This window comes from Oryzias latipes, chromosome 11 (assembly GCF_053564925.1).
Source record: "Oryzias latipes strain Hd-rR chromosome 11, Olatipes_Hd-rR_3.1".
NCBI lineage: Eukaryota > Metazoa > Chordata > Actinopteri > Beloniformes > Adrianichthyidae > Oryzias > Oryzias latipes.
The window spans coordinates 5,451,497-5,942,071 of NC_136247.1; the positions used below are offsets into that span (position 1 = coordinate 5,451,497).

At 40.2% G+C, this 490,575-nt stretch overlaps 10 protein-coding genes and 1 long non-coding RNA gene across 21 annotated transcripts; 5 read left to right on the plus strand and 6 right to left on the minus strand.

The window, feature by feature from the left end:
* Positions 1 to 14,747: 14,747 nt before the first annotated feature.
* On the minus strand, positions 14,748 to 28,708 carry LOC144995572 (uncharacterized). Its single transcript, XR_013659125.1, has 4 exons — positions 28,550 to 28,708; positions 28,358 to 28,444; positions 20,018 to 20,071; positions 14,748 to 19,240 (listed from the first exon to the last, which is right to left on the minus strand). It is a non-coding gene; the product is annotated as an uncharacterized LOC144995572 (long non-coding RNA).
* A 41,018-nt stretch (positions 28,709 to 69,726) lies between these two features.
* Positions 69,727 to 171,367, plus strand: jarid2b (jumonji and AT-rich interaction domain containing 2b). 3 transcript variants are annotated; one of them, XM_023960183.2, is made up of 18 exons: positions 69,727 to 70,385; positions 124,927 to 125,053; positions 134,091 to 134,217; positions 144,634 to 144,857; positions 151,400 to 151,618; positions 157,930 to 158,174; positions 161,835 to 163,281; positions 163,830 to 164,377; positions 166,399 to 166,491; positions 166,594 to 166,712; positions 166,804 to 166,874; positions 166,981 to 167,095; positions 167,167 to 167,272; positions 167,355 to 167,537; positions 168,063 to 168,193; positions 168,343 to 168,529; positions 168,633 to 168,740; positions 169,011 to 171,367. In XM_023960183.2, the coding sequence occupies exons 1-18, from the start codon at positions 70,341 to 70,343 to the stop codon at positions 169,239 to 169,241; spliced, it is 4,326 nt and encodes a 1,441-aa protein (XP_023815951.1). In that variant the 5' UTR covers positions 69,727 to 70,340; the 3' UTR covers positions 169,242 to 171,367. The 3 variants fall into 3 exon arrangements, with proteins under 3 accessions (XP_023815951.1, XP_078810705.1, XP_078810706.1); XM_078954579.1 differs by lacking the exon at positions 69,727 to 70,385 and adding an exon at positions 70,745 to 70,900; XM_078954580.1 differs by lacking the exon at positions 69,727 to 70,385 and adding an exon at positions 71,141 to 71,231.
* A 2,337-nt stretch (positions 171,368 to 173,704) lies between these two features.
* On the minus strand, positions 173,705 to 204,915 carry dtnbp1b (dystrobrevin binding protein 1b). Of its 4 annotated transcripts, none has more exons than XM_004074383.5 (4): positions 204,557 to 204,915; positions 179,101 to 179,268; positions 174,800 to 174,934; positions 173,705 to 174,718 (listed from the first exon to the last, which is right to left on the minus strand). In XM_004074383.5, exons 1-4 carry the CDS (start codon positions 204,717 to 204,719, stop codon positions 174,405 to 174,407), a joined length of 780 nt encoding a protein of 259 aa, XP_004074431.1. In that variant the 5' UTR covers positions 204,720 to 204,915; the 3' UTR covers positions 173,705 to 174,404. The 4 variants fall into 4 exon arrangements, with proteins under 4 accessions (XP_004074431.1, XP_011479596.1, XP_011479597.1 ...); XM_011481294.4 differs by having other exon boundaries at positions 174,800 to 174,943; positions 204,557 to 204,874; XM_011481295.4 differs by lacking the exon at positions 204,557 to 204,915 and adding an exon at positions 182,955 to 183,093 and having other exon boundaries at positions 174,800 to 174,943.
* A 25,388-nt stretch (positions 204,916 to 230,303) lies between these two features.
* On the plus strand, positions 230,304 to 241,376 carry mylipa (myosin regulatory light chain interacting protein a). Its single transcript, XM_011481293.4, has 7 exons — positions 230,304 to 230,597; positions 231,195 to 231,385; positions 236,601 to 236,786; positions 237,617 to 237,814; positions 237,909 to 238,073; positions 239,144 to 239,567; positions 240,040 to 241,376. Exons 1-7 carry the CDS (start codon positions 230,511 to 230,513, stop codon positions 240,232 to 240,234), a joined length of 1,446 nt encoding a protein of 481 aa, XP_011479595.1. The 5' UTR covers positions 230,304 to 230,510; the 3' UTR covers positions 240,235 to 241,376.
* Positions 241,377 to 251,241: 9,865 nt separating this feature from the next.
* Positions 251,242 to 258,085, plus strand: gmpr (guanosine monophosphate reductase). The gene is made up of 9 exons (XM_004074240.5): positions 251,242 to 251,632; positions 254,608 to 254,727; positions 254,848 to 254,931; positions 255,388 to 255,561; positions 255,657 to 255,738; positions 256,041 to 256,147; positions 256,358 to 256,400; positions 256,474 to 256,633; positions 257,183 to 258,085. Exons 1-9 carry the CDS (start codon positions 251,546 to 251,548, stop codon positions 257,361 to 257,363), a joined length of 1,038 nt encoding a protein of 345 aa, XP_004074288.1. The 5' UTR covers positions 251,242 to 251,545; the 3' UTR covers positions 257,364 to 258,085.
* A 3,633-nt stretch (positions 258,086 to 261,718) lies between these two features.
* atxn1a (ataxin 1a) lies at positions 261,719 to 342,721 on the minus strand. 4 transcript variants are annotated; one of them, XM_023960180.2, is made up of 5 exons: positions 342,448 to 342,719; positions 317,143 to 317,306; positions 291,871 to 291,973; positions 270,241 to 272,512; positions 261,719 to 265,593 (listed from the first exon to the last, which is right to left on the minus strand). In XM_023960180.2, the coding sequence occupies exons 4-5, from the start codon at positions 272,068 to 272,070 to the stop codon at positions 265,021 to 265,023; spliced, it is 2,403 nt and encodes an 800-aa protein (XP_023815948.1). In that variant the 5' UTR covers positions 272,071 to 272,512; positions 291,871 to 291,973; positions 317,143 to 317,306; positions 342,448 to 342,719; the 3' UTR covers positions 261,719 to 265,020. The 4 variants fall into 4 exon arrangements, with proteins under 4 accessions (XP_023815948.1, XP_078810707.1, XP_078810708.1 ...); XM_078954581.1 differs by lacking the exon at positions 342,448 to 342,719 and adding an exon at positions 312,338 to 312,422 and having other exon boundaries at positions 317,143 to 317,281; XM_078954582.1 differs by lacking the exon at positions 291,871 to 291,973 and having other exon boundaries at positions 342,448 to 342,721.
* Positions 342,722 to 360,346: 17,625 nt separating this feature from the next.
* Positions 360,347 to 364,170, minus strand: fam8a1a (family with sequence similarity 8 member A1a). The gene is made up of 5 exons (XM_004074239.5): positions 363,670 to 364,170; positions 362,350 to 362,470; positions 362,131 to 362,254; positions 360,985 to 361,124; positions 360,347 to 360,864 (listed from the first exon to the last, which is right to left on the minus strand). The coding sequence occupies exons 1-5, from the start codon at positions 364,034 to 364,036 to the stop codon at positions 360,720 to 360,722; spliced, it is 897 nt and encodes a 298-aa protein (XP_004074287.1). The 5' UTR covers positions 364,037 to 364,170; the 3' UTR covers positions 360,347 to 360,719.
* Positions 364,171 to 378,426: 14,256 nt separating this feature from the next.
* fabp4a (fatty acid binding protein 4a) lies at positions 378,427 to 379,558 on the minus strand. Its single transcript, XM_023960179.2, has 4 exons — positions 379,374 to 379,558; positions 378,951 to 379,126; positions 378,749 to 378,850; positions 378,427 to 378,656 (listed from the first exon to the last, which is right to left on the minus strand). Exons 1-4 carry the CDS (start codon positions 379,444 to 379,446, stop codon positions 378,603 to 378,605), a joined length of 405 nt encoding a protein of 134 aa, XP_023815947.1. The 5' UTR covers positions 379,447 to 379,558; the 3' UTR covers positions 378,427 to 378,602.
* A 1,575-nt stretch (positions 379,559 to 381,133) lies between these two features.
* Positions 381,134 to 384,670, minus strand: mrpl53 (mitochondrial ribosomal protein L53). Its single transcript, XM_004074237.5, has 3 exons — positions 384,512 to 384,670; positions 383,423 to 383,535; positions 381,134 to 381,325 (listed from the first exon to the last, which is right to left on the minus strand). The coding sequence occupies exons 1-3, from the start codon at positions 384,604 to 384,606 to the stop codon at positions 381,207 to 381,209; spliced, it is 327 nt and encodes a 108-aa protein (XP_004074285.3). The 5' UTR covers positions 384,607 to 384,670; the 3' UTR covers positions 381,134 to 381,206.
* A 3,572-nt stretch (positions 384,671 to 388,242) lies between these two features.
* pag1 (phosphoprotein membrane anchor with glycosphingolipid microdomains 1) lies at positions 388,243 to 439,889 on the plus strand. Of its 3 annotated transcripts, XM_078954584.1 has the most exons (10): positions 388,393 to 388,515; positions 398,455 to 398,544; positions 424,317 to 424,354; positions 425,776 to 426,007; positions 426,398 to 426,455; positions 429,360 to 429,456; positions 430,063 to 430,232; positions 430,429 to 430,860; positions 437,152 to 437,205; positions 437,415 to 439,889. In XM_078954584.1, exons 4-10 carry the CDS (start codon positions 425,820 to 425,822, stop codon positions 437,772 to 437,774), a joined length of 1,359 nt encoding a protein of 452 aa, XP_078810710.1. In that variant the 5' UTR covers positions 388,393 to 388,515; positions 398,455 to 398,544; positions 424,317 to 424,354; positions 425,776 to 425,819; the 3' UTR covers positions 437,775 to 439,889. The 3 variants fall into 3 exon arrangements, with proteins under 3 accessions (XP_023815946.1, XP_078810710.1, XP_078810709.1); XM_023960178.2 differs by lacking the exon at positions 398,455 to 398,544 and having other exon boundaries at positions 388,243 to 388,515; XM_078954583.1 differs by lacking the exons at positions 388,393 to 388,515; positions 398,455 to 398,544 and adding an exon at positions 406,040 to 406,154.
* Positions 439,890 to 441,545: 1,656 nt separating this feature from the next.
* Positions 441,546 to 486,627, plus strand: znf704 (zinc finger protein 704). The gene is made up of 9 exons (XM_004074379.5): positions 441,546 to 442,387; positions 449,568 to 449,752; positions 476,072 to 476,175; positions 477,910 to 478,187; positions 480,549 to 480,649; positions 481,395 to 481,689; positions 481,796 to 481,930; positions 482,057 to 482,148; positions 483,582 to 486,627. The coding sequence occupies exons 1-9, from the start codon at positions 442,151 to 442,153 to the stop codon at positions 483,694 to 483,696; spliced, it is 1,542 nt and encodes a 513-aa protein (XP_004074427.1). The 5' UTR covers positions 441,546 to 442,150; the 3' UTR covers positions 483,697 to 486,627.
* Positions 486,628 to 490,575: the final 3,948 nt, after the last annotated feature.

Here is a 490,575-nt window from a genome sequence, read left to right on the forward strand (position 1 = left end):
ATTTAGTTTAGATTAAAGGATATGAAAGGATCAGAATTGTCTTCCACTGCACTTTGGTGTGCAGATCTTTGCAATGGAGCAAATCTGTCAAAAGAAAACTGCAACAGTCTCTGAGCAGCAGAATCTGCAACAGAAGGCAAGTGAGATCACTTTGGACGTTCTATGACTGGTGTGGATTTATGCTTAATGCCTTTTCTGCCATACTGTGACAAAAGAAAACTCTTTAAAACTTAAAAACATGCAAATGTCAAGACCCCAATCAGAGCAGTTTCCAGTCCCCTGCAGTCCGGTTTGGATGAAGCAATGTTTAACTGAAGCTTCAGTTTGCTGCTCTAAGATGACAGAATTGGCCTCAGCTGTGGTTTTTCGGCTGCTGAAGCCCATCTGCTTCAAGGTTCAACGTATTATGCATTCATAGCTGTTCCTCTGCGTGCCACGCTTATGAAATGCAGCTGTTTCAGTCACAGTTGCCTTTTTTCCTGTCATCTTGTGCTGATCTGGTCAGTCTCTTGCATCAGCAAAAGCAGATTTGATTACAGAAATCCTGCTTCATTTTTTGGTCATTCAGTGTTGTTGCTGTGGCAACACTGGGCATGCGGAATGCGCCAAATGCTGGTTAACGCGCATTTAGCCCATGGTGTTCACACTGGACAAGAGAGGGGCTTCTTCTTCTAAGTCTTCCTTTTCTACTGTTTACTCATGCACGTCCACCACCTACAGTTGGAAGAGGCTTGGTGCAAAATGTCGAAGTGGTGCAATTTTTTTTTTCACAGATCTATTCTGATTTATGCGTCAATGTGAGAGTTTTGAATGCAGAATGCACATTTCCATGCGTTTTCATAGACTTGTCATTGGAAGTGGCCATCTAAACGTGCGGTGCCGAGGGCGGTGTTAATGTAGCTTCACATGTAGGATTACATGATCAAAATTGACCAAAAAAAAACCAAACCGCATAGTATGGCAGATGGAGGTTGAAAGGCCAAACTGAGGAAATATGTTGTTGGCTGCTTGTGCTAAAACCAAGACAGGCTGCAAAAATCCCAGCCTCAACACGCAGCAGCTAATCCTCTATTTAAGTGAACAAACCAGGTGTGAACTACCTAAACGGTGCTCATGGAGTCCCACCATTACAGTGAGGATACTTGATGCAAATGGGCCAACGCATTGCCTGCTCTAATCAGTCTTTTCACTCACTCCCCCAGCAGGCTGGCCACGTGCTCGTCCCCAAAGGACTGCAGATAATTCTGTCGCAGACAGCCAGCACAGCATGCTAAGCTTTCCCTGAATGTTGGAAATTGATTAGTGTGCAAAGACTTGCCCATAATAATGAAGTTAGAACTCAATCAACTAATCATGTATCATGTCTGTGTGTGTTTACTGCGATGCGCATGGACGCCTGAATATCTTTGAATGCCACGTGTCCAGATGCGCACAGATGTATCTAGCATCAATACGTTTCCTTGTTTTCTTTTTTTTTTAATTATTCCCCCCTCTGCAGCTCTTCGTTTATTTGCCTGGCCCCCTCCCTGCTTCAACACAGACTGGTCTGTCCATCTCCAGTAGTCCAAGCCAATCATCTCCACACACTTAATGAGCTCACAGGGGACGAAGCAGCGACGGCCGCTCACTGGTTCACACACACGGAAAAAAAAATCCAGCTGCTGGCGTCTAATTGTCACATAAGTGGCAAATTATTTAGACGTGGCACACATTGATATCCAGAATTATGAGGCTTGCACAGCATCAAAATGGAGTAAAACAGTGCTTGTTTTATACTAAATTGAATGAAAGTTTTCCTTTAAATCGTATCATATTTTTTGTACCACAATGCTCCATACACACCAAGCATGTGACGCATGTTCATGCGCTAAACACAGGTTTTTGAATACGCTTTTAGCCAAGGGTTTTCACAGAGGTCAGTTGCTATCTGATACCAGCGCATGTACTCACAGTTGGAATAGGTTTGGTGGGAAGTGTTGAAGCGGTGCAAATCTTGCAAATCTTGCTCCAGGCTTTTTCTTTCACAGCTTTATTCTGATTTATGAAAATCGAGGTGTCAATAAATCCATCCGAACACAAACCGCAATCATTAATTTCTCCTTCACGTTTGATTTTCAAATGGTTGGCACTTCTGTGTGTTGAAAAGGAAGCCATCCATATCTCACTACCAAATCCAAGTCCTTGATTGGTCAAAGTTCAACTGGTATGACGTTCAACGCGCATTCAATGGCTGCAAGAAAACAGATTTAAAAACTTGCAAAGTAGGCTAATGTTTTGAGCAGAGGGTTGGGGGTCCGACTTATACTCGGGTGCGACTTATACGTTAGTTGTAAAAACAAATAACAACCTGCTAGAGGGCGCTGTAGAGGTGTATATCAGTATTTGCCACCGACAGCAACACAAAAGAAGAAGCGCTGCTCAGTCCTACACTGAGCTTTTTCTTAGTGTTCCAAAGAGACATGGACTATAAAGAATTTAACAGATTTAGTTATTTGAAGTGATATAAAGAGTTTAGTTGGTAGATTCTTTACACTAGGGTCATTTGAATAATTGCAGATGTTGCACTAATAAACTAGATTCCTCCTATGTTTTATGAAGTTAAATACGGTTATAATAGTGAAGCGTTATCTAGTCTGTTTTTATGATTTGCCTTTCAAGATATAATGTCCATTCTTGAACCCGTATTTTGTTAAGTCAATTCTCCCAATACTGTGACTTATACTCCAGTGTGACTTATATAAAGGTTTTCTCAATTATTACATATTTTTTTACTGCTGCGACTTATACTCTGGAGCAACTTAAAATCCATAAAAAACTAGTTTTTTTAGTAGCTAGGGCAGGGGTCGGGAACCTATGGCTCGCGAGCCATATATGGCTCTTTTGATGGTCACATGTGGCTCGCAGACAAATCCTTAATTTTACTTTTTTTTTTTTTCATTAGACCAGTCCTTCCCGGGTGCGATGCGATGCCAGAGGCGCGGAGTAGTATCGGTGCTTGGAGAGAAAACTATCAGTTTACTATTATCTATTATTTCACAGAGTTTGTACCAGCCGGAGACCTGTGAATTGCCGTGCCTAAAACGGCGCGCTCCCGTCTTTGAGGAAGAGCGCGCAGTTTCGGGGACGGGATGTGTGAGGAAGAAAGCAGAGGGTGGGGGTGGGGGGACAGGCAACAGGTGAATCGCGCAGGGATAGTAATAAACCCGCTGTCCGTCACTCACTGCAGCGTGTGAGTGTGTGTTTGGTTCCATGTCTGTCTCACATCTACAGAACATTCAGACCTAAGATCACGTTTAAAGTCTCAACGCCTGCATGAAGCAGAAACTCACCACGGATCAACCAGACTAGACCATCAGCAAAACTACCACGAGAAATACTCATCATTTATCAGCAACAGCATAACAATGTTATTAAAAAGAATCCACAGACTTATTGTACTTTAAAAATGTTGAAATTACATCAAATGCACACATTCACTTGTATATTTTAGTTTTAAACATATTGTCGCGGTCTGACTTGGACTGGGTGACTGGGCCGCGTTAAAAGTTCTGGAGTTCATGGAACGCATCAAGCAGAGATCTCATTGGCCATCAGTCCTGTCGCTCAGCCTGTTGTTAGGGAGTTTGGACCAATGGGGTTCAGCTATGGGCCGAATAAGGAAATAGGAGGGCTGCAGCGGGAGCAGGTGAATATAAAGTTGGGAGAAGCGCTCTCTGTCTCGGCGAGAGAGATTCAGGAGTTGCTGAATTAATTGTACGGCGTTTGTTGCGGTCTGCAGTAACCAGAATAAAAAACCTGAAAAGAGGTTAAGTCTCCGTGGCTCAGTGTGGGAAAGGGACACTACATTAATGTATGGCTCTTTTGAAATTACATTTAAAAATATGTGGCGTTTATGGCTCTCTTGGCCAAAAAGGTTCCCGACCCCTGAGCTAGGGAGTAGGGAGGGAACTCAGACATAACCTTTGTTTTTGTTTTTTGTGTGTTACAAACAAGGTTGAGACTTTGCGTAGCCACAGTAATGTTTGTTTTAGCGGAAACAGTAGGGTTTTTTTCAACGTGTTGTACATACAGGTATTGTGAATATGCTAACATGGTTAATGTGTAGTGTTTTACAAACAAGTTCTAAAGTTACTGTAAACCCAGTTGAAGTCGACTGACTGGCGGACTTACTTATTTTTGACTCTTTCTTTTTCTCGCTTAACATGCATTGGAGTTTTGTGCATCTCATATATGATACGTTTTCGAAAATAGACCATTCATTGACGTTACCCACCCCCGTTTTCAGTGAAATCATTTCATGAAAGCTGTTGAAATCAGATCAAACTTTAAAAATTAAGGGTGCTTTTTTTTTTTTTTTTACAGGGAACTAAGAAAAAAAACTGCAGAAACAAACCTTCTGTTTAATTTAATGGTCTTTTTAGTGTTATTTACTATCAAAGCAGGAAGTTGTTTTTTGAAAATGAAAAATATGTTACACAGACACAGCACAGACACTTTCATGACCCAGTTATAGCTTGTAACCAAATTAGTTTCTTCCACTGCATCACAGGATGCGACAGCAGCTTTCCCTAAGCCCTATATGTCATATGTTTTAGTTATAAACCTAAAATAAACTTTTATTTGTTGGTTCTTTCATTTATCAACTAAATTTGTACTGATTAAACAACCAACAAACTCCTTCAAACGTGTACATTTAAAAAAAAAAATTCCTACAGGATCAAGACTATAACTGTACAGGTTGCCCTAGCAACGCAGTCATAATTTATAATAACCAAGTGGCTAATATGCCTATAAGCACTGTGAACTCTGACCCCACACTCGCTGGCTAAAATGTTTAATATTCCAAGCTCATTGTGTTGTAATTCTTCCCCCCGTATGCTTTCTCTCACCAGTTCTTGTTAAACGCATGTAATTGCCTAATTCAACACGCAGTAGAAATGCAATGTTTAAATAATCATCTCAGCTTAGGCTGGGAAAACATTTCAATTACCTTGTCAGAGCATTATCTTTGCTGCAGTGTACATAACAGTTCAATCATCTGTATGGTATGACGAGAACAGCTGTTTGTGTACAAGTAATTCTCTGTAGATAGTCATATTTTTAAATAAAAAGAACAAAAAGGGAACTCCAGGGGCATCAGACTTGCTATAAAACCAAGACTATTTCATGACGGGATTAAAAACCACTGCATGGGTCCGTGGGGGTAAATTTTGGAAAATTAAAACATCTTTGAGAAAATTTGTCCTCTAAAAGAAGACAGATGCTGACCACTTGCTGAATTCTTTTGCTCTTTGCACTTCATGGACTGCATGGATGGCGTGTGGAAACCCTCCAGATGTTTTCCATTTAAAGCAGGCTGCCCTCAAATGAGCCTGGATTGCCACTTTAACACTTTCCCTTCCCAAACTACACAGTTCATCAAAAGACATGTGAGGAATGTCGGCTAATAGCTTCCTTACAAAGTTTTGTGGCTTTCTCCACGATTGGCTTCATACATGTGCGACCTTGTATCTTGTAAAAAGGTTTCTTTTTCTTTTTTTACCCTCCATGCGCGCAGTCAGCAACATCTGCTCTGAAGCTGCAACAAATAACCTCTTATCTGTTGCTCTCAGATACACAGCAATACTTCCCCTATGTAACTCAGGAGATGAAGACTGTATGAAGTAAAAACAGAGGAAGATTGCAAAAAAGATAGAATGATTTTACCATTTGATTAAAAAGATAAACCTGCGCATAACCTAAAAAAAAAAACCTGTTTGTGTGTCACAGAAGCTGGGGCAGTTGAAGCCGGATGTGCAGCCGAGATCGCAGTCTCACAACTTTGAAGTAGTTCATCTGCTTAACCTTTCAAGGCGCTCAGTCAGGTCGTCCTTTGGCATGATGGAAACCCGACCACGCTGAAGCAGCGCGGTTCTTAACACTCATAAAAGCAGATACGAAAACAGACAGAAAAGTCCTGCATGAATTTGGCTTTGTTTTAAAAAAAAAAAAAAAAAAGATGATGAAAAAGTTGTAATGGGGAATGAAGACGGCGTACACAAAATTTTAAGATCACACCTAATCAGTGATTCTGTAGAGCCAAAATGTTCATGGACACGTTATCTACGGGCGTTCTGCAGGTGACAGGTCATAGTGAAGTAATGGTGAAGAAGTTGAGTTGTTTTATGACATATGGATTCTTCTCTTTTTTTAACCCACCTGAACTACCTGAACACACTGCACCAGTGCGTTTTGATGAGTGCATGCCCTTTGTGCTCTTCATGCTTGTAGCCTGACTTTTAGAAAGTAGGAAATTAGGCAGATCGTGGTTTCGGGTCGAGATCCTAGGGGCATTCTATAGACATTTATGTATCGCCTGCACCCTCATGTGTGCAACATTTGCGCAGTCAAAAAGTCAAACAGTCTCACATTAGTGAGACTAGAGTGCAGCTAATGGACATTGCACAACAACATCACCCATGAGACATCCGTGATACACTTTTGCCTTGCATGATAATGGTATGTTCCATTTTCAAAGCATCCCTCAAGGTGGCCCTAAGGGCACATCTAGGCTCCTTTTGGGCCTGTTTGATACTTCAAAGCGATGTTTTAATTTTTTTTAAACTTTATTTTTATTTATTTACTTTTAATCGCTTGGGTCGAATTGGTCACAAGGTAAATGGAAGGCAATCGCCCCAATCACTGCGAAATCTGACACAGGTTGATGACGTCATCTGCAATTGAAATTTTATATCCGTAGTACAATTACGTACACATCATGCCATTTAACCTATACTTATTTAAGTAATTAGAATACACCGTGTCAGAGCAAACTTTATCCAGACAATTGCATCATCAGACTTAAAGTATAAAAAGCGCTAAGAAATTTGACGCAGTTATTGCATACAGTCGAAGGTGAAACCGGCCAACCTTATTATAAACTGGAGCGCACAACTGCATGAGGGGCGCAATATGATTGACACTATAGCCGATCGATAGCCGATCGGGACTACCCAAAATCCTGCAGCATCCATAGGGCCTAAAGCCTCTACATTTCTCAGTATCTTTCTTTACAGGCCTCGAGGAAGGATACTTGTGGGAAATGCACAGCTACAAAGAATACAAATTGAAAGAAAACATGACATGGTGTCCTTAGAACAAAATCTTCTTTCTCATAGTCTCTCATAATGAATCCAAATGAGTTATTCTACAATTTATTTTATTTCACCAGGAAATTCCATTGAGAATACATCTCTTTTTCAAGGGAGACATCAATACAAAATAAAATACAGTTAAAACAACTGAAGTAAAAATACATTACAAAATACAAATGCAATAAAACTTGAAATGAACAGTAGGAAAATGACTAATAGGTTAATTAAAAGTGGTACAGATAGGTCAAGGGTGACATGTGCATGTTTCTTTTAAGAGCTCAGAAAGTTTTGCTTTAAAACAATTCAAGGGAATAAGGTCACTCAAATGCAGAGAGTTTTGAATATTATTCCAGGAAAGCGGAGCAGCAATGGAAAAGGCTGTCTTTCCTAATTCACTGAGGAATCTAGGGACATAAAGAAGCAATTTGAGTGAGGAACGAGAGTTATATATGTTGTTAACAGGAGAAAGAAGACAGCACAGATATTGAGGTAGTTTGCCGAGAATGGCCTTATAGGTGAATATTAGCCAGTGTTTCTGTCGCCTGACTTTGAGTGAAGACCAAGAGAGCAGAGAGTACACTTCACAATGGTGGGTTCTGTATGCAGAGTTTGTGATAAAACGCAGGGCACTGTGATAAACTGTGTCCAGACTACGGAGGGTTGACGAGGCAGCATTCATGTACAGAATGTCCCCATAATCCAAAATTGGGAGGAAAGTGCTCTGAACAAGTCTTTTCCTCACACCTGGGCTTAGACAAGATTTATTTCTGTAGTAGAAACCCAGAAGTGCTTTTAGCTTTTTTAGCAAGTGGTCAGTGTGAGAGTTAAAAGAAAATTTGTCATCAATCCACACACCCAGATATTTATATGAGGACACTTTTTTCAATTTCCACCCCTTCCAAAGTATGAAGATCCGCCTTCAGTGCATCATGTGAACGAGACCTGGAAAATTTCATGAATTGTGTCTTTTTAGCATTTATATCTAATGTTTTGCTGTGTGAAACTAACGGAGCTTACTCACAGAAAACCGCAGACTAAAGTTTTACAAACTAATATTGACCAGTGGGAAAAATACAGTTTGAAAGTGAAGCGTGTCATGAGTATCATGCAAAACAAAAAAACGAAGAAAAAAACGTGACGGAGACACACAGCAGTTAGTGGGTTCCACCACATTCTTATATTTAGATCAGGGAAACCACAATGTCTTGTTTCTCAACCGTCTCTTCTTCACTCTCATGCAACATGGAAAGAAGTGTTGCCTCACTCCCTCTGTTTTCTTTGTTTATTCACCTCTTCACCTCCTGTGACTCTTTTACTCCACTATTTGTTATTTATCCTTCACCTGCTTGCTTGTTATATTTGCAGTCCCCCCCCCCCCCCCCCCCCCTCCATGACCTGCACTCTTTCCCCTGTGGTCCTCCTTTTCCTCTCCTCTCTCTGGAATGGGCTCCTGAGGATTTCCCCCCCCCCCTCTTCATCTGCAGCTGGGTCTGAAGCACATCTGCCTCAGGAGAAACCTTCAAAAACTCAGGAGCCACTGGCCTGAAGCTTCATCGCACACCAGGCAGCAAGCACACCTATTGTTTACAACGTTTTCTTGGGGGAAAAGTGGAAATACAAGCCTGCCTGTACAGGAAGCAAATCCAGCTTGTGTTTGTGCATTTACCCGTGGAAACACAAAAAAAGTGTTCACTTTTTGTTCATTTTAAGTTGCAGCAGAGGAGAGGACAGCTCTGATGGGGGAGGGAAGGAGGAATGCACATTTAGTGATCCCATGATTTGCTCGCAGACAAGACCTCTATAGCTCTTTTCAACACAGGCACAATGAGCACTCTATTGAGGAGCTAACCAGCCATGTCCAACCATCGCCTGTTTGATTAAAGGGCAAGAAAGAGGGGCTTTATCTACTAATGATTAGGGGAAGAAAAAAATGCATTCTGTTTTTTGATTTGGTGTGGCTGGGAGGGATAAAAAAAATAAAAATCTTCAGCGCAGACTTTTTCTAGATGAAGAGAAAATATCAATGTTTGATCTGATGTTTGGACAGAAGAAAACCTTGGCGCATCCATGAAGGGGTCAGCGGCTCCCAGAAAAGTCAATATCAGACGTGCGCATCTATGCAGGCATTCGGGCTTAAGGACACAGGCAGACTAAATACACTTCTGTGCACATAGTCACATGCAAAGCAAAGGTCATCCCATTGTGTGCAGCCTCTGTCACTCACTCTCATCACTTTTCCATTGTCAAATTCAGTTTATCCTATGCTTTATTTTTCAAAATGAATTATTTTCCCCCAAAGATCCACTCAGTTGAAAATGTTGTTTTTAGCATGTTCTTGTGACATTTTTCTCATGATGGAAGACACGTGTAAAGAAAATGAAGCTCAAAACTGCATTTCTGAGAATTTCTTTATTCAAAGTGGTGTGAATCCGGAGCAGATGTTTGAAAAAGCTTGTAGCTTTGACGTAGAAGCTACAATCGGTGGACCATAAGCTCCCTGCTCTGCTCGTTTCTGATGCAGACAAATACATCCGTGTTCGTCTTTGTTTTCCTCGTCGGCGAGTTTTTTTTGGACCGGTGACGTTGGATTGGGGATGTGAAGGGCTGTAAGCTAGCGGGAGAGAGTGTAAACAGATAGATGATGGGAAATGAGGGTGGGCTCACAGTTCCTGTAGATGTCATCCTGCTTCTGTCTTTTGTTGCATCTCTGTTTGTGTCTGTATTTGTAACTTTAGTTTTTCAGCCATTGATTTCAAGCTCTCTGATTCCTCCAATAGAGGCTTCAATTAGGTTTTTAATAAAACTTAGAGCTCTGAGAAGGTCAAGCACAGCTGACATAAGTCCTTGGACAAAACATCCAGCATGTTTCCAGGTGTTTCTGGCGTTTGATGACCAAATCCTGATCATTTTGACAAATAGCGTTTATTGTTGTGGTGCAGACCTGTGGGCTTTTCCAGAAAGAAACTGAAGAGCATTAGCATTAATTTACTGACCTGTCTGCACACTGCACTGAAAATGCTCTTCCTTTAATGAGGCCCTTTTGCTCTGCAGTGATTCTGCAGTTGCTGCTCTCCGTTTGTCACGCATGAAAAATGCCATCTCCTTAGTGTGTAACTCACACAAACTGACCCACAGCCCTCCAACTCCCACAAACAGTTTACTGTGCTTTTGAATCTCCTGGCTCCCTCGTGTCATTAGGCGTCTATAATAAGCGAACAACAGACTTCGGCGCTGTCTAATCTTTGGATCAAACTTTGAAATCGTTTGCGTTCTCCTCATGTGTAGCATCTGTTTTCCTGGTTCAAGTTCTGTGCAACTTTGGTTCTCACAAAGTGGCCCTCGCATTCTCTGCTTTTGTTGTTCTCTCTTCTAAAACAAATAAATAAAAGAAAGACCTCTTAATGTCTGTAATGGATAGTACCCGACAGGCAGTGACGTGCGGTGAGGTCAGTGACTGGTGAGGCACTGAATCCTCTGGAGTCAGATTTACAATGAAAGAACTACATATTTCACCTTTCATCCAACAGCAGCTAACAGCTCATAAAATACACACAAGAACATATTTGTCCTACAGGGAATATTTATTTTATAGACATGGATAGAACACTCTTCTTGTGTAAATTATTCATATATACTGTAAACAAATGAAAGTATACAGATGTGTTCAGCACACATTTGACCCTCAGTAACTATTTCTGGTAATTTTTCAAATTCTAATCAGTTATCAAATGTTGTCTGAGAATGATCATGAAAATAAAATAAATTATTTTACTTACATTTTTTCCACTTGCTCCCAAGTCACTTTTAAAAAACAAACATTGAAAAACATCTTTGGCCCTCCTTTTTGAGTCCATGTGTTGATCCTTCTCCACAAAAAGCTCTATGATCTGTTGGAAAAGTCTTCCTTATTTTCCTTTAGTTTATATGAGTTTCTCCCTCTGAATGGAGAAAAACGTTCTTGGTCTTTTTCTACGGCACCAGTGTAGCTACAAAGCAGCTGTCAGCTCACGTCTGCCCCCTAGTGAGGCATGCCTCAACTGAAGCCTATTGTGCAGGCCAGTGACGTGCAGTCAGGAGAGGCAGGTGAGGCTGTGCCTCACCTGTCATTATGGGAAGAAAAGAGAAAAAATAAATTTAATTATATTTAATCAGTAATTTGCGCTTTGCAGTCATTTACCCAGACCATGGTACGAATACACTTAATTTAGTTACTTAATTACCTTCCGTCTGGCTTGCTGCCCTGAACACTAAAATCATGTGTTGCTGATTGCTGACCATTTTTTTTTATGTTGGCTTATTAGCTTGATTGTTGTAAACTTTTTCATGACATCTGCATTTTCGTCTTTCATCCCGTACAAAATTATAAAGAATGCAGATTCCTCAGTGAGTCTGTGGAGATGCAGCGAGTGACAGATTGTAGTGAACACTTAGACAGGGGTGAGGAAGGGTGAAGTAGGTGAGACGCAGGCATGTCGTACAAGACTTTTCATTTTTTCTTTTGCAATGCAAAAGAAACCGTTCAGTACAGTTCACACAGGTGCTCACACCTCGCATACCCGTTGCGCACCCATTGCACGCTCCTTGCTTGCAGCCTGACTGTTAGAATTGAGGAAATTAGAAAATCAGTTTATGTGGGCATCCTACGAGCTCTTATACTGCGTGCAGCATTTGCACACAGTCAGTAAGGAGCGAGTGTGCACACCTCACTAATAACTAGTGTGGGGTACGGGTCCCGTCCAACAGCCTCCTCTGCACATCATAAGTGTGTGCAGCTTACATTAGCCCTGCTAAAACATCACGATATAGTTAAAGTACACACTGGAATGGTCAACCATTTTTCAGGACGTCCCTTAAGGTGGCAGCACGAGCCTCAAGTAGACATGCAGCCACTCCTCACTACGACCCTCCATGGGTTGAACAAGGTGAATGTGACTCCGGATAAAGGTTCTTTGAAAAGACCAAACGTTTACTTAATTTGCTCTTGGTCGATGGTGCTACATTTTTTATCATCAAAATGCTCCGTTGTCATTAAATATGGTACACTTCTGCCCTTTGGTCATCTCAATACTGTCTTTGCGTTCAATGTTACTGAACTGCACCAAGATTCACCGGCAATTAACACCAGAACTCTTGTTTTCAGCCGAACCCGGAGTTGGTTTGTTCAGATGTCAGAGTTCAGGGGGAGCTTTGACACTCACTAATAATAATAATGAGACTAAACCTCTAAACTCCAGGCCTCAAGAACCTGGTGTTCCAGACATCCCGCCTTATTTGCTGCTGATTACCTGGATCAGGTGTTTTTAGCCAATAAGGAGCTTCAATGGCAGGTTGGTTGGAAAACATGTCGGACACCGGCCCTCGAGGCCTGGATTCTGACACCCCTGCTCTAAACAGTCCTGTGAAACACTCCTACATATGCCCATTTTGACCGATTTAAAGTATGTGCGTAATGGTACAGGCGTGTTTGTTTGACGGGCACAGGAATAATGGCTGGTCTGTCGGTTTACTTTATTTATAAGTGAGTGTTTTGTCAAGTAGCTCTAAAAAACAAATGTTGCTGACCATCAGGCTGTTAGCCACAGCAGATGTATAAACAGATGTCCCACTGAGCGCTGAATGTTGGTAAGTCACACTATCATGTGATAAAGAACGTCTAAACAGAGAAACTCTGCAGGCAAGTTTTGTTTTGTTCAAATCAAAAATGAAGGGAGATTCAGAAGCAACCAAATCAGGATTTTATTTAGAAGTTAATAAAATATGATTTAAGTTTTAATGCAAGAAAAAGAAATAACATTCCAGCTTAAGGAAAAAAAGCAGCAGAAAAGTGTGTATTTAGAGGATTAGGTAAATCCCAGTGTCCCATTAGTGTACTGTTCCTATGAAAAGGCATAATAAAGGTACTATTTGTAGTCATAAAAACCTGCGGTAGCATCTCACTAGAAACACTTTTGTTGGTAATTCTCCCTGACAAAACACAGAATTGCACAATAAATCTCTGTTACACATTTAACAGGGACTTACCTCATGTGCTAATTCTGCTCTGACTGCAGGAGTTGTTCCACGTGTTGCCTCTGACTTTTGGGTGCAAACAGCTATCAAAAGTTGACTTATTTGTGAATTTACCAGCTGTCATCTCTTTGCATTTGTGCTTAATAGTTGTTTATTAAACAGCTCAGATGATAAAACGCTACGTGAACTGCTCGGCCGACAAGTTTCACTTCATTCGCTGATCGCATCTCTGAAAAGAAGCTGGCTTTTCTTCATAATACGGTTGAGCGGTTTCAGGGGGCCATGTGTTTCTGTAGTTCTTGGTCAGTGGGTGTATCTTTTAAATAAAGCCGTAGGGTGCTGAATTTTACAAGCTGTGCCACAGGAGAGTTTTTGTGAGAGGCAGGACATTTACATTTGAAACGGCCTTGCCCTGCCCCTCGTTCTGCTTCCCTCTGCCTCCGTGGCCCCGGGCTAATGCTCTCTTTTCCGTCAGGAGCCAGCCTGCACCTGTGGATTACTCACATAAGAACGCCGACACACAAACTGTGTTCATGTTCCTGGGTCTTGCCGAGGGCTGGAATGGATGGGTTTTGCTAAACCAGGATCAGTTGTTGACCTAATGATGCGTGTAAGACCACAAAGACTAATTTCTCTTCGTTTAAAGTTGACCGGCCGATGGGAAAAAAGTGGATGAACTTGCTAACAATTTAAATCCATGTTCCGTTCCCCAAATATGAAACTAATCAAACCTTGCAGTTCTTCAAAACCGGCCCCCAGTGGCCATTTTAAGAGGGAGCAGCCATGTTTGATCCTAAAACCAAACGCATGTAAAGTCTGGTGGGAAAACGTTTTTGTTTATGCTTGTATTTGCTGTTTTGATATAATTGGAGCTAAAATTTGTGGATTGTCACAAACTTGTTACCGTGATTGTCAGTTGGGAGAACCCATGAATCAACTCCACAAAACTCTAACTTTACTTTATTCATCCGAATAGGCCAAGTTTGTAACGTTGTTGAGATGAAGCCATTTTAACGTCTGACTTACTCAAGGTTTCTTTATGCCGTTCAGAATCCAATAGGTCGGTGGTCCCGACCCGGTCTTTGTTGTGGGGGAGAATTTTTGTTGCAACGTTTCAATGAGGGTGGAACAGAGACGTAACAAGAGAAACTCTGAGCTTCTATTTTGACAAGCATGACATTGTACATCGCACAGGTATGATCATCCTCTCCCCTTCCCACACTCATGGTACAAAAAAGAAGTACTGTCTATTAAATGTAACTTTTTTTTTTGGAAGTTGAAGGCTCATCTTCTGTCTCCTGACGGGCGTTTTCCCCTTGGCAAAGAAACCTTCCAAAGACGTTTGTTTTTTATTCATTTTGCTAGCTCCAGGGTTTTATTTTAGCGGTAATCTATCACGTGACCGAGAAGAGCGCCTTGTTCTGCGTCAAGAGAGACATAGACGGATGTAACAGAGAAACGGGCAATTTTTCAAAATGAAACATCTTTCAGATTCCGAAATAAATAGAACGGAAGTAATGCAAGTTATTTATTCTTTCTGTGCAGCCTGTTTTTTGTTTTTACTGTAAGTAACACACTAAAATATCTTAGTCACAGACAACAGCATTACTCTCTAGGTTTATTTAAACAGTTCATTTAAGGGGGACTGGCCCCTTGAGATGAAACATCTCATTTTCAAGACATCTATTCCTACTACATACAAGTACAGATAGAAAAACAAAAGAGAAACACAAGGGGAAAATAAAACACAAAAACCAATACAATTGGATTTACAGTATCACAGACACATAAAAGAACATTATGACGCAATAATTACCCAGAACTCTCTAAAATACTGGAAACGGGCGTCGAAAAAGAAATGCCAGACTGACACTCTGTGCCTGATGCTCAAGTTGCACCTCAGAACCTCTGATTTCGTTTGTACGCTGACTTAGCATTGAAACTGGACGCCCCTGACTCAATAGCAAAGCTGAAGGTAGCAAAACAGTTTCCAAGTACAAACCAAGTAGCCTTTCAGGACAATCAGAGTAAGTCAGCCTTGCTGTGAAAACATCCTAAAATCATAATAAGCTAAAAACCTTCAGTTTTTTCCTCTATATTTTAATGCTGTCTCCTACTGTGTTTCTATTATAAAGTCTATCTTTCAGCTTTGAAACTCCAAGCACAGTAAGTGATTATTACCCGTTCTTCTTTTCTTTTATAACAGATGCTCCGACATCAACTTCACTTGTTCTCTGTTCAAAATCAATGTCTGTACAGTTGGCTGTTGGGGGAGAACAGGGCCAGATGTGGAATCATTTACAAATGACAATGCAGCCTTTGATGTAGGGCAAAAGGAGGTCAATTGGCCTCCGTGTATGTCGTGATCATTGACTTGTGGTTTCCTGTAACATGCCTGCATCAGACATGCAGCAAGCTCGGACCATTAAGAAAACAGCGTGTGAAGATAATGACTGCAGACTGGGCAATATCTCATGAACACACAGACACTCGCACCGCAGTCCGTCTTCTCTCTGTCACTTTTCTGGCAGCCGAGACTGTTTCTACATTTCAGACGGTCGATATTCAAGTGTTTATACATTGAGCTGCAGCAGAACAGGCTTGGATGGATGAACTCTGTTTAAGCGAGAAAACCCTGAACGAATGGGAGCCCCCAGTAGTGGGGGGGGGGGGGGGGGGGGGCAGGAATCCACTGCTGCTTTGTGGGTTTTTTTTCTGTGTGGGGGTTAACCTTTTAATCCCACTCTCTGCTTCAAAAAGAGATCACCAAACGAATGATCGGCTTGTCCAGTCGTGGATTACTTTGACAACAAAATTGAATGATCCCTTTGGATATTCCATTAGGTCTGTTTTTTTTTCTAATGGGATCTGGGATTGTGGGACTGGGCTGCGTGGACATACATGTTTAAGTAAAACAAATGGAAAAGCAAACTTGAAGTGTTGCACTGACCGGTGCTGTCGTCCAGAATGTGGTAAAAAAAATAACAGAAATATGAACTCATTCACTCACTAATTCATCTGGACTTTTTTCTGTCTTCCCTTCATTGTTGTGGAACCCTCACCCCGTGGGTCTATGTGCGTTACAGAGCTAAAGTTAAAGCTGCCGTCAGTCAACAGGTCCTAATCTGTTGAGTCTCGCTCAATGTTCTGCCGGGAAAGAAAAACTATTAGATTTCACTGACTTGGGCTCTCATGGTAACAAAAATACCAACCGGCCAACTGGGATTTCCTTTAAAATTAAAAACCAAATGGTCTCACTTTTAAACGCCTTACAGCTTAGAAGTCGTTCCCAGACAAATGTACACGGACTTCCACATCTGTACTTGTTCACACGTCCCTGGATATGTGCATGCTGGACAGCCAGCTGTTCTGGACTAATGTATGCTCAAAACCCAGACTGAGGGCTTAATCCTGCCTCACTGTAGCCTTAAAGTACAACGCCTCTATGACCTTGAAAAGTCCCTGCTGGAGGTGTAAATTAAAAAAAAACATTCCTCCTGGGAGAAAAGTATTACTTCAAAATAGGTTTACTCAAAAGTGAAAATCAAAAGTACACTCTTGAATCATTATGTGTTGAGAAATTAAAACGCAAAGGGTAAAATGAATACTCAAGCTCTGTGTACCCAATTGGATATCTCTGAATAATGTTAATTAGTTTACAGACTTTCTGGAAACCGATCAACAAGAAGTCTCTTTTAAAAATGGTGCAAAAAGCAGTTTCAACGTAAATCAGCAAATAGGACAGCTGGTTAAATTGTTGAAGTTGGATCCATTTGTGCAAAGACAGTCTATTTGAACCGAGGAAGAACAAGTTCTTTTGCACAAATGGACCCAACTTTAACACTTTAACATCGAAGATGGTGCGGTGACGCCTGGATAACGCAGGTTCTTTTCTCTTTGACATAACGTAACCCCTCAATCGTTCACGCAGTCAAGTAGCTTGTCATATTTGCTTTGCACGGACATGTAGCACATTACTAACGTGAATTGGCGCAGAACGACGCAAAACCTCTTCTCTCTGTGACAGAATCAGCTGATTTACATTGATTACACAAGCACTTAATTATTGTGAAGTGTTGCATATCAGCGCAATGTTGTTCAAGTTATAAATTGACCAATCACATGCCTCAATAAAAGTAAGTGGCCATGCATTAAATGTTCAAACTGATTGATTGACAGATTCTCCCGAGCCTGCTTTCAGTGGAAGGGGTGTGACCTTTAACATGCTCACTCCTGATTGGAGTAAGTGGTTGCCATAGAAATGTAGATGGACCAATCACAGCTTACTAAGGACGTCTGGTGTTAACATGGCAACCGTTATATGGAAAAATGGCGACTGAAATGGCCTAAACTGGTTGGAACCGGAAGCAAGGCGTTTTCTAGGAGTGACATCACAGGTGATCCGTCCAGTTGTATATTATAAAGTCAACGGCAGTTACTAACATGAGTAAACACTGTCTGTACTTGCATACTGTGTATCTTCCAAAAGTGGCCCGGTGTTCATTCAGACAGCCTGGAGGTTTTAAGAGACTAGCATTTGCTATTACTCGCCTCACAGGTGGAATGGTGATTGGTAAACAGAGTTCATTATGACCAACAAACGTATGCAACGACACCAGATGAACATTTCAGGATTTAATGAAATGTTAAAGTAGATGGTATTACTGTAAGCATAAAAAACAAGTGTGGTAGACGACCAAAGGGCTTTCTTGTCAAAGATGCGACCAACACTGGCCTGAACCTGTCTGACCAGCGTTAGTCGGCCCAACAAGTCTCCTGCAGGTCGTAAGGAAATGCAATAAGCTCCAAAATCACACATATAGGTCTACATGACAAGATGAGATTGCATCAAATACAATACAGTACAGTACTGAAGATTCCTCAACAAAATATTCGGTAGTCTAAAAGACACCAGCACTTATGTGTCTTTTTGTCATGCAATCTTTTCAAACTCAGTATTTATTGGAAACAGGCATTAGTTACACAGTAACTGTGTCTGGATACAAATTGCAAAGGAGTATTTAAAGTACAGCTAAAGACAGTGAGCAATCAACTTCCTGTCTTGTTGATGGCACAGCTCAAAACAGATGGTGTTCTGTTGGAAATCCACTCTGCATTGGCCTTCCCTTCCTGTGTTCTGCCTCATCCAACCCTCAACTCATTTTCTTCCCCTAGAAAACAAACCCACCGGTTGAAAAAGGTCACGGGTCAGTAATCATTCATGCAGGACAACAACAAAAAAACAGTGTTTTTAAAGAGAAGTGAGAGCAAAATAGTCCTTTTTGACAACTCAAACCAAGTACATTGGTTAAAAAAAAAAAACTGTAAAGAGTGGGGGCTTAAAATGAAAAAGTGGAAATATCTGCGAGTGCCTTTCCTCTGAATGTGCCGTCTCATTTGCATTTCTTCACCAAGACCTGTCACAAAGACCAATGAAACTGAATGCGGGCGTGTCAGCAGGACAATGCCAGCCAGAGTCCATTTATCTCCATACGTCAACAGCACTGGTAGAAGAGAGGCTTTCAGCAGCTACATTCTGGTCAGTTTAAAGAGTCTGCACCCTCAGACATGAGTTAATGGGCTACTGATGGACATTCAAAGACAGGTGCTGTTTTTGTTAGCCTTCGACATAAAGCTGCAGGGTTCTCCTTCAGGCCTAAAAAGCTCAACAGAGTCTTAAATGACAAACTTGTTCCATAAAAGATTTTCTAGTCTCGGTTAAATTCTCTCTATTTTGCTTGTATTAAACATTTAAATATATCACCATGGCTTATTTTTTGTTCTCATTGAAAATGAATAATTTCCTGTGCTAAATGAATGCAGCAACAGCTTTTGTGCTTTGGGAATAAATCCTCAAATTCTCTGATTTCCCATCGCAGTCAATCACACAGCGAAAAGTGTAAAACTCAATCTGGAATGAAACGAGGAAAGCGACAAGACAATTTGTTAACAAAGACCCGCGGAGACCAAAAGACACTGATTTACAACAGAGAGAACAATTAGTGCTGAAAAGGCTCCAATTAAAATGATTTCTTTTGATGTGCAAAGGGAGAAGAGCTTCACCGGCACTCCATCTGCAGCCGCGCCGTCAGATCAATCTGAAATGAAATAATTATGGCAAATTAATGGGTGTAAAAGTCACCAATTGATACGCCAGGGATGATTTCATATGTCTAATTGGATGAGGGAAGTGTGTAACGCCTGAGTAGCAGGAGATGTTTCACATGATTAAGGAGACAGAGGGGGGAGAGACTTGAGGAGGGAGGGGGGGGGGGGGGGGGGGTTCTGACAAAAGATATAAAGTGGCATTCATAAAGAACCCAAATAGAAAAGATTTGACTGACTGACTCCACAGGCACAAAACTCAAATAGTCAAAACATTACAAGAAAAAATCTGTTTAGATAGTTAAATAGAATATTGAAACAAAAACAAATGTGCTAAAAGTGTATTTTGAACTAAACAAAGCAAAAATGCTGGAATAAACTGAAAGACGGTTCATTAGATAAGAGATTTTTTATGTTTTGTTTCTTGTTTCTCTCTGAAATTATGCAATTTAAGTGAGGGAGAAAAACAGACACATAGGGCAACAATAAGAAGGAGCAGTTTAAAAAAAAATCTTTTTCCTCCTTTCTTTTTATTTCAATTTTTTTTACAATTTCAATAGCCTATTTCACTCAGAAATTAACAAATATAAACAACAATTTTCAAATAAATTCATGTAACACCTCAAAAAGAGAGATTCTCCTCAGACAGATTTCCCCTGCAGTGCAAGAGATAAGTGCACACATGAGGGATGTGTTCAGAGGTTGGAAAACAAAAGAAAACACAGCAACTGCCACGATTTCAGGACGTATAGATCTGCTTCTGCGCTCACCTGAAAGCTCTGTGACAGTCCTGGTCGATATTCAAATGTAGACACTGGAGCATTCTGTGAGGAGGGGAAAAAAAAACCCAGAATAACTGAATATGTAATGTGCCTGACAATGGCTTTGACTTGTTTTGTTGCTTGATTTCAACAGCCAAAAGAAAATAAACAGAAAGGAGAAGCAAACAGGGGAATGCTCTGTTAAGGACAAATCTTATTTATAATAATGTACATTTGATGTCCTATCATTTTACAACACATTTTTGTTAATCTCAAATTCCAACCCACCTTATATAATGTTTTTTGCTAAGAAGACTAAAACACCTGCTAACTGACGAGGAGACAAAAACAGGCCTCCTCTGAGGAAACCCCAAACACCCCGAGTAACTGAGGTGTTAATTAAAAAGAAAAGGTAGGATGTTACAAGAGTGAGGAAAGCCCCCCCCCCCCCCCCCCCCCCTCCACACACACACACACACACACACACACCCCTGCGCTGCTCAGCCCGCTGTGGCAGACGGCTGAGCTGGGATGGAGGGTTCATGCTAATTGTTGTGGCTCGTCATTTAAAGGGAGGCATGTCAAAATCCTCAGAGGAGGTTAATTTGGAATTTCCCTCCGAGTCTGTTAAGTCTGTCCCATCAACTATGTCTGGCCTCCCCCACACAAACAGAAAAAAAAATACATTCAAGATGCATTCAAGCTCATTGAAAGGTTGAATTTCAAAAAACATGAACGATTTTTCAAATCAAATATTGTGAAAAATGAACAAAGCAGCTTTTCTTTGATAACGATCTTAATCAATCAACTATATCTGAAGTTAAAAAAAGAAGAGGTTGTCTTTTGCGTTACAGACAAAATGAAATGGACTAAGTTTGTTAGCATATTTACAGTAGCTTCCAGTCTTGTTTGCAACTTGCAAAAGTTGCACACCTAGGTCTGTCACACACCTAGGTCTGTCGCACACCTAGGACTGTCGCACACCTAGGTCTGTCGCACACCTAGGTCTGTCACACACCTAGGTCTGTCACACACCTAGGTCTGTCACACACCTAGGTCTGTCGCACACCTAGGTCTGTCGCACACCTAGGTCTGTCACACACCTAGGTCTGTCGCACACCTAGGTCTGTCGCACACCTAGGTCTGTCACGCACCTAGGTCTGTCGCGCACCTAGGTCTGTCGCACACCTAGGTGTGTGAAATTTGTTCTCCACATTTGACCCATCCCCTGGGTGAGCGGTGAGCGGCAGACACAGTCTTTGGTATGAATCGGCCTGGGTTTGAACCCACGACGCTCCAGTTACAGGGCGGACACTCTAACCACAAGGTTGGAGTTGAGCTGAGCTGGTAAAAAAAAAAACAGGGTATGTCCGGATTCCCACCCTGACCCGTATATAGTGCGTTTGCCATTTTGTAGTGCTTTCCTAAACTACAATTCCCAAATCGAGTGCCCTAAAAATTCCCCAGAAGTCTCCAGAATAACCAGTGGACATCGATGCTTACTTGAACGGTGGATATAGACCACAATGCATTGCGTCAGAACAATTTAAAAAGAAAATTGAAATTTGCTTTTTGGATTAGATATCAACGTTTTTATCTTCAGAAGACAGTGGACTCATAAATAATTGTTGCAAAGCGCTCATATAATTAGATTTCAACTTCATGAAATCGATGACGTCATACCCGCCGTTTAAAAAAAAAAAAAAAAGAAATGAGCACGGTTTGCTTTTAAAATTAATTACTACTAAAAAACTACATAGTCCTGCACTATATAGTTTTTGAGTTAGTTAGGGGTTAGGGTGGGACTTCAGACACAACCACAGACTGATACCGCTAAAGCAAACGTTACTGTGACTACGCTAACTAACTCACACGTAAATAGTCCAACACCGCTACATGTTAGCTGCGTTTGCGTGTTAACAATAACACCTAAAATTTTTTGCAACCCTTAAAAAAACAAACATTTTGATAGACGTGTACCTCTGAGAATAGCTTCAACATCAGTAAACACAACCTGGAATATTGTGGCACTCTGGATTATAAGGTGTTTTTGAAGAAACTATGGCATTTAAGAGTGTCTTAGAGTGTGGAAAGTATGTGTTTTGAGTTGTCTGACTGATGTCAAGATGCTTCAGGCCTCTCAAACTGTAGTCCTGTTTTCCTTGCTGGCAGTGCTGATTCTTTCTGAATCAGACTGAGTGGTTACCACGCTTCCACCTGCTGTCATCTCATCATGTAACCAAACTGACTTTCATGTCCAGCTGATGGCTCACTGCTGCATTAATGCAGAAGTCATCGTGGGAAGATGGCGAGTCCACGCGTGTGAGTGGCTGCTGACTCATCACAAAGGCTCACGTGGAGGCAGGTTGCCACTCGCACACACGATGTAAAGAACATGCAGTTAAGAAAACAGTTTAACATTCTTTAAACATGGTGGTTCTCACTTCTTGTATGATTTTACTTTCGGCTTCTTCTTTTTTTATTACTTAGGTTGTTTCGGTCTGTTATAGGAGCACAAACATTTTAGGATTTGTTTTTTCTTTTCTGTGACAAATGGTGACACATCACAGGGAACAGAGAGTCCCAGCATCAAACTGTCCACCAGCAGCTGTTTGAATGCTTGAAGATGTTCCATCAAAGCGTTGTTTTGAACTCTTTAACACTGCAGATGTCGCCGGCGACACACGCTCTTTCACGCATGTAACTGTTTCACCGTTAAGGTGAATCTTTCATATCCGCTTTGCACCGATGTGCAGCAAATACTAACGTAAAGTGTTACATAACTTTGCAAAGCCGCTTTTCTCTACGACAGAGTCAGATGGTTGATGCTGTTAACACTACAGTAAAGTAGCTTTTCTGGGCTTCAGAATATTGTTAATTACATAAACAGTTGAAGAGTTATGGTAGTCACATGAATGTCAATGCTAGAGCTTGGAATAGGTTTTTTTTATGATGTCTTGCATCATTGTCCATTTTCTAACCAATACACCTCCAACAGATTACCTGGTGAACTATCTCAGACCAGAGAATTTTCAAAAAATTTTAAAACCAATTCTTAAGATGAATTAAGAATGAATTCAGCATCATAGGCCATGTTGTGTTTTTTGGAAACAATTACTAAACTGTGTGTGTGGTCCTGCGTGCTGTTGATGAGTGTTTGGACAAGTAACAGACTGTCAATATCTTAAAAAAGGTATCAACGGGCCTGATGGGCTCTGGACGTACTAGTTTTGTGAGTATTTTTGTAAAAGCTGGAGGTTTGGTGCCTGTTTTAGCTTTGGTTTCTTGCAGAAATAGAAAAAGAATAATAATCTTAAAAGAAAATCACTGAAAAGTTGTCAAATGATCTTTCCGTGCAGCAAGGAATTTAAATCTTATAAGAAACATTAAAATAACATATTTACATTTTAAACAAGAACTGTACTGGAATTTTCTTCATGCACCTAGGTGTGTGAAATTTGCTCTCCACATTTAACCCATCACCTGGGGGAGCAGTGAGGGACAGACACAGCCGTGCTTGGGAACCATTTGGTGGTTTAACCCCCCACCCACCTCCTTCATGCTGAGCGTGAATTTTTACAGTGTCTGGTATGACTCGGCCTGGATTTGAACTCACGACCTTCCAGCCACAAGGCCACTGAGCCGGTTCAATCAAGTTCTCTGATTGTCCAAAGCATGGAGCAAAAGGATTTTGTCTTATTTTAATAATAACTTCCCTATTTCTATTTCCTAGATCTTATTGAGACAAAGGATTCTCAACTGTGCTGGTCTTGAGAAATGCTTGGAAAGGTGCAGAGAAAAGAAAACTATTTCAAACCTGGTAAAATATCTTCAATATCTAAAAACATCTTTGCAAGTATCAAATACTTTGTATCAATTCTGTATTTATGATTCCTGCCCCTGTTACTGTGACACCAGTTTGTAGTTTCATCCACTCACAGCTAACTCTTTTTCAGATAAATCCCTCTTTCTATTAAAGCCCATGGACTTCATTTATCCATTAGTTTTGGTTTAGTCACTTGTGATTATCAGGTTGAACTTCTATCACTATCTTTGCTCTGTTTTTTTTTTAACTTTTCCTTTTGGAAGTATTGTAATTGTTGAACACCGTATGTCTCCGTGTCATCGTCTTTCGCTCTCAAACTTTGGCCTTCCTAAAGATCAGTCCCGACACAAAGGAGACACGTCCTATTAGCACTAAGCTACGTGCACGTCTCCCTCGGCAACACGCACAGCGGCCACTTCCAATTAAGTCCATGTAAACGTGCGTAAATGTGCCTCTTGGGCTTCCGCGTTCACGAGCAGCTTCCCCAGTTTCTATGACGCGGCCACATTGATAGTTAAACCAGACTGAACTTTGGCCAATCAGGGACTATGATTTGGTATTGAGGTATGGATTGGCTCCCTTTCAATTCACGGAAGTGCCAACAAGTTAATCATGGAGGGGAAATAAATAATTGCGGTTTGTGCCTGGCCACATTTAGGACACCAAGTCTTTCTTATATCAGAAGAGAGCTGTAAAAAATAAAGCCTGGAGTGCGTTTGCAACGCTACAACATTTTGCACAAAGTCTCTTCCAGCTGTCGGTGGCGGACATGAGCTAGTAAACAGTACAAGAAGAAGAAGAAGAAGCCCCTTGTCCAGTGTGGACACCGTGGGCGAAACGCACGTTCAAGTGTTCGGTGCGTTCAAGAACACCACGCGTCACATGCCCGGTTTGAACGTAACATTAAGACAGATTACAATTTTGCAAACCATGTTGTTTGTTAGATGCAAATGTGACAAATCAGAAAATCTTTTAATTTGAAAGTTTATCTACATTTACACCAGGATCAGTCAGGATGCTTTTATTACACTAACAGCAATTCACGTTTTCCGAACAACTCAAGACAAGCAGCAAAGCTCTTTGAACTGGCTGTTACTTTTTACGGCTTTGCTTTTGTGCCTCAGTGTTTCAACATCCTGTAGTCGTTCGTCTCGCCAAAACAAAGGTAACAATGCCTTGCTGGTACGACCCCACCTCCGCCTTCCATGTCTACCGAGCACTTTCCCAACGGACTCTCCTCCGGTGAACACAATCAAATAAACAATATGGCCTTTTTTTCCCCTCGAAAACTAGAGTATCTATTAGGGAGCGCAAACTGCCTGATTGTTGATTGTGTTAGCATGTCTGAGTGCCTCCCCAAATTGCCCTCAAGGGTTGCATGCAGGAGAGAGGAGGGAAGGAAGACAGTGGAGAAGGAGAGTCTTAAAAATAACTAAACTCTTGACTTCTGAATGAGAGGGAATAAAATGAGTCCTCATTTCGAGGCAGGGAATACATTAGCTGGAGCTCTGAGGTTGGGGTGTGATTACACAGCTATTGTTGTTGTTGGAATATATCATATCGCAGCCTCTCCTGCAGCCTTGGCTAAATAAATCTGTCGTAATCCCTCTGGTGAGGCCTGGCGGCTTCGTGAGCCCCTACTTAACCAAGCTAATTAAAACTCTTCCATGTCCTGCTTTTTCCTAAATTTGCATGCCGGCTCGCGTCTGCGAGCTTGCTCCTCGGTTTGGACGCATTTTATGAAGGAAAAGTCTCCTTCCTGCACGCAAGGGAGAAAAAAACGACACAGAATATGCCAGGAAGCATTCTTTAAAGAGAAAAAAAAAGACTTTGTGTGATAATTAATATGGGGCGGTTCAGTAATGACCCACTTTATCGGGAAAGGCATGTGTAAAAACGAGGAAAACTGTGATGGCCTCGCCTTCATCGCCTCAACAACTGTCACTGGCCTAATTATGAAAGGCAATTAGTAATGCTTACATAGCATGAGGCGGAAAAACAGACAGAAAAAGATGCGGGGGTTGTTTTCATTGCACATTTCCACATTTACATTTTGGAAATTAGTTGAGGAACCACGGAGAGGCGGCTTTCCTGGGAAATAAAAGACCCTCACGTGGGAGTGCTTGTCACCTAATCATCTGGATTTGTTCAAGGTGACATGGAGGCGCACTCGGGAGCCCACAGTCCAAGTCCTCCTCTGGGGTGGAGGGGCTTAATGATTGAGTGTGTCCTGGGGCAATTTCTGAATTCCTCTCACTGTGGCCTGAGAAAAAGGATGAGGAATTGTAGAGGATTATTTTTAGTTCCTATCTTATAAAGCCAAGTAGGACGGCAGACAAAAACAGAGTTGGGAGTCAGGTTTAAAAGTCCTGAATAGGCAACTCTTCAAATTTTCTTAGAAAAGTAGCAGCAAAGTATAAATTGTTCATTTATGTTATTAACTCTGCCTCAAAAAGGTCACAGATAAGGGTGAACATTTAATTCTTAAAGACCCACTCTGATGAAAATGTTTTTGGTGTTTTTAACATGTTCTTGTGGCATTTTTCTCGTGATAGAGGACATATATAGAGATAATTGAGATAAAAATTGCCTTTCGCATATTTCTTTATTCAAAGTGTTGTGAATCAGGAGCAGACGAAAATGCCCTTTGAGGAAGCTTGTAGGTGTAAGGTAGAAGCAACCATCAGAGGATCACAAGCTCCCCGCTCTGCTCCATTCTGATGCATCCACTTGTAGACAAATAAATCCGTGTACGTCTTTGTTTTTCTCTTCTGAGCGGGAGTCTGACTCAGACGAGTACGGCTGAATAGCTCCGATGTTACTCGTCATTTTTGTCGCACCACTAATGTTAGGTTGGGGGGTGAGAAGGGCAGTATGTTAGTGGGAGAGAGCACGGAAATAGATGGACAGTCCCGCCAACAACTCAGGATAAATTTCCAATGGTCTGCAGAAACTTTGTCCTAGAAAACGACTCAGGTTTTTAGTTTTTTGGCTAAAAATGGCAAAACTATAATTAAAAAAAACACGTGGAAGGATTTTACAATAAATCAAAAGATGATCGGAGTGGGACTTTAAAGAAAAAAAGACACTTCAGCTTTAGAAAATGAGTCTGAAGACCTGAAGGGGAAAGCATTTTTTTCTGTGGTTCCATGGTAACAACACAGCTTGACCTACTTTTTAATTTTTGTGAGTCACCAAACCGAACCAAAAACCAAAACAGAGAAACTTTGACAGAAACATATTTATGGATTGTGTTATTAAATCTTGGTGAATGATTATGCTTTTTATTTGTGTTTTTATCCCACGAGGTTCTTTTTTTATGTGTCAAAACAGACTAGTTATTTGTATACATTGTTTGGGGGCACCACCATTGACTGTATATGGGAACTGGACTGAGTGAGTGAGACGTCACCTACAGAAAATGACTTAGTTCCAGTTCCAGTGAAATGAAGTCAATTCAGTCACCATTTTTTCGTGACACAGGCGCTGCCATGTTGGCACCAGAAATTGCCAGTAAGCAGTGATTGGTCTGAGTCAGTCTGTACGTTTCTCTGGCAACCACTCTCGCCAGTCAGGAGTGAGCTTGCTGGAATTCCACACTCCTACCATTTGAAAGCGGCCTTGGGAAAATATGTCAATCAAACACTTCAAGCGAGAAGCAATTCTCATTCTGTGCTGCTGCTTCAGCACTTGGTAAAACCGGCTCATTTGGCTCAATATCAACCTTTTTTTTGTTTGTTTTTACTTTTAAATGGACCGACCCACCTGGAAACAAGATGGAGTCTCTGCAACTTCTCATTTCCTGAAAGAGGCATTTACCAGAGTAATAGAGAAAACAGCACCAAGACGAAAAGTGGTTTGCTACGCTATCCCTTTGACAGTAATCTATTGATTATCATCTTCACCTCATTGAGTCCTTGGACTTAACATTTCTTTTATTTGAATAGTTTTAATGGCCTCTTGAAAGAGGAACCACCTGGTGTTACATCACCGGCTCATTTGGTGGCAGCACTGCCCAAAACAACCCAAAAAAAAAGAATACTGAACGGAGTTTGCTCCGCCCACCTCAAAAATGTACCAACAAACAGCAATCAATGTCAATCAATTGAACCACGCCCCTAAATATTCACAAATTTTAACTGATAAACAACTAAAACTGTTTTGTGAAAAAATAATTGTGAGTAAACTGACGGAACAAAGACCAAATGTTTTAAACATTTGGCCATCTATGTAAATGAGTGTTATCTTCTTAAAAAATAGGTATTTTTTTGAGATGTCACTGCCTAATTAGAGGCGATCCGAGTGTTGGATCTCAGGCTAACCCTTGTCAGAAAGATGGCTGCCTGCCCTGTTTTCCAGAGACAGACAGCCTTCCTGTAGTGAAAGACAAGCACAGACTAAACATGACAATGTTGATTGATTGCATTGCAGATTCTTGGCTCCCTGCTGGCATTGCGTGTGCCCGCCCCTACTGTGTTGATAAATCGTAGACAGTGCTGATGAAATGCAGCGAGGTTGCTCACCCTGTAGCTCTTGATTTGTGACGATAGAAGCAGCAGGATTGGACGAACGGCGAGTCTCACTGGAGCTCCTTGTTTAACTGGAGTAACCTGAGATGGACGCTCAAACTGTAATCCATCACTCCAACATTTTGGAAGGTTTTCAACCAACAAACAAAAAACAGACAAAGATTTAGGCAAAGGGGGAATGCTTACCTGGGAATGAGTGCAGATCTGATGAATCCAACACTGTCTTACGTGAAACAGCAGGCGGCAGAGTCTGCAGGCCTGGATTCGGGGCTGCTGCGTTGTGTTAGGGGGCACTCATCTTGTCATCTATAAAGAAGGAATGTGGGGTTCTTTTGCTGGGGCAGGGTTTTCCATTTCACACTGGGTTGGGAAGAAAAAAAGGTTAGGAGGAGAGGGAAGTTGGGCCTCCCCTTTCAGGTGGTTTTACACTTCAAAATATTCTTCTGAGCCCCAGAAAACCTATTAAAAGCAAAGACTTTGAAGAAAAGCGTCTACAAACAGAGTCCTAGAAAATAAGGAAGGTTTTTGTCCACGAGAAACAGCTTCGTCATCTTAAGAAAGCGTGATCAGCACAAAAAGGGAATTAGTTTCCTTGTTTTCTCCATTTGGATTTATATTCCTTTAAGGTTAAACAAATTGTGCAAATTTTGAGTACATGTAGATCCATTTTGTGTCTTGCAGCAGTCTTGGACCCCTAGGACTAGATTATTATATATTATTATTATTATTATTTTTGTGTGTGCAATTCTTTCGTACTGCGCCTTTGAGGAAAACTCAAAAACTCACTCGGATTCAAATTCAAATCCGCACACACCTAATACCCAATCAAAATGAATTTTAGACATAGTGACCCCCCCCCCCCCACACACACACACACACACAAACACAAAACAAAACAAACAAATGACGACAACACAACAGAAGAAACCATCAAATAAATGGGGTCAAAATTTCTTATGCAGTTTGAAATTACATGACATTCACTAACGAAACCAAAAGACATGTCAGGGATGTCCAAAGGAAGGTTTAGAATTATTATGGGATGGTCGCCATTTTGTGGCAAATTGTGAAATTTGCCGATTTTTCACATTTTCGGATAATATGTGAAACGCAACCTTGTGTTCGAATGATATTCAAAATATTTCATGCATATGCAACTAGGGTAAGTCTACAACTGCAACAGAGATTTCGTTGACCTTTGACCTCGGAAAGAGGCTGCCATCTTAAATTGAAAAAGAAAAATGTTTAGCACCAGCTACAATTTTCAACTACTCCTTGGGAATTTAATCTAACAGCTCCTACAACTCTTCGAGGATCATTGAGAAACAACTTGGAAAAAATTTTGGAATTAGAAGTTGCAGATTATGAACGGTGTTTGTGTGGAAAGTTTACAAAAAGTGCTGCGCCATGCTGCTCGAATATTTTTTACTTTAAATTCTGTGAAAACGTTGTAAATGAATTGTTGGCTCAAGCTGAATGAAACAATATGACAAACGCCACGAACTGAGTTATCAACAAAAAGCCTTTGTTGCCAAGAAAATTCAAAAGTTTACTTTTTCAGATTCTTTTAAAAATGACACAGACCTGTTCGTCAACCCCAGGCGACCAAAAAAATTCAGTGGTTGCTATCCGCCATCTTGAAGATGACCACGGTGACAGGGCCGACGGGGAAAGGTAGACACAGGTAGTTACCATCCAGTCAGTGAGGGCAGGTCAAAGGGGGGCGCCGAGGGCGGGCAGCGCCCGCAGCTAAGTAAACATTTTTTGGAGAAAGGTGAAAGTGCAGTGTACTTTTTTTTTTTTTTTACTACTGATTTAAACTGTGCATTTCATGGATGATATACAACCCAACCTCTATTATGCAGCCACTGTATATCTTCAAAGTGACCACTGCAGATGCTGTAAGATACTGAAGATGCTCCGCAGATGGAGGCCAGGAGGAATTGGCCTGAAAAGATAAGCTTCAAGTGTGGAAAACCATGAACAGGACCGATTCTTAAGCTTTATAGCTTTGAGGTCGAAGGTGAAAGTCATGAGTTCCAGGATTGGGTTATGAGTTCAACTTTCTTCTGATCTGGAAACTTTTTGTGTGCAAAAGGTTCAAAAATGAGTTGCCTTTTGTAAATGAAAGTGGTCTTAAATTATGTACAGATCGAATATTTTAGTTTAAATTATTGCCTTGCTTGCAATAACGTGATAACGATCATTGAAACCTTAAAAGTAAACATTTGAGGTTTTTTTTTGTATCTATGAAGAAATGTAATATTTTCAATTTTTTGTTATTTCATCTGTATTCTTAGCTATTTTGCTATAATTTTTAAAAATGCATTTCAGTCAGTTAAATTGTTTCTGACCACCTTGCATTTGTCACATAACGGGAAAAATCAAGAAAGGAAGAAAAAAAAAACCTCACAGAGTTGAGGTTTATTTATTTTGGTGTAATCATTAGGATTAAGCTGGTGCAGAAACACATTAATTCTTAATCCTCCCCGTGTCCCCTCTCCCTGTCCCATCGTCTGCCTTGTTACCCCCACCTTTTTCCCTCCCCCTTCCTCTCCTCTCTCCGCTGTGCTTTAGAGCACCAAATGCTTTTAATTTGTCTAGGAGGGCTAGGGGGAGTTCACTCGGGGAGGGGGTTAGTTAGAGGCACTCGCTCAGAGCAGCTTTGAGTCTCTGCCAGGCTCTCGTTCGTATTGTGCTGCCTACAGCTGGCCTTGCCCTCCTTCCCTGCTCTCTTTCTTCACTCTGTCCCTTCTTTTTGTGTCTGCTTTTCTCCATCCTTTCAGCTGTGAGGAGGAGCTGGGGGGGGGGGGGGGGGTCACTTGTCATGGGGCCAACTTTTGGGGCTTTTCCCTTGGGCACGTAAACGTGCACTTTCACATATTTAGGGACACAATTACGCCCTGCAAGGAGGGGGAGCAATGACTGATATGACAGACGGAAGAGGAAAAGATGGAGGTAGTGTCTTTCCAGGAGGAGTCTTGTGTTTCATCACTTTTTTTAGGTCTATATCTCATATTGTGGTAGAAATGGAGCAGCTTCAATGTGCTGTAGAAGAAGATGCAGAGAATGGAAGGAGACAGATGAAATGAGAGTGATAAAAGAGGTGAAGCAAGACACGGAGGCAACAGAGAATCTCCAATAAAGGCATAGATCTGATAAGAGGGGCCTCCAAGGATTTCCAAATGTCCTTTTATCTAAGCAAGAACGCTGATATTAAAAACCAGACGCATCGTCATTTACTGCCTGTACCAAGCTGCTGACTTATTACAGAAAATTGGATCACAAAATACGCGTTGGGGCTCCTCTTCCACGCTGAAATGACTAAAGTTTCCTCTTTCGACGACTCATTGCGTCCTTCTGACGGCTTATTTGAGCAACTCAGACAAAAGAGAAGTGATGCTCGCCGCACTGAACCACAAATTTAGTGACTCACCTCGTGGGCTGGCGTGCTAGTCAAAGGATGAGGTTCAAGATCTGCTGTCTTACATTTAGTTTTGTTTGTTTGAGGAAAAAACAAATCCATTGGCTCGGTGTCAAATCCAGTGTCACGCATCAGCAAACCTTTTTTACTCATTTGCTTAAAATTAAAATAAATAAAAGTGAATAAATTTTATTAGTCAATAGAACACGTCGTAAAAAATTGTTTTTTTTAGTTCAAGACAAATGGTCAAACTTCCATTTTTTTTCCCAAAAATGTTACCTAATCAGATATGAAACTGGTAATTGGCAAATACTTAAATAGTGCTTTGCCTTCTCAGAAGGCCCAAAGTGCTTTACAGTCACAGTCCCAGTCACCACAAACACATTTACAGTATGCAGCTCTGCATACTGTCTGTCTGCGGTCTGTCTCAAGACGTTGTGTGGGTAGTCTGTCTCACAACCATCAGTTACTTTACATTGTCCCATGCGTCTCTGGATTGTCCCCCGTCCTCCCAGGTCTACTGGTCTACAGGTCTAGTGGTTTGTCCCACCACCCCAGTGTCATCAACATGTCAAACTTTGCCAATCAGGCCCCATAACCTCTCCTTCCAAACTGTGTCCATGTAAAATGCACGTTTTGTGTCAAAAATGACGTTGTGTTTCTTGTACCTGAAAAATTCTACTTTTGTCTTCAATGACAAAAATGAATGACTGTGTTATCTGCAACAGAACCCCTGCGTAAAGCTTGCGTTGAGTTGTGGAGGGACAGACATCAGACACAGACATGACAGAAGTGATGAAAACATTCTGATTGATTAATGAACTTCCTATTTTTTTGTGTCGACATAACCGAGACGCACCGCAAACGGACCAGTGGAAATCAGGCGAACCACTGGTGCCAACCTCTAACCACCAGGAACATTGTGGGGTTCAGTGTCTTGCCCAAAGACACTTCAACACATGAAATGGCAGGGCAGGGACTGAACCTACAATCTTCCCATCAGAGGTCGACCGTTCTACGTCTGCACCACTGCCTTGAAAGAACTTTACACTGAAAAACAATGGAGGGAAACAAAACAAACACTGTTGTTTTCCAGGTACAGGAACGTAATGAAACACAGCCTTCTGCATGGTGATGAAAGGTGGCTTTTGTCTGGTTAACGGGCAGATTTCTTGAAGGAATTGCTCAAAGGCAGAATGGGAATGATCACAAATGTTTCCACTTGTGAGGATTCTTTGTTAGATGGCAGATTGGTGTGTAATGACCTTATAACCCTTCACAGATTGTTGAAAAACAACAGTTGTCTGCATTTTTCGAACAGACTGATCATTAACTAATCTGGACCATTTGGTTTGTGCTTTTAACCTCTAAATTCTAATGATAGAAGCTTCCAGAGGTTCCATTGTTTTTGTTTCCAAAGGCTCTTGAGAATTAAAAATGTGGTCAAATGTGTTGCCTCAGAATGATCCCATCTGGAATACCTTTCAATAATTATGTTTATGTCTTTGCAGTAATCTCCCATTGAAAGGCTCAATCTGGGTAAAGACACGTCACCATGGCAACTAAGAGAGGCTGCAATTGATGGAGTAAAGGTCCTGGTATGGAGAGAGGTTTTTTTGGAGCAATGACATCCACTTCTGAGTCTGGTCCTTCCTATGAAAATCTCTTCAAACTCTGTGTTTATCTTAAATTTTGTTACACCACTCTTTGCAGAGTGCGTTCAAGCGGCCACTTCTAACGAAAAGTCGATGTAAACATGCGTAAATGTCCATTTTGCATTTACTGCGTTTATGCATCGCTAAGTTTTTAGGTCAATATTTGGACACTATTTACAAAACATGGCCTTTGAATGCGAGTTAAACCAGGTCAGACTTTGACCAATCAGGGACTCGGATTTGATAGTGACGTGTGGATGGCGTCCCTTTTAGGGAGTGGGGGCCAATTGTTTGAAAATTGGAGGACAAAATTTTAATTGCGCCTTTCACATTAGAATAGAGCTCTGAAAAAAAAAAGCCTGGGGCAAGAGTCACAAGATTTGCAACCCTTCGGCATTTCCCACCATGCCTCCTCCAACTCAAGTTGGTGAACATGCACGAGTAAACTGTAGAAAAAGAAGAAGAAGCCCCTCCCTGCTGATCCAGTGTGAATACCATATGCTAATTGCACATTCAAGAATGTGCGTAACATTTCCGGTGTGAACGAAGCTTGAGAAGAAAACCAAGCCAGAACATCATGCTATAGTCTTCAGTAGGGCTGCACGATGTGAGGAAAACTTGCGATATTAGAGATTAATATTGCGATAACGATATAATTTGCTGTATATAAACAAATAGCAAATTAACCAAAAACATAATTTTCATTTCATTGCAACAGTTTAAAAATTACACTCCAAATGACCCTCGTCGACATAGGTGATAAACATTTAACATAATAGGCCTCCATCTGATTGGTCAACAACGTGAAGGCGTCCATCCGATTGGTCAAATGCATAAAGGGATTTATTTGATTGGTTAAATGCCTCAAGCTGGCATAAGATTGTTTTAATACATTTAAGGTTTACAATTTTTTGCGATTTTTGCTGTGTTTTGCGATATGGATATTGCAGAGCTGGATATTGCGATAACGATAAATTTGCGACATATTGTGCAGGCATAGTCTTCAGACAATCGGCTGTTATTATCTACCTGTCCCTCATCTTCCCACAGACATTTTTACAAATTTTTTTTTTTTTTGGAATGTGGATTTTTTCCAAATCAGACTCTATGGTGGTTGAATCGCTTCATTTTGACGTAATCTCCGATTGCCAAGAGGAGGTTGATTGTACTAACTCTTATTAGCTGTTTTGGAACAGACAGGTTTTGGGTTCATTCAATCCTGAGTTCAGAGTTTACCACAGTGTAACCAAGCCTTCTGGAAAAGGCCTGTGGTGAGCTGTCACACCTCCCCCCAAAAAAGTTTTATCTGAGGAGTTCTGGTGTAAAGATTTAGTAAAACTGGACATGTGCTTCAATTCCTCCGCTCAATTACACTGAATATATTTTACCGTATAAATTAGGATTAAATAAATGCATTCTGGTAATACTCACGTTAAAGCGCAGCACACTTTTTTAGCAAGCAGGATCCAGGAGACTAATTGAAACAATCTGCTCCTCGCAAACTCGGCAGCTCATATGTAATAATGGGTTCAGCTCAAAGGAGTTCGGCCTTGTCTGAGTCTTTTCTTCTGGGCTTTTTAAAGAGCAGGAGGAAACATGACCGTGCCGTGACTCCCCCAGGCTTACACTTCACTTTAATCGCCTGGGAAAACAGGAAATTGTGGTCTTGGAAAATAAAATGTTTGGAGTTGGATCACATTTGCACAAGAACCCCTCCATCCACCTCCTAAACCCCCTTCTTTTATAAGAACCTCTTCCTCTTGGTGTTCCTGAGCCGTGTTGACTTTCGTGTTTTTTCTCTCTTTTGATGTCTCATTTAAACACAGTTTTTTTCTCTCTCGCTTTGCTGAAGTTACTTTAAGAAGTTTAGCGGGTAGACACTAAAACAAGAGAACGGTGGGAGGCTGAGACTTTAAAAATGGTGTTTTTAGCATGTTTTTTCTGATTATTGGGCACACATATTGAGATCGTCACGCTTACATTTGCATTTCTGAGTCTTCTTTGTATTCAAATCCTTGTGAATCAGGAGAAGACAAAGAAATGCAGATGGAAAAAAATCGTATTTGTGACATAGAAAATGCGCTGGACGGGCCACCGCTCCCTACTCCACCTCCACTTGGAAGAGGGGTGGTGTTGCCTCACGGCCCACCCACACCGCCAACATCTCGAGCGCCGCATCTGTGCTCCATTCTCTTTGAAAGCATGTGACTGGCAGACAGGTGAACACACCTGGTGCCCTGCGGCGGTGAGTGCACTCACACACAGAGAGATGCACTCCCTAATATGATCTAATGCCTTTCTTTAAAACCCCGGAGTCTGCTGCCTCTTCCAAAAAGATGACAGCTGGATTTTAGGAAGACAAATGTTGGGAAGGAACAAACAATGGACTTTTTTCCCCTTCAAAATACGTATTTTAAAGCACAAATAAGATAACATATACACAAGTTCCTGTATTCTGCAGAAACTTCTAAACATCCTGTGTAATAACACACCGTTTTGTGTCAGAAATCTTTTGTTTTTGATATAAATAACTTACAGGTTCTCTCTGCAGAAGAAAGCTATGTCTGCATTTCCGCTTAGCAATCAAATAAAGTTTGTTTTTTTTCATTACCATGGGGGAGGGTCCAATGAGGGCTGAGTGGTTGATGACTTAGTTCACCCAGCAGGGCTTAAATTTAGTCTGTGGCTGGAGGAAAAAGCTATCATTAGGAGCTCACCAAGCTTGCTGGCTCTACTCTCTGATCATACAGCAGTCTGCAGCACTGCTCACGTGTATTTGAGATTCTCCTAACTCAAAACACTTCAGAATATTATAGATAGAAAACACAAGCCTGCTGGCTCTTTGAACGTCTTCACTCACGACTGTGTTTTCTGGGATTTTCCCTGTTTTTGGTTATTTTAAAGTCATTTTTTTTTTGCCTATGCGAATGGCTGGGGAGGGGATGATGAAGTGTCATTTTGCATGCTTCATGCTTCATGCTTTGCATTTCACCTGCATCACAATTGCATGTGATTCTCCTTATCCTTCATGGTATAAACAGTCTTTAAATGACAGTTTCATGTAGAGGATCCTTAAATGATGCACACATGTGATCAAAACCCAGGAAACTTCGACCATCACTTCATCAATTCAATTCAATTAAATTTTATTTGTATAGTCCAAAATCACAACAACAGTCGTCTCGATGGGCTTCGAAGTAAAACATGAACTTAAAAGGATCACGAATACAAAGAGTTCAATAGGAAAATACTAAAATGAACTAACAAACTGACTAAGCTATACTGGCATCCCTGCCCTTAGACCCCCCTTCGCAGTAAGGAAAAACTCCCAAAAAAAACGGATTCCGGAAAAAACGAAGAAACCTCAGGGATGCCCACATGAAGGAGGGATCCTCCCCCAGGATGGACAGGCGATTACCAGAACTCTCAGAGAAGAATTAACTTATCTAACTCTACAGCTACATATATAAAAGTCCAGCAGACGAGCTTCATCCAGCCGTGGTTGTGGGGACAGTCAAAGGCGCGAGTCGAGCCGGAGACAGGAACCACAGCCAGGTGTAGGAGCAGGAGCAGAGGCGAGGTAAACGGTCAGGTACAGAGCAGAGACGAGCCAGAGATAACAGACACGTTGAGGATTTGGAAGACGTAATAATTGATGTTATTTATTATTATTATTTCCGCTTGATCCACAATAGTGAAGCAGTCTAATGTTACAGAGGTTTCTATGGATGCCTCCATTTCTACTGCTTCAGCCTGTTCTGGGCTGATAGTAGGAATAACTTGATTTAACTTATGTCTAATATTTGAGATTTTACTATCGAAAAATGTAAGAAAATCATCAGAGCTGAGAGAAACAGGAACATGTGGTTCTACTGAGCTCTGACTGCGAGTTAATCTAGCAATAGTGCTAAAAAGAAATCTTGGATTATTTCCATTCTCTGATATTAAGGTTGAATAGTACTGGCTTCTAGCTCTACGGAATCTAAGACAATAGTCGATAGGAAGTCAGAAAACTCAGTTAAAAATTCTGAATATGGGCCGGGGGGGGGGGGCGATAAACAATTATGAGTAAAACAGGTTTTCGAGTTTTCCTGTTTGGGTGATTTATAGACAATATGATGCTTTCAAATGAATTATAAGCATTTTTAACTTTAGGGCTGAGAAGTAAGCTATACTGTGATATTACTGCCAAACCACCTCCTTTCCCTGAAATCCTGGATTTCTGATAGTTAGCATAAGTGGGGGGGTTTGCTTCATTCAATCTAACATAGTCATCCTGTTGGAGCCAAGTTTCTGTTAAGGCTAAAAGACTAAGGTTTTTATCAATGATTAACTCATTGACTAAGAGGGACTTGGAGGAAATGGATCGAATGTTTAATAAACCGCATTTAATTAGATCATAATTCTGCTTGTGAGTACTGCTGTCTGTCAATTTGAGGTTTCTATGACGCGCTCCTTTTACTTGTCTTTCAGCACATAAGCTAACGCTTGAACCTGCTTGACTTTCCCTGCATGGGTTTTGCACCGGCACTAACCCTAAGGGAGGCTCAGAGGAGTGTTTTACACTGCTGCTCTGCGCCCGGGTCTCGTCTCTGGGTTGTTAGGTTGACAGACTAAGGCTAGCAGAAATGTTTCTAGAAAGAAGAGCGGCACCGTCCCGAGTGGGATGGATGCCGTCTCTCCGCATGACCAACGCCGTTTTCTGAGCACCATCTAGAAAGCCAGCGGTTAAATGATGAAAAGCGGCTGTACATTTCATCACTGACTAAGTTCGGCAGGGGACCAGAGAAAATTACAGTGTCGGACATCGTCTTAGCCAGTTTACACACCGAAGTTACGTTTAACTTAACCACCTCGGATTGTCTCTGTCGGGCATCATTGCCGCCTGCGTGAATCACGACTCGACGGAACCTGGACTTACTCTGAGCTAACATCCTAAGGTTCCCCTCAATGTCACCAACTCTGGCCCCCGGATAACACCTGACTGTAGCCGCTGGGAGCTCCACGTTTCTAACTTCAGAAGAGCCTATAACCAGAGTTGAGTGTTCAGCGGGTGTGTCGCTGAGGGGGGAGAACCTATTACTAACGTGGAGTCTCGGGTGCTCTAAGTTTTTGCGTTTAGCACTATGTTTCCTCCCAACCGGTACAAACCCCTGACTGTCTCCCGGCTGTTGGGAGGGCGCTGGGGTGCTAACTAAGTTAGCCCTGGTAGCGCGGCCCGCGCTACGAGTAACGACCTGGCTAGCCCGCTTAGCTTCCACTGTGCGGAGCCGCGCTTCTAACTGCTCCAGCCTGGCCTCCAAGTATAACACAAGACTACACTTAACACACCTACCGCTATCTTCACTAAAGGAGGCAGGATCCTCACTAAACATATGGCACACGGGGCAGGAGAGAGGAGGAGAGGCGGAAAGAGTGGTGGCCATGCTAGGTTCTAAGCTAAGGCTAGCGGTGTTTAGGTAAAGAGAAGTGGTTTATTTAGCAAAGTGAGAAGGTGAACAGCAAGCGGTTTAACAGTAGTGTATTCGCTACTAAAAGGTGGTAGATGTGAATATTAACCCAGATAACCCTTAGAGTAAGCAATAGTGGTCAGGCTAATGCCAAACAAGAGGACAGCAGTCATACACGACTAGTACTGGGAATAGCTCACCCGGAAATGACGTCACAGGAAAAAGAGGCTTGATCAGTACTTGATCAGTTTAATATTTGCTGTTTAAAGTATGTTGGGAGTTTCAATGACCTCAAAATGGACAGCAGGAAGGGACCCATTGCTTTCTGTCAAGGGAAAATATTGACTTCCAGTTAGACGCACATTAAAAACAAAGTTACCAAGTCTGTTTACAAAGTTACTTCTTACTAAAGTAAGTCAGTTCCTGTTTACAAAGTATTTGGTGAGCCCCAATTCACTTCAGTATGAGACAATTTACCGTTTGAGAGCAGTAAACATACCTGCAATCTGATTCCAAGGCACGTTGTGACTTAAGAGTCCTCGCACGTGATGTCACACGATGTGAACGCCCTTTTGGGGGTCAAATTGTGGGAGTCACTTTGAGTCCTGCAGATCTTTCTCGTGTCAGTCTTTTGTCATCTTCACTGGGCTGCGTTTGATCAGCTCCCTCCGTGTTGTCGGCAAGACAAAATAAAGGGCCGCAAGGTCTGCCACAGATCAGAACTGCAGAGCGCCCCCAGCACCAACACACAAACACAACGCAGAGTAGCGGGCCCGTGAGGAAGAGTGTGCTATTATTAATTTGTTACTCTAAATTGCCACAGGTATGAATGTGTGTGTACATGGGAATGTGATTTGTAGTCCTGCGACAGACTGGCGACCTGTCTGGGATGTACCCTGTCGGGATAGGCTCCAGCAGCCCCGTGACCCCAAAAGAGACACAACGGCTTAGAAGATGAATGATTTACAATAATGCAATGATTAGCATTACTACTGCAATCATTTCTGACAGGCTGCCATCCTTCCTTTTTGACTGCGACCATCCATTGTTGGTTTCTGTTTTCATCCCATGGATATCAGTAAAATAAGGCGCTTGAATTTGGAGGGTTTTTGTAGTTGTTGAGACAACCAACAGGAACACATGTGCATCATGATGAGATTTGGTGAAAATTTCTCGGCACCAAAGTTGCCAATTTTATCCGCCAGATGCATCAAAACAATGTGTGCTTGACTCAATATTGAAATCACTGCAAGGGGTCCATATTTCAAATGCACCAATGGAAACATTTTCACAAACATTCTCTTCTTATTTCAACTTGACATCAATGTTCCTCTGAATGGGGATGTGTTCTTATTATTGACAGATGAGAGATCAACCTGTAGCTCCACAGCCCCGATGCCAGAGTTACTAAACCAACTATCAAGTTTATTTTTGCTGCTCATTCTCACATTTTCACGATGTTGGGGAAAAAATAACTTGATCATCTTTGCAGGCAGAGAAAAACCAACAAGTCATGAGATTTAGACACAGTTTATAGAGCAGGGGTCAACAACGCTGATAACATGAAGCGCCAATTCAAAATTTTCTCCTTAACAACTGTGCTATCATCAACTGTAATGCCAACTCAAAAACATTTCCAATATATCTGAAATTGCATTTAATTTACAAGCAGCAGGTCAAGTACCGGAAAAGTAGCAGTATTTATTTATGTGGGCGGGGTCACAGTAACAGCGCTGCACGAATGGACCCTTTCCTTATGACTCACAGGGGAAAAAAGATAATTGTGAGAAGAGATTGTCACCCAAACCCATAAACAAACAGACGACAGATCGAGTGATTGTCATTGTCACACTCCCGCATGCCAAATGTGGCATGCGTGCCCCAGGTTGGCGACCCCTGCGTTAGAATTTCCTTTGCTGGCCAGAAATGACTAGTGACTGCTTGATAAACTACACCTGGCTCTATTTCCGTTTTTTTTTTTTTGTCTTAAACAAGCTGCAAACCAAGAGGCTTCCACTTAGGAGAGCATGTGTATGTGTTCACAAAGGGAAATGAATGAGAAGTGGTGAAGTGTTCCTTCAGCATCTGAAGAGAAGGTTAGCCCTATTGTCAACAAAAAGCACCACAGAAGCCTGTTTCCTTTGACACTTTGAACACAAATTCACACAAGCTAAATGCTACATTTGAATTTAAATAGAAACGTACAGTTTCAGGTGTATTAAGAAAAGCTCACCATCAGTTTGAATGAACATACTAATGGTATTTATTTTCTTTTTCTTTATCTCTTTAAGGTTTTTTAATTTGACTTTAAGGAGACAAGAAAGCAAAAATTCTGTGTTAAAAATGAAAGCTTAGAGAGAATTTTCCTTATTAGACAGCCAAAAAACTTATAGAAATTTAGAGCTTTGACAGATTAATAATCTATTGCTCAATGATCAGCATTATATTTAATGCTTAAGAGTATAGAGGCTAAATAAAATGTTTATTGTAGGGAAAAGAAACTGTTGGCACTTTCTAACACATTCAAACACTCAAACTAGCTCTTTAGTAGCTTTGAGTGTGTTTGTTTGGTTGTCAAAGCGGCCTCCAGATTAGCAGATGCTTAAACAAACACAGTAATAACAGCCTGACAGTTATTTAGATGACGCCTTAATTTGATCAAACACATTTTCCTCAGTGAGGATTTTCAGCCACCCAACAAAACAATTGCAAGCAAATGACTGCACAGAAGGTCTGAAATCGATTCAAAAGCATAAGACACGTGTTTAATGCAAATATTAAAAATGCAATTTATGCTAATGATAAATGTTATCATATCTCATCAGAAAAGACAAACTATATCAAAAACCTTCATGCATTGTTGAATTAGCATCATTAGCAATAATTTCACATCAGTGTTAGCTATTTTTGGTTTTATAGATACTAAAAAGCAAATACTGATAAGAAGCAAACGCTGAAATCCTGAACAAAGTAAAAATTTTGGCAGTTTGCAATAAAAAGGTCAGCTATGATTGCTGCTTTCTACTCTTGTAAAGTGTCTTTTAACCATCACATTCTAGAGAGTTGATAAAAAGAGAAAAAACAGCTAAATGTCAGATTCTACATGTTTTAGTTTCTGGGTAAAATGTAGTATTAGTTGATTGGGATTGTTGCATAGAGAAAAATAGAATACAATGTGCTCTGGAAAAAGGACACTTGGAGAACATGATTTACCACCAGTCTATTTTCACCCGTCATTTCTGTGTAGATGGACATCAGAAACACAATTATATTTCTAACCCTTTTTTCATCGTTGCACGCAAAAATACTATCCGGCACTTCAGTCACTTTACATATTCTTTCATGTTATTCTTTTTGACAGCCTGGGTGTGGAATCATGGGGGTCTGTAGCTAAAAAAACAAAAACAAAACACATATCCATCCATCCATTTTCCAAACCCACTTATTCCCATGCAGGGTCATAGGGTTGCTGGAGCCTATCCAGCTGCAGTTTGCCAGTCCATCACAGGGTGTCAAACAGCAACAGCAAAACCCCTGCTGATAACTTTGTTCCTGATGGCTGCTTGTAATTTTCAACAGGGCGGTATGTTTAGCTACTTTCTCATCTCGAGTGAACCCATTGAAGCCGAGGTGTTCTTTGTTTTATGTCCAACACAAACGAGGCATTCTGAGGTCCCTCTGAAAGTTAATGTAGTGTGAATGTCCAAAGCAGAATTGCTGTGTTTGGAATCAAGTGAAGTTGAAAATAGCCAGATGCTTCAGACACAAAAGCAAAGCATCAGTCAGGTCCACACTGGCTGCCTACGAAGAGGGCGATAATGTTTGTGCACCTGTGGAAAGAAAACCTTTTGTCACCAGCTGTTTCCAATTTAGGGAGCAAGAGAACTTTTATCTTTTTTTTGTTTTGTTTAACTGAAAGCAGAGAGGAAGATTCATTGTCAGCTGGGGAGTTTCTGCTGCTCAAGAGCAGTCGATTGAACCGTTTAACTATTGCAACGTAAAACAAGGCCCTGAGGAAAACAAAAGAGAAAGTTAGAATACACACACAGACAAAAACAGGAGAAGGATTTCTGAGGATGAACAACAAAGGGGAGAAGAAGAAAGTCTTTCCTCTTCTCACACAGTAAGGATGAAGGGGATGACTGTTTCTCAGACACAAACGGACAGATTTAAGCAACAGGGAGAGCATGTGTGGTGGCAGTTGGTCCCATCATGTGGCATCCCCTTGGCAGGGAAGAGGAAACTGGGAGTGGTGGCTGGCTGGCTGGCTGGCTGGCTGGCTGGCTGTCACAACTAGATTTATGCCCGATCGGACGTTAGTTAGCAACACGGCCACTCCTTTCTGTGCACAAGCTAATCTCCTGGTGGCAGCTACACAGATAATTTTTAGGAGGGAAAATGCTTCAAGCCACAGAGATGGGAGCAACCTGAACCCACAACCATGTTGGTTCATGGCTGCAGCAGCCCTGAACACCCATCTTCATCCTCTTTTGTGGCACAGCTGCACACACAAACACACACACATATGCCTGGTCATAGATGGCAGATGACACTGTGGGAAATAATCTGTAACCAAGATTTTTTGGGATGATTTTGGTCATTTTCCTGTGATCTCATACCACAGAAACACAGGCTTACATTAATAAAGAAGACAAGCCGCTGATGAACAGTGACAGCTGTGTGGGTTTTCCAGCTGGCTCACTTTGTGGACGCTGCTTCTTCTCCTCAGCATCAAAACTATAAACTCAACTTGACATGGAATTACATCCCAAGTGGCGGGTGGAAAACCAGTTATTATAGGGGCAGGAAAAGTTGATGGACGGGATGTTGAGAATCCTCATCAGCAGGTGTAAGACCAGGGCCAGATGAAAAATGCATTAATGCAAGGATGATCACATTTCTTCACCTCATAGTTAGATTACATATCATTCTTAGTCTCTGTGTCATCCTACATAACTTTTTGTTAGGTTAAATTTATTCTAAATCTGCACTGCAATTGGATTTGCACTGCTTCTGTGCAGTCATTTTTTGTCTCAAGTCTGGGCAGCATGACTTCTTATGCTATTACTCCCCAGAAACAAAGCAAGGCCTTTACTTTTCATTGAGTTTGCACAACTTTTATGAAAAAAGAGTAAAACAAAAAAGGCTGTATGAATTTAAGTACATAAATATTTCTCCAACATTTATATTTTAAAGCTTAACCCAGCAAGTTCAAACCTTAATAAATTTGTGAAAATACCCTGTTACAAATGAGGCATTTGTTTGGTTTGCATATTAATCGTTTTTTTTTCAACCAAACTAACAATTCACATATTTTAAGTAAAATTTGTCAATCTTTAAATTGAAATGCCAATGTATTATTGTCTATCAATTGAAACCTTCATGGTGTTGCTGGAGCCTATCCCAGCTACTGTTGGTGGCAGGTGGTGTATATAGGTCACCATTGTTGCAAGACAACTCAACCATATCAAAGTAACCAATTAGCTTAAAACCGCATTTCTGAGTATGTCTTTGTTCAAATCATGTTGAATCAGGAGTGGAATAAAAAATGCAGTTTGGAAAATTGTGGCTTTAACGTGGACACTTCAGTCGGCAGGTCACAAGCTCCCTGCTCCACTCGCTTCTGAGCGTCCACTTGAAAACAAATACAGCCATGTACGTCTTTATTTTCCTTGTCTAGGCTGGCATCTGGCTCAAAACTGTACGGCTGGATAGCTTCAATATTGCTCACCATTTTTGTTGCCCCTGTAATGTTATGTTGGGGGGTGTGAGGGGCTGTAAGCTAAAGGGAGAGCGGTAAACAAATGGATGATGGGAAGTGGGGCGGGCTTACTCCTTGCCTCCATTCTGCCAACAACTAAGAAGCAAATTTCTAATGATTCTACTGCCTCTCTGCAGAAACTATGACCTAGAAAACGACACAGGTTTTTAAATTTTGGCTAAAGACCACCAGGAACACTTTAACAACAGGTCAAAAGGGGATCAGAGTGGGACTTAAGAGAGACCTAAAGAGACGTGAATGAACCTAAACACAAGATGGATAATGTTTTTTGATTAACACAAATGAAATTCAGTACCTCTACAAACAAAGCTGGTCACTGTTAGTAAACCGCACCAGTGTTCACTTGCAAGTTCTAGAATGGATCAGAGTTGACCAGTTTACTTCTCACTGAAGTTTAGATTAGCCATGTGAATGAGCAGTCAATGAAAAAAACTCAAAGGCTTAAGTAAAGGTGTTTAAAATTCAGCAAATGCAAAGCTTTTAACTTCGAAATGACTTTGATAATGAAATTTAGAAAAGTTTACAGTTCTTTTTTTTTGTTATTTTTTCCTCCCTTCCCACATCTGTAACAAGCTTGTCGCCCCGTTTCCTAACATGTGAGCTTGGCTGCATACCTGCTCGCTTGAAATGACGATTTATCGTATTTCGGGCAGATACTCGCTGCAGTGTTTTTCAGGTAAATACCCTAGGGCGGTTCAGTTAATTAACTCACCTGCTCAGCGTCCTATTTAAGCCAGGTGCGCGGTTGTTCATTCTTTCTTACCTTCAGCGCTCATTCTTCGCGGGGCGTTGGACCTCCTCTGCATTCCAATGACACTTCAGACTGAATTAATTAATCAATGTCAACCGCAGAATGAATGTAAATTCTTCGATTATAGATGTTAAAAGAAAATTATAGCCAGGTGGAAGCCTCAAAAATTTAGGTTGCTCTAAGTTGTATCATAGTATGCGCGGTGCTCGAATCTGGTTCTTAAGCTCATTTGTTTGTAGTATGCCAATGTAGCATAGTAAATATGGGCGCTGGACTCATTCTTAATATTGGGATGGAACCTCATTTATATGGATGTTCCTTGAGCGCTTATAATTGGTATGCCAAATGGAGAAAATTATGGCTATTAAGCTCGTTCGTGGTACTGTCGTTGGGAGCTTCGAAATGATGGATGTTACTTAAGCGCGTGTATATATAGTTGCCAAAATGGAAGAGTTTATGGCCATCAAACTTGTTCTTAGTTTAATAGAAGTTTGAATAATGGCTGTTAAGCATGTCATACGCCATCGGAAGCTTTGGATTGGATGTTAAGTTAGTGTCTCATACGGGTTGTTTGGCGGTTTAAATTATAGTTCTGCACAGCGTTTTGCGGAAGTGAGCTTACGTTCTAAGATCAGTTTATGTTGGCTCCCCTTTTATTTCTTTCCCTCTCTCTTTCAGATAGTATGTTCCTCTAGTGGTTTCCACGAACGGGAGCGACCCTACGGTCAATGGTGCCGGGTCACACATAGCAGATCCACTAGATAGCATGTCCCCTTCGTGGCGCTGTACTCGAACGGGGGCGGCCCAACGGTCAATGGTGCCGGGTCACACATAGCAAATCCACTAGATAGCATGTTCCCTTCGTGGCGCTGTACTCGAACGGGGGCGGCCCAACGGTCAATGGTGCCGGGTCACACATAGTAGATCCACTAGTTGGCATGTTCCCTTCGTGGCGCTGTACTCGAATGGGGGCAGCCCAAACGGTCAATGGTGCCGGGTCACACATAGCAGATCCACTAGATAGCATGTCCCCTTCGTGGCGCTGTACTCGAACGGGGGCGGCCCAACGGTCAATGGTGCCGGGTCACACATAGCAAATCCACTAGATAGCATGTTCCCTTCGTGGCGCTGTACTCGAATGGGGGCGGCCCAACGGTCAATGGTGCCGGGTCACACATAGTAGATCCACTAGTTAGCATGTTCCCTTCGTGGCGCTGTACTCGAATGGGGGCGGCCCAAACGGTCAATGGTGCCGGGTCACACATAGCAGATCCACTAGATAGCATGTTCCCTTCGTGGCGCTGTACTCGAACGGGGGCGGCCCAAACGGTCAATGGTGCCGGGTCACACATAGCAGTCATACTGGGAAATGAAATGAAAATGGAATGCTGCCGAAAACACACCCCATTTTATTACACACTGATTTTACATTCACATTTTCTCTTCTTCTGGATGATTTTAGTGTTGGGGGTTTTGTTACCCGAAGGTCTTATGGAATTTTATGGAAGTTTTAGGGAATTGAACGGAGCCTTATGCCAAACGAAAATATGTGAATGCCAACTCAAAGAATGTGGAAAAATGTCAAATAAATATTTCTTACTGCAAGAGTTGTCTGACTGAAATGACGATTTATCGTATTTCGGGCAGATACTCGCTGCAGTGTTTTTCAGGTAAATACCCTAGGGCGGTTCAGTTAATTAACTCACCTGCTCAGCGTCCTATTTAAGCCAGGTGCGCGGTTGTTCATTCTTTCTTACCTTCAGCGCTCATTCTTCGCGGGGCGTTGGACCTCCTCTGCATTCCAATGACACTTCAGACTGAATTAATTAATCAATGTCAACCGCAGAATGAATGTAAATTCTTCGATTATAGATGTTAAAAGAAAATTATAGCCAGGTGGAAGCCTCAAAAATTTAGGTTGCTCTAAGTTGTATCATAGTATGCGCGGTGCTCGAATCTGGTTCTTAAGCTCATTTGTTTGTAGTATGCCAATGTAGCATAGTAAATATGGGCGCTGGACTCATTCTTAATATTGGGATGATTAATTTTTAATTATTATTTCACCTGTGGGCTCCGTAAAGGGGGGTTTTGTTACCCGAAAGTTTTATGGAATTTTATGGAAGTTTTATGGAATTGAACGGAGCCTTATGCCAAACGAAAATATGTGAATGCCAACTCAAAGAATGTGGAAAAATGTCAAATAAATATTTCTTACTGCAAGAGTTGTCTGACTGAAATATTGGCTATATGGTGCTCTAACGATATGGTCAGACAACCGATAGGCAGGAGGGAGATGAGGAGACAGTCAGTGTGGAGACCCATTTCCTGAGAGCAATATTGATCTCATCTCTTCCTCCCCTCTTTTGCTCTTTTCTCACAATCATCTGAGGAGGAGCCAGCGTGACAAAGACCAGGGGAGAGTAAAGGAGATGAGAGACAGATAAAGAGATCACAGCACCACAAGAATATTCCTGCTGTCTATCGTATCCACACAGGCTCCCAGACGTGCCACTATTACCACAAATGCACAAGCGGCACTAAAGCACTTTAGTCAGCAGGTCTTCGGAACACTCTCCGTCCATCTGAAATGCACTCAACTCACCCTCCAGTTCATCACTATCAATCAGAAGCTATTAGGCGCAAAGAAAAAACATCCACAACTGATCAAATCCTCACTGAAGTGCATCCTAATTGATGCTTCATCCATTCTTCATATCCCGATGGTCCGACGCTGACGCGCTTCACAAGCTCATCAGGAGGAAATTAACCAACTCAACAGGCCATGTTTCATCCAGTGAGGCAGACCAAATAAACATCCAAAGCCATCTAATGACTCCCGGCACCCTGCCCACTTCCTCGGGCTCTTCGTGCCTCCTCTGGGATGCCAGTGAGGGAGTGCTGCTGGGTAGGCTGAGGTTCATTCTTAACTAGACCTACAGACTGAGACAAAAAGTAGTTTAGTTTATATTTTGACACAATAAGAGTTGATTTCTGTTGCTACATTTTAATGAGCTATCCGTAAGTGTTGGCACGTTCTGACTCTGAAGGAGACTGGATCGACTCACTGTGACATCACACACACAAAGCAACTTGCCAACTGAAGTTGGAGCTGGAGGTCTGAGTCAACATTTCTATGGCAGCCACTCTCACCAATCAGGGGTGAGCTTGTTGGAAGGCCATACCCCGACATTTTGAAAGCCGGCTCGGAAGAATCTGTCAATCAAACAGTACGAACGCAAAACATGAAACCACATACTTTTACGGAGGCATCTGATTGGTCCGTTTATAACTTGAATAACTTGCATTAAAGAATAAATATCAAATACTAGGATTGGCAAGAACATGTATAAAAACGTATCAAAGTAAGAATGGTTATTCTGACAAATACAATAACAGAGTAATAAGTTTTTTTTTCCTCTTTGGAAGTCTATGGGATTTTTGCTTCTTGGAGCCAGCGGGTACTTCCTGTTTGGAACGCGAGGTGTGAGTTCTTACGTACAGTCAATGGTTGACAACCAACAGACACTTCCAATGTGGCCGTTTTTCCTCCTTGGTAAGAAAAGAAATTCTTTACTGTGACAGGCTGTGTTCATACCATGAACATAAGTAACTGCCCTTAGAAATTAAAATAAAATTAAATTAAAATCGCATAAAATTTGAGCTAAACAATGAGAAAATTGTTTTAATATTTGGCTGTGAGAATGCAAACAATCTCTTAAAAATCTGTCTTTTCATCAAATAAATTGTGGGGGGAAATTGTGCAAGTTGTACCAGTCCCTAAGGTGGATGTATTTTGCACCAATGCTGAATATGGGGTCAAACATGTAACATACTCCCCTTAAGTTGGAGTGGTAGCTTCACCACTGTCAGGTTTTGGGGTTGGTAAAGGACAAAATGCAGAGATAGGAGGCAGGCGGATCAGAGTACAAGGGGAAGAGACAGGGAAGAAGAAAAAAATCCAGCACAGAGGAAGCCAGTGACCAGACATACTGACACTAACGAAATGATTTAATTGAACATCAAAATTGGCAATTTAATCGCAAATATTCTTTCAAAACTATTGAGGCAATTTAGTTTACTCCAATATTATTCAACTTGAAACCCAGCCTTAGTGCAGATTTATGGTAATTCAGCTTGGTAGGCAAATAGAGTGGATGGCTTGTTTTAATAATTTGTAAAAAACACTTTCTGATAGTTATGCATATCCTGTGTCAGATAAAGATAGTAATGCAGAGTGGGACAGTGTCAGGTGATTACGATCTAATGTAGTGACATTTACTGGATTTGTTTTTTTGTTTGTGTAAAATACTCTGAAATAAGATTGTATTAAATGTACTTAGCTAATTGTTGTACTGCAAGGTACATGAATCAGACTTTTCCTGTAATATTTGTTAGCGTTAAATAAGGATTCAGTAAACAACTGCAAAGTCTTATTTTTTTTATTCCAGAAGTGATTCTGCAAAAACAAACATCCTGACGGTAAACCACTGTTTCTATTTGTTTATTGTGGAGTAAGATTTACTGCTTACATCATGATTTTATTTTCTGTGATGACTGTTTTCTTCTTACTGAACTCACAGTTAAATCTGTAAAGATTCAACCCTATTGTGAGATAAATCAACAAGCCTAACAAAAGCTGCTGCATATTAAACTCTGGGTTCTTTCTTTTCACGGCTAATTAATCTGTCTTTAAAGTCCATGAGTAAAGTTTACAAGGACGGGCTTTCCTGGCACTAGAAAACAGCCTCTTTAAGAAATCCCAGCCTGTTCCTGCGGTGCCCCTGCAGAGAACGCTGCTTACCTGTAAACATTTCATGAGAGCTCTCTTTATTATTTCATGGGCCAGAAATGGATGTTTCATGTAAGTTAAGAGCAAAAGCAGAAGAAGGAGAGTCAAAGCAAGTAAATTGCTAGGTTGGTGACAAGAAGTGAGACACCGAATGGGGGGTTAAGGGAGGAGTTGCAGTGTTCTTAGTCACTTGCGTCTCGAATTTCCTCCCAGATCTCAGCACAATTAACTTCCATCTAACCTCACGGGCCTAACCTTGACAGCTTTTACAGCTTCTTGTTCTCACTGATGCTATAGATGAAGCCACGTGAAAACAACTTACAGAAAGAATGAAAGAAAAATGGCAACGAGATGATTTGAAGAGGAAAAGATGAAGAGAAGATGGAGAAGAAAAGCGACAGATCCCCCCCCCCAATCAGTCGCTTCGGCTAATGAATGTTCAACAGCGGGGGGCGGCTTCTCCACAGGGAGCTGCCCCCATAACTGACAGGGCCTGGCTGGGTGTTGTAATTGAAAGTAATGATAATTAATATTATCGGCATAATCACCATTCGTTATTACAGGGGAAGATGTTTATTGGTTTGTGTGAAAGGCATAAAGAAAGCACCGTTCGTTCAAAAGAGGGGAATGCTATTAACCTTTTCGCCATCCTAATCTTGTTTAATAACAAGGAAAGAGAAAAGTGAAAACATTTTTGCATGGTTGCCAGTGGTAATATTACGACAGAAACGTTTTTAAGTAATATTCTGCTGTTTTTCCTCTCCACTGATCTGAGAATTGATGTTAAATCTGGATAAATTGGATATGATGTCATGGATAACAAGTTGGGATTAACACACCCGAGACTCCGCGCTTCAGAGGAATGCACATTTCCAGTTAAAGGCGGACGATAACAATCACGCAGCAAAGGATTTGAGAGGCAAATTAAGGAAGTCAGATATAGGAGATAGGCAAATGCTGTAACTAGGAACTAAGTAGGTTTTTCTGCTTCTGGTTGGTGGTGCATCAACCCGATTCATGGGACACATTAATCATAACAACTGTTTGATAAAAAGTTGAATTTGCAAAGTTAAGCATTCAGTTTGACCTCACAGTGCACGCTCACCACTTTAAAGAAAACGTTCACTGCGCTGTGAAAGAGATCCCAGGGAGAAGATGGCCCTCAGGGATGACAAGCTTAAGCCCAGCATGTAGAAAGCCACCTTTCACCCTCCTGCATCCTCTTTAAAAACCCTATGGTTATTCAGTTAGTTCAAGTACAATTACATGCCTTTCAGTTGCAAATCGGAGCAGAGCTGCGAATCAAAATAGACAATCAAGTAAGTCCTCTTCCATAAACACAAGCCTTCTGTTAAGCCAACTCCAGGCTATTAGCAAAGGGACATATGTAGCTACATTACAGCATGCACCAAGGGGATATGCAAATGACCAGGACCTCCTGCAGGACTCAGCTCCATTTTATTTATCATGCAAACCATGCTGCTGCGATAAGCCTTGCAAGAAAAGCAGAGGCATATCTGCCCTGCGTGGTCTGCAAGGAAACACCTTTTTTTGTGGTGAGGTTATCGAATGGTTTTCAGCTTCTACCACTTTGCAGAAGAATGAAACAGTTGGCAACAGCAGCTCAATTTAAGCAACCTTAAAATGCGCAAAAGTTCACAAGTAGTTTTTTGTTCTTTGTGTGATTAAAAATTGATCTTTTTAAGCAATAAAAACAACCTGCAGTGAGATTTTCAGAAGAGCTGTTATTTAAGTTTTACATCTAATAATGCAGAGCTTCTTTGGGTGATTAGTCGTAGATTTGTATTCGTTTGTCATCATTGCTGTGATAATAAGAGGAACTTAGAAGTAGCTCCTTCTCGTTTTTAAGTTTTTTTTTCTTTGCCACCTCTTTCTCCTTTCTGAACCCTCTCAGAATCTTTTATTCTCGCTAATTTCTCCAGCGAGTTTGCGCCCTCTTTCTCTGGACCACCCAGACAGCTGTCCCTTTGTGCTCCAGCTGTTCCCCTGCAGTGGCCTGAGTTTGTGTTACTTTGTTTCCGCATGGCTACGATTGAGGCAGCCCCCACCTCAACCCACCCATCCTCCCTATTTCTTTTCTCACTTGCTTCATTGCTCACCGTGTTTTTTCCCTCTTCATACTCAGACGCTGAAATAATCGAAGAGAGGCGGCTTTTGTATCTGGCGCAGGTGTCCTGGACGGGTAAAGAAGGACGCAGGCTATGGATGCCGGCCATCAAGGCGTGACTTCGCTCAGGCTCAGATCCCCCACCTGTAGAAGGTCTTGACCCAGAAAACGCAGCCAGTCCTTCCTGGGCTATGAAATCTTTTTGTTTATTTGCTGTAGAAACATGGCCTTACTGTTGTGCTGCTTATTCTCAATAAGTCAGTAAGGCTTCAGCTTTACTTGACTAGGGGATGCTGGGAGAAAAGCAAATTAACTTCTGTATTGTATATTTGGAAAACAATTGTCCAGATTGTTGGTAGCAAAAATGATCGAAATAAAGCGTTTTTAAATATAATGTTTGAAACGTCCATGAATCACAATATTCTAAAGAATAGGTGGTTTGGACATAAATGCTCATAGACTCACTCAAAATAAAATTATGTTTTTTTTTCACATGACTGCATTTTTCTGACGATGAGGGGGTATATATAAAGAAAATTAAACTTATAATCGAATTTCTGAATATGTCCTTATTCAAATTGTTGTGAATCAGGAGGAGAGGAAAAACCGCCGTTCGAAAAAGAGCTCATCTGTGATGAGTAATAATACACCGGGAACAAGCTACCTGCTCTCAGCATAGGGGGTGGGGGAAAATAGGGGTGGGAGGGTAGGTGTGCTTCGTGCCAACAGTCCCGCCCACAACTCAGAGGCGAATTTCTAATTAACTGCAGGTACTTAATTTAGTCCGTTTAGTTAGTTCAGTTGAGTATTTTCCTATTGAATTCTATGAATTCATGACCCTTTTGATTTTATGTTTACTTTCCAATTACCGGTACGAAACCCATTGAGACGACTGTTGTTGTGATTTTGGGCAGTATAAATAAAGTTGAATTGGATTAAATCAATTTCTATGGCAAAATGTCTCATAGTAGGATGGATGGATGGATGGATCCTTTGTATTGGCTTCAATAGAAGTCAAGATTTATAAAAAAAATAAAAAAGCGATCTTGACTGTCCATAATTTCTCCATAACTGGCATTAAGAGAGCTCTGACGTAAATACACTAACTGGGAATAAATCAAATGAGTCTGTGTGAAAAGGTTTGGTGTCTGTGAAAGTGTTGTACTTTGCTACAGAACAGCAGCCTGCTGAAGACCAGTTCACATGGTGTACATGTCAAAACAAGTGGAGATGTTAACGGGGAACTGGTTGTCCCACTATGGTTGTGTTCAAATGTTAAGAAATATTAGACATGCTCATTTTTTCCCCCTGTTTTTACAGTGTTTACGGCTCATGGGACTGTGGTTTCCAGCTTTGCTTTAAGGCCTGCTCCATTAGTGAAACATAACATCATCCTGGGTGGCAAACGCAAAGGCAGACCAATCCTTTGGCATTCTTCCTCAGAAGTATTTTACACTTCATTTACAAATGGATCATCTTAGGATGCGGTTAGAACTCTTCCGTGAGGACAGCTTCACCCTGCAGCCTGAAGGTGAAGGTACTTGTCTCTTATAATTCTAAATGCCCCGTAGCTCAGGAGCTAAAACACGTGTGAAGAAAATCACAAAGAAACCACTGAAAGTATTGTGTGTCACTTTTAAATCTAACAGGTACTTAAGTTTTCGCCAGAGCTTCTCTTTTGTCTTGGTCTCATTAATAATGTTTGCCTAACCTGATATTAGTCTACACAGCTGCTGCCTTTCCTCTCGTACCAGGGGATTTCTCATGCTCAGGGTGTCCAATTATCCGTGGAGGTGGAGTGGGGACCCTCTCAGTCCCTTCAGAAGAGTATGCCTTTTGGAGTCTGTGTGTGGCAGAGGAGCTGTACATACATTTTATTTGTGATCCCAACAAGTCTCTGAATTTGAATTGTGCCAGGAGATGAATTTGGGGTAAACTGACCACATTTTAGCAATGAAATGGCTATGTTTAGCCATGATTCAGTCACTCTGACCTTATCTGAAGGAGTTTAAGTGTTCATTCACACTGGCAGGTTGGATTCATTCGCACCAGGGATTCTTTGGTTCACAAGATCTGCTATTTTTGGCAAGTGTGACAGCTCAACTAAACAGTGGTGCAGACCAAACACGTGAGCCCTGGTTCCCTTGAGTGCAAAGGTCTCCGTTCATTTCAGCATAAAACAAATGTGGACGTGAAGAGAGTTGATTATGTAACATAACGAATGAAATAAACTGTTCCCAGTGTGAGACTGAAGAACCAGGACTCATAAAAAAAGTTGTAAAATGGCTAATAGAAAATCTGACAGAGTGAACGTGGTGTAGTAAAGACATTCAGGTATGTATTACCACATTATAATCAGTGAATTAGATGGACCAGCTGGTTTTCTTCTTGATTTTTTTTCCCAGTTTGCTTCCAAATTGTGTGATACTTACTTTGGTCCATGTGGCAAAAAATTGGCAGACATCCCCTTTATTTCAGTGGAAAATGCTGTAAACCTGCCTTTTTTTTTGGTTTATGGCAGACTGAAACCTCAGAAGTCACGTGACCCTAAGTAGGCTTGTAAAAAAAATGAACGGAAAAATAAATTTTAGCCACATTACAATTCAGAAAGCATTTTTGTAAAATTCCTACGTTTTGCCCTATGGACCGATGCAGGTACAACCCATTTTGGACTCAGACTGGGTTGTGGTCAGACATTTACGCCCCAAGAGAATATTGTTTATGAATTGGGAATTATTCTGGGCTATTCTTTTTTGCCTTGCCTACTGTGTAGACTATCATTGCCAAATAGCCTGAACAGCTTGGGAGAGTTCGGTCTTTCCTTGTGCATATCTGTATTTAAAACTGCAGTAATTTGCTAATTTGCTGTTACACCAAGGAAATGTATGAAAATAAGAAATGCTTTCTCTTTAAACACCATGCTCATGTGGCTACTTTATCCATCATTAGCTTCAATGAGGGAAAGGTCCAAGTCAGTATATGATAGTTAGAAGACTACTAGCTGGTTTTCTCCGTCATGTTTTTTTTTTTCAATTTTCTCCTGGTCAGAGCTCTTTTTTGAAAATAATGCCACCAACAACCATCTATTGTGCATGTTAAGTGTACTTTTACGGAGTGCAGTATGAAAACAAAACACACCAAAATACATTTGTAGGGTTTTTCTGACCAATTCAGTTGAGTTTCCAGGCTATCTTGGTCTGAAAGAGACTTTTTTTCCTGACTTCTCCAAAATACAAAAGCTAAATGATGTAAATACGTATTACATACCCAACAGTCATTTCCTTTCAAAGGAAAAAAAAGTCTTTGCTATTAGTGATATTTATCAGCATAAATGCATGTATCAGTTGGGGGTTTCTGATTCCATTAAAAGCAGTCTTGCTTGCGTGTTTCCTACTTACTTATCCACCCAACCCCCTATCAACACAGTGGGCTGCTTGTTGCTGTCCCACAGTGTCATGCAGAGCTGGTTAAATGCAACCCTCCCCACATGTGTTCATCCAAACCCAGCTCAGTGAACAACAAAGACTTCTTGATTCTAAAGCCTTTTTCTGGGGCTCCAAATGTCGTTTATATTGACAATACAGAATTGCCATTGGTTTTTGATTGATTTTGTTCATATCGTGCACGTGCCATCATTTTTGGACTGCGGATGGCTTTCTTTTCTACTTAAAAACATGGACAGGTAATTTTTTTAGATTCCACAATAACTTTTAACAACTACAAAAGTTGATGTTTAATTATGTCTAATTGTCCTAAGTTTGATAAGTCTTTGTATGAATGTATAACTGCTGATTGTATTGTTTTGTGCATTCATCTGGCTTTGATTGCTTGAAAGAAACCATTTCAAATGTTTTCAAATGTTGGAAGTTGTGCGTCGGAGGAGATAAACCAACAACTGGTGTTCTAAAGGAGGTTTGGGCCTTATTTCAGGGAAACAAATTTAAAAACACACGGCTGATTTTTTGCTAATTCTTTCTGAAAAGAGACTCCTTTGGGTTGGTTTCCTTAGTCTGTGTAATATTTAACCATTCTATCTTTCAACGTTAATTTGGGAATTGTTGCTGCCATCCCACTCCACTGACAGCACGCACACCCACACACATACATGCACACCCGCGTGCCCCGACTCCCCCCTTCTCTTGGCTATCAGACATCAATCTAGCCGGCACCGTCTGCTCGGCCTCACTGGGCAATTAACCACATTGAGAGTGAAAGCTCTAATCAATCCCTGGCCTTCTCCATCACACACATATGCACATAAAGGCACATGCAGACTCACACACCAATAAAACACACATTATTCAACTAAAACAAATGATTACCATTTATAAAGTCACATCTTAAGGACTAAAAACAAATGACTTAAACCTACGTAATTGTAGAGGATGTGAATAAAAACAAACAGGTCAGCTGAGGGATTCTTTATATTTAATTAGCAGGTTATAAGGCTGAGAAAGTCTTTAGGAAAACAATCGAGGTTTTTAGATCAGCACACGCTAGACCAAAGACTAAAGCGGGGGCCTAATGTGAACCATGAGGCCAAGGGGGGAGGGGGGCTTCTGCAAAACTCAAGATTCCCTCTACAGCTTGTCTTATTGATCCATGTGGGCCTAAATGTCAGCACCAGCACGGCAGGCGATCGTGCTGAACCCCCCCGATCCGAGGGTGAAGGGGGACTAGGCCAGAGGCGGCGGGTTTCACAGACGCATCTTAAAATAGCACAAGAGACATCAGCAGAACACACAGCTGTAATGATGCACAAAGACATGAAAACAATTTCTGAAATCCGTTTACCTGAAAACTTAGAGCAGTTTTACCTAAGTCTCCATCTTTGCAGAAAAGCTTTATTTGGATATAATTTTTTTTATTGCAATAAGTCCTCAAAAGGTTAGCTGGTATGGTAAGTATTGTCTATATCTTGCACACTAGCAAACACATATGAATTTATTTTAATCTGCAAACAACTCTTTGAATGATTGATCCCTAACATATTGATTTGACATTTTTGTCCATGAATCCATATGTAGGTTCAGTACTTTGATCATTTCGTACATTTTACTTAACCTACACAAAACACTAAGCAGGATCAATTGCTGGTTGTAGTAAAATGAATGAAAAATAAAACAGTCTGATTACACGATTGGCAGAGATTCATTACAGCTCTTATGTTAAACGTTCAAAGAAAATGCTGATTTAAGTGGACTAAACTGCTGGAACAGAGTTCATCTTTTACCTAGTGCTATTCTCCTCTCATTTGATTATGTTAAATGATGTAGATATTTTCTTGTTTATGTTAAATGCACACCATTTAACATAACATACATTTAACATTTAACATACAGTTTATGCCTTTTAATGATGTTCAGAATTGATTTAACAAGGGATCATGCAACCTCTATCATAGTCTTTATTTTGCAGATTCCCCATGCGAGCGAGTAACCCTGCCAAGAAAAAAAACAATTTAGGATTATTAGTTTGTACCTAAAATGAATTTCTTACATGTATCTCAAACCAACCCATTCAATACAATCCAAACATACATGTCAAATTGCTTTAAAGAAAAGTAATGAGCAAAAGCTGTAAAATATATGTGATTCTATTCCGTTTTATTTCTATAGCCCAATATTACAATAATAATAGTCGTCTCTATGGGCTTTGTACCGGTCATTGTATAATAAACATGAAATCATAAAGAACAAGAAGTCATAAAATTCAATAGGTAATGGCTAAACTAAACTAAACAGACTAAACTAAACTGGAAATGCCTGCTCTTAGACCCTCCTTCTCTGTAAGGAAAAACTCCTAAAAAAATTAATTGTGGAAAAAAAGGACACATGAAGGAGGGATCCTCCCCCAGGACGGACAGGCGATGTCCCAGAACTCCTATAGAAGAATGAGCTTATCCAACTCTACAACTACATGTTTAAATAGTCCAGCAGATAGGCTTCGTCCAGATGGCGTTGGGGGATGGCTGGGGGCGCAAGACGGGCCAAAGGTGAGGACCACGACCAAATGCAGGAACATGGACGAGCCAACTGGAATCTGGATTCACTCCCGTTCCCCCAGAGGGGAGTGGGAAAGAGTATACATGAAATATACATGTATGTGTGAAATGCTGACATATTCCTAGAAAGAAAAACCACTCCAACTAAAGTGGGATGGATGCCATCTCTCCCCATGAGACCGGGCTTCCCCCAAACGCACTCCAATTGTTCGCAAAGCCAACGCTGGTTTCTGGGCAGATGATGAAAAGCGGTGAAAAGCGGTTGTATACTTCATCACTGACTAAGTTCGGCAGGGGGACCAGACAAAATTACAGTGTCTGACATCAACTTAGCAAGTTTCATTTGAGAACCTCTGATTGTCTCCGTCGGGCGTCCTTACCGCGTGCGTGAATCACGACTCAACGGAACCTAGACTTACTCTGGGCCACATTATACTAAGGTTTCCCTCAATGTCACCAACTCTAGGCCCTGGATAACACCTGACTGTGGCCGCTGGGAGCTTCACATGTCTAACTATAGACTATAGAAGAGCCAATGACTAGAGTTGACGGTTCTGCGGGTGTGTCACTGAGGGGAGAGAGCCTATTATACACTGGGAGCTTCGGGTGCTCTAAGTCTTTGTGTTTATCTCTATGCTTCTTTCCCACCGGTACAAAGCCGTCCTGTGTATTTTCCGGCTGCTGGGGAGGCGCTGGAGCACTGGCTAGATTAGCCCTGGTAGTGCGGCCCGCTCCACTAGTAACAAGCTGGCTAGCCGGCTTAGCTTCAACTGTGCCGAGCCGCACTTCTAACCACATGAAAAGCTTTATCAATTGGCTTTTTTTTTTTAGGTTAGCTTTAAAAAACAAATAGGAAATCAATATTCTGCTGTGAGACTGGCACCTGGTTTAATAGAAGGGGAGCCTGATAGCTTAAGGCTTTGCTTGCCACTCTGGATTTTGAGACCCAAAGTACAATAAACACCGCAGAGTTTAAATAGCAATGCTTCTTTTTTTTTCTTTTTTTTAGATTGGCATTAAATGTTAGGAATTTTTTAACAACTTAGCTGCTAGGAGCTTTTTTAATCAAACGCTTCAAAAGCTATTTAAGATTTTTACCAGCAGCAAAAAGTAAATACAACTACTGGGGAGAAAATGTGACATTTTTGCCAGAATTTTATTGGAAAGGTGTGAAATTTATTCAATGTCAATACACTGTGTTATCACGTGAAAACTGTCACTGATTTGCATATATTATTCCCATTTTGGTGGTTCCAGCTGGTTGGGAGGTGTAGCAGTTCATTTACAACTAGTTAGCAGAAGTTGGAATTTTCCAAAAAAGTCAGAAAAATAAAAGTAACATTTAGACAGACAGTAAAATAACATGTCTGTCATGGTGCCTCTGTCAGACTCCTCCCCCTCCAGCTTGGCTCCACTCTGCTCCTGATTATTCTCCAGCTGCCGTCACTCAACTCATCAACCTCTGCTGCTTAAAAGGAGACCCAACGCCAATAATCAGCGCCAGATCGTTGCCCTTCTTTGGTGACTAGCCTGGTCTCGTCTAGCTCTAGCACATCTTGTTGAATTTCTAGTTCTAGCGCTAAATCTTGTTTCCTTGTCCCAGGAATCCTGTCCAAGAGTGACGTCAGCACATTCTCCAGCCTGCTGTCGGGAAGGATCAGTGAACCGCCGCGTCCGCACCTCCAGCCGTGCCACAGACTATCCATCTGGATCACCTCTCGCCAACCCTCTTTGCCAGCCTCAAAGAAAATAATAAATCCTTCTTACCTGCCACGTTCCGGACCTCTTTCTGGGTTCCAGCATCTGGGTTCGCCCTGCCTTGAAATCATGACAGAACGATCTGGCCATACCCCGGACCCAGCTGACCCGGAGGGACTCCGCTACGCGGTCAGTCAACAAGGTATCGCGTTAGGGCGTCAAGCCGACGCACTCTCACAAGTTGCGTCCGCCCAGCAGGAACTATTTCAGCGCCTGGATAGTTTAACACAGACTTTAATGGATTTATCTGGTCGGGTAGCTAGCCCCGCTGCTACGGCTACGCTTCCGGCTCCTAGTAACGCCGTCACTTCCGTTTCCTCTCCAAGCCCGGAAAACTTCCGGTTGCAACCTGAGCCATTCTTCGGCGACGTTGAGGCATGTGGTGGCTTCCTACTCCAGTGTCGTTTGTTATTCCAACAAGCTCCTAGTTATTATCAGTCCGACCTTAGCAAAGTAACCTTGGTTGTTAATTCTCTTCGCAACAAAGCCTTACAGTGGGCTCAGGCGTTCTTAGCAGTCAACCCAACTTCTCATCTCTCTTTTGAACATTTCATACGGGAGTTTCAGCTGGTGTTTGATCATCCTAAAAAGCAGGAAGAGGCCACACGTAAGCTGCTAACCATGAAACAACGTAACCGGTCAGTCAGCGACCATGTCATAGATTTCAGGATCCTGGCAGTGGAGGCAGGATGGACCGATCCCGCGTTACGAGGAGTGTTCTATCAATCCCTGAATGATGACATTAAGGACCATCTATGTACGCAACCGGAGACCCACTCGTTTGAGGATCTCGTCACCGCTGCCCTGCGCTCAGACACCCGCCTAAAAGAGAGACGTCATGAACGGACTAAACATCCCCGCAAAAGTCCCGTGCGTTCAGCCCAAGGTAATGCGCCGCACTCTTCACCTGCTCACACGTCTGAACATTCCAGCAGTTCTCCTGAGGAACCCATGCAGATCGGGCACTCCAAGCTCTCTTCCGAGGAGCGGCAGAGACGTCGAGCTGAAGGTGCGTGCTTCTATTGCGGTAAAACTGGACATCTTGTCAATCAGTGTGCAGTACGTTTAAACTTTGCAGCCCCCCGCTAGACGACAGGCCGCGGGCGGGTGATAGATCCCCTGTTTCCAAGCACTTCCTCTATGTTCCTGTCAAGTTATGTCATGCATCCAAGATTGTTGAGTCCCAGGCCCTCATTGACTCTGGAGCTGAACAGAGTCTCATAGACCAAAGCCTTGTTTCTCGGCTGTCTCTGCCCACAGAAGAACTTCAAGTCCCGGTCAAAACCGCTGGTTTGGGTGGTCAGCATCTGTCTATCATCACTCACCGCACCAAACCCGTTCTTCTCGTCACCTCCGGCAACCATCGTGAGTCCACCCGGTTTTTTGTTACCCACTCCCCTCAGAACCCAGTCGTATTGGGGTTTTCGTGGTTACAACATCATAATCCTCAGTTTGATTGGAGTAATCACCGGCTTACTGATTGGAGCAAATTCTGCCTCGCTAACTGTATGCTCTCTGCCATTCCTTCAGTGGACGTCACCCCGGTGATTACTCCTGAGCAGATTGATCTTTCTAACGTCCCTGAATGTTACCACGATTTACGCACTGTCTTTAGCAAATCCAAAGCCAGTTCGCTTCCCCCCCACAGGCCGTATGACTGTACCATCAACTTACTGGAAGGCGCCCCCCTTCCTAAGGGTCGACTATTTAATCTTTCCGGGCCCGAAAAGGCCGCCATGGAGAGTTACATACAGGAGGCCCTCACCTCCGGTCACATTCGCCCCTCATCTTCACCCGTCGGTGCCGGGTTTTTTTTCGTACAGAAAAAAGACAAATCTCTCAGGCCCTGTATCGACTATCGCGAACTTAATCAAATAACCATCAAAGACAAGTACTCTCTCCCTCTCATTAGTACCGTTTTCGACTCCATCCAGGAGGCCCGCATCTTTTCCAAACTCGACTTACGTAACGCTTATCATCTGGTCCAGATTAAGGAGGGGGACGAATGGAAAACCGCGTTTAGTACTCCCCTGGGTCATTTTGAATATCTTGTCATGCCCTTCGGCCTTACTAACGCCCCCGCAGTTTTTCAGCGTCTTGTCAATGACGTTCTCCGCGACTTTATCAACCGTTTCGTGTTTGTCTATCTCGATGACATTCTCATCTACTCCAAAGACCCCAGTCAACACCCAGCTCATGTTCGTCAGGTTTTGCAAAGGCTCTTAGAGAATCAGCTATTCGTCAAGGCCGAGAAATGCCAGTTCCACTCATCCGTCATCCCTTTTTTAGGGTATATTTTCGAGGCAGGCGGTATCCGTCCAGATCCAGCTAAGATCAAAGCAGTTTCCCAGTGGGAACCCCCCACCACACGCAGAAAACTACAGCAATTTCTCGGATTCGCAAACTTTTACCGTCGTTTCATTAGGAATTATAGTAGTATCGCCGCTCCACTCACCCAGCTCACATCTACCACCAGATCTTTTCAATGGAACACCATGGCCCAGCATGCTTTTGACACCCTCAAGAAACTTTTTGTGTCTGCTCCCATCCTAATACAACCTGATCCTACCAGGCAGTTTGTTGTAGAGGTCGACGCTTCGGACACTGGGGTTGGGGCGGTCCTTTCCCAGCGGGAGGAGAAAACCGGGAAGCTCAAACCCTGTGCTTTTTATTCTAAGAAACTCACCCCCTCAGAAAGAAATTACGACGTGGGAAACCGTGAACTACTCGCCATCAAACTTGCTCTGGAGGAGTGGCGGCACTGGCTGGAGGGAGCGGCACAACCATTTATAGTCTGGACGGATCACAAGAACCTTGCATACCTCCGTACTGCTAAAAGATTGAACTCTCGTCAAGCCCGCTGGTGTTTGTTTTTTGACCGTTTTAATTTTTCCATTACCTACAGACCAGGCAGTCGCAACATAAAACCAGATGCCCTTTCCCGCCAATACAGCTCCTCCGACGATCCTGACTCCGCTACCAACATCATCCCCTCCACATGCATAATTGGGGCACTCACCTGGGACATCGAGACTAAAGTCATTCAGGCTCAAGGTGAGGACACTGACCATCCTGATCCTCCTCCTGGTACCTTGTATGTGCCTCGATCTTAAGGTCCGACGCTATTACCTGGGCTCATGCGTCTCGCATCGCCTGTCATGGTGGTGTAGCCAGAACTCTACATCTTCTCCGTCGACGCTTCTACTGGCCTTCGATGGCCAAAGACGTAAAAGAGTACGTGGCTGCCTGTTCGACCTGCGCCCGCTCCAAAACTTCCAACCGTCCTCCATCCGGTTTGCTCCATCCACTGTCCACTCCCAGCCGTCCTTGGTCTCACATAGCTGTCGACTTTGTCACTGGCCTTCCCGTCTCTCAGGGTAACACTGTAATCTTGACTGTCATTGATCGGTTCTCCAAGTTCGTGCATTTCATTCCCCTCCCTCAGTTGCCTACAGCCACTGAAACTGCTGACGCTCTGGTTCACAACGTGTTTCGCCATCACGGGCTGCCATCGGACATCGTCTCAGACCACGGACCCCAGTTCGTGTCTCAAGTCTGGAAGGCCTTCTGCACAGCCTTGGGCGCCACCATCAGCCTTACTTCCGGATACCATCCCCAATCTAACGGGCAGGCTGAGCGTGTCAATCAGGAGCTCGAGGCCTCCCTTCGCTGCCTCGTTGACCGCAATTCTACGGACTGGTCAAGGTACTTGGTTTGGGCTGAATATGCGCATAATACTCACCCTTCCACCGCCACAGGTTTGTCTCCGTTTGAGGCGGCCCTCGGGTACCCACCACCGCTGTTTCCCTCTCATGAACTGGACTTGGCAGTGCCCTCGGTTCAGGACCACCTCAAGAGATGCCAAGACATCTGGCATCTAACCAGGGCTGCTCTCCTCCGCACCAAGGAGAGCAACTGCCGTACAGCCAATCGTCGCAGGGTGGTGGGCCCTACCTACCAGCCAGGTCAGAGGGTTTGGTTGTCCTCGCGGAACATACCCATTCATGCCACCTCTCGGAAGCTTGCTCCTCGTTATATTGGTCCCTACACCATCGAAAGGGTTATCAGTCCCTCCTGTGTCCGGCTACGATTACCTGCGGCTCTCAAGATTCACCCTTCGTTCCATGTGTCTCAGCTCAAGCCTGTTCAGGACAGCATGCTTTGCCCGCCTTCCGCATCCCCACCGCCCGCCCGGCTCATTGATGGTGCGCCTGCCTATACGGTCAGCCGCATTCTGGACGTCCGGCGCCGGGGTCGTGGCCACCAGTTCCTGGTGGATTGGGAGGGTTACGGTCCAGAGGAACGCTCCTGGGTCTCCCGTTACCTCATCCTGGACCCTTCCCTGATCTCTGACTTCTATCGTGCCCACCCGGATCAGCGTCCGGGACCGCCTGGAGGCGGTCGTTGAGGGGGGGGTACTGTCATGGTGCCTCTGTCAGACTCTTCCCCCTCCAGCTTGGCTCCACTCTGCTCCTGATTATTCTCCAGCTGCCGTCACTCAACTCATCAACCTCTGCTGCTTAAAAGGAGACCCAACGCCAATAATCAGCGCCAGATCGTTGCCCTTCTTTGGTGACTAGCCTGGTCTCGTCTAGCTCTAGCACATCTTGTTGAATTTCTAGTTCTAGCGCTAAATCTTGTTTCCTTGTCCCAGGAATCCTGTCCAAGAGTGACGTCAGCACATTCTCCAGCCTGCTGTCGGAAAGGATCAGTGAACCGCCGCGTCCGCACCTCCAGCCGTGCCACAGACTATCCATCTGGATCACCTCTCGCCAACCCTCTTTGCCAGCCTCAAAGAAAATAATAAATCCTTCTTACCTGCCACGTTCCGGACCTCTTTCTGGGTTCCAGCATCTGGGTTCGCCCTGCCTTGAAATCATGACAATGTCAGGACTCCAGTCTAAAATGTATATTAAATGAATAAATGTCAGACATTTTTGAACCACTTCTTTAGTATCAGGCTCAGTCGGTGCTCTCTTGCACGGCAGCCTTCAACAATTTTGGATCCAAAGAAAGTGATGAGAGTGTGAAATGACAGCGTTCTGTTATATGCGGGTATGAGAAAGCTGTCGTGTAAGGAAGGCTCTCACATTACCTGCAGCTGCTGCGATTACTGCAGTTTAGCTGAAAAGAGACACACCAACACTGAAACCTGTTGAAGAAACTATGAACTGGAGAAAAAGAAAGGAGATAAGAAAACAAGCCTTTCAAGTTTGTATCAAACTTGTGGTGCCAACTTTAGTCATTTTTCTTTTCTTAGCGTGGTTCTTAGATTATTTTGTACCCAACAGGGCACTGCATGATGAAAAAACACTGTACCTAGCACTGCTGGAAGTATTTCACAACTCAAAACATCTTCTAAAACCCACTCATTGAAAATCCAATTTTTGTAACAGGGACAAAAAAAACTGTTTGCATGATTTTTGGCGAGCGTGCACTAATCTGTATCAACACACACTTTCTTGTAGTACTTAGAAGCCAAAACTTGTTCTTAACCCTTTAACACTGGAGATGTCACCTGTGACACCTGAATAGCACACACTCTTCAACCGTTCATGCGGTCAACATGAATCAGATGTTTCTGGTTTAGAGAACAGAAGCTTTTCATTTCGACTTTGCACCTATTTAATGACAGAATCAGCAGATTTTCTTTAATTGCATAAAGAGTTGAAGGGTTACAGTGGTCTAAAGAACGCCAAACTCCACTGTAAAAGGATTAAACAGGATGGGTAGTTAACTTTGATTTCCCTCATAGTTTGGACGGTCAGTAAAACAACGTCTGATTGCAGCAGATGTTGCAGGTTTACCGCTAAATAAGATGATTTAGCAAATTTCTATGTTTCACCTAATGCCAATAAAAAGGACTTTGTCTACAAAACAGTTAATCTGTCACAATTATCTAATTCATTGCAAGAGTTATGTTCTAGAAATAACCCCCAATAGGTGAAATTCATGAAAGGGTTATAGTTATTTTAAGCCTGTAAAATCCTTCACTGCACATTTTATACACTTTTTTTCAGACAGAGATTCACATTATTAAACTTTTGTCTCTTGTTTAAACTCTCAAGGTTCAAATCTTTGTACAAAAATAAATCTGGTATTATTGAAGGAAAAGACAGATCTGATCGCAATCAAAGATTTACGTAAATGCATCAAACTGAATGCATTCTTTACAGGAGACATGGTACAGAGGAGATGGTTTGACAAGGTCTACAGCCAAATCAGGATGCAGAACACAGTTCAAAGAGCATCCAAAATTGCACTGATAAAACTCTGCAAAACAGGAGGACCGCGAAAGGAGAACCACGACATAGCGAGGGACCACTGCAAATCACAATGGTGTGTGTTATAAAATGCAAAGTGATCGGTTTACCTTATGACTGCTGCAAGGACACATTACGTAAATTAAAGGTGTCGTTCAAACAAGCAGATACGACGAGCACCACGGTTTGATTTTTGCAAGGGTGATTGCTAACATAAACTCTGGAGGGGAACAAAGAAGAGAGGTCTCGTACACTTAAGCGTTCTGGTCCTGGATTATTTGTTGAGAAACCAAAGCAAGAAAGTAAACTAGAGATAGTCAACGATATAATCGTGGTGTTGAGAGAAACTGAAAAAACAGTCCACGACAAGAGAGTGAAGAAGCAGAACTCACAAGCTTGTTACTGAACCTTAGTGCGGTTCAGTGGTGGTATGAATAACACAAATCAGAAACCAAAGGAGAACCAAGAAAATAATGCTGCTTTTTTACTACAATTGTCTCATAGGTAGAGTTTTGTTGAAATGGGTGGAGAATGCTAATAATTCTTACACCTTCAGTTGGTTTAGTTTACTTTCACAATAACTGCTCCATTGAGCAAACAAAATAACAAAATGGTCAATGGGTTGCAGAAAAAATCTTTAATTTTAAAATAAAACCAAGAAAAAAAAAAGCTTATCTAGCCCTCTATCTTGAATTAATAAACTCCCCCCCCCTACACCATGTGTTCCTACCAGATATGTTTGAATGTTTTTCATTATTTACACTTTTTCAAATTTCCACATGAGATCTCTTGTTGCTTGCTACTTCTAACGCACAAAAATCTTATCAACACGTGAGTTGAGAGTTCAAGCTGACCCAGGTTCATTTGTTTTAACTATGACAAAGGTTTTCCGGTTGCAAAATGAAGACTATTCGAAATGAAAGGAATCCTGGTGTGACTCAAATTTGCCAGTGTGAATGTGAATAAATGGGAATAAAGAAGGTACAGTGCATTGTGAATCTGTAAGTTAGATGTATAAAAAAGGTGAAAGCACTTGTAGAAGTCAGAGAACTCTTTTTTTTTAATTTTTTTCTATACCTTTTGGTCCCATAAAGGCTCCCAAGCAGACAAGCCACCAAACAGTTATTGTAATGATTGTGTCATTTGTTTTTTCTTCTAAGGATACAAAATATGAAATCAGACTAACCTAAATGATGCAAAAATTAAAGGCCCCTTTTAGGTAAATGTAAGAATTATTTTTTTAAATGTCATTCATATAGAGAAATAAAGTTTTCAAGATGAGAAGTTTCTGTAATTAATAAATTAACTATACCGTTTGAGATTGTTTGAATACAATGTTAGTGTGTCTGTGTGTGTGGGGGGGGGGATTCCTTTGCATGCAAATGTGGGCACTTCTTTTGTTTATTGCCCATTTAAATAGTTTATTTTTCCTGTTTGTTTCTCTCTTTCAACAACAGCTATCTAGAACTGCAGGCAAAGTGGCTGTAAATGCGTCACTGACATTTGTTATCATTATTTTTACCTTTCCCTCCACATTTTCAGATGTGAAAAAACAGAATTCATCAGATATGTTAACCTTCAGGAGAAGATTTGATTCTTCACAAGAAACCTTGGTGTATTTTTCAGATTTTTCTAAATCAGAACACAGACATGATCAGATAACGGTTATGAGATAATGCTGTTTAAATCATAATCATGCTATTTATTTGCTTAAATCTGATAATTAGAGAATTTAGATAATGATCTTTACTGTGCATGTTAATTGGCTTTTTAGAAAAAATGCAATACATTGTTTGAATCACTAATTTTAACATAATGAACCACAAAAAGTAGGAACATGTGTGTTGTAGATAATTTCTCTGTTCATAGTGCTTCTCGGGAACCATTTAGAAAACATTTTTAAACTTCTGTTTAAATGGTGCACATTTAAAAGGAGAAATTTGGCAAACTGTTCATGCACGTACTTATCTTGGCTGCTAATCCCACAACTGCATGTTCCTTACAATTGGGTTATCGTTTAGAAGAGAGACAAAGAGGCTTTTCAACAGTTTAACATTTAATTCCAAGCATTGCTGTAAAACATAACCCACCAAACACAATTGCTGGTACTTATGCATTAGCATTCCACCTCAAGAGGTTTTTCTACTTCTTATATTGCAGAGATTAAAAATAAAAACGGATTGAAATTGATTTGACCCGTTAGTATCCAGCGAATAGGGTTACCATTCCACCGCTACATTTGTTTGCCAGTTTCTGTTTTGACATTTTCAGTAAAATGTGAATTCGGAACTTCCTTACAATTTTGTGTCTGAATTCCTTCACTATTCAAGATCGAGTGGCCCAGAAACTTCCTAGAAGTATCTGTGAAAAACCAGTGTTCAAACGCAATGCATTGTGGTCTATATTTGCAATCCAGTGAGCATTAATCCACACTGGCAGAGACTTCTGGGAAGTTTGTAGGGCAATTGGTTTTGGAATTGTAGATTCGGACAGCACTACAAAATCTCGAACACAGTATATAGTGAGTATTGAAGAATTCGGACATAGCTCCATTTTTTTTTGGTGCTAAAAACGGCATTACCATAACAAAAGTCCACAGGCAGCGATCATGCAATAGACCAAAAGATGATCCGAGTGGAGCTTTAAGGTTCTGAAAGTCATGTAAATTTACGTAAGCTTGTATAGCACTTTTCTACCTTCCTCGATGGCCCAAAGCACTTTCCAGTCACAAACTCATTCACCCATTCACACACTGAACTCCATAGGCTCCAACCTTGCACCAGAGGCAAGGTAGGGTTCGGTGTCTTGCCCAAGGACACTACGACACATGGGCGGAAATTGTGTTTGGTGGGTTATGTTTTCCAGCAATGCTTGGAATTAAATGTTACACTGTTGAAAAGCCTCTTTGTCTCCCTTCTAAACGATAACCCAATTGTAAGGAACATGCAGTTGTGGGACACATGGGTGGGAATCAAACCTGCTATCCAAGGTCGACCACCCTACCACTGCACCATGGCCGCCCATGTAGCTACTGGTTGTTTGTATCCTTAAGCTTCCATTGGCTCTAGCCAGTCACAATTCAGAAGTAGTTCTCAGAATTGCTGGGGGCTGCATAATATTGATTTTGTGACAGAAGCCTGTGGGCCGGTGGCCGCACTTGGCCTATGGGTCGGACTTTGGACATGCTTGCTGTAGACAAAACACCCTTATGCAGAAATACCCACATTCCCTTACTTGCTGTGGTACATTTTTCAAACCAAAACACGAAATAGACTACATATAGAGATGGATTCTCCTTTTTCCATCCCATTTTTTAACAAACGCCCCACGGGGGAACGAAACAAGCGGCCAGCTCGCGAGGGCTGTCTCTCCGGGACTTTGAAGTTGCCGCTCCGCGCTCGTGCGCCTCCGTGATAGGCGGAGAGGCGGAGGCCGGGGAAGAAAGGAGCTGCTCTCAGTCAGCAGAGCAGTGCCGCTGGAGAGCTCTGTCGATGGTTGCGGGCTCCAGCCAGAAACACCGCGATTCCTAACGTTTTGTTTTTTTATTTTTCTCTTTTTATTTATTGCTTTCTCACGATGTCATACCGGGCAGGATGTGACTTGCTGACCTAACCTCGGCTATCTGCATGTTTTCGAGACGAGCGGGTGCGCAGAGTGGCCGAGCTGTTCGGGCGAATGGAAGTTATTGTTGTGCATTTGTTTTGACTATGTTACCCCCAAGTAAGTTTGGGTCCAGTCCGTCTCTGTCCGTCGTCGACTCTTGAATCGTGGGGATTTAGCTCCGACTTCTCCGAGGAGAGAACACCGCCGGAGGATTCCTGCAGCCTACGGCCAGCGAGCTTTTCCGACCGAGCCGGGGATTTAAATCGTCATTTGGCGGAGAGCTCCGGGAGAGGCGAGAGTCAAAAGAAAGAAGAAATTCATGTGGCCATTCTCTCTATAGCCAAACATTTTTTTTGGGTGGGATTGCATAATGAGCAAGGAAAGACCTAAGAGGAATATCATTCAAAAGAAATATGTAAGTAAACCCTCTTTTTTTCCTCCTAAATGCAGCTCCTGTATTCAAGTTCGCTCGGCTCGCCTCGATGAAAATGCACAAACTTTCATCGCGGGCTGTGAAGGTTACCGTCAGGCAGCTTTGTGGGGTTGTTTCCATTAAATGTGAGCTTTTGTCGGCGTGTCAGCGCGGATCTGGCCGTGAATTTAAAGGTGCAGCTCGTGTTTATTCTTCGATACCCCCCCACCCCCCCATGTTTTATGCTATCTGAACACGGGCTGCTTTTCGCTCGTTTCGACTCGGTTTTTTCACGCGCGACAGCGGGAGGCAACGCGTCTCCTGGGTCGTGTTTTGGGGGTCGTGGATGGAGAGCCGTGGTCAGACGGAGGGTCTCAGAAAACTGGGCTTTTGTTCGACCCCCTCGCTTCTTGCTACTCGAAGCAGCGCAGACGAGCCTGTCGGCCATAGCTCGGCTTCCATTTCGTCCCATGCTGAGCGTTTCATCTCGGCTTGTAACCGAGCTGCTGGAGGACTAGGTCGGCCAAATCAGAGGCGTTGTCGTATCTCTAAATGTGTATATAATTCACGTTTAGGGTGAAATAGGTGTCGTTTTTTGGTGGTGGTGGTGGGGGGGACTGACTGCATGCTGTGGCGGCTCTTTAATTTCCTCCATAAAGAGTGAGGCAGCGCAGAAGGGAAGGGGGGTTACGCGAATCCGCATTCTCACCCAATTTCTATCACGTTACACGACGAAGGTTACTTTCTTTTTGGGGTTTATATATGTTTTTAGCCTATTACCCTCTCGACCAGGTGACGGGCGACAGGCTGCCGGTATTTTAGCTGTGACCTCTGTGAAGGTGCCGCTCGGTGAGGGGGCAACTCCATTTTTTTCAGCACTAAGGCTAGCTTGCCAACCTTTTAGGTATCGACCTCAACGGCTGAATTCCTGCCGAACGGAACGCCGCTCGGTCGGCCTGTTTGAACGCGGTGCTCCTAAATGACCCAGTCTTCTCCCACTCCCCTCCTTTTTTTTTAAGAGTCTGTGTTCAGTCGCATTGCAGAGGCTTATGTATGTAGCGACCATTTTCTTTTTTGTCCGAGTATCGCTGAGTTTGATGGGAAGGGCTGCTCCATGCTCCTTTTTGGGGGTTCAAAAGTAGTTCGGCTAGTTTTAACCCGAGCCCACCGCATGACTCATACACGTATATATTATTATATATTTTTTGAAATTTCGGATCAGAGTCCGTGACTTTACACGAGAAGTTTATTGCACTTCTGATGTAATGATTGCTGACCCAAACGGACAACATGTATTGTTTAAAAAGCCCCATTAAGTCAGCAGAACTCAAAGACCCCCCCCCCCCCCCCCCCCCGCAGTGACCTCAACAAAACGACACGCGGAGTGGCTCATAAAGAAAATAGTTCCCCATGTGGGCGTTTAAAATCCACGAATAAAACCCCCCAAAACGAATTGAATTCTTATCCATAGATGCAAAAAAAAGATTTTTTTTCAGAGTATTTTAGTTTTATTGGTTCCTAATAGGAAGCTTGGTTGTATATTTTGTCTCAATTACCAGCAAGGACGACTCATGCAAATGCATCCTTATCTGCATTCCACTGATGATGATTTTACTTCTAACATGTTGGTGCCAGTTTACCTGCTTTTATTGATGGGAAACGGTCCATATCTGGGATTTTTGAAATGCCAGTGAAAGTAGCAGAGCAGTCATTTCTTTTAGTCATAGCACTGACTCAGCTGTGATCTTTTTCTGACCATGCAGTTTCATGTAGTGATGTTGCAACAAGAGGCCTCGCCTGCTCACATTTTTTCACCCAATCGGGCTGTTTTCTAGTAACTCTGGGCCGAGAAAGCAGGATGTTGTGGAAATAGTGACTCAATCAAATAAAAGTCCTGGTTTAGAATGGAGCCATGGACTTTCATGTTTTTTTTTTTTAGGAATAAACGTATAGCTTTTGGCGTCAAGTCCTAATTTGCCTAGTGTTGAGACTTAAAGTTGGCTAATTGTGCAGCTTAAGCACAGGAAACACATTTCAGTTCTGAATATATATGCATGTGTCACATCTGTCATGTGTTTTCAGCAGTTGCGGCTGATCCATTACGTCTGGTCCAGACCAAAATAAGCCTTTAAGAAAGTATTTTATTTTTATTTTTTACAACAACCCAGAGAAGTTCTGGTCCTCTTGTAAACCCTCCAGGCTTTGAGACATGACCCTTAGTGACCCCCTCCCCCTCCTTTACGGCCCCCTAATTAGCGTAAGACAATTAGACATGCTTGGCTCAACCATTTCCCCCCTGAAACATAAGTGTGAGTTGTTGCCCCCCATTCACCCCCACCTCCTGTACCCAACAAGCACGCATTGTTGACAACTGATATTAAAATTCATCAGTCATAAAATGATTTAAAATGGGGGTGGAGGAGACCCCTAATAAAAGCAAACGGGGCTTGGCCGTAATCGTTTTTCCACCAGGGTCACAAACGAGGATGTGAGCAGGTCTTGGGCGCCCCGGCGGTCCCTTTTGGAGGGTATCGGCTCACCTTTGTTTCTGCTCTTCGGCGGTTGAAGGGGGGTAAAGATTGTGTAATGACTATTAAGCTCTAATGCGTGGCTGTGTTGTTGTGTCTAACGAAACATGACACACACTTTTGAGTGTGTGAGCAGAGGGCGAGTGCAGCGCTGCGCGGGCAGGGCCATTTTGTGCAGAGTCGGCTCTTCCTGTAGGCCCCAGCTGGGGCCAGGCCTCCGACTCAAAGGGTGTGTGTGTATGTGTGTGGGTGTGTGTGTGGGACGAACCAGCTGCTGCAGAGACCTTTACAAATGTAAAGAGGCTGTCAGTGTTTGTTTCATCAGACTCACAACTGATGAGGGCCAAGTTGAAAATCCACTGCACTGCGAGTGTGTGTGCTGGGCCTGCACAAAAAGAAGAAACAAAAATAGAGAGAATGGGGAGTGCATAGGCAAAGACCCCCCCTCCCACCCCTTCTCTGTATTTTCCTCTCTATCTAACCCCCTCCTTCTCTTTGCATCTCTCCATCTCGCTCCTTTCGTTCTTGGCTGTCCGAATGAAATGTGGGGCTGGTGGAAGGACGTGAGGGGGGTCACAAGGTTGTTGTTTTTTTTCACCACGCTTTAGCTGCAGTCCGCTTCATTTCACCTTCTGTTTTAATGCAAATTCTTTTATCATGATCTCCCTGGTCCTCGTGTGTGCAACATGGAAGAGCTCAAACCCGAAGCGCGGTGCGGTGAAGAGCGACGTTTTTTTTTTTTTTTTTTTTTTACTGCTCCTTGATTGGATTCCACGTAGCAAATATGAACAACACTTAAAAAAAAGTCTTATCCACGCCTGCTGTTCTGTGCCTCCTCCTGTGGATCTTTTATGGTCTATTTGGTAACCACACTGATTAAAATGGGCTGTCAACAAAAATAGAGAGAGAAACTATAAGTTTGTGGAAAAGACACCCTATAGGTGTAGTATACAGATCATCTTCATCCGTCTTTGCAAATTTGCGACACTTTTTGGTGTGTACTGTGAAGTGGAAGAACTGGCCTTCTCAGGTTTTACATCCCTTCTCACTCAGCTGGGCTTTACCACAGCAAAAACTTTGGTTTGTGTTTTTAAAGAAACTTCTCAGCTGCTCTCTATCCAGAGTGGACAAAGATATTCAACATCCTGGTGAAACTATTTCTTTTTTTCTTTGCTCTGCCTCTTTTTTTCCCCCCGTATCCGTTTTTCATACATTGTGTCACCCACAGCAAACATGAGTCTTATGCAATATACCCTTTCCACTTATCAGCTGTTGGCATTGAGCACAATCTCCCTGCCATGCGTGCACACACACACACACACATCCGTGGACAAAAGCTTTGCGTGTTCACCTGTAGTCAGGTGAGCCAGACTGGTTTGCATTGGTTGGTATCACCTAGATATCAGCAGCTTAGGTCATTTGCAGGAGTAATGACGTAAATCTGGGTGTGACTCTCTGGCATATGTGGTATTTGCTTTGACTTTATGAGCTCTGTGTGAAAGTCTGTGTAGGTGTGCGCCTTTTTTTTTTTTTTGGTGTTGTTTTTTAATCTTTTTATTTTAACGGTCTGTGCTCCAATAGTTAACACGGGGGCGGGTTTGGACTGGGTTCAGTTGGGGCGGGTGTTCGTGTCACGTACACCACTTGTGCTTGCTCGGCTCGGTTCAAGTGATTTATCTCTTCTTTCTCCTGCTGGTTTGGATGGAGATGGGCAGAGGGAGACAGCTGGTCAGGCCCTGAGAGGCTGTGTGCTTGTGTTTGTGCGTCTGTGCACACACGCTCACTCATGGATGCGTGCACGCACGTGTGCAAGCGCTTGCCACGGCTTATCCGTTCCGTATCCCTGTGAAGCTGAATCAACACTTTGGCTTTGTCTCTGCTTGAGCCACACGGACTTTAAGGAAGCCCATATGTGGCGTTCGGCATTAACCGAGATGGGTCTGAATGTAATCATTGCCATTTCTACCACTCTATAGGGTGGACTGCATTATAAGGCGCACCATCAATGATGCATTGGACTGGAAGGCGAATTAAGCGAGCCAAGAGTCAGAGACGCTAGAATGACTTTCTTAACTACGCTCACAGTAATTCTTGTTTGTAACATACTACACAGTAGCCAAGTTAGCCAATTCACAATACCTGTAACTCCCAACCGTGTTTGGAACACTTGTAAAAACAAAAAAACAGACTGATACAGCTGAGACGAATGCTACCGTGACTACTAGGGTTGGGCGATGTCCCTTAAATTGGCCGTTGACGATGTTTGCTGTCAACCATCGGGATGGACGATGACATCGTCGGGGGGGGGGGGGGGGGGTGTTATTTTTACATTTTTCGTTCTTATATAACTGCTATTCGTTTTTTTGCTTTTTTCATTTTATTTCCCAACTAATGACTAATCCGCGATGATCCAGTATAAACTGAGGGAAGTGACTTTAACAAAAAAAGTAACAAACAAATTAGAAAAGAAGTAGTCCGCTCCCGCACTTAACTAGTGAAGTGGACCGGCGGAGCGCGGACTTACAGCTTTGTGTTTGAGGGGAAGGGGGGGGGATGCTTTGCTACATGAGCGCTATGTGTGGGAGATTTAAGACTGCGATCCGTCCCGCAGCTCTAGGGGTACTACCTACCGAACTCAGAACCGGGTCTAAACGTGTGTCTGAGCACAGCTCGGATCGTCAGCACACACAGCGGTTTGAGCTTCAAAGCAGAAATGTCGCTCAGTCCTTAGAAAACATTCAAACAATCACGCGGATTTGTGTTTCCAGTCGTGTCCCGACTAAATAAAGGCTGATGTTATTCTTACATGTTTACGTGCAGCCAGCAAGCAGCACCACCCAAAGCTAATGTTGTTAGCCCGTGTTATCATACTTCTCATCCTGGCTTCGTTCAGAAAAAGCACTGACCACACGGATTAAAATTCAAATGATGAGCGAACAGGTGTTTCATAATAACCGTAACATTATTAAAAGCACGTTTAGAAGATCATCTCGTATTTTACCGAGCTGACATGTCAATATATATAGCCGCTCGGCGCTGTTTAACAATGTTTGTATTGAATTGTTACATACAATTAAAGTTTGAAAAAAAAAAAGCCGCTCGGCGGAGTTTATATCCTTCCGGTTTTCAAACCCTACTGCGCATGTGCGAATGATTTATTCCGACGGAAAGTGTGACCTTAGTGAACGTTTTTATATTCTGAAAACATTTTTCTGGGCCCATGTACACGGTTGGATTCTAATCCGACCATTGATCCCATCAAGATATTTTGTACATGTAACCGCGGCTTATGGTGTCGACGCGCAACGTGACGGGGGCGTGGCATCACGATGGTGGTCTCTCCATCGGGATGTCAGTCACCCATCACGATGGACGATGATATCGTCCATCGGCACAACCCTAGTGACTACGCTAACCCCATACCTTGTTAGTAACACACACACACACAAAAAAAACAGTCTGACACTGCAACACATTAGCACATTCACAATTAGGCTGCATACATGCCGAGCGTGTGATTATATTTAATTAGCAAGCTTCAACGCTAAAAGTGATGTTTATGCTATGCTTATGTGACACAGGTTCAAGAATGCATTAAATGCAGATTCTTAAACTCACATTTCAGCCGTGGTTGTCACACTGGACAAGTGAGAGAGGGGGTTCTTTTTCTGTTTACTAGCGCATGTCCCCCTCCTACAGTTGGAAGAGGCTTGGTGCGAGATGCCAAAGCGGGACAGATCTGGTGAATCTTGCTCCAGGCTTTTTCTCTCACAGCTCTATTCCGATATACGAAATAGAATTAGATTGTAGATAGAATTCCAGCCGGGCACTAACGGCAGTCATTCATTTCTTCTCCACATCAATTTTCAAACGGCTGGGGCTTCCGTGAATTAATTAGAACACCATTCATCCAAATCCCAATCCCAGATTGGTCAAAGTTCGACCAATTTTAACTGTCAGTGGTCGCACATTTTGTACGTAAAGCCCCAAAATGATTATAGCCTTTCCTAGCTTCAAATGAACGCAAGTTTTTAACGCAGGAGTGGAAATGGCCGCTTGCGCTTGTGTTGCCGTTGGCAGTGTGTTTAACACCCGACATTGTTTGCAACTTTTTTTTTTACAGAGCTCTGCATACCTTTTTAAAATCGCTTCGACATCAGGAAATAAATAACTAAAAAAATCCATATGTAATGCATTGTAGATTATAGATTCCACTGTCGTTTTTGGAAAATAAAAGCCTTTAAGTGTGCCTTACAGTGCAAAAAATATGGCAATCATTTCCCCCAATAATGTGTCTAAAAAGGAACGCACCAAATAATCTTTATTATTGAAGTTTTACTGTACTAATTTAAAGCTAGAAATGGGGCCATTTATTCTTTTAATCCCCCTTTCACCGTTTTTATTACAGCTCTGACCGGCATTTCCTTTTAATAACCATCTCGCTGGAAAACAACCTCTTGACTGATCCCAGCTCCACCTTCTCTCTGCTCTTCTGCTCCGCTACATCAGTTTAATAAACACTCTACGCATTTTCATCCCGTGGTCAATCCTATCTGATCCTGTATTGTGACTTGCTCCTCTTTAAACATGCAGTGAATAAAGCCTCAGGGGATGAAGCATCAGAGCGGCGGCTCAGCGACTATTGATCCTCTGCTTCTACTACCCCCACCTCCCCTTTTAGCGAGAACATCACAGCTCTGTTGTTGAACACGTTAGTCGGCGTTGAGCTTTATGCAGCGTTCACAAATTGTTGTGCTAAGCCTGCATCCCCTTTGTGATGCTTTCCGTGAAGATGGCTGGTCTTTGCAGAAGATTTTACTCTAGGAATCATATTCATCTTCACCCATCACTGGTTCTCTTTCTGTGTTGTAATCTTACAGGTTTTCTTACCAAGTGCAGTAATCCATGAGTCACTGTTTTTATGATTGAGCACTTTGTCCCGTGTTCTGCCAGCCAGCCACAGGCCGCTCTGTTCACATCCTGCTTGGCGTAGAGCTGCCTTGGCTGATAAATCTCTCTTATTCAATCTGTTGTGATCTTTTTTCCGCCCTGTTGTTATCCTCGTTTTTAGATTTTTTTTTTTTTTTTTAATGAATCAATATTTTTTTTTCTAGAGCAAATTTACTATTTACTGACATGCCACGCTTGTTGTGACATTTCCCTTCAAAGTTAGCTTCGCTGTTTTGAATTCCCTCTTTAGGGCCGGAGCTTTTTTAGACAGACTCCTCCCTCCACCCACTCACTACATGAGGGGATAAACCATTCCTAAACCAGCTTGGTGACCATCAAGTCTTATTTACTTACTGACTGACTTGATAAGGTAAAAGATGTGATGCGGGTTGAAGGCCCTTGGGCAAAGTTTAAACGGCATAAAGTGAAATCCATAAATGGAGGAAAAGTTCTGAACCTCCTCTGTTTTTTAAAGGCCCACTCCGATCATTTATTGATCTGTTGGAAAAGTGTTCCCAGTGATCTATCAATTATGATGATGATGCCGTTTATAGCCAAAATCCAAAGACTCTACTTTCTGTAGAGCGGCAGGAGTTCATCAGAAATTCAGCCTGTGTTGAGTCGGGACGATTGGTATGGAGCACCACCTCCCCCTGTTACCGAGAGCTCTCTGTTTACATGCTATCTTACTAGCTTGCAGCCTCTCACACCTCAAACATAACGCTAGCAACTACAATGGCGAGCCGTACAGTTTTCAGTCAGATGTCAGCTCAGTTGAGAAAGTACACGGATCTATAGGAAGCTTGAGGCGTTGCCTACCGACACAAACAGGATCTTTTAAAAATGCATTTCTTCGTCTGCTCCTAATTCTCAATCATTTGAACAACCAAATACTCAGAAATGCAATTTACATCGTACTTTTCCTTAGTCATGTCCTCTATCATCAGAAAAATGATGACTTTTGAAGTGTATTGTTCTAGAGGATAAGATTTTATTTCCACTCTCAGGAGTGTTTGGAGTGGAATGTTTTTTCTAATGCTTGAAACATCTTGAACTTTTAGTCAAAATTGTCGTTTTTTTTTAATGAGAATTTTTTACATGTAATCCTATTTTCTTTTAATCAAACACTGTATTTCTTTGTTTCTTTTTATCCAGTTATCATTATTCATTCCTTTACTAGTTTTATTTTTAAATTCCAACCTATTTAAAATCTCCACTGCTATGTATAAGCTACTTATGCATCTATATCATGACAGAGTTTTGCTGTGTCAGACATACTGATTCCATGACACAGCAAATGAAGAACTCTCCACACTCTGATGGGGAAGAAAAGCAGCTAATAGAGGGATGGATTAAACGGCTGTTTTTCTTTCGACCTGAGGGACATTTTTCAGAAATAAAGATGATGATTTAAAGAAAATGTCGTGGGGAGAATCTACAGCAGATGATAAAGCACCAGATTAGAGAATCAGGTTTGTGGTTCTTGTGGGATCAGAAATGTGGGTACTCACTGGAGTTCAACAGTGTCGAACTACAGGAGTTACAGTTTTATGCTAAAAGGGGAATCCAGATCATGTGTGGAGCTGATCTTCAGCCCAACTGGACTCTAAAAGTTGGGGGAATTGATTGATTGTGTTTTTTTTGTTTGTTAATTTTTTCTAAAAATGCATCTGTAAAGAAGTATTAGCAGAGTGAGGAACCTATTGATTTTTCTTCTTTTTTCCATCCATTGATTCCCACTTTTTAAGCAAGAGATGCTTCTTAAGCTTTTCCACAAAAGAGAAGCTTGAGTGGGAGTCAAAAGTATTGTTCCCCTGCTTTAACCTGCGCTCAATAGACGGGGGCTTTTCTAATTCTCATGGCTGTGTAATTTCCTCCGGGCCACACAGCGGGGAGCTTTAGTGCATGCTACACTGACGGTAGGGCGCCAGAGCCTGGGCCGAATGTCTGGCCAGTCTCCCCCTGGCCTGGGATCAAACATTACAAGGCTTTTTGGTGAAGAGGGGGGTAAAGTAAAGGGCCTGGAATTCACTGCCTGTGATCACCAGGAAGAAGAAATCCAACGGTCAAGAAATGAACTCATAACGGGGGGCAGTGAAAGCCGAGCCCGTCTGCTTATCTGTTGTAGTTTCTGTCTGGAGAAAATAGGGTAGCAGCGCTCAAAGACGGACTAGACTTTGCTGTTTTTAATTGTTTTAGGATGGAGAGGAAATGAGCCGACCGGCGCTCCACTCTTAAGTCTTGAGTGGAGCGGACACATGTGAACTTCTATGAGCTGAAGTAGTTTAGAATCAGACTGTGGAGACACATGGCCCAAGGAGAAACCCAAACGTCAAACGTTCCCCTTTGCTGGCGCGGCATCAACACCAGGATGTGAAACGACAGCAGAGGCCAACGCGTGTTCGGGCCTCTGGTTGCTGGCTTCTGAGGAAGTCGTCTCACAACATGCGAGTCAAAAAAAAGTCAAGTGTGTAATCATGAAACTGAGAAAATGCAGTCAGGAAGGGAAATTTTTGCTTATTAAAACCATGTTTTTGCAGAGCTTGTGAGTGGGCAAGTTTTAAAAAGAAAACAAGATCCTCAAAGCTGGAGTTAAGGGGAAAAATGAAAACGCTCACACACACTAATGGTGATAGGTGCTTAGTCAAATGTTTTCCTTGATCTACAAATAATGTTTCATGGTGACCAGAATTAGCTAGAAGAAGCAAGTTCACTTTCACAATCTTTGGTTTGTTTCTTGACAGTATAAATCATTAAATTTGACTTAAAAATTCACTTTGAGGTGCAAACTCTGGCACAGCATTCACAAATAGAATTTCATATTACTGATAACACATTAAAAGTTTTTTTTTAAATCATTTATTCTAAAGGGCTTTCCATTTGTGATGTTCTATTGATTGGGTTGGGTATGAGGCGTTCGTCAAGGTGCTGTTGATGTCAGAGTAATTTGATTAAAACTGTAGAACTAATCTGTGTTTCTCCTTTTGTTTGTTTCATGACTACGTCCTGATGTTTGTGAATCTTCTCTCCGTTTTCCCCAAAGCTTCACCTCACTGAAATCCCGGTTACCTTTTGTCTCTGGGATGAATTCCCTGCGACATTCGGTGCTCCAACGGTGTGGGCGCCCGACTCTTCCATAGGTCCGCTGACGCCATCTAATTGCTTCTCATGCATCACCTTCATTCTTTGTCCCTCCCACAGTACAGGGGCCATTATTTCCCCTCTTTCTCATTATCTTCTCTCTGCTTTTATTTCTTTGGGGTTCTCTGAGTCTGTCTTTGAGTTAGAAGAAAAACCAAATATTTACATGCTGCATCCCAAAGTCAAAAAGCATTCAGGAAAATCATTTTTTTTTTCTTTCTTAAGTCCTAAATCATTGTGGCATGACACAAACTCATGAGCCTGCACTTTGAGTCCAAAAGCAGAGGAACTCCCATGCCTAAGCCCTGGATTTGTTTTGTAATGTTCTCTGGCTGCAGTGTAATTTACACACACACACACACACATGCCGAAGCTCTAAAACAGCTTAAGATTGTTGGATGCAACAGAATGCTAAGAAAATGGGCTTTGGATATTTGAAGTCTGAGCAAGTTAAGCTCATTATTGGAGTTTCATAATACAATCATGATTTCTTTACTCTGCAATCGCATCTTTTGATCTGTTGTAAAAGTGTTTCTAGTGGTCCTTGAATTATGATTATACGGTTTTTAGCCAAAATGAGAAAAAAAACCCTGTTTTCTAGGTGTGCGCCTTCCCTTATTTCCCATCATCCCCTTTTTTTATACACTCTCATCCCATCATGCTCTATCATCACCGGTGCAAAAATGGTGACCAATATTGGAGCAATACAGTAGTACAGGTTTGAGTCAGATCAGCCAGCTCAGACGAGGAAAACGAAGACAGACATGAAGAACATGTTGCAAACACCAAAAACATGAATTTTATTGGAGTGGATCTTTAACCTGGAGAAAACCTATAGTCTACTATATTAGGAGAAAAATGGAATCTTTTGGGCTCCTTTTGTTGGTTCAGTATATGCTCAAACATTAACGTTGGAACACAATTACATGCCTACTATCCTATTATGTAGTCACCTTTTATTTTGCTAGCTCAGTAAAAGACCTTTGATCTAAATCAATACTGCTTGTGTTTATTCAGTCATGCTAACCAAATCTGATTATAATGAATTCATTATACTGCAATATGAAATATAATTTTATTTTTGTGGAGTCCTATCGCAAAATATTGATTGAGGACTCGTGCCTCATATTAACCTCAACTACATTTTCCCCTAATATTTTGTAACGACGCCACGCCTCGGCCTTTAATGGTTTCCATAGAAAGCTGACTCATTTTTGAAGCATCTTTATTTCTCAGTTTGACTACAATCGACTGTAATCGATGTAACTGATAATTATTTAGCATTTTTTATTCATAATCTTAGCTGAAATGCATTCATTCACTTTAAAAACTTACATTCTTCCACTTGATTAGATTTGTGAATTGAACATCCAGCTAACCCTATAATAAATGTCACATTTTCTAATGCTACAAACACGATGGAGTGAATTCTTTGTTTTTCTTTCTTCACTAGATGCAGCTGACTGATCTAACTCTGAGGGGTAACTATTAGGGCGAAAAGTTTAGTCCTGCAGCTGTTTGGACTTTGCAGCTTATCTCTGCGTCTCCGGATCCATCTGTCAGCTCATAAAGTCAGCATGTTGAGGCAAGGTGCCGTCTACTCGTCTCCTTTAGCAGCACCTTTTGTAGATAAACAGCCAAACATACTTGCAGCTCAGCCTGGATGTCCTACCTAGGCTCTGATTGTTGTTTTCGGAGTATTGGAACTCTCTTGTTGTAACATAATCGTTTCGTCTCCCTCCCCATTGGTTCTGGCAAGCCGCACGCTGAAATCCATCCGCTGCACATTTTTATGGGGAGCGAATTTTCGGAGCTGCTGGGACTTACTGCTGGCGTGCCTTTGACGCCGCATTCGCAGAGTAGATGGATATCTCCCCAGCAAACATCTGAGGGGAGACACGTGTAACATACAGGTTTAATAAACCCCACCCGGAGGTCACGCTTGGGAATCTGTGCGATTGAAATATGAAGGTTGGGAGAAGGAGGCATTGAATTTTTAATCTCAGTTTGGACACACCTTACATCCTCTTTATCCTGAGTGGAGTGGTTGGAGCCACAGCTGCTTTCTAGCTTACGGTGCTGAATTAACTGAACATGACAAGGAAAGGCTTGACCCAGAGCCTGATGACAAACTATCATTTCAGTGTCCACTTCTGGAAAATGCAATTCACTGCAAGACATTTGGTTTTATTACTTCAAACCCAGTTTATTGAGCCTGAATCGATGTGTATGGTTTCATCTTAGTCACAATTTACCTTACGGGTAAATTTGGGACGTGTGCAGGCAAAAAAATGGGAGAACCTGTTTTGGGCATGCAGGTTGTCCTTATAAAATATCAGAGACCACTCTGTAATCCCGTTGAGTGAAAATGTTCATGCACACTTTTTCCTCTATGGACATGTTGCAGGCGACAAGTGTGTAATAGAGCTGGACAATAGGAGGAAAACTCCCGATTTGCGATATTAGTGATCAATATTGCGATGACGATATAACTTGAGATACATTATCAAATGGCAAAACAACTAAATGCATAATTTCCATTTCACTGCAACAGTTTAATTTAAATTACACTCCAAATGACCCTCGTCTACATTGGAGGCGAGCATCTAACATAAAAGGGCTGCATCTGATTGGTCAATGATTCATAGGAGTCCATCTGATTGGTCAAATACATAAAAGGATTTATTTGATTCATTAAATACTTCAAGCTGCCATGAGATTGTTTTAGCACCTTTAAGGTTACCATTTATTCCAATTTTTGCCAACCTTTGTGATATGCGTATTGTACAACTTGATATCGCGATACTGACAAATTTGAGGGTTATTTTGCAGGCCTAGTGTGTATCATAAATCCTAGAATTTGGAGGAAAATACACACTCGGTGCGTAGTATTGTTCCACAGGTACTTGTGCGTCGTGCGCTGTCACTAAGGGTCCAGTACTCTCATCTTACTAACAGTTAATATGGCATTCAGATATATCAAGATTATCCATACGTCATTAGTGGGTGCAACTGCATATTTTGAGTATTTTTAAGGCTATGTTCTACAAGCACAGTAACCGTATGTTCCATTTTCTTAACCCCGCTTGAGGTGGCTGTGCAAGCCTCCCAGGAACTGCAAGACACACCTGTACTACCCTGGAGATATGGTTGCTCCTCTCTATGACCCTCCACGGCGTGCAGCACCCGTACGGGTCAACCCCCCCCATATTGGTGGGTTACCAACAACTAAAGCTTAAGGGCAATAAACAACAGGATCACCTTTATGGTCAAAGTGTAACTTGCATTGTCTCTGCAAATATTTCATACATCTACCACATGCAAGAACATCATATTTTCCATTTTATTAACATCCCATGAAGTGGTCATATGAGCCTCTAAGGAACTGCAAGCCAACCCGCATCTCCCTTGAAGTGTAGTTGCTCCTCTCTATGACCCTCCATGCCCTGCAGCACCTGTACGGGTCAGTACCCATACAGGTCAACCTCTGTGCAGTTGAATATGACTAAAGCTACGTTCACACTGCAGGGCTTAATGCTCAATTCCGATTTTTTTTTTTAAAATCAGATTTTTTTGCAAGGCCGTTCACATTTCCAATTAAATGCGATTTTTTGTGATCTCCTGTGTGAACGTGAAATGACCCAGAAGTGACCATGAGTACTCAACTGTGAACAACGTCACTCGTTGTTTGCGGAGCTAACGTTAACAATGGATCTCAATAATAGTGTTGTCAACAGCGGAGCTCTTTTTGCATTATTACATTCATTTTCAAAAAGGAGCCAGCACAATTACAATCTTCTCATTTTAAGAAGGCATTGGAGCCGGGATTGTCTGTACCCACTGTAGTGGAATGGCACGTGTGGCTGTGTAAGAGAGAGGAGAGAGCTCTCTCCTCACTGTGGGGCAGTGGGGGCGCGCATTCATGTTATGTGTTAGGGAGGAAGGAGAACGATAATAAAAGAAGGCCTCCCACCAGCGGAACTGCTATTGAGTCTTTATTAACCCGCTCTAGAGAATCTGAGGGTCCGAACGGGGAAGTGAACCCCGAAGGAGGATCCGCCTTCGGTCCCCCGCGCTTCTGACCACAGTCGGAAAGGGGAAAAATAGTCATTGTGGAAAAAGGTTCAACAATACACTTGGCCATTTCGCTGGAAATTTTTTCAGAAACCTCCCATATGCGATAAGAGCCCTGGAGTTTGGCCTGAATAGAGCTGTCACCCCAAATATGAATCAAATCAGTGACCTTGCTTCCCTTCCACCGACTGGTCTCAGCAGCATCTTCCACCATGGTTGATGTTTTCGTTCCCGCCTACTTCAACGCAGAATTATGACATTTGTAGCGTATCGATGACGTACGGGTCAGATTCATGTGGCCTGGCCGTTCAGACGGCGGGCGCATTTCAAAAGATCGGATACGTATCAGATTCAGGACCACATACCCACGTGGCCTGGGTCGCATTTGAAAAGATCTGATCTGTGTCGTTCAGACTGTCATGAAAAGATCAGATACAGGTCGCATAGGGGCAAAAAAAAAATCGGAATTGGGTCGTTTCAGCCTGCAGTAAGGCTTTAGCCATTCCACCGTTTGATGCATTTCCCAACCAATCTCTCCCTGCAGTCATCTTATCATTAATTGGAACCTTGCTCCTTAGAAAACCCTAACCCTGAAGTCTAATTTTTACCAAACCGCCATCCCTCTTGTTTATAATGTTCCCAATTTGTTTTTGTAGACTTCGGCCATTAATTCTGCGGGGTTCAAAAACTCACCCCCTTTAACAAACAGCGACAGCTCAAGATGGGACACCTTGATTGATTATATAGGGCACAGAGGAGCACATAGGAGCTATAATGTACAAGGGATTGACTTTATGTCTATGATCTGGAATGTCGACACAAAGCCACAAAATTCCTACTTGTGTTTAGGACTCACAAAGGCCTCCATTATATGAGAGTATCGCTGCAATTCCAATATGAGTTACTGTTAACTCTGTACTCTGTCCAAACCAGCTGGATTTTTTTTAATTTTTATTTTATTTCTGTTCATAAAAAGCTTGTCAGTCTCATAGCTGTTTAAAAAAAAAAAGCGAGAGGAGTTTGCCCATTCCTCCCGAATGTGCGGAGGGTTTGACAGGGAGTTTGCATATGATTTCCATAAACGAGGGCGCTGGTGTATGAATAGCTTGTCAGACGGACTGGTGTGTGAAGGCGGCTGTCATTCACCGGCAGTGGTGATTGCGCTCAACCTGACCCATTATGGAGGACTAATTGAATAAATAAGCCATGTATGATTATTGACATGAGTATTTTTCCATATGCCATAAATCCACAGTTTTCGATGTGGGGGAAGTTTCCTAGTCCTAGAACATAAATGGAGGCCATCAGCAGAGTGATTTTCCTTCCTTTTCTCTTTGTTCTTTTTCTCTCCTGCATTTTCTTTGGTCTTTCTTGCTGGTAGGTGCCATCAATGCTGCTTTTGTTGGGCCTCAAACAGTAACGAGGGGGCTCATGAGACCCTCTAACAATGGACACAAGCCCCCCCCGCATGAGCTGCCAGAGTTGTCTGTGTTGGTGTGTAATGCTTGGAAGTGAAGGATAAACCCTTTGTGTGTTTGGGAAACACCTTCAGTTTCCTCCCCTGTACTCACCTGTTTTAGTCGCAGGTGTTCTGGCGGTTTTGCACCTGCAACTCCAAAGCTGTGCCCCAGTGGGTTTTGAGTGGGTTCTGACATTGCAACAGCTGCAGTGTAACGTTACACTTGGCCACCGATTTTTCTATTAAAGTTCCTTCTGGAAACTACCTTAAAGTACGCTTTTAATTAGCTGCTCGTTAGGAGTCGCTCAAGGACTTTTCACATTCAGCACAACAAAAGCTGCTTGGACTCGGCTGTTGGTTGGCTTTGGATCTGTGTCCGCCCACGGTGTGTTAATGAACAATCCAATTCATTTCTTGAAGAAAATGGAGCAGTAGTGCTACGGTTGGGTGCTGACCCTGTCTTCATTGACTATGTTCAGGCAGTTTTTCTTCACCAAGAAGCTTTTTCTTTTGTGTTGACATGATGGTAGATCAATGTGTATTGAGTAAACAGAATTTAGCTATATAATCGTCTTGATTTCAGCTTAAAATGTAAAAAGTTCTGGTTTATTTCTTGAATTTGACCCATCCCTTTATGGACGGCTGAGCTGTACGTGTGGTTAGTACTTTATACAAAAAGCTAGAGGTTTTATTTTTAAGAAAAACAATATAAAGTTGCAGTGTTTTCAAAAAAGGGAATTTCTTTCCATTCAGTTTTAAGCTCATTGTATTTTTTAGAACTTTGACAATTTCTCTAAGGTTTCTGTTGAATTTCACTGGCTTTGAGGAAATCTTTGATTACAGCGGCTGAAAAATGTTTTGAAGCTGCTCTCGGGGAGCCTTCCTGGCTTTCATCCATCCTCCCATTCTATTCTTATCACGTATACAAACACACAAGATGGCTGCTGGAGCTGGCTGTTAACACCTCCAGCCTACACAAGGGGCATCTTTTTTTTTTTTTTTTAACTGCTGTCTCATTACTGCAGAAAGGGAGGGGAAATGGCGAGGTTGGCGGGGGCCTGTCCGGGTCCTGAGCATGCACTCCTTGAGAGCGGCGGGTTTTCCATTTGCCTCCCGTGCAGAGTTTATGTTAAGTGTGCTCAGTGTTTGCCTCTGAGTGACGGTAGAGAAGTAGGTCAGCAGAGACCCCGTTCAACCCGAGCTGAGCTGATAATGCTTGATGAAGTGCACACGCGTGTGTTTGTGTTTGTGCTGGCGTTTGCGAGTGGGCATGTGTGGCAGTGTGTAGTTTGTTTCCTTCCGCCACAAGCCAGTCTGACCTGCCCCAGCTTCAACAGAACCATGCGGCTGCGTGTCTCAAGCGGGGGAGTGTGGGTGACGGCTGAAGAGCCTTTTAGTTGGAATGAACCTCTGTAAAATAGAAAGTTTCTTGTGGAAGGTTGGGAAAAACAGCAGCTTGTAAGGAAAAGTGGAAAGGAAAATAACTATTCATGTCTCTCGTACTCATTTCACAGCTTGATGCTGTTGTCAGGGGATGGCTGAGCTGCTCCACCCCCTTTTCCTCCGACGAGTCAATCCACTATCATATTCCTTACCATTCTGTCTTCTGATTGGTGGGTTTACCTCTCAAAGGAATGAAATGGGACTGATGTGGGACTGGAGCAGGAAGGAAAGGGTCTGAGTCTCCAGCAGGGGTAAAGTTAGACCTCTGCATGCTCATCTGGTTGTTGTTACCGGTTTAGAGGAAAGGAGTGGTAAGACAAAAGCATTCCAACGAATAAAATAATTACTTTTAAACAAAACATTTAACATAAGCCTGTTATTTTATGGGCAAAGGTAGCTTGTAAACAAAAGGTTTAGATGATGCTTTCTAAAGGTCACTTTCTGTTTGACATGATGATGTTCAGGGAAGGAAAAATATCTATCCTGTATTTTATTCGATCTGGGGAGGAAATAATCCTATTTCAGAACGCAGGAGGTTTGTACAAATGCCAGAGAACGAACAAATGTAAGGACCTTGGCAGCATGTAAAAGCGATTGCTGCTCCCTCTTCCCTCCTGGGTATTATCATAGCTGAGTGTCTAATGGGAAGTGAAACCAGAGCTCTGTAAATGTGCTGTTAAGGTCTCTAAGCTCTATTTTTGGTTATGATGTACACTATGAAAGAGCTTCATTAGTTTCAGCCAGGATGTGGAATAAAAAATACTGTAGAAAGCAGTTATTAGATCAGATTTTAGCATTAGTTCATGATGGAAATTGTTGAATTGAAATGATGCCTTTTCCTTTGGTTTTCCAAAAGTGTTATTGTTAATATTGTTATTGTAAAAATTCCAGCATTTTTCCACAACAAAGCAATTGACTCTTATTGTTAAACCAACAACTATTGGATAGTTTCTTCGCGTTTGCGTTCAAGCTCTGGTAACCGGGTTTTAGTTTGTCAAAACTGCCCTCAAACAAGAGCATTGCCTCTCTATTTGCAGGTCAAACTCGCACCACATCGCGTTCAAACACAAATTATACATCTCTTAAAGTCACCGCCGACACCTCCACTACTATAACCCTTTAACACATGTGATGTTGCCAGTGACGCCTAAATAACACACTCTATGATGTACCACAGATGTTTGACTGTTTACGCAATCAACTTGAAGAAGGTGATTCTGACAAAGTAAAACGGTGAGCAAATCTGCTTTGCAGCGATATAACGATTTACTGGTATGTTACTAAAGTGTTCCGTAATGGCGCAAACTCGCATTTCTACACAACAGAATACGCTAATTTATGTCAACTGCACAAACGGCTCACTACTGTAAACTGTTGCATGTCAGGGTAACGCTGCTTTTCTCCGCTTCAGAATCTGCTGGAATAACTTAAATTGCGGTAGAAGAGTTACAATAGACGAAAGAATATCAACACTGAAGCTAAAGCTCCGATGTTAAAGGGCTAAAGATTCGTCTTCGTGTCGTTCATCCACCTTCTTGTTTGTTTTTTTGTTTAGTCAAAAACCAAGTGTGGTGCATCAGCGACTTTTGTGTTTAGAAAAACCTTTTAAACTGCCTCAAACCTGATTGAGATGTCAGTTATTTGGAATTTTCTGATAAATATATGAACGTTGGCTGAAGAAAGCTCTTTAAATGTACCCGTTACTGTTGTGTTTGGGGTTAGCCGCTTAACTGAGTTCATTCATTCAGGCTGTTTTTCCAATCAGGCTGTTTTCCTATCACAGATAATGTCTTTCAATGGGTATTTATCATGTCTGTTCTATCCGAGCTTAAACTGTCACTGACGCTAAAAAAACAAGCAGAAATCCCCGCGTTTTGGGTAAGTTGGAACAGACCGGAGACATAGACGCAGCTGGAGTGTTTTTCTTTTCTTTTTTTCTTTTTCTTTTCTGAAATGACACAGCCACCACAAACCACAGACTTTCACTCTCTGAAGAGTAAGTGTGGCGCATGCTTTGGCAGCGCCGTAGCACCGGGTGGCTACTTCTAGCCAAAATCTTAAAGAGTTAAATGGTTACATCCAACTCTGATGGGTCCTGCAGGAAGTGAATTATTTAATAAGAGAAGCCTGGCATGCAAAGACGGAGGATTTCCCAAGTGGTAATGGGGAAGCCATCATCTCAGCCTCCTGCGGTTTGGGCAGTCAGAGCTTTTTGAAAACGGCAGATATCGAGACGATGGTTGTGTTTTTATTGAAAAAGTGAATGTTTTTTCCGAGGTAAACCCCATGATGAGTGTTTATTAAGGAAACGGCTTCAGTCAGATGCGATTCTATCATAAAAGACCTCTGCACATTGTCATCTTTACACTTTCCCCTTCTCCACCACCGCCTTTTTTCTCCCCATCTACACTGACAGGAAGGCTACCTGATTTACAAATAAGTTTCATTCTGACACAGCTGACAGGAAGAGCCTCTGTCACCCATGATGATCAAAAGCAATTGGGGGGAGAAATTTTTTACCTCACTTTCCCAAAAAGTAGATTCATCCGAAATTTGAGCGCAATCAGGAAGCTTCAAAAACGGCACTGACACTTTAAGATACTTGGCTTTTTGGGATTAAGGAAAAGTTTGAGATTTGTCACTTAACCTGCTTTTGTCTCATTTTGACACCCATCTTAATGCAGAAAAGGATTTCCCCTGATGCATTTCTGTTGGCTTTGATCCTTGGCCATTAACAAAACAAAAATTCCACAGCTGTGATGCATCTTCATGACAAGTCTACAACATTACTTTGTGTAGATGACAATCTCAGCGAGCTTTTGTTTGTGGATGGAATAAGCCACAGTGTGTGTAGGAGTGTGCAAGGAGGGATGAAGTGTTTGCTGCAACAAAGCACTTTACGCTACTTCGGAGAAAAAAAACTCACAATTTGCCAGGAAGGCGGTATGTGTGACCTTGGAGGCGAATGGAGGTGTGGAAACCAGACGCAATGGGGTTTAGGTTTGAAGGTAAATGCTCCATCACATTCTGCTTTGTGCTGATGACACTCGTGTTGTTACAACACAAAGCTATGTGTCATAGCAAAAAAAAAAAAAAAAAAAGAGTCTGTGTCTGTGCGAACTTATCAGATGAAGATGTTTTTATACCAAACAACACTCAACTGTAAGACTCGAGTGTGGCACCATACTCTAAGCAGTCTGACTTTGATACTATTTTTCTAAATTAAAAGATATGTCCCGATTCGATCATGTGATTGGAAATCAGGCCTGCTGATCACGTAGTTTCAGACTTGATCAGACTTGACTTTTGGGATTTAGTTCATTCTTATTTCGATCAGCTTTGCATATTTCAAGCGTATTGCTACAGATAGATTCTCTAATAGAAGTGAGCGTATCTTGAACGGATCACAAATTTTATTGCCGTAAAGCGCAGCAGAATATGGATGTAGACAGATATTTACAGATTTGAACTTCCAGGGTCAATAACCCTTTCAATAAACATTTAAAACTGACAGGAATTGTCACTCTTGACTTGTCTTAACTCAACAACGACCTACAAAGGCAAAAATAAAAAAAAAAGATCATGTTTTTGTTTCTTTTTAATGAGAACGGCTGTATTCCTGCCTCCGACGGAGAGACGGCTGCCAAGGGGATCATCCAAATAGTGCAAGCTCTGGGAATAAGTGATTAAAAAAATCCACAATTGCTCAAAAATTAATTAAAATGATTAAATGGTTACATTGATATGAGCCAGTCATGAAAGTTCATCATTTAAATGCTGCAAGAATGATTTAAAAACAAATCAAATACTTTTTTAAGAACTTTTGATAAAGATATGAATCGAATGTGAAAAGAAATTCTGAAAATATTCAAGCTACCAAATGTTCACATGAATAGTTGTCTGTTTTTACTAGTTATTAGTATATTTCCTAGTTGATATAGTTGCACTATTTTTGCTTGATTGTTCAAGCTACTTCACAAAAATGAACCGTTTAAGCATTAAATAGTAGAAGAAGGTGAATACAATAGAAATTGGGGACAATCAGGATTTTTTTTTTAAATTAAATTTGTTCATTTTTTAAAGTGTGTTGCAAAAGTGTGGGATCTGGACTCGGGACTCTTAATCGACAGATTCTCTATATCAAATTACCGAATCGCTTTGGGTCCAAAAAAAATTTTTACCCAAAGAAATTCCTGATTTGCTCTCCAAAAAGGTTCAATTGCTGTTGCTGCCGCAATGAACCTCATTTTTGTCGGCCTACGTGTCCATGTGCGCTCAAGTGGAGGCTTCGCAGCATGTGTGGGTGACTGGAGTTCTCACAGCGGCTTCAGTGTCCGGGGAGTTTCTTCCCACTGAATCCTCCAACACAGAACACCCTCCTGCCTCTAAGCTGCAAGGCTGTAATGGCAAAAGGAAACACGGATACTCTGTGATTACTAACTGGGGAAAAACTTGACAATCTTCAAAATTCCAGAGTCTCTTATTTTGTGGTTTTGTGGTTTAAAGAAAAACAGCTTTGTGAGATCTGTATCATGTAGAACAAATTCAGAAGTACAAATTGGGGGGGAAAAGAAAAGGAGAAGAAAGTCACTTCAGAAGAAGGGTTCTTGTTGTTGGATGTACTCAATTATGTGTCACTGCTCTATTTTTGTCGAAAAAAGAGGAGTTGCCCCAAAAGTTATCGTGTACGGAGAGTCTCTGGTCTAGACAGAAAGCTGCTTGTGGGTTAAAACCGAGGGGGATCGATGAGTTGTGTAAATAACGCATTTTTGGGGCGGCAGCTCTTTGGCCTGCATCCCGTTGTGTACAGACGCTGGCAGTTAACCTGTCTCCAGCGCACGGCGGCGTTCGCCTGGCCAAGCTCTCACACACACTCGCTCCCCTGTGGATTCTCCTGTACAAATTCTGCGCCTTGTGCCGCCTCTGTGGTCAATAAATCCTCTACACCTCTTGGGAACTGTGGTCTTAAAAAGCCAGATCTTGTGGCCCCCTATCTTGGCACATGTGTAGTATCCCAGCATTAAACCCAAACTCAGAGTGACTGTTCTGAAACGCGGTATACTGATGACTTAAGTTTTCTTCCCCTCTTCTGTTTGGTTCCTCAAGTCAAATCAGGTTTTTTTAATCTTAGGATTTCCTGGGTTGTTCCCTTAGGCTTCCAATATTTTCCTAAAGCTATCGGAAGCCATGCCACCAAGCCCGTTGAAACAGAGCCCACAAAAACTGATAACTGAGCAGTATCGGATATATGCAATTTGACTGCGAAGATGTGATCACTAGGAAGTCCTGCTAGTGCGTTTTAAGTTTTATCTTGGCAAGTATGCAATGACCAAAGTGTCCAAATTCCCTTCCTACTTGCCAACTCCTAAAAAACTATAAACAATAAAGACTATCTAGTGCCCTGGATTTAAAAAGCAGTTTAGACACCATATTTACTACTTTTTTTCCCTTTAAACTGCTAGTATGACGCCACCGATTTCCCAAAGTAAATGCCTATTAAATACAAACGTTTTACAAAGACTATGAATACACTGCATTCTGCAGATGAAAACTTGGATGGTTTATAAAAAAAATACATTTAAATACATTTCTTTTCAAATGACAAGATGTTCTAATGCAATAGATAGGTAGATAGACAACTTCATTTATCCATTTGGGAGGTTCCCGCATGGAAATTGACATCTCCATCGCATACAGCACTGGTTGACATACATATAGGAAAAAGCAGCACAGTAACTAGAAAAATTAGAACAGGAAGAAACAGAATGCATTGTGGTAGATAGTGACCAATTTAGTGAGCATCGATGCACGCTGGTTTTTCGCAGAGATTTCTTGGAAAATTTTGGGGGATTTGCAGGACTTCACTGATGGAATCTTGCCAACCTTTTTAAAGGATGGATGACATTTCAGCACATTCACACTTTTTTTCCCCCTCCAGTTTAAAACACTTCTTTGACCACTTTTTCGTCTTTGTTTCTTATTCTAGCATATCTTAGACTTGCTGTTGAGCACAAATGTTTCCTCATGGGAAACCTCTTCTGCTAGATGACAAAAAAAAGCAAAGAAAAGAAAGCAAAGATTCTGTCATGAAGATGCAGTTCAAGGAATTCTGACTGAGAGCTGGATTCGCCTTCTCAACTCCTCCTTTCTTTTCCACCGCCTTTGGAGGCAGTGACTACCTTCACTGTTTTTGTGTAACCGCAGCAGGTTAGTGTGCCGTCACACTGACACAGATATGACTCAGCAGAAATGATCTTGTCATCAGTCTTTGTTGTGGTGGTTGCAGTGGCGTTATTTTCCTGTGGCAAACCCAAGGAAAACCGTAGACGTTTCCCAGACGGCGGCCAGGGGTTGTTGACGTAATGGTGAAGATAACATAAGATCGTTGCTTTGGTTACTTCAGAATTTGAAGGGTATTTTTTTTTGTAGTTTTTAAATACCCACTTCAATGAATATTGGGTTTTTAACATGTTCTCTTTTTGGGGAATTATTTTGATAATGGAGGACATGTTTACAGAAAATCAAGCTCAAAATTGCGTTTCTGAGGATGTCTTTATTCAAATTGTTGTGAATCAAAAGCAGACGCTAAAATGTCGCTAAATATATTGAAGTTGTGATTTTAGAAAATATGCTGAGTCGGCCACAAGCCCCCTGATCGGGAAAGGGACGTGGGGTCGGGGTTGCTCAGCGCCAACAGTTCCGTCCACAACTTGGAGGCAAATTTTTACTACAACGGCTAGTAGTAGTAGAAATACTGCTGCTACGGCTGCTCTGCAGAAACTATGTACTTGAAAACGACATAGGTGTTTTGCTTTTTTGCTCAAAACGTCATAATGATTAAAAGACCTTTAATTTAGATCAAAAGATAATTGAAGTGGGTCTTTAAAGTGTAAACTTGTACACTTACATTTATTTTAGCTCTATAGAAAAGATTGGGCCGGACAGAATTTTCCTTTCCATTCAATTTTATTTAAATAGCCCAAATTCACAACAGTCGTCTCGATGGCTTCGTATAGGTAATTGAAAAAGGGTGCCCACATGAAGGAGGGATCCTCCCCCAGGACGGACAGGCGATTTACCAGAACTCATAGAGAAGAATTAACTTATCTAACTCTACAACTACATATTTGAAGTCCAGCAGACGAGCTTCATCCAGATGGAATTGGGGGGACAGTCGGGGGCGCGGGTCGAGCCGGAGACAGGATCCACAGCCAGGTGTAGAAGCAGTAGAAAGCGAGCCAGAGATGAGGTACACGGTCAGGTACAGGAGCACGGATGAGCCAACTGGGATCTGGAAGTGTGAAACTGTGTCGGCCTCCCTTACATGAGCTGATAGTTTATTCCATAAAACAGGGACTTGGTGGCTAAACGCTCCCCAGGAGGGGAGTAGGAAAAGAGAGACAGTACATGAAACGCACTGCACCAAACAGAGGCATGGAAAACTCAATGATTGATAAATGATCAAGAATAGAGGAGAAAAGGAGGGTAGAAGTAGATGAGAAAAGAGGACAGAACCCCAGTGCACCATAGTTACCCCAACTTCAACTTCTAGCAGCCTCCTAACAACTAATTGTTTTTGTTATTAAGTTTAATTTAAACACATTACTAGTTAATCAATCTCTGAATACTAACTAGTCTGACAATAAGCCTGTCCAAAGAGGAATGTTTTAAGTCTAACTTTGAATGTAGAAACTGAGTCGGCCTCTCTTACATGAGCTGGGAGTTTATTCCATAAAACAGGGGCTTGGTGACTAAACGCTCTACCTCCAACCGTACTTTAACTAATTCTAAGAACCACAAGCAGTCCTGCATTTTGGGAGCGAAGTGTTCTGATTGGATGGTAAGGCACTATGAGGTCTTTGATATATGATGGTGCCATACCATGTTAGGCCTTATAGACTAACAGGAGGATTTTGAACTCGATTCTAGAATCCACTGGGAGCCAGTGAAGTGTCCCTTTTAGGACCCTCTCCAGACGTGACAAGGAAAACTTAGGAGGCAGACTTTCACTGAGCTATTTAGGACCTTTTTTTCCGTATCACGAGGTGACTGATTTCCATAGAAAACACTGTGCAGCTTGTCTGACTCGAACTCCACTTGGTGAAACTGGTTTTAAATTCTTCTGCAAGAGCGAGGGTAGCGAGAATTTGGCACGCCGTCTTCTGATCTGTTTGGAACACGCACAAGCCTTTAACCAGACTGATCTGACTCATCGCAGCTCCAGGTTTCCATCTGTCCACTCCCTGGCTGATGTTTCTCCACATAACAAAGCTGGTCTCATCTTCCTCCTCCCCATTGACTGAGCACACTCTGTCTGTGCTTCCACGCTTCATTAAGAGCACATTTGGTTGGAGTCATACAAGAGACTCTGTAAAGTGCCCTGTAAATTGAGGGCGGTTTATTGTGGCTGGGAGACCAAATTGCTGACTCAGCCATTTTCCTCTGGTTGTTTTTAGGTCTTGTGTTTGAGCTCACTTTGATGGAGCAGACCCCCACTCCCCTTCACTCTTTTTGCACATGGTGAACGATGAAGAAAAGTACTCCGTAGTTGAGGGACTATAGGTGACTTTAAACTTTCCAAGACACAATTTAGTAAAATGTGGGAAATTCTGAGTAAATGATGATTGCTTGGATTATTTTTATGAAGTTGGGAAGCTTGTCTTTTTATTTTTTTATTTTTTTTTACAGTCCTCTCAACTAACTTTGGATACATCTGTAGCAAAACTGTCAGAGGTTCAAAATTCTGCTGTGCAGCTGCAACAATAATATGTTGCTTTCAGACAGTTAAAGGTTCCGTCCTGCGTGGTCATCACCCACACACCACCACATAATGTGACATTGTTCAGTGTGTTGATCAAAGTATTTTTTTCTTTTTTTTTGCACGTACCTCCATCGGAGCCTTCCGACAGCTTTGTGCTCATTCTGCTCTGAAGCCATGTTTGCTGGCAGGAAGTTTGGATGGCTTTTCTCTCATTCGGGCTGGATTCCTGTCTGTTTGTCAGCTCGTCACTTGCGCAGGTCCCCAGCACAGATTGCAAGTGCGGAAGCATGTTTGACCCAATAAGTGTGTATGTGCTCGCTGCCTTCTGCCAGTCAGCTTGTGACTTCATTCCCACGCAGCTCTAGCTTTCCTTCTTCTGTTCTTCACCCTTTTCCTGACTGGGTTGAGTTAGTCGAGGCATTTTCCACCTTTTTTTTTTTTTTTTTTTCCTTAGCAACACTTGCATGTACCGGCTTAATCCAGGAGGGGTGCAGTCTGTGTTTAGATGAACGGAAGGGGAATTTGGGAATGGAGCGAGTGCCGGATGTGAGAATCTTTCCCACGTCGTTCAGAGGCCATGTCTGCTTATGCAACGTCTGCTGTGCAGAGCTGCAAATAGCCCAGTGAAAGTCTGCCTCTTAAGTTTTCCTTGTCGCATATGGAGTGGGGAGCCTGTTGTGATTATTTATATCCTCCAGAAGACCATTATTTGAAACTGATCTTAGTTCACGCCTGTATACGATCAGAGATGGTGCCTGTGCAGAGTTCAGACAAACCAAACCTTTTGCACTCAACAGCAGCAGGCTGTTGTTTTTCTTTCTTTCTATTTTTATTGTATCTTTCTCTCAGTAATGCACTATCGACCCCCTTCACTTTGCAGACCTCAGGCTCTTTAGGTCTTCAAGCAACCACAGATGTATGCGCATGCACACACATAAAGTATGACCACGCTGACCTTTTTAGCTCATGGAACAAGACTTGATTTCCAATATGGCTTTGTCTCACAGCACTCTGTTCCATCCTTCCTTCCTCTGTCCATCCTTCCTCCAGTCAGTGTTAATGTGATTAAGCTTGTGGGCCTGTTTTCCCTCAGGTTTTTTTCTTCTTCTTCTTTTTGTATTCTTTCTTGACCATAGTTGTGGTGCTGCCATGCTGGAGCTCCTTTCTTTGGATCGCCGCTGTCTGATTCCTCCACTTCATGGGTTCCCTTTAGACCTTTTGGATTGTTTCTAATCTAATCTCTGTCACTTTGACTCCCCCTTCTCTCCCCTCAACACTCCTCCCTTCTCAACTAACACAATGTCATTTCCTGTCTAAATTCAGTAAGGGGGTCAAGGAGTTCATGACTTTATCGGAGCAATGGAGCTTGTTCAACTGCAAGATGGCTTGATTTGTGTCTTTGTGTTTATTTTTGTACCACAAGCTTTTACTAGTTTGCTGGTTTAGTCGGGCTAAGCTCAAACTAGTTCTTAAATATGTGAGATTATGAAAGTTTGATTCCATAATTGTATGGTCACTCTGTAACCTTTTAGTAAGCCGCATTGGGCAAAAGTTGATTTCTGAATGTGCAGAGTTGTTTTTTTTCTCGCCACCAGAGCCAATTCGGCACTTCGTTCATCCAAAAACTCAGGGCTAAAATTCTGTAAAGATGAGGAAATTTGTTAAGATAGAAAATGCTGGTGGCTTTGACTGCACAGCGTATTCATCCCCCTTCAGCATTCCCAAATCACATTATGCAGCTGAGTCCTCCTGAGGGTCCTGGAACGGCTTTTTCTCCAGCTTGGAGAAAGATTTTCTATTTTTCTTGGAGCTGAGCTTTATTCTTAATTGTCTCTGCTTGTATTTCGTTGTCATCTCTATTTGCTGGCAGGTAACCCATGAAAAGCATTAAGCGGAAGCCTCATTGTCAAAAAAAGAAAATGTTTATTTTCTGTTTTTTCTTTTTTTAACTTGTCCTGTCCAACAGCTGAGCAAGCAGATCAGAGCCGAGTGCCTGTCGTATTGGACAGATTTTATTGGGGTCTACAGACAGACTGAGTGTATATTTGTATAAACCCCTTTTGTATTTGAGGCTAAGCTTTATTTATGAAAATTATATTTGTATGCATTCCTTGTTGGACCGGATGGAAAAAACAGGGATCAACGTGACCATCCCCCTCTCGTTGTGTGTGTACGTGTGTGTGTGTGTGATTTGTGTATGTTGGTGCTTAGTGTGCGGTGTATGTTCTAGGAGGGGTGCAATTCAAATTGGTGGATGCTTCCACCAATGGTCCCTATGTGTCTAAAGCAAACAAGCAAGAAAATGTTTTTTAAATTCTGGATTCTTGAGCTTGAGTCATGTATGAGGCACACCGATCTAGGAGGTGCACTTGGCAAGAAAAGAGTGGGATGCGGGTCAATAATTCAGTCAGAGTTTATTACCTGCTTTTACAGTATCTACAAAACTTAGAGTTAGCCACCTTGTTTGCAATACCTAAAAATAAAATAAAACGGATGAAGCTAAAACCGTGTTCTGCTCTGGGTCTGGGCCTATAGGGGGTTCTCCGAGGCAGAGTTCTGGGGGCTCCATCGTCTGGGACTGGATTCCTGCCGGGGATGGGTTGTTCTCCTGGGGTCTCTGGGTAAGGGGTGTTTGGGCTGGGGCGTCCAGGACTGGGCCCCGTCACCTCTGGTTCTGGGGGTAGGTCGGGGCTGTCCTGATTGGCCCGCCTGTGCCGCGGGCGCCTCCTGTTAGCTCAGCTGGGGCTGATGGGGGGGGTTGGGTGGAGTTCTCTGCCTCCTGGAGAGGGTGGGGGTGCTTTGTGGTCAGTCGCCTGATGGGTCTGGGGTTCAGGCGCCTGGGGACCAGGGCTTGTATTGGGGTCTTGGTTGCTTGGCTAGCCTAGCTCCACCATAGCTGTGTGGACTCTTCCAGCGAGAACATAATGGATTGCTGTGTAGGGGATTATTGGAACTGTGTACCTGTTTGTAACAAATAGGCTTTTAGGTATAAAAAAAACAGAGCTGCCCCTCCCAAAACCCTTTGAATGATCATATTTTATTTAATTTTTGATGCTTTTTTATACCAAATTAATAATTCATTCAGAAAGGAAACATTCAGTGGACAAAATCAGCACCTTGTCTTTGGTTTTCACTGTGGTTCCAGAAGAAGGGTCTTTGTTTTTATCTCTGCCTTTCTCTTCACCATTTTTACTTTTATTTACCTTAATTCTTTTTGTACTCTTATTCCTTTCTAAAAACTTGCAAATGAGATCAAATTCAGGCTTGAGTAACCGCAGCTTTTCATGAGACGCTGTGATGGACGGGATGTTTTGGCGAAAACCTTGACTAAGATGAAGAAGGAGCAGGTATGGAAAATAGATGGATGAATAAAACATGTCGGGCTTTTAAGAGCTGTGCAGCCTGTTTTTACTTATTGTAAGTTTGTGTTCTCGCCGTCTGCCTTCTTAGGGGACTCTCTTTTCATTTTTTTTATTTTCTATTAAAACCTCAGACCGTGTCTTGCTGAGCCAGAACAGGACACTACTGTGAATGTTGGTCAAGTGAGCAGCCGCTCGAATGAAATAGGATATTTTATGAGGGACATGTAAATCACAAGACATTTAAAAACACAGATTTCCATTAAATGATTCACTGGGCACAATTAAAGCAGTGTTTTTTGTTTAAAAAGCAGCTGGATGGTGGATTAAGTGGGGTTGATAATTGTTTGGTCAGCTAATTAACTTTTTTTTTTTTTGAACTGACGCATTTTGTTAATTTATGAACTGAATGTTTTTTTATTTCCAAAAGCTGATTTGAAATGCGAAAAGAACAACATGTCAATGTGCCGCCAAGCCAAAAATGAACAGCTGACTGACGTTGCTCGCATCTCGTCTTCACAGAGAGCACTGCACTCTGCAGACATGCTTTTTTTCCCCACCGCGATCAGCTGCGACTGTCTATCCTTTTTGTTTTACATAAATGTGCGATTGTTGGAAGCTCTAGACATTTAAAAATAAATAAAGCTCCACATTGTTTCCTCTACTTGTCTGCTGATTTTATGTGACAGGTGCGTTCCTCCAGGCAGGAGAATAGGATTCTTTTTATTGAAACTCATGAATCTAGTGAAAGCCACAAGCGTCCAGAGATCTAAGACTAGCTCACATACTATTTACTCCAACCTGGAAAGGAGCCTGTATGAGCAGAGCAGTAATCTTTGAGTTTGGACGGTGTGCCTGTTCATATTGTGGGCCCTGCGTCATATTTGCAGCTTGGCGAGGTGAACAGGTGAAACTGGAACAACTCATTTTCACATCAAGAAATCTTCATGGGAGCAAGATTCCAATAAATCTCAGTCACAAACAAAAGAAGTCAGCCATCGTCTTAGCTTAGGTTGCGTCATAAGCTCTGAACCAAAGCAAAAATCATTAATAAAGTTAGATGTGCAGATCAGCGTCCTGTCTCTGAAAAATAGAGGTCACTGCGTGCACACATGCTCAGCTTTTCTCTGTGTCTTCCTCCCCCCTTCCTCCTCCTGCAGAGTCTTTGGCAGGTTAATAAAATAAACATACATCCACCAGTGGCAGTCTCAGGCATGTCAGCCTTCTGCAGCTGTCATCGACAGTGTGTTATTTGATGCAAGTGTGCGAGTCTATTTCCAACACGGACTGTCACATTCAGCTGAGGCTTGTCTGTCAAAGCCCGTTCTGTCAGGACGCCTCAGGCACTGCGGCGCACAAATGCGGCAGGGCCATCAGCACACCCTGTACCCGCTCAGTTAATGGCTTCTCATCACACTAGTATATTGTAATTCTATCCTTGCTGGTTAAATGGGACATCTTCTCATGTGTATCCATGTCTTGCAATTGCTGTAAATAACTGTAATATACAATTTTTAATGTAGCGTTTATTTGTGTTTGGGTTCAAGATCCCTGCGGCACGTGTGGTGTTTTTAGGACACTTTCACACCACGCCTGTTAGGTCTGCACCGGTGTTCACCTTCTCTGAATTTGTCATTTTGGAAAATGTATTTGAAGTGTAGTCTGATGATAGAAAAAAGCAAGTTTAGTGCAGGTGAAAACGGGGGCATTTGTTTGTAAGTGAACCTTGGCGTGGTTCACGGCAGTGTGAATGCTGTGGGACTAATGTCAGGCCCATTGCCTGTTTATGAGAGCTAAACGGAACGAACCCTCTTCTTTTTTTATATTGCAAGTTATTGAAGTCACAAACTTTTTCAGCTCAATGATACAAATGCACTACTAATAAAGTTCCATACAAAGTGCCTATTATTTTATTGATAAAATACACTTTTTCTAAATTAATTTTGTTGCATTTATCCACCACGTCTTAAAGTCTGCTCCGTGAAAATATATTCTGACTTTAAACCGGTCCGTGATCACATGTAGGCAACAGGGAACAGCTTGTTAGCATAGCATGATAGCATGGCAGCGTATATAACCGCAGGGTCCTTATCGACATCTCTTTTCATGTTCCTTTCTCTTTCCTTTCTTTTAAAGTACATTTTATAATGATTATGTATGTTTTTAATCTTTGCACTGTTATGTATTTTGATTTTAATGCATTTTCCTGTTTTGTGAAGCATGTTGAATTACTTTCTCTTAGGCTTGTGCTATACAAATAACCTTGCCTTGCCTTCTCTCATCGCGTGCGCTAAGAGTGTCTTTTCTCTTCCCGTGGAAGTAGCTCCTCTTTACTTCCTGCTGCTGTTTTCACATCTGCGCTTTGCGTTAGACCGGCAAACTGACTTCTCTCCGAAAAACGGAAGTGCAAGAGAGCAGAGAGCTGAAAAGAAAATCTCCATTTTCCCAAAAAATAAATCTTCTAAAAAAACAAATTTGAATTAATCGGTTAGCTCTTTCTTCTTGATAAATAAAAAAATGGTTCCAAAACATTTTATACACTGACGGATGTTGTTCGAAAGTAAGCTAATTGTAAGATGTGGTGTTAGCTTGATCAGGTTTTTCTGTGCCTGGATACTTTGTTTACAGATTAACAACTACTTGAGAGTAGCTCTGTTCACAAGTGTGGGTTTGTGTGTGTGTGTCCCATCTAAAAAGCTTTGTGGTATAGGCCAAACACAACACAGCTGCCCACCCACCCACCCACCCAATCTGTCTCCCTCTCTTTCTCTGTTTTGCATCCACCAGAGCTCTCTTTCTCGCTCTTTGAAGTTTGTCCCAGTCCGGTAGAGTGGTGCCGGGTCAGGATGGAGAGGAGGATTAACGAGGCCCCTGGTATAGACGGATGAAAGGACAGCGGGCTGAATGGTCTTTATGAAGTGTTAGATGAGAGGCGAGAAGGCCAGGTGATGATGGCTGCTAGACTTTGGGCCTAAAGCAGACATGTTAATAGAGCCAAGATCTAAGGTTTAGATTAAAGACTGGATCAATGCTGGCAGAGTAGCATCAGCGTGGGACTTGGTGCACCACAGTTGCAGAAGGATGGGGGGCTTTACTGTTGCTTTTTTTTTTTTTTAAGCTCTGGTTATAAATGACAGTCAACTATCTATATATTGACGTGTTGCTTTTTATCCATTGCCATCAGAGATTTCAGAGTTAAACTATGGCACTTTATGCCATTTATAGCCCAGCGTCCTCCTCTGTCTTTGGCTGCATTCTTGCATCAGAATAATCTGAAATTGAACTTGAATTGAGCACACATGCGGCGGCGGTATACCTCCGCAGCTCGCATTAAACAGACATTGATTGATCGAGAGTATGATTGTTTACTCTGTCGAGCTGTCAGTGATGGATGAAGATTTGTGGGCATTTGAAATGTCTGCGTGAAATATGGTGACGAGCGGGTGGAGGGGGTGGGGGGGCTGTTTAGGACCTATAGGTACGGTGGCCCTGAAGTGTAAACCACACTAACAAATCACTCAACGCAAAAACATGTTAAAGACCACAACAACAATAAAGAAGCAACACTAATAAGAAAGCATTACATTGAAGAAAAAAAGAGACATAAATACAAATGAAACGATAATGAAAACAAAAGCTATTTCCATAAATCAAAACGAAATGTTAAAGAACTCGAAAAAGGTAGGTACTAGGGGGACATCGCTGATAGAATGATGTCTGACTTTTGACGCTAGAGTTTTTTCAAATGCGTCCTCAGTGTCCACATACAAATAAAAGTTTTGTCATTATTATGGGGCATATCCAGTATCACTTCATGACAAATAACTTTCGGTTGAAATGACGGACAAATGTCATCATCCAATCAATGATGTCCCATAGTACCTACCTTTTCCAATTTCTTTTAGTCTTTCATATTTTACCATTTCTTGTGATCTTTGGTATGTTTTTGCGTTGAGTGTTTTGTTGGTGCAATTTCAGGGCCCCCAGCCTTTCATCGTTCCTTCACCTTTCTTTGAAGTGAAATTCTCCTGCAGCTTGACTATCAGCATTTCCTCACCCCTGCTGGACTGAATTTTTTTATTTTGTATTGTCTGGAAAGCGAAATTCTATCTAATGTTCGTCATTCAGCGATCCAAAGAAGAAAAAAAAGACAGCACTTGCAGATGTCGAATTTGAGACGACAATATATTTTAGCTAAAAATGTGACACAACTTTTGATGAATAAAAGCTGTCACTATCCAGCTGCTATTATATAGAACTGCACCTCTGACAACCGCTTGAACTGCTTTACAAAGCTCTGCATACAATTCCTACTCCTCCTCACAGATCACAGCAATTGAGCAGCAAGACATTTTTAACACCATCTTCTGTTACGGTCTCCCCGAGAGGGTAAAAAGGAACCAGGGAGGATAAATGCAAAGAGAAATTTGAAACGCAGTCTACCTGTCCTCCCTTTTCCTCTTGGTATCAACTCCCGAGTGGCATTTCCCCCTTTATTCTAGCTTTCACATGGGCAGATGGCTCAGACGGGTGTTTCTCTCTGGCTCAGACTCAAAACAAAAAAAAAACCACCAAATCCCCCTCTTCCATTATTTGCAAATACTGCTCCCTTGTCTTTATTTCCTCCTGAATTTTACCCGTAAACCTGATTTGTCGGCCAGCTTGTAGAATCAATATTTTTATTTTTTCACGTTTTATGTCAGGTTTTCTCTACATGGAATAAAACCCCCCTCATTTCTTATCTGAGCTTAGTTCTGCATAAAAAGCTGATTTTTTTTTTTTTTTTTTTAACCCCGCTGTTGTTTTGAGACATTGCTGTTATATTCACAGTTTGGACATCTTCAGTCAGAGTGGAGATGAGATGATTTGACTTCTGCTGCAAGCCTAAATTGCACCGGCTTCAGTTGGTATAACCTCTTTTTTATTCCTTCAGAGGAGATCAATGGAGATGGTCTGCCTCGCAAGTGAAACATTTGAGTTAGAAACACAACATTTAGCAAAGGAATTCAATAATGGATACATATTTTTTTGGTTTTTTTGCGATCATGGAGGTTTTTAATCAAAAGACCACAGTATCCTAATGTAGGCAATCATGTACATGTAGACCTTTCTTTCTTTAGTACCTTAGCGGAAGCACGTCTTAGCATAGTCTATGAGTGATATGAAATAAGAGTCATTTGAAGGGATGTAAGACCTCCCCTTGTTTTTTTCTGAAATCATCCTCTAGCTTTTAATACTGCAAGTCATCTCTAATACTGTAGCTGTCTGCTGACACAAAATAACACACACTGTTCAAACTACTACAACTCTTCAACTGATTACGCAATGAACAATTCCAGTAGATTTTGAAATGTTACATGTTGGCGCAGAACTGCTTTTCTCTGCGTCAGAATTACGGGTAGTTGCATTAAGTGTGTAAGCACTTTACACATCAGTTACACATCCATTTGACTTGAGGAAATTGCCTAAACTGTCAAAGAGTTACAGTAAAGTAAAGAACGTTAACGGATGAGCTAAAGGTCCAGTGTAAAAGGGTTCAAGGCCCACTTCGATCATCTACAGTATTGATCTATTTTAAAAGTGTTCACGGTGTTATTTCCAATCATCATTATGCCGTTTTAGCTAAACTTTTAAGGATAATGTCTGCATTGTGGCAGGAGTTCATTAGAAATTCTCCTCTCAGTTGTGGATGGTATTGTTGGCGCCTTAACCATCCCCTTAACCATCTGTTTATGCACTTCCCAGCTGGCTTACAACCCCTCACACCTCTAACCTATCAATATTGGAGTTATCCAGTTGTAGAGTTTTGAGCCAGATGCCAGTTCACCTACCGTTGCACTTTCCAAAATGCCTCAAGAACACATTAAAAACACCAGAGTGTCATTAAGCATGTGTGCTTGGATTTATTCTTGTTACTTTGCTATCTTTAACCATTGTAATCGTGTTTTCAAGTAATGTCAGAGGAATATACTGATGAGAAAGATGGGTATTAATTAATATTTGACGTGTTTTAAATAATTCATTCTAGTATTTTCAAAGCTTTAAAGATCAGAAAGTCCTCTCATAATGCATCTGTCAGTGAGCCATTAATGTCTTTAAAAATCTCAAACGGCAAACGTTGTTGCCTATGATCATACATCAAGAATTCCAAAACTCCCCTTTAATCTTTCAGTTTAAATAAATAAGAACTGTGTGACCACAGCCTTCTCCTCACAGGAGGGGGTTTGCTCCTCATTTTTGGGCTGAAAAGGCTTTCCTTTCTTTTCTCTGGGCTTATCTCCCGCCCCACTTTGTCATGTAAAAAGGCTCTTATCGGACTCTGATGAGGAGTCGTAGGGACGTAGGAGCCTTGGATCCCTAGGGTCAACAGAAATCAACACATAGGAAATAAGTGACAGTGACTGACAGGTCCTTTGAGAAGAGTAGCTTGGACCCGCCCACCCATGTGTCCTTAGGGAGGTCAACTTTGACCTTTCCTGGCCACCTGCTCGCCCCAAAAATCTGACCTTTTCAGATGAACGTGAAGTCATTATGGCGTTAGAGCATAACACGGAGAATAGACGACTAAAAGGGGTTTTTGGGGGTATGATATTTGCTTTTTTCTAATTATGCGAACGAACAACATTTTTTTTTTTAAAGATGATAGGCAGGGATTCACTTTGCCCATGAATCGGTCCCATGGTGTAGTTTATGGTTTGGTTTTAAACCTATAATTGTGGCATCCCAATATCTGGATGTTTTTTTTATTTTTTTTTTAAAAGGAACTTCCTAGAGAAAATGTTTGGTTTTGTTCTTAAAACTTCACATTTGTGTCTCCTAAAGGCCTGTCATATTATGACAGTCAAATAGGAAGAAAATAAAGAAGGTCATAAACCGACGTCATCTCCCAAGCCTTGATTTAATTTTCCTCATTCTGGGTAAATTGGAGCATGCCGTGGGGGGATGGGGGGCAACAATAAAGACTACTAAGAAAAAAAAAAAAGCATGAACAGATGTTTTACTTTTTCTTCATTCTGCCCTGAAGGATTGTAGAATTTGATAGAAAACCTATCAAGCACTGTAGACTAAAAGGGCAATTAATACTGATTTGAGGTGCATTTGCTGTTGCATGCAGATGCATGAAAGTCTTGGACATTGAAGACGTATATTAGTGTCTGGGTTGGGTTTTCTCTCTGCAGCTGCCAGTTCCATGTGGTTGCAGTGAAGGATACATAGGCTGGTGTGCTGCCAAATTTTGAGAGGGGGGTGGCAAAGTTTCTGGCATGTTGCAAAGGCCACAAAGCAGCCATTTTGTTGAAGAAAACACTTGGTCATGTGTCTGTGTAAACGTGGTTACATCAAGTGTTTGCACGTGTGCATCCTGTAGGAAGCCCCCCCCACATTTTGCAGCATGCCACATGTGACACATGGTTACTGTGACTCCAGTTGTTCTCAATTAATGTCGGCAGATGTGGGATTATCGTGTGTGTGTGTGTGTGTGTGTGGACGCTGCCCTTTGGCATGGATGAGGAGAAGCAACAAAAATTAGACTTCGACTTCAGCTAGCCGTCACGTATTGCATGCAGCTTCGATGCACATGCAGCTTAGGCGGTGTCAGTATTTACTTTGCTAAGCTGTGTAATTAACTTGTCACTCATGTGATGTTTGTAGATATTTCATAACCGTTTAAATATATATGAGCGACAACCGTATGATTGTGTTCATGAACAATAGCTAATTTGGATAATTACTCTGAGAGCTTTCACAAAGTGTTCACAAAAACACGTTTTTCTGTAAATATTTAGGTTTTATTTGTACAATCAAAATGCTTTTCTCATTTTTTTAGGGTATTTAACAAAACAAAAATATCAAGCAACATTTGTAGCAACGTAGAACAGGAGGGCTGAAATAAATCAGGTTATTTTATTTTCAGGTTATTTTTATCTACAATTTCAGTTTTAGCTGTTTTACTTCTTGTTAAGCTATTATAGAATAAAATCTTCTTAGTTGTCATGTTTTTTGTAGTTTGGGCGGGGGTGTGACTTGTGCTCAGGTATATTTACAACTGCTAAAAGGCACTGTAGGTCTTTGTATAAGTATTTGCTACTGACTGCAACGCAGGAGCAGAGGCACCGATCAGTATTACATCGAGCTTGGCAGAATTGTTCCAAAGTGACACATTTAGTGATTTTAAGTGATTATAAAGTGTTTAACCGACTTGTTAGCATGTCGTTTCTGCTAGGTTTATCTGAATAGACTATATTCCTCCCATGTTTCATGAAGCTAAACAAGCATCAATGTATCACGGCAGTGAAGTGTGCGCATATCTGGAGCTGTGATGGTGTGGGATTTTTGATCACCGCGGTGATGAACCAGCAGGGGGCGTTATGTCGCGGTTAACCACAGCGCCCCCCCCCCCCCCCCCCCCAAAAAAAAAAAAAAAAAAAAAAAAAAAAAAAAAACAGAATCCCCTGGCGGCCACATCGCCAATGAATACAATTACAATGCAGTATTCTTTATTAATAAATAACAATAAAAACTGACTACTACCTATCTAACTAATGAACTTTCTCTCTGGTACAGACATCTTGTCAGAATATTATAAATTGCTCAGTAATAAACAGACAGCAGACACTTTGTCACCTTTCCGGTAGCCATGAAGCCTGACACCCATGAAGAACGCAGGGCAGGAGGCTCCGCCTTTGTTTATAGAGACACATAACTTTGAGCAGCACAAAATAGTTCCCAAACAAAACATGTAGTGATATTCATCGAAATCTAACAGTGCGTGCTCGTGTTTGGTGTTACAGAGTGAAGGAGAACAGTAATAAACCGCCCCAACACAAAATCCTCCAGCAGGCGGCCGTGTCTCACACTCAAGAACGCACACAGCTTGTAATGGAAATGAATACAAAAATTAGAATAGAATAGAATTAGAATAGAATAATTAGAACGCAGTAAATTTGTTGTATTTCCTCGCGAGACGGAAATGTCTGTTGTACAATGAGGATGTGTGTGTGTTTCTAAAACCAAGCGCATGTGTGTGAGAAGAAGGGCACTGCGTGCAGCGTAGAGGGATTGAGAGGCGCAGCGCAGGCAGGGAGTGAAGGAGAATAGTAATAAAAGGTTTCCCCCAGAAACCCTTGAAGTCTGAACAAAGGACTAGCAGAAAAAGTAAATTATCAGCAAAGATGAATGTGTTTAATGTGTTTATTATAGTTCCAATCACGCACCATATGCAGAACCTCCAAAAAAACAAAAAGAAAAATAGTGTGGTGATGACCTCATCACTGTGGTGATGCGGTAATCGTCACACCCCTACGCATATCAAGTTTTTTATTATCTATTTCGATCATTATGATTTGCATGTCAAGATGAAATGTCCGTTCTTGGTCCCCTGTTTTGGTAAACTAATTTCTCCCTAAAGCTCAAATTTTGTATGACTTGTTTCCTCTTGATTATGCATTTTTTGGCGTATGTAACTTGTACTTTGTAGTGAAATTCTTTGATTTTGCGTGTATCTTTTTACATTACCAGTAATCTTCATAATTGTTTGATTTATTTTGTTCCTTGCAAGGCATTCATTAGACCTTGATGTTAGCGTTTATCATTTATATTAGTATTTTTCAACGTTATTTGACAAACTCCGGATTTGACAGTATTTATGCTAACATTAAACTAACATTCTTCAGTAATGTCTCTGTGTGGGAGAGAGGCTGTATTGCATTCTGTGCAGCATTGAACCTTTGAACCAGTAGATGCATGCAGGTACAGCCTTGGCCTTGCTTTTCAGAGGCCATAGATATAGAAATTTGCTTGAGGTTCTCTTTTGCACATGTGTAGAGCTATCCACCTGTAATGATCCAGATCCAGGGAAGCACTTGTGTGCTATGATCCTTCAGGTCCTTCAGAAGCAGTCCCTTGTGTGTGCGGCGTGATGAGACCGGCTTGTTAGTGTGCTTGTCAGCTGGCGAGATTCTTGACCTAACATGGTTCATACGAGCTACTCTGTTGTTGGTGTTTTCCGCCCCACTTACACTTGTGGGGGGAGGGGAGGTGGTTTCTTCACTTTGATCGCATGTTTTAGAAATGGATGTACCATCATATTTCAGGCAAACCATGTTTGATGCAGTAAAAGCATGCCAACTGGAAGAGGAAGAACTTTGTTTTTTAAAAATTCCTTCGGCTTTGGAGTCATTGAAATGAAGGACACCGTCTGACAACCAATGTTACTGAGAGGACCGTACAGTGTTTTGGAGCGCCTCAATGTGGTTTGTCAAAAGTAGCTACAAAGGGAAAAAGATTTTCACTTATGATAGTTTGTGGCACTAAACTTCGAAGTGTCCTTTTGCTTTTGTTGACTGAGCTTTACAGTTTGTGCTAGCTTTACGTTTAAGCTGTCCGTCACGTTGCATTAGTTTAACTGTACAACCCATCCTACAACTGGCCCAAGCCTTTGACCGAATAACCTCTGTCACCTGCAGGTTTCCCAACATTAAAATTTAAGCCTAAAGAGGGATGGGCATGTCGACATAAGTTGCTCCGCCCACCATGTTAGAAAAGACCCTGATAGAGCAAAACAAAGTGAAGTGAAGTTTTACTATAACCACCCAGTCCACCCACATCCCAAAAAACCCACCAAAAGATAATACATCTGCCTGAAAAGATAGATGTATTATCTCAAAACCAATCAAAGCTCAAATTGAAAGAATAAATGTCACCATTGTTATGTATAGAAAATAAAGCAACAAACACAGACTGGGTCCTTGAAACTACATTGTAAATATGTTTATTTACAGTTGGAAATCTGACTTTTCTTCCAGATGTAATCTTACCTTTTCCCTTTCCATCCTACACTAAAAATTTGTTTGTACTTGTTCCACTTACAATAAAGGTTCAATTCCGTTGAATCCTATTCTGTAAGAATTGGAGTTTGGATAAACTTTCCTTTTCTTGCTGATATTAGCAGGAAAATTCAAAACAGATGTTTGATTTTCTTTTTTAGAAAGGTTTAACAGGTTTAAAACACTTTTCCAGATGACTTTATGTGATTTAGCCACAGCTGATAAAACGCGCCAAGCCAAACAAAGGGGCAACTCAGGACATGCACACTAATATGCTGAGCGAGGCCTCAGTGGCAGCCTGTCTGGAAGTTTCCCGCATGCCACCCCCAGCAGTCTGCCAACGCTTTGGTTAATATTGCCACCAGCTGCAGAGTGGCTGATGCCAACCATTGCCAAGCTGCACACAAGAGCCTTCTCTTCCCTTCTGCCAAACATCTCAGCGAAGAACACTACACAGTGTATTTTCCAGGCTGAGAGAATGAGGTAGAATCAGATTCTAGTTGTGCTGGTGCATGATAGATTATTCTTTTTTCTCCTTTAGATACCAGCTGTTTTCTCCTCGTCTCCTGTTGGGTCAACAGGTTGTTAGAAAACCTGCAAGTCACTTTAGACTATAGCAGCTGTTTAAAATCCACAGTTCAAGGCAATTTTCTTTGTTTTACTTTCAGGTTTTTGAGGTTAACACCAGAGATGTCTCCAACAACACCCTAATAACACACGCTCTTTGACGTGCCATAACTCTTTGATCGTTTATGCGATTAACATGAATCAGTGGAATCTAATGCAGAGAAAAGCAGTTTTTTTACTTGTCTTGTCTAGCAGCTGAGCAAACAGATGAGAGCTGAAACCCTCTTGTGTTGGACATATCTTAACGTTACAACAGGGGTTATGAATCTTTTGACACAGTTAGAGGTATGATCTTAACTGTCGAATTTCGGGTCGGGCACTAAATGACAATCATTACGTTCGGGTCGGTTCAGGCTGGGCTTCTCTCTCGCTGACTTTTTAAATAAATATATTGTAATGGCTGCAAAGAAGCTCCTTAGGCGCACGGTTTTCAAACAGCTCTTTATTAATCCTGTATGTCAGAACGGTTACCGCGTGAACTGAAAGGCACAGCCAGCTTCTTACTCAGAGGGAGAACGTTCACCGAACACGCGCACACACACACACACACACATAGGTAGACCCCGCCCCCTCTATCCCACCAGTCACCAGCCCACCGTTGATTGACATACACTGTGGTCCAGCAACTGGCAGAAAGAGGTGGGCGCCGGCCACCCGCAGCTCTGCGCACGTGTCGTGAATGTAATCTTCCCTCCGCAAGCCCGCATCTATTTTGTTTAGGTATCTCCGATATGGAGCAGCAAGAAGTCAAGGATAAACTTAAGACAGGGGAACTGAAAAAGCAAACACGCACCGCGGCTCCAGAATTTCTCTGCGTAATGAAGCGAGTGCGCATCAAGATCTCTCTTTCACTCTCTTTGTCTGGCCTCTTATTCTGTGTTCCAGCATTATTTCGTTGAGCAAATGCATTTATCATGTTTATCATAATTGGTCGGGTTCGTCTTAAATGCCCGCGGGTCTGTGTCGGGTCGGGCCGGATTTTTTAGGCCCGATCTTACCTCTAGACACAGTAGGTGAATATTTGAATTAACCCCTTTTGTAATTCAGGCTAAACTTGATTAATCTTACTTTTATTTGTAGGAGTTTTTTCGTTTGGATGGAAAGAAAAAGGAAGAAGAAGAGACAGAGATGGGGGGGGTTGTAAAATTATAAAGCAACAAGTTGTTGGATGTTTATAATTATAACGTTCAGGTTCACATGTAATACAAATCTAGAAGGGGCGGGGCCTGTCGTCACACACACTCAAATGTTATAAACATACCTGTTGGTTCCAAAAATGTTCACACACCATAATGTCACCATGTACACAATACAACGATTGTTTACACACGCATCCTTATGCCTTCAGACCGACACATCAAAGGTGTGATAGCACCTGTGCTCGAGTGAGTGTTTCTGTTCTTCTAAGGTGGACGATGGAACGTAAAAAAGTGAAAAGCAGTTTTTCATATCTGCTTTGCACCGATATGCAACACATCACTGTTGCATATTGGTGCAACGCTGCTTTTCTTTGCGAAAGAATCAAATGACCTACATTGATTGCAGACATCACTTTTACAAAGTGTTACATATCAGCTCAGAGTTGTTTTTCTCTGCTTCGGAAACCTTTGGAATTATGATAATTGCGTAAAATGCTTAAGAGGTACGGTAGCTATATCTCCGATGTTAAAGGATTAAAGTAGTCAAAAACTAAAGGTCTTTTAAAGGGCTTTAAAGGTTCTTGTGTGTTGCGGTTTGATGCATCAGTGCTGTAAACCTATACAGCGATTCTATCAATATTAATTCAACAAAAACAAAGACCCCACAACCTAACGAAACAACTGTATCTACGGAACCAGAGCACACCTCTTTATTTGTAACTCAAACTGACAATGTGGTTTGCAAGACTAAGAATGTTGAGGCTGTAGAACTTTTAAAATAATTAGCAGAGACCATGTTTGAAAAAGAAGAAAAGCTTGAGAAGGGAAAGAGGAAGACTGCTGTGGTCACACTAAAAGCAAACTCGTTTCAATCTATGGTGAAGCAGGTGCTCTGGAAATGGAAAACGTTCCCATTTTGAGTTTGGAAATTGTTATTTCTTTGGGCAGCTCATCTCTACTCTTTGAAAAATGTTTTATTTATAAAATAAATCCTTCAACTATGGGTTAATGTTACTGAGACGCAGAGTCGCCTCTTGTTTCTCGTCTTGCTTTCTTCATGTACACTCCGGTAGTGCGTCTGATTACCTTTGCAGTTCAGCTCTGCATTCTTTTTCTAAAAGAGACCTGAAACTTTGCCGGTCGAACAGAAACATGCGGACTACGCAGCGATTTTGTGAATTACAGGCTGTAAATACTCGGCAGCAGTTTTCGTGCCCACTGCCAGCAACCCATCGCATTAGTTGAGGAAGATGGACAGATTTTTGTTTGAGTCGGTGACACTTTTGAGCACGTCACCAATCTGAGGCTAGAAATATGTGTCCGGATAAGCAGTGTCTCTGAGATGTCCATCACTTCTAGTTTTTGTGACAACCGCATCGACTTTGAATATTTTTAAAAAAATCAAGAATCCTTATTTCTTAAACCTCTGCGTCCAGAGGATTAAACATGGATTACAAACAAAACAGCAAAATCAAAGTTCAGAGAAAATTATTTAAGAGGATAAAACAGTGGGAGCATTTAAAAATAAACCTAATAAACCCAATCTTTTTTTTGTCTCAATGCTGAACAGTCAGTTTTTTCTATCAAAAATATAGTGGGCTTCTTTAGCGCTGGCATCATCAGAAAGTCATGTGATTCCCCCGCTTCTAATGCAGCCGTTCACAAAGAGCCTCGAGGTGATACAGAGCACGATGTCAAACTAGGACGCCTCCTCCCAACAGCGCAGCATAGTGGGGGGAAAGGGGAGTGCAGAGGAGAAACAAAGGGACAGTGTGAAAGGCTCTGCTGTTGTCCAAAGGGACCTGAATGCTTGTTTCATCCTGACTGACGCTTGCAGACTAGCCTCTCTGGAGACAAGATGGTGGTAGAACATCATTAGCCCTGAATGGAAATTCTACAAGTTTTCAGAATTGTGGCACCTTTTATTGAATCATTGTTATGTGAATAAACGGTTTAGAGTGCAACAGGAGCTTAAACAGGGCAAAAAGGATAATCATTTTATTCCTTTTAAAAGGGATATATAAACAAAAGTGTTCAGATTTGTAAAACTTTTACACCAGAGTTTTAGCTCCAGTGTTGTCCTTCACAACCGTTCCTTTTCAACACTTACCGTGATCAACGTGAATCAACGTATTCTGTTGCAGGGAAAAGCGACTCTGCGCCGTTATGTAACACTTAACATGCATATCGGTGGAAAACCGCTTTGAATTGTTCCTTACCGATGCACAGCGGCTTTTTTCTGCCGATCAGCTGATTCGCGTTGATCGCATAAGGAGTTACGATCAGGGCAAAGCAGGTTTTGACAGAGACAACGCAGGTGTTAAAGTTTTACAGCTTAAAGCTGGAAAAAATGTCACTCTTAGGGTTGACATTTAAATTATGGATTTGGACCATAAAAAAAAAAAAGGTTTATTCCGACTGAAATTGGGAGGGGTGGGGGTGATGTAGACTTCCGGTTCTGGACTTTCAGTTTTGGCTAATAATGTCTTGGTGCCATGTCTGCAACCAGGTCCTCTTTTCTCTGGACGGCAGATGTGACAGAGTAGTCTCTAGGTCTTGTCGTGCAAAGCTAATGTCAAAACCCACAGATGCCCACCCCCCAGTGTGCACAACAGGCTCCTTTAAACAAATGGCTCTTTTCCTCCTGGGTCCAGACAGACCAACTTGTAGTTTTTCTAGCTATCTGAACGACCTTGCTAGCCTTCAGGCTGTTCCTGGCAGACATGGCAAGAGGCTAATGAGGTTACTCTGGTTCCTCTTTTGGCCTTCCTGCCCCCTCCCCTGTGAGTGTCTTTAGGTGGGAGGGGCAGTTTTGAACAAAAGACACATCAGTCTTTACCGTGTGCTTTGAAGCCACTCCAACATAGAGTTGTTTGCAGATACCATGTTGTGTTGCATTCTGCATGTTCTGCCCACTTTGTGTTTAACGGTTGGCGAGCTTGTGCAACAGTGAAAGACAAATTTAAAGAATGTTATGGCTCTAAAAAACTATCACCTATCAATAGTTAATAATAAAACTTAAAATAAAAGTGTGTGTAGCCTTTTTAGCCATCATGGTCTTCTGGTGCATAGATTATTTTTTAATACTGAGTAAATTTAAATTTCAGTGACAGAAGTTTTACATATAGTTTGTTTAAAAGGCGATATTTTTTGTACTGTTCTCTCAGCTACTGAGACTTCCATAAAGCTGTTTTATAGATGATGGACTTTCTCATCCATGTACTGTGCATTTTTCAAAGACCCCCCCTCCGACATTTTGTTTCCAACTATCTTCTGTTGCCCGTAAGCAAGAATGATGGACATTTATCAGTAATCTCAAGAAATCAATATCCTTCAGGATTATGTTTGAAATTGAAGGATTGTTATAATCGTCAGACACGGAGCACATCGGAACACCTGTACGCATCTAAATAGACAGGTTCTGGATAGGAAAAAAGAAGCCATACCTTTGCAGTCGTCTGTATAGATCAAGCCAGTTTTTGCTGTGAAATGCAGAACTGTTGAGTGGGATCAGCTGAAGCATCTTCCAAGAATCCACGGGGAATAGAGGTGAGACGTTGCATCAGTTGCTGCTGCTTCTGTGATGAATGACTGCACGGGAGGCGAGGCTGTGCATGGGGTTATGCAGGCCAATGCAACCACGACAATTGAAAAATGAGCGCATGTAAAGTGCGTCAAACTGAGTCAAATTCTGGTCAACGAGTTTTCAAGGTGAGATTGTGACAGAGCCGTGTGGTAATTGTGCTAAAAAAGCCTGTTTATCACTTAACGTCTGCCGTTTGTTAAGCGGCCTGCCAGATGAGCTAGAATCTGTCAGCAGCCTCATTTTTCAGTCAACAGCGAGACGTGGGTTCGCTTGCTCTACCAGCAAAATCCTAAATTCCAGTTTAAATACTAGGGATTTAGTTGGTAATTTACTCACCATCAGTGAGTGGTCTGTTTTTGAACTGATGTCATGTATAAGGCGCACCGAACTATAAGGCGCTTTAAGCAGGACGAGCGTCAGAGAGAAGTCCATCAGCCAGATTTTCTTAACTGGGTAACACTAGAACTCGTTTGTACCGTGCTACACATTAGCTAAGGGAAAAGTGTTCGCAAGAACACCAAGCCAAACATTTGACAGAGCACCGTTGACCTCTCATAATTGCTTTTACGTCAGTAAACACAACCAAAATGTATCCAAATATAAAGATCTCTGGATTATAAGGTGCTAAGAAATTAAGGCTTTTAAGTGCATCTTATAGTGCGAAAAATACAGTGTGTATATTCAGCAAATGAAGAATTGCTCTTTGTGTTCATTGGTATTGCATAAAATATACATTTTATTTTGGACAGATTGAACATTAGTGAATTAATTCGTTGTCTGGGCTAGAATCTCAATTTATTTAGGTGTTTGCTTTGCTGTAAAAGCAACAGATGGCTTTGTTATATAGAAGCTGAGGGCCTTCAGCCAAATCAGCTGTAGGATGCTGTTCCTTCTGTGATCATAGATGATGGATGCCAGCACAATGCCCAAACCAAGACTTTTGCAACACATGTTAAAAAAAGGGGAGGTTAACAAAGTAACTCCCAGATTTAAACCAATTTTCTAATACATGTTCATCAAGCTTATTTTCTGTTTCATAGATGTTCCCAGCACAACTACTTTACCAACACATTCCAGTGAGATGAAAATGGGTTGTAATCAGATGATTGTGGAGCCCTTTCATCCCAGCAGCTCCAAACAAGTTGTTCCGTTAGCACATCCTGCGCAGGCTTCCGGTGGTCTTGAAGCCATAAATTATGCAGGACCAGGAGATCGTTAGGATTGGAATGCGATATTTGGAAAGCAAACGTGTCCCTCGTCTTAAAAGAAGCCAGCCGGGGTTAAACAACAACCTCTGATGTCTACAGATCATGTTGATCTAAAGCCCTGCGCCACTGCAATGTTTTTGCCAACCGCTGCCAATATCTACAAAGATGCTGTAGACCTCCAACATTTTCCAATGTGGAAACGCTTCACTTGGAAAGCTGTGTACATAAGCAAAGTCAGTATAAAAATTCTTATTTTAAGCTTTTATAAGCCAAGTTTATGTCTAAAGCTCTTTAATAAATGGGAAAAAATTGGAAAATTGATTGATCTGCATTAAATACCAATGCATGAAAGCTTTAGCTACAGATGCATAGACTGAGTTAAAGCTTTAAGGGATGCACAAGCTGGATGTCATCTGGTGCCAAAAAAGCAAAATCTTTTTACCAAAGCCTCCATACATTTTTAAAAAAACGTTTTCCAACACGGCCATAGTAGCACATGTCTGCAGCTACAGCTACAGACCAAACAATGAACTTTCAATGAAACAGAGTAAAATCATTGTACATTGCTTTTTTTTCAACCCTGTCCATTTAACAACACTGTAGTGTTGTCTACCGGATAGATCATGTACAGGTTTTTACTTTCATCAGACAAATGGAAGATAATGATAGTTTAATAGGTTTCGACTACTGGGGTGCGATCTTCCTCGGAAGGTTATGTGCCAGTCATGACATGCTCTGTAACCATCAGCTGTTTAGGAGAGGCGTGGCCCACAGGGACAGACCTGTCAAGTCTATCCCTGTGGCCACGCCTCCTGCCATCTGGTTGTGGAAAGAGAATCCTGAGTGGGTAACAGCATGCATGTTCCTTCGGCTTGGTTGATGACATTCCTGTGTTTCTTAAATATAATGGCTCCTTTGATCCAATGTTTGAACTCGTTTGTTTCTGTTTCTCCGGTGTTGTCCCAGTCTATGATGGGGTTGTTTGTGTGGTCTGGTATGTCTGACTTGGAGATTTTGTTGCTCTGCTTCCTATTTTTTGATGATGTAGATCGTTTAGTTATCTCCTTCCTAAATCCCTGTTTTTTTCTTTTTTTAATTTTTTATTTGATATATTTTTGTGTCAAACGGCTGTCCCGTTTCTCCTACATAAGCTCTGCGTTTTATTGTCTTTTTTTTTTGTTCCATTTTGCTCAATTGCAATTTATAGGGGTGTGTTGATTCATTTTAACAGTGATTCGATTCGTATTGATTGGTGGTTGCTAATATCATTCATAGTTGATTTTGGTTTATTTTGAACGATCTGATTCACTGAGCTAAAATCTTTGCTAAATTCAAAGTGTTTCCACACATTAGACTGTAATGATAGCTTGATCATTTTACGTGTATTCTCCGCTGTGATGGCACGTGGTCATTTTCATCGTTTTTGAAACGATTTTACAATTGTATAGTTCGATTCGATCAACAACTTGCCTCAGCCAGACCGATCTGGTTGGATCATAGTCTATTCATCGATTAATTCAATTAATTGATACACCCCATATAATTTATATTGATGGTGTTACTCCCCGGTTGTATAGTACAGTTATTGTTCCTGTTTTTCTGTTATTGTTCTCTTATTTTCCACCTGTTGTCGTACGTTGTTTGTGACCTATCTTAGACACTGATGGCATTCCAGTGAGTCTTGGATCTATTAAAACAAATCCAACACAGAGGTTGCCAGTATATAGGAAAGCCACACACTTAGACCAGCAGAAGCTATGGTCATTGGACCACCTTGATGCACAGAAAACTGTCTGAACGTATGGTCAGAGGAAGGAAATAGGGATCCATTATGTACTAAAATGAACTTTGATTATGTTGTTAGAACTTCCATCTTTACTTCACGCTTTTGCCTTCATTTTCTGTTGGAGTAATCCAGATGGATTAATTGCTTCTAATGTGCAAACTTTGACTTCTGCTAAGACAGTCTAAACATGATCAAGCAGCCACAGGCTTGGCTTTTTGCTTCACCTCAACAGTCCCACTCTGTCAGACAGATGGGGCTCATGTGTTTGAAGAAAAAAAATCCACAAAAGGACTAAGCAGTGTGCAAAAAGTGCAAGTAGAAGGGGATACAGCCGTCATGACTTCTGGATGTAATAACCTCTGCTTTGTTTAAATAACATTTGTCCTCCATCGATCCATCCATCTATCTCTCTGTCTGTCTTCCAAGAGGAAATGTGCGTTAGAATAACAGATTTTTTTACAGCAGTTTTGTAGAGCAGATCACAGCTGGCGCTTGGCCCACATTCCTCTGGCGTGACGTCCGCACTCTGCAGGAGCGCGGCACTATTTTTGGAACAGCTCGCTTTTGCATATGCATACACTCACATTCACGCAAACACTGATTAGTGTATGCACTGGCTAGACTGCAAATGTGCACAAAGCAGGCATTTTAAACTCATAACAATCTGTCCTGATTGGTTCCAGCTGGTAATAAAATATAACTACACGATAATGAAAGAGGAATAGTTTGTTGTGATGTAATAGGTAGACATTTTAGCTGTGGTTTTCAAACCTATATATGCATCTAGACTTGGAACACGAAAGATTCTTTGACAGCACAGGATCAGTTCATCGCAGAGACTTCTCCTTTGAGAGCTAATGTAGCCCGTGCTTAGACAATGCATGCTGCTCTTGTGCTGCACTAATTCACCGCCTCTGTGTAATTCTCAAGCATGGTTTGTCAGTGATCTCTGAGAAAATACGCTCTATTCATCTTCACTGAGCTCAGATTGGATTTTTATGCTTTTTTTTTTTGTTTCCCCAAAATTTCCAGTTAAGCTCTTATTTGAAATTCTTCCTGTCCGCGTTTCTGTTTAAACCATTAAGTAAAATTTCACTTTGAACAACTGATGAGGTATTCTTCTTTAGCAAGCTGAGCTATTGAGTTGTTTCCACTTTTGAATGGAGAATTATTCAGGCTGGACTCTGGTTATGAAGTGGAACTGCCACTACTTTTCTTTCAATTTGACACACAACCAAAGATTAAATCCGGCTTAAGCTCCCGCATCTCATCATTGATTCAAAGCAGACCGATACTTGAATGTTTTTATGTTGATGTTCTGTTTATGAATATCTCAGGGAATTCTCAGTGTTTAGCAATCCTCTCATGGAGGAAGGGGGTTTATAGTATTATTGTTAAATGTTACACTGATAATTTCATAAAAAACAAATGATTGCAACTAAAGGGGAGGGGGAGGGGGAGAGTAAATCCATAATGTTGGTGTTGCTGTATTACTTTCAGTTTTACAGGGTTATTTGTATGTTTGTGTGGGTGTAACGATTAATCGGCCTAATCGATGAATTGATCTACAATCCAAGCAGATCAATCTGTCTGAGGCAAGTTATTAATCAAATCAAAACTTCACCTGCATTGTTCAGTACCCAGGTATTCACCTCTGAGTCACACTGGTTGTATTTTTGGTAAAAGATGTACTGCATCGACTTTAGGTCAGTGAATCCGATCAGATCATTCAAAATGAACCACCATCGACTATAAGACATATCATCAACAATAAATTATGATATAAACTGAAACCATGCTAAAATGAATCGTTACACGCCTACAGATTTGGAAATTCCACATAAACAAACAGGATTTTGTCTGAGTTGCAAAAGATTTGTTGTATTCCTCAGATGGATGATTCCTTTCCTCTGTTGCGCTTTTCCCAGCCACCAGCAGACAGGGATTGATGGGTAAACATCCTGAGAATGAGACAACACACTTCTCAGATCGCTTTGTTTTCTAACCTCATAATTAGATGATGTTTAACATATTTCTTTAGGTTATGAAGCAGTTTTTGCCCTCTTTGTGGAAATGTTAATGTCCTTTTGGCCCTTCCAGTCACTTTTATTGTCTGTGGACAATACAAGCAATCAGTGTAACAGAGGAAACGCAGACTCTGATGGGCACTAAGGTCAGTTTTTGCAAAGGAAGTGATTTTAGTGCACAACTCAGCTGCGTCGCTTGCATGTATTAGCTGTGTGATTCTATGTGGGAATGTTTGTAGCCATGAGATTTACAGTCAGTGCTGTGTGTGTCATTCTACATTTGGCCTTGTGCCACACCGTGAGGAAAAGGGGGCTAGTGAGCTGTCTAAGTAATTGGTGCTTACCTGGCAGTCTTTGACACACAGACACACACGCATGCACCAACACACAAGCAATGGATTAGATGACATTAACTGTAGGAAGAAATGGTATGATTGAATCTTTGCGCACCTCTCTTGCTGGTGTCTCTACATGTGCGCTCATGTGTGACACTGTAATGAGGGACTATGTGTTACACACAAAACACATCCCACCCCGTTGTGTGTATGTGTGCGAGTGCACAGAGCTGTCAGCCATCATCTCCATCATGTGCAGAAACATACATTTGAATATTTTACCCACTCACCCCCTACTTTACCAGCCCTGCCAAGGTCCTTTCCTCCAGGCTTTCAGCAAGCACAATCTAAACAATGAAAACTGATGTTTTAATCTGCTCCATAGTAAACAAGTAAATCTGTAAAGTCATGTAAATATTATCAACATTTGGCGGAGTAGTGAGGCCTTTGTCTTCTTACTCTGAAGTCACACATTCTGATAAGCCCGTATGGCTGAGTACAGGCTGTCTGTGGACAAAAAAAATTGGTAAACCTGTGTGGGGTAGGCACGAAATATCAAGGTTGTAGACCGTACAATGAGTCCGTAGAGTGAAAATGTTCACATACAATTTTCTTTTATATGAGCTTGCCACGAGCAAAAGGTGTCGCAGGCAAGATGTTTGAAGAGATGCAAGCGTGTCATAAGGAATTTTCCTGTTGTCCAACTTTATTTAGAGTCTTGCGGACTGCATGAGGGTTCCCTAAGTGTTGTTCACGTGATAAGTGCTGACTGTTTGAAAGTAGCAAATGAGACAATCGGAGCATAGTTTGTGTGAGTATCGTAGGGGCGTCATTCATATCACCATGTGCGGTCAGTAAGAGGCCAGTACTGGCACCTCACAACAAAGTTTCCTGAGATAGCCAGGGGACTGCAAGACACACCTGTGCTCCCCTTAAAATGTGGCTGCTCCCCTCTACAAACCTCCCGGACAACCCAAAAACCCACAACACCTCTACAAATCCACCCCCGTGCGGGTGCATGTGACTGAAGGCCCGTACACACCGGGATGAATATTAGCCAGGCGTTATTCGCCAGCGTTTTTCGCCACGTTTTTTGTGTTCACACCCAGGCGATTTTCGCTGACGATGAGCCGAGTGAACATGCAATTTCATTCCCTGACATTAGATGGTGCTTAATGTAAAACAGAAATACTCCTGTACACAAGGTGGCGCTGCGCAACTTTACGCTTCTTAAAGTCGCTTTTCACTCAGAAGAAGAGAGCAAGTATTTACGCGCTTGTCAGAATCATACAAAGAAAACATGAATATTTCAAGCACCAGTAGCTCCAACTGGTGCTTGGTTTGGGGATATTTAAGAATGTCCGTCATTATTTCTTCGCGGCAGTGTAGACGCTACTCGGCGTCTATCTTCTTCGCTGGTATGTGTGCTCAGCAAGGAAGTTTTGTGTTTAAGCGCCCCCAAGTTGTGTTTTACTGTAACTTCAGAAGCTCCAGACACGTGTGCAAAAGCACCATTCACATTGGTCGTATAATTTTTGACGCAGCGCCTCAAACCAAAAAAACGAACCCGAGGCGTTTTTTAAAAAGTGACGCTTTGACGCGTGGCGTTTTTTCGCATCGGTGTGCACACTCACATTGGTGCCCTTTGTTTAGTCAAGAGGCGTTAAACGTCGGCGAATATCGCGGGCGAAATTCGTCCCGTTGTGAACGGGCCTTAAGGGTTACATGTTCATGCAGAGCTATTGCATAGAGCTGCATCTGACTTCTAAGAGACAGTGATTTTGTTTTTTGCTGTAGATTTGACAAATCACTCTCCCCATAGGGGTTTGAACAAAACTTAAAGTAACACCTGAAATATGCGTTCCCTGTGGCTTGACAACAGAAACTCAATTTTCCATTTACATTATTTAAGACCTCTCCATTGTTGCTTATGTCCTAATCTCATTTCCTGTAGTCATTAGTGTTTGACATCAAACCCAGCTGCTTGTGCGGTGAAAGAAGGTAGGGAAGGCAGAAGGGAAGTTTTATTGCTGCTTGACTCGTGTGTCTCACGATGCGCTGGTATTCTCCCAAGCGCTGCTGAGTAAAAGCAAATGCTTTCTGTGATGTTTTAGCCGGTTTACCGTGAAGTGCTCCAAAGAAATGCAATACAACAGCAGGCAGATCTGTACTTTAGAAAAATGTGTGTGAGCTCTTTGGCATTCACTTCCTACCATTCATCGGGAAAGCACCCTGCTATTTTTTTCACTCAGGAGAAATGCAGCCGGCTTTTGTTGTTATGCAAATTTACGGTTGCATCAAACTACATTCTAATGTAATGACATGGTAGTGTTAGTGTCATGCTGTAGAACACTGTAAAGTACATCCTGGCTCCGGGTGCTTTCATCGTAGGCTTCTAGGCTCTAGAAGCCTACGGGGGGGGGGGGGGGGTTTCAAATCTGCATTTTCTTTGGTCTGCCTCCACACCTAGGTGTACCCAACAGCCAAGATATTTTAGTAAATATATATATTTCAGTTAAAATAGTCATGTTGGGGCTGCTCTCTCTCTGGCTGCTTTTATCAAACCTAGTTTCTTAGCTAACCGCGCTTACAGTTTTACATGCGTAATGCTACGTACACACCGGGAATGTGATGTGCGTTCAAGAGGACTGTCACTACCTGATGCTAGCGCATGTACTGACGGTTGGAAGAGGCTTGGTGCCAAATGTTGACGCAGTGCAAATCTTGTGAATCTTGCTCCAGGGTTTTTCTTTCACTGCTCCGATATATGAATGACTTGGTGTCATAGAATAAATGCACAAACCGCAATTGTTAATTTCCCCTCCAATGTCAATTTTCAAACTGTTGTGACTTCCATTAATTAAAAGAGAGGCTACCCATATGTCACTCCCAAATCAGAGTCCCTGATTGGTTAAAGTTCAACTAGTTTAACTTTCAACGTGTTCAATGGCCTCGTGTTTTGTACGTAGAGTCTAAAAATGGACTTGGAAACTTGCGTGGCGACCAATTTAATTGGACCCCTACAATCAATGCCAAGTCTCTGAGGGCTCATAGAAACCATGGTCATGGCTCAATTGTAGCACTTTAAGTCCACTTTGTGAGTCTTTTTTTTCATGTTTTTGTCTTGGAGGGGGAGTGTGAGGAGTGATGGCTCAAGTCCAGGATCGTCTTATAGACAACTGCCACTTCTTCTGCATCTTTTTATTACTTATACCTGTGTGTAACTGCCTTTAATCAGGAGAGTATGGAAACCATGTATTATTTAATCAAACCTTGTCCTTTCTTTTTGTTTTCACAGGATGATAGTGATGGGATCCCGTGGTCAGAGGAGCGGGTTATGCGAAAGGTCCTTTATCTCTCCCTAAAAGAGTTTAGGACGGCACAGAAACGCCAGCTGGAAGGAGACTGCGCCCCAAACTCCAATGGTGCGTTTAAGTTCTTGTATTTTTTGGCTGTGTTCTTGAGCCATTTCGTTTGATTCTGCATTTGTTTGGAGTCAACCCTCATTTGTTGTCCCTCTGTGTAATGAAACGAAGGGACATCTGAGCTTGGTGTGTTTTTAATACAATTTCAACTGTTTTCAAACATTAAAAAAGAGGACTTTTGAAGTTCACAACTAAAAAATTTGGATTAACAAGACAAGACTCTAATAAACCGTTTCTTAGAGGGAACTTTTGGAATAACTAGGGCTTTAAATCAAATCAAGAGACTCAAATCCATTCCAATTCCACAAACAGTTCCAGTTGTTGTGGATTTTGTGCACAAAGCAAAAGTTGTTTGAGTGCAGGGTGTTTGTGCGCTTTGAAAAAAATCTGTCACTATGTCTTAGTTTGACAATGGTGCTCCTCCAACACAGGAGAGAGTGGAAGTTTGAACTTCACACATTCCTTAGAAGTCCTTCTCAGCAGACAGAATCCAAACCAAACAAACGTGATGGGGAAGGAAACAGGCTTTTAATTCTCCTTCCTCCTGCCTTTTTATTCAACAGTCTTTATTTTCCCACCTTCATTTTTCTTCCTCCATGCTGCCTCCTGTATTCATGGCTCGTGCATATCTGTGTGCTTAAATCGTGCACGCTCTAGACTTTTGAGGCATGCTGGGTAGCTGACCTGATCGGCCGAATAAAAAGGGGCTCATTAAAAAGCCGCAGTGGCCCATCGCATGTGGGCTACGGCAGCAGCCCGCGCCGACACAAATGGAAGCCGGGCTGAATAGGCGATCCTGCTGCTTCAGAGCACTGTGGGTTAGCATTGCTTTGCATGCTGCCCGAGTGGCAGTTTCCCATCCCACATAGACACCATGGTGAATCCGTCAGCCATTTTGGAGTATCAGCCTCAGCATGCGCCACATCCTGAATGGGTGTCCCCTGCTGTTTTGGAGGAGTGCAGGACAGAGACTCTGGGCTTACATTCCGGCTCAGCTTTTGTGCCACAGCAGCTAGTTTAAAGCATTATCATGAAAAATAGAAGCCAATCTTTTGACTTTTTGGGTATAAAAACAAACTATAGTAATAAATTAAAAAAATATATATTTTTCGTAAAACATATTTTAACAGATTAAAATAGTAATGATTTAGTTTTTATCTTTACCAAAAAGAGAAGGATATTCTTCATCTTATGAATTGATTGTTTATAAATATAGACATAAAATATCAGAGGATCAGAAAAATAATAGTTTACTTTGCAGTTAAGTTGTTGCACAGAATATCCGTTTTGTTTGTAGTTTAGGAAATGGAAAAGCAGTGATGGAAATTAAACAGAATTATTACTAAAAAACATGATGATGATGCATACCATATTTTTTGCACTATAGGACACACTAGATTATAGCACCGTCAATAAGTGGCCCATTTTCAAAATTGTCATACAGTGGGGCAAAAAAAGATAAGATAAGATATTCCTTTATTAGTCCCACGATGGGGAAATTTCCTTGTTGCGGCAGCAGTACAGTTACAGAGAGCAATATATATATAAAAAAAGAAAAACTATAGAGTCAATAAAGTATGTAGTTGCCACCAATTATTGCAAGTTCTCCCACTTGGAAAGATGAGAGTGGCCTATAATTTTGATCATAGGTAAACCTCAACTATGAGAGACAAAATGAGAAATAAAATACAGAAAATCATGTTGTCTGATATTTTAAAAATAATTAATTTGGAAATTATGGTGGAAAATAAATATTTGATCAATAACAAACAAGCTAGATTTCTGGCTCTCACAGACCTGGTCTCACAACCTTGTTAGTAACGCATAGAAAAACGTAAAAGGAAAAACCAAACACTGTCCGACCCTGCTACACATTAGCTGCATTGGCGTATTTACTAAACACTCTTGTTTCCATTTTGTATTAAATAAACAGGACTGGCATTATGACAGAGCATTGTGTACCTCTCAAAATCATTTCGACATCAGGAAAAATTTATTCTGAGAATTTTCTTTTTTCTTTGGCCTTGAGTAAAATAAAACCTGTTACTGGACTAGTGATGTTAGGAGGACAGAGGTCCAAACAAAAACTCCACTTTCCACTGCTGTTTAAGTTAGAAGTAATAGATAATAATTATCCCTCTGAAGCAGTGTTTTTCAACCTTCTTTTAGCCGTGGAATCCCTTTTTCCTTGATTAAAAACCGCAAGGCAAACTACCAACTGTAAAAAATGATCTTGAATAAGAATCAAACACAAAGAAATAAGTATCTCATGGCCTTTCATATTTCTACCTACTCGGTGTGAAACTTAGGCCTGTTTGGATGAACACAAAGCTGATTTTCTGGCAATGTTAGCCTAACTAGGTGAAATGAAAGAATTCCCCATGGTACACCGGACGATCTGTCATGGCACACTAGTCTAAAAACTGTTTTCTAAAGGACCACTTTAAGGTGCTCAAAGGTTGTAGTTGGATGAAGGCCTCTTCTGATAGACCCCCATGTTTCAGTGTGGCAGCAGATTCTGTTTCTGCTTGAGAAGGGGATGTGACAGAAGGTCAATCAGATGTTTCCATAATGTTTCGGGTTTTTTTTTCTCGCCATCTCTACTTTGCCTAAACCAGCAATCAAGCCATCTTCTCAACATCTTCATCTTAAGGCCTTGGCATCCGTCCATCCTCAATGTGCTTCCTGCCTCTCTGTCTCCTTCCTTGCATTATTTAACAAATGACATTATGCCCTTCTATATTCCATCTTCCGCCCATTCACTAGCGCATCCTTTGCCCACCCACATTCCTCCTTTTATTTTTTCTCCTCCCATCTCCTCATCCGTTTGTCCTTCCGCTTTGTGTCTCACCCAAGGCAGGGCTAGATTTCACATCAATAGGACTCTGGTTACTGCCTTCTCCGCAAAATCCTGTCTGTTCGCTCCCTGCTGCAACTTAATCTACTCAATTTGAATCTCCAAATCTTGGTTTTCTCATCCTAAGTCGTTATCCTACCCTGTCCTCTGTTCATCTATCAAATCTGTTTTATTTGTTTTGTGTGTCCTGTCCTCTGCTATACATTTTAGCCTTTATTGTCCTCAACTTTCCTTCTTTCTTTTTCCATTCTCTTGTCTCCCTCCCTTCCTTTCCATGTATTGTTTGCTCTCCTGTTGGTGTCTTATCCCCCTCCCTCTGCTGTGTTCTTTTCTTCAACCCTTCTTCCCTTCTTTTCCATTTTCTTGAGTGCGATTGATGGGCGTCCTGGCTGGTGGCCAAGCCACCAGCAGGGCTGAAGAGGACGGATCCTCGTTTCTGACTCCCCTCTCTTTGTTCCTGTTGGGTAGTACGTTTCAGCTCTCGCCTGTCCAATGGTTTTCTGCGTGTCACGCCGTTTCTTCCGCCGCTCAGTCTGCTGTCACTGCACCGTCTCTCTGCATCTCCCATGCTGCCAGCAGCTTGCACCGTAACAGTGGCAGCTGTGGCACTTCAAATAGTGTGAGAAACCTGTTCTCTTTGTGGCATCACCGGACAGACTTGTCCAAAATTTTTTTAAAAAAAAAGCCTAGCAGGAGATTAAGAGGACGACTTGATGACAGAAGATGACTTGCTTCTAGCCACCAGATTGATGGTCTTTCTCGCCTGCTCTTCCTCTACGACGCCCAAACCATTACACAAGCCTCAAATCGCCTTTGATCCTCTGATTCCTAGCTTTGAACTTGCAGAAAACAGATGCCATGTTTTAGAACTGCACATTGTTATAGGCTTTGTTCTGGCTTGTGGTTCAAGTGTCACGCTGTGTTTGATGTCCATTTTTGGCCGGAGGACTAATAAATTCTGGATGATTTCTGATCATCTTGCCAGGCAGCTAATTTAAAAAATAAAAAGTCTTTGCTCTGAATAAAAAGCTTATAAATGGATTCCATGCGAGTATTCTTCACTTATCTTTATCATGTTATTAAATTGTAAAGGAGATGCTTTATTTTTCGCACTAAAAGCTCCACTTAAAAGTATGTTTGGTTGGGTATTATTGGGATAATGCTAGTGCTGCTAACATATAGCAGTGGCGGAATGTGCTTGCTTTATGTGTTACTAACAAGGTTTAAGTGGAATTAGTCTGTTTTTTCATCTGTTGCAAATGAGGTTGGGAGTTGGGTATTTTGAAAATGCTAACGCTGCTTTTAGCGGTGTTGGAGTGTGTTTTTTACATGTTACTAATGAGGTTGGGAGCTGGCGTAGTCGCAGTAATGTTTATTTTAGAGGCATCAGTTTGTTTTTAAGGGTTGGAAAACAAGGTTGGGAGTAAAACGAGGTACATAACAGGCATGTGTGGCGCGTTCAAGAACAAAACGGGGCGTTCTTCAACGAGCTTTTAGCATATGATGTTCACACAGCTCTGTCGCTGCCTGTTACAAGCGCATGTACTCACAATTGGAAGAGGCTTGGTGCGAAATGTCGGAGCGGTGCAAATCTTGCGAATATTAGCCCACGTTTTTTCTGTCACAGCTCTATTCCGATAAGTTTAAGATGTTGTGTCATAAATCCGGCCAGGCACAAATCGCAATTATTAACCTCTCCTTTATGATAAATTTTCATCTGCTTGGCACATCTAGATTGATTTAAAATCTTGCATAGCAAAGCTTCAACGTGAGAGTTTTGAACGCAGAAGCCCGAAACGCGTACATGTGCACACTTCCAAGGCTGTCGTGAACGTACCATAACGGGTATTGTGAGTATGCTAACATAGCTAACGCCCCTGATGCGGCTAATGTGTAGCATGTTTCAAATAATGCAGTAAATAATAGTTACCTTGATCAGTTAATAAAGTCTGACAGACTTATGTTTGACTCTTTTGTTTGCTTTATAGTTCAGTGCGCCTTTATATATGACATCATTTCAAAAACAGACCATTGATTTATGTTTCGCCTTATAATCTGGGGAACTCCAGCCTATAAAGCTGAAAGTACCGTAAAATAAAGTCTATGTTTGGCTTGTTTCTTAAGGTTAAAATAATCCTTGAATCAGTGAAAGCAACAGTCGGTCTATTTTGTCCTCTGGCACCAGTGGATGCTCAGTTACAAAGGAAGGTGACACATTTAGATGCCCTCAATTTAAAGGAACATGGTGTTTATCAGAAATAGGCTCTAGAGACAAGTAACCATACGGTTATTGGCTCCAGTCAGGGTCTTTATTTCATCTTTGAATTTGGCAGGGCAGCCCATTTTGTTGTAAAGCTTATCATTATAGTGGCAGTGATAAGCCTATAAATTCACATTCTTGTCTGTGCCTATTGTCTTTCTAAAAGCATGACTACTCAGCAGCAGCTCTGCTTATTACTGCAGCTCATGCTAATAGGCTCATAACAGCGCTGTGATATGCAGTGTTATCCCGTGCTCCTGGGCTCGCTCCCTCTCGACACAGAGGTATACATAGTGCAGCGACGGGCTCAGTTAAGCACACCGAAATCTCATTAGCCCCCCCCCCCCCCCCCCCCCCTCCCTTCAAAGGAGCAGCTACCAGGGTAGTATGCTAGCTCTGCTGCTCCAAGGTGGAGGATCCCTGGATCTTGGGGCTCCTGGCTCATTCCCAGTCCTCTGCTTTCCAAATATTTCCAGCTCTGCCACTCAAACAGGTGCTCGTGTGCAACCAGCATATGTCAAACAACTCTTTTGAGAAATGGGGGGAGATGGGTGGAGGGAGATGACGAGGTTGATGAAAGGGCCCCTTCTTGTTTGTTTGCATTCTCCAGGGACTTGATGCGTCAGTCATTTCCTGGAAACAGTTCAGGTTAATGAGCTGCTGTGCGTCTCATTGGCTAGATATCTTTCTAAAATTTAGATGAAAAAATTAACTTCTGCTTTAACTAAAGCAGATCATCCTATCAACTTGAGGAAAAAGTCTCTTATGGCCTCCTTTAATCATTTTTAGCATTTAGAATTGATTGTGTTCACGACACGTTGGTTTAACTCCTTAAAGGCCCGTACACACCGGGACGAATATACGCCAAGCAACTGGTGCTTGGTTTTAGAATGTCCGTCATTATTTCTTTGCGGCTGTGTAGGCGCTACTTGGCGTCTATCTTCTTCGCTGGTATGTGTGTTCAGCAAGGCAGTTTTGTGTTTGAGCGCCCCCAAGTTGTGTTTTACTGTAACTTCAGAAGCTCCAGACACATGTGCAAAAGCGCCATTCTCTTTGGTCGAATAGATTTTGACGCGGCGCGTCAAACCAAAAAAACGAACCCGAGGCGTTTTTTAAAAAGTGACGCTTTGACGCGTGGCGTTTTTTCGCGTCGGTGTGCACACTCACATTGGTGCCCTTTGTTTAGTCACGAGGCGTTAAACGTCGGCATAACCGCGGGCGAAATTCGTCCCGGTGTCCCCGGCAACAGCAAAATAACACACACTCTGTAAACTACTGTAACTCTTCAATTGTTTGCGCTATTAACATAATTCCAACGGATTCTAATGCGGACAAAAGCGGCTTTGTGTTGCTAAGCAACACTTAACATTAATAGAGCTAGTTTACGTTCACTATTGGAAAGTGTTTCATATCAGCGCAAAGCCGCTTTTCCCTGCTTCAGAATGACGTTAATTGCGTAAACATTAAAAGAACGTCAACACTGGTGCTGCACCACCAATGTCAAAGGGTTTAATTAGACTTTGAATGAAACAATAGATTCACTGACGGTCTAAACATGTAAGTACAGGCCCCCACACAGCCCTGGAGTGATTCATCCCTGGCCTATGGACATAACCGCTATTTTAGCACTCGTATAAAGCATAACCAGCAACGCAAGAACAGCCTTACTCATCACGCCGGCTCTTGTTAACTCTGACCACAGGGATGTGTCTGCTGGCTGTTCCTCAGCTTTCAGGTACTGACCTGCCCAGCGTGAGCAAATGCATGCGTGTGTTTAGTCAGTCTTAAGCGCCATTTGAATTTTTTTTTGTAATTATTCAACTTGTCATTGATGTTTAAGTTTCCTCCTCTTTCAAAGATGTTGGTGCCTGAACTTTTTCAACACCAATTTCACCACGAGGATATTAGTCAGTCTGCTACGTCCCTGCACTCTCCTGTGGCGACTCGCTTATCTTTTTGACGGTTATAGGAGTTTAACATGTTGGCTCGGATACGCATTTCTTATTAGTGAACTTCTGGGTGTGTTGATGCCAGCAGTTAGTCGTTGAGAAAGTGGTGGAAATGCGCTTTTCAGTGGAAGATCATGTGTCTATGTTTAGATTCTGGTATGTGAGAGTCATTATTGGAATTAGTTTTTTTTTTTTAAATCGACTTAAGTAAATAATCCTTAAGAGCTCAAATGAACAAGTACCAGTGTTATGCATTTAGTTACAAATCTGTGAAGGAGTTGTGAGACTGTGGGTTAGGGACATTTTTTTTTTAAAGTGAAGCAAAAAAAAAGTATGTTTTTTTGTTGTTGTTGCTTCATTTAATATAACTGTGTGGAAAAAGAATTGGGAGCATTTTCTCACAACATAAAATCAAAGTTTTAAAATTTGCCACAGTTCTTTGCAGGGCTGGGGTAATTTCCAGAATCAATTCACTTCGATTGATCAGAGACTGGATTAGTTCGATTCACTTGTTTGTTTTTTTGTTTTTGTTTTTATTAATTCGATCCAATCTATTCAATTGTGTTTTGAATTTACACTGTTTACACATTTATACACATTTGTATAGAAATGCAAAAATAATCCATATATGTTTTAAAGATATTAATATTAATCTGATAATTTATTAGTGAAATAATAAACCAATGGGAATGTTAACACCATAGAGTGTTGCATGGTTTCTGAAACAGAGAAACTCCAACAAAAATGCGCAGACCGTTAAGAAACCGGCGATTCAGTTGTCTGCTAGGTGGAGCCTGTGTTATAGCATTACACTTTATTCCAGAAGATTTGAGCAAAAAATGATGCTTTAGACCACAAATGGTTACTTTGAAAAATATTTTCTCAAAAGAGTTTAGAAAATGTATGCCTGTGAGAATAGAATGGTGTTTATTTAGTCAGCAATTTATACTACTACAGGATAATTTGGAGACGTTTGATGTTTAAATAAGTGGAAAAAATACCAATACTTATTGTCTTTAGAAGATATTTACCTTTCTTTAGTAGTTATGATGCAAAATGCATTTGTTCAACTAAAGAAAAAGCTAAGTATGAGACAAATAAAGTGCAGTAGCTGCACAAACTTGGTTATTGGAACTTTTCCCTAATTTTGGGGAGTTTGTAAGAATTGACTCTTGACTCTTTAATTGTTGCCTCTGTTTCTCCCTTTATTTGATTCCTCTATGTACCCCAGAATAAACTGATGTTTGCTCACTCACGCACTAAAGGCAGACCGCCGTCTGTGACTGACGGAAATTGAGTGGTGTGATATCTTTTTAAGTCACTCGTGTCCCTTAATTAGCACCAACTTCTCCTCCACTCTTTTTTTTCATACTTCATTTGAATTCTCTGGGTCTGTTGTTCTTTGTTTAGTTAGGGATCCGTCAGTGGCTTTTTGTTGCTTCCTACATAATTAATTAAGGCTTTCTCAACTGGATGCACAGAAAAGGCAAAACTCAGCAATACTTATTTTATTCTTTATGTGGCCAGTGGTCTGCAAACTTTATAATTGTTGCTTTTTCTTTGAAGAAATTGGGTATAAATGCAAATGAGGTTGAAAAAAGGTACACGTTTTTACATTTTTTTAAGCTTTGTCTTTCATTTAACATATTCACACTCTTGATTTCCAACTCAACACCAAAAAATTATCTGTCAAATGTTTTTCCATTTCCATTCCTATTTTGTTGGGTTATTAAAACATTTTTTTAATTATTTTTATTATTATTACATTTTTTTCATAGATTTAATAATTCTAATTGCATTTTCTATATGAAAATAAAAGTCTATACTTCCCATATCAATTTCAGATAAAATAAATGTACTTTTATTTCTAGAACATTGAGGTATTTTCTGTGACGTTTTAACCAAAAGAAGGCTTGTTAAATCAGATTTAAAGAAGTCTGTTAATGTTAACAATATTCATGTTGTTTTTAGGTTCTCTAGCCAATGGACAGCTGAATGGGACGGGGTCAAAGGGCAGCCACAAAGAAGATGGGTCCTTGCGCTCTCAGGGCCTGCATGGGAACAATGGCTACGGCGAGGAAAGTCCGGCAAAGAAGAGGTACGTGTGTGACCACTCCTGCATCAGCATATAAATCCTCCTTTAGAACGACTTTCCTAAACTAAAACAAAAATGTCCCCAAATCTGTACACACCATTTGTCATCCTCTTAGTTTTATTTTTCTTTCTGCAGTTCATTCGGTGTGCCTCCTTTGTTCTGCATCTCCTCTGTTGCACCATCACCAGCAAATCACACTGTTGTCATATTTTCCTGCTTTCTTGCTGCTTCATTTCAAATGTTAGAGGTTGAGGTTTCCGCTCATTTCCCTGACAGGATCCCCGTCTTATCACAGATGTGCAAACATTTGTAAAGCGCGGCTCTCGAAAGCCAAACACTTTCGGCCGTTTTGCTTCTGTCACTCCAGTTGAATCATGAAGAATTCGGGTTTCTGGACACTAAAGCTTGATCAGTTTTGTAGCGTTTATCTAAGGGTACATTGCTGAAAGTAGTTATGGATGTGAAAATGAGCATCTTTTAATGGCAGAAGACACAAGTTTTCTCAATAAACACGACAAAAGAATTGAAGGATTTCGTTTTTGGGGTTTGCGTCGGCAGCGTTTTGACAGATTTGCAGTAAACAAATCTTAACTGGAGTTTATAGGGTACTTAAAATGACTGCTCTGTCAGAGCTCATTCTGGAGCCAGTTTATACACGAATAAAACACTTCTTTTATTGACAGCCAGCCCTGTTGGCAGCAGGTGTGTGTGTAAGCGCCGCCGTCCGTCAGCTTTAGCAGTGTGTGCGTTTTTGTTGTGGCCAGGATTCCCTGCACACATTGACAGGACATCCAAACAGTGTAAAGCGAGAGGCGGAGCCCGGCGCGGGCGCAGGCGAGGGAGGGGGCCTGGACTGCGGCAGATGTCCTTCTGTAATGAGCGGTACACGCCCCCTCCCCTCCCCCCACTGCATGTTGAGCATCTGTCTGAGTCCTCATCGCCGTCATTTGACACTGCGGCTTTAAATCTCAGCGTGGTCATTACCGGCTTTCATGTACCTGGCCTTCAGGTCCTTGCTGAACTACAAATACATGAGAAGGTTTTTTTCAGTTGTTTACTATGGAGGTGATTAAAAAAGGCTGTAGAGGAACTTTAGCCGAGAATTAAAAAAGACAACTAGAACCAAATTAAGCCAAATGTAATTGCTTGATTTAATTCACGTCAATACTGAATGGTAGTGACCCAAAAACCTGCCTCTAAAGCTACTTCCGCATCAGCCCCGGCAGCACGGGTTCAAATGACCGCTTCCAATGAAAAGTCTGAGTAAACGCACGCAAATGCAAATTCACACGTAGCGACACACATTTTAAAGTAAATTTTCAGGCTTTACGTAGAAAACTAACATCCGTCAAACACGGCAGTTGAACTTTGACCAATTCTGAACTCTAATTTGGTAGTGAAGTATTGGTAGCGTCCTTTTCATGACATGGAAGTACCAACTGTTTGAAAATTGATCTTAGAGGAGAAATGAATAATTGTGGTTTGTGCCCGACCAGATTTATGTGACAGCAAGTCTTTCATTTATCGGAATAGAGCTGTGAAACAAAAAGCCTGGAGCTAGATTTGTGAGATTTGTGCTGCTTCCACTTTTCTAAAAGCCTCTTTTAGATGGGTTGATGCGCTATTATTGGGTAGCGACAGTCCGGTGTATGCCTGGTGTTTATGTAGCATAACTCATTGTACAGTTTAGGGATTTCTTCTTGAAGGACTCCAGCTCTTTGGCTTTGATAGGCTCTCTGTTCCCAAACACGACCGACTGGGATGGTGACTCTGCTGGCATCAGCCAAACAAACAAATAAAGGAGGTGGAGCGGCTCCTCACCGTCCCGTTTGACAGATTAAAAGTTTGCCAACAGAAGCTGATTGGATGGAGCGTAGACTGAAGGGGGGAACGCTGGGTGGGGACGCGGAAACAGATGGACAGGTGCGGGCGATTTTTGGCAGGAAGCGGCACCCCTTGAAAGTCTTTGAGATCGACTCTGTGTTTGCCTTCCCATGCTCTTGTTGAGTGGTAAAGAGACTGGCAGCACATGCCGACAAATGCGCCAGCTCCCTGTTCTCCACTCCAACCAGCAGGACCATATCGTCCAAAACTGACGCGCTTTGACAAGCTGAGCGCTAAAAACGCTCACTGACATCATCGCATCCTCCGTCCTTGAACTGGACAAAAATATATATAATTCTTGTGACGAATGGACCTTTCCCCATGGAACATCACCCATGCTGCAAGTGAGGAGGCTATAAAAACATGCTGACATGGTGGAAGCTTTTCTGTAAAAAAATGGAAAAAAATGTTTTTTTTAAGCTTATTTGGTGACTAATGTACTATCTGTGTGTGAAAGGGTTGAGGGTTTCTGGTCAACTTCTTCACTAGGTTTTTTTCATTCCCTCTTCCCCCCCCCCCCTTCCACCCCAGACACACACACACTGTTTGGCCCTCTTTGAATCTGTTTTCTTTGGTGCCTACGCCAAGGCACACACTCTGCTGCTGCTGCTTGTTTTGTTTTGACTTAATGAATGCCAAGTGTGTGCAGACACACACACACCACACACACACACACACACACTTGTCTAGCATGACCAGTGACTACTGTCAGTAATGGATAATCAGCATTTATGATGGACTTCAACACACACATTGACCACCATTAAAGGTGTTAATTTGGGTGTTGATTTCTTATTGCAAACTTTGTGGGAAACCTGTTTAGTGCAAAAACCAACAACTAATGGAGAAAAGACAACAAAGTCTGGAACTGGTGAGAAAGGTTTGGCACAGACTTGGTTCACAGACAGCTGATTTGTGTTTTTGATTGTTAAGCAGCTGTTAAACTCGCACATCCAGAAATGGATGGATACGTTTGAAGTTTCACTCCAAATCTCAGTTTTGATGCTCGAAATGTCATTACAGTAGTTACTGGTTGTGCATATTCATTTGTCTTTTAGGTTATTATTCAGATGCAACTTCTTTTGCACCCTGAACGTTGATATCAGGCGCAGAAACTTTTTTTTTTTTGGCTTGTCCTGGCCCGTGCAGGAGAGTGCAGGTTTGCCCTGCAGTTCCCTTGAGGCTTATATGGCCACCTTAAAGGACGTAACATTAAAATGGAACGTACAATTGCCGTAAGTGGAACATCAAGAATCCCAAAATCTCACTGCACTTTTGACATAAGCTGTCATATGTTGCCCTTACGCTCAGCTGTTGGACAGGACAAGTTTAAAAGAAAGAAAAAAGTTGTTGGAAAACAGATCTCCTAACCAAACCAAGGCGATTTTTGTTGGAAATTAGAACTATCAATATTTAATCAAATTATGAATTGAATCTAAGTTTAAACTTGTCAATCTAAATCAAATCAGTTTGATATTTGGCATATATCCAGCCCCATATGTAAATACATTTTAAATATGTTGACTTTCTTTAAATCTGCCAGTCTCCCTTCTTCTGTATTGAAACCCACACACATCCACACATGCATGTTCTATTGGGAGCATTTTATGGAGCTCTTTGAGGCTCTCAATGGTCTCATCTCAGGTTTAAAAGCAGGCCTTCTAGTGTCGCTTTCACACATTTCTTGGGATGTCCGTGCAAAGCTATCGAACATAAAAACCCGTATGCCTTTACATGCCTCACAGTCATTGTTAGTGTAGCCTGTCCTAGCGAAGTACCGGCTGTTATTTGTCTGGGCCTAATGCAGAGAATGGCGAGCGAGCGAGCCATTTGTCCTTGTGACAGCCTTGACTGCTAGACTAATGAGTGTTTATTTGTGTTTGCTGTACACTTGCACGGTCTATGTGACCTGGTTCTGTGTGTCCACATATTTGGTCTTTGCAGGGTTGATTCCTCACTTCTCGCCATTATCATAACTTATCCTAATGCACGGAGACGGAAAAGCAATAAACCCATAGAGTTCAGAGCATGCTCAGTTCAGAATTTTATTTTCTGTTTTGGATGTAGAGTAGTTTGAGGTTATTTCTTGAAAATTGGTGTCATCGTCTGTGCCGTTTCAGTTTCTATGGTGTTTTGTTTACAATGAAAAGGTCAAATTGATAACTTGATGCATGACTAGATGTGGACTTTTCTTAGTTTTCTCCTTAGGTGTATACAGAAATCATGTGAGCGTTGCATATTTATGTCTGTTTAAATCAGTGCTTGTCAATTATTTTTTGCCAGCCCCCCCCTACGAAAAAGAAAATACTTTATATTAGGTTAGTATCTATAAAAAGTTAAGGATACCTAAAATTGTATCTTTTAACAATAAAAAAAGAGAAAAAGCATATAAATCCACTGTCAACAAATATTACATTTATTTAGCCACACAGAAACCCTGTTATAGTCTAAAACAGAAAAGTAGCTTAAAGTGCCTGAAATAAAAAAATCTGTCAGTCCTTATTTAAACTAGAAACATTTTTGACCAACTGAACCATTTGATGCTGAGAAAAATAATTCAATCAATAAATTATATTAAATGTAAATTGATCTGAAACATTAACACAGCAGCACCAATATATTTAATGTTTTTAGTCTGAAGAAATAGGTAAAAAACATTGATGTGGATGTGGAAGCTGATTTTTTTTTTTTCTAAGTGATGGATGGTTTATTCATGATGTCATAAAGTGCAGCTGTTTTCCTGCATTACCTGCTGTCTTTGTGTCAAATACTGACACCAACTAAACGACAGGCAGACAAAGAATACATTGATGGAAAATAAAGACACGTCATCTACAATAGTTCATAAAGTATGACATTATTAGCATGAGCTGAGTTATCTAAAGGCACAAAGTGATCCTGGTGTTGCGCAACAGAGCGCCCCGTCCCACCTGGCAGCCTGAGCCCTCTACCCCTCCCCCTTTCGTTCTCACACACGCGTGTGACAGGAGACGGGAACGCGCAGCTGCAGGGACGGGAATTCACAGTTTCAGGCTGTGACAAACTCTGTCATAGAACAGATGATAGGAAACCAATAGAGGCGTAGATTTTTTTCCAAGCACTGAGCCGCTGTCATCACCCCCCCCCAATTTGTGCCACGGACAATTACCTATGCCTAAAGCCGCTACTACTGCGCGCCCCCCCTTGGCATCACCCCACTATTTGAGAAGCACTGGTTTAAATCAACATGTTTTACAAAGTTAGCAAATTCATGCTGAAAATGTTTTTATTTGCTGACTTGGTGAAGAGTTTTTATTTGAACAGACAGGTTGATGAACGAGCGCAAGAGTACAGGGAGACTTTGGTTAAACGGGGTCACTTTGTCAAGATTGATAGTTGCATATTAACATACGTACACTTTTGAGTACTAAAACATAAAGTCGAACGCTTGAGGTGTCCCTATGAGGGTGAAATCGATCCAGGCTCTCGCACACACATGCTCTCTAAGAGCCGGCTGCAGTGAGGCAGTGCTTTATCAGGACCATGTGGGCCATCTGGAAGCAGTTATTACAGCCCCGAAGGTGCAGAGTCAGGCTCATGTCCTCGCTCTTCAAACTGTAACCCATACCATAAGAGGTAAACCATTGCAAGAGTCTCCCTTGTTCTTATCTGTCAGATGTAACTCTGTTAAACAACCCAAGACCACAGCTAGATTTTGAACATGTTTAATATTATTTCAGCCTGGGATACTTTTTTGTTTATGGCTGCTTTTTTGCCAATTTATTTTCTGGCTTGGTTCTTACTTAAGATTTGTCTTAACTCTGTCTTGGAAGTTTTCATTTTTATACTTATGTAGTTAGTTTTCTACATAACCCTGTAGAGTGTGAATGTTCACAGTATTGTTTTGAGGAAAAAAGCAGCTCGTGTTTCCTCCCAGCTTTACCCAAATATCCCGTTACGTCGGAGCGGCAAAGGTCTGAAACTCAAATCGCACAACAACTGGCACATGTAACACCCAGATAACCGACTCTGAAACCCACGCAGAGCCATTTTTGCTTAGTTCTTTCTTTAAAGTCCTACATAATTCCCCCCAAAAAAACGAAAGTTTCACAAGGACTATTTAAATCAGACATGTCCAAAGTCCGGCCAACTGTGGCCAGCATGTTCCTGTCATAAAATCAGTAATATGCTGCCCTCAGTACTTTCTAAAAACGGTTTGATGTCTTGATTGTAACTAGCTAAATTTGGTTGTCAGTCGTTGTAATCGTGTGGCAACACTGTCAAAGGACCTTTCTGTGACATTTTCAAACTTATTTCATAAATGTTGACTTGAAGGCAAATGAGTTTCATGATTTGTTTCCATAATCAAACCCACAGTGGTTTGTACTTCTGAATAAGAGACCCATTCCTATCATTTTCCTGCTCACGCGATTTACATCCAGAAGTGAGCATTCATTTTTATGTGAACCCAGATTGAATTGTGACAACAAAACTTTGTCTTTTTCTCCAGACAGACTTTTTCTTTTTGTTCTTGTGCTCAAGTACAAAATTCAGTTTGGTTAAAAAAAGTTTAGATAGGGATGCACGATATGAGGAAAACTCACGATGTGCAATATTAGTGATCAATATTGCGATGACGATATAACTTATGATACATGATCAAATGGCAAAACAACCAAAAACATTTCCATTTCACTGCAAGATTTTAATGTAAAAAAAGAGTCAAAATACCTTAAATTATACTTCAAATGGCCCTCGTCTGCATACAACGTTAAGGGCTCCATCTGATTGGTCAAATGCATAAAGGGATTTTTTCGATTCATTAAACAAGCTGCCAAAGATTGTTTTAACACATACCATCTATCGGGATTTTTTTCGCCAGCTTTTGCGAAATGGATATTGCACAGCTTGAAATCACGATAACTTTAGGATTTATTGTGCAGGCCTATTTTTAGATGTATTATTGTTCTACGTAAAGAAACAAAAAGTATTCCATTTCAGAAACAAACAAAAAAATCATTTAATACATCATATGCATTTCATGTTATTGTTTATCTTCACCAAAAAAAGATTTTCACTTGTTTCTGGTTGTTTTTTTCCGATTTTACTTTGCTTTATTTTTTGTAGTGCGTGTAACTTAATAACAGAAAAAATCTACTTCCTTTTTGATTTTGTGAAAAGTCAAAAGAATTTTGGCTTCATTCAGGAAGTTTTAAAGTAACAGACTAGAACACCCCGTCAATTGCAAAGCCAGCGCGCAAATCTACATTAATATTTAGTGGACAGTTTATTACTGGTGTTATTAAAAAAATCTGCTTCTAATAGCATGTGTGTGTTGTTTTTCTGTGGCCTGGTCTTCATGTGTTGTATGTATGTGCAGCAGATGTGTAGTTAAACTGCAGTTGCGTTTGCTCTTGTATTTTCTTCTCTAACCCTGCAGCATATTTGACATATTTAAAATAGTTATTCCTTGTAGTTTTGCATATATTATAGACGGTAGGCATATTTTAAGCTTAAACATAAAAAAATAGATTTTTCTCTTTGTGCTCAAATGTCAATATTGAATGTGCATATATCAGATATTTACATTAATCTGTTGCTAAGAGATACTCTTGTAGTGTTGCTTTAGCCGCATTGTTTTCTCTTGTATTTGCATTTGAATTATCTTTCTTTTTTTTTTTTTATTTTCAATTTATCACCAGGTTTTATTTGCTCTGACAGTAAACCGAAATAGTTTTATTGCTTTATATGATGCTGGTTTCACAAACTCAATAGAAGGTCGGTTCATTATGTATTCCCGTCTCCGCAGTACGGATGCTTTTACTAAGAAGGAAGGCGCGTCATCTTCAAGCTTTTCATTGAAATATTGTTGAAATATAATAAGATGCAGACATTTTTTGTTGTTGTCTTATCAAGTCATCACATAATGCCTTTTTTCCTTTGTAAATTAAACTGTCAATGATTCAGTGATGCTAACAAAAACGTGTATAATGTTACTTATTGGAGGATCAATAGACATCCCTTACTTTTTCACGTCTGGACCTTTTGGTCTAGTTTATCCCGCATCAGCCTCTTTCCCTGCCAGTGACTTCTCCTACAGCAGCCTGACATGCCTGGAAACAGCTTGAATCTCCACTTCCACATGTTTTCTCACACAGACGGATCACCTCTGGGCAAACGGAGCGCTCAATCCAGAGGCATCATGTTACCACTCAGCCCTTCATCCGCTGCCAGTAAATACAAAACAGCTATGTCGATGCAAATTGTTCCCATGCTGGTTTCTCTGCGTTTGCCTGAAACCTCGCACTCTTCATTGTACGTTTCCCCGGTTACTAACAGTCACCGTTGGATTTATTTGCAGAACTTTCCGTGATTCCAAAGATAACGGGTGGAAGTTGGGAAATAATCGTTGCCGTCACTGTTTTTATTTTATTTATTTTTCCGTTTATGATAACTATCACTTTAGTGCTGTTTTACTCTAACAAGCAGAGTTTTTGAAGAAGCCATCCCCTTTCAAAATGAGTACCTATCAGAGTCACTGTGTTTGAAATATGCTGTACTATCATTTTATACATCAGATTATTCCCCATAAACTCTATTATCACCCCATCAGTGAAGTGCATCTTTTTTATTACATCTTTGCTGTTAGAATTAAAAAGAGTTTTTGAAACTGGTAATCTGATAATTACAGTAAATTCCTAACTTTATTATTTCTGTTTTATTTGTTTCCATGTCACTCATCTTTTGTCCAACCCCTCTAAATCCTGTCATTTCAAAGTGGAGCACTGCTTCTAAAGAGCTGCTCTGCAATAGACGTATAGAAAGACATTGGAAATGATGCTTCAGTTTGGTTACATTGTTGCACTGGCTTTATAAATTTTACTAATAAAAAAAAAAAAGTTAATTAGTTTTTAGATGTTGTTGTTCATTGGCCTATGATCAGCCCCTCCTTGACTTTGTAGTTGTTTTTCCAGTCATTTTCCTTTTGACTATCCCAGTCTTATTCCTGCTCTCTTAAGCTTTTGTTTCATCCAAACCATTCACTAGATAAGCCAACTGGACCGAGTGGGTGTGATGTCATCCATAGAAAATGACTCCTGGTTGGAGCAGGAAGTTGGGGCTTTTTAAAATATTCTTTTTGCATCCTTTTATAATTTAAAGTCACCCTTGTATGCTGTTACTATTAGTGCATTATTTTTATTAGGTAGCTTACACTCAGCAGGTATTCATCTGTATAATGTAAACAACTGTTTACATGATTAAAAAATGAGTTCTAACCACAGATTACTTTTTCATTTGAATGTATTTATCCCATGAATTGCTGCAGCTGGGTTGTTTACTATATATGAACGGCAAACAATGGTTCTTGGTTCTCTGCTTCCACATGGAGAGCCCAGGCAACGTCTGAACAATCAGTCCTCAATTTCTCCCATATCGAGTGTATGTCAAGGCAGGAAATTGACACGTTTTGACTCGGCGCTGCTCTTTGATTGGAGTGTAATTGGAGCTGTGAACCTCTCAGTGGCTGCGCCAAATGCATTGTGGGTGTTCTTCAGACATGATCCCATTTCTATCCTTTTCCTCAGTCTGGTCCAGAGCAAATTGACAAATAATACTAGGATATCGCATTGCTTCTATCACTACTACTGGACGTTTATAGTGTAGCTTATGTTCTCACCTGACACACAGCAGCACTAATCAATTGAGGCCACCATTTGGTTTGTTCGGGCCGGGATGCTTGTGGATTTGTGTGTGTTGAGAGTATACGCCCAGGTGTGTTATCTAGTAAGCCAAGTCCGTCTCTTTCTTGCAAGCATACGCTTCTTTACATCAGTCACACCTCCCTGGATGCCAAAAAACTGAGATAAATGTATAAAGGAAACAGTCCAATGTAGAGAGTGAAAGTTGAAAGTGTAAAACCTGAGACGAAAGAGGAGGAAATGAAAATGCAGTGAATGTAACTCCTGTTTGTGTACAGTGGATTTTCAAAGACACAACAGTCATTTAAAGACCCACTCTAAAGAAAATTGTGTTTTGGTATTTGTAACAGGTTCTTGTGTCATTTTTCTGACAACAGAGGACATAAAAAAGAAATTAAGATCAAAATGTTATTTTTAAGTATTTCTTTGCTCAAATCGTGCCTTTAAAAAAACAAAAATCGTATTTGCTATGCAGAAAATATAGTGGGTGGTATCACAAGCTCCCTGCTCCGCTCCATTCTGCACAATGTATGGCCTAGAAAACGACACTGGTTGTTACATTTTGGATCAAAATGGCATAATCAAAATTAAAGACCACTGGAAACACTTTTACAATAGATCACAAATGTGATTGGAGGCATAGGCTCCTTGTGCCAATGCACATGTGAATAATAGTCTGTGGTTGCACACCCATGGACTCTAAATCCTCACTCCAGGGCAGATATAAGAAAACACTCCACAACGAGACAATAGCTGCTGGGCCATGTTAATAAAAAGACAGAAAAGACTGGCCGACCTATAAAAATGCATTTTTTGCCAATTAGTAGAATGAAAACGTTGTTTTCTTCCCCCTCAGGCCTCGGCTTCAGGCTCAGAGGAAGTTCGCCCAGTCGCAGCCCAACTCACCCAGCACTACTCCCATCAAAGTGGCCGACCCAAACGGCTTGAACGGCGGCCTGGCCACCGGGTCATCCTCTTCCCTGTCATCGCTGTCGTCCTCATCCCTGTCGTCCTCCATTCAGGACCTGTCCAGACGCAAGCCCAAGACGGAGGACTTCCTCACCTTCCTCTGCCTCAGAGGTAAGTAGACAAGGACACAAAATGATGTCTCAGCATTTTATCAGCTGCATGTATGTTAATCATTAATAAATAAACAATTTATGAAAGTATTTTTTTTTGCCTTTGTGAAGCTGATTGTTGACTGTAACAACCCAACACAACACACACACACACACAATCCATCTCCGTACTGCCACTAACTGTGCGCTCGCCTAAGGCTAGGATTATCCTGCATTTCATCAGCTTGCACCCCCCCCCCCCCCCCCCCGCCTACTGTTCAACAACTGTCTGTCTTCTTAACACCCTGCCTGTCACCATCCACTACAGCAGCTGTTTGAGTGTGCAGCTCTCACACACACACACACACACACACAGACACACCTTCCACCAACTGCACAGGTTCATTGACTCTGAAGAACATGGGATGTCAAATAAACTGAAGAGCAATGTTGGGCAATTAGCAGCGACCTTTTTTGCTTCAAATAAATGAAAGCAAAAAAAACGGATTTTGATGTTTTAAGTCACCTAATATATTCCTTTTAGGTCAGCAGAGTGGCTTAAACTACAATAGTTTTCTGTGAATATGCATTTTATTATAGTTTTATTGCCATTTTTTTTTTGTTGGACCTTTGTGTAAAACCTTTGCAAAGATCTCCAATGAAAGGGAAAAGGTCACAGTTTGATGCAGAGCTCTATAAAAGTTACTCATCTTCAGGAGGTACTGCTATATAACAGCTTCATTAATTTTCCTAGCGTCATGTTTAGATGTGTGTCATCACAGGGTTTAGTGCACGGATGATTAAAACTCATAGACGGCTTCTCCAAACAAGGACGTGACATTCCCGTCTCTGCCAGTTCGCTCACACAAAGGAACTGCCTTGCTCTGGAAGAATTTACAGTTAAAATGATTAACCTCTGCCCAACTTCCAAAGTTGGCATCAAACGGCGGCAAAACCAATTTAAGTTTGTGTCTGCGGAGACGTCATGCCTATACGTTGCCATTCTAGCGGGAGTATCCACATTAAAGAAAGTCATTGGAACCTCAGAGGGCTCATTGAAGGAGGCATGATTTGAGGTTGCTTATAGAAAGTCTTCAGTGTGCAAACCGTGATTGACCGGTGTGTCACCACAGGCTAATTGTTTAATCTCTGATGTATTTTGCAGATAAAGATCCGTTTTCCAGCCCTTCTTTTTACATTTATGATTAGAATTAGTCCTTTTTAACCTTCTCTGCTCAGCTCGGAAAGGGAAAGTTCAAAGTGCATTGAGTTTTCAGCGATGTGTGTGTGGTCCATCCAAGGGCAGGGTTTTCTGACAGGGGGGGGGTTCTAAATGCAGGGGACCCTTACCCCGAGAGGAGATGAGGGAGAATGTCAGCAGAACCCTTGAGGTTGAGTCAGCCAAAGTGTGTGTGCTCCTTCATGGGTGGGATTTAACGTTTGTGCTAACTGCTGAGGTCATGTGATTATCTGCGGTGTGTGCGCCCTCCATTCCTCCTCAGCGTCCAGGAGGACTCTCGTCAACTTTGTTGGTTTGGTTCATCTTTTCCTGAAGTCTCTTGGCAAACCTGTAGTTCCACTTAAGAAAAATGCATCTCTTTGGTACGATGCTTTTTTTTTTTACCCTAAAGACCTATTCCAATTAAAATCATGTTTTTGAACATGTTCTTGTTGCGTTTTTCTGATGGAAAATTAAGCTTAAAATTAAGTTTCTGAGTATTTCTTTATCCGCATCATTGTAAATAAGGAACAGATGGATAAGTGTAATTGGAAAAAGATTGTATTTGTGACGCTGGGGGGGGTCACAAGCTCCCTGCTCCGACTAGATCCATGTGGGTCTCGCTTTTCCTCGTCTGAGCTGGCATCTGACTCAAAACTATACGGCTACCTCCAATAATGCTCGCCGCAATTGTTAGGTTGGTGGTGTGAGGGGCTGTAGGCTAGTGGGAGAGAGTGTAAACAGAGAGCTCTCAGTAACAGGGAGGGGCAGGGGAGGCAGAGTTGCGCTGTGCCAGCGGTCCCGCCCACAACTCAGAGGTGAATTTCTAATGAATTACTGCCCCTCTGCAGAAACTATGCCCTAGAAAATGAGACAGGTGTTTTGGATTTTAGCTAAAAATGGCCAAATCATCATTAAAGACCACTGGGAACATTTTGAATATAGTTCAAAAGATGATCAGCGTGGGACTTTAAAGTTTACCTAATTTATATCTGTTGAGTTTGGAAGTTGAACATATGACCTTTTTGCCCTGGACCCCCTTTGGCCATTTCTGGACTTCGTCTCATGTCAAACACTCAGAATGTAAACACTGGACTCAATCAACGGCAGTGTTTGCTTATCTTATCTGGTAAACAAAACACATCCACCCCAAAGGCCTCCATCCATCACTTCTTATGACGGCCACATAAAAGCTGCTGAAACATGACGGCTGAGATGTTTTACAGGGCTACCACACATTCTTAAGAAAAATGCAAAAAAAAACAAACATGTATAATCACTTTTATCACTCAAGATCATTTGGTGCAAATAAAGGTGTTAATCTTATGCAACGAGGGATTGACTGACGTCCATCACTTTGTTTCTGACTGACACACACAAGCTGGCGTGCCGACTCTCGGCCTGCACTCTCAGGATAGTGTTTATGTGTGGTCCAGGGCCGTGGCCGGCCTGTTTATATCCATAGAGAAAGCCATTTGGGTTGTAGCCAGACAGTCTGCCTCTGGCCCTTTCGGCCTCTGGTTAAACAGAGGAAGAGTAAGTGCAGCATGAGTGGGGCGGGGGCATCACGGACATGAGTGATGTAACAAAGAGGTAAAACTGTTTTAAAACGTCGTCTAGTCACCTATACAGCTATAACTTGGAACATTTTATTTTCAGGAAACCCAAAAATGCATCTAAATAAATAAGACAAATAGAGTCGTGGGTATGTGCTCCAAATCTCTTCTGCCGCCCCTCGGGCTGTTGTGTCTTGGTGTTACAAAAAGCCTGAGCGTTGCCTCCCAGGTTCAGTGAGGTCAGGCCTTCAGCTCCGCTTATGTAACAGGTCTGACCCAGTGAACCATGACAGCTGATTGCTGTGATGTTATTAAACACGCAGAACAAATATGGACTCTTCGTGAAGAGACCACAGAGGGAGTTCTCTAAAGTCTTTGTAAAGTTTGAATTTTCATTTTTTTTTGGGGGTGCTAGATCTATGTTTTGGACAGCTTTTCTGTTAAACGACCTCACTGTGATGCTTTCTCAAAACAAAACGGTTTATGTTTTTTGGACTGCTTTCTTCTTAAACTAAATTTCTAACCCTTGCGTGCGTTATCCTCACATTTTCTTCTCCTCCTCCTCCTCCTTCTCTCTTCTTCATCTTCTCATGGAGCCTTAAGGCAGCTTTTATTTTCCGCACAAACGTGTGGCTAGAAACCATCATGTCCACGTGTTCTCATGGCAGTTAAACCCCTCCTGATTGACTGCTGGAATCGTCCTCATTGTTTCTGTTCCAGTTAAGGGAACAAAAGAAAGGTTTCCTACAAACTGATAGTTTATAATTACGCCTTTTTACCCAAGAGCCCTGTTAAAAATTAAAAATAAAAGACAATAATAATAGACTCTTACTAACTAATTCGTCTGGCTGAAATGAGGTGGGATAAAAAGCTGAAGATGAGATGTTGGAGTAGGAATTTTCTCCAACAAATGAACAGATCTCTTTGTTTGCACCGTTTTGTTGCATATGGAGTTTTAGTGTAATGCTGCAGATGACTTCCACCATAATGTCTAAATGCAATATTTTGGGGTCAAAATGAAACCCCTAAATATAACAGGCAAGTTGACTAATTGTTTTAAGCCTCCTTTTTTTGTCTCCACGATGTAAGGCAGACGGTTGCATCTGCCTCTATTTGTCTGGCTTTTTTTTTGTTCCTCTGTAAAACCAACATATATTCTTTTTCTGTCTCCGGTTTTAACCAAGTGGCTCACACCAATACTGAACCTATTTTCTTTGGTTGTTATTTTTAAATCCATTTGTCTTTTTCTGGCCCTTTTTCTGACCCCAAGTTGCCCTGCGGTCTGTTGCCATTCCCATTGGCCTCCTGACCTCAGCTCAGGGCAGCAAATTACCTCATTTAGTTAATGAAACCAGTTATTAGAAGCTAATTGCACCGTGTCGTTTCGGTATATTTGTTTGGTCTGAGCGGGAATCGGCTCATTGCAGGGATGAATGGTGTTGCTTTGTGTTAGTTGTGTGTGTTTCTGTTAGTCATTACAGGCACATATATGCTCCCCTCTGTTTTTGTTGGTGTGTGCTACAACGTTTAAAGTCTAATTTAAGGGTTAAAAGCCAGAAAACCGACGGAGGTTTCTGTTGTTGAAGGTGTTCAACCACAGACGCAATAATAGTCTGCAGCCTGCATGGAAAAGCAGATTTCAGGAAACAATGACAGCTCTTATCAGCTTGGAGACAGAACTGGTGTCCCTCTGCAAAAACAATAGACTTCCATAATTCTCTTCCACTCAGAGACTTTTTGTTTTTGCCTTAAAAGGTGCCGAAAAAAGTCATTTGTTTTTTTATTTTGTGTTCAAGACTTTAGTTTACACCCTTCTGTTTGCAAGGCATCACTTTTTAAAAACAGTAGCTCTTGTGCAAAACATTCAATTCTTTGATTCGTTTATCAATCTTCCACACTTGACATGTGAAGCACTTTCAAGAAGGCTCTAAAAACACACTCTTGAAAGTGTGCTTAGTATATGGTGTTCACACTGGACTGTTGCTACCTGAGACTGGTCCAGCACCTACAGTTTGAAGAGTTTTGGAGTGAAATGTCGAAGCGGTACCCATATCGTGAATTTTGCTCCAGGCTTTTTCTTTCACAGCTTTATTCTGATATTTGATATTTCTGGCCGGGCACAAACAGCAATTATTACATTCCCCTTTATGATATAATTTTCAAACCGTTGGCACTTCTGTGAGTTAAAACAGATGCCACTTATATGTCGCCTCCAAATTCAAGTCCCTGATTGGTCAATCTAATACTGTGCGTTCAATGGCCGCGTCTTTTGTATGTAGATCTCGAAAACGTTTTTCTTTATTTAATATAAGCGTTCCGTATGCCTGTTTCCTGCAACAGCAAAATAGCACGGGAATAACACTGAAACTCTTCAACCGTTTACGCAATTCAAGTAATTCTGACAGACGTGGAGAAAAGGGCTGGAATTATGTTAATTGTTCAAACAATTAAAGAATTACAATAGTTCAAGAAGAACATCAACGCTGGAGCTAAAGCTCAGATTTTAAAGGGAAAATTGTACCTTTTAATAGTTTTTAATGTATGTAAATATATATATATATATATATATATATATATATATATATATATATATATATATATATATATATATATATATATATATATATTAGGCCTGCACAATATACCGCAAATTTATCGTTATCGCAATATCCAGCTCTGCAATAGGCATATCGCAAAAGACGGCGAATATCGCAATAAATCGTAAACCCAAAATGTGTTCAAACAATCTTATGGCAGCTTGACGCATTTAACGCATCAAATAAATCCCTTTATGCTTTGACCAATCAGATGGACGCCTTCCCATTGTTTACCAATCGGATGGAGGCCTATTATGTTAGATGTTTTTCACCTACGTCAATGAGGGTCATTTGGAGTATAATTTTAAACTGTTTCTAATGAAATGAGAATGGTGTTTTTGGCATTTTTCAAATTTTTATATACCGCAAATTATATCGTTATCGCAATATTAATCTCTAATATCGCATATCGCAAGTTTTCCTCATATCGTGGAGCCCTAATATATATATATATATATATATCCTAAATAAATAAAGACAGTAAATCCCTCTTTTTGTAACTTTTTTGTAGGTTTTTTATGTAGTTTCTAAAGTGGTTCTAATTCCATCCATCACTGCCACTTCTGAAAGTTGCCGGGGAACGACTCAGAAGAAGACTAATATTTGCATGAAGTACCTATTATAGTTCAACAAAATAAACCTTCACGTTTTAGCATTTTCTGAACTGCCTTATAATGCTGCATATCTTCACATTAATGCCCCTTAAGCAGTGCAGCCCCTAAAAGGGTAATAAAAGGAAAGTGGATGCTGATGCTGTGCAATCGATTTGGTGATAAAAGCTTCACAACTTCATTAAAGCGTGTTCACAGATTTAATTATCCCTGTATGAATGTTGGAGTTTGCCTCAATTTCTCGTTGATTACAGTTAGACAATTGCAAACACGCCATAATAACATCAAACATCATAACCACACATACAGTTACATTTTTCTGTGAGCGAGCCTCCCTTTTGGTGTTGTTTTCCTCCATTACTGTCTGAACGAGCTGCTTACATGCTGATGTGAAAGCACAATCAATGTTCCTCTCAGGCTTGGTGACTGGTATTTCTACCGTCCACAGTTTACATGTTTATGTCGATTCATGTGTAGTTGGTAAATTATAAAAAATTGGATGTAATCTTTCTTGTTTGACATTTGCTTTGTCCTCCTCTTCTCTCCCTTTTTCTCTCTCTCCTCCACCACTCTGCCCTCAGGTTCCCCGGCCTTGCCCAGTAACATGGCCTACTTTGGAAGTTCCCAGGAGGAGGAGGACCTGGAGGAGGACGAAGAGGACGAGGAAAACGAGGTTCGGAACGGAGGAGGCGTCCACTCACACGGCGCCGGAAGCAGCAACCAGACCCCAGCTGCCGCCTCCTGCCACTCCACGCCCCGCAAGGGCAAGCTTCCTGCCAAGCAGCCGCTTAATGGGCACGGTAAGCGCCAGGATTTGGAACATAGCATGCTACTCTGTGATTGTTATGTAGGGGGGTAATACAGACGCTGTAATGAGTTAAAGAAAAGACTAAAAAACAGAATCTTACATAAATCATGATACTTTAACCAAAAAGCCAAGAAGAAATGTCCAAAGTTTGGGCTTCTTCCTCTGCAGACAAGAGCAAAGTCCTCTGGGATTTTAGGGCACACAGCAACTCTTTGCCACTTCAATTAACACTTGGCTTACTAAGCCCTAACAAGGTGTTTATGCACACAGAGCAACAGCTGTCCTGGGCCCTAGACACACACACGCAACACGAGCGCAACATATGTTCACCCCTAGGGGCACATTCTGACAAACATGCATGTTGGAGGAATACTTGTGGGACGATGCGCGCACGACGGCAAAACGGGAAGAAATCTTTTTTTAGGGCTTCGGTTAAGAAGTCAGATCCTCTTTTCCAGATATTGAATGAACTGAAAAAAATTCATGTTGCTTCATCTGGCACCACTTGCAATTATTAGAATGTAACACCTTAAAAAAGCTTTAAAAAAATCCATATACCTCCATATTCATATTTCTATGGAGGAGGATTTAAATATTTTATAGGAATGAAAACTTTATTGCAGTAAAACCTGTTTGAACAAGTCTAGGCTTGTCTGATGCCTGAGAACAGTTTGTTCTCTGTTCTTATCTCCTTCCTAAACACTGTTTGCAAAGCCTTTGCTGTGATATGCTAAATAAACAGATAAAGAGGGAAACAAACAGAGATACTTTCTTAGGGATCATGGAGATGGAGATAGAAGGAAAAAAAAAAGCGTTTTCTTGCGGCAAAGTGAGCTCTAAAGCTGAAGGATCCTGAAAATCAGACACAGACGCGTCCAAAAAAAAGCGTGCTCACACCTCGCTGTGTTTCATGGTGTAAGTGTGATTAATCAGCAACTTGGCGACTTTTCAACAGGAGCGTGGGTTATGTGGGCTCCGATGACTGACGGGGTGAATGGAGGACAGGCGGGGAGAAACAAAAAAAAGGAGTGGACTCCTTTTAAAGGAGGGATGGAGGGAATAGCAAGACAGGAAAGCCCTTACATTGTAGGCCAGTCACCAGCGCGCCCTCTGCGCTTCTATTTGGCTCCTGGACACGTGCCATGTTGACACAGCTAAATTAAACAGTTTTCTTTTGGGCCTGCTTTGCTCACTTCTGAAAACGTCAGGATTTCAAATTTTCATCCAGTCAGGAGCTGAAAAGGCGCACAGATGTTCGCTTATGGGGTGTAAGTGGACACACACGTACGGTGTAAAACACACACACACGTTCAAAACAGTATCACAGAATTTTCATGTACATACTAAACATTTGAGGAGCACTGGAAAGCCTGTGTTGGTCTTTTTTAGATCCTACTAGGTTTTAAATTGGGTCTCATTAAGTCTTAAAAGAGCCTCATTGAATGTGTGTGTTAATTCCTCTCACTCCTGTTGGAGTCACTTAATATCATCTCCAGGGGCTGGTGCAGTCTGAGCCCATTTTGAACAGGGTTATTGAAAAGACGTAGAAAGGCATGTTTATACGCACCTTTAAATTATGCATATTTTACTGATTGAGGTTTCCATGTTTGCTAAAAGCTTGTCTCTCCAATGTTTGCACAGATCTCTTTCCAATCCAGGTTTTCCACTTGGTCTTTGTGGTTCGGTCCCCAAAAGTTAAAACCCATTCTGTGTAGCCTAGTGTGAGCCTCAGGAGGGTCTAAATCACATTAAATCAACCTGTGTAAGACTACTTTTCTGAAGTAGCCTTTATTTTATTTTGGCTTCACAAGCAGCTAATTCGGTTTATAAAAGTGGAAAAACAAAACACATGGTCTTTGGTGATGCAGACCTGTAATCTGGCCTATTTGTGCCCCACACTTTTTAACCTGCATGTCTTAATGAATTCATACTTCTTCCTGAACCTCTAAATCTCCTGAAGTCTTCCTATGGTGGGACAGTTCACTCTGGCACAGACTTGTTCTGTTCGTGTCTCTGTGTTTGCTTTACTTCTCTACATTTGAATGTTTTGGTCTGAATATCTCCTTGTCTTTGTCTCAAAGGGGTTCTAAATCATGGCTGCTCAGTCTTTCTCTAAAGCTACGTACACACCAGGCATGTGACGGGCGTTCAAGAACGCACTAAAGGGCCATTCTCGAACACTGAACACACTGAACTGTTGCTAACCATTACTAGCTTTGGAAGAGGATTGGTGCAAAATGTCAAAGTGGTGCTCCAGGCTTTTGTCTTTCATGGCTCTATTGCTATAAAAGAAAGATTTGATGTCATAGAATTCCGGACAGGCACAAACCACAATTATTTATTTCTCCTCCATGATCAATTTTCAAACAGTTGGTACTTCCCATTGACTGTAAAAACAATGGACAGCTCAACCCCTCCCTTCTCATGTTCCCAAATGGGAAGGAATATTGCTTCCTGATACGGGCGCCGCCATGTTGCAACCAGTCGACAGTGATTGGTCCGAGTCGCTCTGAGTCATCGTATCTATGGCAACAGTAGTTGCCATTGCCATAGATAGGATGACTCAGAGCGACAATGGTGAGGGATTTGGCCTCGGTTCGTGAGAGCCTGAGGTAAGGCAGTTTATATGGGTGACGTCACACCTTGATTCGGCCATTGTTTTTACAGTGCATGGTACTTCCATGAATTGAAAAGGATGCCACCTATCACAACCAAATCCAAGTCTCTAATTGGTAACAGTTTGACTAGTATCTTTCACAGCACGTTCAATTGCTGCACATTTTGTACATAAGGCCCAAAACTGGACTTAAAAACCGGTAACGCTTGAGAGTTTTGTACGTGGAAGGCCGAAAAGTGCATATACATGTTTCAATTTTTCATTTCAAGTGGTCATTTGCACGCGTGTTTCCTGGCCTGGTGTGAACGTAGCATCAGTCTCCTGCTTGCTTACTGTCACAGAAGTTCAACAACAGTTGGTTGGATTTTGGAATTTAAACGAGTTTGATTCATAGCTCTCCACATAAAAGCAACAAAATGGCAGGAAAGCTTGGAATTTGACAGACATCTATTGTCCAAGGCTGAAAAAATATTGATAGTTTGTGACAATACAGTAAATTTTGAGTAGTTTAAGAAGTCGACAAAGGTGTTCTAAAATAATTGGCTGCTTTAGCAGCGACTAGAAAATGTCATTAGTATAAAGGGAACCAAAGTTGACTTTTCTTATAGATGTTTTTCTAGATTGTAGAAAAACTTTTGATTAAACCACAAATACAGACTCAAGTCAGTCTTCCCCTCGCTATAACAAGGTTCACCTTTCAAGGTTTCTCTATTTGGCAAATTTTTTAGTGCAATTTATTTCTTTTTTAACAGGGCATTTTGTTCTGTGACCTGATTGGCTGTAGGCCATTGTCAATCAATCTCCTCCCTCTTCTGTACAGAATGCACTCAGTTTACCAAATTCACATAAACCTTTGATTGCGATCAGTTCTTTGTTTTTATTCTATAAAAATTGACTTATTTTTCTATGAAGGTTTGAACTTTGAGAGTTTGAGCAAGAGAAGGAAAGGTGGAAAATGTTCATGTCTGTCTAAAAAGAATGAATTGATTACATTTCTTGGTCTGAAATTCCTTTAAATACAATGCATTATTATTATTATTATTAATATTATTAAATTGCAGCATCTAATAGTGTAGGAACTCTGGATGCTGTAAGCTTGGTGTTCTGTACTACTGTCAGGAACATTATTTGTGCCTGGGATAAGTCCTTGTTTGTCCTCTTTGGCTTTGCTGTCCTTCCACCTGTCTGCTCGTGTTCAGGAGTCACAAGCTTTTTCTCACTAACGCATCTTCTGGTTGGGGCTAAACCTCCTTATCCTTGGACATGTTTTCAGGTCACATTGTTGTTATAGGGGTGGGTAACTTGGGGGACCGCCCATAATGCTCCAAGGTTTACACAGTTGACATTGGTTCTGTTGATATGCTAATATCCCTGTGACTGACTTTGTGTCTCTGTTTTCTTCCCCATAGCAGGTCCTATGCCTAGGCCATGCTTTTATTTGTGTAGGTGTCTGTCCTGTCCTCTCACCGCTCATCGGGTTGAGGCAGCTGGCTGGTCTCACTCAGTCTGCTTCTGCTGGAGATGTCTTCCTGTTAAAAGGGAGTTTTTTCTTTTGGTTGTTCAACCCACAACAGGGGGTTTGAAATTGAACTACCGTATTTTCCGGACTATATGTCGCTCCGGACTATAAGTCGCACCAGCCCAAAAATGCATTATAAAGTAGAAAAAAACACAGATAAGTCGCACTGGACTATAAGTCGCATTTTGACGGGACATTTATTTGACAAAATCTGAGACCAAGAACTAATAAGTTCCACAACCTCATATGACACAATCATAGCAGACTGTTTATCTCATAATTTCACAGTAATTCTTTCTCAAACTTATTTATTTATTCCTTTCATGAAGCATCATTGGCCAACTAATACTCTGTTTTCATCCTGTATTTGTAGAAACAGTTGTCATTTTTATTGCATTTCTGAATCTATGAAATCATTGGAAAATAGAATATTATGTTTTTAGCCTTCAAGATCTTACTGTAAAAAAGGTTTGCTGATTCTCTGAGTCACCTAACATCCTCTTAACACTTAACATACCTCATACATCAAATTGACCCAGGAACATCATCTCTGTTCCTCACAAATGAACATAACAGGAGGGTTAACAATGTATTTATTTCAATTTAGTTCTAATATAAGTCCCTGCGGAGTATAAGTCCCACCCCTTGCCAAACTATGAAAAGAAGGGCGACTTATAGTCCGGAAAATACGGTATATATTTATCTTTATGCCTTTTATAAATTAGAATTGCATGTTTTCAGTTAGAGAAGACTAATTAAAATAATCTACATTAAACACAGTTGAAGGGCAGTTGAGGCAGATTTCTAATTTGTTGGTTTAGTTTGCTCTTTTACAAACTGCCTTTATAGAATATATAGATCCTGAAGTAGAGCCTTTTAAATTGGCTTGTATTGAGTTTGATAAAAGCAAACTGGAATGTTTTTGTCTATTATTAAATGAAACTCGATTATAATTGGATTGAATTGGATTTGTCTGAACTTTGTTGTGAATTTGCACATAAACCAATTTTTTGGATTTGGATTGGACTGACACGTATTGGTATTGGTCTGTACTGATTGGCTTATATGTGAATGGACAAGATCCCTACAGATTATTGGATTGGAAGTGCCTTGTGAGCCCCTTAACAAAAACGGACTAATTTACTACCACTTTGAAACCGTAAATCACAAACAGATGGACTCTTCATCTACTGCAAATCTACAAAAATGTGTCAAATTGTTCCCCATAAAGAGATGTTTACTGTCTGCCTCTCTACCTTCCTTTAACCCATTTGAGAATGTAGACCCAACATTAAATCTACTTAAAGTTTATTTGAACATTTTGCCACTTCTATATCATCTATTTATCTACGTGGAACTAGAACATTGCTGTTTTTCCTCAAAGACATAAAGGTGCCTGGCCTTTTCTCAAAGCAGGCCTTCGTAATAGGCAAGACTGTGTTTTCTTGTTGTCATAAATATTATGTGACCTATGTTTCCAAAGAGATGTTTTGTTGCCTCAAAACAACAAAATCTTGGGCCTTGTTTCTTACCTGTACAGCTTACCTGTATGTTGATATGGAAGCCAGTTGCAAATCCTGTGTGTTAATCTCTTGATTTTCCTCCCAATATGTTTTTCCAAAATGTTTAAATTGATTCAAAGCAAAACATCAGTTTGACGAGCTGTTACCAAACTTGAAGCGTGTCAAACTGGAGAACCCTTGCTGTTTAATTGAGGCTTTTATTGTGAAAGATGTGCATGCATTCTACACTGTATATTTCAGCAAACATGACGGAAACAAATGAAAAAATCTTCCAGAATGAATGAATGAACTGAATGTTATATCAGTAAAATGAAGCATTACAAATGCAATGTTTTGATGTTCAGCATGCACATAACAATGAAAAGTATGTTTTTTTTCTTCCCCTTCCACCGACTTCCTGTGTGGTCTTAAATGGAGACTGGCTTTCACTTTTCATGTTAATGCTTCTTAATCCAACAGGCCCTTCAATCAGATGCTAATATTTGAGGAAATACTGTAATTGTTCCACGCTTCCTCCTAAGACATAAATACTAAAAGATTAGCTCCTTAAGAATGTTGCTACACATGTTAGGGTCCTCTATTGATCACTGATCACGTTTGCATAATTCCTGATCTGACGTGTTCCTCCTGCTTCTTCCTTCCAGTTTTCCACAGCCACACTAAAGCAGGGACCAGGGAAAGCCCGAGGCCCAAGGCAGGGACACATAGCAGGGATGCACCCGCTCCACCGCTGCCACCTCCTCCACCCCCACCTCATCCCCTACTGAGGGAGCGCAGTGAACGGGCAGAGGCCCGGGAGCACGCCAGGGAGCTACAGGCCATGGCCAACGCTCGCGGCTCGGCTAACGGACTTCCTCCACGAAGGGCGGCTGAGGAGCTACGGAAGCAGGTAACCCTAGTGTGACGTTCCCTGGAATGTAGAACAACCCCAATTTAGCCGGAGTTCTTTAATTCACACGTTGGCTACATCCCTTTTTTAACTTCCCTTCTGCAATTTCTCCAAATGAAGCTTCTTCTTTGTTTTTTATAGCCGGTTTCATGTCATTTTTTCCTGTGGTCTTCCTCTTCCAGCACGTATCTTTTTATAATCTTCCACATTCTCTGCTCTTGCACTCCTCCTCTTCTCCATCCATTGTGTCTGGGAGAGTAATGATTATGTTTTGGCCTGCCGCGACTGCAGCTATATTTAGTAGTGCTGGCGAGGGGCTATGAGATCCTGCCTCCCTCACAGCGGCAGGTTTCAAGGAACCCCACCAAGTCAAATACAAAAACGACTTTAATGAGAAACCAGCAGCTTTTTTTTGAATTAGTGAATGAAAAGAATAGGGGTTACCTGTGCCTTTATAGTGTGTCATCCTCTTTCTTTTGTTTGCAGTAGTGTTCTCTTTTTCTTTGACTGTTAGCATGTCAGCCTCTAATGCTTATTCCTGTTGTTATGGTCTGCAGCCTCTGGGGCTTCAGGTTTGTAGAAGGTGCTGCGATTGATTACCCCACAGTAGGGCATTGCCATGCCAACACAAACTGCTTTCCTTCAAGTTTTTCGAGTTTTCTTCATTGGATTTTCCTCTTTTGGACAGACCACGTGTTGGCAGACCGCTCCCATCCAGATTGAATCTTTTATTTTCCTAATTGCGGTCCTTCCATGCTAAGAATGTCAATGTGTGCAGCGACAGAAGCACGTTTACACACTTGAGCAGCCGTGAAAAAACGGACTCAGCTGTGGAAAAGGTGAAGTATTCACACACAGCTCTGAGACCAACGAGGTTTTGCAGCAGAAACATGTTACAGGGGCTCGTTCGTGTTTATCTGCATCTCTTTAGACTTCTTCAAATTGCTGGTTGGATCAGCTTTGTCTGCTGTGGACCAACTTTTGGCTCTCGGTTCACTTGCAATAGACTCCGTGTGTGTGTGTGTAATGTCAGGCCTACCCTGCCATGCAGTTTTAATCCATAAGCGGATGAGGACAGCAAAGACATGCATAGATCCATTTGTTTGCAGAATAGGGCGTAGCAGGGAGCTTAGGTCCGCCAATTGTAGTTTCTACAATTTCTTCAGAAAGGCAACGTCGGCTTAATTTTCTTAATTTATGACCTCCATGATCAGAAACGGGATTGCTACAAAAACGGCTACAAAACTCTGTTTATGTTGGAGCTTCAATCTGTGAGCATGAATTAGGTCCAAAAAAAATAACCCTTTTATGTCAAAAACGGTAGAGACAGACATCCAGATCTGAAACAATAACTAAAGCAGCAACTTTTCTTTCTCTCCCCCCCTTTTGACATCCACCTAGACTGGGGAGTCACACTCTTCCCTTCCTTTCAGTCAGACTCCGGCAAATGTTGCGTGTTGGAAGGAGAAAAAAAAATCCTTCCAGGCCTCGGCTGGGCTATAGCAACAGATGATGTCATGTAGACCCACCTACTTGTCCTATCTCCCTTCCCCACTCACGTGATGCCCAAATCCACTTCTGTGTTTTAGTTTTTCTCTCTCCCTTTAAATTAATTATCCCAGACTCTTCATCTTTCTTTCCTGTCTTTTCTTCTTTCCTTCAGTCTCTGACCCTCCATGCCAACCCAACCCCCCCCTTTTTCCACCAGACCAAATAATAACCTTCCAGCCCTCCTGGTGAGAAGCAGCCCACTGAGCCCTCCTGTGGCAGGATGTGGTCATTACACCTGGGTTTGTCCACATTTGTCAACCCGAGTCTGTTTAAGGATTCAAGCTGCAAAAGCAGACATTAATCTGCTTGATGAAAAGCTTGTCCCTGATTGATGAGATTTCCCTCCTTTTTGAAAGAGTGCGTGCATGTTTATGGGGTGTGAAATGCATTATGAGCCTTTCAAAAGCGCTGTATTTATATTTACGCACATCACTGCTGCATGCAACTTCCACCTCTTTCATTCACATCATTCCCCCCTCCTCCACAGCGAGGGCGCTTTTTCTGCGTGTGATTGACGGAGGGAGAGTGACGTTTCAAGCCCTCCCTTGTCTTCTATTGGCACGGACTTTGTGCCATCCCCCTGCAACCTGAAACCAACACAATGCGCACGCACAAACACTCGCACAGCAACTCTTAAAAAGGCGAACCTGTCAATGGGGCCGGCTGTCAGCTCCCTCCTGTGGCGCCCCAGCTGTGATTGATAATTCCATCTTTCCCTTCCCTCCCCCTGTCCATGTGACTCGAGCCTCTCTAAACAGAGCAGTTAAATTAGTTAAATAAGAGGTTGGAGCACCAAAATAAAAGCAGAAACGGATACAGACATGCAGTCACAGTTGGCTTTAAATGTTGTCTCCACGGACGGGATAACTGTTTCCTTTCCGAGATCTCTCTCCACCAAAGTGTTACCAAACTACATGTAAAGCCTGACTGAAATATTCTCTTTTCATTGACACAAACATCCTGTTCCATGCTGTCCTGCCATCTCCTTCAGGAAACCATTGAGCTCTTCCGGTTTCTCCTGTTTGTGTCTTTCCTTTTTTTGGAGTGATTGCCAACAACAGTTTTTCACTTTTTCTGCTTTTTTTCCTGCCTCCTTCTAGACTGTAGTCTTGCCAAATGTTTATATCATTGGTCACCGACCTTTTTCAGGCCACGGATCGGTTTAACATCAGACAATATTTTCACAGACCGACGCTGACGTGGGCGTCCAATTATTATTATTATTATTACTTTTAAGAATAAAGTTTATCTACATCCTCAACCTGTATCTGGTTTAAACTTCGTTTATACACTAGATTTGATGTAGAAACCATTCTAATTTGATGGATTTTTGGATTTTTCTTTAACTGTCAACGTTAAAGCTAAAACATCCGACGGCCACTTCAGCCTTTAAGATGCAATGGAGGAACATTTTCTTACCATTTCAGCAAATTTATCAGCAGCGTCCGGGTAACGTTAGACAGCCGGTTGTTGAATATTATCCATTATGATTATGTGTAGGAACAACTCTCGCAATAAATCCACTTTTGGAGTAAAGACTCCTGATTTTTGTTTGTGAAATGCAGCTTTCTTTTATTTTGAACTGGAGGTTTCTTCTGTTTCCTTGCTGGTTCTTGTCTGCAAAAAGAATCTTTCCAAATTTGTTTGTTTTCGTTAACTTTGCTGGCGTTGTGGCTTCAATTTAGCGGTGGACGCAGCCGCTTTAAGAAAGTAGTGGATGAATTTTCAACACGTGACCAAAAGGCTCGACATGCGTCAAGAAGGAGTCTGACGTGGGGGACAATCCAGAAGATTTTCAAAATAAAACTTCCTTCAGAATCAGTTATAAGTAAAACAGGGAAAACTGTAGGTTGGGTTTTTTTTTTTTTTTTTTTTTTGCGGCTTGGCACCAACTGTTCATGGACCGCCGCCTGGGGTTTGGGAACTGCTGCTTTTGTGCACTGAAAAAGTTCTGGTTTCTACAAATGTTTCTGACCTGAGCTGCCAGATGTTTCACTCTGCAGCTGAGAGTTTAGGACTTTCCTGTTCTTCCTGTTATTTCTTTTCCACTTTGGTAATGTAATTGTTCAGTTGATCAAACTTTCATCGTTTTCTTTCTTTACATTTTAGGTTTCGAAAGTGAATGGGCTGATGCGAGCGAACTCGGCACAAGCTGCTGGTGTTTCCAAGAGGAGCCGCGACATCCGACTGCCGTCCAAAACTGTGAAGAAGTACACAGCCACCGTGTCCAAGGGCCACGTCACATACACCAAAGCCAAACTGAAAGAACTGGGCAAGAAAACCAAACTCAGCAGCAGCAACAAACATAACAACGCCGCCTCGGCAACATCTTCAGCGAACAATCACAATCAGCACAGCCAGCCAGCAGCCAGCAACGGGCTGGCCAACTCAGGAAAAGCAGCAGCACCAGCCCATCACAGCAATGCAAAAACCCGCAAACAGGTGCTACTGTCCAATGGGCTGCACAACGCGTCTGCCAACGCCCGGCCCAACGGCAGGCTGAACGGGCAGCGGCACAACTCCCTGGCTAATAAGGAGGTCAGGCAGAAACACTGCCAGCAAGGCCAGAGTGAATGCCCAGGTCGAGAGGGACTGCGCAATTCCAAAAGGCGTCTGGAGGTGGTGCTCAACTCGGTGGCTACAGGAACCGCTGAGCAGAAAGCCAAACCGAGCGGGACGGATCCTAAAAAGGCCAAGCTCCAGTCCACGCCTCTGGAGACGCGCAGCAGCAGCAAGAAAGTACATGAAGAGAAGGCGAGCAAGCAAAACCCCACCACTCCAGTTTCTAACGGACACGACTCAGAAACTGCCCCTCCCCCCAAACAAACTCAGCCTGTTACCCCCCCCTCCAAACAAAGCTCACCTCCTTCTACACCAGCAGCCAATGTGGAGCCGCTGAACCAGAGACCGAAGCGAGCGTCAGCTGGCAAGCTGATGTTGATACGACAAGCACAGCAGCAGCAGAGCAGGTCGCACGGTCGCAGCTCCTCCTCTTCCTCCCCTTCATTAGGACAGAATCACTCGCCAAACCCCTGCTCTGGCAGCACTACCTCAGACCCCCAACAAACTTCAGTTTCTTCCTCCTCCTCGTCCTCCTCCCCTTCTATCCCAGCTTCCACCAACAGCCCCGCTCAGCTCAAACCAGCAGCCGCGCGGCCCGCCGACCGCGACAAGGAGTGGGAGCGCGAGAAAGACCTGACCCGTCAGAAGGAGCGAGACCAGGAGAAGGATTGGGACTGCCAGCGGAGCAGGCCGGACGGCTGGGCGGCACTGGGCGAAGCCCCGGTCTTCCGGCCGGCTCCAAGGGAGTTCCAGGACCCGCTGGTGTACCTGGATGCAGTAAGGGAACAGGCCGAGGTGGCTGGCATGTGCCGCGTGGCGCCGCCGCCGGACTGGCGGCCGGAGTGCAAGCTGAACGAGGAGATGCGTTTTGTAACACAGGTGCAGAGGGTCCACATGCTTGGCCGACGCTGGGGCCCCAACGTGCAGCGAATGGCTTGCATCCGCAAGCACCTTAAATCTCAGGGCATTACCATGGAGGAGCCGCCTGTCATTGGTACGTGATGGAAAACTGCTGAATGACCTAAATAGTGTAAAGATCCACTCTGATGAATATAGTGGCTAGCATTGTGTTAGCAGGGGTTCTTGTGGCATTCATCTGATGATGGAGGACATCTAGAAAGAAAGTTAAGCTTAAATTATTTCTTTATCCAAAATCATGATGAAGCAGAAGCAGATGAAAGAATCCTGTTTGAAAAAGAGCTTATTTGTCACGTAGAAAATACGCTGGACAGGCCACAAGCTCCCTGCTTTGCTGAAACAGAGAGCCCTCAGAAATGGGATGGGGAAGGGGGCGGGGTTGCTCTGTGCTCTGCACTGACAATTTCTGCAGAAACTATGTCCTAGAAAATGAAACAGGTTTTTTTGATTTTGGCTAAAAACTGCAAAATTATCATTAGAAGCCGACTGGGAACGGTTTTAGAACGGATCAAAAGATTATCGGAATGCGGTTTTGAGCAATGAACCTTCTTCCTGCACATCATTTTTGTTTGGAGTTTTTGCAAAAGAGATGTGTGGAAGCTGATTTCTGTCCTCCTCCTGCAGGTGGCTGTGAAGTGGACCTGTCGCGCTTTTTCCAGCTCATCAACGACATGGGGGGCATGCAGCAGGTGATGGACCTGAAGAAGTGGACCAAGCTTGCAGACCTCCTGCGCATCCCCAAGTCCGCGCAGGACCGGCTGGCCAAGCTGCAGGAGGCCTACCTCCAGTACATCCTCTCCTACGACTCACTCAATGCCGACGAGCGCCTTCGACTGCTGGCAGAAGTGCTGGAAGACAAAAAGAGGCTGGAGTCGCGGCGGGGCCCCCTGGAGGGCCTCTCTGACTCCTCTGCACCCAACGGACTCTCGCTGCCCCGCTACGAGCCAAAGAACGGGCTGGTCGGCGGGATCGTGGGAGGGACGACCGGGCATCACCGCACCAACGGAGTCTATCACTGCTTGAAGGAACTGAAGGCTCAGGTCAAAGCGGGTCGGCGCCGGCTCTTCGCTCAGGAAAAACAAGGCAAAGAGGACAGGCAGCACGGGGAGGAGCCGCACTCGGGGCAGGAAAATGGGGGCTTGTTTGGCGACCAACACAAATGCATTTACAAGGTAAGGAGGAAGAAGCCGCGAAGGTTAAAACCCCAGATGAGAGGCAGATAGAAGAATGTCCGTTCCCTGGGTGTTTCCTGTTATGCCTGTCATGTGACTTTAAGTCAATAAGTGCTGCTAACACCTCTTATTGTCATTTAAAGGTGAGCAGTTTCCATCAACGGCAGGGAAGCATCAGTGGACGTTGCTTCCCCATAGCCTCATTTGCCTGAACTTTACTTTTTAGTCTAATCTTACTGATCAGACACACTTTTACACCGTCCACTAGTTTCTATTTTTTTCTATCCTGGCATTTTTTATCAGGTTTTTGCTGAAAAGCCCGTTGAGCTCGCTGCTTTTCGTCTGTTTCTTTTTTAACTGTCTGAGCTCATTCCGAATTGAGACAAACGTGAGGTGAAGTCCACCTTTCCTCAAATGACATCAGCAGGCCCCGCCCACAGCACGACTCTTTAACTTGTTAAGGAAACCCATTTGCAAACCTGAAAATAAGATTTATTCCACTGATAGTGGAAGTCGGAGCACCAAGGGTTCATTGGCGCTCTGACTTTACGCCCCTTTACACTTCCTTTCTTAGCCTAGCATCCTCTTGTGTGCATTTCAGTTCTATCCCATCAACTCAGAGGTTAAGGTAAAATAACCTACTTATGACTGAAACTGTATATTTTGCCTACTCTTTGATCAAAAATTCAGTTTTTTATGCTTCATCTGACTGTTTTTTTTGTCTTACTATATGAGATCGGAGCAGCTGACGCGCTGCTGCGGTTTCAAATCGTTCCAAATGTTCAGCAGAAGGTTTGGTTACCGAACAAAAAAAAGCAAAAAAAAAAAAAAGAAAAGAAAAAAAACAACAAAAAAAGAAAAAGTGCAACAAAAAAAAAAAGCATTTCACTTTTCACTTCACAACATAGTGTGTCTTATTTCCTCATGAAGTGGCAGCAGCTTGTTGTGTCTTGAGGCGGTCTTCTCCGGCGATCCTTCGGTTTTTTCTTCAGCGCCTTTGGTCTTCCTCGCTCACACGTGTCGCGTTCCCATCATCACGTCCTGTGGGCAGCTGTGAGGATCTGGCCAGCTGAAATGTAGGTCAGAAGCCCCCACCCCACACCTATCCGACAGCCCCGCCCCCATCCCCAATGCTAACCCCCTTCCACTCTGTCTCTATGCGTTAGCTTCCCGTTTCTACCCGGCAGCCCTCCCTCCTCGCGGTTTCTCCATCGGCAGATGACCTCGCTCTTTGTCGCCTCTCATCACTTTAACCCTAAACGCCTTTTCTTTCTCTTTGGAGATGACTTGTTTTGGTGTAAAGGCGCGGGGATTTGAGCGGAGGCTGTCAGTCACTGCGTGAAAGCGGCGGCCATGTTTGTCTGCTCCTGTGGCTCCTCTCCCCACACACCCAACGCCCCAAATCTGAGGCTCTTTTGATTCCAGTCTCTGTTGCTTTGGTAACGCCCGCCCCATTTAATAGAGTGAGTCGACCCGGAGTGATCAATAGACCTGTGAGGGACAGAGTCACACGGGAAGGGCCGTCCCACCTGGACAGGACAGGACAGGCTTGTCTTTAGTGTATGAAGGTAGAGTTTCACTAACTGCAAAACAGAATGGTAAGACGGTAAAAAAACATCCTTAGTTTTTGCCTTATCAAGAAAGTCTGTCAATAGCAAAATAATCTTAGTTCGTGAAAATCTTTCTTAGGTAAGACCTTTTTTGTTAACCCCATTGGCAGATTTGTTTTTTGCCTATTTAAAGCAAATCTACTTCTGGGTTAGAAATGTTGGACTTGTTTCTGTCATTGCAGTGAGGATAGCGTTAGACAGTGCAGGAGACGGTGTTGTTGGTGCTGAGCGGTCAGCTTGCTGTAGAAACGGACACGCGTGTTCCTCCGTCTGGCAGTGAAGGAGTCCATTGATGTCCAGCTGTCTTTTTTTAACTCATTGTTTTATTCAGCTTCAGCTCTTACTTTGCAAATCCCATCAACCCCCTGATCATCATCCCTTCCAGTGTTTGACATTATGTTTTGGTTGCAGGGGAAATCTGTGTCCTTGACCAACTTCTTCAGGATAGCTCGCAACACCATGACCATGTGCTTTAACAAGGAGCCGGGGGCCGCCGAGGTCGAGGTCAGCGCCCGATGTTTGACGTGGTCGTGGACTCGCCATCTTCCCCTGAAGTGAGATCGGTGCTAAAATCATGATTTGTATTTTCTTTTTTCTGTCTTTCAGCAAGAATACTGGAGGATTGTAGAGCAGAGAGACTCCCACGTGGCAGTGCATTGTGGGAAGGTGGACACGAGCACACACGGCAGCGGTTTCCCCACAGGAAAGTCAGAGCCATTCTCAAAGTGAGTGTCGTGTTTGAGGCGCCGGGCGTGGCGCCAACGTGACGCCCTGAAGCACAAACGCAGGACAAATCTCTGTTTTCTGTCTTCTCAGACACGGTTGGAACCTCACTGTCCTCCCCAATAACTCTGGATCCATTTTGAGGCATCTAGGTGCTGTGCCTGGTAAGGATCGGCCTCTCTGTTCCAAAGCACTCTAAACTTTTTGAATTTCTATTTCATGCCTTTATGAATGGCGCCTAATGCTTTGCTGTGTCTTGTGTCTTTGCAGGAGTGACTGTTCCCTGGCTAAACATTGGCATGGTCTTTTCTACCTCATGCTGGTCTAGAGACCAAAACCGCCTTCCATATATTGATTACTTACACACTGGTGCTGATTGCATTTGGTAAGTAGAGTTGGTGCTTCTGCTCTCCTCTCATAAAGTCCTCAGCTAAATGGTTTTTGCCGTCCTGGCAGGTATTCTGTCCCTGCTGAGGAGAAGGCTAAGCTGGACGAGGTGGTCCACACACTGCTTCAAGCCAACGGCACGCCAGGACTAGAAATGCTGGAGAAGAACATCATGGTGACTGTTTTCTCCAGCTTTTTCTTTGGATCCTGTTTGAAGTTGCTGCTTCGGTCGATGACCGCTGTTCTTCCTCTGGCAGATCTCTCCAGAGGTGCTATGCCGGGAAGGCATCAAGGTTTACCGCACGGTCCAGCGGAGTGGCCAGTTTGTGGTCTGCTTCCCCGGTGCCTTTGTCTCCAAAGTGTGCTGTGGCTACAGCGTGTCGGAGACGGTCCACTTCGCCACACCACACTGGATGAACCTGGGCTACGAGGCTGCAAAGGTCAGATCACCAGTATGGGGAGTTGAAAATGAGACATTTGACACGCTGTTTTTCAGACTAAAAACCCAAAAAAAGCATGAAAAGAAGGAAAAATGTAAGTTCTAAATCTAAATATCTCTTTTGAGATAAATATAGTCAACAAAAGATGGGAACAAGAGCAAATATTTCAAATTAAAAGTAATCATAGTAATGGAATAGATGGCACTAATTTATCTGTATGTCATTTGTAATGTTTAAAGAAAAAACAAAACACGTCACCTGAACCTCTTGACAGGCTGCTCGTTTAGCCCCACAGCGTCATTCTGGGTTCGATTTCTCTGTTCAATTTGTGGTCAAAAAATAAAATCATAACAGTTGTAACAAACAACAGAGGAAAAATATCCTGCTTTGCATTTTTGCAAGTGAAACTCTGGGATCCTCACAGGTCTCTTAAATGCTCAGAGGCTCTTTCAACATTTTTTACAAAAAGATGTTGTGACTGAAGCCTTTTCATTCATAAACCCTCTTTTTTTTTCCTGTTTTCAGGACCTGAAGTGTCGTTGTATAGCCAAACCCTTCTCCATGGAGAAGCTACTGTATCAGATCGCCACCTCTGAGTCTAAGAGGGACAATGGCCTTCTTCTCACCACCATCTCTGCCCTACTCAAAGACCTCAGGCACGTTCCTGCTCTAACGCACACACACACACACGCACACAAACCTCTGAACTCACAGGATTATCTAGTCATTTGCTAGTTACTAACTATAAAGGGGGTGTGTCGCTCTCCAAGCTGTTGTTTGAATCAGGATCTTCCTCTTTCAACAGGAACATAGAGATGCACCAACGTCAGGAACTTTACAAGGCAGGTCTGCTCTCTTCTGCTCGCTACGGCACACACGACGGCGGCCTGGGGTCCGTCGAGGGCCGGAAGAAACCCCGCGGAAAATGGCTGGCGCTGGAGTCATCTGAAAGACGCTGCCAAATCTGTCAACACCTCTGCTACCTGTCCATGGTGAGAACTGAAGGAACCTGGAGTTTAACCGGGAGGAGACGGGTTTAAAGCAATGCAATGAGCTTTTTAAAAAACATGTGTTTGGGTTTGTGCCTCTGTACAGGTGGTTCAGGAGACGGACAATGTGGTCTTCTGCCTGGAATGTGCCCTTCGTTACGTGGAGAAACACAAATCCTGCAGAGGCCTTAAGATGATGTACCGATACGATGAGGTAGTCTTTGTCTTGCAGTTCTCAATCTATCCACAAGAGGGAGTCCAATACTAAACCAAGGCTTCACCATGTTTGTGTCAATACAGTTTCTGCTGAGAAAAGCAGCTTTTTTACTTGTTTAAGGGGAAAAATATGAAAGTATTGAATTGTTTCTGATTTTTAAATCAAATCTACAACAAAAGTCTTCAGAGGATAAGACCTTTTGTTGTTTTGATTATCAGTTTAGGGGGGAAAAAAAGATTTCTAATATACATAGTTTTGCTCATCTAGGATCAAATCAACAGTTTGGTGAACCAGGTGTGTGGGCGCGCCATGTTAAAGAACGGCAGCAGCGGCGGAGGAGGGGGAGCAGTCATCATCACCAACGGCGGCGGAGGGGGGGACCTGTTCCCCGTCAAAGCATCACCAGCCAAGCGCGGCCCGAGAAAGCGCGCCACAGTCGAGGTGTCCCTCGCCCGTCTGTCCGCCAGCCACCTGCCCAAAGCTGCAGCTGTGTCCTGAGGGCGGCACCCCCCCACATCCCCAACCTGTGTGCTGTGCCCCACCCTGTTACCGCAACACCCCCACCCACTCACCCAGCCTTCTTTGGGCTTTTTTTTTTTCACCATCAGCCCCACAAAACTTGACAGATTGAACATTTTTCCTCCCTTCCCAATCATGACAGGCTTGTTTATAAAAAGGAAATTTAAGAAAACGAAAAGCAAGATGAGGTTTTTGCACTAGTGTGAAAGAAGAATTGGTTTTTATTCTGGATGATTTTAGAAGTCCCTCCCTTCCTTCAATCAAGCATTAAAGTGTCGGTCAGAGGAAGACTCCCCCCTGACACGGCTTACATTTGTTACCATCACATGCATCACCCTCTCCACCCCCCCAGACAGTCAACTTCATCTCAACTGTGAACTTGGGATGGATCCAAACAGCTGCTTTTCCCAGTTTTCCCAAAAAACGTTGTACCCAAAGTTTGTCCCCGATTCAAAGAGGAGGCGCCCTTGTCCTGAGTTGGAACATTTCTCAGTCCATCCCAGCATTATTATTATTATTGTTGTTTTTTTAGAAAAGGGGGGTAGAGATGCAAGATAAAAACTTGAAAGACAAACATGTTGGTTTACTGATGGATTTTTGAGTTTGATTTTTGAAGTTTAGATTTGTTTCTGATAGTTCTTTTGGGCTTTTTTTGGGTGTGATTTTTCTCTCTCTTTTTTTTTCTTTTCTCTTTTTTGTCTTTGTGGATGTTGCTCGACCCGTTACCGGTCGCCTCTCTTCCTCGTAACCCGGAGCGAGCGAAAACGGTGCCTGATTGGTGCACTGATGGTGCAAGGAGATCCCTCTTTTATTGGTGCTGTAGGTTACAATTACTGTATAACAACACACACACACTCACACAAAAAACAAAACACAACAAAGTCAATAAAAAACTCTGGGGGGGCTGGTGCCGGCTGTCGAGCTCACTTGCCCTCCCGCCCGCCCCACAGGGCAGAAAGGCCTTCAGCCTTCTCTGCTTCTAGATGTGCAATCGTGTTAACATTCCATTCTTCCAGCCCTCTTGTTTTATTTGTACCAGTAAACATTAATTATTATATTATTTTATTGTCGTTTTTTTTTTTTACTTTTATTGATCTGATGTGTTATCTCAAGTAGAGCCACTAGTCGAGTGCAAAATGTGAAATATCAACCTTTTTTTTTTGCTTCCTTTATGCCCCCCCCCCCCCCCCACTTATTTTTTCTAGATGTATTATCTTTAGAGAAACTCCAACACAGACATAGAAACAAACAAACATCCTCTTTTTGTACATATATCCTGTAAATGTCTCTAAATACTTGAGCCTTTTTTTCCGGGGTTACGTAAGAAAGAAAGTAAGAAAGAAAGAAAGAGGAAGACATAGATGAGAGATGATCCAGAGGATGCTGGATGAAGAAAAAGCCTTACATTTCCCTTTCTTCATCGGTGTGACTTTGACGCTGACAGGGTTGCTCTGGTAGATGTGTATAAAAAGTTTTAAGTGCTGCTTATGTCACTAAGAAAGAAGATATGGAGTAGCCAATGTTTGACCCTCCTCTTCCTCTTCCTCCTCCTCCTCCTGTCGCCCTCTGCCCCAAACTTAGTTTTGTTTGTTTAGCTTTACTTTTTTAAAGAAAAGGGAAAAAGATAAGTTGGGACAAAAAAAAAAGGATTTTTACATTTTCATTACTGAAAATTCAACACAAATGTAGTAGCTACTCATGTTGCACTGAGCTTGCCAGTGGTGACTGTCAAGGAAAAATCCTATAATCCAGTTTGTTGGTTGTTGTCCCTCGCAGAAGACTGAACTGTTTTAGGACTATTTAATGAAAAGTCGGGTCTTTTCAACATAAAAAAAAGTGGTTGTCAAGTTTTTAAGGCCTTACGATTAATTTCACTCTGATGGGATTTTATTTGTTGTTCATTTCTCGTTTTTGCTTTTCTTCCATTTTCTACAGTATAAACTACTTGTCGGCAGTGGTGACTTAATTTATTCAAGCCGTTTCTTGGCCCCCCCCCTCCATCCAGAAAGAGTTTCATGTTGGTTATATTGACAGTTTTTTACTTTTTGCAGTTTGTACTTAAGGTTGAATAAAAACCTACTGACAATTCACTGTCATCTCTTTCACTCCACCCGTGTGATTCTTTGAGTCCAGCTTTGCTAATGTTTCCATTTTAATGTTTAAGGAACTAAATCGTATCATATAACTGTGGGTTTTTTTTTCTCTCACTTAGATTGAACCTTATTCCACCTTAAATACAGCAATGCCTTCCACTTACAGTCAAACATCTTTATTTTTGATCAGCTGTTTAGAAATAAATTACCTCAATTTTTTTTTCAAAAAAGTTTCTACTTTTTAAATTGGCCACAAAAAAAATGTGGCTTCAAAAAATTTGAGCGATTTTTGTTTCTTTTTTCTTATGTAAAAATTTTAAATAAAAAATAGTAAAAGAAATGTTCAAATAGCACAAATAATCTAAAACGTGAGTAAGAGATCGACTGTTTATTGCAGTTAAAATTTCTATTTGTTTTACATTTTAATGATTACTCTCAGAAGATACAAGCAGTCCAAAAAGTTTAAAGAAATAATTCTTTCCAAACTGTCCCAACCAGCGTGGCGTCAACACAGAAGCTGTCTAACCTTTATTTACATAGAAATGTACTTTTCTGTCACTTGCTGTGTCTGTTTTCCCACTTAAAATGATGAGTTTTGTCTGAAATGTTCATCATAGATGCACTTCAACTATAAGAGACAGAATGTAAAGGAAGAATCCAGGAAATCCCATTTTTCACGAGTGTATTTGTTTAGTGGTGCAGAAAACGAGTATTTATTTCCAACACATTCTCTGCTTCACAGACCTGTCACTTAATGAAGCTCTTCCATCCTTTACCTGTGTTGATGCCAGCTGTTTGAGCTGGTTCTGTAGAAAGACGCCTGTCCCAACCCTTAAACAGTCAGACTGAAACCTCCTCACCAAAGAGCTGTCGAAGGACGCCAGGAACAAGATTGTAGCCTTGAATAAGAATAAGAAGGTCCCTGAAGATCTCCTCTCACCCTGTTGGGCATAACGGGGTGAAAACAGCCCAGAACCATAGACCACAGTAACAAAGGTCCCCCTGCTTAACCCTTGTGCTGTCCTGTTGGGTCCAGATGACCCGATCCTTGCATTGACGTGTTCTCCCTACCATAATAAAGGTAAAGAGGATTTCATGTAATCCATGGACACCACTGAAGATCACAAATCATTGAAGAAAAAAGGTTCAGAGCACCGTCTAGTGGGTCTAGATGACCCAACTCCCAACGTTAAAGTGCCTAGGATAGCACAAGGGTTAAGCTAGCACATCTACGGCCCTGTCCAAAGTTTACAAGATTGGAGGTGGAAGCATCATGGTTTGCGCTAGTATTCTGCAGGAAAATTGTTGGATTTTGTTAAGTTGTGCAATTTCTCAGGTCTAAATGTCCTTTCATCATGTAATATCTCAGTTTCATTTTATTTTCAATGACCTTTCTGAATAGAAGATGAGATAAAGCGGGACATAAATTTGACAGAACCAAGCCAAATGTAGAAACTACCATGAAAGAAGGCCACTGGAGTTACATTTCTTGATAGAAATATAAATGAGAAAAATATTTAAAGAGAAAGAAACCGAAACTGTCGAATTGAAATGGAAAACAACGCCGCAATAAAAACATTTATTGGCAACAGGCGCTAAAGGGGAATTCAAGGAAGAGGAAAGAAATAAAAGGAGCACTGCAGACACATATCGCAGCAACGTCAAGAGATCGCAAGAAAAGAAGCTCTGGATGCTTCGGTTCACAAGGTCAGAGGAAAGTTAGGAAAAAGATTAATCACTGCACCTTCAACCCTTGTGCTATCCTAGGCACTTTAACATTGGGAGTTGGGTCATCTAGACCCACTAGACAGTGCTCTGAACCTTTTTTCTTCAATGATTTGTGATCTTCACTGGTGTCCATGGATTACAGGAAATCTTTCCACCTTTATCCACCTTTGTCATGGAAGGGAGAACACGTCAGTGGAAGGGTGGGGTCATCTAAGACAGCACAAGGGTTCACTTGAGCAAGAATGACGTTTAACGGTCAGCCCTTAGCAAATTGTGCACTCGCAGTTTATTTTATTGAGTATACTTGAGTCTAAGTATAGCAAGTATACCACAGACCATGAATGTGTAGCGTGGGAAGTACTTCTTCAGACTAAATTGGATGTTTGGAAGTTTATAATATATATGTAAAAAGTAAACTTCAAGCACACTGCCTCACTGTTAGTAGACTAAGTATACTTGTAAGTACATGTACATACTACTACTTTTTGCTGAGGGTTGATTCAAGACTGTTGATCTTCATGCTCTCTGCAGATCACTTGTTAGCTTCTCTGCTTTTTTCTGTATTCAGAACCTGATTGTGCAGCTAATTTTTACCGTTTAACAGAAAAAATGACAAGAAAGTTCCAGAATTTCCATAGATCTGTTTATTGTCGAACATGGCAAGAACACAATTTCTGCAGAGACGGAATGGACTGCATATCAAAGAAGACCTCTCGTCTGTAGTTGTGTTGCTCTTTGCGCTCGTCCCTCCTTCCTGCGGGCAGCATGTCTTTATTTAGCTTCACAAAGTGCTTGTTTTCTTGGCTTTTCACATTGAGCACGCAGAGGAGTGTGTGTGCACACTCACACAATGGCTGTCAATTAAGCAATTGAACTACAAACCTTTTTCCATCCTGAGCTACAACCCCCCCCCCCCCCCCACTGCAAAAATAAAGCTGTAAACATCTAAACGCTCATTATTATAATTATCAGGGAATCCACTTTTTTTTGCTCAAAAAACATCCAAACTTTGATTTTTATTTGGATTGACTTCTTTTTCATGCATGTTTTTGGACTCCACACAGAAACTGGGAGCTGCAGATGTGCATGAGGCTCCAAAAATGTGTGGATTTGATGGAAAATGTCGTATTTTTGAATAATTTAAAAGGGGATTCTTAGCTGAACTCGACTTTCTCTGGTTAAAATTGGGAACTTCCCTCTGCAGTCTCTTAAGGCAAAGTCATGTGGCAGTGACAGCAACCTCGATGGAACTGTTGGAGGGTTTCTTTCCAATCCGAGTAAACGTTTGTTTGTCGTGGCCAGTGGGGGTGTCCAGCCGTCCTCACACCGTCTGCCTGCTCTGCTCACAGTCTGTGCTGCTCTGCCCCTCCCGCTCCGCCTGCTCCACCAGCGCCGTGTCCGGGTGAATCTCCTCTTCGTCCAGGGTCACGATCACGGTTGCTTTTTTCCTCCTCCCTCCTCCTGCGCCTCGCTCGGTCTCCTCCTCCTCGTCCTCCTCATCCTCCTCCCCGGCCTCGGTGTCCTGGCTGGCCGAGTCGGTGCAGGTGGAGGACAGGGACGACAGCTTGTGTCGCAGCTCAGCCTGGGTGGGAACCTGGAGGCTGATCTCTGCGGTGAAGGACTCAACGTCTGGACCTTTAGAGACAGCAGAAGGTAAACGTCACCCTGAAGCTCCATAAAAAAGAAGCGAGCCTCTTGTTCATGTGTCGTGCCCACCTGCCACAGGTGAGGCGGCGCTGTTATCTTCTCCTCCAGAATGCAGAAAGACATCCAGAGCGTCATGGTCCGACATGTCCATCAGGTCCATCTGCTCCAGCATGTCCACGTTCACCTCCATGGACGACATGCTGCCTATTGGCTCTGGACACAAGGAGAGACGGTGAGACCAAAGCCAGAGAGCCGCCGAGCGCAGCAGCAAGGGTTTGAGTCCAGGAAGACACACTCTGTCAGCTCAGTTTGTTCAAATGTCCGAAGAAGCAGGAAGACGTCAGAGAAGCAACAGGCCGCGCTCAAGCTGGATGGTGTTTGGGATGGGAAAGCATGTGCATGACTGTGCATGACTGTGGGGTCAAACAAGGTCAGCAAATGAAAAGCAAGATTCTACTTTAAGATGAAAAAAACTACAAATAGTTTTAAAAGTTGGAAACTTGAAGGGAAGATTAAAAAATAGAAAACAATAAATAAACTTGAAACTAATGACTTTTTAAAGGATAACGTGAATTTAAAATGAAGGTATTTTAAACTTAAAGAAAATATTGAAAATGTACAGAAAAATAAGAAATAGAGATTTTATAATGAAATAATGAAAAATAGCAAATTGGAAATAAATTTATTCTAAACTAAAATTAAATAGTTACATTTAGGAAAAAAGTTTTAAATTTAAAATAAATAAACTGAAATAAATTCAAAACGGAAAGAAATTATGAAATAAAGAAAAGTACATTTTAAAACTTAAATAAAAAATTATATAAACCTTAGGGGTTTTTTCTTATTAGGAAAAAAATGTTTGTAAAAACTCTTTGATCTCTCTCCCTCTTTGCTTCCAGACTTCAATTAATAATTTAATTTCAGACTTTTTTTGGTGTTGAGCCTAATTCTTTGTGGGGGTGGAGCTTTGAGCCTATTGGCTAGCAGGACATGATTGACACCTGATGTTATGGTGACGTCAATTCAGCTCCAAAGAGTCTGTTTGTGCCGTCATCCCCCTTTATTCTTCAATTCAAATTTCAAATTTCCATTTTTTAAATTCAAATAGTAAATACTTCTTTTAAGTTAAACATGTTTTTTTTCTCCATATTAACGTATTTATTGAACAAATTTTCAATATTTGTTGGTAATTTCCAGAATTTCCTTCAAGTTTCCATTGTGTTTAAACTTTGAGTTTAAAACATTTTAATTAATTTTTTTATTTTCAGTTTGTGTTTTTCTTTTACATAAAGCTGATCCTCCTTTTCCTGCGTCCTTGCTTGATGAAAAATTTATCAAACTCCAAAAAGATTTTACTTTTGTGTCACAGCTGAACACAAGAATTGGGTGTTTGAACCTTAAGAGTGTGAATAAAACACTCCGTATGTGAAGTTTAGGGTCACACTTCTATTCACATTTCTAAATCTTATGCAAAACAACACATCTCAGTTGGGAAGTTCTTGTTTAACATCCTGCACAAAACATTTTTTTTTAATTTTATTTGGTTGAGTTCTGACACAAAACTGTTTTCACAAATCCTGGATTTGAAAAGCAAAAAACTTTCCTCAACTAAATAATGAATTCCTGTTGTCAAAGCTGACAGAAAATGGGTTTTTTCTTTTTAAAGAAATTTTAAAAACTGCAACAAAAGAAAAATAATTAAGTGAACGGATTATTCCATATAACATTTTTTAACAAATCCGATTTGAATTTGAAGGCATCATCTGTAGCCCATCAATAGCTAAATCTCTTTGCAGCAATAGAAAGAGAAAATCTCCAGATGTCTTTGCTTTCATATAGATGCTAAATTAAGATCATTCTGGAGCCTCAGTGGTTTGATGCATAGTTGCATCAATAGGTGACACGGAAATGTATGGATAGATTTTTAATAAAATCCAAAATGTTTTTGACACTTTGTACAGTTTGAGGTGCAGCATCTGCTACAGAGATTTTTGTTTCCATCATCTATAAATAACCTTTTTCTCTCAAATCTATCTTTTTTTCTTCTTGAATTTTTAAAACCTTTTTGGCAGCAAAGGCAGCGTCAGATCTTTTCCCCACTTTATCCTGAGAGGTTTTCTTAGCTACAGTGATGCTTCCCGGCAGAAATACTAAGGTAAACAGGAATTAAATGACAGAAATTTACTTTTGCTTTGACTAAAACCTTGCAAAAAGAAGAAATTTTAAGAAAATTAACGAAAATGTCCTATTTTCCGTCTAGCAAGAAAAATAAACTTATCAAAAAAGTTTTGCATTTGCAAAATAGTCTCAGTTTGAGAAAACATGTTTGGGGGGCTGGAATATTTCCTATCTTTACATTTTTCATCCACAGTTGGCAGATTTGTTTTTGCTTATTTCAAGAATATTGGCCAATGGGGTAAAAGTTATTGCTTTATTTCTAAGGAACCTGTTTTTGCGGTGCAGGACATCTTTGTTTAGGGGAAAAAATGAGGAACGATCCATCTTTATTTCTAAATGTTTACATCAACACAATTATAAAATAGTAAAGAGCCAGAATCCTGTTTTGGGTATGATAACCCTGCTGTCTTACCACCGACTGGATCAACTTTAGTTTCCTCTTTAACCTTTTTGTGCTCTTACACTCCTGGATTCACCACCTTGCACGTGTGCAGACCCCCCCCCCGTCCACCACCATGAAGTGCTGCATGCGACACAGACAGTGAGTCGGTGCACTGAGGGGATGGGAGGGTTACAGAGTTGCATGGGGAAGCAGCAACGTGGTTGGCTGTTGCACGGCAATGACAGCGTGTACCGTTCACTTTCGTACCTCAGAAGGAAGGAGAGCAGGAAAGGGCAGCACATGGAGGGAGAGAGGAATAAAGAGTCAAGATAGAGAGAAAGAAGGGGAACACTGTGTCCTTTCTTTGCCCTGAGGTCTCCGGCCTTCACATGCTCACACAAACACACAATGAGCGAATGTCATGAAACATCCAGGCCCGTGTGCAGGTTTTCTCTGCCAGTGCTGCTCCTGAGTTTACATCATGTATGGACAAATGTGCTGGCTTGCTCATGTTGCACTGAGAGCACCTTTTCCATGTGACTGCCTCTGCCTCTGTTAACCTCGTCGTGCCTCGTTTGAAAATGTTCCCCCGCTGGGATGGACCGGCAACAGTGAGATGGTGTTAAAGTGGTCCTGTGCAGATTTTCCATGACTCAGTGGTTCCTGTTCTCCTCCCTGAGACTCACACAACTCTTCTTTATATGCATCAAAGTGAATACATTTCAAGTGATTTCTCTGCTTCGTTGCACCATAATCCGCTACTTTTTGCATTCTCTGCACACACAAGCAAATGTTACATCTGTCACAGAACAAAGTTGTGCGTCGGCTTTAACAAAAAAACTGATTTTTAAAGCCAGCTCTCTCAAAGGCAAATTCCCTCCCGGCTCCCTAACTACTAAAAAACATAGTGTGGGACTATCTAGCCCCCTGAATTTTAAAAGCAATTCTAACACCACGCTCACTACTTTTTTTTTAATGGCAAACATGATGTCACTGATTTCCCGACCTAATAAACCTAATAAAAATGAACATGTGGATCTAATGATGAAAACGTTTTATAAAAAAATCAATTAAATTACATTTTTTCCCATTAGAACTCGTTCAAAATGCATTGTGATCTTTATTCATCAATCTATTGATTTTTCACAGAGACTTCTGGGACACTTTTAGGGCACTGGATTTTTTAAGTGTAGATTCGGACAGCCCTAGAAAACGCATTATATAGTGCACTAAGTAGTGAGTGAATGATTTCAGACAGAACCATTGAGGAATCTGCAGGCCTCATTCTTCTTGCTTCCTTTCCCTCCTCTTCCTCTGCTCTGAACTCCTCTCCTTTAAGACCCCTTTAGGGGATTAAAGAAAGGGGAGCTCACTCAGAACCGTTTGCAACATCGTTCAGAGCAGATCCTCTGCACTTTAAATATATTTTGTTCACAGATTGGAAATTTGGAGGAACTCTTGGCAGTGAAATATAGGTTAAACCGCTGCAGGAGTCCATTACAGTCCCAATGGAAAAGGTTTTTTTTAAAGTGGTCAAAGCAGATTATCATCCAGCGGTTTGAAGTGCAGAACCTGGCTGCAGGAAACTCCATCTTTTGATGTCCTGCACAGAGCTTTCAGGTGATACTGGGACCAATTCAGTTCAATGGTAGATGGCTTTGCATTCACCCTTAAAGAAGTAAGACACACTACACACTTGGTTACTCAATCTCTTTCTTTGGGCCACAAGGGATGCGAAAATTAGTTCAAGCTGCTGGAATCCTCAAAGCTCCTGACAATGGTTCCTGGAAGAGGCTTTCCAGCTCCTCACCTCGTCTCTCTGCAATCTGCAGGTAACCAGTAGACAGGTACTGCTCCATGTCTTGCTGAAAGGCCTCCTCAAAGAACTTCTGCCTGTCTTTCAGCTTCACCTGAGGTGGTGAAATCCCTCCTTGCTCAGCCCCAGGGGCTCTGTGTGTGTGCTCCACATCTGGCTCCACTGAAAGGCAAGAACATATTACAGGTGTCATTGCTTTCTATGCAGGAGAGGGTTTCAACAAGCCAGGAGTCTGCTGAAAAGAAAAGGTCTGTGTGACAAACAGAAACAATGAAAGAATTTCACGGGAATTCTTCCTTTTGTGTCCCAAATTCACTTTAAACAAAAATCAAACACAGATCTCTTCCTAGAGGTGCAGATCATTTCACTAAATCATGATATTCTGCAGATGTAAGCCAATACATTTAGTTCTCCTTTGACTTAATGGTGATAGTGACTGCAAACTTTGACATATTGACCATGTAACAGTCGTCTGTGGTTATTTGGCTTCAAAGGTTTTCTTTTATTTACTTCTTTTAGGATGCAAAACTGGATGACATGACGTTGACATTGTTCTGCTGGGTGCTAATTGGTTTTCAGTGGGAAATGGATTTTATTTCATGCTCTTAAATCTATATTAAATAAAAGCAAAGGTTGAAGAATTTCCTATCAATTTTATATCATATCAGATCATTGCCAACACTTTTTTAGAAATTACATCCTATTGTTAATAAGCAAAAACCTAAGATAAAGTCAAAATATTTGGCTGGCATTTGTCTGTTTTGCTATTGACAGGTTATATTTACAGTTTCTCTAAAAGAAACCCCAACAGTAAAGGGATGTTATCACATTTTTCTTGATTTAATGCTTTTATTTTGTAGTGTCCTGGTTGTGCACTGTTCACAAAGTGGAAATGGTTTCACTTGAATTTGCAGCACAAATCAAAGCTTCACTAATTCTGTCTGTTTTCAAATTGCCCCCCCCCCCCCCCCACACACACACACTTTGTTGATGTCCTTCCTCGAAACATAAGTCGCTTAAAAGACAAACGTCACTGACAAAAAAGGAATTATATTTGTATCCAATCAGAAAGAAGTGGGTCCTAATGTGGGCAGGGGTAGGCCTCAAAATCACGTGTTAGTGGAGCAGGCAAGACCAATTCAGGAAAAGCACATTAGATAGCCCTACAATGACATGATTTGGCCTCTGTAAGTGTAATATGAGCCCATTAGTCAAAAACCATAATGTGTAAAAATGCTGCACTGCCTGTCTTCCTCCTTAACATAAGCTTTGGCGAGTGTAGGGGTTGGGGCTACTAAGTCTTTATGAAGGGATTACAAATCAAAGTAATGTCCTCTGACGTGATGACAGCAGCTCTGAGTGTGTTTGTGTGTGTGTGTGTGTGTGTGTGTGTGTGTGTGTGCGCTGCTGATGCCTGGAGTTTCAGATTCGCTGTCTCTTTAGTTTTCTCATCCTCATCTGAGAGGCGAGCGTTACATAAGAGCACCCACAGAGAGCCAAGGCAGGAGGGCGCTAATATGTATAAATTGTCCTGTATGAGCTCTTTATCTGTGGCGGTAATGTGAAGCTAACGATGAGTTAAAAAGACGCCAGGTGAATTCCTTCAACACCCTCTTTGCCCCCGCCTGACTGAATATTTTTACATATTCTCTTTTTTCTGCGGATCCGAGCGCAGGATCGAGGACCGGACTCTCCCACAGAGGGAGACTCCTGCGACGGACCACGCTGTGGTAGCAGATGGAAACGCACACACCTACACACAAAGGAATAATGAGATCCAAGAGGAACTCACACAAGCATAACAGCCCTTGGAGACTGGGAAAAGAATAGCACTATTTCTCTCTGTCATTCCTCACCTAGTGTCCAATCCATCTCATTGATCTGATTGTGTGTCCCTCGTCTCTCCTGGACTCTGTCCATCCTTTTGCTTCTGGGTGGTGTGAAAGAGTGTGCAGTTGTGTGTGCTGATGTCTTCTAAAGACGGCTGTATTAGATGGGGGGCCTGAGGGAGGCTTTGTTAAGACCGTCAGGCATTAGCAGGGCTGGAAGCAGCGGCGAGTACAGGAGAAAGAGGGCAATGTGGGAAGTTATAATTAGCCTTTGTTGATGGACGGCAATAACAGTATGGATCCTGCTCTTCATCGCTAATCTAATAATAAATCCATCACTGTTCTGCACGGCCTGATCTTTGTTTGTGCACAAGGAAGGAACTGTGTTGCTTTTGTCTGTAAATATGCATGGATCTACTGGAGATCTGTACGGTAGCCCTGAAGGGCAAATCACACCAACACATCGCATAATGCAAAAACATTAAAAATCACCCAAACAACTAAAAAAGCATTACATTTTAGAAATTAAAGCAAAATTCTGTTTGTACTGCTATATTTGACAGAATAACAAATAATTAAATAACCAAATTACACCTGTAAAGCCCCCTATGTCAAAGAATTGACAGAACCTTTTTAAAAAAAAACCTTTTGATGATCATGGTTTCCGTGAATACTTGCTTCTGATTGGCTGCTGGGTGTGGATTAAAAAGTGATAATGCACACCTTAAGAGGAAGTTCCCATGGGTGTCATAGCTTAAATATTCTGCATCACTGTACCGGCTTCTGTAACCCTTGTGCTATCCTAGGCACTTTAACGTTGGGAGTTGGGTCATCTAGACCCACTAGACAGTGCGTTGAACCTTTTCTCTTCAATGATTTGTGATCTTCACTGGTGTCCATGGATTACATGAAATCTTTCCACCTTTATCCACCTTTGTCATGGTAGGAATAACACGTTAATGTAAGGGTGGGGTCATCTAAGATAGCACAAGGGTTAAAACAAACTTTTACTTCATCATCTGGACAAAAACAAGCTGTAAGATTTTAACTTTCTCTCTAAACTGATGCTATATTTAACCCGTTGTGACGATCATCATAGATATCGCTTTCCTTTGGCGCTGCAGTCAAAGTTGGTGCCAGCTAAGCCGGCTAAGTGGCTTACTGTGACAACACGCCACACCACGTAACAAATAGTCCGCTTTTTGTGAAAAAAGCGATCCAAATCGAAAAAATAACAAGAATAAAGTTCTAAAATCTGATTGAACATTTATTTCTTTTGTAAGTGACCATGGTGTAAGCAGGATGATGGCCTTGGAAGTGTGCATTATCAGAATTAACACACTTCACGGAAGCTTCGTATCGGATAGTCCAGGCTTCCACGGCATGCGTTGATTTCTGATAATGCACACTTTAACCCCCACTTAACTGTATTATAAATATCTATTTATTGAAAAGAACTTCAATTTTTCAATACATCAAGTAGTCATTCAAATAAATTGAATACGTTTTTGAAAATTAGCCATACTGTGTCAAAAGTGTTTTTGAGATGGCATGTAAGCAATCGTCTTGAAATGAGCAGGAAAAGCTCTTCTACTGCCCCTAGTGGAAGGATGATGAACTACAGGGCAGAAAACAACCTTGATCTTGGATATGTGTGATTCACCCCAAATCCTATAATATTCATTCCCAAAAAATGTTCGCTTTGATGCCACACAGAGGTTATTTATAGTCCTCATGTATTATACCAAAAGATTACAATATTTTGCAGATGAGTTTAAAAAAAAGAACCAAAAAAGCAATGAAGAAAACCTGAGTTTACAGGTGTTGTTGCATGCTTTTTCTGCAAGTTTGCATTTTGTGCCTCCAGCTTTGCAGAATTTCCCTCATAGCTTAATCACATGAGTGTGCAATGACTCACGAGTGCTACAAAACGATACACATCCCCAGAGGAGTCATCGTAAGCAGTAGTACTCTTAAGTCCAGATTGAGCTTAAACTCAAAAGAAAAATGGCTTATTACCTGAAATTGTGTGAGCCGTGTTAAGTGCTGTGTCGGCTACAGCCATTGTCAGGCCCACAGTGTGTCGCAGACTTCTTCTTTAGATGCCTATTTTTGTTTCCTGATCACTCGAGCGTGAGCTTCAAAGATTCAGAGCTATCTGGTTTGCATTCTACAAATACAGGAAACAGAACCCACAGGAAAAGGTGTGTGTGTGTGAGTGTGGCTGCGTGGGTGATCATGCACCCGTTTTATGTGTACCCACTTTGCAGACAACAAACAGGCGCAGAGCATTTACCTCCGAAGGAATTGAGCATTTTTCCATTCATAAATGTGTCACATTTGCCTTCCTGCTTTTTTTTTGCAGATGTGCCTGTGAGATCTGTGAGCACAGCACAATGTGAAATATCAATGCGTGCATCCATACCATATTTGTCATTTATATGAAGCTACAGTTGAATAAGTCAGTCAAAAGTGAAGCGGAGATGCTGCATCATCAAATCAGGCTTTTAGATCTCAACTCTAAAGACGAAAACTGACTAAATGAAGTTCTTTTCAACTCGACTTGCAAAGCAAACATGCAAATCAATACGTGGAGTTTTGATCCCACAGATTGGTTGTTACACCTCTTTATTTGAGGCTAAAGCCCAATCAGACTCATACTTCATCAGAGATTGGTTTTCGGAGCAATTCATCTATTTACAGAGTGTTCAGAGCTCCTCAGGACCACACAACATTTATTTAGAAAACTGTTGCAGAACAGATTTATTTACCGCTGCAGTAGATACAAATAATAAAAAAGAGATCCCTTTTAAAATGATAAATCATCTACAACCAATCCCAGTCATTCCTGAGCGCCTCATCAGTGCATTTCTTTGTAAAAACAGGGGCTGATTTAAGTGGCGTCAGTGGAGCCTGAATGGACACAAGGATGGATAAATAAATTAATGAAAGTGTCAGTTATCTCGCTGGCTAGTTTGCTTTTAATTCCAGCCAATGAAAAGAAAAAAGAAAAACATGACGGACCTGCAACCTTCTGCATGTGTGTGCTCCTCTGAGATGGATGTATTTATACATGCAGAAGAGAAAAAAGGGAAGAGAAAGAGAGACTGCTGGTGTGACACAGTTATAGGTCACAGAGTAATTGTAGATTCTAACTCAGGACTGGTGCTACAAAAAATAAAAAATGCATGTCCAAAGAGTAGATTATTCCTAAAATAAAGAAAATGAAACTTGAAATGGGACAGAGACATTAACTGGAGTTAGCTGTCACAAATGGTTCAAAGGAAGGTTTGATTTAATTTGATTTAAGTTGAAATGGTTTATTTCAAGCAATCAAATGATAACAATACACAAAAACATTAAAATCATCTTTTATACATTCGTACAATGACCTATCAAACTTAGGATACTTTAACAGAAAGTTAAATAATGAAAGGGAGGGGAAGGAAGCGAACTTATATGATCTCACCCCTGTTCGACCTTAACCATTATATTACATGATTGATCATTATCCGGTTCATAACTTTTATCAGACAAAATTAAGAATCCTTAGGTATCAATAAAGCACATGACATGAATTACTTAATTATTATGTAAAAATTAACTATATTAGAAATCAATATGGCAAATGTAGATCAGTTATCTAAAATATATGCAGATTATGTTCATTATAAAAATCATGTATATGATTAAAAAACAATACTATATTAGTAAAATAGACGTAACACTGTTTCAAAAATCTTTACAGCAAAACTTGATCAAGTATCAAAAGTTAAAAATATGTGCAAATTAAGTTTCATTAGGAAAAATCATGAATCAATTTTTGGAGCAAGTTAAGTAATATCATTAGAAATCAATCAATTTAACCATCTTCAATAATTGATTAAGCTTTTTTTAATTAATATTATTATAATAAAGTTAAAGGTTAAAGGTTAGTTAATTCCTTCTTCTGCTGATTAGGAACTGTTCTTCTGGGTTTAAACAGAGTTTATAGGTTTGATGATTTATTGGTGCCACTCATGGATCCATCTACCTGTCAATAAACAGTACCCCCCCCCCCCCCCCCCCATAGTTATCATGAGTAGGAAGTACAGCTACATAGATGTGAATCTGTTTTTTTTTTTTGATTGAAATTTGACTTACTAACATGTTGGTTAATGGGGACTCGCTCCCAAATGTAACCTGCCTCTAGTGGACCTTTTAGGAACTGCAGGAACATTTTGCTATTTCTTGGTTTGATTATGAGATTATAGATCAAGCATGTTCATAATCATGTCAATAAGAAAAATGAAAAATCTTACAAATGAACAAATAAAACTTTTTTTATGTAGCACTTTATAATTCCTTTAGAAGTACCAAAGTGCTTCGCAATTATCCCTTGTGCTATCCTAGGTACTTTAACATTGGGAGTTGGGTCATCTAGACCAGGGGTCGGGAACCTATGGCTCGCGAGCCATATATGGCTCTTTTGATGGTCACATGTGGCTCGCAGACAAATCTTTAATTATACTTTTTTTTTTTTCATTAGACCAGTCCTCGGCGCGATGCGATGCCAGAGGCGCGCAGTAGTAGCGGTGCTTAGAGAGAGAAATCCTGCGCCAGCACTTTCAGTTTACTATTATCTATTATTTCACAGAGTTTGTACCAGCTGGAAACTTGTGAATTGACGTGCCTAAAACTGCGCGCTCCCGTCTCTGAGAAAGAGCGCGCAGTTGCGGAGACGGGATGTGTGAGGAAGAAAGCAGAGGGTGGGGGTGGGGTGTTGTGGGGACCGGCAGCAGGTGAATTGCGCAGGGTTTGTAAATACGTAAAACCCACTGCCTGTCACTCACTGCAGCGTGTGAGTGTGTGTTTGGCTCCACGTCTGCATGTGATCAGTCTTTGTCACATCTACAGAACATTCAGACCTACGATCACGTTTAAAGTCTCAACGTCTGCATGAAGCAGAAACTCACCACGTATCAACCAGACAATCAGCAAAACTACCACGAGAAATACTCATCATTTATTAGCAACAGCATAACAATGTTGTTAAAAAGAATCCACAGACTTATTGTACTTTAAAATGTTGAAATTACATCAAATGCACACATTCACTTGTATATTTAGTTTTAAAAATATTGTCGCGGACTGAGTTTAACTTGGCTGTTGGACCGCGTCATAAGTTCTGGAGTTCTGGAACGCATCAAGCAGAGATCTGATTGGCTCTCAGTTCTGTCGCTCAGCCTGTTGTTAGGTAGTTTGGACCAATGGGGTTCAGCTATGGGCCGAATAAGAGAAATGGGAGGGCTGGAGCGGGAGCAGGGGAATATAAAGTTGGGAGAAGCGCTCTCTCTCGTCTCGCTGGAGAGATTCAGAAGTTGCTGAATTAATTGTACGGCGTTTGTTGCGGTCTGCAGTAACCAGAATAAAGAACCTTAAAAGAGTTTAAGTCTCCGTGCCTCAGTGTGGGAAAGGGACACTACATTATTGTATGGCTCTTTCGAAATTACATTTAAAAATATGTGGCGTTTATGGCTCTCTCGGCAAAAAAGGTTCCCGACCCCTGATCTAGACCCACTAGACAGTGCTCTGAACCTTTTTTCTTCAATGATTTGTGATCTTCACTGGTGTCCATGGATTACATGAAATCTTTCCACCTTTATCCACCTTTGTCATGGTAGGGAGAACACGTCAATGTAAGGGTGGGGTCATCTAAGATAGCACAAGGGTTACAGGAAGACAAAGGAAAGTTTAAAATTAGGCAAATTAGGAACAAAAAATCACAAAAAGCAATCAGCAATAATATTCATAAAAAATAAATAAGAATGCAATAAAACAAATGAAAAAAAATAAAAAATGCCACAAACTACTGAGCATTAAAAGCCATTCTAAAACAGTGCTTGCAAGACATAAACAATGATTTTATAATAACAGCTGTAACATTTTCACCCAATCAGTTCGGGAATAGACACAGATAAATAAAATGTATTTCACATGTTTTCAGCAACAAAAATCAATTTCTTTTAATTATGGTCTAAAAATGTTCAACCCAATTTTACAAACTTTATAGTAAATTCTCTTCAAATTTCCTGTAGGTCATTTTACATCTTTCTATTTTAAGAAAGAAACATGCAGCCTGAAGACCGAGAAGCAGGGCTGATGGTAGAAATGGACAGCATTTCTATTTCTTCATTGCCCACCAAGCCATGGTATTTTTAGATTCTGTCCACCTCGCCGTATCTCTCCAGAGCTCAGTTTTCAACTCAAGGCAGCCGCCTGGCCGTAAATAACACACACCATCCCTTCCCCCCTTGGCTTTGTAAACTTACACCCCCTGGTAAAACGACCTGGGAGTGAGTCTGATGCTGAAACTGTGCCGTCTGGACGGAGTAACAGGTCTGCAGAAAAACTCCCAACTATCCCGAGGAGACAAATTGCACACAGAGGATGGTGAAATGTAACACTACTTTGTTTCTGTACAGAAACACACAAAGAGAAGCCCCAGTTTCTCTGGAGTTCTCTGTGCAGAACGTCCAGGCTGTCCTGGAAATACTGTCCACAAATATTAGTGACAATGGCAGAAACGTCTGCTTTACTGCTGTTTATCCCTTGTGCTATCCTAGGCACTTTAACATTCGGAGTTGGGTCATCTAGACCCACTAGACAGTGCTCTGAACCTTTTCTCTTCAATGATTTGTGATCTTCACTGGTGTCCATGGATTACATGAAATCTTTCCACCTTTATCCACCTTTTTCATGGTAGGAAGAAGACGTCAAAGTAAGGCTGGGGTCATCTAAGATAGCACAAGGGTTGATTAGAGTCCAAAGAGTCTCGTTTCAATAAATGTCAATGATTGTGTTCTTGCCAAGGTTGACATGCTCAGAAATCGCATAAATTGACAAAAATAAAACACTCAAATGACGTTCAAATTGAAAAACCCAAATCAAACATGTTAAAATTAAGTGGAATAAAAAAGATTCAACAAAAATGCAGAAATGTGGATAAATATGAAAACAAAACGAACTGCTATCAGAAATGGAAATCTGGGAGGAGTGCAGATTAAAATACACCGTTTTTTTTTGGAGAGCCGTGCTGAAGCAAAGGTACTGCAGCAGCAGAGTTTAAAACGCACTTTTCTTTTTTTTCTTCAGCCTCAAAACAACATGGACTGATTGATTTACCTGTGAGTTGAGGTTTTCACCTGACTTGAACGCCATAAACATTCGACAGTCTCTAAAGCTCCGATTTAATCTTTTAAGATTCCACTTTTATTTTAAGTTTTTATTTAAATATGGAAATTTACAATTGGAAAAATACAATCATGGCTTCCCAACAATTCCAGAAGTATATTTTCATAAGTTAGCAAACAAATGATTTTGTGCTGAGACTAATAGGAACCAAATGACTGGAAATAAAAAACACATTTTGTAGTATTTCTGTAGCGACTCATTCAAAGCCATGACAGAGACGCTACGATATTTTACTTTTTTCCCACCTTAAAATTATTTTTTTAACCCTAGATATCAGAACTTCATTTTTCTTCATCACCAAACACCATCTAGAGAAAAGACACATTAAACCACTTTTTAATACCAAACACGTAACCAGGCAACTGCATACCAACAAGTAAGGCAAAGCTCTGTGGGAGGGCTCTCTGCCTCCTGCTTAGTCATTCATAGTTACAACACCGACAGAGAAAAGAAGACTTTTCAGCATCAACCATGACTTATTCAAACCGCTTTAGAGATTCTGATAATTCATTTTGACGTATTCTTCACAGCATCGTACATGGAAACACATCAAGCTGTCAAAACTGTTTTCCTGGTTCACCGTCACACCCAGAGGTGGAACAAAGAGTAAAGATGGATAACACATGTGTAAATAATCACAAAAACATCAATAAAACAACATTTTTTGCTGCAGCCCAAACATGCAGAGCACAAGGCCTCATGCAGAGGATGACTGCTTTAACCAGAGGAGGATGAAGGCCACTTTGTAGAAAAGGTCCAAGGTAAAATGCCAAACGGTTCTTGCAATAACATTTTTGGTCCTAAATATGAAGAAAAATGGAACCCTAACAACGAAACAAAAGAAAATTCTTTAAAAAAATACAAAAAGATAGTTGCAATTCCTCAAATGACCACTGGAGGCGGTTTTCAAAGGCACTTCACACCAAAATGAAACTTAAGTGCATATTCGTGAAAACTGGAGGAGTTATGGTGGGTGAACGCAATCACCATACTAAGCCACACCCATCTGCATATATATATATATATATATATATATATATATATATATATATATATATATATATATATATATATATATATATATATATATATATATATATATATATATATATATATATATATATATATATATATATATATATATATATATATATATGTTATTAATGCCAAGGTGCATTGAGCAAACTCCAGGTAACGTCTCACATCCAGCCACATTTTCTCTGTTTAGATTCCTATAGGTGTCCGGTAGGGTGGTGGACCTCTGATCGGAAGATTGCAGGAAGATTGCAGACACTGAACACCACCTTGCCTCTGGTGGGAGGTTGGCGCCATTGTTCAGCAGCGGAGCCGCCACCAGTGTGTGAATAGCTGATGGGACTGTGACTGTCAAGCGCTTTGGGCCTTCCAGGAAGGTAGAAAGTGCCATACAATTGACTATTTACCATGAAGAGAAAAAGATCCTTCTTAATAAATCCATGTTTGTAACAACCCCAAACTGGGGAGGTGGGACACAGTGTACTGTGAAATAGCAGAGTAAAGCAAACTTTTACACATATTTGGTAATTATTAAATCAGAAAAAGGGTCTTAAGAGATTTTTCGTGTTTTTAACTATACAGTGAGGCAATGTTTTTATTCAAGTAAAAAATTCTAATTAAAGTGCAAACAACACAGAAGCTTTATTTTGGACTCTACAAGCTTCTGAAACTTCTGAAACTGGCTGTAAAAAACATTGCTGGCGATGGCTTCAGTTTGCTTTACTTTTATAAAAATCACCGAATTAACATTTAACTGAAATTTTATTTTTAGAAAATTTGAGACGATCCAACCGCTACAGAACCATGATGGAAGCACATCAACAAATGCATGAAACTGATATGTTCATTTGCTACAGAATTGAATTCAATATAAACTCTGGAATTAGAAGGAATTAAAAGTGTAAAAACAACAGTGACCAGAGGACAGAGAGCAACACAAAGCAGAAAATTGCTGGAACACATTTTTTTTGTAACAATTCAATGAATCATTGTGAGTTTTTAACTGATTTTCTTACACCCTGACAGGTAAAACTACATAACCTATTTGATTAAAATAATTCATGAAGGTTCCACATTTCCACAGAAGGCTGAATGCCTTTGCTGGTGCAGTACTCTTCAACGTCCTCCTCTTCCCATCAGATCTAATTGAACCATCCAGTGGGATTTGGCTTTTAGGACTCTGACTTTAAACCATAGAGGATGGAGGAAGATGATGGAGGAAGGTGATGGAGCACTTGAGAGCATGTTGTTTTGTCTGACAGCACATTTTCAAACTGCAGATGCATCCTATAGGTGGAGGGGACTGACAGTCTGAGAGGTCTGGATCTCCCCGTCCTTAAAAGCCGTTGATTTGTCTGTTGATGACACGTACTCTTGCAGTTTTAGCCAAATGGCTTTTATTGCACCTCCTGAATCCCACACAGCTGAACACACAACACTCATCTGCTGAGAGGGCTGTGGAATGAAAAACATTGCCCAGGACGTTGAAACCGATATCTTGAGCGAACCACGATTTTGCAGCTCAAGCCTTTCTTAATTTGCCATACAAATGCAGAAAATTACATCCTTACAGGCGGAGATTAAACACGTCCAAATGAATAATGAAATTGCATTTCCTGTGTTCCTCTACATGTTCGGGGACTTTGGGGCTTGCCGAAAAACCTCAGTGATCAGCCAGCAGGCTCTGTGCCGATCAAATGAGGATTTAAAATATTGCTTTTGTAAATGCGTTACATCTAAAATGAATTCAGGATTCAAAGCCATTTGAATGTATTACACTAAAAATCATTCACAGCCCAAAAATGCTTTACAATGAGGTGATTCTTATCTGGTGAAAGGAGAAAAAATTGAGGATAAAAAAGCCTTTTCCATAGAATGTTACTTCCTGTTACTTTCTCCACAGTCGTGAATAAGTTCCAATACAGTGCAACAAAACAAATCTGCCAAATGGGACCAAATACACTAAAAGTGACAAACGTTTTAGTGAAAAAAAGGCATTTATCCCTTGTGCTATCCTAGGCACTTTAACATTGGGAGTTGGGTCATCTAGACCCACTAGACAGTGCTCTGAACCTTTTTTCTTCAATGATTTGTGATCTTCACTGGTGTCCATGGATTACATGAAATCTTTCCACCTTTATCCACCTTTGTCATGGTAGGGAGAACACGTCAATGGAAGGGTGGGGTCATAGGATAGCACATGGATTAAAATCACATGGGATACAAAAAAGGTTGGAAAACTACAAAAATACTCAGCAGTTTGTTTGAGGTTGTGTACATTGGAGCATCCATTCAGGCTGTGTCCCATAAATTATACAAGTATCACCTTTGGTCTGTGTGGTGCCACGAATGCTGCTGTGTGTCACAAAAACCCCACACACGTCTAAGATGAAGATACAGTTTAAAAGTGAACTCTTCACCTTCTCTCTGTAAAGGCAAGCAGAGACAAATCAGAGATGACATGTTGCTAAGGCTGTCAGCAACACCTCCAGTAAAGTTTTTCCACTGCTATGACAAGAGCCCAGTGACATGTTTTCAACTGTCATTCAAAAAGGATTACAGTTGTCAAGGGAAAACCGCTCAAAGTTTTCATCTGTTTTACAAATCAGCGTTTTGTTAATTCTTGTTTCTGCATGATGCACAACTTTACGGATGGCGCATGTTGGCCAGGAGTCTGCTGAAAAAACGATGTGCCTCAGTTTGTCGTATCTGTCTGCAACCAATAGTGTAAGTATACCGTAGCGTCATGCACGATCAGAGCAGTTTGGGGACATGGAGGCTTTGCTTTGCTTAAAAACACACTAACATTTACCTATTTTTTTTTTTTTTGCTCTGCTTTAGGGTATTATATGTAGAACCTTTCCCTCTAATCTTATGGTTACTTTTATAGTTAAGACAAACCAAGTTTTAAGCCAATCCATCGACCGGAAGAAAGCATGTTTTAGCAGAAAGCCGAAGTCACAAGCACCCATACGGGGTTGACCCACATAGGTGCTGCAGGTGCGTTCGGTGCCCTAACGCCCGAGTCAAGACATTTGTAAGGTAGGCATATTGGCTAGTGCATGTAATACTGCATGTAACTGCTAATTTCCTCTCTTTCAACCCTTGTGCTGTCCTGGGCACTTTAACATTGGGAGTTGGGTCATCTAGACCAGTGTTTTTCAACCTTTTTTGAGCCACGGCACACTTTAACCTTGACAAAAATCCCGCGGCACACCAGCATCCAAAAAACAAAACAAAACAGAAATTCATGGTCTGTATCGATCGACAGCCCCCCCCCGCCCGCAATCTCACGTGCATCTTTGTGATAATTGTGGCCGGAAAAGCAGGAAGTTGCGGCTGTTTTTTCTAAGAGATGAAATGAAAGTTAAATTAGAAAATTTAGAAACTGTTTGTTTGTTGGGGTTTCAAGGCGTTTCTCAAGGACAACTCATTGTGCGCTGGGACACTGGCCCTTTAAGCCAATGCATCATGGGAGATGTAGTGTGAAAACTGCCGAAAAAACTTGCAGAAAGACTCGCGTCTCTGAGCTTCATTGTATTGTCCACTTGTTTCACGGTCAGACACCGGACTCTGTGGAAAGCTACACCGCTAAAGAAGAGCTTTAGCTGGTATTTTTGTTAGAACTGAGCGACTTTATCAGCAGAATTAAGAACAAGGAAGTGAAGACTTTAACCACTTCTGATTGGTCAGACTGATGACATGTGATTAAGCCTTCAAGAATGATTGGTGGAGACAGTTAAAGGGGCGGGACTTTTCCGCAAACTGTCATAGCTGCCGGTAAATCGCGGTAACATCATTCTTATCAAAATGTCTTTAATAGAATAAAATAAACCCAAAGAAAAAGTAATTTTAAGATCTTTTATATTCCTAACTACTCAGTGTTTTATCAGGGCCAGTTTGGATGAACAAAGAGCTGATTTCCTGGAGATGGAAAATGTTTTTAGATCAGTTAATGATTAATGAGGGCAATTTCCCACGGCACACTTGACCATCTCCCACGGCACACTAGTGTGCCGCGGCACACTGGTTGAAAAACACTGATCTAGACCCACTAGACCAGGGGTCGGGAACCTTTTTGGCCAAGAGAGCCATAAATGCCACATATTTTGAAATGTAATTTCGAAAGAGCCATACAATAATGTAGTGTCCCTTTCCCACACTGAGGCACGGAGACTTAACCTCTTTTAAAGTTCTTTATTCCGATTACTGCAGACGGCAACAAACGCCGTACAATTAATTCAGCAACTCCTGAATCTCTCCCGCTGAGACGAGAGCGCTTCTCCCAACTTTATATTCCCCTGCTCCCGCTGCAGCCCTCCCCTTTCCCTTATTCGGCCCATAGCTGAACCCCATTGGTCCAAACTACCTAACAACAGGCTGAGCGACAGAACTGAGGGCCAATCAGATCTCTGCTTGACGCGTTCAATGAACTCCAGAACTTTTAAGGCGGCCCAACAGCCATCCAAGTCAGTCCGCGACAATATGTTTAAAACTAAATATACAAATGAATGTGTGCATTTGATTTAATTTCAACATTTTTAAAGTACAATAAGTCTGTGGATTCTTTTTAAATAATATTGTTATTCTGTTGCTAATAAATGATGAGTATTTCTCGTGGTAGTTTTGCTGATGGTCTAGTCTGGTTGATACGTGGTGAGTTTCTGCTTCATGCAGGCGTTGAGACTTTAAACGTCATCTTAGGTCTGAATGTTCTGTAGATGTGAGACAGACTGATCACATGCAGATACGGAGCCAAACACACACTCACGCTGCAGTGAGTGACGGGCAGCGGGTTTTACGTTATTACAATCCCTGCGCGATTCACCTGCTGTCCCCACAACACCTCAGCCCCACCCTCTGCTTTCTTCCTCACACATCGCGTCCCCGCATCTGCGCGCTCTTTCTCAGAGACGGGAGCGCGCAGTTTTAGGCACGGCAATTCACAGGTTTCCAGCTGGTACAAACTCTGTGAAATAATAGATAATAGTAAACTGATGGCATCGCATCGCGCCAGACAAGGACTGGTCTAATGAAAAAAAAAAAGTATAATTAAAGATTTGTCTGCGAGCCACATGTGACCATCAAAAGAGCCATATATGGCTCGCGAGCCATAGGTTCCCGACCCCTGCACTAGACAGTGCTCTGAACCTTTTTTCTTCAATTATTTGTGATCTTCACTGGTGTCCATGGATTACATGATATCTTTCCACCTTTATCCACCTTTGTCATGGTAGGGAGAACACGTCAATGTAAGGGTGGGGTCATCTAAGATAGCACAAGGGTTAAATTTGTATAAGTAGCCACAAGATATCATAAGGGATAAGGCCTGTTGTGACTAACCACTGTTTTTTTAACACAGTTATTCCGGACCTTGTTTTTCATGTCCCATCCTTACAGGAATACATTTTTCATCAGTCTTCTTGTCAGAGAAAGAGCCAAAATGGGCATGAAAGAAAATGTACATGTCTTCATCCAGAGAAGCTGATTAATGATAGATGTGATCACAGGATGAATGCTCTGCTGACCCAAAGAGAGAACATTGAACAGATGTTGTGACACAATATCATTCATTCATGAGAAGTTCATCTAATGAGGAAGTTTGTGAAACCATACAGTGGTGTTTATTTTATCATTATATTCTATTTGTTTATTGTTTGTGCATTTTATCCATCTGAAATATGGCATGTTTCAGATAAATATCCTCTGAAGATGACTGCAATAATAATACTTTTCCAGTACATAAGTTCAACTCAGCATAACAAACTTCACTTGGTATTCTCATAAAAGCTAATATGAGTCATATTGTTGTTGTCACTGCTTTTGTGGTGTTAATGAGCAGCTGTAACATTGGAAAGAAAAAAAGGTGGATTTTCTTACTTTATGCGTTTTCTGTTGTAAGTTTTAATCAACAAAACATGTAGTTGAGAACGTGCCTACCTGAAAATATTGAGGACCTGCCTGTCCCTTTACACCCCCAACGGTTGTTGTGATACAGAATATTTACCACTAATGAGGGGGATTCATATTAGGGCATACTTTAAGAGGATGGGTAGTAAAATAGTTTTGCTAATCCCACTGATTTTTCATGGCACATCATTTGATACAACTGGAAAGTCCTCGACTTCCTCTATTTTTTACATTTTTTTTGGCGTGCACATTTCATAACGGTTGTGCTTATGTACATATTTAAGCTCGGAACAGTTTGCGCTGCAGCTGGAACATTTAATTAGGCTGCAGTAACAATTTTAACCAGAGATAAAAACACATTCGCTTGAGGAAACCGTCCGTCTCTGCTCCACAGCACAAGAATGCTTGTCAACTCTTTTTATCGTTGTGTGATTTGGAATTGACATTAAAAAAAAGTTATAAAACATATTACCTCAGCACATTTTGTCGTACTTTACTGAAAAGTTCAGAAGTAAAGCTGTCCGCCTGCATTTCAGCCTCTGCGTTGAAAGTGAAACCTAACATTAAAACCCTCATCTGCCACTGAAAAGGTGTTCAGATGTTCTTGTAATGATCACTATTTGAATCATTTTACATGAAACCTCTGACACAGAGATGGCTGCAATGGAAAGAAGTGTTTTTCATGCAGGTTTTCCAAGATATTAGCCTATGTGTCACATCATTTTACAGCCACAACAATAAAGGGGGACATTTTTCACGTGTAAATGCGATGATATGTTTGTAAATGACAGGATTTGGTTTGAGGAGGAGAAAAATATTAACCGGCACATCAGTAAAATATTCAGAATGAAATTCGTTATTGCCAATTTAAAGAACACATTTCTTTGCTAATTTTATTAAAGGATATAGCATCATTTTATTAAAAGTATACACAGTATACACATAGGACAAAAGAAATTTCCTGAGTGATATTATGTCCAATTCAAAAACACAAAATAGTTCAGAGATTTTTAAAGCTTTTTTGCTGCTCAGACATCACTGTTGTGTCAAAAACACAGGATCATGTGAAACAATTCAGCCACTGCAAAGCCAGGGTGTATTTCAGACACAAATCTTTTAGGATAAAATATGTTATGTGTTCTTTGGGTTTTTTTTCCTAATCCCAACTTTTACAGTAGGCTAACCAAAATAAATAACTTCTTAATGAATTGGATAAATTGAATGAGTCAGATCTTAGTTTTCTAGCTTCTACTTTTAGTTGCAATTTTTTTCCTGATCGCAGTCATTTTTTACGACGGAGTATTAGGGCCACCAAAAAAAAAAAAAATTAGAGCCACCAAAAGAAAAAAAAAGTAAAATTACGAGATTTTATCTCGTAAATTTAGGAGATAAAAACTCGTAATTTTACGACTTTTTATCTCATAAATTTACGACTTAAAATCTCATAAATTTACGAAAAAAAGTCGTAGATTAAGGAAAAAACACCGAAGTTGTCCGTTTATCGGAACCTAGCTTGAAGATGAAGTATGTGGAGCCTTTTGTGAAGCTTCATTTCCGGATTATTATCGGTGTAAAACAAAGAGATTCTGAACCTTTTGGCGACTCAAAATCAGATTAGTTTCCGTGTAGCAGTCTTTCCGGGGTTCAGTGTCAGTAAAGCGGAGTTTAATATGTAAAATAAGGAGCTCAGAGACACTTTTGGGTGTAGACAATCGCTGCAGCCTTTATTCTCCTTTTCATTCACATATCCTGAAGTTCATTTGTCTCATTACGTCATGAAGCTGTCATCCCAACACCAATGCGGAAGTAAACAGTCTTACAAACGCCCCCTCCTGCAGATGAAATGTCCCGTTTCAGCATAAAACAATAAAGAGGAATCAAAATAGTGTTTTATATTGGCTTTGGAACGTTGAAAATGCCAAAAAAAAGTGCTCCTCCTTTTGTGTGACGGAAGCGTCACACAGACGTAGAGTCTTGTCTTTGGTGGAGGAAGAAAGGATTCAAGCGAACAGCTGCAGGGACACCGACGACGGCTTCATCGGGCTGCAGAGATCCTGCAAACCAACCATCAATAAATAAAACTTTAATGAATCGGAAATCAAACAAATGACCTTCCAGACATTTGGAACGTTATCAATAAACATTCAGCTCACCTGTTCAACAAAGTTTAGTCGGTCTTCTCTGCGGCTGCACGGCGTTCACCTGCTGCTCTGCATGCTCACTTCCACTGTAATCTCCTAAAATTACGAGTTTTTATCTCCTAAATTTACGAGTTTTTATCTCCTAAATTTACGAGATAAAATCTCGTAATTTTACTCTTTTTTTTTTTTTTTTGGTGGCTCTATTTTTTTTTTTTTTTTTTTTTTTTTGTGGCCCTAATACTCCGTCGTAATTTTTGACAGACTTGTAAAATACTTTTAAATTCACATCTGTAAAAAAAGAAATGAAAAGATTTTAGATAGATCTGTTACTCAAATCTCACCATCTTGTAGAGTATTTTATCTGATTTATTTTTTCTTTTAGGAGCACTGCAATCAAGTCATGAAAGAAGTGGAGACGTCACACAAATAAAACGTGTGCCCAGATTGGAGTTAGTTGGCTCTTAAGGGGGGCGCTGTAACCATAGCATAAATCTAAAAATAAACTGTTTTGTGTGTCTCAGAGAACCTTAAAATAGTAACATTGAGTAAAGGTTATGTGATTTTACATAAACAAGGTGGAAGTGAAAATGAAAAATGCATTCTTTTTCTTGTTTGTTGCTTTAAACTGAGATGAACTCTAGTGGAATGATTTCCATTGACTTACATTGATTTTGCATTTCTTGAAAGCAGAAATATTTACAACCATTGAAATTTGATCCTCAGAACAATCTTAAAGCCTGACTTTTATTGTCGGTACCAGATCCTCTATTCCAGAAACTAGTATGAAGGTTCTGCAGCAGAAATGTCTTTCTTTGTTTTTTTACATCTGATCACAAATGTCTGATTTCTGTTGCTCGTCTCACCAACAGGCTTATTTATCTGCTGCCTTGCTGTGCTCACCTGTTTCCCCCAGCATGACTCGTACAGTAAAAGCTCAGTCTTGGCTGCAGTGTTATACGTTTTCACTTTATCCCTACAGCATTATGCTCAAACACAAAACTCAGCTCCCTTCCTCCAAGTGATATTTTTATTGAACTCTCACTAACGTTTAACCTGCTGTGCAGCTGTTACATCAACTACATGGGGTTCAGCTCTTTGGCCTTAAGAGAAAGCCTTAAATCCTCTTTCTCCGTGGTTTTTTTTGTAGATACAATCTTTGAATATTTCCTTATACTAGCCAAACAAATTTTGTTTGTCATTGACTCCAAAGTTTTGTTTAATGTTGTACTTTAGTTACTGGTGAGATGTGCTGTAGGTGTGACGAAGGAGTTGAAGGTGCAGGTGGGACTGCACAAGGGTTCAACTTTGAGTTTCTTCTTGAACAGGTGGAGGAAAGTTTCAGGTGTGACTTGACAAAACAATGTCAGCAGGAATGAAAAGGACAAGTGTAGAAGAGCGCGGTGGGAGCACAGACTCTGATGCAGAGACAGGAGGCTGAGCTGGAGGAAGCAGAGATGAAGAGGTTGAGGTTCTCTTTGGGAGTGACCAGGATGGACAGGACCAGGAATTAATCCTTCAGAGGAACAACGCTTGGTAAATGTTTTAGAGATAAAGACAAAGGAAGCAGACTGGGATGGTTTGGACACAGCTGGAAAGACAGTTGATAAAATGAGTCTGATGTTGGAGCTACCAGGAAAGAGACGGACCAAGCTGATGTCGAGAAAAAGGGCATGGCATTGTGAATGAGGAGGAAGCAGTGGCTGCCTGTGAAGGGAGCAGCCAAAAAGCAAAGTAGGAGAAGAAAATTGGCCTTATGGATTTTCCATGTCACAAATGCAATCTTGGGAAAAATGCAACAAGAACATGTTAAAAACACCAAAAACACAATTTTCATCTCAGTGGGTCTTTAAACTTGTTACTTTAAACAGTCCAAAAGCCCAGACCCTCTTATTAAAGCAGCAAAAAAGAATAATTATATCTATGGTGCTTTGTTTTTCATGCAATTAAAGGTCCATGGCAAGCCACATATGGAGCGGGTCGGAGCAGAGTAGACGAGGAGGGCAGGAAACCGATTTGTTTCAGCATGAAGTTGTAAAAACAAAGAAATGCTCAGACGAGGGTGAGGTTAAACAGAAAAGGAGAAGAGGAGAAGCGAGGCGACCCATCATTTGGCAGGGGAAGTGATGACACAGCACATCCATCTCAGTGGCAGATGCCTGCTGTTGCTCCTTTACGGGGAGTATAGGAGCAATATGAAAAGAGTCAACCGAAAAACGCAGCTCTAGAAGACATGAATGTCTGTATCCTTGTAAAATATGTCACCAATTTGCACGGAAAGATATTTGTAAATCGATCTAAACATTAACCAACTCATTTTGCACTTTATTTGTTATTAAAGAAATTGATTTTTTTGGTTTTTATCATCTTATCAAATGCTTAATGTCAACACATCTGTATTTTCTGTTCTTTTTATATTTGCCAAGACATGAAGTGGTTTACTAATATGTTGAATATTGTTATGAAACACTGAATTGTTCATCCGCATTATTCGCCTGGAGCAACTTGATATTTCTATATGTAGGCACGAGATTGTTGTGATGGATGTGTCCTGACAGGAAACAAAGCGGTCAAGTACAACACAGCGCAAGCAAGAGAGACAACTGTAAGGGGTGACGGAAACAAATAATTGGATGTGACTTTAGAATCTAACATTTGTAGAAATGTGAAAGACTCAAAAAAATTGAGTAACAAAATCCAGAAAGAATCTTCTGTGCGTAGAGGATGTCCTTGTGGGACAATTAACGCTTTTTTCCAAACAGACAGAGGGTTTCTGGGTAAGCTGCAGTTAAGGTTGAGCTGTAAACAACAAGAAAATAACAGACTAGAGAAGGGGACTGAAAAAGAAAAAGGGGGGTGGGGGTTAAGGGGTGCAGTAATAATAAAAGCAATAGATAGACTCGTCTAGCCAGCTGGGATCTTTGCTTCAGTCAAAGAGATGTGTGGATTAGTTTTACAGATGGAGACACCCATTGAACTGTAAAGTGTCTAAATTAGTAATAATATTACCCAACCAGGCTGTAAGGTGGTGTAGAGGTTAGCACTCCTACCTCACAGTGAGAAAGCCTTAGTTTGAATCCCAGCGGTGTCCTTTCTGTGTGGAATTTGCATGTGTGTGTTATATCCTACATTCCAAAAACATGCTTCTAAGGTGAATTGGTGGTTCTAAATTATCCCTAAGGTGTTTAGTTGTGGGTCTTATGGACTGGCAAACGGTATAGACTGTAACTCCTTTCCTCCTGGACCTACAGTAACTGGGAAAGGCTCCAGCAACTCCGCGAACACGAGTGGTAGTAAAGCTAGTATAGAAGTGGATGGCTGGATCCCTCTGCAAGTCAGTTTTTTAAGATTTACGTGAAGAAGGACACCTTGAACTAGCAGCCCTTTTCAGGCCACTCCCAAGCTTTTTAAAAAATAAAACAGAAAATGTCCTTTTTAAAGCATTTATACTGATTTCAAAGCTCAAAAAACCCTTGAAACTATTTGAAATAGAAAAGAAGAGAAATGTGTTGAAATAGAAAAGAAGAGAAATGTGTTTGTAGTCACATGTCTGCATTCATGTGCCAACTTTTCTGAGGAAGAAAAGGCAATGATGGGAAAATAACATTAAACGCAGGGCAACAGACAAACAAAAACAAGTTGGCGATCAGGTCTCTGACTCTGAAACAACGTTCACACCGGGCATGTGACGCACATTGAAGATCACATCTTCAGCGTACGGTTTTCTCACTGGACTTTCGCTACCTGATACCATGTCTATCACCTACAGCTGGAAGAGGCTTGGTGCAAAATGTCAAAGCGGTACAAATGACGCAAATCTTGCTCCAGGCTTTATCTTTCACAGCTCTATTCCGATAAAAGATTTGGTGTCATGGAAATCAGGCTGGGCACAAACCGCAATTAGGAATTTCTCCTCCATGCTCAATTAACAAACCGTTGGCACTTCTGCGTTTTGAAAGGGAGGCCATCCATGCATCACTACCAAATCCAAGTTCCTCATTGGTCAAAGTTCAACTTGATTTAACATTAAATGCCCGATCAATTGCTGTTTTATATATTGAGCCTGCGACGGCGTGCTATGAAACATTAATTTCATAGACTTTTCGTTCATTTATAGAGACTTTTCATTAAATGCGAGCGCTTGAATGCGCACTGTCGTGAACGTAGCATTAGGTGTGTCTACCCGTCACCCATGAAACCTCTATTCAACTCTCTCCTTGGAAGCAATCCTGACTGCTGATTGCTGTTAGCATTTATTGAAAAATGTTCAAATCATTATGGAGCTGAATACACAAAACAATGGTGTGTGTCTTCTCTATAAGATCATTATGTGCTGTAAAAATCAGCACAGTTGCACGCTCATTGTCTGCTGTCATCTTTGAAAGGAGCAATGTTTTTCTGCCTCACGTCTTGCACCTTGTTTTTTTCTGACTCTCATCCCCCATGCCCCTTTTTGGAATTGCAGTGGCTTTGTGAACTGGTTAATAGGTGTGTCCGCTGAGGGGAGTGTGCATGACTAAACAACTTAGGTGATGGAATAAAACTGGAATTGATTCTGCCTTCAACATCTGCTAAAAAAAACTATTACCGAAAACCAGTTAAAGCTTTAGAACTGTTTGTACATTTTGCAGGGGTTCTATTGGTCCATTTTCAATGTTTCCATTTGCTCATTGAATAATTCTTTGCTGTTTTAGACATATTTCCTTTTTGTTCTGCCAGCTGACCCTTGTTAACTTGGCACAAAGCTGTGTAAAGATAATCTATAGGGGGCTTTCATGGCGTGCCCCAGAGTCTGTCTCCTCGGGAAGCCGTCCTTGTTTTCCAGCTGTGAAAGCTCACCACTACTCTGTGGATCTAACAAATAAACCCTAAAAACAGAATTTCCAGTTTACCAGCAAGCCTGGTGCTGTTCACTAAAGTGAGAATGCAGATGAACGATCCAGCAGACTCCCAAAGCAAACGTGACGTGGGTGCCATCCATTTGAAAAAAGAAAGATTAAATCCAACAAAAATCTCCCAGAGAATCTGCTGAAAGAGTCTCATTAGTTTTTTGGAGAATCTTCTGAATAGTCTGTTTACAGGTGTACACATCTTCGTGTTCCTGAGTGTGTTCTGATGTCATTCCGGACGTGATTCGTGTCTTGACGCCCCGGCCGCGGGGCAACCACCAGCGTTTTTCTGGACTTCATTAATTGCCACATCATGGAAAACATGGATGATGTTGAGCGAGTAGCTTGGGTTTAGATGTTTTGGAGAGTTCTACAAAGGCCGTGTCTGGGAGTTCACCAGACCATTCAGAGTCTCTCCTGGTGCTGTGTACTTCACTCCTACAGCGAGACCTGCGCCTGGGTATTGTTTTAGATGTTACTTCTGTCTGTCGGTGCTAGCTTACTCGATCCTGCTCATCTGCTCGCTCGACACGCTGAGTTGCCTGAGGCCGTCCCAGTTACTGTTGGGCGAAGGCGGGGTACACCCAGGAAAGGTCGCCAGTCTGTCACAGAGCCCATAGAGCTGGAGCTCGTGAACGCTGCCACCCAGGGTCCGGCCGGACCGCAGCTGCCGTCAAAGCGGGCTTAATCGCTGGTGTCCTGTCCAAGGTTTATCCCGCCTTCGCCCAACAGTAACCGGGACAGCCTCCGGCAACCCTGCTGCCCCAGTGGGTTGAGAAAATAAATGGAAGTTCAGAACAAAAATCCTTGTATCGTGCAGCCATATTGGATTTATTTTTCTACCCTTTCACTGAAAACGTCACATGCCCAAAGCCGAGTCCCGCGTCTACCTCATCACGTTGTGCCCGAAGCCCAAACTGTGCCGCAGGACCTTAGATTGCGTCTGCTTGAGTTAACATTAAAACTCAATGATGCGCGAATCGCCACCGGTGTGAATGTAGCATCAGCCGAATAAAAACACAGCTATCATAATGTAAACACTCCCAAACTTTACGAGCACTTCTCCCGTGAGTGAGGGATCATGACTTTTAAAACATGACAGTGTGAAACAACTCCCAACAGTTTGGAGGGGAAAGAACCATCAGCCAACACTCGTTTAAACACCTTCACCCAGTGAGTCATACTTTTAGATATATTTTTATGATCTAAGTGTCACAATTGTCCTGAAAAATATTAACACCAAACTGTTTTTTTTTTATTCCTGTTCAGTAAAACTTGTATGGCCCTGAAGTTCATATCACACCAACAATGACCATAAACAACATTAGGTTATACAAATCAGTTGGATGATAACATTTGAGTTTGGACATTTGAGTTTTTTCAAATGTCTCTTCAATATAAAAGTTTTATAATTATTGAGCAGATCATGGCTTCATGTCAAATAACCTTCGGATGAAATGATGGACAAACATCATCATCAGCCCAGCGATGCCCCACAGTGCTTACCTTTTCTGGGTTCTTATTGTGTTTCATTTTTTAACATTTCATTTAGATTTCTGGAAATTACTTTTGTGTTCCAAAACGTTTCATTTTTATTTAATTTTTTTAGAATTTTGTTTAGTTTTCTAAAGTGTACTGTTTTTTTATTATTATTTATTTTGCTTTTAAATATTGTTGTTGTGATCTTTAACATGTTTTTGCGTTAACTGATTTTTTTTTTTTTTAGTGTGATTTGAACTTCAGGGGCTCCGTAACTTTGTGAAAGAAAAGAAATCCAGATGAAGGTATTTAACATTTTTGGCATTCCCAGACTATTCAAACTGTGTTCATAATCCTAAATGCACGTCTCTGTGTGCAGAAGTTAACCTGGTCACACAAATGAGTGGCTGAACAGCTAAAATAAATATGACTAAGCTCTGCTCTGCTGTGTATCACCTTCAGTAATTGACTCCTCATTTTGGCAGAAACCAGAATCTCCAGAATCTCATCTGGTTCTTTCTTGTGACTGAAAAGAAACAGCTTGCTTGGTTGACAATTGATACAAAGAACCTTTCCAATAGAAGTACAGCTGACGGCTCTCCAGGGAATGTGAAGCACACTGACGGTGTCACCCACTCACACACAGACACACACACTCACACTCCCACACAAACCACAACACCCTCTCAAATAAACGTGCCATGTACCAGGGATTCACGCAGCTTTACTTCCACTTAAGTGTACTGTATGCGATCTCTGAAGTCACTTGCACTGTAACCTTTATGTGCTTTTATGTTGCCTTTAGCATAAATTGCCTCCTGAATGTGTCTACCACTGACAATTTGGTTTGCTTGTAAATATTTTGAATAAGAAAAGACAAAACAAATGCTGGATAGCTTTTTTGACATACATACAGACAACAAAATAAGTCACTTACAAGAGTTCCTTTTACTCCCGTCTTTTGCATCAGATGAGGTGGACATCCCAGCAGGATGCGCTTTGTCCTCAGTGGATGACCAAAATGAAGAGATGGGATAGCAGACGGCACAGGGATAGTACACCGAAAAACTCCACTGATCACGACAGCACCCGCCCACCATGCATCCTCACACTGCCTCCCTGTCTGCACACATGCCCCTCAACACTAAAGATCCTCCATGAATTTCAGCACGCGCATTCTCATATAGATCACCCGTGCACTCGAGGGCTGAGTGCTCTCAAGAAACTGGCAGCTCGAAAACACACACATGCACATATGGATCGGCACTGCACCAGTTTCTGTTCCAGTGTGGGGATGGAGACGTGGGGTGGGGGAGAGGAGGGACGGTGATTGGAGCATACCACCGGCTGCTGCTGAAGGAGGGAGGAGGGGTCCGGACTCAGAGTGGAGGCGAGAGGATGAAGAGGAGAAAAAAACGAGGGAAGCGATGTGTTCAACAGCGCAGACGTGCATTTTTCTGGAACTCGTGATCACATTTAGCCCCAACCTCCTTACCCCAGTCGACATACTTTACACTGCTTCTTTATTTGTCTCAGGGGGAGAGGAAGCAGATTAATGAGGGAAATACAGCAAGAAGACGCAACAGAATGCAAGGTTAAGTTCTCTTCCTTCCATAAAAGCGGCCAAGTGAAGGCTTTAAAAGTGAAACATACTTGTGCACACACCCACTAGTCCTCTTTCACTGCCTGAGGGAGAGTGACATAATAATCCTCATTAGCATGATGCTGTGAAGAGCAGAATAAATCCACCTAGACTACGGCTCCCTCTTCTTTTTCTTCTGTCCCACTTCCCTCATTCAAGCTTATGTTGGAAATTCTCAAAGAATCATCTCAAAATCCACGCTTCTGCATAAACTAGGAGATTATTTCGATGTTGTGTTCACCAAAAACCAGATTTGAAGTGGCGGTTTGCAGCATCAATATGGTAAAACTAGAAAATATCTCATTCAAAAGGAAGACTCTGGAGATGGAGGTGAGTCAGTGTCAAGTAAGAAAAAAAAAAACACTGAGGCCAAAACCGCCACACAAACAGATGCTGATCCCAAAAATAAACCTAGCCTCCTTCTACTGTTATAACTATCAGTACCCTCAAGGTGGTCGCAAAGAAACGATAAAATACAGACATCAGTCGCAAAATAGTTATTGGATGCTGCTGTAGAGCAGAGATATAATGAGCACCGCAATTAACTGTTTATTACAACAGAGCTGATGAGGGCTTTAACTTGTTAATCTCTCAGAAAGGCCCCAGTACTGTGATGTTGTACAAAAAGACCGGTTATTTGATACTTTAATAAGAAATAATGAGTCAATTTGCATTAAATCTGCAGATTTTTTTCATTTTTAAACTTCTGTCTAAAATCTTCCTTTTCTGATACAATAAGTATTGTGATTGTTGTGTATTAAGCAAAATTACTGTTCTAATGATATATATTCACAGTAAACATCAAAATAAATCAATTGTAAAAAATCCAAACAAACTGCATTTTTGAGCACGACTTTGCAACATTTACTCACCACCCAAATGGTCATTATTTCAGGAGGATATTTTGAATCTGTCAGAACCTTATTTGTGTTAACCCTTGTGCTATCCTATGGGGTCAAGATGACCATTGATGTGTTCTCCCTACCATGACAAAGGTGGATAAAGGTGGACTGGATTTCATGTAATCCATGGACACCAGTGAAGATCACAAATCATTGAAGAGAAAGGGTCAGCGCACTGTCGTGTGGGGTCCAGATGACCCACTCCCAATGTTAACTTGCCTAGGATAGCACAAGGGTTAAGCTGTAGGCCACAGGTGAGCGGTGGAGCATCATGCAACCTTATTTCTTGTCTTCATGAAATGTTCACTCCATGAAATTCATAAGTGTGCCTACTCTGCTGCTCTGAAGAAACACCAGAACATTTTGCATTTATAAAATTGACTGTGTGGCGACGGGGGGTGGGGGGCAACCAGAAGATTGTGAGTGTGTGTGCGAGAGTGCATGAGTGGGACAGACCTGGGGGCCGGCTCACCGGGATCCTCTGGGGCTCTCCCTCCCCATCGCAGAGTGGGGAGGGCACTAGGGGGGGTATGGGAGGAGGGGTCCAAGAACATGGCGGGTGAGGAGGGTTGTGGAGGGTAGAGTAGTGGGGGGATGGAGCTGTGGTTGAACGGCGATCTCTGGGTTAATTGGGTCGGGTGCCGGGGCTGGCTAGCGGAGACGGGTTATCTATACAGGTGGCAGTAAACTGTACAATTGAGAGGTCTGTTGTGATGAATCCCCCCAAAAAAAGAACTAGGAGTCTACAGAAAAATTATGACTTAGCAAAGAGTCTGCTGAAAAACTGTTCTCTAGCCAGGAGTCTGCTAAAAATTGCGACCTAGCCAGGAGTCTGCTGAAAAATTATCACTTAGCAAGGAGTCTACTTAAACAAATTTACTTACTGAATTTGAAGATTCATTAACCCCCCTTGAAACAGTAAAATATGTCCAACACAAGAGGTTCTCAGCTCTGATCTGCTTGCTCAGCCTTAATACTTGTTTGACCAAGTACATTCTGACATGCAGAAAAGCAGCTTTTTCACGTCAGCTTTGCACCAATATGCAGCACATTACTAAAGTAAAGTGTCACACAACGGCGCTAAGCTGCTTTTCTCTGTGACATAATATCCTGATTTATGTTGATTGCGTAAACATTTTACTACTGTAAAGTGTTGCATATCAGTGCAAAGCTGCTTTTGTCTGTTTCAGAATCCGCTGGAATTATGTTAGTAGTGACGGTTGACGCATTATGGTTGATATATATCACTAGTAGTGATATATATCAAGGATATACAGTACAGACCAAAAGTTTGGACACATCATTCCCATTCAAGTTAATGGGAAGGATGTGTCCAAACTTTGGTCTGTACTGTAAATCATACAAAATCATTTCTCAACGAGTAGGATTCAAACAAATAATGTTGCTTCTGCTTCACAAAATAAGATTATGTTTTCATGCTGTAAGTACAAACTGTCTGCAACAAGTCTTGTCCAAGTGTCTAAGTGTTGTCTTTCATATGGTCATTAAAATTTTAAATTACACAGAACTGAGCATGTTATTAAGGCAAAAATAAAACCATAAACTGCTGGTTTAGACTAAGTGTAACTAACAGATTCCTGCAATTAGTTCAGGAATGACTTCCTGTTGTTTTCATCCTGGTTCTGCCAGTGTTCACAAAGGATTCATCTCCACCTCTGCTGCTTGTTTTGTTTCTACAAGCTGTCGCTGTTTTTTCCAGTGAAAAAAATCAATGTGCTTTATTCTTAAATTGCAAACAATAATCTCTTAAATTGCAAACAATGTTATTATTTACAATAATTTTTGTGAAGCGTTTACGACTGAGCTCCACACAACAATGCAAATATATACTTCGCTGCAAATACCTCGCTTACGTTTTAGCCAGTTTTTGCATCATGAAAGACTATTGTTAATCTTCTTTGCAGCTTCTTTATTTAATCCAAACATGTTAAAACAGCCAATAAAACATGACATTTAAAACATTGACTTTTAAGCACTGATCTAAGGACGTTTTAGATGCTGGATGTCGGATTATATAAGCAGTTAAGTACGCGCCACTGTCTAATGGAGCTCCAAAGTTTTAAGGTAACATTTTGGAAATGATCATTTCTGCATAAACCATACAAGGCTTTTGGTAATTGATAATTGAAATCAAAGGAGAACTTGGTATCTTTTCAAAAGTATAGTTTTGGACCTATAAAGCCACAAAGCAAAAGCTTCACCAAAATGCATCATCAAGCTTAAAAGATCCAGGCTTTTAGATAACAAAAAAGGAAACTAATCAACTTTAATTCATCATGAGGAAGTTCCAATTTATTCAGCCAAAACAGACCAAATATTAAAGTAGCACTGACTTTCAAGCTTTCCTTCTTCTGGTACTTCACTTCTTTTTTTATTACAACTACCTAAAATAACTTTTATGCTGAAGTCTATCTACATGCCTTCACTGATGAAGGCCAGCTCACATAGAAGTGAAAAGTTGTTGCCAGGCAACTCAGCACTTTGTTTCTTCCTCTTTCTCTCTTCTTCATAATCGCCACAGAATAAAGACACATTTCAAAATTGCCTGGCAGTCTCAATGCATGTAATTCTGTGTGAGGTTAAACAAAAAGGAATATCATTTAGACTGAAGGAAATGTGGCTGGAAGGTTGATAAAACATGGGCCATAGGGTACAATCACAACCACAAGTTTTAATCAGTTGGTACCTGTCTGGAAACATACCGCAACTGTCACAGCTTCATCAACATGTCAATAAATAATGCATTTAGAAACTCAGATTGAACGCAATGAACCAATTCAGAAAAGCCCTATGTAGAACATTTATAATATTTAATATTTTTTGTACTTTAAATTCGGTTTGTTTTTTTTGTTTCTCCCTTTTCTAACATTTCAAGTTTGTTTCCTCCTCAATGCACAGCAACACCGGTCATAAACATGCAGAAATGCTTTAAGCTAAAAATTTGTCAACAGCTTCAGGTGAAACTATTCCCCCTTTGGGAACTCTGCAAGCATATTTACCGTACATACAAACAGTTTAGCTGCAGGAATTGCAGAGCATTTACATGACAAAGGAATACATGGAAGCATCAGTTTACTGAGAGTGGGAGAAAAAAACTGCTACAGAAATGTAGGTAAGTCCTTCTGATTACGTCTAACATTCATTTATAACATTTTTCCAAAATCTTCAACCCAAAAATGTACATTCCTTGCACAAAGACTCCAGCATACAACTGCATTTATTTCACAAATAGAGATTACTGCACATTTTTGTTGGACACATAGAGTGTAGAAATATTTTCTTGTTACCTAATGTCTGTTTACTTTGCACAAAGCTCTATTAGCAATATAAACACAGAACTCAGACTGAACATTTGGACATTATGTTAGCGCACAATTATTGCTAATATTCCGTAAGAAGCTCATCTGCATACCTGAGCTTGTATTTTTATCTCTGAGGCCTTCCTTTTGATTATCAAGAATGTAAGATAAAAATTTAGCTTTATGTTTGTAGCTAAACACACTACAGATACCCTTTAGCTCTTTCTTTTATGTTAGTTTTAATTCCTATTATTGGTTGATGTTACAGATCATACTTGAGCTGTTTCGGGGGGAAAAACTGACTTTTAAGTTTTAAGTTAAAACAACTTGATTTAAAATCTCAAAACATTACATCTTTTAATTAATTTAGTTAAGTATAATTAATATAATTTTTACCCAGTTTAATGGTTGCAAAGATTCTGTTCTGAATATACAGTAAAGTCTCCCTTCTAACCCTCCCCATCTTACTGATCTTGGTCCATCTCTTCCCCTCCTGCGTTTAAAGAGCTCTGACCTCTCATCTTTTAGATCCACTGCTTAACAACTGCTGCAGGCGATGACCTGACCACAGCGACTGCTCTGGATGTCCTTTTGAATTTCTCCCATTTCATGCAACAGGGAGCCTCTTTGATGTGGACCTATGAAAGCAGCATTTCAAATGTGACTTGATTTTCTTTCCTTGCTCCCCTCTAAATGGTGCATCGTTTCAAAAGTGGCCCAGCAGCTGTCGTAGTAAATGGATCTTCTCTTTGTGACTCTCCGGTTTTGCAGGAAATGAACCAGATAGAGGAAAAGGCTTCTACCAATAAGAACAGCCTTTTATAGTAAAAAACCAAAGTAATCCATCTAAAGGAAAAGCTTCGTTTCACCTGCATGGACTTCAGTGTAAATTAACAACTGCTATCAATGCACTGACAGTATTCAGCTAATGTTGCAGCATTTTTTTTATTTTTTATTTAACCTTTATTTAACCAGGAAAGTCCCATTGAGATTAAAAACCTCTTTTACAAGGGAGTCCTGGCCAAGAGGCAGCAAAAAGTTACAAACACAGACAATAAATAAAATTACAATTTCAATTATAAAAAACAGTTACATTTAAAGGAGTTGACCTCAAGTGCTCTCAGTGTGGCTTTAAAATCATTTAAAAAGATAAGCATGTAGCAGGGCTTCGAGTGTTGGTCCCCAACAGGTCTACTTACTTCACGCTTGGATGAAATTCTTATTTAAGACAAAATTTACACCAAATCCAATTTAGGGTGTATTCAGACTGGGTAAACCGCTTGTTCCAGATCCAGTTCGCTTAATTTGGTCCAGATCGAGTCGCCCTTCCCGATTCGAGCCAAAACCACGTGAATAAAAATCTTTTGACTCATTGGTCAGGAATTACGAGGGCGGAGCAATGCAGCTAGAGACAGAAATGATGTAAGTCCTGCACTTTGCAGTCCTTCTCGGGATAGTTTATTGAGACTTTATATTTTGATGACCAATTTTAAATGCTTGTATGAACGTCAGGCTTAATACTTTTTACTGCTGCTTTGGTCCGGTGGATGCATGCTGCAGGGCGGCTACTGGGAAGAAGACGGCTAAGAAGGTCCACTGATAAGTGGCCACCAGTGTGTGAATGTATGTGTGACTGTGTGTGTGAGTGGGTGAATGGGTCTGTGACTGTAAAAGCGCTTTGTCCTTGTAGGTAGAAAAGCGCTACACAAGTATACGCCATTTACCATTTACCAGGTGTTTGTGTTTGTGACATATAGATTGTGAGGAAAACAGTGAGAAGCAATGTGTATCACGTCAAAAGTTGTTTTGATGAGTTGCTGTGTCTTATTGTAGTGGTGTGATGGCATTGTTGTGGAACAAAATTTATTGTACATTTCAATAAAGAAGCAATGCCATTACACCACAACGATGAGACACAACAACCCATTGAAATGTGCTGGGATGAATGCAGGTTCATTAAAACATTTTCAATGTGTGACACACTTCTCTCACTGTTCCCCCGACAATCTATATACAATAATCTACATAGCCGATGTCCCCTCATCACTGCAGTTCCTAGCATCCTCTGAGTTAATAGAGCGCACACGGCACGTCTCCTTTCCAGTAACCGTTTTGCAGCATGCCTCCACCGACCAAAGTAACAAGTAAAACGTTTTGTTTCCGACATTCAAAACTGGTAATTTGAAATATAAAGTTTTAATAAGTTAACAGTCCCGATAAGAATTGTAAAGCGCAGCTTGTCAGTCTTTCTCGCTGTTTTGATCCGTCCGTGTAGTTCCTGGCCAATGACAGAAGAGATCTTTAGTCACGTGGTTTTGTTTACATAACAGAAAGGTCCACTCGATGCCAGTCTGAATACTGACCAAAAACAAGGTTTGGCTCTCGATCTGGGGCCTGTTTCACAAAGGAGGTTAAGTGTAAACTCTGAGTTCATAAACCCGGAAATCAGGGAAACCCTGGGTTTTCCGTTTCAGAATCGGAGGTTTGTCAAACCAGAGAAAGCAGAGTAAGTCAAACCCGTTTCTGAAAGAGAGTTAACTTTTACTCGGAGTCAGTATCCATGGTTACTTATGCTGTGAACCTAACCTGGTCGGGAGCAGGTTTTATTCTCCAAACTCGAAGTTTTTGCCGGTCCCCTCCCCTTTTTAAAGACGAAGCACTATATTTGGCTTCAACCTTAATTGCCCACATTTCCGTCACGCGATCTAAGTGACAAGAATGGCTTGTCCTTTTTTGGAGGACCCAATAGATGAGGAGGCTGCATTAATTCGTAGAGAATTACATTTACGTCGTACGAGGATTTTGAGACCTAGACTCGATGTTTTGTCATTTCCCCATACGTTTTTGTTTGAGCGTTACCGTTTTTCGTTGCAGTCAATTACATATACAAAATGAAAACAACATTAGGTCTTGCTATGTAGATGTTTCATATGTCAAATATTGTCAACAAAGCCTACATCCATGACATGCTCACATTTGACCTGATTGAATTATGTTTTTATACTTCATTTTTAGCTGCTGCCATGTTTCTTTTAATTCCTGCAGGATTGCATCTACATGAAAATGAAATCAGGGACATTGAATTAGATTAATGTAACAATTACTTTTTGGAAACACAATTTTCTAGCACTGCTTACTTTCTTAATCCCATATAAACCTATACCACTTGATCAATACAGGGGTAGTGTTGCAGCGTGTGTGTGCTGAGCGGGGTGCAATCCACGAGAGACAAGGGGAGGGGCGATTGCAGGTGCAGATGGGGGGGGGGGGGGGTGAGCACGGATGAGGAGGACGGAGAAGGTGTCATTCCCAGAATAACTGTTTTGGAGTCATTCTTATTCCACTCTGGAGGTTGAGGGTTTCCAACGGGAAGTGAACCCCGAAGGAGAATTCCCTTCAGCCCTGAAGGAAATCTCCCCTGCGCTTTTGACCACGCACGGTCGGAAAGACGAGAGAAAAGAAGGAAGTCTTTGCGCAGCGAAAGGTTCAACAGTAGACAAAAGTTCACTTTTAAAAACACAATTGCATGTATTAATATTAAAATGACCAACGTTTGCTAGAGGGGAAGGTTAACAAAAAAGTCCTCTAAACATTACCGACGTTAAATGCATTTTCCCCCAGATTGGTTCTGTACACTATGCAGCATTTCATGCATTTACACCAGGAATAACACTTCAAAAGAACACCTAAATATCACCATTTTTTATTTCACACCTTACGCTATTTAAAAAGTTATTACAGTCAATATTTATAACAATGATTTAAATGCAAACTTAGGCATTAACTTGAGCAGCTATGTTTTCCCACGCTAACTGTCTCTGTTTTGCAGATGCAGCGGTGTTGCTTTTCTTCTGGAATATGTTCTCATATTCACTGCAACTCTGCAGCAGCACGTCAAGTTCAGCTGGCGAAAAATACGCAGACCTCTTTGTTTTCACGGTTGCCATGGTGACTCGTGATATCTGCGCTCCATTGATAATGGCTTCTTATAGACGCGGTGCGCACGCTCACCTCCGAATCAGTCCACTCAGAGTTGATTGATCTAACGCGGATCAGCTGCTCTGAAACTGAAAACTCAGAGTTGTCAATCTCTCGATTGACCAACTCAGAGTTCAGGTTTGACCTCAGAGTTGGTTGAACCTCCTTTGTGAAACAGGCCCCTGGAACGAAGAATTTTCCCAGTCTGAATACACTCTCAAAAGAGAACCTGTGAGCAAACAGAAAACTGATCTGCGAGGGAATCGTCTATCCTAATACTCGCTTGAATTCACAATTACAGTGCATATTTTCATATAAGTTTAAATGATATCACTGCAAAAGCACAGGTTGAAGACCCACTCTGATGAAAATTGTGTTTTTAACATGTTCTTTTGGCATTTTTCTGATGAAGGACTTAAAGAAAAATTAAGTTCAAAATTGCATTTCGGAGTATTTCTTTATTGTGAATCGAGAACAAAGAAAAACTATTTGAGAAAGATAGTGAGTGAAATGATATGAAGGATCCAAAAAGGATGTACAAATAAAAATAATTATTGTTTCTTAAGTTTTTGCAGTTAGAATGCCACTTCTATAGATTGTGGGGACAAAAAATATTGCTGAACAATATCTTTAGAATTTAAAAAGATGACAGAATACATTTCTTTGTCTTTATTGAAAAATAAATACACGTCATCTCATAACGCTCGTGTTCATACTGAGAAAATGCTTCAGTGATCTGTCACTGCACAACGGTGTGTGTGGATGATCCAAAATAAACTAAAAAAGTTATTAACTTCTTGATGCCTATTGATGCAGATATGCATCAACGCATTTTGGCTGCAAAATTACCTTAATTTTGTCGGGGCGACAGTGGCTCAGGTGGGTGAGCGGGTCGTCCAATGACCAAAGGGTTGGCAGTTCATTCCCCACTCCCACCAGCCAAAAATGTCGTTGTGTCCTTGGGCAAGACACTTCACCCTCCTTGCCTCCAGTGTGGCTCCACTGGTGTGTGATTGTGTATGAATGATCCCGGTGATGGTCAGAGGGGCCGTAGGCACGAAATGGCAGCCACGCCTCTGTCAGTCTGCCCCAGGGCAGCTGGGGCTACAACCATAGCTTACCGTCACCAAGTATGAATGAGGAGTGAATGAATAATGGACACAATGTAAGCGCTTTGAGTGTCTTGAAAAGCGCAGATAAATCCAATCCATTATTATTATTAATTTAGCATCTACAATAAATCAAAAACAGTATTGATTTTTTTGTCATAACTGATAATAAATTCAGGCATCAAGGGGTTAAAGAAGAGAAATTTAAAATTGATTAAAACCATAAATGACAGCCTCAGATTAAATAAAACTATGAGTCTGAAAGGTTTAGAGGAAAATCTTGACAGAGGATGCCGATAGCAAGAACATCACCATGAGAGGCGGAGGCCAAATGCAAAATAGAGCACTTGATTGGCCGTCCCTGTTGCAGTTGTGACATACATCAGTGTCATTGAGGCTTTGTTGCCAGTGGCGCCGAGGAGAAAGGGTTAGACAATGGCAGGCTTGGTAGCATCTAATCTAAAATGTTGGTCCACAGCTGTTCCTCCATAATCAGACTTTTGGATCCATCATGTCATTAGCTTATTTTATTCGGGACCTGGAGGGTCAGACTTAAATCCACCAAGTTTTAACGCTTTATAGGCAGAAAACATTACATGCATCAGAGCTGTTTGTCTGTTTCATAGCTGAAAAGATTTAAATGTTTTTAAAAAGGATCAATCCAATCAACAGGATGCAAGATCTGACAAAGATCTGACATTCAGTGTTACATAAGATGCTTGCTGTTATTCTTGGATTCCACACCATGTCACGTTCGCTCAGTGTTTTCATCCCATCATTCAGATTCATGCTCAATAAGAGCAGCAGAGAGCAAAGCAGGAAGTTAATATTTGTACTTCATGAAAAACTGATATTTAAAACAAGCGCAGAGCTTTTAGACAGGAGTTTTTTATTGGTTTTCATTTATTTGTGCATTCAGATATGTTTAGCAAAGATTTTAGAGAAGCAGAAAAACATGACAGTTCATGAGAGATTTATTGGTTGATTTTGTGATTGCACAATGTCATATTTATCTCTTTAATTTTTTATTTTTTTTCCGGTTCTGGGTTACAGCACAGACGCGTGTGGCTCACGGCAGCTCTGCAACTATCTTCAAGCGACTTACAAGTTGATTTTCTCCAACAAAAAAAGAGAGCTGGCCATGGCCCCTAAGAAAAACCAAGCAACAGGTGACTACGAAGACCTTAAAAAGACTCTTGATGATATCCAAGCTGCGTTGTATCCTTTCATGGAGCAAGTGACCGCACTTCACTTGCACCAAAAATGGATTCTTGATTTTTCCTAATAAAACATAATTTGAACATATTTTGAACTTTTGATACTTGATCGATTTTTGCTATAAAGATTTCTGAATCAGTGTTACGTCTATTTTACTGATATAGTATTATTTTAATCATTTGCATGATTTTTACAATTAATATAATCTGTATATGTTTTAGATAACTGATCTGCATTTGCCATGTTGATTTCTAAAATAGTTATTTTTTATATAATATTTTAAGTAATTCATCTTTGTCATGTGCTTTATTGATACCTAAGGATTCTTAATTCTGTCTAACAAAAGTAATGAACCGGAAAATGATCAATCATGTAATAAAATGGTCATGGTAGAACAGGGGTGGGATTATATAAATTCGCTCCCTTTCAATCAATATTTAATTTAATGTCTAATTATCCTAAGTTTGACTCGTCATTGTATGAATGTATAACTGATGATTGTGATGTTCTTGTGTATTATTCCTGTTTAATTGCTTGAAACAAACCATTTCAAATCAAAATCAAATCAATTTATGAACAGTTTATGAACAGGACTCCATATATGTGAAGTTCAAATGTAGTGGAAAAAAAAGGATTCTAAAAGACTTAGAGATAGATTTGTTTAATGATCAAGTTCATGATAGTAAAAGAATAACATACTTTCTTTTCAAAAACACCCCAAAAAATACTTTAAAAAGTGTATCTACTGTCTAAATTTTAAGGTTTATCTGACTGATAAAACATTACTTACAAGATTAAAAGTGCTGTTTGATGACAATCTGTTTCAGAAAGGATAGCAGGAGCCAAAATGATCAATGTCGCCATCTAGCGTTAGAAATTAGCAGGTAAAAAATGAGGCAACTTTTTACGTAACTTATTTTTATTTAAATAAAGTGCAAATGGCAAGATTTAATATTGAAAATATGATTAATTTAATAATTAAACACTTAAAGATTAATTTAAATAACAATAATAAGATAGTATAGTAATTATAATCATCTAAACAGTCCAATTCACATCCCTTTAGTCTATCATCTTTTAGTAGATTATAAAATTAAAAATAAATTCTTCCTCAAAATTTTGATGAAAACAAATTCGAATTTTAAAAAGTAATAAAAAGAAAAATGCTTCTCCAACTGCTGCAATGGAGAGTTGTTTTTTTTAAATATGTGGATTTCTAATTAACAAGAAATACTCTTTAGAAATTATTTAAATTTCATTACATTTACAAATACATATTTCACAAATTACAGTTCTGTTCTACAGTTTACACTAAATTTAAAAGCTGTCTATATTTTAATTACCTAACTTTAAAGAAATCAAATTTAAAACACAATATCTTTTTAAAAAAGAAAAAAGAGAATTTTGTGCTAAACGGTACAACACATGTAAAAACCACAATGTGGACTGTCAGTTAGGCACAATATCATGTCAATCAAAAGTTATGCCCTTGTGTAAGAGAACCTTATCTCCAACAGAGTGCACTGTAGTCCACTTAATGATTTCCATGGGTTCAGCTCTTCTGTTGTCTTGGTGAAATATACAGATTCTTTTGAGACATTTTAATCTCTGTTCTCACAAGGCAAAAGAAAAAGGAAAAAAAATGCTTTTTAGCATTAAAGTACCTTGAAGACTCACCAAGAGTCAAACAAACATAACTGTGTAAATCTTTAAAAAAAGGATTTATAGCCCGGTCCTTGATGAGGTAGCAAATAGGTTAGGCTGCTTCAATAATCCTATAAGTAGTTTACACTCAAATAAATGTAGTAGTTTGTGTCTATATTTTTACTTTTTTTTTTTTTTTTAGCAGAGTGGTCTATTTTTGTCAGTTTCTAGACTAAAACACAAATCTCAATTACAGTATATGAAACTGAAACGTATTAAAAATGTTTCAAAAGGCTGTCTTCATACTGTTCTGTCACACGTTTCATTGCAGCTCCGTGTATTTGTTTTAGTTCTGATCTCTTATGGCGGTCCTCTGCAGCTCTTACTCATCCAGTCCAAAGGCAAGCAGATTTAGAAAGTGATGAGTAAGCTTTTACTTATACTCTGACATCAGCTCTGAGATGTGCTTGTCGGAGCATCTCTTCACAGACGTTAGGAAAACTAGAAAGCTTCTTCTCTGAACTTTCTCTGCACCAAAGATCTGTAAAGCTGCAGGCTATTTAAAAAAAAACGTGGACTGATGGAGTGAAACATTTCAGAAGAAAAAAAGACTAGTATGTTGATAGATAAAAAGTGAAAAATGATTTTTTTTTCTCAAAATAGTCCCCAATTTTATTTTATTTTAATTTACTTCTATTTGATTTCTGATTAAACTGGTTAAAAAAATTACTGCAGTTTTAGCATTTTAGCATTGACATTTTTAAACTTCCTATATTGTTTTTTTGTTTTTTAATATTTTTTACATTACGCTTTATAAAAATTTAAATGTGAGTTTATGATTTTGGAAAAGGACTTGAAACTGGTGCTTTCTTGTACCGCTTACTCATCTGTTCCTGAAAGAATATTTCAAACTCCAAATGCCAGGAAGTCTCACTGTGTGATTGGATATTAAAACACAGCCAATATTAAACAGAGGCTTGGTTCTTATATCATTCTTTAAAGATTTGACCTCTGTGTAGGATGGGGTGGCTCTCAAAACTCATTTGTCAGAAAGAAGATATGAGACAAAAGGACTGATTAACAGCATCTACCAGTATTTTGAAAAGACAAAAACATTTTTTGGTGCCAATAAATGTTGACAATGAGGAAAATAGTAATACAGTTTGGCTGCCAGAGAACCCCAGGCTGACACACACACACACTTTCTTAACATTTTACTTCCGGGTAGGAAAATAGACTGTGAAAATAACTAATACCCCCCCCCCAAAAGAAAGAAAATCCACAACTTTTTCTGATTTTCATAACTTTATGGAAATAATAACTCATCTGTTGCTATTTGTTTCTAAATGACCATTTGCTGTATAGAAACAATTGAAAATCAAAAAAATGTGAGGATCTCATTTGAGACATCAGATAAGGGTCCTTTATTCCTGAACAGTCATGTCAATATTTTCACGTCTTAAACTAACATTGTTGTCAGCGAAAACATACCAAATCACTGAAGCGTGGAGATTCTGTTGGAATGAAAGCGCACAGACGGGGGTTTCCAAGTCAAGCCAAAGGTTTATTATCCTAACAATATTTCTAATACAGATATCCGGGCTCAATCAATTTCCCTCACAGCAGGAACACAAAGAAAGAGCACTATTTCTCTCCCTGCCCAAGGATTTATACAATGTATTAATGAATATGTAAATGCAGAGAGGAGGGTGCAGAATCCGCTGGTCAGTGGTCTCCCGTTACACGGCTCCCAGGGCGAATAGGTGTCACGTAAGCATCTGCACAGAGAGAATCCACAACACAACCTACAAAGAGCCTCCCCCCACACCATGAGTGCCTGGCACCCACCTCCACAACCTCTCCTCCCATATGTATGCTCCTCTAAACTTCAGTGGGGCCTTTGTATGGCATGCAGGATCTACTAACAGTGATTCTAAAACAGTTCTATGAGTTTTATGTTCTTCATCACCCAGTGACTGCTGATACTGTCTCAGGAAAAATTAAATTGCAAAGCAATTAAAATGAACATCTTAATTTAAAAACCATGAAATTGTCTGTTAATTATTTGACATAGTGAGCTTTTGCATGGTTTGAAAACTTACATTGTCTATTCATTACAACATTTTGCAGATAAATGCAGAGATTGAGCTTGCAGAAGTTTGACAGTTTAAGCAGCCTTCATTAATGAACCTGATGCTGGTTTAATCATATATGCTAAACTAATGTTTGATAAGCAGAACTTTCCAACAGCTTGTCATTTCAGCTGGCATGCCACGGGTGCAATCTCTTGCCTAAATTGTCAGACGTGGCAAAAGGCAAGATGTGGGTGTTTTCAGTGTGTGACTGATAACATTATATCTGCGTTAACTAGCCTACATTCCTGCAAAAGGCTCAGGGATCAGGAGGAGTCAGACCTGATAAAGATACTTCTGTAAGGCGGACAACTTTAACAAAACACTGAAATTATTGAAATATTGGAAAAATCAGAACAGTTATAACACAGAATACATCAGAGCTTTCAAATTAATTTGACCACAGTGTGTCCAAAATCCAAAATTAACTAGAGCAATTATAACAGAGATGAAGGACACTTCAGAGACAAGAAAAAGATGTGCACACAGACTCACAAGTGACAGGTTTTCCAGCCCCCAAGCCTTAAGTCCTAAGCTGAGATAAAAACCTGCAGCTATCACTCACAGATTCCCTCTAGAGTTCCATGAAAATGATTCTCCAAAGTCAGCTTTTCTAAAATAAGAGAGTCTATCATTTTTTTTATCTGTATCTTTGTGGGCCACTCTGACAGAAACTAAGATTAGGACGGAAATGCAAGAGACGGAGGAATCATTTCATGGATAGATAAACTTAAACATGACATGCTTGAAAGTAAAAAATCTAAACTACAGTGTGATAAACCATAACACATGAAAGCAAAAAAAGGAAAGAAGAGAGTCTGTTATAGACCATCGGAAAACAAGGCGCTTCGGGGCTGCAAGCCTTTAAAACCTGCTTTAAAGAATAGAGAGAGCACTAGAACAATAAAAGACACAGACTTACAAGTTTAAAATAACCTGGTTATGTTAGATTTAATTTATGTTAATGAATTTATTTAAACAGAAAACTTTGTTATAGTGCCAAGAACATCAGTACTGTATTTTCTCTGTCAGTGTACACTTTAACACAAAACCAAAAGATTATATATATAAACAAAGATACCAATTTTAACACATTGAATTTAGTTTTCTAAATGTTTATTAAAGGATTTTAAGGTCTAACAAATCTCAAATTTCAAAAGGAAAAGCTGATAAAAGTAAAATTCACAGTGTTCACTTTAATAGGAATTATTAAAAGAAGGGTTTTAATTGTTTTTTTTGTTTTTTTTTCAAACGTGAATTTTCCATTTTGATTAAAAATACTCTGACATGGTGCAGTCATTTTTTTATGACACATTTCTTTTTACCATGACTTGATCCCTATTATCTTAAAAAATATATAATTTTCTTTCTCAAATCTGCTAAAAGCTTCTGTTGTTTCAGAGGTTAAATAGAAAACAACTAGAAATTCACGACACACTTGTATAATAAGTATAAATATATTGACCACATTGATAGAAATGACACAGATTAAAGATAACCCTGTCTCTTTATGCTCAAAGAGAGACTGTGTTGTTCCAGCTCTCCACAACATTAGATCCTCCTTCTCTTATTGGAATGACTTTGTCTAAAAATATCTTTGCTTATGCAATCATACAACACAGGAATGAACTAACAATGCACAGCTTACTGGTCTAATGGAGTGTACTGGTTGGCATTTAAAAAAATGATACAAAAACAGTCAATAAATGAAAATAAAGTCAACAAACAGTTCCTTAGAGCTGACAATATTTGTATATTTTATATTAGTTATTTCAATAAATGTTCACTGTAGCTTTAAGATAAATATGTTGTAAAAAAAAAAACATTTCAGAAAACATTTCCGGTTGCATTTTCATAATATCTTTGTGTGCTAAACAGGAAAAAAAAATCCTGCTCCATTCCAATGTGCTGTTGACAGCGGGAAGAAAACAGGAGAGTGATTTATCATGCTACTGTTACACTAGAATGAAAATCGTTGCACTTTCTCTGCCCGCAGAAAGCACACCTACAGAAACACACACTCCTTGAGTCAGCATGCAGAAAGCTGAAAGCCCAGGCGGCCAAACGTTTATGATAAAAACCCACAAAGTGATGGAAGGGACAGTCATCAAAGGCTGACTAATCTCTATCGTCACAGTGAATCCTGGAGCCTTTTCATCGCCACCCGCTTTGTCCTCCTCACAGATGAGCAGCACACACCCCGGCACAAAAACACAGCTGTCATTCATCCTCTGGACTCAGGTGCTCCTTTTTGTCGAGTGTCTCTCCTGCCTCTGTTTTTGGATTGCAGCAAACCGACCCGCAGCTGTGATGTTGAACCACTCACAGTGAGAGACAACAAAGGCATCCAAAAAGCCATGATAAGCAAAAATGAAAGGGGAAGTCGATGCTGGCTATGTTGGCTAACCAACCAGTAACAATTACAACATTTAACCACCGGAATACATTAAATATGATACAGCAAGATATAAATACAAGGCCTTGATATTAAAAGTAAATATATGAATCTTATTTCTATCAAATTAAACGTAAACTATCTTTTCTCTACCATTTCTAAAGAAAAAATGAATAGTTTTTCTTAGTCAACAGTGGCTAATGCCAAACCCTGCGTTCTAAATCTGATCAGATCTGATATTTGAGCTCTGAGGAAAGAAGAAGAAGAACGTCCACCATCTGAAAGCCACAAGATGAAGCAAAAATACAAAAAAAAAGTATGTCTGCATGTCAGGAACAGTCTGACTGCAGTGACTTGAAACTTTGACCATTTTTTGAAGAAAAAAAATCAACATTTAAATGAATTGTTAGTCTACGGAGCCCCTAAAAGGTACATAGAAAAAAAATAGTACTGTTCTAGTGCACACAAGAACTAAGCCTTTTGCAAACAGGAGACCTTTTCAGAGTCAGTTACCTCAGATTGACAGAACATGAGCTCATTGAGTTTTGTTTTTTCTTCTGAATCACCTACGACGACATTGCAGCTTTACTTGTCCGGCGTCATCGTTATGTTATCTCTGAACATCACCTAAAGCGAGTTCTAAAGTCGTGTGGTTTGTTTCAGGGATACACCAGCTTTGATCTCCTGCTGTGCTGCGCATGAGATTCATTCTCGTGCTCACCAGATACTTTCTTGTGCACATGAAAAACCAGAACCAATTTTGAATCCTTCTATGTCCCTTTGGGGGTTCCGTATAAAATAAATAGGGAACTACTGAATCAAAATTGAAATAATCTTGTGTTTTGACAGTGATGGCCTCCAACTAAATAGGGTGGTTTTAAACAATATGGAGGAGGAAAGACGAAAAATATGACATGAACCAATATCAAGAGGGAAAAGTGCATACATTTTTAAAGCATGAATGTCCTTATTTTCCTCAAAACTCCATTAAAAAGGGTTTAAACTTCATGCCTCAAACACTATGATCTTTTATTTTTAGGTCTTTGAAATTAGATTTTGTTGAAGTACTTTCAAGGGCAAATACAACTGACTAATTCTTGCTTTTACCTCATAACCTTGAAGTAAAACTCTGATAAAGTCTGAGTCTTTATAATTGAGGCATTCATAACTCAGATGACCCACACAAATTAAAAATAACATTTTTAGAAATAGTTTTATTGTTCTTTTTTCAAACTTGTATTAATTTAAACTAAACTAAAACTCATTTTACAATCTTAAGCAGCACATCTAAAGAATTTTGACCTTAAGTCTTCGCAAAAAAGAAAGCACAGAGCAGCAACACTTTCAATGCATGAGCTGTACTTCAGGACTACTATTTTAAAGTGAACACCCTTAAGCATTTCTGTAAAAGATCTAATAAGCAGAAAAATGAACCAAAAACCCCAATCAGCAGTTAAATGTCACTGTACTGGATTGAGTACATTTTTATTAGTTTGCAGCATTTGACACAGCCGTCATGAAAAGCTTTTTGGGCTGATTAGTCCCTCAATCTAGGCCGTTTCTTATCAAGGGTCACAATGACTGAGAAGATGTGGACCATTCATGCGGTGTCAACAGTCCTACTTAAAGCTAGACGCTGTGGAATCTTCAGGAGTGCTCAAATGTGAACCTAACAGATCAATCTATAACTCTTTGAGTTTTGGAGATCCAGACTCCGTCTGCTAGTTCCTTCGTTCTCTCTGACAGCGTCCATTCCGCCCGGTAACGTATGTCATCCCCCTCTTTGCCTGAATCCACCAGCTCAACTCTCAGGAACATCTCCTTGTCCAGAACCATTGAAGCCCACACCGAGTCTGTCATTTGTCTCGCTCTCTGTACTCTGGGAGAGGAACGAGAGACTCCTTGACGAAGGGGTCGACCTGTTCTGCCCCCGACGTCCTCCTGCTCTTGTTTTGGCTTTTCTCTGTCGCCTGAAGAGGAAGAGCTTGAAGAGCTGTCATTGGTTGAGGCAGAGCTGGCAGATGCCTGTGTTTCCTCTGATTGGTCCAAATCTACTTGGTAGGCTAGCTTCCGTTTACTTTGTCTGCTGATGGATAGCCACGGGAGAGACAGACACCTCGCCACTGCCAGCCATAACCCCTGAGGCCTGAACAGGCCCGACCTGGTTTGGTTCATCTCACAAACGGTCTTCTTTTTCTCCATTTGCATAGATTCGGTTCTCACGTCGGACTCCACCACCTCAGCGGGTGACGCCTCATCCGAGGTGACCGATGAGCATTCTTCTTCATTCCTAGGCTGTTGATCTTCCCCCAAACTGAAAGACCTGCAGAACCTCTGGCTCCTCTTCATCACATTCTCTTCCTCCAGATCGGAAAGTGACGACGAATATTCATCTGACGAACACCCACATGATGACTCCCGATCATCCGAATCCTCCTCAAAGTCAGAGCAGCTCCTTGCCCTCTGGTCTCTCCTCATGCTTTGGCAGACACCTTTCTTCAACTTGTCTGCTGTCAACTTGTTGTTATTGTTGTCGTTGCTCCCCAGCAGGTCATAAGAATTTAACATTTATAAAATAAAAAACAAATACCGGAACAGCTCTGCTAACATGGCATCTCCTGATATAATCTGTGCTTTAAGAGGCACAGCTTTGGCTGTGGCATTGGGCAGCGATGACGGTGCAAAGTCACGTGCACAAACACGCCACACACATTTCCACACACAGAAATCCTTGCGTGGCTATGTGTTCACGCTCCAGTCGAGTGAGCAGTGACTTGCCTTAGAGGAAAGTGATGTCGCTTTGCAGGATGTCATGCCCAGCTGCAAACCAGGAGGATGCAAATGCTCTGTGTTTGTGCACGAATCCAGATGGGGAGGTGAAAAAAAAGATGACCTAAATATGCAAAAATGTGTTATTCTTTGTCCATGCACAGAAAACACTATTTTTTAGAGCATTTCCCACTAATTTACTCTTTTGTTGTGACATCATGCAGTGTAATGCAATTTTTTTAAACAGCTGAACCTGTATGAACAAAAAATAAAGGTATAGCTTTGAATTTGGCTTTTTAGCCATTATGGGAGTTTAGTACATTCAAGGAGTTGATGTGAATATTTGAGCCTTTTTTCTGATCTTAAGGGCAAAAGTGTTCCACAAAAGTTGCCCTGAAAGAACAAATGTTGGTCTTTAAAAGCCCGCTCTGATGAAAACTGTGTTTTTGATGTTTTTACCTGTTCTTATGGCATTTTTCTGATGATGGACGACATGTGTAAAGAAAATTAAGCTCAAAATTGCATTTCTGAGTGTTTCTATATATTTAAATTGATGTTAATAGGGGCAGAAGGAAAATTTACTTGCACTTGTTCACAACAAAATGTCATTTCTCATTGCTTTCATCCAATTGCAATTGTATTGATGTCTCAAGTGTGTCTGTGAACTTTGCAAGTGGTCTTGTACGTGTAGCATAGAGTTAGCACAGTGAACCCATGTTTAGCACATTTTACAATTACTTAGATCTTATTGATCTAAACTGATTGGTTCAATCCTCAGTCTAAAGGCCATTCTCTTTAAAACATGTCAGCAAGATTTCATTGTGGGAGCTGTCATATGCACAATCATTTGTTCAATTTAAAAATTAGTTAAGAAAATTCTTTGACCAACATGCATGAATTTCTTGGAACAATTGTTAAATTCAAGACAATTATTGACGCTCGGGTGAAATGAAACCTTCACTGATAAATGAAGAGTTTTTCCAATCAGCCAGTTAGTTCTGTAACCTCACAGGTGCTTTCTGTGATTGTGAATTCTGGTAAATGTGTAACAGAATAGGCCAGGGCCAATAACATTTGTAGTTTGAACATAGAGTTACCTCACCAACAAAATGAGCAAGGTCAGCTTCCTGCCGGAAGAAGGGGAAGAGAAGCAGCTGGAGGAAGTAGAAGAAGAGGAGCAGCTGGAGGAGTGAGGATGCGTGGTGGGGGAGTAAGAGGTCCCTGCTGCAAGTGATGGATGTTGCATGTGAGAACATCACATGGGGTCAATGCAAGGGAAGGTTAAAACGTTCACGTCGTTTCCTCACTCGCTGCATAGCAAGGGAAAATATCAGAGGAGCGTGTGGATGGCCAAGAGCATGAAGACGATGTCCACGAGAGGGAGGACACCCACAGAGACCAGTGAAGTTTACTGTAATCTGTCACTTACAGCTCTCTCAGCCTACTGGATTTTTCTTTTGGTCGTGTTTTTACGCTGGACTTGTACAGAGAAGTGTATGCTGTGTACATGTGCGTGAAGTCCAAATTCAGAAGCTGCTCTTACTGTGAAATTCTTTTGTTTGTCTTTTACTTTTATATAAAAATGTAACCTGTTAGCTCGAGCTCTTCAATAGTGACAAAAAATCTAAGCATTCTGACCTGCAGTGCTCAAAAAACTACCAAAGGGATGATGCTTTTTGACTGTTTGTGTGAGAAATAAACTTGGTTTTGATCCGTGGATAAACTGTTTTGGGAGAGACATCAGCGTCCGCAGGTGATCCATGGTGTTGTGCTGAAGCATCCAAGTTACTTTGAGAAAAGAACTAAGTGGATGAGAATGAGCCAAAGTAACTTAGAGGGATCTATGCCATTTTGATGCCATTGACTCTTCATCTGAGAAAATAATCTGCTTCTGAAGTGTGCCTGATGAGTTTTGGGAAAGAATTTTTGCTATTTCCAGTCAGCTGAACTGTTGTGCAGAAGTGTATATGCAGAAATGACTTTTTAGCTTTGAGATTGTCATTTCAGTTTCAGGAAATGAGCCAAACCAACGGGGAAAACTGTAAACCAGGGCCTTTCCTGTCTAAGGTGAGAGCACTAACCACTGCACCGTCATGCAGCTCACTCTACTGCAATCCTCTATTAGTTCAACTGAGACTCTCCTTGTGGTACACATTTATTTGACTGCAACTAATGGCTTACACCACTAGATGGCACTAATCCTTTAAATAGTCCCTGTAAAAACTGTGAGAGATGGAAATGCTTAGGGGCTCCACTCATTGTTTTCATCTAGACAAGATCTTAACTCAGACTAAAGCCAGACTGCTGAACACAATTGTGATTTTTTTTTAGAACTTGTTCTAGAAGTTGTTATTTCATCAATTCAGTCTGCTTTTTAAAAAAAACAGATTGTGGTAAAGTGCTAGGCTGTGTCATCTCTACGCATACAATCCCACCTCTACACTTTATCTTATCTGCCACAGTCTCACTATCTATGTTACATTTCTGATAATAGCTAGCTCAGACATTTTCCTGCGACATACAGTCATTGTATAATTATATCACCTCAGGGTAAAGTTTAATTGGCAATGACTTCATGTAGGCTGAGCTTCTCACAAACAATAAGAGATATAATTACTGGTAAAACTGGTATCCCTTTTTAAAAGGGATCCTAGCAAGATTCCCCCCACGCTGACTCACTCAAGTCTTCATCTTAGGTGACTAAAAGTCACACGATGAAATAAAAAATGTAATTTCAATTTTTCATTTATTACCCTGCGACAGACTGGCGACCTGTCCAGGGTGCCCCCCGCCTTCGCACACAAGTGGCTGGGATAGGCTCCAGCAACTCAGTGATTCCGAAAGAGACAAAACGGAAGAAGATGAATGAATGAATGAATGAATAATTTAAATTTTTTAATTTAAATTTTGCAAAACTCTGCAAGGTACTTTATTCTGAATTGCACCATGAAACTGTGTTGAGGCAAATGTTGTTTATATGACTGTTTTGGCAAAAGGGATGATCAGAAATGAGTTTTTCTTTTTTACAACTTTCAAAATAATTGCAATGAGTACCAAGGTTGCCTTGATGTCTCACTAAAAAATGGCAAAACATCTGCTCTGTTTGTGTTGTTTTTATATATTTTCTACAAGTGAAGCTATCGTGGCTTAACTTAAAGTGACGTATTTTTCCCCTTTTACACTGAAAACAACTCGTACTATTTAACCCTTGTGCTATCTTAGATGACCCCACCCTTCCATTGACGTGTTCTCCCTACCATGACAGAGGTGGATAAAGGCGGAAAGATTTCATGTAATCCATGGACACCAGTGAAGATCACAAATCATTGAAGAAAAAAGGTTCAGAGCACTGTCTAGTGGGTCTAGATGACCCAACTCCCAATGTTAAAGTGCATATAGCACAAGGGTTAAACCAGTTGAGAACACACATTCCATACTCTGTTTACTTTGTTTGTGAGAACTAGGCCATGCTGGGTTTTCTGCTGCTGGTTGGATTGGAGAGACTGATTATTAACCAAAGTTTGCATTACGACCAGCTTTTTCCAGATTCTTCTTCAGCATTTTTTTAAACCTTTTTTCAATATGATCAGATTATCTTTGATCAGTTAAACAAACACAAATGTGTTCAGATGTTTCCGCATTTATTAAAAACAATTTAACTCAAAAAGTGGACATTTTTTAAATTCTCATTGAGTCGTTTTGAATCGCCTCAGGTTTCATTAGTGTCACTGATGCAACATAAAGAAGGCAGAAATGAAGAAAAGCACTCTGTCTTGACTCTAATATGTCCCGCTGGCAGACACATCACGAGCTTGGCTGAGCGCTTTGCAACCATGGTTGAAGAATAAGACTGCAGCTTTTTCTTCTGGCCTGGGCTCCTTCCATCACAAAGCTGTGAATAATAAATCATGAAAATAGTAGATGCTGAGGGCGTGATGAGGCAGAGCATCTGAGGATGAAATATTCAGTCTCTCTAAAAGGATGGCATCAACGTGAATACAGCCAGAGGTGGGGTAATAGTTATGCAAATGAGTCACTGAAACAGCTGACAGTTTTAACAGCAACTGCAACTTAAACCTAAAATAAGTTAACTGTTTTTTTTTTACCACAATGGCATTTTCTACAACATCTAGTTGAAGAACAACATGTAAGATGGATATAAGTACAGAGATAGTTAGGTGAATAATAAAATGAATACTAGGTAAATACTTTATTGATCCAGAGGGAATTTGGATGGCTGTCACACTAGATAAAAAAGCATTAAAAAAAACATTACAAGCACATATAAATTAACTAATAAAAACACTAAAAACCCCAAAAAATACTAACAAAAAAAAAAGGATTTAAAATATTAACAACAGACATCACATAGAAAAACAGCATAAAAGACACAAGTTGAACAACGTTACAATTAATGTTAGTTAATGCATCAGTAAACATTACTTAAATATTAAATAAAGTGGTAAGTGCCACTTTTATGCATGACTTTCCGTTACTAAATATATTATTTATCACATTAATCAGTGGTTAGCTAATGTTTATTTTTCAACCCTAATCATATTAAAGCACTGGGAGGTCATGGTGCAGAGGTAGAGAAGTTCCCCTCTGATCAAAAGGTTGCCGGTTTGGTTCCCGCCCTGCCCTACCATGCAAGAATCCTTGCATGGTAGATAGATAGATAGATAGATAGATAGATAGATAGATAGATAGATAGATAGATAGATAGATAGATAGATAGATAGATAGATAGATAGATAGATAGATAGATAGATAGATAGATAGATAGATAGATAGATAGATAGATAGATAGATAGATAGATAGATAGATAGATAGATAGATAGATGGATAGATAGATAGATAGATAGATAGATAGATAGATAGATAGATTTGTCACAATAACTTCAAATACAACAAATAATAATAATACTGATTATAAATAACACCAAAATCTATAAGTAACAACATTAGTTGGGCTACAATATAAATGACAGTGAAGTGTGTATGAGGTGTTGTGGAGTCTAAAAGCTGACAGTGAAATGATCATCTTTTACATCTATTTGAATTTTGTTCTATTTAAAAAAGAACATTTACAAAGCCTCTTGGATAAGAGGTGAAACGTCTTCTAACTTTAAAAACCAAGTCCAGATGACAACCCCTAAACCTACTACAATGGAACCAACCTGGACGAATGAGAGTCTTCATAGACATGTTTAAAAAAGAAAAGAAAAGAAAAGAAAAGGTAAAATTGGATGGAAAAAATAAGCCACTATGAAAAATGCATGTGAGCATCAAAGAGCAAGCAAACCGGAAAACTCTCCCTCTCATGAAAATCTATATTTAGACAGTAGTCTCATGGAATATTTACATGTTGTGAACAGAAAGGCGAACAGCACGACTCATTAAACTCACCGCGAGGTCTTCTGGAGTTGGAGAAATGTCTAATTTATTCAGTTCAGGTCAGTGAAAAGCCCCGAACTATAAGCATAAGCTTGGCCACACGGGGGCGCCCTCAGGAGTTAAGAATTGATCAGCTTTCCTGATTGGTTAAAAGATCTCAGAGAGAATGCTTAAGATGCCTCTGATTGGTCAGTGTTTAGTGGGCGGTGCTCTTCGCGGGTTTCATTGAGATAGGGTCCAGCTGGGGAGCGCAGATTCGGCTCGCGTAGTGAAAGCGTCTGAACGTGAAGAAAGCTTGATGTGGACGTGACGGTTTTGGAGAGGACACGAAAGTTGTTTGTTTCAGCGCGTGGCACACCAAAGATCCACGGACAGCGACCAAAAATGCTTTGCCACGTGACTCGTCCGGACTCGGTGGTGATGGAAGTGCAAGTCGATGCGAAGGCAAACGGGGAAGACTGTCTGAATAAGGTAAAGTTGAGCTTCAAATATTACATCACAAATTACTATGTTGTTTTTTTTTTAAACGCAACATTGTGGTTCAAAATCAACAAAGGTTTTCCACGTTTGCTTATTTTCTGGCGCTGAACTTCCTGTAAATAGATCCGCGTGTTAGCCCCCAAAACAAAAGCTTTGACATGTTTTCACACATAAATGCATGAATTCCCAGCTAAAAACTGTTAACTCTTCTCATGTCTGGAGCGCTTTTTTGGTTGCGGTGCTGGGGAAAATTGCCGGCGGTCACTTTTGTGCAGAGCTTAGTCACTAAGTGAGAGGCGCTGAGTGTCCGGGGTTACTAAAGTTCATTCTTCAGGAGGCGCACATGAAACTTTTCTAAACTTTTAGTTCTGGTTATTATTGGCGCAAAAAGACAAAGAGCTTTAAAATCACCTCCCTGTAGCTCTGAAAATCTATTGGTTTTATTTATATATAAAAATATCTATAATTGTGCTTTTGAGGAACAAGCTGTAACCTGCTTCACTTTCTGACTAATTAAATTACTTTATTTTTGTATTGAAGCAGTGAAACAGACGGCGTTGTGTTTTTTTTTTCTTCTCTTGCTTGTAGGTTTGCAGGAAGTTGGGCATCATTGAAGCGGACTACTTTGGGCTGCAGTTCACGGGCAGCAAAGGAGAGAATCTGTGGCTGAATCTGAGGAATCGCATCTGCCAGCAGATGGATAATGTGACACCCTGCCGGCTGAGGCTGCGGGTCAAGTTCTTTGTGGAGCCCCATCTCATTCTGCAGGAACAGACCAGGTACCAGCTCAGTGTTTGAACCCTCAACCCTCTTCTTTTTTTCTTCTTCTCCTCGTGGCTCCCTATGACTGACAAAGAGGAGAGCGCTCTGGCTGACTCAAAACAAAGGCATTGCTCAAACACCCTGCAGGCCGTGCAGTGGAAATGCCCTGTAGTAACCTCTCTCCGGAGCTCTTCCGGGGTTACTGTAGGTCATTTTGGCTGGAAATGTGATCCCAGCAGCTCCTCACGCTTCCCCAGAGACCCATTCTGACGAAACAGAACCCCCCCCCCCATGTCTCTGCTTCTATGAGTGAACCTTGTTTGTAGCTTTTTTTGTTGTTTTATTTCTCTAAACAAGCACTTTAACACTTTGACACGTTTGTAGATGTTCTCTGGAAACGGGCCAGCAGTGCCTTTTTTTTTATTTTTTCCCCCACCGCTTTTGTTTTCTCTCATGTGGGTCATTGAGTCACAGCTGAAACTGTGCCATTGGTGGACCCTTTGTTAGTTTTTTTTTTTTTTTTTTGTCAGAAATATGCTTAGCCCCAGCAGGAAAAAACTCATCCACTACTTTCTTTTCTTCTTCATGATTTGAGCCAACTGGACTGGGTCCTAGAAAAGTTAATTGTGCATTGTTTTTATAAGGGGGGGGCATGTCGCCGGGAAACCGACAACTTCACTCGACTTATTCCCTCTTTTTTATTTTATTTATTTATTTTTAATCTACTTATGTTGAATTCACTCATTATTTTGGTACATCAGATCATTTGCTGTTGTCCATGTTTGGCATCCTCTCCGGAGACAAATGTGATGGGGGGGGGGGGGGGGTGAATTGGGGGAGAGGGCACGGGGACAGTTGGCTGCCTCTGCTCCGACCGCCACTCGATTAGCTGGGGTTATCAGCAGATAGCTGGCGTCGGGTGAGTGGAGGGTGGTAGGGTCAGGCTAGAGATAAAGTGAAGTGACAGGGAACGGTATGCATGGCTGCAGCACACACAAACATGCTGTAACACTTACATTTTACTTTAAAAAAAAACTTTTTGTTCCATTTTTAAACTATAAATTGATCTTTTAGGGAACTTTGTTACTTAATTTGCATATTAAATCCCTATTTGTGCAGATTGTGGTGCAATTCTTTTAAGAACTTTTTCCTGAAACTTTTTAATAGCTTTGACTTGGCTTTAAACAAACTAATTAAAAAATAGTTTTCTGCTTAATATACTTCAAGCAGACACTCCTCATTATGCTCCTCTGCTGCACATTTCATGTGGAGAAAAGAATCAGGTGTTGGTCGTGACGTGAAGGGCATTTCCTGCAGGTTGTAGACGACTCGCGCTCGCTGTAGATGCGCTGGGCGGTTGGCACCTGTCTGTATAGGCCGCTCTGCAGCCCGCTTATGTAACCTGCTGACCTCATGGTGGATTATATAAGGATGTTGTGTGCTCTGCTGCCACATAAAGCTTTTACTGGTCACTTAAGTGTTCATGTGCACGCACACACACAGTTTCTGTAGATTTCCTATAGATTAGGAAGTTTCAATGTCTAAAACAATTTTTTTATTTTAGTTACTATGTTTAAACCTAACAACCTAACCTTAATGAGGTTGGGATTGCGAGGATTTGTTTTGTTTGAGAACGAATTAATCACAAAATCTTTATATTTTGTATATTCAGAGGTCAATAATTGCATATTATTTTCATTAGACTTTGGCTTAGCCTTTTATTGGTGGCATCTGTCCTTTTGCTTTTCCACAGATCTTTGTCTTTTTGTTTTTTTTACTAATTTTAATCAGATTGTTTTTTTTGTTTTTTTTTTTCCATGCACAGCCTTAAATTATTCACGTTCTTATCAAGCATCTTTATACTTCATTTTTGACCCGCCTTTTTTTGTGTGTTTCTGAATATTTTGATCAGGCTTCTTCAGGAGATTCCTGGCCGATTTGCAAAGTAGTTCATCTTGGGTTTTTATTTATTTTTTCCTTTGGACCATTTGGTCTGTGCTTAAGTACTGGAATAACACTATTGGTCGTGTTGGTGCTGTCATTGATCATTAAACCCTGCTTGCTTGGGGCTGTTCAGGTTCCTCCCTTCAGCAAATGTGTTCAGCATTCTGATTAGGTAAACGTTTGATGCCCTGAAAGAGCAGGTTAGCAGGAATCTTAACCCTAAACTCAATTATTTTTGTTGACAAATTTAAGAATTTAAGAATTTAAGGAAAAACGTGATTTATGAAGGTTTGTTTTTTGGTAAAGCATGTATATTTTAAATGAATCGCCTTCTTTGGGTTTTTGAAACGGTACTTATGGTAAATGCTTTTTTTTCCCATGGGGCATTGTGTCTAAACCCAACGCAACTAACTGAGGGGAAAATTGTATGCAGGGACGTGAGTTTGCATAAGATGTCGATCAGATCCAGGTAAGAGTCAAGATTATGGGCAATTTGCACAACTGTTGTTCCACAAAAGAGTATTTTTACTTTTTATCAGTGAGAACACTTGGAAAGGAAAGCATTCTCTTAAACTACTGTTCTACAAAAACTGTTCAAGAGGATTTATTTTGGCTCATGTGTTTTTGGAGATGGTGGCACATCCTGCCATCTTTCACATCAAGCACCATAACTATTGTTTTTTTTTTTTATTCTTTGCTCCACTTTTCCTGTTAATCTCTTAGAACATCTGCTGTAATTGCAGTTTACTGTTCTGTGAAAACCCAAAGAATGTCTCGCACAGACGGCCTGTTTGTTGGATCACTGCAAAGCTCCTTTTGAGTTTGAAGGCATAGATGTATAAAATCCGTGAACTGCAGCTTTGTCTCAAACTGCACATCTTCTGTTTTATTCCGCCTCAAACTGTGGAGAAGTTGGCGTGCAGAGTTAACTACAGGTCATTGACTGGGAGTAACCTCGTAACACATGGCTTCTGGCTGTGGTATTTGACTAGCTTACAAGCCGCATTGTTGCGATGTAAAACTCTGCTGCTGATTGGCTGAAAGCGGCTCGGTATCCAGGCAGCAGGGTTAGGTTTCAGTTTGAGTGCAGCTCCTGAAACAGCCGGTTTTTCTTTTAGTAGGTTTTAATGCTTCGTCCGAGCAAACATAAACAAGAACCCAGGCTTTTGACTTGTTTGTTTTGAGAAGTCTTACTTGTATGAGTATAATTTTTCCTCTTTGGTACTGTGCCACGAAGCTTTGAGTCTGTTTATTTGCTTATATTAGCAGGCGGTCTGTATCTTGTGGACAAAGACGTGTGGCCTAAACTGTAATACAGTAGAAGTAGGACAGGAGACTTCAGTCTCAATAAACTTCCTGACATTCAAAGGATTGCAAGGTGTTGCAATAATGGCCTGCAGATTAAACTGTACAGTACACGCTGTATTAAAAAAACCCTGTTGTTTCGTGTAAACTCTTCCAAGTCATGTCTTGTTTAAAAACTCTTTTTTTTTCTTCTGACTTTATAATTTTTTCTTAAACTTTATTTAAATTTTAAACTTTATCTTATAGGTCTGTCAATAAATGAATACGTTTTTCAGCAGACTCCTGGCCTTTTTTGTAAATTTTAATTTTTTATTATTATTTTGAATAGCAAGCTTCTTGCTAGTTCAAGCTCTTACTGACGTAAGTCCCTCTCCAATCGTTTTTTGATGTATTACAAAAGTTTTCTTAGTGGTCTTTTAATTATGTTTTGTGCCGTTTTTATCAAAATCAAAAAACTTGTCATTTTCTAGGAGATGGTTTCTGCAAAGCGGCAGATCTTTTTTTTCTTTTACCCAGAGGAAGTTGATGATGCAAGTTGACCTTTTTTAAGAAGTGTATTTTCATCCACATGAAGCCATTGGTGTTCGGCCTTTGGTTCCTCTCAGAGCTGTCTGGCAGAAGCGGCCCGCGGTGACAACAACCGTTTCTGCTCTCTGGGCCTCTAAAATCCCTTGAATTCACCGTTTAATGTAAAGGAACTGTTGGCTTCAGTTCACTAAATTGTGACTTCTTTTTAAAGGAAACCCTTCTTTCGTCTACATGTAGGTGTTGTGACTGACGGTAACCTCACGGAAACACCTGTGTAACCGAGAGTAACCTGCGCCTCGCCCTATAGTAACCCTGTGCCAACGACCTGTAGTAAACTCTCTGTAACGTCAGCTCCATTGTTTGCATCAGGCAGGTAGCTAACTAGCAGTGCTCCATCACATGACGCCTGCTGGGCCTGACACAATGGAGTGCAGTGTTTGTGTGCGTTTGGAGGGAATGGGATGTTTAACACCAAATCAAAGCGTGTTTGTTATGCCCGAGGCCGCTCATGCTCTGGTCCTCGCATCGCTCCGGCTTCTGCACAGGTGGCGGCGTAGACTTGGCTTTGTGCGCCCCTCGCAGCTGAACGTTTTTGCAAAGGCGTGTCTGCTGTTGCATTCGCAGCGGCTGAAACACGGCGCTTGTCACAAGGTGTAGTCTTGTTTGTACTGCAGGATCACGGAAAACAACAATCTCCTTCTTTCCAACCGCCTTCAGTTGTATTATTTTGTAGACATTACTGGGGAAGAATGTTGTTTTACTTGCATCTTAAACTTTCCAAACAACCTCAAGTTACTGTAGGATCTAATTTACTCCAATAAAAATGTAAAATTGAATTGTTTTAATGGGTAAAAAAGGAAACCGGTCTGATTTGTTGAGTTCTGAGAGGACTTAAAGTGGGTCAAACTGTTGCATAGAGGTGAATGTGCAACTGTTTTAAGAGCAGGTGACTAGTTCATAATCTTCTTACTGTTTACTGTGGCAAAGGTCAATCTGAAGGGAGGATCTGTGTTCAGCGCTCCTGTTAGCTGCGATGTTTCCCCTCATGGTCTCCTGCTGAGGTGAAGGAAAGAATTCTTTACATCATGTAGCAAAAACAATGAAAAGACCTGCTGTAGCGTCTGTTTTCCCTACCAAACCAGAACGTGGTGCTCCTATGAGTCAGCCCAAACAATAACTGTGGCCCCGCCCCCTACAACTGTTTTCACATACAGTATCCGTGTTTGTATCAAGAAAAGCTTTCAATTTCAGGGTTTTTTTTTAGGTTTTGAGAAAACCTGTGTCATCATTTCTGCTTCAGTTAGGCTTTTTGTGATTTGGGGAAGTGGTTACAACCTAGTCAAACAAATGTAGTGAAGGTTTTTTCACACACTGTCTTAAATGTTAAGTTGTAGCCTTGACTGTTTAATAAATGCATAAAAAAAATCCATAATTCATCTTAATTTCTCCCTCCAGACACCTCTTCTTCCTGCACGTGAAGGAGGACCTCCACAATGGTCACCTACGAATGGGCTCCGAACAAGCAGAGGAGCTGAGTGCCCTGCTGGCTCAGGCAGAGTTCGGGGACTACAACCAAAACACCGCCCAGTACTGGTATTCTGAGCTGTGTGGAGAGGAGCCCAGTGTCGCCACCATCAACAGGTAACACGCCCACTGTACAGCTCGGCACAGGCTGAGGGGGGGGGTTTGAGCTGAAGCTACGTACACCCTGGCAATTTGACGCACATTCAAGAACGTACTGAACAGGCATTCTGGAACATGCGTTTCGCATATGGTGTTCACACTGGACAAGCAGGGAGGGGCTTCTTCTTGTTTTCCTCTGTCTTAAAATGTTTGCTTTTCCTGTCACAGCTCTATTCCGATGTGTGAAAGACCTTGTCGTATAATTGCAGCTGGGAACCAACCGCAATTTCTTTTCCTCCATGATCAGTTTTCGAACAGTTGGCACTTCCATGACGTAAAAACGACACCATCCATACGTCTCTACAATTCAGGGTCCGCGATTGTTTAATGGACTCACATCTTGTACATAGAGCCCATAAATGGCGGCAAAAACGTGCATAGCTACGCGTAAGCACGAGAGTTTTGAACGCAGAAGCCCAAAACGCGCGTTTTGGACTAACTTTCAATTGAACTTGCGTTGCTGAGGGCGGTGTGTCGGATGGAATAGTCTAAAGAAGAGACCTTTTGAGGAAAAATAAACATTCCTGTGTTTTTATTTGAGGAGAAATGTTCGGATAAGATTTGATGCCACAAATGTCTATCAGAAAAAAGCAGCTGACTAAAGGCTTATGGGTTTTGTTTGTAAAATTCTACAACCTTTCGCAAAGACCCACAAACTCTAGAAGAACCATACACCATGTTGCTGGAGGCTTCATCTCAGGAGGAGGTTTTGTAATTGCTACTGCAGTGGCAGATGTTGTGAGTTTCATTTCTTTCTCTTTCCTCCCTCCATCTTGTTCTTCCTGTAGCATCATTTCCAGACACAAAGCTTTAGAAGGCTCGAGCCAAGCTTCTGTGGAGTACCAGGCCCTCCAGCTGGTCTCTTCCATGGAGCATTATGGGGTGGAGTGGCATTGGGCTCGTGACGCCAACGGTCAGCGGATGGCCATCGGTGTGGGTCCTGAGGGGATCGCTGTTTGCAAAGACGACTTCACTTTGGTCAACAGGTAGATTAGATGTTTGTTTGTTTGTTTTTTTTTTTTGGTGACTTTTGTTAGAAACTAAACCTCTCTAATGATATGAAACCATTTCTTTCCTCAGAATAAGTTATCCCATCATCCAAATCGCCACACAGTCTGGGAAAAGTGTCTATTTGACGGTTACCAAGGATACCAGCGACAGCGTTGTGCTTTTGTTCAAGTTGATAAGCAACCGCGCAGCCAGTGGACTGTACCGCGCCATCACAGAGACCCACGCTTTTTACCGGTGAGGCTGGACTTCAGACTTTTTACTGTTGTGTGATCTTAAAATCTGTGCACTAAAATCGTGGTCACGCTGTCTAAACGTACGTGTTTCATTGGAGATGTAAAAGTGTTGTCCAATCAGTGACTGACCTATAAAACTTGTTTTGCTACTTCTGGGGCATGAGCTCCCACATATGTAAACATTAACTTTGCAAAAAACAAAAAAAACATTAACTTTACTGTTAATATTCCACATTTCTGTAGTTTTATTGTGTAAAGTCTGGGAAAACAAGTCCTTGACCTAAATGGGCTTTAGTGCAGTAAAGTTTTTATTTTCTTTCAATTTTTCTCCTCCCGTACCTGCAGCTGCATACAAAAAAAAGAGCATGTTAAAATACATTTTTATGAATCAGTTACTAAAGTGTAAATACTTCTGTATCAGGCTTCTTTTAGGACATTCTTTTTCTTATCCCGTTTGCTCAGTTCATTTGTAAATGTGGCACCAGAAAACGATGTGATGTTTAGACCTTAAATCTACTTTACTACTAAAACATGAATTCTTGTCAGCGATAGAACGTTTTTTGCCGTTTCCTAGGTGTGGATGCTGATCTGTTATGTAACAGCTATATGTTTGAGAATTGGTATAATGCTGTCTGTTCAAAGAAACTTTTAATTTGAATCTAATTTAGCAAAAGCCTTTGGACTTGAATTTGTCGAAATGGGACTTGTGAGGATTTCTGACTCTGCTCTGAGTTGGATTTCTTGCATTATTTAGTTGCACTTATAAATTCACAGAACAGGAACTTGCGTTTAAAATTCACTAAATTTGTTGTGATGGTCTGCTCCTAAAACACATTTAACAACACATTTAAGTAAATCCCCCAAATCGGACCATTTAAAAAATTGGTCCTATTTGTGGGTTTTACTTTCACGTTGTAACATTAGTTTTCATGGTTTGTGTATGAAAAAAATTCCCTTGTGTTTCTGCTTTCATGCTAAATGAAGGTAATTTGATGCATATTTGCATCAATAGGCATCAGGGGGTTAACTGCTGCTTTTCTGAATGTAAATCTGTAACCTTGTCATTTCCAGGTGTGACACAGTCACTAATGCAGTGATGATGCAGTACAGCAGAGACTTCAAGGGCCACCTAGCTTCACTATTCCTCAACGAGAACATCAACGTGGGCAAAAAGTACGTCTTCGACATCAGACGTACTGCCAAAGAGGTGTACGACCACGCTCGCCGCTCGCTCTACAACACCGGCAACAGAGACTTGGCTTCCCGCTCTAAGAGCAGCCAACACTCCCCTTCCTCATGCTCTCCAACCAGAGACGACCAGCAGGACAAGGATCTGGACTGCGGCAGCTGCCACATGAGCCGAGCCCTGCAGGAACGCCTGCAGAAGCTCCGGGAGGCCCTCCTCTGCATGCTGTGCTGCGAGGAGGAGATCGACGCCGCTTTCTGCCCCTGCGGCCACATGGTGTGCTGCCAAACCTGCGCCAACCAACTGCAGGTAAGCCTGTTCTGCAGAAAGTTAAAAAAAAAAACTTTTTTTTTTTTTTTTTACCAGGTTCAAAAAGGCTGCTACTGGTACCAGCTCTACTTTTAAAATGTTCTAATGTTTTTGTTCCAACTTCTTATCATTTTTTTAATGGGATTTTTTTTTTTTTTAAACATCCAGAGCTTTGCTTGCACTCCAATGACTCGATTGTCCTCACACTTAATCAGCTAAATGCGTCCTATCTTTGTGGAAGCTGCGTGTGCGCGTACACGCGCGCGTGTCTCTATAAGGGGATTACAGCAGCCGGGCAAATCTCTACTCCATTAACCTGAAAACGTGACTGAGCTCACAGACACGTGCATTTCAGAGCGCTTTTGTTTACAACACAAACTCAAGTTTAAAAAAAAAAAAAACCCTAATGATAAAAGCTGGGATTGGAGTTTCCTCGATTTGCTGGTTAACGGCCTCGTCTCCCCTCTTTCAGCTGTGTCCCGTTTGCCGGGCAGACGTGGAGCACGTCCAGCACGTCTACCTGCCCACGTGCACCAGCCTCCTTAACCTGACGCTGACGGACAACAGCCAGCTCCGCAGCAGCAACCCTGCACCCATCCACCGGGACTCCAGCTCCCCCCACTCCTGCTCCCCCACAGAGTACGAACACAAGCTCTGCCACACATGAGACGTCTCCAGTGAAGCCACCAACACTTTCCAAGCACCGCCAGCGTTTCAGTTTTTTATTTTTTTGTCAAGATGGAACATTTCCTGGTTGAAGTGCACAGAAACGGATGTCAAAACTCGATCAAAGATCACACTCCCAACGGCTCCCAGCTTTCGAGATGTTTTTTTTGTTTTTAATCCCTGTCAGCCTTTTTTCCTTTAATACATTTATTTGCTTTGTTTAAATACTAGATTATAAACTAAATAGTGAATCAGTTGATCTGATCAGAACTGTTTAGAGTTTGTAGGTAGTTGTTCTTTGGCTCAGAACCTAAATAATGTGACTTTTTTTTTATCATTTAACAGGATTGAAGATATTTTTAAGAATTCTGCTGTTTATGTGTAATTTTTTTAGTGTACATTTGAATATTGCAGTTCTTTTAAGTTGAGATTGAATTTCCACACCAATGATGGAGGTTTTCCAGAGTTCTGCTTTAATGCTTCGCTTTGGAGAAACGGTGGCGTCTCAGTCCAACAAGACCTGTTCTTGACACGTTCTCCGGGTCTCCAGATTTGGCTTTGATAATTAGCTAAAGCCTGTAAACGGATGCCGCTTAACCGACTGCCGCAGCGTCACATTCCCCTCATCCAAACCGAAGCGGAGAGCGCTGGCATGCTCTCTGCAGACGCACCACAGCAGCTGTTTCCTCCAAAAACCTCCGCTGCAGGTCTCTTTGGTGTTCAGGAATTCTCTTTGCTGTTTTAAGGGTACTAAGAGATCTTTAAGTGCAATACTTTGTGCATTTTATTTTTTGCCAAGCTTTTGTTGTCCGTTTTTTTTCTTTTATTTAAACTGAAAGTATATATTTAAACACGACACTGCCACTTTACTAAAGAATTTTCCCACGTCTTTAGAGATTTGCTTTAATGTAGCAGCAACATGTTTGTTATGACAAACTTTCCTTCGATGTTTCCTTTATTGCTGACGCCGGCGAGCGCAGCGACTGCAGGAGAAGTTTTTATTTTTCACAGCACAAGCAGTTTGTTTCTGTTTTCTGAAGCAAAAGTCTCCATGCAACTTGTAGAATGAAAGTCTTTTATTTTTGATTTTCTATGCACTCTGCTTTTGAAACGAGTATTAATAAAGTTCTTTGGGGAAAAAAAGCATGTTTGAACAGTAATTGATTTCCTTAAATCAAAAATTGATTTACCCGTAAGGTTTCGCAGTCTGATAATGCAGAAAGATTAAAAGGAAATCTACCATGTAAATTTCTTACATTAGAGTGACCATCAAGGTTCATGTTTTTCTTTTTTTAAAATCTTTTTAATTTTCTTTTTTTCAATGTAGCCTGCTGAGGTTACCAGGCTACAGTTGTTAATGACCTTCTTTCTATGACCAAGCTGGGGGAAAGCTGGTCTCTCTGTAGATTTCTGCAGGAAAATCTACTTTTTCTAAGGGTAAATTAAGCATCAAGCACCTTCCCCTTTTTAAAAGACAAAAGATTTGATAAGTAGTGGATGGACATGTGCAAAATAAAGAGAACTCCAGAATTGTAACATGTTTAAAAGCTGCTTCCCTGACGTGGAAACTGATATTTGTCCAGAAATATTATTTGCATATAAAGCAGTTCAAAGTAAGATGTCAAATGAGGTAAAGTTAAAGGATGACTTTACTCTGTAGGAAACACAAACTGGAAGGTGAATGTGTGTCCCTGCAGGCGGTAGGTGCACTAAAAAAGCTGATTAGAAGTGACGGGCGCTGCTGGACTGTGACAGAAATTCACTTAAGTACAGAAGCTATTGATTGATTTGACTTTTTTTTTTTTTTTCCCTCCTCCCTGGCATCGTCTGAGAGTGTTTCTCTATTTGTGTTCCCCCTCTCTCTTATCTGTGTTTTCGCTCACCGATATTCAATTACCTCCAAGGACACTGACAGCCTGGCAGGAAGAACATGGCTTTCTAATTAGACACATGCTGAAGTCTAGTCTCACTGCCGGTTAGAGACGGCCCATCAAAAACGACCTGAAGGGTCTGTAGATCCCCATAAAATTAACATGTCATTACATTGATTTATTTATTTATTTTTTATTTTTTTGATCTTATGACAGCATATAAAAAAAACAAAAAAAAAATGAATGAATTTATTTATCATTTCTAAATTCTGCTTTTGGACCTAGCTCTGAAAAAACAATTGTGATCAATATAAAGCCTGCATTGTCGGGCAATAATCAGTAGTTATCATTGGGAAAATGGTCTGTCCTTGTTGCTCCACCTTTATGCCATAAAGGTTTTTTTTTAGTTCAGTTTAAATAGTAGAAAAAAAATCTAGACTTTTTATTCTTTAGAAGAAATCCTCAAGATTCTTGAAGAGAAGACTTTAAATTGTTAGGTTTAAAAAAAAAGAAAACTGTCGAACTTTTTGTAATAATTTAGGTGAGATAAGTAAGATTTTTAGTCTGCTTCCATCCCTCCCTCCCTCCATCCATCCACCAGAACCTACTGAATCCATTTCAGGGTCACGGGGTTACTGAACCCGAACAAGCTAGTGTTGGGCCCCCTGAACAGATCACTAATCTGTTGCATTACCATACACTCAATTATAATCAATGAAAAATCCAATAGGTAAGATATTCATGGCTAAAGTTGATCATTCAAAAATAAAAACAAAGTGCCTTTAGTAGCAAAATTCAATTTTTGCATAAAAAAGGATTTAAATCCTCTGCAAATGACCCTATTTAGCCATATTCACAAACTACCCTTTGCTAATAAACACTATGTTCTATTAATCTACTTCTTTCTGACTTGTTTAACCCTTGTGCTATCTTAGATGACCCCACCCTTACATTGACGTGTTCTCCCTACCATGACAAAGGTGGATAAAGGTGGAAAGATTTCATGTAATCCATGGACACCAGTGAAGATCACAATCATTGAAGAAAAAAGGTTCAGAGCACTGTCTAGTGGGTCTAGATGACCCAACTCCCAATGTTAAAGTGCCTAGGATAGCACAAGGGTTGAAGTAACAGTTCTAATTATTTTGTGTTGTGGTTTTGTTTCTAAACTTGACTTAAAGGGTCTTTTCTGAGTTTCTGTTCATCAATTCACACTTTCTTTTGTTTCCTCATTAGTTCAAAATTTTAGAAATTTTTTTAAAGTCATGGTTGTTTGAGATTTAAAAAAAAGGTAAAATAAAAAATTATTAAAATGAAATGTAAACAGAATATAGATTACAGAGAATTTGTGGTTAATACAAACGATTTGATGATTTATTTTTCTTCCAAAAAACTTTAAAAATGCTTTAAAATTACAAAGATTGTTCACAACTTGTTATCTGAATGTTAAATAAGATAGAAAGTCTTTCTAATTCATTTGCTTTAAAGGAGGAAGGTGTGCCTGATTAAGAATCATCTCACAGGATTTCATTTCAAATTAACAGCTTTCTGTTAGAGGAACCAGTTGTTACTTTCGACATTCAAATAAAATAAGGAAACATGTAGAGTCATGTCAGGAATACAAATTTTTCATTGTACTATCATGGGTACTTGCAAATTAGGAAAAAAAAAACCTATGACACAACTATGATGGATACAAAGGATCCTTTTACTGGATGAGAAGGAAAACAGTGGTGTTTTATAACAGCAGCAAAATTACTATTTGTTCTTTTTCCCTTCCTTCTACAAAGATAGTCAGAGAGAAGAAGGAAAGAAAACATATTAAATTATTAATTATATTATATTAATTATGTATATATGTATATATATATATATATATATATATATATATATATATATATATATATATATATATATATATATATATATATATATATATATATATATATATGTATGTATGTTTTATGTCATTTTAATATTAATGGCAGCAGAGCTAGAAGCTACGCCAGGACATACCATTAAATCAAGGACTGCTTTACTTCAGTATCACTTTGAAAGGAAAAAACAGTAAAGAATATTTTTTAATTAAAAAAGAAAATTCAGACATGAAGGGGTCAAAGTGAAATCTTTGCATGGAATATTTAATAAACCTACATACATTTTGAAAGTAAAAAGATCAAATCTTTTAGCTGTAACCTACTGCCTCCTGTGTTGCACAAGGGTGAGATTGGGCATATATAAACACACACACCCACACACACACACACCCACACACACACACCCACACACACACACATATATATTATATTATATTATATTATATTATATTATATTATATTATATTATATTATATTATATTATATTTATTTATTTTCATTTATTTTATTCCTCTTTTTTTAAATGCAAGGAATACGTATATTACAATTATTCAGGGAGTCCAGGAGAAAAAAGGCAAAAAGACTCTCTGTTCATGCCTTTGTTTACGAGCATTGCAGGTGGGGTTTATTGTAATCTGAATTTCCTTAAGAAATAACATTTGACATTGTGAAAATAAGAGCTTTTTAAATATTTACCATTTGTGGATTGATTAACGCTGAAGGACTCAAGAAGTTCACCTGCACCTAAAGGACATTGGACTCTTCTTTGAAGACAATAAAGTCTCTTTCCTGTCTTTACGCCTCTTTTGGCATCATTGTTTTCAGTGTGTTCAGAGTATTATTGCATTAAAGGGGGAAGTCAGATTTTGTGACTCCTACTGGGTTAATATCAGTGAGAAATGGGCTCAAATGGCTCCGTAATTACAGGTTGCAGACCACTGAACTAGGGGAATGATCACGGTGACCCATTGTTTTGAGTAAAATATTTTTCCAAACCAAAGTAACCCTGAAGGTAAACACATCCATTTATAAAGAACGGAAAATTACAGGAGGAAGCTGAAGCAGAGAAGAATGAATGGAAGATGGACGCTGACATTTCACTCAATAAATAACCTGCTGTCAATCTTTAAACTTGTGTTTGGAAAACATCTGCAATTATAGATGTATTTGCACTTTGAGAAAACATTGGTACTAAACCGGCACTTTACAAAAAAAAAAAACTACATGCATTCAACAATTAAGCTGCTATCAGAATGAATTTACTGTATAAATGACAGATCTTGGCTTTTTAACTCACATTTATTACATACGCAAACAAAAATGTTTGAATTTTTTTTATCACACATTTTAGCCAGTAATAATTCCTTGTTGCACTAAAGCCAATTTGATTAAAATTATGGAACGCACCAAGACTCTTTTAGGAAAACAAGGAATTTATTTTAAACCAGAATGGTCCTAAATGTACTTTTCTGGACTAAATAGTGTTACTTTTGCAGTTTCACCTGTTTGTTTGCAAAAATCTGTGAAAATTTGCTCACAAAATTCTACTTCCTCCCCTCCGTCCTCCATAGTGGACAAACATCTTATTTATGTTTGCTACCTGAGCTCCTCACACTGACAGAAAATAAAGCGTTTGAAGATTTGATCACTTCAACTGGTGCCAAAAAAGAAGAGATCAGAGATGTTTACTTTCTTTTCTGTTCAGCTGCCATGTGTGTTTTCCATCTGCTTGTCCCCCTGACACCGTGTCCAGGGAAAACTCCTCCTCTCACTGTCTGTGAGACAAGTTTCCTCCCAGAAAAAACCGAGCCCACCTCTCCCCGCCATCGCCAGCTGGTAACTCGACGCTCTGATCTGCACGAGCGGGCATCTGTGTTCTCTCAGAGCTTAAAGTGTACTCGAGCCAACGGACAAAATGTTCACCATGAAATTAATTCAAGCATCCTCATTTCCACTTGAAGTTGAGTCTGTTAATTTGTGCAAATGACACAATTTATATGTTTTTATTTTCTTCATTTTTTGGACAAATCTCATGGCTAGACTATGAACGTGTAGTGTAGGAAGCAAATTAACAGAATACTTATCCATACTTAACTGGAAAATTTACATTTTCATTATATAGATAGTTTATAAAAAGTAAACTTCAAATGTTTTGCCTCACTTTTAGTATAGACTACTGGTGGTACACTTATGTAGACTACTTTTTGCTGAGGGTTGTTATGATGTTTTACTGAAGAAAGCTGTAGAAATGATGGCCAATGTTGTTTTTTGTGAAAGTATAGGAAAATTAGTAATTTGGTCTTTTTTTCTATCCTTTTTATATTTAAATATGCACTTGGCCAAATAAGAATCAGCAAAATTACAAATGGCATTTTCTAAATGTATGGATGAATTATAAATTGTAGTGGAGAGAACATACTGAACATGCATGCAGGAAAATATCTGAATCCACTGGCATCAATTTATAAAATATGACACTTGGTTCCTCTGAAATGTTTACCGTACTGGCATCATATTCTAGTTTAGTTTACTCTCACTTAACTTACTGCAGAACTTTTACTGGCCACTTATACAAATTTAACCCTTGTGCTATCTTAGATGACCCCACCCTTACTTTGACGTGTTCTCCCTACCATGACAAAGGTGGATAAAGGTGGAAAGATTTCATGTAATCCATGGACACCAGTGAAGATCACAAATCATTGAAGAAAAAAGGTTCAGAGCACTGTCTAGTGGGTCTAGATGACCCAACTCCAATGTTAAAATGCCTAGGATAGCACAAGGGTCAAGCTACTACAAAATAATTGTACATTTGCATGTAGTGTACTTTACAATACCAGTTGGCCTTCACACATAAATAATGACTTCATGTTCAATCACCAAATTTACTGCCATCCAACAAGACAAACCACACTTACCTTTGTACAAAAGAACAATTTTCTATAAGATATCCTGGACCCAAATCTTGTAATGACCTACTTTTCACTCATTGTTTTATATAAATTGTTTTATGTTGTTGTCATGTGTCAGTTTATTTATTTGTCTTTTTTTTGTAATCTTTTGCTTTTCAAAGGGTGGTCTCAACATGAACCTCCATGGCTTCATCTACCTCCTTGCACGCTTTACTGTTTTATTCAATGCAAGTTACTCAATGCAAGTTTTATCTTCTGTTTTATTATCTTGTTCTGTGTGATGCTGCTGCTTATATGCTAAATAAATTACAAAAATTGATATATGTTGTTGGTTGAGTGAAAAAACATTGCATTGCATCCCATACATGTGCTAAACGGGCAAAGTGACCCATTTTAGAGGAGTTTCTGCCTCTGCACGTACACCTGACCCACAGAAAGGATTACTTGTTGGACTTTCACCAACTTCCAACATCAGCTGCACTCCTGAGACTCCATCCGTGACGGTTACAAGCTGACACAGGATACAAGAAGTACACGCTTGTGCCAGACTGTCCTTTTCTTATCAGTTTTGCTGGCATGACAACTTTTTAAAGCCGTGACCTGCTCAGCACCCTTTATCAGTACAGTATAGGGCTGCTGGCTCGAAAGGCCTTTATTACATTTGGAACTGCCTTATCTCACAATTATTGTCACAGAAGTGAAACGCATCCGGGTCTTTCCTAACCAAAAACCCTGGATGACCAGAGAGATCAGGTCGCTCCTAAAAGGCTGTGACTCTGCCTTTAGGTCAGGGAACAAGGACCTGTACAGGACGGGCAGAGCCGACCCGAGGAGAGGGATCAGGAAGGCCAAGTTGGACTACAAAAGGAAAATAGAGGGCCACCTCTCCAACAACAACCCTCGGCAGGTGTGGCAGGGACTACAACACCTTCAGGGGACAGACCAGCACCGAGGCACACTCCAGCGCTGCACTAGTGGAAGAGCTGAACGCGTTCTTCTCACGCTTCGAGACCACACCACTGCAGTCTGAAGCCCCATCACCTCGTCCTCACTCTGCTTCCAGCTCCGAACCCCTGACTGTGCAGGCACAGGACGTGCCACGGATGTTCAGCAGGGTAAACTCCAGGAAAGCGGCTGGACCCGATGGAGTTCCTGGGTAGGTTCTGCGGGCCTGCGCCGACCAACTCTCCCTGGTCTTCACAAAGATTTTTAACCTGTCGCTAGCTCAGGATTTCATCCCTGCTTGCCTGAAGTCATCCATCATCATTCCAATACCCAAAATGTCATCCACAGCTTCACGGACTACCGTCCAGTTGCACTCACACCTGTCATCACCAAGTGTCTGGATCGGCTGCTACATCAAAGACTGTCTTCCTCCAACCTTCGACCCCACCAGTTCCAACTCATTCCATTCTATTTTTTCATACATATCTAATATTCAGTTGTTTCTGTACATATTCTACATTTTTGTCTAGACGTGAGTTATAGTATTTTCATTTTTTCTTTTCTTTTCTTTTATTTTATTCTATTCTCCACTCCAAGGCTGCAATTTCATTGGGTCACCATGTACTATGAGAATAAAAAGATACTGATTCTGATTATTGATTATTCTAATTTTATCACTCGCAAAGAGATAAGGAGATATAAAAGTCTGTTTGTCCAGCTATAGACATGATTTAACATACTCTGTTCATGACTGGGTTTTGTTTCATACAGGATGTATTTTTGCAAAATCTTAGATGAAAATCAATTATACAGTCACACACAAAAATCAACAGATGATTTTCTACTTAAATCTTTTCTTTTGCTGCAGACTTAACATGCAGGAAATAGTTGTGCATTTAAAACTCAAACCAAATTAGAAATTAAAAAATAAAGTTTTTGTGGGTGGATGCATCTGGAGTTGGTAAAGCAAAGAAACAGTATTGAAAAACAACAATATTAGGTGCAAAGAGTCACTTATTTGCATAATTTGTTCCTTTGTGGTATTTTTCTTGTTTTTTTCTATTTTTTAACACTTTGATTTTTACTAAAATAGACACATAGCAGCAACAATCTTAACCAAATAAAACATGCTTACAAACTGTAGCCCCCATGTATTATTACCAAGACAGTGTATGCTCAAATATAACTAATATGAACAGAGATAGTCATTTTGAGTGCAGCTGCATTGATACCTTTTAATTAAAACTTTTTTACTTTTTGTAAACCACTTTTAAAAAAGTGAGAACCCCCCTTACAGAGGTCATTGACCTGGAAGCTCATTCTTCTGTTTCAAAAATGTTGTTTTTATGAACAAGGCTGACATCTAGTGGTCATATTGTGGAACAGTCATTTGTTAAGTAGAAGCCTTAAAGCACACAAAACCCTTTTTCTTTTGTTCTTTTTTTAATTATTGAATTAGGCTTTTTTTTAATTATTGGGCTTAAAACTATTTTATAGTCTAATAATCTGCATAGACTAAAGCAGGGCTGTCCAATCCGGGTCCCCCAGAGCCTCAACCCTGCCTGTTTTCCAGCTCTCCATGTCCAGCTTGCTGCTGATTAGCTGACTCAAGTGCTTCCACAGACTGATTGACTGAACTCAACTGTTTTAGGTCGTCAGCATCAAGCAGTCCAGGGAGAACTGGAAAACCAGCAGAATTTTGACTCTTGGGGACCGGGATTGGCCAGCCCTGGACTAAAAGATGAATCTCTGTGACTTCATTCAGATTAAATAGAAATACGCAAAAATATTTCTATTTAATAAAATGTACATAGAAATACACAAATCATCATGTGATGTAAAAACGATTTCTATTCAACCCACTCCTTTTCAAGCACACTGTCTTGTTTTATCTCTCTAATTACACACTTGTGTTTATTGTAGTAGGTTTAGGGGTTGTCATCTGGAGGTGTTGTCCACTTAGCCTATGTGGTTTCGGGTCGTTAATAGTCCTTTGTCCTCAGCTGGGGGTTGGGGAGTCAGTGACTCCCTCTCCAAGTGGACAACACCTCCAGTTTCAGGTCTGACTCCTCCCCCGATGAGCGCATATATACCAGCTCTTAGACCAGCTATTTCAGAATTGACAAAGCCTCTTGGACAAGAGGTGAAACGTCTTCCAACTTTAAAACCAAGTCCAGATGACATCCCCTAAACCTACTACAATGGAACCAACCTGGATGAATGAGAGTCTTCATAGACACTTGTGTTTATTTTAATTTGTATATGAAATAAAACAAAATGTAATTAAAAATTCTCCTTCTCTTTGTGTCTAACAGGTTTACCTCAAAGATTTTCACGTTAAAATAAACTCAAAAATTCTTTTTAAAACAATGGAAAGGTCAATGTATCTGCATTATCACACACAAACATATTTGGAATATTATTTTTAGAAACATTTTAAGGGTTGCTGAGGCGTAGAGGTCAGCCAAATGAGTGTCTTCCCACTGACCAATGCTACTTTTTCATTGAATACAAAAAAAAAGAAATTAATAGCCAGTAACTGCAAGTTTTTTTTTGCTAATGTAATAATTTGATTTTTTTTACTTTCACCTATGAGAAAAATACATGAAATATCTATCATCACATCCCTTAGTTTCGTTTAACCCCGTAATCAGTCCTCCCCTTTTTATTAATGGTTTAGTCCAACTTTTGGCGCATTCAGGAACTCAAATCACTAAATATTTTTCCCACTCACACTGTATAGAAGACTGTAAGTGTTCTTACCTATATGTCATTGCTTTTATCATCAAGCTCAACCTTTCAACTTTGTAACACGCAGAGTTTATATTTGTTGTTTTTTCTTTTTAAATTAAAGAACGGGAAGAACCTGTTTTCCATAAGATTTAGATTTATAACCATTGGAAAGTCATGTTGTGCAATAATGGGAGCTGAAGTTTAAAACAAGCAAAGTCACAAGTTAATTTCTAATCATTTTTGGGATTATAAACCTGAGGTGGGAAAACATATATTAGGTTCAAATAGTCCCACATCTGATTCAATTTTTTGGTATATTTTTTAGGAACAAGACAACTCAAAGTGCAAAGAATTCAGAAAATGACATCCTTTTTGAAAAATAAAAAAAGTCTTTCTCTTTATATTTTATCGACTCATTTTGGAAGTTTTGATATCCAAACAAAACCTTTTCATTTACGTTTTATTACCTGCTTCTGTGTTGTACCTCTTTTTTTTCTCAGTCCTGTTTGGCATCACGTGGAGCAATGCTTCAACCGGACAGCAGGTGTGCTCTGCAGCACTGCAGCAGCAGCAGCGCATGTGCTGCTGCTGCTGCAGTGCTGCCCTGTCTGTGTGTGTGTGTGTGTGTGTGTTTGTGCATTAGTGAATGGGACAGCAGTGCCAGCTAGCCACTGCTGCTCCTGCCACTCTGCTGGATGAGGAGGACAGATGTAAGGCTGGAGGAGAGGAGGGATACAGAGAGGAAGGCGGGTGGGAGAGAGCCCAGGCCCAAATAAAGCCATGGGGGCCAGAACTGGCTAAGCCCCCCCTTTGCTATAAATACGCTGGCCGCCTGCAGGTTCGGGTTTGGTGGTTGGGGCTTGAGACCTGTGACCACCACCACCAGTGCTGCTACTGCTGCAGCCGTCCTCAGCGGAGCACCCTTCGCATACTCGTCATCTTCATCCTGGTCATCCAGGTTCTGGGGGTCCAAGATGCCTCGAGTGGACGCAGACCTCAAACTGGACTTTAAGGATGTTCTGTTCAGACCCAAAAGGAGCAGCCTTAAGAGTCGCTCTGAGGTTGGTGATACTTACAGTTACGTTCAGGTCATGATCTTCAGGCTTGAAAAAAACATTTAGTGAAAGAATGTATTGTTAAAAGGCATGTACTATAGGTGACTCGACATATCAACTTAGCTTAAATGAACTAATAGCATTATCATGTTTTTAGATATCTGTAAAACTGAAATATTAAGCTGGGAGGATATCCCACTGGAGTCGAGCAGTAAGCTGACTGTATCTCTATACATGTAGCTATTGCAGCTTTTACATATCACAGGCCTAACATAAGGAGGTGACCTTCCTAAAGGTGACAAAAAAGAAAAAAAACACAAGAGTATTCTGTCAGACAGACGTTTGGATACTAATTGTGTACAAAGAAGACAAGAAAAAACAACGTTGGGATTAAGATCTGGCCAAAATCTGGAATTTATCCGATTGTTCAAAGCAAATCTGACAGATCACGTTTTGCTTGCATCCACGTTTGACCGCCTAGAACAAAACAAACATGTTCTTGGGGTTTATCCCCTCGTCTCGCTCAGTTTCATTACACAAAATCAGAGTCTGGTACTGACCCGTAGTGATTATGGTTTGGTGACAGCGGACGTTGGAAGAAGGAGCAACAAGCAATACGAGGCACAGCAGATTTCTCAGAAATGCTGTTTAAAAATAGGACTGTGTGTTACAGGGAAGCAGAGGACATTCCATACTCCACAGTGACATGAGGATACTGTAGCATAACAGACACATGAGGGTGCAAAGGAAAAAAAACTGCTCTTGGAGCTCCAAAAATGAGAGGATCTGCAAGTCTACAGGAGTCTGCATGTTTAAGTTTATTTATATTTACACAGCAGACCAGCTGAAGTTCTCTGTGCTTCTGCTTGGAGCACAAGATGCCCACCTCCACAGGCCAGGAGTAACTGAAGTGAGAGATAGTTGCACCACCATGATCAAAACACCCCTGCAAAAATATTAATTAATACATGAATAAATAAAATCTGGAAATGTCAAATGGAAATGTTTTTTTAAAGGACAGAGTGCCTTTACTCTAGTCGATTTTAGCCCATCCTGTGCACAGTTGCAGATGGAGAAAATGCTATTTTAAAACACACATTCAACCAGTAAAAGTAAGGTTTTTGCTTTTTTAATGTATTTTTCTTTTTGTTTATACATCTTGCGTGTCCAAAGATTCTTAAGCCGCTATTGTAACAGGAAACACTGTCCAACACAAGAGGCCTTCAGCTCTCATCGGTTGGCTCAGCTGCTGGACAAGACAAATTAAAAATATAAAATAGAATTATTAAATATGATAGAATAAATTAAATACATTAAAATAAAGACATTAATAAAAAACATTTTTAAAGTTTTCTTTTTCCTATTTGCTGACATTTTTGAGGATAATATTTAATATATTCAATACTTATTTCAAATAATGTTCTCAAAGAGGAACAAGTTATTATCAGGTTAATATTTAATGCTCAGGTAATGTAGCTGTGATGGACGGCTGTTTGTTGGGAGTGTCCTGTTGGATTTTCCAATACAACCTTAGATCAGGTGCATGGATTACAATATCTGTTATATATATATAAGCGAGGACTTTAAAGTGCTTATAGATTTTGCAGCGAGTCGTATATTACTTCATCATTATTACTAATCAAAACCAAAGGGCTAATTATGCAGTAAATATCTCAAAACACGACAGTTTGCCCTTGAGAGCCCCAGTTTTCCAAACATTAGTTAATTATTTTTTCCTTTTCATGATAGGGACTTTTCTTGCGTGTGTTATCAAAAGGAATCTCATTAAAATCATGTCATACTTATAGTAATATTATAAAACAGTTAGGGGAGTCGAGAGACATAAAAAGTAAACAAAAACATTTGATTGACTACCGGTAATTTGTTGTTTTTTTCAAGTAATTTTAGTATTAAAAACAAATGAAAAAAAAAATCAAATCAATCGAAGATATTAAATCATAAATGAATGTATAAAATCGAGGAAATATAAGAAAATGATGCTACCTTCTTGACACATCATATTATTGCTCCTTATCCCAAATAGACATATTTGTACTTACAGTACGCTACATCACACAAAGAATCCATTACATCTAATGATTGTCTAGTAGAGTTTGATTAATTTGTTGAAAGGCAAACTAGTGTTTTACTTAACCCTCCTGTCATGTTGCGGGTCAAATTGACCCGTTTTAAAGTTTGAACATCTAGGAAAAATAAATAAAATGCAAAAAAAATGTGAGCAGTGTTTGTGATTTGATTGTTTTGGATGAGTTTAGAACACTTAGCTACTGAAAAAAATGTCACAACAAGGTGAGTGAACAAACTAGTTAAGGCCTGACAACAAACTATTCCCTAACAAAGTGTAGCCACCCTGAAGCTTATTTTAGTACCATAAGTATACCTGAGTATAAGTTTAGCAAACATACTATGGATCTGTATGCATAGTATAAGAGTATAATAACCAAATACTTCTTCAGATTAACTTTATAGATAGTATAAGGTAAACTTCAAGTATACTGCTTCATTTTTAGTATAGACTCTTTGTGCCTAGTACACTTAAACAGACTACTTTTTGCTAAGAGTAATGTTAACTAAACCTCATAAATTATAGTGAATGCTAGCTTACAAGCCATACCTATCTCAGCTAGTAAACTGTATCTTGCTACATACCTGGAATATAGAAATGTTTAAAGTTTATAATGAGTAAAAATGGTCGCATTGTTGCAATTGTTCAATACAGGTGCTTTTCTGAAAAATATATATATATACCGGTATATATAAAAAAAAATCCCCTCTGATAGAATGGTCACTTCTCCTACAGGGTATCCCATTACAAGCAGGAACAGTTTGATCTAAATGATTCAGAGCTTCCACATTTTGACTCCACACACCTGAACATGAACCTCAGAAGCTGCTCAGTGGTTGTGCAACATCATTTAGACAATTTCATCACAAACAAGTGTAATTGTGTTCTTCTTTAGGTGGATCTTCAAAGAACTTTTACATTCCGTAACTCCAAGCAGACCTACACTGGGATCCCCATTATTGCAGCCAATATGGACACCACAGGAACATTTGAGATGGCACAAGTTCTCAGTAAAGTGCGTGAGGAATATTATTTTTATGTCGTTTTTTAGTTTTGATTAGCATGTTTAAGATGGACGGGAGATATGGTTGATATCAATTAGGTTGTGACGGAGTCTTTTGGTTTTGGCCTCCAGCACACTCTCTTCACAGCAGTGCATAAACACTACTCGGTGGAAGACTGGAAAAACTTTGCTGCTAATCATCCAGAATGTTTGGAGGTAAGATAATCGCTTTTCTTTGTGTTCTTTCAAAGCAGAATTAGAGACACACTCTGATCCTCTATTTTAAAAGTGTTCCCAGTGGTCTTTACATTATGATTGTGCCATTTTCAGCCAAAAACCTGTGTCATTTTCTAGGACATGGTTTCTGCAGCAGTAGTTCATCCGGAATTTCCTTTTAAATTTTGGGCAGAACCATTGCCGCAGTGCAACCCCGCCCCTCGTGCCCTTTCCCATTGCGGCGCCGAGCAGAAAGACTGTGGCCCCCCTCCCAGTGTATTTTATATGTCATAAATATGCTCTTTTTAAAACAGAATTTTTCGTCTGATCCTAAATCACTACAATTTGAATAAAGAAGTACTCATATGTGTCCTCCATCATGAGAAAAACTCACAAGAACATGTTAAAAACACCAAACGGAGCACACTGATGGATGTAGCTATTTTTTCCCTGCAGCATATTGCTGCCAGCTCAGGGAGCGGAACAGCCGATCTGGAGAAGCTGTGTGCCATTATAGAAGCCGTCCCTGCTCTTAGATACATTTGTCTGGATGTGGCCAATGGCTATTCTGAGTACTTTGTGGAGTTTGTCAAGAAAGTGAGAGAAACGTTTCCCAAGCATACCATCATGGTAAGAGACAGACCTCATCAAAGCTTGCTTGGTACTACTTTGGTTCCACAAGAATGATCATTCTGAGACTCTGGGTTGGTTTGTCTTCCTGTCAGGCAGGAAATGTTGTAACAGGAGAGATGGTGGAAGAGCTCATCCTGTCTGGTGCTGATGTAATAAAAGTGGGCATTGGACCAGGTGAGTCTGAGTGGGTTTGAAAGGACAGAAAGTACAAAGAAACTAATACTTAAGAGAATAAAACTCACCATGAAGTAATATTTCTACTCAGCATGTGTTGAATATTTATTATCTCTTGGAACCCTGTAGAATTTTAATCTCAGCGTCCAGGTATCTGGAGTAAAAAAAGATGCTCATCCAGTTTAACAACAATCTGTGCACATTTACAGTGGCCTAAACTGGAAGTAGCCTCATCTCCTGGTTCTACAATATCTACAATGGTTCAGTATAGATGTGTGCTCAAGCTTCTCTAATGTGTGCAGGATCTGTGTGCACAACAAGGATAAAAACTGGAGTGGGTTACCCACAGCTGAGTGCCGTCATCGAGTGTGCAGACTCGGCTCATGGCCTGAAAGGACACATCATCTCTGTGAGTCTTCAAACTTGTAAAAAATACTGCTTTGCAAGAACTTGTAAAATTAGGGATAAATTTGGAGAATGGGGAGAACTTTAACAGTTTTCCAAAACACTTGGATCAAAGTAATTATAGCACTGTAGTAACAGGTTATAGCCAGTAGAGGGCATAGCTTTTCCAGTTTAAGTCAAAAATAACATAAAAATCCTGTGTTCCGTTTTACAGGATGGTGGCTGCAGCTGTCCTGGAGATGTAGCGAAAGCCTTTGGTAAGTAATCAGACCCAGAATTCAATGCCAGCTACACATGACCTCTTTGTCTGACCTCCCCTTGACTCCTCAGGGGCCGGGGCTGACTTTGTCATGATGGGAGGGATGCTCGCAGGCCACGACCAGTGCTCTGGGGAAACGATTGAAAAGAATGGCAAAAAGTACAAACTCTTCTACGGCATGAGCTCTGACACAGCCATGAAGAAATATGTGGGCGGAGTTGCTGAGTACAGGTGAGACGTCCTACGTCACACGCATTGGGGTTGTTTGTTTTTTACCCTTTCTGTATTTTTATCAATACACGGTGCCTCCTCAAAGTTTTGGCCATGGTGTTTCCTTTCATTTTAAGTTTTGATGGTTGTTTTTTAATCTATAGTGTTTTAGGACTTTTTTATTGTTTGAATTTATATTTATATCTGTATTTTATGTCAGGGGTCTTGTGTTTTATAGCAAGGTATTCAACAAATAAAGTGATTGGATGTTTTGGGCTAACAGACTGACAGACAGTTTTGTTTTTTGTCATTACTCTCAACAAAAAACTCTATCAAATATGACTCAGGCTTGCAAAGTAAAAACCAAATTAAACTCTGATTAGAACCATTTTTATTTGCACATCTGTTTTGGTTGGTTGTTTAGCTTTCTAAATCAAAGTCACAAAATAACTCCAAACCTGGAAATAAAAAACAACTCAAGTTAAAGTCACAAATGCATTCAATATTGAAGTTATTTCATGGAAAAATAAGAGTGTGTACTTTTTTCTTGTGTTTGAATTTTGCTCTTAGGGCGTCTGAGGGTAGGACAGTGGAGGTTCCCTACAGAGGAGATGTAGAAAACACAATCCGGGACGTGCTTGGGGGGCTCCGCTCCACCTGCACCTATGTGGGCGCAGCCAAACTCAAGGAGCTGAGCCGTAGAACCACCTTCATCCGCGTAACACAGCAGTCCAGCCATATGTTCACTTAGGAACGAGCACTCAGCTTCATATACCTAAAACAATGTCCCTGCATTAAACATACTAATGCCTGTCCATGGAGAGTCCTGCTGGGACTTAGTTGGACCCTCTTCACCTCATAAACACTGCACCTGTGCCTCAATGTTTCAGCTGCCACAAAGAATCAACTGCTTGTTGTTATTCTAAATCAAGATATTATAACTGCATTAAGAAATGTGAGGGGAAAAATAGCAAAAGCATGCTATACCATCGATTTTCTCAGCTTTGGGATAAGATGACTGTGATTAGATGTTTCTAAATCTGCAGCATTTTTTTGAATAAACCCTTCATGCAAACCTGTTGCCTTAAGGTTATTGATCTGGATGACTTGGCTGAAAAATAATTATACAATTGCACTAAACTGCCAGAAGAATCTACTGACTTCTATTTCAGTCCTATCTTCCTTCTTGCATGTGCATGATGTGGTCCTGGTGAGCTACATAGAGATATGGGCTTAAATGATGCAAATATTTAACAAGCAAGTGGTTTACTGTTCTCACACTCCAGTCATCTTCACCATTCCCAAATTTCAAATTCGAGTCTAAACAAGCTTTGTGCCTTCTGCAGCTACAGAAATGATGCCACACCTTCAAATAAAAAAGGTCTACATGAAAACTGTACATGCTGCACTTTAAGCCTCACGGAAAGAAGAAATGTTTATGTCTTTCTAAATAAAATAAATCTTTCATCTGAATATCGTCAGTTTGTGTTTCTTTAAAGCTTTTTCATGACACTTAAGATTTGAAGCTAATCTTGCACTGCAGCATCATTTGCCTCAGGCTAAGAGATTTCTTTAGGTAGTTTTTCTTAAACTAAAAAAAGGATTTTGCCTTTTTTTAAAGGAAAAAATTAACTTTCAAAGTCAGAAAAAAAAAGTCATAGACCAAGCAAAAAATCTTTTTAAAAATTGGTTAATTCTGTATCCGCCCTACAGACAAATAATCCATAATAATAATACATAATAATACAATAATCCAAGATCGCCTGAATCTTTAGTAAATATAATATACTATTCTACCTTTCCTTTAGCTCAGATGACATTAGCTTTACTGGAATTTATATTTTTTGTTGAAATGGACAAAAAGAAAACGATTATAAACTATATATAAAGTGAATTTTAACCATTCAAATACTAACAGTCGTTCCAGAAAAATGATGAATACTTTAAAGTAAGACATATTTGCAGGTAATATTCAGGATTTTAAAAATTACATTGCTAAATAAATGTTAACATAAAAACAGCCTGCCTGCCTGCAGTTCATATCTGCAGAGTAAAAGTATTGTTAAAAAAATTACAAGTAAAAAGTAGTCTGTTTAACTTGGAAAAAAATACAAAGTAACCCGGGGCCAAAGTACTTAAATACTGATTGTAATACTTGTAATACCACTCTGATGAACATGTCTTTTGGTGTTTTAACATGTTAGTCAAAAACGTAATTGCTGCTACTGAAATAAAAATGTAAATCAACTGAATAAAACCCTGAAAACACATGTGGGCTTCTACCTGAGCAGCTAAAATGAAGCTTTTCTTTGGTGTTGTTTTCCAGTGAGAGCAAAATGATTTACTCTTGTCTGTGTCGATGTTGACCTTTAAATCAGTCCATACTGATACTATTGTGTATCTATGCAACAAATTGTACAAATGTTTCAAATTAAAGAGTAACTACCCAGACGGAAGTCCAAAGTAACAGAGTGAGAGGACTGTTTTATCAACATTAATATACTTCAGAAAGAGTTCAACGTTTACGGTGCAAAAAATTATGCTGAGTACCGTAGTACAATTATACAGAAAAGTTCCTAACTAAGTGTAATTGAGTAAATGCAACTCCTTTCCTGCATACCTGGCACCACTCAAAGTGACTTAATACTTTGAGAATCAAAAATGATCCACATGATCCAGCAATCTAGAATCTATAAATAAAAGTTAAACAAAGATGTCTGATAAATTGATTTCACCCATAACCAAGAATCTCCACCACATTCTTCCTCTTATTTTTATTTTTGATTGTCATCTTTTCAAATAGTATTTTTAAATACAGTACTGCATTCAATTTGCTTGTATTTTGCTGGTTCTCACCTCAAATAGCTCAGTAATTTTTCTTTTTACCTTTTCATGTTCACATTCAGTAGAAGTGAAGCTTAACTCTTCTTTTTGGATTAAAATCCTGCTTGGACAGCTAGGGGGAGCTGTAAACTGCTAATGCAAGTGGGTTTGTTTTCCACACATATTCCAGGTTGTACTTGTGTTTTGTTTGTGTGTGCATATATTGTCTTTAAATAAAGACACCATTTATCTGTTTTCTCCAGATATGTCAAGGTTTCATTTAGTTTGTTTTTTTTTCGTCTTCAAAGAGGTGCATTTGTACAGAGCTCAGTTACATACACCAACAGGGTTTCTCCATTTCTATAGAGGTGAGACAGGGACTAGGTGAGTACAGTATGGAACAAACAAGTTGGTCGGGATCCACTGTGGGGCGGCCCGTCCTGACCTCCGCTCCATCTCAGAGCTTGAAGTAGCAGGAGAACAGAGGAACATCCAGACAGACGGGCTGCAGGCTTCAGAGCTGAGTTCAGATTCAGACGAGCCGCTGTGAATAGATACGTCTGTCCCTGCAGTGGTAGTGGGCGGGGTCAGAGGTCATGAACCCAAAACGCCTGTCCCCCCAGTGTTTGATCCACAGAGGCACACCAGAGACGTTCAGTCCTTAGAAGAGTTATCTGAGCCATCTCTAGGATTATACACACAACATTTTAATAATTTATGGTTAACTGTCAATATCAACATTTGTTTAGCATTAAATCAAGTGAAATATCAAAATTATATGCAATTTACATAATGAATAACCCCTATTCAAAAGCCCACGTTATAAACTGATTGGGAGAAACTAAGTTCTTATGTGGACCTGTTTACCTTTGTTTGTTTTTTTCCTTTCTGCCTGAGTTGGTTATCCAGCGCTATGGACATTGACATCATACAAAAAACACAAATGAAAAAAGTGGAATCCTGATCGAAATGTATTCACTTTTAAAACACGTCAAAGTGTAGAGAAAACATCCTTTTTTTCTTTTTTTTTCCAAATTGGAAGTACAAACATCCAGAAACAAAAAAAGCACACATGCTGTTTTTCTGACCGAAAAGTCAAAGCTCACACACCAACATTCATTTTATTTGTCAAGTTGTGCAAAAGCCAACAAAGAAAAGAAAAGATGACATAAGCAGTGCTCCTCCAATGAGGAAGCTTGTCAAAACAAAAACAAAAAAGTCAACATTCTCGATAAAGTTGAAATCTCCTGACATAATGCAGAGTGCTTCAAAGAGACCGAAATGGAGAGAAAAAGCTCCTTCAGAAACGTTTTCACTCCTTCCACACTACAACCAAGCTGTAAGAGGAACCACTGAAAACGGTGACCCAGCCAGGTTGATGCGGTGCAAAAAAGAAAAAAAAAGAAACAGTTTTTTTTCACACAACAAACGAAGAGATGCTTTCCATTAAGGGTGGGTTTTCCTAGAAGAAAAGAACCATGGAATCAGCTAACACCTCGGCCCGTTGGACCCAAGAACGCACCGAAGTGAGAGAGGAGAAAAGAGACGTGAAGAACAAGGTTGCAGCGAGGGGATGTGCAAGAAACTTGAGCAATTTCTCTCTTTTCAAAACAGTCCTCGCACTTTTATTTTTCCATTCTCACTGTCTGTTCTAAAAGAATGTTGGCCCTGGGGCGGGGGGCAGCCCAAGACAGAGGGGGTTTAGGCCAAGCCCGTCCCAGAATTAGAAAGTGCTGAAACATCATCAAGTTTATCACATCTACTTACATGTGCATCTCTGTTGGTTTTTCTTTTCTTTTTATATATATATATATATATATATATATATATACACATGTGTTTTTTAGTTTTTTTTTTACAAAAAGTGGTCCCCACTAACGACAGGGTTTCTATTTCCTGTGGGTCTTCATTGCATGAACCAATGAAGCATCTCACACACAATTACAGAGGGAGACAGCCGTAAACGCACTCTGCAGACACACACAACAGTGGACAAAGGCCTCACAACCAGAGAGTGAAGAGAATCACCAAACTCCGATTTGCATCGTTCCTCTTTGAGGACTCGTTTAACTAAAAATAGGAACAGAAAAGCTGCAAACGAGGGGGATGCAGACTATGCTACATACACTTGGCACAGGGGACAACAGAATCACAGAAGTATTGCACATTGTAGTACATCTCTAAATGTAAAAAGGGGGCTGACTTGGGGCCAGCGAGACAAAATCCAAACCACATACACTCAGATTATATTCAAACTCCCCCCCTACTGCATTCATATGATCATTTTTCTTTCTTTTGACCTATAATTAAGCCTTTCACTCTTAAGTGCAGCCAGTTTAAAGACTCACTCCAGTAAAAAAAGCTGTTTTTGGGGTTTTTGACATGTACTTGTGGCATTTTTCCTCATGACGGACGACATTTATAAAGAAGATGGAGCTCAAAGTTGCATGTCAGAGTATTTCTTTATTCAAATCGCTGTGAATAAGGAGCAGATGAAAAAAATCCAGTTTAAACAAGATTGTAGTTGTGATGCAGAAAATACAATCGGCAGGCCACAACGGCCATTCTTATGCACCCACACGTAGATGCCAGCCGGTAATGTTAAATTGGTGTGTGAGCTAGTGGGATAGCGTGTAAACAGGGCGACGGGAAATGGGGGCGGGCTTATTCCTCACCAACAGCACCGCCCGCAACTCTGAGGTGAATTTCCGATGAACTCACAGGTGGGGGGTTTTTTTTAGCCCAATTTTTTTCTTTGATTTATGCTAAAAGCGGCATACTCCTAATTTAAAGACCACTGGGAATGCTTTCATGACAGGAGTGGGTCTTTAAGCTAAACTGCATTAAGAAAAGCTAAAGTGAAACAACGAAGGGCAGTCCAGGCTTTATTGAAAGCCAGCTAAAGCTGGGAGGGCTGGCTATGACGAGGTCACTATGCTAAGCTAATGAGGTCACTATGGAGTCGTGGCAACAAGGCAGAGCTGGGCGGAGTCTGCCAGGTGACAGTCGCACACCTTGAGGTTTCCCAGCAGGGGCAGAGCAGGTCTGGGCTTTGATTCAGTTACTGCACATAGAGGCTTCCCTGAATGCTACCAACTGGTGCAACTGCAGCTTCTATACAGATATGTACTTCTGACGGGTTTTCTGAACTCCTTTAAAATATTACCCAGTTTACAAGGAGGAACTGATTGTTTTCTTTTTCCTGCTTTTGGCTTTAATCGGAATTATAAATAAATGTTTTATTGCAGAAAAAGAAAAGTATTATTTTTATTACTATTGCTTTCTAAAATAACCAAAGCAGCATCAGCAACCCTTGGCTTTGGCATCAGTTCACCTGATGGGTCTGCTTTTCAGGAGGGGGAATGAATAAAACAACAATTGCAAAACACAACTGACACTCCCTCCAACACAGACACACACAAATGCACAGACTGCACATCACACATACTGCTTGTCCTAGTTGTTGTTTACATATTTTACTTCCAAAAACAAAAACAAAAAAGGATGACAGTGGTGATGATCTGATTTGTTTTTTTTATTCCAAGCGGAGCCTTTTTTTTAATATATTTTTATTTCTGGTAGCTTCTTCTTAACATCTTTGTTTCTCTGTCACATCGGCTTCTGAAACAAAATTTGCTTTTCAAAAAGTAAAAAACAAATTGTTCCTGTCAAAATACGACTGATCAGCATCTGAGAAGCAAATGACCAAAACCGTAAGGGGAACGGACAAATATGGAGGCTGAGTAGAAACAGATGTGAAGAACAGACAGTCCTGCAGAAGCTAAGCAGGTTCTGGGGAAAATATCCCACACATAGGGCATTTTCTTTTTCAGATATATTTTTTAAATGGCTCTGATTGTCCACCTAAATAATCATCAGATAGTGCTCATCGCCCCTCAGCTTCCCTCTGAACGCAAGAAACCTCAGATTAAATTTAGTGGGCTGGCACGTTTAACTTCTGCTCTAAAGCTACACTTGTTCAAACAACTTGACCTTAATTGAGCAGATGACACAACATTTGCTTCAAATGTGCTAATTACCTGCTTAAGAACGAAAAAACCCTCGTCTCCTCCAGTGTCTTTTTGTGTTGGTTTTTTAGACCGCGCCATCAGAAATGATCTCTCCACCTAACTTAATCCTCTCCATGTGCAAAATGCAATTTCTCTAAAGTAAAGAAGAAGAAAAAAACACTGGACAAAAAGCACTGTCTATATACATTTCAAACAATCTCTTTCCTACACAAACACGCTCCTGAAATCCCATGTTGTCACAAACGCACATCACAGAGCACTTTCAGTACAACCATCCTGTTTGGAAAGTGCACTAATCCAATGTCACCAGTGTTTTTGAAGATGGGACACCGCAGCCAGTGCATCTGCTGTTGAAGAACACGGCGCCATGCCACTGGTTGCAGGGCTGGTCCGCACTGTTCAGTGTTGGGAAACAAACGTTACAAGTCAGTGACAAATCCTCACAATTGGAATTCACTAGACGTTTCAAAGCTTGTCCCTGAAACTTGTCGCTCATTTTCTTCCTTTTTTCTCCTTCTCAACACCTGTCACATTCCTCTCCTGCTTTGTGATTCATCTCCACCTTTTCAAAGTGCTGCTGCTACTTTCTGCCACTGTCCCAATTATTAAAAAAAAAAGATCTAAAACATAAAGTACTGAGTAAATAAAGTATGGACTATTGTGTGTGGTGCCTGCGACAGGTGTGTTAAGTGCTCGGAAACATTCTGATCCTCTCTGAGCTGACGTGCAGACCCTCCTGATTCTCTCACAGCTCTTCTGAATACAAATGTCTCAACTTAGTTACCATATATGATGAGGATTTGCTTCGAAAAGTGAAAGCCGCTGTGTTTCACAATTGAGTATATGTAATTATACATTAACCCATTTAGGCTTAATCAAAACCTAAATGAGCCCTAATTTAGGTTTTTGACAATCATTTAAAGCATTAAGTGAGATGAGGGGTTAAAAAATAAAAATCATAAAACTCTAACGAAGACTTTCCTGTCGTCAAACCGAAAACGGCCGTGTGGCACACAGACGCTTCCCGATGACTTCCATCTCGGCTCCTTCTGATTTAAAACAAACCAGAAGGTATTTACACAGTAAAGATGTGACCACTGTGTAAATCTTTTAGCAAACCCGCTTTTTCCTTTTGATGTTATTGAATGATTCGCGTGAAAAAAACAACAAATGCTTTTCTTTGTACACCCCACCTTAAAGTGCGAGGGGGCAAGAAATCGCTGTCAGTAAACCAAGAGCAAAATATGCCACCTTGAAGGTTGCAAACTGTGCAGACTGTAAGCAACCAGGCAGAGTCACGAGGCCTTTTGTCTGCGTGCCACAGAGCCCCCACTCACAAATCCCCCATGACAATATTTCAAACAGCACAGATTGCTGGTCTGATTTTAAATCCACCTGTAAAAAAGGTATAAACTACATAGACTCAAAGTAAGGTGATACTTTTACAGTATTTGGGATAGAAAAGAAAAAAGAAAACATTAACATTGGCGTATTTTTCTGTGAGGATCCTTTTATTTTTCCAAACCCAATGGTTATTAACAGTCCTGCTACGCGTTATTTGCCAATATTAGACCTTCCCTCTATGCTGACTTTCACCTCATGAGGGATAAAGGAAGGTTTGGGCAGAGTTAAGGGCGGCTCCTCCTCTGATTTTTCTATGTCTCGACCCTCCGGAGCAGACCATCTTCGCTTCCTGCTTGTTGCCGATTTACCGCCGGCAACCTGACCTTTGAAAACAGACCTCCTTTCCTCCAACACGATATCCCCATTTTCCATCCTGGAGCTTTCCCCACTCCTGTTCCCTCTTTCATCACTCCTCTGCTGACTGATGCCATTCTCCCGCTCCCGGTGCCGGGAGTTTCCTCCACTGCAGCTCTGCGGTACGTCTGACACGGCTCTGTGGGTTTTTAGGTGCTGGTGGCTGCGCGGTTGAACAGAAGCGGGGCTGGGTGGCTTCTTCAGGGATCCGTTCTTTAAATTCTTGAGGGTGAGTGAAATACAAACATCGCCGACAGACAGCTTGGAACAAGGCAGCTCCAGGAGCTGGGTGGTCCGGTCAGGGCAGCATGACGACCAGCCCTGACCGAAAACGAAGAATGGGTACTCCAACAAGACCTCCACGCTTACCTGAGGAGCAGAGAGTTTGGGTTATACAAAACAAAATGTAAACACTTGGTTTGTTTAACTTATTAAATTAACCCAGTTTAAATCACTTGAGGTTTAAATATGCCTGTCTTTCTGTTTTTTTATTTTCTATTCTGGTTTTCCCTTAAAAAGAATCAGTTTTTATATTTACACTTTAGAGAAAAAAATCATGAAGCTTGCAGTGATGGACTGCGTTTTCAAAAATACGTTACTTGGATGAAACGACTTTAAAACCGTATATTGTAAAGTTTTGCGTTGAAATAAAGCTCTGTAGGAGCGGGCAGCTCTGATCTGTTAGAAGTACATCTATAAGCGGGTGGCAGAACGATGAATAGTCAGGAAACAAAGTACCAGTAACAAAACTAAGAAGCTTAAGTGCAAATGCATTGATTACAAGTGTGAAAGGGCTATCAACAGAATAAAAGGCAATGAAATATGATGGATATCAAGGAGGTTATTTGAAATTAGAAGGTTCAATTATGTTGTCAAATTATAAAGGAAAGGGAAAAATCTTTGAGGGTGGAGATGAAAACACAGGTTTACACAGATATGGAGTGTTGAATGAAATGAGAAATGGTAAAACAAAATCTTAAGATTTAACAAGGACATTATTTTTAAAGCATACCAGACAAATTTTTGAAGTATTATATAATTCAAATTCAAAGTTACTTTTTTTGAGTGTGCACTTGAAGCTCTAAGTGAAAGAAAAATATACAGAGTAGAGAAAGCCTGAAAGACGGTCAGCTTTGTGGGGTACAGAATCAAAGAGGAGCTGGGGGCTGGAGGGATGGTTAGAGATGTGCTGCGTGGGTGGAGGATACAGACAAATGAAGTAATTTATCTGGCTTCAACGCAAACCCTGAAAGAAAGTTAGGAGGACGCACTCATGGTTGTGTGTGTGGACCTGGGAAAAGCAGAAGCAATAACAGGAAGGCGCGTGGGAAGTGTCAGAGTGCATACGTCTACTATACAATGAACCACATTAGCATGGCCTTTCCTCATCATAAAGAAGAGCAGAACAAAACAAAAAAAAACCTGTTTGATCAGACAGGCTTTATATAGACGATTATGCTCTGGAAGGTCAAACCAAAGAGAATTTTCCACCAACCCCACCGGTATTCTACACATGTTGGCCTCTTCCTTATAGGGGTCTATGTCTTGTGTCCAGAAGGACTAAAATGTCCTCACACTGCAGGTCTTCATGATCAATGCCAATCTGATAATCGAGAGATTTTTTGGGATGTATGCCAACTTTTTTTCATGTGATTCTGGCTCGAGTCTGATCCTGCTGTGACTGGGCTGGAAGCATGTGGAACATGCTCAAAACAATACTGTGTCATGGAAATAAAGGAAATATCCAAAAAATATCATAGCTTCCTGAGACCCGGCCCACTCATTTATGTCCATTATACATTTTGTTTACGTGTATATTTCCAAGGAATTAAGAGATGCCTTTCCAAATCCTACTCTACTCTGTAGAGGACATCCTTGGCTTTCCAGTGATGTGACATGCGATAAGTTTGCATGCTGGGAACCTAAAGTTTTACCTCTACCAAGATGGCTGCCAAACCATTTACCTCATTTTATGGAAGGTGAAAGACAAGTCAAATATTCTGTATCTATTCTTTACCATAATAAATAGATATATTCTTGGTCATAAATATGTTAGGAAAAATATTTTTAGATCTGAAAACAGTTTCTGTTTCAAAACAGAACATGAATGAATGTCAACTGTAGTGGACACCAGGACCATTTTAATGTATTTAATGGCTGCACATTATTCAGGATAAAAAAGTGAAGCAGAGAGGATTCTATACCAGATAGTTGAAGGAGATTCAGATTAGGAGCTTTCAGATGATGAAAAGGATGAGGAGGATGAGATTCAGGCTGTGATAGGTGATGATGAAGATGAAGAAGATGATGATTCAGGAGAATCTGATGAATCAGAGAAGGAGCAGCAAAGTTGTCGTGCTCTGTGGACCAGGACTAACTTGAATGTTTTATTGAGTTTCAGGCTAATCTCTTACAATTTATGACCATGTAAGAACATTGTAGTGTTTGTACTACTGTATGTGTAAATGGAAAAAAATAATTGTTATTTTGTTATTAACTTGATTTTTTTGTGTTTTTTTAAACGTCCATTAGAACAGCTTTACACCTGCGCTACCAGGGCGCCCTGCCTATCAGGATGACCCCAAAGTTTGTGAATACTGGAGTCTCCCGTCCTTTTCACAGTACATTGTGAGGATTTTTGAGGATTTGTTTTTGATTTAGTTGTGTTCCAACTACCGGGGAATCACACTCCTCAGCCTCCCTGGGAAAGTGTATGCCAGGGTACTGGAGAAGAGAGTCCGTCCTATAGTTGAACCTCAGATCCACGAACAACAGTTCGGTTTCCGTCCTGGTTGTGGAAAACCACAACCTGTGGTGTACTGTAGCTAAAGATGTGTACACAAAGCTGTACACCCTCTCTAGGGTGCTGGAGGGATTGTGGGAGTTCGCTTATCCAGTCCATATGTGTTTTGTGGATTTGGAGAAGGCGTTCGACCGCGTCCCCCGTATCCTGTGTCTCTGCCTGACCGGAGCAAGAGCTTGGTTTGCATAGCCGGTAGTAAGTCAAACCTGTGGCCGGTGCATGTTGGACTCTGGCAGGGATGCTCTTTATCACCGGTTCTGTTCATAGTTTTTATGGACAGAATTTCTAGGCACAGGCAGGGGCCGGAGGGGGTCTGGTTTGGGGACCACAGGATTTTATCTCTGCTCTTTGCAGAGGATGTTGTCCTGTTGGCTTCTTCAAGCTGGGACCTCCAGCGTGAATTAGGCGGTCTGTGGCCAAATGTGAAGCAGCTGAGGCTTCACACACTAAATAAAACATACAAGTTAGGCCATGGTTCTCGACCGAAGAAATGTAGTTTGCCATTTCTTGGTGGGTGGAGTGTCCCTGCCCCAGGTGGAGGAGATCAATATCTTGGAGTCTTGTTCATGAATGAGGGAAGACAGGAGCGTGAGATTGACAGGCCGTAGTTATGCGGTTGCTGTACCGGTCCATTGTGGGGAAGAGAAAGCTGAGCCAATAAGCAAATCTCTCAATTTACAGGTCGATCTTCTTCTGTAGCAGCTGGTCCAACAAGTAACAAAAGAGTGATATAGAATTTTATTGTTTGTAACCAAAGTTAATGTTTTCATATCATTCTAAACATTTAATCTGCTCCTTTTTTCTGACTTTCCAAATTGAGTTCTATTTTCAAAGAAATATCGTCCTGTTGTCCTCTACAATGGACATGTTGGGAATTTAAATTACTTTTTTTTTTTTTAAATTAAAATTGTAACGTGTTTTTTTAAGCCCATATAGAAAACAGAACAGACATTGGAAGACACTCTTTTTCCTCGGTTCTCAGGAGGATAACGAGAAGAATAAATTGAAGAACAGTGTCTGAAATTTTGGGGTTTCCTTAATCTTTCATTATGATATTGTTGACCGTAGGAGACGTAAAAGTTGTGTAAATGGGATAACACAATCAGATTAAGATTGCATCCAAAAAGATCAAATGTCCTTGGTTGGAATTTAAAAAGAAAGTCAGATTTATGTTACTGCAGATGGCAGTGTGAATACACCCTAAAGGTATGTTCACACCACCCTTGGCAACAGGTGTTCCAACACCCACTTCCAATGAAAAGTCTATGTAAACATATGTAACTGCTCATTTAAGTGTTTAAAACGTTCCCGCATTGCTGCACACATTTTTAAGACGTACAAAACGTTCAGCCGCTGAACCAATCAGAACCTTGAATTTGGTAGTGACACACGGATGGCTTTCCTTTTAGCTCATGGAAGTGCCAACCATTTGAAATTTAGTCATGGAGGAGAAATTAATAATTGCAGTTTTTGCACAGCTGGAATTATATGACCCCAAGTCTTTCATTTGGTGTTACATAAGAAAAAGCCTGGAGCAAGATTTGCCCCACTTCAACATTTCACACCAAGCCTCTTCCAACTGCAGGTGATGTTCATGTGTTAGTATCAGGAAGTGACACCATGGGCTAAATGAGTGTTCAAGGTGTGTCACATGCCCAGTGTGCTTAATCTTGGTCAAAAAGTAAGTTGAGAAATGAAAAGTTGCTACAAAGGAGTTAAAAGAAAATCTTGTCACACTAAACACAGGTGGCACACAGAAAATCATTAAATTTTTAAATAACGGTGAAAAAAATAATGTCGAATTTAAAAAAACATCTCTTTTCAAGTGAAATAAAGAGTAAAGAGTATTGTTTGATGATCTTGGGTTTGTTTACATATTGATATGTTGCTTGTAGTTCTAATAGTGTTTGTGAGGTGGAAATGGGTTCTACAGACCATGGCATGTTTCAAGAGGAGCTGTTAGATTCCCAAATCTTTCATAGGCTATGGTTTCTTCAGGAAAGAAACCAAACCCCAAGTTGCTCTTTGCATTTTTGCTGGGACGCCATTTGTGCCATTAACATGTGAGAATGTATACACCTGTTAGTTTTAATTAAACTACAGCTAAGCTAAGGAGAGAAGCCAGAGCTGAATTTGTACATAAAACAAAAGACAGACACTGTTTTGAGATTCCACCTTGAGTTTTGAGTTTGCTGCGTCAGCACATTTCTCACCTGTGAACGATGTTCACCCACAGCGAACTGAACGACTGCAAAGTTTGCTGAGGTTTGGCTCCCTTCGATGCGTTCCACCGTGGATGAGTCGATTTTCAGCTCACTGCTGATCTCTGCGCTCTGGATGAAGTCTTCTGTCCTTAGGTCTTCAACCTGCTTCAGCTCACCATCAGCCAGCTGGATGATCGAGCCCTTGATGAAATACGGGGGAAGTGAAGAGGGCGCCGCTGTACCAGACGGAGGAGAAAGAGCAACCAGCCCAGATGGAGCATGAACCATGGGGAGATGAATCTGGGCCTGAACAACTGCACCTGGAGCAGCTTCATGGAATAAGCCGCTTTGAGTTTCTGAAGATTCCCCTTTAAGGGAGGTGGCAGCGATGTATGTGTGTGGGAGTGTATTAGGGAAAGATGCAGCTTGTGTGGAGGATGTAATCTGGGAGGTTACAGGTTCTAATGTTGGAACTCCACCTCCACTGACAGGGATGATGACTGGTTGGCTGCCTGGAATGAATAAGTGTTGCTGTAAGTTGGTGTGGTAACTGCCTCCATTGCCCCCTGCAATGTAACCTATAATAGATGGCTGTGGGTAGATGCTAGTGGAGGGCAGCCCCATTGACAGCGACTCTGTAGCATTGTGGGTGGTCTGGATAACAGTCTGAGGAGACAGAGAGCTGACACCAGCTTTCAGGTTGTCTACACTTGGTGGGGGAGGAAACGTGAAAGAGCAGATGGTGTTGGACAAGGATGGGGTCCGGTTGACCGGTTTGCCCATGACAGTGCCGCCTTTCTCATGATGTGTGGGGGCAGAGGCTGTCTGCTTCTCTGGGTTGGCTCTGGATGGTAAAAGCTGGTGGTCCTCATGGCTGTTGTGCATTAGCATGAGAGAGGCTCTTGGACCTAAAGATTCATGACTATAGTCTGATGATAGAACTAGTTGACGGGCCTCATAGGCAGACAAACAGGACGTGGCTTCCCTTGGTTTGCTCGCTGACTTGGAGAGGCTAGACTCTGGGGACAGTCTAAGCCTCTGCCCTCTTTCTACATCCCCGTTGTGGAGCTCTCTATGTCTGGAGGCACCTTCTTCTTTTCTAGGGGGACCGTCTGTATATTTCACCACAACGTGGGACATACCATGGCCAAAAGAACGGTGGGGTTGCATGGACTGGGTCGGGAGGTGAGTGCCTCCTTGGTGAGGTGATGGTAGAGTCCGAGGAGAAGTTGAAGTTTGAACATTGTGTGGGATGGAGTCTGTTGAAGGAGGAGGCATGGAGGTACGCCCCGATGATGTTCGATGCTGGTCCTGCTTAGAGAAAATTGTTTCTGCGTAAGGGGCTCTCTGTGCAGCTGACGAGGAGGGAGGGGGTGGAGGTGGCGGTGGGAGAAGCTGTGGGGAGATATAGCCTGTGTAGGGAGTAGTGTAGGGTGAGGCTATTAACTGTAGGTTGGGAGGAAGTTGGGTGTAGTGGACTGTCCCTCCAACCGTAGCCTGTGTGACGGGGGAAGTGTACACGGCAGGAAGGGAGGACACCAGCCTCATTGAAGAGCAACAGGGGGAAGTGTGAGTCAAAGATGGGGATTTATACAAGGCCCCATCCAACTGATTAAAGCTACGATGCTCACCCAGGTCGCCTTCATTACCAGCAGCCACACTGGCTAGCCAGGTCATGTTCTCTGTGCGCTGGCTGTCACTGGCAGGTGGCACAGGTGAGCGGTTTTCAGAAAGCAACGTGCTTGATAGGATTTCCCTCTTCTTTGGGGGTAAACATTCATTACTGCGTTCCTGGTTGGACTTCATATTGGTTTCACTTTGTGTCTTGTCTCTGTACATGCGTTTTGGCCTAGTCCCTATTCCTTCTTTTCAAACTTTCCCGTCCTTTCTTTTCCTAGTTTCGTTCTTTTCTTTTTCTCTTTTAACCATTCATTTCTACATCGAGTAGCCAAAAAAAGCCCTCCAAATTTTTTCCTCCTCTTCTGACTCGATTCCGCTCACCCAAAGCTGCTTCCTGCCAGGTCTTGATGCAAATTCCTGCACCCCAAGCGTTGATCAAAGGTGTCAGATGGACGTGAAGATATCAAGGGAAGGTTTACGGGGATGTGGAGTGGTCTGTTCCCGATCTTTAGCGGCTGAGTAGTGAACCCACTGCGGCAGGAGAGAGCATCACAACGTCACACCTGCTGCAGTTGCAGAGGCCGATGGGGGGTCGAGTGCGCTGAACTTCATGTGGAATCATTTCCCTCCAAAGGAAAGCCTGCCCACACGCAGCACAAACCTGCAGGCGGGAGACAGCAATTAGAAAGAGGCCTCCAACTTAAGCATAATACGCTTTGGAGATGTTATCTGTGTGGCTTTTATTTGCTTTGACACAATGATGTAACAGGTTAAGGTTAAAATGCTAAAGCTTTCATTTTATTTAAATACATAAATACATTTAAATAAAGTGTCTGCAGCAAGGTTAAACAAACCAATGCTCTAAAGTCTACTAAACTCAAGGCTGTACTGTAAAAACTGCACACATATGGAACATCTGTAAAGTCTGACCCCTCTAGAGTTAAAGATTGACATCTTAGCCATAAATAATTTAAATAGTTTAAACTCGAACTTTAAAGCTATTACTGCTTACTCAACTGTTTGACCCCAGGTCAAAATGTTTAAAAGAAATCAACACATTTTCTTGTGACTCAACAATAAATGTATAATTTTTATAAATAAACAACAACAAAAAATGTATACTAATTTTTCTATTTTTTTCCCTGAGGTGAATTTTATGCAAACACATTTTAAAGAATAACAACAATAAACAAGTAAATAAAGACCTAATCCGGATTATACAGGAAAAACTCAGAGGACTGAGTAAAGATATTTTGTCAGACAGTTGGAAACAAAAGTTGTTACAAATTAGAAAGAAAAAAAAGATGCCTAGAAAAGTGTTTTCCCCAATGCCTTTTTGTTGTAATTTCAGTCAGACAAAGTATTATTAACCCTTGTGCTATCCTAGGCACTTTAACATTGGGAGTTGGGTCATCTAGACCCACTAGACAGTGCTCTGAACCTTTTTTCTTCAATGATTTGTGATCTTCACTGGTGTCCATGGATTACATGAAATCCTCTTCACCTTTATCCACCTTTTGTCATGGTAGGGAGAACACGTCAATGTAAGGGTGGGGTCATAGGATAGCACAAGGGGGTAAAGAAGTAAAAGTTGCATATTTCTAAAAATGGTCCAAAAGTGCTGAGAAAAAAATCTGGAAAATGAAACAGATAAAACCAGTTCTACAAATATTATATTAAAAATAAAAGCATAGTAGACTTGTGAATTATCCTAACAAGGAGAATATTCTTAAGAAACTTTCAGCAAAAAAGTTATTCAATATTGTGAGTAGCCTGCTTTGAAATCCCTTGCAGAAAGATGCTGGCAATGCAGAACAGAATGAATATACTGTACCTTTTTTTATATATATATTCTCACGTGATGCCCACTAACTAATCTCTATGTGGGCCAAGAGACACTTGATTAAATATTAATAAACTTAATCAACAACATAAACAGGCAGGCACAACGTAATTAGTCAGATCCTGCAGGTCAGGCCAAAATTTCCCTCATTGTAAGCACACAGTTTGTACTGTAGCAGCTCTGCTGTATTTCTATGACGTACAGTGACTCCTTTTAAGAGGAGAAATCCAAAACCAGCACAAGAGAAAATGCATTTTTGTGTCGAAGTGAGGTTGGAAATATTAGCTCAAGCACAGAAGCACGGTTCAATCAATCATGGCTAAAAGCTATTGAGAGGTACTGATGATAGGTGAGTTTTTAGTGCTCAGATGCATTTTTCCTCGACCCTCACTGCCTTTTAAGTCATTACGTCTGCACTCGATTCTCCTACCTCAGTCTGCCCACATCTGCAACTGCAGTCGCAGTTTTGAGCATTATTCCCTTTTCATGTTACCTTTCTGCATTTTTACCCGAAAGAAAGGTGATCAATCCCGTGATTTTATTTATAAGATTTTAACAAACTAAGAATGAAATTAAAGTCGAATGGTAGGTTGTCTCAGATCAGAAACATCATGTGAAATATTAGATTTAAAATAAAAGGTTTTCTACACTCACTGAACAATACCACCACTTTAGTTGATTAGAAGCTTGCAACTAATGCTTTCCTTCTTAATTTAACAGAAAATAACAAATATTTAGAAATCAAATTGTTGATTTTTATTTTAATCAACTCTAGGACACCGTAGACAGTAGCCATCATCAAATGACACATATTAAAAAATTTAGCCTCCATGTTTTTTCTAAAATCCTTGGTAATTTTGGGAGTTTTTACTTGTTTGGATGGTTCATTAAACTGTGTCCGCTTTGGGTGCAGATTTTTATACAATTTAAATACATATTAAACACTATGATGACAGGCTTTCCACAAATTTTCAATATTAGTAAAGTGTCAAAGCAGAAGTTTTAATAAACTCATGGTTGAATTAATTTTAATAGTGGCTGCAAACAAAATTGCAACTTTCTATTGAGAACAATCGGTTGTGGAAAAACAAAGAAGAACAAAAGAATAAGAACTTTCTGGGCCAGCCGAGCAGAGATGAAGTGTAACAGCCCTAAAGTTATTTTTAAGAAGACAGTTTTTTCTGCCTTGGACATTCCTAAGCAGCCAGATGGACACGTCTGCCACTCTGTAAAATCATCTCTCCTACTGCAGCATTTGTGTCTGCATTGCTCCACACACTTCTGCTGGATCCATCTCATGGAAAAAAAAGGTGGGTAAGATCCAAAAGGAAGCGGGGCTCAGAGGACAACAGAGGCTCGGAGGCACCAGTGCGGTGGAGGCACAGAAAGAGGCAGACCCTGATGACCTACATTGCAAAAGGAGAGAGTACAGCTTCACTAAAACTGACACTCAAACACACATTTGCAGAGAAGCTCAGTCATCTGCATCCTGCTGAGCTGGCTGGACTGTGAGTTTGGAAGTGTGTGGATATCAGATGACCTGTAACCCAAGCTGTGCGCCTCCATGTGCAATAGGCCGTTTTACACACAGACAAAAGCACACTGGCCCACTTAACCAGACACTGTGAACTAATCCAATCGCAATACTATTGAGAATACATTTGAACGGCTTTTGTTTGTTTTGTTTCTTTTCTTGAAAAGAGTTATGTTTTAGATATTATGTTTAGGAGGAAGTTGTTAAATATCTTCTGTGACAAAATGCAAAATCTGTGGCACAATGTACACAATCTAATGGCAATGAAACGTGCACTGCTGATCTTCTTGCATTGAAACAATTAAAATGCACCATAAACAAATTTGGTCCATCTGTTACCACACTTATTAAATGATGAGAGGGTATGGTTGAAACAGGGATTTATGGGTAATATGCCGGTATGTGTAAATAGATGGGTGGAGAATACGAATTTGGGTTGAAAGAAATCACGAGAGAGGGCTGGGTAGTGAAGCTAAAACTAGTTCCAATAAAGTTAAAAAATTGCACTAATGAGATGCAAGAGGATGAAAAAACATAGTTTTACTTTCAGAATACAAATACCACACTTCTGTCTGTTTTTGCTCAACAAACAAATAACTGAAAGAATCATATTCATATATATATATTCATATATATATATATATATATATATATATATATATATATATATATATATATATATATATATATATATATATATATATATATAATCTGACTGACCATTGACAGTCACTTTTATGTTAAAATAAAATAAACACTTGTGCGACGTTCACACGGGCCTCTGCAATGCAATTTCAAGCAGCCGCTTCCAAAAAAACTGTCTATGTAAACGCACACTTTGGGCTTCCATGTTCAAAACTTTTGCATTCATGCATCGCTACTAAGTTTTTAAGCTCCACCCACAAAACCTGCAATCATGAATTGTGCATTGAAAGTTAAAACAGTTGAACTTTGAACAATCAGCAACTCAGATTTGGTAGTGCGGGATAGATGGCATCTCTATGAGGCCAGAACAGTCTCATAATTCAGAAATGCACACAGTCACAAATGCAGTTCGATTCACAACTGTAGTTTTATGCAAACGCGCAATATAAATTTGGAAATGCACACAATCTGTGTTTCAAAAACACGCATGTTGTGTTTCACACATGGACACTAAGGCTACGTTCACACTGCAGGGCTTAATGCCCAATTCCGATTTTTTTGAAAAAATTCGATTTTATTTTGCAAGGCCGTTCACATTTCCAATTAAATGCAAATTTTTGGGATCTCCTGTGTGAACGTGAAATGACCCAGAAGTGATCTGCATGCGCAGAAGAGTACTCAACTGTGAACGACGTCACTCGCTGTTTGCGGAAGTAGCTAACTTTAACAATGGATGTCAATAACAGTGTTGTCTTTTTGCATTATTACATTCATTTTCACAAAGGAGCCAGCACAATTACATTCTTCTCATTTTAAGACGGCACTGGAGCCAGGATCGTCAGTACCCACTGTTGTGGATTGGGGATGTGTGCTGGGGCCGCGCGCGTGTGTGTAAGAGAGAGGAGAGCACGCGTACAGCGCAGTAGTGCACTGCAAGTGCGTTCTCCTCTCATGTTGTATGTTAGGGAGGAAGGAGAACGATTAATGAAAGAAGGCTCCACTCAGCAGAACTGCTATTGACTTTTTATTAACCCGCTCTGGAGAATCTGAGGGTCCGAATGGGGAAGTGAACCCCGAAGGAGGATCCGCCTTCTGTCCCCCGTGCTTCTGACCACGGTCGGAAAGGGGAAAAAAAAAAGTAATCCCTAAGTTCAACACCACGCTCGGCCATTTCGCTGGAAATGTTTTCAAAAACCGCCCGGTTGCGATAAGAGCCCTGGAGTTTGGCCTGAATAGAGCTGTCACCAAAAATATGAATCAAATCGGTGACCTCGCTTCCCTTCCACTGACTGGTCTCAGCAGCATCGTCCGCCATGGTTGATGTTTATGTTTTCGTTCCCGCCTACTTCAACGCAGAATTTTGACGTTTGTAGCGTGTCGATGAAGTACGGGTCGGATACATGTGGCCTGGCCGTTCAGACGGAGGTCGCATTTCAAAAGTTTCGGATCTGTGTCGTTCAGACTGTCATGAACAGATCAGATACAGGTCGCATAGGGGCAAAAAAAATCTGAATCGGGTCGTTTCAGCCTGCAGTGGGAATGTAGCCTAAAGGCCCGTACACACCGGGACGAATATTCGCCAGGCATTATTCGCCAGCGTTTTTCGCCACGTTTTTTGTGTTCACACCCAGGCGATTTTCGCTGACGATGAGTGGAGTGAACATGCAATTTCATTCCCTGACATTAGATGGCGCTTAATGTAAAACAGAAATACTCCTGTACACAAGGTGGCGCTGCGCAACTTTACGCTTCTTAAAGTCGCTTTTCACTCAGAAGAAGAGAGCAAGTATTTACACGCTTGTCAGAATCAAACAAAGAAAACATGAATATTTCAAGCACCAGTAGCTCCAACTGGTGCTTGGTTCGGGGATATTTTAGAATGTCCGTCATTATTTCTTCGCGGCTGTGTAGATGCAACTCGGCGTCCATCTTCTTCGCTGGTATGTGTGCTCAGCAAGGCAGTTTTGTGTTTGAGCGCCCCCAAGTTGTGTTTTACTGTAACTTCAGAAGCTCCAGACACGTGTGCAAAAGCGCCATTCTCATTGGTCGAATAGATTTCGACGCGACGCGTCGAAAAAAAAAAACGAACCCGAGACGTTTTTTTTTTTTTGACGCTTTAACGCGTGGCGTTTTTTCGCGTCGGTGTGCACACTCTCGTTGGTGCCCTTTGTTTAGTCACGAGGCGTTAAACGTCGGCGAAAATCGCCGGCGAAATTCGTCCCGGTGTGAACAGGCCTTTAAGCTGCTAAAGCCAACACGGTAACGACTGACCAGTACAGCATTTCCAAATTTATTTGCACATTTGCATCAAGTTACAGTTGTGAATCAGAGTGTGTGCTTTCTGAATTATGAGACTGTTCTGGCCTAACAGTACATGCGCTAGTATCGGATAGCAACAGTCAAGTGTAAACACTGTATGTTCAAAGCGTGTTCAAGAACTTGGGTTGTATCAAAGCAGTGCTGAAATGTCGAAGGGGTGCAATTCTCATGAATCTTGCCCCAGGCATTTTCTTTCACAGCTCTCTTCTGATATTTAAAAGACTTGGTGTCACCGAATTCTGGCCGTGCGCATACTTGAATTATCTTGGCACGTCCATGAATTAAAAAGGATGCCCATCCATACGTCACTACCAAATCAAAGTCCTCAGCTGCTCAAAGTTCAACTAATTTAACCTTTAATGGGCATTCAATGGCCACAGGTTTTGTACCTAGAGTCCAGCTTAAAAAACGTGCGTAGCTATGTTTGAACGTGAATGTTTTGAAAGCGGAAGCCTGTAACACACATTGACATGCGTTTACTTAGCATAGACTTTTCACTGGATGTGGTCCCTTGAACACACGTTGCTGAGGCCAGTGTGAACATTGCCTTGGGTTATACTGGAATGATCAAAGCTGAATGGAAATCAAAGCTGAATAGAAATATGACTTTTTTTTTTTTAATACTTGATTTGATGGTTTTCTTGCATTCTTTGTATGAATATCTGAGACAATCTTGGTTGTAAATTGAAGCTAAATAAATAAATAAACTAAATAAAATTGATAAAACCGTATAAATTAACAGCAACTTTGCTTTGTCTTAATTGCAAATGAATACTTTGGACTGTAAGGTCCTGTGTGCCTATGAAAGCACGGGCACATTTATAAACCTAATCATGATTAGAGGGATGAGTTTGGCATCTACACTGTTCAGCTGGTGGTTCTTCTTCATTTTCTATTTGCACCTCTTCCTTCTCGTTCATGGTGCTGGTGTGACGTGCCCTGAAGCATCCTGAAAGTTTTTGTGTTGTCCTCACACACGGGCAGAAAAGAAGAGGAATGAAGGCTCAGAAGGTGACAAGCAAGGAGTTCAGTAAACAACCAGGGTCGAAGACGAATGACAGCTAGAAAAGACAGAGGGCATCACTTGGCAAACAAGCACTGGCACTGTTGCATGACTTGCACTTTCTCACCCCTTAACAAGCTCTGGGGGTTGGTGGGTGTTTTGAAAGAAGGTGCTGGTGGGAGACACAAAAGTGGGGGCTTATGGAAGGGGAAGAACGACAAAAATGTGAGACGAGCAGACGGGACACCAGCCAAAGGAAGGCGAACAACTGCATAGAAACTAGGGCAGTTTCAGTATGCATTTACTGACATACTTTCACGCAACAATTCTGTATGAACAAACACACACTCTCGTGGAAAGTCTTTCACACGCCGGGTGAAGTTTCCTTACCGGGGTGACACTCCGCCTCCTCTTTCATTTTCGCCCTCCTTGAAGTGCTCTGTGCTCCAGCTTTGCCATGTCCTTTGTAAAGCAATCCCAGTCTTTTTCTGTCTGCCCTTCAAGCGGAAAATCCTACAGACTTGGGAGTTTGTGTGCAACAAACTGCTTGTGGCTTTTCACACCCCACTCCAACACAGCCAGCAGCTCCCTCAAAAAAAAAAAGAAAACCCTCACTACCACTGAGAGGCTGCACTCAGGTGATCACACACACACAGGAAAACTGGTAGCACACACCCACAGGGAGGGAGTCCCGCATGCACAGCTCCAACACGTATTATGTAAGGGGCTGAATACGAGCCAGAGCTCTCACACAGTCTGCCCTACACACAAACACACTCCTGCACACACACACACTCACACAAGTCACGCCCACCAGTCCAACTTCATCAGGTATTCATTCAAAAAAAACACACACAGGCCAGCTGGCAGTAAGCCCAGAGAGCGCTTACAAGCAGAGAAAGAGAAGGAGAGTGGGAGTGGGAGGGTGTTACAGCGAGAAGGGCAGGTCTGTGGTGGAGATAAAGAGGCAGAGACGGAGGGAGGGAATGAGCAGTGAAGATTAGAGGGACAGACTCAAACAGAGGGAGTACATAAAAAAAAAAAGAGTGGCTCATGAAATCTATAACCATAAATGCGCCTGAATCTGGGGCAGAAACTGTGAAATGAAGCCCTGGAAATACGAAATGATGCAGGAAATATTAAATGACACTCAAACCTTATTTGGGTAGGTTCGGGGGACACAGGTTGAAAAATAACATTCTTAGTGAATCAACTCTACCTCAATACCAAACGTACACATAAGGACACATACATCTATGTCACCAACATTAACTTCCTCTATCTTAACCTCACAACAGCAGAGTTATATTCAGATTCACAAGGGCGCATTTCCTCATTCTGACCACTAGGTGGCATGACTGACTGACAATGTGTGGCATTCTATTTCAGCTGCATAGCTGACCTAGTTAAAAGAGCATTTGGAAGTAAATTTAGATGAAATGGGCTCCTCATTGCTAAGAGATGTAACATGTGCAGGAAAGGATTTATCAGTCAGAAGACATTAGCACACACATTAACTTATATACACCTATTCCTGTTAAGTGTAGACTTCAATCCACTGATGGCACTAAAGCCTTAACATGTCTATTCATAATTAATACTAATCCTGACCTGAACATATTACACTTCTTATTATTAAACTTTAAAAAGAGCCAAGAAATTACATTTTGAAATGCGAGGAAAAACTTAAATGCACTTAAAGAGATATACAAAAAAAAAGAACAAGAACACAAACAGATGTAAACACACAGTAAATTATAATAATTCCCACAAGACATAATGGGTCATGATATCCACTAAACGACATCCTGTTTGTGTTGGTTGGTCTTCCTGTTAGCCTGATATCAATCCAGTGGTCATCATTTGGTGTCCACAGCAGGTTTGAAGCACAAATGGGAAAAAAATAAAAACAAGCCAAACGTAGTTTAGCTTTTATTTCAATTTAGTTTTAGTTTGAAATAAAGGCAAAGGAGCAGTCAGTTAACCTTGTTCTTTTTTTATGCAGCATAGCTATACAAATATCTATCCAATCTTATACTTTTGTTAACAAATATGTAAAAACATTTTAGGATTTAACAGTCTTTTATTATTGTTCCAGTTATCCAACTGCTGTAGCTTTTTTTTGTCAATGCATCTCATTGGTTGATGCTAGCCGTTCAAATGTCAAAATGTTCGGCTCAACAAGGTCATTATATTCAGTAATCTTTTCAGCAACTTTTAGTTTTTCAGAAATTTGGTGGATTTAGTTTAGATCATAAATAAAAAATAGTCAGATTTTTATCTGTAGTGACTTTGACATATATCATACAGCAACTTCAGCATGCATCACTTCAACTCTAGAAAAGACTTGGGTATCGTCTCAATCAACTCTCTGTGGAAATCTGAGCTGTCATGAAAACAGCTTTGAAATCCACATAAATTTTCATAAATTCACTAACTTCTTAACTAGGATATGTATAACAAAAGTCAAAGGGAGAGTGGCTTCCATTATCCTTCTTTAAAATGTATCTCCTCGTTATGCTTGCATTGCTTAGTTAATTTTTCATTTCACACAGTTTTTTAAAAAGCTATTTCTTTTTCTTTTTTTCTTTTTTCTTAACAGATTTGTCAGTATTTGCAGCGTCTCCATTAGCAGTAACATATATTTGTGATAAAGCAATAATACAGATGTTGAATAAAAAGTAAACACTATCAAACAACAAAAGAGAAATACAAAAATACTGAAACAGAAAATAAAATTGGGTTGAATTTGTTTGTATAAAAAAAAACACAACAACAAAATGGATTTTCTTGCACTTTTACCCTGATTACATTCATGGAAAAATCTACTATATTTAGGGATAGACTGGAATTGACTGTAAAAATTTAATAATAATAATAAACAAACAAACAGTCACCACAAAGGATGAACCTTCTGAGCACCTTATCTTTTAACCTTGCAAGATGAAGATATATTTTCCAAAGCATAATGTGTACTTTTGAAGGAAAATTTCATCCACAGCAGTGGAAAAATTCACTTCTAACAAAAGCAAAAGCTGATTTCAAAGCAGGTAAAACTTGCAAAATGCAGATATGTTACAGTAAATGGGAGTCGATAAAACTTATTTGCGTCAATGCACAGCAAGGTGATGTAAGTGAAAAAGATTGAACCACAAAATACAAAAAAGGAACATTTTAGAAGAATGCAGCATAATGTGTAAAGGAAATGGAGGCAGCGTAGAACTAAAAGTATGAATAATTTGCTCTTGAAAGTGGTTGGATGACGCCACTACCTGTTTGAATGCCATGCGATTGTTTCGTGCATTCTGATTTCATCCCTGAGCCTAATGCATTTGCATTTAACCCTGCTGCGGTAAAATTTGTTCCTCTATGAAGCGTTTCTCCCCAAGTTCTGCATGATTCATATTGAGTAATTATACCAAAGTGGTATAAAGAAATGTTCAACCCGTGGACAACTTTCACAGCAGTGTTTCATTCTGTATACATCTCCTATAAATAAACTCTTACGCTTTCACCTTCTTTAACACACAGACAATGCGACCGTCTCAGTTACCCATTCTGTGCTGAAAAAAGCTACACCCACCTTCCTACACATTTTCAAGCACTCTGTCCCACTCAATGGACAACAGCTCCGAATAATGACCGACTCTGTTTGCGGGAACTTGTAAGCCCGTGGGTGCAGCACTATCACACGCCGCACAAACAGAAATGATTACAACCACACAGGCTTTAAGAGGACGCATCCCTTTCAAAACACCATCAGTGAATGTTTGCAACATTACTTTTAGAGTTGAGTTAAAAAAGGGGACTTTTGAATTAGGCCTCTCAAACGTACAGGTGTTTCTCAATCAATTAGGAGATCATCAAATAATTCTTATTTCAATCGTTTCATTAAGAAATATCATTATGCAGAAATATTTCAAGGTGTTTTTTTGGGATAAATAATTACAAATAATGACAAAAACTGGTTAGCATCTGAAGAAAATGTGAATAGTGTTTCAAACCAATACTAAAGAAAAAGGTCAACTCTGAGGCAGTAAGTCTGTGGATCTGCAGACTGCAGATCTCCTGATTTGTTGGGTTCCCTTCACAAAAACTCTTTAAAAACTCTTTAGGGCTTAGGACAAGTTTGCTGCCCGATCAATCACACGGATACATCTCCATGGAGATGGTCAGGAGAAAGAAGCATGAAGTTCCCTAAAGTTTTTTTTTTATCAAATGTGTATGGTCACCCTAAACCTAAAAATGGTAAGCCAACACTATTAGACAAAGCTCCACAAACCTCTGGTGATAGTGGATACTGTTCTGAATGACTCGGCTACAACTGTTTATTGTTGATTTTTGTGCCTCTCCTCTCTTCCTCCATTCTCCTGATCTGACCAAACATCGATTTTCCAAAAAAGTATTTCAGCCTGATTCACTTCTGGTTCAGGAGTTGCTTGATACCAAGATGGCAACAGCTAAAGCCTATGTCCTTGTGAATCCAACCAATTTTATCAAATCCAGTCTTGCTCACAATCTCTGAGCCCATTTAGTCTTTGAAAATGTTTGTATCAAATGTCTGATTAAAGCGTGACAGTGTTAGTTTCCAACATTAAACTTTTTTTTACAACAATGCAAATTTGGAGAATTTGGAAGTTCCATTGGTATATTTTTTCAAACTAAAAGGAGGAACAGTTTCAATAATATAAATATATTTGTTTTTACTATTTATTCTCATCTAAAAGACAAAGGACACTCATTTGAAAATGAAAATGTTCACATTTTTGACAGACGTACACGTACATGTTAGTAACCCTTTACTTAACAGAGGGGAAGGCCTCAACACATTTTTTCCCTTTTTACCATTCTGCCCTTTTATTAGAAAAAGAAAACCAAAGAAGACCAAAACACTCACACCCAATGACCATGGGGGATTACTACAGGGGAGCCGTCTACTCTGGTTTCTCTTTGTTTCCCTTTAATGAGCCTTTTAACTGTTGGAATGATTGTCCGACCTGGAGGATACAAATGTGGACTGAACCCTGCTACATTCAGACTGATGAAGCCACTTGGATGAGCGGCGAAACGTTTTAAAGAAGATTTTAAGTCCAGCTGCTATGACTCATCCTTTAAATATGTAATAAATATCGAACTTTTCAATTAAATCCCCAAAACAAACCAAAATTTTGCTAATATTCCTATTCATTGAGCCACACCTGTCTGCATTTGACTTTTTTTTTATTACTCCAACATATCTGCATCTCCGATGAACCTTTGCCAGGTTGTTAACTTGCTGGCAGTGTAGTGTGCCACTTCAGTCCAAACCACATCCCATTCACAAACCTACTAATCCACAGACTAATAGATCACACACACACAAAGAAGTGTGTTGGTGTGTGCTTGTGCGGGTGTGCGGGTGTGTGTAGGATTAGGAAGCTACTGGAATGGATGGGCAAATCACTGCTAAGCTCCTCTATTGCTGTATAATCCTACCGAGTATACAGACACATACATACACACGTATGGCGTAAATAGTGTATGCAAACATTATTTCAGATTTGCACATGTGCAAACCACAGCTTTTTCATTCATATCAACAAACAATCAAGGCGTGCAGTTGCAGACGGACTCGCTCACAGATTAAGAGTCATCCCAGACTTATGCAGGCAAATGTCCAACTCACTCATTCAATGCCGGAACACATAGAAACACTTCTGCCTTTTTGAAAGGAATTGAGTAATCCCACTTGAAGAATGAATGTTTCTGCATAAAAGGGAATAAAGAAAAGAGCACGATGAAAGCCATTTGTAGGGAAGGAAGAACTCAAAGAGGAAAGAAATTTGACTAGAAGAAATACAATTAAATAAATGTAACCACCCAACTATAACTCCTTTCTTCTCTTGGTTAGCATATATTTTAGGGATTTATGATAGGATCCATCGCAGATTCATTTAATTGTTGGCTGGCTGGCAGGTCCAAAATAAAAACTATTTCCATTATGGGCACGTTGGCAGAGGTCAATCTCCGATCGGAAGATTGCAAGTGAGAGTCCCACTCTGCCCGTCGGGTCCTTGGGCAAGACACTGAACCCCACACTGCCCCTGGTGGTTATAGGTTGGCGCCAGTGTTCAGCAGTGGACCAGTCATCAGTGTGTGAATGTGTATGTCAATGGGTGAATGCGACTGCAAAACGCTTTGAGCCTTCTTAGAAGGTAGTAAACTGCTAAATAAGTGTAAATCATTTACAACATTTATTAAGTGCGTATGAGTCTTTGTCAACATTGACTATACTTACATGACTGCCATATTCTGAATAGAAAGCCCTCTCTAATTAGTAATAGTGTTGTTGTTTTCTAACACCAACCGGACAAAACCAATGCCAGATATTTAAATCTTTGGTTTTTTTTTTATTAATTGGAGATAAAACACCAACTAAAGCAACTCAAAATTTCACTTTGACCAAAATCAATACCAAAGCTGATTCACTATGCAAAGCAAAATGTTTTTTTTTTTTTTTTAAAGTTTCAAATATGAAAACTACATAATACCTTATGAGACTTAGGCCAAATCTGAATTCTTCTCCTCCAGCTTCTCCCTATCCCTCCGAATGTAGGGGCACCTGGAGGGGTAGGGTTGTTCAAAATAGCTTTTTTAAGGACTAACCCTAAACCAGCTGTAAGGCTGTAAAATTGGGTCCCCATGGAAATTTAATCGATGTATTGCTTATTATTAGAATAATATATAAGGAACTGACTTTCAAGATTGTTTATGCATTGTTTTCACAAAATATTTATAGAAAGTGTTTGTGAATAAAGTTTAGAAATTTATTTTTGCAAAAATCTGTTTTCCATTCTGCATTGAAACTTTGACCGCTGAACATTTAAGCTTTAGTCCCAATGTTGACATTCTTTCAACTACCGTTACTCTTTAACTGTTTACACAAATAACATAATGCTGGTTTATTCTGGCACAGAGAAAAGTGGCTTTGTCCTGTGCAAAGCCAAAATGCAAAGTCACTTTTCTCTATATAAGCTGATTCACGCTAGTCGAAGAGTTACAGTAGGTGTGTTATTTAGGCATCGCAGGCGACATCCCAGCTCTTAAAGTGTTAAAATGCAAAGCAAAAAAGTTTGAAAACACCAATCCACTCATTTCTCCGCTGAACTTTTTTGAGGACAGGTTGGCAGATGAAATATGGGAAACTCTGGAAAGCTGTAGGGAACACAGCACTAAACGGAGCGCCTGTGAACCCAACCAGGCTGGTATTCCAGAAAGGAAGTTTAGACTACCCTGACTTCAACCCTGAACTCTCGCTGAAGTCCACCCGAACTTGCTTACTCTGGGTACGTGGGTTCCAAAAGACCAGAAATGGGTTAGCGTAATTACGCTTGACTTTGTAACCCTGGGTTAATGCACATGCACAGCAAGTAAATAAAGGCATTCTCAATGAACAGCTGATTTCCGGAGTCACCATGGAAACTCGTGGAGAAAAAAAGAGAGCGCTATACTCCATAGAGACGGAGTCGGAGATTTTAATGACGGTGTATGAAGATTATAACACCTTCAAAAAAGTAATACTGCTGCATCAGCAAAAGAACAAAGGAAAGTTTCTGCTTGGAGGAAAATAACGGACAAAGTAAACGCACGAGTTTCTATCACATTTCTATTTTCATGGTGATGCATATATATATATATATATATATATATCTTAATTGTGTAAAATTTGACAAGAGGAACACTTACATTACATGACATTACTGGTTTAAAGGTTCCTATCAGAAGGTCTAGATGTTTATGGGAACACACCATTGTTTAGCTGGATATGTAAACAGATTTTAACTGAATGCGTGAGAACATTTTGCTTGTTTGTGAAACAACAATATAGGGTGATGGAGCTTTATCCATAAAAAGATAATTAGAATTTTGTCCATAAACAGCCCCTTATAGAAACCCATGCTCCTATGTCCCGCTGTGACGGACACGCAGTAGGAAATAACTGGCAGAGATGTGCATGACGGTTGGCATTGTGTAGAATAAGGAGAGGTGAGCAGCTGCTCAGCAAGCACCCTTTTCTGTGAATAATGTGTTCCACCTTTTCAAAGGGACATGGAGGGAAATTATCAGGCCACAACACCAGTTGCACATTTGTCAAATCAAGAAGAGCATGCCTCCAACACCCCTGAGACACAAATTCTGTTTGTGCCGGGGTTAGACAGAACGCTTCCTGCACGCACACAAACTCCAGAGCTACACACCCACATACAACTCTAAACACATAAACACAAAAGCTTAGATTTCTGCAACGAAAAGTAAAAACATCAGATTTGCACCATAATATGTGTACAAAATTTCCTTCCAACTAATTAAAGTAGATTTTTTAAAAGAAAAAAGTACCAGATCTTTCATGGTGTTAACTTACAAAAAGAAAAAAAACTAAATGTAAGTATATTTAAAGCTGGTGAGTCACTTCTATAAACTGGTTTTAGAGCCAAACTTAAGATTGATCTGACAGTTAGAGTGCAACTCCGATCATCTTTTGATCTATTTTAACAACGTTCTAGTGGTATTTTATTTATGATTATGCTGTTTTAAGCTAAAGTAAAAAAAAACTGGGTTGTTTTCTAGGACTGTAGTTCATTGGAAATTTGCATCCAAGTTGTGGATTGGACCGTTGGTGTGAAGTAAGCCTGCACCCATCTTCCATCTGTTTAACTGCTCTCCTGCTAGCTTACAGCACTTCACTACCCCAAGCTAACAGTAGAAAAAATTCTGAAAAAAGTACTACAGGAACTTGTTAAAAAAAAAAACAGTATGTTCATCGCAGTGGGTATTTAAATGTACAACTGTGCACAAGTGCACCTTAAGACATGGAAATGTAAAAAACCTTAAAAGTCATTCAAATGTTTCCATTTTCGTCCTCTGTACGGAAAATACAAGCGGTTGGCTTGAAGGTGATTGCAAATGTCCTCATGAGACGCAAAACCTTCTGACACTGGCCCACTTTTCAAAGTGAAATCCCATCTTTGGTTAAGATGGAGACTGCATGTATGTGAGGCGTTGCATCGACAGGGAAAAGAAGAGGGAGGGACAGGCAGAAATATGTGAAGGGTAAAAGCATTGGTGAGGTAAAGGAAGGTCTTACATTAACACAAGCAAGTGAAGGTGACACTGATCTTTCAGTGAGGCTATCGAGCAGTAGAAAGATGTTGCTTTGATAGGTCTTCTGCTTGATGGAAAACATGCAGACAGCAATTCATTTTTTTGCAATTGATTTAAGGATATTGTTCTGGATGGCTGGTTTATCTGCCTGTCTGAGTGAGTGACAGTGAAACTCCAGCTTTGGACCTCAGGGAATAATGTGGTACTACAAGAAATCTCTTTCTTGACAAGGCACTTAGTCTTCATCCACTCAGTGGGCAAGTGTGTGTATGTAAAAACAGAGGAAACAAAGGGAAAACTTGGGCTTATAATCAAGGAGTAAATGTCAGACTAGGTCATTTGAGTACAAACAAGACCCAAATCCTTTCCATTTTAAAGGGAGCTCTCAATTATCAGTTACTGTAAGGGACGGGGATTATGGCTTATCTTACGAGGAGAAAAACTAAGTCAATGCAATTTCCTTCTAAGTGGCAAAAACAAGTTTGTAAGTCTGTGTGTGTTTCAAGAGGACAGCATAATGGAATGTCTCGGTTCAAGACTCGCCAAGAGCACTTTTCCCATACGCTTGGGAGCCAAGACTTCCCTGACCGGCCAAGAATAGTATTGACTCTCTCCCTGGCTTTCACTGGCACAAACACACAAGCACTCACACCTGTGTTTGCATTTGAGAACGAGAGAGTTTGTGACAGTCTTGCTCACTTAAAGTGGGTAAAGAGACAAAAATAAGGAGAAAACAAGATAAAATATTGAAATCATTACTTAAAAAGACACTTTGGCAGCAAACAACATTAAGGCCATGTCACACAGCCACTACGTACATTTTGCACATACTGAACAGATAAAAATCGGTCAAACGCAAATCTACGTGAGAAAAGTTGTGGTCTTTACGTGAAATTTTCACAGATCTATCATAAATGACCTACGTTAAAAACCACGAAAGAATATCGAATAAACCACGCAAAGAACACATGAATAAACAAAGAACATGAACCTGATCGCGCAGTATATGTTATTCATTAGTGATTCCTGCGTCAGGTAATTTTAACGTGATATGTGCGCCGTATACGCGATATAAAAATCATACATTGGTGGTACATGCGTGTAAAGTCAATTAGACACACATGGAACCTGTCTTGGAAAGCCCCAAATCTGCGTATGTGTCTCGCAACAATCACGCACCATTGCGTTAGATTGAACAGTTCAAAAGCGAATTCGCGTAAAGGCTCGTTGGCGGAAACCCTCTATGGGCATCTGCGCACATCGACGAATGACAAACGCAAGAAACATTTATGAATTACGTGTATCATGCATGTATCACCGAAATTTCATCTGTAAAAAATGACAAAATGTACATAGTGGCTGTGTGACACGGCGGTTCGATCGATGCATCACATTTCAATGTGAAACTAACAGTGAGCGGCAAACAGACACCAAATCCAAAGCAACTGCAACACCACTATTTAAATTCAGATTGTGCTGGGTGGGGTGACTTTTTGTAGTCTGTAAATATGTAGGGCAAATGTGGATGTGGATATATTTGAACACGCATACATTTTTGTTAGATAGTAACAGACAAGTGGGTTAAGATAATACTTACTCCCAAGCTGCAACTAGCACAGACTTAGAAGTCAACACAAGTCCAACACAAGTTGAACTAATCCGTTATCTTCTTGCTTAAATACAAAATGCCTCATAAAAAACAAACAAACAACTGAACTCAATGCAAAAGATAAATGAGTTTCAAAAAAGAAGACCATGTTTAAACTGTGATTTTTGGTAAACTGTTTTCTGTGCAAATCACATTATGTAAAAATAGTTGAGCATTAGAAACATTATATTAGGTCTTAGGTGATTACCAAGAATGCAATTTATTGTTTTAGAAGAACAGATATAAGACAGAAAGTTATCCATGCAATTTTCACTGTTTCCTGTCTGCTTTGTTTCTCCTTAAAGCTGGATTTTAACCTAAAAGATAGAAATACTTCTCTTCAGTTATGGGAAAATAATACAAACAATTAAAAAATAGGAATCTGATGATAGTATTTTCAAACACAAGTCCAATGATACTGAGAATTTATTTCTTATTTGTTTTTTAAACAAGATTATCGATTACTCCTAACTCAAACCTTATTCGAAAAACCAGTTTGGAGAAAAATGAGACTTCTTCATCTGTATTTTTACTAGCTGTAGTCAATAACTCAACATCAACACCAGTCGAAACTTCAGAATGCTTTTATAAATCCCCATAAATGGGAAACAAAATGGTTTTAAAACAATGATCAGAATCTATGCTAAATGAAAATCCACACAATTCCAAACAATTACTGACAACATCTAAAAAAAAAGTACCTTTATCCAATACTTTATTCTAAATTAGTTGTCCACCGAGTAACAGGGACAATGAGAGGATTTGGGTTTAAATCTTCACATTCAACATTCAGTCTGTCAAAACCCGGACTTGAACCACAAACCGTATGTCTACCTCGCATGAAGTGCCGGATTTACATTTAATACCAGATTTCCCCTTTTTATTTGTTCTGTCCTTAAACCTTTTAAAGGTAAAGTATACAAGTCTGATCACACGGACCCTTAAGGTCATCCAACAAAAAGAGGAAAAGCATTCTAAATACCAAACTCATAAACATCATTTAGCGATTTCCAGCAGCCCCAAATCAATAGTTGTACTTCCATGCTGAATATTGAAAGAGACAGAAACCCCAAAGAATTTCATCCCTTGCGATCAATAATGTGCTATAAATCTGAATTTATACTTCAATTAGAGAAAAGCCCCAGCTGCTGTGTTTCTAATAAATTGGAAAAATTGTGTACAAACACACATGCAGTAAAAGGGATCTCTGAAAAACAGTGACTCTCAAATGTACTGCTATATCCATGATTACACACAAAAATCCAAATATTTGCACTGTTACAACAGAGACACCCAAGCATGAATCTCCCACCATCACAAAAATTGGTGATGAAAAATTTCACTTTCCTCTGGTAATTGAACCTCAGTGGTTCTGTATGATTAACAGATTTGATAGATTTATCCTCACACAAGGTTCAGAGAGTTTATGAATGAATAAATGACATACAGCATTGTTAAGTTCAGCTGATTATGCTGCATGACAGATAACGAGGTAGAAGGGTAAGCCACTAATATGAACACTTGTGCTACACTTGTGACTTGCTGTGGTTCAAAGAGCTAGAAAGAAAGCAAAAACAAAACAAAACATGGAGCTCATAATCTGGCATTTAGCTCATGTTAAAGTCAAATGTGCTTTAGTTAACACGCATCTGTGCAGCAGACGTGCTGACGGGTTTGTCAGCGAAAAACAAAGCTGGTGACTAACGAGAAAAAGCACAGCTGGGAATCCTTGGTGTCAGAATTGATATTGGGGACCTGCAGCTTCTGGAGTGGCAACACAAGCCTAATACAACTTCTGTACTGTTTGCAACAGTAAAAGAATATATTTTTTAAATAAAGAAGGAGAGGTTTTGCACAGATTTAAAGAAAATGCAGATGTTTCTCACCTCATTCAACACAACTGCAGTTTGTCAGCAGGTGGCAGAGCCCATAGAGAAGGTTCCAGACTATCCCAGAATGCAGAAGGTGGTGTGAGGGACCCAGAACACTCTGGTGAGTGAAAAGAGCACATGTTAAACTCTGCTACAGAGAGGGATGAAGAAAAAAGAAAGGCGCTTTAATCTTCTATGCAGTTTTAAGTCTAATCCCTCATGCACACTGCGGTATACATTGTTATATGGTGTCCACTCAACATCAGCACAGAACGGCTGAAGACTGAGTCAAGGATGCCTAATAATTTGTCAATTAAGGCTAAAGTGCCCCAAAAATACAGTATTAATTTTTAAATCATTTTTCTACACTCAGATTATCCCTTTTGGGATCATATGTGATAAATAATGAAGTAACAAAACTGCAGGTATCACTACAGGTTGTGAAGACTTTTGTTTTGATTATACAGGTCATTATTGTGGACCTTTAATACTTTAAAACATCCAAAAAAGGAGGTAAAGCTGACTGTAGAGAACACAGACAGGCCACCACAATAAGCAGACAAGATGGTTGTTGACAGTGGGAACACACTCTTTGGGACTAATTAAGCAGGTTTTGTTGGAATGATGGGGATGTTACATGGAATACGGGACCCTGCAGTTCATCAGCTGCTGCATGCATGCGCCTATGAATGTTTAAAGGATGTTTGCTGGATGCCAAACAGCCTTGTAACCCACTTCTGACAAGTGTGACAAGATAAAAGGAGACAGAGGAAACGTTTGAGCATGCCGGTTTCAAGTGCTCCCCTTCAAACTTTCGCATGAAATTGAAAAGATGCTGCAAATTAAAGCATGTGCAATATATTTGTTAAACAATCGAGACCTAACACATTTTCCTTTAATGCAAGATGACTCTTTACCAAAAACAGGAGTGTGGCAAGCACTTTTAACATGAATTACAGTAGTAAAAGACTGAAGCAGAGGAAATGAAAATCGGGAAAAATCAATAGAACTCTTTGATGGCCTGAAGTGTGGTAGCAGGCTATAATCTGTTCATAAGTCAGCCCACAGACAGAAAGAGGTTAAAGGTAATGAAGATACTTGTAAAGCTGCATGTAAAGACAAAGCAGATGAGAAGATACTGGCAATGATTGAGAGATGGGACTGGGAAACACCATACGGTTTATGAATCCATCAGTCTCTATTAAAAGAAACAGGGTTAATAGTAAAAGTAAAACAGTTATAGTTATAGTTTATTTATTGACATGGCACCTTAACATGGTCAACGTCAAACAAGGTGTCGTTCAGTAAAATCCACAAACAACAAAACAACAATTACAAAGTTACATCACCTCAAAAGTAAGATAGTAAAATAAGTAATAAGCACAATAGCAAAAAATAAATTAAAACACTAATAAAAGCATGAGCAAGTAAAAAAGAATAAACGCCAGCAGAGCAGAGTCTTGTGCTATATCAAAAGCCTGGCAAACATTTAGAAAACGCTTGTTCTTCTGTGCGCTTCCTCTTGGACTGTGGTACCTCCAAGGGTAGCTGATCAGCTGACCTGTGGCACCGGGTTAGGGTGCATGAAGAGAAAAGCTCAGAGAGGTACAGCGGTGCGGTGCATGAGAATTTAAAAAAAAAAAGTCTTAAAACAATTCACAGGCAGCCAGAGAAGGATGGGGGTGATCTGGTCCCTCTTATGCACTCCAACCAGAACTTGAGCAGCAGCGTTCTAGACCAGCTGGAGACATGAGAGGGACAACCGGCAGACTCCGAAATACAGAGAATCCAGCCGAGATGTAACGAAAGCATGGATTACTGTCTCAAAATGATGTTTTGGTAATAAATGGAGTTTCACCATCTGCCTCAAATAAAAGAAGCTGGATTTGACCACTGAGCTAACTTAGCAGTCAAGTTAAAAATCACTGTCCATTTTATAACCAAGTTTTAAACCTATAACCTATGGTAAAGGGGGAGCCAGGGGACCCAGCCCAGAGGTATAACAGGAGCAGTTAGGACCAAACACCATCACTTTTGTTTTTTTAATCATCAAAACCTAGAAAGCTTAGGGGGCAACTAGTCTTTGATGTGTTGTAGACATACAACACATGAGATCCATTAGAGGTCATAGAAACTAAAGAAAATGAAAACAGGCAAAACAGAGAATTAAGATGAGAATGACAGACGAATGCAACAAAGACAAAAAAAAAGACAAGGGGGTGATAGAAATGCAATAGGAGGAGAAAAGGGCAAAGCTTGTAAAATGTAGCAGGATGTATAGAAAAAAATTCATTTAAAAAAAGGAGTAAGGGAATGGGAATGGAGACGGATGGGGAACGAAAGAGTCTTTCCTTGAAATGTATTAAACTAGAAGTATTACTCTTGTACTGCTTCTTGTTAGAATTACTGGTACTATTTTCCAACAAGTGGTCAAGGTAGTGCTCATGAAGTGTGGTAGATTAGAACATTACTATAGTTACGTTTCTTGGTAACACTATTATGTTGTTGCGGGAAAAATACATTTGTGGATAAAACTACAGAGCGGAGTTTGTCAGTTGAGTCTGTGACCATTTGGTGTGATCATCATGTGAGCCCTATGGATACAAAATCTCTTAGAACAGCTGGGCTGTGGGGCGAAAGTGTGAAGTCTTTACAAAAAATGCTGCAGTAATTGCAACAATTAAGTGTTTGTGTATTACGAATTTTTTTTAAATCATTATTAAAGGCAGTCCCAATATCAGGAGATGTTGAAATGAGATTACTAACTACAACTCTGCTTGTAATGACAGCAGAGTTGATCGGAAGCTACCTCCAGAATTTAGACCCTCATTGAACCCATGTGGGATCAGTTGGGTGTAAGGTTCCTGTCAGAGTGACTGACATACCCATGTTGGCTGACTTGCAACAAATGCCGGCTGAACAATGGGACGCCACAACAGTGTGTGACCAGGCTGGTGACCAGCATTTTCAGAGCTGTCAGGCTGCATTGGCTGAGCAAGGCTCTTTCACACACTACTGAAGCTCATGTAGTTGTGTGTGTGTTGGGGAAAACCTACTAAAGTAAAACTTTACTTTTGAATAGTTTAATTCTCATCACAGAACAAAGTTCTTGGAAAACTTCCATGGAATGCAATCATTTCTGCATTATAATTGTTTTATACCTTCGTATACGGTGGCCCAGAAGGGTCACAACACATTAACTTTACACACAACACATTAACTTTACACACAACACATTAGCTGGCCAGCATCTTTTACAGCAGTTCAGTGATTATTACACTAGGGGGTGACATTCTACCAGTCTAAATGATGCTCACTGGATAGATTTATAGATCTTCAATAACCCTTGTGCTATCTTAGATGACCCCACCCTTCCATTGACGTGTTCTCCCTACCATGAAAAAGGTGGATAGATGGTGGAAAGATTTCATGTAATCCATGGACACCAGTGAAGATCACAAATCATTGAAGAAAAAAGGTTCAGAGCACTGTCTAGTGGGTCTAGATGACCCAACTCCCAACGTTTAAGTGCCTAGGATAGCACAAGGGATAAAAACTCAACCAAATAATAGTAACTAACAGGTATGCACTCTTTCAGTTCCAAACCTTTTCCAATAGGTATGGTTATTTTTTAAATGATCTCAATTCAACTTTATGTGGTTTGAGCCCAAAAACAGTCTTAAAAAGGTGCGCAGCTATCCATGTAAGCTAGGATTTTTAACGTGGAAGCCCTCAACACGCATTTACGAGCAACATTTTGAAAATTATGACTGTGTTTTTGGTTAAAAATATGGATCCAGTTTGATGCTGTTGTCAACATTCAATCAAATATGTATGTTAAAAAAAAAAGCTTCTGCTATTGTGCTTAGGATCAGAGGGCAGTAAGTTCAGAATTGTGCTTGTGTTCACTAGTGTGATCCAGATCAAATATTCTCAGTGCAAGTGCCTCTCCGTGCTTGACTTCCTACTGGCATGATCACACTGTGAATATTCAACTTCATCTGCTTAAGTGATAGCATCCCTTTCATTCATTTTTCACCATGTGTTTCAAAATATGCCGTCCACCCACGACTGCTGTGGTTGTGGGTGGACAACCTTAATAGTTTTTGTTTTGTTTTTTCCACATTGCTGAAGAAGACAAGTGCTGGGCTCTAATGCTGACCAGTAACAGCTCTGCTTCAAAAACTACAAGCAGGCAATGATAACATGTAAGGCATGCAAAATATGCATCAATATTTGTGTCAAAGCTATAGGCAAGTCATTTGTTTCTCCAAAACCAGTTACAGTATATGTGTCATGACAATGGCATACAACCATTCCCACACAGAAACACGTGTACTTTAGTAAAATACCTCAGAAGCTGACGTCGTGTCTGACAGCTGCCTGGTTGCTTCAGGCAAAAAAACAAAAAAAAAGGAATTTGCATGAGTGTAGACAGAGTGACTGACCATCACTGAAATGTGAAGGAAATGCCTTTCTCAACCACAACCACATTTTCCAAGACTCAAACAGTCCTGCAATACCAAAACGAAGGAATCCGGTCCTCAAAAGGTTTACGATTTAAGGAAAGGAATGTTATCTTGGGTGCACATTTGTCTGGGAGGGCGTGTTGTACAGTAATCACCATTCCACATTCTTACAGGGAGCGTATCGGATTGACTGCCAAAAACTAGCCTTCCTGTAAAAGGCCTGTGCTATTTTTAATTTTTGGTTTATGCTGTGTTTTTAGGAGGTAGGAAAAAGGAAAGGATGTTTATGAGATGTCCGTGTCAAATAAACAAGAGGAAATACAACTAACTGTGAAGTTTTATTCTATAAATATTAAAAAATGTGGAGGAGAAGAATCTTTTGTTTGTAATCTTGACATTGTTTCCAAGAACCAGGCATATCCTGTTTTCTGCCCCAGAAAAACATTTGTCAGTACTGACATTATATCATCTGTGTAATATCAAAGTGAAGGTGTCAAACAGACTCTGTGGTTGGGGACTGCCAACACCTGATGATGCTTTTATCGACTGATGATGCGTCAACATGTCTTTTTAATAGATCTAAAGTGTCAAAAGTAAAACGTGTTTGGGTGTCTATAGATACAATGACATGCTTACAGAACTGTGTTAACAAGCTGGACTATCAGGAACTAAAACATAATACTTTTTTCTGTTAGTAATGAAAACTGAGGGGGATAACATGATTACAATCACCTTCATTCTTTAAGCAACCATGACGTTTAGATTTTGATTGATAGAAAATGTAATATGTTGCATGCCATAGATTTTATTATTATACAGTAATTGTTAGATATTTCCTAAAGAGGGCTAAACTAATCTAAAGAAGGGAGATCTAAAGGGGAGGGATACAGGTTTTAAATGATCTGTCCAACCTGCTGAAGTCCGAATTCAACTTGAGGAACAACTTTGATTAAACCGTCAATGATTACGAAGATCCCACCTTCTATAGGTAAATTTGACGCAAAAACCAGAAGTACTACATATCGCAGTTCCACAAAAGACCACTGGAGGAAGGTTTCATACAAGAGTAATTTTCCAATGAGTCCCATGTAAATATTTAGATTTGACAACTTAACATACTTTTTTGCAGTCTTGTTTGCTTTATTTTTTTATTCATGGCGACTATCAGACAGGTGTAGCAGATTACTGAAAAAAATTAACATTTCTATTTTATAAGAACTCAAAGTTCTGTATTATTAGAGATAAAACATTAGTTTCTGCATTAAAAGGGCATGCTGAGGAGAATAGGAAGGCATGGGAGGTGGGTGGGCTCAACAAAACTCTTACTTTATTTTGTTTTTGCCCAATTCCGGCGCATTGTTGCAGCCGGCGGAGCAAACTGCAGCCAATTCGCCCATTACACAACAGACCTCATGTTTGCTGGTCAGAACCCAATAGCTCAAGTTAGGGATCATCCGCCCTCTCCATGTATGCTAATAACAGGATAAAGATCTAATTTAATATTAAAATATTGACAACATATAGTAACTTAATGAGCTGTGCAGGACTTTTAACTGAAAATGAAACATTTGAAATAGCAGAAGCACAGCAAACCTCATTGTCTTGGAAAAGTTGAATGCTCGCATGTTTGTGTGTGTGAACGTTAGTTTCTGCATTAATAGGGCATGTTGAGGAGAATAGGAAGCCAGTTTTCTGTGCCAGCTCTGTTTGGCAGTCAAACAGGGGTGCATACAAACAAACTCATGCACACACTAGCACACAGCAGCGAGTTGTTTTTTTGTTTTTATTTTTTTGACCAGGCTCTGACTTGTTCGTTAAAGGTCTCTTCACCTCGTTGTACTGGCCTCCTGCCCTTGAGCCTGGCACAGGCACAGCTGGACTTATTGTAAGGTGAGTAAAATGTGTTCAACTTGAAGTAATTAAAGTTCATGATGACTAAGTGTTTAGGAGAAGGACCATTTTAAACAAATGTGCTCATTGAGTGCATTTTTTTTTAGATTTTCATAACTTTAATCAAAACATTATTTAAATCTAAATATTTAACTTTGTTTTTGTTTTTTGCAATGCTCTATCTTTACAGCATCTATATATTGCTGAAAATCAATTAGAGAGTGCAGGGGGTTTCCTGTCTACCTGCTTCTTCTGTGGCTTTTTCAGCACTTTTGCTTGTGCCAGACCTTCTGGTCACTTCTCTAATCAATAGTTGACCTTTTTTTTCCCCAGAGTAAAAAAACTATTTCCAGGACACATTTGGATAATTCCGCGCACACCAATCCAGCAGAGGTCAAAACAGGAGATGATACAAGCATGTCATGATTGGTGTGTGTTTAAGTGTTATGACACCATCTCTAGAGCAGAACCTCCTTCAGTAGATTGATGGAGAAGGTGTTGTTATGGTTAACTATTGAAGCTTATTGCCAGGCAACCACAGTATCACAGTGTGTGACTTCAGTCCTGCACCCCACACGTGGAGAGCACAGAAAGAGAAGTCACGTGACCTCATTTGTACACCCAAATATTGTTGGAAGTACAATAAAAGCTGCTCTCAATGAAAAGTCTTTCTAGGTAGCAGCACATAAGGCCTCATAAGAAGATAGTCCATTCAAGGGTATTTGGTTACGAGTCCCATGAACACTCACATTCCAGCCTGAAGCTCAGGTGACCTCCCGTTGAGAACTAAACAAGGGCACCTGTATAAAAACACTCTGTTCCATCTCTGTATATACTAAATCTATTTTTCTGCAGACATCAAACAGGTTGGTAATAGTGAACTAGTTGCAGCTGAAAAAAGCTACAACATTTTTAGCATTTGCTTTTGTTGTATGATAATCAAAATTCGTATTTTAAATTGAAAGTTAGAGATTATAGATGAGCAAAACTGCTGCAAACACAGATAATGATCACCTCCCAAAAATATATTGCTTATATACTACAGATAGAGAAACTTAAATGTGGTAAAAATAAAAAAAATAAAAATGTATTCAATCTTTATCTTCCAAAAGCCATGCCACACTGAAACACCATTTGTGGTGGGACTGGTCCCATTAAACTAGTGTAAGCTTTTTAAAACGGATTGTATTAATTTGGTGCACGTGTAAGTAAAACGCTTAAAAGAGACCCTAAGCCCAGACTATAAAAACCAAAATAGAAATCAAAATTTACTCTAAAGTAAAATAGATTGCACATGCCTGTTAATGAAAACCTCCTTCGATTTAACAAGGCAGCTTGTTTAATGGATACGAGGTGAAGACCACAATATTTAAATAAAATTTAACAACCAGTATGGATTGAACAAACAAGCTTACAGCTCGAGGAGGGATGACCATATGACATTTCTGACAGCTGTCAAGTTTTCACATATTTTTAAGGAGAAAAAAATCTTTGTAAAACACCAAATTTTCATCGTTAAATCAGCTGAAATGCAGGCAAATGTGTATTTTTATGATGCTTTAAGGTCAATTATACCCCTAGATTTACAAATCTCCATTACGGGCTCCATTCCTTCTTCACGTGTGAGGAACCTCCACCTCTTCATTCTAGCTTTAAATGACTACTCATCATGAGACTCTAATAATTTCTGTTCTGTGATCTAATGAACCAGTTTCAAAAGCCTTAAAACATGTGTTTTTGTGCTCTAATCTCCAAGGCGGATAAAGGCTTGACTCATTATTTGCTTTGGTTGTCAAAGTGTCTGCTTAAGCGGTGGAAATAATATACTTGCATGCCTGGTTAACTCTGCTTCTCCTCGGTTCTTCCACCCACCTTCGGCATGTCTTTGTCTCCATCTTCCTGCTCTCAAACCTCCTTGTTGTCTGGTCTTTTCACTGTCAATCAAAGCCTCTTGCTTTGTCGCTGTGACTACAGGCTTTCAGATTCTTGGTCTTTCTAGTGTGACCTCCCTGGCATCGTCTCTGAAGCATCTCTTACTCGCCGCCCCCAACAGTTCCATTTAAACAAATTCAGCAGCATGGCCTTCACAGGCTTTTTTACACATTGAAATGAATGGACTTGTAAAATGAACAACAAAAAAATGTCTAACAGAGCTTTATTGCAGTTATCTGGCTAACTAAGGGCTTTAGAACCTTTCAACAAAATATTAGGGATGACAAACGGTTAAGATATTAACAAAAAACAAATTAAATGACCCCAAAAAATGACTATTTAAACATCCCTACAGTCCTAACCTTACATGAAAAAGGTCAGCTCAGGCCTTGGAGCGCGTGGACAAAAAGAGTGACATAAAACAACAGAAAATTTAATCACAGCAGACAGCAGGGAGTTGGTCCTTGCTTTATCAACACTTTAAGTTTAATACTGGGTGTCATTCTCCTTTAAGAGTGTGTATACTTCCTTAGCCACACACCCAGCTTTATCTATAAATAACTGTGCAGTTATTGCTTTGGTACAACAATACTTTTGTAACTGTTTGACTAATACGCACGCTACCACACACATATTTGCATATACTACGCACACTGGTCGATCATATATTTCCTGCTGTGAAGGGTGTGTGACTGTGTCTGTGACACTCTACAAACTTGATGCATCCTGTAATTTGCTTCCCCAATCTCCTTGTAGATACATATATGCACAAATTATTTTGAATACTTGCATGCTATTTTTTTTTGTTTTGTTGAGGTTCACACATACTGGCTAATCTACCCTATTATTTTATCATAGTTTCAGCAAACTTTATTAATAAAAACATGTATTTAATGTAGAAAATAATGCATTGATAGTTATGCGTATGCTTACCTAAAAAACATACACAAGCTTTTGAAATAAAAAAGAAAGATTATAAGTATTTTTTTTTATAACTGCTGCCTTTCGCTGAATTTTAAAAAGTGCATCAAGATCTATAATCACCTCTATAGCAAATGAGTTAAGAAAATTGACTTTTTATTTAGTTTTTCTACATCACCTCCCTCTTACTCCATCTATAAGTGTGTGTTAGCTTTGGGGGCTTTTCAGTTTGCCCCCCAAAGTCTTTTACCCAAACCTCGACACGTGTTGGTAACTGCAGCTCATGCATATGTTTCAGCCTGAAGATTTTATGGTTTCAAACTCATTTCATTGCAAAGGTACACTGAGTGAAAGCTTTTATATTGCCGTCAGCCAATACGACTCCCTTAATGCTTGTAAAGACGGGGGGGGGGGGGGGGGGGGGGGGGGGGGGGTTGTAGTATCAGCAGGAGTGGGAAACAAATTGAAACAGGCATTGTGTGTGAAAATGAGGATCGTAAAAATGGAGGACAAATCCAACAGAGGAAGAAAAAGGAAGCAGAGAAAGTAGAGGTGGTGGAGGACTAACAGGAACAGTTTCATCACTGGGTGAGAAGCTTTAAAACTGGATCTCTGACAACTCCAGTTCATGCCTTTCATTTGAATTTATTTTGTGGAAAGAGGAACGTTTTATGTAGTAGTGGTTAAACGATAACACTTTAAAAAAAAATAGGTTAGTGTTGCAGATGTATTTAGATGTGAAGGACAAGGTGACAGTAGGTCATTTGCTTTCTTTTTTTTTATTTATGATTTGAAAATGAATAAAATTTGTCCTGAAAGCTCTCTAAATGCTGTTAGTATAGCCACATTGTGAGGAAAGCCGGAGGCAAAATGTCCCATCTGGCTCGCCAGAGTAGCCAAAAATTTTTTCTATAAAAAATATAAAGATAAAAACAAAAAAATATTTTCATTGAAATAAATGTCATAAAATAACTACAAACATTATATTATAAATCATAAATAGTTTATCTGGTTTCTTTGCTTTAGTTTGAGACCGGGAATCCCATTGCAATATGACAGTATAGCAAGTACTCTATATAGGGTTTGTTTACACATAAAAGTCTGATTTGTTTGAAGTTATGACCTTTAAACCCTTTGGTCACACCCTCCACTCCTCTATTCATGCTAACTACAGATAGGAAATGATCATGAGAAGTAATAATAATAGCACACAGAGGCAGACAACAATTCATACAATCAAATATAAAGAGAAAATCCAACGTTCTGCAAAACAAAGGAATATTTCAGTGAAAGGTCCTGCAATAGACTCGATTGACATGAGACACGCATGTTACAGTTACAGCACTTAAAGAGGAAATCCCGCACCACAGGGGATTTGTGTAATTTCCAAATCAGACATGTGTTTAATAATAATTTCTGGATTTGAGCTTTGAGGCTTCCAAGTGTGGTTCTGTTTTTTAGCCTATGTTGTTGTACAGTTGGTGATGCACGCTAACAAAAGGGGAACATGACAAATGCTGAGTCATTGGAAATTCTGAGAAATAGGAGCGCAAAGCGAGTCCAAATTCAGCAAAACAAGAGAAGAAGATAACATAAAACTAACACTGTCTTAACTTAAGATGACTAAAAGGAGGATAAACTCATACAGTAATAAAACCCAAGTGTGACGAGGACCAACTGAAACCATGAACCTCAGGGTGATGAAGATAAACAGCTACATGCACTGGTTACTTTTTGAAAAGCAGAAATAGAATGTAAATGACAGGATCTAACCGTAAATATGACAAAAATAAACCACATAGACCAAACCATTGACTGTAAAAACAATGGATGAATCGGGGTGTGACATCACCCATAGAAAATGCCTTACCTCCAGCTCTTGCAATATGAGGCAAAATCCCTCACCATCTCTCTCCATTTCTTTTTTATTTTAAATGAATAAATTACTTTCACATTAAAACAAATAAAGTTAGAGGCTCCCGTGTGTACATCTCTGTGGAACGCGTTGTAAAACGACACAAACACGGCATCTGAAAGTCTATAAATAAAATGCCTGCGTCTGTATGTTGCTATATTTATTCAGCAAACTGTCATTGAATCTTCTGACTCACTGCAAACATATTGCAAGATTTACTGGCTGAGTAAGAAAATCTCAGCCTCGCTGGCTGATCGACTTTACAGCTGCTTGAGGAGCTGGCAGCCGGCTAAATTGCACAGCTGTGCAACACGGAGCACAGCTGTATAGCTGGACAACAGACGCATTTATCATCCGTCCCATTGGCTAAACAACCGTCTTGGGGCTTTGATCAGCTGGCTGTAAGTTAGAATGAAACTGTATAGATTGCAAAAACGGCGTCTACTGTCCTTACAGAATCTGTGTGTTCACTGCCTGTATAGGTAAAGAAACGCCGGGTGTGCTGCTTCAGGGATAGAGCTGGCACTCTCAGCTGTTATACAATGTTTATTGTGTAACAACTGGTAGTGAGTGGGTGGCTCCTGCCATCTGGAGAAATGCAACGGCGTATTGGACCTGACACAACGCATTATGTGTGTGAGTGCGTCTGCATGTGCACACGTGTGTTTTTGTCAACTGCAACTATAAGAAAGCATCATCTACAGTAACCAGGTAGCAGGATCCATGAAAAATTAAGAGAGCCAATAGATACTATTTATTATACATATCATGGAGGCTTTTTCAGAGTTAAACCTATAAACATACTTGTGGGTTTAAAGATTCACTCCAAACATCTTTTGATCTATTGTAAAAGTGTTCCCAGTAGTCTTTTAATTACAACTAAAATCGTAATTTTCTAGGGCATAGTTTCTGCAGAGCAGCAGTTAATTTATTATAAATTCACCTCGTACTTGAGAGAGGGACTGTTGTTGCGGAACAACCCCGCCCCCTTTCCCCTCCCCACTGCTGAAAGCTTTCCCACTGGCTTACAGCCCCTCACATCCCCAATCCCAAACACTACCGGCACAACAAAAATGGCGAGCAGTATTTGAGCTACTCAACCATACAGTTCTGATTCGCAACACTTTTAATAAAGACAAATTTCCAAATGCTTATTTTTCTTTATAGATGTCCTCCATCATCAGAAATAGGAACATGTTAAAACACAACAAAACACAGTTTTCATCAGAGTGGGTCTTTAAAAGCCTAAAATGTGTATGGATGAATGTTCATTTCCCCTCTATGCCGACATCCTCTGGAGCTTCAAAGCCTTCCGAAGAAGATGGGGACTCCTTTATCTTTCCAACGTGATGATCTCAACAAAACAAACAACATACTGAAAATGTTCATCGCTAAATAAACAGCAGTGGTCTTGGAGGAAGACATCCTCTGATGCGCACACTCCCCTGCGCATACTGTGTGAGAAAAATTCAATCTATCAACTCCAAGTTAGTGCTCAACAGTTGCTATGGAGAGGAAAAGCATGGCTTTCAAATCTATTTTCAGGTAAATGATGGGACTTTTTCTTACTGCATACATCAGAGTCAAGCAAGCCGTTATGCAAGCATTAGCACCATCCTGTACAGATAATCTTCAATTATCAGACTCAGCTGTTTGTCATGTTTACACTGTTTTTACCACTTATCTTCATCATCACTCATCTAAAAGAAATCAAGAAAATGCTGTGAGCTGGCACAAGAAGATGGCTGACTGTGTTCCTGACTGTCACAAGGTGTATAAGCGAAGATCCGCGCGATAAGTGAGGCGTTACATTGCCTTCATTTTTAGCCGTTCTTCACACCTTAACAGGAAACCAGCAGAGCTTATGCTGTAACTTTCGCTACAGTTGATGTCATCCACCATGCAATTATTCACTGCAGATAAAAAAACTACAGTTGATTTAAAATGTCACACGTAGGGCAGAAATATGCAGCAAACTGAATGGGTTTGCTGAGTTAGTTCAGAACTTCAGAAAATATTCATGAAAACGATATAAGTGTACTCAGTTCCACAAGTACAAACAACTTAAAGTTCTGTTACGATTACCTTTTGATCCATTGTAAAAGTGTTTTTAGCAAAAAAAAGATATAATTTTGTAAGACATAGTTTCTGTAAAGCAAATAAACACTTATGTTTATTTGCTTTGTATGAAGTGCTTGTTTCCCCATAGGACCTCACCTGTCTCTAACAGTTCTATATAAGGTCCATTAAGGGAAAACTGAAATGCAGTTACCACACAGGCTTTAATAGAGCTCACAGGGAGGCTACTGCGGCCGTTACATCATATATTATATCCTCACTGCTTCCCTTGGCTCCCTTACTACAAACAGAAAATACGGCCCTACATATAAGTTTAAGGCTCCTGCGGAAAAGTGTACATGCTTCCATCTTAGTTTGTGACAAGACAAACTTTCATGTTTTTCAGTCTGTTTCTGTTTTATTTATTTATTTATTTAAACAAATCAATTGAACAAATGTCCACACAAGGTATGGGAAGGTTTATATTAAATTCAAAACAAAAGAAGCACAAACTAACGGATACTTAAGCTGTTAAAGATCCATTCATAAACATTGACAGTACAGAAAAATTGTATTCGTATAAAGTATTAATTTAGGGAATTCAATTTTAAGACCACATCTGCTAAAAGTGTTCTCAGAAAATGCCTAAAATGTTGTTTTGCTCAACCTAGAAAATGGCACAACTGTGAGAAAACGGTTTCCTGTCACAACAAGGTGACTATAAAAAACCCAACATGGAGAATTTCATCTGGTTAGCCATTATAAATCAAATAATGAATGTATTCACTCGTTGAGGCCTCAAGTTCATACTTTATAATTACATATTTAGTTAGTTTGAGCCCTAACACAATTCTATAGTTCAATGAAAGACACTTTACGTCAAATAAATCTTTAAAGCTCTTTAGAAATAATTCATTAAAAATATTTTACAAGACTAACCAGCCTTTGTTACTTTTTGTTGCGTAGAAAAAATAACCCACAAATTTAACAAATAGCGATCCAAGCATTCCTTTATTTTTTCTCAGATTAAAATACAAAAGAATACAGTTGCTGCTTTAAAAGCATTCATTCCCTGCAAAGACAGGCTCATTATCTGTGCACCATTCATCAACTCCTGTCATAGAAAAAAAAAATAGTCCCTGTTCCCCGCACCCCCATGGTATCCATCCACCATTATCCGGTATAAATTGGCACCAGATGCTAAAACATGGCGTTAAATCTATACAAACAAAAGGCACATCTCTGTCCTCCAGCTAACCCTGTTACAGGCATTTTCAGGACGTTTGTGCAGAGATGTGTGTAACAGAGAAGGCAGAGGGCAGAGTCAGCTGTCAGCGATAAACTGTGGATGATAAATAATGGTTGTAAGGGTGGAATATAAATGTTTGCCCAACAGTTTCCTGTGTCGTCTTACCCGTAAATGCTGTCGCAACAGAAAACCTCACCTCTGGTTCAAGCCTCTGGAGGTGAAAAATGGTGGGAATATTTAAGGTTTGTGTACGTTTTCTTGTTTTTCTCTTTACCTATCACTTTGATAAGACTTTTTGGCATTAGCAGAACCGATCGCTTTGTTGGAGAGTGTGGCTGTTCTGGAATCCATCTGGAGTTCCCCGAGGTCTCTTCATCTGCTGTTGCAGGGTGGTATGTGCATGAGTAGAATGCTGGTGAGGAAGCTGGATGGACGAGTGGCTGTAAATAACGACTCTGCTCAATGCTTAGGGGACTTTCACCACTGTAACAGCAGACTGTAATATGGGCAAAATCTGTCCCCAAGGACAGCAACATCACTCCAATTACACATGACAACTGGTTTCCCAAATCAATCCCCCTCCAGCTTATTAAGCAAAACAGAACAAATGGGGGGGGGGGGGGGGGGGGGGCGCGAAAGAGGTATGCAGAGTGAGAAATTTTGATCTAAGGAGGAAGAGAGGAACGAGATGAAGACAGGGCAGAGAAAAAAAGGACAGGATCTTGAATAATTCACAAACTTCAGCTTCGTTTGGAATAGAAGTGGTGCTAGAAATGGACCAGTCTCCTCTACGAATTATAAAATCATCCACAGCAACAGGATCTTGTGCACTGGGGTCTAAATACAGCTCACAGGGAAAAAGATTTTTGTTATAGAGGGATGGTGTAAAGGTTCATTATCCCAGCTGGAGCAGTAAAAGAAAACCTAGGAGATGACCTGGAGGCTGCATATCAGTTTAATCAACCTTTTGCTCCATGGAATTTTAAAAGCAAGCATTGTTTTTTTTTTATTTGATAGCTGTTCAGGTGTCAAACATAAACAAATGCTAAAATCAAAAATGAGCTTTGGTCTATCCGTGCATGAGGCTTCATAACGGGAGGGACCTCCAATGGATTTTTTTTTTAATCAACCAATTACAGTTGGGCAACAAAACGATAATTAAATATATTGCAATGTCATTTTTCCTAAATAGAAGAAAGAGTCTATCGCAATAGACTTTTATTTAGAAGGGACTGAAATTAACACTTGCCAGTTGCGAACATATTGCGAACATCGTGGTATATATCGCCGTCACCTGGTGTGAAAAAAAACGATATCATGATATAACATATTCTATATTGCCCTGCCCTACAACCAATCATGTTTTTCCACTGTAGGTCAGTCAGAATTTTCTCTTAGTCCAACTCTCCAAAAGTATCAGCCTGTCTGATCTTCTCATTTTAATCTTAGTTTAAATGGACATTTAAATCAATAAAAGCAAAATCCTGTTGTAGAATTTCTTTCAAAAATACTAGTTTTAGCACAGATTTAGTTTTTCTCATTTCCAAATTTGCAGTTTGAGCTGCACTGAAACATGCTGGTATTTGTAGTGATTGAGTCTGTTCCGCTGACCTGCATGTCCGTTATGTAATCCTTACCGTCACACACACAAATCCACACATGTATTATATGCACACACCTCCACAGGAATGCACCTCTGTCACAGCAAGAACAATCTGTGCTCAATCTCAGCAGGAGCAATTAGGCCAGCTACTTGCATAATAGTACACGTTTGCACTAAAAAGAATATTCAGAATATTTTCGAGGTCTCACTGTATAGTAATCTCTACTAAATGGACAGAAATGAATTGTCTTATTTTTAAAATATAAACATACAGTCTCTTTTTTTAACATAGGTTTCTCATACCTCCAGGCACACTGCTCTGTTTAGAAAATAAGAGATCCTATTTTTTCTGGAAATATTTTGGACATATATTTTGGTGTCATTAGAAACTTTTATTACATAACAACAAAATGGCAACTCGTGGGAACACTTTGTTTCTTTTACAAGAGAACTCTGGTTCATGTATAAAATCCCAGAAACAAGTCTAGATATGGGAGAGACTCCAAAATTAATAATTTGCCGTTGAAGTATGGCCCCTACCTGTGTTGGAAAGGTTATCTAAATTAAAAAGGTTAAAACTTAATGAAACAAACTAAAGGACACATTTTACACTTCCTATCAGTTCAGGATAAGTAATGCTTTTGGATAAAATCCTAGAATATTTGAAAGAAATGTCTCAACTGAAGCTGCTCTGCTGTTGTAATACATTGCAAAACAGCAGGACTTTGAAGGAAAAACACATTCAATGGGCAATTAGCCTCCACTTCAACTCCGACACTGAGATTATGGGAAAACAGCTGAGATACCTTCCAATCAGAACTTGCATACAGACTGCAATGTAAACATCATTATACAGAAAATGGATGTGATTGATTTTATACTGTAAGAACCCTGCAGAAAGATTATCTGAAAAAAAACAGATGTGGAAAAAAATGAAAGCACAACCAGCAATTTCCACAGCACCACACTTTTTTTTCCAAGGTCCAATAGATTTTGCAAAAATAGTTGAGAATAATTAGAGAAGTACAGAATTAGATGGTTGTTTTATTAAGCTTTAGTCACATGCACCCATCAACATAGAAGGTCATAGAGAGGAAGGGACGGTTTAAGATGCATCTTAAGGGGGAACAAGAGTGTCTTGAAGTTTTCCAGAAGCTTGTTTTAAATTTTTTTTTGCAATTATTGTGTGTGGTGTGGTATGTGGTCTCCTACATGTTTTACAACCATCCTGCCATTGAAGCACCTTTTGGGCTAAACACACCTGATCCAGGTAATTAACACCAGATAAGGCAGGGTTTCTAGAAAACTAGCAGGAAGTCGTTCTCCAGGCCTGGATTTGGGCACCCCTGCTCTAGTCCTTAGTAAGGCAATAATCACAACTGCAATATACCGTATTTTCCGGACTATAAGTCGCACCGGAGTATAAGTCGCACCAGCCCAAAAATGCATTATAAAGTAGAAAAAAACACAGATAAGTCGCACTGGACTATAAGTCGCATTTTAACTTTCACAACCTTATATGACGCAATCATAGCAGACTGTTTATCTAATAATTTCACAGTAATTTTTTCTCAAACTTATTTATTTATTCCTTTCATGAAGCATCATTGGCTAACTAATACTCTGTTTTCATCCTGTATTTGTAGAAACAGTTTTCACTTTTATTGCATTTCTGAATCTATGAAATCATTGGAAAATAGAATATTATGTTGTTAGCCTTCAAGATCTTACTGTAAAAAAAAGTTTGCTGATTCTCTGAGTCACTTACAATCCTCTCAACACTTAACATACCTCATACATCAAATTGACCCAGGAACATCATCTCTGTTCCTCACAAATGAACATAACAGGAGGGTTAACAATGTATTTATTTCAATTTATTTCTAATATAAGTCGCTGCGGAGTATAAGTCGCACCCCTTGCCAAACTATGAAAAAAAGTGCGACTTATAGTCCGGAAAATACGGTAGATACGGGTTGTCTGTTAGAGAAAATTGGGCAAATCTGTACTGGACATGCAAGGAGTCCCCACTTATCACATGAGCAGCACTAACGAGCCTTTGCACTTTCCGCAGGTAGTCACTGAGCGGTCTACGACCTTGTTATTTTGTATGGGACACCTGCATGTCCTGTACAGGTTGCCAGACTGCCCGTATCTAGCAGTAAGGGCAGCTGTGACAAAGGCATTTAAAGTTCAACTCCAAGTGGTGACTAGCAACAAGAGGAGAGTATAGTAAAGTCATTCAGAAGGGTGGAGGGCAGAGTTAGAAACAAAAAAAGACATACGACAATATGAAATGCAGAAAAGGGAAGGAAATGCTATGGAAAAGTTTGGGGGAAATAAACACAACAAGGCTCAGATTCAGAGAGACATAGTTTTTGATTTGAACACCAAAGGTCAAAGACGTTGGGCGGTGCAAGAGACTGCAGTTTATCATACAGAATTGGAGTAACAGCCGTAAACTCTATAGGTCCCAGCATACAGACTTCCAGGAACCACAAAGGCCATCCCTATTCATCTCACTAAAAGCCGAAGCTGTTCAAAGTGAGCTCAACTGCTGCAAAGTGTTTGTCTTTATCATCCCCAGACCATTTTAATGCACCATCATTTAGAACAACCCAAAAATATGGCAGAGCACAAACCTTCTTCTCACCAAACCCAGGAACTGTTTGTTCTTTTCTGCGTCCTCCTTTTGAAAGGGACATATAATTAAAATATTTCTAAAAAGGCAGCTCATCCTTTATTTGAAAAAATAAATAAATAGGTCGCTGGCATGCTTTGATGGGATCGGTGATCCCGGTTGGCCACCCACCTGTACCTCCTCATCTCTCCCATCACTCATGTCTAACTTTCACTGAGCACTTAAGCAGTGCTGCGATTGCATTACAGCACAAAGAGTGAGGGCATGCCTGGGGCCACACTAATGTACAGAACAGAATGTACGGAGAAGCTCGGCAGGAGAGCGAGTAGAGGTTACAGCGGTGGGGGTGGAGGGGTCCATTACTGTAATAATTTTACCTTGCTTAGACAGGTGGCACTCGGAGCAAATCCTGTAGCAAAAAAAAGACAAAGAGAAAGAAAGGAGCAAGGGGGATAAGTGGAGGGGGGGACCCTCTTATGACTGTCACTAAATCCAAAGAGCAACTTCATTTTTTACCCTTTATTGCCGTCTCGCACGAGCATCCACACAATAACCAAAGACATTTTAGCGGTGGCTCCACTGTCCCTACAGTGTTTGTAATATCCTTGGAGTATCCCGAGACATTTCGGAGGAAAGCAATTAAAAACAGCACTTTAAGCCTTAACGTCTCTGGCTTTCTAGATCGAAATTCTTAAACCATGAATCAAGGAGGTGGTCTAACTGTCACACACAATCTTCAAAAAAGTGCAGTTTGTCACCCAGCTATGCAAAAAAATTAAAAAAAAGCAACACAGCCAACATGTGTTGTTCTACGCGAACAATGAGGAATATCTTTCTGAGTAAAGGCGGAGAACAGGGAATACCCTGAAGGAATAACATCTAATACAATCCGATTGCTGTGGCCAATTAGTCAGCAATAGCCTACTGTAGCCAGAGATGATGTCAGCCATCATTACTCATTGCTTAATGCAATAAAGGACAAGCAAATCAAGACAAAACAAAGAAAAGAGCAACAGAATGGTTCAGAGTTAACCATACTGGATTAATCACACCAAAAGGTGGACAAGCAAACTTGTAAAAATAATAATGCCCACACTGAAGATAAATAAGCACCCTCAAATCTATTAGTTATTTTTCTCAAACTTGGATTTTCCTTCATCTACGCATAATCAAAACAAATCTTTGGATCCATTCGGCCACGCTCCCAGCGACTACTTAAACAGAGCTGCACTCCGGCCAACCCGTTCCCTCACACACACAGAATGTTCCGGCATGTATGCTTCATTAACAGTGACCCACAGGGGCAGGTTTTTCCATGCCGATTGCTGAAATCCAGTCAATAACCCACAGCGCCAAATGGCTTTTCGCTTACATCCAGCATGTTATGATATCAGATGTAAACACTGCTGTTAGTTAGTTTGTCCCTAGAGGTATATCCCCGTGTAGCACAAAAGAAGGCGTGTACAGGTACAGATCAAAGCCTATGAACCAACTGCAAGCATAAAATGGGGAAAAACTGATATTTGAGTACTGATTTGATCCCAAGAGAGAAGAAACTGGACCTCCTATATGATTTTTAGGGACAGCTCTCAACACATGTCCTAGGGCGGATGCTGTGAAGGGAAGTAAGGAGTCCCCTGTACATTTAGATAAAGGCCTTTTTATTAAAACCAGATAAAAATGATGATACAGAAATGTCTGTGCCTGAATGAGAAATAACACTTCCCAAAACATGAAAAAGGTTGATAGAAACGATTTAAGAGTTGACCCTTTATTATATTCTCTTTTTGTTTGAGCGACTTACCAAAGAGAATCCGTAAAGGGTTCATTCATTCTGCAGGCTCTCATTTATCTTCCTCATCTTAGCCTCTCAGCAATATTGAAAAGGGCTGCAAAAAAGACAGGACAAAAACTAGTCTGTGAATGTGTCCGTCTTTCCTTTTTAAACTATATGGAAAATATCCCTCTTTACTGCAACATCATGTCTTTCTCATTGCCATCACAGATTTTGAGTTCCTAAAGACGCCTTCACACTGTGATGTTTGGTCAGAGCCAGAGTGTAGAACACTTTCTAACACAGTTTAGTGAATTTTTTTAATTTTAAGTTTTCTCAAAATAATTAGCAAGTAAACAGAGGACTGTCCACAGGACCCAGAGAGCATAAAGTAAGTGCAATGCATTTGGGGTTGAAAGAAGCTAAACTAAACTCTTGCATTCCTCTCTTTTTTTCTTCCGGTTGCTTTTTTTTTATTTCATGTCCTGCTTTTGCAGTCCCATACAATAGAATTAAATAGAAATGGTAAAAATACATTTTAACAAAATAGATAAAGATAGTAGCTGAATTCAATCCCAAAACAGTCATTGCAGGAAAAAAAGGGGCTGTCTCGTCTTAGCTAGCACTGCTGAGAAAGCAAAAGGATACAATGGAGAATATGTAAAAAATGTATTCTTTCACATCAATATAATCAGTGGCTTTGCTGTGTTTGACATGGACATTATAAAGATGTTAAACTTATAAATAAACACTGAAAATGGGATTTTGTTCTATTTAGATGCTAAAGGAAAAGATGCTATTCATGTTATACCTTCCCTTTTTTTAACAACTGACACTATCTGGCATTGCTTAAACCTGCAAGGTTTACCTTAAAGTATTTAAATGGGACAATTCACAGCTAATAATAGGTTTGACATCCTGACTTTATCGGGAACCATTGCTGCAGCTGCAGGCTCTATTGAGTTTCATTTGATTTTTTCAAGATGATTACATTCACATTAAACTCTAAAGTTTGCCAAGCACATCTTAATTAAGAGCTTTCTTTGGGCATATCATTTTTAAGCTTTACATAGATATCCAAAATAAACCCAAACATCTTTTTGCAACAAAGAAAATTCAAAAAAAAAAAAAAATCCAGCCAAGAAAGCACAAAACATGTTTACAAATCTTTGAGTAACATTAAAATTGGGGGAAAAAAGCCAGTTTATATAATTAGCTTCATAAAATTGTAAAAGATGCAATATAATCTAGAAATAAATACTTTTTATCTCAAAATATGTTAAATAGCCGGATTATATCAGGGTTTTTTTGCTAAAAATTTGATTATGCTTGGATTGAATGGACATTATTTGTAATTAGTTATGTAATAACTGTACAACCCATGATTGCAAGTTCTGCTGATATGCAGGTGACTCATTATATTCATATCACAAAAATATAAACATGGTGTATAATGCTTCTTTTTAACAAGGAATTCAATCTAACATTTATATGTCTGACTATAGGTCGGAGAAGGAAAATTTTAAAAGATTAAAGATTAAAAAATGAGACATTCCATTGCAGAAAAACAAAAAAATCAAACAGAGTTGTTTCATTTTCATTATTAATGGTGTATTCCATTTTTTTTTCATCTTTTGACCTCTTTCCTTTATGCTCCCTTTCAGCAGATTTGATCTACGCCACATTTCTTTTCAGTACTCCATTTAGTATTTCTACAAATTGAATCTGATAAATTAATTCGTCTGTGGTTTAAAACATTTGTGGAGCCACAAAAAGGTCCTTCAAGCTCCAAGTAGTTGTTTGATATTGCAAATGGATCATAAACAAAAAGCCGTGATGAAATTTCTACCCTGGACTTTAAAGGTTAGGCGTTCTGCTGCTCATTTGAGTAGTCTCTTCAGGATTATATGGAGAATTAAGGTAAAGTAAAACAACAAGATGTCATAATAAAAAATGTCAACATGTCTGTCAGACTTGTCAGCTGATGTCAAACTTGCTGAGGGTTAGAGTGACTAAGAAGTGGGGTAACTATTGCTGTGCTCAAAATAACAGGGATGTCTTCTGTTGACGATCATTCTGGGATAACTACAGTTCCAGAGGGTAATTCTAAAGGGGCTTTCTTAGTTTGGGTTCTTCCGAGTTTGTATGTATGGTTTCTGCCGAATGCAATAATGAACTGATTACTCCAAGCTTGTGTTTAAGTTGATGGCGGGATTCAAGTATGAGAGGTCTGGTCAGTGTAAATGATCTCCTTTTCACATTAATGATCAGGTTTCTGCATTCCTTAATATGTACAGAGCAGTCATACATGTCATGTCCCAAAGTGAACCTGTTCTATTTGTTCAGTGCATTATTATGGTGATTGATTTATTTCACTTAGGTGTCAGCTGGCTTCACATTGATGAGTTGAACAAATCTAACACAGTCCTGGGTATTGTGGATGTGGGGTACCATGCTTCCTACCATTGTAGATAAGAGGATGACAAGGCGTTTGGCCATTCTGTAGATGACTGAGCTTATTCTGCTGTCTCAGGACTCATTCTTGGTATATTTTCGAGAGTCCATTAAGACATGGATTGGTGTCTCCTTTGTGTGTTGATCGTTTGTGTTCAATACTACAATGTATTTTGCTTTGTCTGCTGGCAGGAGTGACATCAGGACCACTATTTAGAGATTCACTGCTCTACAGCCCTCTGAGGTGTGCCTTTATCCTCAGTTATTGCCCCTCTGTGTTACTTTTTTATGGCAGATTCTGTTCCTGTCATAAATTCCCCAACTGGAATCTGATTGGATGTAATGGGAAAAGGGAGGCCTTTGGACAGAACTTTCTCTTACACTTCAGTGAGTTTACTGTCAAAGATGTTTCAACTTTGTTGTCTTGAAGTGGAAGTTTATTGTTCTTCCAAACAAGTTTGACAGGTTGCATTTTTCCTTTCTGGAGTTTTATCTTTGACATTTCTTTAGCTTGTTGGACTGTAATATCCTGTAAAAATGGCACCCTGTGCAATGAGGTCCTCTGATAAGGCAGATATAAGATCTTTTAAGATCCCTCTTAATTAGAGCATCAACTTTTTTGATCCATCTTGTCCTTTCATCAGGAAGATGTTTCTGCTCCATCTGAATGATTCTCTCCGCTTTGTGTCTTTTCACTGCTGCTTTTTGTCAAAGACAAGTCAGTGGGATTCTTTCCTGTCGGCATTTACGTTGGATCCGAGATCATTTTTGTAGACTGAAAAATTTTCAGATGTATTTTCCACTTTCCTGCATCACTTGGAGGGTAACTGAACTGTAAAAACATACTCTGTTGAAAATTGTATTTTTGGTGTTTGTGACATGTTCTTGTACCATTTTTCTGATAATGAAGGAAATACTCTATATAAAGAAAACTAAGCTAAAATTTCTGAGCATTTCTGAGTATTTCTGTATTTAAGTCGTTGCGAATCTGGAGCATATGAAACAAAATGCCCTTTGAAATAGAGCGTATTTGTGACGTAACAAACATGAAGGCGGACCTGCTCCGCGCTCTCAGTGACGGGAAGGAAAAGGGGGGTGGGGTTGCTTCGCCCCGACAGGCAGAGGTGAATTTTGAATGAAACTCCTGCCACGCTGCAGAAACTACGTTCTAGAAAGTGACAGGTTTTTTTAATTTGTTCTAAAATCTGCATAATCAGAATAAAAGATCACTGAGTAAACTTTTAAAATAGATCATAATATAACATGAGTGGGACTTGAAAAAGTTAATCTGAGTATCTTTTGTTTACTCTATCCTGTTTTCTTTTTTTTTTTTTTTAGTTACCGTAGGCTGCTGGGTTTGTCAGAATTAGTGCAAAATACATGGAAAAAAAATCCTCGATGCCACTTAAAGCCTGAAGGCTGATAGTTGCTAAATTGGGAGATTTAAAAGACAGACGGGTGCTTTTTGATTTGTTGATACATGTGCCCACTTTTGTCAAAGTACTATGGACATCTTCTGAAAGCAAACAGAAGAAAACTGAATGCAATAAACAATTGCATGAAAAAGAAAAAGGGTTTCTCTTAACAACAGAGAATTAGTTTCCATCACAAAGTTATTAGTACAAGTCAGAGATAGACTGAAAAAAACAGATATAGATCCAAGTAAGAAAAAAAGACAACAATCTTTTTTTAAAAAGAAGACTGGAGACAGACAACTAGGTCATTAAAAAAAGATGACCAGTATCAGCTCAAAAATAATAAAACCACATATAATGAAAAGAGCAAAAAAATTACAAGGGTTTAAAAATCTGAAGACAATAGCACCTCTGTTTTAAAAGTCTCTTTGGTTTGGACTTAAAAGTACTTCATGGAAGTATGAAGTAACATGAAGGAAATTGTACCTTGTTCCTTCAGTATTTCAGGCTCATTTTCTTGACTGACATAAGAATTTTCATGAAAGAAAGATATTACTACCTCAGGCTACAGCTTGATCTGAAGCACAACATGGAGTAATAAATAAGGGAAAACACATTCTGCATGGCCACACTGATAATAGCAATAAGCTGCTAAAAGGAAGTCGGTAGAACAGACGCACCATGATACCACTTCAACCTTGTTTTTTTTTTCCCTGTCTAATCAATCAGAGAAAATTACAGCAATTCAATGCAAATGCGCATGGGTTGCCATGGTTACCAAGTGGCTGACTCTAACAGTATGTCTCCTTTATGCACTTAAAAGAAACTCTTTGGCAGTTTCTGATGGACCCCACTGTAGTTACGCAAAAAATTATCATAAAAAACACCGAACCAGCTCCCACGCTATAATAAGTACACCGGCTCACCAGGAGAAGTGCGGCAGGCACACTCAGGACCGTGTCTTACCTGAGTTGAGGAGGCAGAGCTTAGGTGGAGTAGGTGGAGCCCTCAGCTCAGATGCCGCCACTGAAGTTCCTGATGTGCGGCCTGGATTGGCAGTGAAACAGAGCAGTGTCAGATGTCTGTATGGCTGCTCATGTCCTTCCGTATATAGGTGGAGTCTGCATTCCCTGATGAAAACACAGAAAGAATATTTGCATCACTTTAAAGGTGATCGATTGTTGCAGCGAAACAATTTCATTTCACTCACAATCATTGGCATAATCTTAAACTAAGTTCTGTTTTAATTTTTACATCTATTTATATTCCATCCTACCACAGAAGTAATGTGACAAATCAGCCATTTGATGCACCCATGTGCACCACAAGACAAAAAATGTGCAAACTCTTAAAAAAACATTGTTAAAATAAGAGTGCCTATTGATTTAAAAATACAAAATGTGGGCACACAAACATTCATGTTCTATGATCTTTCATTTCCCACATGTGTTGAACTCTTGATTCTGTAAATTGGAGCATTTGTTTGCGCTCTCTCCGTGCGGTTCCCCTTGCACCCTCTGCTCTCGCCCGCTCTTAAGAGCAATCAGAACAACACCCATGCTATTTATACTCGGCCCATCAGCATGGCAACCACGCGTTGTTTACTCATATGAGACCCTGGTTGCAAGCGTCTCTATTTTAACAAAAACTGAACTGTTAAAGGCTTTCCCGGTGATTCAAATATCTTCACTTTTTTTTTTTTTTAAAGACTGCTTATTTTACAGGAATCCAACACTTTCCCTAATGTTTTTCTTTTCTTTGTGCCATAAAAAGAGAAACTTTTACACAAATATAATCATATTAAAACCCACTTGAAATTAATGAAGTCCCTTTTTCTTCTTTGTTTAGTAAGAGTTTCTGATTTTCAAAGGGAAGATATCTTTCTCCCAGATTAATTTTTTTTTTTTTAACAAATTTTAAGAATGACGTAAGACATTGTATTATGTATTGGGATTGCCTATACAGTAACACCTAATTGAATTGTGTCTGTTTTCATCTCGAATATGGAGTGACATCAAGTCTATCAAAAGCAAGTTCTTCAAAAGCAATTTCTTCAAAAGCAATTTTCTTGTGTTCAGGGAAAAAAAGGAAATTTATGTTAGTTTTGTAAATGTGAAAATCCAAATTTTGATTCATAAAAACCCAAAGAAAACCCAAGGTTATGTGAAAGATGTTTTTTTTTTTTTTTACTAAATATAATTTGTCTTGGATGGAAGACATTAATTTATTTTAATTGGATCCCAGTGAGTCCTTATAGAAATCAATTCGGTGATTATTTCCGGCACCTTTACCATGCTTATGTAGTTCCACCTTTACAGACACATTAAAGGATGTTTATGAGAAGAAGTAAGAAGTATCTATTCTTGATGAATAAAAATGCCCCAAACTATTTGGTCTGGTTCACAGTGGTGGAGAAAAAGGATCAGTGTACCCACCCAGCACACTTCTACCAACCTAAGGCCATTACAGCAGTCACACAGACACGTCCCAGTTCACAGGGCGGAGCCAAACATTAGGCTGAGCCATTGACTGTATATGAGAACTGGGCCGTGTGAGTGTGATGTCCCCTACAGGAAATGCCTTACTTCTGGCTCCAATAACATGAAGTCAATTCAGCCGCCATTTTATTCGCTATAGAGCCAAACAATGTATTGTTTGCTGAAACTGTCTGAGTTTCTATGGCAACTACACTCTTCAATAAGGAGTGAACTTGTTGGAAGTCCACACCCCTACCACTTTCAAGTGGTAGGGGTGTGGACTTCCAACAAGGTCTTGTTGTTGGCTACACAAAATTGGTCAAACATTTTGAATGTTCGACATGGGGACCAGCAGGCACCACATGCTTTTATTGAGGCATATGATTTGTCAGTTTATAACTTGCACTACAGAGAAAACGTGGAGAAAAAAACAGGATTAGTAAGAACATGTTTAAAAAGGTAGCAGAGCAGGAATGGTTTTTCTGACTAATACAATGACAGACTGATAGAGATTTTGGGATTCAGGTAGTTCCTGAACGTGGAAGGGGAAGGGTCATTCAGTCCAGTTCTCTTATACCGTCAATGGCTCAACTGTCAAATGGACCACATTTCAAATGCACGTATAATATTGCCACTCATCTGGACACACAAAGCCATTCTGTGCCAAAGACACTTCAGGACCTGAGCTGCACACCTAAAGCAACTTGTCACTTTAGTTACAGCAAAATCAGCCACAACAATTACATAATAAACAAGCCAAGAAGATAAACATGCACTTCCTTTTTTTTGTTTCATGTGGAGTTGATATAAAATTCTATGAATACACAAAAAGTATGGGCGTTCTCAAAAAAAAAATCCTTGCACAAGCAAAACAATCTGACCAAACGTTCAAATTCGAGATAAAAGGAAGAGAAAAATTTATGAAAGGTCCTGTTGTATGTATATAGGCCTTTAAACATCCTTGTAGAGAGCACTTTGTTGTTTGTCATAGCCTGAATAGTACACACAAAAACAACATATCAATTTTTTTATAGCTTCCAGTCTTATGACTGTCATGGCATTTACAGCGGTTTGCACATTGTTGGCCTTCTCAAAAGAAAAAGAAATGTCACATTCATCATAAAAACCTGACAGAACTATTTTCATCTCTGACTTGATAAGTTCTACTTCCTCATTGATATTCTATGGTGGGGGGAAAGTACAGATACGGCAATTCATTATAAATTATTACCAAAAGTTGGGAAGACACTAAGACAGTGTTTTTCAACCTTTTCTGAGCCACGGCACACTTTAACCTTAAAAAAAATCCCGCGGCACACCAGGATCCAAAAATTAAAAAAAAAAAAACGGAGAAACTCAGTATGTATTGATCTACAGCCCCTCCACAATTGCACATGCATTTTTGAGATAATTGTTGCAGAAAAAGCTGGAAACTGCAGCTGTTTTTTTTCTAAAAGTTGCAATAAAAGTTAAGTTAGAAGATTTAAAAACAGTTTGTGTGTTCGTTGGTTTCAAGACGTTTAACAACAGATCTCCTTGTGCGCTTTCACTCTCACAACCCAATGCATCATGGGAGATGTAGTGCAAAAAACGGCCGGCAGAGATCGCGTCTCTGAGCTTCATTGTTTTGTTCACTTGTTCCACGGTCTGATACCGGATTCTGTGGAAAGCTGCACCGATAAAGACGAGATTTAGCTGGTATTTTTGTTAGAACTGAGCGATTTTACGAGCTAAAGCGGGACAAGGAAGTGAAGACTTTAACTACTTCTGATTGGTCAGACTGATGACATGTGATTAAGTTCCCTAAGAATGATTGGTGGAGACAGTTAAAGGGCCGGGACTTTTCTAAAATACAGCCGGAGCTGCAGCTGAATCGCGGTACCATCATTCTTATCAAAATGTCTTTAATAAAATAAAATAAACGCAAAGAAAAAGTATTTTACGATCTTCTATATTCCTAACTACTCAGTGGTTTATCAGGGCCTGTTTTGATGAACAGAGAGCTGAAATCCCGGAGATGGGAAATGTTTTTATATCAGTTAATGAGGGTGATTTCCCACGGCACACTTGACCATCTCCCACGGCACACTAGTGTGCCGCGGCACACTGGTTGAAAAACACTGCACTAAGAAACATTATTTCTTAAAGGAAGCAGAGAAATGATCAGAATGTACATGCATGATCAAAAGTTGCATCAGCTTTCTAAGTTTGAATCCCTGTGACATTTTTCCTGAGTCCTTCATGCGTGTCTGATCATTTAAAGTGTATAAAACTTTCAGGCCACCATGTCATCACTGTTTGATCCATTGGTCATAACAGCTTTTTTAGCAAGTCATCTGCTCTTTTCCAAAAGGGTTATTAGCAAAATCACTATTCCATATTTCTGGTGGTGTTTATGTTCATGTTGCCTTTACTATTTTTAATGAGCAGAGCGTTCTTTCAATTACCATAACTCTTTGATCGTTCATGCAGTTAACGAAACAACGGATTCTTAAGCTAAGAATAGCAGCTATGTGATGATATTAGGGTAAAAAAACCGCTTCAGCGTCAGAATTCATTAGAATCACGTTGATTGTGTAAACGTTTGATAGTAAAGTGTTGCAAATCAGCGTAAAGCTGCTTTTCTCAGCTTCAGAATCCGTTGGAATTCCGTTTATTGTGTTACGGTCAAAGAGTTACGGTAATTCAAAGAACGTCAACACCAGAGACCCCCTTTTGCCTCCAGAACCACCTTAGTCCTTTGTGCCATAGATTCAACATTCATGAGAGTTTGGTTCATATTGACATGATAGGCTGTGGCACAGTACCCATGCTAAGTTGGTTCTAAGGGGCCAAAAGTGTGCCAAGAAAATATCCCCCACAGCATTATACCACCACCACCACCAGCAGCATGAACCGTTGATAAAAGGGAGGATGGTTCCACGCTTTTATGTTGTTGAGACCGAATTCTGACCCTACCATCCGAATGTCTCTGCATAAATAGAGAATCATCAGAAAACCTGATTTTGGTGAGTCTGTGTGAATTGAAGCCTCGGTTTCCTGTTCTCAGCTGACAGGAGTGGTACCCGGTGGGTATTCCGCTGCTGTTGCCCATCTAGATATATTACTGCGTTCAGAGATGCTCTTCTGCAGACCTCAGTTGGAACCAGTGGTTCCTTGAGTTCCTGTGGGCTTTCTATCAGGTGGAACCAGTCTGGCCATTCTCCTTTGACCTCTAGCATCAACAAGACATTTTCACCCACAGAACTGCTTCTCACTGGATATTTTCTCCTTTTTGGACCATTCTCTCTAAACCCTAGAGATGGTTGTGGGTGAAAATCCCAGTAGATCAGCAGTGTCTGAAATATTCAGACCAGCCTGTCAGGCACCAACAACCACGCCACGTTCAAAGTCACTTCAATCACCCTTTCAATTCAATTAAATTTTATTTGTATAGCCCAAAATCACAACAACGGTCATCTCGATGGGCTTTGTGCGGATAAATGTAGGGTAAAACATAAAATAAAAGGGATCATGAATACATACAATTCAACAGGAAAATTCTAAACTGAACTAACTAAACTAAACGAAACCCTTCTTCCCCATTCTGATGCATCCTTATTACAAAAGTACTTTTGAGTTTTAAATATATCACATCTTCTCGTTACATGTTCTTCTCATTTGTTCCAGGGTTGCTGTAGAGCTCTCGTGACATCACTGTTGCCATAAATCAATAGGTTTTGAGGGGTTGCATCAGTGTTGAACAGAACTTTCACCTGGATTCCCTTTTTTGAATAGACTTCATGGTCTAAAATAGTGCAGGCACTTACTCTCAGCAGTCAGGAGCTACAGTACCTCCATCTGTTGCAAGGGGAAACTCAATGGTACTGACAGCCTGTATGTGTGTGTGTGTGGGGGGGGGGTGCGTGTGTGGGTGTGTGTGTGTGTGTGTGTGTGTGGGTGCTGACCCTTTCAGCCTGTTTGTCAGTTGGTCTCCTGCCTGCTGTGTTGATGTCACACACAGGGAGAGACACACTTAAATGTAGCCACATACACATCAGGAGACACACCAGTCAGCTGCCAAAGAGAAACACACAATCATGTCTACAGCGTGTGTGTGTGTTCCTGTGATAACACGTGTGCACGACTGTACAGTCATGTTTATGGTTGGAGCTTCAGGGACTGCAGATGAGGACTTGTGTCGATAGTGAGCCCGTAAAGCCAGTCATCATTGTAAAGCAGACTTTTAAGCTCCGGACTGGACTTCGGTCAGGTGAACATTGATGTATAAGTTAAAGGTCACAGAATGATTACCTTAAGTACAAATCAAAGAACAGCTGGGAGGGAATAAAAAAGAAATTCAAAAATTGCCCCCCTTCCAAAAGACTTTGAAACACGCAACAGCTGAAGTCAAAATATGATCCTTGAGCAGCGATTTTGTTCAAACTTTTTGCTTTAGCTTTGATGTGGTGCAAAGCATGACAACATGATAACAAATGAGATGTAGAAAAGATGTGCAAAGCATGACATATTTACAAAACAGATTACACACACCACCATGTCTATATGTATCAAAACATATGGTATTGACACAAACATATATTACTACTCAAGCTGTCACCGGAGGAATTACTCCGTTCTCCACAGTTATGTCTGCTCAGATTAGAGGCCCCTGGGAAAAAAACAGCAGGAAACCAAGTTTTAAGTGCCTCACCAAGAATCCCAGAACCATAAAGACAACTATGAGTCTAAAGTGAACACATTTGAACAGTCGCTCCAATGAAACATGTGTTTTTGGTATTTTTAGCATGTTCGTGTGCCATTTTTTGAAATGATGAAAGACAAACATAAAAACAATTAGGGTCAAAATTGCATTTCTGAATATTTCCTTATTCAAGCAGTTGGTAATCAGGAGAAAACAAAAATGTCATTTGAAAAAAAAGCTTATTTGTGTCACAGAAAATATGCTTGGGGGGCCACAAGCTCCCTGTTCCACTCCACTCTGATGCATCTATGTATGTCTTCGTTTTCCTCGTCTGAGTTGGCATGTGGCTCAAAACTGTACAGCTGGATAGCTCCAACATTGCTCGCCATTTTTGTTGCACCACTGATGTTAGGGGGGAGATGTGTGACGGGCTGTAAGCTAGCAGAAGGGAGCATATATTGAGAGCTCTAAGTAATGAGGACGGGAAGGGGCGGCGGGGTTGCTCCATGCTAACAGTACAGCCCACAACTAAAACCAGCATAATCATGACTTAAAAGATGACACGGAACACTTTTAAAATAACTCAAAAGATAATCGGAGTGGGTCTTCAAACACACATCTATCATCTTATACACCTCCAGTGTGCTCATTTTATATACACAATTAAGGATATTACTAAAAATTTTTAACCTTTTAATAAACTCTTGCAGGAAGATAACAATCTTTATACTTTGTAACTAACTCCAAAAAAATCTATAAAAATACAATAACTTATTGAGAACAACTGAGAATCTGAAATTAAAAGAAACAATCATTCTTAAGTATGCAGGTCTACTCCTAAACTGTATTTCTACTGTCTGATAGACAAAAGAAAGATCACTTTTAAAATAAGACTGGAGAAGTGCATCATAGCTGTTGAGAAATGCACGTTGCATGAGGCGCTGTTCAACTAAAAGGTGAGAATATTTGTTTAAAAACGAGTCAGCAGCTTGTCTTTTTGTCTTCTCGGTCTCTCCTGCCTCTATCTGTGCTTAAAAAGCAGTTTCTGATTACATAATTGCCCTCAAAGGAGCACTGCAGTACATTGTTGATGTATAAATGTAAAGAGGACTGACTTCTTAGAAATGACTTAACATAACAAAACACTCAAAGCATGGTTCTTTGTTTAGGGGACAATTTTGTGTCTTTAAATGCAAATACCTGCTTATTATAAAAGCACTAAATTCCATATTTTAAACAGTAAAGTAAAAAAACAAAAATCTTTGTACGCAAATAAATTTTTTATGAAATTATGGACAACAAACAAAAGTTGATTAAATAAAACGTGACAGACGATAAGATAAATGTGCTATTTTTGCTATATTAGCGCTGAAATAAGCAAACAATCCAAAGTACACACCTGAAATTTCTCAAAGTCTCAACTGTGATAAGCCAGCTTGAAACCTTGTGGCTGCTTTTTTTTTTAAATCAAACTACTTGTTTGATTCCGTTAGAATACAGAAAAAAAACGGAACTTAATAACTCATACAGACAGGTAATTTAATCATTTTTTGGGAATAAAATACAAAGCAAAAAAAAAGAAAGAAAACAAGTTGACAACTATAGACATGTTCTAATATTTGTGGAATATTTTGCTAATAAATAGAAAAATTTCCTGTCTTGGTTTGTCCATCAAACAGATGTGGACTTTTAGTTTACATCAATTGAAAGTTACTGTCGTCAGCTTGCAGAACCCTTCCTTTCAACCACGTTTGAAGTCATTTGACATCCATAAACACTCCAAAAACGAAAAATACGAATAGAGCATTAAAACACACTGCTGCCTATCTGAAACAAACACTATAGTAGGGATAAAGCTTTAGCAGAAAGCTAATATATTTGCAAACACGTGGAAAGCACCAAATCAAATTCACCCACTCAGTTTATCATGGAGTTCACCACCAGAAAATGCCAGGAGGTCTTTGAGTGAGGTTGGTTGCTTTTGCCAGCACAGGTGTTCACATGCAGAGAAGGAAAAACCTGGCCAGAACACTGCCACACACACACACACACACACCTACCTGAAACACATAGCTGCATGCACAAAGGTGCACAGACAGCACGGGTCCTCACGCTGCTACACCAGCTGTCGCCTCAAGACACCAAGATATCGAGGACAAAGGAGCAGGGAGACCACAAGGACGACTGGACACGGTGAAAAATGTATTTGTGTGTTTGTCTGTGTTTCAGGTCATTGGCTCACAGCCAACACTTTGTACTGCCCTTAATCCAAAAAAAGGATCCTCTATTTTTCAATAAACCTACTATACTATGCTTATGCTTCATTTGTGGGCTACAGCTGCCTACAAAGAGGCAGATCTATTTTTTGTGTTTAGTTGCAAAAAAATGCATATTTAGGTTACACAAAGTGACCTTTGCAAAGGCGTGCAAACAAAATTTAGTCCTTCCAGATTTTTTATTTTTTTTTACTTAAAGGACCTAAAGAACATGACCTTGAGGCCTTCAGGTTATGTAACTGTCAAAACTGGTGAGTGGCATTTTATGATGGGTCTTGCTGGAAACAATCACTGTTTCAAAGCTTGACAACAACTTGTGTAACTAAGGTCACAGGTGCCATAGCTGCCAAGGCAACACCCTGCCTTGTTAACATTCCATAGTGAGTTGCTGTCGATACATGACAAAGTACACACCAAGAATACATGCAAACACACTTGTTGTTGCATCTTGCTGGAAAAACACTGCAAAAAAATGAAATGAAAATAAATAAATGGAACATATTCACTAAAATGCTCAAGTACATGCTGCTTTGAGAAATAGCTCACATTATTGTTAACGGTATGACTATTAATCAACCAGATTGATCCGTCTATGGAAGGGGTGCACAGACTTTTTTGGCATGTGAGGTACTTTTTAGACGACGATGTCTTCATGTCTTCAAGATCTACCTATATATACAGTACAGACCGAAAGTTAATATATATATATATATATATATATATATATATATATATATATATATATATATATGGTATTTTGAGACTAAAATAGTGTTTAATAAATTTAGTATTATGAAATAGTGGTACATAACATTCTTTATTGATAATTCAAAAACTAAGACGAAAGAGTACACAAATATTTGTGAGGAGATACCTTTAGTAAAAGATGAGGCGTTATCACAAAATCAGAAAGCAGCGACTATCGTATTTTTATGTTCTGCTGTAAACCGTGTAATTTGGGGAGCACGGCATCTCTAAAGCCTGCTGGCTCCGTGGGAAGCGCGTGCCACGGAAAACACTGCTTTCTAAGTCAGCTCGGATTTATCGGGGGGGCTGCCGAGCCCGCAGCAGGAGGAGACACGGGGGCAATCCGGGCAGATCAATAAACACTCCAGTGGGCCAGAGTGGTCTTCTACCGGAGAAAGACTTTGTGATGACAGACACAGTTTGCGCTCAGTATATTTAAACACGCATGATGTGCAGTGGCGTATGTATCAGAGGAAGTCCGATTGGCCGTTCTGCATGTCAATCAAGTCCCATACTAATTCTACTTCTTAGAAATGAATTTTTTATTTTTTTGGTTATTTATCTTTGCTGGCCTGCGACCTACCCTTATGTCCTTGAAGATCGACCAGTCGATCGCGATCGACGCAATGAGCACCCTGTCCTAGATCGATTTCAGATCAGTGAATCGGATCGAATTGAATCGTTAAAAAAAGAAACAATCTTGACTAAAAATCATATCAGCACCTACAAATTATGATATGAATCGAATTGTTGTTAAAATGAATCATTACACCCCTAATGAGTGATCATATGCGTTAGTGCAAAAGGTCGAGTCAGATAGCATTAGGTCAGAGTATTTTTGTAATGACACATGCTGTGCCAAACCCTCGCTCTGCCTTTCATGTACTGTACACATAGAGCCACACACTGTTCATAAATAAAAGACTGGTAGTGGGGCAGCTGTTCCACAGTAGTTACTCTGTAAAATCACCACAAGAGCCCCCCTGTCAGCTCGCCTGCACACATCCTCACACTATCATTTCCTTAGAAATGTGCACGGGCAAAAAGGCAAAATCTCCCACCCACATCCAACAATGCATCAGTTCAATAAATGAGTTATTTGCCTCAACAAGGCAGAAGAAAACAAACACAAGCAAACCACTTCCTGGAAAAACGTTTTTTTTTTTTTTAAATGAGCCCGTCCTTTCCCCTCACCTAGTACCTCCTCGCCTCTATTGCTGTGACTCAAACAAAAAAGTAAACTAAATTCACAAAATAGTTCGAAAAGAAAACCGTATGTGAATTCTTTCAGCTTAAAGTAGATGGCAGCAAATTTAATCGATTTCCACTTTACGGTGTTTAAGAACAGCTTACGTTAAGCCTTTCAGGAGGCAAGGAATTAAAATATATTTTAAAAACTCAAATTAAAGGATTAAAAAGATTCAGGAGAAATGAAAAGCATCATTTAAAGGAAATCAGAAATGATATGGATGAAATTTCATTTAATAAAGGAGGTGTTTTGCCTTCATTCCAAGCCTCGTTCATGCATGTACAACCAGGGTTTCACGGCTGGCCACACCTAAACCTTTTATCTGCACTTTTGAGAAACATTCTGGGTGTTTTTTTTCGGTCTGATCTCTTGACCTTTTAACAGAAAAACATGAGGTTTTGCATAAAACCAAAAATAGATCAAGTAGTTTTTAGATGCCAGTCTGCTTTCATGGTAACTATAGTAACGGCAGACATACAATCTGTTCAACTAAATTAGGTTTTAGTGTGTGAACAGGAAAATGGAAAAGTCTAAAGGTGACCACAAGAATATCAATTTGTCGTTTAATGAAGTATGAAAAAGCCTAACCGCAGAAAAATGTTTAAAGCAAACCTATCTCAATTTGAAGAAGAAATCTTAATTTATGTTCTTTGTCACTGGAATGGTGACATAAATATGATTAAAACTCAGTGGATTTTTCTTCAAAAGGTTTAAAAGTAAACAAGCCTCTTAAATGAAGGCCACTTTGTCTGAAAACTAAACCCTATCAGTTCCATTTTGCTAGGCTCCACAACTGAAAGCCATGCAAGCGAGTGCAAGATGCAACCTCTCTATTTTTACTTTGCAGTGTGAAACTGTGCTTTGGTGTTTAAAGCTCAGAGGTGTACGACTATGGAGGGATTTCTGCTCAATTATTCGAAGCGTAACACTCACTGTTTTAAGCGTAAACTTAAAACAATTTGTGTGCTCAAAAAATTGTTTTGCGCTTGAGACAGAGAAATGCACTTGAAACACAAATATAAGTACAAGCAATACAATTTTACTCTTGAAAATATGTGCAATCAAAACAATTTTCAGTCGAAATTCCGTCTCTTCTGCGCTCGAAACAGAGCAGGGAACTGCACACGGCCAAATTTTATCTATTCTAAGAGTTGATGGGAAAAAATTTTTAAACAGTCAGCATCAACCTTCATGTTCATGTCTGTGATTGGCTGGCTGTTGGTGCCCTGAGATAAAATTTCTCTGGAGTGAAAGTCGTTTTGATTGCACAGATTTTGAAGTATTTTCTGTTTCAAGTGCAAAACTATTTTTTCAGCATTATTTTACGTTTTATGCTTTAAAACAGTGAGTGCTACGCTTGGAATAATGGAACAAAAAAAGACTCCATAAAAAACAACAACAGAATAAACCCCATAAATCTCTAGTCCAAAGCTGCAGCAAAGAGGCGCGAGGGGAGCTGCTATTGGTGAACTCTAATCTTAGCAAACACGCTCAGGACGAAAGAAAAAGTTCAAATAGAACCTAAAAAAACACCCGTTTCTTTACAAGTTCTCTGTGAATTTTCTTTGCTCTGATCTAGGCCTCAATAAAAGCCATTTTGCAACAGGAAACTTTGAACTTGTGGACAGTTTTACATTGATTAATCTGTGGAAAAAAAGAATTTCCACATCATCACTAAAGAATAAACAGAAAAAAAAGTTGATGCAACACCACAAATGATCACATCCAGGAGACCACTTTGTGAAATTCACACCAGTTGGGGGATCGTGCTGATAAAGGCTCCGCTTTTTTTTTCCCAGCAGGTCAAAGACAGAGGAGCAAAATCTGCATATTCGGACGCAAATTCAACACACATCATTACAACCGCCCTCTTACACCCCAGGAACTCTGTTCTGCCCCAGTTCTTCAAGCATATTTAGATGAAATTAAAAAGGGGGAAAGTCGCACCGACTTTTCTCAACACCAAGCAGTATTTCTCAAGCAGCTGAGCTTTTATTGTCAGTCTCCAGAGCAGCGCTGTCAATACATCGACATCCCTAAGACAACCAAACATCAACACAAGCAGTCAGCACTCATGACCAAGCTGCAGGACAGCATTAACTAACATATTTTGCAACCGATTCAAACCCCAAGTGTACATTCCACCTCTGAAACAAACAAGCTCTATGCTCCTGTATATCTAGCTCTGTTTCACGCACAACAACTTGGTCCCGTTTGGCTATCACGAAAATAATGAAACTAAAGAAGACTGAAGCTGAATTAAAGGACAGTCCCCATAAGACAAGTGATGCAAAACTGTCCCATCATGTTTACTAATTATATATAATTCAGAACAGCTGATAAGGGTCCCTAGATAGGAAGCCATAAATCCAATATGTGGATTTCCATGTTTCTACTACAGTTATTTAGAAACAACAAAATGAATTCCCTTCATTTTGCACCACACAGCATTTAAAACAATATATTTCACATAACTAAATAAAACTGCTGACCCAAAACAGGAAGCGGGCTGGCAGAATCGCAAAAAACCCCTCTCATCCCGGACACTACCTTTTCAGCCTCGCCACAAAGTCAGTTTCTACCTCAGAGCCGTCACTCTGATGAACTCCTGAGCACTCAAGAACACGGAACAAAATCATAGAAACTGTCACACCGGAACTACTGTTGCATTTTTATTAAGTTATGCTCATTTATTTCTATATCTACCTTATATTACTTTTTATTATTATTTACCATTTTTGGTCTTACCCCTTTACACCTTTTTATATACCTTGCTGGTTTGCACGAGAGCACAAGACACAGAGCCAAATCCCTTGTACATGCACTGTACATGGCCAATAAAGCTGAGTTTTGCCCTAAAGCTCCAACTGGTGTTTTGGTAACAAATGACTACCGGTAACTCCATTTTTATATGAAACCTTACATCCAAATTTTCAAAAAGCTGTTTTGATGGGTTTTTTTTTAAGAATATGCTTTAATAACGAGATTAAAAAAGTGGAATTTATGCCCAACAAAAACATCTCTATCTTCACTTACAATAAAGAATAAATTCAGAGCTGGTATTTCATCAATTTACTTGCTCCTGTAATAAAGATGCAGCTTTTATCTACAGTACTCTGGTACCAAATATGAACTGTCATTATGTGGAACAACAACAGGGGCTGACTGGTCACTAACCTTAAATATTACTTTATTTAGAAATGAATAATAGACTATGTTTAGCATCCTCTCTGTGTAACCTCTGACCCTGTGTTAGTGAAGTCTTGACATTTAATAAGAGCAGGCCAAGTGAAAAAAATGCTAATTATAGGCCCTTACTGTGGTGACCATTTATTTGTCCAGGAGAATCTGGAAATAATTGAAATAAAAATAATGCATTAAAAAAAGGTTCTGAACTGTGAGAACTGCCAAGTTCCTGCATCTCAAGCACGTTACAACTTAACAAATAATAAATGAGCTACTATAGTATTAGCCGTTGTTCAAACTGCATGTCCCAGAGCAACACGTTTAATACATACTTTTACTCATAACAAAGTCAGCCTTGACCTAAAATCACACACAACTTCCCTTAACCTCACTGCACTCCTCTCAGCTCTAGTTAAGAGTGAGTGGCGTTCATAACACGCAGTGGTAGTCTCCATTCGGGGGGGGTGTCCTGTCAGAGTCTGAGTGCACTCAGCTATCCATCTTCTTCTACAGGTAGTGTGGAGGCAAATGAGTTTAAGGCTCTTCGCGTAACATTAAACCACCCTGAAAACCTAATTGCTCCAACGAAAAAAAGACTGCAAATCGATTCTCGTTGTGCCCAAGGTGCCCATTATACACCGGCCATACTTTCCAGGACATTTTCAGAAAACCGCTGTCTACTTCAAGAAGGTATAAACTGGACAGGAGACTCAAAGTTGATCTGTCTTTCAACCAACAGCATTAGACTCAACCATGCTGCTCTAATCATGGGATTCAGAACTGGTTCTATAACGGCCTGGTAGACAGACACCAGCGGCTTCTTCTCTACATTGGTGTCTCCGTAGTATTCGTAGGAAGTGATTCGCAGCTGCACCTTTTCCAACCAGTGCTGAGGTGTTGGCAGCCCAGGAAAGGTTCCTAAATATACTGAGATATGATAAATGATGTATACGATGATGTATAGTCCCATTCAACTATGCGGACACACATTATGGCAGCTCTGCTGTCTAACACTAGCGCTAACATCAACCACCAGGAGCAATGAGGAGTTTGGTGTCATACCCAATGACACTTAGACACAAGGGCAAGGCAGGAACCGAGCCTGTGATCATTAGATCAGAGGTCGACCGCTTTACCTCTGCACCACAGCCACCCCCTGAAATGCAACACAATAAGATCAATAACAGGAAAACAGAAACAGAAAACAGGAAATGTATTCAATTATAAGTTAAGTTTTCTTGTATATGTGTGCCTCTTTTGGAAAAAGTTGTCAAAATATATTTTTGCTTGAATGTATTCGATGTGTTGTTTGAATATTTTGCAACGCGTCCAGGAATAACATTTAAGAACATGTTTAACAATTACATTAAAAAAAAATTCTCACTGAACAAATGAAAATAAAAGCCAGAAGCTAGATAGCCATGTGAGGAAATTTATACAGACCTTTTATCAAAATATATTTTCCGAGCCGAGATAACATTAAAAGTACAGCCAAAGAATTCAGAGTGATACAGTTGATGGATTCCTGGGAATCTTTAGCTCTTTCCGACCAGGTTTTATCTCTGTGAGTGTTTTACAACATCTCCCTGACTTTTGCAGCCAAATGACCCGTTTTAAGTGTTATGAGTTTATTACATATCACAACGGGAGTTTGAAGTAAGCACCGCTCAAACAGAAAGACATGTGTCTAAGTTGCATTACAGCTAGCCACCCTGCAGCCGAGTTTCTAGAATTATGAAGCTAATCTTAAGCCATCCAGTCAGTCATTCAACAAGACAAGTGAACTTATCCAGCTGCAACTACAAACAAGCCATACAGATAGATAGTCAGAACCATGTGTCCAGTTAAGTATTTACTTTAATTCTTTTCAAATAAAACACACGTTATTTTAGGGATTTTACAGACCCAGGCTGGTACTTTGGGCACGGTCAGAATAGGCGGACAGAAACTCTTCAACCGTTAACCCAACTTGCATAATTCTGTCTGATTCTGAAGCAGAGGAAAGCAGCTAATGCAAAGCAGCATTTCTCTGTGTCAAAGAGTTAAGGCCCGTACACACCGGGACGAATATTCGCCAGGCGTTATTCGCCAGCGTTTTTCGCCACGTTTTTTGTGTTCACACCCAGGCGATTTTCGCTGACGATGAGCCGAGCGAACATGCAATTTCATTCCCTGACATTAGATGGCGCCTAATGTAAAACAGAAATACTCCTGTACACAAGGTGGCGCTGCGCAACTTTACGCTTCTTAAAGTCGCTTTTCACTCAGAAGAGGAGAGCAAGTATTTACGCGCTTGTCAGAATCATACAAAGAAAACATGAATATTTCAAGCACCAGTAGCTCCAACTGGTGCTTGGTTCGGGGATATTTTAGAATGTCCGTCATTATTTCTTCGCGGCAGTGTGTCTACTTGGCGTCTATCTTCTTCGCTGGTATGTGTGCTCAGATAGGCAGTTTTGTGTTTGAGCGCCCCCAAGTTGTGTTTTACTGTAACTTCAGAAGCTCCAGACACGTGTGCAAAAGCACCATTCTCATTGGTCGTATAGTATTTGACGCGGCGCATCAAACCAATAAAAAAGGAACCCGAGGCGTTTTTTAAAAAGTGACGCTTTGACGCGTGGCGTTTTTTCGCGTCGGTGTGCACACTCACATTGGTGCCCTTTGTTTAGTCATGAGGCGTTAAACGTCGGCGAATATCGCGGGCGAAATTCGTCCCGGTGTGAACAGGCCTTTATGGTACGTCGAAGAGCGAGTGTTGCTTAGGTGTCACCAGCAACATCTACGGTGTTAAAGGGTTTGTCTGAGAGCCCAGGTCTTACTTCACTTGACAGTAAACCAAAGTAAAAAAATTGCAGTAAAGTGAGTAAATGTGTTAAATGCTTTTGAGGAGCAAAACTGAAATGCCTAAAGAACAAATTTAAAAAAGCAGAACTCTTGAAAAGCTGCAAAATGTGTCAAAGAAAATCTAACAAAATAAACGCTGTGAAGAGGTAAGGTTACTAATTACTATGCTATGATCAGAAAATTAGCAGGACTAGCCATTTTTTGTCTTCTTACTTTTTTCCCCCCAATCTTGGCCAAGCAATACCGCCCCCAAGTGGGCGGTGCTTAAAGCTAGGTCAGTATTCCATGCAGTTTGATCCTCTTCAGTTTTGGCTCACTTCTGAGAGCACCAAGTCCTAAAGGCTTGTTTTTAAAAAACAAAACAAAAAAAACAGGCATTAAAAACACTAGCTGTAGTCAGAATATAGCATTATTTTCATCACTGTGTACCACGTATTGACTTCAGCATCCTAGTAAACAGTAGTTAAGGAAAGTGAGGTTTCGCCAAGAACAACATTAGTGAAGGGTGGGTTTTGGTATTCCAGGGATTGTTTCTATCACAGACCATTTTCCTGTTATTGCATTCCTCTTGCTAAATGCACATCCTCCTAGCTCAGAATTCATTCATTATTGGTGCCCATTCAGCCAGCTTCCAGCTGGTAAAGAAGAAAATCGGATTTTTAAACTAAGATGTTTTAATTTGCAGCTACATTGATTAACTGGGTGGTCATACACTTTGGTAATACGGAGAGAAAAATAGAATCTTTCAAATCTACATTTTATTCTATTGAAAATGTAGAGGTTTTTTTAGACTGAATCTCACCCTTGGCTGGGGTGTTTGCGTCTATGCTGACACCCAGGCCAACAGGAGGACAGAGCAGATGGTGTAGGTACCATAACCGTTCCTCTGAAGATCTGCTCGGGCTCTACAAATTTTCATTTCAAGTTCCCTTTTGTAACCTAAAGTTATTTTCCCTCATAAAGAACAAAAATGATGTGGACAGTTTATTAATTCTTAAAAAGAACAAACACTACTGTATTGTAAAACAAAACGCAACAAGGTAGTTGTTATTTTATTATTTTTATAGTATTTCTTTTAGTGGCATTAATAGCTACTGACAATTCAGTGGGGCATTTGATTTATTTTAGATACCCTTTACACTTAATGTATACATTTTTATTCCTCATGAAGTACAGAGAATTAATAGGAAGGTTCCTTTACATTCACTTTTGTCATCAGAAAAACTGTAAAGGAGGGAAATAATTCCCTGTCCTCCTAGGTTTTTGCTTAGCATGTTATCAGACATGAATCATGGGACAGAGATGACAAAGAAAGTGAGCTAGATCTGCTCTTAAATCATGTTATACAAGAAGGGTATATAGCTTGAGTCCTGTATAAGAGTTGTGGCATGCCCTTAAAGAGGATCTTACCCATTTTATCAGTTGCTTAAAAAGAAACTGGTGAAGGACTTTGAATGTGTTGCTCAAACATGTGTTCTTGACACAACAAGGGTGGAATTATTGAGGTATTATAATAAGGACTGGAAGTTCCTCCTTTTTCATTAACTGGATATGTAGCTATAACACTACAGCAGCTTTACCAGACAACTCACCTCCAATGACACCTTTCGCTTTTTGCGGGTTTATTGTGTTGTTTTGCTGCTCAGGAACTTAAAAAACATGCAAAAATGTTGAGAAAAACTGGCAAAGCTTTCTTCTACACCAGGGGTCGGGAACCTTTTTGGCCGAGAGAGCCATAAACGCCACATATTTTTAAATGTAATTTTGAAAGAGCCATACAATAATGTGGTGTCCCTTTCCCACACTGAGGCACGGAGACTTAACCCCTTTTAAGGTTCTTTGTTCTTGTTATTGCAGACCGCAATAAACGCCGTACAATTAATTCAGCAACTCCTGAATCTCTCCCGCCGAGACGAGGGCGCTTCTCCCAACTTTATATTCCCCTGCTCCCGCTCCAGCCCTCCCATTTCCCTTATTCGGCCCATAGCTGAACCCCATTGGTCCAAATTACCTAACAACAGGCTGAGCGACAGAACTGAGAGCCAATCAGATCTCTGCTTGATGCGTTTAATGAACTCAAGAACTTTTAACGCGGCCCAGCCACCCAGTTAAACTCAGTAAGCAATAGGGCTGCACGATATGAGGAAAACTCGCGATATGCGATATTGGTGATTAATATTGCGATAACGATATAATTCACGGTATATAAACAAATAGCAAAACAACCAAAAACATAATTTCCATTTCACTGCAACAGTTTAAAAATTATACTCCAAATGACCCTCGTCGACGTAGGAGGCAAACATCAAACATAAAAGGGCTCATCTGATTGATCAAAAACGTAAACAGGTCCTTCTGATTGGTTAAATGCATAAAGGGATTTATTTCATTTGTTCAATATTTCAAGCTGCCATGAGATTGTCTTAGCACATTTAAGGTAAACATTTATTGCGATTTTCGCCGTCTTTTGCGGTATGCATATTGCACAGCTTAATGTCGCGATAACGATAAATTTGCGGTATATTGTGCAGGCCTAGTAAGCAACGATATGTTTAAAACTAAATATAAAAATGAATGTGTGCATTCGATGTAATTTCAACATTTTTAAAGTACAATAAGTCTGTGGATTCTTTTTAATAACATTGTTATGCTGTTGCTAATAAATGATGAGTATTTCTCGTAGTAGTTTTGCTGATTGTCTAGTCTGGTTGATACGTGGTGAGTTTCTGCTTCATGCAGGCGTTGATACTTTAAACGTGATCTTAGGTTGGTCTGAATGTTCTGTAGTTGTGACAGACTGATCACATGCAGACGCGGAGACAAACACACACTCACACGCTGCAGTGGGTGACGGGCAGCGGGTTTACAATCCCCCCCACACACACACACACACACTCTGCTTTCTTCCTCACACATCCCGTCTCCGCATCTGCGCGCTCTTTCTCATAGACGGGAGCGCGCAGTTTTAGGCACGGCAATTCACAGGTTTCCGGCTGGTACAAACTCTGTGAAATAATAGTAAACTGACCTCTGGCATCGCATCGCGCCCGAGAAGGACTGGTCTAATGAAAAAAAAGTATAATTAAAGATTTGTCTGCGAGCCACATGTGACCATCAAAAGAGCCATATATGGCTCGCGAGCCCTCTGCACCTGGCTGGGTGGGTGGGTCCTCCCCCTCTCCCGGCTGCTTGGGTCTCGTCGCATGGGGCGCAACTGTTGCCAACCCTTGCCAAGCAAAATCTAAAATATTTAAACAATTCCATTGAACCCATTTCCTTAGATTATTAGTAATTATTGGGATTTTTTAGGTAAAATACTGTTTTTTGTTTACGTTACTAGTTTTATAAGAATTCTTTTTATTTACAAATAAAATTGGGGGGAAATCCATACAGAATAAAATCGTGAATTAAAGGATTATGTAGAATGGCAGTGATACTCAACCCCAACCTACAGACATAACCTTGGTTGTGAACAGGTGTTTTTTATATAAATTGGATTTAAAAGATCTGCTCATTTTTTTCTAACAGTCCCATTCAATGTTCGCCAAGCAATCAAAGAAACTGCTATGAGTGCTCTTCAGGAAAGCTCATGATTTTAAACGATAGTCTTGTAAATGTAGCAGACTAAAAGAAAAAACAAGCTAAACATGATCCTAACACATGATGGAATTTGCCTCAGCACCAAAGGGTCTCATTGATCCCCCTGTAAAGGCGGCACACTGCGTGACTGTGTCCTTTCTCTGGTGTGCAAGCATATTCTCGTGAATAGAGGAGGATATAAAGGAAAAGGTTGGAGTACACTGCATGGTTCAACGAGAGAGCTCAATTTCTTGGTCTGTCCCTTGTCTTACTCTGTCCCTTACTTTTCTAAATTTCTCCTCATTTTTATTCTAGATTGGCTGCTTTCCGGAACCAAGCTTTTCAGCTTGTAATCAAACTACATAGCATTGGGTTTTGGTAGCAAATGGTAAATGTTCATGTTTAGAAGTCTTTCAAAATTACATTGGAGAACACTTTTAGATCAGAGGTTTCATAATTGACTGGTACCACAGCTTGTTCATTATTAACAATATTTTATCTTTCTACAGCTTGTAAATTGGCCGAAAACATTGACTGTATATGAGAACTGGTCCAAGTGAGTGTGACATCACCCATAGGAGATGATTTGCTTCCCGTTCCAACCAAATAGAGTCAATTTAATCGCCTTTTTTTTGCTATATGGACATTGCTATGTTGGAACCAAAAATTCGTCAGTAATAAATTGGTCCGAGTCAATATTTCTATGGCAACTACCCTGGCCAACCAGGATTGAGCTTGTTGGAAGTCCACACCCCTACCATTTGAAAGTGGGCTTGGGAGAATCTGTCAATCACACGTTTAGAACATGGATCTGAGACCACATACTTTTATCGAGGCATCCGATTGGTCAGATTATAGCTTGAATCACTTGCTCAACTGAAAAGAAAATCTTAAATAAATAACAGAACAAAAATGGTTATTCTGACAAATAGTACAATAACCAAAAAATAATTTTATTTCTCAATTAGGATTTCAGCTTTTTGGGACCAGTGTGTACTTCCTATTTAGAACAAGAGGGGTCACTCCGTCCAGTTGTCATGTATAGTCAATGGCCAAAACACAACCCAAGATGTGGAATAAAAGAGAGAGCAACAGATGAATCATCACGCATTAAGACAATCATGATTCTTCCATTTTAATTCTCACCTTCTTCACAAATACTTGCTTTTCTCATTTGTGCATCAAGCCCCTTAACATTGATGAATCTGGAAACAGCTTAGCGGAGATGAAATTTTAAAGCACCTCTCTTGACGCTTTTTATAAGCTTGTCACATCAACAGCATTTCTTGCTGTTTCTTTTGTTGTCTTTGCAAATGAATTGGCTGACAAAAGCAAAGCTTTACAGACATGAAAATGAGTTTCTGCGTTGAAAACATGAGTTGTGAAGTCGCACAGGGCTTTGTGTGTTTGAAATATATGGACAATTGGAAAGAGGTGTAGAAGACTGGATACTTTTAAGAAGTTTCTTTTTTAAGATCTGCTATTTCCTTTCGAAATCAAACCAAAACAAGAGAAAAATGTCAGGAAAAACAGTTTGAAAGTCAAAGCTTTGTCTCACTTTAGAACAAAAAACAGCCAGAACTTTGATTCCACTATTGAAATTCATTCATGACGCTCTGACACACGAGGACAGGCAGTGGAATTGGTACTACAAATTTTTCACACCATTATTTAGTCTGATTAGATTTGGATTTGCCAACTACATTATGCAGTTACTATAGCTGCTCAATTGTGGGTGATATTATCCATAACAAGGAAAAAATATATTACCATATTTTCCACAATAAGGCACACTTAAAAGCCAACTTTTTTTTTTAACAATTGTGTGGCATATTATCTGTTTTTTTCACTGATGTTGATCCGATTTTGAGAGGTATGTGGCACTCTGTCAAAATGTCACTTTTTTTTTACAAGTTTGGGTGTTATTGGGAATACAGTAACACAGCTAAAGTTAGTGTGTTACAAACAGGTTCTAGAGTTCATGTGAACAGTTAATAAAGTGACTTTTCTCTGACTCGTTTCATTTAATGATAGTGTGCCCTACAATCCGGTGCAGAAAATATGGTAATCTGAAAACTGGCTGGTGCTTAGACTTCTCTAACTATCAAATATTGGTGAACTCCAGCACCAGTTCACTAAATGACGATTGTTAAGGCACTTTCACACTGGCAGGCTTGAGTTTAATTGATAGTCCGCTCACCATAGCAAAAGCAAACACTGATATCTAATACAGATCAGAAAAGTGAACTCTGGGACGTTTTAGAACAAATGATGGTCATAATTTATTTGTGAATGGACTTTGGTGCATTTTACTTTAGTGTGAATCCAGGCAGACCAAAGAGGGAAGGTGTGCTAAAAGGGGGAAATGACATTAGAGCCAAAGTATCAAATAATAATAATAATTACAGCCCACAGCAAGTAATTGAAAAAATATTAATCATGAAGAAATATTAAGACATGACAATCGAACAAATATGGGATTATTTGTTTTTTGTGTGCTTTCAACAGCGAAACAAAGTAGACCACCATAAGAAACAGAGCAGTGTGGACCAAACAGCCCAATGTGAAAACGCTTCTTTGAGGGATTTTATTTTTTAAATTTTTTTTATGAAACTGTTGTTTTGTGCTCTGTTTTATGAGCCTCTCTGAATCAATTTATTTTGTCTCTGCTCACTCATAAGGCAATTTCTGTCTACCAGCCATAAAATCAACACGCAATCATTGTCCTGAAATCACAGTTCCCCTCATCACCCTCACACACTCAGAAAAGTCCTAAATCTTTGGCAAAATCTGGCCGTTGTATGCTGTTGTACAGTTTCAGCACAAGTCTGTGTGCACATATGGCCCCCACAAACGGGGCTAAGTTTGTTTAAACGACTTGTGATTAGAACACATTGGACTCTAATTGCCTCCCATTACCATGTGAAAGTGAGTGGCGGCGGGAATCAAAGGCGATAGTGGAAGTGCATGCGTGCATTTGTGTTGGGTGGGTGGTGGAACGCCTGGATCGCACTGGCATGGCAACACAATAGAGTTTGGCTTTTAAGCAATATCTGACAGCTGATCCAAAGAAACTTGTTGCATTTCTGGAATAAACCACAAGTTAGATAAATTTGCACAGAAGCATTTTACAATGTAAATACATTTTGAAAACTGTGTAAAGGAAAGGCCAGTAAAGAAAGTACTGCAAAAGTATTTTGCACAGCAGAAGCAGAAGGGAGTAGACCAGAGTGAATCTCTGTGTCTAAAAGAGGAAGGTGGATTTTATTTTGAGTTCAGACGTCCTTTGACAAGAGGGAAGGAACTTCTTGAATTTCATATGCAGCTTTTCCCACGTTCACTCTTTTGCAGAAAACCAAAAATAAATTTATCATCAGATGTAACCACAGACTGAGCACTTTTTATAATTCACCAAATCTGTCAAAAACAATACATTGATTAATTTTCCATAATGAATGAGTGACAACTATTGGGCTTATGGTTTCTAATGATCAATATCACCTTATAAATGAATTACTTTGTTGTTTTTTTGGTTATTTAAATTGTGCTCAACAGCACAAAAGGGTTCTGTGTGGTTCCCCCAATAGCAGCTAATCCCTCTGAATAACAGTAGACAGACATGGCTGAAGCTGAACCAGCAAAGGTTCAAAACACCATCTTTACTACAGAAAGCCCAGTTTTATTCTTTGGTTTGGTTGGTTAGTCTCATGTTATGGTCTGCCAGGCAATTCACCAAACCAACCAAGCTCACTCTGACTAGAGATTTGTTTGTTTTGTCAAAAATGTACACTTGGAGTAAATAGTGTAAATGGAATGGTCAACAACAAACAACTTTAAGACCCACCCCAAGGAAAATTGTGCGTTTAAAATTTTCTTGTGGCATTTATGTGATGACGGAGGACATGTTAAAGAAAATTAAGTTTGAAATTGTGTTTTTGAGCATTACATTATTCATTATTTTTTTTTAAATGTATTTAATTTTAGTCCACCTTTGCTAAGGAACAAAGCATATTTTGTAAGTTTTCATAAACTTTATCTAACCCTATTTATGTGCATAGTTTTTCTAATGACAAAAACATGCTTATATATATATATATATATATATATATATATATATATATATATATATATATATATATATATATATATATATATATATATATATATATATATATATATATATATATATATATATATATATACACACATATATACACACACACACATATATATATATATATATATATATATATATATATATATATATATATATATATATATATATATATATATATATATATATATATATATATATATATACATGTATATATACATGTATATAAAGTGTATAATTGCAGTGAGAGAGCAGGCTACCCTACACTCAGGACGTACAGCCTGGCCAGCTTGGAGGTGTAAACAGAGTAAAAATAGTCTGCTATCACAGGCTTCCCTACAGTCCCGTTATATAATGGCCCGGGCTCGGATGAATGACATCACGGGTAGTCCTGCAATCACAAACCGTATGTCTTCTACAACCAGCCGCTGAACTGAAACACTGTAGTAACATGGTACGATTTACGGCAAGAAATGCATGAAATCCTGTGTGGACTATTTGACAAACCCTTTTTGCACTTTAAAATAAATAAATAAAAAGTACTTTAACTCAGGACGCTCGGTTATTATTTGAGTCAGTCCCGGGAGGTGAAAACACTTCCGCGATGGTGAAATGGGCATATTAAAACATTATATATGCGATGTCAGTTGGTAAATAACTCACTATAAGACAAATATGGTGTAAAGGAGTGGGTTTTAGCTGCGGCTGAGGACATTTAGCGCCAAGGAAGAGTCTAAACAGAGCCGCGGTCGGGTGGCGCAGTTAGTGGAAGTAGAAGCGGCAGCCCGACATCAACTCGCCCGGCGTACGAGCTCCTCGCTCGGTCGACTTCCCGCCGGATCTCCGCTCTCCTTTTCGTCACTTTAACTAAACTTTGCATGAATCGTGGGGAATGACAAGCGATTACACGACTACCCAGAATATCCCGCAACTCTCCAGTCAGTTGTCATTAAGTAAGAGTGCGAAGTTAACCTTTTTTTTAAGGCTTTGAAGTAAAACCAGAGCGTCAGCGCCACCCTTCCCTGCCATTTTATACGCCTAGCTCCCAAAAAAGAAAAGTCACTCGACGAAAGCAGATTTTAAAAAAGCTGTTGGTAAATAGTTTTGGTACTTACCGTGGGCTGTCGGGGGCTGCTGCGTTTGTGTGTCCTTGTTGCCAGGGCTCCCCTGCTCTGCTCCGGCGCTGTGACGGTGGAAAGCGGCTCTCCTCTTATTGATGTCTGCAGCGCGCAGCTAACACCTCTCTGCCCCCTCCTTCACAGAGCCACGGAGGGAGAGGTTTAAAAAAAACGAGCAGTCTGCGAGCTACTCATGCAAAAATATGACGGAGCTCGAGTAGAAGCAGACTGAATTACATACAAGATGAGTTCACTGACAGCCAAGAAGCGTGGGAATACTCAGACGCACAGGCCATTAGTGGTTCCTGAGTGTTCCTCAAACACAGGCAGAGCTGCATTTCTTTGCTTGAGACTGACATACTTTAAATACATTTAATACATTTAACCATAAAAAGTTACACCATCATTTTTGGTCAAATTATCTTTCCATGCAACAAGTTATTTTAGTCCTACTCAGATCATTTTTTGATCTATTGCACAAGCATTCCCAGGGTGTTGTATTGTTATTTATTATTATTATTATTATTATTATTATTATTATTATTATTATTATTATTATTATTATTATTATTATTATTATTATTATTATTATTATTATTATTATTATTATTATTATTATTATTCAGTTCTTAGTAAAATGCCCAAACCTGTGTTGCTTTCTAGGATATAGTTTCTGCAAAACGGCAGTAGTTCGTTAGAAATTTCCCTCTGAGTTGTGAGCGGGACTGTTGGTGTCGAGTTATCCTACCCACATTTCCCATCATCCCTTTGTTTATATTCTCCCCTGCTATCTTACAGCCCCTCACACCCACAAGCTAACACAACCAGTGCAACAAAAATGGTGAGGAATAATCGGAACAATGCTGTGAACTGCTGTTTAAATCCTTCTTTTCTTTATAAAAGTCCTCCATAATGAGAATAAAGCTACAAGGACATGTTAAAGAGACTATTTTCAGTGGAGTGGGTCTTTAACAAGAGATCTTATACAACACGTGTCAAACTCAAGGCCCAGAGGCCAAATGTGGCCCACCATGTCATTTTATGTTGCCCTCGAGAGCATAAAGGTTTTTAATTTCTTAAAATAAAAAATAAAGATTGGTGTGTATTTATTCATATCAAGGGGGAATCAGACTTGAAATATCAGATTGGGTAACTATACATTAGGACTTAAACACTGTCCATGTTACGTAACCTGACAGAATCAAATTTAATAGGATTTATGTTAGAGTAACAAGCAAACATATGTTTTTATGTTTTTTATGCAATTGCAATTGTCACTTTAAAAAGTTATAATAAATAAATAATTAGTTATTTAACATTAAGGAGTAGTTACGTTTATTTTTCATTACATTTAGTTACATGTATAAGTGATATATCTGGCCCTTTGGGGACAGCCACTATGCTGATGTGGCCCTCGGTGAAAATGAGTTTGACACCCCGGTTATACAATATAAAAATCTAGAAACAAAGGGTTTCACAAAAGCCTTAAAAACTGTAAAAAATAAGCTACAAAAGCTGTTAAATAGAATTACATCAAGCTTAATAATATACAGCTCAATATTACATAGTATTTTTGCTAGTTCTAAGCAAATAGTTTGTATTTTTGAGTTTAAATAAACCTAATTGTTGTTCATTTTGTTTACGGTGACAAAAACGAATCTAATAAATGACTCTTTTTTTTTTTTTTTTTTTTTTTTTTAAACTTGTCCTGTCCAACAGCTGGGCAAACAGATGAGAGCTGAGGGCCTCTTGTGTTGGACATATTTTACTTTAACAAGAGGGGTTATTAATCTTCAGACAAACCAAAGGTATGTCTGAATAAACCCCTTTTGTAATTGAGGCCAAACTTTATTAATTTCAAACATGTTTGAAGATCTTTGGTGTTGGACCGGACGGAAAAGGAAAGAGGGGAAGAAGAGAGAGGGACGTTAGAGAGAGGGGGGGTAGGGGGTGATAATAGGAGGGGAAGGGGGATAAGACCATGAAGCAGCATAAAGCAACAAGTTTACTGGTTGTTAATCACCATGGTAAGGCTCAAATGCAGTGCAAAAAGGGCGGAGCCTGTCCACACACACACGTGTCAAACACACCTGCTAGCTGCAAAAATGTCCATCTGTCGACATGTACACAAAACAGATAATGCTCACACGCATACTTATGCCTTAAAACCAACTAGTGTGAAACATTTCAGTCATTCAGTCACGCAAACCGCCAGTGCAAAGGTGAGCCAACAAATAAATGACTCATTTTAGAACAAACTGAAAATAGGATCTTAGTACAAGTCGCCAGTCTGTTGCAGGGCCCCCACACTCACGTGCGCACCTAGGGGCAATTTAGTGACACTAACCAGCCAATGATACCATCCTAAAATTTAAACCAAAAATTAAAGTACCTTCAGATGACATACAAAATACCAGCACTTGAAAATGTAAATAAAATGGCATGTGTCCGATAACTAAAAGCAACAATTTTCATAGAAAAATGCATCACTTAGTTAAGTGGCATGTTGACACCTTCCAGCAGCACACTGATCAAAACTCTGAAGTCAAAAAAACTCAAAGATATTTAATGTTGCAATAATAAAAATCTTTTAGATGTCATAACAAACATTTCCTACATCAAGCAATTTCAGTTTTTTGAGTCTTGAATCAAGTTTTTTATTGTCAAGAGTATGGAGCAAAGGGATTTTGACTCATTTTTGTTATAGTTTCCCTATTTCTTGATCTTGATAAGGTTAAAAATTCTCAACTGTGCTGGGTTTGAGAGGAACTTGACAAGGTGTAGAGCACAGATAGGTTCGTGTAAAACCGTCAAATATCAAATTGTTTCCAGTGTAATGCTTTTAAAATGTAGGTTCTATTTCTTATAAACTCTATTCAAATGTCACAGAGTTTCTACTTTCTCCATCTTGACCTCTGTGATTTCAAAGACCTCAGCTTCTTCCCCCCAGGGGAGAATGTAACCTGACTCTGCCCAGGAGCCACTGGGTGCATGAGGCACAGACTGAAGGACGGTCAGGGGTGTATCCCACTCGTTGCCAGTCACTCAATAAGTGGCCTTTTGTCCTGCACTCCATTGTGTCCTTGTCACATGTGCGGCAAACAATGAGACAGAGATGTAGGCTGCCCTGTGTGCCTCGGGGTCTCACATTACATCCGTGTTCTGGACGTAAATGGAAATGCGTGAGCTGTCAAAGGTGGCGAATGGGCTGTAATGTTTTAATGAGCTGCATCTCAGATGTTGTCATGCAGATGGAGCAGCATGCATGCTTGTTGTTTCTGTTGCATGCTGCTATGGGAGGAGTTTCTTTTTTGAATAAACACTCATCTGATTTTGCAGATACTTGAATTACTTGGGGAGACATCAAAAGTTACAGGCCTCCAACCCTGTTGCTATCAGCTCATGCTATCTGCAGTGTCAGCTTTCGTCCACAACTTGCCTTATATGTATTTGATCGCAACCACTAAGATCACATTAAGTATTTACTTGTGCTGCATGCGCAAGTTTTCCCTTTCTTGTTCCATTCTGCATGTTCCCACAGGTGCACGCCCACTCACACGTTCCAGGGATAAATGAAAGGCTCTCCACAGCATATAGAGAGCTAAAGGTAAAACATTCCAACAGCAAAACCCTTGATTCCAATAACTTTTACCACCGTGACACAACAAGACCACACATCTGAAACACGCCATGCTTAAATAATCAAGAACTCGCAGAGGAGGAGCAGATTTTTACAATGTTAGGTTACTCCCCAGAGATGTACCTGTGCTTTGAGCAGGAGGTGTAAACAGAACACACTCAGGGACAATAAAGTGCTGCTGGGTGTGTCCACTATTGGAAGAGTCCAAGAAAACGAAACAGCATATGCAGAAGTGCATTCCAACATGGTAAACGACTCATGGTGTAATGCAAATGCAATGCAGCTCTTGAACCACACAGCTAAGCAGGTATTCTGCTCCGCCTGAAGCAATATTCTGAAAATGCTACTTAAAAGAGATCTATGTCAGATGACTCTACAATAAAGGTTTTGTAGCATTTTCACTATGATTCCACTGTTAACTCTTGTGATGACTTAAGTTTAGCCCCATTTCTTTTTAACTAAGCATCCTGTTTGGTTTGACTGTTTATGATAATAAGACAGCTTCACAATTCTATTTGTTTAATCTCCTGATTATGGGAATTCGGCTGAGTATTTATTTATTTATGTTCATATACGTATATGTTTAATTTGATCTAATATTAATTACCGTACTTTTATTTATTCTTAACATTAATGAGAACTGGTAACTTTTCTTATGTAAGCTACTTTCTTTATTTATTTATTTTATCCCAGCCTGGAAAAAAGCTTTAATCTATTTTTGTCAAACTTTTTAAAGTCACAGTAAAAATGTGTTCAAGAGCAAAAAAAAAAGTATATTCTTAAATTTTATTTTAGCAATAAAACTTTAAATTTCTTTGAGGCTCTGTTTCATCCAGTACAAATAAAAAAGCAGTTAAAACCCATCATTTTCTCAGCTTCAGAGATTAACATCATTTGACTTTTATTTTTGCTGTTATTTTTACGTATTTTTTAACACCCCAGCATTAATCTCAAAAAAATGTTGTAAAGTTTAAATGTTCATGTTCCCTACTGTTTGACATTTCTGTTTTGAATAAAGATTTATCTACACAAAATAAATGTGACTTCATTGCTTTGGGTGTTTCTTTTAAAGGTGCGTGCGGTGCTGAATGTCGTGCAGCCTGTCTTATCAGATGTGCTTTCTCTACATGCAGGTGATTTTTTTATAGTTGCAATAAAGAAATGAAAAAAAGCAAGACAGAATTGAATGAAAAACGTCACACTCTCTGCAAAGCCAATGAAGGATTTCTTTCTGCAAAAAATAAATAAATGAAAGAAAAGTCTTATCCTGGATGTTTGTTGGCTGCCTTCACTTCAGACATTGAGGCTGCAGACTGTGATCAGGGGCAACAGAGCTGCTCATGGGTCCACCCACTGGTCAAATGCGGAAGTGTTTACTCTTCTGAGCCTCCTTAAAGATAAAACCAAAGCATCTTACATAAATTCTTGAAACAAACTGAAGCCTTCAAATAGCCTATTTTTAAAAAATTACATGAACTTTAATTTCCTTTTCCCAGATAGAATCCTGCCTTGAGTTACAGCTGACCACTTCTCATACACCTTTCCTGTTCCCCAACATGACATGAATAAGGCAGAGAGGGTTAGAATGCAAATTGAGGTCCCTAATCTGTGTATTAATAGTTACATAATAAATCTAACTGTCCTTGGCAGACAGATTTTTGGAAGGAATCAGAAGTGCATATAATGGTTAGAAAAGTTAAATAAAATGCTTGGAATTTTTTATGCCATTAGAATGAAAAGGTAAGAGTTTCAAACAGACAAGAAATGTTTTGTCCCAATTTGAGCCTCCAACGACAACCTGTAATGTCTTTAAAGACCTTCAAATCCAAAATAAAATTGGCATAAAAGAGGATAATTCATAGTATCTTTCCTGGATTGGTGGGATTATTTTAAAAATGCCTCACATATCGACATAAAAAAAGATTTCCAGAGCAGCGCCATTACTTATTGACCAATCTGAGAAGTTCTGCCACACACTCATCATGTACACAAACACACAATCAGAAAGTGGTGAGTGATATCCGCACAGAACTCTACAGTGAACAGTCAGCAACCTGTGGGTCAGAGGGAAGTCAGCTGGATAATAGATGAGCTTTAAAGAGGTTGCTCACTAATCTGTTGCACTCGTTTTACAGCCTGTCCATCTTGGATTGCTCATTCTCTTCTGCTCATGTTTATCAAAAGAGGGAATCAGAAAGAGAAAGCGACATTTTAAGAAACCATTTTATGCCACACAGAACAACTAGAAAGAGAGTCAATTATAAAGAAAACTAATACATGCAGATAGATTTTCTGTGAAAGTGCTAAAAATGATTTAAAGGACAAAAACAGAAAAACTTCTAGAGAATAATGCGTTTTTTTATTTAAACAAAGCTTCAGTTCTTCATGTACTCACACAGTTACATTGAGTTGTACAATCACATCAACATGATTTTTTGTTGCAATGACGCAGCTTTTTGCTCCAGCTGTCACACTGAATCCAAACTGAGTTATTAGACAATTTGACAAAGAAAACAAAATGCAAGAAAGAAACCAAAAACATCAGTACAGGGGACAGAAATGCACACAAACCTCCCTGATCAACCAAAAACTTGCACAAGTTTTAAAAAATAAAGAAAAATAGGCCTGAACAGACAAACAAATATAACCCCAGATTAACTTTGCTATCAAATACAGTTTTAAAATCATCACTTTTTTTGCATTCATCAAGCATCTCTTGATAAAATTTAAAAAACAAATGCAGCTTTATGTTTTTGCTGTAGAACAGAACAGCACAACAACAAGAACCTTAAAGCAGTCATTTAAGTCCCTAATGTTATGAACTAAATGTCTTTGGAGCTTTAGAAGAACATTTATCAATCTTGTCAAAAAATTCAACAATTTCATGTGATCAATAAAGTTTTTTTAAACTCATTGACGAGTAGAAATGGGTTAAATATTTTTTTATTCACAAAATGCAACCTCATTCACTAAATAACTAATTTTCTTTTAAGGTTTTTTATTTAAAAATGTCCTGTAAAAAAACTGCTTCAAGTTGTTTTTTGTAAGCATCCCTAATTGAATTAATTAAAGGTCCACCTTTGTTCTGTTTTTAATTTCTTTAACCTTGATGTAAAATGTATTTTTTTAAACACAAAAGAAGGTTTTGGATTTAAAATAAAAATAATAAAATCAATATATATTTAAATTTTGTATGGAGTGATTCAAAAAACGAGTAAAGGAAAATTGAATTCACAAAAATTGTATTGGTTCGTCAGCTGTAGTGACTTCCACCTTTAGCATCAAATACACAACGTAACACTTTAGAAGAGTCATATTGTATCCTGAGGTCTGTGTTTCAGTCATTTTGCATGTTGCAGAGGAAGTGTCCGAATGCAAAATACAAAAGCACAAAAAGCGAGCTCTGAATAAGTGTTTATCAGTGGGATAACATGACAGATCTGGTTCTGCCCCCAGGCCTTCTTTTGGAAACCCCTCATCAGGAATGAGCAGTCTCATTCTTTCTGTTGCAAACTGCAGCCTATCCAACTAACCATTAACATGGCCCAAAGATGCCTCTGCCCGTCTGTGCAAAACAGCAAGTCATGTTCTGATCCAGAAAAAGGAAATCCACTTTACGACGGAGGACAGCGGCTTCACACTCGGGGATGCAAATTCTAGAGCAGTTTGGTTCACTCTCTACTTCAAACTTCCTCTATGCCTGCTGAAATTACATTACAGCGTCTGCAAAAAGTTAGAATGAATGCTATACCAACAAAAAGCACAGGAGTACACTCGATGTTGTTGCCCCCTTGAAACCTAAGTTTGTCAGACAAAACCGAGTAGCACCGTGGTTTAACGCTGAAACTCGTTCTCTTAAACAAGAAACCCGTAAGTTGGAAAGAGAATGGCGCCGCTCCGGTTCAGAGCAGTCTCTGGATATCTGGAAACATAGCCTATTAAATTATAAAAAAGCTCTGCGTAGAGCTAGAAGCCAGTACTATTCAACCTTAATATCAGAGAATGGAAATAATCCAAGATTTCTTTTTAGCACTATAGCTAAATTAACTCGCAGTCAGAGCTCAGTAGAACCACATGTTCCTGTTTCTCTCAGCTCTGATGATTTTCTTACATTTTTCGACAGTAAAATCTCAAATATTAGACATAAGTTAAATCAAGTTATTCCTACTATCAGCCCAGAACAGGCTGAAGCGGTAGAAATGGAGGCATCTATAGAAACCTCTGTAACATTGGACTGCTTCACTGCTGTGGATCAATGGATCAAGCGGAAATAACATCAATTATTACGTCCTCCAAATTCTCAACGTGTCTGTTAGACCCAATTCCCAATAGACTTTTTAAAAAAACTTTTACCCTAATTAATGATCCCATATTAACAATGATAAATGCCTCTCTGGAAACGGGTTACGTGCCACAGTCTTTTAAATATGCAGTTGTTAAACCTCTTTTGAAAAAGCCCAGTTTGGATCCTAGCATCTTGGCCAACTATAGACCGATATCAAACCTGCCCTTTATTTCTAAAATCCTAGAAAGAGTTGTAGTTAAGCAGCTTTACTGCCACCTACAGGACAACAGCCACTTTGAAGACTTTCAGTCGGGGTTTAGACCTCACCACAGTACGGAAACTGCACTAGTTAGAGTCTCTAATGACTTGTTATTGGCCTCAGAAAAGGGACTACTTTCTATTCTGGTCCTTTTGGACCTCAGTGCAGCCTTTGACACTATCGACCACGGTATTTTACTCCATAGATTAGAGCAGGACATAGGGATCAGAGGATCTGCTCTCCAGTGGTTTAAATCCTATCTGTCCGATAGGTATCAGTTCGTTAATGTAAATGGCCATTCCTCTCAGTGCACTCGAGTCAACTATGGAGTCCCACAGGGCTCAGTCTTGGGACCGATCCTGTTTACGCTTTATATGCTACCCCTAGGAAACATAATCAGGAAACACAGCATTAATTTTCATTGTTATGCCGACGATACGCAGTTGTATTTATCCATGAAGCCTGACCAGAATGACCAGATAGAGAAACTGAACGCCTGCATCAGTGACATCAAGACCTGGATGACAATTAATTACCTCCTCTTGAACCCAGAAAAAACTGAGGTCATTATACTTGGTCCTAAAAACCTCAGAGATGCTCTGTCTGCTCAGATATTCTCCCTGGATGGTATAAGTATAGCCCCCAATTCCACAGTTAGAAACCTTGGGGTTTTACTTGACCAGGATTTATCATTTAAGGCTCACATATCTCAGGCATGTAGAACTGCCTTTTTTCACCTGCGGAATATTGCTAAGATCAGAAATATACTTTCTAAGAGTGATGCTGAAAAACTCATCCATGCATTTGTTACGTCGAGGCTGGATTACTGTAACTCCTTGTTAGCAGCGTGTCCTAAGAGTTCCTTAAGAAGTCTCCAGCTTGTTCAGAACGCAGCAGCTAGATTGTTAGCTGGAACTAGCAGAAGAGATCACATCACTCCTGTGTTAGTTTCGCTCCATTGGCTCCCAGTTGATTCCAGAATCAAGTTCAAGATCCTCCTGTTAACCTATAAGGCCTTACATGGAATGGCCCCGTCCTATATTAAGGACCTCATAGTCCCTTACCATCCAATGAGAACACTTCGCTCGCAAAATGCAGGACTGCTTGTGGTTCCTAGAATTAGTAAAAGTACGGTTGGAGGTAGAGCGTTTAGCCACCAAGCCCCTGTTTTATGGAATAAACTCCCAGCTCATGTAAGAGAGGCCGACTCAGTTTCTACATTCAAAGCTAGACTGAAAACATTCCTCTTTGGACAGGCTTATTATCAGACTAGTTAGTATTCAGAGATTATTTAACTTAATGTTAATTTGTTTAAATTAAATTTAATAATAACTATTTCTTTTAAAAGGCTGCTAGAAGTTGAAGCTGGGGTAACTATGGTGCACTGGGGTTCTGTCCTCTTTCCTTTTTTTACTTCTACCCTTCCTCTCCTCTATTCTTGATCATAATTTATCATTTAGTTCTCCATGCCTCTGTTTGGTGCAGTGCGATTCATGTATTGTCCCTCTTTTCCTCTCCCCTCCTAGGGAGTGGGAGTGCTTCCAGACTCCAGTTGGCTCATCCGTGCTCCAGTTCCTGACCGTTTACCTCACCTTTGCTCCTGCTCCTACACCTGGCTGTGGATCCTGCCTCTGGCTCATCTCTGGCTCGTCTCTCCTCTGTTCCTGACCGTTTACCTCGCCTTTGCTCGTGCTCCTACACCTGGCTGTGGATCCTGCCTCTGGCTCATCTCTGGCTCGTCTCTGCTCTGTACCTGACCGAGTACCTCGCCTCTGCTCCTGCTCCTACACCTGGCTGTGGTTCCTGTCTCCGGCTCGACTCGCGCCTTTGACTGTCCCCACAACCACGGCTGGATGAAGCTCGTCTGCTGGACTTTTATATATGTAGTTGTAGATTTAGATAAGTTAATTCTTCTCTAAGAGTTCTGGTAAATCGCCTGTCCGTCCCGGGGGAGGATCCCTCCTTCATGTGGGCACCCCTGAGGTTTCTTCGTTTTTTCCGGAATCCGTTTTTTTTGGGAGTTTTTCCTTACCGCGAAGGGGGGTCTAAGGGCAGGGATGCCAGTATAGCTTAGTCAGTTTGTTAGTTCATTTTAGTATTTTTCTATTGAACTCTTTGTATTCGTGATCCTTTTGATTTCATGTTTTACTTCGAAGCCCATCGAGACGACTGTTGTTGTGATTTTGGGCTATACAAATAAAATTGAATTGAATTGGATAACGACAAAAGACGGAGTCCATCCATCCATTTTCAGAAGCCACTCAATCTCTTGCAGGGTCACAGGTTTGCTGAAGGCAGGACACACCCTGAACAGGTCACCAGTGTGATGCACGGTCACACACTCACATGCAAACCCAGGAACAATTTAGAGAAACCAATTAACCTGTGAATTGGGTTTTTGGACTGTGGGAGGAAGCCATAGCGCCTGGAGAAAACCCACATCTGAAAGGGTTTGAACCAGGGCCTTTTCACTGTGAGACAAACAACACTTACATCACCACACAGCCCAAAGCTGAGAAGAAAATGAAAGTAAAACTCCGACATAGTTCTTCATAGCTCTTTAGTACAAGTAATATGGTAGTTTTACTTCTTCCCTTTATAAGTAACTAAACTTAAATACACAAAAGCCCAGCTGGATAAGACACTTTAATTCAAACCCTTCTTGACAACTTAAATCAGATTGTCCAGTCAAACAAGCACAAATATTTCTTCAGCTCATGAATTTGGTGTCTGTTTTTCAGGAAAAGTCTTGCAAAAACTTGCAGTTATCAGTTGTGCCCAGAGGTGTTAGCGGTGATTCAGGAATAACCAAACCTTTGTAGGCATTTTTTCATTTTTCTGTTTGTCATGTGACTCTTTTTTCTAAGGGTTTGCAGCACAGGTTCTGTTCATTTCCAAAGTTTTTACAAAAAAACCCCTGAAGTTACTCCACTAACGCCACTGTGCACACAAACCACTCAACGCATAAAGAAATACAACCTTCTGGTGATGAGGTTGAATTGAGTATTTTAAGGACACCTCTCTCTTAATTTGCATGAAATTTAATCATTAAAAACAATTGAAACATGTCTTTTATTTTCCATTTTCTCCTCTATCTATCACATCTCTGGCCTATGAAACAAAGGGATAAAAGGGATCTAACCTGAAATTCAGCTGAAAGGAACAGAGGATACTTGACTGCATCTGTGCTCGAGTCATGAACTGCAGCTGATAGTTTCCTTTTATAAATGTGTGTGTGTGTGTGTGTGTGCGCGCGATTGTTGCCTTCTCTGATGCATGGAACATGAGTCAGCTTCTGTGGAAAGCGTGCTGCTTTCCCACACAGAAAAGCCTCTGTCAGCTCTTTGCTGCCTGTCCACATCTGGTGGACAAAAACTGCCATTAGTTTCACTCTGACTGAGCCACGCTAAAAGGTTAACTAGCAAAAGGAAAGGATGACTAAGTTACAATTCCCAACATGAATATAATGGTTGAAAGATATGGTGGTTAGATGCAAAACAGAGTGATGTTTTAGCCAACAGGAAATTACAAATTTTACTTGCAGTTCTCATAAAATTAGCTTATAAAAACGATCTTGAAAAAGAAATAATGGTTAAAGAAACTCAGAGGTGAATTTTTAATACTACTGTCGCCCTACAGAAACTATGTCCTTGAAAAAATCACAGATTTGGGGATTTTGGCAAAAAATGTTATAATCACAATCAAAAGACCACTGGGAACGCTTTTACAATAGATCAAAATATGATCGGAGTGGATCTTTGAACTATTTCATGTAATTTAATGTCTAAACTACTGTTTGCATCCATTCAAGTCACATGGATTAAGTCAACCGAGTTGTTAACTCATTGACAGTATTGACAAGCTGAGAAACAAAGTTTCTTTATACCCTAATCACAAAATCCAGGTTTTTTGATTGCAGACTAGCTTCTGTCATTACTCCATGTTTAAGCACATCCTCTTATTTCCACATCAAACACGGCTAAAGAAAGAAAAGCAACTCAATCATATCAGGTAAGGAAACCTGGGTTTTGCAGTTCTCCTGCAGCCAGGTTTCTCCCAAAAAACAGGTTGCTATAAAGTGCATGAAAAATCCTATCCAAATGTTTCCTGTGTGGTCACATTTTTCATGCAAAGAGGTTAGCAGTGAGTAGTGACTCTCACTTGACACGTGCTTGTCTTTGCTTAAGTCTATTATTAGCTCTGGCTGGTGACCCCGTGTTCACTGTTGTCAGTCAGCAGTCCAGATTGTAGCTCATCAGACAGTTACTCAGCCATCTGCTACAAGCAGGAGGGATTTCCTGCATATTTAGAAGCCTCTGGGTTTTTGCACATTTTTTCCTACTTTTATCTTTATTATTCTCTTAAAAATATTTTTAATTTGTTCACTTCCAGATCTTTTTTTTTGTTTGGTTCTATCTCTGTGCAGACGTGCAGTTTTCTCCTCAGGTTCCGCAGAGGAATTATATCAGACAATCTAGCTGTTGTGTTTAATTAGAGTCTTTCTATGTAAGCTGAAGTTGTGCAACAGTGTGCTCACAAGAACACAATGTGCTGCGTGCAGGAATCCATGAAAGGGAGAGGCAGAGAGGGTGCGGCCCAAAGAGCTGATAGCTCTGCCTTCTTCTCAAACAGATACATTTCCAGGCAGCACAAAGAGCCTGATACTCTGTCATTACCTCTTCCTCCTCCTCCTCTTCCCCTTACCTCCTCCCTCAATCAGTGTGCAGTGTAGTACTACATGCTCCAGTTGACAGCTCATGCAGAGCCAGCACATTCCACATTATTACTACTTCAGATGTTTGTGGTCCTGAATCGTGCCGATTGGCGGAGCCTCTTCCACCACAAGATGACCGAGAGCCAATCAGGAGCTGGGTTTTGGTGTGGAGGCAGCTAGTCTCCTCTGCTGGCAAATACAGGAAATGCAGGCTTCATTTTGTGGAAGATTTGATTATAATGAATGAAATTGTAGTCTCTACTTGATCAAAAGGACGCATCACGATGCTTACATTTATCCAAAAAAAAGGTCTGCATCTTTTTGCATTCCAATAATCCAGATCTGTTCCTTCGTCAGTGACCCACCTTCACTTCACAGAGTTCAATTCAAAGAGAACAATTAAATAAAGACAAAGTTTGACACATTTCAATATCTTATTATTAAAATTGACAACACTTATTTAATAAAAACTACACACATACAGGAAAAGAGACAGTTCTGTGGTTGCTGTGCAGTCGGACAAGAAGTAGCTTCCCCTTGTGGTTATAATCTTTTGTCTTCTCACAATTTCCAAGTAAAACTTGATATAATTGGAAATTCCACATTATCACAGGCAACAATATGAAAAGTACACAATGTCCGTTTTTTTTGAGCAACCAAGAACCATTCGAGGATATCATCATGAACAGGTGGAGTATGTGGCATGTTTGCCTCAAAAGAAAGTTGAGAAATGTGGACTTACTCCTGAGGTGGATGATTATGCATTTTACTTTTTCAGAGTAAATAAAGAAACATATTTTAGCTTCGAATGAAACACAGCCCTACTGTCAAACCCAAACCACACATTTTTAAAAGGTTCAATCATAGTTGAATCTCACATTACTTGCAAGGTCTACCAAAAACTAAGCAACTGAAGTAGCATCAATATTTCATAGAGACATCCAACTCTGTCCTGCTGAAGACTTTTGGGTTGCAGTGTGCATGCTGCAGAAATGCTAACTGTGCAGGGCAACTCTTGTTTAATAACTGAAGATTTAAGTGAAGCCCGTTGAATTTTAATAGAGTTCGACTGAGTGCTCTATCGCCTGCGGTCCCTTGGCTCAAAGATCAGAGAGAATTTTCAAGCATGGTGTCCTTCAGCCTCTCACATTCACTCCTTCCTGTTCTTCCTCCTCCTGTTTCTCCACTCTGCTTTCTATTTTGCAGTCTCAATTTCAACTCCTGCTTTTTTTTTCTTCCTCTTGGGCTTTTGTCTCTCTCATAATTCCTCTCAGTGAATAACAGTTTTTGCTCCACTTTCTCTGTCTGGGAAATGTGTCTTAGAGACTGTTCCTCAGCATGGAGAACAGTTCATGAATCTAGCAAAGAAAAAACTTGCAAATAAAGAGCAAAGTGCTAAAAATAAGTTTTGAAATGACACTCTATGACTGAGAGATGTGGAATAGTTTCTTTTTTTACTCCAAAATCCTTTTTACATCCCTAAAAAATCATTTATAGGAATCATCAGCCGGTTAAAGTTCTGTCTCTATATTGGTTTGAATTTTCATGTTCTACACAAAGTATTGCTAATGACTCTTATTGCCTAAGAAGCAAACATTGAGAAAAGTCAGAAAAATACAGGCCAAGGTCACACTTAAAAAAAAGAAACAAAAAGTATTGTTAATAATAGGGTTTTTGGAGTTTTTTTCTATGCGTTGGAACAAAAAGTGTTTTTCAAAAGCTTGGAAAACTAACGAGAATCCGTTCAGGATGAAATATGTCTTCCTGCTGCAGGCATTTTAGAAAATCTGGTTGCAGCTACTCTAGCACAAAATTATTTAATTTTGATTTTTTTTTCATGTAGCACAGAGACACAGCTTTTCCTCAAAACCCATGGAGACTGCAGCGGCCTAAAAATAGCAAAGAAGAAGGGAGCCTGAGGCCTTTTCTATGACATGAACATTTGGGAGTCTTTATACAGCAGTGATGTCTGCTGTGATCAGGCAGACGGGTTCCAAAGTGAGTTGTGACATTTTTTGCATGAAATATCAAAATAACTTTTTATTTCTTCTCAGCTCGACGTGACATTTTTGCATGTTTGTCATTACGGTAATTCAGCAAATTAACAACAGAATGTGTAAAACCTGATGTTCGTCTGCCAACATTGCCATTGGAACTATAATAACTTACTGTTGTGTACTATTTGAATGAGTTTTTTCATGAACAAAAAAAACCGCTTTGGGCTTTTGAAAAACAAAACACAATGATAATTTTATATTAAAATATGCTTGAATCAAATAAAAAAAACATTGATTAAAAAATGTGACACAACACAATACAATACAACACAACACAGCGGCGCAGTGGTTAGTTTCCTCACAGCAAGAAGCCCCCCGGTTCAAGTCCCGGCTGGGGACAGAATACCAATGGGGGACCTTTTTGTGTGGAGTTTGCATGTTCTCCCCGTGCATGATGGGTTTTCTCCGGGGACGCCGGCTTCCTCCTACCGTCCAAAAACATGCTTCATAGGTTAATTGGTTACTCTAAATTGTGTGTGAGAGGTGTGAGTGTGAGTGTGAGAGTGCATGGATGTGTGGTCCTGCGACAGACTAGCGAACTGTCCAGGACGTCCCCTGCCTTTTACAAGTGGGCGGGGATAGGCTCCAGCAGCCCCGTGATCCCGACAGGGAACAAAACGGGTCTAGAAGATGAATGAATGAACAATACAATATTAATCTTTTTGGATGACCTAGATACTCTAATATCACAAGATTTCTTTCTAAACATAGCACGTCAGAAAAAAGTACATTATTTTAATCATTATGTGATTCCTGCTGCTCCTAAAAAACCCCAAAGCAAAGTAGGAATGCCTGCAGGGTTTACCACTAACTGACCTTTCAGTGCAGTGTTTATCAATTTTGCACATGAAGCACATCAGATCAATAATCTTTTTTTTTAATTCCTTTCATGAAGAATAGGACATAACATTAACATTTTCATCTTTAGGAATGTACGTAGTGTTTCTAGTTTTTCTAATGGCACAGTTAATTCTTTCAAGTGCAATGGAGCTGCCTGTGATTCAAAAGAGTAAAAGATCTCTTAACCTCAGAAATTTTGAAGTGTCTAATAGACTTTTTTGTCAAGTCATCTCTTGCTCAAAGTCATGTTTCTGCTGTAACACTAAAGAGTTGCTGGAGTTTTATTTTTTGGTTCCTGTTATGTGTTTTATAGTTGCTATAAAGTAAAAATATGTCACATAATCTGGTGAAAAATGAAGCAGAATGAGAAGCACTTTTGTTTGCCACATTTCATTGCTGTTGATTATATCACCAAGCTGATTTTATATCAATACTGAGACTAACAGCCAAGTGAGAGCTGAGGAAGTACACTCATATATGTTAAAGCAAAATCTTTACGGCAAATTGGCCCAAAATGTTTTATAAGCTTCCTTTTTCCATGATAACGATGGGTTTATTTGCATGAAGTTCACAGACTGTGTTTGCTAAAGCTACATAAAATGTTCAAAATCATCCACCAAGTGAACTTTATATGTAGGCCTCCTACACCTGTTAGTGCTGCCCCCTTGTGGTGAAGTGGTATTAGATTTTTAAGTGTGCATCAGTTAAAAACAATCAAAATACCTGACTCTCATTAAAATAACTTTATTACGAATCTATTCAATTCTCTAAAAATACTTTTTCAAAAACAAAATAAAAATATTTCAGTGATTAACCCTTTAGATTGCAGCCTAATTTAATATTGTTAGTGTTTTTTGCTCAAAATACTAATGTTTTATGTGACAGATTGGATTTTGGTCGCAATTAGTAATTTGTTCAAAAATTACCAAAAAACTGTCTTGATTGGATTAGTATTTGTATTTTTAAATAAAGCAATAAAACTAATCAAAAAAGAACATAGTGACTGGAGATTTAAACATTTTTATCTGAATGCATTTTAATGTCACCCATTCACTTTTATATTGTCTGTATTTCACTAATAGGGTAATATTTGTTTTTGTTTTTCTATTCTGGCCACATGCAGCTATATTAATTATATTTATTATTCTACAAATCTTTGTTGCTTAAGCTCTTTTTTGGTTTAATTCAAACTTAGATTCAATTCTTTCTCTAGTCAAGGGAAAAGTTTGAAGTTGTAAGAGTACCAAAAATAGGAAAGGTCCCAGCCTCTGTAACGATTAACAAGGGCTGACTTGAATGTAACTGAGAAGACCTTTACAATAGCTTTGTCAGTTAAAGAAAAGGGAAGGTATGTACGGAAGAGAAATACAAGAGTTCTGATTTTTATTAGGATTCTGACTTCACCGAATTTAAATTTTAATTTGAAAATTTTTACCTTTTTTCTTAGAATTCTACCTTTAATCTTAAACCTCCTCCCCAGAATTTTACTTCAATTCTTGCATCTTTTCCTGGAATTCTTCTTGAAATTCTGTTGTTTTTTAATTGAAACTTTAATCTTAAAATTCTTTTTTCATAAGAACTCTAATTTTAATTCTTAGAATTCCCTTTTCTTTTCCCCAAATTGAACTTTAATCTTAGAATTCTAATTTAATCTTTGCATTCTCTACTCTTTTCTCAGAATTTTAACTTTAATCTTAGAATTCCTTCTTCTTTTCTCAAAATGTCAATTTAATCTTAGAATTCCAACTTAAATCTCAGAATCTTAACTTTAATCTTTGAATTTCAACCTTTCTTTAAAAAAAAAGAGGTCAGAATTTATCATTGCCTTTTCTTTTTTTCCTCTCCAAGGCTCCAATCCATTTTTTAGGGTTGTTTTCATGGTCATATGTTAAAGTTACAAGTACCTCAAAAAGCTATCGTGTTAGAGTAAGGACAGTAAATGTAGTTCGGTACTTTTCACCTCTTGCTTTGAAGATACACTATTGTACTTAGAAAGTAAAACATCAGCAGCTAAAACTTCAGAAAATAAACATCACACAAACGTTTTGTCCCATTTGAACAAGAAACCAAACTTGATGAAATTTAATTAGTCAAAAACAAGTTTTTCTAGTGTCATTTATTTAAAAAAAAGGCTTTCCAAATGTTAAAAGTTCAGCAAATCCACAACATTTATCATGTTTATGAAATATAAACATTTATTTTATATCTAACACTTTGCATCATGTGTCAATTGTGTGGAGAGTTCAGTATCATTTACAGGTTTGCATTCTATACAAATAATCAAAACTCATAACACTTTGGAGGGTTTTTCTAACTAAGATCAGCCATGATGGCAGTTTCTCTGACTAAGATGCTTCTTAGTCTAAGCAGTGCAGTCCATCCATTAAAGAAATCAAAGCTCGATCAGCTCAGCAGTCCTTCGTCACTCAGTGCAAAAAGTCTCACTCTGCGAGTGAGTCTGTCGGGAGAACAAACTATCTGGGGCTTCTGCGCTGCACAACTATGGTTCCCGCTACGATGTCGTACACAGTCCTGTTGTGCTGGAAGAAGAGCAGCGTGATGAAGATGGGAAAGAGGAAAGCAATGGAGAAGTTCTTGTTCAGTGCACGCACCATCGAGCTGTGGGAACAGAAAACCCTAAATTAGCACAACATCGGAAGAAAATGCCCTCTAGTTACAAATACTTTCAACATTTGCGTTGAGATACAAAAACACCCCTAAATAAATAGGCTCACTCACGCAGAGAGGGAGACGTTGGACGCTGGGACGACAAGAACGCGGTTAGGTCGCACCAGCGTGGACGTATTGCATGTCACAACTCGCAGACCAAGTAGGAACTTTCCTGGAGTTGCACCGCCAGCTCCCCAAATGCAGAGTGTCTGAGTGAACAATGAAACCCGACATAACAAGTACAGGGTTACCAAACACTCCAATATGAGGGAAAAACGAACAGAATTAGCTGGTTAAGTCTGGTCTTAAAAAAAAAGCTCTGAACAGGAGAGGCGCAGCCTTAATTTCCCACCGCTCCGTTCCCTTTCGGGAAAACACAATCAGTCCCACAGCTCCCATCAACATGCATGATTTCACCTCAGGCAACCGTCAGTGCAACATTGCATCAGTGTCCTCTGTGGGAAGCAATGCTGGAATAACACTTTGTTCGTGATGGCAACCTTCCTGCAGATGCAGACTGTACTGCACTGTCTCCCAAAACAGTTGCTGGTTGGAATCTCAGTTTAGTGAATTATGGGTTTTTTTTTTATCCAAGTGTCACAGTTTGCCTCCATATGACCAAAGAAAAAATGGGGGCAAAGCTGCTACAAATATGAATTCATTAGTATAAAGAAATACATTTGCCACTCAGACAGTTTGGAGCTCCTGTTAGTTTGCAGTTTTCACCAATTAATGTCTTAATTACTGGAGTTTAAAGATGTTTCCTTCCACAAACCTGCCTGATTCACAACAACTACAAAATATTTACAAATGGAGTCATACATAACTTTGATTTATAGAGTTTTCAAAATATGTTACCCGTAAAATAAAATTCAGCTGAATAAAAAAAAAGGAAGCTTTTCTTTAAATTGTTCAATTTTACTAAATTAGCCAACATTGTTTGGCGTAATCTTCATCTTTATAGTAACCTTTAAAGATCTAAACAACTTTTTTCTGCTTTACTTTTTACTTCAGAGCCTGATTTTATCACAAAAGCTTGGCTTTTTCTCCAACTCAAGAAGATATCATGTGTACATTTAAAAACAAAAAAAAGGAAGGAATTGAATGTTTGCTGCAAACATAGTTGTGATCTACTTTTTAAACATAAATCTTGACTAAACCGAGTAAGAAATATCCCCAAAACTTATCATCAAGACTTGATCAAATGTGACTCACCTCATAAACACACACTAGAACCCTGTAGACCAGAGCGACCGCCATCATCTTCTGCAGGTCTTCTAAAGACGTGTTCTCGTCAATCTCCTCCACGATGAAGTGGGTGATAAACTTTGCAATGTCCCTTTAAAGATATTTGAAAGGTTTTTTTGTGGTTTTTATGGCTGTATTAGAGGGAATTTAGAGATCCCTTGAAGGCCTCTGGGTGGCTTTACTCACTTCATCCCGCTCAGATGCATGATCCATAACACAATGGTGGCCTTCACACAGAACAGGATGATGAAATCCACCGTCTCTGCCATGAATCTCTGGAGAGGAGAAGGAATCTTGTACTCCCGCCCTGTCAGGCAGACGTATAAACAAGTGTGAGTCAAGAATCCAATTTGAAAGGAAATGTATAATCACTGAATTACAAATGATCTGCTGATTGCAGAATCAAATTCTTTTTTTCTTTTTTTTTTACTTTTGGCTTTTCCCTTCATGGGTCGTCACAGCCAATCAGCTTCCTACATCTAACCCTGTCTTTTGGATCTTCTATTCCAACACCACCTACCTTCATGTCTTCGTTCACTGCATTCATAAATCTCCTCCTTGGTCTTTCTCTAGATCTCTTTCCTGGCAGCTCTTGACTCAGCATCCTTCTACCAATATATTCACGGTCTCTCCTCTAGACATGTCCAAATCATCTCAGTCACCTCTCTGACTTTATCTCCAAAACCTCTCACATGTGCTCTGATGCACTCATTCCTGATCCTATCCATCCTGGTCACTCCCAAAGAGAACCTCAGCATCTTCATCTCTGCTACCTCCAGCTCTACTTCCTGTCTTTTCCTCAGTGCATTTGTCTTTAGGGATAACGACACGGCTGGTCTCACCACAGTTTTGTACATTGTTCCTTTCATTTGAGCTGAAACTCTTCTATCACACCTGACATTTTGCTTCACCCACTCCAAACTGCCGGGACTCCCTAGTCCCTTCTTTTCCAAATCCTTCATTACTCTGGACCCTAGGTACTTCAACTCCTCCACCTTCTTTGTCTCCTCTCCCTGTAACCTCACTCTTACTCTTGGGTCCTTCTCGTTCATACACATGTACTCTGTCTTCTTCTGGCTAACCATCATTCCACTCCTTTCCAGGAAAAAAAAATCCTCCACCTCTCTAGCTTCTCCTCCACCTGTTCCATGCTCTTGCAACAAATCACAATGTCGTCTGCAAACATGATAGTCCATAGTGATTCCTGTCTAACCTCACATGTCAGCCTGTCCATCACCTTTGCAAACTGGAAGGGGCTCAGAGCTGATCCCTGATGTAATCACTGATTTACAAATGATCTGCTACAATTCACCAAAGATTAGAGAAGAGTAGGACAGCTGTCTCAGGATGACTAAGAACTTAAGCTTGTTAATTATACATGCACATGTACTTAAGCCTATTTCCGCGTAAACTAGAGACTTAGTTTAAATTGGCAGAATAAAGCCCTTTTTCCTCGTCTGGCTTGGTGCATTGAGGATGAACAGCAGCCCAGACACACAGCCTTACCTGCCTGGAGGGTGTCGCCGTTCTGCTGCTGGGCTGCCCGGGCATCCGCCGCCGAAGCGGCGCTCCGTTCAGTCCGATCAACGCCGACATAAGGAGGCGGCTGAGGCAGCGTGGGCGGACTGAGAGGAGAAGGGTAGCTGTACCAATTCCGGATGTCAAAAGCTTGGTGGTCACCAGCGGAAGTCGAGAGAGCTGCGTCCGGCGTCTGAGGGAGAAGGAAGGCTGGCAGGAAGCCCCAGCTCGCCGGGCTGCAGCCCGTGTAATACTGCCACATCCACTGCTGCAGCTTCTCGCAGTATTCCGTGGTGACCGTTTGTGGCTGCTTTGTGTCCGTTTCGGAAAAACCGGGACTACTGTCGTCCAGCATACTTACGAATAACAACCAGTCGACATTACAGACCCAAATAACTTCACAGAAATAGCGTTATAAGTTTGAACTGTAAGGTAGTTTCTCTTCGTTGACGGCTCACAAAGACGCCATCAACGCGGGGACATGATTAGGGGGGGATATGTCACCATGCGCTACTTTTAACGCTTATTTATTGGTTATGCTAACATAAAATAATTCAAAATACACATATATACGATTATAATATTAAATATTTTACTAACGTTTTGCGTTGATGACAAAAAATAATAACTTATAGTGTGAGGGAAATTTTGAACCCCTCCTGCCGTCTTTATTGGTATCGACCATTTAAAGGGACGTACTGAATTTTATCCAATTTCCCAGCAGGCACCTGCCATGATGATGATAATTACCTAAATGTTGTACAAAAATAAGAAAAACGATTTCTTGAAGCATCATTTCTTTCTTAGCGTTATTTATACATTTACCTATAAATGGACGTTAATTAGACACAACTTGGAAACAACTACTTATAGTATTTTCCATTTCTTCATGTAAAGTAAAATACTCCTTTTTTAAATGTTTTAAAAAATTGTCTAAATTATATATATATCCTCCTGAGACCCGGCCCATTCACTTATGTCCTCTATAATGGACATTTTGTTTACCTGTTTATTTCTAAGGAATTAAGAGATGCCTTTCCAAATCCTATTCTACTCTGTAGAGGACATCCTGGGCTTTCCATTGATGTGTTATGTGATGAGTTTGCATGCTGGGAACTTTAAGTTTTACCTCTACAAAGATGGCTTCCATGCCATTTACCTAATTTTATGGAAAGGTTAAAGGCAAGTCAAATATTATGTATCTATTCCTTTTTTTACCTTGATAATTATATATAATCTTGGTCATAAACATGTTAGGAACAATATTTTTAGATCTGAAAAAAGTTTCATGTTTTCAGTTTTAAAACAGCAGGCATTTAATGAATGTCTACTGTAGTGGACACCGGGACCATTTTAATGTATTTAATGGCTGCACATGATTTTAGGATGAAAAAGTGAAGCAGAGAGGATTCTATACCAGTTAGTTGAGAGAGATTCAGATTTGGAGCTTTCATATGATAAAAAGGATGAGATTCAGGAAGAAATAATTGTTATTTTTTTAAATAACTTGATTTTTTTGTGTTTTTTAAACGTCCATCATAACAGCTTTACACCTGTGCTACCAGGGCGCCCTGCCTATCAAGATGACACTAAAGTTTGTGAATACCGGAGTTCAATCTCGTACTTTTCATAGTACATTGATAACATTTTTGAGGATCTGTTTTTGATCTAGTTGTGTTCCAACTACCGGGGAATCACACTCCTCAGCCTCTCTAGGAAAGTCTATAGGCCACAGTACTGGAGAAGACAGTCGGTCCGATAGTCGAACCTCAGATCCAGGAACAACAGTTAGGTTTCCGTCCTGGTCGTGGAGCAGTATAACAGCTCTACACCCTCTCTAGGGTGCTGGAGGGAATGTGGGAGTTCGCTTATCCAGTCCATATGTGTTTTGTGGATTTGGAGAAGGTGTTCGACCACGTCCCCCATATCCTGTGGAGGGTGCTCTGGGATTACAGGGTCCGGGGAGCCTTACTGAGGGCTGTCCGGTCTCTGCATGACCGGAGCAAGAGCTTGGTTCGCATAGCCGGCAGTAAGTCAAACCTCTTCCCGGTTTAGTTGGAGTCCAGCAGGTCTTCCCCTTTATCACCGGTTCTGTTCATAGTTTTTATGGACAGAATTTCTAGGGCACAGGCAGGGGCCGGAGGGGGTCTGGTTTGGGGACCATAGGGTTTCATCTCTGCTCTTTGCAGATGATGTTGTCCTGTTGGCTTCATTAAGCCGGGACCTCCAGCGTGAATTAGGCGGTTTGTTGTAGAGTGTGAAGTGGCCGGGATGAGGGTCAGCACCGCTAAATCTGAGGCCATGGTTCTCAACCAAAGAAAGGTAGTTTGCCAATCTCTGGGTGGGTGGAGTATCCCTCCAGGTGGAGAAGTTTAAATATCTTGGAGTCTTGTCCATGAGTGAGGGAAGACAGGAGCGTGAGATTGACAGGCGGATCGGAGCAGCGTCCATAGTTCAGCGGTAGCTGTTCCGGTCTGTTGTGGTGAGAGAGCTGAGCCGAAAAACAAAGCTCTCAATTTACCGGTCGATCTTCCTCTGCAGCAGATGGTCCAACAAGTAACAAAAGAGTGATGCAGAATTTTATTGTTTTAAAACAAAATTTAATGTTTTTTGGGTGAATATCACTCTAAAGATTTAATCTTCTCCTTTTTTAAGATTTTCCAAATTGACTTCTATTTTCACAGAAATATCGTCCTGTTGTCCTCTACAGTTGACGTGTTGGGAAATTAAAATAAAAAACATTTAAAAAAAATTAAAATTGTAAGGTGTTTATTTAGGCCCAAATGGATAGGAAATCACAAAAAACAGAAATTGTAAGACACTTTTTTTCCTCGGTTCTCAGGAGGATATATATATATGTGTGTGTTTAGTTGTTTAATATGGAATGCTGTAAAGATTAAATAACATTTTAATATTCTGTATTCATTTAAATCCATTTTTGAGAGATTTTAGTTGTTTTGTTTAGTAAAATTGTGTTTGTGAAGTGGGATGTTATTATACTGAAAATGATGTCACTCAGAATTGAGCAGACCTCTGTGTTTATACCAAAAAGGCAAAACAGAAGATAGTTATCAGTGTCATTGCGTTGAGGATTTGTTTATTGCAGCAATCGATGGAGAAGAACTGAAAGGCATCAAGGAGATTTAAGATAAAGTAGTTAAACAGAATCAAGCATTTTTGCTTGTTATAGATTTTACTCAGTCTAAAGGTTTAGTAAAAATGTCAGCAAAATACTGAAAAGGTCAATAAGATGAACTTTCAACACAGATAGACTCGTTGTGATGAGAAATTATTTTACATAGACGATGCTATTAAAAGGAAAGTTTAAAAAAAACACAGAGAAAGGAAGTGGGAAGCCTCATATCTCATGACCTGTACTCGACAGTTTTGCGGTAAGCAAACTATCACATTACTTGTACAAGCCAATAAAAGAACTATGAGCACATGTTAAGATATCTCACTGCAAACAGGAGGCTGAGTTTCAGAACAGGCAACAGTGAGAAGCTGCAGACTGAGCAGTCGATGCTATAGATAAACACTAAAGGGTAGTTGATCATCAGTGAGAAGAGTACTTTAAAGTTACATGGAATACCAAAAAAAATCTTACAGTAGCAATCTGAAGCAGAATGCATGGTGGTAGCCTTCAAGATATAAGAGTATATATTTAAAGCAACTATTAGAAGATGTGGATGATAACATACATGCACAGACAGAACTGCACGAACAACAATTTTTTTTTAATTTTCCTTCTGTATTTGTATTCTCGTTGTTTTCCACAAGAGGGCAGCAAAGATCTCTCCTTTTCTACATTGTGGCACATCAAAAATAGTTCAAATGTGTCTGCATGTGTTTTTTGGCATCATAAACTTGCCTAAACGATTTCTGCTGCAGTCGTGTAAATTATTCTTCCTGTGCACACATTTCACCAAAAAGCTTTTACTTTAATAAACACAAGAAACAACTCTAATGTACTGTGCGTGCAAACCATGAGATGTTAGTCTAAGCCTTCCTCTATAGTTAAAGATGTTAAATATGTAAAATAGAGACCATAATACTAGACTACGCTAAATGTCACTGGGTTCAGTAAACTAATTTGCAGGTCATTCATTTGACTAAATTTTGCATTGAGCTCTTTCTTACATTCCCTAACACACATTTAGTGTGTGTTTTTTCTTTTCCTACCACTCACTTCTGCAGGTTCTGCCCAGTCTTGATTGTTTCAGTTCTTTTCATTATTTTACACATCTCCCTACACACATGTGCCCCCCTGCAGTGGTTATAGGGTAAGGGGGCACTGTACTTGCTGACTGGACTGCTGTCACGCCTGCCAGTTCCCCACAACTGTGCTGGCTCAAAAGAATGGAGGCAGTGACGCGAATCCGAATGAGCATTATCCCCGCCGACAGAGGCCATGCGATGACTTTGCCCAAAAGTAATCGGGTTCAAATAAAAGCCGAGTCCTGCAACTGCTGACCCCCATGAAAACCCGACAACCTGGCAGGATTACTGGTGTGGAGGTCCACGAGTTAGGGATTTTAATGAATGGGGGAATTCTGCTGAGCTTTATTGATCGAAAAATATCTCATAAGGATTTTTACATATTTTTCTTGTTATAATTGAAAACCCGTTAAAAATAACATGGATTGTTGTGCTTACATAAAATAAAACTATGAGGAAAGCATAAACTCCTGGCATAAAGCATTGTCCTCTTTATTATAAAATCATATCCATGAATTAACTCGTAAATTACATTTTATTTATTAGTTCAAAGAACATTTTTGATTTTTTTTTTGTCTCTATTTTCAATGCTTTTATGAATTTGCAGACGAGAAGGAGACTGAACGAAGGATGAAGATGGTATTCACCAAATGTGAAAAGCACACGGTTCACAAGGTTCCTGTAAAGCAGGTTGCTGTGTCTGAACAGGAAGCTTCCAGACAAACACTGTTGGAACAAGGTCATCAAATAACTCCAGCGCAGACGAACGTTTTCATATCAGAAGTTTCTCAGCTTTTATTATGTTTCAGACATATCTAAAGGTTGATTCATTCAGTAGTCTACACACAGAGCTGTTTTTGCACAGGTTTGGTCACTGAAAAGGAAGGAAATGTATTGCAGAACCGTGTAATGGGGGATAAAAAGAAAAGCTATAAAGAGGAAAAAAAGGGTTGAGGGTTTTGAGAACAACCAGGCTTTGCTTTAGAGAGAGAATAGAAGAGAGGATAAAAAAAGGTCAATTTTAAACAAGTTTTAATCAATCCAACAATTTATCCATTTCCATCTGAACCTTTTGAGGGCTCATGGGGTTGCTGGAGCCTATCCCAGCTATTTTTGGATGAAGAGTTCACCTGGGATGGGTCGCCAGTCCACTGCAGGGCCACACACACTCACATCCACACCCAAGGATAATTGAGTGTGACCAACCTAGCTACAATGCAGGTTTTTGGGAGGATGCTGGAATGTTTGGATGAAATCCATGCCTACATGGGGAGAACATACAATTAGTCAGAAACAAAAAAGCGATAGACTTTTGCAACTTTTACAGCAGAAAGTTTGTCTCAATTATAAGTTATGAACAAGTTGAGAGGCTATCACAAAATACGTCTGGTGGGTCCCCGATAAAAGAGAAATGAGCAAAACTGTTCATCCTGAGAACATGCAGAACGATTTCCCGCATGTCCTGCTTTCAGACAAGGCCACGGCCTGGTGATTCATGCTCAAAAACTCTGATTTGCTGGACTTTTTCTGTAATTTCATGTTTTTTTTTTTTGTTTTTTTTGCAGGCTTTGCTTATGCTTTCAAACAGGATTAAAGTCTTTCATCCATGGTTTCACGTACCGGTAAATCAAAAAGGTGACTTCTGTAACTTAGCCCCTTTTTTAAACTCAAAAATGTTTCATAAAGTTGCAGCAGTTTGTAAATCTGCACACAAGGTAAACATGTTTAAATCAAGAATTGAGATGTAGAGAAGCAAAGCTCTTGATGTCTTGACCAAAAGACGAGAAAATCCCTGCTTTGTATTATATAGAAGCAATTAAGAAAATTATATCTGCTTCCCTGGATCTCTGGCAGAAGCATCCAAGAGGAGAATGAGAACAAGCACTCTCCCACAAGCGTCTGCTTCAAGATATTTCCTGTATCTACTCCCTTTTCTGTAGCTTCATCCCTCACCTAATTCTCTTTCCTGCACCTTCAACATCCTGCACCTTTCCCCTGCTGTTGGCAGTGAGGAGGTTTATTCGGGTGACTGCAACAACGCCCTACACTGTGTGCAGCCATGTTTCATAACTGGACGTTAGGTCCTTTTGGTTCCAACATCAATGGGGTTCAAAAAAGCAAAGTTCTCACAGAAAGGTTGGCTGCTTGTTTAATGTGCAGCTGTGCATTGCAGGGAAGACAGCAAAGCTTTGTCGTGACGAGTTTCACACGGATACACCGCAAAAACTGAATCTTAAGAAAGTAAAAAGAGCCCTGATTGAAGGATAAATGTCTTCATTTTTGTCTTGCAAGAAAGCTAATCTAATTGAGAAAGGTTTTCTATTGCAAAATAATCCTAAATTGAGATGAAAAATGTCTTAGTGACAAGAATCTTTTTCTTAAAATGTGTTCTCACCCCACTGGCAGATATTTTGCTTATTTCAATCATTTATTTCAAATTTTAAGACTGTTTGACTTATTTGTAGGGGCCTTTTCTTTCAGATGAAAACAAACAAAACTCAGATTTTATGGTGAAAGCGACTAAATTTCAGAGTATGCTGCAGCTGCAGCGCCTTCATTGTACAGAATAGTGTTTCAACCCCTGAAAGCTGTTCTTATGGAACAGAATCTCACCAGAAGGGTTAATAAGGGTTTGCTGTTTGCGTCTACTGCGGTCCATTGGGGAGCTTGAGTAAAGGTCAGCCTGTGACTAATGCCTTCCTCTTTCCTCCCTCCTTCCAGAGGCTGTGGTTATCTCTGCAGTGCATTGTCGGGAAGTGCCTGTTGCCTCCAGCACGTCGCAAAGTGTCCGTCATGCTGGCTCTGCTCATGGCCTATTGTTTTTTTTTTTTTTTTAAAGACCAAGCTGTCAAGGCTTCATCCCAGCAGTGCATTGTGCATTGATGGGCGACAGGACAGTAAACGCACGGAACAAACTGTTTTCCACAAGTTACAGAGTCCTGTTAGCTTGTGGAAATATTTTGTTGTGCCTGAGGACAAAAGTTTGGGAACATGTTTTCGAAAAAACTGTCACATTAAAATCTTGTGGTTTAACAACACTTGTGTGCTTCAAATTTTAAAGCTCTAAAAGCCTCAAATGAACAAAAAAGAACAGTTTTGCTTAGACTTAGTTTTGTCTCTATTTAATTTCTGAGGATTTTCGCTATGTCAATTTGAAAAAAAGTCTCTTTTTTCCACTTTTTTTTTTATTTTAGTATTAGATTGCTGCAACATTTAAACGTTTCTTCATTTTTTTTCACCTTTACTGATATTTCAAATATTTCTTTGCTGTTTTTTGTAAAGACCTCATCCATGATTGCCTCTTTGGGCCCATTTCATTGTATAAAAAGAATGAAAACTGAAGGTTGGACAGACAAACAGTAAAATCTGACCTTTCAGAAATCAGCAATGTTCAGCCATCCACCTGCAAGGGGAAGGTCGCCGTGGGTGGGTTTGTCTGCGACGGCATACTTACGGCGAAAGGAACAACAACAAAGCGTTGTTTTTTCTTAACATTTTATCCGAGTAAATTCTCTGAATTCCCGCTGATTTCTGCTGCTACAGACAGGACAGCTGTCTGCCACAACAAGGCAAATCTGCCTTCCTGTCCAGGACTGTGGTGTCTGCAGCCATGCCTCAACACAGCTCCAGGACCTCTTATAGGGTCGTGCAACAGGATTTGGTTTCTCCTGAGGCTAAAATACTCAGGCTTGTGAATAAAAAAAGTCAGATGTGTTGAAACCGTAAACAGACTCATTTCAAAGCAAAGCCTGTCACTTTATTGACCTAAGACAAGGTTGAATTACTGCTTTTTGAGCTCTCAGCTGTTTTTATTGTTGTTTTAAACATAAAAAGCAACAGCAAAAGTTCAAAGTTACACTTTTCCCCCATAAACTATCGAATTAAGCAGCAGTTAAATCTCAATAAGGTCCTGAAACCAGATTATGTTCCGTAGACAAACAATGGAGGTCAATCGATTTATTGACTTTTTCTAAATTCCATACAGTCGGCGTCTTTTCTGGCTCTCAGCTTTTCCACTTGACTTAGTCACTTATTAAGATAATTACTAAACAGAAAATTGAACGCAAAAACAACTTTTAGGAGCTGTAATATTAATCTATTGCTCTCCAACTTTGAACAGGTTCTGGTGTTTAATGTGGTCCATATTTGCCCCTTTTTTATATGTATTGAATAATCAGAAGCTCAGTTTAGATAAGATCAGAATTAATTAATATTTTCTTTTAAAAACACACTAAAATATATTTTCTCTGACTTCACATGGTGCTGGATGTTCAAAGTTGGACACACAGGTTCACTCAAATGAGACTAAAAAAACAAAATTTGGGGTTTAGTTTCCAAGATTTGACTGCATTGTTTAGAGAAGCACCCAGATAACTTTTTGATCTACTGTAAAAGCGTTCCCAGTGTTTTTTTAGACTACGCTGTTTTATTAGAATTCCACCTCTGAGTGCATCGAAAATGGTGAGCAACATTGGAGCTAACCAGCCGTACAGTTTTAAGCCAGATGCCACGTCAGGCGAGGAAAACAAAGACATACATGGATCTACACTCGTGGAGCTTCTGGCCCACTGGCTGTAGATTTTATGCAACAACTAGAAGCTTTTTCAAACTGGATTTTATTTTGTCTGCACCTGAATCACAAGAATTTGATTATATAAATTCCCAGAAATGCAAATTTTAGCTGACATTTGATTATATGAGTCCTCCATTATTAGAAAAATCCTGCAAGAGAATGTCAGAAACACCAAGAATACCATTTCCATCAGAGAGGGTCTTTAAAGCTTGTGCTCTTCCCGCAGGAAGTCGTCCCGCAGGGGGGTCAGAAACCACTCTGGAGCCAGTTTCAGCTCTCACTGTACACTTCCAACAACTCCTCATGAGAACAAAGAGGGGCCGCATTACTTCCCCTCCACTTTAAGACACTTCTAATTGTGATGAGGAGACACACAAACACGTCTAGTTCAAAGATCACCTCAGTCACCTCTGCTCTCCCTCTCTTAATATCGCCTCAACCAGATTACAGATCACATGATCTGTCACACAGCAGTTGGGGAGGGGGGGTTAAACCACTGTGGAGACCATATCTGCACCTTTAAACCTTCTGACGGCCATTTCTTCATTGGTTTTCTGAGCAGAAAACCCACAAAAGAAAAAGACACGGCCATGCAGCAGAGCTAGAATGCACATAAAAGGCCTCTCTGGGTGGGGGACAACCATTGTGTAAGGTAGTCTCACTTTAAAGATCTCCAGCATCCTTCCTCCACATGGGCTTCTGAGTCTGTAGCAGGGGCCCCTCTGCTGCTAAACTCTGACAGGAACTCCTGCTGGGAAAACTGGGAAAACAGAGATTCTTTGTGAAACTCTCAAAAACAAAAAAGTTTTTTTTTCCTTTTGCAACCTACATAGCCCCTCTGAAGTTAGATTTTGAGCTCCAGGTGCACGCTCTGCTTTGCAAGAACAATACTGAAACTCCCACTTTGTTTTTACTAGTTAGTAAAGCTGCATCAGTCACTTGTAGTGCTACATATAAAACGACAAAAATGAAAAAGAAAACAACTCTCAAGAACTTAATATGTGGCACAAAAAAACGTAAATCAAAACACAATTCGTGAGAGTAGTAGTTCAGAAAAAAAAAAGTTTATTTTTCTCAATTTATTTTCCAAAATATTTTTCTGAGCTTACTAAAAAAATACAAATATATATGAAGAACCTTTTTTTTAATGCACCTCTGATAGCTCTATGTACACTCACAGGAAGCTCTTGTAAATTATGATCCAGTGGATTTAGTTTTAAATTCTAGATCAGAATAGAGTAGAGTAAAGCAGAGTAGAGCAGAGTAGAGTAGAGTAGAGTAGAATAAAACAAAATACTACTTTGGATTTTATTTGTTTGTTTAGGAGCATATTTTAGCATATACGATTAAAATTGCATTAAATGTGTTTAAAATTGCATTTCTAATTTTTTTTGTATTAAATTGTTGTGAATCAGGAGCAAATGAAAAAATGCTGTAGGAAAAAGAGATTTTTCGTTACGTAGAAAATTCGCTGGGCGGGCCTCAAACTCCCTGCAGATTTCTGCAGCCAGTTGTTGACGACTAGACCTGTGTACGTCTTCATTTTCATTGCCTGAGCTGGAATCTGTATGACTGGAATGGTCCAGTATTGCTCCCCCTTTTTGTTGCACCAATAATGTTAGGTTTGGGGTGTGAGTGGCTGTAAGCTATAGCATGAGAGCCCATAATAGGATAACTCTCAGGAACGGAGAGGGTTAGAGGGGTGCTCCGCGCCAGCGTTCCCACCCACAACCCAGAGGTGAATTTCTGATGAACTCCTGCAGAAATCGTGTCCTAGATGAATGACACCGTTTTTTTTTTTTTGTGGCTAGAAGGCTTTGAAAATAGATCAAAAGAGGATCAGAATGGGACTTTAACATCATAAACTTGCTGGAGTTCTAAGGAGAACGCACCAGTTACAGGAAAAATCCAATAATAGGAAGATGCAACGCAACAAATGAAAATTTTAAGATTGGTCAATGATGTTTGCTAAAAGAACCGTTACACAGTCCAGTAAAATTTCTGATGAAGCTGAATCAAATTAAAGGCGGGACTGCGCTCACAAGCAAGAAGATATACACGCTTTGGAGTTTTGTGCTATCCCAGGCCACAGCTTGCCCAACACCCAAGCTCTTGTTGATGAAATCAAAATTGGACTTTACTGTGTCTGACTTACAAGGATCAGTGAGGAAAAAATGTCGTTGCATAGCAACCAGCCTCTCCTGCTGCTCTGCCGGGCCTCATCAGACATAGTTCTGTTCCGCTGCTCAGTTGCTCCAGGGACGGTCTTGCATCAACCTGCATGCCATTCTGATCCTGCCAAAAGTAGGTGAGATGAAACTACTGTGTTTGCGGGGAATGTGGGGGCACTTTTCAGAAAAGATCCATGAAGGCAGGTTGAGGCTGACTTCAAGGCCAAAACCACCCTTCATCAGAAACACCCAGTGAGAGAAAAACACTGAAATGCTGTGGACCTACTGTGAATAGCTCATAATATCTCCTATCTAATGATTGCTCCCATATTGCCCATATTTCTTTCTTTTTTCCTATTCAAAATGAACCCAGGAAAACCATTACTGGTACACAATTTATAATCAGTGTTTTTTTTGTAAAATTTTGAGTTTGTTATCATCAACAACATTTGGAATCCTGATCTCCAATTACAAAATGATTACGAAACAATATTTAGCCAAATTCAAAATTGCTCTCCAAAAACTTGCCTCTGCTGAAAAACTCCTCAAACAAGAATAATGAAAAGAACAGCACCTCTTTTAATAAAAAAATTAAAGAGTAAATCTCATATCAGTTGTTAGGCATGGTGGTGGAGGGTTAATAATTTGGAAATGTTTAACAGCTATATTTTTCCTCTAATTTGACTGATTCAGTACAGGAACATGAGGCTGCTGTTTTAATGAAACACTTGAGCTATGTTCACACCGGGCACGTGATTCGCGTTCAAAATCGTGTGGCAGGAGTCGAGCCTCTGTCTCCCCCTCTGACCACTAGAGGGAACCAGAAAATTCTGGATCCTGAATATTAACCTTCATCTGCTCCCAGTCATGTCACTACACCTCCCATCAGCCATCGCTCATTGTTCCCGGACAGCTGCTCTGCATTCAGCAATCACCGCAACTGTATTTAATCGAGCTTTATTTTTTTGTTTCCCTTCGTGTGTTTAGACCTTTGCCTGTTTGACTACATTTTTACATGTTGCCCCGCCCTTGTCCAGTTTGTTCTCACCTAGATGTTAACTGACAGGCTTGTTTGCTCCTTTCAAGTAGTGTATGTGTTTGTTAATAAACACAGTTGCATTTGGATCCAAAGCCTCCTCCTCTTCGTCACAGCTTGGTCCTAAACCTGCATTTAGCTCATGGCGTTCACACTGAAGGAGCAGGGAGGGGCTTCTTTTTTTCTCTCTCTACTGTTTAGTAGCGCATATGTCCTAGCTTCGAAAGAGGCTTGTTCTGAAGTGTCGACGCGGCGCAAATCTAGTTCCAGGCTTTTTCTTTTACAGCTTCCAATACATGAAGGACTTGGTGTCATTTTATTTCAGCCGGGCACAAACCACAATTATTCATTTCTCCTCCGTGATCAATTTTCAAATCGTTAGCACTTCCATGAATTGAAAGGGTTGCCATTCATACGTCACTACATAATGCGAATCCGTTGTTGGTCAAAGTGGTTTAACTTTCAATACGCGTTCAATGGACATGCGTTTTGTACGTAGAACTTGAAAACGTGCATAGGTACACATGAACATGAGAGTTGTGAACGCGGAAGCCCGAAATACACATGTGCGCACGCTTGCAAAGACTTTTCATTGGAAGTGGCGGTTTGCGTTGCCGAGGGTGGCGTGAACGAAGCTTAACACACAATTGAAATGATTTCTAGTCAAATGTTCAAACTTCACAAGCTGATGAGACATCCCAGCTTATTTTTTGTCTCTAAAGGACAATCTTTTCAAGTTGCATTTGCTATTTTTTAATCTAACATCAAAGACACAACCAAAGCCCTATTAGGTTATCTGCCTAATTATGTGTATCCAGAGTGCTATCAACACTTTCCTCACATCTGAAAAACAGCTAAGTAGGCCGGGACTCAGTTCTTTGTTTTGTAAAAGACCTCAGTGATAATGAAATTTTAGCAGTGCTGATACAACACAGAATACTGTTTATTTTATACTATCAAACATGTACTTCAACATTCCTTAGCTATCACCAGTTTTTCAGTGATAAGGCGCAAAAACAGAAACAAAATAAGCTTCTTCTGACTGAGCATTGGTTGTCCAGTAAGAGTCAAAGGTCATACATATAGTGTAAGAGCTGCAGCTCATATAGTATATGATGCATCCTTAGCTCCATCGAGGCACTTGAACATGAATTGTGTTTGAAGGTTTAAGTTAAGACCAGGCCGAGAACAAGCAGAGGAAGGGTGTCAACGCTGCATCTGAAGTGGAGCTTTCCAGATGTTTTGCAAAGGATGTGAGTTCATTCTTCAAAAGTCTGAAAGCCTCTTGTGACACAAAACATCCCGAGTGTCATCCATATTTGTTTGTCTAGCGGTCATGAGAACATGTGCTGGAAGCGGAGCACTGAGCCGCTTTGTAGTCAGATTTATTTTACACAGTTTGCTCACAAACTGCTTTCTGATCACTAAAACTAATCTGTTCGTCAACGTTTCTCCCAGAAAACTGCAGGCAGTGTAGGTCCTCTCTCATCATTTAGAGTTTCTGCCTTTATGCTGCCTTTAGTGTTTATAATGTGTACAGATTAAAATCAAATTAGATGTTCAGCCACTTGCCAAAAACAATGCTTCAACTGCTTCAAGATGTTCCAAGAGCTGCCTTTCAAACTCCAGTGTGCTGTGCTTAATTGGCAATGCTGTGGACAATTCCTGCAAGATGTCGGAGATGAAAAGATGGAGGTGGGGATGCGTCGTTCCCTGCAGTTATGCAAACAAAGTGATGTGGACGCCTGTGGATTGTTAAACACGGCACCTGTAAGTCGATCCTCTGCAGATGGCCTTTTGGGGCGCTTAGCGTTGTGCTCACACAATCGGCATGAGTCTGGATCGTAAAGAGCACAATGTGGGAATGGGGTCAGGATTTGGTTTTTGCTTAGATGCAAAGAAGTCAGGAGTTGAACAATGAAATTGGAAGTTTGTTTAAAAAGTGCAATTTCATGCATGCATTTGGGCTTTTTTTTTTTTTTTTTTTACTATTTGCAGCTCTATTGTCCTGATGATGCAGAACAAATGTTTTTATAACACGTGGGCTATGTTTCCTCTAGGACCACTTTTTCCACACCGAATTCCTGCTCTACACGTTTAGAACCAAAATACTTTAGTTCTTAAAATCAAAGTCATTTATACTTGCAAAGAGGCCAATTTAAAGATTGCTGAAATCTGAAGGATTGAACTGCTGAACTGTCAATAGTAACCAAAGTTCATGTTCTCATGCATTTGACCTTTCCTTAAGTTCATATTGAAAACTTCCCCTTTTCCAGTTCCATTGTCCAGCCAGAGTGGAACTTAAATTCCACCTGGTTCAGCTGTTTTGGCCATTAGGTCTAATCAGTAACAAGTCTCCCTTTCCTGTCATGGGAAAGTGGTCAAGAATCTTGCACAAAAACTTGATCGGGGGCCAATGGGTGGGGGACAGATGCAACCATGAGCCAACTCTGCATGTAGTTCACAGCCGTCGTACATGTACTGTGGGAAATACTGCATCGTCCAAAAGAAAAATGGAAAACAAACCCATGACCATTTTGGGGAGGAAAAAAAAAAAAAAAAAAAACCCTCCCTGTGAGGTCACATTCAGGCTCCTCACAGCTTTGCAGAAGAGTATTGCTTTTAAACCAAGGTGGGCTCTGGAGGCCAGTCACATGCTTTCCAAGTTTAAGACTTAGAAAAGTTTTACATTTAGAAATCCAAGAAAACGCTCCCCAGCTTCTCAAGAAGACACTTTTTCCAGAGAGAAAAATCATGCTTTTTATTCACAATAATTTCAAGTGCAGCTGAACAGGACATGTTTAACAGAGGCACAAAATCCTGACTTTGGTAACAAAGGAATACTTTCAGAGTAAAACATTCCTCAGTTTGGCATCTCGCTCATTGAACTGAGCCCGTCATCCTCCAGTCAGAGTGAGTGTCTTCATGCCTCCTTGACATACGTCCTCACCGCCACCACATCTCCCATAATGCATTTCTGTGGAGAATTGAAACATTTCGTATGTGTGAGAAATATTTTCAGGGATATTTTTTTTTAAACATGCAAATGGAAAAAAAAAAAATTCTCACCGCTATCAATTTTCCATCAGAGATCTCCCTCTCAATACTCGTCTCCTTCCCGTCCCAGCTCTGTTTCTGCACAAGCTTGCCGTTGTCCAGCGTGATCACGGTCTGCGGGGCAGAAGAAGCGGAGAAACGGTCAGTTCCAGCACACTCCCACCCCACGTCGCTCCCACCGCTCGCGGCGTCCGCCTCGCGCGCCACCACCCACCGTGGTCTTCCTGTCGTCCGCGGTGGTCTCCTCGAAGGGCTCGTTGAGCTTGAACTTGACCTCGGTGGTTTTGAAGGTGCTCTGGGACTTCATGGAGATGGTGCCCTGGTCCTCGATGCTCACCACGAGGTTGGGTTTGGTGCGGTTTCCCACCTGCCGAGTTGCAAATCCTACACCTGTGCCGGAACGAAGGGGGGGGGGGGGGGGGGGGGTGGGGAAGAAAAAAAAAAAGTTAACTGTTACTAATGACAAAAAAAATAAAAAAAGTTAAATCAAATTTGAAAAAAAAAAAAAAAAAAAAAAACCTACAAAAACGCATTTCTCCTAAAATTAGCTTTTTAAAAAAAAAAAAAAAAAAAAATTCCACTTTCGTTCATTTATTAAAGCTTAGTCTCTGTATCTCAACCCGATGACTCCTCTTACCAATTGCCTTCATGTAGTCGTCAAAGTTCTCGCTGGAAATCATTTTCCAAGTTCCAACAAACTTTTCAGCCATTTTCCGTTGCTTCTCGATGGACCAAAAGGAAAGGGGAAAAATAAAGATGCCAACAAACTCCTTATTCTAAATTAGTTTTTTAGGTCAGTTTGTGTGCAGAACAGTAGTTGCTGGGTGTTTTTAAAGGACCAGTCCACTTTTTTCTGAGGGAGAAACTGCATGTGTGGCCAATCACGGACGTCTACGTCACATCCTAATCATTTAATTCCCGCCTCCAATTACTCTAGTTATCAGCAGGTTGTGTGATTGGTCAAACGCTTCTCAGGCAACAACTTCTTTTTTGTAAATTTGGTTTCACTTGATAAAACAATCATTTTTTACATGTTTGTGTTCATTTTTCATAGTTGAGTTTTGGGTGACTGCAGGATTTTGGAAAGAAAATATAAAGAAATTAACAAATCTTTGGAGTAAAACCACTAATTAAAAAAAAATAGAGAAAATAGGGAACAGCAATAGTAAAAAAAATGAATAAAAAGTTTGCATTAATGTAAAAATCACGTTTTACTTGTTTTGTCCTTTACAGCTCAACACAATTCCAACACACCTGTTACAGCAGGTGTGTTGCACCTCATCTGGGCAAATCTGATTGGTCCTAAAAGGCAGATTTGCCTCCAAATTCATAACCTAGCCTAGCACAGAATTGAAACAGGAATTGAGTATTTTTTAAACTTACAGTGATGTTAAGAAGTGACCTCTTAGGCCAGGTATTTGTTTTTTTGTGTGTTTCTTGTCACCTAAAGAATTCCTGTATCGAGGCTTCTTAGTAGAGGTGATTCGTGTTTCGAAAAACAATGTAAAATTCAAAATCAACTATATTTACAAAGCACTTTTCCTGTTACAGAACACCTACGACTTTAAATAAATAAATACAAGTAAAAAATAGTTACTAAAAGTCCCCCAACACACATAATATTGTAGAAAAAGTGCATTAAATCATACTAAAACCAGGGGAAAGGGAAAAACCTCCTCAAGGTAAGCTAGAGAGAGAAGTTTTCTGTTTGTTCTTAAAAACATTCACAGTGGAAGAAACCCTCACATCCTCAGGCCGGCCGTTCCACAGATGAGGCCCACGGTGCAGGAATGTGGTGGGTTTTTGTTCTGACCTTGGGGACCACCAGCACCTGAGGGCTCCGGGACGGTCATCAACTAAAAGCCTTTCTGAATAAAATGAAGGTCCTGTTCCAATGAAGACATTTATATACTAATAAAAAGCATTTTAAATTGATCCTAAGCCTGACTGGAAGCCAGTGCAAAAAGGTCATAGCAGACTTAAAGAAGCATTTCTGAAAGGCAGAAAGAAAAAACTAGTATCATGAAAGCACATACAAACAAGACTTCTAAAATCTGGATTCATTCTTAGGTAGGATTTTTTTGCTAAATGCTAAAAATCTAACTTGCTGATGAAAAAAGACTTCCAAGTGGCATTTTTGTGGGGGAAAGTTGTGTTGTTGCATGGAAACCTTTGCTCTGAATGACATGTCTCCCACTCAGACCTCAGGCATCCTGCAGGAACTGACTGCAAAACGCATTTGGATTGGATTGGATTCAAGATTTGAATAATAAATGCTGGCAAAGTGTCCTCTGAACTTTTTAACTTGGAACATTACAAAAGAGATCACTGTTCCAGTGATGAGATGGCTAAAAAAAAAACAAAAAAAAAAGAAGAAATCTAGCATGAAGCAACATATTTGTGCAACAACTTAGTTTTTTTATTGTACATGTATAAATACAAACAACTTCCTGCGTCAACAGGCGTGTGGTCATTTCTTTCCTCCACCTATTGTCTGTGTGTCCTTGGCTGTGCAGCGGGACTGGAACGCACTCAGCATTTCAGCGCTGGTCAACTTTGCTCCCTTCATCAGCAGTCTCTCTCCATCCACTAAAAGAAAAAAGAAGACATAATAAGATGAGTCACATTGAAACAATGTGTGAGGAGTTCAGGGGTGGAAAGTTAACTTTGAGCAAAAGTCAAGTAGCCCACTGCCAGACTCATCAGCTTCATTTTCCTTCTCAACTTTGACATACATGCATGCTTCTGCTAAACGTTGTGTGACCAATCATTTCAGTAGCATGTCAAGCACTAAACACATGGTGAAACTCTGTGAAGTGTCAGTGTATTCAGACTAAACAGGTTGTTTTCCAGCCTCTCCAGTCACATAAATGGTATTAATTGAAAGTGGGTGATATCCACTCTGGAAAAAAGAAAAGGATTTGTCAGATTCTTGTTGCTGTTCTGCTTAAAGAAGATGAACAGTCTGTCATAATCATCAAAGATGCACTTCAACTGTGTGAGACAGAATGTTAAAAAAAAGAATCACGTTTTCAAGAAATATTTTGTTTTATAATGGGACAGAAAATAAGGAATTGAACAAATTTGAAAACACTTTTTGTAACCCTGTAGCTGCTTTTTTCTTTGGGGGGGGCGGGTCCATTCTTCCATGCAGATCTTCTCAACAGCTGGGATGTTTTGGGGCTGTTGCTGGAAAACAAACATTTTGAATTCCCTTCACAGATTCTCTGTTGGATTGAGGTCCAGACACTGGCTAGATAGACTACCCCAGAACCTTGAAATGATTTCTATGTAGACTCTCCTTTGTTGCCACTTGGGATGCAACTCAGCGTTCTTCCACCTTCAAACAAGGTGAGTGGAGTATAGCTTTGTTTTGGTCTTATCACACCATTCCCGCAAGTCAGCGATCTTTGCTTCTTCAATTTTCCTATAACTGCCCCAACAGCTGATCTCTTCTCATCAACCTCTTTCCTTATTGTAGTCTTGTTTAGGTGAACATCCTTGTCCCTGGTGTCCTTCCACAGCTCTTTGGTCTCGGTGGAGCGGTCACAGTCCAACTGTTTAAGGGCGTGGACAGGTGTATTTTATACAGGTAACCAGTTCAAACAGGTGGCTTTAATACAGGTAACAAGTGGAGGATAGGAGTGATTTAATGGAGAAGCAACGGATCTGAGGGACAGAATTCTCAACTGTTTGTTCAAACACTTTTTTTTGCTCCTTTAAACAAATCACCTCTTGAAAAAAAAAACATTCAATGTGATTTCCTGGATGATTTTTCTACATTCTGCCTCATAGTTGTAGTGCATCTATGATGAACATTACAGGACTCTAATCTTTAAAGAAGGGACAACTTGCAGAATAAAATAGGGAAAGCAGGAAGTCCCTTGATAAAATTCAAAATTCAGAATTGTTTATTGGGCTTTAATTATTTTTTTCTTTGTAAAAACTCTGACTAACTTATGTTAGAAAGAGTCAAATCCGTGTTTTCTTTCTTTAACTTTGTACTTTATTTTATTACAACCTAAAATTGGAAATTCAGCTCCCACATTTAATTCAAAATTTCCTCCTTTTTCATAATTTTAGCTTCTATATCACAGATTTTCCCTCTTTTTCCCCCCAATTTGTAATTTTCTCATTCTAAAATATGACATTAATTTAAAAAGTTCTATCTTTATATTGACGTTTTGCCTTTTTTTCCTCTAAATGCCTCGAAAATAAGCAAAATACTGTTCCCTCACTTTGGATTTGTTTATAATATTCCCTTTTAAAACATATCAGGCTAAGTAGTCAACAAAGAAATAGTCAAACTGTTAGAAAATAATATAAATAAGTGAGGTTTCCTGTGATGAATAAAGCTTCTTACTTCTGCAAAATTCCATATTCACCTCTAAACCTACAGAAAACCGTCTGTAAAGTAAGGCTGGGTTGAGAAGTTCCAATATTGATTAAATTTGAGGATCCATTGTATTTTGTTCCTGCTTTAGGCAAAATGTCTGCTTTACTTTTTAGTTTTTATCTGTAAATCTTCATATTTTAGTAATAAATGACATAACCGTGTATGTGAAACAGTTTAAAACAAAATAGGTTTTTGGAAAAGACATGTCTACATAAAACATTAAAACCATTAACTTCAAATAAAGTTGAGTTGAGAATTTGTCTGCGAGCCTCACAGTCTTCCTCACACACCATAAGTGATGTCCACTACAGGTTCAGACTTGTCGTGTGTCACGATGGACGTCACCTCACAGTTCATGTTGGTTGCTCGCACCTTTTCTGAGCCCACCATGGCCAGAAACTCTCTGTGAAGTAAAAAAAAAAAACAGCAAGCAAAGAGCTTTTTATTCCACACATTTATGTAGTTATATTCATCAAAGCCAGTGTCAGATATTTAGGTGAGTGAAAGGCAAATATAAATATAATATATGATGTTGTTTGGGATGAAAACTGCATATAGTCTTTGCAATATTATTATTTAATGTGCAATTAAAAAAAAGCAACTCTCCTTTAAATACATCCTCAAATTCTCATTTATACAGAATATCTTAAACACATGAAGCATTTGACATGTTTAACAATCATGTGTAGTACTACTAATTATACAAATCCCTTGTTTTTCTTTCCTTTTTCAAATACATTTTATGCTATCTTTACTTATCAATGAACCCCTTATTTTATGATAAATGTTGATCCTTTCTTTGCTGCATTTAGAGTGCGGCATTCTGATTTTCTGATGGCTGTTTAGTCTGGTATTATTTGTACTGTGGTCTTTGATATCTTGGCTTGTAAATAAATACATTACTGTATTCTTCCTAGTATTCATTGTCTTCTAGTTTTTTGCACAACTTGGGGAGTCCGAGTGGGTGGAATTGGGGCTAATTTCTTAATAATAACTGTGATATTATCATTTCTGTTTAAGTCCCTTATCTTTTCATTGAGATAGTAGCAGAGATACTAACAAGTTTTTGTCTTTTCCGTAATACAACAGTAACTAACTAGTCATTTAAACAAAATATATTTTCCCAAACACATTTTAAGTCGATGGTTATTTTGAAATGTATTTCCAGAGCTGTACACAACATTTCGAATAGCATTTTGTATTTAATAAAACAAATATAACTTGTTTTCTGGGTATTTGATATTGGTGAGTGCTACTGCTAGCCTAGGCTATTCTGTTGTTGCTAACGACATTGTTGCTCCTTTCTCATAGATTGCATATTTTAAGACATTTTCAACAACACAACAACCCTCAAGCCGCACAACAAACTTTTGACCTACCGTGTGGACCGCACATTGGACTCAAAGGGACAAAATTGAACCGATATTTTCTTCACAGCCTTCAGAATCACAGCAGCTTTGCGGGGCGCCGCCATCTTTTCTGTGAACCATGACCTCTAACCTCTACAGGAGGCCGGAGCCTTATTTTTTTCACCACCAGAGGGCGCCACAGGAAAAGAAATGAACCCCCGAGTTGAATCCAGAAAACGAATGATGTGCCAATATTTCACAGTCAATAAATTATTCAGTTAAAAGCCGAGATCAGAATAGAATAGAATCTTTATTTATCCCTAAAGGAAATTTAATGTGGCAACCTGCTTGTTCCACAACACTATAGCACATCCCATAAAAATAAAGCAATAAAATAAAACCAAACAATAGATTTAAAATTTAAAATTCAACGGGCTCTTCTTTTTGTTCTTTATAAACATAGGTCATTTTACAGTACAGAACACTACACTTTAACCTCCACAAATTACTGCCCACTTTTTAAAATTAATAACTGATTTTCACCTTGAATTTTTCTCTTTAGAAAATAAATACAGGCATTCTGAGATTGTTATCAAAACTGAAAGCTAATTTTGTCCTGTACTGTGCCACTGGGGGTGTCATGATAATAGTAGCCATTGTTGAAGCAGTTTCATTGGAGCAGTTGGTTTGGAGTAAAATTCCTGCAACAAGAAAATAATAATAAGAAAAGACTGATCACTTTTTATGTCCCCATGTTTATAAGTCTGAGGTTTTGTGAAATGAATCTTTTTATCGGTAAAAAAGTATTACTGAGAGTTAGTTTTGTTAATCAAAAAACCTCAAATATACTGCTTAATACCTTTAAAGGTGTACTTGTATTTTAAAAAATCAATTTTGGGGGCGGAAAATGCATCCTTATGTCTGTCAAAAGCAGGTTAGAATTTTTTTTTTGCTTTTGCCTTCAATATATCATCCTGATAAGTGAAAAACAGGGGAACCTTTTTAAGTATGATAAGTTCTCCTCAGTATTTTGGAGTGCTGTAAAAAAAAAAAAACCTCAAATACATTCAAAGGTGCTGCATGTTTGTCCGTCTTGTCTACAATGACATTTCAAACTGCATTATAGGGGCTGAGAGGAGAACTGACGATGGCACTTTTTGTAATCATGGCTGTGCTATAGCGCAGAATCAAGTTAGAGGACGAGTGAAGGGGAGGGTCTCTGTCAAGAACAAAGTCAATAAAGGAGCAGTTGATCTCCAAATGGACAGTCAGACAGACATATATCATAATCAAATAGACTAAAAATAGGGACAGACAAGTGCTTTACTCAACAAAACTGTCTAACGTCATACGTGAAAAGAGATTTGATGTTATACTGTTTTTAGATAGGAAATGTGTTGGCACCTGACAAGGTTTACTCACTCAAAGTGTGTATTGTCAAATGCATGGAGGGAGTTTGGATTTGCTGCTGTTTGCTTCACACATTTTTTAGATTAGATCAGATCACCTGCAAAAATAAAAGCAGAGCATAAAAATAATTCAAGGCAGACATTCTTTCTGTAGGATTTTCCTAAATGAGACCCTGCTGTGTGGCGATCTCAGTTTCATCCAAGTCAATGATGAACCTTAATCTAGAATTTGTACTTCATTTGACTTCTGCTCACCACAGCTGGGTGTTTTTAAATTCAGTTCCAGGGCGTGTTGTGAGCTAATTTAGTGTTCTCACATCAACACACCCTGACTTACACAATTTCTCCTCACCCCAACACGCCTCAAGTCTCTTTCCTAAGCGTCTGACGGTGCGACCCGGCCTGTAACAGTTGGACGACAGTGGCTCTAAATTTAGACGTGGGGCTATTGAAAGGGAGAAGCATTTCCTTTACAAACAGTGTGCAACACACAAACACACACACACACACACCACACACACACAATTCTTGTAGGAAGTGTACTCAGCAATGAGGGGGAGCTCAGAAACAATAAATGCTCAAGGGGATGTTTGACCTGAAGGAAAAACAAGGTTGTCATCTTGCTGTTGAATTTCAGTCTGAGTTTGTGTTTGAGCCAGTTATACGTTAAAGGGTGGATTTTACGGGAAGGCTGAAAATGTTTTACTTTCAAAACTATTAGTCGGAATGAGTTAATTTAATGCAATTGGCTGCAGAAAGGTTTCAACCTGAGTGTTTTATTTTATTGTAAAATGAGCAAATTGAAGCACATTTACAGCTCCTCACACCTTTGACAAATTCAGCTGTAGGGGGCTGTCAGCTATTCAGTGTTAATTATGGAGAGTTACTTGAGAAAATGGAGTAGAAAATGTGGTGTGACTGAAAACCCACAGGGTTTCATGTAGAAAAAGCAGCAAATTCACTTTGGAGAAGATGTGTTCCTTCTGGAGACCGTTGCTCTGATTGCCAGGCAATTGGACTGCAGTGGTGCTGCTTTTATTATGTTTCCCAATCAATGTTGAGCCCGGGGAATTCACATGCCTCACCGGAGGAATTACTGTCAGAAAATAACAGTATCGCTTGGAAAATTGAGAGAAATGAATCTCAAACAAAAAATCAGCTCACAAGTTATTGTTGTTGTTTTTTTCCCTTCTAATTTAGCAATTATCAAAGCAAAAACACTCAAAAGCAAATTTCACTGAGCTTTCCAGACAGAAAAAACAAAAATTATTTTCTGTAGTGCTGCTCGGGGTGATTTGATTTTGTTCCTGCTCATACAAATTGGAATTGAAGGATGGTTGTTATTTTTTATATGTAAGAAGTTTGCGTGCTGCTTTGCCAAAGAAAAACACTCAAAACTCAGTTTAGTTGAAAGAGAACTAACAGTGTGATGTTGCGGATGAAGACCAAACTGATTCAAAAGGTGGTAAAAAACAAAACAAAAAAAACAACAACCTCAGAACAGAAAAAGCTACATTGGATTTTTTGTTTTGTTTTGTTCTAATATTAAAAAGACGAAAAATATTTGCCAATTACGGTGCAGGAATATCAAACACAAACACGATCCTAATTGAATGCTTCATTTCCACAACAACAACGACTGTGTCTGCTCAAAACAAGCAAAAGCTTAAATAAAAGTTTTCTTAAAAACTACCAGTATTCAGCATTTTAATATTTTTAATATCATTAACCCAGTGGTCATAAGGTGACAAAACTGGACACAAACAGCAAAATGCAAAAGATTAGACTCCTGGTCTGCGTGTTATCTCATATATTTGGCGTTTTCTTTTTAAATGTGGTGGTTGTCTGTATCACCATGCTAAATCACCCTTTTGTAGTCATATTGCTGCACCTAAAGTCCCCATAAATGAGCTAAAATTAAGCAGCTTTCATATTTAACATAAAAAGTGATGTTTTAACTAAAAATATATATCTTTTAAATTTTTGAGATAAACACACAAACTTTGGGTCTAAAACGCTCTGATGCAAAATAAATGGGGATAATTTGTATATTTATCTTTATTTGTAATAATGTAAAAGAAAGAGATCTTGGCTTGCTTATTATTGAACAAATATTACTGTATTTACTGAACATTATTTATGTCACTGTTGAATAAAAAAACATACAATTCTTTTAAATAGCTGTACTACAGAAAACTTTCTATATGTTGCATGTGAAATAATTATCTAAAGAAAGATTAAAAATACTTATTTTTAATTGTGTATAGTTTTCTCACATTTGCATTTTTTTATTATTAAAGAACAAATAATTCAACGGAAGTTATTATTTGACGACTTTACTACATTTCCCATGATGCGCTGCGTGTCATTAGTCCGGGCACGCCTCCTCGCACCGGCGTCCGCCCGCCCGGGCTGCAGTCAGTGTTGGCGGCGCAGCCACGGAGCGGAGCTGCGGGAGCTGAAGTCCTCCGCGGCTGTCGTGTTCTGGCCGAACCGCATCACAGCCGACGCTCTTTCAGTGTAGCGGAGGGAGGGAAAAAAACGTCCAACGCTCCTGAAGCAGACGGAACCCACCAGAAACTAGCAGGCGAATGCTGGTTTGTTTGGGACCACCGCAGATCTCTGGTAAGCGTACCTCTCATAATGTCGCTGCGTGTGTGTATAGAAGTGCGGGTTTTGGGGCAGGGGCAATGCGGGGGAAACTTCACGGGCGGAGTAGGCGCGCGCGTGACTCCCTGCCGCAGCCTTTGTAGTGGCTGTGTATTGTCACAGACTTGTTGCCCTGTTTGAACTAGGACTTGCTGATTCTTGGGGAGATTGATGACTGCTGCTTTTTAGTTTGCATTTCTGCATGAACCGCTTCTTAAAAATATTACTGAAGGAGAACGTGCGTTTAAGTTCAAGTCCTGTCACCTGGTGTTTTTATATTTGCACACGATATCAGTCAGTTCTGTACATTTATTATTGCTTACATTCATTTTTAATATCATCATTTCTATACAAGTATGTGGGAAAATTGCAGATTTTATTTTCAATCTCAAATACTGTCTCTAGGAAGCTCATATTCAAATCTACTTCCTTTTTTTCTAAGTTTTTTCAGCTTTGGACTTCTACAAAAATATGGCAAGGAAATGATGACAATAAATGTCCTCAAATGAAAATCAAACTCTCCTTACTAAATAATTAGTTTTGTTGGTGAACTAGGAACAGCAAGAGAAAAATAAAATAAAGGAAACCATAAGTCCAATATATGCACTAGTATATTATCTAAATCTGTTTTGGGTTAATGGTTAACTAGTTACACTCAGCCGTAGATACTAGTTAAGCGGCAAGTGGTCACATGTCCATGTCTATTGTAGATCTCATTAGTTAAATGTGCTCAACGATTTTGCATTAACTGGTTAAATGTGAAATTCAGACAGGCGGATATTTCTGTGGTGAGCGAATGACTATATTATAATGGCTGATAATGTGGTAGAAAACGCAGAGCTGAAAATCCCTGCCTAAACACTTTGACTCAGTCTAATTCCATTTAAAAAAAGGTTATTTGTATTCTAAATAATCCATTTTTGTTTGGTTATGAATAAGCATTTTCTCTCAACTATTTTTTCCAAGTAGGTAACATTTATAATGAATATGATTAAGTTCAAAATATATAATCAAAATATACGGTAATCAAGTTCAAAACTGACCGTAAAACAGTTTTTGGATGACTGACTTTTGAATTCTCAGGGTTAGGATCAGTTTCATTGATTCCATTTTTAAAGCCATCGCAACTAATAGATAAATTAGTTGTGCCGGTTTTTGTGATTACCAGTTACTCGGTGACACACAGAAAAAGCTAATAGTTAACTAGTTACAGACACATGTCCACCAGTATAGTGTTATTGGGTTAGGAGGATGAGCAGATCGTCTCATTGGTCAATGAGAGATTGGTTGATCTAAGTGTGGGCGAAAGGTTTAGTTAAGTTGAATGCTTGCACAATAAATCAAAAATGTATCAACACTGCGATATTAGCTTGTGCGATACAGTATTGCAAAAGATGGCATAAACTGTGATAAATGGTTACCATAAATGTTTGCATGCATGTATAGACAGAGAAACTTGTCTGTATTCATTTTGGTCAGTTCTACCAGAAAGGCTTTTTTTGTATCGCAAGTCATATTGTCATCCAAGTATTGATCAGTTTTTGTACTGTTACATTAAAAACAACCATTTCCCATGTTACACTGATGAGGTTTGGGAGGTTTTAGACCCCCCTGGACCCCCCCCCCCCCATATAAAACTCACCCCTTTTGTTGAGCCTGACCTATTTGGTCTTTCACACTTTAACACCGGAGCATGAGCTGCGATGTTTACGAGGGATGTAGCGACTCCCTATCCCCAAAATTCGGTTCAAATCTCTAGTTTTTGGTCGGTTGTTTTGGTTCGATATGGGATTTGTGTATTAAAAAGAAACAACAAGAAATGTGGACATTTGGGAAAATACTTTTTTGTATGCTAATAATTAAGGAAGAAAAACCTTTCAGCTGCCTTACAATCAGCTTTGTGTAATGTGATAAAACAATGAACTTCTCAATCCTTAAATGTAACACAATCGTTTGACATTTCGACAAAAACATACTGGTCATTTGAAAGCGAACACATCTGCTTTGCTGATGAGTTTGAATGACAGATTCATTACTCAATGATGGCAATAGTTTACCTGCCGCATGATCTTTGGGATCATATTACAAGTGTTCCTAAAAAAAAATTGTGTTTGTGAAACACAGGGTGTGCATTTGTGAAACATTATTGTGAATTTGTGAAACATTTATTGTGATTTTGTGAAACAGCGTGCACATTTGCAAGAAACGCTTACTGTGCTTGTGTGTTTTTGAAACACGTGTGCATTTCCAAATTTGTATTGCATGTTTGTGAATCGGAGTGTGTGCATTTCTAAATTACGAGACTGTTCTGGCCTCATAGTAGTCGGTCTGTAGCGATTCACTTTCCTCACGATTGGGTTTAGTGGTGTAACATATGGTTCGGTTCTTAAACCAGAATTGTGCCATCCTTAGTGTTTACATTTCTTCGCCTATACGCAAATAATGTAGTTCCGGCAGATTCTGAGACTGACTAGTAGTTATTTATTTTATTTATTCATTCTTTTAACAGGAATTAGCCCTAAGGCAATTTTTCATGTGTAGTCCCCGGACAGGCGGTAAAATTGTCAACCTCAAAACCCCAAAGCATCAATTAAATACATTAATAGAAGTTATACATGTACAATAATCAATCATTTAAAATACATGAAATCATGCACCCAGTGAAAAACATAAAAACAAATATGAAAGACACAAAGGAGACAGATCGGACAAGGAGGGGCAGGTTATTAATATAGTTCAATGTATACATGTTGCATATGGAACACTTTACAGTTGTTAGATGCCTAGGCAATCAATGCGAATCAGTAACTTCATGTTGATGGCGTAAACAGTCGGAGAGCATGTGTAATGTAGGTGTCCCCGGCGACATCTCCAGTGTTAAACCCTCAGGTTTGTTATCAGTGTAGACCAGGGGTCCCCATATCCAGCCCTCGAGGACCGGTGTCCTCCATGTTTTCCAACCAACCTGCCATTGAAAGTCCTTATCGGCTAAACACACCTGATCAAGGTGATCAGCAGCAAATAAGGCTGGGTTTCTGGAAAAACAGCAGGATGCCGGCCCTCGAGGCATGGATTTTGGGGACCCCGGGTGTAGACAGAGGATCACATTCGCTGCTTGTGCACCCAGAGAGGGAAGTTTCTACTCTCATAAAAAATGTGCTTTTCACCTGCCAAAAAAAACAAAAAAAAAAAGAAAAAAGCTCACTCAACACATACACACATGGTCAGACACATTCAGATGTCACTAAGAGAGAGAGCCCCCTTCTCCCTTTGTGCGCGGACGCGTTCACTCGTTGGCAGACACCCCACAGCAGTCTGGCTGTCACACAAGTTGACATTCACTTCAGCAAACACAATTTGCACTCTGTTCCAGCTTCCTTTTGCATTCGCTGCTGCACTTCCTCGTGCTGAACATTAACTCTGCCTCTTCTCTGAACATTAACGCTGCCTCCTCCCGCAGGCATCAGTTTTTAATGAAAAACAGAGTCAGTGAATTACGGTCTCTGTCACCAGAAGCTGGTAGCAGTTTAGGTATTACCTCCAACACGCACACATTAGCTAATCCGTGGTCGAAAATTAGACAGCAGAAAGAATAAATCTCCTTTCAGACTGCATCCATCCTGGAAGGCAAATGATGTGAGAGCACTGGTTTTTCAAATTACAGTACATCTTCTAAAGAAAGGGCTTGAGTTTTTTGTTGATACACGTGAAAGGGTGAGAGTGCGATGCACGGACGAACCGCAGCGACTTTGTTCGCAACTCAGTCTGTGGGGGAAAAAGGCAAATGCTTTGCGATGGTTTTACCCACGCAGTGTTCTGCTAACGCCAGAATTTGAATGGAGCAGAGGCCGACATGTGCATCTGTTGTACAGGAAGAAAGGAGGGATGAGGGAAAAACATGTAGCATGTTGTTAAACCTATGTATAAAAAATGTATATCTTTTTGGGAGATATTAGCATGAATTTTTTTATAGGTTTAAAGAACAGATGAGCTGTTCTCTGGGTTCAAAAAATGCAACTTTCTTAGTTTTGTTCAATGTCTGGAGACATTTTTTGCTTTCTTTGTTTTTTTTTTTTTTTGTCAAATACGACTTTGTTGGCAGTAATTTGTGTGACAAAGGCCATTTGTTTTGCATTCCGAAGGGGTGAGAATGAACAGCTGCCTGCAGAGCTTCACTCATTAAAACTGCACAGAATGCATCCAGAGAGCCCACTTACGCTGCAGCGTTGGACCAGAAGGTCTTTGTAAGGATATAGGAGCCTTGCCAGCATCATCACAGGTTATCTAGGTGTCATAGCACACATTGCACACATGTAAAAAGCACAAAAAACCCAGGATGGCGTGTTTGTCTGTGCATGGACTCTCCTGAGATCTACACACAAGGGATGGGCGATATATCGATGCCAGTATCAGTATCCGACGATTTTTGCATGATTTGAGTTTATTGTTATTGATCCAATATTTAAAAATCTACCGATATTCTTGTGACTGTTTTTAGAAACACTTTGTTTTTTAAATTTATACTTGATTCTAAAAGATTGGGAAAGTTATGGTTACAGTCGTAGTCAGTAATTGACTGTTTTCAGGTAAATTTTATTTTTATTAGGGATACATGATGTTCTTAATAGATCCCTGGCAATGGTGAGCTTATGGCTTACAGTTATGTCCAATATTCAATAAGTGGTCTGAATGCTTTCAGATATATTTATATGAAAGTCTTAAAGTGATACTTGTTTCTATGAGGTGCTTTGCAGTATGTTAAAAATGTCAAGTACTGTGTGATTGTCCAGTAAAAAAAAAGTAAACTAAGCTAAAATCTACAGACTCCTAACATCACATCCATCCATCCATCCATCCATCCATCCATCCATCCATCCATCCATCCATCCATCCATCCATCCATCCATCCATCCATCCATCCATCTTCTAAACCCATTTAACCCCTTTCGGGGATATGAGGTTGCTGGAGCCTATCCCAACTACAATAGGTAAAGGGTAGGGGTACCTCACAACAGCCTCAATTGCTAAAGCCAAAGCACAGCCCCCTTAAGAAACCTTTTCCCCCACTTTTTCACCACTTTCTTGTTCATGTTTTTACAGCTGCTTTTCAGTCCTGGATCCAAACCACATATTTGACCGTGCAGCACACCAGCAGTAATTTAAAGTCAAACCAGCTAAAGCAGTATGTGTTTCCTTTAAATCTTCAGTAACAGGAGCTTCAGGAGGCATACACACCCACAGAAAATGGGACAAACACTGCTAAAACTGTAAATAACTGGATCAGACTGGCCTGTATTGCCTCCTTCCTGCAAATAACTTAATAACTTAAATAACTTTATTCCCAAAACGCAAGCAATAGCAACAATGAAAAAATTATGTTTACCCTGTGAATCTCTCTGGACCTTAAATATCTGTTTAATTCAATTCAATTCAATTCAATTCAATTTTATTTAAATAGCCCAAATTCACAACAACAGTCGTCTCGATGGGCTTCGTATAAGTAATTGAAAAAGTTAAACATAAAATCAAAAGGATCATGAATACATAGAATTCAATAAGAAAATACTAAATTGAACTAACAAAACAGACTAAACTAAACTGGACATCCCTGCCCTTAGACCCCTCTTCACGGTAAGGAAAAACTCCTATAAAAAAACACAGATTCCGAAAAAAATGAAGAAACCTCAGGGGTGCCCACATGAAGGAGGGATCCTCCCCCAGGACGGACAGGCGATTGCCAGAACTCATAGAGAAGAATTAACTTATCTAACTCTACAACTACATATTTAAAGTCCAGCAGACGAGCTTCATCCAGATGGAGTTGGGGGGACAGTCAGGGGCGCGAGTCGAGCCGGAGACAGGATCCACAGCCAGGTGTAGAAGCAGGAGCAGAGACGAGGTACGGCCAGGTACAGAGCAAATAAATGTTTTCTAAAAACATTTATTTGCTCTGTACTTAAAAAAATGATATCAGAATCTTCTATATGTTTCCTGCAGCATAAAACCAATAGAATTCTTTTAAACTTTGTATTATGCAAATTGTTAGTCGAAAGTGTTCGTAGACGGTTTCTTTACTCTAGGAGGCCACAAATGGTAAATGGCATTTACTTACATAGCGCTTTTCTACCTACTACGCCCAAAGCACTTTACAGTCACAGATCCATTCACTCAGTCACACACACATTCACACACTAGTGGGGGCTCCGCTGCCGAACACTGGCGCCAACCTACCACTAGAGGCAAGGTGGGGTTTGGTTTCTTGCTCAAGGACAGTTCGACTCATGGGCGTGCAAGGCTGGAATCGACCCTGCAATCTTAAGACCTGTTCACACCGGGACGAACTTCGCCCGCGATTATGCCGACGTTTAACGCCTCGTGACTAAACAAAGGGCACCAATGTGAGTGTGCACACCGAGGAGAAAAAACGCCACGCGTCAAAGCGTCACTTTTTAAAAAACGCCTCGGGTTCGTTTTTTTTGGTTTGACGCGTCGCGTCGAAATCTATTCGACCAATGAGAATGCCGCTTTTGCACATGTGTCTGGAGCTTCTGAAGTTACAGTAAAACACAACTTGGGGGCGCTCAAACACAAAACTTCCTTGCTGAGCACACATACCAGCGAAGAAGATAGACGCCGAGTTGCATCTACACAGCCGCGAAGAAATAATGACGGACATTCTAAAATATCCCCGAACCAAGCACCAGTTGGAGCAACTGGTGCTTGAAATATTCATGTTTTCTTTGTATGATTCTGACAAGCGCGTAAATACTTGCTCTCTTCTTCTGAGGGAAAAGCGACTTTAAGAAGCGTAAAGTTGCGCAGCGCCACCTTGTGTACAGGAGTATTTCTGTTTTACATTAAGCGCCATCTAATGTCAGGGAATGAAATTGCATGTTCGCTCGGCTCATCGTCAGCGAAAATCGCCTGGGTGTGAACACAAAAAACGTGGCGAAAAACGCTGGCGAATAACGCCTGGCGAATATTCGTCCCGGTGTGTAAGGGCCTTTACGATCATGGGTCGACCGTCCTACTGCTGCACCACGGCCGCCCAACAATGTTCTTCACACAGTCCTCATTTAAATCTGCAGAACACGTCTTTGTGTTTTCTGCTTGTGAAGATTAGAAAGCTCAGCGTGAGAGACAAACGGATTCAATCAGACAGCAGTGAAGCGGCAGAGCCGGAGAAAACCTATTAGCGGCGGTTACGACAGACGAGGAGAATAAAATGTTAAAAGCCAGTTTTTATGAGAGAAGATTAGACTGGTGCGTTCTGCTCAAGTCAGGTCATTACTGACACTCCTCTGGGCAACACGATTGACTCGTGTAAAATAGATTTCTCATTTGTGTCTCGCAGTGGAAAGGCCACTTGATCTGCTTTTGTGCGAAATCTTGTTTGCTGGCGTCATCAGAGCACCTCCAGTGTCTCTTCTTTGGAGGAGAGGAAACTTCAAAAGAACCTCAGCAGGTTCTGAGTTCCGAGATGTCTTACAGAACTCTTAACTGATTGATGAGTATTTCTTTTGCTTTCATTTCCATATCCAATGATTTGGTCACTCAGCAGCTATTTAAAGCAGAACTACGAGAGTTGCTGAGCTAAACTATTCCAGACACTCGATGATGGGTCACATTAAAGAACCATATACTTTTCCTCTTCCTCAAAATAGGAAAAGCAGAATCTTTTAAACAAATGTTTGTTAGAATTTCATTTGGAGCAGCTATTGAAAGTAGAGTGTACACATAGGCTTTGTCGAAAAGGAAACCCGTTAAAAAAATTTCCTTGTTGCTGTGTGATGTAGTCGGCGTGTCACGCGCTGAAGTCAAACTCGTTCCTCCAGATGTTGGAATTCTGTCTGATCATGCCTGGAGATGAGCACGACAGTCATATCTTGCGTTAAAAAATGTACACAAACAGGTGTGTTGATCAAAATACCCAAATGTAAATAATTGCATGTTCTGGTTTGGGTCTTTGTAGATTGAAGCAGCCCACCTGACTACAGTTTTTCACTTGTCCACACAAAATAATAGCCTGGACGCTGCTTCACGTGAATACAAGAGTAAAGATATACCTTTAACATCCAATGCCCGTAAAGCATACATGCAGATCCTTATAGATATACCAACAAACATTTAATTTATACTGAATGATTATTAAAAGTAACAAAACTAATAGTTCAGACAGAATAATTCTGTGTTTATTTTTTTAGATTTATATAATTGGGCAAAATAAGATTTATGTGGGAGAAGCTAGTGTTCAGGAATTACGGTGAGTAGAAAAAAAACAACGTACAGGATGATAAACAGTCTGGTTTGTTATTGTGGTTCAAAAATGTCTGGGGCACAGCGATGTGACAACTGCCTGCATGTGGTGTGTGTGGGGGGGTGAGTTAAGGCTGCAAATGTGGGTTGGTGACTCCAGTGCAAATATGCAGACACTGCAGGAGAGTGGGTGCTAGAATGTGAACCCTTGGGGAGTATCCACTGCAAGGACACTGCACCAACATTTTTTGAACAAATCAATGCATACTAAGCAGAGGTGCAGTTTTCCCTTGTTTATCGCTGGGGATACGTTCCATAAATATCCCGCAAAAGGTAAAATCGGCGAAGTCACTACACACTTTATACACTTCTCTCAGACATGAACATTTTCACACTTTTCTTTAAACTCTTAAAGTTCAAGCCTTCAGAGAAAAATAAGTCCATTTTTATAGAATGAAAACAAAAATCTGATATTGATGAAGCAATTAACTTAGTCCAACTAACCAGCTAACTGTGTGCATTCTGTACAGTGGACCAGTGTTGCCAGATAGTCACAATTTTCCAGCCCAAAAGTAACCTAAAACACAAAGTAACCACCCAAAAACGTTAAGCTAACTAAAAACCACCAAACCGACCCCAAACTATGTCCAGGCACACAAAGCAATATTTTCCCGGAATTTTAAAATCAAAACCACCCAATCTGGCAACAAAGCAGACACGCCAGGGAGGAGATTGATTGACAAGGTCCACAGCCAATCAGGACACAAAACACAGAGCTCCAAAAATATGCTAAAGGGGAACTTGGATATAGCGAGGGAACACTGTGCTTCCATAAAAGTCTGGGTGTTGAAAATCCATCCATAAAGTTGCATAAACGGTGAATTCACGTTTATGATTATATTTAGAAAATACCGACTTTAGTAATCAGTTTTCTTTCTTTGCGTTTTTGTATTTATTTATCAGGCCTTAAGTTAGACGAGGCTGTTGCCATGTGATTTTTTTGTTTTTTAACTTCCAATTTGACAGTTTTGGGTTAGGAGAACATTTTTATGGTTCCTAAATGAAATCTAGAGTACAAATAAAGTTTAAACCAGCTGCGGATATTTTATATTTCAAAAGTTAAGAGAAACTGGAAGCTAAAATAAAAGAATCTGACGCACAGTTACAGCCTTGTTGAGACTGGTCTGTGAAAATTTTGTCTGACATTAAACTGATCAGTGACCTGAAAGAGGCTTAATCTTAATTAGGGAGGTTTACTGTTTGACATAACTATTAGTTTTGCAAAATAGATATTATAAAAGTGACCAAATTTCAACAGTTTGCAGAGCTGATGCCAACTTTGCCTTTCATGTGCATATGTGGCCATAACTGCTCTATATCTATCTATCTTTAGAGAAGAAAGTGAAACTGGAAGCATGATGGAAACATTTTAGGGTTCCTTATTCATTGGGTTATTTGCTAGATATAGGCTTGTTGGGTTTAAATAACCAGGCGGCACATGTCATGTGCTTGGAGGGAAATAGCTTTTCACGGACTGGTGATATTTGCACCTGAATGGAGGGTCAGTGGGATCTGGTGGCAAAGCAAACACAAAGAAGTGCTTGTTGGTTGCTTGGCAAAGTAAATCTTTAACATTTGTGCGTGTTCCCTGTTTTTAAGTGCAGAACCACAGCTGAAGGACACCTAAAGGGGAGAAGAATGCGATAAGCTCTGCTGTCAGATAACCAATGGGACACCAAAAGCCTAGAGGTTTTTTATCATAACATCCATCTGTTTTTTTGTTTTTTCCCTCCTATTCCATTTTGATTGTCTTTCCCATTTTGTTTCCTCCATGTACTCCTCATCTTCATTTTGTTTCTCTCTTAACTTGTCGGTTCTCCCTTCCTCTTTCAGGGTTTGTATATCAGTCCCCCCCCACGCCTTCATTTGTTTGCTTTCTCTTTGTTGCCATAAGTGTTTTTAAAAACCACTGGACAAATGTAGAGATGGTGAGTGGTGCTCACAATTCAAGCGTTCCTCCCTTTTCCCTTTTCCTAAGCAGGCTTATAATAGGAAATGCCCCTGCCTTCTCATTGAGTACCAGTTAATTTAAGCCACAGACAAACAGTCCATTTAACCTTTACCTCGCTAAAAAACTCACTTAATTCAAGTCTGCGACATCCAAACAGCCCCCCCAATATTGACATTTAGCTGAAAAGCACCAAAATGTGGCAAATGTATTACCACCAGTAATGTTTAACACTAATGTTTGTCGTCTGGTGTGTTCAACCGATTGGCCAGGCAGCTGACTGGTGCCATATGTAGGGCTGGGTTTGAAAATGCACTCATCAATACAAAATCAATCTTAACTTCAAAAATACATATCTATCTTTAAAATTCTTGAGCACATTTTTCTTTAAATACATCTCAGACCAAGCCATATTTTTTCGGTCAAAAGAGCCACAAGAACTGCAGCTACCGCTCTTATTGGAAACCTCTGTTGCCGGATTTTGAAAAAAACCTGAAAAATTACTAGTAATGATTGATTCTCATCATTTTAAGAAATTGTCATTGTACTAACATTGTTACTCTAAAGTTAGTTTGTCATGACAAGTTGTCAATATGAAATGTATCTGGCAATGGTAGGAATGGTAGGGATGAAAATCCTGTGCTCATCAATCTTCCAAAGCAGACATGCTGAGAATAAAATCCTTAAAAATCTGTAAAGTAAATCTTTAACCTTTTTTTTTTTAGTTTTTGCTTTTTTATTGCAAACACAACTTCCAACAAAAGTGAACATATGCTACTCAAAATAAAGCTTCTTCTTTTTGAAACACTGTTAACTCATCAGAGATGTTTCTGTTGTAGGAGAATATGTTTTCCAAGAGTTTGTTAGCTTTCTTGTTAATGCAACAGGACATTCACAGTTTCTACAGAACATGTTTTCCATTCTTTCACCAGCGTCTCCATCTGCCTACCCACCACTACACTTTTTCTGCAGTTATTTACAGGCCACACCAAAGCAAGTTTCTGTTCCCTTGCCCGTTAGCACTCTCACAATAACTTGTTGCTAAATTTGTTAAAGTCCTTGGAAGCTGCAGAAATTTCCGCATTTTCTTAGTTCTGCAACTGGTAAAACATGCGATTGATTTTCTTCCAGGAACCTATCAAATATCCACCAAACAAGTAGTCCTGAAGGCTTGACTGTTTGTCCTTTTTCTATAACGGGTCCTTGTTAAAAAGTTCTCTACCACTAAAGTGATTAATGATTAAAATTAAGCGAATGAACAATAATTGACCAGCATTTCTCTTTATACACTAAAGAAAAAGCACATTATTTTGATTCATTGTTCCTCTTTTTTTTCTTGCCAAATTGCTAGAAGTCTTTAAATTATACCCATAAATCTAATTGCTTTAGTGTCAAATCCAAATTCTGATTGCATCTCCTCTGTTTTTATAATAGTTTCAGTTAGATGAGCACCTTGTAAACAGATTTAACCCAATAAAGTTGATTGAAAATCTTGTTCACCAAAGAGGAGAACATTTCCTGTAGAACATTATGATAGGAAAACAACTCTGTTTCTGATGCACTTAAATGTAAGCAAGAAGGGAAACTGTTTACCCTGGAGCTCGCTTTTGGTCTCAGTGAAAATGCTTTGAGCTGGCAACGTATTTGTTAATGGATTCGGGGGCATTATTTCACCAGAGATCAGTATGTGTTTAAGGGGATGATGGGAAAGAGCAAAACAAACATTTCTTGAGTGTGAGTGCAGCAACACAAAGATTGCTAAAAGCTTCAAAAGAGGGCAATTAGGGACATTTGAACTTGTTATATTATCTAATGTATTCCCTGAATAGATTGTCTCTTGATCTTTGAGTCAATCAGTGAGTTCGCTCTCTAAATTTTCCGCTCTTCTTTTCCTCGATGCACACTGAGGCCGAACTCTTTGAATAAAGTGGGTTTGGGGCTCTTCAAGATGACTCTATGTAGAGTTAAAAAGTAAAAAAGAAGAGAGAAAAAGTGTGAAGTTTACAAAACAACAGTGTGACAAAGATGGAGAACAAATAAATGAGCATACTGAGCCCTCCAGGTGCCAGTGGTTAAAAAGAAAGAAAAAACTGATAAACCGTGTGCACGGTTTAGTAATCCGCACAGTTTATCCAATTTTTTTTCTTTTTAACTACTGGGACCTGGAGGGCTCTTTATGAGTAAATGAAACTGGGAAAAGATGTTTGAGCCAAGTGGAGAGACGAAGAATTGGTTGTTGAAGCAAACTGAGAGGACTTTCAGTTCTCAGACACTTAGTCCCTGATGTTCGTCTGTGATTGCCCTATCAAACAGAAAAAAGGAATTTTGACATTTGTCTGGTTAACATAACAACTATTGTCCTGTGGAATCACGCTGAAATTGATTTTGCTTACGGGAGTTGTGTCCACTCGGCAGCAGTTGGACTCGAAAATCCTTGTTTTTAAAAACACCCAATGCCTTTAACAATTCCTAAATCTGGGTTTGATTAGTTGACAATTTCTCACCTATTTGTAATTGCAAACTTTACCAGTTAAAAAATAGTATAATAAAGAATAAAACAATTTAAAAAAATTCACACTTTTAAGAGAAATGTATTTAACAAATTGCGCGAATATCTGCACACTTCACTGCCGTAACACATTGATGCTTATTTAACTTGATGAAATATAGGAGGAATCTAGTACATTAGCGCAGCATATGAACAATAATTCTGATAAAGATAGCATAAAGAACATGCCAACAAGTCAACTAAAGTCTTTATATCACTTAAAATCACTAAATCCATCAAAGACTTCATCCTCTGTGTCGGCTTGGAACAATTCTGTCGACGCCGGCCCTTCTTCTTCTGCATTGATGTCAGTAGCAAATACTGATACACAGGCCTACAGTGCCCTCTAGCGGTTTTTAGTGGGAACACAACAAACACATGAACCTATTTATTTTTAAAAAATCACATACAAGTCACACCCCCGACCAAACTATGCAAAAAAAATTCAATTTTATACTCAGGAAAATATGGGTAACATCCTTTTGTTTTTGAACCAAACTTCTTTTGTCCAATGTGTCAAATGTTTGTTTCCACTTAGCCCCAGAAAAACAACAGTAAAATGGTGAAGAGTACATGCTTGTTCGGTCAAATATCCACATTTGGGAAAACTGCTAATGAATCTTAAGAACAAGGGAGTTCCTGTCTGCACTGCCTTTGTTTTCACAGAGGAGCAGGATTTTTGACAGGAGGAAGAAATAAGAGGAAGATGAGAGGGAGTTACCTTTCAGCCACTGATAAAGGAAGTTTTCTGAGGGAAGAGCCAAAGGCAAGAAAGAAAAGGAGAAAATGTGAGCGGGAAAAAGACCCGACGCTCGGCAGGGGGCGGCCAGCAGCAGGGCGGAAGCTCAAAATGAAATTCAAGCGAAACTATGACCCTTAACCACAAACGTAACCATGGAAGGAAGAAAATGGAGAGCAGCTGAAATGATAGAAGAGGAAAATGTAAAGACAAACATCAGAGCGGAGTTGGTGGAAAAAAGTGTCCTCCAACTTTTTTGTTTTGCTTGGAAAATTGCTTTGAATTGCATTGAATTTGTAAAGAGAACTTGAAGTTCTGGCAGAAGGAACTCCAAGACACGAGTGCGCAAGACTCAGTGAAGGAAAGCAAGATTGAATGTACTTCTTGCTGAGTGCTTTAGCTTTTGAAGCACGTGAACAAATAAAAAAAATTGAGCAGCCCAAGCAACTTATAGTTGTGATTCAGACCAAACTTTAAAACCAGCGGATTCAGAACCAAATTGACGTAAGCATTAGTTTTGTCAGCTTTCTTTGGCATCAAATAACTTTGACGTTCTCACATATATGATCAAATATTTTTAACAGTCTTTCTTATATGTCTTAGAGTTTTGTTTACAGTTTTTAAAACCAGCCTTAGTCACATGCACCTTGTTTTGAACGGGGGGGCTGCAGGTTTTTGTGTTGTCCGAGCCCGTGGAGGGTCGTAGAGAGCAGTGGCTGCCTCCTAGGGGGAGCACAGGCGTGTCTTGCAGTTCCCTTAAGACTCGTACGACCACCTTAAGGGACATCATGAAAAAGGGGACGTACGACTGTCATGCTTATTCAAAAGGCTAATGGAAGTTAGACGCAGTTACTGCATGATGTACAAGAGGTGCTATTGTACGGTGCCCTTATGGCACGCTGTAGTCGTTGGTACAGTGCAAGCACTGGCGCCTTACTGATCGTGTGCAAATGCTGCACACACGGGGTGTGCACGATCCCCACAAAAATTACGCTCACGTTGTCTAATTTCCTCATTTCTAAGAGTTGGGGTGTGAAATGAAAACCCCTAACCCTACTTCACCCTGACGTATCCTTGCATGTTATTCAAGTGTTTTCTACAACCTGTCCCCTGCAGCATGCCTGTGGGAAAAACATTTTCGCTGTACGGGTTCACCGAGTGCTTCCTGCGGACATGGGCGAATATCTGTGAAACTGATGCATAAAGTCTGTGAAAATACCTTTTGAGGATCAGTATTATTGTATTGTATTATCCCTTTTATCATCCATGGGAACAGCAGAATATAATTTCAAGCTTTTACTCATATCTTTTGTTGTTAAAACTTCTAATGGCATGATGGTTTTCTTCTGCTTCAATGCAATTAGAAAAACCAATATGTATATTGTAATTCTTGTTGGTTCCACAATTTGCTTTCAGGACTAAACCCATATTTTATGTAAAGATTTTCGTATGAATAATTTCTTTAAAAATATGACGTGGATGCTGCAACCAGTCTTATTTCAGCATAAATACCATGTAACGTGTCTCATTATTAGAGTGCAAGCCTATTGGTTTTCTGTCATTTAACTAATCCACTAATCTGGTTGCATCATCTACTCTAAAAGGTACTGAAAGAGTATCACATCTCTCCTTAATGATTATTAATGTGAGTCGAAAAGCAATCTGAGCCAACCACATTTCTCCATTTAGTGCAAGTCAATGTACTTTGCCTATGCATTCGAAAAAAAATCTTTTAATGATCAAGCTATTCAGAAGCACCCTTTATTTTTATTGGTCTCAAAAAATGCATTACTTGAAGCAAACTGCAGTGGAAAGACACTGCAGTTTGCTTCTCAGTTTTTCTTTCCCTATTCTAAACACTACCAAATGATCCAATATATATGATACATGTGCGTTACAAAGACACAGATGGGGATCAACACAAAAGCACACATGCGCTCATTAACCGGAAAATGAAAATCCTCACTAACAATTTAGTGAGGATTTAATGAGAGGATTAGCATTTTGGTTATTTTTTAGATTGTTCTCAGCTGCAAAATATAGAGAAGAAACCAAAGCTTTTAAAAAATGGATTCAAAGGTTTAATCTTAGTGTATCTTTTGATCTTTAATGACCATATATGTAGTTTTTAAGCTATATTCAAAGCAGGTGGTAGTTTGATGGAGAAGTGGCTGAAGGAGGCTCGCTTTAGTGTGACTCCGGATGGATTTTTGTGCTTGTAGGATCTCAGTAAAACTTTCGCTTTAATTCACAGACAGCTGACAACCACTCAGTAACTAATCACCCAGACTTCATGGTCATGACCTCTCATTAAGCTCGCCGAACACCACAGTAACATCGTTAAAGACTCTGCTCCGCCTGGTACCCGTTAAACTGTCAATGCTGTTAGGGGTAGCTTTAAAGTCTCCCAACATTCCTATACACGTGTTTATGTCTGCACAGAGATTTATGAGCAATTTAAGCTTTGAAAGCCTTTACTCTCAGTCAAGGAACAGACAGTTGGAGACCTAAAGACATCCTGTTGTGCTCATCTAACCTCACAGTGGTCTAAAAACCTCACTTCCCGTACGTTATGATCCTGCTGATTTGCTTCACTTGAAGCGTTTTTAGCATTTGCTCCGTCGTCTTGCATCTGCAAAGGGTTTCAAGTGCAGCATTAAGGGCGCTCATCTAATTTAGCGAGGTTCGCTGGACTGTGCTTCGCCAACCTGACGCGGTCATCCAAACGTGCAAGGATTCACAGGGAGGCACATCACACAACCGCCGAATGTTTACCGCCGTTTGATTTAGTTTCAAAACTAATTCTGCCGCTTCCTTTGTGGCTAACTGTGCTGGGGTGTGGTGTCACACTGTGCATCCTTTATATTCTTCAACAGTAACTTAAAAGCAAAGTAACTTATTGTGATCCATTTTTTTTCCACTTTGTCTTGCAGTCTGACTGTGACTCAGAGTTTAAATTGTCAAAGTGTCTTTTATTTATGTAATTGCCATTTTTAGCCAAAATCAAAAAAACCTGTGTCATTTATAGGACTTGATTTCTGTAGAGCAGCAGTAGTTCAATAGAAATTCCCCTCTGGGTTGTGGGCGAAACCCCTTTCCCTCCCCGTCGCTGAGAGCTCTGTGTACAACCTCACCCGCTAGCTTACAGCCCCAACCTAACAGACCAGTGCCACAAAATAGGCGAGCGATATTGGACTTATCCAGCCGTGCAGTTCTGAAGCAGATGGCAGCTCGGATGAGGAAAATGAAGACGGACATGGATGTAGTGGATCACTTTTATCTGGTGTTGTCGGTCAGCTGTTGACAAACCAACACTCAAGTGGACGCTTTAGAATTGAGTGGAGCAGGCAGCTTGTGGCCTAGGCAGTGCATTTTCTACATCACACCTACAGACTTTAACATTTTATTTTTTTGTTGTCCTTCATCTGAAAAATGCTGCAACATAGAAACACAAAAAAATGAATTTTTTGTATTGGATTGGGTCTTACAGGATATGTGTCCCGTTGATAATCAGACTCACCCTTTCATTGGTGTCAAAGCAGAGGAGAGTTTCACTCTTTACTTGTGCTTAACCTCGGGTTTTGTTCCTGATTTATGCAACGCCCCCCCCAAAGCTGGGTGTGTGTCTGTGTTTAGCATCTTTTGTCGTGTGCAAAAAGAGTTTTGATGTGTTTGTTGATTGTCAGGGCCCTGTTGCCCCAGGTTACAGGGTTGCTAGGGAATGGGTAGACCAACTGGCATCACTAAAGTGCCAACCAGAACTGTGCAGTTCTCCGTCTCTTGCTTCGTAGCTCAGTGATCCACCCTGCCTTCATGTTGTATCCGGGCAAAACAATTTTTTTCTATTTTGCCTAACAGGCTTTAATTTGAAAATTCAAATGGATTTAGCATGCTTCAAGACTTTCCTGGAGAAAACCTGGCCTGTGCAAGTTGCAGCTAATATGTGAACCTTAACTAACTTGCCATGAAGTGTATTTAAGGATGAGGAAGCAATGTTTGCTTGTTATCACTCCATACACAGAAAGCTTCCTGTCCTTGGTGGGTGCACACAGCGGAACACTGAGGTACCGTTTTATACTCCTCTTCCACAAAGCCATACAAAAAAAAAAAAATTTTTGATTATGTTGGCTGAGAATTTTTCATCATAGAGTTTCTATTTATTCCTAGTGATTGAGTTGTCAAAGTGTCAAACACTTGAGTTGGAATCTGGATTACATAAATCTCCTTTAACGGGTAGTTTTATTTATTATTACTCTTTAGTCCTTAAGTAATCTAGATGATCCACTGTTGGGAGATGTGTCATGGTCGTCGACCTTGTGTGTGAGATTGTGTGTGTGTGTGTGCGCGAGAGAGGAAAGGAGGGGAGGTTTGAGGCGCCAGCAAAGAGGATGTGTCTGGGATCTGTGTCATTTTGCAGAGTAAAGGATTATGGGAGAGTTGCAGCGAATGAGCAGGAGTTTTCTCACACACAGCTTTGCTGTTGGCTTTTCAGAAACCGCCGTTGTTGGATTCATGGCAGCTGTCAGAGCTTTAGTCACAGTCTACCTGTAGAGAAATGGCTGCACCAAAGCAGAGGAGTGTTGCTCCAAGCCCACAGGCGATGCTGTTACGTTATGTTCTGGATCCTCGTTCGCTCTTCAGATATATTTAAAGTCGCTTTATTGGGGGATTCTTTGAGCACTTTGGCAGAAATAAACAATGTAAGAGTTTGCCACACCCAACAAGCCATTAGGGAGAACCACAGCATAAAAATTCATGTTTGCTGGTGTATTGAATTAGTCTCCTCTCATCTCATCTTTCTTCACACTTCAAGAGTTTTTATCTCCTCGACAGCATCCATAACAGTCTCTAAGGTCTGTTGATCGTCCTTTTCATAGGCTGTCATACACGCCGTCTTGCAGCAAGACAGTCTGCCAGGAGATAACAAGGCCCGGGGAGGATCAACATCGGAAGGGATGTTAACAAACCTGTCTTGATCCCTGCTTGTGTGACACACGCCTCCTCTCAGATGTGTTTTTTCTTCTCTTCACTCTTATCTGGTGAAGTCAGTCAGCAGGAGACAAGCCTATACTCAAGCACCTTGGCAAAGACCCACTCCCATGAAAATTGCGTTTTTGGTGTTTTTAATACGTTCTTGCGGCTTTTTTCTCATGACAGAGTATTTATGTAAAGAAAATTAAGCTCAAAATTGCACTTCTCAGTATTTCTTTATTCAAATTATTGTGAATCAGGAGCAGCCAACCATTTGGGCTAAAAATGGCATAATCATCATTAAAGACTACTGGGAAGCCTTGTACAATAGATCAAAAGATGTTCAAAGTGGGCCTTTAAGTTTAGAGAATGTTCAAATCTGTTAGTTTTTTTTTTTTTTTTACCAGTTGTTACCTAAAGTTATAAATCCAATCTGTCCTAACAAATCATTTACAAAGACTGCCTGTCCTGGTTCTTTGTTTCCTGTTAAGTCAGTCCCCTTGTTATTTTAATGTTTAACAGTGTTTACTTAAAAAAAATCTATTTATGAATTTTTCTTTTCTTGTAGTTATATTTATTTTAAATTGAATGTATTTGATAACATACTATTACCTTTTGGGCATGTATTTTCTTTTCTGGTTGGCGTTACAAACAAAAACAGAGTTATCATTTAATGAGTCCAACCTTCTCTTAAGGGAATTTTCTTTCTGCTCACCACTGAGTTTAAAGACCGTCTGTCTTCAAGGCCAGTTCTGTTTTTGTTCTTGAAGTCATAACATGCTATAAAAAGACTGTACAGCTAAAGCGAATGTGGTTTCTCCGACTGCTGAGCAAAGACTTTCCAGCTTCAAACAATGGGAATCCATCCTCTCAAAGGCAGTTTCAAAGGGATTGGGGTCCCCTTCTGAAGCTGTCTTGGCTCCAACCAGCTGTTTCATTAGCAGCCTGTCGTCAGTAGAACAAAAGTGGTACCCACATGTTCGGGGGGGGGGGCTGCATCTCTACGTAAAAGTCAAAAAACAGGAAATGAGCCACTGTTGACTTTCTCCTGTCTAGACGGGTTCCTGCTAATTAAAGCCTCCTTATGGATTTCTGAACTTTTGAAGAACCAGCTTCTGGTATCGTTGCGCGTTTTACCATAATTTAAAGAAAGCCGTTTGACCTGATTGCGCCCCCCCCCCTCCAGCTCCAGACGGGAGAGTTGGCCCTACAGTAATCCTTCAACGACCCAGAAAGTCATTTGTGGAGCGGGTGGTTATGTGGGCCATAGATTTAACACAACAATGGTGTCACATGTCTGAGAAAGTGTGAAGGCCGTCAGAGTTTGGCAGTTCAAGTGTACTTAAAAAACCCACTCCGATGAAAATGGCATTTTTGGTGCTCTTAACACATTGTTGGGGCATTTTTCTGATGATGGAGGACATGTATAACGAACCTAACCTAACCCTAACCCCAAAATAAATCGTCTTAACCAAGAAATTCGAATTAATCGATTAAATTTATTAATCGCGTGGCCATAAAAGATGTTGAGCTTAAAATTGCATGTCTGATTCAAATAGTGATGAATCAGGAGCACACCATTAAAAATGCTGTTGGGAAAAACTCATATTTGTGACATAGAAACTACGCTGCACTGCTAGTGTTAGGTTGGGGGTGTGAGGGGCTGTAAGTTAGTGGGAGAGAGTGTAAAACAGATATCTCAGTTATGGGTGACAGGAAGGGCAGGATGGGGTTGCTTTGGTCCCGCCCCCAAATTGGTTGGGAATTTCTGATGACCTACTGCAGCTCTGCATACCTATGTTCTAGAAAACAACCGGGTTTTTTTTTTTAAATTTTGGTTTAAAACGGCATAATCAGGAAAATACCACAAGGAACGCTTTAAAATGGTTTAAAAGATGATCGGAGTGAGAATTTTATCAGTTGTGTGCACTTAAAGTGGGACAAAAAGAAAGAGGAAGCAGGAAGGTTTTTTTCTACCCTAACTGCAGAATTTTACTCCCCTTTAACCAGATTTTGCAACAAATGAAGAGGAAAGGTTGAACGTTTATGTTCTTCTTAAGAGGAAAGGTTGAAGGTTTACGTTCTTCCCAGCATTTTCCCGGCTTTGCATTCCTGCAGCCTCTCGTGGGCTTTCTTAGAGAACAGTTTGGGATCGGACGGGTTGAATGGACAGTTCCAATAAACTACTCTTTTGTTTTTTTTCCAGATGTGGCCCCTCGTCTCATGGCCTTCTGAAAAATGCGTGTGGCCTGTTTACATTCCACTGGCTTCTTAGAGGAAACTTGCTCTATGTCCTTGCTTCCTTTTAGCCTTAATGGTTTGGTTTTGTGTGGATATTTTTAGGGATTTCTGCGGAGTCACAGATTCCAAAATGGTTTACAAGCAGTTCTGGGATGTAGAGTGTCATGTTGCGTGTTGCTCTACATGCCTTTTCTTAGTGAATTTCAGATTAAGTGTAGTAATGTGTTCCAAGCTCAGTCCTCTGAGGTTTCTAGAGAGCCTTACACAACAGATTTATTGTTGAAGTGAGGGAATTGCAGATGTTATTTTAGTGCTAAGGCAGCTTAGAAAAAAAATCTCCAATCTTTCTCCTGGCACTGTTTAGACTCTTAATTCCTCTTCCAGATGACTATTTTTTTCCTTTTTTGCTCCTTGTTTAGTTGAATGTTTAGTGGTTCATTTTAAGTTTTAGTTGCCTCAAAGTTTAGCTACAAATTCTGCTGGAAAAAAGGAGAAAAAATGAAGAAGATAATTATTATTTACTATCCCATTAAAGACTCTGTGTCCCTTTCATACAGAGGCTTCTCTGAAAAATAACCTCCCATTTATGAACATATGAACGCCTGTGTACTCATAATTTTTGAAATGACACGTATTAAAAGCAAGTCGTCAGAGCTATTATATGCTGCTGTGTGTTGTCATGTGCGTTAAATCTAGGCTGACATCCATAAAAAAGAATCTTCACGAGTTGCACTCATGGGGTCACATGCTGTAAATGTCCTAGGCTCTGTAAAGGCGTCTTATGAAAGCCCCATGTGTCGGCCTCACTTTGATTCAAAAGAAAAGGTTTTTATGGAGCGGGTCTTGAGTACAAGCCGTTCTGGAAGTAAGTGCAACAACGAATTTTGTGCCCCGTAGAGGAGAAATGTTAGAATTTTTGCCTGAAACTGCCCTCAGCCTGGCACTGTCCCCCAAGACTTATTAGCCCTGGGTCACCCTACCAGGAGAAAATGCCCCTGACAACTTTATAAAGTGGCAATTTAGGGAGGGGAGCACATGAAAACTACATAAAGTTGTTAATCAAACAAAAAATATTAAAAATGGAAAGATTCGAATTGAACATAACTTGCATCAGCCTTTTTTTTATAGGGTCTAGTTAAAAAAAAAACACTAGTGATGAGACTTATCTTGGAAAATGCTTTTTATATAGGATACATTTCCTTTTGAACAAATTTTTTGCATTTTTTCAGGTAAAAAAAAAAAGTTTAATTCAGGAAGTAGTCATTTTGTAATTAAAGTTTCCACATTGGTTGTGTCCGAATTCCTTCAACTCACTACATATGCTCTATAGTTCCTTTTTTCATTTTTTTTAGTGCTGTCTAAATCTATAATTCCAAAATCAAGTGCCCTACAAATTTCCTAGAAGTCTCATCGAAAAACTAGTGTGCATCGATGCTCGCTTGATCGGCAAATATAGACCACAATGCATTGCGTCTGAACAATTTTTGCCAAAAAAATGTATTTAAATGTATTTTCTTAATAAACCATCAACGTTTTTAACTTCAGAAGACATTGGACTCATAAATGATCGTCGCAAAACGCTCATATCAATTCTATTTTAACTTTGTTAAATCGATTAGGTCATATTTGCCGTTTAAAAAAAAAAAAAAAAAAAAAGCAGTCGGCATGGTTTCTGAATTGCTTTTAAAACCCAGGGCACTAGGTAGTCCCGCACTAAATAGTTTTTTAGTAGTTGGAGAGAAGGGAGGGGAATCCAACAAAACCATTGTTTGTGTAAAAAAAAACTGTGTGAAAACAGCTTTAAGTGAGCAAATATAGAATGTGTTAGAAAAGACAAATTTGACAAATAAAACCTGATATGAAATTGATTTGTGTTAAGTAAGAAATAAATGGAATTTTGAACTTGTCAATGAAAAACAGCCTCAGCGCTGTAGTCAGAAAAAGCATAAATGGAGGTATTTTTTCCAGTTCATCTAAAAATGAGTAAGCATTCATGCTTAAGACCCATGATTTACCTGTAGACTTTACCTTCTTATCTTCCACTCCCACGTGATTCCAGGATATCCCTCTCAAAATGCTTTTAGCCACCACATTGTCCTTAAAATAGTCAACTTGACGTTGCCTGAATTGCTTTTTCACATTGCTGCCTGTATTATTTCACGCTCTCCCTTCGCCTGCACCCATCTGTCTATCTGCCGCTGTGTCATTGGTTAATCTCTGTCGGAATGACATGTGTGAGTGGGATTCCCGTGCACGCTTATAAGCTTAAATAATGGCGCATACGCGCCTTCGTGGTGACTGACAGCAGAATCTCTGCCACCAGCGAGCATCCTGTTTACTGCTCTGCTGCACATTCAGCGGCTTCATTTGGTTTTCAGCACTCCTTTGGGACACGCTGCCTCTATTAACTGATTTGAGAGAGGCTGTGGCAGCAAATGCCTTTTGGAGAAGAAATAAATGAAAAAATCAACCATGTTATGCATATATTATACAGGATTTGGCCCCTTTAGCTTTCTTAACTGTTGAAAATAGCAAGGACGTTTGGCTGCGTGAAGCAGGCTTTGGCTTTGTGTTTGCACAAAGATGTCTGCAGTGCATGATTACGCGTCTGCTGTTCTACTGGCATTCAAAATTAGCATGAAAGGAAAAAATGGAGTCAATTGTTGGATTCAATTTTTAGAATTAAATGAAATAAGTGATGCTTTCTTCCAATAACAAATCTATTAATAAACATATTTACTGAGAACGAAACACAAGAAGTGTTAAAAGATGCCACAAAAGTGTCTATTGACCTGTGGGTTTGAATCCACAGAAAAAAATGTTTCACACCGTCTGAAGACCAAAATTCAAATGTCAAAACCACTATATCCTGTTTCACTGAAGTCATGACATCTGATAAGACTCCACCCTTTTTGATAACCAGTATAAAAAACTATTGATCTTCTGACAAGCTTCCATATTTTGAAAAATATTTCTAATGTATTCTTGTTTACCCATTTAAAACATAAACCCCTAAAAAGGCCCCATAAAGAAAGATCTAGAGGGATTTCCCAATCTTTATTTTTTTTCCCTTTTTGTTTTGTTTATAGACGATTCTTGTGACAAGTTATATTGAGTGGTATTTGTTCGTCTTATTGGTTAGGTTTAGAAGCAAGAAAAGGAATTTAGTAAAGTGGCAATCAAACAATTTTTTAAACATTGGTTGTTTTTTTCTTTTTTTTTCTTTCTAAAACCAGTTTTGTTTGTTAATGAAAGAAACAATTTAATTTTTTAATTTTAATTTTTTACCATTCTAGTGAAGTTTTTATGTTGAAAACGAACTAAAACGTCATTATTTTGTCTGAAATGTACAAGACATTTTCTGAATGCATTGCACCCAGCCCGAATGTTTAAATCTAATGATGATATGTTTAAGTCATCAAGAGGGCAAAGAAGGGCTCTTATGTGCTAAATATGTTGTCGTTGTTTGAAAAAATAAAGAAAAATGCAATCTAGCTTTTTTTTAGCCACAGGTTTGATGATGATTAGAACCACAATCTCTAAACCTTAATATGTCGACCACCAAACTGGAAAAACCTTTGCTTTCAATTTTAAAACATCTCCCACTAATTTGGTCATTTAATTCTCTGAGCTGAATTTTCTAATTTTTCTACCTAAACTTCCCCTCTCCTTGATGAAATCAAAGAGTCTTACACTGGTGAAGTAGGAAACCCGTCAGAATTGCCGAAGAAGTGGAGATAGAGCTCCACCTGTCTGATGCAACCTACCAGAGCTGCTCAAGCGTCGGTGGTGGGGCTGCACCACACGTTTGAAGACTCCTGCCACCCCCTCTTTGCTCATCTAGAGGTTGCTATATATGTTCAGCTTCAAAATCACCCCCAACTGTCCACCCCAACCCCCAACTGCTGTCGCTGATTGGAGATGTGCCCTTTGAGTCAGGCTCCCATATTTTACCATATCTTTATGGGGGAGCAACTCTTGTTACCAGAGGGACAGAGCTCTGAACAGTGTAGCAACATAAAGAAAGAAAAAATAAAATAAAAGCCTGAGGTGGATTTTAACCATTAAAAAAATCAAGAAATATCATGGACTGTGGAATTTTGGGGGATAGGCACTTAAAGACTTTTTCCGATGAAAAGGGACAACTCGGGGAACTACTGCCGCTCTGCAAAAACTGTCCTAGACCAGGGGTGCTCATTAAGTCGATCGCGATCGACCGGTCGATCTTCAAGAACATGAGGGTAGATTGCAGGTCAGCAAAGATAAATAACAAAAAAAAAATGTACTTCTAAAAAATCCGCCAGCCAATCAAAATCCTCACTGAGAAGTACGGGACATGATTGACATGCAGAACAGCCAATCGGACATCCTCTGATGTTTAAATTCACTGAGCGCAAATTCTGTCTGTCATCAGAAAGTCGCTTTCTGTCCCACGGTACGTCAAGTCCCCGGCAGAAAACCACTCCGGACAACCGGAGTGTTTACTGAAGCCGCCCCGCGTGTGTCCTCCTGCTATCGCCTCTGCAGCTCTCGCCCGATAAATACGAGCTCATTAGGGAAGCAGTGTTTTCCCATGGCACGCGCTTCGCCATCAGCGCCTTTGAAATGACATACAATAGTCGCTGCTTTCTGTCTTTATAAAACGCCTCATCTGTTATTTTAATACAAAGTATCTTTGTGTAATCTTACTGTGTAGTTTTTAATCATCAGTACATAAACAACAATGTAGAAGTAAACATGTAACTCATAAACAAACATTTACTAATAGTAATTGTCAGTAAATAGAAAAATACTACTTGCCAATAGTAATTTTATATATATATATATATATATATATATATATATATATATATATATATATATATATATATATATATATATGTGTGTGTGTATATATTTATATACACACACACACACTAACACAGGTAGATCTTCAAGACATTGTCGACTCAAAGGTAGCTCACGGGCCAAAAAAGTGTAAGCGTCCCAGTCCTAGACAATTTTTTTTCTAAATTGAGGCTAAAAACCAGCAGGGGGCGCAGTCTCGCGTTTAACCGTTACCACCCCCCCCGCCAAACACAAAAAACCCCGGCCGCCGCGTCGCAAATGATTACAATTACAATGCAGTATTCTTTATTAACAAATAACATTAACAACTAACTACTGCCTATCTAAATAATGAACTTAATATATAGGTGTTGTAGAATGACTGTGTGTGTGTGTGTCAGCGCGCTGCGTGTGTTGAGGAAGGAGCGCACACAAGTGTGTTGGGGGTGCGTGTTGATTCTTCTGCAGGGGACCGCTCTGGAGCTGCACGCGAGCTTTCACCTGTGCTCTCTGGTACAGTCATCTTGTCAGAATATTATATATTGCCCAGTAATAAACGAATCTGGAGACACTTTGTCACCTTTCCGGTAGCCATGAAGCCTGACACCCATGAAGAACGCAGGGCAGGAGGCTCCGCCTTTGTTTATAGAGACACGTAACTTTGCGCAGCACAAAATAGTTCCCAAACAAAACATGTAGTGATATTTATCGAAATCTAACAGTGCGTGTTCGTGTTTGGTGTTACAGAGTGAAGGAAAACAGTTATAGTACACCCCCCCACCCCCCAACACAAAATCATCCGGTAGGCGGCCGTGTCGCGCACTTAAGAACGCACGCAGCTTGTAATGGATATGAATACAATGGAAATTAGTGCTAGGTAACGCAGTAAATTTGTCGTATTTCATAGCGAGACAGAAACTTCTGTTGTAGAATAAGGATGTGTGTGTGTTTCTGAAACCGCGCGCCGTGCAGGGAGTGAAGGAGAACAGTAATAAAAGGTCTCCACCGGAAACCCTTGAAGTCTGAACACGGGACTAGCAGAAAAACTAAATTAGCAGCGAAGATGAATGTGTTTAACGTTTTAATTATAGTTCCATGCAGAACTTAAAAAAAAAAAAGTGATGCGGTTATCGTCACACCCCTACTGGGAACGTTTTCAAAATAGATCAAAAGGTGATAGGAGTGGATCTTAAAAGATTGAGAAGACAAACCTTTCTAAATGCACCTGAACACACCAAAGAGCACATCTGCTGTCAGTACATCTACATTAAGACTGAAGTTTCATGGATTTGAGCTAATCAGAAGCTTCCTGTAACTTTCCCCGTCTTGGTCATTGACTAAACCCCGGACATCTAGTTGCAATGATGGATTACTATTCCATATGAGCTGCTTTTATACACTCACGGAGAGCCACCTCCATCAATTTCCCCTTATTTTACCGATCCCCCATTGTTCAGAAGGCGAGTATAACCAGAAAGATATAAAAGAAATGCTATGTTTTCAATGCTATGTATGCCAGTTTTCTGATCACTGGGGATGGTAGATTTTAGGTGCAGTGGAAGAAAAATGTGTGCTGTTTTGTTTTGTTGGGGAAAGGGTTTGCATTTTCCATGGTGCATTTTTCGGAAGCGGCTCATTTGTCTGCAGGCATCTGTTGCATCTCATTATTCCCATGTATTTTCTCATCCGCCCACTTTTTTTTAAACACACAGCATAACAATACCTTTCCCGTTCACCCCGTTAATCTCATTTTCATGGTAGCTATTAAGCTCATACAGACCGGTGTGGCTGAATAACGATGTGTCCATATCTGGTCTTGATTCTCACTCATGCTAATCTGCATTAGAAGGTGAGAAAAAGGGTGGAATTTTATGCATGCGATGTCTTCGGCGCTGAGTAAATTAGTTTCCTTCTCAGGGTTTCATGAATCTGCTTATGGGAGGAAAAGAAAGGCGACCCCCTCAGGATCTGTGTTTTCAGCTCAAAAATGTCAGAAGTTGACTTGTTCTGCTTCTTCATCTGTTTGACTTCCCTGATAAGGTCACAGAAAAAATCTGAGTGACACGTCCCATTATCATTCAAACTATTTGTCCTATTTTTTTACACTCCTTACGTCTATTTACACATTGAGATGTTACGCCTGACTGCTTTGTTTCTGCTCCCGACAGCAGCCAAAGGTGTTTGTGTATTAGCATTTTATGAGCAGCTGAGTGGCAGCAAACCGCCAAGCTAATTAATTCCAAGCAGGGGGAAAACAATTGTTCTGTCCCAGGGCAGAGACAAACTTGAAATGCTCACCTAATCAAAACGCAGCAATGTTTGCTGTGGCTGCAGAGCTGCAGAAATGGACAGTTCTAGCTGCTTTGGGGAACATTTAGAACGGGTTGAAAAACCAGCAGTTTTAGGTTTGTGGTAGCTGCACGCAGTTGGGTGACACAAAGCCAAGGTTGTTCAGACTGTACACTTCTGCTTTTTAAATAGAAGGAGAGTGTGACACAGAAGTTCAAACATGTACACGTGGGAAGCTGTTTTTCTTGAGAACCTGATGTTCTCAGTCCCTTTTTTAGTGGTATGAAAAAATGATGACATGTTTAAGTCATCTAGAGGGCAAAGAAGCGCTCTTACATGCCAAATATGTTGTCGTTTTTGTTGAAAAAATAAAGAAAAATGCAATTTTGCGCATCTCCTATTAGCTTTTAGCTGAGGTTGATACTCATGCCGAATCATGGAAAAATCCCAGACATGATCCAGCTGTTCATCTATTGAATTCTCAATAGCGCCCTCTAGATGTGTGACCTGCCTCATCCACTTGTTGCATCAGGTCCTAATGGGTTGAACACAGTCGTGTTTGTTTTGGAGGAACATCTGCAGGCCTCTGAGGACCTCAGAGTTGGCCTTGTTCTCAAAGGCGGGCGGAGGAAGGCAGGAAATGAGGCTTTCCCGCGGGGCGGCATTAACTTGATTCCCATTTAACGGACGCACACAAGTGTTTAGGCAACCTCTGCACATGCACACTAAGCCTCTGTGGACTTGGGTGACCCTGAGAATTGAGGACCCAATACAGAGTTTTTACATTTATGGTGAAGACATCTGACATGTGCTGGAAAGTCCTGAGGCCCTGCAGCTGCTTGGGATTCACAGAGCTTTGTGTTTTTTTTGTTTTTTTTTAACAGATTTGTACATTGAAGTTCCCTTTTTAGGTTTAGTCTTTAGCAGAATCCTTCTTTAAGATAATATGAATGCCCGGTTTGATGGGTATCCTCTCCACAGTGATGAACAATTCTCTATGAGGGGGAAAACGTCTCATATATCGCTTACATGTCCCAAGTGGGCGATCGATATAAACGCCGATATTAAGCTACTTGTAGCAGCAAGGAGCGTAATCCTGTGAGAGAATACACACGTATCTGCAATATGAGATCTGCCTTGTTGAATTATGCAGTTTCAATATACCCATTTAGGGGAGGATGGATCAATTTGTCTCGCTAGAACCATTAACCCGTGGGCTGGCCAGTGTTACCGTGGCAACCCTCAGATGTCCCTCGATGAGAAGCACCTGTTTCTGCTGTGCACAGATGCACGCCTGTTTGTTTGGCCCGCCAGTACAATGAGGTTCTGTCTGGATGTGCCGCCTTCACTCGCCCTGGAATTCAACACGTGTGGAAGCATTTGCATGTTTGCCGTGCAGACACACACACACATGCATGCGCCTGGTCTCACTCAGGACAGGTTCCCTGAGGAAGCACAGCACACGAGGTGGATTTATTTGATCATCCCTCCCCTGGGATGGATGTTTATTTCAACATGACTGCTCTGTAATTTGTGGCAGAAAGAACACACTTCTACTTTCCCCCTTCATCTCCGTCTTCAACAAATGTGTTCTTTGTCCTCTTGATTTGTTTGTGCGTGTCTTAGCTTCTGTGTGTCTTCATCACCTCCTCTCTCGTCCTCATTATCTGCCATCTCTTCCTATCTTGGCTTTGGTTCCTCTATCTTTCACCTCCCCTCCCCCAGCTCCCATCCCTACCATCCAAATGGCCCTCTGGTCCGTGTCATGTGTTATTTCATACCAATTGTCCATCGGCAGTAGAAAAAAAAACAGTAATTCACAAATACAAGTTGATAGAAGGCTCAGAAAGTGACTCTTTTGGCTTCATGGTGAAAGGCTCCTGTTTCCTGGATTTGTGTTTTTGTTGTTCCTGTGAGATTTGAAAGCAGAAGGTTCAGATATGAAAGATGAAGGCTGACGTGAGGAAAGGAATCAAGGGATGACGCATTTAGTTGTTTAAGCTGGAACCCATTTTTCCTTTCTGTAGATTGCATAGATTATGTTTTTTTTGAACAAATCCTAAAGAGAAAACCAAATAAATTTTAAAAAAAAGAAATGTTTCATAAATGTCGGGGGCTGAGATGGAATTTAACCTCTCCTTTTTTCAGGCAATTCACCTTTAACCAGCAAGTATTGCAAGTCTGTAAATGTGAGTGATTTTGACTTTATGAACAGTGGATTGGTGTGATACCACTTATGATACACAACTTTGAAAGACTTTGTTTTTTTAATGGTGTCTCATCAGGCCACCTGAAGAGGTTCCCAGACCCTTGTTAAGCACCAATGCTATACACCAGCAGTCTCCAACCCCCGTTACCGGTCCGTGGGTCATCTGGTACCGGGCTGCACAGAAAGAAAAATAACATACATTATTTCCGTTTTATTTATTTCGGAGTCTGAAAGATGTTTTATTTTGAAAAATGTCCAGATTCTCTGTTACATCCGTCTATGTCTCTCTTGACGCAGAACAAGGCGCTCTTCTCGGTCACGTGATAGGTTATCGCTAAAATAAAACTCAGGAGCTAGCAAAATGAATAAAAAACAAACGTCTTTGGAAAGTTTCTTTGCCAAGGGGAAAAGGCCCAGGCAGGAGGCAGAAGAGGAGCCTTCAATTTCCAAAGGAAAGCTACATTTAATAGAGAGCACTTCTTTTTTGTACCATGAGTGTGGGAAGGGGAGAGGATGATGACACCTGTGCGATGTACAATGTAGTGCGTGCCAAAATAAAAGCTCAGGTCTTATCTTGGCACGTCTATGTTCCTCTTTTATTGTACCGTTGCTACAATAATCATCCTCCCACAACTTAAAGACCGGTCCGTGAAAACTTTGTGTGACGTCCTTGGCGTTAAAAAGGTTGGAGACCACTGCTATACACTATATACTGAAAAAGTTACATAATGCGGCACAGTCTTCATTTCATTGTACTTTTTATGTACTTTTTATGTTTTACAGCTTGCATTGAAATATTAACCTTTTTTTTTCCAGTGGATTTATCCAGCAGGATATAAATAATAATGATATCGTATAAAAGGGCTTTAAGTTGTGATCATTGTCTAGACTGGAATGGTGTAGCTCACCAGCTTTTGACAATATTTGAAAAATTCCGTTCCTCACATTCATAGACGGAGCCACGGCTGCAGGTACTGGTGTTGATAATATCTGGCTTAGTACTAAAAACCTTTTGGATTTTTTCTGTTTGGAAAATCATACAACATTAGTTTTAACATTATTACCAATTTAAGAATAACCCTTTGTCAGAAAGAGTTTGCGATATAAGGAAAAAGAAGCAAATGTATTTAGAACAAAGTATGAAACAAACCGGTTTTCTCTGATGAATCAAGAATTTCGGATGATTTAAAAAAAAGTCTTCCTAAAGTGCTCACCTCTGTGCTGCCAGGAACAGAAAAGAGGAACGTCTACTCTTCGCTGGGCTTCTCACGTCTGAACACTTCTGTCTGTGGTGGTTCATCTCTGTTAGAGCAGAGAATCACATTTCAGAAAGAGAGGATTTTCTATTGTGTTTTTTTATTTCCTTCAGTTCTGATTCAAAACCCCTCCCTGTCAGAAGAAGTTTGAAAGTCGAGTTTTTCAACCATCTGTTGAAAGAAAGCCTCTTTGTGAGGTTTTAGATTGCTGTAGCTTCATCGTGGTTTTCAAGATGCGTCTCCCTCTCTCTGGCAGGAAGAATATCAAATCATTTTAACATTCTACAGCTTGATTTGTGTATTACAACAACAAAAAACTAAAAATTCCTAAAAATATATATTTTTTTGTTTGCTAAAAACCAACAATAACAGGAGACTTTTCTTTTGGCTTATACCCCATACTAAGCCTGCTGTTAATGTAATCAAATAAGTGTAATTTAATACACATGAAATGTAATCAAAAATATTAATTTTAGCACAGTTTTTACAACAGTAAATTGTTTTTTTTTCAATAGGCATTGTCTGGCTTTTTAAAAACAAGTCTGTTTTGTAGTTACTGTATATTTGAGGCACCTATTCAAATGTCTCTGCACATATTGACATTATGATCATGGAAAAAAAGAGCATTTGCATCTTTTATGTTTGTTCACTGATCTTTAGTCACCTATTTAGCTGCTTAGTAGTTGTCCTTGGTAGGTCTTTTAGGAGCATTTATGTGTCGTCTGTAAACGTTCTTGTTTTTTAGGCCATAGCATGCTTGCTCTAAAGCTGTTGTTTGTTGTTTTTGTATGTGTGTGTGTGTGTAGCACGACAAAAGGGAGCATCATTCTCCTCTGAGATTTCTGCACCTTCTGTACCGTAGGACATTTGAACCACAAAATTTTAGTCGTCTCACAAGTAGGAACTAATGCAGGGTTGGGCAAAAAGTTTTCTCACAAATTCAGATTTTTTCAAATTTGTTGTTGGATGTGTTCTGATGGAGAAAAGGATTTGGGATTTGGGGTTCTTTGTGTGTTTGCTTGGTGAAAGAACAATTTTGCCTTTTGCCTTTTATTTTCCAAACATTTATGTCAAGTAATTTTTCCAGTTGGGTATTCTCCTTGGCGTTGGACTGCAAACAGCCTTGCCTCGATGTGAATGACTGGTTTTCAAGGCGTCCGTCTGTTTTTTTTTTTCATCAAACTCAACACAGTTTAGACAAAGGCGGCGTCCTTGGCTTGGAATCTTGTACATAAAAGCATTGGCATGTGAACAGCTTTTCTCAGGGAATAAGATGCTTCTAGTTGCTGCGTTAAATATCTAAAACGTTTTTTTTTTTATTATAAAAGGGATTAAAATGATCTTTTAAATTCCGCACGGACATGTAAGAATAACTACTGGTGTTAATAAAAAATTGTGGATGCTTTTAAAAGATGTAACACTTTTTAGATATTAACTTTTTGCAGGAGTTGTTTTTTTGGGGGGTGGGTAGGCATGAAAATTCAATTCCAAGTTAGATCAAAACCTAACATTTTATTATAAAAGGAAATCCTGCTTGTTGTCTTATGGTAGTAGTACATTCATTGTCCTAACATTTGGATAAAGCACATTTAAACAAGCAAAACAATGTTTGTTTTTTTCATTTATGATTCGAACATAAAAGTCACTTTAGGAGAATATACATACAAACTCTAGGTTCAATGTCTTTCATAACCAAAACTTTATTGACAACCATGGAAACAGCCGACCAAAATAATTTGTTGTAGCTAATAACTCTTGAGTTCAGGAACTTACCACACAGGAAGGAATTTCAATTTTTGGCCAAAACATGGAGTTCTCATGTAACATCTATAAAAAAACACCTTTCTTTAATGTTGAGCAATTCACATTAGTCAAAAGTGTAACTAGCAGCCTCCGTCTCACTCTAATCACTCCTTTTGTTAGAATATCTCTTTGTTGATATGTCAAACACTGACAGACATCCTCATTACCTGCTCAGAGGGGATGTATACAGCACAACAGGTGCTGACAGGAATCCACCTCACCCGTCAAAACTTCAGGATTAGTCACAGTTGCTGTTTCTTTTTTTTCTTTTTTCTTTATGGCATGCAGTATTAACAAAAAGGTTTTAGCAGATGTGCACCTCTGAGCATTCTGCTGATTCTTGGTTCCTATCTACTGACCCTGAAATTTAATATATTTTTGCATTTTGCAACTCCTAATAGGATGTCTAAATATAAAATAAAACAAACTGAAAGAGGCTCAGATAGTTACATAGTTTTGTTTCAATGTTTATTTTTACATTCTGCATAAATGTACTTTGTCCATCCTTGGATTTCCGATTAACCTAAAAACATTTAAGGCAGCCCTATTTATATTCAGGGCTTAGTGTGATTATAGAATGTGGAGCCGTAGGAAAAAAGAAAGACAATTGAGTTAACGTTCCTAAAACTTGAAGTTTGTATTCTATTATGAATTTCTCATAATGTTGGAAAAACAGCTATTGAAGACGACAAAAATCTGATCACGTTGTTATAAAATAAAATAGAAAATGTGGAGAAAAGAAACCAGAGATTGGCAAATGAATCTTTCTGTTGTTGAGGTTTTGTCCCAAAGGTTCAAAGAGATTCAAAGCTTCATTTCTTCAAAGAATGGGGACATCTTGTGGTCATCTGAAGTTGTAGCAATTCCCCGGGAGAGTGACAAAAAAAAGAATTAAAAAAACACATTTTCAAGCCCAAATCAGCATAAATACCTTAGAAAGGAAAATGTGGACTTTGATATGTTTTATATTATATATATTTATACAATTTACTAGCCTGTCAACATAATAGGGTAAAATGCAAACTAAGAACAATGATATAAAGTTGGGCCTCTGTCCCTCTCTAAAAACTAAAAGAACAAATATTAATGATGGAAAGCAAAAATATATATATATATATATATACACACACATTAGATGATTCTGCTGCATCTTTTTGTTTTAATGAAAACAAAAAATCTTTCTTTTGCTTAGAAACAGCAAACAAAGCTAAAATAGATCCTCCCAGATGAATTACTATTACCGTAAGAAAAAAAAAAAAGGTAGTAGTAGAGTTGACCATGACAAACAGCATTTGCAATCCTGGAATCATAAAGACGCTGTGAGGGGTCGAGCGGCCAATGAGGACAACAGAAGTTTATCAAAAATGAAAAGTTTTAATTTTCTCAAAAATGTAAAAAGATGAACAAACTGGGCCCTTAAAAGAGGTCAACAGAAACATAATTAACTCAGGAAATAACTTTAACTTAACCAACTGAACAGACCAAGTAACAGAAACAAACTGACCTAACCAAAGACACAACAGGGGATCATATATAGTGGCTGATCAGACCACTTGAGAAACATGGGGGGGGGGGACTAACATGACTACACAAACATTTAACAAAGACTATAAAGACAAGACTAAACACAAAACTTGGTCTCTTAGTGGAAGAGAAAATCATCAAAAGTGGAACAAAATGAATAATGACCCACAGAAGCAAAGCAAATAAACATTAAATAAGTCCATTGGTTTCTCCCCTGGAGGTTCCTGTAGATGGCGCCTGCCCAATTGCCTGACTGGAGTATTTAAATGCTGTGAAGGCTTGAGCTCCTCCTTTGCCAGTCCTCACAGCACAGCTCCAGGAGCAGAACCTCAGCCACACCCGTAGAGACCAGTAGCACCCTCCGCACTGGCAACTCAAAAAACCGGTGACATTAAACAAACCAAAATAAGTAAACTAAACAAATGTACATGTGCTAGAAATTATTGAAAATAGATAATAAATGTATATTTTAACTCAAAGAAATGTGTGCCTTTATTTAAGAATAAAGAATCTGAAATAATAAAATTAAAAATAAAGTGTGCAATGCTGGGGGGAGGTTACCGCCATTTTGTTTGTGGGTGTGGCACTGTATGCTGCCATCACAGACGCCAAAAAATATTTTTTACTTTTTAGACTTAGCGCCATAAATAGCACTGATGGGTAGAAAGAAAAGTTGCCATGGTGACGCAGCACAGTGGCAGTTGGTAATTATTCTGGATTACATTTGAGCTGGCGCACAGTGTCGTAGAGTGACACCTGGACTGGAGCCTTCAGGGAGTCAGGGAACGCTGTCACATTAAAAACCTCCCATTTCCCTCCCGGAAAACTCCTCTCTGCAGTGTGAATTGCAGCTCAGAACCCGGAGACGTGTCTGTCTCAGGCAGCCTGTGGGATCTGATACAGTCATGAACCTATAGGCCCCTCTGCTGCACAGACGAACCAATCAATCTGTCCGGGTTCCTTTGAATAAAAGGGTCACACAAAGCTTTTCTTTCTGAGGGAAAAAGTGTAGAGAGGATGCAACACAGCCACTTTTGCGTCAACAGTTGCTATTAAAATCACTATTAATCTTATACTTACTTATACTTTTATCTGCTCTCTTCCAGCCAAGGCCAAGACCGGACACATCATCCAAGGTGTCAAGGTACAGTAAGTCTGTTTCCCTCTCAGCACCCACTTGTACTGATAGCTGCATGAGCTGCACACATGGTTTTTCAACAGAGACGTTTTCATTAGTCCTTTAGAGAAAAAGTTTTTTTTATGTAGACTTTGAAGCTAAATAAGACTCACTGCATGAATTCGTTAAGGCTGGAACACGATCTTTTCCACAGTTCCTGCACACGTTAACATGGGACAGCTCCCACACTACATACAGTATTTATACCACATACGTTTGTGTAGTCACCAGAGATTAGACAAACTCTGTGCAAACGTCCCACCAGACTGGAGTCTGGCACATGCTCACAGCACCAGAAAACAGACAAGATGGAGCCGCTTTATTTGTCCTCTGTGATGTCCTTTCTGTTAATAGTATGAAGGAAAAACAGGAACAGAAACTGTTCTGTCTGCTTGCAGTTTTGTCCTCTCTGCAGCACTGGTAACTGCGCACACATGCAGATGCAGAGCACGCTCGCGTTTCTCACCCCCTTCCATCTGAACTCTCATCATGTCGTTTGTTTTTGGGACAGTTCATGAGGCTTCGTACCGCCTCACACATCTCCTGCCTCTGCCTCCCTCACAGCCCCACACCTGCGTCTCTGCACAGCCTCCATAAATCTCCGGTGATAAAATCCAGAGTTGTATCAGTTCGCTGAAACTCAACTTTCGCTGTCAGACAGAGACGTGACGCGGGTTCTGATGCTGTACCCGGAGCTCAGTTTCCAGCTGTGGAGGCTGGAGAGTGAGGGACACTGCAGCAAAGCCTCTGCACTGCAGTCTCTCTCTGCTCTCTTCTGCCACCTGCTGGCCAGACTGGGTCAATGCTTTGCTCTTAATAAGTTCGATTTATTTGTGAAAACAAAAGCTTTTAAAAAGCTTTTATAACGGACAATTTAAAGTCCAAAACCAAATTTAGTGAAACCTTCACAGATAAATATATCTCAAATTTGCCATATTTAAAATCTTAAAGATACACAAAGTCAGAACTACGTGAAAATATCTAAAAAAGCTTATGTGTAGAAAGATGTATACAATTTTACAAACATTTTTTCCATTGAGTGTTATATTTATGTATTTCTTGTTATATTTTTGTTTTGAACCATAAATTTCAAACCCATAAAACCCTTTTTTTAAACAGGTTGAATTTGGATTGAAAATCATACTAAAAGAATTATTATAAAAAATGCTCCAATACTATTTTCTTATTTTCTTTCTGTGCTCTCTTTGTTCTCAGTGACTTAAAACTTCCTAAATATGATCAGTTTTCTATTTATTTGTCTTCTTTTATAAATTCCTTTTTCTGCGATAATCAGACCACATGGTTTTCTGCAGAAACATGAGCTTGTCAGTCAGTTTTCCGAATGTTTTAATTGACCCTGCTTTGTTTTCTTTCTGTGTCCCCCCCAGCTGGTACCTGTCCGATGCCTTCTCCCCCCACAGTGTGATGTGCCATGGCTCCGGCGCTGAGCGGCGTGTGGTGGGGCCCGGAGGCGGGTGTCGTGGGCTCGCGGGCGGCAGCTGACGCCGGCGCGGCTGTAGTGCCGGCGAACGAACATCTGCTCCTGGTTGTCGCCCTCAGCGTCCTCACCGCGGTGCTGCTGGGCTCTCTGCTGCTGCTTCTCTGTGCGAGCTGCCAGGGGTGAGAGCGCCGTCCTGTCAGACGAGCCTGATGCCTGCCAGTCACAGAAAAATCCTTAGTGTTGGAGGCGGTTGTAGTAACCGTTCCACCATTAATGCAGCAGAGATGAGGCTGACAATTATAATTAAGCTAGCACGTACTTTCAAGAAGTTGATTTGTTGAATGAATTAAAAAACAAAAGAACTATTTTGTTCAGCATAAACATTGTACATAAACGTAGGAGCATGTACTGGTTTATAAACAATTTTACATGAAAGATGTAAATGAAACTTTAAAAGGGTTTTGTACTTTTGCATGCCTTGTTGTGAGGTTTTCCCATAATCCACCTGTTTTTTTTGTGGTATTTCTTGCATTGTTTCTACTTATCTCTGTCATTTTTCCTCCTTTCAGGCAGAAAACAGCAGCAAATACCCACGTATTAGGGGACCACGAGAACCTCATGAATGGAGTAAGTAAGAAATCTAAAAAAAAAATACCTGTTGTGTTTAAACTTTAAACTGGCATTCAAATATTTTTGGAGGTACATTGTCAATAGTTAAGCAGAGGAAGTTACACAATTAGAAGTCAGGTACAAATCTTAACTTTTCTATCTCAATGAAGAAGTTAAGTTATCCACATTTGTCATTGAATGATTCAAGGAAAGCGAGCTATTAGCTCATATCCTGCAAGCCACACGTCAAGTCATGCAAGTAGGTGTCAAATAACCTAAACTGGAAATTAACAACAGCCCCCAAAAGGCCCCACAACAAACAATAAAAAACCAAACCCCCAGCATACAATAGAAACTAGTGCTGGGCACCTCATGAAAAATTTAATTGCATGATTTTCTTAGATTAATTCCCAACTAATGGCATTGCTGGCAGCAAAATAGCCTTCACGACTTGGTGAATTATAATTCTGTCAATATTTCACAAAAACATAAAAGATGTTGCTTCCCTCAGATTGTAGGTTTGTGATGGGATTTTGAGAATAAATGACTCTTTGAGATAATTGTCTTTAAACATCTTACTGAAAAGTTGATCATAAGTTAGTTTTGTCTCATATCAAGTTTTATAAGATATTTAAACTTGAAACTAGGCAAAAATATTTGATGAGATGTTGTGTTTTTGCCGTGTTCAGGCTAATTTAATACCCCACTTTGTTACCCAAATGAGTTTAATGTTTCCGTCCCCTTCAATAAAAAGGATCTTTTTTTTTAGCTTGAGGTGAATTTCACTAACCTGACATCAATATTCCCGTTGATATAAAAACTAGTATTTATATGAAATCATTGAAATTCCTTTGAATATTAGAATTACTAATAAAATATTAAAATAATTCCTAAAAATATATTTACAGTACTTAGACCTAACCCGTATGTCACTAATATGGAACGTATCATTTAATCGAGGGCTCCACCTAATGTAGCATCATTTTGAGTGGAAAAAACACTGAAGAATATTTTTTATAGAGTTTGAAATGAATTCAGGCATGAAGGGGTTTTATAACTTTTTAAAAGTCCCAAATTGTTCATGTTAACCCTTAAGCCATCTTAGATGACCCCACCCTTCCACTGACGTGTTCTCCCTACCATGACAAAGGTGGATAAAGGTGGAAAGATTTCATGTAATCCATGGACACCAGTGAAGATCACAAATCATTGAAGAATGAAGGTTCAGAGCACCGTCTAGTGGGTCTAGATGACCCAACTCCCAATGATAAAGTGCCTAGGATAGCACAAGGGTTAATGAGGTTAAATGAATGCAACGAGCTGAGTTATCTCTACCGCTACACCTGTTTGTCCGGACATGCCTGTTTGTTTTTTGGGTTTTTTTGTAGTTAAAGTGCTGAAAGCATATTTACGATGACATATTCTTAAAAGTCCTTAAATTCACTAACTGAAAAAAAAGTATATTTTGTTTAAAATATCCTTTTTTTTTCAAAAGAAAAAAGTTTCAAAAGAACTACCGGTACTTGTAAGTTGTAATGTGATGCAAACCTTTGATCTCTAAAGTGATTTCTAGTTGCAACAGTCTCTGTTTCCAATAAACATTAAGCTACATTCAACCCTGAATAGTTCAATTATGACCTCTATAACAAATGAGTGTAGCTTTGATTCCTGTGGAAATATCCAGCTGTTGATGAAAACGCTGATGATGCCTTCTGTTTTTTAAAAAGCAGCAGCTGTTCACTGCCTCTGTCTGCCAGTGGACTTTTTATACATTTAACTGGAATAATGAGAGTATTTATTCATTTTGCATTTGATGATGGATTTTTAATAACACACTATTACTGCCAATCTCTCCTTTAGCAAAGTGTGCAACATTGAGTCTTTTGTGTCACTCCCTCGGGGGCATCGTGAGTCTGTCTTGCACTTGAACCCCAAAGACAACCTGTTTCACATTTGATTGATGTCCTCTCTACCCTTGTGCATCATAGTAATTTTCCAGCTTGTCACATTGTTATAAGAGAGTCCCATTTGGATGACGGACCATATCGCAGCCTGACGGGGTAAATGGGGGCTCTGTCTTCGCGCATGAGAAGATGAGCTCTTCCTGTTTCACCTGCAATCTGTCTGGCTGTCTTTTCTCTGCCTATCAGAGGTTTTTTGTTTTTTGTTTTACATTTTTTTAATAAACCGAACCAAGTTAGTTTGTAGCTCAGCCTACAAACCGAATCTTACAAAATGTGACCTCAGATTGAGATCATGTGCAACTACCTCATTCTGAATGAATCAGCTTCTAGTTAGCTGAAAAGAGTGAAGTGTAAGAGAAAAATACAGATCTCCCCACATTTTTGTTCATCAATTATTTTCCAAGAATATGAGACGTTAAGACTCACAAAACGCAGAGGTCATAAAATAGTTAAACATTACATCATTGAAACTAACATTAATGGCAGCGTTTCACCACTAGGTGGGGATGTGGAGCCTCATATTCACAGACTCAAATGAAAAACAACAAATCGTTTTTTTCTTTAACCTTCTAAGTGCGGGAAATTTGGGGGGGGGGGGGGGGGTTGTGAGGTTGTGACAATGTCTCCTGCAATACAGGACTGGGATGTGATTTCATTATTTTACCAGTGAAAGATTAGATAAATGTCCCCAACAGAGGCCTCTTTTCGACTTTTATTTGTTAAAGATGTCTGATGGGGGGTACGAGCAAGATAAAGTGTTGGAAAGCATAGAAGTCTCACCTTAAATGAATTGCAATATTGTGCAGAATGCATTGGGCTGCAGTGGCATTTGGGTTTCAGTGAGGTGTGAAAGTGACCTGATGTAAACAGAGGACAGGTGTAGATTGATTTCAGTCCAAAGCTGAAGTGAGCTCTCTGTGAGACCTGCAGTGACAAACACCCCTCCTTTGTTGTTCAGCTGTCGGAGAGAGAGACGGCCAGCCAATCAGCAGACAGCCCTCAGACTGACGGGGCAGTCAGCACCTCGCACAACGGTCCTCTCACCAGCGGTACAAGTAAGTCCACCCAATCCACTCTGTTTACTTCCTGTTTAAACCTGAAACGGAGAACAACTTGTTTTTCATCTCCTTTTGTTTCCATGAAAGGGAAATGCAAAATTAACTTTTTGAGCTTTTAGGTGTATTATAATGTTATTTCCTCAAAACAACCCAATTTCTGAGTATTCCATTAAAAACCTGCACTCTGAGCAGCAGCCTCTCCCAATTCTCCCAAATCTCACATCCAAACTCTTGCAAGAATAGTCTGCGCTGCCGCACCGCCCCCAGGCTGACGCACACACTCACTTTCTCCGCAGAGTTAGCAATGATAGACTAAACGCCTTGATTTTATATGCACATCCATCCTTCAAAATTCCAGGTGTTGCTTGTTTCCGTGGTCGAAACGCAGACACGCTGCCAGGCCGGCTCTAGGTTGACGTCATGAAATGACAACTTTTTTCTCATATTTTCACAAGTTTATTCTTTGTAAATTTTTTACTTTTTTCTCATAATTGTACAATTTATTCTTGCCTATCCATTTATTGTTTTTTTTTCTTTCACAGTGTCCCTAATACTCCATTGTAGTTTTGTCATCCATTACTTTTTTTCCCCCCAACTTCCCAGTTCTCACAGAGACACAGGACACAAGTCCCCAGTTGTCTGAAGAGATGCTCTCCAGCCAATCAGAGCTCAGGTCCTCCAAGTGTCATCAGGATCGAGAGCTTCCCAGCATCCCTCCCAGTAATGCCCTGATAGGGGAGCAACCCCCAGCATCAGGGGACAGCCCCTACGAGGTGGGTATATAAAGCCGCCTTACAGCAGCAGACGTTGTTTCCACTCAGTCTTTGAGCCTTTAAGAGTAAATAAAATTAACTAATTGATCATTTTATTAATTGAACCTAATAAACTTGATACTTTTACACAAGAATCTGCCATATTGCTTGAGTTTACAGCTGACAGCAGCACTGACAATGTTTTTTTTATATACAGGTGGTAAAGGAGATGGTAGTGGGCTTACGCGACGTCACCACCGAGGACTCACTATATGAGACTGTCAAAGAACTGAAAGACCCGCATGTGCAGCCATGCCCTCCTAATGGTACCGTCATTCAGCCGAGCCCCAAAGAACCCCCCACTCATCCCGCTCCTATTCTCAACGGCCATGTCAGCCCCGGCACGCCTGAGCGAGGGCCGCTGTGTGACGGGGTGGAGTACGCCTCCGTGGACCTGAAAAAGAAGAGCCGCCAGAGCGCTGACATGGAGGCCAAGAGGCGCTCCGATCATGCCGGCACTCCATCCCATACAGCTCTGGAAGCTCCGGAGGAGTTGCCGCCACCAGTACCAGAGAAGGTTCTGGACGAAAATGACAACCAGCCAGCGGTTACAAATGGGCTGGGAGGTGCCGGGCTGCAAAATGGGGAGGTGAGGAACATGAGCTTTTATTTTTCCCTTTTTTTTTTTTTTTTTTTTTGTGTCACAAAATGAAATGGTTAACTAAACCTCATGCTCTCTGAAGAAATCCACCCAGCTGGCAGGAGGAGGAGACCAGGGGGCGAACAAAGAAAAAAAACACGTGTCTCACGACCACAGTTATTATCTGCCAAGCTCCCATCGCAGCCTCTTTAGTCAACAATGGCAGAGCAGAGGGAGCAGAGGAGGAAAAAGAGCGCTGGAGTGAGAAAAGCAGGAAACACTGATAGATGAAATACCGATAGTGATGCTGAGGTGCTGAGAGTTTGACACGGGGAAAAAATGCTGGGAGGACTGGGAGCCATTAGGGGTAAATGTCAAGATTCAGGGACAGAGAGATTGATAGAGGACGAAAAGGAGGAGAGGGAGCCAGCAGCATACAAATAAAGTCCTCTGCTGAAAAATGGAAAGTGGTGAATCAGATCTAAAAACTAGACGTCCAGAACAAAGCTTGGTAGATGTGTTTTCTTATCAGCATTCATCAGCTCTGCTTTTCATCTGCAGTTAAACGGGATTTTTCTACTTTAAAATCTACAATAAGACACCATTTAAAGCTTGTATTCTTCCTTACTATTTTCAGAACAACTTTTTTTTTACTCATAATTTAATGTATTTTTCCCTTTTTGACATCCCTGGCAGTGAGGAATACTTGTGGTTTCTGCCTAATCCCCTGAAGAGTGCAGAGATTTCTCTAAATAACTTACTTACTGACAGACTTTGCAGACTGGAACCAGACACTGATCCAATCATGCACACGCCTGAGTATGTGTCTGTAGTAGCCCACAAATGTCCACAGTTTCCCTTCGTCACCTCATCGCTCAGGCACAGTTACGATAACATGTGAGATTACCGGTACCTGCGTTCTGCTAGATAGATATCCCAGAGCTGACTAAAGGTTAACTGTAAATGCTGGGAACTGTGCTATACGATCAGGAGTTGACACTGATGTTTTTTTTTAACTAAACATGTATTTGTGAGCTTGATGTAAAGCAGGTGACCACTGTTACCAGGCCTGCACAATAAATCGGAAATGTATCATTATCGCAATATCAAGCTGTACAATACGCATATCGCAAAAGACGGCGAAAATTGCAATAAATGGTTACCTTAAATGTGCTAAAACAATCTTATGGCAGATTGAAGTATTTCACTCATCAAATAAATCCATTTATGCATTTGACCAATCAGATGGACGCCTTCTAGTTGTAGGCCAATCCGATTGAGTTCTTTTATGTTAGATGTTGACCTCCAATGTAGAGGAGGGTAAACTCTTATTTAAATTAAACTGTTGCAGTGAAAGAGAAATGATGTTTTTGGTTGTTTTGCCATTTGTTCATGTATCGCAAGTTATATCGTCATCGCTATATTGATCCCTAATATCGCAAATCGCAAGCTTTCCTCATATCGGTGCATCCCTCCCTAACTATTACTGTTGTGCTTGTTGATGGATTATATAGACCTAGCAAAGTCCTCTGACTCTCTGATTTATACAAACAAACACTCAGATTATCGACTCATTCCCTGCTGTGAATGCATGTGTAGATTTTAGGCAGTTTTTTAAACTCTGTCAGATTTAAATTGATTGAAAAAACAGAGGACTGAAAAAAACCCAAATTTAATTTTTAAACCACCTGGAAATATCATGCAGTTTTTTTTTTTTGATTTTGTTTTCTTCTCAAAATGCACAGGGCTTTACGTCACTTGGTCTCTTTTTTGTCTGCTCTTGTACTGCGAATGGCTGAGTGGCCCAACTGTATTCACACTGTCCCCAAACCACACCAGTGAACCGCAAGTGAACTGAGACCCTTTTTTCACACCAGAGTTTAGTCCAGTTTACACTCCAGCCAAATGACGAAGAAGAAGAGAATGTCCCTTTGTTAACGCGCCTTTAAAAAACTCACTCCGATCATCGTCTGATCCATTGTAAGTGGTCTTTTCATTCTGATTATGTGGCTTTTAGGTCATTTTCTAGTCCAGTGTTTTTCAACCGGTGTGGTGTGCCATGGGAAATTGCCCTCATTAACTGATCTAAAAACATTTCCCATCTCCAGGATATCAGCTCTTTGTTCATCCAAACAGGCCCTGATAAAACACTGAGTAGTTAGGAATATAAAAGATCATAAAATACTTTTTTCTTTGTGTTTATTTGATTCTATTAAAGACATTTTGATAAGAATGACGGTACAGCGATTTAGCCGCGGCTTCAGCTGTTTTCGGAAAAGTCCCGCCCCTTTGACTGTCTCCACCAATCATTCTTGGAGGCTTAATCACACGTCATCAGTCTGACCAATCAGAAGTGGTTCAAGTCTTCACTTCCTTGTTCTAATTCTGCTCCTAAAGTCTCTCAGTTCTACCAAAAATACCAGCTAAAGCTCGTCTTTAGCGGTGTAGCTTTCCACAGAATCCGGTGTCAGACCGTGGAACAAGTGAACAAAACAATGAAACTCAGAGACGTTAGTCTGTCTGTGTTCGGCTGTTTGCACTACGTCTCCCATGATGCATTGGGTTAAAGTGACAGCATCTCAGCGCACAATGAGCCTTTCTTTGTTAAACGTCTTGAAACCACACAAACAGTTTTTAAATCTTCTAACTTAACTTTTATTACATCTTTTAGAAAAAACTGTTGCAGCTTCCAGCTTTTTCTGTCACAATTATCACAAAAATGCATGTGAGATTGCAGAGGGGCTGTAGATCAATACAGACTATGAGTTTCTCCTTTTTATTTTTTTTTATTTTTTATATTTTTACAATTTTGGATGCTGGTGTGCCCCGGGATTTTATTCAAGGTTAAAGTGTGCCATGGCTCAAAAAAGGTTAAAAAAAACACTGATCTAGGACATAGTTTCTGCATAGTTCTAAATAGTTTTGATGGCAGCTTTGTCACGCAAAAATTTATGTGAGCAAAATCAAAGATAGGAAAAAAGTGAGATGACACACAACAAATGTAAAAACATTTGTTTGCTAACGTAAAAATATTTTCTGAAAGCAAAAAAAAAATATTTGAAAGCAAAAAAAAAATTGAAAGCCAAAAACACATTTTTTGAAAGCAGATTTTTAATATTTTCATTTGCAACTTAGAAAAGTGGCCAGGCCCCCGTTCCCCTTTTCTGAGAGCTGTTTACCAGCTCTCCTGCTCGCTTACAGTCCCTGAGACCACCAACCTAACATTACCGGTGCAAGAAAAATATGGCATGCAGTATTGGAGCTATCCGGACGTACAGTTTTGGGCCAGTCACCAGCTCAGACGAGGAAAACAAAGACAAATGTGGATCTAGTCATCTACAAGTGGATGCATCAGAATGGGGCGGAGCAGGGAGCTTGTAGGCGGCCCAATGTATTTTCTACATCACAACTACAAGCTTTTTTTAAATGAATTTTTTTCATCTGCCTCTTATTCAGAGTGATTTGAATAAATAAATACTCAGAAATGCAATTTTAAACTTAATTTTCTTTACATATGTCCTCCATCATCAGAAAAATGCTTTAAGAACATTTTAAAAAACACCTAAGACACAATTTTCATTGGAGTGGGTCTTTAGGGTGGCCTCAGAGCTTATGGGAAGTAAAAAAAAAAAAAAAAGAATTTAGGGATGTGAGCACCATGGACTCTATGTAGGGAAAAAACGACCCTGACAAAAAAGTGTAGAAACATGTCATTTTTGTAGTTCTGAGTTATAGGGGAATTATCCATAAATGGTAGGTACACATCTAGAGGGACGAGCTGTTTTCTTCCCTTTTTTTATTTTTCTTGCCAAAACTAATTTTAGACAATACTTCCCCCACATAAGCAGCTACCGAAACTGCGTGACATTTCAAGGCAATTTGCTTAGTTATGTAGCAAAACCAAACCGTGGTGCAAAACTTTTTGGGGTTATCCGCCTGTACAAACCGAGAACATTAGATCATTAGATTATCCTAATGTGAAAACACCTCCAAAAGAGCCCCTCCTTAAAAACCTGTTTAAAAAAAAAGGCTGCTTTCCCACACAAAGGGGAGCTTTGTCATGCACTTGCAGATCCAGATTTTAAGCTGCTTCTTCTACAGTTTTCCAGTTTTGACAGAAAAAAAAAAACAGCTATCAAATCATGAAAAGCAGCAACAACTGTTTAGCTTGGCTTGCCTGCGTGTCGCCTTTGGGCTTTCCATGGGAAGTCCAGGAAATGGATTTGGCCCAGCCAGTGGGCTTCTGAGTTATACATCAGGGTTACAGTGCAAGTACAAAATAAATAAGAAAAAGTCCATATTGAGTATTTCAGCATTGATGTGGATCTCTAAGGACATTTTTTCATAGAGCATGCCATTGTAATGCAGCTTTCTGCAGATTGTGAAAAATTATTTATGTGCATATATCAACATATGCCCTACCAAGTCGGGTTTAATCGGCTTACAGCAGGTGCTGTCTGTCACATCTCCTACATACATACCTCATACGTCTAATCTTCTCACACGTAAAATCGCATCACGTGTAATGTCTGAATGTGCCAGTAACAAAACTAACACTTTCAATAGTTTTACAAGAAATTTTCAATATCAAACACCTTTTTAAGACCCTTTTTTCTTTTTTTTGAATATATAAGTGCCAAGTCACCTGCCACTTGTTTTATACAAATCCTCCTTAGGGACGCATCTTTGGTCATTGGTTGGTTGATTCAAGTAGAAGACACCTGCTGCATTGTTGAGTGTACATCAGATCTATAGATGTAATCATGTCTCCAAACGCAGTCTATGCATAAAGAAGTCGTATTGATTTACGTGCTCCGAGAGAATAATGTGTACAGAGATACTGAGACCAGCAGCCGCGGTCAACACTTTGATAGATTATCTCTGTGCACGGGTCTTCACCCGGATCCTGGGAGCATCGCTTTCACCCGAAAAGTAAACATGGGCCAATTTCACTTCTTTACAAAAAAAAGTAGTATGACTTACAAAATTGTATAACTTAAAAAATAAAACGTATACATTTAGATATTTGTTTTCCCCCACATGATCCTAAAGATAAATAAAAATTGTCTTTTTGGTGTTTTTAACATACTATTGTGAAATTTCTCTGATGATGGAGGACATATGTAAAGAAATTAAGCTTAAAATTCCATTTCTCAGTATTTCTTTATTCAAATTGTTGGAAATCAGGAGCAGACAAACAAATGCAATTTAAAAAAAAGCTTGTAGTTGTGATGTAGAAAATACACAAGCTCCCTGCTCCGCTCCATTCTGATGCATCCACTTGTAGACGACTAGATCTATGTACCTCTTTGTTTTCCCCATCTGAGCTGGAATCTGGCTCAAAATTGTACAGCTGGATGGCTCCAATACTGCTCGCCATTTTTGTTGCACCGCTAACGTTAGGTTGGGGACGTAAGGAGCTGTAAGCTAGCACGAGAGCGTGTAAACGGAAAGCTCTCAGCACTGAAAAGAGGAAGGAAGGGTGGGGTAGCTTGTGCCAGTGGCCCTGCCCACAACTCAAAGGCGAATTTCTAATAAACTACTGCTTCTCAGCAGAAACTATGTCCTAGAAAACGACACAGGTTTTCTGATTTCCATAAAAACGACATAAGCATAAGTTAAAGACCACTGGAAACGCTTTGAAATGAGATCAAAAGATGATCGGAGTTGGACTTTGACAACATAGTGAGTTCTGACAGAGATATTGAGGTTCTTGTTAGTCTGCTTAAGTCTTGAGTCCTGCCTGCACATGTGCTTTGCTGATTAATGGCTACCTCATCGATCATGAGGCAAAGTGGTCTGAGGCTGTGCAGACATCACCCCACACCCCGTTGCTCACTATCGACTCTAACTCCGCAATTTTGCCAAATTAGAAAAATAATAAACAAAACAAACTTGCAGCCTCAAACAGAAACTGCAAATGGAGAGCATGCCTTTTTCTCCTGCTGCCAGGAACGGCTTCCTTTCACTATTGATCACTTCCCAAGCATTCCCTTCACATTCAGAGGTTTTTTTTTTCTTCCTCTGGAGCATGTGTTGTGGATTTGTCAATAGTTTCAGTGCATGTTTTATTAATGGATGTCAGTTAGACCTTCCTTATTTGCTTCACCTCAAAGATGTAAAGATCTGTTATCGCTACAGCTTTATGCACTCTGATATGCAGAAAAATAGCCACCTAAATCTTAAAAAATGTAAATCTGTCTGCCATTTCAACAGCCTTTTTCTTAGAACATTTCTGTTTTTGTTTTTTTTAACTGAAGACATTTTTTTGATTTGAATCTTTTTGTGATCTCTCCACAGTTACACTCCCCCCTGTCTCCAGGCTGCAACAACCACATTCTGTCAGACAATGAGGTAATTGTGTGCTTAACTCTCCTATTTCCCCCACCTCTGTTTCCAGTCATGAGACAACAGCATTGTTTCTGTCTGCAGACTTTAAAAAGGCTAAACTGGAAAAAACAGTTGCAGTGTGTTGTGCAACAATGAAAACATCTATATTTTAAAATCTGGTGGTTTTTATTGTTGTTTTCATAATTTTGTTGTGTATTCTCTGCGCCTTGCAGTCAACTCTGTTCTCTACGGTCTACAAAACGAACTGTGACAGTACTGTTAGTGAGGAAGACAAGGAGCACGACTACAGCAGCATTGCGGAGATCAAGGGCATGGTCACGGCCTCCTCCTCCAGTGACCTCTACGCCACTGTCCAGGACTTCGACACGCCGCCTGACGAAACCCAGCCGCAGCATGACCCTGCTCTGGAGAGCACGGATCCCGGCTACGAAACCATCCGCATGCCAAAGTCTGCTAGCTCGGATGACGACCACAAGGCCAGCGCGGAGGCAGAAAGAGATGCCGCCAGGCAAGAACCTGACTACGAGAGTGTGGCAGAGCTGGGACTCTTTCCGGAGATGTCCCGCCTTTGAGTCTGCTGTGAAACGAGCCGTTGCCTCAGGACACAAAAACACACAAAATCTGCTTTTTGCAGCTTCGAATATCGAGGAGTGAAGTCCTCGCTGCAGCTTGGGTACAGTTAATCACATCCTAACCTCTTTCATTTATCGCTCTGGGTAAAAACCTGCGGTACTAGTTGGCCTTAACGTCATTATGGACTGAAAAGAAATCAAATCACAACACTTTAAACTTGACTAAACAAAAGAGACCAAGATTTCAGTGCCATAGATTCAAGCACTTATTTTGTATGTGAAGGTTAAATAATCTATTCTCTCTGCAGCTTAGCCTCCTCATTGCCATCCATTATGTTTTATAAAGATTTCACAAGGTTCCCTTTTACTTTTCTTCAAGTTCCTGGAACTTCCCTAGCATTTTCCTGGGATTTCAAAAACGAAACAACCAAAAAAAAAAGATCAAACCTGATCCACAGCTGAACACAGGCAGAAATTTCTTCCCTACTGTCACATCCATGTCTGACCGTGAAAGGATAAACGCCTGCAGAGATAAAAGCAAACAAAATATGCACAGAATTTTTAACAAGGTTTCAAAAAAAGATTTGAATCATTTTTAGTACTTTAGAAATTCATTTTGACCCTTGTGATTCATATTTATTGAAAATTGTTTTAGTGCTATGTAATTGTATAAACAAAATATGTATGTGAGAGAAGTTAGGATAAGTTTTATAGGAGTTTCAAATGTTTGAAAATAGGATGCAAACTGAAAGGGAGTTGTGAGGTTACTGACTGTTGGGTACGTGTAACTATTTAAGAAGACAAAAGGAAAAGCTGAGATTTTTTTATGGTTTGCACACAAGCTGCAGTACTTTAGTAAAGTTACTTATTTGGTTACTGTTCTAGTCTCATTCTTGGTACAAAAACTCTTCACTGGCTTTAAAGCACAAATTTATGGTACTGGATGCTTAATGAAATCCACAATCCAGTTACATTCCTGCTCAATTTGAACATATTAAAACTATACCCATCTTTTTGTAGCTTGTACTGATGAAGTGCCAGTTTGGGCTTGTATATAGTGAAAAGCACTATTTTAACCAATTGTTTCTCGCTGGATATTTGATGTTAACCTTATATTGTTCTGTGTCCAAAATGGTGTCATTTAAATATAAATGTATGAAGTGCACTGATGTATGTCAAATCCGTCTGTAGGAAATCTTTTTTACATTTTTTTTTTCATCCATTGTGACTCTTCTAGCTACCAAATCCAGTATTGGACATGGTACAACTCTTATGGTACAACAATTCTAAAAGAAAAAAAAAGTGTGGTACTAAAAGTTATACTGATGCTTAAATAATGTTTATCTGTGTTTAGTATGAAGTTAACAGCCTGTGAACCTTGCTGTAAATGCTTTGCTGCCATAATGACATATTTCCAGCCACCTTAAAATGCTGCATTTTTTATTTTATTTTTTTCTGTATCTTAGTTTTTCATTTGACGTGCTGGATCTTGGATGCTGGCTAAGCCCAGCCTGACCACCACTGGATTCAAAAATGCTTTAAAAACAAACAAGCATTTCCCTATGTTGGTGGAAAATTTAAAAACCAATCCACTCCTGAATGAAGAGAAGAATCCCTTAAAAATGCATCTTATTGTTCTCATAAACTGACACAGCTATTTGGACATCAGATATATGCTTGATCAGAAAAATATCATAAAGGACCTCCAAGGAAATGGGAAAGGAGATGCTTTAGTGCCAAATCTAATCACCACACACCGACCTTTGTTAAGAGACACTTACCTAAAACCACTTAAGCTCTCTAGCTGTGTGTGTTGATCATTTAAACCCATGCACTCCTCTTAAGGAGGGGGTGGGGGGAGGCTCTGATTGAAGGGTTCAGAAGCCCCCCTGAGCTGCTTCTCCCTTAGCTCTACTTCTCCCCTAATGAGACTGTTTGTCCCACCAACGACCAGACAATACCATGCTGACACCGGCCTTTGATCAAAGGGCAAAGCCTGTTTTGGCGGTTATGAGCACATCTGTCACTCCACTGTGTCCAGTTTCCATCCTGTGCATGTAAATATTTTATGACGTGATTCGTTTGACTCAAATCTAAATAAAAGAAAGTGTCTCATGTTGCCTTTGTGTTTGCTTTCTATTGTACAGTGCTCTTAGTTTTCACAAAAATGAAAACTATTTGAGCAACTTTGACATAATTTTTCCTTCTTGCTTTTGTTATCAAGTTTTTTTTTAATCAAAAAAGTGATGCAGAAAAAGTTTTATTCAACAATTGGTAATTTGTGGGGAAAACCACACATTAATTACCCACTCTTGTCATTTATTGATCTTTAGTATTTTAAAAGTGTTCCCAGGGGTGTTTTAAATAAGATTATAACATTTTAAGCCAAAATCAAAAAACCTGTGTTACTCTCCAGGACCGCTCCCAGTCCCCTTCTCCTTTTCATTTCTGAGAGCTCTTTGTTTACACCTTCTCCTGCTAAGTTAGGGCTCTCCTCTTAACTTAACATTACTGGTGCAACAAAAGGGCGAGCAATATTGGAGTATTTTTTTCGTCTGCTTCCTGATTCGCAACGATTTAAAGAAATGAAATTGCAGAACTGTAATTTTGAGCTAAGTTTTTGTTAAATAAAAATCCTCCATTATCAGATACAAGAACATGTGAAAAACAGGATTTTTATTGGATTGGGTCTTTAAAGTTTCTTGTCTAAAAAATGGCATACCTTACAATTAAGTCGTGAGTACATGTGGAATAATCAAAAATAATAGATTTTTTTTAAATAACTAAATAACAATCAAGAGGTTGATCCAACATTTAAATGGTCAAAGAGTCATTGAATATTTGGCTTGTAATGCAGAACAAGACAAGCCTGTATTTAGATAGTGCTTAGAAAAACAAGTTATCGTCATATGAGCTCATCCATCCAAATACCTATGTTTGCCTTTGATATGTCTTATAAGTTTTATGCTGCATGTTTTTCCTGACACTACTCTCTGCATTTACCAGGCTCGGCCTCTGACCAGCACAAGCAGGACACTTGTTCATACCCTGTTGAGGCATTTATCTTTCATTTCGTTTTATGTCTGTTTGTTTTTTGTCATCTGTATTTCTGTATTTAATTGTGGACTTTTCTGGGCCATCGCGTTTGGAGGGCAGTCAGACATTGCCCCGAGTCGCCCATTAATAAATCAGGCCTTGGAATAAAATGATGTCTCTTTTACTATACTGAGGAAAGTACACATCAAGTGATATTTTTTAATGAAAGACATATTTTTATCCAGATTACGGATGATGGAGCTAAACAACTAAACCCATTTAGCAGGATTGTTTTATTTTTATAGTTTTATTATATTACCCTAAGGCTAAAAAACAAACAAAAACAGAACAAGTCCTAGTAGAAGATAATTGGTTATAACTAAAAGTTAGTTGTGAATTTATAAAAGCACCTAATAGTTTTATTGTAACAAGAAAAAGATAGTTTAGAAAGCCTGTGGCTTTTCAAAATGTGTATTGTGGAATAACACGTGGGCTTCCTTAGCCAACATTCCCGGTTTTCCCTATTTTTCCCGCCTCCGCACCCCCGCCCGTCTTGTTTTGGTTCCATCCTTGCGTCATTGTTTTGAATGGAGCATCCTCGGGAGTTGCTTTACCCTCTGTCGGAGGAGAGGGGTGGGGGCGGTGGGGGTCTGTGGAGGCGTGTACTGCGTCGACCAATCAGAGGCCGCCTCGGCCGCCGGACCGCACATGTTTACAGGCAGCATTCCGCCGGTAGAGGCTCCGCTCCCCCGCCGCCGCCAGCGGACTGGATGCTAGCAGTCGATGGAGCCGGAGTCGGCTAACGGGCTTGTTTTTGCATCATTTTCGATGCCAAACACGAAGAAATAACGCGTTCATCCAAAGTAAGTGAAAAAAATTCAACGTATTTGCTCTAATGCTTTTCTTTTAAGTCCGACAACTCCACTAAAATGGCGTCTTTTGGTTAAATCGCGGTGAAATGTCATTTCGGTTCCTGGTGACACAGAGGCTCCGCGTTTTCCCGCCGACCGCTCAGCCAGCAGGGGGCAGTGGGGAAAACAAACAGGTCGAACGGAGGAAAACTGGTCGCCGGCTGGAAGTGGAGTCTGTCCGCGTCGAATGAGTCGCAGGCGGGAACTGAGTCAAAGTCGTCCACGGTGGCCGGTTCGGTGCTGCTGGGCCGTCTTTCGGAGTTTTCTCCCCCCCGAGTATGTGGCCGTTTATCGGTGGAGCGTGTAGTGAATCTGCTGCGGGTTTGTGTGTTCTCCTCGACGTCGTTGACCGGGTGTGAATCTGCGTTTGGCGACACCGTTTCACCGGATTTTGGCGGCTGCGGGTGCAGTGACAGTCGAGTCGCGGGCATGCACACGAGGCGCTTGGTGAAGCGGTCGATCCTCGGCAGCCGCGTTTACGCCCCGAGTCCGACCGGGGACGGTGCCCCGGTGACAGGAGTGGTCCAAGCTGTCAAGCAGGAGAACAGGGACGTGGAGGTCCGGCGCAACGTCTACACGGTCCTCATGCAGGACGGGAGCCTGAAGGAGTTCACCGAGGAGGAGATAGCGGTGGCGGCGAAAGGACCGCTCAAGTCCAGCCTGAAGGTGTGTGTGTGCGCGCGCGCAGCGGCCATGGCCACTGTTTTTTTTTTTTTTTAATTGTGTGTGTGTGCTGTTGTTTTTTTGCACTGTTTTGCAGCGTTTAACCGCTTCCTGCTCGGAGCGGATTCAGCGTTGCTGCAGCCTCCGTGTTGACGGCAGATCGAACCGGCTCGCACTGAACGTGCATCCGTGAAAACACGTTTTTATTTTTGTCGATCATGCAGCTGCGGATTTGGTGAAATAATAAAGAAGCTGTCGTGATATTTGTCGTCATCTGATATGTAGGACAAAGGGCTTGATGGGGCCTGCGCACTGTTTATGTGGCCTCATGGGTGGGCAATGCAAACAAACAAATAAGCAGTGACTGCAGCGTTTTTTCTTTTTCATTTGCATTTAGGTTGATCATATTTTCAATTAGTTAGTTTTGCACCCACATCTTTTAAATGCACATGTGTATCCCATTAATACATTGCACCAATAAGAAAGGCAGTCATCTTTGACAATACCCAAATTCCTTATTCTGTTCAAAGCTTATTAGGTATATTGTGTACTTTGACTCCAGCTTAAATGGCTGGTTATAATCTATGTAAAAACAGGAAAATAAGCCTCTTTTTGATCTAATTTACTCTAAATCTTGCAGCTTTCATTGGTTTATTTGACTTGAGTTTTATTTAACCCTCTTGTGTGTCAGTTTTTATGGCAATGATCAATGGAACTCCGCTAAATCTCGAAAAACTAGTGGTCCACTTCTGTTTTCACGCATTCCAGGCAAACTATGTTTCCTCCAGCAGCGAAGCTCGGGTGTCTTTTCTGAAAGCTTTTAAAACGAGTAAAATAGATTTCAAACCTCCACAAAAACCTTTTTGTAAAGAAAACCCCCGATAGTCACATGATGGAAAGCTGGCGCAGCTGAGGCTGGAAGTGTGGTCCTCACACAATGGTCAAGTCTCTTTCGGCACGTCTCAATTCCCCACTGGAGTCAAAAACAAGCCATAAAAACGAGGAGGAGGAGGAGTCCGCTGCGTGTGTTGGTGCATCTGTGCAGCTTTTGTGTGTGTAGTGAAGGAAGTATGGGATTTTTTCCTCTGGTGTGTGCTTGTGAGCTCCAACAGCTTTCCGTTTTTAATTGATTGTGGGATGAGAAAAGATGAGGCCCCATTTGTACTGCGCAGCAGCTGTACGACCAACAATGTGGACACCCCCAGGTTGGCAACGGGTGGCTTTCCCCAAAGTATCTCAAAGCTCGGCACCGTGCCCAGCCACAGCCTGTGTCTGTGTGTGTGTTGGGGAGCGACTTGTTGGTCTGTACAAGTTTGTTTTTTGAGACCAGCATTGATTTTCTCGATGTTTTGTGATTGTGTTATTTAGTTTTGAGGGAGTTTGCTGTTGTGGAGTGCAGTGCTGGAGTGAATGAAGCAACGCAGCTGAGAGACTCTTTGTTCTGAAGCTGAGATCCCACGGCGAGCTATAGCTTTGGGGGTCTGCATGAAGCACACCGAATGCCGGATGCTTCATCCCTATAGTGGAAAATGGAGATGTACTGATCTTTTGAGGAAGGGGCTGTTTTTTGTTGACTCGTAGATCATTCACAGTTTTCTTTACTCTCTGACACAAGAGCAGGAATGAATGGAGAACTTGAATAAACTTCAATACTGCACTCACTCTTAGACCATAATCCTAATGATGGTGTTGATGTTTAGTTGCGACTTTAATATTTAATAACCCACTCTGATGAAAATGCGGGTGTTTTAACATGTTCTTTTGGCACTTTTCTGTGTGAAGATTATTAAGCTTTACTCAGGAGCTGACAGAAAAATGTTGTTCGAAAAAGAGAATATTTGTGATGTAGAATAAAATATGCTGGGTGGGCCGCTCTGTTCCCCAACACCCCACCCTGGCCCGCTTACACTCAGGTGTGTCAGGAGTGGAGAGATCATGGAGAACCAATACTTATGTGACACAGATTTTGGCTAAAAACGGCATAATTCTAATTCATAAAACACTGGAAATGCTTTTACAATAGATCAAAAGATGATTGGAGGTTTTTAACATAAGTCATGTAAATTTTACTAGTTTTCATTCCATAATTGTCCGTATTTTTTGATGTTGCACGTTGTTGGAAAATTTGTTTTATCCAAATAATAAAAACTAACTAGTTAAGTTAGTACATTATTTCCTGTTTTGATCTTTTGGAATTTGAAATTCCTCGTTTCCCTTTTTTGGAAAGGTCTCTAGCGACAGCAACTTCAACCTGGGGTTTCCCAAGTGGCTGCATTCTTAGGAGCAAGGCCTAGGGGATTAGGGGACTTGCTCCTTTTGGGTCCCAAAAGTCTGGATCCTCATTCTTTTCGGACTTTGGCACCAACGGCTGTCTTCTTCAGTCTCAAATCTTGCAGGAAAATGTGGCTGACGGATCTCCACCCAGACGATCCAGAACGGATTCATCTCAGTGCAGGCAGAGATCAGGATGAGATCCTGCAACCGGTTGTAATCCGGTATCTCCACAGTGTGAGAATAAACTATGGATTGAGATGATAATGCTAATAAATGTGAAGGCACCACATGGTGAAGTAATGGCAACAATAGCTTATAGGATTTCTGATTTTCTCTTTGAAATATTTTAGACAAACTATGAATACAAGATTTTAGTACAAAGAAGTGCACACGTTTAATTTAAGGGCCTACACCATGCTGTTCTTAAGACTTTTATAGTAAACAATATCCATGTACATGATAATATATTACCTTTGGCTAACACAAGAACGTTTTTTTAAATCAAATATGAGTTATTTTCGCAGCTCATTTTCCTACCCGGAAGTAAGACGGCTCGACCTCTTCTCTCCGTGTGGGTGGCGCCCATTTCCTCACCTCGAGTCGGCCCTGGCAGCGAGTCTGCATCTCGCCCACAAAAGCAAAACAACATCCAAACTTTTGCAAAGATGGATGTGCATATAAAATAAATGCGTTTTAGCCAAACACCGCTAGCTCCGCGGAGAAAGTGGGTGTTTGTGTTATAACCTGGGGGTTGGTGCTGGGAAACGCCGTGGAAGCGGCTGTTCTTACTGGTCTAGGTCAGCTCCTGAGAACCCGCTCGTTTGGTGGTTTTGGGGGGGGCTGGTGCTCAGACTGTAGCTTTTTAGAGGAATGCTCCGAAAAGTGTGAAGGTATCAAAATACCGCTTTGGGGTTTCTTTTCTTAAAAACTCAAAAAAATGTATTTTGCATGATATATGCCCTTAAATACAAATGCAAAGTCTTTTTTCCCTCCCCTGGTAAAACTGCTATGCAATTGCCTGGCTTGAGTATAGAAGGCACTGCTTCCGGGAGTGCATCTTTATACCCATGATGCTCCAGGAGCAGGACCAGTCAGACCTGTAGCCCCCTCTCCCCCCTCCAACAGCGGTAACTTAAAACCTAGTGCATCACACAGACAATGAACTTAAATAAACCGTGTAAAAGTATTTACCTTTGTTTTCCTTTCAGGCAGGAGTAAAGGCTTTATGCAAATGTTGGATCAAATGCCAGATAACGAGAGACGACATGTTGTGTGCATTTTATGAAGGGAAATGCAACACCCGTCTAAATTCAAACCTAATCAGAAAACTCCAACAGAACGTGACACAGAAAAAAAGGATTTTTAAAATAGATGTGACGGCGTATGCTGCCATCACACTCCCACTGAGTGCCGTTTGTGAGAGTCAAACTCCAGAGAGGGAGAGGATTAGATGAACGGACCTGCCAGCAGCGCTGACCTCAACCCCAGCTGGGCTGTGCTGTTCACACCACTGACCAACAGCAACCAGGATGTGACAAATGCTGGTTGAAATGCTGGGATGACACCTACAGCTGTGTGCAACGAGGCAGGTGACCGGCATGAGGGAAGATGCCAGGCTAGTGTGCCTATGTAAGCTTCTTTCACAGGCTACTGAGGTTCCCACTAGTCAAATAAATTATATTTTTTAAATCTGTCGATATGTCTTGTATCTTCAATCATTCAATCTCACAAACTAGAGTCCATTGCACATTTTATGTTTCATTTGCAAATTTGACAAAACAAAGAGCTGGATTACAATTTTGGAAAAACCAAACTGACAAAACTGAGCAGGTTGTGTTTTTGCTGGAAGACTGCAATTGTTTACATGGCCACTAGAGGCAGACTAAAAATAATAGTTCACCATTGACGATAAAGAGCACATGTGTCAAACTCAAGGCCCGCAGGCCAAATGTGACCCAGGAATAAAATAATAAATAAAGAATAAAATAAAAATTGGTGTGTATTTATTCATATCTAGGGGGAATCGGACTTGAAATATCAGATTGGGTAACTATACATTAGGACTTAATCACTGTCCATATAACCTAACATGACAGAATCAAATGTAAAAGGATTTATGCTAGAATAACAAGCAAACATATGTTTTCTATGCAACTGTAATTGTCACTTTAAAAAGTTATAATAAACAAATGAGTTATGTAACATTAAGGAGTGGTTACATTAATTTTTCTTTACATTTAGTTACATGTATAAGTTTTATCTGGCCCTTTGAGGACAACCACTATGCTGATGTGGCCCTCGGTGAAAATGGGTTTGACACCCCTGATTTAAAGTTTTTATATCACAATAAGGTTTGTTTTTTTTCCATATCAGGCGATAACGATATATATCAATCACTATATAATCCAGATAACTATATTTGTCAAGTTTGAACACTCTGCTCATAAGACAAATGTGTAATGATCAGGATATTCATTTCCTATCATACTTTAAACATGACAAATGCACTGAAGGAACATGATTAAAGCAAAAACGGTCAAGTTTCAAAAGAAAACATAAATAAAACCGTTTCAAAACAAAAAATTAATTTTACAAATGAATTCGAATGCTTTTAAGTTTTACATTTTTGTCAACATCCTGTGAATAAGCTATAAGAACTAAAAGCAAATTCTCCGAACTTCTTTTAGTTGTTTAGACTGTTGCAGGTCTTACTTTTAGGCTGGAGAATTGGTCTCAGATTGAGCATGCTCAGTGGCTCTGCTCCAGGTGATAAAAAAGATTCCAGTTTCAGAAGGAAAATACTTTCTTCACAATTTGCAGTGCTCGCTACTCGTTTTTTTTGTCGGATTTGAAGTCACTGAAATACCGTAATAGTGAGAGGATTGGGCACATCTGACAGGTCACAGTTTTTGGTGCAACACCGGCTCTAATGTCTAAAGACGCTGCTATATACAGACTACAGAGAATCATTAGATCTGCTGAGAGGATTATTGGTTCCAGCCTTCCCCCCATTCAGGACCTGTACCGATCCAGAGCCAGGAAGCGGGCTGGCAGGATCGTAAAAGACCCCTCTCATCCTGGACACTACCTTTTCAGCCTCCTCCCATCAGGACGGCGCTTTAGGACAATGCGGACCAAAACCACTCGCCACAAAGACAGCTTCTTCCCCCGAGCTGTCACTCTAATGAACTCCTGACTCCAGACTACTCAGGGACACTGTACAACCACAAACTGTCAAACTGGAATTACTGATGCTGCATTTTTTTGACCTTTTTTATTTGAATCCATTCCTTTATTTAGTTATGTTTATTTATTCATACAGCTTCCTTACATCTACCTTCCTTTTATTATTTATCTTTTTATTATTTATCCTTTTTACCTTGCTAGTTTGCACGAGAGCACAAGTAACCGAAGTCAAATTCCCTGTATATGCGCTGTACTTGGCAAATAAAGTGATTCGGATTCTGATATCACAGTGGATTCAATTCTGTTATTAAATTTATGAAATACGTTTTTTCTTATTGTCCTATGAATTAATTTCATTGTATTTATTTCAAACAACAAGAAAATGACATTTATCTTTATTGCCTTTGACTTCTAATGGTACATCTGCTCCGTACTTGACTCTCATGTCCAAAAATGAGTCAGAATATTGCGTAAGCGTGAAAGAGAAATTTGGTGATGCAGAGGGAAGGAGCAGTCGCTGGATGTGTTCTGGTTCCAGGCACGTGCTCTAGCTTTGACAGAACTCTTGACGTCTTTACTGACTTGGCATCCTCCTCTTAATATTTCATATAAACCTCTCAGCATCTGAGACGTATTGTGTTGTACTTGTAGATAAATATACAAATCACACACTCACATGCCCACATATTTTCTTTTTATGCCTGTTTATTTGTTTGGAGTGTTTTGAGCAGCCTGATACTCATAGATATCCACAGAAGTGCCAGATTAGGATTGTCTCCTGTTCATATGGCTGCTATTTGTTGCTGTTGTGTAAGAGAATGGATGATCTTTTTCTGACTGGTGGGCGTCCTCAGAGGTTTGTGGTTGGACAAATGTTTTTCCTTAGTGTGATATCTCATCAGCTTAGGTTTTAATGGAATGTGCATTCTTGTTTCTTCGATATAAAGGCTAATCAAAACTAATGTTTTTAGTGTTTTAAACATCTAAAAAAAGTTATATTTAAGTACATTTGACGTGCTTTTCATGAACTAGCTAGCTTGTTTTGGCTTTTATATTATTATATTTTTTAAATACGGTTGATTTATAGTGTTTAAAATATATTTTTGTTTTCATTTGAGCTTTTCTACTAAATTTAGGAGAGCAATGATAAATTATTTACAGCCTAAAGCATAACTGGATGTGTGTTGTTTAAAGTACTTTAATTGATTGCAGGCTTTTTTAATTGGACCCTATGGATGATTGCAAAGCTGGAGAATTTATATAAATGGCTGTTTTTTGTTGTTTCTTTTTCTGTTACTTTGCTTTTAATTGGCAAAAAGCCACAGAAACAAAAACTAATTATAATGGAAATAATTGTTTTGTGACGCATAGTACAAGCACATGTTTAATAGTATGTCATTTAAAACGTTATGGAGTCTAACAGTTTTAAACCGATATTTAATTGTATTTGTGCATCTATGTGGTATAATAATTTAATAACTACTTGTTTTGTTAGTAGTTAGATTTTTATTTTTATTATTATTTTTTACTGTTTATATACTTGCAGTTTAACAAAAGTTTTGGAAACTTTTAGCAGGATTTTTAAACTAAAGTTTCTTTAAAAATCCTCCCAAAAAGAATTTTTTTTCTTTTATCTTTTTCTTCTTCGAGAGAATCCAAAATGTCTTATTGAAGTCAACAATTGTCCAATCATTTCCCCATTGTTCTTTCCACACTTCCACAGCTGAGCTCCAGTAATGGAGCAGTAGAAGGCCAGAAGGAGAGCGGCTGCCTGAACCCAGAGGCAGCAGAGGAGCAGCGGCCGGTGGACGGCAAGCGTGTTAGCCGGGACCCCGAGACCCGATCTGTGTCTTTGCTGGAGCAGAAACGCAAAGTCGTCTCCTCCAGTATTGATGTCCCACATACCAGGTAGGGCCTGGGTGTGTGTGTAAAATCATGCCTATTTCCAGACTGAATGCTTTTCAAAATGAATTTCAGCTTGAGCTTTAAGTTTACAAGTAGTAGTGATGCAGCACATGCTTCCCACAAACGCTTGGTCATGTTTAGCTGAAGTGCACATCGTATTTCATCGCTAACACACATCAGAGTTTAGGAAAACAGAAGCACTTGTGTGGCGTTATCCATCAAAAGTGTTTTGCAGTTGTAAAATAATGTTTACACCTTTTTTTCATTTTTGTTGTCTAAACACAAAATGTTTGTGCGTCTGTTTGGGAAAAAGGTGGGTGGCAAGTGAAAGATGTTTTGTTCACATACAAATTATTCTCATGAATTCTTCTAAAGACAGAAAAGGTTCTTTGTAAGTATGTTAAACATTTTCACAGCTGTCATTTTTTTAATACATTGATAAATCAGAAATTGAAAAAGCAAAAATTGATTCCGGACTTGCTAATTAATTTTATTATGGACCCATTTATGGACATTATTTGACATATAACTCCACATATCTGGCGTATACATTGGGTTATACCAGTCCTACATACACAATAGTGAATCTATTGGCAGTCAATAAATAGTAAAGAAAACTTGTGTTAAATTAGTGAACTACAGTATCTGAAAAGTCATTATTGATGTGTCCTTTTAAAGTAGTTGTTTCTAGCTGGTCCTGAAAACCAATTATTCTAGACGAAAAAGAGAAAAAAAGTAAGATTGTCCCTAACGAAGTCTCCGAGAGCCAGCCCATAATGAGATTTGTTTTTGCTTTTTTTAATTATGTCAGAAGAGCTGAGATGTGTGACTTTTGAATCAACATAAAAATAAGAGCTGGGCAATTGATTAAAGCTTTTAAACAATACAGTCTTGAATCTTAGTCTCGTCAACAGGGGCCATCACAAGTGCATGAAGTAACCAAAGTAATTCAAATCTGTGCTAAAATCTATACAGACCACCTCAGCTCTGTAAGGCTGCTGCAAGAGTGTCTGCATTCAAATGCACATGTAGCAAAGCATAATTAGTGCATAACAAACACACCCAGTGGTCACCAGCAACGGTTTCCCCTCCAGATTTCACTTTGTGAAAAAGATCAATTTAGATTAGACTCAACAGAAGCAAAAAATGTTAATGTTGCTAAAGATCTTTTCTAATTCTTGTGCTTTGTTTATAAAAACAAACAAACTCAAACCTATTAAAAAGCTACATCTCAGACTCTACTCGCCTCGGTTGATGACATAAATGGTTAACGTTGATACAGTTTATCTGACATTAAAGCGAAAAAAATTCTAAACCAAAATGGCAGGTCTGCTTAGGTGTGGAATGTATTTTGATTTGATTTGATTTATTGATTTATTTCAAGCATTGTAGTCAAAGCAATAAAGAATCTACACACATTTAACAAACTCATCACAGGAATGTTGGAATGCATAGATTAAAAAGACAGAAAATAAAACAAAAAAATCACATTTGCTTAATTAAATACAGTGATCATTAACTAAAGTCAAGAAGAGCTTGATTTATTGCTTAAAAAGGAGTGAGAAGCAGTAAACTTACACAATTCCACCACTACTGAGTTAATTCATTTGATAGTTTTACAGTTTTTGTGATCCAGTTCTGATCCGCTGGATTCTCTTCAAGTAACAAAATCCAGTGCCTATTAATGATTGATTATCTTCAGAAAACATTCCTTCATGATTTCAGTAAACAATAACCATTATGTAATAATAATTGATTATCATTAGAACACATTATCACATTAAACCAGTAATTATTGCTACACATTGCAGATCAAGTAAACAAAATAAATAACTTATTGATTGCAATTTAAACATTTCAGTTATCATTATTGCACATTACAATGTAACCATCATTGATTGTAATTAAAATAGCTTTGATTATTTCACCACAATCAAGTTCACTCATGGATTTGGAATTATTCAAACACCTGTTGATCCTTAAATCCTCTCATCTTCATAATGTGAAATCTTTATAATTTCATGTAAAGATTTTTCCAATAATGTCATATCATGTGTCTCCTCCTGTTTTTACTAAAAACAAAACAACAGAATAAGCTGTTCCTTCAACCAACAACCATTAAAATCTTTACAACTCTTTGGCAAATGACTTAGCTATATTATAGCTAAATTAAAATAATAAGCAAAAAATAATCACGTTTGCCCTTAAACTGGTCTTCACTTTTAGCTTCTAGTTTCTACTTTTAAAAGTAAAGTAAAAAGTTAAAGAAAATAAGTAAAAGTAAATGTTTGTATAGGATAATTATTACTCTACAGCTAGCCAATTACACACTAATAGCCGTCCCCTGAGGTCCAAACTAGGAGAAAACATTAATACTTTATAGTGTACAGAGCCATTATTGAGCATTCTTTCCTTTGACCTGCTGCTAAAGAAGTCCAATCAATGGCAAAGTGTGCGGCTTCATCACTACAACGCAGCTATTTTAAAAAAATGGGATGGTCATTTGCTGATTGAGTCGATTTTGTCTGGTCTCCCATTATGAAACCTTGTTTTTAATCCTATCAATACTGTGGATTTGAGAAATGTTGGACACCGTAATTTCATGCTAGCATTTTTTATGTGCTATAATGTTAATTTTGATGCACTCATAAAGTGGAGAGTTATTGATCGCCTCTGCAACCTTTCACACTGTTAGCTTTTTTCTCCACCCTATTGGAGACAAAGAGTATACAAAGAGTTTGCAAACCTTATATATATAATATTGAGGAACACAATACATAAGATTATCTTTAGAATGTTAAATTATAGAATTCCAACTCAGAAAAAAAGATCTGGTCCAAAAATCCATCCATTAAAAAAAATCCCTTCTACATTAAATGTTGCTCGTTTTAAGGCCCGTACACACCGGGACGAATATTCGCCAGGCGTTATTCGCCAGCGTTTTTCGCCACGTTTTTTGTGTTCACACCCAGGCGATTTTCGCTGACGATGAGCCGAGCAAACATGCAATTTCATTCCCTGACATTAGATGGCGCTTAATGTAAACAGAAATACTCCTGTACACAAGGTGGCGCTGCGCAACTTTACGCTTCTTAAAGTCGCTTTTCACTCAGAAGAAGAGAGCAAGTATTTACGCGCTTGTCAGCATCATACAAAGAAAACATGAATATTTCAAGCATCAGTAGCTCCAACTGGTGCTTGGTTCGGGGATATTTTAGAATGTCCGTCATTATTTCTTCGCGGCTGTGTAGATGCAACTCGGCGTCTATCTTCTTCGCTGGTATGTGTGCTCAGCAAGGCAGTTTTGTGTTTGAGCGCCCCCAAGTTGTGTTTTACTGTAACTTCAGAAGCTCCAGACACGTGTGCAAAAGCGCCATTCTCATTGGTCGAATAGATTTCGACGCGACGCGTCGAAAAAAAAAAAACGAACCCGAGGCGTTTTTTTTTTTTTTGACGCTTTGGCGCGTGGCGTTTTTTCTCCTCGGTGTGCACACTCTCATTGGTGCCCTTTGTTTAGTCACGAGGCGTTAAACGTCGGCGAAAATCGCTGGCGAAATTCGTCCCGGTTTGAACAGGCCTTTAAACTGCATGTTTAAAACCTATTAAGGCTATAAAACCTCATCAAACATAAAATGTCAAATTAAAAAACAAAGTTCATCAATTTTTCATCAAAGGGGTGGACAAGAATATATTTGCAATATAGAAAAGAAACAATGAATTTGTTTTCTAAGTGAAAATTGTAGCAACATTTGGCAGAATTGTTGCAAAATTCTCATTTACAGGAAGAAGAAATACAAGAACCAATCGTCTTCTGGATTTGATCATTTTCAAAGTTACTCCTTGGAGCCGTTCTTTTTAGCCTTTCTTTTGGGAGACGATGGTCCCTCGCTCTGTCAAGGTTCACCTTTCGTTGTTTTGCAGATTTTTCTTTTTGCAATTTGTCTGCTTTTATTCAAACACTTTTATGGTGGATTGTGTTCTGGATCCCGATTGGCTGTAGATCATTGTATGTCAATCTCCTATGTCAGCATGTCGGCTGTACAGAATGCATTCAGTTTGCTAACTCTACATAAATATTTGAAATATTTGATACTAGACCTATTTTTCTATGAAGGTTTGAACTTTGAGTTTAAACCAAAGAAGAAAATGTGAAAATGTTCAAATAAGAAAAGCGGATAGTGTGTAGTGAGGAGTTTTACGGCCCTAAAACATCTATAATTATTGTTCAAAAAATAACGATATCTGCTTTGCGCCTCTTTTTTTCAAACGCAATCCCTGCAATAAATAAGGGAACAATGTATTCACATGCTTTTTATTTGTATATAAGCTGTCTAACTGTATAGATTTGGTTTATTATTACATAGACTTTTATAATTGTCAAAATTAAGATTTGATTTAGAGCTAGACTTCAGATTCAGAAGATCAATTTTTTGGCCAGTTCAAGAGCTCCTGTACAGTCACGAGTATAAAAATGTCACTGTCCCTGTATTATTAGAGCAGATATGACCCCCGTACCCTCAAGGGTCTACATATTTCTCTGGTGACTTTTTCGCTATACAGCACCAGTATCATCTCAAGATTAAGATCCATGGCTCTCATCCTCTTCACACCTGCTTCCGGTTTTTTCTTTTCTCTACGCTTTGCTCCTTTGCTGGGGGAGAAACCGTGTCGCCCGGGACCACAACGTACGCATGTCTCTTTGTGTAATGGTGACAAACCGCAAGGTAAGGGGAATGGTGAAAGGTATGGAAGAAAATCAGGAAATAAAGGAAAAAAAGTTGGAGAAAACATTCTTAGATATTTTAGGGGAGAGCTGAGTGATGTGGATAAAGGAGGGCAGTATGCAGTTGTAGTTTTTTTATATCACAATAGAGGGTTTTTTAAAATACCAGATGATAAAGATATATATCACTATATAATCCAGACCAGTTGAGATCAAAATAGTCCAAATTAAATTTTAGCCAGAAGCAGGGAGTGCTCCTTCCCCCACTTTTTTCCCTCTATGCTACAAGAGCTGGTGGGGCTCATTATGGTTGAAAAGATGGTTTGGCCTATAACAAAAAAGCATTCTGGGAACTAAATGGCATTGAGGAAAGAAGTATTACCTTTACTTAAGAGGGCACTTTACTTCATATTCCAAGACTCCAAAGTAAAAGATGTGAGTTCAAATCCTCCTATTCAGATGACCAACAATGAGACTTCCTTTTTTTGGCAGAACTTCAGTGACTCACATGTAGCAGCTGAATCCCTTGTGACCTCTGCTGAATTTTTTTTTCTTTTCTTTAACCCTTTTTTCTGCCTTTGTTTTAAATCTGAAAGACTCTGATAGAGACGCTTCTTCAATGCTAAACAGACAAATGTTTATAAAAAAGAAGTCTTGATTTAAAGTTAACCGTGATGCAAAACCAAACACTTTTTCACTTTTATGTGTTGATCGGTAAGTTTGCGGCCAGTTCAGAGTGTTTAGGCCCTGCGTGGAGCTGCAGCAAACTTTGATGTGGAACAAGGCCAATTACAACAAAGAGGCCCAGAGGGACTGTCAAATTATCATTTGACTTTGATGATGTTGTTTGTCTCATGAGCTGCTCTTTTCTCCTTCAGCTCAGTGCCTAGTTTGTCTTTGTGGCCAGTTCCTACTTTTTTCAGGCCACCGTTGTGACCCCATCTTCTGCTTTTGTCGACGTTTGTGGGAAAAGAAGGCATTTGAGTGTTGAAACCATGGTAAAAGGAAAAGATGTTTGAGGTTTTGTAAGATAGGAGGTTTACCAGAGCAAAGAACAAGGAACTGGAGGGAAAGAGTGTGAGAGGAGCGCAGTGTTTGCCAAAGAAAACAGTTTTTCTGGTTTGGATGCCAGCGGAGTTGAAAAAACCACCAGATTACCATCTGAAAAGACAGCTTCCAGGATCTCTCCCTCTAGTTTTTTATCCCACTCTCTTAATCCCAGCTTGCTATTATCTGATTGAATGTTTTTTTTCCCCTTCACATTAACGTCCCTAACTGGACCGAGTGTGCTGAGTCAGGAATTCCGATAATCTGATTGTCTTAATTACACACAACTAAAAAAAAGAAGGTTGGCATTTGTGTGATGTTAAATAAACACTGTCCAGCCTGTGCTATTGAGTGTTACTGTTTTTTAACCATAATGTTCCCCAAATTCCAAAAGTTAGGAGATTTATTAGCCAGCCATGTTTTCCAAAGAACAGCGGTGTTATTGCTTTCTTAGAAAATGCCAGCAATATTGCAAATTGGTAGTTTGAGAAGTAAGGCAAAGGCTGTTGGAATGCTACATAGATTAAAAAAGGTTTTTATTTTCATTTATAAAGATATGAGAATTGAAAAGAAATCAGGTTCTTCTTCTGGAGAAGGAGCTGATTAAACCAATGAAGATACTTTCAAGATGGATTAGGTTTAGCCCATGGAAACTGTTTTTTTTCTGTAAGAGCTTTGATGCAAACAGGTGACAAAAGCCACTCCGTAGTCCTGACCCCTTGGTTATTTGGGGTTGAAAGGTCTCAGGGCCCTCTTAAAGCACACCAGTTGGGCCTTACCAGAGTCCATCTAACACCAACGTACAGCTTTTTTGGTAGCTGTGACTGCTTTGGTCCTACCCCCTTGGCTCTGGCCCACTTTTACAGGTGTGTCACGGCACTGGACCTTGGACAAGACAACGGGATAGGGATGCTATAACAAAAGTAGTGCCAATATTAAGGTTGTGTATAGACAAGAGTCCCACAATACGATACGTATCCCGATATTGTCCTGGAACACTTTTTTTTTTTTTTTTTAAAGAACGACTAAAAACACTCGACCTGAATATGAGTATTTCTTTCATTGTAAATAAATTGTAAAATTCTGTCTATTTAATCTATCACAATATTAAGCACCGCAACTGTATCTCACATGTAAGTTGCTTTTACCTAAGCAAATTCATAGTGCTTCTATTTTGGTAACTTAAAATATAGAAAGGGAACAGTCAACATTGTTTGATTTCCACAACAAAATAAATTTCAGCGTAAGAAAAAAAATACAATAAATGTGGCTTAACCAAGAAGGTTTTAAAAGTATGATTGAGGAAATAAAGTGCTGTTTATTTTCAATAAATGTAGCTTTTTCTGTACTTTTAAACGGTTCAGGAGCCCGAATGGTGCTTCATAAATAAAGGGAAAAAAACAAAACACAAATTCTTTCTAGAAACAATAAAGTGTGATGGTGAGACAGCATGACAGGAATGAAGGAGAGCGCTTTAATGCGGCTAAGATGCTTTATTTACATGACAGTTTGGACTGCAGCTGAAGTCCCGCTTTCTCACATGCAGAAGTCAACTGGTATTTCAACAGTCTTTTCCACAACGTTGGCCACTTTATCAGTGCTGTACACATCACTCTGATCCATCAGGTGGCTAAACTAGAATCTATTGCTGTGAGGTTCTGCAGAACTTTGTCCCGCTTTGCCGTCAGCATTTTGGCCAATGCTAAGTGCATTAGCCGCTGTGAAGCTGCAGTGCTTCACTCGTTCTTATCTGAGCCCGCCCACTAAAACGCACCGCATTCCGCGTTTTTATAGGATACTGGCAGCAATACGGCACAGAGCTTCGGTTCGTTACCCATCCTAAGTAAAAACTAAGTAGTGCATGTCTCATTACATTAAAACAATTTTTTTGTTTTGGTACGGTGTGGAGCTGCTCAAAGAGGCTCCGTGTGTTCCACTGCCAACTAGCGATCTGAGGTTTAAGTGGACAACAAGAGTCAGACGCTGAAGGATGCTCACAAATAATGAAATAAATATCATCCTGACAGCATTTTGAATCGATAAAAGTATCGCCACATGAACTATCGCGATATATTGCCGATACTATTTTTTCCTACACCCCTAGCTAATAGGAGTAAACACTATTCTGTACTGTATTGGTGTTTGAACACTGAAACCCGAAACCTGAAACGCGCACATACCTGTGATGAAATAGACTTCTCATTGAAAGTCACACCTGGACAAGGAGTTCAGGGGTGGAGCCAGAGACAATCCACCTCCGGTCGGCCTGGCCCAGCTAGTGTGCCCTCAAATCAGTGCCAGGGCACCAGGTGTGTTCCCACTTTAAACACAGATCAGCATCTTCAGAAGTAGCATCCATCTATCCTGCCATGGACTTGACGTGCCGCGGGGCAGAAAGACCTTCTGATGACAGACAGAATCAGTGAATTTAAACACGCATGTGCTGTGACGTATGTATCAGAGGAAGTCCGATTGACCGTTCTGCATGTCAATCAAGTCCCGCACTTCTCGGTGAGGATTTTGATTCCCTGACGGATTTTTTAGAAGTACTTTTTTTGGTTATTTCTCTTTACTGGCCTGCGATCGACTCTCATGTCCTTAAAGATCGACCGGTCGATCGCGATCGAGGTAAAGAGCACCCCTTGTGTAGGCCTTTGCAGAGAATAAAAATACACACAAACACAAAAACACACACAGAAGGCCTGGGGCCGTAACACACAACTTGCCCTAACCCCAAAGTGTTCAAAATTGCAGAAGAACTATTAAAGCTTAGAAGGGGAAAAACTGTAATTGTTGAGGTTACAGGTTTTTCTTTTCAAGGGATATGGGGGTCCCTCCTGTTCCGGGCAGCGACTTTCTTTTCGGGGCGTTGATGTTTGCCACCAGGTCCTCTCGCCCATTCCCCTCCCCGTTGGCGAAAAACTCAGAGCAGGGCGCCTGACGCCCGACCTGCGTATATCCTACATCACAAAGGAGTTCTTTTTCAGACAGCATTTTTTTGTCTCCTCCTGATTCACGATTTGAAGCAAGAAATACTCAAACACAATTTTGAGCTCAATTTTCTTTAAATATGACATGAGGAAAAATGAGAACATGCTATAAACACCAAAAACTGAATTTACATCGGAATGGGTCTTTAAATTCAGTCGTTGATGCATCAGTTGTCTTGATGGTTGACTTTTATGCAGTCACAGTGATTTGTAAACTAAAGGTTAGTCGATCCGCATTTTTCTCTGAGAGCTTTACAAACTTTGATAGCAGCTGATCACTTAATTGGCAAACAACAGCCTCTCCTTATTCTGTTCTCCATAACAATTGACAGCTCACCTGCTCTATTTGTAGACTCTTAAGTCATGCAGTCAAACTGTTTTGTAGGTTGCACTTAAAAATGCAGTCAACTACTTATAATCTGATGGTTGTTATCAACATTAAATCCGGTTCTGCTTTGATTTAAATACCATTGTCAGCTACCGGGCCATTGTGATGTTTATTACAATGAACACATTTGGTGCTCAAGAAGTCTCCAGCCAATGACTGGCAGTAGAAGTGACTCATTATGTCCAGCGTTCATCCTAAAGCCATCAAAAACAAAAATCTATTGGCAGTTATTGGTGTCATAAATAAACAAAGTGCTGCTCCTCTGGAGTTTGAACGCTCATAATGGGTGTCAGGGGAGTATGACTAAATGTGTCAATGTGACAACCCTGATGTTAAAACCGACTGATGAACCAAAACTCGGCCTCACAAAAAATCCTATTTGTTTATTCATTTTGCCCTACATTTCTGTTAAAAACACATTAATATTTCAATATACCTCCACTATATAAACCTTCACTAAAGGAACATTTCTTTTGTCTTAAGATTTCTGGTAAGTCTGAAAAATACATATTTTTTAAAATTCTTCATTTTTTATCACAGAGGTTGTTCCAAAACCCCATATATCCAAACGCAACAAAAAAACAAAAACAAAAAGGTTTTGCTTCTGATGGCAGACAGTAATGACACTGATATCACGTGGTCGAGCAGGTGGGACAGTGATTGACGGGTCAGCAGTTTCCCCGCTCACCCAGTCAATTGTCGTTGTGTCCTTGGGCAAGGCACTTCACCCTCCCTGCCTCCAGTGTGGTGGTGTGTGAATAGGTGTGAATGTCCCGGTGAGGGTAGAGGGGCCGAACTGGCAGCCACGCCTCTGTCAGTAATTTACCAAGTATGAAAGAGGAGTGAATGAATCATGGGCACGCATCGTCAGCACTTGAGCGTCCGGAAAAGAGCAGCGACATCCAACCAATCATGATTGTTAAACACATGTTTATTACAGCCACTATTTAATATGCACAACATCAACAAGGGGGCCCAGGTCTGGGTCTCCCTGTGCGTGTCCCCAGCCCGTATAAAAACACGGGGCTGTGTCAGGAAGGGTCTCTGGTATAAAAATGTCTGCCAAACCACCTGTGTGAATCAGTGAAAGCTGATTGGCTGAAAGGTGAACACCATCAACAGTGCAAAAGAATAGGAAAAAATCACTAAATGGAAAAGAAATGATGCCTCTTAAAACACAACCTTGAGACCTGCTACATGAGAAGAATGACATAACAAATAAAATGAAAAATACAAAGTTTTGACATTCAACGTAAATAAAAAAAAAAGGTATTTTAGCTGGGGACAGTAAAATACATTTAGTAAAACAGACTGCATGTTTTTGTAAACAGCAGGAAAAAGGCCAGTTATTAATATCATGACCAAACCTGCAGTATACCCAACGACATAAAAGCATATTCTTTGCATGTCCACAGCCACCTCCTCTGACCTATAAAAGACGTTGAGCAGATTTTCCCCGTAAACTGCTCACTTTAGTGCGAGCCTAAATTGACTAACGAACACCCATGATGTTTCTGAACGTGCACATGCATTATGGAGACACCTTCTGGCCCAGCAGATGTCTGATAGCTTTTGACGCCGTGTAATGTGTTTAGTGTGGCTGCACGTAATTTCACCTTCATAGAGAGAATTTTTGGTGAAGCTTTTTGCTAGAAGTCAGAGTGTAGATATGCTTGATCTGCTGGTTTTTTCTTTTTTCTACTAAGAGCTATTGCAATAAAAACAAAAGATTTTATTAAGTCAGATGGCAGCAGCAAAGTTTGATGGAAAAATGTGCTTCCTTCACCGGAATCCTCCTCTGCACTCGATGGTGATCCACAGCAGTGGAGGATCCTTTTACTTTGTAATCCAATAAAAGCTCTCTGTGGTCTTTGTGCCCCCAATAAGATTCAAAAACTGACAGACCAGAACAGTAAATAGGAAAACCGGCGACATTAGTTGCAGTCCACAGACTCCAGTAGAATAGAGGTGGAGCTCATCTTGTTAAATCAAAGTTTTTTGACTTATATGATCACAGTGGCTGCTCAACCGTGAAGTTCGAGTCCCCCCCCCTGCAACTTTGTTTTTTCTCTCGGACATTAGGTTGATGAAAGGTGTGCCCTCTGTTGAGGAGGGACTTTAAATGGAAGACCCCAACCTCTTCATAATCAGACTAACGTTGCTCCATCAATATATCATCATAATTGGCCCTTACCATAACGTCAGACAGGATAAAGCTTCAGTTACTATATCTCTCCTATTTTTTTTGGGGGGGGGTCTCCTGTGCAGTTCTTTGTCTTTTTCCTTTAAAGCACTTTTTTATTTTTTTTAGTCTGCCTCCTTTGTTCTTTACAGACATTTCTCATTAGCCTTCAGCATCAAGGTGAAGATTCATTCGTCTACTCGGAGCTACTTGTAGGTAAACACTTGTGAGGGTCTTTGTGTGTGGCAGAAACTGGGGAGGGGTCGCTTTTGGGGTGGCAGGGGAATTTAGTGGACAGCTGGAATGGATGCCCCTGTAACCCCATATGGGAAGAGGTAGTTCAGACCCTCTCCTGTTTTCCCCGCGGCCACCCCCATCGGAGAGCTCTCAGTGTCAGCTACACTGGCTGAACTGCAGATTTACTGCCGTGTTTCTTCCCCAGCCTTTCCACGCCCCTCCCTGTAAACGAGCAGGAGCAGCAGCTTCAGTCAAATGAGCCTGCGCCGACAGAGGAGGTTGTTATTGTTTTTGATTCGGGCTCCACATGCTGAACCTGACTCCCATGTGGCCTGGACCGTGTGTGTGTACGGTTATTTCAGGAATTGGGTGGGGCTACACTCTTGTGCCAGACACTTGGGCTGCAGAGCTGCAGAACTTTGTGTGTGTGTGTTTTTCCCTTCTCATGTGTGTAGTCTTGGCAGCATTACCTCACCATGAGCTGAAAAGGGATGTGTTTACCAGCGGCTGCTCTCTCTCGCCGGCTTTTTTGTGTCTCTCTCAAAGCCGCTGGTCTTAAAGTCTCTGTTGTTGCTGTTCGATGACTCAACCTGGTGAATGCATTACACCGAGCAGACCGGCCATTGTCTGGAGTTTAGGTGTGCAAATAGGCTATATAGTCACACTCCTTCATATAGCATGTATAATTCATGACTTCCTTCTGACACTTGTGCAAACACAAGGGCTTCCCTTCAGTTTTTCTTTGTTTGAGAGTTTCCTCTGTTGTGCTCAGAATTTAAAGTCCCACTCCGATCATCTTTTGATCTATTTTAAACTTGTTCCCAGTGGTCATTTCATTATGATGATGCTGTTTTCAGCCCAAATCAAAACACCTTTATCATTTTCTTGGACGTATTTTCTGCAGAGGAGCAGTTGTTCATTGGAAATTCACGTCTGAGTTTTGGGCGGAACTGTTTGCACGTAGTAAGTCTTCTCCCATTTCCCATCATCCATCTCTTTACATGCTCTCCCGCTACCTTGAAGCCCCTCATAACCCCAACCTAACATTACAGGTGCGACAAAAACGGGTACCAATATTGGAGCTATCCAGTTTAGAGCCAGATGCCAGCTCAGAATCCATTTGTCTTCAAGTCAGAATGGAGCAGAGCATGGCGCTTGTGGCGCCGATTGTAGCTTCTACGTCATGAGAAAAGTGCCACAAGAACATGTTAAAAACATATTTGGACTGGGTGGGTGATACCAAACTTAGTGTGGGTCTGGGGAAAAAGTTAGATATATGACTTGTACTGAAAAGTGTATTTCTTAAAAAAATCCAACCTTATTCCACTTCTTTTGATGTCCTTTATGTACTGATTTGCAGTTCTTTCAGAAGGAATAGACAGCGGAGGAGAAGAAAATGTCTTTCATTGTCCTTTTTGCCAGGAGAAACCCACTAGGTTTTCAGTGTCGTTTTTTTTTCAGTGTTGTTTTCTTTCTTCCTCGTACCCCCTCTGTCTGCTTTATCTTGCTTACTCCATCTCTGCTTTCCTGTTCATTTCACCCTCTTTCCCCCGTGATCTGCGTCTCTCCCACCCTCACACACCCTCGTCTCCCTTTCTTCCTTTGTCCTCTTTCTCCTCTGCCGGTGTTGTACGTGTCACTGTGCGTTTCCCCTGTGTGAATGAGAGAGATGTTCGTCCACCTCTGAGCTGGGTACTTGCGCTGTAGCTTAAACAGTGTGACTAACTTACACTTGCATGCAAAATGGGTTGTGACAAGCACAGTGAGCCAGACACAAGTTGTTTTGTCGGCGCGCCTTCTGACAAAGAACTGTATCAAATGTTGGAGCCAAAGTCGTCTTGAAATTTAATATCCGCCCGCACACACCACAGAACATGCGTCTGTCAGTCATCCAGGTGGCTTTTATTAAGAAGCAGAAGTCAATAGCAGAAAAAGTAGCTTTAATTACCTCACATGCATGATGGAGTCATGCCTATAAATCAAAGACATGTTCATTTTTAATGAATCTGATTACTGGAGGATAACTGCAAAGACGTCCTTCTTGTGGTCCAGGAAATGTGGTGTTTTTAATGTGTGTTTTTACGTCCTTATGGTCTCCAGATCGTCTGAGGAATGCAGCGGTGATCCAAAGGTTAAGTGACTATTGGCACCGTCGTTATTTGCTGTTATTCATCAATACTGCAGCTTTGCGTGCGGCTTTTAAGTGTTTACATGAAACTTTGAGCAACAAAACGACATGCTTAAACACAAAGAAACAGTAGGGGTGCGGCCGTGGTCCAGCGGTAGGGCGGTCGATCCATGATCGTAAGCTTGCAGGTTCGATTCCCGCCTTGCACGCCCATGAGTCGACGTGTCCTTGGGCAAGACACTGAACCCCACCCTGCCACAAATGACAGAATCTATTAAGTAAAACTATTATTTTTAACATGTCCTTTTAAAATTGCCCTTAGTGCAAACTGCAACTAATAAGTTGTAAAAATGTTTGTTTTTGTGTGCTACCTAGAGCATCTCAGGGAAACACTTGTTTCACTCCACAGAGTGTCTCTGTGTCAGCTGTTGGAGCAAATGTGTTGTATTCCGGTTGGATTTGTTGTATTTAGCTACTTCTGGTAGCTGCAGCCTTTAAACAGAATTTGCAGCGTGCGGGTTAATGCTCCAAGTCAGAAGTCGAGCCAGTTCCATAAAACTGAAGGAACTATTCCTGCGTTGGGAACAAACCCCTCTTTACTTGCTGCCATTGTAACATCTGTTCATAGCGGGAAACGGACAGGCCTGACCTTACTCCTCACTGCCGAAGCCCAAGAAGCAGAGTGCTGGGAAAATAAAATCCAAATTTTCCCAAAAATAAATCTTCCTCAACAACAGATTTGATTTTAGCGATACAATCAATTTATCATCCATCCCTACATGTGAAGATTACAAATGAACTTTATCTTACACATTTCCTCTCTTTTTATGTGTGTTTTACATAACAGATGATTAATTGAATCTGTTATTCTTTACCCAATGATTCTTAATAATAATAATAATAATAGGGGGGGGGGGGGGGGGGGGGCAGCTGGCTGTGGAGAGCGGGGATCGATCCGCCAACCCCTCAGTTGTTGGACGACCTGCTCTTCCGCCTGAGCTAAACTGCCCCCAAAAAATCTCCTGCTTTTAGATTTTTTTTCTTTTATATTTGTCAAGGCACAGCTAAAAATCCACATCTTTAGGTTTTCATACCACTCAAATGGGGGAGCAGGCAGCAAAAAACAATGTTTTTCAGTCTGGACCAATCTTTGTAAAAGTCTTCTGAATAATACTGCACAGAGATTGGCTGAACCTTTACCCCTCTATTGGCTCTGTGAGTGTGTTTTGGATGTGGGAGGGCAGCAGAGCATCCTCCACTGCTGCCCTTTGAGAACAGTGAGGGCAAAATAGTCTCCAAAGCTAAGTCCTAATAAGTCTTAAATATTATCACAGAAAATATAATAAATATTACTATTTGTTTTGAACATTTACAAGTTTTGGGCTTAGATGTCTAATTAAAGCAAGACAACTCTGGGAAAATACTTTTGACCTTTCATGTCAAATCAGGTGTCAAATTTTGTCCTCTAGCCTTTGGAGTGATAAGGAAGGACACAAATACTATGATGGCTAAGAACCAAACTTGGAGATCAGATTTATTGCCTGCCTCGGGCTGAACAGCACAGACGAGCAAGAATGCCTCTCTTTTATCAGCCGCCCCCTCACCAGGTGAAGACAGACATGTGTGCTGGTAAATGGGAGGGTTTCATCTATTTGGTGTGCTGCCCATGCTTTGCAACAATCGTTTCTCCAAAACCTATTAACTTAAAGTCTAAAACTTTTCCTTCTACTACTCTATCATACTTGGAAATCTTTTTTATCTGACAACAGGAGGTTCATATTTTATATATACAATTATGATTCATGATATATAACCTGTAGTTTTTGATACTTTTTTATCTGTTTACAGTGCCTTGATTTACCCAGCAGCTCTCTAGGTTGAACAATCTTTTGCATATCGATATGTAGAAATGTTAACTTAAAATCAAATACATTTTTACAATTGTGTTTTAATTAAGTAAAAAGTTCAAAACTAAGGAGTTGAAGTTTGATGCATGGCATATCGCCTTACTTGTTCCCAAATAAAACATGTATCCTACCTTTCCTTTAACGAATATGCATTAAACGGAATATTTTAGCTAAATTTTTGTAAAAGTTGACAAACATTTAATAGCATTAACTTAATGAGGCTAAAATACAAACTCAAGTCAATTTTAATTTTTTTTTTCAATAACACACCAATTTTATGAGCCATAATTATTTTTCTAGTTAGGTATCTTTGTATTTTTGTGTATTTCAGTTTTTTTTTTTTTGTAATGTTCACTCAAGAAAACCTGTGGACTTGAAGTTAAAAACTTCTAATGAAAAGATACCAAAGCCAATTGTTTGTTTTTACAGGTTCACTCAAGAGAATGATCTATAGTAATGAAAAAAAAGGAATTACAGTAGTTTTTTCGGTTTTTTGAAGATGCCCTCTACTCCCACTGTGATATTCTTGTGACAATCCGTTTGCAACACGGCAGCTTGGTCCAATAAAGAGACCATTTCAAATGAGGCACCATGGAAATGGCTCAGATTTGAATGTTTTAACATTGATTCAACCAAAGTCCTGTACTTTTTAATCACCTTTTATTTGACTGAATGATAATAGATATTTATTTTATTTATTGTGAATTCACACTTTCTTTTGGGATCGGTAACATATCCATCCTTTCAACAAAAGAAAAGTCCAATACCCTAAAAAAAGATGACATGATTGAGTGAGCGGGGCTAAACATGACGACATGAGCAACAGCAAAACAATAGCAACCTTTTAACTGTTTACTAAAAAAAAAGGCATAAATGCAGTACCCTGTTACATCAATAAAACATGTTCAATTGAGAAGTTTATTAATATCTACTTTTAAAAAAACAAAAACAAATCAAAGACGAGCTTTGGAAAAAGCAGAGCAAAAAGAGCAAATGTTCATCTTTGTTGCTACAAGGGTTGACTCTATGTGCATTTATACATTTTCATATTTAGTGTAAACTGTAAACTAGTCACCGAAATTAGATCATTTTTATTTGTCTTTCCTTAAATAGTAAGGAGAGGAGAAAATGTACTCAAATATACACACATGATTGAGAAGTTCTTAAAAGATTGTATGAAGAAAACATTTCATTTGATTTGCATTCATGTCTTGCAGAATGTGACTGATGGTTATTGCCTAAATCATTAGAGTCAAAAGTGAACATCTTTCCAAAATGTTCACTAGTTGTTTTTTTGGAAACCTGTTAACTTAGTGAATCAAACTGAGTTTCCTTAAAGCCTTTTTGAACCACACTTCTATCTGCATTTTTAGCCTAACTCTGTAATTTTAAGAAATCATTGTTTTTCCTCAGTGCCTCTTTTTGCCTTGGTTTATAAATATGACATGATTTACAGTTTTATGGATGAGCTTTCCTTTGTGTTGGTGTGTAAATTCTGTTTCCCAGTGGCGAGCATTGCTTATGAAATTCAACGTAAATAGGTTAGCAAGGCAGAGATGGATGGAACTATTTCTCAGATCTTTAATACTGAAGATCTATGTGACATACAAAAACCCTAGTGAAAAAAGATTGTTTATATTTGAACATATCTGGTTAGTCATTACATTACATGCTTTATAAATTGCAACAGTTGTGACTGTATGTTGGTATATCTTGGAGAAAATAACCTCGGTTTTTCTGGCTCCAAACTAATGTGCACCACACCCTGGTTTCCGCTGAGCTGAGGTTGATTGTCTGCTTGTTGCTTTTGTGTCCAACTGCGTCTTCAGAGACTTTAATGGGCTAGCTAGATGGTGAAGACATCACTGTTATTGCAAACAAACCATCAACCTGATCAAATGCTAAAAAAAAAACCTCCAAAAAAGCAGCGTCATATAAACCCCCTGCAATTTAAGCAGGAAAAAAACAAAACAAACTGACATTCTGCACAAACCTGAAGGAGTGTGATTTTCAAACGGAAAAATGGTTGAAATGTTAATGTGACAGATGAAAAAGATCTTTAAATATGATACTTGGAAGAAAAGTGGGAACAGCTTTGTGGGGAATTTTTATATTTTTTTGGACAACACCATACCCAAATGTTTAACTGCTGTGGTTGCGTGATATTTTAAGGTGCTTTGGTCTGGTATAGAAGGCGCAAATCAATCCACAACAAAATGTGAAATTTAATTTTTCTTACTTCTATTCAAAAGGGTTTGATAGACTTTACTAGTACAGTCTTTTAGAAAATCTTGGCTTTTTTTGGGGTTTTGTTTTATCCTAGAAAAATCCACCAAAAATGTGTTTTCTGAGCTGTTTATTCATGTTCTTTTCAGAATTATTGCTTGCAATAAAAAAGTTTCAGTTTAGTCTCCTAAAAGGCTATTTAAATTTCGATAAAGCTAAATTTTTCAGTTGGGAAATTGACCTCTTCTAAATGAAGAGGCAACGAGAAAGCTATTTCCGTTGGGGCTTTCCAGTGGCTCAGGCGGTTGAGCAGGTCATCCAATGATCAATCGCTCGGCGGTTCGATCCCCGCTCCCCCCAGCCAACCATCGTTGCGTCCCTGGGCAAGACACCTCACCCTCCCTGCCTCCAGTGTGGCTCCACTGGTGTGGAGTATGAACGAGGAGTGAATGAATAATGGACACACTGTCAGCGCTTTGGGCGTCTGGAAAAGCACAGATAAATCCAATCCATTATTATTTATACAGTATTTTAATATTTTAAGGCTAATATCACTTTTTTAACCCTTGTGCTATCCTTGGCACTTTACCATTGGGAGCTGGGTCATCTAGACCCACTAGACAGTGCTCTGAACCTTTTTTCTTCAATGATTTGTGATCTTCACTGGTGTCCATGGATAACATGAAATCTTTCCACCTTTATCCACCTTTGTCATGGTAGGGAGAACACGTCAATGGAAGGGTGGGGTCATCTAAGTTAGCACAAGGGTTAAAAATGAACCTTTATTGAATAAACAACTGATACGCAGATCACCAGCCAGGTGGTTAACCTCGACTGAAAAAAAGGCAAGTAAGGACCGACTTGGCTACCGTTGCCAAGACAACAATGAAAGCAGAGTGGCCCGGCATATGAGCAGAGCCAGCCTCACAGCGGCACAAACACTCCCTCCTCAGATGTAATGTGATCTCTTGTTCATGACATGGCCAGAGATCTCAGGAATCCCCCTCAACACATGGAGGGAGGGAAAGTAGGTCTGGGGAGTCGGTGCTTAAGGGGCACAGTCACCACCGCCATACCAGCCTCTGGCTTCCCTCACCACGAATGGGGTGGAGGACATAGGATCAGTAGCCACCACCATCTCCAAGGAGATGGCAGAGCAGATGTAAATAAGAAGTAAAAACCTGATAAACTCCCAGAACCTGAGAAACTGTGTGATTAAAAGAAGCTTGTTGGGAAGGAAATGGCCTTCATAGTCCAGTGGCTGTAATAAATGAGTGGACCTCCCTGCTTAGCACAGCAACACAAACCAACCCTAACACATACATGCATGCGCACCATCATTTAAGTACACACACTTTTCTTCGCTCACTTACTTGCTCAAACTATGATCCGTAGCAACAACAGTGAAAGAGGCTTAAAGTGTGGGAGGGAAAGTTGGAGAGGCCTAGAGAGAGGCACAAAAAAAAGAAAAGCCAGTCCAGCAGGGGTGAAGGGAGGAAGAGGAGGGAGAGGACAGAGTGCAGACTGAAGAGTGTAGGAGTGAGGACTGTGCTTGGCAGCCCTGATCCGTGTTTCAGTGGAATTTCTGTAGCCCACTACACCTTTCAGTTGCCTTTATTGGAAGTGATTGATGATGTTTTGGGTCACAGGAACAGCAGCAGGGTTTATGGATGGGTGTTTAGACTCGCCCTGGCCTATTTAGCTTGAGCAAAGTTTGCGATCATTTCAAGGGTTTATCTTAAATTACCTATATATAAATGACTGTTTTGATAACCATATAGTCGGAATGTTTTTTTTATGATAGACACTCATCATATCATCCACTTTGAACAAGGCTCAATCTTCAGACAAATATGAGGGAATTGGAGAACAACTTAAAAAATAAACTCAAAGACAACAAAACTTAACTGAACTAAAGAAAGAAAATACAGTACTAGTAAAACACCATAATCATTGGTTAAAATTTGGACTGTATTTAACAAATACTTTGGTTTTTGCGTAACTTCAATAGTTATTTTGGCTGAAACCTATATAGCGTCTTCCAAGCATTTTTATTTTTTTGTCCACCTTAAACTTTATTTTTGTATTTTTGTCTTTACTTAAAATCCAACAAATCTCACAAAGTGATGAGACAAACAAAAACTAAAGACACATTGTGCAAGCTGTCAATTCCAAAGGATCACAGTAACACGAAACAATGTTTTGCTTGTAACGGGACACGTCTCGTCCCCCACAATGGTGGCAACTTGACTTTAGAAACGCACACGTGACCCCCACCACGTTTCACATTTGTTTTCATGCAGGCTCTTCCTTCACATGTCTGGCTGGGGAAACGCAACTCGTTTAAGCATCTGCTACGTACACGTACCCATGCGCGCACACACACACACATACACACACACATACACACACAGAAAGCACTTAATTGGCTTGTTGGCTAAAAGCCAAAGAAACCAACAAACCCAGCAAAACCCCTGAAGAGGGAGCTGTTGTTTTACACGAATCTTTACTTAATCCTATCCTATTCCAGCTTCTGAAGTTGGTGGTTGGTTTTTAACACATGTTCATGGTTTTCCCCTCACCCAATCCTTGAAGGACCAAGCTGCATTTGAATTTTGTCTTGAAATTCAAATTCAAATTCAAATTCAACTTTATTTATATAGCGCTTTTCATGCTTCATAGCATCTCAAAGTGCTTACCAAAGGAAAAAAAAAAAAAAAAAAATGTCCTTGAAAACATATATGTATATATACATATATGTTTAACTCCCTGTAATCGTCCCTTTTGTAATCGTTAAAACTAAAAGTAAAAGGTTCACAAGTGGCCTCCCATTTTTGTTTGATAAGACCTTGCCATTAGGTATGTGTGGGAGTGTGTCGTTGACATTTGTCTGATCTTCAAACTGACTTTGCTCCATCTGTCAGTGTGGTACTGACAGCCATTAGATGATTAGTCGATTTTTGTTGTAAACATTTCTTTTCTCCATTTTGGTCCAATTGATTCTGGAGCCAAAAAACATTCATTTACATTATTAAATATGGAGCAGCAAGGTGCTGTTTTGCAAGGAAATTACTTTTAACGGGACAATTTAGAGCATAGCTGCAACTAATTACTAGTGTCAAGATCCTAAATGCAAGAGCGTTTTGCTTTTTAGTTATTTTACAATAAGAAAAACCTCTACAGGTTTATGAGTGAAGATCCCTAATCGGAAAATTAATAGTTTAGAGTACAATAAAGAAAGAACAAAAGATAATTTGTTAATGAAAAAGCTCATTATGTACACACCTAATTGTCCTAGCGATACACGGTATTTACATTTTTAATTAAAATGTTGCTTAATGCCGTCGGGAAAGTTTTAATGACGAATTTTTTTATTTTTTTTCTATTTGGAAATGGCCAGCACCAAAAACAAATGAAACACGTGTTTTTAATGTGATATACTTTAATGAACAACCCTTTACATTCTGCTTAGTGCTGTACAGCCGACATTTTAGTTGAGAATTTTTCAAGTGAGATTATTAAAACATAAATGCAAAGAGAAACACAATTGCACACACTGACACACCAATGAATCTCATTTCTCATAATTCACTAAGTAAACCATTGTCCATCCTACCGTGTCTCCAGTGTCACATGTATCCTGTTTCACACACATGCACGTTCTTTGTGTGTTAAATTATGGCCATAACGATCATTGTGTGAACTCTGAGTTTGATAATGTGTCTAAAGACAAATGGTGTTTAGGAAATTATTGTCTTTTTCCCATCCCCGTCTTGCTTTACATCTCGATGATTAGTCTTCTTTCGGCGTTTAGGTGAGATTTATTCCGTCAAATTTTAGTGACAAATTTTCAAGTGATCATTGTCTGTCAGTGTTACTGTATAAATGCTATCCAGAGTCACAGAATGGTCTCCCAAGGTGACCAGGAGCTGGTTTTATGGTGGTGGGGGTTGAGGCGCTGCTTGGTTATGTGTAAAAGTGGCAGTTGTGTGTGCTGCTTCCTTTCCAGATTTATGTGGCGGCTGTAATGACATCATTTTCAGCATCAGGATGGGTAATAAATTGGTCATAAGCTAATGGGGGATGAGTCTCTGTCTTTGTTCCCTAACACACTCTTCTCACGTGTCTTGTTTTTATTTATTTTTTTACTGTAGGTTAAATACTCATTCAATTTGTGTAATGTTGTCAGTGAACCCAGTTGCAAGTGAACCCTGGTGCAGTTCCCGAGTTGGAGAACAGTTGTAGTCATTTGACTTGTGGGAACTAAACTGATTTGTAGCTAGTTTTTTAGCTTCATAGTTGCCACCATTTTTATTGGATATAATGTCAACATTCTGATGGACTCATCACACCTGATCCAGGTAATCAGCAGCAATAAGTGCAAGGACAGCTGGAAACTAGGTATGAATGCAGATCTTGAGAACCAGGATTGGGCAGCCCTGGTCTGATGAAGCAAAGTGAGTGTAGCACAAGTGACCTGCTGTAAGTGTAAGAAAGAAGAAATCAATTTGTGCACGCAAGCACAAATTGAATTAAAAAAATGAAAACATTAATAAATGTAATGTATTGTACTTAAACTGCTCTATTAGGGAATTAAAGGTGCTTATCAATGTTTAATAGCCGGTTTTCCTCCTTTTTTTTCTATCTTGGTCAGTTTGGGTAATACTGCCCCCATATGAGCAGCTGTTGTAACTTTGTGAATTTCCCAGCTGCTTTGGTCTGTGCACCAGTAAAATAATGGTGAACTTCTTCTATTTCATTCAAACTCTGTGTTCTCCAAAAAATTTGCAAAGCAAATCCTACTCCTCTGTTGTTTAAGTGGCTATAAATCTCATTTTAAAGAAAATGGACCAAAGTTCCAATCTAAGTTACCATGATGATTTGTATAAAGTGTGCAGAAATCCTGCATAACAGGTTTGACTTGTAGTTGTTTACACAGACCCTCAGTCTTCACTTGGCATCGGGAGCCAAAAATAAATCTTCACCAACTTCATATGGAGAATCATCACACTCATCACGCCATCTCAGATATGACTATAGCTGCTCAGAATAAAGAAATGTGAAGCCAATCAGGCAACTGTAGTGACATATCTCAGCTTGTACTTTAAATGTAATTGCTTAATGTTTGATGCTCTCACTTAAACAAAACGATTAACAGTTTAAAAAATGTATTTACCCGCTCTTAAATATGACTTCATTCATTGCAGCCGGATTATTTGCATAGTATTTTTGTAGAGTTTTCCTGAATTCCTCACCTTGCATGTACCTGCAAAGTTTGTGACTTCGTCGTACAAGCAGAGCATCTGTGCCTTTAAAGCTGATCTAAAAATAAATGTTGGGCTTATAGTGTGCTTCTGAAAGATTTGAACACAAGGACAGTAATCCTGTCCTCTTAGATCGCATTATCAGTCTTAGTCTTGTGGAGAATTCAAAATCCAACCATGTTTAGTTGTTTTGTTTAATTCAAAATAACATCTCATTGCCAGTGTGTTACATTAACTCCTGCTGCTGGACTGTAAATGTCACTGAAGTCGGATGACGTGACATCCACCAAAACATGAGCTGTTTGAAGTTTGCACTGAGCGTCTCAGTCGTTAACATGAACTATCTTAACAGAGAAAAACATATCTGTAGTAGTAGAGAAGGCTGGAGTTGGATGGATGGAGTCACCCAGATTAGACAGAAACATGCTCCTTTGTGTCCTGATGTATTTCAATAAGGAGAAACTTGGGAGTTTGACTGAAACATTTATTAGTGAAGCACGAAAAGTCAGTGGTCTTTGGCGGTTGGGCTCAGGGCCAGAGACATCTTGCGTGTTTGCGATGACCTCGGACCAAATGAAGAGAGCCTGAGCCCAGATGCTGATGGTGGTTAAGGCCAGACCGCGCCCAATTGAAGAGCCAGTGGGAGTTGGTCCGGTGAAATCTCTGGAATTTGATTGTGATTGGTTGAAGGGAGCACTTTAGCTATTGGCTCAGAGTGAAAACCAACTGAGTGACGTGTGAGTGATGAATCAGCAAACCTATACTTGAAGATGAGGTACATCTTCCTTACTCACATGCGCCAAAGCTTCACTTATACGTTATTTTAAAGCAGAACATTGTAACACAGACCAAAGAAAATACTGCTACACAATAGTATTGCATAGACTTGTAAAAAGGTACTTATTATAGATTTTTATTGAGGATAATTTACTAGTTAATGATATTATAAGATGATTATTTTATGTTTCTTTTTTTAGCTGGTATTGCAGTAAAAATGTTTCTTTAGTTACATTTTCATAAGTTTCATAAGCAGAGTTAGCCACAAAGCCCACGAGGAACAGGATTGGTGACCCCAATGCTATAGCCTTGATTTTCAAATAAAATGAAAAATGTACTGTCACCTGAAATAAGGACTGTAAAAAAACAATCCGGACCTGTGACATGTGTTGCCCATTTCTAGTATTTGTCTGTTTTGTAGAGGCTGTTGATGCACTAACTCAAACAAACAATAATTAAAAGGATTTTGCTTGACAATCCTCCTGTGACTATTTCAACCTTTTATACCACGCTTCTCTATTTCACTCATCGTTTGTTGTTTTCCCGCCTTGTGATGGGTGTTGACCACTGTCTTCTCCAGATTTTGGCAAGTCAGCACAGCAGTCTTCACTAATAATAATAAATGGATTGGATATATCTACGCTTTTCCAGACATGTTTACAATGTGTCCATTATTCCTTCACTCGTCATTCATACTTGGTGATAGTAGAGGCGTGGCTGCCAGTTCGCGCCTACAGTCCCTCTGACCATCACCGGGACGTTCATTCACATTCACACACCAGTGGAGCCACACTGGAGGCAAGGAGGGTGTAGTGTCTCGCCCAAGGACACAACGACAGTTGGCTGGGGGAGCGGGGATCGAACTGCTGACCCTTCGAGGATCGGCAGGTTAAGAAATAAAGGTTCAGGAAATCTTTGCGACTGTTTTGACTAAATTATCCGACTGGTTTGTGAAACTTTTAATTCTTTTCTCACAACATTCTAATTTTTTGAAACAAAAAATTTAAGCTGTTCCTCAGCTATAAGACATGCATATAAAAAAAAAAGAAATAAAGGTGTGAAATTTGTCAGTCTATGTGTAATGATTCAAAATAAAATTCACCTTTACACTTTTTAATTGAATGACAAAGATGTTAAACTTTCAACAGAATTCTTTGGTTTTTTTTACATGTCCTCAGTATGTTGTATGTTGTTCTACAAGTTAGTAATGATAAACATGTAAGGAAAGTATTCATAAAAAGATTGGATCTTTTTTCTTCAAAAACCTACTAAATTGGGATGTTTTTTTTAATGTGTGCATTTCTTCACTACTATAAGAGTCTCTTTTCATTCCTCATGCCATCAAAGCCTCACATGAACAGTGAACATGCAACACAGGTAGTCATGAAGCTATTGATGTATTTTTTATCACAGAGATTGTGACAGAAAAAGGTAGATTTCTTTAGAATTTTAAATTTTTTAATATATGCGTTTTAAAATAAGTGTTAACTCTCTAAAACCGCACCTGGAAAAGGAAAGTAAAATCTAGAAGATCTAATTTTTCAAACGTTTTTAATCGAGTTTTTTAATTGATAGTCAAATTGCAGCTCAAAACAAAAAGCATTTATTCTGCAATAATTATGTATAAACAATTGTACTCCAATGAAATCAAATAAAAGAAAATCTTCTTCAGTGCACACAAGTCATATTTACATACATTAAAACCGCATTTAAACAAGATTATGTCATTGTGAAAAAACATCAGTTTCTACAACTCGTGCAAAAACTGGTTGTAAACAAAAACGAAAAAGACCTCAAAGCAAAACAGGTACAGATCAAAAAAAGTTGCTGTAGATGTATATTTTTATTCCACTTTTCCTCCTGGATTAGGCCCAAAGCGCTTTACAGCCAGTGTCCCATTCACCCATGAACCAATACATTCACAAAGTGCTGCGGCGCCAACCCAGGAGCAATGTGCGGTTCTTGCCCAAGGACACTTCAACACATGGGTGGGCAGAACCATAACCGCACTTGCAATCCTCCCATCAGAGGTCAAGCTCTGCACACAGCCACCCCCAAAATGTGGTCCTTCGGGTTTTTTTTTGTCATGATGGCAATAAACACAGTTCATCTAGTGTCTGCTTTTTCATAAAGAATGAGGTTCATATCAGATTTTATTGAAGGAATCTGGTTTTGCTTCCTAGTGGTTGGTACATCAAGCTGCCATTGACTCAGCACCTGTATATACTGAATGTCTTATTTTTGTTTCGTCCTTGCTGTGTGTCTCTTTGTACTGATGGTTATTTATTTATTGGGTATTTATTTGGTGAATCTGAGCTTTTCTTCAGCTTTGAAATAATAAGGGTGATTGTCGATGCTCAGAACACATTTTCGTTGTTTTAATGACAATGACAAATACAACGAACCTTGTATCTTGAATCTAATACGCTAAACTCTTCTTTTTCTGCTGTTAGGCGTTCCGAGGAGGAAGCGGATATGGATAAAGTGACAGCCGCCATGGTTCTGACCAGCCTCTCCACAAGCCCTTTGGTCAGGAGTCCGCCTGTTAAAGTCAGCGGTGAGTAGCAGAGGCGTCTTCCCGCCTCATTAGGCCACGACAGATACAAATTTTTTCTTTTCGTATGGCCCACAAATAAAGCAGAGAGCTTCACCTCCAGCCAGTAATTTGTATGTTCTCGTATATGCTGACATATATGCTGACATTTCCCCCCTCCCGGCTGTTATCTTGGGAGTGCATGCGTCGGCTGAGGCTGATGAATTGCCACCCCCCGCTGTGCTGTAAGCACATCAATGAGTTGTGGAGGACGAGTCTGGATCTCTGCCATTCCAGCACGGCGGTGTGGATGTCAAGTGCCCCTCGACTCATTGAGACGCTATTTGACACCGACTGACCGTCCGCTCTTGCCTTTCACACGCGTTACAGCCGAGCAATCAGAAAAATGGATTTTGTGAACAAAACGCTGACACCGTGTCAAAAATGAGACAAACGTGACTTTTGGTACGCCTTTTTACAAAGAGTTTTGTCTTTAATGTAAGACTTTGTCACAAGAAGAAAACGAAACAGAAAACTAAAAGTACATTTCCAGAATTCCAACGTTGACCCCCTTCGTCACACGGTGTCTTACCCCAGGTGTCTTCGTATTTTTCACCAGCTCAAGTAAAACGTTTTTGGAGCTTTTATTCTAGAGCAGGGGCCGGCAACCTCTACCACTCAAAGAGCCATTTGGACCAGCTTCCTACAGATATGAAAACACAGGAAGCCACAACACACCGGTGTTTCCAGTGAACGGCATCATTTTTAAAGTTCATGAAGAGATTATCTTTTCTTCTCTATCCTTTGTCATTTAATGGGTTCCGATAAGAATTGTTTCCCGAGAGGCAAATACCGGTATGTCGTAATTAACTAACAGTTCATCCACCTGTCCTATAGATTTGTGTCAACAAAAAACTTTTCTATTTCATCTGAATCAGGATGTTTTCTGGGATGTCTTGTTGCCACATTTGAGACTTTGTTGTTTGCTAATTCCTCATTACATTTTAATCATACTGGTAAAGTTATTGAAAGCAAAAGAATCTGCCCAGGTGCCATTAAACGTACTGTCCTCTTTGGGAACTTCAATTTTCTTTTACACGCCAGCGGGAGTCTTGGCGTTGACGCAGATCGATGGTGACAAAGAACTTTACTTAGAACATGTCTACCCTTAGATCTGTTTGAACCTTTCCTGTTTACTGCTCGCCGACTGTAGTCGTCAGCACAGGGGAGCCGCTCCTGGTTCCGACCTGCTCACAAAAACACAACAGCTGGTCGACAGACGACTCGGAGAGGTTCTGCAGGATGAGGCTGTCATTCACTTCTCATTAAACATACACATGTCACGTCCGCAGACACGCCCCCTCTGCGCGCTCACGCTGCTCTCTTCCTCCTGCCTGCTCGCACATCTCGACGGTGTTAAAGGCACCACGACAATCTTAGAACATGATAGTTATTTTACCAAACCACAGAGAGCTGCAGCACGGGGATGAAAGAGCCGCAGGTTGCCGACCCCTGGTCTAGAAGGGGAAAAAAGAAAATCTTTGATCTGGTAGAAATGACCTTATGGGAGCTGAAGTGCAGGAAAATACCTTTTTTTATGCACTGAAGCTTTTATATAGGCTCTGCCATAAAAAAAACATTGAAATTCTTGAATAATCTGGATTTTATTTACTGAATGTTAAGGTTGAAGCTACTCTATAATACCTTCCCTGACTCTTCAAGCAACGTTTAACATGCTTCTCATGCCTTCGTCTGCAGAGGGTCTGAGTAATTCATGGAAGGACAATGGCCCGGCCGTACCTTTCACACCATCCAGCAACAGCTCTTCTGGGGGCTACTGGAGCTGGTCTGCCCCCAGTGACCAGTCCAATCCCTCCACACCGTCTCCACCGCTCTCAGCAGACAGCTTCAAACCCTTCCGGGTACCCAGCCTGGGCGGTGTGGGCTCTGGCCCCACAGGACCCGAGGACCCCAGTCTGGATGATCAGGACGGCACCAGTCTGCTTTTCGATGAGCCCATTCCTCGCAAGCGCAAGGTGTGGATCTTCTCTCAATTTTAGGGCTTTTACAAACATGATCTGCACCCTGAAAATACACAGTTGTACATATTTAATACGTTTTCAAAGTCATAGTCTTTAAAAAAACCCGTTATATACTGTCTCAGTTACAGTCTGGTGATACGTATCTGATGGCCAAGCTCTTACTAATGCACAGTCACAATCCCAAATACTACACAAGGTAAAAACAAAAAGTAAAGTTAAACAACTGATTCAAATGAAATCTAGGGTAAGAACAATTTAGCTTGCTTCATCACTCGTCATTTTTCAACAGTTTCGTTTATGAATTCTGCCTCTGTCAGGCAGAGATGAAAATGTCACAACGACAACAACAAAAAACAGTTTTTGGCTAGGAGGCACACAAACACAGCCTCAACACTCGTCACTCCTCTTTGTCTCATTTTTACCCACCGCTGACAGCCCGCTGTCACTTCTTCATTTTTCCTCGTCTATTTGTCTTCCTCTGTCTTTCTATCAGGGCTCTGTGCAGAACCATCCATCTATCACCGCTCATCCCACTCATCTGTGTCCTCCTATTTTCTTTCTCTGAATATTAATAATGATCCTTCCCCCTCATTGACACCATATACCTGTTTCCGTGATCACAAAGACTTCGGAAGCCTCGTATGGGTCAGCTTCAGAACACAACGCTGAAGGGTATGATGGGAAAATACGGCTCAACAAGACACGGTGCATTTATGAGTGACGTTCAGGAAGCACATAAAATGCAGAAAAAGAAGAAGGTGGAGATGAACCTTTTCTCCATGTTGAACAAACACGTTCAGACGGGAAGGATGTCGCATGAAAATGATCTCTCGTCTCTCCTTTTGTGCGCTGCTTCTCCACTTGGCAATGCTATACCGTTTGAAGGGATCCATTTAATTGACTGTGAAGAGCCTCTTTAAAGGGGAACACACGCACACACACACACACACACACACTGGCCCTGATTAACACATCAATAAGCTTTTGTTACTAAAGACAAACGGGCCAAAGCCTTGTGCATGGGTTGCTGAAAGGAAATGACGGAAAAATACGGGGGGAGAATGTTGTTATTGTTGTTATTGTTGTTGTTGTTGTTATGTTGAATCCAAATGATAAATAATAGTTTGATGAAGTAGACAATCAAAGTGGGTCAGAGAGTGAAGGCAGGAGGGCATGGAGGGGCTCTTGGGAGTTTCACTCCATCATAATTACACACTGTGTTATAATTACACACTCTGTTAATATTAAGGATATAGATGGTGTCTTAATTATTTGACTGGATCTCAGAGAGAGGGGCCTCTGTTGTCTTTACTATCTTGGAGAAGAGATGCCAAATAAACATGACATTTTAAAACTTTGTGCACTCCAAATACAAGTGCGAGAAAAATATGTTTTTGCCTGACATCATTGTAAACATTTAAAAGTGGGAGATTCTTGTTGTCTTTTAGATCTCCACTGACACACAAATGGATCTTCAGTTTTATTGTTTGCCACAAGAGAAAAAGCAGATCCAGACCTGAAGGCTTCAAGCCACCAGCTAAAATGTCAAAACTGGATCTCCCTGCAGCTCAAACAAACCCTTTTTTTAATGTACGTAATAAAGATACAGAATTACCGTCACACAAAGTTCAAGACTCTAGATTTTTCCTAAAACAGTTATTATATAAAGAAAAACAAAGAAAAACCAGCAGTGAGGATGACAGAAAAGAGCTATGAGTATATATTTGTGTACATACTTGTGACAAAATAAGATATAAGGCAGGAAAACCCAAACAAACCAGTTTTTAAACTCCTTTTTTTTTCTAAAAATCTGATCAGGTTTGTGGCGTTTTCAGATTAAGATTCCGAGCGGCACGCCGCCTGACCCCAGAATGAACTCACTGGGAGGATTAAAAACGGTCTGAAGTGTTTTCCACGGCCTCAGAGATGCTCTGCAGTCTCCGTGACATCTGCAACACAGAGCCACCGGCAGAAATGCTGGCCATAACCTGATGATTCAAGCCATTTGGCATCAAAAATAATATTTTTTATGATACAATAAATCCTTATATATGTAGGAAGTCGATGGCTGCTTGACGTCATCTCAAGATGGAAATAGTAACAAAAACTACAGGTTTTTCTGGATTCAAATGAGCTCATGAGGAAAATAAATGTATGAAAACGTAAAGTAAGCCAGTTTTCTCCCGGAAGCAGATCAGAGGACGGATGAGTTACAGAGCAGATAATGTTTTAAGACGGTGAGGCTATTCAACAGACATAAAAAATCTATTTATTGTACGGTTCTCTCTCATGCTGCTAAAGCCATTTTTTAGTGGTATCTTCTTCCTTTTTGATCTGTTGGTTTTGTTTCCGCAGAACTCCATGAAGGTGATGTTCAAGTGCCTCTGGAAGAACTGTGGCAAAGTGCTGAGCACCACTGCCGGCATTCAGAGACACATCCGCACCATCCATCTGGGGTAACACGAACACATTTCAGTCCCAGCCCTTTGAAATAAATCTTTCTTTTTTATTTTGTCAATGATACATTTATGATTTCTGGCTTCTACCTGTACTTGGCTATTATGTTTACACGCAACCACTTGAATTAGAATGCTTTGTTTCTATACGTTAAAGTGGATTAACATTTTTAATTGTGACTCAGAGATCCTTTTTTTACTTATTCTTGTTTTGGAGCATCTTTTGAACTATTTTCGGCATCTTCATGTGGTGCATGCTCTTCTACCAGCTGTTATCACAATAAAGATGTACACATAAGTCAGTTTCTACAAGCTTATTCTACATCAGAATTTTAACCTCAAGTTCTTAGTTGTAACAAATATTTATTTTGAAAGTTATTAAATAGAACAATTTAGTTTGTTAGTTTGTTCTTACTATTATTACATTTAAAATAAAAGTTTGAAGGCTGAAGAGAGAACTTCTACACTTTGTCATCCATTGACGAGTCAAAAAATAGTGTTTTAATTCATTGTGTGGCTTACAAATGAAATGTATATTTGCCAGAAATTGGATCAATTCTATTTGTTTCATCCTAAATATAACTCATCTGGCAAATGAGAAAAAGAGAAAACAGAGAAAACTAGATCACATGTGTTCTGGAAATAATCTTGTCCAGGATGTGATGAACATGTTGTTGTGAGTTTTTCTGATTGTGTATTTGTGTGAGTCTTCCCTCACCCCTGTGTCGTCTGCGCACACATCCAGGCGTAGCTGTGACTCGGACTGCAGCGACGGCGAGGAAGACTTCTACTACACAGAGATCAAGCTCAACACGGACTCTGTGGCCGACGGCCTGAGCAGCCTTTCGCCAGCATCGCCCTCCGTCCTGTCTCCTCCGCCTCCTCCCCCATCTCCTCTACCGCCGCTCAGTCAGCCTCCAGACTCCCATCGACCCCCGCCGCCCTCCAACGCCAAGGAGCCCCACGTTGGCGGCACCACGCCGCTCAGTCGCTCTGCGCCCAGCGCTCTCTACCTCATCCACACAGATCACGCCTACCAGGTGAGTCTGCTGATGCCCCTCCAGACGGACAAGTTTCCGGTTTTTTAAATGAAAGAACCTGTTGGAAATCTAGTGCTGGATGCTATTTTGACCTTTGGCCCCTCAGGCCACAGCTCCGGTGTCCATCCCCTCCAGCAGCAGTAACTCAGCCGACTCGGCCTCCACCAGCTTCACTCCCACCAACAGTTCCGGCTTCAGCATCTCCTGGCAGTCCCCTCCGGTCACTTTCACGGGGAAAACGGTGAGGAAGCTGTGGTTGTCCTGTTAATTTAGGAGCAGGAAACAGAAAAGGAACATTTCACGTTTGGATTTAAACCAACTGGAATGAGATCATGCACGTTTTAATTTATTTATTCTTTTTGATCAGGTGTCTCCAAGTAAAAGCCAAGGATTCGGGGAGCAGCGCTCCCAGACCATTTCCGTGCTTTCATCCCCTCCGAGAGCTGCCACCGCTCTCAGGTACTGAACTACTGTTATTATTTATTCATGATAAATTTGGGGACATTTTCCCCCTCATGTAATGAGTTCAACGCCGTGACTAAATGATTCATCTTTGTTTTGCCTTTCGTTTGCCTGTTTCACTTCAAAGAGACGGCCTGCAGTGTGTGCTGTTATGGTTTATCAGAACAGGACCTATCACGATCCAAGAGCCGCTTTATTTCTGGTTTATTGATCAGCTTATCATTTGGAGAAACTCTCCTCAGCCTCTGTGAGTCACGTAAAGATGCTCAGAGCAGCCAAAATGCTGCTGTAGCCTCAGTTCTCAAACACAAAGACAGAGCTGCTCTTAATCCCAGGTATCTGCAACCCACAACCCAGCTGCTTCTCAACATCTGAGGTGGCAGATAAGACTCCTATTGTGCCGATAAAACATGCACCTGAGCATTTGTGTGATCAGCGGACGGGAGTTCAAGGCCGCTATGATCCCCAGCACACACTCTTCACTTACAGTGAACGAACACAGTGGCGTTCACCTGTTATGCTAAGTTTTAGTGTCTGATGGCAAATCTCTGCAAGGCCTGCCAGCTTCCACATCTGCTCCTTTAGAGCATCAGTAAAGATGGCCGTGCACTTTTTTTTCTTGGAGATTATCAAGCAAAACGTAAGTGGAAAAAAAAACCTCATCAAATTCCAGAGAGGGAAAATGTTTAAGTAGAAAATAAAAAAAAGATCTGATGTATAAACCAAAGTTATATTTAAACAAAAAACACCTGCAGGGAAAAAAAGAGAAAAAAAATGAAAAAGAAGAAGAAAAGAGAGAGGAAAAAAAAGAAAATAAAGGAAGAAAAAAACGAACTTTATCTCAATTTTCTTTCTCCAACTTGGAACTTTTCTTCGTTTTGTTGTTGTTTTTTTTGCTATAGAGAAAAAGATCGCTTTGTCATAATAATGACTTATGAATCACTTTACATTCATGTACTTTTACTATTTTTCACACACAAAATTATCATTTGTGATTGAATTTTAGTAAATTTCACATTTAAAAATCACTTTTATTATTTGAGATTACCGGTATTTGTAAGAATAAAAAAGTTTACAACACAAATAGAATAGTTTTGCTCTCAATAAGGAATAGAAACTTCTTGGAAATGTCAAAATAATTAATAATGATTGCCTTCTCATCATTCATGTTGAAGTAAAGCTTTCTTTTTTTTCTAAATAAATAAAGTAGCTTTCAAAAACCTTTTTAAAAGGTTAAAAATATCTATTTGACTAAACATTTGATTGTTCGGATAGAGATTTTATCTTAATAAAAGTGTATCTTTTGTTGTATGGTGTGCTTTTATCCATACATGTGTTACAGCTGAATCCACACAATGTTTTTTGGGACATTTCTGATGTCTGTAAATCCAAAACAAAAACAAAAACTGCTCCACGTCTTCTCTCCCCAGTCGAAAGGTTCGCGGCGAGGGGAAGAAGTGCCGCAAAGTGTACGGGATGGAGAACCGCGACATGTGGTGCACCGCCTGCCGCTGGAAAAAAGCCTGTCAGAGATTCACCGACTGATGGGGGCCTACAGCTGTCATCCAGAGCTTTTGGGAGGAGGGGGGGGGGCATCATTTCTGCATGCTTTTGATTTTTGTCTGCCCCCCCCCCAGTACTCATCCCCCTCTTAACTCCACTGAAGCGGTCCAGCCCTGGGTGCAAATGAAGGAGATCAAAACTCTGCATCACCGTCCGTGATCTCAAATTCTGCCTCAAGCCCCACCCACCATTCCCAGTCCAGGGAACCCCCCCCCCCCAGTGCAGCTAAACCGTGTAAAAAGAAGAGATTAGAAAATAGTTATCAAGACTTCTGCTTTTTTTTTCCCTCTTTCTTTTTTTAACGTTTGGTCCAGTGATGCATCTTTCTATGTTTTGTACAGAGATTTTTAAAGAAACGTCTGGTCAAAGAAGGAGCCCGAAAAAAATCAACAAGGCTATGAGATTTTGAGTGTTTCATCAGAAGACTAAAAAGAAAAACAGACTTTTTTTTTTATCTTAAAGGAGAAGTGGGACCTGTTTGATGGAAGGGAGGTTGGTGCTTTTTTGTTCTTCCTTCAACCTTCCCTTTTATACGTGTTTTTCCCACATGGGGCCGTTTTAAAGTGATCTTTTTGTCACCAACATCACGCCGTCTCCTGCTTCCACGGCGACGCAGAGGAAACACACAGACGAGGAAGAAAAAAAGAAGGAGCTTGAGGTGGATGTTTAATGCAAAAAGACACCGTTTACAGTCAGGGGAAAGCAAACGGACACATTTACACAACATGACTCTTTTTGTTGGTTTTATTGTGCAGATCCTTGTGTCAGGGGTGTGATTCTAAAGAAAAACCAGCAGCTGAAAAGTGTTTGATGTTGCCAGAAGGATCTCAGCAGCTTCTTTACTTAACTTTGCAACCAAAAAGAAAAAGAAAAAAAACTCCATAATTTATTGTTATCTTTAACTTTTATTGGCTGTTGTTCAGGTGCTAGTTTGCTTTTTTGTTTTATTAATGTCACTTGGAAAATCTGTCCTGACCAAATTGTCAAAAGACCTTCCTGTTTGCACTGGAAGTCAGCTGCATGCGACAGAATCCTCCCCTCGTCTTCGTCAGATCCCCTCCAAAAGGAAAATCCTGTGAAGAATTTGTTTACTCGCTGCCTCAAAGGTTTACCTGCTTACCAAAAGAGGGGAGGGTTTAAACCAAAATGTTGCACTGCACGCTTATATTCCCTTAAGTTGAAAAAAAAAAACTAACATCATTTCTTTGTACGATCAGGTCTACTGGACTTTAAAAAGCAACAGTAAATCGACTCTTTTTAGTGTTTTCAGAGGTGTTTGGAGTGACATTTAAGCATTTGATTGGGTCAATCATTGTTGGTTTTTATTTTTACATGTTTCTTAAAGATTTGTCACCAAGTGTAAAACCTTTTTTTTTCTTTTTGTAAAATAAGGCCAGCGAATGGTCTTCATCATTTTACTTATTTATTTATATCTGAACGTGTTTCTTTGAGTCCCAGCTGTCAGAAAACATGGTTGTTGCTAAGGTGGACAGTCAGCTGGAGGGGCGGAGCTTGGACTTCATTACTTTTGGAGTCTTTAGCTGCCACTTTGTGAGGTTGTTGTTTTTGAGCATGTTTTGGTTCTGTGGCTGGACTTTTCCAACACCATCTTCTTCACACCGGTACGCTTTTTATTTGGCATTTTTCCAGCGTCTGATGACTCATACCGCTCGGTCTTCATCTTCCACTTTGAGTGTCGGGCTGCTCCAGGGAAGGATTCCCACTCCAAATATGGCTGCAGCCCTTAAGTGGGGTTGTTGTTTTGTCTGTACACTGACGTGTTTACAAGAGATCTTTTGCATTTCTTCAAAAACCAGTTTGCCCATTTACAATGTGAACTTAGCACGAGAAGACAAATCTATATACAAAATGTTCAAATGCAAAGCAAAAAAAAGGAAAAATGTTCTTTTTTTTCCATATATTTTTTCACATATAAATATAGTTTATTTGTTCTATTTTCACATTCTTCAGAGGAAGTCTTGTGGGATGAAAGCTGTGGCACAAAAACCAGCTTTCTGCCTCTAAAGCTGGTCTGCAAGCCGTTTGTTTCACGTCTTGTGTGTGATCGCACAGGTGTGAGTCACAACCGAGAAACCCTCTCCAGCCAAATATGCAAGCCAATCCGTTCCCCAAGAATCACTAGAGGTCGTTGACAAAAACCTGAAGCGTCTCCACCACAGGTTCTCACGATGGACCCACACTTTGGCTTCACAGATGCTTCCCTATTGCTTTCCCAGCATCCCTTGGTGCCGATTCTTCCACTGCTGTTCGGAAACATTTGCCATCAGAAGGCAGTCCGGGTTCTGCCCAGCGGCAAATCCCAGAGATGACCACATTTTATCAGAACTTGTCTGCGCAGTTGTTTGAAGATAACAGTTGACACCCTCCGCAGGGGGAGAAAGCACGCAGGTGCTCCACGCCCCCACAGCGTGCAGCTTCTCCCACAGGCGGTCTCTTCACGTCAACTCCATTCTGTTGCACGCTTGTAAAAACGCCTCGCCTCACGCCTCTGGACACGAGATAGCTGAAAGCGGGTTCTGCCATTTATCATCGTAGAATCTCTGGTTTTAGGAAAATGCAACAAAAAAAATGAGACAAACGTTTTCATCTTTTGGTTTAAGGATCTTTCTTATCGGTCAGCTGTGATCTCTCTATCTGAAGAGAAATCTCCTAAACGTGTTGCTTTTGAGTCCTCAGCTGTCATTGGTCAGACTTATAAAAGTGATTAAGCAGAAAAGCTCATTTGAACCTAACTAAAGAGAAATCTCCCCTTAAGCTACGTTCAAAGGTGTTCAGAAACGGGTTAAACGCCGGTTCTTCAACGCACGCTTCACATATTCACACTGGAGAATCAGGGAGGGACTTCTTCTTTTTGGCAAAGCGGTGCAAATGTGGCTCCAGGCTTTTCCTTTCACAGCTCTATTACAATATATGAAGGACTTCATGATCAATTCCCAAACGACTCCGTGAGTCAAAAAGGGAGGCCATCCACACGTCACTGGCAAATCCTCGTACCTGATTGGTCAAACTTCAACTGCTTTAACGTTCACCGGGTGTTCGACGGTGGCGTGTTTTGTACGTAGAGCTCCCAAAAAACAGACTTAAAAGCAAAAGACCAACTCTCACATTTACACAGACTTGTCATTGAAAGCGGTTGCCTGAACGCAGGTTGCTGTCGAGGCCGACGTGAACGTAGCTTCAGAGAGCAGAGGAAAGGCAATTTGTCGTGATAAAATGAAAGTCTTGTGCTCTCAAAAGCGGCACATTGGTGGTCTGGAAGTGTCTGAAACAGTTGGGATGTTTCCTTCTTAAACTTTTGCAAACCTTGGAAGGATTGTGGACCTCTGAGGATGGATCCCGGATCATTTCTCTAGTTTTTGGGGTAAATTATTTCATGACTTCACTCCCAAATTGACCGCCTAATGACGCCTAACACACCTGAAAGCAACACACACACACACACACACACACACCCCCTCTCATAAATTGATCATCCCACTCATTCGTATTGATCTGATCTGTCAGCTGAAGGAGAGCCCAGGAAGCGGCTCCTGTCGCCGCTCACGCAGCACAGCTAAAAGGATTTGGAGACCCACCGTTGGCAGCCCCCGCCGCTGCTCAGAGAGTGACGGGAATACTTATGAGGGCCTTCCCTGAGGAGGGGCGCGGCCGCTGTGGCTTTTGTTCTCTTGTTTTTCACTCCGCCGCCGCCCGCTGAAGGGCATGGCGCCGTCTTACAGGCCAAATAAAACACGATTCCACTTCTCACTTTATGTACCTGGTCTTCTCAAACACCAGACGTGTAGATGACAGGAAGCTCCTACTCAGTACTTTCTCATGTAGGTCAATATACGCTACAAACTATACAAATGAAGCTACAGTACAGTATATCTAAGCTTAAGTATTGGTGTGTATCCGTACATTTGTGTGATATTCATAGATTTATACTCAGAAGTTGCTTCTTATGTCAGAGTTTACTGTCAGACAGGTGGAGGGTCGCACCTTTTAGCCGGGAGCCTCGTCACCTTGGTGGCTCCAGTTAAACCAGCAACAGCAGAGGATCACAAAGCGCTCACCTCTGTGTGCCTGCAGGTGGCGCTCTGTGGAATCGGAAGTCATAGCCATACGTAACCAGAGCTCTTTTTTTTAAAGCTAATTTTAAAGACAAATACTTTAAAATCTAAATTTTAGGCAGGTTCATAAAGCAAAAGGAGCTGGAGCCAGCACAGTTCACCCAGTAACCACTAGGTGGCTTCATTATGGTTCAGTTTTACCTCAGAATTTTTTTTTATCTTTTAGATAAAAGGGGACAGAAAGGTCACAGTGAGGACCTTCTAAAAGGCCACTCCCCCTTTTGTTAGCAAGATTTTTCCGGAGATTGTTAGCAATTCAGATGTCAAATTTAAAATAAATAAAGTTGACCGCCTTTGGTCTGTCAGGCTAAAATAAAGCAGAGGTTCGGTGACATCACGATTTAGGTTGGCGCAACGTAACCAATGTTCAGGCTCTGCTGATGCTGGTTGCTATAGCTACGAAGCTGAATGATGTTTTGCAGGCCCGTGTTGGGTGTCTGCGTTTCATTCATTCAGGAGTGAAATGAGAGGAGGTGATATGGCTTCTCTCCCAACTCGACATTATTCCTGACACTGGTTCCTCGTGCGTTTCCAGGATCGACTTCCCCTTCGTTTAGTTTGGAGGAATTGAACGTGCCTTTGGCGAGCTCAGAGTTTCCCCCTCGTCCCGTGAGGGAACTCTGGATGTGCTGCTGTTTTATGCAGACGACGGTGGAATGTTTCTGGTGCTGGCTGGTCGGAGTTCTCCTCTGCAGATCTAGAGGTCTCAGATTTGGGTCTGGAGGACGCGCGTCTTGTGAGTTGCTTTCGGGGGCCCCTTTGGCCTTTTCTTGGTTCCAAAAAAACAAACAAAAAAAAAGATGTTACAAGAAGTTTCAGTGACTTTTCTACTCTTTGCTGTAACTTGTACACCTTTTTTTTTTTTTTTTAAAAAGATGAAGCCGTGTATCAACTGGGTGTTTTTGTCGACTGTGCCAGTTTTTGAAAACCTAACTTTTTTTTTTTTTTGCCTCCTCGTTTTCCCCAAAAACTTCTTTTCTCCCTTCTGTACAAGGGCTTGTAGATAACTGTGTGTCGACATGAAGAGGTGTTGTTTCGGTGCAATCTAGATCTGTTTGGAAAATCACAGGAGACTTCTTCAGCCAACAGCGTGTGAAACAGTCGCTGAGATGATCCATTTTTAGCACGGAGCTGCTGAGCGGTTTCCACAGGAACCAGAACACAAAAAGAAAAACGTATTGGCTGCAATAGTTGCTTCAAAACTTTTCAATCAGGGGTCTTTTTTTGGGCTACAGCTCCTTCTGTTTCACTTAAATATGCAACAGAGAGCGGCGCCCCGCCCCCTCTCTCTAAACTGGATCATCTCATTGGCTGTTCAGACTGATTACAAATATGTCAAACCTCAAGAGCTCAATGACTGTCGCACTGGATTTTTACAGTATACAAGTCTGGTCTTAATGTATTTTTAACGCTGCATGTGCATGCGGGGGGAAAACAAAAAAGCTATAAAAAAAAGTGATAGACTTTCTACAAATGTGCTCTACTTGTGCCGTGGCGACCACAAAGCAGCCTTTGTCGACTCAGCAGTTTTTCTGTTTCACTGTTGATGCTTTGGCGCCAGTTTGCCGAAAGCAGAGTGTGAGAAGTTAGCCGGAAAAAGATCAATAAGGGAAAAACAGGAAGCCTGGAGAGAGTTTTTGTAGCTTGTAAGATTTTTGAGTCGGTATACGAAAACTGTTTTTCATAAAAATAAAATAAACAGTTTATTTCTAGGTATTTTTGACCAATAAATCTATAGTTATCATATAAATCCCAAATCTGGAATGGATTCAAAGTTATGGCAGCCATAAGGTTGAAATGGCTGCTCTCCTCGCTCATGTGGTCACCACCCGGGTTTTTTGTTTTTTTTTTTGTTTCTAAACCCTTCTGAAGCCTCAAACTGTAAATGTTTGGTGTACTAAAACGTAGATGCAACATCTGCAGACACGCTCCGTGCGTTAGCCGGGCCCATTTTGGGTGTCAGAATGTCAAGCCTCATCTGGGGAGGGGGGGGGTTGTGCTGAGGTGCTCAGGTTATCATTCCTCACGTTTTCAGCTCTGACTTTAAAGAAAACGTGCGGGGGTTTTTTTTCTTTTTTTTTTCTAGACACTGAGCCATAAAAAAGTTGCTTCACTTTTATGTCTGTCGGTAAATCGTTTTGTTTAAACTACTGGCTTTTACCGCCTTTTACTTCCATATCTCCAACCGGCTGCAGATCTGCTGTTTCCGGTTCTCCGTCCCAACCTGCATCATGCTTTCAGTGGATCAAATCCACTTGGGTTTTGTCGTCAGAGCAGTTTCACCAAACATATGTCCCTGCGGCTTCAGGCCTCGCGCTGTGATGGTGTGGAAGCGGCTCCTCGGCGCCGCTAGTGTGCGTTTGCACAGAGAGCGTTCCCGGTGACCGCCTGAGGTGTGTCCCATCTGCTCCTCCTGGCATTCGCACCTCCTCCACGTTTGTGCTGGGAAAAGTGAATGCAAAAAGGAAAGAAATTTGTGGAAAAGAGACATTCATGCGGTCACAAACCTCAACATTTACACTTGCTTTGCTGCTTTTGTCATCGTGGTCTGGAGAGCATTGCCCTCGATCCAAAAAGAACATTTTAACAGGATTTTACATTCATGGTTTCAGGGATTTAGGTTTGTTGCTTTCAAAATGATCCCAAATTTGAAAAAAAGACAAATTGAATTAAAGGCCTCTGTAGTTTGATTCTTTTTGGCAGGATGCTCAGTTCCTCGTGTACAGGC

Coding starts and splice junctions, on each gene's coding strand:
- fabp4a (XM_023960179.2), bottom strand. CDS start 379,446: ATGGCTGAAAAGTTTGTTGGAACTTGGAAAATGATTTCCAGCGAGAAC. Junction 379,127..379,373: donor CGACTACATGAAGGCAATTG/GTAAGAGGAGTC, acceptor GTTCCGGCACAG/GTGTAGGATTTGCAACTCGG. Junction 378,851..378,950: donor CGGACGACAGGAAGACCACG/GTGGGTGGTGGC, acceptor TCTGCCCCGCAG/ACCGTGATCACGCTGGACAA.
- atxn1a (XM_078954582.1), bottom strand. CDS start 272,070: ATGTACAGAGACAAGACACAAAGTGAAACCAATATGAAGTCCAACCAG. Junction 265,594..270,240: donor TGGGTGAACATCGTTCACAG/GTGAGAAATGTG, acceptor TCTGCTCCTCAG/GTAAGCGTGGAGGTCTTGTT.
- jarid2b (XM_023960183.2), top strand. CDS start 70,341: ATGAGCAAGGAAAGACCTAAGAGGAATATCATTCAAAAGAAATAT. Junction 70,386..124,926: donor ATATCATTCAAAAGAAATAT/GTAAGTAAACCC, acceptor TTGTTTTCACAG/GATGATAGTGATGGGATCCC. Junction 167,538..168,062: donor TGGGCTACGAGGCTGCAAAG/GTCAGATCACCA, acceptor TCCTGTTTTCAG/GACCTGAAGTGTCGTTGTAT.
- mrpl53 (XM_004074237.5), bottom strand. CDS start 384,606: ATGGCGGCGCCCCGCAAAGCTGCTGTGATTCTGAAGGCTGTGAAGAAA. Junction 383,536..384,511: donor TCCAATGTGCGGTCCACACG/GTAGGTCAAAAG, acceptor TTTACTTCACAG/AGAGTTTCTGGCCATGGTGG. Junction 381,326..383,422: donor TGTAGTGGACATCACTTATG/GTGTGTGAGGAA, acceptor TTTTTCTTTTAG/TGGATGGAGAGAGACTGCTG.
- fam8a1a (XM_004074239.5), bottom strand. CDS start 364,036: ATGCTGGACGACAGTAGTCCCGGTTTTTCCGAAACGGACACAAAGCAG. Junction 362,471..363,669: donor CGGCGACACCCTCCAGGCAG/GTAAGGCTGTGT, acceptor TCTGCCTGACAG/GGCGGGAGTACAAGATTCCT. Junction 362,255..362,349: donor ATGCATCTGAGCGGGATGAA/GTGAGTAAAGCC, acceptor ATATCTTTAAAG/GGACATTGCAAAGTTTATCA.
- pag1 (XM_023960178.2), top strand. CDS start 425,820: ATGGCTCCGGCGCTGAGCGGCGTGTGGTGGGGCCCGGAGGCGGGTGTC. Junction 430,233..430,428: donor CAGGGGACAGCCCCTACGAG/GTGGGTATATAA, acceptor TTTTATATACAG/GTGGTAAAGGAGATGGTAGT. Junction 430,861..437,151: donor CCGGGCTGCAAAATGGGGAG/GTGAGGAACATG, acceptor ATCTCTCCACAG/TTACACTCCCCCCTGTCTCC.
- znf704 (XM_004074379.5), top strand. CDS start 442,151: ATGCACACGAGGCGCTTGGTGAAGCGGTCGATCCTCGGCAGCCGCGTT. Junction 481,690..481,795: donor ACACAGATCACGCCTACCAG/GTGAGTCTGCTG, acceptor TTGGCCCCTCAG/GCCACAGCTCCGGTGTCCAT. Junction 481,931..482,056: donor TCACTTTCACGGGGAAAACG/GTGAGGAAGCTG, acceptor CTTTTTGATCAG/GTGTCTCCAAGTAAAAGCCA.
- dtnbp1b (XM_011481294.4), bottom strand. CDS start 204,719: ATGGTGGGCGGGTGCTGTCGTGATCAGTGGAGTTTTTCGGTGTACTAT. Junction 179,269..204,556: donor CGGGAGTAAAAGGAACTCTT/GTAAGTGACTTA, acceptor CTTGCCTTTCAG/TGGAGCCAGATGTGGAGCAC. Junction 174,719..174,799: donor CGCCGCCTCACCTGTGGCAG/GTGGGCACGACA, acceptor CTGTCTCTAAAG/GTCCAGACGTTGAGTCCTTC.
- mylipa (XM_011481293.4), top strand. CDS start 230,511: ATGCTTTGCCACGTGACTCGTCCGGACTCGGTGGTGATGGAAGTGCAA. Junction 231,386..236,600: donor ATTCTGCAGGAACAGACCAG/GTACCAGCTCAG, acceptor TTCTCCCTCCAG/ACACCTCTTCTTCCTGCACG. Junction 236,787..237,616: donor AGTGTCGCCACCATCAACAG/GTAACACGCCCA, acceptor TTCTTCCTGTAG/CATCATTTCCAGACACAAAG.
- gmpr (XM_004074240.5), top strand. CDS start 251,546: ATGCCTCGAGTGGACGCAGACCTCAAACTGGACTTTAAGGATGTTCTG. Junction 254,728..254,847: donor TGGCACAAGTTCTCAGTAAA/GTGCGTGAGGAA, acceptor TTTGGCCTCCAG/CACACTCTCTTCACAGCAGT. Junction 256,148..256,357: donor TGAAAGGACACATCATCTCT/GTGAGTCTTCAA, acceptor TCCGTTTTACAG/GATGGTGGCTGCAGCTGTCC.